This window comes from Panthera tigris, chromosome E1, assembly GCF_018350195.1.
Source record: "Panthera tigris isolate Pti1 chromosome E1, P.tigris_Pti1_mat1.1, whole genome shotgun sequence".
In the NCBI taxonomy this organism is placed as follows: domain Eukaryota; kingdom Metazoa; phylum Chordata; class Mammalia; order Carnivora; family Felidae; genus Panthera; species Panthera tigris.
In genome coordinates this window covers 5,633,006-6,209,721 of record NC_056673.1, presented here as the reverse complement: position 1 = coordinate 6,209,721, position 576,716 = coordinate 5,633,006, and the positions used below count along the sequence as shown (strand labels likewise).

The following is a 576,716-nucleotide window of genomic DNA, read 5'->3' as shown; positions in this document are numbered from 1 at the left end:
GTTGGACAGGGCGGAGGGTACGGGAAGGGACATGGGCAGACCCGAAGGTCTAGCTGGCTGTACATGTGGTTGCGGACTGTCAGGCCAGAGCCAGCAGGTGGTGGGGGGGTCAGAGTTTCGACAGACTCTCACCGTCTGGGATAGGGCTTTTCAAACTACATCCTGCAGAGCTTCATGGCTCCCCTCAGTGGACATGAGCGGATAAGGGGCTCCCGACTACTCTTTCTGGCCCTCAACCAAAGCAACTCTGCTTTTCAGTGTTTTATATATTCAAGTTTGTACAAGATTTCATTGCTTCTTTTTAAGAACAAAAACTTGTTGCTAAAAACAGTTTGGAAATGACTGGTTCAGAGCAAGATCCCCAAAGAACACCTCTACTGAGACAGAGAGGTAGCATACATGACTAATGCAGGTTGAAGAGCATTACGAGGGAGGAGTAGGGACTGTGGCTAACCTAAGTCTTCTATAAGGCAGCTGTTACTCAACTCCAAAGAGGCAGACATTTCCACCCATGTCAGGGGCAGAGATGCATGGTTGTGTCATACAGATCAGACATGGGCCATAGGAGAGACAGGACTTTCATAGGAGCACCTAAATACCGTCCAAGAGACCTGCCTACAAAGGCAAGAAGACCTTGACCAGAGATGGATGGTTAAGCCTGAATTCCTAAGAGCAGAGGGAGGAAACGTAAGTGGCTACTGGAAGGGAACATATCACATATGCTACAAGCAGCATAGTTGAATATTCCCCGTACAGACCCCAAGGAACCCACAAATGAGCTCCAAGACAATGAGTCAGCTTTGCTCATCTACTAACTTGCTACGGTCAGAAGTATCAACATGCGATTACACACCACCAGTCACACCAGACCTTTCTGGCTGCCATCTTCCCTCCCTCCCCCATTCAGACCTGGAGGGTCAGAAACTGCAGCCAGTATTCTGGGGCAGGACAGGAGGAAGAAAAGAGTTTTCCTCTCAGTCCCTACCCAATGCAGACACACACACACACACACACACACACACACACACACACACACCTTTTCCATCATCGGCATGGCTGGGATGGGAGAGGGGACAGACACTTTAACCTTGAACAAATCCGGAGGTCCTTTTTTCCTCCAACATTGCATTGGGTTAGATAAACTAATCACTAAAATAAAAATGCTTTTGAAGCTAAAAACGACCAGAGGACTTTTTAATTCTTAAGAATGAGCTGGCTGGCTCTGTTGGCCACCCAGGATTTCACCTAAGTGCAGAGGAGCCCATATCCCCAGGGAGCTGAGGGGGAAAGAAGAGAATTGTTAAAGTAGTCGGGTTTTTTTTTAATATATAGGGAAAGGAAGGGCATTCTAGACCTTGGGAATCGGAGGCCCAGAGGTACTCAAATGTGAGAGTTTGAAAAACAGCAGGCGGGCTGGGGTGGCCAAAGCAAAGGAAGTGAAATGGGTAGGTGGGGCACAGGGGAGACTGTTTTCCGCGCTCTGAAGCATGGCCTTTATCCTGAAAGAGAGAGGGGAGTTCTCCGATAAGGCAGAGGTACTTTCTAGAAGATGTATCTGGGGACAGTATGGACGAGATTAGAGGCACTTTGGGGCTCATTACAATAGCCCAAATGAAAGATGAAGGCCTGAATTAGGACCATTGTGGTCAGAGTGCAAGTATGGATTTGAGAACTTCTCAGGGGACACAACTGACAGGAACCAAGCTCCCTCTGGATGGGAGGAGTGAGGAATGGAAGGCAAGGATAGCCACTTCCCAGAACCTGATCTCTGGCGCCAGTAACCTAGATATGAAATAGCGGAGGAGGGGGAATGGGGAAGGAAAATGAGGAGCTCGTTTTCAGACGTGGTGAATTTGAGGGGCTACTGAGGCAAGACATTCTTGGGAGGATGTGTGAGAAGCAGCTGGAAATCTGGGGCCTCAGAAGGGCAGAGAGGTCACGGCTGTGAGATGAGCTCTTCTCTCCCCACTCTGGGTCCTCCTCAAGGGGGTACCTTCAGCCTAAGGCCCCCATCCCCACGTGGAGAATTCTACCAATTCTTTCTTAGCACATCCTAGAGGGAGAGGGGAAAAGCGGATCTCCCTGTAACATTTTCATTACGTTCATTCTAAAATTATACTCTCCTGATCTCCAAGGACTTCCAGTGCCTGCTGTTGATATATAACCACATAACTTCACCCTCTGTATATAATGCTGAATTACTTACGCCTCTTCCACGGCTCGCTCCTGACATGGGATGTCAAACAGAAATAGAACATGCATCTCCCGCATCTAGGGGTGAAACCTTACAGAGAATTCTATGGGCTACAATAAATAATCCCTGATGTTCCTGGAAAGGAGCTCTGTGCGCAGACAAGGTAGGGTCACTGCAGATTTATGAGTGTGTCTTTGAGTCCGCAGGCTCTACAAGGTGAGGGCCAGAGCCTGTAGATAGTGGGAGGTCCGGCGGAAAAGCTACATGAGGACAGCTGGTCCCATGGCGGGGACATCTGGGCACCTGGAGAGCCACATAACAGAGGTTTCCATTTTCTGGATTTTTTTTTTTTTTTTTTTTTTTTTTTTTTACTGCTCCAGTCACTGCCAGAAGAAGCACTTGAGGTTTGTTGAAATCTGGGTGTGCTTTCTGACAGTGATTCAAGTCTGATACCAAGAACACTGGGACAACTTTTGTGCTGTTGCAAATAAAATGTCTCCCAGCCACTCAGCATGCCCAGAGGTTGGCCTTAGATGGACTATGTATGAATGAAGATTGGTTCCCCTCTGTTTCTCCTTGTCCACTTTTCCTAACTGGCTTTCTGTCTCTCATACTCTCTCTCTCCCCATTTTCCTATAAAAACCCCTTTCTTTGGGGTGCCTGGGTGGCTGAGTCAGTTAAGAATCTGACTTCGGCTCAGGTCATGATCTCACGGTTTGCGAGTTTGAGCTCTGCATTGGGCTCTGTGCTGACAGTTCAGAGCCTGGAGCCTGCTTTGGATTCTGTGTCTCCCTCTCTCTCTGCCCCTCCCTTACTTGTGTGCACACATGCTCGCTCTCTCTCTCTCTCTCAAAAATAAACATTAAAAACATTTCTTGGGCACAGACTGGGATACATTACTTTACCTCTAAGACCTTCATTTTCTCACCTGCAGAATGAAGGTATAAGGTCCACTGCTCCTCAAACTTGAATGTGCAAATTATTCCTCTGAGGTCGTTGACAAAACACAAATTCTGATTTGGCATCAGAATCCTGTAGTGGGGTCCAAGATTCTGCTTTTCCAACATAGTCACGGGTAATTTCAATGCTGTTGATGCATGAAGCTCACTTTGAGTACGAAGAGAAATCATGATGGTCAGAAGTCCTCACCTGTAGGACTATCTCTAATTATGCTCATATTCCACTGGTAAAGGCTGCCCACAGAACCCTGCTAGAGTTCTGAGGATGTATCCAGCCTTAATTCAGGAAAGGTGAATGTGGTTTAAAAAAAAAAAAACGCATTCAAAAGAAGCCCATCGAATATTTGCCTTCAGTGAAATATGTGATCTCTAAGTATTCTTACAAGTCAATGTTCTAGAACATCTATGGTTCTCTTCCACAGGGAGCATATCTTAAAAGCTGTCCACACACGACGAAAGACTCTAATGGACTCATTGGTGTTGATGATGGATCATGGAGGAAAAACTTACAGAAATAAGAAGAGAAATCATAGAGACAAGGGTCAACAAAGAAGGACCAAAAAATTATCAATGGTTAACAAAAGTTGGTTCACAGAAAGGCTAATAAGAGAATTTTAGAAAGAGTGTTTAAGGGGAAAATAGAAGAGAAAGTGCAAATAAACACAAAAGAAAAAAAAAGAGAAATAACTAAGACATAGAAGATGTTCTAATAACTTTAAAATAATATTATGAACAGACACTAACAAATTTCAAAGCTCAAAAGCAATTGATGAATTGTTTAAAAAGCACAAAATGCATACATTTTAATATGAAAGACTGGAAAATTTATTTAGACCAATAATGCTCAAGAGAGAGAGAGAGAAAGAGAGAGAGAGAAAATCCCAAGCAGGCTCCACTTGGGGCTGACATGGGGCTCAAACTCACAAACTGTGAGATCAGGACCTGAGCTGAAACCAAGAGTCAGATGCTTCACCAACTGAACCACCCAGGTGCTTCCCAACATGTATTTTAAAATAATTCATCATAATCAATTTATCCCAGTTATTGAAGGATGATTCAGCATTACATCTATCAATCTAATTCACAAAAATTAACACAGGAAACTCAGATGATTATCTTTTTTTTTTTAATTTTTTTAATGTTTATTTATTTTTTTAGAGAGAGAGAGTGGGGGGGGGAGGGGCAGAGAGAGAGAGGAAGACACAGAATCCGAAGCAGGCTCCAGGCTCTGAGCTGTCAGCACAGAGCCTGACATGGGGCTCAAACCCACAAGCTGTGAGATCATGACCCAAGCCAAAGTCAGACGCCCAACTGATTAAGCCACCAAGGCGCCCCTCAGATGATTATCTTAACAGATAATGGAAAAGCAGTTCATATGTGTCACACATTCTCATTAAAAGCTTTCAGAAAACAGGGATATCGAGAGACTCTCAAATTGGTAGTTTACCTCTCAAAAACCTATAGCAAACAAAATACATAATGGAGACTCTTTAGAAGGTAGAGAAAAAACTACTGTTGCCATGGTTTGAAAGATTTTGTCTAACTCAGTAAGATAAAAAAGAAGCAGAAGATTGAAAAAAGTAGAAGGAGTTGCTATTTTTGAAGAGGCTATGCTCGTTTACGTAGAAAGGTCAAAGTAATTAAACTAATAAATGTTTATTGAACGGATGAGTAAATGAATGAATGAATGAATGTGATGGTTCAGCAGGATTCCCAGACACAAGATCAACACATCAACACAACAACATTCAAGAAACGCTTCTGGGGGCGCCTGGGTGGCTCAGTCAGTTAAGTGTCTGATTTCGGCTCAGGTCATGATCTCATGGCTCATGTGTTTGAATCCCACATCAGGCACTGAGCTGTCAGCAGGGAGCCACTTGGGATCCTCTGTCTTCTTCTCTCTGCCTCTCCCCCGTGCTCGCTTGCTCTCTCTCCCTCTCTCTCTCTCTCTCTCAAAAACAAATAAACGTTAAAAAAAAAAAAGAAGAAGAAGAAAAAACACTTCTGGAATGGCAATTTGAGAAGCTCCACATACATAACCTCTCTGTCTTAGTCTGTTCGGGCTGCTCTAACAAGAGACTACTGACTGGGTAGTTTTTGAACAAAAGTTTATTGCTCACGGTTCTGGAGGCACCAATCCTAACCATGAGGGCTCCACCTAATCACCTCCAAAGGCCCCATTTCCTAATCCCAGCACCTTTGGAAGTTAGGATTCAACATATGGACTTGGGCGAGGGGAGGAACGCATTCAAACCAGAGCACTCTCCCCAGTGAAATAACCATAACTGGCAAAAATTATAAAAACAACCACCTGAAGTCTCTGAAAATTGTCCTAAAGGCACTGGGCAAATGGAGAAACACTAATTCGAGAAAATCTCAATGTCAGTAAGTCAGTGAGAGCCTGTGTATTTGAGCCACAACCCACTCCTTACATGGCCAACCCCTCCAGCTCAGTGTGAAAGAAGTTCCACTCTGGGCAGATGTGGCCAAGAAGACAGGGCTCCCGCCTCCCCAGCTGTCATTCTGAGGGTTCAGATTCCCCATGGGAGGAACAGGTGGAAGCAATTCCCATCCCTCCCCATAGCTCCTTGTCTCAGAAGCTCCATTGCAGGAGGAAGAAACTTACTCCATGCAGCCCATACTCATAGGGTGGAAACTCTACCCCGGACATAGCAGGCCAAGAATACTTGGCCCACATCACCCTCACCCTGGCTCACTGCAGGCTGGAGGCTCAGTAGTTGGAGAGGCAAACCAAGAAAACCAGAGATTACCACCCCTACCCAGATCTGTGCTCATGGAGCAGGGACACCACCCCAAGGGAAGTAGACCCTTGTCTGCAGCCCCAACCCCAGACAAGTAGTGCAGAGGCTCTGCCCAGTGGGGGAGGCAAGCTCCATATATCTCCCCCAAAAGACTGACTTTATCTGCGAGGAAGGGTGGGGAAGTTCAAGCCAAAAGGCATTTTCAAAAATAGCAAAGATTTTGTTGGAAAGCAATTAATCAGAGAAGACTAGTAGGTCCAGGATAATAATATGCAAATGGTGGGTCAGCTAGAAGTTTAGTAAAGAGAACCAGGGAAGAAAGGCAGAGGGCTAAGTAAGAGCTATCATGGGACTGAAACAAGCCTCAAAGGCTGGCCTCAGAAACTCACCTCTGCAAAGAACTTGACTTTGATTGGATCAAACGGCAGAGCGACATATGTCCAAAAGCATGGTTGAGAACAACGACACAATCAGCTAGCAATTAGTGGTATAACAGCTGTGTGTTACCCCTCAACAGAGACACACCAGTCAGGAGCTTCAGAGATAGTAGAGAAAGGCAGAGAACAGGGCTAAAACCACTGTCATCTCTGGGGTGAAAATATCTAACAGCGTGCTGAGGAACAACGCCAAAGGTTTCACACTCGATGGGGAAACAGACTGCGCTAAACTAGTCTGATCACATCACTAAACAAACCAGCAAGGAAGCTAAACAACAGCATCACAAACAGACAAAATCGACTTTAAAACGACAATGAATGTTACTAGGAAAAAAATGGGACATATTATAATAATAAAAAGGTCAAGCAAGAGGAAGAGGTCACCATTATAAACATATAATGCACTTCACAAAGTCTCAGAATAAATGAAGCAAAAAATGACAAAATGAAAAGGAAAAACAGACAATTCAGCAGTAACTGTTGGATACTTTGATATCCTTCTTTTGACAAAGGGAAGAAAAAAGGAGTAGAAGATCTATAAGGAAACAGAAGATTTAAACAACATTATAAACTAAATGAACCTAACAGACATCTATAGAGAGGTATTCAGCAAGCAGATTATATTCTTGAATGCACGTGGAACATTCTCCAGGACAGACCATCTGGTATGCCATAAAAGAAGCTTCATTAAACTTAAAAAAACTGAAAGCACATAAAGCATATTCTCTGACTATAATGGGATGAAATTAGAAATGAGTAACAACAGAAGGAAACTCCAAAAATTCAGAAACACTTGGAAAATAACACACTCTTAAATAACTAACGGGTCAAAGAAAACATCATAAGGAAAATTAGAAAATACTTTAAGATGTGGGGGGCGCCTGGGTGGCTCAGTCGGTTAAACGTCCGACTTCGGCTCAGGTCATGATCTCGTGGTTTGTGAGTTCGAGCCCTGCATTGGGTTCTGTGCTGTCAGCTCGGAGCCTGGAGCCTGCTTCATATTCTGTGTCTCCGCCCACCCACCCCCCGTTGCCCCACTCACACTCGTTCTCTCAAATAAATTTTAAAAATACCATTAACAAATAAATAAATAAATAAATAAATAAATAAATAAAATTACAAACTTACTATGAGGATGAAGTTAAATTGCATGGCATTGCAGTAGAACAGATGAGTTACCTCATTAAATCATTCCCTACAACCTAGGAATAGAAATTTGAAAAGAGATGTCTATGGGGCATCTGAGTGGCTCAGTGGGTTGAGCATCTGACTTTGGCTCAGGTCATGATCTCACGGTTTGTGGATCCAAGCCCCGCATCGGGCTCTGTGCTGACAGCTCAGAGCCTGGAGCCTGCTTCGGATTCTGTATCTCTCTCTTTCTCTGCCTCTTCCCTACTCACATGCCCTCTCTCTCTCTCTCTCTCTTCCTCTCTCTGAAAAATAAACATTAAAAAATTTTTAAACAAAGAGAAAGAAACAGAAAAGGAAGATCAAACTAAACCTGAAGCAAGCAGAAAGAAGGACACAGTAAGTGTTAGAACAGAAATAAATAGAAGAGCGTAGAAAAGCAATCGAGGAAATAAATCAATGAAACCAAAATTTGGTCCTCAGAAAGTTCAGTAAAATTGACACATTGTTAGCTAAACTGACTAAGCAGAAAGGAGAAAAGACTTGACTTACTTAAGTCAGAAATAAAAGGAGCAAGATCATTAATGACATTACCAAAATAAGAAAGATTCTAAGTGAATACCGTGAACAGCCATATGCGAACAAATTAGATAATTTGAATGAAACAGGCAAATTCTTAGAAAGATATAAGCAATGAACACTGACACAAGAAGAAATGGTACATATCAATAAGGCTATACAAATAAAGGATTGAATCAGTAACCAAAACGCCAGCAGAGGAAAGTTTAGGAAAGCTCAGGAATAATAGAATGAACATAAAGTTGGAGTAGGCTGAATTTACTGATATGGGGCCCGAGAAGCAAAGACTGTGGACTCAGGGTTGTGGCTCGAGGGGTTGGAAATGGTTTTCACAGTTTGGTGGGTGGGTGGGTGGGTTGGCTGGTTGGCTAAAACATGAAGGTGAGATGTCAGAGCTCTTCTGTTATACTGCAGAGAAAGGGACCAAAAGGTCTGGAGTATGAGAATAGATTTGTCACATAAGACCTGCTCACCTACCTGAAGATGGCCCCGAGGACACCCCTTTCACCGTAACTATTAAAAAAAAACAGAGGAAAGCCCCAGAATCCTTGAATAGTTCTTCTCTGCAAGTGAGAAATGACAGTGGGATCTGCTGTTCCTGCACAGAGATCCTTAATTACAAGAGGGATAATGGGATCTTGGATTGGCAGGGGCCAAAGGATGGCCCTGAACTGCCAAAGACAAGATGGGTGTAATCAACATCGTGGACAGTGGAGTCAAATATGGAATCAGAATAGTCTGATTTACAGAGATCTATGGTACTGGCGAGTGGATCCTGGTGTCCCTAGAAGAGAAACAGATGGGTAGTCTACTAAATTCTTACTCGATCTGGATAAGCAGACACGTTCTAGGTCAAATGAACAGAAGTCTAACTTGAATCATCAGAACAAAGAATCATGGCTTCTTAATCAGTTCCTGGGGTTAAGCCAGTTTACAGAACCAGAACCCCTTGAATGAAGGGAAGGTCACATTCCTTTGAGGAAGGAAGGACCCTGGCACACTGCCAAAAATTTATAGAGTTAATCTTTCTCCTAGCCTTCCCCCCTGCCCAAAGGTGCCTACAGCCTTTTATCAGGGCGACTGTGCACTGAGGGCAGGGAAATAAGGCTCTGGGGATATTACTGGGCACTGGTTCTGAATGACATTGATTCCAAGAGATGCAAAATGTCACTGTAATTCACCAGTCAGAGTAGGCTTATGAAGTCAGGTGATCAATGGAGTTTTCACTCAGGTACAGCTAACGGTGGGTGCGGTGCCTCTCTGAACCCATCCTGGGGTTGTTTCACCCAGTTCTGGAAGGTAAAGCCAGAAATCCCCACCCCATCCCTGACTGATTTATTTGGTCTGTACAGAAAAGAGACAGATCTTAGAAAATGGCAGCAGATTACTGTAAACTTTAGCACATGGTGACTAATCACACCTGCTCTTAGCAATGTGGCTTCATTGCTGGAGCAAATCAACATATCTCCTGGTCCCTGGCATGCAGCCACTGATCTCACAAATGCTTTTTTTCCCCACGTCTGTCACTAAGAATCACCCAAAGTGGCTTCCTTTCAGCAGCATACATTCACTGTCCTTCGCTGATAGGTTCAGGGATATATCGACTCTCTGGCCTTATGTCCTGATGTAGTTTTCAGAGATGGTAATCACCTTTCCCTCCTACGAGAGAACACATTGGTTCATTACCTTGATGTTCATGTGCTGATTTGACCCAGTGAGCAGAATTAGCAACTACTTTCAACTTACTTGTAAGATATTCGTGTGTCAGAGGGTGGGAAACAAATCCAACAGAAAGTCAGGAAGTTGCTACCTTGGTGAAACATCTAGAGGCCCAACGGTGTAGGGCACGTTGAGTTATCCTTTCTAAGGTGAAGGATGAGTTGTTACATCTGGCCTCTCCCACAACCAAAAAGGAAGCACAGTGCCTACCTGGGGCTCTGGGTTTTGAAGGCAACATGTTCTTCATTTGAGGATCTACTCCATCCTGTTTCCCAAATGACCCAAAAAGCTGATACTTTTGAGAGGGGCCCAGAATAAGAGAAGGCTCTGCGACAGGTCTAGGCGTCTGTGCAAGTGGGTATGCCTGCTGGGCCATATGATCCAGCAGGCTGAATGGTGCTTCAAGTAGCAATGGCAAAAATAGGGTTGCTGCTTGGAGGTGAATCATGGCATGGGCCCTTAGGATTTTGAAGAAAAGCCCTGCCACCCTCCGTGGCTAACTATTATCCTCTTTAGACACAGCTTGTGGCCTGCTGCTGGGCCTTGGTAAAGACCGAATGCTAACCACAGGCCACTAAGTTACCATGCAACCTGAAATGCCCATCATGAGCTGGGCGTTGTCTGATCCCCAAGCCATAAAGCTGCGTGTGCATGGCAGCACAGTCCATCATCAAATAGAAGCGGTGTGAATAAGCTAAATGAAGATGTGGCCCAATGGCCACGGTCCCCATTCCCACTACACGACCTTCTCTAGAGAGTACCTATAGCCTTATTGGCAGGTGGGGGAGGGCAGATCCCTATGATCAGTTGACTAAGAAATAGAAAACTCTGGCATGGGTTACAGATAGTTTTCCATGATATACAGGCACCATTCAAAAGTAGACATCTGGAGCACCGCTTTCCGGGACATCCCTGAAAAATGGTGGCAAAGGTAAGTCCTCCCAGTGGTCAGAACTCCAGGCAATGTATCAGGTTGTTCATTTTTGTTGGAAGGAGAAATGGCCACAGGTAGGAGTCTATACGGAATCACAAGCTGTGACCAATGGTTCGGCTGGATGGCTAGGGACTTGGAAGGAAACATGATTAGAAATTTGGTGATAAGGATGTCTGAGGAAGAGGTCTGTAGATAGACTTTTCTAAATGGGTAAATAAGTAGATAAGTAAGTAAATAAATACATGCATGCATAAACTGTATCTAACGTGACTGCTCACCAAGAAGCGGCTTTGGCAAAAGGATTTTGATAACCGGGTGGATAACGTGATCTGTTCCATGGATACCAGTTACTCTCTTTCTTCAGCTACTTTCCTTATTGCCCAATGGACTCATTAGCAAAGTGGCCGTAGTGACAGAAATGGAGGTAACGCATGTGCTCAGCAAAAGGGACTTCTATTCACCAAGGCCAACATGGCTACCGTCATTGCTGGGTGCCCAATCTGCCAGTAGCAGAGACCAAACCTGACTCCCTGATACGGCATCTTTCCCTGGGGTGATTCATTCAGCAGGTTGATTACACTGGACCACTTCCATCGTGGAAGGGGAAGCATTTTGCTCACTGTAATAGACACTTAACTATGGGATATACACGTGCCTTCACACAATGCTTCTGTCAAACCCACCGTCTGTGGACTTACAGGAGGCCTTACCCACCATCACGCCATTCTGCACAGCATTGCTTCTGATCAAGGAACTCATTTCACAGCAAATGAAGTGCAACGATGGGCTCATGCTCATGGAATTTACTGATCTTTCCAAACTACTCTTTGTCCTGAAGCTGCTGGCTTGACATAATGGAGGATTCGCCTTTTGAAGACTCAGTTATGACACTAGTTAGGTGGTAATCTTTTGCAGGGCTGAGGCAAGGTTCTCAGGAGTCTGTATATGCCCCAAATCCACGTCTAATACAGGGTGCTGTTTCTCTCGTAGCCAAGATCCATGGGTCCAGGAATCAAGAGGCGGAAATGGACGTGGGGGCACTCACACTTACCCCTACTTATATGCTAGCAAAAGTTTTATTTCCTGTTCCCCTGAGCTAGAGGTCTTAGTTCCAAAGGAAGGAATGCTTCCACCAGGAAATACAACAGTGGTTCCATTGACCAGGAAGTTAAGACTACCCCTTGGTCACTTTGAGATCCTCGTGCCTCTGAATCAACAGGTAGGGACGGAGTTACTCTCCTGGCTGGGGTGACTGATCCTGTCTCCCCAGGAGAAATGATTTAAATGATCGACCATGGATATGAAGGAGAACATAAAGGAAGCAAGACCACGAGGGGAGCAAGGGATGGAAAAAAGATGGTAAGATCAATGGACTGAGGGTCCCATGGGGTCAAGGTGCTGGCCCCCAGGCTTTGCTCCCACCCATGATTTCACTGTTGCCATCATTCATACAGTAGATTCCCCTTATTTCCATTCTAAAGAGAAGGATATAGACGAGTATTCAAATAAATAAAGAAGATGATGTCACACAGTGATGAATGCAACCAAGTAAATAAAGCAGGGTAAGGGCATAGTCATGGCAGGGAGGTGGGGCTATTTCAAACTTGCTGGTCGTGGAAAACCATTCTGTGCCCCATATCTCCCCTCTGTAGTAATCCCCGATCCCACGTCTGTGTCTTATCAACCACTCCTGCCAGATACCTTTGCCTCCTGTTCACTGGAAAGTATTACATAGCAATAAACCCCTTTACTTTTCCCTCGTCTGCCTGCGAATGTTTTCTCTCTCTAGTCTGCCCACATTTCCTCCAGGCTCCATGAATGGGAGACCTCTCTCCCCATAGAGCACAACCTCACTGATCTTGTCCCTTACCTATCATATTTGATCTTCTCCTGACCATCCAGGTTCCTTCCCTCTTGCCTTCAAACAACAACAGATCTTCCCATGTAGGAAAGAATGTTCTCTTGAACTCTGGTGCTTTGCTTGGGAATACCCAAAATGAGACCTCAACCCTGAGTCTCCTGTCCAATGAAATACCAACAGTCCATAGTATGGACTGGTTGCCTCCACCCAAAATTCATATGTTGAAATCCTAATCCCCAATGTGCTGGCAGTTGGAGACAGGCCTTCGGGAGGTAACTAGGGTTAGATCAGGCCATGAGGCTTGGGCCTTCATGGTGGGATTAGTGGAAGAGACACAATCTCTCTCTGCCTTGTGCCAACACAGCAAGAAGGCAGCTGCCTACAAGCCAGGAAGTGGGCTCTCACCAGGAACCAGATCTACCTGCACCTTGATCTGGAACCTTCCAGCCTCCAGAACTATGAGAAATAGAGTTGTTTAAGCCCCCCCGTCTAGGATGTTTTTGTTAAAGTGGCCCACCCTGACCAAGACAGTCCATGAACCTCTCCCCTCCTCCACAACTAGCTTTTCCCTGCCTCTCCCGTTCTTCCTTCTGTTACTGGTCTGTATACCTCAGTGCATTTTCTCTTCTGCCTTTCCTTCTCCTGCAACTGTCTAGTTCCAGGACTTACTGTGTTTCCCATCACAACATCTCTCAAATCTGTTCTCCCAATTCTAGCCTTACTGGCACCATCTTGGTCCAGGTCCTTATCATCCTCGGAATAAAAATCTCTCACAGCCTCCTAACTGGCCCCCGGCCCCAGACTCCACTTCCTCTGTGGCATCCTGCATAAAGTAATCTTCCTAAGCACTTATTTGGATCCTTTCCTGCTCAAAATTGTTTGTACCTCACCCGTGAAAGGGACAAGTCTTTGCAAACATGCCCTCAACCTATCTTCTTAGATGTGTTTCCCATCACACCCCCCCCAAGAACCCTTCTGTTACTGTCTGGCCTGCCCTCCACCCACCCCCACACACTTCCTGCATGCCGACTGCTGTCTGCCTTGTGACATCGGACCCCGTCTCTGGGCCCGTGACTATCCAAGCCCGTAGGTACCGCCTCCTGCCTCATACTGACTTTCAAACTTGCAGGATCTGAGTGCAACACTTCCTTTGTGTGCAGGGTCTGAGCACGTGACGTCAACCTTTTAGAGCAGAGACACCCTTGCATCCTTCTCTGTAATATCAGGAATGGGGCTAGGTGATTGCTTGCTCCCAAGAGGGATCCTGTAATTGCCCCAAATCAAACAGGGATAAGTAAGCCAAAAGCATTTTACTCCTAGCACGCCTTGCCTCGCGTTCACTAGCTGTGTTTTTAACTATAATTAAGACACGGCGTTAGATGAGTTTCAGGTGTACAGCATAATGATTCAACAATCCCATATGTTGTGCAGTGCTCCTCAGGATAAGTGCCCCGAACATCTATCACCAAACAACCATATTACGATCCAACTGACCCCTATTCCTTACGCTATTCGCCTGCATAACCTCTTCATTTCACAACCGGAAGTCTGTAGCTCTAAGCCCCTTTACAACTGCTTCACCCATCCCCCCCAACTCCCCTCGGCAACCACGCGGACCTGTTTTTCATTCTAGAAGGGGGAGGCAGTCGTTCAACAAAATGAGTAAATAGAGCCACAGAATGTTGGCTGGTAAGTGCTAGGGAAGCGGGGAGGCAATGCGGGGGTGGGGGGGGGGGTGGGGGGGAAGGTGCTGCAGTCTTTTAAAGAGAAGTGGGGTGAAGGTGACAAGGGTGTAGACGGGGAGGAAGACGGGGAGTGGGTGGCTCTGCAGGCATGGGGATCACACCAGGGCAGGCAGGTGACACAGGAGCAAAGGGGAGAGCACTCCAGGACTGCTCGTGAACAGCCAGGAGGTCCGTGTGACAGGTGGGAAAGGAGTGATGGTTGGAGACCTCTGCAGAGCCCCCTGGGAAGGGCAGCCATCAGGGCCTGAGTGAGAGGGGACACACTGGAGGTCTTGGAGCCAAGGAGTGGGGGACATGCCCTGCAGAGAGTGAGCTGTGGGCGGGCATGAGCGGGAGGCTGGCAGGAGGCTTGGCAATGACCACAGACAAGCTGATGGTTGGCAATGACCACAGACAAGCTGATGGTGGCTGACATCATCATGGGAGCAGCGGAGGTGGTAAGAAGTGATGGGATTCGGGGTCTGGCTGGAAGGCAGGGCCAGCGTCTTTGTTGATGCATGTGGACCAGGAGAGAAAGAGAGGGATGAAGGGCAACTCAAAGTTTTAGCTGAATAAACTGAGACACGGAGCCATGCTTCACCAAAATAAGAAAGTCTGCTGGAGAAACATGTATGGGAGGAGATAAGAAGCTCAGGTTTAAATGACAGGAGATACCTCGCAGGCTTCCAAGTGGAAATGTTGTATAAGAAGTCAGGTGGATGAGGGGCGCCTGGGGGGCTCAGCCGGTGAAGCGTCCGACTTCCGCTCAGGTCATGATCTCACGGTTTGTGAGTTCGAGCCCCGCGTCGGGCTCTGTGCTGACAGCTCAGAGCCTGGAGCCTGCTTCCAATTCTGTGTCTCCCCCCTCTCTGCACCGCCCCCCCCCATGCTCATGCTCTGTCTCTGTCTCTCAATAATAAACATTCAAAAAATTTAAAAAAGAAAAAGACTGCAGTCTTCAGATTGCCTGCTATTTGCATGACTGTGAGCAAATTATTCCTTCTCTCAGAGCCTCTGCACAAATGCAAAAAGGAGGGAGTGAACCAGATGCACTTTAACTCCCCCTCTCTGTCAGAAACAAAAATCCTAACCGTTCCTGAGAACTGTTTTGGTTTTTGGCTATATGGCTCCCCCAAGTGGTCAATGGGGTGAACGCAGCTCGCAGGTCAGGTCGCGATTACTGAGCCTACGCGTGTACTGATCATTCACCTACGGGTCGGACAGCATGGATACCATTTTAGATGCATTATCTCATTAAATCCTCACCAGAACATTACGAGGCAATTACTGTGTTTATCCCCATGTCACAGAGGAGGAAACTGGGACACCGGGTTCAAGACTGCAGCAGAAAGTGTCGATGCAGGGTTCACACCCGGGCAGTCTTAAGTGTGCAGTCTAACTCCCGACCATTGTACCCATCGGGATACGTCACTGTCCAGGGGTAAGAATGGATGAACAGCCAAGACCGGAAGAGCTTTCTCAGTGTTGGCACGTCACTGGGAGAGGTTATGAATGTCCGTGCACCTGCATGTGGAAAAAGTTGAAGAACCCGCCCACCCCGGCTCCCCACCTCGGGTCAGAAAGGATTTCAGCAGCCGGCGGAGGCCCCTGTGGAACCCAGAGCCTCGCCCTCACGTTATCAGCCACCTAACACAGGCCTCTTGTATCCAGCAGAACTGGAAAGAGTATTAGAAAGTGCATTGAAATTACCTTACTCTGGTTTGCTTGCTTCTGGGTGGTTCCGGAACATGCTTTCGATTTGAGGTTCAATTAAGTGACCGAGATCGAGCAACCAGAAAGTGGCTGGGCCTGGGGAAACCCAGGTCTTCTGGACCCACATCCCATTCTTTGTCTTCTCTCACATACAGTTGTTTAAAGATCGGTTTCTTTATTTTAGTAAAATTCACTCCTGTGGATGCACACTTCTCTGAGTTTTGACAAGGCACAGTCGTGCCTTCCAAATTTCAACTCCTTTCCCCGATGTGCCTGCTCTCCAGAGTCCACAGGGAGCTAGCTGCCTCTCGTGTTGTCTGGAGTCTTGGCTGTCGTCGGAGGGAGAGGGGATGAGCTGGAGAATGAGCCCTGCACCTTGGCCAGTAGCCTTCCAGGTGGTGGCGATATTTTGAAAAGAACGACCGATTTGCTCGTTAGCTGGGCTTAGGGTATAAGGAGGCGAGATGGTGCCCCCCGCCCCCGGCCCCAAAGCAGGTAGCGTATTGATCCTGGCAGGGCCCCCAAGGACGGGCTCAGACGCTGGCCCTGCAGGTTGCGTGGGGCTGTGGCAGCTCTGGGGCCTTCAGGACGGGGTGCCAGGTGAATTTCACTCTACACCCCCGGCCTCTAGGCCACAGATTTCTCTTCCCGTTGTAAGAGGAGCACTGGGTTTCCGTGTGGACATTCTCCACCTCGAAGGTCCCGCCCCTTGGACTTTGACTTGCGCATGACATGCACAGCATGCTTTTGCTAACTCGGGGACGCTCGTTCCTGTGTTCCGTTCAGCCAAGCATTGGGTGAACCCCACTGCCACCTGCTTCCTCATCTCAGTGTCTCCCTGCCCACAGTCCTGGGAAAGAACAAATGATGGGTCCGCTCATCGTTTTATACCAGGCCCTGTTGTGGGCTAGCCTAGGGTTGTGTTGATCTTGCCCGATCCAAGAAACCGTGGGAGACAGTGGAAGGCGGGGCCGCGGTCACCTCTGCTGCTGTCTGAACGCAGGGCACCCGAACTGCTAGTCTAGCCTAAGCAGAACCGCCAAGGCGCTCCCCCTACTCCTTCTGTGTTCCTGTTCTCTCGTATCTTTTTTCAAATTTGTTGTGAAATATTTTACACAGACAAGCACATATAAAAGATACATGTGCGGTTGAAAGAACAGAGCAAACGCCAACGACCCCACCATAACCCGGCTTGAGGAACTGATCGTTCATATCATCTGAGAGGTATTGGCCCGTCTCTGACGGTGTCTCCCAACCTCTTCGCCCAGAGAAAATCAGTATCCTGTGTTTTGAATCGATCATTCTTTTGGTTTGCCTAAGAGGTCTCCCGCCTCTGGATGTATTCTTAAAATAGGGTTTCCTCCGTTTTGTCTGGTTTTGAGCTTTATATAAATGGATTCACAGCTGATATGACCTTCTGTGATCTGCTTCATAGAGTTAAAGTTACACTTTATCAACATCCTCACTTTCAAGTCTTTATAATAACTCTTTTATCATACACAGATGTATGGTAAAAGATTACACACAGCTGTAGCAATCTGTATCTATGGATGCCTAGTTATACGTCGGCTACTGGTGGGCATTTGAGTGTTTCTGGGTTCTGTAACTACAGGCAATATAGACATTCTTACATATTTTTCCTGCTGCACGCTGGAATGCTTCTCTGGAATGCAAGCTTAGGGGGGCACAGCTAGATTGCAAGTTAACATCACACTCGAATGATTAGATTATGGCGATTCCCCCCCCCCATATTTACATCCATTTGTACTCCCAAAAATAGTGTATGCGAATTCTCAGAGGACTTCATACCCACCAACGCTTGGTTTTGTCCCTCTTTTTCAAAGCTTCTAAGCCTACTGAGTGTGAAAACGTTGTCTCACTGTGGGTTTAATCTACCATGCCCCAACACCAAGAAGGTCAAGCTTCTTTTCGTATGTTGACAGTCTCCTGTTAAAACACCTGCTGATGTCTTTCCCCATTTTTTATCGGGTCGGTTGTATTTTTCTGATTGAATCATGGGACTTTTTTATACACTGTGGATGCCCCGAGTCATGAAGATACTATCTTTCATGGTTTTCGAAAGCCTTAAAATTCTACAGTCTGTTGATATTCTAGATCCATCTAGAACTGATGTTTGTGTACAAATGTAAAATTAGGGCTCTCATTTCACTTTTTCTTTTTCATCTTAAAGACCTATTGCCCTAGAGCCACAATGTCACCTTTCTCCCCAGGGATTGCCCAGACTATGAAAGTCAAATTTTAGGTATATGCATGAGTGGGGTCTCTAGTTAGTTCGTCAAGAAATGATATGCAGAATGACCCCCTCTTACTCTATTCTCTGGAAGATATGGCACGGTTTTGAATTCTCTGTTCCATAAATGTTTGGGGAAACCACCGCTAAAACCAGGCATCCAGTACGGTGTGGTTTTAAGGATTTTCAAACTGTGTTTCACTGACTTTAATGGATACACCACAAATGACTGGTCCAGGTACAGCCAAAGCTTCCTACTCAGTCCTAATGTAATTTCCACCTTTTCCTTCTTTATACGGTAATCTTGCCAAGGACTTACCCCTTCATTGCCCTTTTCGAAGACATAAATTTTGTCTTTCCTGATCCTCTCTACCACATTCTGTCTTTGGGTCCTCGCACATTCGTTTCTGCTCCTAATTCTGTTTTCCTTGGATTTACTCTGCGTTAAGCAAACAAAAGTCAGCATAAATATAAAAGATCTGAACAATAAAGTGAGCAATCTTGATCTGATACATCTAGAGAATTCCACATTCGATACAGAAAATAGATGTATACTATATATATATATGTATGTATATATACACACACATATATATATATACACATAGAGGGAGAGGGAGAGAGAGGGAGAGAAAAGTGTGACATTAAAATGCAAACCACTTACTGGCTCTAAAAAAATATCCAATTTCAAATAAATGCTACATATGTTACCATCTCTAACTGCAGTGTCAATGAATGACAAGTTAATAACGAAAAGATATTTGGAAATTTTTAAAATATGATGTAAAAGAACTCTTTGAGCAAAATAAGAAATCATCATAAAAATTGTAAAAAAAACCTAAAACAGAGTAATAATGAAACCTCTCTGTACTAAAATGTATGGGACTCATCAGCGGTGGTTCTTAGAGGGAAGTGCATAGCCTAACATGCTTACATTAAAAAGAATAAAGTCTCAAAATTCTTGAGTCTGACATCCATGTGGAAAAGTGAGAGAAATAACATTATAAACCTAGAAGTACAAGGTAAGAGGTAACCAAAATAAGAGCAGAAACAAATAGCAAAGAAAGCCAAAAAGCGATTTTCAAAATAATTAACTCAGTGGGGCACCTGGTGGCTCAGTCGGTTAAGCGTCTGGCTTCAGCTCAGGTCATGATCTCGCGGTTTGTGAGTTTGAGCCCCGCATCGGGCTCTGTGCTGACGGCTCGGAGCCTGGAGCCTGCTAGGGATTCTGTGTCTCCCTCTCTCTCTGCCCCTCCCCTGCTCACGCTCTGTCTCTCTCTCTCAAAAATAAATAAACATTAAAAAAATTTTTTAAACAAAACAAAATAATTAACTCAGCAGACAAACCTCTGGAAAGACTTATCAAAAAAAAAAAAAAAAGACGAGAAGAGCATCATGAAGGCAAAGAGGGAGTCAATAAAGCAGAGGTTAAAAAGGGAAAGGACAGTGTTAGTAATCAGATGCCAACCAATGTAGCAATATAGATAACATAGGAAAATCAACTTCCAGGAAATGACACAAAAAAGAATTCTTCCAAGTATATAAATCATCCTCTAAAGAAACTGACACCGTGATTAAAAATCTTCTCACAAAGAAAACATCAAGCCAAGACAGGTTTACCGGCAAAGATCTGAAAAGCTTTCGAAGGAATAAAAATTGGGGCGATCTCTTCCAGACAAGAGAAAAGAAACTCCAATTCATTCTATAAGGCAAATGTAACCTGATATAAAAAAAAAAAAAGAAAAAGAAAAAATAAGTCTTACAAGAAAGGAAAATTATAGGATCATATCACTCAGGATTATGGATCTAAGAATCTTAAACTCCACCAAGCTGTGTTTATCCTAGTAACTAATGAATGGTTTACAGGATGGCTGAATATTAGGGAAACGTAAGCACAATCCCCACGTGAAAAGATTAATGAGGAGGATTGCTAAGCGTGTCTACTGCAACATCCTCTCAGAGACAGAAGCCATGGGTACTTTCTTAGTGATAGTACCTGCCTGCTTCTGTCTACACAGTGCCTAAACTTTGGATACTCACCATTGGCTGTGCGGTCAACTGAATCTATGTTGGCTTCTCTGTTTTTAGCAGAAATATGCCACAGATATATAAACCCAATTTTTCGCATGGCTCTGGGAAAACATCATCAAGGCAAGAGAGAATGAAACGCTATGTTCCACAAGTGTGAAAAAACTGGAATTGAAAGGCTTTTTTAACAGAAGAGTACAGACGCTGTAGGACAGGTACGAGGACTCTTCTCACTGGGCCATAAGGATGACTAGACTGACTTCAGATAACTCACAACCAAGGAAGGAAAGAGATAACCATAACTGAACATGATTAATGCTACACAGAGATATCACGAGAGAGAGAGAGAGAGAGAGAGAGAGAGAGAGAGAGAGAGAGAAGTGAAGCTCAGAGGACAGAATTGGGAAGGCTTCTGAGAGGGTGTATGATTTAATTCAGGTCTTTAATTCAGAGTAGGTAGGTGCTTTCAAAAGCAGGAAAAAAAAAAGAGTTCTGGACAGAAGGAACCAGCTTAGACAACAAGAAAGTACTGAAAAGCACAGGAGGTTTGGTGAACCATGAAAGTTTGTGAATGGCACAACAGATCTCTAAGGCAATCTGTCACCCAAGCCAGAAAACAACGTTCGTCCAGGCCCCCTCCCCTACCTCCTCCTTTACCGCACACATCTGATGAGGAGCCCATGGAGCTAATTCCACCCCCTACATTATCTCTTAAATCCTCTCCACCTCCAATTCCACTATTTTACCTTCCCCAACTTTTGCCTAGAATATTGTTTCTTAATTGGCCTTCAAACCTCCCCATTTCCAGCCTACATAGTCACTGAAATGATTTTCCAAAAGCACAGTCTGAGAGATGGAGACAGAAGCCAAAGCAGGCTCCAAGCTCTGAGCTGTCAGCACAGAGCCTGACGTGGGGCTGGAACTCATGAACCGTGAGATCACGACCTTGCCTAAAATCCCCTATGGTTCTCCAGCATGTAAGAGAAAAAGTTCATCCTTGGCATGTGCAATTTCATGTACGATTATGACCCTGCCCATCTTTTCACACTGGTGCCCTTCTCCTGACTTTTCCAGACTCCTCACTGGCTCTGAGATAGTGGGCAGATTACTAGTCACAGTGAGTCCGTTTCTTAATCTTTAACACGGAGATAATAGTTTCTACCCACGTGTTGAGGATTAAATAAAGCTATACATGGAAACACACATAAGCCCGGCCTTCATCCTGCATATCCCCAGGACTTATTAAAGAATTTTAAACAGAAGAATGACACAATTCAATCAGCACTTTACAAAGGCTGGGGCACCTGGGGGGCCTAGTCAGTTAAGCCTCCGACTTCGGCTCAGGTCATGATCTCGCAGTTCGTGAGTTCGAGCCATGTGTCGTGATCTGTGCTGACAGCTCAGAGCCCGGAGCCAGCTTCAGATTCTGTGTCTCCCTCTCTCTGCCCCTCCCCGGCTCTCGCTCTCTCTCAAATATAAATAAACATTTAAAAAAGAAAAGGAAAAAAAAAGAGAGGTGAAGGGCAGTCATGGGGATAGATTGAAGGGGAACAAGCCCAGAGGTGAGGAAGACCGACTAGGAGGCAGAAACCCACAGTGAGAAATGAATGTGTCACATTGTCAATCAGAGTAGAGAGAAACAAAAGAAACTGGAGAAAATTACGGGATCCAACCAAAAGCACCTGGCTCCTACCCAGAAGAAGAAGGTGAAGAGAAAGAGGTCCCCAGAAGACAAGTCTCACAGAAAGGCCTTGACATATTCAGGAACAGAAGCTGATTCTAGCCAGTGCTTATGCTTTCTCTGCCCTCGGTTGAAACAACTCTCCACGCTTTGGACTTGGGTTGACCTTACAGAAGCGGGCAGATGTGTTGGGACCCGGTCTTGCAAACAAAGAACTGAAGCTGCGAAATACCACCTGGGATCAAAAGCGAGCAGGAAGCGTGATGCTTCTAACCACACGCTGAAGGCATTTTTTCCAAAGAAATAAAAAATGTTCTCATCCATGGCTCCACGGACTGGAATCAATGTAGAGTTCATAAGATAGGAAGGAATCATGTGCATGTAACAAATCCTGGCTTAAAACATGTTTTTAGCCATCTTATGCACACACCTTCTTATCTGTTACGTTGTGGAATAGGAAACACATGGTTTCTCCAGAAGACTCTCAACAAAGCATCAAGAGACAGAGATGGTCTGCCTCTGCCCAGGCACTGCCTTACAAAAGCTACCAAGTTCTTGAAGACTGGTACCCGGCGTGTGGGACTATCTACCTCACAGACTTGCATTCGCATTGAATCTGTGCAGAAAAGCTAGGAAAAACCAGAAGTCCTGTTTTCCAGTGCTTCAGCAAATCAAAGGCTGATAGAAATCTGATTCCTTATACCTTATCCTTACTCAGTTGTGACTTCACACTATGCTCTACAGATTGATAATTTCAGATGGCAGAGTCACATTTTACATCTAAGAAGTAGAATACACTTTGGCAGATCCTCAGGAAAAGAACAAAACAAAAATAAAAACGCTAACGCAGACGTTGCGTTACCTTGTAATGATTTCAAGGTTTGAGACGAGAATTCTTGGATATTCGTTTATCGGAAAGATTTCCTGGATACTCGTTTATCTGAAAGAAATACATCAATTTAGTCCGTAGCAAATTCCCAGAAGGTACATGGAGGCTGGTGGTTCAGACTCACGGTATTCCTTACGCGCGCACTCTCACACCAGCTTTCCATCACATGCGCGTGTCTTAAGAGTGCACCCTAAGAAGTGAGTCGCTCGTGCTATTGGATTTTCCCTCGGTCGACTTCATGAGGTATTTTAAGGAGTTGACAAGTTCAAGATCAACAGTTCTTAGGTTCTCCATCCCTCACACCCCGAGTAATAGGTACAGATGCCATGCATGTGCCTGGTGCACCCAGCCCTGGTCGAGACCTGGAGACCGAAGTCACCTCTGGACCTCCGAGACAAGGCGGCCAGTGTTCCAGGACGCTTCCAAGCCCTTCTGGGTCCCGTTTCTATCCTCCCGCAGCTAAGACACATGGAGGGAACCAGTAAGCGAAAAGGCACTTTAATACTAACTAAAAGCCATCACAATTTCCTCTCCTGCCAAGTCCCCATTACCAGCGACTGCCACACGATGTCATCATGCTGATAGGGATATGAAGGCCTCTGTCCTGAATCCCGGGGGTGCTACACCTGACGCTGCCTTTGTATTGGCCACTAAGCCCCACTGGGCACCCCCCTCCAGAACCTCTGAGGTCAACTCATCCCCAAGACAAAGAAGCTGGCCTTGGTCAAGTTTATGAACAGAGTTACCCTAGCTGGAGTTCCCTCTCCCTCTCAACTCCGGCCTGCTTCTTGGGTGACAGTTTTTTGTTTTCTTAATTAAGGTAGCATTTCCTTAATTAAGGAACAGTACATGTCACAGACGTGGATTTGAGTCTCAGCTCCCCTCCCTGCTGCTACCGGAGCCACAAGTTTACTTCTCTCAGCCTTGTTTTTGCTTTCGTTTTCCTCTCTTCTATCTAAGACGAGACACTACAAACTGACTTTGGAAGGCTACAGTCAGGATCAAAGGAGATGAACACATACAGGAGAGGCAGGTTGCTCACAGTCTATTTCCCATGACATTGTCTTGCACGGCTAGGGTCTGGAAGCTCCGCGGGGTATCCTTTCCCCTGGCAGCAACGGCGTAGCTGGGGAGGCTATCTACGGCCATTGCCTGGAGAACGTCTGATACTCACCTACCACAGCTGGTTCCAGAACGATACCTCCTGCAGCTCAGATCAGGTTAGGAAACAGGCACAGGGGAAGAGTGAGGCGCTGAATCTGCATATGATCAATGAGTCAGGATTTGGCCAATAGCCGAGAGGTGCTAATGTAACAGATACATTCAGCGCTGGAGCTTTGAAGTTCTTCCCTCCCCCACTTTCCAGGCTCCCACGGCTTTCTGCTCAGCAACATCTATCCTCCCGCCCATAAACCTCTCAGGTCTGACCTCCACAGGCCTTTGGCCCACAAACCTCCTCCCCACCCTTCTCTCTAAAGTAGCGGTGACCGCAATCTGAGCTGGTATCCGGTGCTCACCCAGCAGCGACGGCACCAGTGTGAGGCAGGCTGGGTTCTTACGAGCTGTGTACCTCCACCGTGACACAGGTTGAAGAACGGTACCCTTTTCCTTTAGCATCGAGAAAGCCAGGGCAGGTGAGGGCAACCAACAAAGGAGCAAACTGGAAAAAGAGACTGCATCACACCCACTCAACAGGCGCTTCACGAATACCTCTGTGGTTTCAAGAAGAGTGAGCAGAGAGAGAGAGAGAGAGAGAGAGAGAGAGAGCAACCACAAGAAGGGAGGAGGGGAAAAAAAAAAAGGAGCCATAAACACTTCCAGAAGAAGGGAATTTGTCCCAATGTGAAATGCACAGATAATTTAATGGAATTTACTTGATTTTTCCCCTCTCAGGGTCTGACTTCAGAAAATCAAATTACAAAGTCATCATCACAGCCTAGATTTATTACAACTGACCTGCAGGCAAAGGGTAGAACTATTACATAAACACTTCGATTCCATGTATATATCTTAAATAGAGGAGGAATTCAAACAGGAATACAGGATAAAATATTCCAAAGCTCCAAGAAGCAATTATGTTACTGAGCTCCATTTTTACAGACAAATAAGGCAATATCCCTGCACATTAGCTTTTTGATAATTTTTATACATTTTTTTCTATGGTACAAGAGAAAAATAACCAGAGCTCACAATGTACAGTCCTTACACTATTTTCACAGTTTGTGAACACTATACACCCTTTTGTTTTAATAAAGATACATTGTAATAAACTCCTTGCCCTTAAGTTTATAGTTTATAATAATCTATGATTAATACACTAAAATTGCCTTTTTATGTGGTTGTCCACACAACAGAACGGTCAGATTAGCTCCTGGACAGTCAGAATTGCTTTGATCTCCATGTGTCTAATGGCAAAGTGACCCTACGCTGAGCCAGACGGGAAGTTGACAGCAGAGAAACAGATTCCTCTTGAGTCGCCGGGGGCAACGGAGGATGATGGCTTGGTGCGGTCGAAGGAAGACGTGCAACGACGCCTCCGTTCAGAACACTGGGAAGTCTAAGGTTTGGGGAGCCAGGGCGGGGGGAGAAAAACAAGGAGACTGGGCAGGCGGACCAAAGTGAGAAATCATTTCTGAATTCTGAAAATGGACAGGGACGTAACCTTAAACAGCACCGTCTCCCCTCTATCGTTCTATACCGTTTGCGACGGCCACCCTGGGAGGAGACACGTCGACACCTGCCACCGCCTGGTTCCTGGATGGCACTGTGTGCCTCTCGGCCCACGGCCGTTTCCTACCCAGTGTGCCTGAGCCACTCCCAAGGGCTGCTTAACTGTTACACGGAACCCAACGCTCGGTGCCGGGGAGGCCTGAGCGAAGCCTAGGGAAGACCCGGCTAAGGGGTAAGTGAGGCAGCATAGCAAAAGAGAGCAGATTCTAGGGGTGGTTTTGGGCTTTGGGGTTTTGTGGGTTTTTGGTTGTTGTTGTCTTTTTTTTTTTTTTTTTTTTTTTTTTTTTTTGTAGAATTCCAATTCCAAGAAACGACAGTGACCTGTGCCAGAGACTCTCATGGGTGACGAGCTTCTCTAAAGACTGCCATTACAGACCCTCATCTGGTCAAATGTGTCTCTAGAAGATGCTTCCTCATCACCTACCCCATCAGTGGGGCCCCACGCTCCTCAGCCTTTTACACGTTAGAGTGCAGGAGGGATTTGGGGCTAAATATCCCGGATGATTAAAAATGGTTTTGATATGGAGGGGTGGGGGGTAAAAGGCAAAATATTGGACTGAGCAAAAGTCAGTTAGCGGCAACAGACCACATGGGCAGGGGGAGGGATCCAGAAACCGAAGATGTGGGCCAGTGCGGGCAGACGACTGAGGTTTGGTCTCGTGCTGCCTATAAGCAATCTCTACGTCATCAGTCAAGGCACATCGCTTCTATAGCTACTTCTCCCTGTGAGTGAGTTATGATGGCTAAAGTATCAGGCTTGGGACCCAGGGGAAATACAGGGTGCTGTAAGTTGTTCCAGATCGGATGCTAGAATTGGAAACACCCGTAAACTTGGCCCTCAGCACGTTTTTCTTCTTTCAGTCCTGGTGGTTTGTGGCAGACGGAACATCAAGTTGGCAGGACACCGAACTTTGAGAAAGAAAATTCTTAGGGGCAGCACCTTCTGTGACAAGTGGCAGACTCCTGAGTCTTCCCGATGAAGAGAAGGACTAGTCAAGGAGAAAAGAACACGTTCTGTCCTGTCTCCGTATTTCAGGGTTCACCTCTTTGAACGCAACACGGTTTTTGGTAAAGAGAAACTCGTTCTAATTTAACGTGATATTTCAAACAGGAAATTTGGCTGAGCACATCGATCCCCGAACATCGACCGTGACGGTGAAGCAACAGAGTATCAAATCAGTAAATCTATTGCACTTGGTGAAGAGAGAAAATTAAAATTCCTCCTTTGTCTCCCAGCTCCAGAAGGCAATGCGTCTCGTTGGCTGTGCAAACCCTTCTCGCTCAAGCCCGAGTCTCTGTGTTCAGACGTCGTACATCCATCACCGTGCGCTCCCAGTTTCTGGAAGTCTGACAAAACACCATTCCAGTAGCTGCGTCTCCAGGTTTTGAGTCTAGAAATGAAGTTAAGATGTGATCTGATCACAGTCAATAAATTGATCGTACGGACTTCCACATGTCACGGACACGTCCGTCACAAAAGAGCAGGGTGAGGTCTCTCTGACCAGCACGAACACTGTGTGATCAATCGGGTATCACGGGGATGCATGTCTAGGTGACAGGAGCATACAGACAGGATGGAAACGAACACCAATCTCACTGCACGTGGTGTCTGGGCAAGCAATAAAAACACTGTGATACGGGATGAAAATTCTTTACGTCTTGCCTCCTCTCAGCCCTTTTTCCTAGAGTCTGACGCAGCAGCGAGATCAGTCGACGTACATGGGGGAGCTGGGAGTGGCTGGCATTTGATCCAGGATTTTACAAACGTAGCATGCGACCTCTACGGTACGTTCTTCATACATCAAAATAAAGGGATGTTTCTGCAAGAAAAAACAAAAGATGATCAGAGTTCGTAGGGCAGCCCACACTGAGCTTTTCCCAATTTCGATACAGCACGGGACGGAAGGCTCCCACCACATAATGGCTGTGAAATACGGTCACACTCGTTCCGAGAGACGGGTTAGTGGGTGTGGGCGAGCCCGATCTGGAAGAGCCATCCTGGCAGTGAGGTCAGGAGGCTTCTCTGCACACCGGGGAGGATTTGCTAGGCAGACAGCAGGAGAGCTGTTCCTCAGCCCCAAACACAGCTGGAGACCCTGCCACCGTCTGAGAGCCAGGAAGAGTCACATGAGTATGGGTTGCCATTCCCCGTGGGACACACGCATAAGCTTCAACCTCCCATATCCCCCATGTGCAGAAGGATCTTAGAGAAGAGGCTGTCTCAGTGCTCCAGACCCTGCTCTGAAAGAGGCTCGACAGAATCCCATCCTGTGAACTTCTGCCCCCGTCCCCTCCGAAGCCACCAGCCCCGTATCTGCGTCACAAGCCCACCCCTTCACACGTCATCTCTACCAGTGTTTTTCTTTCACGGCTTCTCTAAGTACGTGGGCTGGATATCTTCGGAGCCCCTGCTGGCACCGACCAGAAGTTTGACCTAACACCCTGGACAGCTAGGCAAGGGGGTCTTTGCTTCAGCTATCACCACATTATTGATTAGGTCACAGCATTTTGTTCACTGCCAGGACCGGAGCCATTCCAGCGCTGCTTAAAACAACCAAGTCCCAGGGATGGGTGAGCTTTTGAAGAAATGGGAATTTGCTGGATGATGTAAATTTGCATTGAGAGAGTTTGATACAGAATAATTTTGAATAATTTTGTAGGGGCAGCTTGGTGGCTCGGTCGGTTAAGCGTCCGACTTCAGCTCAGGTCATGAGCTCATGGTTTGTGGGTTCGAGCCCCGCATTGGGCTCTGTGCTGACAGCTGAGTCTGGAGCCTGCTTCGGATTCTGTGTCTCCCTCTCTCTGCCCCTCCCCTGCTCACGTTCTGTCTCTGTCTCAAAAATAAATAAAACATTAAAAAAATTTTTTTTAATTACTTAAAAAAAAATAATAACTTTGTTATACACACACACAGGCCAGGCAGTGGAAGGTGGCTCCTGAAATGAATGTTAAAATTCTGGGGGGTAATTTTTATGACATGTCAAGGCCAAAATTTTCCATGAGAATCTAGCCAAAAATTAGGAGGAAAATGTAACTTCAAATTTTCTCTTTCCAAATACTGGTTTCAAACATTATTAAAAAAAAAAAACAAAACACTCAATGGTGGGTGGGGGGTGGCGGTGGGGGTACCTGGGTAGTGGAATTGGTTACGCATCCGACTCCTGATTTTGGCTCAGGTCATGATCTGGCATTTGTGAGTTCGAGCCCGGCGTCAGGCTCCATGCTGACAATGGGGAGCCTGCTTAGGATTCTCACTCTCTCTCTCTGTCTCTCTGTCTCTCTCTCTCTCTCTCCCTCTCTCTCCCTCTGTCTGCCCCTCCCCTGCTTATACTCTCTCTCAAAAATAAACATTAGAAAAAATAAAATTATTAAAAACATAATAATAAAATACTCAATTAGGTCAGGCTATTTGTTGAGAACACAGGAGACCATTACTTGCTTAGAGAATGAGCATGCTAAGAGCATTTGGGCAAGGAAATAACTAAAATTCCCAAGGTTTCATACAAATAACTAAAATTCCCAAGGTCTCATACTTACCAGAAGTTCTTTATACTTTGGCCTTTTGGATTCATCCTTCGTAAGGCTAAAATAACAGAAAAATACCATTATTAAAACGGAAACACAGTTACCCAAGGGCTTTTCTTTTCACAAGTGAAGTATCACAAAAAATCAGTTTTTTTCCTTCAGATACAAAAGGAACAAAGAGAACAACCTGCCAGATGTACGTACACACACACACACACACACACACACACACACACACACTGAAACAATTTATAATCTAAGGATTTGTCCTCAGGATATTCAGTGTAGAAGCATTAGTGGAAAACAAGAAACAAGTCAACTACTGATTACAGATTACAGCACAGCTGCGAATACTACGAATAAATGTACGAATGTGTGTATAAAATCGTGTGTATGCACGTGTTTTCTAAATACATACACGAGTATTTATACTGACACCACCTAAGAGAAACCAGAAGTCTGGGAAGTAAACTATATATAAATTTTACCAATTTATCCTTAGATTTTTTTTTTTTTTTAATTTTTGCGCTCTGTATTTCAATCCTGTGTCCTTTGGTCCAAACGTGGAGAGCACCACCGCATTACTAAGGACTATATTGATACAATAAAACACTCTGCCCTGATATTTTTGCCTTGAATCCTACCTTGTCTAATTAATGTGGCCAGAAGTATTTTCATGTTGTTAATATTTACCATATTGGTCTGGGACGATGTATCTTAATCACCCCTCTCCTCCAATCTCAATTAAATTCTTTTTTTTTTTTAACTCGCAAAAGTTAATTAACGCTGACAACATAGTTCATCTGTTTCTTTTTTCTAATTAATTGATTTTTATTTATTTTGAGAAAGAGACAGAGAACAAGGGAGGGGCTAGAGAGGGAATCCCAAGCAGGCTCCGCACCATCAGCATGGAGGCTGACGTGGGCTTTGAACCCATGAACCGTGAGATCATAACCTGAGCTGAAACTAAGAGTCAGGCCTTTAACCGACTGAGCCCCCTCACCTGTTTCCAAACTCAGTGCTGTTTTCTATATTCCATACCTTCTGGGCGGGATGTGGTGCTGTGCTATGGCGACTACACCTACACCGAGTTCCAGTATGAAGGGATTCTCCTGGCAGACAACCCTCAGTGGCCAGCCTCTTCAGGATGACCTTGGCTGAAGAGACCCACCTTAGCCTCCCTGGGGCAGCCTGAGCTCATGACTGCTGCACAGAGGGGCAGGGAAATCAAGACCCTCATGCACGTGAGGCCAACCCTGGAGGGTCATCCCAGTGGTACGCCTTGCCTGTGGAGGTCTTTGTTAAGATCGCACTGCAGGCCAACCTCCCTCTGCTCCTCTAGCTTTTGATGGCAAGGTCACTGCCATCTCATCCGCTTCCCACACACTGATCTCTGCCTCAAAAGCCTGGCTTCTGGGACTCCTGGGTGGTCTCAGTTGGTTAAGCATCTGACCTCGGCTCAGGTCACGATCTCACAGTTCGTGGGTTTGAGCCCCACATCAGGCTCTGGAGGACAGTGCAGAGAACTGCTTGGGATTCTCTCTCTCTGTCTCTCTCTACTCCTCCCCAAGTCACGCTTTTTCTCACTTTCAAAATAAATAAACTTAAAAAAAAAAAAAGAGAGAGAGAGAAAAGCCTGCCTTCCAGGGAACCAACCTGCAACACCCTTCTCCTGGGTTCACTCTCCTTCTGGGCCAAGTATATCTTCTCAAGCAATCTATGAATGGTAAACTCTTAACTCTTTCCATTCCTGGAAAAATCTGTATTTCCTCCTTATTTTGAATTATAATGGAGTGCCGACGTATAAAGCTTTAGGACAAGGCTAACAATTCTTTTTCCTCCGTGGAAAGAAGGAGCTATGGCTCGTTTCCTGGCAATTACTGTGGCTCATCGCAAGTTCGCTGTCAGTCTAATTGATTACACCTTCCCAGACAGTCTACATTCCTGCTAACTTCTACATTACTGTTCTCCACTCGTCCTTCAGGGCATTTAGACACACACTGAGATACCTTTGTGTATCCCACACGGCACAGAGACTCTGACTCCAAGCTGAGAACATCAACTCTCAAATGCTTCGCCACATGATCTCCAATACTGCTTCTCCAACTTCCAGAATTATGTTCTGTCATGTTCGCTACATCTATCTTACCAGTTCCCCTTCTGTTCCCCCTGGTGCTCAACCACTCTTTCACGCAGTTGAATCTGTGTCGTGTTGGGAAATCCCTGTGGCCTATCTGCCAACTTCCCCAACTCTATCCCCAGTTGTTTCCGGCCTAGATTACATCAACTCTGCGGTCTTTTGTATCGACGGCTAAGTTTTTTTCATTTCTGAATCTCTGCATCAGTTTTCATAGCCAACTGTTTATCATTTCTGTTTCACTTCTTTCTCAGCTTTCTAAAATATTTTTTAAGGCTTATTTATTTTTGAGAGAGAGAGAGAGAGAGTGAGAGAGAGGCAGAGCGCAAGCAGGGGAGGGGCAGAGAGAGAGGGAGACACAGAATCCGAAGTGGGCTCCAGGCTCCAAGCCGTCAGCACAGAGCCCGACGCGGGGCTCGAACTCAGGAACTGCAAGATCATGACCTGAGCCAAAGTCAGACGCTTAACTGACTGAGCCCCTCAGGAGCCCCACTTCTTTCTCAGTTTTCATCGAACTTACACCCTCATTTCCTTGGACAGCCTAAATATACTTGTTTTATTTTGAACTGTATTTTGGACTAGTCCATAAGCTCAGCTTGATTTAAAGTAAATTCATGTTTTGTTTTATTAGTTGATTTTTTTTTTTTTAGCATCAGACTCCATGTATTTTGGAATTCTGGCTTGCACGGTGCGCACGCTTATGCATGCATTTGTTTCGCAAATCTCAGAGTGCCTAGCCGGTACTACAAACCGAAGCAGGAGCTAGAGCTAGATAGAGCCATTTCACCACTACTGCTCCTTTTTGGGTCCACCGCTACAGAACAAGGTCCCCTAACGGCTCTTCGAAGTTCCAGCCCCCTGCTGATATTAGGATTATTATAGATCCAGTCCTCTGGTTACACGAACAGTATCTATGCCCTTGCCATTCTGTGTCCCTGCAGCACACGGTGGCCCAGGCAGTGACTGACATGGGCATGTTTTCACTCCCCAGATCCTGATTTCTAGGCAGAGCCCAATTCCTGTGGATCCCTGTCCAGAAAAGAGCACTTGTCAACCTCTGATCGTGCAGGAAGTGATGTCCTGGGCAGAGCAAGGCCAAGGCTTCAGACCTCCAGAGCATTTCCATCACATCGGTCATCCACACAGATGTTTACTTCGTAAAGCTGCCACAATCTTAGGTTTTTGATTTTTCCATGTCAACTACTGTAGCAAAAAGCTGCACCAACGTATAAACTCATGATGCCATCTGAGTAGAAATGTTTAACCAAATTCTTACTAACACTGACGATCTTCTGTTTCAGAATTACTACTGCCATTAGTTTGGTCCCACTTATCACGTGAAACCCAGCTAGTTAAACCCCGCGCATCCAATAAGGTTTAGTCACTTGTCAAATTAACGTCAATGAAATAAAATTTTAAAATTTATCTCCTTGGCCACACTTGGAGTGCTATGGCCACCACAGTAGACAGGGCAGGTTACAAAACTTTCCCATCATTTCAAAAGTTCTGCTGACAGCTTCAGACCCACTTTTCAGTTTACTCATCTCTCTTCAATCACACCTAATCTGTTTATTCCAGCCACTGAATTTTTAATGTATGCTTTTTATCTCTGGACGTTCCCTTTTGTTCTTCATAGATTCGTGTTCCTTGCTTTTATTTCCGAGCTTCTTCATTTTTCTTTAAATGTATGAAAAGACTTTTTCTAATTGTCCTAATATCTGAAGTCGTGGGATCTATCCCTGCTATCAGTTGTTTCTACTAATTCTCGTTCCTTGTGCTTGGGAGTGAGTGTTGGAATTTCTTCTGAACTCACACTGCATTCGACTTTTTCCTGGGGAATTCTGGGGCCCTGGCTTGAAGGATCTGGTCTTGCTTCTGCCGAACAACCAGTCTTTCTGATCAGTAGCCTCTTGGAATCCTTACCTCCGATAATTTATTGAAGTCACTTTTTCTTCACCTGAAGTACAGTTGACACACACTGTTACGTTAGTTTCAGGCGTAGGACACAGTGATTCAACAAGTCTGTGCGTCAGGCTGTGCTCCCGCTGGTCACCATGCGACGCCATTGCAACGTCACTGACCACGTTCCCCACGCTGTGCCTTTTATCCTCATGACTTACTCATCGCACAACTGGAAGCCTGGCCCTCCTTCCCCCCTCCACCCCTTTCACTCCTCCCCTACCCTCCTCCCCTCTGGCGACCATCAATTCTCAGTTTTCCCAGTTCTGTTTCTGCTGTTTGTTTATTCATTTGTTTAGTTTTTTTGGATCCCACGCATAAGTGAAATCATGGCATCTTTCTCTGATTCCTTTCGTTTAGCATAATATCCTCTAGCTCCATCCATGTGGTAACAAATGACAAGATTTTCTTTTTTTATGGCTGAGTAATATTTCATTACACTCAGGCATGCGCACACCCACCCTACCCCACATCTTTATCTGTTCAACCATGGATGGACACAGGCTGCTTCCGTATCTTGGCTATTATAAAAAAATGCTGCAGTAAACACAGTGGTGCATACATTATTTCTGAATTCGTGTTTTCATTTTCTTTGGCTAAATACCCAGTAATAGAACCACTGGATTGTACAATGTTTCTACTTTTAATTTTTTGAAGACCATCTATACTGTTTTCCACAATGGCTGCACCAATTTGCATTCCCACCAACACGTGAGGGTTCCGTTCTCTCCACCCCCTTGCCAACACTTGATATTTCTAGTCTTTTTAATTCTAGCCATTCTGACAGGTATGAGGTGATACCTCATCGTGGTTTTGATTTGCATTTCCCTGACAGTGAGTGACACTGGACTTCTTTTCATGTGTCTGTTAGCCATCTGGATGTCTTCTTTGGAAACATGTCTATGCAGGTCCTCTGCCCATTTTTTAATGGTATTATTTACAGTTTTTTGGTGTTGAGTTGTACGAGTTCTTTACATATTTTGGATATTAACGCCTTACTGGAGATCTTACCTCCCGTAATTTCTGATTCCACGTAGTTTTAGAACTCTGTGGACTCCATGGCGTTGTTCTAATGCTGCTACATTTTAAAAGATACCAGGAAACGTTTAACCAGTATTTTAGTAGTTTTGGTGCAATTACTGTCCTGGATCGAATGTACCCTAATAATCTAAAGTGGTCTCATCCATCATAACACTCGTCAGGTACTGCTCTATGTCTTTCTACACTGGTGTGAACATTAATGTGTGCCTGTGTTTTCAACAAAAGCTTGTCAAGTTTTCTCTCTGAATGCAAAAAACAACAACAAAATCTTACAACATCCCTAGATGGCTTTTTTTTCCCTACCCTTCCGAGTTAATTTGGTCTGGTACTTTAATTGAAGGACTCAAGGTTTTCTTCAAGTAAAGATAATTTTTATTTTAATTCTCTCTCTACTATAATCAGTTAAGTGGGGTCTCCTGGATTTTGTTCTCCAGGACTCCTATCGTGTGTCTCCTGTTCGTCTTTCTTACCCCTCTTGCCTGCAGGATTCACTCAAGGGTGTTTCCTGCTCTATAGATTCGGTCAACCGTGCAATACCCAATATGCTGTTTACCACCATTTCCTCCTCTTCAATTGAGAAACTGTGTTTGTTCATTGAAAAACGTGTCCTGAATTCAAATTCGTCCATTCTGACCAGTTTTCATCCCTGACTTCTTCACTGGCAAATTTTACAAGGGAGTGTTGGCTCCAATTTTGCAGGCTGATACGACGCTCATCTTCATTTGTGTTTCTTCACGTCCCCAGGGCATCAGTGTTCGTGGAATGTGACGAGCTGACCCCAGTCACAGCCCTGGGTGACTGGGAGAAAGAGTAGAGGGCCATCTCTGGAGCACTGTCACCTTGCCAAGGGATGCATTTCCTGGGTTGTTAGAACAGCTTCTGCTGTGCTCCCAGACTCTGACCAACACAAGTGTCCTCAGTAGGAGTTACTTCAGCAGAGCCTGAGCCAAGGAGAAGGCAGGGGTGAACACTGCCGAAGAGTCCCGGCCATGCCTAGGATCCAGTAGAGAATGCTCCCTCGAGACGTTTTTCGGATCAAGATAAGCTTCCTAATTGCCTGTCCCTCAAGCTGCCTCTTTTTCCGGGTCCTGCTGTGCCCAGCTGAGCAATTCCTGTGCAGATCTCCTACCGTCCCCGTGGCGCTCTCCCTCTGTGCATGCAAACTCTGCCATCAGTTGGCCCATCCCTGAAGTCAGTCTCATCTGTGCTATTTCACAAGAACTCCTTGAGGACAGTGCAAGTAAAGGCTGGGCTTCCCTTTTAAAAATTCCATTAATGACTTAAGGGGCACCTGGGTGGCTCTGCCAGTTAAGCATCTGACTCTTGGTTTCGGGTCAGGTCATGATCTCATGGTTCATGGGATCGAGCCGCGCACTGGGCTCCGTGCTGACAGTGCTGAGCCTGCTTGGGATTCTGGGTCTCCCTCTCTCTCTGCCCCTCCCCCACTTGTGCACACTTTCTCTTTCTCTCAAAATAAATAAACTTTAAAAAATCCATTAATGATTTAAATAGGAAGTTAAAGCAGGGAGAATTTAAACTGTGAGCTGGCGTCATCATTTTGGTCCCTAAGTGCTTCTTCTTATTCCTTAAGCGAACTTTTTTTTTACATTTATTTATTTTATTTTTTAATTTATTTTTTTATGTTTATTCATTTTTGAAAGAGAGAGACAGAGCACGAGCGGGGGAGGGGCAGAGAGAGAGGGAGACACAGAATCCGAAGCGGCTCCAGGCTCCAAGCTGTCAGCACAGAGCCCGACGCGGGGCTCGAACTCACGGACCGCGAGATCATGACCTGAGCCAAAGTCAGATGCTCAACCAACTGAGCCACCCAGGTGCCCCTATTTTATTTTTTAGAGAGAGAGAGAGAGACAGAGTGTGAACAGGGGAGGGGCAGAGAGAGAGGGAGACACAGAATCCGAAGCAGGCTCCAGGCTCCAGGCTCCAAGCTGTCAGCACAGAGCCTGACGCGGGGCTCGAACTCACGGACCGTGAGGTCATGACCTGAGCTGAAGTCGGACGCTCAATGGACTGAGCCACCCAGACGCCCCCCCTTAAGCGAACTTTTGATTGAAGCATACATTCAGAAAAACACACACGCCCTAAGCATGGAACAAAAATAAAGAGTATCAATATTCTGATTCTATTACCTTTTATTCATTCTTGTCTGCTTTGTGAGATTCCACGTCAATGAAACCATACACGCTGTCTTACGTATTGCTTCTTTCACTCAGCGCTGTTTGAGGTTTACCCGTGGCTGAGTGTAGCAACAGTGCAACCTCCGATGCTGTGCCACTGTACCAACAATGCTAGAACTTACTGCCCACTATCCTGGGGATAAATGCTGTTCTTTTCCCTGCATTCATTCATGCATTCATTCATTCATTTATTTATTTATTTTTGAGGGAGAAGAGAAGGGGCAGAGAGAGAGGGAGACAGAGAATCCCAGGCAGGCTATGCGCTGTCAGTGCAGAGCCTGATGCGGGGCTGGAACTCACGGACCCTGAGATCACAGCCTGGGCCGAAATCAAGAGTTGGCCACTTTACCAAGTGAGCCGCCTGGGTGCTCCTTTCTGACTGGAGATTATTAGGAATACGCCGTTGTGAACATTCTTCCACACGTCCTTTAGCGTGCTTCTGTCTCTGCTTTCGCTGGGCATCCACTTGGGACAGAATTGCTGGAGCATAGAGTAGGCACCAGCTGTATTCCACCGGCTGCATGAGATACTGCCAATCTCCCAATGACACTGCACCACGTACAGTCTTACAGCTACTGCACAGGACTTCCAGGGGCTTCCAGACCCTCCTGTACCGTCAGCCTTTTAAACTGTAGTCAATTCTGGTGACAGTAATGGTATTTCATCATAGGATTTCATTTGAGTTCCCCTGATGTCCCATCATACCCGAGGAACACCCTTTCATATGCTGACAGAGCACCTGAATATCATCTTTTTAAGCACCTTTTCAAGTATCTGGCCAGTTTCGGTTGTCATTTTCATAGTGTAAGCGTTCTATACTCATAGGTACTCTCTACGTATTCTGATTGAAAGTCCCGTATCGAGTGTCTGTACGGCAAGGAGACCGCACGGGAGGGCATTTCATCCAGTGGTGTCTCCTCATCAAAAGATGTTCTCAGTTTTAATGAAATTGAATTTTATCAATCTCTTCTTTTACGCTTAGCAGCTTTCTGTGTGCTCTTGGGAGAAATCTTAATCTACCCAAAGACCGAGAGACTATGTTCCCACATCTCCTATGTGCTTTTAACCCACACAACTGAAGAAACTCAGTTTGGCAGAAAAACAGCTCTAGGGGAGTACTGAGAAATGTGGCCAGGGCCATAAACCAGGTCCAGGTCATAATGGGTTTTGAGGGGCCCCTGGGTGGCTCAGTCAGTTAAGCGTCCAACTCTTGATCTTGGCTCAGATCATGATCTCACGGTTCGTGAGTATGGGCCCCTCATCAGGCTCTGTGCTGACAGCTCGAACCCTACTTGGAATTCTCTCTTTCCCTCCCCCTCTCTCTTCCCCTCCCCAACTCATGCTCTCGCTTGCCCTCTTTCTCTCTCTCTCTCTCTCTCTCTCTCTCTCTCTCTCTCTCTCCTTCCCTCAAAATAAATAAACAACAACAACAAAAAGTTTTTTTTAAATAATAATGTGTTTTGAAAGCCATGTTAATTTAGTCTTTATTTTAAGGGCCAGGGTAAGCCTCTAGACCAGTACTCTCTAATCTTTTATTCATTACTGCCCTACCTTCCTGTGAAATTTCAATTCCGCCAATCTGCAGACATTCTGTAGCAGCCCTTTGGAGGGGTGCAGACCATTACGCTATCCAAGAGGTTTTCCTCTCCAGAATAAATTTCTGCCCCCTTAGGGGTGATAGCACGCTGTTAAAAATGCATGCTCTAGGCAGTTTTAAACAAAAAGTAACATGATCAGATGTACAGCAATAAAAATACAACTCTGACAAAAAGGAGAATGGTTTGGCACAAAACGGCACCGGATTACGAGGAAACCAATCAGAAACCTGAATGATCCAGGTTAGCGAGGACAGAAAATGCCCAGGAACAGTGGAAGGAAGGATGCACAAATGCAGAGAGCTGATAGGAGCAGGTCATAAAAACAGGTGTACTTCAACTATGGCCCCTGATGATCTGGAATGAGATGGAACCATGGACCTACTCAGGGAAAACAATGGGACACTGATGTCTATAACCATTATCTACAGGGGAGAACTGGCAACGAGAGACACAGAAATTTAAAAAAATATACAAGTACTACACATAGATGCAACAAAACCAGTCAAGAGATCAAGGGACTAGGCGCCTGGGTGGCTCTATCAGTTGAGCGTCTGACTCTTGATTTCAGCTCAGGTCATGATCCCAGGGTCGTAGGATCAAGCTCCACATCAAACTCTGAGCTGATAGGGTGGAGCCTGCTTGGGATTCGCTCTCTCTCCCTCTCTCTCTCTCTCTCTCTCTCTCTCTCTCTCTCTCTGCCCTTCCCCTGCACACACACACACTTTCGCTCTCAAAATAAATAAATAAATACTTAAAAAAAGACCAGACCAGGGGCTCCTGAGTGGCTCTGTCGGTTGAGTGTCCGACTTCGGCTCAAGTCATGATCTCACAGTTTGTGAGTTTGAGCCCCACGTCAGGCTCTGTGCTGACAGCTCGGAGCCTGGAGCCTGCTTCGTATTCTGTCTCCCTCTCTCTGCCCCTCCCTCTCTCTCTCTCTCTCTCTCTCTCTCAAAAATGCATAAACATTAAAAATTTTTAAAAATAAAGGGGGCGCCTGGGTGGCTCAGTTGGTTAAGCGTCCGACTTCGGCTCAGGTCATGATCTCACAGTCCGTGGGTTCGAGCCCCGCATCGGGCTCTGTGCTGACAGCTCAGAGCCTGGAGCCTGTTTCAGATTCTGTGTCTCCCTCTCTCTCTGCCCCTCCCCTGTTCATGCTCTGTCTCTCTCTGTCTCAAAGATAAACATTAAAAAAAATTAAAATTTAAAAAATAATTTAAAAAATAAAACAAAGAGATCAAGGGATTAAACAACTCTTAATTATTTTAGAAATTATGCTCTTTGACTCACACAGATTACTTTAACCAAATTACTTCATTAAAATGGAATATATAAAATTATCACATGCAATTATATAAACTGTATAGGTGTTTGCAAACTGGTAAAAATGGAAGAAGCAGGGGCACCCGGGTGGTTCATCTGGTTAAGCATCTGACTCTTGATTTCAGCTCAGGTCATGATCTCACAGGTTCGTGGGATCGAGCCCCATGTTGGGCTCTGTGCTAACCGTGCAGAGCCTGCTTGGGATTCTCTCTCTTTCTCTGTCTCTCCCCTCTCCCCCACTTGCACAAACTCACTCTCTCTCTCTCGCAAAATAAATATATAAGCTTAAAAAAATAAAAAAGGAAAAAGCAGCCAATTTGAGTCATGCTAATGGTCCTCTTCCACCTAGAAAACCCTGAGGTATCCGTCACCCCCTGGGAAGCCATTGCAAAAGGAGAATTCATTATAAAAGATGAAAGGGACTTAAAAACTAGAGTCTAACAAATATTTTCTAATTATTCAAAAAGAGGGCAATGCTGGACCATGAAATGTAAGTCTTACAGGGCCTAGAAAGAGGAGGGAGATAGAGTTCTTGGCAAGAAAAAAATGCGCAGAAAAAGGAAAGCATTTTCAAGAATGCTTTTTGCCCAGAAACACATTAATTTTAAATCATGTTGGATAAACAGAATAATTATCAAAAATATTCAAATGATAACAAAACAGGTATCATTTAAAACACAGACTGAAACAGGGGCCCCTGGGTAGCTCAGTCAGTTAAGCACCCGACTTCAGCTCAGGTCATGATCTCACAGTTCGTGAGTTCGAGCCCCGTGTTGGGTTCTGTGCTGACACCTCAGAGCCTGGAGCCCGCTTCAAATTCTGAGTCTCCCTCTCTCTCTGCCCCTAGCCCTTCACGTTCTGTCTCTCTCTGTCTCTCTCCCTCTCAAAAATAAATAAAACATTAAAATACAGACTGAAACAGTACAAAGCACGACTGTGTTCCTGCCGTATCTGCACGTCCTTATTTTTACGTTCTATGCACACGCAGGTGTGCACATGCACACACACCTGTTAAAAGGTGGACAAACAACACCAGGTGTCGGGTTCACACCTTCCCCGGAAGCGGCTTTCAGAGAGCCTGGATTCAGCCGACCCACCAAGCTTTGGGTGGTCTCTCCCAATGTCACAGGCTGTGACTATGTCACAGGCTGTGTCAGAGCAGAGGGCCAGCCCTGAAATGCCAGTCTGACCTGGTAGGTTCTTGACTTCGTAAAAGCTTCCCCGCAATTCTAGCACAACTGCACTGTTAGAGCCGCATCTGAATAAGATGATCAGTCTCGCAGAGGCTGGATTTCTTGTACCGGGTACTAGAAATCAGTATCCAACTAGCAGAACACAAGAGCGATGCTCTCCGGGCCCGCTGGAAGCTTCCGTGTGGCCAAAGTGGCCCAGAGTTCCGGCACAGAGGCAGAGCGACAGGAAGAAGGCCACCCCCTCTAGGGCATGGAGGCCCAGTGCTGCGGGGAGCCAGGAACACTGGCTGTTCTCACCACGTTGTTTGTTGTGCATTTGGACATCACGTACTCACCACAAGTTGACAAAGTTGATGAAACTGGGGGAGAACTCCCTTTCCTCCGAGTTACTCAGCTGTGGAGGGTCTCCTTTCACGACTTGTGTTAGTTGATCGAATACACTATTCCACTTTGGGTAAGGAAATCGGCCTGTGGCTAACTCGTACTAAAGAGAACACAGAGGGAAAAGCAAGATATACAAGATATATAATTTTCCCAATTAGTAAGGCTAAGTGGAAGGGGTGTTTAGAAATCAAGGTAATACAGAGAATTCCGTATCAACTGAGTTCAAGGACTGGGACTAAAGGAAACCCCAAACTTAAGCCCGGACCATGTCCCCACCACATAAGAGCTGGGATAGCCCTCAATTCTGATTCCTTTGTGTGAAGGATCCTGGAAGGTTGGTTTTAGAACTTTCTTGGTACAAAGTCTGCACAGTCGATAGTTATCTGAATGGAAGGCCACGTCCAGAACAGTGGTCATATTCATTTTTAAGGGAAGAGGTTCAATCAACAACAGCCCAACCTGAGCTCAAAGGAAGCAATGTGCGATTCTGTTCTCCAGCCATCCTGTGGTTACTACAGTTTTGACCACAGCCAGATATTACCACAACAGAAGAAATCAAGTCTGGATCAAAACCCCAATGGCGGGGTGCTCAGGACAGCATCTCTAAACCATGCCAAACCAGATCCGAAGGATCTTAAGGACGTTATGTCCCAATTGGTCAAAGGTCAATTCTCCCCTTTCTCTTGCTCTGTTCTGAGGATAATGAAAACCCAGAAATTGTGCTTTTTCCGAAAAAATAGGTCTAAGTCTGCAGCATGGCCTAAATGAGCCCCGTTTTAGGTATGCTGGTAGGTGACTGCTATGTGAGGGTGTGACCCCAAGCTCATGAGAGAAGAAGGCACCTGAGAGGCAGCACTGAGGACAGCGTCTCAGAGCTTCTTCAGCTGAGGGCCGTGGGACCTCATTACAAAGGGGAGGAAATGAACGGGAAAGTTTGGGGCTGCCTACCAAACAGGACACAGCTCCATCTAGTGATGGGAAATTCACAGCCCATGTAGAAGAAGCTGTCCAAGGTCAGAAAAACACCACCAAGCCGTGATAAAGCAGCAAGCACAAGAAAACAAATCTAAGATTTCAAAACAACATTTGGTAACAAAGATAAGTGATGAGCAAATACAGATAACTTTTAAGATAGAAGGAAAATTTCAGTACAGGTACAGGTGAGAAAGAAGAATTTGCTTAATTGTGCTTAGCTGCAAGTTAAGTAGCTTTCTTACTATTCTTTCTCAGTGTTTGAAGGTAGAACTTTCATTAGGTTTGTTACCTCGGTTGTTCTGGTTCCACAAGAACTGAATTACGTGTAGCTCATTCACGTGTGACTTTTCTGTTCGGTGAGTAGAAGATTCCAAGTAGAAACTCTGCTCGTCCGTGTAAACACATACACCTAATACACATGCTGTACAGAGTACATGCTATTCCCGCTGGAGGTGGCAGGAGACAGGTGCTTTCACCGCTGCGCTGACCGTGGGGGCACCACCCTCCCCCGTTCCTGTTCCTAGTGCGGTTGCCGACACCTCGTATATGTGGCCAAGGGACCCAGCGCGACACCAAAGAGCCCAAGGCACTTCCTAAACCTTGAGGGAAACTGTCAACTCTGGTTTGATTTTTAAAGTCAAACACATACTTTTTTTCAACAACTAGAAGATATAGTCCCTGTGATTATGACCATGGAGGAAAAAAACAGGTAAATAAAGTCAAAGACTAGGAGAGAGAGAGAGAGAGAGAGAGAGAGAGAGAGAGAGAGAGAGACACGGAGAGGGAGAAAGGCAGTTCTTATGAGGGGTGGAAGAGTGATAACATTTTCTTTCGATGCTAAGTCTACCATGACGAACGTACCAATGTGATCCCCAAACTCCAGACATCAGAGCGGACATCGTATCCTTGTCGAGATGCACTTGGGTCTATTCTTTCAGGCTGGAACACAAAGAGAAGTCACAGTCATTAATCATGCAAACCCTCAAGGTTCAGGGTGGAAGCAACCGCTGGTAGGTGGCTGAAATGCCAGCATACTTCTAGAAGAATCCACATGTGGGGTCAGACTTGGAGCAACAGGAAGCCATCATTGTATTGAAAACAAGCAAGAACAATCCACAAAACCCAACCTAATGGCCACCTCCATAAAGGGAAAACAAAGTGACTCTTCTCATTTCCCCCCCGCAACGACTCCAAAGCATGTGCAAACCGGAAGCTAAGAACAAAGAAAAAAGGAAGAAAACTGGAGAAGTGAAAAAAAAAAAATAATAATTATGGGGTCAGATTAGTAAGCAAGTAGTGGTAAACAGAAGAAGAAAAAAAAAAAAAGACTAGATCTTCTCTGTTTCAGGGAATGAAGCCACTCCACAATATATCTGAAATACAAGAGCAAATATAAACTCAATAAATTCGTTATAATTATTCTACCCACTCTTCATCATAAAGCTAAATTTAACACTATGCAGAGCTTTAAAGATACCTATTAGTCATTTTTAACCAAATGAAGGCACTGGCAAAATATATTATCCTATCATGCAAACAGCGGAAATCATCTTTAGTAATTCCCATGAAGGGAGTATTCTTTACATGTCCTTGAAATAAGGGACCATTAGTTCCATACGTGTCAGGGATGGAGAAGAGAACCAGTAGCACAGAGCTGATAGTCCCTAGGTAAGACTTAGAGTGAGTACTATTGAAAGAAACGTCCAGAAGTCTGATAGTTGACTGTTATAATCTCTGCCCGTCAGCAACAACTAGTTTGCAGATCTATTTTACATATTTTTGCTTTGAACAGGAGTACTGAGGCTGTATAAATACTCACTGGAGGCTACTTAGTTTTTAGTTGCGGACATGTGTATTTACCTGAGAAGATACACATTACATAAAAATCCCGGACCGCCAACCAAGAGAGGCACATACTGTGCCCAAAAGAGCCAGGGCACACACTTTTCTCAGGCTGACGTGGAGCATTTACTGACATAAACTATGTTCTGGGCCATAAAACACACCTTATTTTGTAGAAAAGAAATCATGAAAAGCATGTTCTCAGATCGCGAAGTCGCTCAATTAGAAACCAGTAACAGAAAGATACCTGGGCAATCCCCAAATATTTGGAGGTGAAACAACATACTTCTAAACAACCCGCAGATCACAGAGGAGGCCTCAAGATAAAGTAAAATAATACCCTGAACTGAGTGAAAACGAAAGAGAACTCATGAAGCTTCAGGAAATGCAGCGAAAGTAGTATTCAGGGGGGAAATTCATAGTACTGAATAAATACAAATACTAGAAGACAAGACACAGCCAGCAATCAAAACCTAACCTCACAGCTTTAAGGAGTTTGAAATGGAACAAACCAAGGCCAAACCACTCAGAAAAAAAAATAATCAAAGGAAGAGCGGAAAGTATGTGAAATAGACAAAAACAACAAAAATGACAACAGAATGCACACCGACTCTTCGGAAAGATTAACAAAATGGATAAACTTCTGGCTACAATGAGAGAAAAGGAGACATAACCAAATTACTGAAATCAGAATGAAAGGGGGGACATTGACGTTCTTCCAGAAACAGAAAAAATGGACACAGTTTTTGAAAATGAAACCTATCAAAAATAATAATAGAAATCTGAATAGCTGTAAAGCTATTTTTTCAATGAATTTGTTATGAAAAACTTTCCCGTGAAGTAAAGTCGAACCCAGATGTTCTGGTGAACTCTTTCGACCATGCAAGGGAGAGATAAGACCAGTCTTACATGAATTTCTTTCGAAAACATTTTATGAGGTCAATTTATTCACTTGTAAAACATAATAAAGACATTATGATACAATTCGTAATCCTCATAAACACAAACTCAAAAACTATTAACAAAAATAGGGACAAATCTAATCTAGCAACATGTGAACCACATAATAATCATGACCAAATGGTGTTTATCTCAGGAATACAAATACTGGCTTAAAACCTGAAAAGCAATGTGATGCCCCGTATTTACAGAAAAATGGAGGAATATTATACCATCTTCTCAATAAATGTAGGATTGACACCTGAGAAGATTCACAATTCAACTGTCAGCACACTATGAGAAAAGAAGGAAACGTCATGTCATAAAGAGCATCCAAAAACCACCAAGAGCAAATGTCATACTTTTTACACATGAAATCTGGAACACTCTTTTCCTAATTAACACTGGAACAAGATAGGACTTCTGTTCAGCATTATACTGGAGGTCCTAGCCAGTCTAGAAAGCTAAGGAGGGAAGAAAAAAAACCAAACGCCACACCACTGCCTTTACTCAGAGACACTTGAACTTCTATAACTGTTTACACAGACCATCCCTACTAAAGTTAACAGCAACACGAGCAGGGATACAGGGCGTGATGTCAAAATACGCAAATCTGTATTTATCTATGACAACAGAAACATGCTGGAAGATAGGTTTTAAAATTCCATTTACAAGAGTAGCATCAAGGACCATGAATCGGTTAGGAATAAACGTTAAAGGCGCTCAAGGGTTCCTACACTGAAAACCACAAAACATGGCTGGCAGCAAAACGCCCTCAATAAATGGAGGCACTGCAGGTACTGAACTGAAGCACTTGCTAAGGCCAACATATGCACCAGTGAGTGGACAACAGATCGTGGTCCATCAACACAATGGAAACTTCTCAGCAATAACAAGAATGAGCTAACATACCCCATAGGACGGCTACCTCTTCAGCACATTGCGCTAGAGAAAGGCAGCGGCCAGACAAGAACATGGCGTGAGATTGCATTTGGATGAATCTCCGGGATGAGAAAATCCAATTGCATGGACAGAAAACAGGACCGAGGATCTTTTTTCGGTAACAGACATCTTCCTCTCCTGACTGATGAGCAGTCATTTGTCAAAATTCAAAGTGTGCACTTAAAATGGGTACCATTTGTGGTCTTGGGGGGCAGGTCATTCTGAAACTGCTCTATGTTTCTAGCATGTGTGAGTCGTGAAAACTTCCCCAACTCCTGTAAATATGTCAAAAAAGGATTCCATTTCCTTTCACTCACACTGGGGCCAACCCAAGGATTTTTTAACTGCCCTTTTCAGTTTGCTTGATATTTATTATTCATTAGGGCCGCTTCAGTTACAGGATTACGTGTATATTTTTGTCCGTGAGGGATGCAAATGATTTCTGTCCCGTAACCCCCAACGTTACTTCTTCATTGACCTGGAGATAATTAGCAGTATTTTATTTGGATGGGCCATCTCGTTCTTTCCTCAGTGACTGTAAATACTAAATGACACAAATGCTTTTATGCTAGTTTCAGCATCCTACCCGCCCAGTGCTCTTACCAATGAGTTAAATACATTTTGACATGTTCTTTCTTTACTTCCAAGTGTACTATTTTTAACATCTAAAAGTTATTCATTGAGAGGAGTTGATATTTAAGATTCAAGAAGTTAAAGACCCAGCATCCTGAATCTAAAATCGAAACAAAGGTTTGAAAAACAAAAAGCTTGCTAAAAGTATAAAGGAAAACATCAACTTAGAGGATATGTCACATTAACAAAAATAGCAAAAAAAAAAAAAAAAAAAAAAAAGATAAAATAATTTTATATCCAAAAACATATATAACAATAAATACACAAGTTACTTTGTATGGAAACATATAAAATAAAAACCGAGAAATAAGAAGAAACTGACAATTGAATGTTACACATTTTGAACTAATCCTTCTCAACTTGTTTGTATTAAAGAGGCAAAAAAGAAGTGTTACGCATATGTAATTAATAATACAGGTCTTTTCCAATATTTCACATTTGATTGATCATTTATCATGCTAAAAAGAATCTTAATATGTCTCAAAAGGCAGAAATATATGGGCCAAGAAGCTTTGATAAGAAATAAGTCAGGAAATTAAAAAGAAATCAATGAAACCCTTTGTACTGGTTAACTATGATGTATAACAAATTATCCCAAAACTGAATAGCTTAAAACAACAAATATTATCTCACAGTTTCTGTGAGTCAGGATTCAGGGAATAGCTTTGATGGGTGGTTCTGACTCGGGTTATCTCATGACTGAGGTCAAGATGGCAACTAAGACTTAAGGCTTTTCTGGGTCCTGGAAGATTTGGCACTAAGCTCATTCACCAGGTTCCTGGCAGGAAGGCTTAGTTCCTCACCACACGAGTCTCTTCATAAAGCTACCCAAGCGTCTTCACGACATGGCAGCTGGCTTCCCCCAAAGTGAGCAATCCAAGAAAGAAAGAAGGAGCTACAGTGTTTTTATACGGCCTGCTCTCAGAAAGGACACCCTGTCCTTTCTTCCATATGCTCTCACTAGGAGTGACTCACTAAGTTCGGCCCGTACATCAGGCAGTACTTAGTCTCCACCTTATAAAGGGAGGTGTAGTAAGGAAATTGTGGACATCTTTTTAAACTACCACACACCTGGCTACTAAAAAACATTCCAATAAGCAGTTCTTACAACTAATATTTAAAAACCTATGGGGGCACCTGGATGGCTCAGTCAGTTAAGTGTCCAACTCTTGATGGTGGCTCAGGTCATGATCTCACAGTCGTGAGATCGAGCCCCGCATTGGGCTCTGCACTCAGCATAGAGCCTCCTTAAGAGTCTCTCTGTCTCTCCTTCTGCCCCTCTTCCTAGCTTGTACCCTCTAAATAAATAAATAAATAAAACCAACTAAGAAAACAAAAATACGTATGTGAATACATGTACACGTTCACACACGCCCACATGCATCGGATGCTAAGGAAATAGTAAAACCTCACAGATTTTGAAGAATCATCTACCTTTCCCCAAAGACTTCTGGCTCAGAAGGATTCCAGTCTCAAAGAATGGAAAATTATACCACCACAAATGTTCTGAAGTCTGGGGAAGCTTTTTTGAGCTCAAGGAGATCAAAGATATGTTTCATTCACAAGATGATCACTAACTTTTTACTGTATGAATAAACTAAAGATGGAAAATTTCCCAATTCGATTTTTAAAGCTAGCATAGCCTATAGAAAACCTTCATAATATAAAGTATGAACCAATCTCATTTAAACACTTTTATGCAGAAATTATATTACCATACCACATGTAAAAATACATTAAACATATAAACTATGAGCCATGTAGGGATCACTTCTGGAAGGCCGGAATGGTTCAACCGCAGAAAACTTGTTACTATGATTTGTCATACCAGTAGCTACACAGGGAGAAACATTTCCTCATGGCATGATTGATGCCAAAAAGGCATTTAATAAAATTTTTAATAGCTGTTCCTAATTCATACTCATCTTCTCTCTCTCTCTCTCTCTCTCTCTCTCACACACACACACACACACACACACACACACACACACACACACATATGTACACACACAGAAATGCACAGACTTTAATCAGAAAAAAAGTATTTGGTTTCAAGTGAGAAAAAACATGAGAATCGTACAATCAATATCGTCATTCAGTACTGATCTAGAAGTATGAGAAAAGTAAATACATACAAATGTATAAGAAATATCAATCAATAGAAGGAGAGCCAAGGCAAAAATTATTTGCAGAATGGTACCTTGAGTACCATCTGAGATCAATTCAAATTCAAAAATGAGGCAGATTAGTACTTTAGCTGGTTATAAAATTAACAGTCATCTAAATAGCTTCCCTGTATATCAGCAATGCTAGGAAAACACATTATGTGACATTTAAAATAGCAACAAAAAACTGTCTTAACACCCAAGAATATAGCAGGGAGCCAACTAAATAAAGACTGGGGTCTTGGGGCGCCTGGCTGGTTCAGTCAGTAGAACACGCTATTTTTGATCTCAGGGTTGTGAGTTCGAGCCCTATGTTGGCTCCAGGTTGCTTAAAAATAAATTCTAGGGTCGCCTGGGTGGCTCAGTCGGTTGGGCGTCCGACTTCGGCTCAGGTCATGATCTCGCGGTCCGTGAGTTCGAGCCCTGCGTCGGGCTCTGTGCTGACAGCTCGGAGCCTGGAGCCTGGAGCCTGTTTCGGATTCTGTGTCTCCCTCTCTCTCTGGCCCTCCCCCGTTCATGCTCTGTCTCTCTCTGTCTCAAAAATAAATAAATGTTAAAAAAAAAAAATTTTTTTTAATAAATAAATTAAAAAAAAAAAAAGCAAAGATGGGGGTCTCAAAGGGCTCACAATCTAGTCAGGAGACACATATACACATACAAAATACAAAACACATACAAAACAAAAGACACATACAAAAACAAAGAATCAGGTGGTGATGAGGGTTATGAAGCAAAGCAGGGTCAAGGAGATGAGAGGAACAGGTCAGATGTGGTGGTCCAGGAAGGACTAGCCAAGCACATGGCATCTGCTCCAAGACCTAACTAAAGTGAAAGACTGCCAACGTTAAAAATATTCACAGAGGAGAGAGTTCAAGGGAGAAAGGAAAAGACCCCCAGGTAGGAACATCCTCCAGATGCACGTGGAACACAGAGGTCGGTGTGGTGGCCAGAGTGTGGCAAGCAAGGCAGAAGGTAACGTGTGGACAATTCTGAAAGACAGTTGAGGGCCAGATCATATAGAGCCTTCTAGGCCCATTATGAGGATTTGGGGATGAGTTTTAAGCAGAGAGGTGGCATAATTTAACAATGCTCAGAGAGGGTAACCAGCTGTTACATGAAGCACAGACTACTAGAGCAAGGTTAAGCAGAAGACCATTCTAGAGACTAGAGCAATCAGGCAGACGAGACATGCCAGTGGCCGGACCAAGAAACACTGGTGGTTTAAACATTTTTTTTTAATGTTTTATTATTTATTTTTAAGAGATAGAGACAGATTGTGAGCGGGACAGGGGCAGAAAGAGAGGGAGACACAGAATCCGAAGTAGGCTCCAGGCTCTGAGTTGTCAGCACAGAGCCCGACACGGGGCTCGAACTCACGGAACCGTGAGATCATGACCTGAGCCGAAGTCGGACGCTTAACAGACTGAGCCACCCAGGGACACCATCCCCCTTTTTTCTTTAAAGGAACACTAGTTGTTTTCAAAAGAGAGCGGGTTCTATGCCTTGAAAGTAAAGCAGACAGCATTTGCTTATGGACAGGATGTAGAGTATGAAGAGGAAGGAAATGAAACTCTAAAGTCTGTTCCTTGAGCAACTGGAAAGAGGGGTAAGAATTTACTGAAATATAGAGAAACTGGGGAAGGGGAGGCAGCTCCCAGATTTTGTAGGGAGCAGAGGAGTGATATGATGAGGTCAAGAGCTTGGGAATAAACTTATTATATGTGCAACTTCTGTGGGATCTAAGAAGTAAGAGAAAGTAGGAAACCAGACATATAATTTTGGAGTTTACAACTGAGGTGTGGACAGTAAGAAATGTATGGGCACTCATCATCCCCGAGCATCTAGTAAGTGACAGAAGCTGTACATCATGGAACAGAGACAGAAAGAAAGTATTACTCCCTAAGACTGGATGATGGATTCACTAGAAGAATCTGGGTAGTTAAGGGAAAAAAAGAGACTGAATACTCAGCCCTGGGGCATACCAAAATAAAAGAGATCAGGAAGATGAGAAGGCCCTAGAGACCCAGGAGAGAGGGGCCAGTCAGGAAGGTAGCCAAGAGCACATAAATGTCATGGAAACCAAGAGACAAAAGTCTTCAAGAACATAGTATTTTAAATATCCCAGGAAAATTAAGGAAGGTCATGGCTCCAAACTGACCATGGGCTTCAGCAACAAAAAGATGGTGATTGCTCTAATGACAGCAGTGATGTCATTCAGTGATGGGGGTAAAAGAACCCATAAGAATGGGGACAGAAAGAATAAAAGGAGAAAAAGGACAGACAGTGGGTATAGACAAGTATTCAGAATGGACAACAATAAAAATTTTTTTAAGTTTATTTATTTTTGAAATAGAGACAGAAAGAGAGCATCCGAAGCAGGCTCTGTGCTGACAGCAGAGAGCCCAAGGCGGGGCTTGAACTCATGCACCGTGAGATCATGACCTGAGCCTAAGTCAGATGCTTAACCGACTGAGCCACCCACGCGTTCCCAGAATGGACAACAATATTTTAAAGAATTTATTAAGAAATGTGTGTAGCCAGTTAAGAAGGAAAAATTAACAGACAGTAAGATAACTTGACCAAATAGAGAGAAACAAAGTATTCTTCGCTGGGAGGACTAAATAATATAAAAATGCAGTAACCAAAGGCATTTAAGACTCTAATGAAATGCCAATACAATTCCTGCTATTTTTAATAATGATACACTATTCAAATGAAACATACAGAAAGAGGATACAACACAGTCCAGAAACAGTCCCAAATCCAAGGATTTAGTACAAGAGTACTGATTCTGAACAATGGAATTTGAATAATCAGATAATTAAAAATATAATTTTTAGTTTATGGGTGAGGGGGTTTGATTAACAATGCACTTGTCACAATGAGCGGTGAGTAATGCATAGAACTGCTGAGTCATCATACTGTACATTACATCATGCAATGAGACCAACACCACTGAATGCTAATTATCTTGAATTGAAAAAAATAAATAAAAAGTTTTAAAAATTCATGACTAATCATTTGTGGGGAGAAAAGTCACACTCTTTCCCCTGATAATTCACTAATCCTGATTACATCAGGATTAAAAACCTGAAATGTTAGGGGCACCTGGCTTACTGGGAGGGGCATGTGACTCTTGGGGATGTGACTTCGAGCCCCATTTGGGTGTAGAGATTACTTGAAAAAAAATAAAAAAGTTAAAAAAAAAATTTTTTTTTTTTTACCTGAAAAGTAAAAAAACAAAAGCCCAAACTTAGGTACTCAAATGTGAGTCTACAACCATTTCTGATCTCGGCACCAGGAAAACCTTTCAAGATATGCTAACAGCCAGAAACCGTAACGGTAACCCTGATAAGCTAACCACATTGAAATTTTCTATTTCTGTAATTCAATCAAAAATTTGTAGAATTTAAAGACAAATGACAATTTCTGGGAAAACATACAAAACCTAACAAGAAAAGACAGAAGTCGTCATTATATTATACATCAGTACAAAAGACTGGCATCCTAATAGAAAATCTGGCAAAGGATAATACAGAAAAGTGGCCAAATATAAGAAAAAATACAAAAGTATATAACTTTCTCAATAATTTTGAAATATGTAAGAAAAAACCCTTGAAGTTTTTTAACAAATCCCATCCTGGCCTACCAACTCAACAAAGATAAAACTGTAACACTCTAATGCAGAATGACACCTACTGAAAAAACACACCATTTTAATCGTATATTGTTTCCCCAAAGGTCTTGAGAAGTGTGACCTTTTTATATATAGCCAAGGAAAGATACGAAAGAGTTGTGCGAAGACACAGCTTAAAAATTTCTGCAGCAGTATTTAGAATAACAAAGAACCAGGGGCGCCTGAGTGGCTCAGTTCAGCGTCCGACTTCGGCTCAGGTCATGATCTCGCAAGGCTGAGAGTTCAAACCCTGCTGAAAGCACAGAGCCTGAAGCCTGTTTCAGATTCTGTGTCTCCCTCTCTCTGCCCCTCCCCCATTCATGCTCTATCTCTGTCTCTCTCAAAAATAAACATTTTTTAAAAATTAGAAAAAGGGAATAACAAAAAACTAAAAAATCACAAGCAGGCAAAAATAGAAAGTCAGTTAATGTCTAGTGGCTAAATTCATTATACATGAAGGTGCATCGACCTGGAAACACGCCTGCAAGTGCCTACGGAGCAGATGAAAAGCAGAAGTGCCATAGGATTTCATTTACATAAAAATGTAGCGGGATATATACTCACAGAACAATTTTTTCCCCTTATGAATGAACGATGGGTAATTAATTCTCCACTTTCCTAGTCTGTACTTTATTTTTAACATACCAAACAAGGACATAATCTTCCAATAAGAAACACATTTACAACACTATCAATAGTAGAGTTCTTCAAACGTGGAGTTATTTCACTGAACATTTAAAAAAACAGGCATAATACAATGGGATTTCAAAGTCACCAGGAAGTGAAATATCAAGCCACTGGGGATAAGCTGTGTGTCTCAAAGTTATGTGTACAAACAGAAAAAGTGACATATATGCCTCCTTTGGGAGTGTGTGTGTGTGTGTGTGTGTCCACACACACATATACATCCACCATATATATATATATGTACATAAATATATGTATGTACACACATACATATACATACACACACACACACACACACACACACACACACACACACACACACATATACACACATACATCAAGGGAGAAAAAAAATCAGATCTGGAATCTTTTCCTGAATATTCCAAAATGTTTCGCTAGGCAAAAAATATTAGGCAACTGACAGAATGGGAGAAGATATTTGCAAGTGATATATCGGATAAAGGGTTAGTATCCAAAATTTATAAAGAACTTGCCAAACTTAACACCTAAGAACATAATTTGAACTGAAGAAATGGGCAGAAGACATGAATAGACACTTTTCCAAAGAAAACATCCAGATGGGTAACAGACACATGAAAAGATGCTCAATATCACTCATCATCAGGGAAGTACAAATTAAAACAACTGAGATACCACCTCACACCTGTCACAATGGCTAAAACGAACAACTCAGGAAACAACAGATGTTGGCGAGGATGCGGAGAATAGGGAACCCTCTTGCGCTGTTGGTGGGAATGCAAACTAGTGCAGCCACTCTGGAAAACAGCATGGAAGGTTCTCAAAAAAATTAAAAATAGAACTACCCTACGACCCAGCAAATGCAGTACTAGGAATTTATCCAAAGGATACAAAAATGCTGATTTGAAGGGGCACATGCACCCCAATGTTTATAGCAGTGCTACCAAAAATAGGCAAATTATGCAAAGGGCCCGAATGTCCATCAACTGATGAAGGGATAAAGAAGATATGGTATGTGTTTGTATACACATACACACACACACACACACACACACACACACACACACACACAATGGAACACTACTCGGTGATGAAAAAGAATGAAATCTTGCCATTTGCAATAATGTGGATGGAAGTGGAGGGTGTTATGCTAAGCAAAATAAGTCAGAAAGAGACAGATATTGTAGGATTTCACTTATATGTGGAATTTGAGAAACAGATGAACATAGGGGAAGGGAAGGAAACATAAGATAAAAACAGAGAGGAAGGCAAACCATGAGACTCAAATACAGAGAACAAACTGAGGGTTCCTGGTGGGTGTCGGGCGGGAGAATGGGCTAAATGGGTGATGGACATTAAGGAGGGCACTTGCTGGGATGAGCACTGGGTGTTATATGTAAGTGATGAATCACTGGGTTCTACTCCTAAAGTCAAGGTTACACTGTAACCTTGAATGGGGGGGGGGGGAGGGAATCTTAACTATATTTAAAATTAGAGTAAAAAGCTCTTCTTAGAAGAAAACCATCATGGACTTAACACCCAAGATTACGCAGGGGCAGGGGGAGGATGGGGGGGAGGGAGGAGTTGTTACCTAACATTCAGAAATAAGCCTTCAAACTGCTACAGAAAGAGCACTGGTTGCTCAACCACAAATCCCCATGTTCAAAGGTGACAGCAGGGTAGCCCATGGACAGTTGTTTCCTAAGCTTGATTTCTGTGAAGTCACAATTCTCCAGGACTGGGTGCACCAGCCGCAGTCTCAGTACTGACTCAAACAACGGCGGCCTTCCATTGGTTTTGAAACAGCTTTCCTGAGATGGAATCCATACACCATCCGACCCACCCACTTGAAGCACTCGATTCACGGGTTGCTCATGTATTCCCAGAGCTGCTCGACCATGACCGAGGTCACTTGTAGAACCTTCCCCCCCGCCCCGCACTTCTGGCCATCGCCACCTCACGGTACCACAACTACCCCCCACGCCAGACCTACTGATCTACTTTCTGTCCCTACAGGTTTCCTTTTTCTGCACTTACGTATAAATGGAACCATACAGCACGTAATCTTTTATAACTGGCTTCTGCCACTTGGCGTAATGTCTTCAAGGTTTATCCATATCGTAGCACGTGTCAGTATTTCATTTTGGTTTGAGACGGGGCACGAGTCCACTAGTCCACCCAGACCACGTTTTGTGTGCCCATTCACCCACTGGGGCACATGTGGGTTATTTCTGCCTTTTGGGTATTACACATTCATGTCGTTATGTGCTGCAAACATTCATGTGCGAGTTTTGTGGACGTGGGCTTTCGTTGCTGTCAGGGATATACCTGGGAGTCCAGTTTACTGTAACTTCTGCACTGAAATGTTTGAGGACCTGCCAGGATCTTCTTCCAAAGTGGCCGTATCATCTTACTCTCCCACCAACAGCGCATGACGGCTCCAAGTTCTCCACACCTTCATTAACACTTATTAGTATCTGACTTGGGGATTCTGGCCATCCTAGTGGATGTGTGGGGCGGGGCCTCACTGTGGTTTGAAGTCTTCAATTTTTAAACCAGGAAGAACTGGAATGTGATGGATTGATAAGCCGTCAAAGCAACAGCTAACGACCCCGAAGAACATTTATTTTTTTCCCCGACTGAAAAGCCTAACCGAGACCGTTACATCCTTAACAACACTCCTGAATAAACTGCTTTCCGGTTATTAACAGGCAAGCCACAAAATAAAGTGGGTTCCACTGACAAATATCAGCGGAATGCTAAGTTTAGAAAAGCTGTCTCTTCATTGAGATTTTTCTCAGCATTTTTAATTAGTGCGCTAACATACATGATGTATCTAAACCCTTAAAATAGCATACAGTGATTCCCAGTCATTGGGTCCCAGAACGCTTTTTTGACAAACTACCCATGTCATCCAGATGCAAAATTTTTAAAAAGCCACTCTACACAGTCTCCCAGTTTTCTGAACAAGATGAGTGTTCAGAACATGGCCTTCATTGAAAGTGATACATAGACTGACAACAGCGAAAACGGCAGAGCAGGCAACTCCAAGGGAGCATCCTTCCAAAGAAACATGAAAAAATAAAGCAAAAAAATAACCAACCTTGTCAGAATTCTGGGGTTAAAGAATCAAAAGTTTATAGGAACCAGGGGTGCCCGGGTGGCCCAGTCAGGTAAGCATCCAACTTCAGCTCAGGTATGATCTCACAGTTCGTGAGTCCGAGGCCCACATCGGGCTCCATGCTGACAGCTCAGAGCCTGGAGCCTGCTTCAGATTCTGGGTCTCCCTCTCTCTCTGCCCCCCACCCCCGCTCATGCGCGCGCTCTCTCTCTCTCTCTCTCTCTCTCTCTCTCTCTCTGCCCCTCCCCAACTTATGCTCTCTCTTTCTCAAAAATAAATGAATAAACATATTTTTAAAAAGTTTACAGCAACCAAGCAAACAATGAATCAAGAAAATCCAACTCGAAAATGATGAGAAACCTCTGCATTGCTACTTGACCTTGTCCCAGTCCTTGCTCCAGCTCAAAAGCTGTCTTACAGACGGCAGATCCCCGGTATCGGACCCTAGACTCTGGGTCCAGAGGGAAGAGGAAGCAGAGCAGACCTTAATCAAAAAGAAGTGAGTTGGTCTGTTCCAACCTGTCCGAGGAGCGATGGAGAATGGGCCGTGGGGCCTGCCTTTGTCCTGCCTGGCTGGGGACTCACTCACGGCATAATGTCAGAGGACGTGCCTCAAAAACACTGTAAGGCAAACGCATGCATGACCTGCGGATGGCCGGTGCAGAAGATAAGGACTGAGACATACACGAGACCCCCAGAAATGTGGCAGGAAAAGTAGACGGCAGAGTTTCTTTGGAAAATGAAGCCATTCACACTGCCCTGTGCATGCTGGGAAGTTTAGAAAGCCAGGTGCATGCCCAGTGGGGAACCCGCACTCAGAAAGACCAGAGGACTTAAGCTGTAACCTCTGGCTGCTCTACAGGCCAAGGGCAGGTAGGAAGTGAAAGGGAAAGCAGATATGTGAATGGAGGGGCTGAGCATTGGAGGGGAGGCCCCAGCACAAAAGCCATCTGCAAGGGCTCCAGTAGTTGTGTGGGTTTCCTTCCCTTTGTTTTCTTTATGGATTGTTTTTTCTTTTCTTTTTGGATACTGGTATCCGAAAGGAAACAAGCAAAACAAAAAACTAAGGAAAACAAAAAACGAAACTGTCAAAACATTAGCTGAACACAAGCTAGGAAAAGAAACATCAGAGACCACAGGATTTATTATACGGACTTTTTCTTTTTAATTTTTTTAATATTTATTTATTTTTGAGAGAGACAGACAGACAGACAATGTGAGCAGGGGAGGGGCAGAGAGAGAGGGACACACAGAATCCGAAGCAGGCTCCAGGCTCCGAGCTGTCAGCACAGAGCCCGACGCGGGGCTCGAACTCACAAACCACAAGATCATGACCTGAGCCGAAGTCAGACGCTTAACCGACTGAGCCACCCAGGCAGCCCCATTACACAGATGTTAAGACTTTAGAGAAAAAAAAAAATCACTAAAGAAACAGCTACGTCTCATAGCAAGGAACAAAACAAACCATGAGGAGAGGGGAAGAATCTGGGTTCCAGAATCACCATGTTATAACATTCAAAATGTCCAGTTTTTCACATACACAAAAATACAAAGCATGCAAAGAAAATGCCTGAAACTAACCACAAGGAACCGATAATCAGACAAATCCAGAATGTGGGACATTCCTGGGAAATGTGTGCATGAAGTACGTGTTAGATGATAATATGAAATACTTGCTAATCGTTTAAGGTTTGTGTTTTGGGTGTGGTGATGACATTGTGGTTATGAAGAAAAGTGCGCTTTTTTGGGGAGATTCGCGCAGAAGTGTTTAGAATGAGATTCATCAGCCACATACTTTCAAATGCTCCAGAGCACATACATACATGTGTATCTGTATCTACGTTTATGCACATCTAGATGAGGAGACGGGGAGGCTGCAAAATGTTAACTGTTGGTTTATGGAAACGTTTGTGCTTCAACTCTACATTTTATACACTTTTGATGATATTGAATAATCTAGAAAGATGGGGCTCGACTGAGCGTCCGACTTCAGCTCAGGTCATAATCTTGCAGTTTGTGGGCTCGAGCCCCACTTCAGGCTTGCTCCCATCAGCCTGTCAGCACAGAGCCTGCTTGGGATCCTCTACCCCCCTCTCTCTGCTCCTTCCCCAAAATAGATAGTTATTTAAAAAAATAAATAAATAATCTAAAAAGCAATCACAATTCCTATAGCTCAAAGATAAAATAATAAATCTTAAATAAAAAGACAAGCTATGGGGTGCCTGGGTGGCTCTGCCGGTTTGAGCATCTGACTTTGGCTCAGGTCATGATCTTGCAATTCATGAGTTCAAGTCCCGTGTGGGGCTGACAGCTCGGAGCCTGGAGCCTGCTTCGGATTCTGTGTCTCCCTCTTGCTGTCTGTTCCTCCCCTGTTCACCCTCTATCTCTATCTGTCTCTCAAAAATAAACATTAAAAAACAACAAAAAAAGACAAGATACATTTCTGATACCTGATGTAAAGATGCATCAAGGAAGAGTCAAGCCACCTTAAGGCTTGTAACAAAGTTAATGTGGACCACACTCCTGCCCATCTACAGGCCTCACAAGACTCAAGTGGACAGAAGCATTTCCTTTAGTCCAGGAAGGATTAAAGGCGGAGAAGTTTATGATCTGCCTCCTGACTCCAGAGCTGAAGAAGCTTAGCAGGAAATGAAAAGCAGTGCAGTTCCTGGGCCTGTGAGCCCTATTTCCACACAAAGACTCAAAGTCTCCTTCTTTCTTAAAAGTCACCTAAGTACAGGGGCGCCTGGATGGCTCAGTTGGTTGAGCCTCCGACTTCAGCTCAGGTCATGATCTCACAGCTTGTGGGTTTGGGCCCCGCGTCAGGCTCTGTGCTGACGGCTCAGAGCCTGGAGCCTGCTTTGGATTCTGTGTCTCCCTGTCTCTCTGCCCCTCCCCGGCTCACGCTCTGTCTCTCTCTCAAAAATAAATAAACATCAAAAAAAAAAAAAAAAAGTCACCTGAGTACAAACATTCAGCTTCAGCTGCGCTGCAATTACCTTTTTAAAACCTGCATAAATTAAACAGGGGCTCCTGGGTGGCTCAGCCAGTTAAGCGTCTGACTTCAACTTAGGTCATGATCTTGCCATTCAGAGTTCGAGCCCCGCATCAGGCTCTGTGCTGACAGCTCGGAGCCTGGAGCCTGCTTTGGATTCTGTGTCTCCCTCTCTCTCTGACCCTCCCCCACTCATTCTCTCTCTCTCTCTCCCTCCCTCCCTCCCCTTCTCTCTCTCTCTCTCAAAAATAAACATTAAAGAAATTTTTAACTATCTTTAAAAAAAATTTTTTTTCATCAGTGTTACACAGCAAAGGTACTCAGTCAACCTTAGTGCTGTGACAAGCCCGAAAAATGAAGGTGGCAGTTTCTAGTTAATTCTCAGGGCATCATTACGAAATGTGTAAATTATATGAATTCGCAAATGCTCAGTGATTAATATGTTTTATTTCTTACTTTTGAAATTGTTCCATTTATCTCTAATTATCATGATGAATGCAAGATCTTCCAAATGTTCCCAATAATCTGCCTGCCCAGCCAACATCTACAAAGCCCAAACTGCAAATGAAGATCTCTTTTTGCACACACACACACACACACACACACAAGTCCATAAAGACTGCGGCCAAAGCTGCTAAATGGAATGAGTCAATACTCTGCACACCCACATGCCACCACTTACGAGCAGCATGCTGGTCCCCAAAGAACCACGGCCATGTTAAAGAAGACACCAACACCTAGGGGAAGCGCTTCAAACATAGACACTAAATTTCCAATCAAATACAGATGAAAATCCAGCCTGTAGGAACAGTATATGCATACATACAGGGGTAAGGTGAGTGTGAACCATGTGGTAAGTCTGGCCAGTGTAAGTCCGGCTCCGAGGACAAACAGGATCTAAGTTGGCAAATGCCCAAGACCTCTACCCTTGAATTTGTCAGCGTGCTTCATCCACCTCCAAAGAAGGGACCAACAATATTCAGAACACAGCCTCAGATTCTTCCAGACACTGTGAGCTCTGTTAGGAACTCTGGGAACTCCAGTCCCCCGTTTTTCTCCAACTGGAAGAAAAGCATCACTGAGTGGCCCAGGACACTTTCTCCATGTGTTAACGGATGATGTGGACACAAGATCCATAGTATCCCTGACCCTACAATGTTATCTACGACAGTCAAGAGAGCATAGGGGGTGCTGGAAACAGAGAGGCCTTCTGAGAACCACCTGGGGGTTAGTGGAATAGAGGAAGACAAGGAAACAGGAATTCACTGGGGCAATTTCATAGTTCCATGGAGAAGCTAGAACCTGAATTTGGCTCTTAGGGAAGAGGAAAATATTCTAGTATGGTAAAACTGCTGACCAGTGTCAGACCCCTGAGAAGGAGAGCACCAAAGGGCAGGGGATCTCGGGGCAAAGACCACCAAGCAGGAAGATCTGGCCTTCACACTTACTGCCATGTACGGCCTACACCCGGCATCTCTTGTCTTGGCAATGGAGTCCACCAGCTGTCCACTGATGCCAAAGTCACAGAGCTTAATATTCCCACTCCTGTCCAGAAGAATATTGGAAGGTTTGATATCTGCAAGGGAGAGAGAGAAGTCATTCCGCATACAAGTGAACGGTCAAATGAGCTATATTCTAAAGCACATTAAGCAAAATTACTGAAAAACTTTAGACAATGCAAGTGATCAAGTCCTTAAAATTCAGGTATTTAAAAGGAGGAAAATGAGGAAAGAATACTCTGAATGCCAATGCTTACAAATGCAGACTCAGAAATGTGTCACAGTAAATGTAGGCATTCTATAATGCTTTCTTTGTTTATATCAAAAGACTTACATTCATTTACCTGTTTCAAATTCATTACTTACTGGTCAAAATACAAAGAATGAATTTAACCTACAAGAGCAAATCAAGCTACCTTACAGGATGGCAAAGACTATCCACCCACATGCAAACTATGCAAATTACACAGCCACAATTTAGTTATAAGGTCAAGCTTCATCTAACTTAGAAAAGTATCCAATCCAGTCCACCCCAAAACCACAGCTTTTGGACCAAAGAAGCAAAGACTCAAAATCTGGGTCCAAAATTCACAATGTGACCTGGGGCAAGCTAGTCGACTCTCTCAGCAGCTACAACTTCCTCATCTACCAAACGAAAATAATCATTAATTCGCAGGGCTCTGGACATGAAAACACCGGATGCAGTACCTGAACTTTATTTGTACTCAATAAATGATACGTATCCACTTAGTAATTATTCCTCCTTGAGAGATTTTTCTGACCTTAGCTGACTTCATCAAGTTTCCCCCCGACTAATCCTTTGAGTCATCCTTGAGAAACCAGATTCATTTTCATTTTCACCCCTTCCAAGGTGTGTGTCTGCTGTCCTGTAAATTTGAGAAAGCCAAATCCCTTCCATTTGGTTCTCTGAGCTTTATGGTCTTGCCAAACTGGCCCCTGGATTTTCACCCCTTCCTCACGGACAATGAACTCACTGCCGGAATGTGCTAGACCCACTGTCTGGCCAATTCTCCCCCTTTGCTCACTAATTCTCTATCCCTGTCTCAATGCTTCTATCCATTGCATTATCACTATCAAATCTCAATGAATAAAAAGCAAGGATAAAAAAGATGAGATACAAAAAATATCTGTCTATAACTCAGAAGGAGAGCTACAGAAAAGTCCAGAAAAGGTCTCTTACCAGCACTGACAAGGCTGACGCCTATCAAACGTCCATCCTAACCAGCCCACCCCTTCTAACGGAATCTACATTTGATTTTATTGAGGCATCTATCCTCCTCTGTGTAGCTCTAACCACACCTCCCAAACTGGGGCCTGACTGGTCCAAACTTATCAGGGTCGTTCCTCGCCAGTAACCAGTTGAGGCAAGGGCATGGCCAATTCTGGTGAATGAGATGAGAGAAAACACTGGAGAGAGAGAAGGAAGATTTCCCAGCTCCTAAAATAGCCAAACGGGAAGAGAAAGAGCTTCTCCAAGAGGCTGTCACATCCACGTATGACGCTGGGGATTTGCTGTGGCAGTTAGCACCCTGAGGCCGCAGCCAACATGTTAAGAAGGGTGGAGTCAAAAGAAGGGAACTTGAACCCTAAACATACTGGGCTTGGAGCCACCCTACCCTTCGACGTGTCAGGACAGATGGTGAATTTGCTTGAAGTTTAAGGCAGTTATCAGGATTTTCTGTTACTCGTAACCAAAAGCACTCTTAACTACAGCAAAAAAGCTAACTGATCATAATGGATAAGAAAAAAAGAGACTTGGGGCTGGGACTTGGAGCCTGGGTGGCTTGGTCGGTTGAGCGTCCGACTTCAGCTCAGGTCATGATCTCGCAACCTGTGGGTTCGAGCCCTGCGTCAGGCCCTGTGCTGACAGCTCAGAGCCTGGAGCCTGCTTCAGATTCTGAGTCTCCCTCTCTCTGCCCCTTCCCCACTCATGCTCTGTGTGTGTCTTTCTCTCTCAAAAGTAAAATTAAAAAAAAAAAATCAAAGAAAAAAGAGACTGCTATAAACTCATCATTTCATTTATTAATAGGAAAACCGAAGTTATTTTTGAAGCTTTTCCCATTCATTCAGCTACTCCTCTCGTTCAGCTACTCCTCTGGCACTGTCTTAGTGCTTCACTGTGATTGGCGAGTATCCTCGAGGTAACTGTTAAATGCCCTAAAGGGGATACTCTCATAGGCGCAAAATACAGCCAAAAAAAAAAAAAATCCCAAAACGAGAATGAGATGAACAAGAACAAAATAATTTTGGTTAGCGATCTAACCCTACATGATTTTAGGCCAAAAGAGGAAATAAGAAGCCTACCTCCTATTATTTTTTAACAAACATTAAGCCACGCAAAATTATTCCTGATAATACAACATATGCTGATGTTCAAGGTTAACTAATTGCAGCGGTCCTGAGTCAACGCCAAATGAAAGTGACTTAAACAAATGCCCCAATTGTTAATTTCTTTAAGCACTAGACACCATGTTTCCTAGAGTGCAAGGTTTTCCACTGTTCTGAATACGACCTTCTACTTTGTGCCCTATTTACTGTTCGGCTGAACCACACAGTGCCATGTACTGTCCTGGATTTGTCCGTGACAAGTTTCGTGAGGAGAGTGACCTTGGCTACTTCTTCAAAGCCACCACCACACGGCCCTGAGTCTAGCATAGTAATAAATAGAGCAACTGTGAAATCTGTTTGCTGAATTAATTTCGTGATTCCCCCCGACTCCCAATAAATCTACATCAAATGTTTACATTTGGACCTGTGTCTGACAAGGCCAAGATCACTGTTCATGCAAATACAAATGCTTTAGATGAATTTCAATGTACAGTAACAATCAAAGCATCTCTCTCTATTTTCAAAAAAATCTTCTAAAGTAAAGAAGAAACACCTGAAAGGGACAGTAACATGACTTTAAAATGCTCCGGAGGGTCGAGGGGCCTGAGTTGCTCAGTCGGTTTAGCGTCTGACTTCGGCTCAGGTCATAATCTCGCAGTTCGTGGGTTTGAGCCCCACATCAGGTTCTATGCTGACAGCTCAGAGCCTGGAGCCTGCTTCAGATTCTGTGTCTCCCTCTCTCTCTCTGCCTCTCCCCGTCTTGTGCTCTCTTTCTCTCTTGCTCAAAAATAAACATTAAAAAAAAAAACCTTTTTTTTTAATGCTCAAGGGGGGCACCTGGGTGGTTCAGTCAGTTGAGCATCCAGCTTCAGTTCAGGTCATGATCTCACAGCTTGTGGGTTCAAGCCCCACGTCGGGCTCTGTGTCTTCCTCTCTCTGCCCCTCCCCTGCTCATGCTCCCTCTCTGTCTCTCTCTCTCAAAAATAAACATAAATACATACATACATATGTAAAAATAAAATGCTCAAGGTACCATCCTCCAAATCATTTGAATGTCCCCAGGGCCATCTTCCTGCCCATTTGTATACACAGAGAAACATTATCTATCAAGCAAATGAATAACTGTTTTTCAAATAAGAGTACTAAGAACTTGCAGCAAAATCTATTTCAATTTCTAAACTCAATATATGAATAAGCTAAGCTGAAATTTATAGAATCCCAAAGGAAAAAATACCTTAAATTAATAAAGTTTTAGGGAAAAAATAACAATAGTGTTAGGATACATACGTTTTGCTAAAAACACAAGTATTTCAGGAAAGCTTAGACAGTGACACTGTAATTTTCAATAATGTTTTCCTATTAAGGAAATTTTATAGATTAATTTCTAATCTATAAAAAATAATTCCTACCCACCTCTGTGAATGATTTTCAAGTTTTCTTTTAAGTGGTTTAGTGCTTTCACAGTCTGGGGAGAAAAAGCAAAGATGAGAGAAGTAATATCCTTTTAATCAAAAAGCATGCAGTTTATCACAGCCCCGGAAGCCCTTTATATTCTTTTAGGCTCCATTATTTCAATATTCTGTCCACTTCTTGTGTTAAGTGAAAACGCTACATGATCATTTTAGATCTGAAAACTTACTTGCTTTTACATGCTGGTCCCCAGTAATGAAAAGAACCCAATAACTTATAATTTTTCAGTAAAGTCATTACAAAGTTGTACATTTCTTGTACCTTCAAACTTTTAAGAATGGAAATATTCCATACAAGAGAGTCCATATAGTCTGGTTCCGTTATGACCTCTAATTTAAATTAAGTTTTTCCAAATTTCCTCGGTGTCTACTAATTACTCATTCCCCTTCACTCGCTGCAAAGCCTTCAAAGTCATTTTCGCAGAGCCAAAGTATCTCTGCTCAACCTCTATTGCAATTTATTCAGAACTGACAATATTGTTTGATCACTGCTCAGAAAATCAGTCATTTCTTCAGGGATATAGGGAACAGGGACTTGAGTTAAAATTTCCACAGCCTCCAACTAAAAGAGGCCTAAAGGACAGGCCAACCATTTGCTATCAAAAGGTCAAGTCTCTGCCCCATCAAGCTGCTGGGTGTCAGGAACGCAGAACTTGCAATGTTTGAAGCAGCTAAGCCTCTTGTGTTCATTCGGTTGTTAATGAGCAAGGAGAGATTTAACGCCAAGTGATTTTAAATGTTGTGCTTAAGAGGAAGGATGATCACCAAGTCTGGAAACATAGGCAAACATGTAATAAATGATTTACTAGTGTTTCTATATTACATATACTGCATTATACAATAAAACAATTTTGTCTCTGTTTCCCAACTTCACGGCCACCCTGGTACATGGCGGTCAAGAGCAGGATTTTGGGATGGGGCTGCCTGGGCCTTAAATCATTCACCATCTACAACTGTATGAGATTCAGAGCAAATTAACTACTTAACGTCTACAGGCTCCAGATCTGTCATGTGTAAAAAGGGGGCTACACTATTTACCACAGAGAATTACTACGAAGAGAAAATGTCGAAAGATCTTGGCCTGACACAAAACAAACATTCAATAACCATTAGCTATTATCATTATTCTACTACTGTTGCATTATAACTGCTATGAATACTGGGTTTGGTATACTGGAGAGATGACAAAATTTCATTTATCTTCCCAAAAATAAGTTTCTAGTGTAATTCAGCTTCTTTTTATAAAACCATATGAAAGGGTGTAAAACTTAACCTTTAGCTCATAAAATATTTAAATTTATGAATCAATTTAGCTAAATAAATTAAAATATTAACGAGACCCATGGATCTCAAGATTTCGATGATTAGCGTTTAATCTGATTTTTAAAATTCCAATTATACACACACACCTTTCATGACTAAAATACAGATCAGAAACTGCCCATATATTTTTACATTAACCCTTAAGGATAAAACGGGATGAGTTGGCAGTTAGCAGGTAGACTATACTGAAAATAGAGGATGCAGGAAAGGAAGAGGCGGGAAATTACTCGCGACCGGAATATCTACCTTACAAATCCCTAGAAAACTTATTTTGCACATTCACTGACCTAAGTCGTGTCGTTAGCTGAGATTCTTACGGGTTTCTGAGAGTCTTACTAATTTTACCCTACTGAAAAGGATTTCATGGACAACTTTGGTCAACTGAAAGATTCAGAGCAAGAAAGAAAATGGTGAGGAATTCACTTTCAAAACGACAAACACATATGTAAAAAAGCACCTGGCCTCTTTTTGGTAGTCTCGTGAAAGTGAACTGACCCAATTAGTAGCAATGCAGGTTACTGAAATTGCTAGGCAAAAATTTAAATAGTTTAGAGTGGGCAGCTCAAAACGTAAACCACAGGAAATATGCTTTGTTTAAGAGTTTCAGTGTAAGGGACTTCAAGGGAACTGCTGTGATTCTGATTAATTCAGAGACAATGGTGAGAATATAACCGATTTAAAAGTAGGAAAAGCAACAGGGCTAAAAAGGAGCAGAAAATTTCTTCTGGTCCTATTTACAGCACAATGTATTATGGTTCATTGTGATTTTAATGAACAGAGTATTACAGTTTTTACATAGAATATATTTTGAAAATTGTTTCTTAGGACTTGTATTAGTTACCCCACAGCCACAGAAGTGACTGTGTCTCTTTTCCTATTAAATGATTTTCCAGGAAGGTCAAAACCATTCTGTGAAGGACATTCAGATATGGACATTCAAAACCCCGACAGCATCTTTACAGAAGTATTAGACAGAATGAACAATTTGAAAACCAGGTACTTACTGCTAAAGTGATTTTGCCTAAAATTTCTTCTGGAATAACATCATCTAATACACTATATACATATTTGTAAAACTTATCAAACGAGGTAGACATGAGTTCCATACAGATCCAACAGTCACCCTATAAAATAACAAATATCTGTTATTCCTTTACATCTCAGGATTAAGTACCATGTTTCCTTTACTTAAAATAGAAATACAATGAGAGAAAAAGCAACTAGCAGTCATTTCTGCTTCCTCCTTAAAGCCCTGGGCAGAAGAGTCCCCTCCTCTGTAAACCCAAACCTATTTGCCCAATGTCCCCGCTCTTAATTATAAAGACGGGGATGGTCTTACAGGGAAACTTCTGTGCTTTCACGAAGAGTTCCAATTTTCCCATAATTAAATACAGGTATGGGAAATATGTGGGAAACTGTTCGTTGTCGCTAACAAAGAAAATCGATGACAGTAATCTGGAGGCTCTAGGGTTCGTGGGAGGTCTGCATGAGAACACACAAGACGTAGGCAGACACCACGGGGATAGCGCTCTAAGAGGACGTTACATATGAACGCGGACTACGGAGGACCTTGCGAGAATGAGAACAGCTACTGGGATGATGACGATTCTGCGTGTTGTTAGGAATTTGTGGACCAGCTGCATCCTGGCAGATTTGCTACCACTCAGCTCCTACCTGGATTGATTACGTAGGAGATTAATGCCCGAGAAAGCAAAACGGCTTGCCCAGAATAACAACGCCCATCAGTGACGGAGCCAGGAACAGGACCCCGTTTACTTAACTCCTGGCTCCCCTCAACACCTAAAAGCAAGGACCCTTCACGTACACACGGGAAGCATGCCTACGCTGTGATGGAGACTGAGATACATAACGGTGCCCTCACGACAGGAAGCACCACCTGCCAGAACTTACCTGGCTTCACGGAATTCTTACTTGTAAAACATATTTGACACAGCGAATTTCCACTTACATTTTCTTAAAAACATTTTTTTTAATGTTTATTTATTTTTGAGAGACAGAGAAAGACAGAGCGTGAGTGGAGGAGGGGCAGAGAGAGAGGGAGACAACAGAATCCAAAGCAGGCTGCAGGCTCCGAGCCATGAGCACAGAGCCTGACGCGGGGCTCAAACCCACGGACTGTGAGATCATGCATGACCTGAGCCTAAGTCGGACGCTCAACCGACGGAGCCCCTCAACCTATACTTTCTTTCTTCTCTCTCTGTGGCTTTTTTTCTTTTGGGTGTTCTTACAGACTGCTGTTCACAAAGGGCTGAGTAGCACCCTTTCCCCGAAACAAACGCTCAAATTTATTTTAATCTAAAGACACCATCTCAATAGATACATTAAAAAACTTTTTTTATTAGAGAGAGAGATAGCACACTGAACTCATCTACTTACAAGGAAGGAACCTAACTTCAGCAGTACAGCAAAGTGGAAAGATCACTGAAAGGCCTGACTTCTTATCCAGACTCCCCCACTTGTGCAAGCTTGGGCCCCCCTCTCCGTTCCTCATCTAGGAAATAGGGCTGCCCCGCCATCCTCAATGGACTAGGATATAATCAAATGAGTTCACATAGGTAAAGTACAAAATAAAGTGTCCTGGCAGGTGCCAAAAAATGACAGTTAAAGAAATGAGAGGAGGAGGAAGAAGCAGGGAAAAAGAGGAAGGCAACCAAGAGAGAAACAGAGACACAGAACAGGGGAAATAAAGGTAGGAAGGAAACTAGAAATGGGGGTGGGGGTAGCAATCAGCTCCAGACACAGAGAGATCTTGCGCTTGCTAAGCCACATAACCTAATGTAAACTTATCTCTTCAGGCAGTTCCTTTTGACCCTAACTGAGAATAGGGAGGAGCAGCGGTGAGCTGCATTTAAAAATTTTTAAAAAGGTGAGGGGCGTGGGGGATGGTCTGAGGTGCCCCCAAAAGCAGCAACAGCAACATTACTTTCATGGTCAAGCACGAGACGGGACACTCACACGACTGAAATGCGAAAGTAGAAATTACTAAATATGGATTTACGGAAAAGAAAAGTGAAGGATGATGAAAACCTGAACCACTGAGATCGAGATAAGTGTTCCTAGGGACGAGAACCAGATAAAACCAATGACATGCTTATATGCCTACAGTACCCACTCAGAAAATAAATTGTTTAAAAAGACACCACTCAAGGGGCGCCTGGGTGGCTCAGTCAGTTAAGCGTCCATCCGTCTTCGGCTCAGGTCGTGATCTCATGGTTTGTGAGTTCGAGTCCCACATTGGGCTCTGGGCTGTCAGCTTGGAGCCTGGAGCCTGTCTCGGATTCTGTGTGTCCCTCTCTCTCTGCCCCTCCCCTGCTCACGCGCACGCTCTCTCCCTCTCTCTCTCTCTTCTCAAAAATAAACATTAAAAAAATTTTTTTAAAGACACCACTCACAATACAAAAACTATAAAGCACCTACTAATGTATCTAACAAAAGAAGCAAAACATTGACGAAAACACGTATAAAATTTGACTAAGGGACATAACAACTGACCAAAGAGAGACGCAAAGTGGAGCCTGGTCTACTAGACAAAGACTTTTTATAAAGCTGTGAAGCTGTCAAAGTAAAAGACAGTGGTGCTGATGCAGGGGGAAAAGTAAACAGACCAATACAACAGATTCAAAAGCCCATGCAACACATGGAAATATGAAGTATGATAGATGTAGCAAAGCAAAGAGTGGCAAAAGCATGGAATATTCAATGAATGTTGCTGGAACCAGTGGCTTTCCAGATGGAAAAGAGTTAAATTAGATCATTATCTCAGATCACTCACAAATAAAGATATAAAAATCCCAAATGGATTTTTTGGAAAGCAAAGGTTTAAACTTTTTTTTTTTAAGTTTATTTATTTATTTACTTAGAGAGAGAGAGAGAGAGAGAGAGCGCCACACACTTGCAAGAGGGGGAGGGGCAGAGAGAAAGAGAGAGAATCCCAAGCAGACTCACCCTGACAGATGCAGGGCTCAAACTCAAGAAACTCGAGATCATGACATGAGCCAAAGCTGGATGCTTAACCGACTGAGCCACCCAGGTGCCCCTAAAACCTGTCCAGAAGAGGGGCGCCTGGGTGACTCAGTCGGTTAAGTGTCCCACTCTTGATTTCGGCTCAGGTCATAATCTCACAGTTTATGAGATCAAGCCCCGCATCAGGCTCTGTGCTGACAGTGCAGAGCCTGCCTGGGATTTTCTCTCTCCCTCTCTCTCTGCCCCTCCCCTGCTCGCTCGCTTGCTCTCTCTCTCTCTCTCTCTCTCTCCGTCAAAAATATATAAATAAGCATTAAAAAAAAAAAAAAGATACCACTTCAAACTCACCCAATTGCCAAAACCAAAACATTTAATAATACGAAATGTTAGCAATGAGGTCTGTGACAATAAATGTCTGTGACAATAAATGTCTTCCCCAACAACTACCCCCTCTTTGTTACATACAACGTGCCCAGCTGAAACTACGTTTCTCTGTCTTCTACACAGAGAAGGGCAGCCAACAAGATATCCACAAAAACAGTTGGCTGATGATTCCAGAATGGTCTTTTTGGTTCTCCCCTCTTCTCTTCCTTTGTATGGACATCACAGTTGAACTCTACAAGTCAACTTGAACCACAGGACAATCTTAACAATGTAAACCACAAACTCAGTAAGCCACTAACAGTTTCCAGTACTGACACCTGTATACAATTCCTGACAAGGAAATCTCATTCTTACTAGTAGGAACACAAGTTAGAACAACCACTATGAAGAGAAATGTCACAATAGCCACTAAGGTGGGAATAGTTCATATGATTTAACCTAGCAATTATATTTCTAGGTGTGTGCTGTATGGAATCTGTAATCTAAGTTGTCAAGGAGAAATGCAAAAAGACGTTCATTTTTACACTGTTTTATAACTGCAAAAAATTAGAAACAACCTTTGTTGGGGATTATTGAAGAAATGTAAAAAATGGTATATTTAATCATTAGAATACTACATAGCAGTTAAGATAAATTAACCAAATCAGGGGTGCCTAGCTGGCTCAGTTGGTAGAACATGAAACTCTTGTTCTAGGGGTTGTGAGTTCAAGACCCACATTGGGCATAGAGCCTACTAAAATATAAATAAATAATATAAAGTAATTAATGACCCAAATCTATATATTAAAGATCTGTATTTATCTATATGGATGAATCTTGAAAACTATGGTAAATAAAAAATGCTATGAGGGATACATACAGGAAAATTTCATTTATGTAAACTTTAAAAATACATACATCAATACTACACGTTATTTAGGGAAAAATACATATTGGAAAGCCTAAATAAAGAAGTTGAAAGAAATATTAACTCAACACAGTGTTTAAAACTGTAAAGTGAGAAGGAGATTAGGATGTGACCCTCAACCATAGCTATACTTTAAAAACAAATAAAGAGCGGGGTGCCTGGTGGCTCAGTTGGTTGAGTGTCCAACTTCAGCTCAGGTCATGATCTCACAGTCCGTGAGTTTGAGCCCCGCGTTAGGCTCTGCACTGACAGCTCAGAGCCTGGAGCCTGTTTCAGATTCTGTGTCTCCCTCTCTCTCTGACCCTCCCCCATTCATGCTCTCTCTGTCTCAAAAATAAATAAATGTTAAAAAAAATTTTTTTTTAGACAAATAAAGAGTAAATATGCCTAAGTGCTAATCTGCAGTGTTGGGTACACTATAATTCCTTTGTAATTTTTCAGTATGTTTGAAATATTTCATAGTTTAAAAAAAGCAAGAATTACCTTAAGAGACTAGACAAAGATGAGCATATTAAACCAAAACACGCAAAAAATAGGAAGGAAGAGTGATCATAATAAAAAAATTTTTACATAGAAAATAGAAAACCAGGGACGCCTGGGTGGCTCATTGGTTAAGTGTCCGACTTCGGCTCAGGTCATGATCTCGCGGTTTGTGAGTTCGAGCCCCATGTCGGGCTCTGTGCTGATGGCTCAGAGCCTGGAGCCTGCTTCGGATTCTGTGTCTCCCTCTCTCTCTGCCCTTTCCCCACTCACACTCTGTCTCTCTCCTCTCTCCAAAATAAACATTAAAAAAAAAAGAAAATAGAAAAATATAGAAAATTCTAATGACAGAAAATTAATGCAACTGAAAGCTGGCTCCCTGAAAGACTAATAAAACTGATAAATCTCTAGCCAGATTCATCAGGAAAAAATAGAGAAGATGCAAGTTATCTATTAAATTGCCAATTAATTTGACAATTCTGATGAAAGGGACAAATTTCTTCAGAGAAACAAAACTACCAAATGTCACTCAAGAAGAAATGGATAACTTGAATAGAGCTCTATCTTTGAAAGAAATTGTATTTGTAGTTAAAAATCTTCCCACAAAGAAAATTCTACATTCACATGGCTTCAGGGGTGGATTCTACCAAACATTTCCAGAAGAAATACCAATTCTCTACAAATTCTTCCAGAGAACTGCAGACAGGGACTACTTTCTAGCTCATTTTGTAAGGCTAGCTCAGATACACAGACACAAACCGATATGCTGATTCAAAAGCCAAAAACATTACAAGAAAACTACAGACCAGTATCTCTCAAGAACACAGGTATAAGACATCTAAATAACATTTTAGCAAACTCAATCCAACAATATGTTAAAAAGGTAACACATCATAATCAAGTGGATTTACCCTGGGAATGTAAGGTTGGTTTAACATATGAAAAGCAATCCATGTAACTTAGGATATGAAAAAAAGAATTTCTCTAACACCATACACAATCATCTTAAGGATGCAGAAAAAGAATGTGACAAAACTCTAACATCCATTCCTGATTAAAAAAAAAAAAACCTCAGCAAATTTGGGGTGCTTGGGTGGCTCAGTTGGTTGAGCATTCGACTTTGGCTCAGGTCATGATCTTATGGTTGGTGGGTTCAAGTCCCACATCGGGCTCTGTGCTGACAGCTCAGAGCCTGGAGCCTGCTTCAGATTCTGGGTCACCCTCTCTCTACTCCCCCCCCCCTTCATGCTCTCTCTCTCTCTCTCTCTCTCTCAAAATAAACAGACATTAAAAAAAAAAAAGACCTGGGGCACCTGGGTAGCTCAGTAGGTTGAGCGGCCAACTTCGGCTCAGGTCATGATCTCGCAGTCCATGAGCTCGAGCCCCGCGTCAGGCTCTGTGCTGACAGCTCAGAGTCTGGAGCCTGTTTCACATTCTGTGTCTCCCTCTCTCTCTGACCCTCCCCCGTTCATGCTCTGTCTCTCTCTGTCTCAAAAATAAATAAACGTTAAAAAAAAAAAAAAAGCCCTCAGCAAATAAGAAACAGAAGGGCACTTCCTCAACTTGATAAAGAACATCTACAAAAAACCTACAGCTAACATCACCCTTCCTGGTGAAACACTGAGTGATTCCTCCCTTAGATGAGAAACATTACAAGGATGTCTCCTCTCACTATTTCTATTCAACAGCGTACTAGAGGATCTAGCCAGTGCAATAAGGCAAGAAATACAGAAATAAATGCAACCCAAACTACAAAGAGGTAAACTCTCTTTGTTCACAGACAACATGATAATCTACGTGGAAAATGTGAGGGAGTCTACAAAAAGCTACCAAAGGGGCGCCTGGGTGGCTCAGTCGGTTAAGTGCCCGACTTCAGCTCAGGTCACGATCTCGCGGTCCGCGAGTTCGAGCCCTGCGTCGGGCTCTGGGCTGATGGCTCAGAGCCTGGAGCCTGCTTCCAATTCTGTGCCTCCCTCTCTCTCTGCCCCTCCCCCGTTCATGCTCTGTCTCTGTCTCAAAAATAAATAAACGTTAAAAAAAAATTAAAAAAAAAAAAAGCTACCAAAACTCACGAGTTTAACAAAGTTAGGGTAGCCAAGATAAACAAACAAAAATCAACCGCATTTCTTTATATCAATCACAAAACAAGAAGAGACAAATTTCTTTAAAATATCATTTATTGGGGTGCCTGGGTAGCTCAGTCAGATGAGCATCTGACTTTGGCTCAGGTCATGATCTCATGGTTTGTGAGTTGGAGCCCCACATTGGGCTCTGTGCTGACAGCTTGGAGCCTGAAGCCTGCTTCAGATTCTATGTCTCATTCTCTCCCTGCTCCTCCCCCACTTGTGTTCTGTCTCTGTCTCTCAAAAATAAATAAATGTAAAAAAAAAATTTTTTTTTGAAGATCATTTATTCAGCACCAAAAAATACTAAATACTTAAGGATAAACTCAACAACAAAAAAAGTGATAGGACTATAAAGTGAAACTACAAATATTGCTGAGAAAAATTAATGTAAATAAATTAAGTAAAATATCAAGCAAATGAGTCATTACACTGGATGTCTTTAAAATATTGATACCTCTCCGACCTACAGATTTAGCTCAATCCCAATACATTTTTTCAAAAAAGGAACAAATTGGCCCACGTTGAAATTACAAACTTTCATCCTCCCAAAAAAATGCCATTACTAGTATAATGGCTAAGCCACAGATGAGGGAGCAAATATTTGCAATCCTTTATCTGATAACAAACCTGTATCCAGAATACGTATTTTTAAAACTCCCAAAACTCAGTAAGAAACAAAAAAACAAGTTTTTAAAAAAATGGATAGGGGCGCCTGGGTGGCTCAGTCGGTTGGGGGGCCGACTTCAGCTCAGGTCATGATCTCGCAGTCTGTGAGTTTAAGGCCCGTGTCGGGCTCTGTGCTGACAGCTCAGAGCCTGGAGCCTGTTTCAGATTCTGTGTCTCCCTCTCTCTGACCCTCCCCCGTTCATGCTCTGTCTCTCTCTGTCTCAAAAATAAATAAAATGTAAAAAAAAAAAAAAAAAAAAAAAAAAAGGATAAAAGTCCAAAGAGAAACTTCATCAGAGGAGACATACGGTTGGTAAACAATCTTATGAAAGGTTGTTCAACATCATTAGCCACTAAAGAAACACAAATTTAAAACACAATGAGATTCCAGTATACACCAGCTAGAACGGCTAAAAATTAAAAAGACAGACCATCCCCAGTGGTGGAAAAGATGTGGAAGAAAGAGAACTCTCATACATTACTTTTGAAGGTTGAAAATGGTACAGCTACTTTGGAAAATAGCTTTATAAAGTCAAACATTCATCTACCACATGATCCAGCCACTCCACTGCCAGGTATTTATTTCCCCAAGGGAAATGAAACCATGGGTCCCCCTCACAGACTTGTACACAGATGCTCACAGTAGCATTATTTGTAACAGTCAAAAACCAAAGGCAATCCAAAAGTCCCGCAGCAGGTATAAAGGGGTAAAACAACTATGGTGTATACCCACAATGGAAGACCACTTCCACTACTCAGCAAAAAAAGGAACCAACTATTGCCACACACCACAACAGGAATTGCAAATAATTATGCAGAGTGAAGAAAGACAACACGTACCTACTGTAGGACTCTACTTATGCAAAATTCTAGAAAAGGCACATTCATCTATAGTGGCAGAAAGCTGCACGGTGGCAGAAGGGACGTGTGTGTGTGTTACATACAGGGCACAAGGAAATGTGTGAGTGATGGAAATGTCCATTATCTTTTTTTTTTTTAAGTTTATTTATTTTGAGAGAAAGAGAGAGCAGGGGAGGGGCAGAGAGAGAGAGAGAGAGAGAGAGAGAGAGAGAGAGAAAATCCCAAGCTATCTCCACACTGTCAGTGCAGAGCCCGACATGGGGCTTGACCTCACAAATCCTTAGATCACACACGACCTGAGCCGAAATCAAGAGTCGGACACTTAACCAACTGAGCCACCCAGGCACCCCGGAAATGTCCAGTTATCTTGATTACGGTGATAATCCTACAGGTGAATACACTTGTTCACACATATGAAACTGTGCACTTTAAATATGTGCATTTTAGTGTATGTCCCTTCTATCTCCATAAAGCTGTACTTAAAACTTGCAAGCGAGAAGGAAAGGAAAGAGCATGAGTAGTAGCAGGGGTAGAAAGTGAGAAGGAGATGAAATTCAGCTAATATCACTGCCTTCTATATAATCCGGTGAACTTCTATGGTTACTCAGAAGTGTATGTTCCAGACTAGAATTTCTCCAACCTCAAAAGATACCTGAAGGAAGGACTTCCACTCAGTGAATTGTGAAAATATATATGTTAAAGGACATTTGTTTAAGTGAGTCTAGGTTTCAGCGTTAATAAAATAAATGGCAGGTGCGGACCTTTTACGCAAGCTACAGGCTAGAAATTACGTTTATTATTCAATGCTGTCAAGCTCTTTGTTTTCCTGTCTACAAAGTATGAAAACGTGTTGAGAAACCCATGCAATTAGGTGTCTTAGTAACATATCTACATCAAATCCAAGTTGTACTTTGGGCTTTTTATTTGAGTTCAGTTCTACCATAGAAAGAAGTGCAAACGGTTGGAGACAATGGCAAAAAACTGAGTTACAGGGGCAAATGGGTGGTTCAGTCAGTTACGTGTCTGACTCCAGCTCAGGTCATGATCTCGCAGTTTGTGAGTTCGAGCCCCACATCGGGCTCTGTGCTGACGGCTCAGAGCCTAAAGCCTGCTTTGGATTCTGTGCCTTCTTCTCTGAACTCCCACCCTCTCACGCTCTGTCTCTCTCTCAAATATAAATAAACATTAAAAAATTTAAAAAACAGAGTTACAAACTTCAGTATGAAATATTATTCACTCACTGTCTGAGTAAAGCTATGGGACTTTCAGAGGCTCAATTATTCCCCCAACGGCAAGATTAATCTCCTCGCAGCAGCTGCAAGAAGAAAATTAATGTCTTACAAGCTCCTTGATGGATGGTTGACTGAACCAGACCATGAACCAATGTCCTATGGGGGATACAAATTATGAAATGAAATGTTCTGGTGGGTTCCTCAAGGTGATGGGAATTAAAAGCAATTTGTCTTCCTCACAGCGGTAGTTAACTAAGAAATCCAGGGGCACCTGGGTGGCTCAGTCGGTTGAGCGTCGGACTTCGGCTCAGGTCATGATCTCACAGTCCGTGAGTTCGAGCCCCACGTCTGGCTCTGTGCTGACAGCTCAGAGCCTGAAGCCTGTTTCAGATTCTATTTCTCCCTCTCTCTCTGACCCTCCCCTGTTCGTGCTGTGTCTCTCTCTGTCTCAAAAATAAATAAACATTAAAAAAAATTTTTTTAATAAAAAAAAAGAAGTCCAGACCGCATCCACTCACTTCTCCTCTTTCCCTTCATAACCCAGAATTCTGTGTCTATTATTGGAACTGAAGGTCACATCACCAAAAAGATCCTAAAAGTGATCACCCTCGAGAGAAAAATGTTCCTCTAAACCTTTATTTAATCTGTTTAAAATGTTAACCTTTGTAACATCAGGAAACACGCTGCCCATGCACTCTTTAAAGGTGAACTTTTTGCTTCTGAATTTCATTTTGTATTATTCAGCAAGTCCCCATTACTTCTTGGCGGTGGGGGTGGAGGGAAGTTGACGATCAGCCTGTTGGGGCAGTTTGGGACTTTATACAACTGAACTGTATCAATGTTAAAAAGTAGATTGTTTTTTATCTTTAGTTTTTTTTAAATGTTTTAATGTTTATTTATTTTTGAGAGAGACAGAGAAACAGAGCATGAGCAGGGCAGGGGCAGAGGGAGAGGGAGACACAGAATCCGAAGCAGGCTCCAGGCTCTGAGCTGTCAGCACAGAGCCCGATGTGGGACTGGAACTCACAAGCCATGAAATTATGACCTGAGCCGAAGTCGGTGCTTAACCGACTAAGCCTCCCAGGCGTCCCTTTATTTATTTTTGAAAGAGAGAGAGAGAGAGAGAGAGAGAGAGAGAGAGAGAGAGAGAGAGAGAGAGAGAGAGAAACTAGCAGGGGAGGGGCAGAGAGAGAGGGAGACACAGACTCCGAAGTAGGCTCCGGGCTCCGAGCCCAAGTAAGACACTTAACCGACTGGGCCACCAGGTGCCCCAGCAGATTGTTTTTTTTTAATGAAGCTGAAAAGTTCCTCATCCCTGGACCACTTGTTCCATCACAGAAATAACAGTGAGATTTTTGCCTGTGAAGTCTCATCTCTATCACTTCCTGGCTATGTGATGCCCATCAAATCAGTCCTCAAACCTCAGCCTCCTCTCTGGAGAAGGGGGATAATGCCTCTAAGCCCCCTGAGACTGTTACCAAGAGAATACACGTGAAAACTCTAGAATGTTCGATAGATGCTTGTGCTTACAGCTGCATATCTCAACCCCCTGCAACCTTCCTGAGATCCATAAAACTGAATTTTACCCAGCTGTTGATAAGAAAAGATGAGCATACTGCTCAGACCTATTCCAAGCTGTTCTGTGTTGTTTCCGATACTTTGCAATCATGGGTATCACTCTGCCTTCTATTCGTAAAATCAGACGTCCACCCTGTGTAGGCCGGGGTCACGCACTGAAGTGTGGCTTGCGGGAACGAGGAAACAGTGGCCACAGGAAACAGGCTGGCATGTGCCAGCACTCTGGGCTAAGACTGAGCCGGCAGGAGTCCAGAGCAGCAGTGAATACAGCCCTGGGAAAGCGGACGTGGAACGCGGTTAGGACAGAACCTCTAGTCGAGTCCCTCAACAACTCCCATCCTGCATATGATCTGAAGAGTAAAATGGCCAGAGGATTTAGTGATTATGAAGAATAAATCCATGGTCTGGGGGAAGAAGGGAGGAGGAGATGGCAAGAGCCTTGGGCGACATGAAGAAAGTTCCAGATGTGATCTTACAAACGGCACGATATCATGTAATACTTAGGTACGTTCCCGAACACAGAACTGCACACTGTCGCGACACACAACCGACGTGCTTTGGTGAAGTAAGTCAACAGATTCGGTGTGTCTGGCCACAAAAACGAATATCTGAGGGACAGGAGTAGAAAGAAACTGCATGAAACTAGACTTAACAGTCATGAATTACGGATTCAACAAAGCAGCGGGCGCGATCGTGAAGCAGGATTCCATTGACAGAGTCACCCATCAAAAGCACAGGGAAGCAAGTAAATGCAAATGTAGGGATCGAGTGGGGGAATCAATTGACTAACCTCTGGGTGACAAGATCTGATACATTTCTAGTCAGGGCTACAGTCAGTGCTGTCTCACAGCACAGTATTTTTTAAGGCAGGAGCCCCAACAAAACCCCCAAGGCTACATACACGCTTTGTGATCCAGTCCCAAAAAGAAGGGGCAGGGGGCTCCTCACCAGCTCGTAACGACCCCACCAGCACAAACTCAGCCTAACATTTTCAAAATGAGAATCGTACTGGGGCGCCTGGGTGGCTCCGTCAGGTCAGCGTCCGACTCTTGATTTCAGCTCAGGTCATGACCTCATGGTCTCATGAGAGATCTCATGATCTCAAACCCTGCACCGGACTCTGTGCTCACAGCACAGAACCTGCTTGGGATCCTCTCTCTCCTTTCTCTCTCTCTGCCCCTCGCCAGCTCGTGTGTGCTCTCTCACACTCCCTCTCTCTCTCAAATAAATAAATAAACTTTAAAAAGAAATTAGATTGGTATTTTATAGAGTATTAGAAGTGCGTAAAGGTTCAGGGCACCTGGGTGGCTCAGTCGGTTAAGCATCCAACTTCGGCTCAGGTCATAATCTCACGGTTCATGGGTTCGAGCCCCACATCAGGCTCTGTGCTGACGGCTCAGAGCCTGGAGCCTGCTTCTGATCTGTGTCTCCCTCTCTCTCTGCCCCCTTCCCCGCTTGTGCTCTGTCTCTCTGTCTCTCAAAAATAAACATTAAAAAACAAAAAGTGCTTAAAGGTTCATTAAGTTGAAGTCCTACTCACCTAACTAAATACCACAAGTGCGTGAGGACTGTCCCAGACCCCAGAAAGTATCTGATCCAAGCCCAGCTCCAGTACCGCCCACTGCCCTAACTCCCTGCCCTACGTCAGGCAGTGGAAGGACTGGAAATGACAGAAGTGGCAACCTTCAGCAGGACACAAGATACCCAGAGGCCGAAAGAAGACACGTGATCCCAAGACCATCCGAGACCGTGCAGTTTCTACAAACAACTCTGGATAACGAGATTCGATAAAAGAAAGAATTTCTATTATACCTGTTTATTTCCACCTGGGTTGTACTGGGGGTTCTGGAGGAGGACGAGTAAATGCTTATATTAAATGCAGATACATCTGATGACAGAAATAAAGTTTCAAAAGGGGGACGGTGGCGGGGGGAACACCAAGGGAGTTCAGAGTCAACAAGAGGAAGAACTTAACCCACGGTAGAGGGTTAATATTCAGAAGTCGGCTGATTGGCCAGGTTCTTAAAGAACAGAAACTCTAAGAAAGGAAATATGGGATTCACATACAACAGCCATAAATATATATACGTATATAAAAAGTACGAGATTCGCCCCTTAACTGAGGAATGGTGAGTGCTGGAAATTAATACGCAGACTCTCACGGTTATACATTAAACATTGAGCAATTAGCTTACTGCTAATGTATGGCAATTAACTGAAGATCAGAACCTAAGCCTGTCATCCTCTTATCTATTCCAATTCGATATTTATTCGTCGGCTAAAACCCCAAAGTGTTTGCTCCTACCTCTCTGAAGAGTGCACCATAAAACTGAACAATGTACGGGCAGTCACTACTGCGCATTACTACATCCAAATCCATAAGAAGTTGTTTTTGTTCTTTTTCATCCACTGTTGACCGAATTCTCTGGAAAAGAATGACAAAAGATGTCATAAACACATAAAACAACTTTAGAAACCTGAGAACAAAGGCTACCACAAGACTGAAAATTTATAAGCAAATGTCATAAATGCTAACCAGACATAAAAAATGATCATCTTCCTTAGACTTTACAAGAACAATTTTTATCACAGAAAAACAAAATAGCACTTAGGAGATTTTGTTTTACGTATTTATGTTTTTTGGGTTTTTGTTTTTTTTTTTTTTTGAAGCAAAACAGCACTTAAGAATTTCTTTAAAGGACACAGGACTTTTTAACCACAAGCATCCACTAATGACGTTGGAAGTTATATAACAAAGTTCCTAGCAGTGAAAATTAATCCTCACATGCAAATATAAAGAAAACCACAATCAGCGAGACTTTAAGCAGTTCTCATGTGAACAATCGTGAGCTTCACATCCTCATTCATGAGAGCTGGAAAAAGAGTCCAGCCCCAAATCCTAGACTGCAATAGTCCCCCTTTGCCACACTTCCTGGTGCATTAAGAACAAAAAGTTTTGGGGTGCCTGGGTGGCTCAGTCGGTTAAGCGTCCGACTCCGGCTCAGGTCATGACCTTGCGGTTCGTGGGCTCGAGTCCCGTGTCGGGCTCTGTGCTGACAGCTCAGAGCCTGGAGTCTGTTTCAGATTCTGTGTCTCCCTCTCTCTCCGCCCCTTGTCCACTTGCATATGCTCTCTCTCTCTCAGAAATAAATAAACATTAAAAAAAAAAAAAAAAAAAAAAAGAACAAAAAGTTCTACCTGACTCTCCACCCCAGGAGTCAGAATGTAGGGTAGTAATAACATATGGAAGAAAAATCTAAAAATGAAAAAATGAGGGCTCTTTGTCTATCCCTAAACTGGTGAGGCCCTCTTCTCGTACACGGCAGACCTGGGGTATATCCCTAATCCACCTGTAGGACTTCTGTGCCAAATTCTAAAAGACTGCCTCGAAAACTTAGCGCCCCCACCTCCCACCACATAATGGTATTGTACATGGACACGTCCGGAGGGACCGTTCCCACTGCACTAGCGAGACAGGAAAGAATCAAGTTCAGAAAGCGTAAAACATGAATAATGAGGTTATAGTTCAACATCGAGGCATGCAAACAACGTTTTTCTCATCAAGAAGTTCACAAGGTCACAACGCACCGCTCTGTACAACGTATAGTACATACTTACAAGGCAAGTTAGTATATCAAAAAATACACAACGTGGCATTTTGTCTTCCAAAGACTTCAAGGTATCTGTCCTCAATGTTCTTGAAAGGGATGAAGGCAGACAATTAAATCCTTGAGCCCATTTTACAGAAGAGAAGCCAGAGGCACAGAGAGGTACAAAAGACGTATTCCATGTAACATGACAATAAGCGGTTGTAGAAGGAATAGAAGCAGCTTCTTTCGTTTTCCTCTCTCCCCACTAAATGAGACATTCCATATACTCCCCACACAAACAAATTTCATTGTGCTACGTAAAATCTATAGCCCGTTAGCTACGGTACTTGATAGCAAATAGAATTTACTGACTCCCATACATCTCATATATACGAATTTACTTAAAATTTTTACATTGGATATTAACTGGCCAGATAAACAAGAAATAAATATGAAAAATGAAAAACAATGACAAAATAAGGCTGATACTTGTAAAATTAAGAAAAGTTTCCTTCTTTCTCTCATTTCTATATTTTATGGACTATTAGATGATCAGAGTTTGGGGATAAATTATTTTTTTTTTTAAATCAACATCAGGATAACGTTTGCTCACAAAGTATGTTTGTAAAAAGTCAAAACAGCCCAGAGATATCATTTGTTATCAGTTGAAAACCATGACATGGATAATTCTGGTAAACATTTAAGTTACATTTTATTCCTGTTTTTTAAAAAAAGTAACTTAAGGCGGCTCAGTCGGGGGAGTGTGCAGCTCTTGATCTTGGGGTTGTGAGTTCAAGCCCCACATTGGGTGTAGAGTTTACTTAAAAAAAAAAAAAGAGAAAGAAAGAACGTTAAAAGAATAGCTGTGAAAATACTCGTTTGGGGAAGGCAATTTTTTAACATTTTTAACATTTTTTAAAAGAAAAAGAGCTGGTGATCAGAGACAAATGGGGGACGAAAAAGGAGATGATACTCTGGGGGAGATGTCCATCAACTCAAGGATTCTCCCTTTAAGGTTTAAAAAGGTTTTAAAGGTTTAAAAACTTTTTTCTGTTTTTGCCTGTATGGATATACGGACAAGTATAAACACACTCACACTCACAAGACACTATTGTAAAAGATGCCCTCTTTGCTAGATTCTTTTCCTGAGTTGGTTATACAGTTTTCTAAGTTTCCAATTTGTACAGCTGTTTGCATTTCGACTATGGGAAATCACATTACAGCCAAAACCTCGAGAGTTACTCTGGCTCTTGAGGACCAATTTCTAAAAATACTGCTGTAGCTACAGCAAGGACGCCTGGAGGCCTCACGGAAGCCCCACCATCGGACTGGTATCTCCTTCTCGGTCCTGGACAGGATTCCCGTGAGCCGGAATGGAGAGAGTTCCTGGCCCCGCTCTAACGTTTGAGCTCATCGGCATGGCAGTAAGACGACTCGTCTGAAAGCTGTTCTTTAATGCCACCACTGGTACAAAATAGAACACGGGGCTGCTGTGTGTGGCCTGCCGGCCCCCCAGGAAATAGATTCCGCTCCTGGATGCTTGTCAGCGGGTGAACACCTCTTCACGCTCTCTGAACATCTGGCCCATGGGGCAGGCAGTATGGTACAAGAGTAGCTGATGATAACACGTCGGGACTGTTTGGGACTGAGTAAGCAGGAGCTAACTCTTAATTATACGTAAGTTTCAGGATTCTACTGCAACATTTGTTATATGGGAATACTTAATAAAATAAACTCATCCAAAAGTCCTAAAGGACTCAAAAAGGGGGATTAACCACTCACACACCTACAATAGTGGTCGCTTCAAATCAATGATTTTAACTCAATAACTCAATAAATGTTCACATTGGAGAATACTTAACAGCGATCAATGACTAACAATAGCCAATGAGAGAACAGTTAATAAGAGTCACGACCAAAGACAGCCTTTCTAATAGAACAAAACAATGTGTACGGGTAAGAGTTCTACCACTGGAGGTAAGTACAGCCAAGATTCTCAAATATTCAGGCAGAAAATCACAGAAAACTGAAGACATGAACGAACCCCCCTTCCCTTCAGGAAACTGTCCTTGGGAGCTCCCCTCTCATTGCCACACGGGATGCTGCCTGATTCATGGATTGCTTCATAAAGCCAATTAGATCTTCAAATTAAAGACAGAAAAAAAAAAGCTTTTCTTAATGGAGGGGGATGGAAAATAAAAGTACAAAGGCGTTGCCAATGTATCCGTAAAAATCTCCCCTAATTAGAATGTTCAGAAATCAAATGTATTGATAAATGTCTTCAGTCACAGAAAATTTTCATTCATGCCATAAATTTAAAAGTTAGATAAGACTGGGGCGCCTGGGTGGCTCAGATGGTTGAGCATCCAGCTTGATTTCGGCTCAGGTCATGACCTCATGGTTCGTGGGTTCGAGCCCCACGTCAGGCTCTGTGCTGACAGCGTGAAAGCCTGCTTGGGATTCTCTCTCTGCCTCTCTCTGGCCCTCCTCTGTTTGTGTGTGCTCTCTCTCTCTCTCTCATAAGAAATAAATAAGCTTCAAAAAAAAAAAAGTTAGAGAAGACTAGAGTTTACTTGAGTTCGGAAAAGCTTTTTTTCCCTCTCATAAAAAATAGAGTGGAAAAGCTCGCACAAAACCACAAAACATTTAAGAAAATCATCTCAAGAACCTTAACATTTTTTTTTTTAAGTTTCATTTTCAACCAAATATCAGAATTCATTAAAATCACTCCTGCCTTCATTATTGAGCTCTTTTACTTGTCACTATTTTCTTAACCTAACTTAAGTTATTACATGTTCTCAGGACAAATGCAACTGTACTTTTTGAAAACTGAGCCACATTGCTTTTCCAATAATGAGGTATTTTCAAATCATTGCAAGTTTTACCTTATTTGGAACAAAATGTAGAGAAGACACTTAAAATCCAAACAAGAGTGACTACCCTACATGAAAAAGCCATTTTCCACAGTGAAGAAATTTATATACTTGAAGCTAAAAAAATATTAAAAAAATTTTTTTCATGTTTATTTATTTTTGAGAGAGAGAGACTGTGCGGGGAAGGGGCAGAGAGAGAGGGGGGAAGACACAGAATCGGAAGCAGGTTCCAGGCTCTGAGCCATCAGCACAGAGCTCAGTGTGGGGCTCGAACTCACCGGCCGTGAGATCATGACCTGAGCCAAAGTCGGACGCTCGACTGACTGAGCCACCCAGGCGCCCCTAAAAAAAATATTTTAAAAATTGTCGTCTAAATTTGTATTCAAGGTTGTTTTACACTCCACACAAGAGGAGGCAGATGCCAATAAAAACAGCACGTAGCCACAGAGCGGCAATGCCCAAATGACCCCAGCGAAAAGTCTTTCGGTGACCCAGAAAAGGGATGCGCTGACTGACCAGTTCTCCATTGTTACGACTGTTAGGGTTGTACGTGGTTCTTATCCAATTAAAAAGAAAAAAGTCCACAGAGCTTCACTTTCCTAAAACCTCCAATCCAACTCATGCCACTGGTGGGGGCCTGTGAATGATGCTGTAGTGATAGTTAACAGGTTCCAAAGGACAAGCTAAAAGTTTCAGCTCAAAATCATCCTCCTGCCCTCTCCTACCTCGTGCATAAAACACAACAGTGTCCACTCTGAGGACAGTGCCGATCCACGGCAACAGAAACATCTAGAAGTTGCTGAAAGGTCGCTTTCCTTGTGCCTGTGCAACATGATGTCTGGAAGTCATTGGTAAATCTAAATGTTGACAGCTTATATGTGTCCTTCGTTTGGAATGCCTCGATGTGCGACCATTTAAATTTAAGGCATAAATACTCCTCTACTGATAGCGAACAGCTATTTCAATGTGGCGTCCTTCCAGATGGCCTCTAAATACACCGGGACCTTCACACGGACACGCTTCTCGCCCGTTAACTCCAAACCCTGCCAGCCCCACTTCCCCCTCGCAGTGTGCTGCTTCTCCTCAGGGGTAAATGACTAGGGATGAAACTAACAGCAGTAAGTGGGAAGAACTTTCCAGTAGATTAAGACCGGTTCTTATAATGCAAAGGGATTGTGGGAACTATTAAAAACCTATGTTCACTCAAGGAGCAGGGATGGGGGGGTGGGGGCCGAGAAGCAAAGAAGATAGAGGAAAACACTCTCAGAGAAAGTGCTTTCACCCCTTAGAGATATGAAGACGTGTCGTTTCTGCTTGTTTCTCTTCCTGTCCTACATTTATTCTCAGGAACAAGGAGAAGGGGTAGGAGGAAAGGGTGTGACGGCGGCCCAGTCGCTGTTAGGGGATGCGGCTAGGACGGCTCAACTGTGGCAAAAAGAAAAGGGAAAAAGGTTAGCAACACAAAGGCCAAGGGACGAGCCACAGAAGAAGCGAAGGAAGAAAGGCCCACAGGGTCGGTCCTCAGAAGGTCACCAAGGAGCACTGTGCCTGGGTGCTGACTAAATACCCAGCTGGCAGTGATGCTTACACTCATTCTGACTCAGAGCGAACCCTTACAGCCCCATGTCAGACTTCTCAAAGCCATCTCAGTTGCCAGAGAGGCTGGACATACACCACTGGGGACTGCGCAGAGGTTTGCCTCAAAATGGCCCAGTCTGCATCTGCCTGTGTTCCGGTGACATGGGTTCTTCCTGCCAACTCAAGCTAGCAGAAAAGGCTACAGACAGATGACAAGCTCCACCTCTTGGACAGTCTGTGTGTATGGCGAGGGAAGGCCCTCTGGGTTACCGGATCCCAGTCCTGCTCAGAGAAGGGGAAAACAGCTCATCATATTCTCGAAAGACACAGAATAAAGTGAGATTGATGACAAGTCATATATGCTCTTGATTAAAAACAGCAGCTCCCCAATGTGTGGGACAGATGTTCGTTCCTAGGATTGGATCATTCCAGACAAAAAAGATAAAAGTCATCTGCAAAGCAACCAGGAGTCGAGAACTGAGGAGTCCAGGAATGAACTTTTACAAAGACAGACTTAAAAATAGCAACACAGTCAAATAAACTTGCCAAATATCTACCAATTCTAACCGATATTCTTTTCTTGTTTTTGTTTTGAAATAGAGAAAATATGTATGGGGGGAATGAGATGAGGGGACACAGAAGAAATGGGGTAATTAATGTGGCAAGGCATGACCGCTAGGCCCCAGCAGATAAGGCCTCCCAAATTCTCAAACAGAATCTTGTCAGGTTTTTGTAGGGCTCGGGTGAGGGTCCCGAGGGCAGTATAACAAGGTCATTAAGGGTAAGGTCAGTGACTCATACCCCTGCTGCACATGTTCATCTCCAACTACCTAGAAGAAGTTGTAATAAAGTACGAGTACTTAAAAGTGAGAGAAGCGAGTTCCCCGATGAGAAATTAGGGCACGGATACAATGAGACTCTGCAAGGAGATGGGCTCCATCACTGTACGAGAAATGAGTGGATAGCTTCAAAGACGATCTGGGTGTTGATTAAGACAATCTGACACGATGGGCACCTGGGTGGCTGAGTCGGTCAAGCGTCCGACTTCGGCTGAGGTCATGATCTCACAGTTCGTGGGTTTAAGACCCGCGTCAGGCTCTGTGCTGACAGCTGGGAGCCTGGAGCCTGCTTCGGATTCTGTGTCTCCCTCTCTGCCCCTCCCCCACTCATGCTCTGTCTGTCTGTCTCTCTCTCAAAAATAAATTAAACATTAAAAAAAAATTTTTTTTTAAAGACAATCTGACAAAGTGTCACTTTCAATTTGTCACCAATCCAAACTAGAGCACCAGAAGGTATATACTCTTCAGCAAAGCCGTGCAGGGTCTGTGATCACTGGCAAAAAGCTGAAACTCCAATGACTGTGACTGTGGCTCACTCCTACACGTAATCACTGATCACCAACCAATGTTACCAAAAGCATGAGCATTCTGTATTTCAAGAAACTGCCAAACAACAACAAAAACAACAACAACTACCAAATGTCTTGCCAGAGTGATATGATAGCTAGACCAACCACTTCCAGGACAAAAACGAAACCCAAAGCTCCTTGTGTTGACCGTCTGTACCAAGTGGACATTGATAAATATCAGCCACACAGAAATCTTAGAACTGATCCACGAGCAAACAGATCACGTGGGATCTTAGGTGAGACTCCTCTCCACAGGAACTATTCCATTTGAAATCAAAGGAGGTGGGGCACCTGGGTGGCTGAGTCAGTTAAGCATCCGACTTTGGCTCAGGTCACGATCTCACAGTCCATGAGTTCGAGCCCCGCATCAGGCTCTGTGCTGACAGCTTGGAGCCTGGAGCCTGCTTCGGATTCTGTGTCTCCCCCTCTCTCTCTGCCCCTCCCCCGCTTGCACTCTGTTTCTCTCTCTCTCAAAAATAAATAAAATATAAAAAAAGTTTTTTAATAAAATCAAAGGACGAAAAGAACAAGGATTATCTTAATTGATATAGCTGTGATATTTTGAAAATGTGTCCCGTTCCTGGAATCACAAATGCCAATACTGCTACGCCATAAATGCATTCCATTTGTTAAGCGTTCCTTGCAAAGAACCCTCCTATGATTAGCGTCTGTGGGTAAAATATGAAGGGGGGTCCACTGCAGTCAGCAACCTAAATCAGTGACGCAGGGGATGGGAGATAGGATCGCACTCAGATCCCCCAAGTGCCCCAGTGGATCCTTACAAACATGCTGCTTTCCCAACAGAAATGTCCAGAATTCAGTTCCAGTACAAAGGGTGGAAAACCCCAGAAACCACGGCAGCACGTCAACGTGCTATTTATTATCCCCTTTGGGCCACATTTTCATTTTCTTAAGTCCAAAACAAAGATTCCATGTTCCACAGCTGCAGCAAGGCTCCTCCCTGCTACCCAGGTTCATCCTTGGCTGCTGGAATCTTCTGAATCGATCACATACAAAAATGCCCACTGTGTCACTCTCACAATGCCATCACTAACGGCATGAAGGCAGACAGCAACATTAGCCGAAACAAGTTAAAAAAGGCAAGTATTTGGAATGCCGATCACAGATGCAAAATTGGTTTTCACGTCAAAGAGTAACAGATAATAAGTGTGCCTGTTAAATCAATTGTTTTAAATTAGGAAGACGTGTTTCTACCAGGGCAGGAAGAAAGAATACTAATTCTTAATTGCCAAATCATCCAAGCCTTTAGAAGCAATTTAATGAACTCTCAATTGTCTCTTGATCAAATTAATTAGTTAATAGTAGTACCTCCTATTCTCCTCACTGAGGAGACTGAGGCCCAAGCAATTCCTTGTACATATCCTCTCTGATGTGTCACCAGAGAACTGGGGAGATTGGTTCCAAAAATATATGGAGTATTTATTACGTCATGGGCAGGGCTGCCCCGAGGGCAAGGTTAATGGGACAAGCTGGACGTGTCTTCATCACCGGCTTCCTCTTTACTAATGACATCATCCACATATAAAGAGCACAGCCGTAGCGCTAACATTTTACAAGGGCCGAAAGATCATCGGTGACAAGTGACAGGTCATTACTTCCATACCCATGACACCGAAGTGCGACGCAAGTGGAAATGACGTACCACCAACATCCGGGGCATGACCGTAAGACAAAAGCAACAAAAATGACAGAACGCTTGCAGGAGGCATATCAAATAGGGGGTCAGATGGTCCTCATTTAGACTAAGGGGTGGAAGACAGGTTCTTCTCCAAACTGCGACACAGGCTGAGCTACAGATTCCAAAGGTTTCCTCAGAGCTCACGAGCCCAGAGCATCCTTCCAATATTGGCAGGCACAGGGTTGCCATCCCCTATCCCTTACATCAGCCAGAACAGTGCTATTTAGTCTATATTATTGATTGGAGTCTACATACGATGCTATCAACAGAAAGAACCCATGGAGGAAAACCGCTAGGAACAAAAGGAACACGTCTATGTGAGGGGTTCCAAGCTACACAAGGGGAGTTCAAAACCAAGCTGACCGGGGGGCGCCTGGGTGGCTCGGTCGGTTGAGCGTCCGACTTTGGCTCAGGTCATGGTCTCATGGTCCGTGAGTTCGAGCCCTGCGTCGGGCTCTGTGCTGAACAGCTTGGAGCCTGGAGCCTGTTTCCGATTCTCTGTCTCCCTCTCTCTCTGCCCCTCCCCTGTTCGTGCTCCGTCTCTCTCTGTCTCAAAAATAAATAAACGTTAAAAAAATTAAAAAAAAAAAACAAAAAAAAACAAGCTGACCGGAGGGCAGTCCTGCCATAGCCTTTGGATCTGCCCACCTCTGTTAGCACTTTTCACCTGGAACACCGTGACATTCAAGCAACGCTAGGAACATACCGTAACATGGCTCCAGCAGCCACGGATTGCTTAATTAAGCCACAGGATGTAGCCGATCAAAGAAGAGTGGAAGGCCCTGGAATCCAGTCCCAATTCAAAACCAGGCAGCCATGACTTCTGCATTCCACACGTGATCTGGAAAATCAAACGCTAGCACGCACGCTGGCCTTCCAACACGCGGTAGAATTGCCTAACAAAGCACCCTACACCGTCCGAAAGGAGCTTTGTAAATGTAAGGCCGCTCCCGTCAACTATCATTCTAGTGCTTTCGGAACAGTGTGCGAGACCAATGTTTAAGGACTACAATGAATCTCCTCCAGTGAGCCTCACAGTTCCCGCCAAAATTATTCAGTAAGGGAACTTCTGGTAGAAGTGGCAAGGTGTCCACAGGGGCCAACCCCCACGTTGCCATACTTCCAGCACTGTCTGCGTGGGGGAGGCCTACCTAGGGAGCAGATGCAAGCACCATCCAGCCCCAAGGCTGCAGGGGGGGGGTCTCTGGTCCTTCCCACCAGGCATGAGGGTTAACCTAGGTCTCAACTGTACATCAAGGACACTGAAGGCGAGATCCAAATACCAAGGAGAATCAGGAATCGAGATCAGGTTACCAGCCTAGGATGGACGGGAAAGACTGAAATGGATACACCAGTAGAGTTGGAACAGTAGAGGAAAAACTCTAAGGGAGGGTTGAAAGAACAAGAGGAGCGAGGCCCATCCTCGAGAAAGGGGAAACGCCTGAAACCCTTCAGTCCAAGGTCACGTTGCTAACTCAGTGTGGCCTAAGCACCTAATCTGAGACAGCCAGTCCGTCTTTCTGAGTTGCGCAGATGAGTTCTCAGCTTGAAGACTGAATGCTCTTCGTAGTATCATCCCTGACAACCTTGACCGGACACGTTCCCATCCCCACCTACCTGCCTGCCATCGGTTTCATCCTCCCACGAGAGGTCAGCCTCGCTCAACGGTCAAGCCTCTAACAAACAACTCCACTGCCCTCCGTCTGCAGGGGCATCGATCCCTTTCAATCCCTTGACAACCTGAGGCTGTCATACCACTCCATTCCAGCCCACGGGCCTGAACTCTTTCTAACTCTTCACTCCTGTGTCCCCAGATTTGCTCAGACATGCTGATTCGGATCATCTGAGGACCTGACTCTGCTGGGTGTTTCTCCCAGACGTGAGTTTCTCTAACCCCAGCCCAGAAACCTAATGCCGATGCCAATGCCTTCCTCAAACATTTGATCTGAATGTTGGGCCTTTCCCCATTACAATTAGCCCCGGAAGGGAGCTAACCAGACACCTACTTTACTCTTAGAGGACAGGGTCTGTGTGGGTCTCATTTTTTTCATTTAGTGGTTATTCCAACATCATGCGAAATGGGGTATTAAATAAATGTTATTTGCCGAAGATGCTGATTGAAGCCCGAAGTACCCTACCAGAGCCGAAGGTGGTCCCTCCTGAGCTTTAGGAGACCTGGTGGCCAGGACAACGACAACGGCTTTGCCCTGGGCAGCCCCGTGACTCAGTCATTCAGGCGACAAGACAAACCAGCTGTATCACTCCCCGTCACAGAAGAGGAAGACCTTTTTCCCACAAGTGTACGATTAAAACTGAAGGGTCAAGATTTTCCACATCTTAGGTCCTAATGCCGAACCTCACTGGCAGCTTCAGGAACTGTCCTCGGGCCAAAGGTCAAGAAATTGTTGGCATGCCTGGGTGGCTCAGTAGGATAAGCATCCAAGTCTTGATTTCGACTCAGGTTACGATCTCCCTGTCATGAGATCGAGCCCCACGCCCAGCACGGAGGCTGCTTGGGAAGCTCTCTCCCACTCCTTCTGTGCCTCCCACCCCACACACACGCACACGTGCCCTCTCTCTTTCCCTCTCAAAAAAAAAAAAGAGAAATTGTTGTATGTACAACTCTTACACATGCTGTATGCTACCTCGCTGAGTTTGATTTATTATATCTTAGCTGATTTTTAGATTACGTCTTGGAGATGACCGTTTCTACTAACTAACAGGTCTTTTCAGACATTTCTTAGAGGTGGCAAAATAAACTTGGGGAAGGTCTCCCTCAAAACTAAAACTCAGGGGCGCCCCTGGTTGGCTCAGTTAGAAGAACATGTGACCCTTGATCTTGGAGTCGTGAGTTCAAGCCCCACATTGGGCTTAAAATAATTTTAAAGACCAAAACTAAAAATGAGGAATAATGATAATAAAACCAGGCTAATACCACAGTCCACTTTTGTAAAGAACTGCAAATAGGTCTTAAGGATGACTTATTTCCAACATAAGCTTAGTATCTACTAAGTTAACCCCTCCATATTCCCCAGTGCATAGTAAAACACTAGTATAATGCATTTCTCATTTTACCAACAACCAGGGAAAACTCACAGGAGTGTGAACCACTGTCTCCCACTCTTTTAAATTTCTGTAGTCCTATCTCAAGGCTAAACACAGAGGGCGCTTAGTAATCAGGCTGTCTACGTCAGACCTAATGTCTTGATCACATACTGCCCCTGGGTGTTTGCTCTTGTCCATCTGTCCACGTGCCTACGTGATAAGGAATACACTCGCTCAGGTGTGATGAAAGGCTAAGCTTTTTCAGAGAGACCCACAAGATACACATTTAAAAACTGCAGTGGCTGGGGCGCCTGGGTGGCTCAGTCGGTTGGGCGTCCAACTTCAGCTCAGGTCACGATCTCGCAGTCTGTGAGTTCGAGCCCCGCGTTGGGCTCTGGGGTGATGGCTCAGAGCCTGGAGCCTGCTTCCGATTCTGTGTCTCCCTCTCTCTGCCCCTCCCCCATTCATGCTCTGTCTCTGTCTCAAAAATAAATAAACGTTAAAAAAAATTTTTTTTTTTTAAACTGCAGTGGGAGGCAAACACCAGTCTGCAAATTGGTATCAAACTGTCATGTATGTGAATGGAAAAACCCTCTTCCAGTATCATATGACGTCATGGAATCCAATGGTACGCCCCACTGATAGGTCGGTTGATAACGTCACATCACCACCTTCCCCACACTAAACGGACCCGCTTGCTCAAGAATTCAAGGTGATGGGGAGCTTGGGTGGCTCAGTCGGTTCAGTGTCAGACTTCAGCTCAGGTCATGATCTCACAGTTTGTGAGGTTGAGCCCTGAGTTGGGGCTCTGTGCTGACAGCTCGGAGCCTGGAGCCTGCTTTGGATTCTGTGTCTCCCTCTCTGTCTGCCCCTTCCCTGCGCTCTCTCTCTCTCTCTCTCTCTCTCTCAAAAATAATAAAAACATTTAAAAAATTGAAAAAAAAAAAAGAATTCAAGTTGATAAACACGGGGCACCTGAGTGGCTCAGTCGGTTGGGCGTCCACTTCGGCTCAGGTCATGATGTCGCGGTCCGTGTCTCCCTCTCTCTCTGCCTCTCCCCCACTCACATTCTGTCTGTCTGTCTGTCTCTCTCTCAAAAATAAAGAAACATTAAAAAATTAAAAAGAACTCAAGGTGATAAACAAACAGAGACAGTACCAACTGATAGGTATTGATGTGAGAGTTACCCATCTGGAGGTCCCATGACCCCCTCCAAGTATTTCTTAAGAGCTGGGATTTTCAAAGCCACTCCAACAGGGGCTCTCAAAATAAGGTCAAATTACAAACAGCGGACAACAACTTCCTATTTTCACTCTTTAAATGCCTTCAAAACTTGAGTGAGCACTACACAGTTTCAAAAGTTCTCAAATTAAGAAAAGCTTCCTTCAAGTCACAATGAAGCAAGTACCTTCTTTATTTCCCTTGAAAACCTACTGACTGTGGCCGAAGTCAACACAGATTACTAAAACAGATTATGACAATGGTCAACATAGTAAAACGCATGGAGTGCAGGCTGAAAATCGCAGGACATAATTATTTAAAAGGTCTTTCCCTAGTACCTGGAAGAAAGTTTAGAAGCTTTAGTTACATAGGATAGCTCTCCCTTAAGACCCAGCCAAGTAAAAGCAAGTGTCATGCACAGACAGCATACAGAAGAGCAGTGCAACACTCATCCAGAAAAATCTCAATAAAATGACTTCCCACTTCCATTGCAGTGGCACAAAATAAACATAGAGCAATCATTTCACGTTCCAAGAAGACTACCAGTTTATTTCCAGAGATAATCCAAAGCAGAGGGCGTAGCCTATGCGTCTTTAGAGGTCTACAGTTCACGTGCAAGATTTTGCAGACGTATGCAGCATCCTAAGAAAAAGGCCCACAGTCGTCATCACAATGCAAAAGAACAATGACCAAAAACGAGGTGAAGAACCATACAAGTTTTCCCCATCATGAATTTCTCATCGGTTTGTATGACCCCACAAAGAGAAATGCTCAACAGTGAAGGAGGCAAAAACAGTTAGAGTAACATTTTGCTCACAGTAAACTTTAACACAGAGAGCATCTTCTATCAGTGTGATGCGAATCCCCTCCCAAAAGTCAATTACGACACTGAGGCGCCTAGTCAATCAAGCCACGTTGAAAAAGTCTCCAAACAGGCGTTTCAACAGGAAGATGATTAGCCGACACTGTCTGCAAACCCATTCTCCATTGTGCAAACTGAGGCATTGACTGCTTCCGTAAGAATTGTAACTCGGATCCCCTTTTGCCTTTTTCTTTTTAAACCGCCACCCCCAACACTGTCCATTTTCCAGTAACATCTGAGACACAGCGAACATCTGCTCGACATCTAAACAAACAAACGGCCACGTTACAACTACGCAGGCCCCACAGGAGTCGGATGGACGGCAGCGATGCGTAACAGGCACCGACGTCAGCCCGCCAAGGACAGCCTGTGGGGCCGATCTCCACTCCGGGCCACTCTGCCGTCTTCTTCACATGAACGTATTAGGTGGCAGACACTCACAGCAAGGACGGAATGTGACGGCATTATCACGAGGTACGCATTTCAAGTCCAGCTTTCGAACCGGGGAACAGGGCAGTACTGGGTGGAGATGAGAAAACAAACAGAAGCCGAGCCGGTCAGGGCCGAGTAAGGTTGAGGTTAGTGGCAACAGCATGTGCGTGGTTTCCGGGAAACCTTCAGTGAGACTGCTGTTAGCCCTAGCCCCGCACCTTGCCCAACCCAGTGTGCTGCCTCTTCGTCCAGCTCCCCGCCTGGCTCGGTGCAGCACTGCCCTGCTCCCAGGGGTGCGGCCGCCCAGCCTGAACTCACCTTGGCAGCGGAAGGGCCTGGAGTTGAAAACACGTTAGCGCGTCATGCCAAGAGCGCAGCGAACATGCGCACTTCACACCCTCGGCGCTTCCGGAGGGGAGGGAAACACATGCCACCGGCCAGACAGCCTCGGGACGATTCACACCCTCGAAGGATTTGGAGAAACGGTTTTACAAACACCCACGTTCGCCACACAAGCCGGGAGAGGACAGAACAACAGTGGAGTGACTGCACCAGGAAGTTGCACCTAATGGCTGAAAGCACCGGAAAGAGAAGGACGGGCGTCACCTACTTTAACTGCCATTATCTGCCCACTTGGTTTGTGGACCATTTTGTTGACGGAACCGTAAGCTCCTCGTCCGATTTCTCCAAGGTCCTTCAAGTCCTCCGCGGTGAAATCCCAGTGCTGCTCAGGAGAGATCTTCAGTTTTCCCGACGATTCGATGCTGTGTGTTCTCAGCCTCTCTCTGTTAAAATACCGGGAAGCAATTGTGCCACATTTTAAACAGGTTTGGACTTTTTTTCTGATAGCTAGCACCGATGAACGCGTGGGAAAGAAACACGGTCTGACCTCCAGGGTTTTGGAGGGTTTTTTTTTTTTTTTTGGCTTTGTTTTGTTTGTTTTGTTTTTGTTGTTGTTTTTAGTGGGTTGTTTTTGGGTTTTTTTGTTTTTTTGTTTTTTGCATCGTCTTCTTTTTTTGACACACTGACTTAAGGAAGGCCTAAATTTAGGGAGTCAATGATCATAGCTTTAAGAGGATTCAGAAAACCAAGGTTCCATTGACTGAAGAAAGTAATTCTATAGACTCGTTTTCATTTCCAAATACGAGAGCTTTCTCAAACCTTTGCAAAACTGCATTGTTAAATGCAGACGCCCAGGAGTGACAGACCTCATTTCCAGAAAGTTCTTATCCAACCTTACCCGACATTAATACTCCAGGCCCTCAACCTGTGGCACAGGCACTCCCAAACTTTGGTGCACATTAGAATTTCCTGGCGAGATTCTTAAAATCTGGATGCCCAGGTTACCATCTCATAGCAATTAAATCAGAGTATCTGGGGGCAGGAGTCCAAAAGATCCAGTATTTTTAAAGATCCCAGGTGACTCCAGCAGAGTTTGGGAACTAACACCTTACCATACTGCCCTGTCCCTGTTTATGCCATGCTGGGGTAGGGGATCAGTTACATAGATAGCCAGCAGGCACTAAGAGAAAAACTGTCATGTATTATTCAAACTTGAACCTCTCAGTCTTTGTTCACAGATATAGCAACGAGGTGAAAACCAATGATTCATGGACAAAAGGACCCACTCCTTACAGATTTTCATTACATTCTAAAACCATCTCCAAAATTCCAACCTGGAGATCAAAGGATGAACTTGTAACCATGCTTTGTAAAAAAGCAAATCCGGGGCGCCTGGGTGGCTCAGTCGGTTAAGCGTCCGACTTTGGCTCAGGTCATGATCTCATGGTTCGTGGGTTCGAGCCCCACGTTGGGCTCTGTGCTGACAGCTTGGAACCTGGAGCCTGCTTTGGATTCTGTGTCTCCCTCCCTCTCTGTTCCTCCCCTGCTCTCACTCTGTCTCTCTCTCTCACTCTCTCAAAAATAAAGATTAAAAAAATTAACAACAACAAAAAAAGCAAATCCAAAATGAAAAATGGGAAAACCACCTCATTTGTGTCTCTTTCTCCCCTGCCCCCACAGATCAATACAGTAATGAACTCTATCAAGCCAGGGAGGGCAACATGCCAGAAAAAGATTCTTGAATATCATTGATATTTTTCTTCAATTTCATATGAAATGGTCAGAATCTCTTTAAAATCTGATCAGGTAATACAAGCAAGAAAAGTTGACATGCTTATTTCTTTTACTTCTTCCAAAATACAGAAATGTTTTCTCAGGTTACTAGAACTGATTTTTGTAGTTACTTTTAAGGTTCTCAAAATATTCAGAATTTTAAAATCACTTCCCCAGAATTACCACATATACTAGTATTCATAATTACCATGCTTCAAGACTGTAGTTTAAAGACTAATACACTTTGTCTAAGTAACCACTTAGGGAACCCACATTCCCAATGCCAGATTCCAGGATCATAATAAGTCATACTACCAGCTTTTATTCACGCAAATTCTTGTCTTGTTTAGGACATATTTTCACCAACCAAACCTAGTGACGAACTGTCTTAGTAATCTTTTTCATGATGCAGAAGTATCCTAACGTAAAGAAGATTCGTTTTTGGGGCGCCTGGGTGGCTCAGTCAGTGAAGCGTCCAACTCTTGATTTCGGCTCAGGTCATGATCTCACAGTCCACGAGACTGAGCCCCACATCGGGCTCTGTGCTGATGGTACAGAGCCTGCTTGGGATTCTCTTTCTCCCTCTCTCTCTGACCCTTCCCTGCGTGCACACACTCTCCCTCTCTCTCAAAATAAAACAATAAGCACTAAAACAGAAAGAAGAAGGAAGAAAGAAACAAGGAAAGAAAGAAAGAAACAAAGAAAGAAAAAGAAGGTTCATGTGTAAAGATCATTGTTCTCCGATCACTGGCAAGTAAACACCACCTCTATGGCTCAGTGTAATCACTGATGAAATGTCCAGCAGTGGGCAACCGCTGAGAGTAGCTGAAAAATAGTTAAAATTACATGTAAATTGGAAGCAACGTGTTTTAAATTATTCGCTAATTTATGGGACATGGTAGACAGGCTCAAAGGTGATCTCCGCGATCTGTACATCCCTGGGGTTCACATCGTTGTGTAGGCTCCTCTCTCTGAGTGTGGACGGGACCTATGACCTGCTTCTAATCAAGAGAATGTGGCAAAAGACATCATTCTCATGAATACATTGTGTCATACAGCATTCCTGAGAAATGAAAGGAGTGTTTCATTACTACCTAAATCACAGAATAGCAAGTTATAATATTGCCTATTTAAAGATCAAATTTCAGAATTATGGAGTAGCTCTTCTAATAATTTCGCTTACTGTAGCCTGCTGTGTAGTTTCTGGAGAAGGTCTCTTTTTTTTTTAAAGGGAACAGATTGACACCTACAGGATACAGGTTATCTTCTTGGACTAATATAAATGTTCAAAAACTGAGTACACAACTCTGAATACAGGAAAGGCAACTGAATTGTACAGTATAAGGGGTGAATTCTATGGGATGTGAATTATATCTCAATAAAGCTGCGAAGACAGAAGATGGAGGGCAGAATGTGGTCACCACCCACAGTCCATTTTCTCATTTAGACTGGAAAAAAGTTGTGGAAACCACAAAAAAAACATGCTACGGTTATGCCATCATGAAGGTGTGTTCATGGAGTCTTTGCTCCTACCAGGCTGGCAACCTTTCCAGCGAAACTGAATCAATTTCACGGCTATTGTTTTAAGAGTTAGTGGCTTCCAAAGAAGGACTGGATAGAGATACAGCGCTGTAGTGACCACACCTGGAAGCCTGACCTGACCCTTTACCCTCACACTATAGCAGTCAACCAGTGAAGCAACTGTACCGAGTGCCCGAAACCTTAGTTGTGGTTTTCTATGGAGGCAAATGTGTCAATCAAGATTTAAGTGTTACTTCTATTAGGCATATCAGAAATTCCCAGTCATTTCATTATTAATTTCTTACCTGAAAATTAGTTCAGCTCAACTCCACAAATCTGTAAGCGATCCCCAATGCCTTTCTCTGCTTCATCAGTAACTAAGTTCAGCCTATGACCTTTTCTTTACTCTTATATTCAGCCTTCTAAAATGCATGGTAACTGCAGTCCACATGAGCAATTCTTAACCCAGACATCTTACCCATTCCCTCTGTTGGGCTGTATTCAAGAAACAAGCAAGCGATGGAGGTTCCAAGTCTCAAATTAACCTAAATCTCATACAGAAACACAACCCCAGCCCCATATCTAACCACCTACGCAGAAAAGTCCCTAAGAAAATCGGTAACGTTCTCCTCTGGATCTAGAGGTCTTCAACATGGAAACAAATTTTAATAGTTTTTGTTGTAAGAAGACCTGTAATTAGACAATCAAGTGATACACACTCCAGTTAAAAAGTGAGCTATACACTTACATATTTAATGCCTACAGATCACAAATCAGATTTAAAGAGTACCCCTCTTGAATACAGTATTTCCAACAGGATGTACTTGGGGATAGATCTCAACACCAGGGAAGCTGTTTAGATACAGACTGATGTCACCATAAAATATTTTCTCTTATATAAAGGGAAGTAGGAGTTGAGTGGCAATAATAAACCTTGGTGATATCTACAGACACCAACACGAAGGATTAAAACCTAAAAAGAAAAAAAAATGGATCCATTTTATTAACCAATTTGAATCAAACTTGAAAAAGATCGGTTCGTGGACACAGTGCATCTTACCACCAGATTCGCTAATTAACGTGAATGGACTGGGTCCGTGTCCCCTGTGGTTATATCGTCATGTTCCAAAGACTATGCTCCTTGGCCTTGTAAAGGGATGCCGTATGAATGACTGAAAAAAATCAGAGGTTCTAGGCCTTCCCTCTTCTATTCTTTCAGGGAACCCTCATTCCCCTGCCCCCCAGGCTTCATCTTTCCACGGAGAGGGATCTGGTGTCTCACCTGAGCCCTTACGGGCTGACCAGAGAACACGAACAAAGAAACTGAACACACTCAGGTCAAGTCCTCTCTTTTGAAACCAGCCTTCCTACACGGAGGGTACGGATGCTCTGGGTGTCCCTCTGTCATGCATTATGAGAGGCTGCCACTCACAGGATGGGGAAGTCTAATTACATGAGGCCACGAGGAGGAGTTAGCAAACTATTCAGGTCTCAAATGCAGAGCTACATTTCCCATTTTGTCAAGAATAAGACAGGGGTAGGGGCTCCTGGGTGGCTCAGTCAGTTTAGCGCCTGGCTCTTGATTTCTGCTCAGGTCATGATCTCACAGTTCGTGAGATCAAGCCCCATGCCGGGCTCCGTGCTGACAGTACAGGGCCTGCTGGAGAGTGTCTCTCTCCCTCTCTCTCTCAAAATAAAGAAACAAGCATTTATCAAGGATAAGACAAATCTTACCATCTCTCTCAATTGGTGCCCAATACAAAGGGAATGAAGCCTTTTCCATTTTTTAACTAGACTTCTAGAGAACCAAAAACCAAGATTTTCAAACATTTTCACAAAGTGTTAGTAATAAAACAAAATGCGATCATGCAATTCCTAGGGTTCAAAGAAAATATAACAATTTCAATGTGACCTCAGAGCCTCCAGATGCCAAGAATTTCACCACTTTGCAGCTAACCCTATAAACTAGTCAATTTCCCTTTGGCCCCCTTGTACAAGTGCTCAGAAAGACAAAAGACAAATACTTTTGGTGACCTGAGTCATAGCTGTAGCTTCAAAGTCCCAGTTTATTCCACTTCTAGAAAAAGCTCACCCAGAGTCTCAAGGGCAACAAGGAGATCACGTGCAGTCTGCCGACTGCAATTTCCATCCTAAGATACAATTTCTGGGGGCGCCGGGGTGGCTCAGTTGGTTGAGCATCTGACTCTCGATTTCAGCTCAGGTCAGGATCCCAGGGTCGAGGCAACAAACCCCGCACCAGGCTCCACAGTGAACATGGAGCCTGCTGGAGAGTCTCTCTCTCTCTCTCTCTCTCTCTCTCTCTCTCTCTCTCTCTCTCTCTCTCTCTCTCTCCCCTCTCTCTCCCTCTCTCCCTCTCTCCCTCTCTCCCTCTGCCCTCCTCCCCAGCTTGCGCTCACCCTCTCTCTAAAAAATAAAAATTTTAGGGGCGCCTGGGTGGCTCGGTTGGTTAAGTGTCCGACTTCGACTCAGGTCATGATCTCACGGTCCGTGAGTTCAAGCCCCGCGTCGGGCTCTGTGCTGACAGCTCAGAGCCTGGAGCCTGCTTCCGATTCTGTGTCTCCCTCTCTCTCTGCCCCTCCCCTGTTCATGCTCTGTCTCTCTCTCTGCCTCAAAAATAAATAAATGTTAAAAAAAAATTTTTTTTAATAAAAAAAAATAAAAAATAAAACTTTTAAAATTTTAAACGTTTTAAAAAAATTTTTTTAAAGATATAATTTCTGTCCTAACTAAATAGCAGGCCTAGAGAAGAAAACAATAATATATATATATATATATATATATATATACATACATATATATATATATGAATAGCAGAAAACACACTCATGGCGAGAAAAGGTTTCCTGACTCCTAAGGTACACTCCTAAGGGGAAGGAAGGTTTCCTGACTTTTCCTGGAATACCACTTTCTTGGGACTAAGGGACTGTGTTTTATCAGCAATGACTTCCAAATCTCTCTCATTCTCCCACTTCTCTGTGGATGATTTTACACAGAGTATCCTTAGCTGCTTTCAGTGAATCCTCCATAGGATTCCGCCTTCAAGCACCTGATGATCCATCCGGGGAACTGAGCCAGCAGCCCCGCCGTGGCAATTACCGCCAGCTGCCAGCCAACACCTGTCCTCCTCTTCTCGATAAGGTCGTCGGGGAAACACTACACGCAGCTAAAACGCTACACTTCCCAACTGCTATGGAATCACCTGCGCTCCCCCCTCCCCCCTTTCCCGCCAAAATTCATGTCAAAGCCCTAACCCCCAGCGTGACCGTATTGGAGACAGGGCCTACAAGGAGATAATTATGTTTAAACGAGGTCATAAGGGTGGAGCCCTGATCGGATAGGACCAGTGTCCTTCTTAGACGGACCCCCGGCGGAGACAGGCTCTCCCCCACCCTCACGCTTGCACAAAGCAGAGGTCACAGAGCAAGATGGCGGCCACCAACGAGCCAAGGGAAGAATCCTCAGGACGAAACCTACCTGGTCGGCACCTTGATCTTCCCGGCCTCCAGAACTGCCAGCAATAGACTTCTGTTGTTGGAGCCACCCAAGCTGTAGTATTTTGTTATGACGGCCCGAGCGGATGGAGAAGGCAAACTTCCTTGTGGTTAGAGGCAGTAGTATGAATGCAGTATTTAAAAGGAGCTGAGCTCGGGCGCCTGGGGGCTCAGTCGCCTCAGGTCATGATCTCGCGGTTCATGAGTTCGAGCCCCGCGTCAGGCTCCGTGCTGACAGCTCAGAGCCTGGAGCATGTTTCAGATTCTGTGTCTCTCTCTCTCTCTCTCTCTCTCTCTCTCTCTCTCTCTCTCTCTCTGCCCCTCCCCTGCTGTGCTCTCTCTCTCTCTCTCTCTCTGTGTCCCAAAAATAAATAGATAAAAGGAGGTGACTCAGCCAGAAGGAAGGTCATGGGTTTTTTCTTCTCTTTCTCCCCCTTCTGGTTCTTGTTGCCTGGAATACTGGTGAGGACTGGAGTTCCAATCACCCTCAAGGCCCTTGAGAATGGAAACCATGTACTGAGAATGAGGGAGAAGAAAAATTACGGCTCTCTAGACTCTGATGACCATGAAGCCATTTCACCAACCCTACGCCTACCTATCTCCAGACAACATCTCCAGAAAGAGAAATAAACTCTTACTGAAGCCGCTATCTGTCCTCACCGCTGATGCTGTTGATATGCAAACTCATTTCCGGTTAATGCAGCCCCCAAGGATATCTTATTTCCCAGTGATTGTCACGGGAGGAGGTCCCTAGCATCTGGCAGTGGTGAAGAGGGAGGGAACAGGTGGAAGTCTGGTCATGACAATGACTGGGAAGTGCTATGAGCACTTAGTGGCTGAGGGTCAATGATGCTAAAATGGTTTCAAATCCACAGACCAGTTACAAACAGGCCAAGAACACTTCCCTGAATAAAGTCCTTAACTCTGGCATCCCTCATTTCTTACAGCCAGCCCTAATCATCCCTGTTCCAAGCGACTAGCCGTTCCAACCTCTAGGGCAAACATGCACAGACAGACAGACAGACATATACATACACACACACACACACACACACAGAGAGAGAGAGAGAGAGAGAGAGAGAGAGAGAGAGAGAGAGAGAGAGAGAGAGAGAAACTGACACAGATACTGTGGGCATCACAAATAAGTAGAATATGTGTGTTTTCTTTTACAAAACATGCAAAATGATGGGTAGAATGAATCCACACAATACAGACCTTATTAAGACACAAATGCAATATAAGAAAATTATTTTTTGAAATAAGGGGACATCTTGTTACATGAAAATCTGAAAGCTGTCATTTCTGAGCCCACATGTTTGCAATGAAGTCCTTTAGTGTGCCCTCTTTGATCACCGACCCTCTGGACAGAAATGACCACTTTGTCTTTTCACTACTTACTGAACACTGAATCATCACTACTGCGTTTTCACTGCCATCCTTTCACTGATTCGGACTGATGCGTACAAGTTTCTAAAATCCTACAGATTCCCCTCCCCCCCCCAAAAAATAAAAAACTGTGACATGATGTTCCAGAGCATTCCTGAGACTAGACCCTGGGAAAAGCTTTATTTCTATCTAAAGTGTCCAATAAAGCTGCCCGGCTTTGCACATAGGTGGGCGGACTTGTTCTTTGGAGAAATATAGCCAGCACGGCCACGGCTACCTGGGATGTCTCTAGCTCATCTTCCACCCCTACCCTCTGCTAAATCCAGAGGGCACCCTTCTGTGCTAATTCAGCAGCAGGATAAGTACTCGGACAGATATAAAGGGTATAGGCTAAACTGTTAAGCGAGTGCCCACAGAGCCCCGTCCACAGCGCCCTTTTCCCTCACGCCCACCTAAAAGGCGATTAGGGGTGAGATCACTCTTTTAAGCTGCAGTTTGGTTTCTTACTCTTAGAGTTGGACTTTTTTTTTTGCCACTTGGCGAGCAAGTGTCTCTTCCTTGGTTAAGTCCCTGGGAGAACACCCCTGAGCCCTCCTGCCAAGGCTTTGTTTTCCTGCTGCTGCTTCTGCTAAGAGTTATTAGTATATGTTATTAACTTATCGACTGACTCTTGGTCCTGTGCTGTAAATATTTCTCCGGAGCGTGTTTACCTTCCCATTCTATTTATGAATTTATACCTGTAAAACATTCGGAAATGTGCATGCTCTCAAGTCGATCGTGCCATTTCACTCTGCCACGCAGTATCATTTAAGTTCACCTCCGCGTGCGAAATGGACTTCCTTCCACCATTGCCTTTCCAGCTTCCTGCCAATGCCTTATTTTCTCACCTATCACCTAATCAATAATCCTGTTCCTTATTTATCCAAATTTGCTCTCCCCTCGAGATTTGCTGGGGGCGCCGGGGTGGCTCAGATGGTTAAGCGTCCAACCTCGGCTCAGGTCATGATCTCACAGTTCGTGGGTTTGAGCCCCGCGTCGGGCTCTGTGCTGACAGTGTGGCGCCTGCTTGGGATTCTCTCGTTTTCTGTCTCTCCCCACTCTCACTTTTTCTCTCTCTCAAAAATAAACTTAAAAAAAAAAATTTGCTGGGGCGCCTGGGTGGCTCAGTCGGTTAAGCGGCCGACTTCAGCTCAGGTCATGATCTCGCGGTCCGTGAGTTCGAGCCCCGTGTCGGGCTCTGTGCTGACAGCTCAGAGACTGGAGCCTGTTTCAGATTCTGTGTCTCCCTCTCTCTCTGACCCTCCCCCGTTCATGCTCTGTCTCTCCCTGTCTCAAAAATAAATAAAATGTTAAAAAAAAAAATTGCTGATCCTTTTTTATAAACATCATGATGTCTTCTACTGTATTAAGAATGCCGTAAAGTGCCGCGTTCAGAGATGCTTTCTCAAAGTCAAGAAGACATGGCTTCCTAGTTCCAGAATGCCTGCTCCCATCTCACAGGGAGGATACGTGTGGCACTCCCGCTTGGGCCACTGTGGAGCATCAGGGACACAGACTTACTCTCACACTTGAAACAAGTAAAAAAACAGACAAAATCTGAGATGGTCTTGAAGACACTGGACGTCAGGCATCAAAGGGCAGCGAACACCGAGAGGCAAGAAATACACACGGTGAGCCTACGGCTGTCCCCAGCTTCCGGTCTGGAGGGGTCCACAGACTGCGAGGGGATGGGGGACCAGGGGGATCGAGGCACCTCCTGGCAGTATCCTGGTGTTGAGCAGACAGATCTGGGTGTCTGAGGAGACCAAGGTAGCCAGAGTCTAAGAAGCAGAGTTCCGGGATAAGAGAGCGCTGCACAGAAAGAGAACCCCACAGATAGGCACGGAGCCCTCCTTGGTCAGCACGCTCTTACAAAGACCCTACACTCGCCTGGGGAAAGAACCCCCCAAAAGGATTAGAGGGAACAATGCCCAGGCTGGAGCGGTACTCGGAACACCCACCAAAGCTGAAAAGCAAGAGTCAACAGGATCCAGCTGTTTCCAAGTAACTTGACGAAAGATTCGTAGGAACGCAAAAACACCTGGCACCCAAAGTCCGGCCTGCAATCTAAAACTCAGCAAGGATGCAGAGAAGCAAAATAAGATGGCCCAAAATGAAGAGAAAGATCAACCAATTCAGAAATGGAGTCAGAAATGGAGAAAGATGCCAGAACTAGCAGACAAAGACAATGAAACCGTGTTTACGACTCTATGGTGTGTGTTTGAGAAACTGAAGGGCAGACGAATACGTTGGACAGATGTGGGATATACAAAAAGCAACGAAACCAAACGTCTAGACAGAAAAGCTAGAACAGGTCAGGAGGAAACTTTGGGGGTGGTAGATCTGTTCACTGACCTGCCTGGAGTGGTGCTTTCACAGGGTATACGCACGTCAAAACTTCCCAAACTGTACGCTTTCACTACGTACAGTTCATTATATGTCAACTATACCTAAGTAAGATTGATGGGAAAGAGAGAAAGAGACTGTCTTTGAGCCTCACTCTCCTTGTGGGAAAGGGATTTGTCCATCCCGTGTCCATACGTTCAAACCCTGTCTGTAGTTCAAGGCCCCAGGGCTCAGGGTGTTCCCAATCAGAGCACGCACTGCTCCAGAGGCAAATTCTCTCTTGATGCCCTTGTCCTCGAATTCCATACTCTTCAACGGACAGCAGCAAATCTAAGAATATAATCCTCAGTCTATTTTGCTACCACGACCCTTCTCTGCGTCCACGCTGCCCAGATGAAATGTACCTACATCCATCTGGCCTCCCTCCCCAGTTATTTTCTGGTACTTGCTAGTCAGGGGGGAGGCCTCGGGGTGGGGGAGGCACTCTGTCTCTTAAACTAATGGTTCAGAAGAGGCCACATTTTCTCCTGCGGTCTGCAGGAAGGCCCTAAGAGAAATCCTCGGTAAATCTCTTCTTGATTCCTATAGGGACTCCACATGGGATTGTCTTAATTTTCTGTGTTTCATATATCCATCCTTGTTTCTTAATAAATAGTTTAGCAGGATGCTGCTTCTCCTATATCATTTTGCCCTACAAATCTGAAATTGTTTTTACAAAGTCAGAACATTAGTTCCTGAAGCAAATAACGAAGGAGCAAGAATCTTAATTCCTTTTCATTCATAACCTGTAGCTAGCTATGTGAACTGTCTTGTAAACTATGGAACATTCTCAAGCTCACCTTTATTATTCTGGGGCAGGGCGGGCATTTACCCAAACTAGTCAATGAGAAAAAAAAAAAAAAAGATTTTATAGATTTATCTACAGACACAATCTAAAGATTTATCAACAGACACACTTAGGAACACAGGCTATTTTATATAATATACCTACTTGAAACAGAGGGTATTTTTGAACCTCTTACAGTGCCTACATTTTAGCTTGTGTGAATTGTGATCAAACCAGCTTAATTTAATACCAGTCTAGGCTGTAGACCTTAACTCACTCTACTTCCTTATGTATACTCTAGGTGCCTACAGAAAAATAAAAAGGTAAATATCTAGTTACAGTTGAATCTGGATCTTTCTGTGAAGAGAAGCCAAAGCACACAACTCAACATGTGTGCTAGTTAATGCACAAAATAGCCTGTGAAAGGAGAAAAGAAGAAAACATTCTTCATGCCCCCAGCTTCCGGACATCTCCGTTTGGGTTTCAGATGCACACAGTCACAGACTAACAGACTAACAGAATCGTCCAGGCTTGTCCTTCAGAAAACCCTGCCTGGAGGTCCTGGATTGGCTCCAGTGCTCCTCCTCAGCACCCACATATGCTAAAAATCAGGAAACACCCAGTCCGGGGCCCCTGGGTGTCTCAGTCGGTTAAGCGTCTGACCTCGGCTCAGGTCATGATCTCGCGATTTAGGAGTTTCAGCCCCACATCCGGCTGTGTGCTGACAGGAGCTTGCTTTGGATTCTAGGTCTCCTTCTCTCTGCCCCTTCCTCCCCAAAACTAAACATTAAGAAAAAAAAAATGGGAGGCCTGGGTGGCTGAGTCGGTTTAGCGTCCGACTTCAGCTCAGGTCATGATCTCACAGTCTGTGAGTTTGAGCCCCGCATCGGGCTCTGTGCTGACAGCTCAGAGCCTAGAGTCTGCTTCAGATTCTGTCTCCCTCTCTCTCTGTGCCTCCCCCGCTCACACTCTGTCTCTCTCAAAAATAAACAAACATTTAAAAAATTTTTAATTAAAAGAAGAAAAAAGAAAAAAAAAGAAATACCCAGTCCATGGCAAATTCCTGATCTGCAGTCCCAGCAACGTTTTCTTTCAAGTAGATTAGGCTAGTTTGGTACTTCTTCTTAGTGAGCCCTATTGTGGGTCCACCTCTAACCGTTTGTGCTTAATTCTTCTGATAATTCCCTCTATCGAGTCAAACTCAGAGGTCTCCTTTGAAGGGGCACAGGGGAGGATACAGGCAACAGGCCAGGGTCCCTCAAGTCGCAGAACAAGGAGGCTTCTGTCCGCAGCTCGGGCACCCGGGCTGGAATCTCCCGTCTACAACCTGATTCTTCACCATGGGCGTGTATCACTTCTTAAACGTTCCCAAGTACTCCCCAATCTGCCTCAGGAAACATCCCACGGAGCAAGGACACCGTGGCTTACTGATAGGAGGGGGACGCCGCAGACCTCTCCTGCCCAGGCCAACAGCTCCCGTTCTCCCACAACGACACACCGCCCACCCGGAGTCCGGTCTCCAGTTCAGAGCTCCGTCCACCGGCGTATCCACTCCCGCCTCGGCTCCTCCGCTCGCTAATCAAGTCTACTTATCTTCAAGCACACACGCGTACTCCCCACTGCCGTGATCTGGACAGGACTCTAATTCCCCGAAGCTCTGATTCTTTTGGGACCAAAATGCCGAATCCACTGTGTTGTTTCTCGGGGGCGGGAGCCAAGGAGAGACTGCTAGGAGGCCCTAGGCCCTGCCCTTCGTCAGCCTCCCGCAAATGTGTGGGTACTTTTTCTCCCAGATATTCTAGGACTATCTCCGCCCGGCAACTTCCATTTGCATCACAGAGGCTGTCTGCTCCGATCCCAACTACGTCTCCACCACTCCGTTCTTGAAAAGTGAACGTAACGTCCTCTCCAGCAGGTCACGTCTATCACAGAGCATATGCTCCACGGGTTTCCAGAGGACACTTGCCAGGAGCTAGTTAGTCATTTTTTTACTTAGGTAATCTCTACACCCAATGTGGGGCTCGAACTCACGACCCCAAGACTACTACGAGTCGCGTGTTCTTCCGAATGAGCCAGCCAGGCGCCCTAAGGAGCTAGCTACTCTTATCACAAAACGTGGTCTGAGAAGCCAAATCCCATTTCTCCAATACCACATGCACTGGGCTCAACTGGGGTCCCCCACCAACAGATTTATCCACCTCAGAAGGTGGCCTTATCTTTACAGATACAATTAAGATAAGGATCTTGAGGAAAGGTCATCCTGGACTTGGGTGGGCCCTAAATATAATGGCAAGTGTCCTTATAAGAGACAGACAGGAAGACAGAGACGCAGGGAGACACAGGGAGGAAATCCAAGCAAGGACAGAGGCGACTGGGGTCCTGCCACCTCCACCCCAGGAATGCCAGGAGGTACCAGGGCTGGAAGAGGGAAGGAAGGATCCCCTCCAAAGCCTGTAGAAGAAGCATCACCTTGCCAACACCCTGATTTCGGATTTCTGGCCTCCGAAACTGCGAGAGAATAAATTTCTGTCGTTTTAGTCTACCAAGTCTGTGGTAATTTGTTACAGCAGCCGTAGGAATCCAATACACCATCTAAACCACGAGTCAACAAACTTCTTCTGTAAAGAAACAGATGAACATTTTAGGCATTGCCAGCCCCTCTCTGTAGCAACTATGCGACCAAATGGGTGTGGCTATGTTCCAATAAAACTTTATTTATAAAAACTAGCAGCAGGGCCGCATTTGGCTCCTGAGCTGTAGTTTGAGTACTACGGGGTCTAAATGAGACCTATCGTTCAGACGATCTCTATCACATCTATTCATTTTTCATATCCTTCCTCTTTCAACTTTATAATTATTCTCTGGAAGAGAAGAAACTCCAGTAACGCACCCAAATCTTATAGTTTTATTTTCAAAATTTAAGCTCAAGATACATTTCAGGCTCTTTCTTAACCCTCACGGCCCCTCCTCCCCCCTACACACACACACACACACACACACACACACACACACACACACACACAAATACACACACACACACAAACACACACACACACACACACGCAAATCAACAGGCAGTGGAATTAGGGGTCTGTAACCCATCCCTGATTCTCTTGCCACACACGTAAATAAGTACACTAAAGAGGCAGCAGACCTCCATGCCTTGGGCATCCTTCCTATCTACGTATCCTTCCTATCTACGTATCCTTCAGAAAATGACAGCTAATTACCTGAACACATCTCTTCCTCCTGGGCATAAAAACTTGATCCCCCAACCCTGCCAGTGCCTACAGATTTTCCTTTGATAAATAAACATCTCCTGGTGCCCAGAACCTTCTATTATCTAATTAGGCATGTCTGAAGGCTTGAAGCATGTTTTCTCCTCTTCTTTCATGATCACATCCTTCCCCTTCATTTATCTTACTCTTGATTTCCTCCCAACGTTATCAAACATGTCTTTCTCTCCAAATTACTTATTCCTCCTTTTGCCCTGTAAGCAGCCTTGATTTTATCAAGCCGACATACTCTAAAATGCCTCAAGCTGCTTTAATGCTCTCCTTGGCACATATACATATATATAATTAGCATTCCTCCTAAGACAGGAAAATAAATAGAACACATACCCTGCACACCACTGCAACCGTTCTGTGTCCGTACTCTAGATGAGTACTGCTTTATGCATCCTTCTGCAATGCAGCTCTGTTAATTCCGGAAATTTCCACAGTAAACCCGGTCTGTCAGTTGCCATGGAAACTGTCTGCTTCCTGCCACTACTAACAAAATGAGTATGTTTGCTAAGACCTAAGATGAGGCAAAGGGAAGAATTGGAAAGGAAGGAAGGAAGGAAGGAAGGAAGGAAGGAAGGAAGGAAGGAAGGAAGGAAGGAAAGATGTCCAAAAGAATTGCTCAAACACTCCAAATATAAATTTTCAAATTCTGATATCCATATGCAGTGAGGAGAAGATACTAATGACACAGATCTGCAGTGCCTTGAGCATCACTGACTTAGGGAGGAGAAAGCAATTTCCCACCACTAAGGAAAAGAGTAAGATTACAGAGTATAAGACAAGCATCCACGGTTGCATCCTGTGGCTACAGGCAGCATATTCCCTACGAGCTGATGGTATGTCAGCTGTACTCAGCGTTTACCATTAGCACAGTTTCTCTGGGCTGTGTTTCTTACAGACAAAAGTTAAGAAAGCTGACTTAGCTAAACCAACAGGTTACAAGTTTTCCTAAGATCCTCTCCCTGTCTGGAACCCCATCTCCACGGGCGGCTACCTAACGCCTTTTCCCCACTAGTATGGAAGAAATCAGGGTCCTTACATGCAGATGTCAGGAGCAGGCATCGAGACAGCCACCTTACCAGGACGCTCAGAATATTAGGCACAGCTGACCACAATCGCTCCCACCTGCCCCTGGAAAAAATGCATGTCATTTTTCTGTGACATCACATGTAACGATCTGCTGCCTACCTCTCAAGCGTCTTTGTTTTCTCTGCCTGTCGCTTCTCTGCTATCCAACCTCGACATGTTAGATTTCCTCGGGGCTCAGCCCTGGATCCGATTCTCTCATCGAGATACACTCTCTCCCCGGACAACATCAGCATCTACATGCTGACAGCTCGCAACCTTTAATTTCCAAGCTACCCCGTCTTCTCTAGGTACCAGACTTCCATTTTCAACACCACAGTGGGTGCTGTATTTACCCCTTGATCTCGCAGGATATTTCAGGGGCATCTCAAATCTGACATACCTCAAGCTGAACTCCTGTTCTTCTGTGCCCTCCCCCACAGACACTCCACGGCCGGTGGGCCCATTTCAGCAATGGCAGCTGAACCCATCATTCAACCCACAGTTCTGGAAGTGACCAGGGACACTTTCCCATTTTTGCCACCCACATTCAAATTCTTACTCGTTTTTGTTAATGCTTCCTTTAAAATTCCTTTGCAAGCTCCATTTCCCTCTATGTCCCTGTCATCAACTAATATCATCACCCATCATGCCACAGCCACACTACCACCGCCTCATGAGGACTCCTGAATTCCTTTCTTGCCTCTCCACAATACATACTGCACGCAGCAGCCAGGGTGATCGCACTGGGGTGTAAATCAGATGGTGCCACTCGCCTGCTCATAACCCTTTGTTAGCTTCCCACTCCCTTTGGGTTTTTCTTTTATTTTTAAGTTTATTTATTTTGAGAGAGAGAGCTAGTACGAGAAGGGGAGGAGCAGAGAGAGAGGAAGCGAGAGAACCAGAAGCAGGCTCCTTGCACTATCAGTGTGGAGCCCATGGTGGGGCTCGATCTCACGAGCCGCAAGATCATGACCTGAGCCGAAATCAAGAGTCTGTCACTTGAATGACTGCGTCACCCAGGCGCCCGCACCAACTCGCGAATGCCATCCCAAGTGGTTACCTACAAGGCCACATGTGATCAGGCCCGTGACTCTCTCTCCACCCTTAAACGCACTTCTCCTTCTCGTTTTCTGATCAAATTGGCATCTCTTTGTTTCCCTGAAAAGCTGAATCTTTTCCACCTTGATACGTTGCCTCTTCAAATACTTGCAATTCCCTGCACTTGGAATGCCCTCAGCAGCCCCCTTCCCCAAATCTAGTAAGAACCTGCCCAGGCCCAGAAGCCTTCAGTGACAACTTGTTCATCTCCATGCGGAATCAAGCCCCTCATATGCTCTCAGCTGGCCCTTTTCCTGGAACAGCATGAATACTACCTATAATTACACACACACACACACGTTGAATGTGTCATCCCAACACCTTAAGCTTCATTAAGTAGCAGCAGAATCTCCTTTTTTTCAACATGAAATACCCAGTGTCCACCATAGTGTCTGGCAGATGGTGGCATTCAACAAACAGCTGCTGAAAGTCTAATAGAACGTGCGTGGGGTTGGTCTCTGACAGCTACCAAGTCAGCTGCTCATAAAGCTCCGAGGCACTCCCTGGACTCTGTAACCTAAGCTCCCCCTCATTTTACATCCACTCAAACCCCAAGATATGGAGGAACACACCACTGACATCTGACTTCGGCAGCTCCTAGGTCAGGACAGAGGCGACGGTAACCGTCCGCGTGAACCTACAATGCTTCTCTGGTCGATGGTCCCCAACCACAGGCAATGTTGCACTTGTACCTCAAGGGTCACATGGCCACATCTGGAGATTCCCTGCACTTGGAATTCCCTGCACTTGAAACAACTAGGTGGTTGTTCCTACTGGGGGGGAGGGGAGTGCTACTGGCATCTGGCGGGGGGAAGCCAGAGTTACCGGGAAGCATCCTACAGTGTGCAGCCCAGCCTCCTGCCTCCTATACCAAGAACTATCCCGTCTAAAACGTCAATAGCACCAAGGTGGAGAAGACACAGCTACTCCCACAGTCTTGGAAGATAGGAGTAGGGCCCAAAACTGTCAATCTGGGCACCTGTCTGGCTCAGTCGGTGGAGTGTGTGACTCTTGATCTCAGGGTTGTGAGTTTGACCCACCTGTTGAGTGTAGAGATTACTTAAAAGCTTAGGAGGGGCACCGGGGTGGCTCAGTCAGTTAAGTGTCTGACTCTTGACTTTGGCTCAGGTCATGATCTCATGGTTCAAGCCCCGCGTCAGGCTCTGTGCCGACAGTGTGGAGCCTGCTTGGGATTCTCTCTTTCTGCCCCTCCCCTACTTTCTCTCTCTCTCTCAAAAGAAACATTAAAAAGAAAATTTAGGGGTGCCTGGGTGGCTCAGTGAGTTAAGCATCTGACTTTGGCTCAGGTCATGATCTCACAGTTCCTAGGTTCAAGTCCTGTATCGGGCTCTGTGCTGACAGAGCCTGGAGCCTGCTTCAGATTCTGTGTCCTCCTCTCTCTCTGCTCCTCCCCCACTCTCTCTCTCTCTCTCTCTCTCTCTCTCTCTCTCAAAAACAAAACATTAAAACAATTTTTTTAAAAATTTTTTTAACGTTTATTTATTTTTGAGACAGAGAGAGACAGAGCATGAACGGGGGAGGGGCAGAGAGAGAGGGAGACACAGAACCGGAAGCAGGCTCCAGGCTCTGGGCCATCAGCCCAGAGCCCGACGCGGGGCTCGAACTCACGGACCGCAAGATCGTGACCTGAGCTGAAGTCGGACGCTTAACCGACTGAGCCACCCAGGCGCCCCTAAAACAATTTTTAAAAATTTTAAACAAATAAAATCTTTAAAAAATATTTCTATATATAACATTTTACCAGCACAAAGTTGTTTTTTAAGGCATTATTTTTAATTAAAAAATGAAGGGGCACCTGGGTGGCTCAGTTGGTTAAGCATCCTACTTCAGCCCAGGTCATGATCTCACGGTTTGTGAGTTCGAGCCCCACATGGGGCACTGTGCTGACGGCTCGGAGCCTGGAACCTGCTTCAGATTCTGTGTCTCCTCTCTCTGCCCCTCTCCCGCTCATGCTCACACACACTCTCTCTCTCTCTCTCTCTCTCTCTCTCTGTCAAAAATAAATAAACTTAAAAAAATGAAAATAATCTAAATGGTTATCAGTAAGGAACTAATTACATAATTACATAATTGGTATATAATTACATAATACATCAATTCAAATGTAATGAAAGATAAAATTGATTTCTGAAAATGAATGTGCTAATTTAGAAATACATTTTCAAGATGTACTAAGTGAAAAATCAAGCCACAAAGTAGGGTACTAAATGGCTTTTTGAATAAATATTTTCAAGAATTACATAAATTATTATATATTTTGGTATTTGAACAAGTTTTTCTATAAGGACATACTACACTTAAAAGGGTTTTATCTTTAGAGAAAACTATGTACGAAATGAATTCTTTCACCAGAAGCATATACCACTCATTTTTTAAATGGTAACATGAACTTTCTGGATGGTAACATTATGAGCCATTTTGATTTTCTTCTTTAAACTTTTCTGAAAGGAAGGATGGAAGAAAGGAAGAAGACAGACTAGTAAATGGTCTTTTTTTTAATTTATTTATTTTGAGAGAAAGAGAGCATGAGCAGGGGAGGGACAGAGAGGGAAAGGGAGAGAATTCTAAGCAGGCTCCACACTCAGCTCAGAGCCTGAAAGGGGCTCGATCCCACGACCCTGGGATAATGATCTGAGCTGAAATCAAGAGGCGGATGCTCAACCGACTGAGCCATCCGGGTGCCCCGAGATTTACTTTTTTTAAGTAATCTCTACACCCAACGTGGAACTCATACTGACAACCCCAGGATCAAGAGTTGCACACTCTACAGACTGCACCAGCCAGGCACCGCTCTAGAGCCCAATATAGACAACCTGTCCCCACACTTTTTTCTAGGGGACTCCCGCTATTCAGGGGTACGCTACACCCGCTGTGACTCCACAGATGCTATAGATTAATCTTCAAATTACATTAAAAATTTCCATCTAGGTTTGTCTCAAACATCATGACACGGGAAACCACGTGGGCAGGAATAAAATCCGTCACCATACCGTTCCACGGGCCTAAGAGTTGAATTCAATAAAAACAGTGTTCGTACACTTACCAAGTGATTGTTGAAACACATACGGGCTTTGAAAACAAAGACAGAAAAACACAGGTACCATTCAATGAGATTAAATAATAGACTTAGCATTTTTACTGTTAGTCTTCTGCCATCTTTTTTTTTTTTTTAATTGAAGTGTGGTTTCCAAATGAAATGCAGAAATCGTAAGGATACAGTTGGCCAAGTTACCAAACACACACACCCGTGTATCTCACACCTGAAGAAGACGGAGAAGATCCCACCACACCAGGAATGCGCCATTCCTGTCCGGCCCCTCCACAGACACTGTTCTGATTTCCATCACTTTGTCTAGAATTTGATACAGATAAAATGAAACAGTGTTCCCTTATGCCTGACTTCTGCTCAGCATTTCTGAAGATTCATCAAGCAGTCTGCGAGCCTCAGTACTTTGTTCCTTTTGGTTGTTGAAAAGTATTTCACTGATTAACATGCCACATATTATCCATTCTTCCATCACGGGATACCTGGGTGGTTTCCAGTTGGAGGGCCATTATAAATTGAGTTTTCATGAACCTTCACATGCAAGTCTTTCTGAGGACACTCTTATCTTAAGTAAATAACAAGAAATAGAATTTGCTGAGTTACGGGGTAGATGTGCCCTTAAGTGACTATCAAAGATTTTTCTGAGGTGCTTGTGCCATTTCCTACTTCCCCCATAACATATGAGAATTCTGGTCATACGTACTTGTTAATATACTGTGTGGCCTTTCAAATTGTATCCATTCTGGTGGGTATGTAATAACGTAAGATAACAGAAGAAATATATCTTGGTCTCCACTCCCAGCTCCTGGCACAAAGCTTCTCAAATGCTTGTAATTTCAGGGGCACCTGGCTGGCTCAGTCATTTAAGCGTCTGAGTTTGGCTCCGGTCATGATCTCACGGTTTGTGGGTTCAAGCCCCACGTCAGGCTCTGTGCTGACAGCTGGGAGCCTGGAGCCTGCTTCGAATTCTATGCCTCCTTCTCTCTCTGTTCCCCTCCCCCACTCGTGCTGTCTGTCTCTGTCTCTCAAAAATGAAAACATTAAAAAAAAAAAAAAAGTTTTAAAACCCTTGTCATCTCCTAAATGATATGAACACTAGCAGCAATCTCTTGTCCTAAAGAGGACATTGCATGGCTCCTGGGAGGCACTGGTCACCAGAAATCCCAAGCCGGGATTAGAAGTTTAGAATTCTCAGGCCCAGCGCCCATCCTCCAGAGAGCAGAGACAGGCTGGAAACAGAGTCCCTGATTCATCGCACCTGTGTGACAAAGTCCCCACAAAATCCCAACAGGAAGGGGTTCCAAGGGCTTTCGGGCCGGTGAACACGTGCACCCCAGGAAGGAGAGGAGAGGTACACCAGCTCCTCAGGAACTCTGGTGCCTGCGACCCTTCCAGACCTCTCCCTGGGTATCTCTTCATCTGGCTGTTCGTCCATATCCTTTCGGTAAACCTAGGCTCCACCCCTGTCGCTCTCTCTGGCTCTCACTCTCTCTCTCAAAATAAATACTTAAAAAAAAACAAAAAACAAAAAACAGAGAGACCACACCAAGAGCTCAGTGGAAGGGAAGAAGGAAGGAAGAAGAAAAAAGAAAAATAAAACCAAAGCAGAAAAGTGAGATCTGAGACACTGGGGGAAAAAGCCCACTCTGTGGTCACCCACAAAGGAAAAACCAGGTCACATTCTGAAGCTCAGAACCGTCATGGCACATACGTTCCTAACAGTAACCCTGCAAGTCCGGAAGCCTGGAGCAGCGCCTTCCAACTCTGAAGAACAATTTCTACCCCAGAATCCTAAGACCGACAAAGCTATTAATCTAGCAAGAGGGTGAGATAAAGGCATTTTCAGACATGCAAAGACCCCAAAACCCTACTTACTAGGAAAGAACACTTATCTCAGGAAGCTGTTGGAAGATATACTCCCTCAAAATGGAGGGAAACTAAATCACAATGAAAGAAAGAGAAAGAGAATGAAAAGGAAAAGGAAAGAGAAAAAGAGAAGAGAAGGAAGAGAAGAGAAGAGAAGAGAAGGGAAGGGAAGGGAAGGGAAGGGAAGGGAAGGGAAGGGAAGGGAAGGGAAGGGAAGGGAAAGAGGGGCAGCTGGGTGGCTCAGTCGGTTGAGCATCTGACTCTTAATTTGGGCTCAGGTCATGATCCCAGGCTTGTGGGACTGTGCCCTACATCGGGCTCTGAGCTGACAGCACAGAGCCCACTTGGGACTCTCTGTCTCCCTGTCTCTCTGCCCCTCCCCTGCTCTCTCTCTCTCTCTCTCAAAATAAATAAACAAACACTAAAAAAATACACCTCTGAAAGAAAGAGAGAGAGAGAGGGAGGGGGGAGGGAGGGAGGACATGACTCCCAAAGACAGGGAATCAAAATCAGGAGAGTAATACAGGCATTCACAAACCACTGCCAACAGCCATGAAGCAGGCCTAACATGCAACCACTCCAGATTACAGCAAGATTAGGGATGATAGACAACTCTTAAAAAGAAAAAAAAAAAAGAGAGAAAAGAAAAACACTGAGTGATCATCTACTCTTTCACGTTGAGAGGAGATTCACAGTGAACCATTAAAGGAGGCAATTATTAATTCTGAGGAAAACAAATCTGCTCAAGATCAGTAATGTAATCACACTCAGTGGTAAATAATAATAAAAAAGAACACTCTGAAAAGATAGGACATTTCCTTTAAGCAGCTTAATTCCTTATTCATAGGTAAGTTTCCAGAAACATGCCCTAACACGAAGGCAAAGGACCTCTATAACATTCTGAACTGAATCGGAACCCAGTCTTGCTGCCTTATCAGAAACAGTTGGAAAGCTCAGGAAAAGCAAAACAAAAAACAAAGCAAGACAAAAAACACAAAAAACAAAAAACAAAAAACCTAGGCATTTCTTTAAAGAACACAGTTCTACAGCTCTATAGGTTAAAAAAAACCAGGGACACCTTTCAATGTGTGCCTAAGTCTCTGATTCAAGAAAAAAGATGCTTGAAAATGCCAAAACTAAATTCATCTTTAGTAAACAAGCAAGTCAGCACATTTACTATTAATTTCTTTAAATGAATATTCCAGAACTAACTTCAATATCTCAGCTATACACATCCAGCTTGAGGAAAATTATACTAGTGAATCTCCGGGTGGGGGGGGGGGGGGAGGGGGGGGCGGGGGGAACGACACACAGAGAATCAGTTCAACCACAGCTATTACCACTATGCTCAGTTGAAAATCACATCTCCCGTGAAACACTAACTTTAGGAAATGTGCCACAACCATCAGGTGCACCAAGGTAGGATGTGGGACTGAGGAATAGATTGCATGCCTCTGAACTTTAAGAAGTACAATAATGCAAGTTCTAGAAGACAATCTCACACGACAGGATTATTTACTATAGTCAAAAGGTAGAATGCCTGAATGTCCATCTGTATGAACGAATAAACAAAATGCCGTATATAGATACAACACTATTCAGCCTTGAAAAGGAAATTCTGGGGCGCCTGGGTGGCTCAGTTGGTTAAGCGTGTGACTCTTGGTTTTGGCTCAGGTCATGAACTCACGGTTCATGAGTTCGAGCCCCGCATTGGGCTCTGTGCTGATGGCTCAGAGCCTGCTTGGGATTCTCTCTCTCTCTCTCTCTCTCTCTCTCTCTCTCTCTCTCTCTCTGCTCCTTCCCCCTCATGTTCTATTTCTCTCTCAAAATAAATAAAACTTTAAAAAGGGGCGGGGGGGTGGGGAGGGATTCTGACACACATAACATGGATAGAGTGTGAAGACATTATGTTGAGTGAAAGAAGCCAGACACAAAAGAACAAATATTGTATCATAACTCTACTTATACGAGGTACCTAGAGTGACCAAATTTAGAGACAACGTGGAACCAAGGCGGGCAGGAGGAGAAACGTGGAGTTAGCATTTAATGAACACAGTTTCAGTTGAGAAGATGAAATCGAGTCCTGGAGATGGATGGCAGTGATGCCTGCACAAAAATGTGAATATACTTAATGCCCCTGAGCTGCACATTTGAAAATGGTTACGATGCTAAATTGCATGTTATGTGTATTTGGCACGGGGAATCAGAAAGAAAAAGCTTCCAGCAGTAAATCTAAACCAGCCAAAAATTAAAAGATCCCATCATATTTAATACACTTGGTGTTTTAAATTTTGGAGTACTAGTTTGTAGCTATAAATATTTCTACCACGACTGCCATTTTGTGAAAGTACTCCAGCACAGAAGTTACTAGGCCTGCATCAAAAAATGTCAGAGATGGGGGAAAACTTTGCAGCTCGTGTAGACCCATGGTTTTCACACTTAGAAGCTAAGCAGAGATGTCCCAGGGACTATTTTGGAGAAAGGACAGGCAAGACTACAGAGACCTCTCCCAACTCACACACACTTAACCCCCCGGGCTTTTCCATAACCTCTGATTTGAAGAAAGCACACACCTGGCTGAATTCTTTCCCTCCCTGCCCCAATTTACCATGTAAAAGAATGGAAGTCGCTATGCGAATTCAACACCTGAATTGCGATCAGAGTGCCACATGACACATTCAAGGTCACAGGGATAATGATGATGTAAGGACAGAAACCAGGTCTTCCAACATTAACTAAAATGGTTAATCCAAAATAATAAAGTTTAAAAGACAAAGTTTCCACAATTTAACCAGCAACAGTGGCTAGATGATTTATTTTTTATTATTTATTTATTTTGCAGAGAGCGTAAGCAGGGGACGGGTAGAGAGAGGGAGACCAAGGATCCAGAGAGGGCTCTGCGCTGACAGGCTGACAGCAGTGAGCCCAGTATGGGGCTCAAACTCATGAACGGCAAGATCATGACCTGAGCTGAAGCTGGACGCTCAACTGACTGAGCCACCCAAGTACCCCCACGGCTACGTAATTTCTAATTGCTATTCTATGCTTTACTGTAAAGCTCTACTGAGTAGGCTTACCATGAAATGACGAACACCACTAGCTATTAACTAGCTTTAAAACTTCTTTCAAACGACTCCTAGTGTCCCATAGCACAAACTGAGCCTTTTAACATTCAACTGTCATAAAAATAAATGAGATCCCAGAGACCTTCTTGGTCTCAACAAAGAGATTCTTTTAAACGTGGAATATATGGTTTCGAACCGCTTAGCTCAAGCCCCCAAATATATCTGTACTCGGCATTATTTCTAATATGTATTCTTTTGAGCTAGTGTTTCTTCTTGTACAATTCGGATATGTTGTGAGGATAAAAGGGCTGTTCTTTCAGGAAAACAATTGTATTTGGTGCATTCTCAGTGGTTCTGTGCTCCACGAGCACTCACACATTACTCAGTGCGATGGAAGCAGAGACCTCACAGGAGAATATCTACTGTTGTTCGTGTCCGATTTATATACAGAACATGACTGTAGCACAAGACTGCCACATTTATAAGAACACCGTGGGGTATCAGAGGGGGGAAAACCTACACTTCCTGTTCAGATTTCTCCTCACTCTCGAAGGACGCACAAGAAAAGTACAATTAAAAAAAAAAGGAAATAAACGATGAAGAAACTGAGAGATTCCAGCAAATTTCTGAAGGTCTGAAAGCAGACACAAATGTGTAGACAAAGCAAAACTAATCACCTCTAAAAGAAGGGACTCTAGTTTCAAAGACATCAGTCAATTGTAGTACAGGACCTTGTTTAGATCCCGCTTCAAAGTATTTAAAAAAAAAAAAATGATGAAGTAATTCACTTACATGATGATATTAAAGATTTATTCTACTGGATGTAATAATGGTATTGTGACTGTGTTTTTATAAAGGAGTCCTTTAGGGCACCTGTGTGGCTCCGTCGGTTGAGCGTCCGACTTCGGCTCAGGTCATGATCTCACGGTCTGTGACTTCGAGCCCCGTGTCGGGCTCTGTGCTGACAGCTCGGAGCCTGGAGCCTGCTTTGGATTCTGTGTCTCCCTCTCTCTCTGTCCCTTTCCCACTTGTGCTCTCTCTCAAAAATAATTAAAAACATTCCAAAAGAATTTTTAAAAAAAGAAGTATATCTTGAAATACTTATAGATAGAATAACATCTGAGGTTTGGTTAAAAATAAGGAAGGTGGAGAAATAGATAAAAACAGTATTGGCCACATTAACCACTAAAACTTCTATGTATTTGTCATGCAGATAAATACATACAGATTCATCTATAACTCTCTACTTCTGGATATGCTTGTAACTTTCCATAATAAGGGGTTAAAAAAAAAAAACAGTAATAGGGGCGCCTGGCTGGCTCAGTCAGTAGAGTGTGCAACCCTTGATCTCAGGGCTGTGAGTTTGAGCCCCATGTTTCAGATTACTGAAAAGTAAAATCTTAGAAGAAGAAGAAGAAGAAGAAGAAGAAGAAGAAGAAGAAGAAGAAGAGGAGGAGGAGGAGGAGGAGGAGGAGGAGGAGGAGGAGGAAGAGGAAGAGGAGGAAGAGGAAGAAGAGGAAGAAGAAGAAGAAGAAGAAGAAGACGACAAAGAAGAAGACGACGACGACGATGACGACTTTCCTTGTGGGGGAGGAACAGTAATAGAGAAAACTACCACCTGTAACACATTGGGAGGGAAACACTCAGCAGAGAGGAAAAATAAACAATAGTCCCAAAAGAATCATAGAGAGGATCCAAAGTTGGAAGGTACGAATGCCTAGAAGCAGAAAAGTTCATTAAAATTCTTTCTGTAAGAAAGGTCCAGTTGGTTCCTCCTTTTCTCTCTACCTCCCCCCACCCCCCCCCCAAATGGGAAGACAGCATGTCTTTAAAGAAAATAAACATGCTATCTGAGGAGAAAGAGGCCTCTAATGGTGAATGTTGGCTCTACTCACTCTGGCATCTGAATATTCCTGGCCTGACAGCCAGTTCTCAGACCATTCACAGAATACTCACCTGTATCAGAGCTACCCATCAGCCTTCTAATTTCCTCACTCTCAACTATCAATGGACAACCAAGAATTACAAGACACATGTAAATAAACTAACACAAAGAAGAAAGACAAAGGAAAATAAAACTGACACCCTGAAGAAATGGATTGCCACGAGGATAGAAAATAACCTTAAAATTCCAGATAAAGTAGGTGTGCCTGGGTGGCTCAGTCGGTTAAGCGTCCGACTTCGACTCAGGTCATGATCTCGCGGTTTGTGGGTTCGAGCCCCACGTCAGGCTCTGTGCCAACAGTTCCAAGCCTGAAGCCTGCTTCAGATTCTGTGTCTCCTCCTCTCTCTGCCCCTCCCATGCTCATGCTCTATCTCTCTCTGTCTCTCAATAATAAATAAATGTTTAAAAAAAATTTTTTTTTTAATTCCAGATAAATTAAGAATAAGATACTAAAGGTGGCTCAGTCGTTTAAGCATCCAACTTCGGCTTAGGTCATGATCTCACGGTTCGTGGGATCGAGCCCCGCATCGGGCTCTGCGCTGACAGCTCAGAACCTGAAGCCTGCTTCAGATTCTGTGTCTCCCTCTCTCTGACCATCCCCCATTCATGTTCTCTCTCTCTCTCTCAAAAATAAATAAAACATTAAAAAAAAAAAAGAGTAAGATACTAAGAAGAAGCCACAATCCACTCATGGAAATTAAAATCAAATGCCAAAATAGAAAATTTCATAGAAGGATCAGTAAATAAGGGAAATCTAGGATATAGAAAAAGAAAACAAAAAGATAAAAAACACATGAAAGAAAAATCAAAGACCCAGGAAATTCAAAAGGTCCAACATCCAAACAACAGGAGACTAGGAAATACATGAAGGAATTGATCACAATAAAAGCAGAAATTTTCTCAGAAACAGATACCTGAACTAAATAAAATGGTTCCTCCATGCACAGAAAGATGATCCAGACCTAGATAGATCTTCATATAACTATAGAACAGCAAGAATAAAGGAAAAAAATGCTAAAAGTTTCCAGTGATAGAACTAGGTAATCTACAAGTAACATCTATGCTATATAATTAAACAGACTACACACAGTCCCCAAAACTTATCTGTACTTACACTCACCAGAATGTCATTCTCCCTTCTCTGCCCATCTTTCAAAACCCAATTCAAATCTTGCTTCTTTGTGAAAGGTTTCACCAAGTTGTTTATCCGAAAGTGATCTTATCCCCTCCTGCACCATTCATTTGACATTCAATCTGTGTTACTTTATGCCTCATTTCTTGAATCTCTACAGCCAACTGTTATTTCTTAGAATTTTATTTGAACTGTGGGTTCCCAGAAAATAAGGACACAGTTTTAATATTTTAAATCTTACATGCCAGATGGATGTGAGAGTAGCTCCTGGGAGCTACATCTCTCAACTTCATTAGTTGCTTATACTTCACCTTATCTTTTCCTAAATTCAAGAGCAAGTTTTCTATTTATATCTGTAACTAAAGTTAAAGGGGGAAGAAAAAGAGTTCAAGCAAATTTTAGAAGGAGGTAACACATATAAATGGCACAGAGGTAGCTTTTTCAAATCCCCACCCTGCAAGTAACCAACAGTGGTTCTTTAGTGCCCGATGGTGCACAACCCAGAGAAAGAGCACAGAAGGATCCCCTGATGGAAGGGTGTAGGGAGTCAGAAGACGTAAGCTGCCCTACAGACTGAAACAATGGTCTTAAGGGGCGCCTGGGTGGCTCCGTCGGTTAAGCGGCCGACTTCGGCTCAGGTCGTGATCTCGCGTGATCTCGCGTGATCTCGCGTGATCTCGCGTGATCTCGCGTGATCTCGCGTGATCTCGCGTGAGTTCGAACCCCGCAACCGGGTCTGTGCTGACAGCTCGGAGCCTGGAGCCTGCTTCGGATCCCATGCGTCCCTCTCTCTGTGCCCCTCCTCTGCTCACTTTCTCTCTCTCTTTTGCAAAACAATAAATAACAGGTTGAAACGACGGTCTTTGACCAATACCAATGTTAGTAGTTTCACCTGTTCCTCATCCACATAATAACAGACCAGCACAGTAAGAAAATTAAAACGAGGTCTGGGTCTGAAATGTTTACACCCCAGAACCAAAATCTTAAGATTCTATCGTAAAATAGAATAAACACTTCTTATTTATAGAATAAAAATGCTTATTACCATGCCCTCTCAAACTTTTAACACCTGCTGGGACGAGACAAGGGATAAGAAACCTAGCTGGTTATAAGGATATTATAAAGTGGTAGGTTTAAATTTAAAAAAAAAATGATGGACCCAAATTTTGGAAGAAAGCTTTTTTTTCACCCTGTTTACCGTTCACACACACACACACGCACACAAGATTTTGTCCATGAATTCCCAAATACATGAAACTCTCAAAGGATGAGAGTACAAGTATGTAAATGTTTTTGCAGTTCTAAATGTAAGTCAGGGTGTTTTTCTGTGTGTCCAAGGGGGCTTTGAAAAAAAAAGAGGGGGAGGGGGAGGATCTGTTAAGTTGGGCGATTACTATATATCCTCTTTCGCAGACTTCAACTACGTAGTTCAGCTAGCAACCAAGGTAATAGAAATGGACCATGTTCAAGAATTAGTTTTGTACTAGCTTTCACCAGAAATTCTAGGAAATGAGGAAGGAGGTTCTTTTAAAAATGTTTCCTTGCTGCCAGAGTTCTGACTAATTAAGAGGTACTAAGAGTTTCCTTCCTCAATATAACCCCCACTTGATGTTTTCGAGGAGGTAAAAAGGCTGGGATGCTGAACTGAGCTCTGACAAGAAATCTCATTAGGAACACCAGTCTAATAAAATTAGCAGTCCTATTCCCAGTCAAATGAACTGCTGTCACTCTAGTTTTCATTGGTTTAAAGTCACAGGTGAAAACCTAAGAACGAACACACACACACACACACACACACACACACACACACACACACAGCCCCCTTCTATACTCTGATGGTTTAAAAATAACAAAATAGTTTTTAGCATTCCTATTTCAAGACACTCTACCTCCTGCCAGTTCGTTACTGTTTGCAAATACGACGCCTGCCAGACATCAAAAGGAAAGAAAGTAGCCATAAATGTGCTTTTTTGGGAAGTATGAATCAATTTGTAGTCTAACAAGGTTTGAATAAAAATTGTTAAGGAATGATTAAAAACTGCAGATACTATATTCTGACTGCTTTTTAAACCATACCTTCTGCCATTTGCTTGCTTTATCGTTCTCAATCCCGGAACTAGGAAAAATTAATTTTATGAACGTGAGTATGAATGTGAAGCCACTGGCTTTGACCCTTCATACTCATGATAGGTCTTGGGGGGTAAAAGGGGGAGGCATCATTATTTAATACATCACTTCACTTCAAAGGTGTCTGTAAATATTATTCTGGAGGTATTTTAAATTAACAGATGTTTCTAATACACTCGGTGACTTTCAGTGATGCTAAAATATCATTTTTACATTTTAATAAAAATATTTAGGGAAAAATATATATGTAGGGAAAAAATTTTAAAAATATTCACTGACACCTGTACACTGACGGGCACACATTCTTTCAATTTACTGTGACATGAAAATCTTACAGGAATTTAGCTCATCATAATAAAATAGAATGGGACTCTATTTTGTCACCCAGTGAGCAGGGACGATTTGTACAGATCTAGAGGCGAGAGTTATGTTTCCTAAGTACCACTTACAATTTAAATGGAAATCCAGAGGGAAAGGTCTAAACGATAGTCTCAGTTCAGAAAGAGAAAAATGTTGAGGATCTCAAGGTATCTGGATCTTCAGCTCTTTTTTCCCTTCAAGTTTAAACTTTAACAAGGAAAATTATGCTTATCTACTTCAGACTACAGAATCAATAATTTTCTACTTAAGTTCAAATAGTAGTATTTCAAATGGCCCATAAAATAATGAAAATACCAACCCCTCAACTTGGGAAAATTCATAAAATACAGTAACGTTAAAACCTTTGCTTGAGCTGAGCCTTTTAGTTGATTACCAGGAATACTCACATGTGTGGGTTTTGAACTCCTGTAGGATTGGGATTCAGAGTAAACCTTGCTGTAGATTTGAAAGGTGGATTTGCAAAATTCAACTTCAGTGCTTTGCGTTTACCTAAGAAATAACAAATAAAAAGTAAAAGTTTCAAGCACTATAAAAGAGACACCACTCTGAGGGCATAAGAAATTCATACCAAAAAGCAGAAAAATGTGTTTTAACATACAGTTAATATAATATTTTGAAAGGCAACAAAGAATTTCTCAGAATTAAGAAACAGTAAATAAAAATGACCTAAAGTTGTTACTAACTACAAATCATCCGTTATGCTTCAATACAATAGAAAACAACGTTCAGTGTTTCAAGTTTATATTGTTCAGAGACACTAACACTTTTGCAAATGAAAATACCACTACAAAAATCATTTACCTCAGCAAATATATTGAAAGATACTAAAGTATTACCACCTTTCCAGGGTTACACTTCGATGCCATAGTTTAATGGTTTTCCCCTCAAACATAGCATAAATGACCGAGCGAAGAATCTCAAGCATTCTGCAACTATTACAAGCTAAAAAAAACATCATGGCACGGTCAACTTCAAGTTCAATACACTGGTATTTCAAATAATTATTTATCTTGAGCCATTTCTTTGGGGTTAGGGAAAGGGGAGGTAAGGTACCAATGTTTTACATTATGCCAACAAAACATGTCCAGTATAGAAAAGCCAAAAATTTCAGAAAGATAAAGAAGAGAAAAATACACAGAGTATTATTTATATACCTACAGAATATATGAGTTTTTAAAAATATATATTATACATAAGTCAGAAAAGATAAAGAAAAATATACATAATATTATGTACACACCTACAGAATATATGGGTTTTTTTAAACATATATATAAGTCCAATTATCCCCAAATAATCATTGTCTCTTGGAAACTATTTTCTGTACATAGACACCCATTTTTTTCTCTACCATTAAAATCAGACCACAATATGTTTTGTAACGTGCTATACTCACTGACCATATTCCTCTCTATGTCAATAAAGCTTACAAGATCATTTCTCTGGGATTCTACCGAATGGAAACTCTGTAACAAAGTCAGGTTTGTTAAGCATTTGCAACACATCTTAGCTTCCCGTAGATACTAAGGATACTTTTTTCCAGCATACACACCTCCTGGTTTGTTATGCATATATCTACCTTCTCAAACAACACGTCTACAATCCAAACCCTTTTCCACCCCTTCAGAAGATGTATGGGTTCAGAAGATGTATGAAGGGGCTCCATCTACTCAGCCTGGTGTTTCTGATGACAGTTGTAAGTTTCAGGGTGCCACACTAGCCGGACGGGACTGCAGGACAAGAGCAGAGAGCTCCTGGCCGTGGCTCCTGGATCAGCTCTGGGAGACGGGCTTTACTACAGGATAATGTGAATTCCCAAGAAGCCCAGACATATCATGTTCAGAAGTAAGCATGGGGGGCGCCTGGGTGGCTCAGTCAGTTGAGCGTCCGACTACGGCTCAGGTCATGAACTCAGTCTGTGAGTTCGAACCCCGCATCGGGCTCTGTGCTGATGGCTCAGAGCCTGGAGCCTGCTTCGGATTCTGTGTCTCCCTCTCTCTCTGACCCTCCCCCACTCATGCTCTGTCTCTCTCTCTCTCTCTCTCTCTCTCTGTCAAAAATAAATAAAACATTAAAAAAAAAAAGAAGTAAGCATGGTACAACATGAATTTTCCATGTAACTTGCCCATTCAGGTGCCAAATATTTATTTTAAATTCAGTTTCATTTGAAAGCCAGTAGAGAAGAGGTTCTCTATAATTGCAAAAGGTTCTCTATGAAAATCGGCAGGTTTGGCTGTCTTAAAAAGCAAATTCCGTATATTACAAAAAAAAAACTTAAAAAAATTTAAGGGAAATCTGGGGAAAATCCTTGCAATACAAAACAGGAAACTCTAAATATACATAAAGACATCACACAAGTCAAGGAAAATAGAAAAATTGTCAAGGGTATGAAAAAGTAAAGTTTTGCTCAGTAAAGCAAAACTGAGAACAAATTAGGAAAGGCACTCACTAACACCAAAACCAGTTAAAAATTCTGTTCATGTGAAACTGGCAAAACTTAGGTCTCATTTATATATACACCTATTTTTCCCCCGACGATAATAGGTTAACGCGACCAGGTACACGAATCACTAATATCACACATTGCTGGTAAAAAAAGCAAATTGATAGGATTGTTTCTGATGAAATGTTCAGCAACATGCGAGAAAAAGTCTTTAATGAACAGGCTCTTTTACTTCTTGGAAATCTGTCTTTAGGAATTATCTAAAGGCAGAGGGCTATCCCCGGGCCTTGAAACCTAACGGAATTTGCTCTGCTGGATTTTGAAACTGCTTGGGACTGCTGTTTCCTTTTTTCCTTCAGTGTTCTCCCATTTTGAATGGGTATCTCCAGAAATGCGATCCAGTGCCTGACAAGGTCACTTGTCTTCTTGCTTCTGGGTTCGCGGATGGAGAGGAATCTTGTGCCACAATGGATCACACTCTGTCTCACCCATACCTGATTTGGATGATTCTGATGAGACTGGGGGTTGATGAACTGGTGGTGTCTAGATAAGATCTGGATTCGAGCTGATGCTGTGACCTCAGGCTCTGGGGGAAGCCGGAGCACCAAGAGTATCATCCACACACGGAGAAGATGTAAATATTTGGGGGCCACAGGTAGACTGCAGTGAAAATGGAGGCCTTCAAAGATATCAGGTCCATGGGATGCCTGGGAGACTCAGTCGGTTAATCGTCCGACTTCAGCTCAGGTCATGATTTCGCGGTTCATGGGTTCAAACCCCGAGTCTGGCTTTGTGCTGACAGCTCAGAGCCCGGAGCCCGTTCCTGATTCTGTGTCTCCCTCTCTCTCTCTGCCCCTCCCCACCTCTTTCTCTCTCTCTCTCTCTCTCAAAAATAAACACTGAAAGAAGAATTAAAAAACAAACAAACAAAAAGACACCAGGTCCTAATCAATCCCTGGAACCTATGAATGTTACTTTATAGAACAAAGTTTCAGGAATTTAAATTAAGCTCTGGGGGCACCTGGGTGGCTCAGTCAGTTAAGCTCAGGTCATGATCTCACTGTCTGTGAGTTCGAGCCCCACATCGGGATCCACACTGGCAGTGCAGAGCCTGCTTGGGATTCTCTCTCTCTCTCCTTCACTCTCTGCCCTTCCCCAGATTGTAAAGTAAATGAACCTTAAAAAAATAAAAGAAATGAAGTTCTGAATGAGCTGAATGCCTACCAACCCCCCAAATCAAAAGCTGAACACCACCTGTCATGTGGTTGTGTCTGGAACCACCCTATAGGGTGAAAAACCGAAAACACACTAAGATCAAATTCAGGACAATAACAGAACAAAGAATCATTGTGAAAACCATCCCGAGGAAAACACCAAAACTGGCCCTTTCTTCCAAAGCTCAGTTTGAGGGGACAGCAGCTAACCTTTGCAAGCAGACAAAATATATTACTACAATTAAAACTTAAACTGTTTTCTTGAAAATAAATATTTACACACACACACACACATCCTTCCTGAGCACTGCTTTCACACTTGAACAAAAATAAATTGGGGTCTTGAAGGCCATTTCCCGCAGAAATGAACAAGCACACAAACATCACACAATGTGACTTACACAGGTTAGGTCTGAACACATGCCATCTTCAACACATCTGCAACTGTCTTGAACGCTGTCCAAGCACATGTTCTGATCGTCCACCAACAAAATACGCTAAATAATTCTATAAAAGTTCACAGCCTCTCTAAGCGGAGGTGATGACTCAGGGCCTAGAACCAGTGCCAGGGGGTGTAGGGGAAGATCGAGTTGCATGGGCTGGTCCTGCAGGGCTCCCACTCTCCAAAGGTTGACCATTTGGAGATGAACTCACAGGGCAGTTTTGAGGAGGAGAAGGACAGTCCCAGAAAGTCAGTCAAAGACGAGATGTGGGGAGAGGCAGAAAGGAGCAGAGCAGTTTTTACGATACTTCAGAGAGGCTATCTCTGTGGACATGAACATTGTTTCCCCCAGCATTTCTTTTTTTTCCCCCCATTCACTTTCTCTAAGTAAGAACCTTTATTATGACTGGTCCTTATCTTCTCTTTCTCACCCCAAAAACCTAAATCCTAAAGGCAACCCGTCACTATGCCAGTTATTTTTAGTGACAAAACTACACGCAAATACGACATTAGAGCAACAGGGATTTTTTTTTTTTTTTTTTCAAAAGCCTGCAACTTCTACAGGGAGTAAAGGGAGTAAGGAAGGAAGTTTTCCTACAAATGGCCTGTGGAGATTTTTAGAAGCTAACAGAGATTAAGTTATTTGTACAGCAGGCTTTAAGCTAGTTGATCAAAAAAGATTATAAACTTGTGATTATAATTCTCCCTTTGGGGAGACTGTCACCAAATAATCCCCATCCCTAACCAGTCAACAGAGATAAACAGAGCCTCCCCTTTATCTACAGCAGAAGAGAAAACAGCCATTGATCAAACATCTTAAAGTATTCATAGGGAAGGAGTCTCCTGTGAGCGAAGACAGTCTTTGTGTACCTAAAAACTAAGTTCAGTGAAGCTGATAACAGAAAATGCTCTCAAATGCGTATTAGATCGGTCTGAGAACAAATTTCACACGGATTGCCCCGGACAACCCCGATGTGGGTCAAATTGGCTACAATAAATTCTTGCCATCTGTAACCAAGAACCCTGACTGTTAAGGACAACAGTGTGTGCCCTCGTCCCATCATCATACTTCCAAGGCACTGCTCTGCCCCTCAGGGTAATACTGCCCAACTCTTCTCATGCCGGCTCATACAGGAAATGAGGACACCTGCTTGGCACACCGGGAAGACCAGAATCTCCGCCAGCCCACAGGCCGACCCAGGTGGCTCACAGCCTCATGTCCCACTCAGGCTCGCCAAGGACTGGGGATCGACCTCTCTGCACCACCCTTTGAAGGTCTGGTTTCAAAGCTCTGCCTCAAACAACCTCTCCACATCGACCTCCAAATTCTTCCTCACGCTTCTCATGAAAGACACAGTCCCAAGGATGGGATCTTCAAGAACATTCCGATCTATGATTCTGAAGAACAAGGATTTGTCCACTGATATCCATACTCAGTAAGGCCTAGGAAAGTGTTTGGCTTGTATTCTGACCACAGAGCAACTCACAGAATTTTGAAGGTGAAAGGAAGATATCTTTCAACTTTACTTGGCCTTAAGCAAGAAGACAAAGGTGGGGCGCCTGGGTGGCGCAGTCGGTTGAGCGTCCGACTTCAGCCAGGTCACGATCTCGCGGTCCGTGAGTTCGAGCCCCGCGTCAGGCTCTGGGCTGATGGCTCGGAGCCTGGAGCCTGTTTCCGATTCTGTGTCTCCCTCTCTCTCTGCCCCTCCCCCGTTCATGCTCTGTCTCTCTCTCTGTCCCAAAAATAAATAAAAAACGTTGAAAAAAAAAATTAAAAAAAAAAAAAAAAAAAGAAGACAAAGGAGCCATCCCTGAATATTGTACTCCACCAACTTCTCAAATGATACAAACCCTTAACATCACTTCCCACAATCGGCTAAGCTGGCCCAGTAGTTGAGTTTAACCTTGGTCAAAAATTCTATCCGAGAGCAGCCAAGAGTCTACCAGTCAACTATGCAAGATGACCAGTCTTTGCAATCTAGGTCACCAAAACCTCCTTCCCCGACCTTCCACAGATGAGGAAAAAGTATTTCCTAAGCACTATTTCTATTTCCAAAACATCAGAACCAGCCTGTCCTCAGAGAGACACTATGTCTACATGGGGTCCACCCTGTCGCTCCCTCCCATCCTTCTCAAGCCTGTTCCCATAATCAAATTGTGAGCAATTTTGTCCTAAATGTTTAACTAGCTTAATTTATCTTTGAATTCTACAAATCACCTGTAATAGGTAACTACAACAAAATAACAGTGCAACAAATATTTGTTGAATTCAAATTATTAATTTTTTTATCAACATGACACTAACCTCTCATACAACCTAGTGGGCTTATTTTCTTTTATTCGATCATAGGAAAGCAAGATTCTGTTCCTCTGATTCAGAATCTTCCCACCCAACCTGTAAGAATGGAGACCATCTCTAAAATACTGCAGTCAATCTACGTACCTTCGACACGTGATTTCACCAAATTTGAAATAGTAACAGCAAAACTTCCCATTGTTGGTGGCAATAAAGATCACTGAAGGATCCAGCGATGCATCTAGAAGTTAGCTTTTTTGCTGTAATATTAATGCATCACTTCAGGTTATGTGGTAGATTGTTATCAAAATAGCCACCAGTGAATCACCTCTTTAGAATGTGACTATTCCCTGCCTCTCTAATCAGGCTGGATTTCAGACTCGCTGGGACCCCAAGAACACAGCAGAAAGGGTTGTTGTAGGACTTCCAAAGCTAAGCCTTTAGGAGGCCCCACAGCGTCTACTTTCACCCTCTTGGAAAGTGACCAAGTCTAAATGTGAAGCAGCCCAAGTAGCGTCCTTGATGATGGAAATCCACATGCACAAGGTCCAGAGGTCCCAGTCATCCCCACTGAGCTTAGTCTCCACCCACAGACCTACTTAGCTGAATACAGACACATAGCAGAGCTCAGGTTAAACCAGCAGGACCACCACCCGACTACCAAACAGAATCACGAAAACGTCACAGTTAACTCTTTAAAGCCACTACTCAGAAGCCAAAGGAGCTAGGTAGGAATAATAAAAAAAAAACAGTAAGAATCAGTCTCTCTTGAGATCTTAAGAACCCCCACTGCACCACTAGGGATTTCCCAGAACCTAGCAGAGGAAAAAGCGAGAACTGAAACTACGATGTACAAATCACTCACAGAACACCTTCAAAAACATGAGCGATTGACCTACAAGTACCCAGAGCATCCCGCCAGGGGACGGAGGGGTGAGGACCGCCTGAAATTCTCATTTCTCCCTTGGCTCTAACTCTTCATACCTCATTTCCAAATGGAGTATTCGGAGTAACTCGTTCAATTCTCTGTAATCACTGGCTATAAAATGAGGAACACACAGTTCCAACTACACAACTTTATATCCGAGTAATTTCAGAAACGAGAAAATAAAATGGTAAACAAGGACTTACTCTCATTTCCTTTTCTACCTAAATTACTACAGTGATGAGGGCCCTAACTTCTTTGATAAGCTCAAGAGAAGGGCAGGACACGAAGGATGTTAGACTCGGAACTGTCCGTTATGTCCCAGTCTTGCAATCTCCAGCAATCTGAGCATTGAATGAGTCACTGTCGGCTAATACCATGCCGCGCCTCTCCTCCTCCAGCCCTGGGTACGTAAGAGTGAACGAGTTCCAAAAATTTATAAAATCTCACTTAGAACTCTGAACTCCCATAGATATCACAAAACACGGTTATTCATCCATACAGCTAAGCAGTTTGGAAGGTGGCTTGTTCTGGGTAGAAGAGATAAACAAATATATGCCAACAGGCCCTTCTGGCACAGTTCAACACTTTTGTGTGGAAGATGGATTTGGGGGAAGTCCAACGTAGTAATTCACACGGCCATAGGTAGAGAAATATCACGGTTATACACAAGCTATTGTGCCAGGTAGTATAGACAAAAAGACCGATAAGGCAGCTGGCTGACCTACCCACAAAGACTGCTTTGTTTCTCACCTTAGCAAAATTAAAAAGGAATGTGGTGGGAGGGGGCTAAATGGCAGACTAGGGGAGAAAATTACTTCTGCGAGACGCTAAATGATTATCACTGAAATACTGATAAAGATGACACAGGGCTATTTCTGCGGTCAAGCAATTTACACATCTGTAAAATCAAGACAAAAACAGTCCCTTACTGTTTTCACTGCTCTGGTGATGCTGCAGGGAGGATTCATATACCTTAAAAATACAATGGCTGGTAAAGAGTAACGATGAAAAAATGGCAACTAACTGTGAGATTAGTCAGAAGTACTGAAACCCAATTGAAAAGTTAATCAAATTATTAAATTCTCTAAAAAAGAAAAAACTGGGAAAAATTGATACCTTTTAAGAATTTTTTCCTTAATGTTTATTTGACAGAGAGAGACAGAGCATGAGCAGGGGAGGGGCAGAGAGAGGGAGACACAGAATCGGAAGCAGGCTCCAGGCTCCGAGCTGTCAGCACAGAGCCCGACGCGGGGCTCGAACTCCTGAACTGTGAGATCATGACCCGAGCCGAAGTCGGACACTTAAATGACTGAGCCACCCAGGCACCCCTTGTCTGATACCTTTTAAACCAAAAAAATGTGTGAGCAACAAGAAAGAAACGCAACTGGCTCTGTAGATTCCTTTTAACTACTGTGCCAATAAAAGTCCCTGTTCTTACCCACAGCCAGCATCCCAGTGGTGCTCAACCGGAAACTAGGAAAACCAGTGGTAAAGCCCGTCTACCTAGTCTTGGAGTTCAGCTCTTCTACTTAGTGGCTATGCATTCTCAGGCAGGTGGCGTCATCTCTCTGCCACAGGCCCATTCCTGCCAAATGGGATTGATATTACCTTCCTCAGAGGGGGGCTGGCAGGAGGAAAGGAGTTACTGTGTAGGTCAGGGTCAGCCAACCATCACTCATTGTTTCCCACCTTGTATCATCCGCTGTGTGTAGGTTTACAGTGGCAACGTCCTGAACCAGGGTGGGTGGGAGGCCACTAACACCAGTGCTTCCTAAACATTAAGCATCTCCCTCATCTGATAAGTTCGGGCCTCAGAGGCTCTGTTGCCAAAGAAAGAACCGAAACGATTCACTCTCTACCTTGCCAACCTCTGGCAGATGATTCACAGACCTCTCCTGGGGTAGACAGATTTTTTTTTAAACCTGTAATATCGAGAACTCTGCTATTTCTCTACCGGTGCCTAGAGGGGTACTGCTCTGACACAATGGCATAACAAATTCTAGCAGATTCTATGGACTCCAGGCAAAGGCAAAAGAAGTGTTTTAGTTTCTGTAGGCTACATTTTACTATGAGACCTTATTTGGTTAACAAAAGTCTTCAGGGAGAGTGTAAAGGCTGAAAAGCCCCCAACTTGCTCCCAAAGCTGATCAACCAACAATTTAAAAAAAAAATGTTTTAGCTCATTTTCTATCACAGTAAAATGGGGAGTTCATCAAGTTTCCTAGAATGAAACAGACAATCTGCCCTAACATCCTTCCAAACTTAACATTAGAGAGACTCGTGATGATTCTTCGTCCCTTGATCCCACTAACCATTAACTCTGATATTGATGACATGAGCCCCTCTATGGTCACCAGTAATTTTGTCTCAATTATGCACAATGTCACTATTATGAGTTTCTATATGCAGCCACACCTTTGAGCTAGCATTTAAGCCAACAACACCTGCTTTGATCAGACTCTGAGCCGGATGTCTCCTACCAACAAACAAATACAATTCCTCAGGCTAAACTGACCAAGTCCTGATTAGTCCAAACTCTTTAAAAATACCAGAGAGACAGCTCATTCAGGATGACCAATGCAGCACAAATGTCAAGGCTTTATTGAAATAAACAGGACTTCAGATACTCATGCAGGTAGAGCCAACAGACTGTCCAGCAGAACTTGCTCTGGATTCCCATGGTCCCGAGCGCTCCTGTGAGGTCTGCAGGTTCATTAAGGAGATAAAGAAAACAACTTTGTACCTTTGTACTTTTGTCTAAACTACAGAGCCCCAGCTGAAATGACCCACTGTGGGGGCTGAGAGGGTTGGGGTAGATATAAGGGACTGACTGATGGATTTGAGAGCAAATATCCCAGGTAGAAAATAAACAAAGAATATGAACAGGTAATTAACAAAAGGGAGAATACACACAGAATCCAAAGAACCATCAAATTCTTCTAGCTATCCACAAAATTAAAATTCAATTTTTGCCTCTAATACCACATGTAAATAAGAGGAATCCTTATGTTAATTTTCTTAATGTTTATTTATTTTTGAGAAACAGAGAGACAGCGTATGACTGGGAGCAGGGGGAGAGAGAGGGAGACAGAATCCGAAGCAGGCTCCAGGCTCTGAGCTGTCAGTACAGAGCCCGACATGGGGCTCAAACCCACAAACTGTGAGACTGTGACCTGAGCCGAAGTCGGACACTTAACCGACTGAGCCACCCAGGCGTTCCAGGAATCCCAATGTTAACGTTAATAAGAGTATGAAGAAGTGGGCAGTCTTTTCAGAATTTTTCACAGCTGTACTTTCACATCGGTCTGTGGTTATGGGATGTCCACCATCCCCACGATACCTTAAGCTCCAGGAGCACAGAAATCCTATTTCCCACCTGCCTCCCTGCCTAGAACTGCACCTGATGCACAGATCCTTAACATCTGTTCAGTAGACAGATGAACAGAGACAAATAAATGAAGCAATTACTGCTGTGAATATAAACTGGTCCACTTTCTAGAGGGCAAGATCTTGCAAACATCTCCAAATGTCCTTGATGATTAATGTAGTAAGTCCATTCCTAAGAATTCATTCTCTAGGAAGTTAAAGATTATGCAAAGAAAAGTATTCAGCATCGTGATATTTATGCTAGACTAGATAGAAAAATTACGACACATCCGTAACAGGAATACTACACCACCACCAAAAAAAAAAAAAACAAAAAACAAAAAACAACCCAGAAACAAAAACAAAACAAAAACAAAAACAAAACAAAAAAACCCACACCATAAAAGACTACTGACATTAGTAAATGTTAGTAAGAGATTTTTTTAATCAAGCAATAAGTAATGTGTCTAATAAATTATTTCAGTAAAGCATATGTGCATATGATCAATTTACAATACACACACAGGTCTTTCTCCAAAAGTATGACTGGTGATTACTTCCAGGTGCTAGAATTATGGGTCATTTTTTTCTACTTTGCTGTGTTTCCGTTTTTCTACACTAAGTATTTGTTGTTTCTGTTTCAATTATAATCTCCTTGCTACTCACACCCGAGCTTTCTAAAAGAGACCAATCTGTTCTCTAAACCCAAATTTACTGAGGCCCAGAGAACAAGTAAAATGTCCTTAAAAACACAAATCTAGGCACTTTCATATATATATATATCTGCTAATCCAACTTGAACATTTCCATACCCCTAAAATCTTGTAATATTTCACACATGATATCTTTTGAGATTTTTTTAAGGTGTATGTACCAGCTAAGTTCAATAATATTTTAATCTCCCCCAAAAACAGGAAAAGCTTATTCAACACAGCCCCCTCGCCCCAAAAGTCACACTCCACAGATTTGGGAAGCACAGCCTCCATGGGAATCTAAGGGTAGAAATTCCAGTTACACACCCACCTTGAGAAGGTTCCAAGTGGACACCCATCAGCACACCTCCACCCCAGTTTAGGGGAGAAGGGGAAGAATGTGTAATAATGCTGAGCTTGTCATTTGTCCCCAGCTTGTTCGGAGCTCTCTTTTATACCATCACCCATCACAATTCTTAACAAGAAAGGTCTAACCTGCTAGGCGCCTGCACTAATTCCACTCACACAGCATTACTGCTCTTAGGGCGCTGAGAATTCTGGCCAGGAAGGGGGAAGGTTTACAGCACAGCAGGTCAGTCCATAGACATAAGGGACTTCCTGATGGATTTGAGAGCAAATACCCCAATTAGAAAATAAACACAGACTAGGAACAGGTTATTCACAAAGAGAGAGTACGCATAGAATCAAAAAAAAAAAAAAACCATCAAATTCTTCTAGGTACTCTAGGTACTCAGCATCCCGTCCAGGTGCTCAGACACTTTAAATCTACGTCATGCCTAAAACTCACCCAAATCCACAGGGCGTTTATGTTAAGCCTTAAATCTTCCAACACATCAACAAGGGGTCCCACAGAGACAAGTGAGACACAAATGCTGTGTTGATCAAATCCAACAAAACTTGCCATTCAGAATGGTCAGTGAGCCTTTCTTCTCCGATGGGTAGGCCATGTGGCAACCTCTGCCTCCCAGTCAGACCCCTCCACACTCTACTTAAGTTCCTTATCAGCTCCCCAAAGTTTCAAGTTACTATGTTACCACGCACCAGTAGCGAGATATTAGGATTTCTGAAAAATCACCCACATAACGAACTCCTACTTTTTGGTAGCATCCTTCTAGTGGGACAGGGCACCTACTACACAAACTTGTGAAAACTGGGTCAAGAAAAGCCACAAGGCTTGCTCCGGTTTTCATCAACATCCCAGAGCCCACACAAGTGGCCTCCAGCCCACCTCACTGTCCAGGCAGAGGCAACACATCGCACAGCAGATATTCTCAGAACGGCTTGCTCGAACTCTAACAAGGAACCAAAGTGCCCACCGGTCTTAGGTCACATTTATTTTTCCTGCTTGGTCAACCCCACAAGATCCTAACAATACCATTTGAACTTCCTGCCACCCATAAATGAAATAAGGACACTAACCATATTGTCTAATGATGCCATCAGTATTGTTTCAATCAGTGCTTCAAACCTTTTTCGTATGTGCCACCAAGTGAAGGAAAGAGCACGTGTACAACCCAATGAAGGAAACACAAGCCTGCTCTTGGCTAAAGGCCACTGACCTGAGCTGCAGCAAGTGGCCCCAGGCCGCAGGCCAAGGCATTCTGTGTTTCAGCTGACAGGTAACTTAGCGGCGCCCAGGTTGAGGAGCTAGGAAAACAGTCATATCAGACTTCTCCTCGAAGAGTTTACTTAGAGGAATGTTATTAGCCACAAAGCAGATATTAGTTTCTTAATTTTTTTGTCAAACATTAATGTCTTCCCTCATCTTCCTACAATGCCAATAAGGATTCCCACCAGCCATAAATAACTCTTCCAGACCCAATCCTATATGAATTTCACTAATGAGTAGGTTAGGATAAAGAAAACTGTAAGATACGGGCAATTTAGCATCACAGTGAAGGTACCCGTTTGGTCCTGGGAGATACAGCATAGGAATCTTTTTCACAACACAAAATCAACCATCCGTTACCAAAATGATACGGTACCCATTTTTCTTTCCAGGTAAGTATAGATTAGCCCTCCTAGAAAGCTTACAGATCCAAAGCTCTGGGTCTACTGTGTGCAAGGTAGTTTTGCTGTAGTGTCTGTGTTGTAATAAAAAATGTATCTGGTACTTGTCCCAAGTACCTGGCACAGACCTCCTATGACCCTTCTAGTACCTCCCCCCCCCCAGTGATAGAAGAGTCTTTTGTTATTCATAACAAGCCCCTTTCAACGAAACCAGAGATTATGCTAATGAGGGGACAGAGGAGAGGGCCTCTCCCACAGGCACTACACACACATAATTTCAGGACGGGATGCTGGTCTCCAGAGAAACAAACCTGGCAAAGAGGAGGGCTACAACTTTTAGCTCCACCCCCTAGCTTCCGTGGAGGGGAGAAGGGCTGGAAACTGAGTTCCATCACCCAATGGCCAATGATTTGATCAACTGTGCCTATGTAATGAAACTCCCATAAACCCTCCCCCAAGAAGGAGTTCCAGGAGTTTCCAGGTTGGTGAACACATCAAAGTACTAGAAGGATGACAAGCCCAGAGAAGGTATGGAAGCTCTCTGCCCGCTCTCTCCATACCTAGCCCTACACAGCTCTTCCGTTTGGCTGTTCCCGAGTTGTCTCTTTTACACTAAACTGATAAACGTAAGTACAGTGTTTTCCTGAGTTCCGTGAGCTGCCCTAACAAATAACGCAACCTGGGGGTCGAGTCAGGGGAGCCCTATCTAATTCATGATTGGCCAAGCAGAAGTGTGGGTGCCTAAGTGCCCCACTGGCAGCTGGATCTGAAGTGGGGCCATTTGGGGGGCTGACCCCTTTAACGTGGGGATCTGATTCCAACTCCAGCTAGATAGTGTCCAGCAACTGAATTGTTGGACCCCCAGCTGATGTCAGAGAACTGGAGAATGCTTGGGGTTGAGAAAACACTGCAGTGTTAAAATCTGAAACACTGAAAGGTGAAGAATATGAGGTCAGTTTCAAGGAATAAATCTTTTCTTATTTCCATGAACACTTGTCGTTGATTGTTCTATGCTATCCAAATCTATAAGCAAGCCAAAAACAGGAGGAAAATACCCCAATTCAATTAGAGATAAAGTGAGAAAATGTGGTTTATGAATATATTTTCTCTATCATGTGTCAGTGGTCAATTTATAAACTGAATGGACATATTATCCACCTGTGACGTTGATTTAAGAAAGGTCTTCTTAGAGCAAAGAATGAACATACATGACCACGTTAGGCTAGCTCAGGAAAATCAGATAGACGGTCTTATCTATTTCTCCTTTCTATGTGGCTGCTTAAGGGTCACAGTTTACCTTTTATTCCAAGCTGACTTCACTCTGGGAAGGGAGAACACTAAACTCCCGTGCCGTACTGCCCCACTAGCTTATCCCAAAGCAAAAGTTCACACCACCATATGCGATTTCACCTGTAATAATCCTTTTTATCATCACATGTCACTAGGAATCCAGAAAGGCAACGGCAGGAATCAATTTCTTTCATATATACGATTCTGCATATATTTTCATTCAATTAAGGTAATTTGGAGAGCCTTCCGGTAATCTGTTACCACTAAACGGCACTCGTGAATGACAATGACAAGAAGGCTTTTACTGACCCTTTGTGTTGATGCAGAGACAACCTGCCCTCAAAAGTGAGCTGCTCACTGCTGTAAAGAAGGGGAATACAAGCCTTTTTCCAGTACCTTCCACTACCTAATGCAGAAGGAAAGCCTTATTCCAAAGATAACTCCCCCAATTCTAAAACACCAGCGGTGGTTCAGCAATCATTTAATAACTGCATAGGAGGGGGGAAAATCACACTATACCATTTTTAAATAGTCATCATCTACCACATAGCCACCATTTATGTTTCTTTCTTCAGGAACAGTCAGTATTTGAACACCAGCACCTCCCCATGCGGAACCTAAATGTTCATCCGGATGACTTCTGACCATGATAATGAGATCCAGCACTCCAAGGACTCAGTATTTTTCCTAACAGCACCTGCCGTATCTCAGCAACACAAATATTTCCTGAATAAATGGATAATCCAAGGTCAGGTTTTGCTTCATTTTTCCCCCTCATTGATCAAAATACCTGTAACTAGAAATTAAGTTCTCCGAAAAAGTTAACCAGAAGCTTTAGCTAGAGAAATGCTCCTGACAGAATTGCATGACACATGAATAGTCCACCATGTTACATGCCTTCTATAAATTGAAGTTTTTGAAAGGTTAGAATTAAAGTAAGATTAATCGAGAGAGTAAATGGCAAAGAGGGTATGTTGTATCCCTTCTGCTTCCAGAATATATGGCACAGGAGAGTATTTTGATGGCAAGTTCTCTAATCACTTACTGACAAACTGTGCGAAACCAAATCAGTTTCAGAACATCATAAAGGGGAGACTGCAATAATTTAGTTACAAGATGGGTAACTAAACAGGAATAGTAAGAAAGAAGAGCTGGTTAAGAAACTATTACAGAAGGGTGAAGAATGACACCTGTTGGACAAGAACACACAGTCACTGAAAAGGTTAAGTGCTCACTGGAACACAGGAGCTCACCAAGCTTTTTTATACCCTGGTTGAGAACTCATACTTACTTCTATTCTCACCAAACTGCCTTTTGAGGACTAATTCTGGTTCCCAAGTAATGGGAAGGCGAAGCCCTACAGGACCTGAGCCATCTAAGCACTGAATACAGATGAATTTTAAGCAAGGCTGGACTCCAGTTTGGAACTGATCTTAGTTTGGCAGAACTGCTTTCCCATAACCCACGGATTCCTCCTCACCAAAAAATGTCAAGAATTATTTGGCATGTTCTTTAATCATCTTCAGAGATTAAGAAATTTTAAAAAGCTAAAAAACCCTGGTAACGAAGAGGCCGGCTCATATTCCAGGGTATGAAGAAGAGACAGATTTCCAGTTTTAATTCTCTCCAAGTACAGAAAAGCACAATAAACGTCTGTGTATACGTGCGTGCCCACATACACATACATTCGTATCCTTCGACACCGGTACAGCTAAGTCAGAGAGGATTAATGCTTCATTTAGTTTGCATTTGTTGGTATGCCCCAAACACAAATGTTGGGTTTTGGCTGATCATAGCTACTATTTGAAGAGCCCACAGATGTTTGGCAGTACAAGTTAACCAGTACCTAACAAAATAATTTAGACAGAAATCATCGATGGCCAAAAACAACAGGTGAAAAGCCGATGGGGAACTTTCTCCTATAGGAATCACATGGACAGCACCTAAAACCCAGCCATTAATCTTAACAAGAGCTACAGTCACAAATCATACGCCCTCATAGGGCACCTGGGGGCTCAGTCGGTTGAGCATCCGACTTCGGCGCAGGTCATGATCTCGCGGTTTGTGAGTTTGAGCCCCGCATGGGTTCTGTGCTGACAGATCAGAGTCTGGAACCTGCTTCGGATTCTGTGTCTTCCTCTCTCTCTCTCTCTCTCTCTCTCTCTCTGCCCCTCCCCTGCTCACACTCAGTCTCTCTCAAAAATAAACATTTGAAAAAAAAAAATTTTAAACATCATGTGCCCCCTGATGCGAGGCAACAAGAAATACCCAGCACCACCTATAAAGCATTCTTGCCAAAAATGCATATCTCTATGTGATCAAGCCTCTCTGCTTAACCACCAATTAACAGAAACTACAGGGCAAGGAGACACCCATGAAACACTAGTGACTAAAAGGATGTAATCAGCCAAATGTGAAACGTGCAAAACGCTACAAAACGCATGACCCAATTTTTTCAGTGAATAAATGGCAAAGAGAAAAATGGGGGAACTACTATAGAGAAACAGCAATCAAATGCAGAATGTGTGGACCTTGCTGAGATCTCAACTTGAACAAATCAACTGTAAACATGCATCTATATGGCATTTGAGGAGATCTGAGGGGCTATCTGATAATATTGTTTTGTTTCTTTAACAGTGTGATAACCGCCTGAGGCTCTGCATTTAAGAGTCGTTGGGGCGCCTGGGTGGCGCAGTCGGTTAAGCGTCCGACTTCAGCCAGGTCACGATCTCGCGGTCCGTGAGTTCGAGCCCCGCGTCGGGCTCTGGGCTGATGGCTCGGAGCCTGGAGCCTGTTTCCGATTCTGTGTCTCCCTCTCTCTCTGCCTCTCCCCCGTTCATGCTCTGTCTCTCTCTGTCCCAAAAATAAATAAAAAACGTTGAAAAAAAAATTAAAAAAAAAAAAAAAAAAAAGAGTCGTTATCACCGACAAGGCATGTGACTTAGATGTGGCCAGAAAAAAAAATGAAATAATGATAATCTCTGAACTTGCTTGAAGATATTTCAGTAGAGATAGGTGTAGGGAGGAGGAACACAAGAAATAAGATTGGCCATATGTTGGGGTGCCTGGGTGGCTCAGTCGGTTGAGCGCTGGACTTCAGCTCAGGTCACGATCTCACGGTTCGTGAGTTCGAGCCCCGCATCGGGCTTGCTGCTGTCGGCACGGTTCCTGCTTGGGATCCTCTGTCCCCCTCTCTCTGCCCCTCCCCTGCTTGCGTTCTCTCTCCAAAATGAATGAACGTTAAAAGATTTTTTTAATAAAAAAAGAAAGAAAATCATTCCTATGAGTACTCACTGCTCTCTTTCAAGAATAAGACACTATTGTTTATAGCATATAAACTTGACCAGACCAGGGTCACTCACTAGCCGGTTGACTTTGAAAAATTTCCTTATTAACCTTTCTGTGCCTCAGTTTCCTCACCCATACTAGTTACTATACCAACCTCACAAGGTTGTAAGGATTAAAGGAGTTAACAGAATGTGCTTAGAATGGGGTTTGGCACACAGTGAATGAGCTATTATGATTATTTCTGCCACACAGACTGACTCTACAAGTTCACTCTCTCAAAGAACATAAGCTTCTTCAGAGTAGGCTCTACATCTAACTCTTCTTGAAAGACCCCAGGGCCCCTTATCATTAGCAGTATATGTGTCTGTTAAGTGTTTCATTTGTGCCCATTTATTTAATCTTGGAAGAGGTGCTCTAAAGGGGAGCGAGTATGCTTACATACACTTGATTTTCATTTCTGATTAATGTTCACCTAATTCTACCTAATGATCAGATGAACAGCAACCCGGGTGTTTTAAGTTTCTTCTAGTACATCTTTTCATGTAGACACTTGTGCCTCGATTTTGAAAGCACTCGTAAAATCATGTCGTGAGAATTTCAAGTATTTACTATGCCTTATTTGAAAACCATCACCCTCAATTTATAAGCTAAATTGAAAACCACTTTGATGGGGCGCCTGGGTGGCTCAGTCAGTTAAGCATCCGACTTCAGCTCAGGTCACGATCTCACAGTCAGTGAGTTCAAGCCCCGCGTCAGGCTCTGTGCTGACAGCTCGGAGCCTGGAACCTGTTTCAGATTCTGTGTCTCCCTCTCTCTCTGACCCTCCCCCGTTCATGCTCTGTGTCTGTCTCAAAAATAAATAAACGTTAAAAAAAGAAAGAAAACCACTTTGATGGGGCGCCTGGATGGCTCAGTCGGTTGAGCGTCCCACTTCTGCTCAGGTCATGCTCTCCCGGTCTGTGAGTTCGAGCCCCGTGTCGGGCTCTGTGCTGACAGCTCAGAGCCTGGAGCCTGCTTCCCATTCTGTGTCTCCCTGTCTCTCTGCCCCCTACCTCCCCACTCATGCTCTGTCTCTCAAAAAAATAAACATTTTTAAAAATTTTTTAAAAAAGAAAAGAAAAGAAAACCACTTTGATGAATTGGAGCTCTGGTTGGTAACACTTTCTGGAAAGTTTCCACATCACTTCTGCCCCGTATCTGTCCAGCCACAAAAGTTTTGTCAAACAGCCCTGCACTGCTAATAGCAAAGTTCGACTGGCACATGGGAAACTTTCTGCACTGTGGGAGAATCACTCATTTTTTTCTCATGCAAAAATATCACACATTAAGTTTCTCTAAATGATTATTAAGGTGCAATGGCTACTCAAAACCTTCTTTCTTCTAGCAATGAAAACCATGTTTCAGGAGAAATGAATGTTCCCATTACTTTCCAGATCAAAGATAATCAGGCAGCATTCCCCTTGGAATGGGAGGAAGTACAAAGGGAATATGTGAATGTCGCCTCTGCCTACACCATTACTACAGTTCTTGGGCTTTAATTTGTAAAAAGCTGTTTTCAAGCAGATGGATTTTCCATTGGCAGTTTTAGCATGAGGTCCGTGAAGATAGTGATGAATCTCCTGGATGCTAGTTGGGCTTATGGCAAATCCTACAAGATCTCATTTTTCAACTAAATTCAGCATATAAACTTAAAATATAAATAAATAGAGGTGCCTGGGTGGCTCAGTCAGTTGGACATCTGACTTCAGCTCATGTCATGACCTCACAGGTTTGTGGGTTCGGGCTCCACATCTGGCTCTCTGTTGTCAGCATGGAGCCTGCTTTAGATCCACTGTCTCCCTCTGTCTCTGCACCTCCCCTGTGTGCGCTCTCTCTCTCTCCATCTCAAACATTAAAAAAAAATCAAATCAAACAATAAAATATAAGTAATTCTATAGAAATTTAAATAAAACTTGTTAATCTCCAATAGCAGCGTTGTTTCTTATGATTGCTGAAAAACATAGCTGAGCTTAATAAATTCCAAATGATAAAATTTTAGTCACTGTGTATAGATTTTTTGCTACATAAAATGGAAAATTAGAAATTTAATCAGGTGTGGGGCGCCTGGGTGGCTCAGTTGGTTGGGCGTCCGACTTTGACTCAGGTCATGATCTTGCAGTTCGTGGATTCGAGCCCTGCTTTGGGCTCACCATTGTCAGTGGGGTGCCCACTTCTGATTCTCTCCTGCCCCTCTCCCTGTCTGCACTTCCCCCGCTTGCACTCTCAAAAATAAATAAAACATTAAAAAAAAAAAGAAATTTAATCAGGTGAATTTCCCAAGCTCTTAGTGTAAAGGTAGAATGGCTTGACTCCCCCTCCAAGTCTCCCTTCGCCTGGTTTACTACACGGCCTACTTCCAATACAATCAGATACTCTCTTGAGCAACACATCATCTTTTACAGACACTTCTTATCAGGTCACTAAACTTATTAATGACTTCCTCAAATTTCTGCATTCACGAAACATCCTTCCTCCTCTTTATTGTTTCCTTTTTACTATTACCAACTTAAAACCAATTAGGGATCCTTATTGTAAAAGAGTAGTTTCACAATTAAATGAGAATCTGTGGTTAGAATACCTCCACTTTTTTCTCCAAAAATATTCTGATGCGCAGTGTTACCAAAAGCAATCACTACCTGTAATCTAATTTCTATTAGTGACTTCAAGAATAAAAGTCAGCTCTGGAGCACATAACTTTCTACATAAAGCTCCTGTTGGGGCGCCTCGATGGCTCAGTAGGTTGTGTCTGCCCTGTGATTTAGGCTCTGGTCATGATTTCAGGATTCATGAGCTCAAGCCCCACATCGGGCTCTGTGCTGACAACTCAGAGCCTGCTTGGGATTCCCCCCACTCTCTGCCCCTCCCCCATGCTCTCTCTCTCTAAATAAATCAGAAGAAAGAAAGAAACATCCTGTTGCTTATGCAAACATCCCCAAGTAAAACAATTTTTAAAAGCTACTAAAAAAGTTTTTAAAGCTACCAAAAGTATAAAAGCTACAAAACTCAATACTACCCAAATTTGTCTTCAGCCAAGACCTCTACAGCCATGGGATCCTTAATGAGTCTTCTCATCCAAATAAGAAAATCAGAATGCTAACACACTAGGGTAAATTTGACATCTATGAAAGCACTTCTCAAAAAGTGTTTCTAGGTAAATCTTCCCCCACCAACAAACAAACAAACAAACAAACAAACAAGCAAAAAAAAAAAAAACACTGGTTTTATAAACCAAAGCAAATCATGTTCTAAAGAACCATGTTTACAAGTTCTCTGATTAAAGCCATCAAGATATGATCATTCAAAACTTGGTCATAAGTCACATAAACACCTTTACAAGTACAGAATCATGATCTCCAAATGATGAATGATGAATTAATCAACCTTCTAAACATAAGCACTCTCAATCAGAAAGAGTATCTTTCCCTGAAGTAGTCTTTCGTTTAGACTTCAGAATAATTTGACAACCCAACAGGGTTAAGAGAAACATAACACTGTTGTCTTAAATAACTGTAACTTCATTTGTTTACTTATTACCTTAAATACATACTGACTTCATATAGAAAAAACCAAAAAGCAAGTAAATGCAAACTATAATTGATCAAAAGAAGGCCATGAGATGCAAAGTGGATTTTTATTGACGATCTGTAAAAATCCGGTTCCAAAATTAAATGTGATCTCACACCGTGTGCGAAAACACCCCCACACATTTCCAATAAAGCTCCACTAACTTGTAACAGGCGATTGTGATACACTCATTGGAATAGTGATAACACAGTATGAAAAACAAAAACTATGTGAAAGTCAAACAATGGGAAAAAGTGAATCCTTCAGAGCTTCCATTAGTCATCAGAATCATCTTACAATAAGTCTTTCTGACTTATGACGGAGAATCAATCAAGCATGTGAGGCCATTGCACGCACTCACTGGGTTCTTCACGATAATTGTGTGCTCTTTGCACTCCATCCCCTCCTACAACTACCGTATGACACAGAAGTGTTTTTAATGAACTAAATCTAAGTCCTTCTGAGAATTCTGAAACATCCTGAGAATAAGATGGGAGATTCTGGCCCCACAGGAGGTCCTATTCGATGAGAAAACGCTATTTCAAGCCCTTTAGTTTTAAAGAGACAGTGACCGCCTTTAACATATAAAGTGAATGTCTATATCCCAAACGTAAGCCTGGTTGTCTGTAAACATTATAAAGTTGTGCTTTAATCTTTAGGACAGGACCGATCTTGGAAAAAAGTTAATGTACGTAAGCAACTGGAAAGTTAAGCGTTTAGTACAAAAATAAATACCGTCAACTTAGAGCTGGCCATCCCTACCAACATCCCTGCTCCAACCCTCCCTTTACTTGAGTCTTCCGCTGAGGTCCCAGCCAGCAGAGAGCTCTGCTTAACTCCAAAGTAGGGCAGGCCCATCGCTGGATCTTTGAGCCCCGTTCTCCAATCAGGAAAGCAGCTCTCAGGAGACCCATGGCACCCCCACCCCCACCCAGCCCCATGCCGCTCTCTCTCACAACAGCAGGGCAGACGTGCCCTGTACCCCTGCCTCCTGCACCACCTCACCCTGTGTTCAGCTGCTAATCAATGTGTAGCATCAGCAGCTGAACACTCAGAATCAAACCCAGATCAACTCAGGTCCACTACACTACGAGTCAGCAAGGGCAGGGACCTATTCTTTCCCGGACCCATCGGCTCCCCCACTTCCTGGTACCGAGGCGTGCAACAGGTGCTTCGTGAATGAACGTATCAAACGGTGTTGAATCCCAAAAGCTGGAAAACAAAGAGGAGGATGTCCCAAAGTGAGAGGGGGAGATAAAAAAGGAGATGTGAGAAGAGGCAGTGAAGACAACCCAGAAGTGAGAATCAAAGCGCGAGTATTGTATATATATATGCTTCCTTGTTCGATTCTTCCGGGTTCCAGGCAGGCAGCACCACAAATCTGCCGTTTCTGTAACAACGGAGAAGGGACAGAACCATTTAGACAGTCCAAAGGCACTTTTAATCTAGCTACAGAGCTTTTTATGGACACTGCATACACAACTTTAAGCTTAACAAAATCAGTACATTTCTCTGGTTTTACGTCCACAGCTGGACTAAGTTAGAAAAAAGGGCAACAATGTGAATGCAGCTTTACATTTTTTAAATGTCAGCATTTTTCTTAGATTAAATGTTGCCAATATAGAAAAACTAAAAATTATAATAATTAAAGAGAAACATTTTGTTAAAACATAAGCGAAAGCAAAAAATTATCATAGTAAGTGTATTTAAAATAGCATAAAATAGAAGTTGTAACTTCATTATACACAGATATATATCAAATATGGGCAGGCAATTGTATACTATCTTTAGTTTAAGGTAAGAGAAGGATAATAACCGATTAAAAAATTGTGATCCTAGGGTCTGGCTGCCCTACTCTGTGTCATGAGTGAGCCACTCAAGAAATACATTGTTTGCTGACTACACTTCAAAGGAAGTCACAAGGCTCAATCAATGGAAATTATAAACATTTTGATTCCATCAGAAAACGTTAGGGGTGCCTGGGTGGCTCAGTGGGTTAAGCCTCTGACTCTTGATTTCAGCTCAGGTCATGATCTCACAGTTTGTGGTTCGAGCCCTGCGTCGGGCTCTGCAAGGACAGTGCAGAGCCTGCTTGGGATTCTCTCTCCCTCTGTCTCTCTCTGCCCCTCCCTCGCTTGCTCACGCTCTCTCTCTCACTCTCTCTCTCTCTAATATAAAAACATAAACATCAAAAAATATTTTAAGAAATTGTTAAAACAGTACATCTTAAATGTTCTCAGCACGAAAAAAAGAGTATTAATTATGCAAGGTGAGGGAGGTGTTAAGTAACCCTACAGCGATCATCGTTTTGCAACATTCAAGTTACACATTGTACACCTTAAGCTTACATGATTACAAGGCAATTACATCTCAGTAAAGCTGGGGGAGAAGAAGGACGTGTATCAAAAAGTGGCCACCATTCTTCCTCACTCTGTGGATAAATGACATGACACCAGTCACATTGTATTTGGGGATTTTTTTTTTTTTTATGTTAACTGAAGAATAGTCTCCTGGAGTGGGGAGTTCTTAACTGCATTCATACAAATGATATTTAAGTTTAAAATGCGCTTGCTGGGGCGCCTGGGTGGCTCAGTCGGTTGAGCGGCCGACTTCGGCTCAGGTCACGATCTCGCGGTCCGTGAGTTCGAGCCCCGCGTCGGGCTCTGCGCTGACGGCTCGGAGCCTGGAGCCTGCTTCCGATTCTGTGTCTCCCTCTCTCTCTGCCCCTCCCCCACTTGCGCCCTGTCTCTTTCTCTCTCTCTCTCACAAATGAATAAATGTTAAAAAAAATTTTTTTAAACAAACAAATAAATAAATAAGACGCATTTGTTGGGGGCATCTAGGTGGCTCAGTTGGTTAAGTGGCTGGCTGGCTCCTTATTTCAGCTCAAATCATGATCTCATGGTCATGGGATCGAGCCCCACATCAGGTTCCACACTGAGTGTGGAGACTGCTTGGGATTCTCTCTCCCCGCCTCTCTCTCTGCCTCTCCCTCCTCTCAAAACATATAAATAAATTTTAAAATGTCTTTAATGCATTTGTTTTAGCTTTATAAGTTTTGCTTGTTATTGAATAGAAAACTTACTCTGCATTCTTTTAAGACTGGTGTCCTAATAGAGAACACTAGTCCACATTGAGGTAGGGGGAGGCAGGAGGAAGAAACAAGCTTTGTTTCAAAGAAAAAAATGAAAACACTCTATGTGTATGGTTCCAAAAAAATCAACCTTAAATCATGAAATCTCTGAGTACCATTAAATACTCTGCACCACAATCTTAAAAGAGAACTTTCCTCAGCTTGTAGTTTGCATTATGGTGAAATCCAAATACCTATGCATATCTTTTCATAACTCATACACATAAATATACCTTTCCATACCTGTGTACATCTTTCCAAATCTACTATGATTTCTATACGTATATACATCTGAATATCTATAAATTATCTGCACATCTATATACAACTTTCTATACCTACAAGCATTTGAATACCTGTATGTATCTATTTCAATTTTGAGCAAAAACAATTTACAATCAAGAATAGAACTATTATTATTATTATTATTATTATTATTGTTATTGTATTTGGAAAAAGAATGAGAAATGGAAGCTCTTTGAGTGTAAAATCGCCATGGTTGGTTAGTTGAACCAATCGTGGACACATTCCCAATACCAAGATGGATATGAAAAAAAAAATAAGTAGCATAGGATCATAAAGTTTGTAGCTTACTTTGTGCCTTTTCACAGAAGTTTATCTGAAAGCCTAAAGTAAAAGAGATAAGTTCCAGTTCATTGACTGTAAATCAAACAGACCAAAATTAGAACATGACATTGCATTCTTATATCACATTTAAATAAAACCAATTCAGGAACAGTTCGAATCACATACCCCCCACTAGCAAAGTGAAAACTCTAACACGTGGGCTTTCTTTTAAAAAGTCAGCTCTCTCTGGGGCAGTACTTTATTAAATGAAGCTGAAATTAGATTGAAATTCTAAATTCTGCAATTACCTTAATGTTTCACATCTATTCGATGAACAGAATAGCCATTAGCCCTTGGAAGTCAAGAGTAACTTTTAAGGTAATCTTATCAATGCTTTCAATCTACAAATTCAGAACATGTTACAAGTGACTTTTATTAACCCTAATTGCTGACTTAACACTATCTGTGATTAACTACTACCCCTGATTCAAAAGCTTCAAAAGCAGTTCATAAATTACGAAATCTAAACCAAAGCAACATTTTCTAGTCAATTTGCTAACCTCACTGGTAAAATCATGAACTAATGAGGAGGTACTCAACTTCTTCTAGGAGGCCTGAGAGGGGGTGGTGTCCCTAGGAATGATATGCAGGGTGGGACTTTACAAGTTACAGGAAGAAAACCTGTGAAATCTCCTTAGGAACGTGAGCACATTTCCCAAATCGAGCTGGACCTGATTACGCCTTATGTATTCATTTATATAGATGTTAATTTTTTGTAAAATGCACCCAGTAAAATAAGCTGTTGACAACAAATTATTTAAGGTTCTTAAATAAAATATTTAAATATTCTTAAAATATTCTTTCACCCCCTTGGTTTAGGGGGTGAATGCCTGATTTTCTCAATAGTCCACCTATGAGTGCATTTATTAATGCCTTCAGAAACAACATGGGAAATTCAGAATGAGTATCACTACTCATTCTGTATTTATGGGAATTCAACCAAAACTTCTAGGAAAAGAGCCAGGACTAAAAGAAGGATGTGTTTAAGTACTCTCTCCCATCCAATTATCAGAATGCTTAGGATTCTAAGATAAAGATATCACCTATCAGGTACAATACCGGAAAAATCCCAACGAAGCTACTTTGCCCAAGAGTAACCCACTGCTTACTGGCTAACCACACAAATGCCAACACAGGGGGAGTGGGCACCGGGGAGCTCCGGGCTGGAGGACCCAGGGCAAACCTGGAGGCAGCTACCCCTCAAGTTCAACTTGCGGCCCCAGCAGATGTGTGGCAGGAACAGACTTCAGAAAGAAAAAAGTCGGAGATCCGTGGCCCTTGTAAGCCTAAGCAACTAAAAGCCAGCCCAGCCACTCTCCCACGGGCCCAATGAGGTGAACACAGGTCGGAAGGAGAGGAAACTGGTTCTCTGTTAGCAGCAGAGGCATAGAGAGCACAGAGGAACCCCAGCCTCAGTTCAGAAGGCGGGTCTCCAGCTCTCCCTGCTGAGCTGAAGGCAAAATCCACCTGACAGCTGGAGGGGAAACTGATGAAAGACTGAAACAAGTTGAAGGCAATAGTCGCTCTTCTCTTTTCAGCTCTACATATAGTTAGTGTTCGCTACTAGTTAGCAAAATTAAAGGGAAGCAGGAGAGGAAAACAAAATAACAATATGAATGGAGAAAGGAGCAAGAAAAATAAACTTGAAAGATACAAGAAAAAGGAGTTGGGGCTGTTTGCACAACTGCTAAAAATAAGTTACAGGGTAATTTTAAGAAACAGAAAAAAAAATGCTTAAATGCATATGTAACTGATAATGTTACAATGTCACCAATTACTGCTCTAACCACATGGGAGGTTAAATACACCTTAGATACAGGAATCAACGCAGGTAGATAAAAAGGAAGGAGGCTGAAATGCTCACCACCTAAGTACAGACTTGTTCTTTTTATCTAGTTACGGATACAGCGACCAGGTGAACGGATCTGTCCATCTCTGCATTATTTCTCCCTCAGAAAAGACTTGCGGGTGGCTCAGTGGGTTGAGCTGAGGTTCAGCTCAGGTCATGATCTCACAGTTCATGAGTTCGAGCCCCGTGTTGGGCTTTGTGCGGACAGTGCGGGTGTGCTTCAGATTCTCTGTCTTCCTCTCTCTCAAAAATAAAAAATTTTAAAAATAAAAAAAAGGCTTGCTACCAGACGCGGAGTTCACAGGCAAGGAGGGTTAAACTAACTCAAACATAATGGCTCACCTTGGAATCCCACTTAATCCTATCAATTAAACCAGACAAAAGGCTATTAGCTAAATCTTTCTAGAGCTCCCCTAGCTCATTAAACTCAAAGGGCAGGGAGGGGCCAAGGGGACCACCAGCAACCTCGTCTGAGAACAGAAAGGTTGGAGGAAAGAAACGATGAGGAAAACTTCCAATATTCTCAGCTTTATAAAAAGCCAGTTTGTGGCTAGGCTATAATTAGTCCATCACTATTCATTCACAAATGTTCAATTTTTGAGGTCACCCGTATCTCAATTCTGTCTTTCCACGCACTCGCTTCATGTACTACGACTCCAGGAGCACGAGGTACCAGTTCAATCTGTTGCTGGTAACCAGGTAATTTTGAAAATCTCAGGGGCCTCCTCCCACTTTTTTATCCTGGTATCTGTAGGCTGGGACTAAATTTTACATGATCCTCCACTTTGAATCTTTTCATTTTATCTGGTCCCAGGTAAGTTTATTTGCATTAAATCTTAGCCCTCCCCCGCCCCCCCAACCAAGACTAAATACCCAGATGTATACATATGACAATGTGTTAGGAAGATGTATACATATGACAATGTGTTGGAGCTCTGTGGGGCTTTCTCCTCCCCTTTCTCACTGGGCCGCCCTCTTTCCCACACTCCTCCTCAACCTCACGCTCTTACCCCAATCGCTCTTACCCCAATCGTTTGAGAGCCCTGCACTGGCCAGGACTGGAAACCTACCATTATGGTATCTGCCAGACAAAGTGAGCTTGTCTGCATTAGTTTAGAAGGCCATTTAGGAGGTGAGCAAGTGTATACAAAAACAAAAGGCAGAGAGTGTTTGAGAAAGTAGAACACGAAACAAAAAATGTTAATCCAGGGTCCTAGTTCCAACTGTGAAAGTCAAGTCATTTCACCTGAACCTCCGTTTCCTCCTTTAACTATAAAATTAAGAATAATAATGAGGGGGGTGTCTGAGTGGTCCAGTCAGTTAAGCATCCCACTTCGGTTCAGGTCATGATCTTGCAGTTCATAAGTTCGAGCCCTACATCGGGCTCTGGAGCCTACTTAATTCTGTGTCTCCCCCCTGCCTTTTGGCGGCTCACACTCTGTCTCTCTGTTAAAAATAAACATTAAAAAAAATTAACCAAAGCAAAAATGAGCTATTGGAACCTCATCAAAATAAAAAGCTTCTGCACAGCGAAGGAAACTATCAGCAAAACTAAAAGGCAACCGACAGAATGGGAGAAGATATCTGCAAATGACATATCAGATAAAGGGTTAGTATCCAAAATCTATAAAGAACTGATCAAACTCAACACCCAAAAAAAACAAATAATCCAGTGAGGAAATGGGCAAAAGACATGAACAGACACTTCTCCAAAGAAGACATCCAAATACGAATCAAAACCACAATGAGATAGCACCTCACACCTGTCAGAATGGCTAACATTAACAGTTCAGGCAACAACAGATGTTGGCGAGGATGCAGAGAAAAAGGATCTCTTTTGCATTGTTGGTGGGAATGCAAGCTGGTGCGTCCACTCTGGAAAACAGTATGGAGGTTCCTCAAAAACCTAAAAATAGAACTACCCTACGACCCGGCAATTGCACTACTAGGCATTTATCCACGGGATACAAGTGTGCTGTTTCGAAGGGACACGTGCACCCCCATGTTTATAGCAGCACTATTGACAATAGCCAAAGTATGGAAAGAGCCCAAATGTCCATCGATGGATGAATGGATAAAGATGTGTGGTGTGTGTGTGTGTTTGTGTGTGTGTATATATATACATATACATACATATATATATGTACATACACACGATGGAGTATTACTCAGCAATCAAAAAGAATGAAATCTTGCCATTTGCAACTACCTGGATGGAACTAGAGGATATTATGCTAAGTGAAATTAGTTAGAGAGAGACAAATATCATGACTTCACTCATATGAGGACTTTAAGATACAAGACAGATGAACATAAAGGAAGGAAAGCAAAATTAATAGAAAAATAGGGAGGAGGGGAGCCTCAGTGACCCAGTCAGTTGAGCATCCAGCTTTGGCTCAGGTCATGATCTCACAATTCGTGGGTTCGAGCCCCGAGTCAGGCTCTGTGCTGACAGCTCGGAGCCTGGAGCCTGCTTTGGATTCTGTGTCTCCCTCTCTCTCTCTGCTCCTCCCCTGCTCATGCTCTGTCTCTCAAAGATGAATAAACATTAAAAAAAAAAAAAAAAAAAAAAAACAGGGAGGGGGACAAAACATAAGAGACTCTTAAATATGAAGAACAGAGGGTTCCTGGAGGGGTTGTGGGAGGGGGGATGGGCTAAATGGGGGAGGGGCACCAAGGAATCTACCCCTGAAATCACTGTGAAATCAGCACTATATGCTAACTTGGATGTAAATTTAAAAAATAAATAAATTTTTAAAAATTAAAAACAAACAAGAATAGTAATCAGGTAATCTTATCTTAGAATTTGGGAACAGTGTGTCGACACCTGCTATGCCTGTGAAACGGCCCCGTGGGGCTTTGCATTATCCCGGGTCCCCTTCTCCGGGTTGATGGTATAACCCAGCGAGGGTGTGGGACAGGGGCATCGGTGGTTTCCAGCTCCCCCCGGCAGTTCCTTCCAGCTCCCTCACACCCGAGTCTGGTACTGCTGAAAACGGACTATGGGCCGCAGTATACATCCACACTAGTGTAAAGAAAATCAGAGCCTGGGGCGTCTGGGTGGCCCGGTCGGCTGGGCGTCTGGCTCTTGATTTCAGCTCTGGTCATGACCTCATGGTTTTGTGAGTTCGAGCCCTGGATGGGGTCTGCGTTGACAGTGCGGAACCTGCTGGGGACTCTCCCACTCTCTGTGTCTCTCAAAATACATAAACTTAGAAAGAGAGAGAGAGAGAGAGAGAGAAAGAGAAAAAGGGAGGGAAGGAAGGAAGGAAGGAAGGCAGGCAGGCAGGCAGGGTGGGAGGAAGGAAGGAAATCAGAACCCCCTTACTGGGTCATGCCCACAGAGCAAGCTACCCAGTCTTGCTTCCAACAGGAGCAGGAAGAGCCTCGTGTGTGCTGCCTTCCAAAATCAACCTCAAAATTGTGGCATGTGGCCCCAACTGCGGAGTTATTCAGAGTACATCATTAGGGCTCTAACATCTAAGGCTTGATCTCAGCTTGTCCAAAATTTGTGTTTTCGTTGTGCTCAAGAGTGGTTTCCGCAAGATTTGCTTCCTGCTGTGCTGCTTCCTGCCTCCCCTTGCTTCACCATTCACTAACTGAAAAGGGGAGCCGCCCTAATTCACTAATTCCAGCTTGCCTGCATCATCCAGAACCATTCGTGATTTCATAAATACTGATCAAATCCGGGGTGCCTGCAGAGCTCAGCTGACTTCAGCTCAGGTCAGGATCTCATGGTTTGTGGGTTCGAGCCCCGCATCGGGCTCTGTACTGACAGCTTGGAGCCTGCCTCAGATTCTGTCTCTCTCTCTCTCTCCCTCTCTCTCTGCCCCTCTCCCGCTCATGTTCTTTCTCTCTCAAAAATAAATAAACAATTTTTAAAAATACCGATCAAATCCTCTCCAAAGTTGTTTTTAACTCGGGATCTTGTCAGTGCTCCTAAGCCATTTCTTTTTTCTGCCTGTGGCCAATAAACTACCCCATTGACTCTTTGGCTATGTAACTAAAGGCTATATTATCATCTCCAACCTGTTCACTGAAGCCCCAGCGTACCTGGGCGGGGCAATTTATGACTGTGACTGCGGCAAGTATCGAACCTCCGTGAGCCTCCATTGTCTCATCTGTAGAACACAAGAGTACTACCCAAAAGTGCTTTGTGATGATTAGCACATCTAAATGTCCAGCACTGCGCCTGGACTAGAGGTTATTACGACCACAGTAATTACTCCTGGTCCCTCCCTCAGGTGAGCAATGGCTGTGGCACCTTCCCCACCGGGACCAGCTCCGCCTACACAAAACCAGTCCCCCTCCTTTTACTTCCTGTCACCCTAAGGGAGGAAACAGGGAGGGACTCCAGACAGCACGGGGATCCCCACCCCGGGCTCTACATTCTGCCACAGCCCTTCCTAGACACAGCCTGGTGTCCTGGTGTCCACGAAGGGGGATAGTTTCCCTGGCAGGATCCCAACCCAGATCTCAGGGATACCGGCATCCATCAGGGGGAGCCGCTTAGTGTCACTTAGTTTTTTCAGCAAAGTCAGACAACGAACGCACTACCAAATATGTCTGGCAACGCCTTTCTGGTTTCCCCCCTTTTAAAAATTTTGTCGGAGCGATCTTTAGTAAGCGGAAGCAAGGTAGGCCCTGAAAAAGCTGCTGTGGTGTCCACCTCGATCATCTTTCCACGTCGTGGAGAATGATGTGCTGTTCAGGAATCCAGCTGTAGCAACGGCATCGTCTTTCCAGGGGGCCCATCTTGCGTTAACTACTAACCGATGCTCCCTTTGACTGTGTAGCCCCAAATTAGGCAGATCTTGTCACCCCTGGCCCTCGAATCATTTCTAGAAGTACACGTTACTTCTCAACTTGGCCAGGAGTGTGAGGAGACACATGAAGGCTGTGTCTCCTCTTCTGGAGCTGGGGGGATAAGGGTAGAAACAAAGCAGAGACAGTAATTTGCCCCAGATGACAGATGTAGTCAGGATGCTGACATCAATTATGAACTCTTTTGCTAACTGGGTTCCTTTGCCATGGCATGTGTAGTGTTGAAAGAGTTCCACTACCTTTCAAACCTATACTGCCCCCCCGGGCCAATGCATAATTAAAATGTTCCAGGGGCGCCTGGGTGGCTCAGTGGGTTAAGTGTCTGACTTCGGCTCAAGTCATGATCTCACAGTTCGTGGGTTCGAGCCCCACATAGGGCTCTGTGCCGACAGCTCAGAGCCTGGAGCCTGCTTCGGATTCTGTGTCTCCCTCTCTCTGACCCTCCCCTGCTTGCACTCTGTCTGTCTGTCTCTCTCTCTCTCAAAAGTAAACATTAAAAAAAATTTTTGTTTAGGGCACCTGGGTGGCTCAGTCGGTTAAGCATCCGACTTCAGCTCAGGTTATGATCTCATGGTTCGTGGGTTCGAGCCCCATGTGGGGCTCTGTGCTGACAGCTCAGAGCCTGGAGCCTGCTTCGGATTGTGTCTCCCTCTCTCTCCCTCTCTCTGCCCCTCTCCCACTCACTCTGTGTCTCTCTCAAAAATAAATTTTAAAAAAATTTTTTAAAAAAGAAAAAGAAAGAAAAACGCCCCCTAATTCAAAATGCTGCTGTCGACCCTCCAGCAAGTTTAGAACTGTGACATAAAAAGGAGCATCAGGAAGGACAAGGCTCCAGAAACAACCCAAACATGGCTGGCGGCTTAGAGCTCCCACCCCCTGACTGCAACTTAAAATAATCTCCCCTTTCTATTCCTGAATCTGCATCTCTGCTGGCAAACATTCTTCCCTCAGACCTGATGGCTGAAATGACTTAGAGCTCAGAGAACCTGTGTGAAACTGTGTTATTGACCAGGAAGAAGAAAGGCTGGGTTAAAACCTGCCTCCACTGGGGCGAATTACCTGAAGTGGTCAGTTCCCTAATCTACAAAAGGGGACTGTGCCCACCTCCCCCTTCGAGGGTGCTGGTGAGCATCAAATTAGGTAGAGACCATGGAAAAGACCCGTGTTAACTATCAGTTTCCCTTCTTAAGTTTAAACCTGAATTACAGTTTCCCAGGTTGTGTAATTTGGGCCGTATCTCTACCTCTGAGACATGGAGGTCACAGAGGAGACTGACCTGGATCACGTATGAAGGAGCTGTGATCTCCTGACCCCTAGAAATCGGGGAAACTCTATGCGCCCAAATCCATCCAGCCTCTCTGATTAGGTAAACAAAGCGGAAGGAAAACAGAGACATTTCGGAAAGAAGACAACAGGACTCAAAACACAGGGTTAGCTAATATCCCATCTCAAAACAAGTTTCAGGACACATTCACTAGAAAGCACGTGACAGCAAAAGGTGAGAAAGTGTGCTGAAAGCATGGTTTTTCTACTTTTTGTCTTTGAAGATCAGGATTGCTTGATTTTCAAGAGAGCACAGAAATGCAGTGTGCTTTGCGGGGGGACCAATTTGCTAAGCTGCGCTTGTTTTAGGTTATGTCAAATAAATGGTAGAGAAATAGTACTCAGCACACTGGGAAGAAAAGGCAAGAAATTCTAGGGTTTGGAACTATATCCACTGTCTGCACAGTTCAGTTCTTTAAAATCCAGATAAAGGAATCTCCCCGTAGTTCTTGAAAACCACAGACTAACTGGTAAAACAAATAGTCAAATATAATCACAGATAGGGTGTTTCCCACATCTTTTATGTATTTCAATATTACTGGGAGAAAAAAAAAAGTGCATTGATTTTAAATCTTCATTTTTTTTCTTAACAGATATGCGTCATTACACTTGAAAGTTTTGTGTTTATTTTTGCATTTTTTTTAAATTGAGGTATAGCTGACATTACATTAGTTTCAGGTGTACAACTTAATGAGTCGATACGTGTATATCTCCAAAAATGGTCACCATAGTAAGTCTTGTTAACATCCATCGCATACACAAACAACTTTTATTCTTGTGATGAGAACTTTTAAGATTTACTGTTAGCAGCTCTCAAATATGCAATATGGCATTATTAATCATAGCTGCCAGGCCGTACATTATTTTGTGTGTGTTTAAGAACAATCAAGCTATCATCTTTTCATTTAAAATGGTATTTATTTATATGGGTGCCCTGGTGGCTCAGTCAGTTAAGCATCTGACTCTTGATTTCGGTTCGGGTCACGACCTCACAGCCGTAGGACTGAGCCTCGTGTCAGGCTCTGCACTGGCAGCATAGAGGCTGCTTGGGATTCTCTGCCCGCCCCCCCCCCATCAAAAATAATAAACATTTTTAAAAAATTGATATTTATTAACTGTTCAGGTGAAGCTAAGTAGGTAAGGACTGGACTGGTCCATAAGTTTTGTTACACATCTGCATTTAAGACCCAAGAAGAAAAAAGGAAAAACTGCCTGCCTAGAACAGCTCATTATGAGAGGTACCTACAATGTATACTTTACATTGTATACAATGTATACTTTGTAAACTTTGTATACAATGTATACCTTGTATACTTTGTATACTATAATGTATACTTTAGGACTATTTCCTGTAACAATACTTTACAAATGCCTCCAGAACTGATCCTTCAGAATCAATTGCAGGTTCTAACTATTCTAACCACATTTAAACTACCAGAGTAAAGTTTAAGGAAGTTTTATATATTCCCCTGCTTTAAGTCTTCTAGAATAAACTTCTTGTGTTTATGAGAGCTTTCAAATCTATACATTTTAAGCAAATAGTAACTCAAGGAGGTAAATAACCATGTCTAATAATAATCCTTTTTTCTGATAGTTTATAATTTTCCAAACATTTCCATGTGCATTACTCTAATAACGTGACCCTCACAACAGCCCGGCCATATGGGTATTATTCCTATTTTAGCAGATGAGAAACTCAGAGTTCAGAAAAGGTGAGTAAATGCCCCAAGTCACAGCGCCTGCAGAGGAGTGAGCAGTTTCCTGAATCCAGGTAGAATAAAGACCCATCAGGGATATTCTTAAAGGAAAGGCTCAATAATGAAAAGCAGAAATCAGCAGATTAGTGAGAAGGGTGGGACCCAGTAATAATGAAGCTAAAGAAAATGTGTAGTAGATCATGAGGGGTTAGGGACTCATCTACTAATAGTGAAAGAGACTATTAATGACACCATATTACAAACAACGCATTGTTGCTATTAACAATGATGATGGAGGGAGGCGCCTGGGTGCCTCAGTGGGTCAAGTGTCCTGCTTCGGCTCAGGTCATGATGTCACGGTTCGTGAGTTCGAGCCCCGTGTCGGGCTGTGCTGACAGCTCGGAGCCTGGAGTCTGCTTTAGATTCTGTGTCTCCCTCCCTCCCCCCCCCCCCCCAAATAAACATTAAAGAAAAAAAAAAACATTAAAACAATGATGATGGCTGACATGTATCACACCCTTACTATGTCAGACCCATGCCCTACATGCATTCACCAAGAACCTGTGAAGTGAGCATTATTCCTACTTTCCAACTGAAAACCTGAGGGTTAGAGAGGTTGAGTATCTTGCCCTAGGTCACAAAAATCTTAAATCCTGACAAGGGGATTTAAATCCAGGACTCCAGAGCTCTTAAATGTTATGGCATTAGGAAAACAATACTTCCCAATGTGGACCACACTCTTGGGTCACAAATGTCAAGCCATGAAAACAGTGTACAGGGTTATCCAGTGCCCAGCACAGAGCTTATCACACAGAAGGACCTCACATGTCTGTTAGATGAAATGTGTTCCATAAGTCCTGCAACTAGCTGTTTGAAAGAGGAGGGTCATTAACACGTCCCAGGAAGGCAATGTTTTACAGGGCAGCAAGTAGAAACAGATTGGAGGAAGGGGGTGGTATATACCAAACATCTTCTAAGGGTCTGAAGCCCGATCTAAAACCAAAGGTCTCTAGCAGAGGAAGCATGAAAGGTTGGGCTCTAAGCATACAAAGTAAACAAAAAAGGTCCTCAACTGCTCTTTAAGCTCATGGATTATAACCTGGATTGCACTAGACAACATCCGGCGACTTTCAGGTGCTTCTCTTCGTTCTGAGTCAGCAAAAAAAGGTTCAAGAACAAGACACTTATAACTAGCAGGTTCCTCAGCCAATCAAGGCTAGACATGGTGCTGGTAAAAGAAAATTCATCAATAATCCAAAGAGAAGTCTATGTCCGCCTTCTCCCTTTTAAAACTAGGTTCCGCTTGTTGGAAAGGTTACTAGACATCAGAAACACAGAGGTGGCGGAGAAGAATGGAGAGCCTCAGAATATTGCCCAACCACAAGGGCACCACCGCAAGCTCCTCCCCATTCCGGAAGCTTGACACACACACAGTGTCCCCTCTGCCCGGAGCACAACAGTCATCTTTCCAGACAGGTCTTCTCCACCCCTCTTATCGAAGCACACCACACACTCCTCTTATCTTCCATCGCAAAACCCCGCTTCTTACCTTCCTAACACTCTTCTCCATGAGTAAGTTTTCTTATGTACCTGCGGACTGTCTTTCCTGCCCCGTCTCATCAGGAGGGAGGAGAATGCCCAACTAACTCTCTGCTGTATGCCCAGCACTAGAGTCTATGCCCAGCACTGGGAAGCTCAACATTTTTTAACCAAAATAATAATAATAATAATAATAATAATAATAATAATAAATAATAAATGTATACAGCTTTTTCAAACTATCAGCATCCCTACCCCCACCAAAATAAACTCCCCACCACACACACACACACACACACACACACGCACTATTTTTATAGGCTTTAGAAGTCACCCATTTTGCAAAAGCCATACAATCCTAAACTGTCGTTTTTCCGCCTCATTTCCAGCAACGACTGGACTGGAGAGCGGTCCTTGTCAGAAAACCCATCTCTTACGTCGTCTGCATACACACATATACACATTGGGCTGTGCAACACAGCAGCGGCCAACAACTACTTCGGTCTGAATTAATCATGAGGGCCTGCACAGAAAGTGTCCTCGGAGCTCTGACATCATCCCGTCTGTACATCACCATTCTTTACGTGTACTGAAATGATCTCCCAGGGAGCGCAAGCAGCCGGGAGGGAAAACTTGAGGGCATCCTGTCTCTGCTTTCCTGAATCACGCACCCTCTCATCGACACGAAGACCCCAAGGCGGTTGAGACAGACCCGGGCACGCGGCTCAAGACACAGCAAGGAGCCCGGTCGGGAAGGTTCTAATCAGAGAGTAAAAATGTCACCATGGTGACACTGACCGCCGAGGGTATCGCGACCCATTCTGCTGATATTGTAACATAAGCGGTTAGCTGAAGTCGTCCAAGAGGTCGCTGAGATTCCCGGTTTTAAAAATAACAGGACTGCCCCGAAATCCCCCCCCCCCGAAAACTTCAGGGAATGGCCCCTGATGGGCTGGGGAGGGGTGGGGGTGGGGGGGGGGGCTGGTGTTTTCACAACACCCCCTCGGTCAGGAGCCACGCGGATTGGAATTCGCCTTCCCAGCGGGGGAGAAGCATTAATTCATTAAGGAGGCGGCGGCCTCGGACGTCCAGACACGACCCAGTACCACCGGGACCCCCTGCCTTTCTGTCTCCTGCGTCTCCCCCACTGAAACCGAATCCAGGGCTCTCGCGTATTTACGGATATTTCCAGCCTGTGCCACGCCAACGCGGTCACCCCGGGCCCGACGGCCGTCCGAACTACTAACCTTACAGGTGGCACAGGCCGGAGCAGCCCCTCCCCCACCCCACCCCCGTCCCTCCCCCTCCCCCCTTCCCCTTCCCCTCCCCCTTCCCCCGCCCCCCGGGAAAGTTTGCAGGCGCGGGGGGGGGGGGTCCCCGCGGGGGGCGCCCAGTCGGCGGGCGGGCCCGGCTCCGGCGGCGCCCCGCGGGGAGCCAAGATGGCCCTGCGCGGGGCCCCAGGGCTGCGGCGGCGGGGCGCAGGGGGGGTGGGGGGGGGGGCGCCAGGCCGGGGCGCCGGGGACGCAGCGCCGCCGCCTACCTGCGCGGCGCGGCCCGGCCCGCGGGAGGCCAGCCCGGCGCGGGCCCGGAAACGCGGGCGGGGCGGTGCCAGGTGAGCGGCGGCGGCGGGGGCGGCCGCGGGGGCGGGCCCGGGCCAGGTGGGCCTCCCGCGGGCCCGGCGGGGGCCGAGCGGGGCGGGGTGGGGGGGGGGGTGGTGCGCGGAGGCCGCGGGCCGGGGCCTGCGCGCGGGGCCGGGGCAGGGCCGGGCGCGCGGCGGGCGGGGGCGCGGGCCGCCCCGGTGGCTTCCTCGGCCGGGTCCGGGGGCGTCCGCGGGCCGCGGGGGACAGGCCGCGACGACGCCGACGGCCGCGCCGGGGGGGCGGGGGTCGCGGCGCTGGCGCGTTCCTTACCCTGCATGCTGCTGACGGCCGGGTGGCCCGGCGCCGGGGGCCCCACGGGGCCCGGGGTGCCGCTGCCGCTGCCGCCCCCGGAGCCGCCGCCGCCGCCGCTCGGGCTCGGAGCCGCCATTGTTGGGAGTGAGGAGCCGAGCGGCGCCGCGGCGGCTGCAATGCAGCAAGCTCGGCCTCTCGCACGGCCGAGGGGCGCGGCCAGCGCCCGCCTTGGCCACGCCCCCCGGCCCGCCCCCGACACGCCCCCCCGGACACGCCTCCCGCCGCGCGCACGCGCGCGCGCGCTCCGGAGCCCGACGCCGAGCCGCGCCAGCTGCGGAGCCGCAGAACCGCCCAGGGCGCGGGTGCCCGGCCCGGGAGGAAGGCGGCCGGGCTGCCCCGGCGCTGCGGGCCGGCTCGCGGGGCCTAGGGCGCTTTGCAGCAGCGTTACGAGCGCGGGTGCGCCGGGGAGGTTAGGGGACGCAGAGCTTTCGTCGCTCCCGCAGAGGCCTGCGACCGCAAGAAGTTTCCGAGCCCCCTCGTTGGAAACCACAGAAGCCGAAATCAGACCGGTCGAGCTGAACAGGACCCCCGGGGTCGTGCTTCCTGTCCAGCCTCTGGCAGGGCACTTCCAGAGGGCACTCTGGCTCTAGCTGTGGTCCCATCAGGAGCCCCTGTTAAGCTCCGCCCGACACCCCAACCCTCCACGCTGACCTGGGGGCTGCTACGGGGTGCTACTCGAAGCGACGTCTCCGGACTCCTCTCCAAACTGTGAATCAGAATCTGCATTCTAAATAATATCCCCAGGAGGGGCGCTCAGTTAAGCGTCAGACTTCGGCTCAGGTCATGATCTCACAGCTCATGAGTTCGAGCCCCGGGTTGGGCTCTGTGCAGACAGCTCAGAGCCTGGAGCCTGCTTTGGATTCTGTGTCTCCTTTTCTCTCTGCTCCTCCCCTGCTTGTGCTCTCTCTCTCTCTCTCTCTCTGTCTCTCAAAAATAAATAAACGTTAAAAATTTTTTAAAAATAATAATAGTATCTCTAAGTAATTTGTATGAACCTTAATTGTGAAAAACGTATCTTAAGCCCCCAACATTCCCTGGCCTCCCAAAATACACTACTTACATCCCCAACTCCCCCCTCAACACACACTGGGTTCCTTTGCCCACCTGCTCTACACCGTAGAACACCAGCCATGGTCATTATTACCAACTATATAAAATGAAAACCTCCCCCCCAAACTCAGGGTTCCTCCAGTGCTTTGCACAGAGACTTTGATTCTAGGAACGCAGCAGCTAAAAGCAGAAAAAAATAGTCCTCTGTGAGGCTAAGAGTTTCTGGGCCAATGGAAATGTAATTGATATGGTGAGACCCGGGTCTCCAGGCAGGGGTATGTCTTGCCTATAAATGAATGGCCAACTGAACTGTGCACTATCACAATTAATCTAAATGAATGACCAACTGTGCACTATCACAATTAATCTAAACTGTGGAGCTGGACGATCCCTGCCCTTTGGAAGCATTGCACAATGTATACAAGGGCCTCGTTCTCAAACCTCCTTCCACAGAGACCTTATCTGTGCTGGAACTTCCTCATACCATGTTGGAAAAGCGTGTCCTCCGTCACAAGGGCCCTCTGCCTTCTTGCTGTGAACCCAACCTCAGCCTCCTCATGATTGCTCAGAAGCTAACAGGGGCTGCAGATGGGGCTTAGGAAAAGTAAGTCGGGGAGGCAACCAAGGCGTATTGAAGATGAAAACAGGAAGATGTACTTAAGGGGAGAGCCTTTCACTGAGTCTGCCTCGGAAAGGCCTGCCCTCAGAAGGTTTGGCTGACTGTCTTCAAGTCTAGCTCCTTACAAACGTTGCCGAATCGCCGTCTAAGCATCAGGAGTCCACCTGGTTCTTGTTGGTCCTGGGGAATCCTGTATGTGGGGTCGTTGGGGGAATCTTACGGGAACCAGAAAGAGAAGTTTCCCGTCCAGGCTGTTCAGTCCAGAGGACAGGCTAAATATTCCATCTATGGCTTCCGCGTGGTGCTCCTGGAAAGAGAACAAATGACCAAGAAAAGGAGGAGGTGTGACTCAGTGAGATCCGTGACCTGAGCCGAAACCAAGAGTCGGACGCTTAACCGACAGAGCCACCCAGGCGCCCTGCCTGGTGTCCTTCTAAAGAGAATAAGGCACGGACACACACTGAGGGAAAACTGTGTGAAGACCCATGGGAAGAGGTGACCATCTACAAACCAAGCAAGGAGACCTCAGAAGACATCAACCCTGCAAACACCTTGACCTCACGCTGTGAGCCTCCGGGACTCTGAGAAAATAAATACCTGTTGTTTAAGCCACCTGGTCTGTGATACTTAGTTATGGCAGCCTTCGCCAACTCATACATGGTTCAGAAAATGAATTGCTTAAAAGGATAGGTCTTTTAGTAATAATAAGAGTAGCTGGCATAACCTTTGGGGAGTGGGAAAGCCATTAAGCGATTAAGTGTCAATAATCAAGAAATTCATGGGCACTTGGCTGACTCGGTCAGAAGAGCATGCAACTCTTGATCTCAGTGTCTTGAGTTTAAGCCCCATGTTGGGTACAGAAATTATCAATCAATCAATCAATCAATCTTTTTAAAAATTCACATTTGGAAGAGCTCCTTGAGAAAATCCCCAAATGAGCTTGAAGCTCTCAGCTCTGCCATGTAATATTTCTTTCCTTCTAAAAAGGATGGGAACGGCAGATTAAGACCCCTGCCATGGGGGTGCCTGGGTGGCTCAGTAGGTTAAGTGGCTGACTTCACTCAGGTCATGAGCTCTCTGTTCTTAGAGTTCAAGCCCTGTGTCAGCCTCTGTGCTGACAGCTCAGAGCCTGGAGCCTGCCTCGGATTCTGTCTCCCTCCCCCACTCGCTCTCTGTCTCTCTCTTTCTCAAAAATAACTTTAAAAAAAAATTTTTTTTAAAAAGATCATTGCTGTGAACAATGTATGTCAATATCAGAGTACATTGTCCCAAAAGAGGGTGCAGAGAAGTGTGCATATCTGCGGCTGGGATCATCTTTGTTTAGAAATCTAGCTTGCTGTTTTTTGTTTTGTTTTGTTTTTCTGAGAGAGAGAGAGCACAGGAAGGGCAGGGAGGGGCAGAGGGAGAGAGAGAGACAGAGAGAGACAGAGAGAGAGAGAGGGAGAGAGAGAGAGAGAGAGAGAGAGAGAGAGAGAGAGAGAGAGAGAGAGAGAGAGTGTCTTAAGCAGAATCCATGCTCAGAGCCAAGCCAGACATGGGACTCGATCTTATGACCCCGGGATCATGACCTGAGCCAAAATCAAGAGTTGGAGATTCAACCGACTGAGCCACCCAGGGATCCCTGGCTGGTTCTTTTTGATACCTATGTCTCAATGGTTAGATTCCAAAGACATGTTTCACTTCACATTCCAAATAAAGTAATAGTATTTAACTAGATTTCACTTTAGGACCCCAATGTCAGCCTCTGAGACAGCAAGAAGGGTCAAACACCACTATTTGGCTGGGCCAATCACCATTATCATAGCCCCTATAAAGGCTCAGCAGCTTGGCTTTGAGCAAAACCATCTCCTGTCCACCCCCCCATCACTGAGGGCTCAAGCCCAGATCATTCAATGACTGATTTTTGCCTCCCCAGGCAGAGGGCTGCAAGCTGTGCGGGTTTCTGGGTATTGGTTGAGTATTGCATTTAATTGGAAATAAAGCACATGTGAGAAGCTTTTAACTGCCCTCAAAAGAACCAAAATTCTGTCGAGTTCTGCTAAAAGAAGGCATTAATTAGGGACACCTGGGTGGCTTGGTTGGTTAAGCGTCTGACTGTTGGTTTCGGCTCAGGCCATGAGTTTGAGCCCCTGTGTCAGACACTGCGCTGACAGAGCCTGCTTGGGAGTCTCTCCCTCTCCTTCTCTCTCTATGCACACCCCCCACCCCACTTGCTCTCTCTCAAAATAATTGAATATAAAAACCATTAATTGATTTTGACTATTAAAAATCATGCATGCATATACAAATTTATAGGTAAGGGGCACCTGGGCGGCTCATTAGGTTGAGTCTCGAACTTCGGCTCAGGTCATGATCTCACAGCTCATGAGTTCGAGCCCCGCATCGGGCTCCGTGCTGACAGCTCAGAGCCTGGAGCCTGCTTCAGATTCTGGGTCTCCCTCTCTCTCTGCCCCTCCCCTGCTCATGCTCTGTCTCTCTCTCAAAACTAAATAAACATTAAAAATTTGTTTAAAGAGTAGAAAAATGGAAATACCTCAGTCTAAGTCACTTACCACTATGTGAACGGTGACATTGAAGTATTAGCCATAGTCTGACCCGATACAAATATATACTAGAAGGATATGATGCTCATGGGCCAGAACATACCCACAGGCTGTCTTCATATTCTATATTCTGTTGATCTATCTTCACTATTAGAAAAACAAAAACAAAACAAAAACACAAAATGAAACAAACAAACAAAAATACAACAGTGGGCATTCTGGGGGAAGGAAGGAGTGAAGCATGATTGGAAAGGGGCAGAAGGGAACTTTCCCTAAGGCAATGGTCATGTTCTGTACTTTGACAGGGGTTGGGTTACACAAGTGTATGCACTCATTAAAATGCTGCAAATATATGATCTAGATTTGTGCATTTCAATGTGGGTAAAGTATACATCAAAAGAAAAAAATCTAGAAATATCAAGTTCTAGCTAAAAGCATGAATGTTAAAGTCTTCAGGAGAACATATACTGATATCTGCAATTGACTTTGAAATGTATCAAAAACAAGATGGCGAATGAAAGGATAGTGGGATGGATAAATGGATACATATGTGCAAAATCCAGGTAGTGAGTAGACTGGTGTGAACGATTTTTTTCAATTGCATGAAATTTTCATAATAAAATATTAGGAGGAAATGAAAAACCCAATAAAACAAAAAATCACACGTACATTAAACATATTGCTAAATTATATTGCCTCCTTGCCCAAAATTACAAACCAAGTAATATAACTTCTAATGACTGAGTATAAATTTGTCTAATTTAATTGAGTAGGTTTCTTACAAAAATCAGAAATTATTGAAACTTCTTACCTAAAGGAAAGGAATCACCTAGGGTACAGCTGTGTAGGGTCCTCATGTGCAAGGATATATGTTGCTGTGGACTTATGTGAGACCATTCGGGCACCTCTAGCTAAGTCAAGATCTTAGGATTTAATAATTACTTAAAGGAGGACATTGTGGTTTTTGTTTTCCAGATTAAGTAACAATATCTGGTTTGAATTTAATAACATTGTTTTGTTTCATTGTTGTTGTTGTTTTTTGTAACAGCTTTGAGCTGTAATTCACATACCATATAATTCACCCATTTGAAGTATACAGTTCAGCCTGATTATAGCTACCCTTGAGGGTAACATTGTATTCGACATTGTATTTAACATTGTATACACCTGCAGTGACCACTGAAATGCACAATGGCAGACATTGTATATTTTATAAACTAAAATAAAAATAAAATCAGGCGTTCATTTCAAGAAGAGCCATCTGGGGCACCTGGGTGGCTCAGTCGGGTAAGCGTCTGACTTTGGCTCAGGTCATGATCTCACGCTCCATGAGTTCGAGCCCCGTGTCAGACTCTGTGCTGACAGCTCGGCACCTGGAGCCTGCTTCGGATTCTGCGTCTCCCTCTCTGTCTGCCCCTCCCCGGCTCATGCTCTGTCTCTCTCTGTCTCAAAAATAAATAAACATTAAAAAATTAAAAAAAAAAAAAAGAAGAGCCATCACAGCACAAACTCTTGTGACCATAGATCAGTCACTTTGGGTATAATCAGACTACATTAACTATACCAATCAGAGCTCAAGAAAGCTGTGTCTTTTCCCCAGATATATACACAGAGCTGTTAGCTTACTCTAACCATCAGAAATCAGTAGCCAAACTTAATTAATAGTTGATAAAGTACTTTATCAGCCATGTAGATTAACTGACAAATTATTGCTAGACACATAGGAATTCTCTATTTTTGGAATGTTGAAAAGATCGAATTACCCAATATTCAGAATTAATAATGAACTCATACACTATACATGGCATAAAAACGTTAATGAGGGGCGCCTGGGTGGCTCAGCCGGTTGAGCGCCCGACTTCGGCTCAGGTCATGAGCTCACGGTTCGTGAGTTCGAGCCCCACGTCAGGCCCTGTGCTGGCTGCTTGGAGCCTAGAGCCTACTTCAGATTCTGTGTCCCCTTTCTCTCCACCCCCTTCCTGCTTGCTCTCTTTCTCTCTTTAAAAAAAAAAAAAAATGTTAATGAGCAGGAGAGAAGATGTCACAAGAACAAAAAGTCAGAATTAGGTTTTATAAAAAGACAAAGCAGATAGAGTCTTTGGGAAAATGAAACTTAACCTTACATTAGCCAGATGCTACAAGTTTTGTTAACACTAAATAATACATCTATGAAAACTACCCCATTGAACCCCAGGAACACTTCATATGTTTGTTTATTTGTTTGTGGTACATAAATGCCAGACAAATTTTATTGAAGTTTTAATTTTATTATTATTTTTAGGTAATGTCTATGCCCATTGTGGTGCTCAAACTCACGACCCTGAGGGACGCCTCAGTGGCTCTGTCGGTTGAGCGTCCAACTTCGCTCAGGTCATGATCTCGCAGTTGACAAGTTTGAGCCCCGCGTCCGGCTCTGTGCTGACAACTCTGAGCCTGGTGGCTGCTTCGGATTCTGTGTCTCCCTCTCTCTCTGCCCCTCCCCCACTCATGCTCTGTCTTTCTCTGTCTCAAAAATAAATAAATACTAAAAAAATTAAAAAAAAAAAAAACTCACGACCCTGAGATCAAGGGTCACATGCTCTACGTACTGAACCAGCCAGGCACCCCAACTTTTATTTATTTTAATACCTAAAAAGCACATAAACCAGCAAATGAACATTAACAATGAAATAGAAAAAAAATGAGTAAAAGATAAATGCAAATAACTTATGAACAAGTGATTCCAAGTCTCATTCATAATTATAGTAATATGCATTAAAATAATAATATACACTTCCTTAGAAAATCGACAAATATGATTAGATAATATATTTTCCTGTTGACCTTTTTTATTTTTTAAAATATATTTTAATGCTTATTATTTATTTTTGAGAGAGAGACAGAGTGCCAGTGGGGAAGGAATAGAGAGAGAGGGAGACACAGAATCTGAAGCAGGCTCCAGGCTCTGAGCTGTCAGCACAGAGCCCGATGTGGGGCTCGAACCCAAAGACCCTGAGATCTTGACCTGAGTCGAAGTTGGACACACTAACTGAGCCACCCAGGTGCCCTGTTGACCTTTTTAAAAATTTTTTATTAAAAAAATTTTTTTTTATTTATTTATGTAATCTCTACACGCAACAAAGGGCTCAAACTCATGACCCTGAGATGAAGAGTCACATGCGCTAATGACTGAGCCAGCCAGGCACCCCAACTTTTATTTATTTTAATAGCTAAAAAGTACATAAACCAATAAACGAACATCAACACTGAAATAGAAAAAGAAGAGTAAAAGATAAATACAAATGGCTTATGAAACAGTGATTCCAAGTCTCATTCATAATTATAGTAATATGCATTAAAATAATAAAACACACTTGGGGCGCCTGGGTGATTCAGTAGGTTAAGCATCCAGCTTCAGCTCAGGTCATGATCTCACGGTTCATGAGTTCAAGCCCCACGTTGGGCTCTGTGCTGACAGCTTGGAGCCTGGAGCCTGCTTCAGTTTCTGTGTCCCCTCTCTCTCCACACCACCCCTGCTTGTGCTCTCTCTCTCTTTCAAAAATGAATAAACATTAAAAAAATTGTTTCCAATAATAATATACACTTCCTTAGAAAATAGACAAATGTAATTAAGTAATATATTTTCCTGTTGACTTTTTTTAGTTTTTTAAATATATTTTAATGTTTATTACTTATTTTTGAGAGAGAGAGAGACAGAGCATGAGCAGGGGAGGGGCAGAGAGAGACACAGAATCCGAAGCAGGCTCCAGGCTCCGAGCTGTCAGCACAGAGCCTGTCGTGGGGCTTGAACTCACGAACTGTGAGATCTTGACCTGAGCCGAAGTTGGACACTTAACTGACTGAGCCACCCAGGTGTCCTGTTGAACTTAAAAAAAAAAAAAAATTATTTATTTATGTAATCTCGACACCCAACATAGGGCTCAAACCTCATGACCCTGAGATCAAGAGTCACATGCTCTGCTGACTGAGCCAGCCAGGCACCCCTTCTGTTGACCTTTCTAACAAATGAACTATTTCAGGTACAAGCTGCCATTAGTTTGAAGAAAGGTTTTTGTTAACTAAAGTCACTTCATTCATTTAAAGGCGGTCTCCCCCTGATCTTATCTCAGTTCTCAGACAGAAACTGGCACACGGCCCCTGATAGCTCACAAAACATAGGCACATTCTCATACCAGTTCAAAGTTGTTAAGACTTTCCCGTTGATGTGACCTCAGAAATTTGTTATAAGGAAATAAGATTTGGGGGCGCCTGGCTGCCTCAGTTGGTAGACCATGTGATTCTCCATCTCAGGGTTGTGAGTTCGAGCCCCATGTTGGACACAGAGATTACTTAAAAATAAATTCTTGGGGCGCCTGGGTGGCTCAGTCGGTTGAGCGTCTGACTTCGGCTCAGGTCATGATCTCGTGGTTCGTGAGTTGGAGCCCCATGTCTGGCTCTGTGCTGACAGCTCAGAGCCTGCAGCCTGCTTCAGATTCTGTGTGTCCCTCTCTCTGCCCCTCCCCCACTCATGCTCTATCCCTCTTGCTTTCAAAAATAAATAAAACGTAAAAAAAGTTTTAAAAATGCAAAGACTAGGTTGCCTGGGTGGCTCAGTTGGTTTAGCATCGGACTCCTGATCTCAGCTCAGGTCTTGATCTCAGGGTCATGAGCTCACGCCCAACACTATGTGAAGCCTACTTTAAAAAAAAAAAAAAAAAAGGCAAGGATGTTTCACGTCACTCAAAGAAAACAGAGTGCAAATTAAAACCACACCAAGTTACCATTTTTTTTTCAATTATCTAACAAGCAAAATTTACACAATATGTTGATACGAGTGTGGAAAATGGACATTCTATACATTGCTGATGGGAATACATATTTGCACAATCACTGAAGGGCAATGTAGCAATATCTATCAAAATTACAAATGCATTTTCCCTTTAACCCAAAGATTATATAGTTCTAGGAGTTTATTCCTGCAGATACACTTATTTTTAAACTTTTTTTTAACGTGTATTCATTTTTTGTGAGACAGAGAGAGAGAGAGAGAGAGAGAGACAAAGCATGAGTGGGGGAGGGGCAGAGAGAGAGGGAGACGCAGAATCTGAAGCAGGATTCAGGCTCTGGGCTGTCAGCACAGAGCCCAACGTGGGGCTCGAACTCACAGACGGTGAGATCATGACCTGAGCCGAAGTCGGACACTTAACCCACTGAGCCCCCCAGGTACCCCTAAACAGTTACATTTTACACTTGATCTTAGCCAAAAGGCCAAGAAGCGATTAAACAGTTACCTTTTAAAATGACTCAAAAACAGGGGCGCCTGGGTGGCGCAGTCGGTTAAGCGTCCGACTTCAGCCAGGTCACGATCTCACGGTCCGTGAGTTCGAGCCCCGCGTCAGGCTCTGGCCTGATGGCTCGGAGCCTGGAGCCTGTTTCCGATTCTGTGTCTCCCTCTCTCTCTGCCCCTCCCCCGTTCATGCTCTGTCTCTCTCTGTCCCAAAAATAAATAAAAAACGTTGAAAAAAAATTAAAAAAAAAAATAAAATGACTCAAAAACATACATTATTTTTTTCTTAACGTTTTATTTATTTTTGAGGCAGGGAGAGACAGAGCATGAACAGGGGAGGGTCAGAGAGAGGGAGACACAGAATCTGAAACAGGCTCCAGGCTCTGAGCCGTCAGCACAGAGCCCAATGTGGGGCTCGAACTCACGGACCCCGAGATCATGACCTGAGCCGAAGTCGGCCGCTCAACCGACTGAGCCACCCAGGTGCCCCCAAAAAACATAAATTATTTTTGAAGTATTTTATAAAAAGGTCTTTTTCTTATACATATAGATTCTATTTGACTTCCAGAAAATGTTTCCATTTTTCTTTTTATTAAATCGGAAATGTACTGAGTTTTTATTCTTGGCTACAATTCTGCTTGAATACCAAAGAATTATAAGATACGTAGATGATGAATCCTGTAAGAATTCAGTAGACATTTATTACTGGATTAATACAGCAAAATTCATCGATAGTACTTTTTTACTTAGAAGTCTTCTTTGGCGGAGGTCCTGGGTGGCTCAGTCAGGTAAGTGTCTGACTTTGGCTCAGGTCATGACTCATGGCTCATGAGTTCGAGCCCCACATCAGGCTCACTGTTGTCAGCACAGAGCCCGCCTTGGGTCCTCTGTCCTCCCCCTCCCCCCCCCCCCGCCTCCCCTCTATAGCTTAAGGTCTCTCTCTCTCAAAAATGAATAAATATTTAAAAAAAAAATCTTCATGGGTTCTTTTATTTTATTTTTTTTTAATTTTTTTCAACGTTTTTTATTTATTTTTGGGACAGAGAGAGACAGAGCATGAACGGGGGAGGGGCAGAGAGAGAGGGAGACACAGAATCGGAAACAGGCTCCAGGCTCCGAGCCATCAGGCCAGAGCCTGACGCGGGGCTCGAACTCACGGACCGCGAGATCGTGACCTGGCTGAAGTCGGACGCTTAACCGACTGCGCCACCCAGGCGCCCCTTCATGGGTTCTTTTAATTTGCAAACTTGGGTGGTGTGAGTGGTTCTCAGAGTAGCTCTGTGGGACACATAGGCTCACAAACAAGGTTGTCTACACCAGTCCGTGTCTCTTTGAACATATCCTGGAACAATGTGACTGTTGGGGGTGCTGACCCACCCACACCCCCAGTGGAGAATCTGTGTATAACTTTTGGCTCCCTAAAAACTTAGCCGATAAAACCTATTGTTGACTGGAAGCCTTACCAATAACACAAATAGTCAATTAAGTTGTATTTCGCATATCATATGTATTATACATTGTATTCTTACAATAAAGTAAGCTAGAGCAAAGAAAATAGTACTAAGAAAATCACAAGAAAAAGAATGTACATTTACAATACTGCACTTTATTTTTTGAGAAAAAAAAAAACTTCATGTATAAGAAAACCCACACTGTTCAAACCCATGTGGTCCAAAGGCCCACTGTATATGTTTTCAGGTACATGGAGGAAATCCAAGATCATTTAGTGTATTCTTCACTGAGGAAGAAGTACAGATCCCACTTTATAAGTGAGGACAACCCCAAATACAGCAAAACTTTGGATCGCGAGTAACTTGTTCTGCAAGTGTTCTACAAGACCAGCAAACATTTCTAATAAATTTTAACTTAATAAATGATCGATGTCTTGCCATATGCATCACACGATGCTGAACATCACACAATCACAACTGAGTGATCACAATGGTTCTTCTCTCTCTTGCTGAGGGATTGTGGGTGATCGTTCAATGCAATGTCACATTTCCTTGAAATCCTCAAAAGGAGGCAAAGCAAGTGTCATTGGATAGGCTCCTTGTTAAAGTTGTACGAAAAGAAAAAGATTCCACTGAGCCAATAGATAGCCGTGATTCTGTTAGCGATAGTGAACGTCTTCCTACGCAATAACCCTCCTCTCTCTTATCTCCGTCACACCAACATAAAGGTGTTCAAAGGTAAGTGCAGGTGAATTTGTTTCTTTTTCTTTATATTTTGTATTTTCTTTATTATTTTGTATGATATTACAGCATTGTGATCATTTTTATACAAATATTTTTGGGTTGTGGAATGAATCGTCTAAGTTTCTATTATTTCTTATCGGGAGATTTGCTTTGATATACAAGTGCTTTGGATTACAAGCATGTTTCCAGAATGAATTACGCTAGCAAACCAAGGTTTTACTGTTCTTGTTTCCCTCTCCGAGATGGGACTTGAGATTCTAACTCCTTCTTTCCTTTTTTTTTTTTTTTTTTTTGCCCCCAGGGCACACTGGCTGAGATCTATATAACTCTAGTTCTCATATATCATGAATTTTTCCAGGGCAGTCACAATTGCAAATACTATGTTCCCAATTATGAACCATGAGAGCTCAATTCTGGTTCTGGAAATACAGGTACAGTACACCCAGGCTGAACTCTTGTCTGTTGACCTTGGCCAATTCCTTACTATTTCCCTCTTGGAAGTTCCCCTGCAAAAATGGGGAAATTGGAGAAGCAAAGTTCCTAGATGCCTCGTGCCTCAGCCAGATGAGCAAGCTGTGAACGTGCGAGGGTATTACCAAGGAATACGGCTCTGACAAAGGCGATGCCCAGCCCCATCTGCAGCAGTCAGCCGTGTCTTTCTCCACTGAGTACCCCTACACCCTCTGGCCGCCAAAGCTCTTAGACATCCCCAATGGGCTCTAAACCCCGGAATCCAAGTTGGGCATCATTAACATCTCATCTCCTGTGTTCTAGATAATATTCCTGGGCAATCTGATGCAAATGCCTTCAGAGGCCAGGTAGTAAAGTGCTATGAACATATAAAGAGACCTGATTTAAAGGGATGGTCAGACTTAGGATGAACAGAGAACATGCACCATAAAAGGCATTCCCATTCAAAGAAAGTGTTAAAATTGTGTGTGTCACACAAAATACTGGCCGCCAGTTTGCAGCTCCTGGTTTGGAGGGTCCACAGTGGCATCGGAGAGAAGGGGTCTTGGATAGAACTCTGTTTGCTTTAAAGTATATGTGCCGTGCCTAATGCTTGGTGACCGGCTCCTTCCAACACGGGCTTGCTTTGTGCCTTTGGGACGTGCTGTTTTTTCTGCACGTTTCCACGGGCAACCCAAGCCTCCCTGCGGTGACCCTCTTCAAGACTTTCTAAGACGGGCTACCACTGATGATGGACTTCCTTTTTTTCCCCTTCTCCTAACACTACATAATGAATAGGTTACATTCTGGAAAAACATTAAACAAACAAACAAACCGTGGTGTCTGGTTAATCCCTATGCTTTTGTGTCTGTATGTTCTCCAATGTTCAGACCCCTTCTGCTAATTAGCTGTGGCAGATGAGTCACCTGTCTTGCTATCTCCCCAAGGGAAGAAAAAGCTTGCTTCTCCTATTGATCTAGGAGACCTTCAGGAGTCACCACATGCTCCTGGAATCTTCTGTCAGAGAGAGGAAAGTTCAATCTGCAAAAGCCAGTGCTGACAGAAACTCAACATGGGCAGATGTCCAGCCATTCCTAGCATCCGACAGCAGGCACAGATGGGGCTCCCCACTGTTCACTGATGATTGGATTTACCGGAGTCAAGGCCATCAAGAAGAGGTAAATGTCACAGACATAGCAGGGGCAAAGTCTAGTTGTCTGTCCGCTCAGCAAAAGGTCACGCAGCTTACACCAAAGGAGGCTCATGAGTGCCAAGAAGCGACCGTGCCAAAAACAGTAGTCAGGTAACAAGGGGTCAAGATGAGGCACTTATACGGGGGGCCAGAGAAGGAGAATCCTGGGTGGTGGAAGGTTTCAGGGGGTCTGGCTCCTCTTACTCAATCCTCTAAGATTGTTACCTGAATAGAACTCCCCAAGTTTTGGGCGCCTGGGTGGCGCAGTCGGTTAAGCGTCCGACTTCAGCCAGGTCACGATCTCGCGGTCCGTGAGTTCGAGCCCCGCGTCGGGCTCTGGGCTGATGGCTCGGAGCCTGGAGCCTGTTTCCGATTCTGTGTCTCCCTCTCTCTCTGCCCCTCCCCCGTTCATGCTCTGTCTCTCTCTGTCCCAAAAATAAATAAAAACGTTGAAAAAAAAAATTAAAAAAAAAAAAAAAAAAAAAAAGAACTCCCCAAGTTTTAAAGGGGCCCTGGTCAGTTAATGAGATGAAGAATCACCTCTACAGTCAGATGCTTTCCAGATCAGCATTTTTCCAGAAAAAGAAGCTGGAGCTCTTTTTCTGGCACAAACTGAAATTCAAAAGGGGGATCAACGTGAATAGAGAGTCTTGACCAGGTTTGATCCCAGCATTCAGTGAATTTTAGGCCTAACACTCTCCTTCGTGAGGGAAACTGGAGTCTTGGTCTCTACAAGGACAGAGATTAAGCTCGGAACAAAGAGAGATAAAATAAACTGCAGATTGAGACGGCATCCACAGTTTTCTTCTGGGATTACTTGCAGTCTTGAAGAAGTAGATGAAATGTATTTATTACACTATTGCAGACTGTATCACAGTTTAGGTTACTAAATTCATTTAGTTGAGACCACATTTCTAATCATTACAAAGTGTTTTGTTTTCCTTCTCTGATATTTGGGCATCATGTTGAAACACTGTGGCAAAAATGCTTATGCTCAGATGTAATAATTTTTTTATGGTAATTCTTTTCATGAATGTATTCTAAAATGGATGGTATATAAAAATCAGGATACTGGTAACAGGGAGATTTTATTACGTGCCAGGCTCATCGCAGGCATTTTAATTTTTTAAATGTTTATTTTATTTTATTTTTTTATTGTTTATTTATTTTTGACAGAGACAGAGACAGAGCATGAGCGGTGGAGGGGCAGAGAGAGAGGGAGACATAGAATCCAAAGCAGGCTCCAGGCTCCGAGCTGTCAGCACAGAGCTTGACGTGGGGTTCGAATTCACAAACTGTGAGATCATGACCTGAGCCGAAGTCGGACGCTCAGCCGACCGAGCCACCCAGGTGCCCCAATGTTTATTTTTGAGAGACAGACAGAGTGTGAGTGGGGGAGGAGCAGAGAGAGAGGGAGACACAGAATCTGAACCAGTCTCCAGGCTCCGAGCTATCAGGCTCCAGGCTCCGAGCTGTCAGCACAGAGCCCGACACGGGGCTTGAACTCCTGAACCTCAAGATCATGACCTGAGCCAAAGTCGGACGCTTACCAACTGAGCCACCCAGGTACCCCTCATTGCAGGCATTTTATATACATCATCTCAGTTAATTCTCTTAACAATCCTAAAAAGTAAGTGGTATTATGGGGCACCTGGGTGGCTCAGTCGGTTAAGTGCCCGACTCTTGGGTTTGGCTCAGGTCATGATCTCACAGCTTCATGAGTTTGAGCCCCATGTCAGGCTCTGTGCTGGCAGTGTGGAGCCTGCTTGGGATTGTCTCTCTCCTTCTCTCTCTACCCCTCCCCCACCTTCACTGTCTCTGTCTCTCTCAAAATAAATAAATAAACTCAAAAAAAATTTTTCGAAGTAGGTGGTATTGTATCCCTCATTTTATCAATGAGAAAACTTGAGGTGCCCAAAGGTGGCTACACTATGATCATAAAGAGTCTTCTTTCTTTCTTTCTTTCTTTCTTTCTTTCTTTCTTTCTTTTTAAAAAATGTTTATTTATTTTGAGAGGGAGAGGGAGCTAGCGAGGGGCAGAGAGAGAGGCAGACAGAGGATCCAAAGCAAAGAGCCTGATGCGGGGCTCGAACCCAGGAACCAGGGGATCATGATCTGAGATGAAGTTGGATGCTTAACTGACTGAGCCACCCAGGTGTCCCCTAAAGAGGTTTCTATGGATAAAAGTCAGCACTGAAAACTTGTTCCATTTTAGCTTCTGTCAAAAGCATCCTAATTACCAGTCAACTGTGTTACTCCCTGCGCTGTGCTCAAGTAAGTTTTGGAAACCCTCTAGATCTATTTGTCTCTTGAAGTTTGAGTTAATAGACCATCATCGATACCGTGTGCTGGAATGCTTCTCCTCAGATCAGTGCTAAAAGCATCACGCTGGAAATTTGTTTAAAAATCCTATATCCAGGTCCTACCTCGCAGAGAATCGTATTAAGGGCAAAGGCAAGAAATCTGGGTTTAACATGCCTTCTGGGCCATGGATTTTCAGCCAGATTTGAGAAGCCTGATGTAGAGCAGCGGGCTCTACTCTTTTCTAATCAAGCTCTCTTTTCTCTTTTTTTTAAAAGTGTATTTATTTTGAGAAAGAGCGTGTGTGTGTGTGTGTGTGTGTGTGTGTGCAGAGGGTGGGGTGGGGGAGGGGGGAGAGAGAGGGGAAAGAGAGAATCCCAAGCAGGCTCCACACTCAGCTCAGAGCCCAGCAGGGGGCTCCGTCTCCTGAACTGTGAGATCACGACCCAAGCGGAAATCAAGATGCTTAACCTACTGGGCCACCCAGGCGCCCCCGATGGAGTCTTGGTTTCACGCTCTGTTATGCCAAGATTTTTCAGGTCTTGTTCTAAGTTTATTTTTGACACTTAGCGTTAATGGTTGCCATAAGCGAAAATTGACACACACACACATACACACACAACCCTCCAAATGGAAAAAGTACATCATAGGCAGTACACATTCATTTTTCAGTACCATCTGCTAATTAAGCAAAAGTTTTTGATGAAATGGTGCTACCACTTTCCACAGTCCCTGATGTAAGTCAGTACCTCTTGCAAACTAATTGGAAGGCATGTTGCATTTTTTTTTTATTTAAAAAAATTTTTTTTAACGTTTATTTATTTTTGAGACAGAGAGAGACAGAGAATGAACGGGGGAGGGGCAGAGAGAGAGGGAGACACAGAATCCGAAACAGGCTCCAGGCTCCAGGCTCTGGGCTATCTCTGAGCCATCAGCCCAGAGCCTGACGCGGGGCTCGAACTCATGGACCGCGAGATCGTGACCTGAGCTGAAGTCGGACGCTTAACCGACTGAGCCACCCAGGCACCCCAGGCACGTTGCATTTTAACAATGCTAACCTGCAGACTTAAAATGAGAAGCACTAAAACTTTTTTTTTTTTTACATGGATGGATTTTTATTCATTAGGACCTCAAAAGAGGATATCAAGCATTTTTCATTAGATTTAATGAAAGTTCATAAAGTACTTGACAGGATATTATACGACCTTAAACATTGCTGAAAAATTATCTTCATGTTCTGGATATATATTTTTTCTGGATAGATTAAATATATAATCTGTATGTATATAATCTCTCTCTCTCTCTCTCTCTCTCTAAATATATAGAATCTGTGTTATATAATCTTTATGCATTTGTAATTTGTATATGGTTAATAATCTGTATATATACACTGTCACATATACATACATGTTTACATACAGAGTATATACTTATATTTTCCTGTGTAATTATACATATATATACATGCATATGTATACTTACATATAGAATATATAAGTAGACATATTTTTGTATATATAAGTATATATACTATATATAAATATACATACATATATAGTTAGGATAACATAATAGTCACCTTAACTATGTAATAGTGGATACAATCATACATTTCTAACAGACTTCTTAATTTTTTAAAAATCTTTATTTTTGAGGGATAGAGACAGAGTGTGAGTGTGGGAGGAACAGAGAAAGAGGGAGACACAGAATCTGAAGCAGGCTCCTGGCTCCGAGCTGTCAGCACAGCTGACACGACACGGGGCTCAAACCCACGAACCGCAAGATCGTGACCTGAGCCCAAGTCGGACGCTCAACTGACTGAGCCACCCAGGCACCCCTCTAGTAGACTCCTTAATATTCGAAATTACTTTGCTTGAGTCTTGGTCAGGTCTGATCAGGTTGGCACAATTTCCCAACGTATCTGAAAAAGAGCTCATATGCTACAAGTGTGGTTCTATCATTTTCCTGTTGGTTAACTGTACCTGCATCAATTTTTTTAAGTGTATGTAATTATTTTTCAGAGAGACAGAGACTGGCAAGAGTAGGGGAAGGGGCAGAGAGAGAGAGAGGGAGACAGAGAATCCTAAGCAGGCTTTGCACTCTCAGTACGGAACCTGAGACGGGGCTCGAACTCATGGAACAGTGAGATCATGGCCTGAGCTGACACCAGGAGTCGGACGCTTATAACCGAATGAACCACCCAGGCACCCCTGTACCTGCATTATTAGTGTGCCCTTCAAACTGAGATTACTTTGCAGGAACTTTAAAAATGATGTGTTCATTTTGTTAGGATTCATTCAGTTAAAACTAGGTAATGTCATCCATAATTCCACTGAATACAGCACATGTCAATCTCAGCATATCTCGCTTATTATATTTCAATAATTAGAAAGCAAAGGAAGATGCAGGACCCTACTGTTAACTGCCCCATGGCATGGACCTTCTCCTCTTCCCTCATGGCGCCCCCCTTCTGTGACTCAAGTCTGCTCAGCATGACAAGTGAGGGGACATGCCAGTCCATTTTAGTCAATACTGGTGGGGCCGAATTTTTTTCTCATTTCTCCAGGTCCATGGACTTATTATTTATTATTTTTTTAATTTTTTTTAAAGTTTATTTATTTTTGAGACAGAGACAGCATGAGGCAGAGAGAGAGAGAGGGAGAGAGAGAGAATCCCAAGCAGGCTCTGCACTGCCAGTCTAGAGCCTGATGTGGGGTTTGAACCCACAAAACAGTGAGATCATGACCTGAGCCGAACCCAAGAGTTGGAAGCTTAACCAATTGAGCCACCCAGGCACCCCTCCAGGTCTGTGGATTTAGATGTTTAAAGGCATCTGCCTAAGGATGTAATGACTTTTATATTAAAAAAAAAAAAAATCAGGGGCGCCTGGGTGGCTCGGTCGGTTAAGCGTCCGACTTCGGCTCAGGTCATGATCTCACGGTCTGTGAGTTCGAGCCCCGCGTCGGGCTCTGTGCTGACAGCTCAGAGCCTGGAGCCTGTTTCAGATTCTGTGTCTCCCTCTCTCTGACCCTCCCCCGTTCATGCTCTGTCTCTCTCTGTCTCAAAAATAAATAAACGTTAAAAAAAATTAAAAAAAAAATCATAGGGCGCCTGGGTGGCTCAGTAGGTTAAGCCTCTGACTTCAGCCCAGGTCATGATCCTACGCTTAGTGGGTTGGAGCCCCGCGTCAGGCTCTGTGCTGACGGCTTGGAGCCTGGAGCCTGCTTCGGATTCTCTCTCTCATTCTCTCTCTCTCTCTGCCCCTCCCCCGCTCTCTCTCTCTCTCTCTCTCTCTCTCTCTCTCTCTCTCTGTTTCCCACTAATAAATAAATATCCCCCCAAAAAATCATAGGTCTATTTGAGGAAGTCTCTGGAAAACTTCCCAACAACCTGCAGAAGGGCCTTGGTCACTGGAATCCTGAAACCTCAGACTGGGAAAGAACCCCTTGTCTAAAGACATTTAATGTCCTCAGGAACTTGATTTGGTCATCAGGATTCATCTACAGGTTTTCTTTAAAGGTATAAATTCTAGGACTCAGATGTCTCCAGCCAGGTCCGTGGTCCCTTGTGTCGTGTGTAAGCACACAGGACGTCTTCTCGCAGTCCCACCTGAACCTTCTTCAACATCTTAAAGACCTCCTTCAGGACATTCCCAATAACACAAGTGATACATTGGGACTTCTCCTCACCAGGAAAAAGCCGTATTCTTAAAACTCCTCTACTCTCTAAACAGCCCTTAGAAGACAACACGGCTTCCGTTTGCCATGAGTTGAATCACTGTTTGCTTCAAAGAAGTCGACAGGATACAAAACAGATCTTGATGAGCGTATTGAGACTGGTTTCCAGTCTCCCTTCCTTGCTTAGCCCATAGGGTCAGTGTTTCCATACAGCTTCCACTGGTATCCTTCACTTCCTGAGCCTTGAGTCAACCTGAATCTCCCCCTCAAGTCAACATCTCTTTTCTTTTTTTTCTTTAAAAAAACTTTTTTAACGTTTATTTATTTTTGAGAGAGAGACACAGAGAGAGAGAGAGGGGGAGGGGCAGAGAGACAGAGAGAGAGAGAGAGAGAGCGCGCGGGGGAGGGGCAGAGAGACAGAGGGAGACGCAGAATCCAAAGCAGGCTCCAAGCTGTCAGCACAGAGCCCGACACGGGGCTTGAACCCTCAAACCGTGAGACCATGACCTGAGCCGAAGTCGGATGCTCAACCCACTGAGCCACTCAGGCGCCCCCTAGGCATCTCTTTCAAATTTCTGTTCCTAGGTTGTAGAGAATGACTTAATGAGGTAACTCATCTGGTCTACTGCAATGCCATGCAATTTAACTTCATCCTCGTAGTAATGGTAAATTTTTCTCCTAAGAGGTCTCCTTTCATACTCCCGCACCTTACACAATCCCGTTGAGCAGCAAGTCCTGGCTGCCCAGCTGTATCCTGGAGAATCATGCAGCAGAGAGAGGCAAGAACGTGAAATTCGGAGTCAGCAAAGAGTTTAGAGTCAGCAACCGAACGCCTCTGTGGCTCTGAGTTAGGCGCCTACCCCTCTGGATCTGTTTCCTTATTTTCACAGTGGGAGTGCGGTCGAAAAAACCAACCTCTGCGCTCCGGAGCTGAAATATGTAACGTGAAGACAGAATTCGGGGGTAAAGAAGGAAGGTGGTCTATTACTTTGCCGGGCACAGGAGGCTGTGGCAGGCTAATGCCTCCAGAACTACAGGATGGCCAAGGGTAAAAGGCTGAGGGGTTTTACAGGAAAATACAGGATCTGGACGGTTTCCAAGGAATCTGGAACATGCTACCGGCCGTGTTTGTCACATCTTCAAGGTGGTCTCATGACTAGCATTGCCACCAGCGATCGATCGGAGTCTCTGTTACTAAGTATACATTGAGGTCAGCGAGATGTCAATATCGATACTGAATTCTTGGAACAAAGGTTTCCACAGAAAAACAAGAGAAGGTGGCCGAGGCAGGGGGTTGGGGGTGGGGGTGGGGATGGGGGTGGGGAGAGGGGGAGGCTTCAAGAATGAGGAAGAGAAAAATGTGTTTAGTTTAAAGTCCAGCATCGAGGTGGCACCAATGTATCTATCTTTGTTTCCATCCGTCTTTACATTTCTATAGTGGTTTCAGGAGCAAGGATTTTGCTGTGTCTGCTGTTATGAGGATTGGACTTTTTCTTTTCCAAGTGAGCACCTTTTAGTTTGTAAAGAACATAATTGGCCCTGCTGTTTTATTTTGTTTTATCCTTCCTTCTCTCCCTCTTTCTTTTCTTTCCATAATGTCCTCTGTTTTATGGTTTCTAGTTCTCCCTCTTTCTTTTCTCTCCATAATGTCTCTTTCATGGTTTCTATTTCTTTCACTCTTGGAACAACCCAGAATATTTCCTTTAAAAATCTCTTTCAGATTGCTCTATTATCTCTAATTTGGGGGGTACAATTTCATTAAAAAAAAAAAAAACAACTGGTAGCTGTCTCTTTTGATGCATTGTTTTTGCTGCAGTTTATAGTTTTTGCTTTTAAGCTTCTCCTCAGGGAAGAATGTTTTCTTGGGTGCCCCACATGGCCCCGATGGGAGTACCCTGGAGTTTTGTTACTCAAAGATCAACCTCTCCTCTGCTCAAGGATAGTGTTCGGCAATTATTGCCTCTTCCCTTTCATGCATTGCAAATTTGTCCTCTCTGCTGGATCATTGCTCTCAGCGTATAAACACGCTGTACCTCCCTCCTCATTTCTTTCATTTTGATATTTCCCTTTATAGCAAAACTTCTGGAATGACTTGTCTATATTTGTCGCTCCAATTTTTCTCTATTGAAGTGCTCTATTCAGGCTTTCTCCACTCTCAGCTACTCTTGTTAAGGTCACCAATGACTCCACTGTTGCTAAAACTCATGGTCAATTCTCAATCCTTGTCATACTTTTGATCATTAGTTTTTGACCCAGTTGATTACTGCCTCCTTTTTGAGCATTTTGTACAGTTGGGCTCCAGGACACCACTCTCTCTTTGTTTGCCTCCTACCTCAATGAGCCTTGATCTCTTTCTCCTTCGATGGATCCTCCTTATCTCCTTGACCCTAATATGTTGGGTGTATCCCAGGGCTCACTCCCCACAATCTTCTTTTCCTTTCACTCATTGTCTCAGGATTTGGGCATTTGTTATTACCCGGGAAGGGAAGCTCCTGCAGATATCCATAAGCTTTGCTCCTTCACTTAAGGTCTGAATTCTGGGTCATTTTATCAGTTAGCTCTTCCCTGACTGTCTGATTAAATTACACTCCATCCTGTGGTGCCTGGGTTAAGTGTCCCACTTTGGCGTAGGTCATGATCTTACTGTTCATGGGTTCAAGCCCCATGTTGGGCTCTGTGCTGACAGCCAGAACCTGGAGCCTACTTCAGATTGTGTCTCCCTTTCTCTGTCCCTCCCCCATTCTCTCTCTCTCTCTCTCTCTCTCTCTCTCTCTCTCTCAAAAATAAACATTAGGGACACCTGGGTGGCTTGGTTGGTTAAGAGTTCAACTTTGGCTCGGGTCATGATCTCATGGTTCTAGAGTTTGAATCCCGCGTTGGGCTCTGTGCTGACAGCTCAGAGCCTGGAGCCTGCTTCAGATTCTGTGTCTCCCCCTCTCTCTGCCCCTCCCCTGCTCATGCCCTGTATCTCTTTCTCTCAAAAATAAACATAAAAAAAAAGACATTTAACTTATACTCCATCCTTAACACTGTCCATCCCCTCTCACCTTGACTTAATTTTCTTATCATTACCCAACATACTTATTACTACTTGTGTATCTATTGTTCAGCTCCTTCATAAAATAGAAGCCCTCTGAGGGCAGGAACTCTATCTGTTCAGTTCACTGTTGCATAGCCGGCTGTCAGAACAATGCCTCTGTAGGAGGCATCTGATAAATATTTATTGAATGAGTGAGTGAATGAATGGAAAGAGATGATAACTTTCCCTTATTTCCTAAACTGAGGTATAGATCTCCCAATTTTAAGACATATTTTTTAGTGGTTCAGTCTGTTCAGAAAGAAGGGAGATTTCATGCTTCACCTCAAGGTGCCAGTTTATAAAGACATTATTAAACTACCAAGTGTCATTTCTATGTCAGGAATCATCTATCGGGGTTAGAGTTCTCACGGGTTCTGAGGATGGGCTTCAGAGCTCTGCGAACTCCCTAAACTTGTGTGGAAAACGTTGTATGTAGACGTATGTGTGCATTTCCCTTGGGAAAAGAAGTATAGCTTTCATCAGATTCACAAAGTATCTATGGACCAATTAAAGGGTTTGGATTATTATTATCTTCTTTGTGTATTGATCAGCTAAGAGCTACTATGTTGAAGATAAAAACTCATCACCTTCCTTTCCAAACCAGCTTGTCTCTTCACTTTCTTAGAAGCAAAGCCCTCGGTGTCAGAAGAAACAGCCACTGCAGGCATCCCTTTAAAATGCCCCCAATTAATTGCTACCCTGCTGCTCAGGAACTCATAGAGTAGCACTGTTACACAAGTCGACTTTAGAAATTTCCACTTGGGTTAAGCTGAAATGGTTTTCACACACTGGGTCTTGTTCTGGCCCCGGGACCAGGAAGAACATGTTAAATCTCTTTTTTTCCCCTTTGGTTAGTTTTTCAGATATGTGCAGATACCAGGATTCACACCTCCCCCCTCTTCCAAAGCCTTTTTCTCCAGAGATGTGTCCAATTCCGCTAAACGTGCCACAGGGCAACTCGCCACACTGCAACTCTGTTTCCGAACGCTCCCCAGTGTTGCCAACTGCCCAAGACTGAACACACATAGGATACACGTAGGAATCCAGATTTCCAGATTTGGATGCTTCTATCAGCGCAATTTAGTATCACAAAACGACTGTTGTGGCTGAGCGCAGGATGGGTGTGGAAGAAACAGGTGGACAGAGGGCAAGGTGTCTGGGCGATGAGGCAAAACAGTAGCACTTCGCAGCTTCTGGCCTGCGGGAAAGGGAAGGAGAAGCGGGGGGAGGGAGGATGGCATCCCTGCTGAAGCAGAGTGAGTTTGGGGGAGGCAGAGGGAGGGAGACAGAAGGGCACACGGGACGCGAAGGCCGGGAGACAGGTTAGCAACGCATGGAATGCCAACACGGGGAAGTGGAAAGAGAGAGCCCAGGAAGTGCAGAGCTAGTGTGAGTTGGAGCATCGAGGACGTCGGGGAGCAAATCCAATGCAGCGGGGAGGCTTCGGCTGAGCACCTAGGACACGGGCAGAGTCGCAAAGGTGTGGGACTGGGCACGGGGTATGCGACACACACGGGAATTATCTTGATAGACCCTCGCAGCGCTCGGCCCAGCCTGTCGGCGACAAGAGAAGGGACGAACGCTCCAAGCTGGAATGAATGACCCAGCCGCCCCCTGCGGGCAACCGCGAGCGGCCACTGCGCCTGGGCGACGCGAGCGGGGCGGGGCGACGCGGGCGGCCAATCGGAGCCCGCGGCCCAGCTCCGGCCCCGCCCCTCCGTCCCGGCGCCGGCGCCGGCGGCGCGCGCAGCCGCCGGCCTCCCGGAAGTGCGCCCGGAGCCGGCGTCGCGGGCCGAGGTGAGCGCGCGCGGGCTGGGCGGGCCCGGCCGCGGCCACCCGGGGTCGGGCGTGGCGTCTCCCGCGTCCGCGCGGGGCTCAGCTGGGCCCCCAGGGGCGACGGCGGGGCCGGCGGACGCGCGCCCGGACGTCTCGGAGGGCGCGGGGCCGCGGCAGGGGCAGGGAGGCGGGGCCGAGCGGGCTCAGGGGTGGTGGGGACGCCGCTGCCCGGCGCTGGCTCTGTGCCCCGGAGCCTGCGTACCCCGCCGGACTCCCGGGCCGCGCCCCTAGACTGGCAGCTAAACCGGGCCGCTCCCTGTGCCTTCCCCCAGAGGCTGGAAGGCAGGGGCCCCGCGTGGGCTGAAGCCCGGAGCCTCCCTCCCCGGGGTGCCAAGGGTGCTGGGGGGCCCGGCGTGGAGAACACCTGGGTGGGGAGCGCCGCCCCGGCCTCCAGGACGCAGAATGCCAGCGGCACTCCCCTAACTCCCCTGCAGTTTGAACCAGCCTCGAAACCCGCTCCCTCCCCCCGCCTCCCGAAATCTCCCGACGTTGGGGGCTCCTCTTCCCCGGAGCACAGGCCTTGCTTGGAGCTTCCTGGGTTCCAATTCGGCCGCCCCTTGTGAACCTCAGAGGTTCCTAATCCGCCAGGATTAGAAATGGCAGGAGCAGGGCCTAATAAGGAGCTGATGCGTAGCTGTTGGAGTAAAAATTACTCCTAAGGCTCCTTGTGGACGGTAAGGCAGGCTTTTTATTTAGGGGCCCGACCGCAACGGGGTTTTGCAGGCGCAGAGAGAAATTGGGCTGTGTTCCGAATACAGCAAGGACGAGTGAGCTCCGTGGGGAGGATCAGTGGATGGAAAATTACTAAGGAAACGTGGGGTAAAGGGAACGGGCTGAACCGACTTGACAGGAGTTTAGCCGAAGGCAGGCCCGCGCGCTAAGGACTTTGATCAGGTATCAGGGGTGGTCAGATATACAACGTTAGGATGTAGCATTTAACCAGCTCTCAAAGATGAGGGTTTTTCCCTGAACTGGACTCAGCAAGATTCTTGCTGAAACGGGACTCAAAGGGTCAAGGGCAGAGCTGAAAGGCCAGACCAAGTCACAAAGAGGACTCAGGAGCTTGACTAGATTTTGCTTAAGGAGAGAGTCTTTGTCAATAGTAGGTACACAACAAAGGGCTACTTGTATGCACATGCATAGTAAGCGTGCTTACCTAAAAGTGTATATATATATATATATATATATACACTTTTAGGTTATATATATATATATACACTGAGCCACCCAGGTGTCCCCCTAAGAGTATATTTTAAGTTCATTCTCATTTGTTAGAGTTTTAATAAGAACTATGCATTTGGGATAACTTGAAGTGTTTTTAGGTTCTCATGAACTCATTGGGTTATAAACTACACCCTTTATATAATAATTTAATTTGGAATAATTGAGACATTTTACTTAGCATTTTGTTAGGGTATAATTACTACAATCAAGTTTAAATACAAGATTTACAGTTTTCCCTAAATGTCACTTTCCCGAAATGTAATCTATGCACTCTTAATTCAGGAAGGAAATAAATCTGAATAAATCTACGCATCAGTCTCTTGATCTTTGAAATCTTTTTACTTGTTATTTAAAACTCAGGAGCCAAACAGATTTAGATTATGAAGGGTGCTTGTATATTTATTCAATTTTGTGACATGTTTATTTAAAACTGCACATTTTTCCTCTAGTTTTCTATAAGTGGTCTCCTATAAGTTTGGATATGTTGTGTTTTCACTGTCATTCAATATGAAAACATTTTAATTTCCATTGTCCTTCTTTTTCTTTGGCCATAGGTAAAGAGTTTTGTTTTTTAATAATTTCTATATATTGACATTTTCTAGATATTGTTACCGAGTTCTAATTTCCTGTATTATGGTCAGAGCATATATACTTTGAGATTGTAATCTTTTGAAAAGTAATCATGCCTGTGGTCTGCTTTGGTGAATGATTCATATGCACTTGAAATGAATGTGTATTCTATAGTTGTTGAATCTGAACGTCAGATCAAGTTGGTAAGTTGGTTTACAGTGTTCAGATTTTCTGTATCCTTACTGATTTTTTTTTGTCTACTCCTTCGATCAACTATGAGGATCTGCCATTTTAGACCTGGTATTAAGTGCATATACATTTACAGTTTTGTGTTGTAAATGACTTGACTCATTTATAATGAAATGTTTCCCTATTTCTTTTTTGGTCTTGAAGTCTCTTGGTCAGATATAATATAACTGTACCACTTTTTGTATGCTTTTTGTTTGCATAGGATTTCTTTTCCCCATTATTTTATTTCCAAACCATCTGTATCTTTATGTATAAAATGTCTCTTGTAGACACTGTATGATTGGATGTTGCTTTTCTAAATCTGACAGTCTTTACTTATAATTAAAATGTTTAGTCCACTTACATTTAATGTAATTACTGATATGGTTGGGTGTTGGTCTACCAGTTGTCTTTTTTCCCCATTTGATCCTTCTGGTTTTTATTCTTCTCTTGAAGTTTTCTTATCACATTTTGGGATAGTGAATGTTTTGGGGGATTCCTTTATTGGTTTTTAAGCTATAGTTCTTTATATAATATTTTTACACCTAGCAGTAGCGTCTTTAAATGACCAAAGTTTACTTTAACTTATTGGAATCTACTTTAATATTTGTACCACTTTATGTCACAATTTACATTTATTTCCTGCCTCTCATTTAACACCTTTGCATTTCCCGTTTGTCATCTTAGCACCACTCACTTCCCATTTCGTATTCTTTTTTATCAGTTCATAAATGTAATAACCTCACAACAGATTAATTCCTTATGCCCACTCCTTTGTGCTATATTTATGTCATTTACTTCTACTTATGTTCTGTTTACACTGTTATTATTTTTGTATTTAATAGTTGCCTTTTAAGGAGGTTAGAAGTAAAGGCATAGTATTTCTATATTTACTCGGTATATGTTTACCATTTTTAGAGATCTTCATTCCTTTCTGTAGATCTGAGTTTCTCTGCAATTGGAAAGGTGTCCTTTATCATTTCTTACATATAAATCACTGGAGAAAAATTTTCCTAGCTTATTTATTTATTTTTATTGAAGTATAATCAGCATACAATGTTATGTTGGTTTCAGGTGTATAGCATATTGATTTGACAATTCTATACATTACTCAGTGCTCATATCTACTCTGTATGCTGTATTTTTCATCTCAGTCATTTGTTTTATAACTGGAACTTCGTATCTTTTTTTTTTTTAGTTTATTCATTTTGAGAGAGAGATGGCACAAGCAGGGAAGAGGAGTAGAGGGAAAGAGAGGGAATGGTAAACAGGCTCCATGCTCTGTGCAGACCCCAATGCGGGGCTCAATCCCACCACCCTGGGATCATGACTTGAGCCAAAATCAACCGACTGAGTCACCCAGGTGCCCCAGAAGTTTGTAGCTCTTAATCCCTTTTATCTGTTTTGCTCATAACCCCTTCTTACTTCCCTTTTGGCAAAGAACAGTTTGTTCTCTGTATTCAAGAGTCTGGTTTCTGTTGTTTGTGCATTTGTTTTGTTTTTTCATATTCTACAAATAAGTGAAATTATATGGTATCTTTCTCTCTCTGTCAGACTTACTTCATTTAGCGTAGTGCCCTCCAGGCCTATCAGTGTTGTTGCAAATGGCAAGATCTCATTCTTTTTTATGGCTGAGTAGTATTCCATTGTGTGTGTGTGTGTGTGTGTGTGTGTGTGTGTGTATATATATATATATATACACACACACACCACATCTTTATTCATTCATCTGTCAATGGACGCTTGGGTTTGCTTCCATATCTTGGCCATTGTAAATGCTGCAGTAAACATAGGGGTGCGTATATCTTTTTGAATTAGTGGTTTTGTTTTCTTTGTGTAAATACCAATAATGGAATTACTGGATCATGTGGTGTTTCTGCTTTTTAATTTCAACATAATGGTTGCACCAATTTACATTCCCACCAACAGGGCTCTCCTTTTTTGCCACATCCTTGCCAACACTTGTTATTTCTTGTCTTTTTAATATTGGCCTTTCTGACTGGTGTGAGGTGATACCTCATTGTGTTTTTCATTTGTATTTTCTTGGTGGTTAGTGATATTGAGCATCTCTTCATGTTTCTGTTGGCTTTCTCTGTGTCTTTGGGAAAACGTCTGTTCAGGTCCCATGACTATTTTTTTAATTGGGTTGTGTGTGTGTGTGTGTGTGTGTGTGTGTGTGTGTGTGTTGATTTGTAGAAGTTATTTATACACTTTTATTAACCCCTTATTGGTTATATAATTTTTTGTTGATGGTTTCCTTTACTATGTAACAGCTTTTTATTTTGGTGTCATCCCAATGGTTTATTTTTGCTTTTGTTTCCCTTGCCTGAGGAGACATATCTAAAAATATGTCGCTAAGGGCAATATCCTAGAGATTACTGCATTTTCCTTAGGAGTTTTATGGTTTCAGGTCTCACATTTAGGTCTTTAATCTATTTTCAGTTAATTCTTGTGTATGGCATAAGAAAGTGGTCCAGTGTCATTCTTTTGCATGTAGCTGTTCTGTTTTCTCAGCACAATTTATTGAGAAGATTGTCTGTTTCCCATTGTATATTCTTGCCTCTTTTGTTGTAGATTAGAGCCCATGGATGCAGGTTTATTTCTAGACTCTATCCTGTTCCATTGGTCTGTGTGTCTGTTATTGTGCCAGTACCATGCTGTTTTGATTCTTCTAGCTTTGTGATATATCTTGAAATCCTGGGAGAAGAGACCCCTCTAGCTTTGTTCTTCTCAAGAATGATTTGACTGTTTGTTGTCTTTTGTGGTTCCATACACGTTTTAGGATTATGTGTTTTAGTTCGGTGGAAAATGCTGTTGGTACTTTGATAGGGATTGCGCTGAATCTGTACATTGAGTTGGGTGTCATGGGCTTTTTAACGATATTCTTTCAGCTCATGAGCATGATCTATCTTTCTATTTGTTTGTGTCATCTGCGGTTCTTTCGACAACTTCTTATAGTTTTCAGAGTACAAGTCTTTCACTTCCTTTGTTAAATTTATTCCTAGGTATCCTTTTTTAAAAAATTTAAGAAAATGTTTACTTATTTTTGAGAGAGAGAGAGAGAGAGAGAGAGCGTGCGCACACACATGACTGAGCTTGGGGGAGGAGCAGAGAGAGAGGGGACACAGAATCCGAAGCAGGCTCCAGGCTTCAAGCCGTCAGCACAGAGCCCAACTCACGAACCGTGAGATCATGACCTGGGCCAAAGACGGAAGGACGCTTAACTGACTGAGCCACCCGGGTGCCCCAGTATTATATTCCTTTACGTGAAGTTATAAATGGGATTGTTTCCTTAATTTCTCTTCCTGCTACTTCATTATTAGTGCATAGGAACAGAACAGATTTCTGTATGCTAATTTTGGATCCTGTAGCTTTACTGAATTCATTTTTCAGTTCTAATAGTTTTTTCATGCAGGCTTTAGGGTTTTTTATATATACTATGTTATTTGCAAATAGTGACTTTTTCCTTACCAGTTTGGATGCCTTTTATTCCTTTTTCTTGTCTGATTGCTGTAGCTCAGACTTCCAATACTGTGTTGAATAAAAGTGGTGAGTGGACATCCTTGTTTTGTTTCTGATCATAAAGCAAAAGCTTTCAGGTTTTCACGACTGAGTACGATGTTAGCTGCAGGTTTTTCATGTATGGCCTTTTTATTTTAAGATATGTTCTCTCTAAATCCACTTTGTTGAGAGTTTTTATCATGAATGGATGTATTTTGTCAAATGCTTTTTTGGCATTTGTTGAAATGATCATATAGTTTTCTTTTTCTTGTTAATGTGATGTATTACATTGATTTGCAAATATTGAACCAATTGATTGAGGTTTTTTTTTTTCAATGTATTGTTGAACTTGGTTTGCAAATATTTTGTTGAGATTTTTTGCATCTATGTTCACCAGAGATATTGGCCTGTAGTTTTCTTTTTTTTGTAGTGTCTCTGTCTGATTTTGGTGTTAAGATAATGCTCGTCTTGTAGAATGAATTAGAAAGTTTTCCTTCCTCTTCTGTTTTGGAATAGTTTGAGAAGAATAGATATCAACCCTTCTTTAAGTATTTGGTCGAGTTCACCTGTGAAGCCATTTGGTCCTGGACTTTTGTTTGTTAAAAGTATTGATTAGTTATTCAGTTTTGTTACTAGCAGTTGTTTCATTCAAATTTTCCATTCCTAATTCAGTTTTGGAAGATTGCATGCTTCTAGGAACTTATCCATTTTTTTCTAGATTGTTTAATTTGGTGGTATATAATTTTTCATCATACTCTTTTATAATCCTTTGTATTTCTGTGGTTATTTTTCTTTCATTTTTAAAAAATTTTTTTAAAATGTTTATTTATTTTTGAGAGAGGGAGAGACAGAGTGCAAGCTGGGGAGGGGCAGAGAGAGACAGGGAGACACAGAATCCGAAGCAGGCTCCAGGCTCTGAGCTGTCCGCACAGAGCCCAACGTGGGGCTTGAACCCATGAACTGTGAGATCATAACCTGAGCTGAAGTCGGATGCTCAACCAACTGAGCCACCCAGGCGCCCCTTTCATTTCTGATTTTATTTATTTGAATCACCTCTCTCTTCCTTTTTTGATGAGTCTGGCTAAAGATTTATCCATTTTGTTGATCTTTTCAAAGGACCAGCTCCTGGTTTCATTGATCTTTTTCTATGCTTTTTAGTTTCTATTTTTATTTCTGCTCTACTCTTTATTACAGTAAGACCTTGGATCGCAAGTAACTTGTTTTGTGAGTGTTCCTCAAGACGAGCAAACATTTCTAAAAATCTTACTTGATAAACGAGCGATGTCTTGCAATATGAGTAGTATGTGATGCTCAATGTCACATGATCACAAGTGAGCTGGTGGTTCTTGAAATTCACTTTGATATACAAGTGCTTTGGGTTACAAGCATGTTTCCAGAATGAATTATGCTCGCAAACCAAGGTTTAATGTGTTTCCTCCCTTCTACTCGTTTTGGGTTTTGTTTGTTCTTCTTTTTCTAGCTCCTTTAGGTGTAAGTTTAGGTTGTTTAAGATTTTTCTTCTGAAGGCAGGCCGATATGGCTATAACTTCCCTCTTAGAACTGCTTTTGTTGCATCCCAAAGATTTTAGGTTGTTTTCATTTGTCTCCACGTATTTTTCGATTTCCTCTTTGACGTCTTGGTTGACCTCTTCATTGTTAGATAACATGTTGTTTAGCCTCCATGTGTTTGTGTTCTCTCCAGATTGATTTCTAGTTGTGGTTAGAGAGGATGCAGGATATGACTTTAGTCTTTTTAAATTTACTGAGACTTGTTTTGTGGCCTAACATGTGATGCCTTGGAGAATGTTCCAAGTGCACTTGGAAATAATGTATCCTGCTGGTTTTGAATGGAATGTTCTGTATATATGTCTTAGTTCCATCTGGCCTACTGTGTGGTTTAAAGCCAGTTTCTTTGTTGATTTTATGTCTGGATGATCTATCTGTTATGTAAGTAGGGTGTTAAGTTCCCCTATTATTATGGTATGACCACCAGTTTCTTCCCTTATGTCTTTTAATATTTGCTTTATGTATTTAGGTGCCTTTATGTTGGTTACATAAATATTTGTAATTGTTATATCTTCTTGTTAGATTGATCCCCGTATTATATGGTGTCCTTCTTTGTCTCTTGTTTATAGTCTTTGTTTTAAAGTCTGTTTTGTCTGATGTAGTATTGCTACTCTGGCTTTTTTGTCCCCCTCCACTTCTATTTGCATGGTATATGTTTTTCCATCCCTTCACTTTCAATCTGTACGAGTCTTTAGGTCTGAAGTGAGTCTATTACAGGCAGCAGATAGATGAGTGTTGGTTTTTTTGTTTTTTTGTTTTTATTCATTCATTTACTCTGTATCTTGATTTGGAGCACTTAGACCATTTAAAGTAATTGTTATAATTACATATTTATTGCTGTTTTAACTGTTTTCTTGTTATTTTTGTAGTTCTCTGTTGCTGTCTTCTCTTGCTCTCTTCCCTTGTGGTTTGATGGGTTTCTTTAGTGTTATGTTTGGATTCCTTTCTCTTTATTTTTTGTGTATCTATTATAGGTTTTTGATTTGTGTTAACTATTGGGCTTGTATATCACATTTATAACAATCTCTGTTTAGTTGATGGTTGCTTGAATTTGAACACATTCCAGAAGCAGATATCTTTCTATTCTTATTTTTGAAAGATGTTTTTACTGGAGTGGAAATCTGGGTTGATAATTCTTTTCCTAGAATTTGGATTTGGTTCTTTGTTATAATTTCAATTTCTCTGTGGAACGTCCCTATGTCTACTTTCATTATGGCTATATTTTTCTTGCAGTCCTTGGGCCATCTGTGGGTTGGTTTCTCCTGTTTTTTTTTTTCCATGACTTTGAGTCACATTATCATGTTTTTAAATGTCTAATAATTTGGGGTTACATCTCGAATATTGCGGGTGGCACATTGTAGGATTCTGTGATCTTCCTCTGAGGAGTATTGAGTTTTGTTCTGGCAGGCAGTTGAGTTACTCATTGATCACCTTTGACTTGTGTTAGCTTGGTTTTATGCCTTGTTAGGACAGATCTCTCTGGAAAGGCCAGAGTGTATCCTGAGGCGTTCTAACTTGATTAGGCCAGACCAGGAGGCTGCATTTCCTCTGTGGATCTTGTTGATGCTTGGCTTTAGGCTCTTTTAGGGCCAGTTTAGAGTAGATCTTACTCTAGGGCATTGTATTTACTCCTAACTATCCTAACACGAGGCCTTTCTGGTATCTCAGGATGCTTTGGGTATTAACGGGTATGGGTATTAACGAGGTCTCTCCATTCTTAATGGTCACAAACTCAAATATCTCTCATTCCTGATTGGCATTTATTTTGTATCTCTTTTGCTCTTAACCCTGTAGCATCTGCTGTCTGTTAAACTTTGCATAACTTCACCCTGCCCGCGTGCAGTCCAACCCTTGGCCAAGGGCTCACAGGAAAACCCCACACAGACTTCTTCATGACCACCCCCCTCCCTGCCATAGCTCCATTCTTTCCACTGCTCTGTTGTTCAGATTCCAGATACTAAAGCAGCTCCAAGTTCTGATCTCTCCCTCCTCAGTTTGTCGAGACCACCGAACTCCGCTTGAGCTCCAGCTTCCTGCACCATTGTTGGGAAATTGTCGCCATGCAGACAGCCAGGATGATCCTGGGCCTCTTCCCCATGAGGTTTTCTTCTCTCGGGGACCTCATTCTTGTTTGCCAGTTGTCTAGTGCAGGAAAACAATTGCCCTAAATGTTTTCTGTAGTTCTGTAGTTGTTGACAGTGGGTGGGCTGGTCTTACTACCAGGTACTCTGCTATGGCCAGAAACAGAATTGCTCAAACACGTCTGTACTGAGCACATCATCAGCATGGCACCCTGGCTTCTGTTTGAATAAATGAACGAAATTTGTGGGTTTCTTGTTGAACCAAAAAATAAGTGCAATGAGGTCCACATATGAAACCTGTAATATTGGGTTAATCCTTTATTAAATTTTTAAAAAAATTTTTATTTGTTTTTGAGAGAGAAAGAGAGAGAGCATGAGCAGGGGAGGGGCAGAGAGAGAGAGAGACACACAGAATCTGAAGCGGGTTCCAAGCTCCAAGCTGTCAGCACAGAGCCCGACGTGGGCTTGAACTCACGAGCCGTGAGATCATGACCTGAGCTGAAGTTGGATGCCTAACTGACTGAGCCACCCAGGTGCCCCTGGATTAATCCTTTAATCCTTTTTACTTCTTTCCCTTTTTTTTTTAATGTTTCTTTTTGAGAGAGCGAGCGAGAACATGAGTGGGGAGGGGCAAAGAGGGAGGGAGACAGAATCCGGAGCAGGTTCCCCACTGTCAGTGCAGCGCCCAACGCGGGGCTCATATGCACAAGCCATGAGATCGTGACCTGAGCCGAAATCAAGAGCGGGGCACTTAACTGAGCCACCCGGTGCCCCTCACCCTTTCCTTTTTTTGCTTGAAACGTTTTATTTTTTATTTTACTTTATTTTTTGTTTATTTATAGTTTTTAAATGATTTTCTGATACAGGATGAGTTGTTTGAAGTGCTAGGCATGAAGACATTCCTTCTTGTACCACAAGAAAAAGGCAGCTATGAAAAGCTGGAGTATTCTACCGATCTCTAATTAAGCCAGACAGATTAACTGATTGGGTGTGTCTGTTTGCTTTTATGGTTCCAATTAGTGTTTTGGAGGAATGATGGCCTGCAACGCTTTTATAACATTTAAGGATTGGCCCAATAATCCAATATTAGGATCCTATGCAAGACAGTTAACTAGAAATAGTTAAATAAACTGATCCTTTAAGCATTTCTAAATACTACCTTTGTCATTTAACTTTCCTTTTTCCACCAGCTTAGCCACTGTCTTCCAGATTTTTAGGCCGGTTGCCATAAAATAGTGCTCACTTAGTTCAAGGCCAGAGGAATGTGTTTGGGGGTAGTCACTGTTGGTCCTAAGCCTTCTCTAACCCCGGAGTTGAACATTTCATTTGGGACAGGTTTTTCATCGATTCCCACACAGTCTCATTTTCCACACTGCCCTCAGAAGAGGTCACCTGGAAATTTCGTTGCACCTGTTGGGGAAGAATTAATTTGTCCTCTTTCACCCCTTATTCCTTATGGAAGCATCAGGTCGTTTCAGCATCACCCCTTCTAGGGTGTCGATGACGTCTTTGTTCAGCTTCACCGTTTCGTCTGCACGCTCGCGGGTGCAGTTAAGCCAGTGTCGTGTGGAAGAGCCGTTCACGTGGAAAACCGGGGTGAAAATGCTTCACGTGATGCGTTTCATCCTTCTACTGGGTCTGGCCCTTTGAAGCCCAAGAGAGAATGTCGTAAGACGGTCTGGGTGAAGATGCCAGTTTAGATACCGTATTAAGCGACTTGCTTGGCGGCTTCAGGTTTGTAATCTCTCAGAGGAGAGTAGTGGAGCCGTTGCTTCTCAGGTAGGGCCTGTGAATTCGTTCTCACTGATACTGTGTCCTTCTCTGTCCAGCACCGGCTCTCTCTCCCTCTCTAGTGTCCCTGTGAGAGCCTCGGTGAAGACTTGGTCCCCCCACTCCCCGAGACAGCCCCATCCGGGAAACCCTTCACCCAAAGGGACCCGCCGAGCCAGATGATGCCTGTCGACCTGGGGCAGGCCCTGGCCCTGCTGCCGCGGCTGGCGAAGGCCGAGGACTCCCCGTTCTGCGGACCGGACGCTGCCCCTCGAGGGGAGCTCTCTAACCCCGAGACCGCCCGCCAGCTCTTCAGGCAGTTTCGTTACCAGGTGACGTCTGGGCCCCACGAGACCCTGCGACAGCTTCGGAAGCTCTGCTTCCAGTGGCTGCAGCCAGAGGTTCACACGAAGGAGCAGATCCTGGAGATCCTCATGCTGGAGCAGTTCCTGACCATCCTGCCCGGGGAGATCCAGACGTGGGTGCGGACCCAGTGTCCGGGCAGCGGCGAGGAGGCGGTGACCCTCGTGGAGAGCTTGAAGGGAGACCCCCAGAGACTGTGGCGGTGGGTAAGCAGGGGGTAATCCGCCAGCGAGGCACAGGGCTCCCTTGGGGTCTCACGAGGCGTCTCGTCTTTTTTTCTGACTCTCAGCATGTGTGCTTTTCCACACTAACGACCAGTTCTCCAACTTTCTTTTCTTTTCTTCTCTTTTCTTTTCTTTAATGTTTTATTTATTTTTGAGAGAGAGAGAGACAGAGAGACAGAGTGTGAGCAGGGGAGGGGCAGAGAGAAAGGGAGACACAGAGTCCGAAGCAGGTTCCAGGCTCTGATCTGTCAGCACAGAGCCCGACGCAGGGCTGGAACCCACGAGCTGTGAGATCATGGCCTGAGCCGAAGTCGGATGCTTAACCGACTGAGCCACCCAGGCACCCCTATCCTCCAACTTTCTGATACCAGCCCGGTGTCTTACAAGTCAGTTCAGACCCGACACTAACATTCTGGGGTTGGCAGACCCAGGGGGATAAGGGTCAGTCTGATGAGAATGCTCTTATTTTGGACAGCAGTCACAGGTCACACAGGCCAACTGTCCTTAAGACCGACTGGCTGTACATTTGCTGGTTCCCACAACGCCCTCCCCGGGTTGGACAGGGAATGACTCATGGAACTCGTGAAAGCACGACTTACACTTGATGGTTTATGATAAGGAGCGTGATTCAGGAGCAGCAGCAGGAGGCCATGGGGATGGCGTGGGGCTTCCGTGGCCTCTCCCGGCATGCCGTGCGCCCGGTTCTTCTGTGTGTTCACCAGCTTAGAGGCTCCCCAGACCCCATCATTTGGGGAGCTTGATGGAGGCTTCGTTACTTAGGCATGAGAGATTAGTCATTGGCCATTGGTGACCGAAAATCTCCGGCCCCTCTCCCTTCCTCAGAGGTTGAGGGTTGGGGCTGTGAGGTCAATCCTCTGATCACCCGGTGGGCACCTCTGATGACCAGCCTCCGTCCTGAAGCTCTCTGGGGGCCCACCAAGCGTCCCCTGCTTAGCCTCAACTCAGGCGTGATGGAAAGGGGCTCAGCATGAATAACAGAATTGCTCTGTCACTCCCTTCCTTTAGGGCAATTCCAAGGGTTTTAGCAACTCTGTGCCAGGAACCTGGGACAGAGACGAAATCCATGTTTCTTATTATATCGCCCCAGCGTGTCCCCGTGTCTCCCCTAATTCTAAGGCTCCCTGGGACTCTGACCATTACAAACAGAGGCCAAAGCCTCTTGTCTCTGTCCATCTTTAGACTCAAGTGTCCGGGAAGTTGTACAAAGGATACCTGAGTTTTTCACTGGTGGAGACTATCCAGTAGAAACACATTGTCGATGAACTTTCCCTTTATTTTTTCTTAATTTTTTTTAATGTTTATTTATTTTTGAGAGAGAGAGAGAGAGAGAGAGACAGAGTGCAAGCAGGGGAGGAGCAGAGAAACAGGGAGACACAGAATCCGAAGCAGGCTCCGGGCTCCGAGGCATCAGCACAGAGCCCGACGCGGGGCTGAACTCACAGACTGCGAGATCATGACCTGAGCCGCAGTCGGACGCCTAACCGACAGAGCCACCCAGGCGCCCCTCCATGGCGTGCCTTGAAGACCTCCCACGCCTGATTCAGGCGTGGGCTTTCGGCCTCCCCTCAGGTCGTTTTCCTCACAGCTTCCTGCTGGTCTAGACGGAAAAGCTAGTGTGCCTCTTTCCCTGTTCCACGTCCCCGAGGACGGCCCTGTGGTCTGTTATGGAGCGTTAGCTGTGTTTCTTTCAGAACCCCTCATTCTGGATCCTCCAGTAACTAATTGTGTGTGGTCTCTAGATCAGCATCCAAGTTCTGGGACAAGAAATCTTATCGGAGAAGACGGACTCCGCAAGCTGCCGCGTGGGGGGAGCGGGGCGCCATCTTGAAATGGCGTCTCAGGAGCTGGGACCTCGGGCCTCCCCCTCCAGGCCTGGGGAGCCGCCGAGCCGTGCTGTGAAAGAGGAGTCTGACATGGAGCAAGAATTAGGTGAGGGGCGCTTCCTCGCGGTGGCATGTGGCGAGTTCTCGGGGAAATCTGGGGGCCGTGGTTAGTGGGCCTACGACCGAGTGGAAAATGATATGCTGCTCAGATCAGGGTATCTCTGGAAAGTCTGGAAACGGAGTGGACTTAACTGAATCCCTCTGAGGGGGAGCTCTGGTCCGTGAATCTCCTCTATGGCTGGGCCAGACCACGTGAATTTTGGTTCTGAGGGAGGAGGAGGAAACTGTTGGAGCGAGCTGGAGCTGGTTGGCGAGGGAGGGACGGGCATCACTTCTGACGTGTACCGATTGCATCGGTGCCCTCTGGGGAGTGGTTTGCCACGACACCTAGAGCCTTCCAACTTTCTGTTCCTCGCTTCAGCGCTGGCCGCTGCCGCCCTGGACGAAAGGCTCGTCGGAGACCAGGACTTCACGGCCTCCGTGCTCCAAGCAGCACCTCAGGTGAGCCGGCTTCCCTGCTTGACTTACCCCTGCCGGGGCTCCAGCGGGAGTGTGGAAAGGGGACGTGCTGTCAGAAGTAGAGAGGACAGCTGGCGAGGGCAGCAACACGCACGTGGAATGAAGCCCGAGTCCCAGGATTTCTCTTGAGGCAGAAGGCTGGGTGATCATCACCTTGATAACAGAATCTGGATCCATTCTTCCTGGAGGAGGTGGCTGTGAAGCTTCCCTCTTTGTCCTGCTCCTGCTCTTGGGGTCGTGCGGAGAAAAGACTCTATTTCCTGGTCTCGGCCTCCCCCACGGGAGTCCGTTTGAGAGTTCGAATGGTTACGGGTCATGTGGGCCAGGCGACCTCCCCCAGCTTTAGGGAGGTGTAGTGGACAAACAGTAAACCGCACATATTTCAAGCATACGGTTTGGTAAGTTTCTTGACACGTATACACACGTGTGAAACCATGTTCACAATCAGGTTGATAAACATACCTGTTACGCCCAAGGTTTCCTTTTGCCCCTTTGTGACCCCTCCCGCCTGCCCCCCACCGCCCCCAGTGCTGAGATCCCAAGGCTACCACCGAGCTGCTTTCTGTCACCATACATTAGCTTGCATTTTCTAGAATTGGGTGTGAAATGGAGTCATGTCATCTGTACTCTTAACTTTGTTCTTCTGCATGTAATATTTTTCTTGCTCCTTTTGATATTTTCTCAGTGGTTTTCAACGGTTTGACTACCATGGATGGCCTAGGACTCATTTTCTTCGTGTGGGGTTCTTGGATCTGTGGGTTTATAGTTTTCATCAAATTTGGAAAATCTTGACCACTATCTCTTCCACCATCTTCTGTCTCCCTTCCTTCTCCGCTTCTTTGTGGATTTTGAGAATAACCCCCACATGGACTCTGTGTGAGGATAACGTGTGTACATTCATTACAGCTCTCCAGGTTGTCCCAGAGCTTTACTGATGCTTTCTGTCTCTATAAAAAAAAAAAAAAAAAAATCTCTGTTTCATTTTGGATACTCCCTGTTCATGTGTCTTCAAGTTCACTGATCTCTTCTGCTTTGTCTGATCCTCTGTTAGTCCCATCCAGTGTATTTTTCATCTCAAATGTCTTTTTCATCTCTAGAAGTTTGAATTGGGGCTTCATTATGTTTTTCACGTCTGTACTTAACATGTTCTGTTGTTCCTACATTTTCTTGACTGTACGGAATATGGCTATAATGTCTGTTTAAAAATTTTTTTTAACGTTTTATTTATTTTTGAGAGAGACAGAGACAGAGTGTGAGTAGGGGAGGGGCAGAGAGAGAGGGGGTCACAGAATCTGAAGCAGGCTCCAGGCTGTCAGCACAGAGCCCGACGCGGGGCTCGAACCCACGAACTGTGAGATCATGACCTGAGCCAAAGTCAGAGGCTCAACCGACTGAGCCACCTAGGCGCCCCTATAATGTCTATTTTAATGTCCTTGTCTGCTAATCTATCACCTGTGTCATTTCTGAGTTAGTTTTGATGGATCGATTGATCTCATTGTGAGGTGTTTTCCTGCTACTTACCATGCCCAGCAACCTTTGATAGGATGTCAGACGTGAATTTTACTTTGTTGGATGCCGAGTATTTTGGCATTCCTATAAAAGTTCTTTTTTTTTTTTGTTTGTTTATTTTATTTTTACTAAAAAATTTTTTAATGTTTATTTTTGAGAGAGACAGACAGAGTGTGAGCAGGGAAGGGGCAGAGCGAAAGGGAGACACAGAATCTGAAGCAGGCTCCAGGCTGTAAGCTGTCAACACAGAGCCTGATGCGGGCTCAAACCCACAAACTGTGAGATCATGACCTGGGTCAAAGTTGGACCCTCAACCAACTGAACCATCCAGGCACCCCTTTTTATTTTTTAAAATATTTATTGATTGATTTTTGAGAGCAAGAGAGAGCAAGCATGTGCCCGAGTGAGGGAGGGGCAGAGAGAGGGGGAGAGAGAGTCCCAAGCAGGCTCCACGCCATCAGCACAGATCCAGACTTGGGCCTCGAACTCATGAACTGTAAGATCGTGACCTGAGCCAAATCAAGAGTTGGACACTTAACTGACTGAGTCACCCAGGCGCCCCGTTTATTTATTTTGGAAGAGAGAGAGTGCATGAGCAGAGAAGAGGGGCAGAGGGAGACAGAATCCCAAACAGGCTCTGTACCATCAGCGTGGAGCTTGACTCGGGGCTCGAACCCACGAACCGTGAGATCATGACCTGAGCCGAGTCAAGAGTTGGATGCTTAACCAACTGAAGCACCCAGGTGCCCGCCCCCCTGTAAATGTTCTAGAGCTTTGCTCTGGGATGTGATCAGTCACTGCTTGGACGTAGTTTTATGGCACCAGAGAAGTCTTTAGTCTGGGCTCATTTCTCCCACCACTGAGGCAAGACCCTTCTGTGTATCGTACCTGATGCTGCTTGATGTATGAGGTTTTCCACTCTGGCTGGAAGGAAGTACCTACCGCCAGCTCTGTTTGCTCCGCTTCTCCTGGAGGCTCCTTCCCAGACCCGAGGGGGACCCCCTGGAGATCTCCGGAGCCTTCTCTCCGTTCAGCTCCCCACTCTGGTCTGCTGCCCTGCTGACTCTGGCTGCCTTCGCCTTCCCAGACTCTGAGCAACTTCCGCCAACTCTAGGGGGAGGGGGCCGCCTGACTCAGCCTGGCCCCCCTGCCTGTGCTTCCGGGCTGTTGTCTCCAGGTGGTGCGTTCGGCCAGTGCAGGGCTCACCTGATTCGTCTCCTCTCTCTCAGGGAGCTCTGCTCTGCTCCGCCTGCCAGGCGGTGTCCCCAAACCGTTGTTTCCTATATTTTGTCTCCTTTTCCAGTTGTTTCAGGAGGGAAAGTAAATCTGGTCTCTGTTACTCTGTCCGAAACAACTTGGGGAACAGGTTTATTTTGAGTATGTAGTTAACAACTCTGAAAAGTTGCATTTGATAAAAATAAAGTTTTTCTGGGGGCAGCTTGGTGGCTCAGTCGGTTAAGTGTCTGACTTCGGCTCAGGTCATGATCTCTCGGTTTCACGGGTGCTGTGCCTGGAGCCCTCTGTGCTGACAGCTCGGAGCCTGGAGCCTGCTTTGGATTCTGTCCCCATCTCTAACTGCCCCTCCCCTAATCACACTGTCTGTCTCTCTCTCTCTCAAATTTTAAATAAAGATTTAAAAAAATTAAAACACTACAAAATTATTTAAAAAATAAAGTTTTTCTGGAACCCATACTCCTTGATCGAAGCGTTGTTTCAAACCTTCAGGGAACTCTGCGGTTCTCTAGAGAAGGTAAGGGCAGGGAAGCCAGTAGGTGGTGGTGATGTGCTGCCCAAGCCCGGCGGGAGCTTCAGATTTCCAGGCTCAGGGATGTAGAAACCAGAATACGAACTTCACAGTTCACCCTGGGAGAGGGATGGGAGAGGGCAGGAGAGGGACAGACCTTTTTAGTGACTCAGGAGTACCTGTCTTCCCACTTTCAAGGTACCTAGAAACCAAATTGTTAGGAGGTTTTGTAGTGCAAAAGATTTGGGTATTCTGTGAAATATTTCAAGCAGACGTGAGGATTACTGTTGCTTCTGTAGTAAGTACAGAGTGTTCCTATGAGAGGTCTGGACAATTTATGAACATCTTTTAGCTGGTAGAATTAAGCATTAACGAAACATTACGTAGCAACATTGACCGTGACTTGTTCTGGATAGCTCGAATCAAATGGCTAAAAAACATGTTCACTGGCATGAGCCATGCCTGTGTCTGTGTGCATTTCCCTGTATTTAGCAGATAACTGATCAACAGCCCCTCGATCCAGACAAACAAAAGTCATTCTTAACCGGTTCCAGCATCCCTGCTCCCAACCATAACAAGGGCCATGTGCACTTCCAGACGGGGCTTGATATTTAGTGGATGCTTTGTTACGTGCAGGGGATCTTGCAATAGATGTAATCACTCCCTCGAATCTCCTTTATAGGTTAGGAGCCTCGTGAATAATGCCAGAATAATGAGGTAGCATCCCCACGCAGTTTCATCGTTAGAAACCAGGAGTGAGTTAGAGCCTCACGCAGACTCGGGGATGCTTTTACTCACATTCCTGCGTCCTCAGATTTCGGGAGAGGAACACAGTGCAGGGGGACCTGTGTGCGGGTCAGCTGTGGCAGCGTCTCACAAACCCACAAGGTGGCGCTGTCTCCACACAAAATCAAGGGTAGTTTTGCATCAGATTCCATCGTTCTGTCCTTCCAGAGCAGTGACTGCTGTGCCCTTCCCTCCGCCAGCGCCCAAGCAAGGGTCTGTGTCTCCTGAACGTGAAGCCTGAGGGGTCCCCTATTCAGCAGTGTTTGCTCAAACCTGTTCTTCTCCGGAGGTTGTGAAGGTAGCTTCATTCACAGATTAAGACAATAAACTCAGTTCTACGAGCTCCTTTCAAAACTGAACATTTTATTTTATCTTTTAAAGGTTATTTATTTATTTTGAGAGAGAGAGAGCGCACGGGGGACGGGCATAGAGAGAGGGAGAGAAAGAGAACCCCAAGCAGGCTCCGCTCTGTCAGCATGGAGTCCGATGTGGGGCTCGATCTCGCGAACCGTGAGATCCTGACCGAGCCGAAATCAGGAGTTGGACGCTCAACTGACTGAGCCACCCAGGCGCCCCCGAAGTAGAAAATTTTAAATTAAAATTAAAATAAAAAATGTGGTTATAGTTAATGCTTAAGTATATCGTGAAATACATTTAAGTCACTTTTTGCATTTTTATCCTAAAAAAAAAATCCAACCCCGTGTTTTCTTTTTAAAATTTTTGCTTAGTATCTGCTAATTGCAGACTTTTGGGTAAATCATGCTGTTTCAGACCTTTCTGCTTCCCTTTGATATGCTGTTAGGCAGACTTGACCTAGGACTGAGAATGGCTTCCCTGAGCATGCCTCGTGCCCTGAGAACATCTCATTTTCTTATTCGCCCTCCTCATGTTTGCTCCCTGTAGCCTGGCTATTCATAATAGTGGGTGGTTATCAACTTCGGGGTTCCTGAAAGAGTACAGAATCCCTTCATTTTCTCTGCAAACCCTGGTGAGCGTGGGAGACCGGGTGTCCCGTAGGCCGCACATAAAATAACACTACTACAGGCGTGATTTCCGAGGAGTTATTTGCCGAGGGCTTTATTTCCCCCAGACAGCATGCACCGAGAGTCTGCTCTGTCCTGGGCATCGTCTCGGGGCCTGACAAAGTACACACTGGAGCTCACGTGCTAACGGGGGCAGCTCTTAGCCAAACACCTGTTTGCGTGCCGGTGAATGTCAGGACTGAAAACTAGAGCGTGCTGCGAAGACAGGCGATGCCTGCGTTATTTCTGTCAATCAGGGTGTGAGCGTTACCCCACCACCAAGTGAGAACGGGGGCTCAGAAAGGTGGTGTCTCTTGCTGAGGGTCACGCAGGTAGAAGTGGCAGGGCTGGGACTCAAAAACCCGGCCCGGTTGAGTCACACAGGTAGAGTTTACAGCCGGGACTGTGCTGTTGATCACTCCGGCGTCCAGACTGGGTCTCCAGCGCTCCGCTCCTCGGCGGGGAGATGGGGATTTGAATCCACAGACGTGGACTCCAGCTGGGCAGCGTTCCCAGGTTTGAGGCTCTAGCCTCCAGTTTCACAGGAGAAGAAGGGCATGTTTTGGGGGATAATTGAGGCACACCTTGCTCCAGAGAACCCATCGATTTTCCACTGAGTGGGAGGAAAACCGGTCTAACGTTAGGCTGTAAACTCAGAGCTGTCGGGGAGGCTCCATGTGTGCACGGAGCCAGCCCTCTGTCTCTGGTCTGAATCCACTGATCTGTTTCAGAGAGACTAGGATGCATCCGACTTCCTTGTGGGCGCTTCCCACCTTTTTGCTGACTCGCGTGTGGTTTTCTAACAAATTCCCTTTTAATTCCTTTTCCCTCTTGAATTTCCAGAGTTTAAAAAAAAAATTTTAATGTTTATTTTTGAGAGAGAAAGAGAGAGGGACAGAGTGAGAACAGGGATGGGGCAGAGAGAAAGAGACACAGAATCCGAGGCAGGCTCCAGGCCCCGAGCTGTCAGCACAGAGCCCGACGCGGGGCTCGAACCCACGAAACGCGAGATCGTGACCTGAGCCAAACTCAGATGCTTAACCGACTGAGCCCCCAAGGTGCCCCATGAATTTCCAGATTTTAATGAAATATTGGGAGTATCAGATTCCGACTGTTCAAAGACCTCTTATAAGCATTGAGTTAAAAAAATAAGGGGTGCTTGAGGGCTCAGTGGGTGAAGCATCCAACTTTTTTTTAATCTTTATTTTTGACAGAGAGAGTGAACAGCAGAGGGACAAAGAGAGGGAGACAGAGGATCCAAAGTGGCCTCCACACTGACAGCAGAGAGCCCGATGCGGGGCTCGAACTCACGAACTGTAAGACCATGACCTGAGCTGAAGTCAGTTTCTTAACTGACTCAGCCACCCAGGCTCCCCCAGCATCCAACTCGTGATCTCAGCTCAGGTCGTGATCTCATAATTGGTGAGATCAAGCCCCTCATCGGGCTCCACGCTGACAGTGTAGAGTCTGTTTGGGATTCTCTCTCTCCCTCTCCCTCTGCTTCTCCTGTGTGTTCTCTCTCTCTCTCTCAAAATAAATATTTAAAAAAAGAAAGAAAGAAAAAAGGACAGGGTAGAAGAAGCTTTTGCCTTCTCTCTGTGTTCTTGACTCTTAAGTATGTGCAACTAAAAAGCCAGCACTTAAAATCTAGATGTATTCTAACCAGGGCAAGAAATACTGACGTGGAGACTGTCGTTTTCCCCTTGGCCTCTTCCCTTGAACTACCTCCTGTGATTCCTTAGATCATCTGATGGCCAGGCGGCGAGGGCATAGGCCTGTTTTCCTCCACTTTCCTACAGGGGAGGGAAGGCTGGGTTCAGAAACCTGCGTTGGAGTCATGTCATCGCATGTTTTCTAGGAGACGTGGAGGCACCTGGAGTCCGTCCAGAAGGAGCAGTACTGGGATCTCATGCTGGAGACCTACGGGAAGATGGTCTCCGGAGGTGAGGGTGTGGGCCAGTCCGGTGGGAGCAGACGTTAAACATTTTCTGTGTCCGTTAGAGAGAGCTGCTTCCATGGAAGTTCTTCGGGGGAAGGGGGCACCGGGGACATGGCTGGGAACTGGGGATAGCAGGGTCTGTGTGCCCGGAACTGTCACGGCTGCATTATGCGTGGTTACTCCTTAAATGTATGAGGTCGGGGATGGTGTTCCTGTGTGAAGGATGACGAGAGTGAGCGTCAGCTCCTGTCACGTTCCTCGTAAGTGCTGAGTTAACGATGGAACTCGGTGTGTCTGAGTCCCTGCTCTGTGCCACTAAGCCCCACTGTGCCAAGAAGCAGTGGCTGGCCCAAACGCGAGCCTTGGTGTGCAGGCAGGCCCTTCCGGTCACCTTGTGACCCTCACCATACACCCTGGTCATGTCATGAGTACTGGTGTCTGAGAAGCTCCCAGTAGCCTTCTAAGAGAAGGTTTTTTAAGTGGTCCCCAGATCCTTCCTATTTCCTCTTCACACTCAGGTTGTGCCTTTGGCAGACCCAGACTGGTCCCTAGTTCTCCCCATTCACCTGGGCTTCATGTCGTCCCTCTGTATACCAGGCATTTCCAGTTCCAAGCCTGATCCGACTGGTTCAACGGAGTATGGGGAAGAGCCTGCCGGGCGGCACCCTCACCTTAGTGAGAAGATCCCCAGGCCCACCTGCCTAGGTGAGTGGTCGTTCACTGGGGCCGAGCCCCTCCTGACCTCCTGTCATTAAACTGGGGGGGGGTACAAGGACCTGAGGTCTGTGACGTTGTCTGTAACTAGCCACGATCTGGTCAGTCCAGTGTGAGTCCCGAGGTTGGGTCTCCTCGTCTCTGGTGCACGGGCTGTTGGAACGTACATACATAATCGTGGAACAGAGACCACACATCGGACCCGCTGCCTTCGGGCTTGTCTGCCGTGACTGCTTGCTTCCTCAGAGCAAGTTAAGGTTAGTACAGACTGATACCAACACAGACAGTAGAATTCCTTTCTAGAAAGGTTATGGAACAGCAGTAGCCAATCACTCTTGCTGACTCTTTTGGTTTTCGTAATTGTTGCAGTGAAGTGAAGACTGAATAAGACAAACTGACAGAAAAACACATTTAACTAATCTCTAGGCACCTGACTTCTCCAAAACGGCAGCAACAACAAACACTTCCTGTAAATCATGTATTCTAAGACAGGAGGCGGGGAAATATGTGAACTTCTTCTGTGGTCATGCAGCCATCACCCTTTGTTTCCTGCACTCTGTTTAAAGCGTTGCGGATGTAACGCCTCGCGTCCGCACGTACCCGCACCCCCGGCCCCCCCCCCAACATACACTTCGCCATGTACAGAAGATCCCAGAACTGTGGAGGAAGAAAAGGACCAGGGATGAGAAGTGTATGGAAAGTGATCCTTTCCAGTGGGATCCAACTATTTCCCTTTGCTAACTAACACACTAAGAGACAGCAAGCTTCATGTGAAATGTACGATTTTAATTTTAACCAATATGTTTATCCTAATACTGTTCTCACAAGGATCCCTTTGGAGCAGGGTTTCTCACACTGCATTTCCTGACCAATCAGTGTAGTGTGAAATCATGTTGTGGGTTGTATCCAGCATTTAAAAAAAAGATTGAATGGAGAATATCAGAAAATATCAGGGTGGGTAATATTTTAGGAAATTTTTGCTCTAAGTATGTGTGTATGTTCCATATTTCAATATAAACATACTTCTTTTTTTTAATTTAAAAATCCTTGTTAATGTTTGTTTATTTTTGAGAGAGAGAGAGAGAGAGAGACACACACAGCACAAGTTGGGGAGGGGCAGAGAGAGAGGGAGACACAGACTCAGAAACAGGCTCCAGGCTCCGAGCTGTCAGTACAGAGCCCGGTGTGGGGCTCGAACCCACAAACTGTGACTCATGACCTGATCCGAAGTTGGATGCTTAACTGACTGAGCCACCCAGGCGCCCCAATATAAACATATTTCTTTTTTTTTAATTTTTTGAAATGTTTTATTATTTATTTTTGAGACAGAGAGAGATAGAGCATGAACGGGGGAGGGTCAGAGAGAGGGAGACACAGAATTGAAACAGGCTTCAGGCTCTGAGCTGTCAGCACAGAGCCCGATGCAGGGCTCAAACTCACAGACCGCGAGATCATGACCTGAGCCGAAGTCGGCCACTTAACCGACTGAGCCACCCAGGCGCCCCTTAATAGATATTTTTTAGAGCACTTTCAGATTCACAGCAAAGTTGAGTGGAAGGTACAAGGGATTTCCCATATGCGTCCTTGTAGTGGGATTTTATTTGTGATACATGGTTCACCTATCTCCACTCATTCTTTTTTTTTTTTTTTTTTCCTCCTTCATTCCGCCTGGTGACATGGTTGCATTAGTTCTTACCTTGAATGAGACTATGGGGAGTCTACACAGCCAGCTGGCCCTCGTAGGGCTAAGACTTGGCAATGTCTGCTCTTGACAGAGAGGAAATGTGGGGAGAGAGACCAGGGAAGTGGCCATGGGCAGGGCAGACTGAAAGGGCATGCTGGGAGCAGGGGGAACCCCATGGAAAGTCGATGCAGGAGCCCAGCTGTGCAGGGGCGAGCCCTGGTCTAGTGTGGAAACAATTAACAGGATCAGAAAGGACTCAAAGACCCAAAAGCAGCCAGTTTGTCAGATCTGGGCTCACACCAATGGGCAGTCTCAAGAGAGCATGCATGCTGTGTGTTTGACCATACGGAAGAATAGCGCGTGGTTAAAGCAGGCCAGCAGGGGAATACACCTCAAAAAGCCACGTCCTCATCTCTGATCAAAACCCCAAGGGGTTTAAAAAAAAATTGTTTGGGAAAAGGATTCTTAAGTAGTTATCTGTAAGAATACTGCAAAGTTACTAAAGAGTCTTGAAAGAAGAATTGTTCATCGACATTAGATCTGTGAACATTACGAGTCTGTTGTTTTAGTCTGGCTGGCCCAGTTGGTCAAACACGCAACCTGATCTCAGGGTCATGAGTTCGAGCCCCGTGTGGGGCATGGAGCCTATTTAAAAAAAAAAAAAGTCTGTCATTTTAGAAAGGTAAAATGAATAAAATGATGGGATATGGATATAGAAGTAGACACACAGGCCAGCAGAACAGAAAAGGGAGCCTTGGAAGAGAGGCTCATCAGGCAAGAATTTAAAAAAAAATTTTTTTTTAATGTTTATTTTTGACAGAGACAGAGCATGAGCGGGGGAGGGGCAGAGAGAGAGGGAGACACAGAATCGGAAGCAGGCTCCAGGCTCCGAGCTGTCAGCACAGAGCCCGACACGGGGCTCGAACTCACAGACCGCGAGATCATGACCTGAGCCGAAGTCGGACACTCAACCGACTGAGCCACCCAGGCGCCCCTGGGCAAGAATTTGATGTGAGACAGAGGAAGAGGCCACAAGGGTCTGTGGATGAGGTGTTCTTCCGTGAACAGCATTCTTTGGGAAGAGGCATCGGTTTAAATGTGATGAAGGTCATACACCAAAATAAGTTGGAAATAGATGAAAAAGATAAAATAGGAACATAATAATACGGAAGGAAACGGGTGACTGTTTGACTCACTGTCTGGGCGGGGAAGGTTTTATCAGTATAAAAGCCACGGAGGAAAACCATTAGGGAAAAGATGAATAGACTTGAGTACACTGGGGCGCCTGCGTGGCTCAGTCGGTTGAGTGTCCGACTTCACCTCGGGTCATGATCTCACGGTTCATGGGTTCAAGCCCGCGTCGGGCTCTGTGCTGTGACAGCTCGGAGCCCGGAGCCTGCTTCCGATTCTGTGCCTCCCTCTCTCTCTGCCCCGGTTGTACTTGTGCTCTCTCTCAAAAATAAATAAACGTTAGAAAAAAAAAATAGACTTGAGTATACTTAAAATTAAGAAAACCCCCACAACTTACACATATACGTAAATGGCCACAAACAAAATTCAGGTATCGGTGAAAAACATTGTTCATGAAAATGACAGATAAATGATTATCTTTCTTTCCTTTCTTTCTCTTTTTCTTCCTTTTTTTCTTTTTTTCCTCTTTCTTTCTTTCCCTTTCTTTCTTTTCTTTCTTTCTTTCTTTCTTTCTTTCTTTCTTTCTTTCTTTCTTTCTTTCTTTCTTTCTTTCTTTCTGTATATTTTTGAGAGAGAGCACAAGTAGGGGAGGGGCAGAGAGAGTCAGGGGACAGAGGATCTGAGTCGGGCTCCATGCTGACAGTAGAGAGTCCTATGCGGGGCTCCAGCTCACAAACTGCGAGATTGTGATCCGAGCTGAAGTCAGACGCTCAATAGACTGAGCCACCCAGGCACCCCTCAATGATTATTTTTCTTAACATGGTGAGAGTTAATGCAGGATAATAAGAAAAAAAAAAAAATGACTTTCTCAATGAAAGAATGGGCAGCAGTCTTTACGAAATGTAGGTCTTAAATGTGAAAAAATTCATCCTTTAATAACAAAGGTGTTAAAATTTATAACAGTGAGAAACCATGTTTTCACTGGTTTCAAAGGCCAATAGTTAAAAAAAAAAAATTTTTTTTTTTAAACATTTATTTCTGAGAGACGGACAGACAGTGAGCAGGGGAAGGGCAGAGAGAGAGGGAGACAGAATCCGAAGCAGGCTTCAGGCTCCGAGCTGTCAGCACAGAGCCTGACACGGGGCTCGAACCCATGAACCATGGGATCATGACCTGCGCCAAAGTCAGATGCTTAACCAACTGAGCCACCCAGGCGCCCCTCAGAGAAGGCCAATATTTTAGAAATACTCAGTACTTAAGGCCCGAACACTGTCATTTGCTTAGCCCGGCTGGTCATACTGGGGGGTGGCACAGTCCTGGAGATCGATTCGCCAGCCAGTGTCAGGAGCCTCAGTATCAATGTTCGCGCCTGCTGACATGGTAGTAACCCTGCAGGGAACCCAAAATGGTCAGAAATGTGGGCAAAGATGTATGAAGAAAAAGCACAGCGTTATTTATAGTAGCAAACCCACAACAAATAGCTTTGGTGTCCAGAGTAGGAAAATCCTTCAGTAAATCATGTGTTTGCTATTATGTGTTCATGGTGACGTCTCTACAGTAGATCATTATTCAGCTTTCAAATGATATTCATAATGGCTCCTTTAAAGACAAGAGAAAGTACCTTTGTCACTTTAAAGACCAGAGAAAGTGCCTTTGTCATCTGAGAGGGGTGTGTCCTAAGACTTTGTGAATTAAGTCAGATCTAACTCTTTAGCAGATTCCTGGGGCTCTAGCAGATAATTTGAAGGCACTGATGCAGGAAAGAGAAAGGTGAATAGCTTCCTTAGGTCTTCAGAAATAACGTATAAAAGTTGGAAAACATATTCTACCACCAGAATAAAAATCTTTACTATACGTATCATTTAGTGGTAGCAACCAAAAACTTAAGGTATGAGCAAAAGAAAAATTTTTTAATTTTTTTTTTTAATGTTTATTTTTGAGAGAGACAGAGACAGAGTGTGAGCAGGGGTGGGGCAGAGAGAAAGGGAGACAGAATCCGGAACAGGCTCCAGGCTCCAAGCTGTCAGCACAGAGCCCGACACGGGGCTCGAACTCACAAACCGTGAGTCCTCCCCACCCCACCCCCCAAAAAAGCACACATACATACATACATACATACATACAGGTAAAGATTAAACAAAGACCAGAAGGAAATACATAATCATGGTTGCTACCTCTGGATGGTGTGATTGAGGTCGATTTGCTTTTCTTCCTTATGTTTTTCTCTCCAAATTGCTTTTAGTGCTTTAGATGTAATCAGATAAAAACAAATCGTTTTGCAAAGTAACGCCCTTACATAATACACTTGTTTTTCCTGGGCCTTAAGAAATGCACGCTGCTCGTTTATGGGGGGCAGCGGCGGTCAGCAGAGCCCTCTGTGCGCTCCGTCTGCCCTGTGACGTTCTCGGCTCTGGAGCTGGACACTGAGCCCGGACCCCAGCACGAGTGCAGTGAGTGTCCGGTTGCCCAGGCCGGATGGTGTCTTCCTTCCTCACTCACTGACGCCTTCTTGATAGAGAAGAGATAGAGAATTCATGTTTTCCAAGGACCTTTTTCTTGACGTAGGCGTTAGAAAACAGGGCACAGCATTGATGGAACGATTTCAAATCTTCTTTCTTCTTCCAGGAGACAGGCAAGAGAATGACAAAGAGAACCTGAATTTGGAAAATTGCAGGGGCCAGGAGCCTTCCGACGTCTCCTGCCACGCCTCAGGGGAGGCGCCTTCCCAGGGCTCCTTGAGCGGCCTCTTCGGTGAGGATGCACCGAGATGCTTTGGAGAAGTGGACAGTCGCCCCGAGGCCCCGGGAGACCTGCAGGGTGAGGGGCCGGTGGGCCAGCTCTCTCCTCAAGAGAGGAATTCTGGGAAACAGCACGTGGCCAGTCCTCATCCAGAAGAACTGTCCCTGCTGTGGCTGGAGGAGAAGAGAGACGCCTCCCCGAAGGGGCAGCCGAGGGCCCCCATGGCCCAAAAACTCCCCACCTGCAGGGAGTGTGGGAAAAGCTTTTACAGGAATTCTCAGCTTGTTTTTCACCAGAGAACTCACACTGGAGAGACGTACTTCCAGTGCCCCACCTGCAAAAAAGCCTTTCTGCGGAGTTCAGACTTTGTGAAGCACCAGAGAATCCACACGGGGGAGAAGCCCTGTAAATGTGGCCACTGTGGCAAAGGCTTCAGCGACTTCTCGGGACTGCGTCACCACGAGAAGATCCACACGGGAGAGAAGCCCTACAAATGTCCCATCTGCGAGAAGAGTTTTATTCAGAGGTCAAACTTTAACAGGCATCAGAGAGTGCACACAGGAGAGAAACCGTACAAGTGTCCCCGCTGCGGGAAAAGTTTCAGCTGGAGCTCGAGCCTTGATAAACATCAAAGATCCCACTTAGGAAAGAAGCCCTTTCAGTAGCCAAGCTCCCTGAGCCCATTTCTGTCTCTGGGCCATTTAAAAATACTTCCTTCCATCTGGAGACATCGCATCTCTTAAAGGCCAGCCCTGTTCTCTCTGTTATTTTATGGATTCGAGAGGAGAGTCACCAGGGCACGGCTTTGGACTTGGAGGACACGTTGGCCTCTGGGTTGGGTTTCGTGTGGGTTTCATTTCTTGCCTCTGCGTCGGGAGAAAGAGTGGTCAGCTCGTCTCTTGCGGTGGATCCCTCGGGGAGAAAGGTTCAGTTGGAGGTCCTGTTCTACAAGTGCCGTCTGGGGAGAGCTCAACTGGATTGGCTGCATGGCAGCTCATGGCGGCTCAGGGGAAGGGCCTGGGATCAGCGGTTTAGGAGGGGGGTTCGGGAGCAGGCCTTCTGTCACAGGAAGGGCAGCAGAGAGGGCCAGTGAGCTCACGTGTGTTCCTTGCCACACGGGTGCAAAATTAACCTCAAGTGTCTCTCGTTCTAAATAAACTTCTTAGAGTTACCCCGTATCTTTCTTTGTGTCTGAAGTGTCGCCTGTGTTCTAAGCGTAACTCAAGGTGCATTTTCTCATGGAACAACCCTGAACGGTAGTTGAGCACCTGACCATCCCGTACAGACTGACCAGCGGAAGAGCGACAGGAAATCGCTAACCTGGTGCCCCAGTGTGAGAGCTGGGTTAGCGCTGGGCATTCTTTGTCTCTTCTGAGCTCATCTCCCGCTTGCTCACCTGCCTCAACCTGCCCCTCTTTCTCCTGGCTATCAATTTTACTTTTCCAGAGTGTTCTGTGCTTTAAAATTACCTTTATTACCCCATTTTGTCAGTAGATATTAGGAAGAAGTCATTAGTAGTTAGTGATGTAATGTCCGTTCTGTCTAGGGGTGTGACACATACATCTAACCTGCCCGCTTGTGTCCCCTCTTCGAAGTCACCCCCCCCCCCCCCCAGTGTCCTGCTCTCATCGTGTGGGAGTTTCACCTTCCTTCCTTCTTCGTCCTCCTCTTGCCTGCTCCAAGTTTACTGCTGCTGGTGAGGACCAGGGAGGAGGGCAGTGATCTGTAGGCACGAACCGGCAGATTGAAACTCAAGTTGGATTTCTTGGATTCCAGAGGGATTTTTAACCCCCCTGTAGCATGAAGGTGAGGGGGAAGGCCCCTCATTAGGAAGTGCAGGAACCACAGGGCAGAAAGCAGGAAAATCATGGAGGAACCAGCGTTCGATTTTGTATTCGGTACAGCAGAGATTTGTAGGGTGGTGGGATTTTATGTTTCAGGTTTTTTTTTTAATGTTTATTTTTGAGAGAGATTAACCAGCCCTCCAGGGGAACTCGGATTGCAGCTCAAGTTTAAGGGCCCCTGTTGTAAATCCTAATTCATCAAGGATATGGGGGGGGGGGGGCACGGTAATGATTCCAGAAGGAATACTGGGCCCTCCTGGACTCTTCTTAGCAAACAGACCTTCCTATAAGAGCTCTTTAAAACAGTGGAGCTCTTTGGGATTCCAGCGAACATGTATTAGAGAAAAATCTAGAAAACTTTTAGGCTAAAAAGCTGCAGGCACAGGGTTTCTCCATGGGTCCCTCTGAAATCTGAAGGATGATAGAGATACTGGGAAACAACCTCATTCACGGTTGTGTTCTCAGCACACGGTGTTTAACTTACTGAATGCATGTGTGAGTTAATAAGGGATACATGTCCTATGTATACTTCCTCTGTCCTTTAGATCACTGATCGGCAAAATGTGGCCCATCATCTGTTTTTGTAAATATGGTTTTATTGGAGCCCAGCCACACCCATTTATTTATGTTCTGGGTTGAGTCATCGCAGCAGAGAAAAATGCCCTGCAAAGCATAGACCATTTACCGAGTGGCCCTTTCCAGAAAAAATTTGGCGATCCCTGATCCAGAGTAACTGGTCACAATGCAGCCTCTGACCCCGGGGCGATGCTGACAGCCACTGGTCTATGGAGTAGCTGGGAGCGGAGCACTGGGTACCGTGCCGTGTAACTACATCAGGGCTCAGGTGTTTGTGGTTCGTTTCTCTTGGTCTCTCCAGGATCATTTATGACTCTGCCTGCTCACAAAGCTGAGACCACAGTCGAAGAATAAATCACTTTATTAGGAACGGTGCAGTGTTGTGAAATGCTTCCCCCGCTCGTTCCTGGAGCTGAATTCGTCCAGCTGTCGCCGCAATTGTAGGCACATCTCTCCGGGTTCCCTACAATAATTCTACAGAATTGTGAGTACATGTGATTTTTTTTTTCTTTTGTTTGTTTATCTTTGAGAGAGAGAGAGAGAGAGAGACAGGATGAGCAGGGGAGGAGCAGAGAGAGGGAGACACAGACTCCGAAGCAGGCTCCGGGCTTTGAACTGTCAGCAGGGCTCGAACTCACAACCGTGAGATCATGACCTGAGCTGAAGTCAGATGCTTAACCGACTGAGCCAGCCAGGTGCCCCAAGTACATGCGATTTCTTATCTATGCGTCTGTGTCACCCCTCCCCCCCTTGTCCCTCTGGGCAGCCTCCAGCCCAGCCTTGTGTTCTCAGTGGCTAAATCTGGAGAAGCAAAGCGACTCCAGCGAGAACCCACTTAGATGCCTTCTCCTTGGTCTTCAGGTTGAAAGTCCACACATAGGTGGGTCCCCGCTGGGAAGTCTTGTACACGGGACAAGGATAGACGCTGCGGCTGTCCTGTTTATCTGCAGGAATGGCCTTGATGAACATCACGGGCATGGGGGGTGTCAGGTCCTTCAGCTTCGCCTCCGTAATGACCCCTGCCTGGGGACAAGAACATGAAAGGAGCCACCTTAGATCAGACACAGAGTGCAGCCAGCCAGCCAGCCTCCTGTCAGAAGGCCCAGCAGCTGAGACACTGGGAAGGCCTGGCTGCCTTATGAATCGTTAACCCACGATGGGACGGCAGCTGAGATGCGGGAAACCGATTCCTGTTTTCCAGCCTAAATTACTTTCTGAAGGAGAGTTCTAGAAGTTGTTATGTATCATATACAGATTACCCCCTTTGTGACTTGAGCCTCTATTTTTATTTCCTCGTCCATTCACTTCATAAGCATATCGAATGCAACTATTTGCCAGATGGTCATTATGGAAGGTGCTAGGGCTTTGAAAGACGAGGAAGACACAGTTCGTGCCAGCAAATGCTTTAGATTTTAAGGGCTCGGTTATGTCTTTTTCAGCTTCATATGGGACCTCCTTCACCCTCTAGAGCATTTTGACTTCTTGAGCGGAGCTGTTGTATCTTTACTCATGTGATAGGGACTTAACTTCTGGAGCTTTCTAGTTGGGGCCTCTGTGGTTTTCTGAGATGAATGAATAGAGTGATGTGGGGCTGTTTATTTTTATTTACTATTTTTTTTTTTTTTTCCTAGTCCTGAGAAATGTTCTGAGGACCAAAAGCATTCCTGTATCAAATAAGCTTGGGAAAAGGTGCTTACCATACACTGAAGACAGGAAGTCCTAGCAGTAAAGAAAAGAGGTGAACTTTATTTAACCTGGTGCTTCCCAAACTTATTTGACCACAGGACTCTTTTCTTTTCAATCTATTTATTTCCTATGGCACTAGTGTTTTATGGAACTTACTGTGGGAAATGTTGATACAGAGCGATTCACAGATACCTTGCAGTTGCCCTGGTGACTTTGATCCCCTTCTACTATGGATAGAGCTTGGCTCATTTTCCATGAAATGCATTTATTTATTTTTAATTTTTTTTTAATGTTTACTATTTTTGAGAGAGAGAGAGTCAGACAGAGAGAGAGAGACAGAGAGCAAGCAGGGGAGGGGCAGAGAGAGAGGGAGACACAGAGTCTGAAGCAGGCTCCAGGCTCTGAGCCATTAGCACAGAGCCTGATGCAGGGCTCGAACTCACAGACCTTGAGATCATGACCTGAGCTGAAGTTGGATGCTTAACCGACTGAGCCACCCAGGTGCCCCTCCATGAAATGCATTTAAAGGGGAGGATGTGCCTTTTCAGTTCTGTTAGAGGCTGGTATGAGGCACGATGAGTAATAGATCTTAGGGAAACAGTAGGCACTCCCTTAACATCAACAACTGAGTGTTTATGGCAGGGAGTGGGAGAAGGGGTAGAACCTTTCTTTTTTCCACACGTACCTCAGAACCAACCCTTTTAAAATGTACAAGTCAGTGTTTTTTTAATGTACAATCATCACTTTGTAATTCCAGAACATTTTCATCACCCCTTCTCCCCCCCCCCCCCCCCAAGAAACTAACCATGGGCAGCCACCATGAGTAGTGGGGTATTGGTGCCTCCAGTGATTATGGTTGAATTCTCTATATGAATGGCATATTTGTTTCCATCTCTTAACTTTTAACCTATTTGTGTCTTTGAATCTAAAGTGTATCTTGTGTAGACAGCGTATACTTGTATCATTAAAAAAAAATCCATTCTGCCATTCTCTGCCTTTTGGTTGTAGTGTTTAATTTATTCATATTTAATGTAATTACTGATAAGGTAAGGTTTACATCTGCCATTTGACTCTTTGTTTTCTATGTCTTGGGACTTTATTGTTCCTTGGTTTCTCCATTGCTGCCTTCTTTTGTGTTAAATAGATCTATTTCAGTGTATCATTTTAATTCCGTTATTTCTTTTACTATATAAAAAAATTATTTTCTTAGTGATTTCCCTAGGGATTACAATGAACTTCAGTGTATAAACATCAACTTCAATGAATACCAACTTAATTTCAGTAGTAGACAAAACTTTATTCCTCTATATGTTCCTTTCCTTCCCCTTCCTCTGCTTAAGACCTTGTGCTGGTTTCATGATACAAATTACATCTTTCTGCTTATCAGCAGATTTAGAGTTATCGCTTCCTGCAATTGTCCATTAAATCAGGAAGGAAATAAAAGTTACAAACAAAAATCCATTTATATTTTCTTATATATTTACAGACATAATTACCTTTGCTGGTGTTCTGCTTCTTCATGTGGACTTGAGTTACTGTCTTGTAACTCATTTCATTCTGAAGGACTCCCTTAAGTATTTTTTCTTTTTTTTTTTTCAAAAAAATGTTTTTATTTGAGAGAGACAGAGTAAGCAGGGGAGAGGGGCAGAGGGAGAGAGAGAGCATCTTAAACAGGCTCAACACTCATTGCAGAGCCTGATGTGGGACTTGATCCCATGACCATGAGATCATGACCTGAGCCGAAATCAAGTCAGACGCTTTAACCGACTGAGCCACCCAGGCGCCCCTCCCTTAAGTATTTCTTATAGGTCTGGTCTGCTAGTGGTGAATTCTCTCTCTCTCTTTAAACTTGGGAATGTCTTAATTTCTCCTTCATTTTTGAAAGATAGTGTTACTGGATATGGAATTTTTGGCTGACAGTCTTTCTGTCAGCACTATGACTTCCATTCTACTGTCTTCTGACTTCATGGTTTCTTAAGAGAAATCATCTGTTCATCCAATGGAGGACCCCTTGGAAGTGATGGATTGCTTTCAAGGTTCTCTCTTTACCTTATAACATGTCTGCGTATGGATTTCTAAGTTTATCCTATTTAGATTTTGTTGAGATTCCTGGATGTGTAGATTAATCTTTTTTTTTTTTTTTAATCAAATCTGGAAAGTGGCCATTATTGCTTCAAATATTCTTTCTGGCTATTTCTCTCTCTCTTCTCCTTTTGGGACCGCTACTATGTAGATGTTTGTATGCTTGAGTATTCCTCAGGTTTCTAAACTGTTCATTTATTTTGTTCTTTTTTTCTGCTTCTCAGCTTGGATAATCTCAAGTGATACATTTCCAAGTTTGGCGATTCTTGTCTACTCAAATCTTCTGTTGAATTCCTCTATTTAATTTTAATTTTTTTATTTAATTTTTAATTTATTTTTTAATGTTTATTTATTTTTGAGAGAGAAAGTACAAGTGGGAGAGGGGAGAGAGAGAGAGAGGGAGACACAGAATCCAAAGCAGGCTCCAGGCTCCGAGCTGTCAGCACAGAGCCCCACGTGGGGTTCAAACCCACGAACTGTGAGATCATGACCCGAGCCGAAGCCAGACACTTAACCAACGGAGCCACCCAGGCGACCCGAAAACTTGAATATTTTAAATAATACATTGTGGCAACTCCAAAAGTCAGGCTCCCTCCATAGAGTTTGTTGTTGTTTATTGAATGACTTTTCTGAACTGACTCTGTATCGTCTGTCTTTGACACCTAAGGCTCCTGAAGTAGCCTTAGTTAGCTTGGTGGTTAGCACATAGTTGGACAGAGGTTTCTTAGACCCCTGGATCCAGTGAGTCTCACAGGTTCTGCCCCAGGGCTCTGTGCATGTGTTGCGCATGCCTCCAGGGCTCAGCCAGGCAGTTGAAAACTCTGCCTTAGCCTTCACTTCCTGCTTGCACAGAGCCTCAGGGTCAGCCAGAAGTGAGCTTACAGACTTCTCAGGGCTTTCTTGAGCCTGTGCACAGCCCTGCCCATGGGCATGGCCCTCTAGGTTTCCAAGGATGAGTTGGAGGTCATCTCATTCTCCAGCTTTTCCTTTTAAATGGTAGCCTAGTTAGCCTAGTATTTGTAGTTAGCCTAGTATTTGTTCCCCTGTTTATTTTTTTAATTTTTTTTTAATGTTTATTTCTGAGAAAGAGACAGAGCACGAGTAGGGGAGGGGCAGAGAGAGAGGGAGACACAGAATCTGAAATAGGCTCCAGGCTCTGAGCTGTCAGCACAGAGCCTGATGCGGGGCTTGAACTCACGAACCGCGAGATCATGAACCTGAGCGGAAGTCGGACGCTCAACCGACTGAGCCACCCAGGCGCCCCTGCTCCACTGTTATCTACTACCTCAGGCAAGCTGGAGGTTAGTTGTCTTTGTTTTCAGTACATGCCTTCAGGGGGGAAAGGCTGTTGCCCTGGGTGAGCTCCAACTCTGGTCAAGTAAAGCAGACTTGTAAGTGGGGTCTTCCTGGAAACGACCACATAGGGAAAATAATGACCGTTTTCTGGGAATGGGTCTTTGAAAGTACTCCAACTCCGTTTTGCCCCCTCCAGTGGCTGGGAGGCTGCTGTGTTCACTGTGACTAGAGCGCATTGGTTTTCGAGGCCACCACAGAGTTGGTGGGGATGGGGATGGGAAAAGGGCAAGTTAAAAGGCCACAAAGCTTATTCTCTTACTGAGCTTTGGACATTTTTCTTCACTAAATACTCCTTGGGTTGCCGAAAGCCTTTAGTTGATTTCTAGAGTCCTGTGCAAAAGTTAAGCTCTGATAATGTGGGGCCAGTGTTATTTTATGGAGGAGAGGAAATTTGGACATTCTTACTCTTATGTTTTTGCTGACATCTTTTTGGGGGTAGAAACTGAGACTAAGAGTTCTTGGTGGGCGGGTATTGCTTTTTGGGAAGTTGTTATTAGTATTATTTATAAAAAAATTTTTTTTTAATGTTTATTTATTTTTGAGAGAGAGGGTGAGGGGTGGGGGCAGAGAGAGAGGGAGACACAGGATCCGAAGCAGCTCCGGGCTCTGAGCTGTCAGCCCAGAGCCCAATGCGGGGCTCGAACTTATGAACCACAAGATCATGACCTGAGCCAAAGCCAGATGCTCAACCGACTGAGCCACCCAGGTGTCCTGGGAAGTTATTATTATATAGAAACAAGGTCATAAAATACTGGAGTTAGATGATTGGAATCAGTGTCTTTTCCCCCTCCCCCACAGTGCTGGCATTCTTCTGAACTTCTTCCCCACTTGCTCACTTTGGGTTTTTTTTGATATTCTAGCTCTGGACACCCTACACCCTACACCTAATAGCATCCAGGTGTGACCCCCCTGCTCACAGAATCTTGGACAAATGTTCAGGTGGAGAAAGGGAAGTCAGCTTCCTTCTCAAGGTTCAGGCTGTTTGAACACTGTCCCACTTTGCTCTCCTCTCTGTTGGCCCTTGATTGGTTCCACAGAGCTCCTATGACAAATTACTACAAATTTGGTGGCTTAAAACAACAGAAATGATTCTTTCACAGTTCTGAAGGCCAGACTTCTTTTTTGCTAATTTTTCTTATTTTCTTTACTTTCTTTTTTTTTTAACTTTATTTTGAGAGAGAGAGCACATATGCATAGCAGGGGTAGGGTAGAGAGAGGAGGAGAGAGAATTCCAGGCAGGCTCCACACTGCCAGTGCAGAGCCTGAAGTGGGGTTCAAATTCACAAACCTGGGGAACATGACCTGAGTCGAAACCAAGAGCCCGTTGCTTAACCAACTGAGCCACCCAGGCACCCCTGAAGGCCAGAGTCTTAAATCAAGGTGTAGGTAGGGTCTGTTCCTTCTGGAGGCCCTGAGGCAGAAACTATCCCATGTATCTCTCCTGGCTTCTGGGGGCTTCCTTGGAATTCCTTGGCTTATAGATACATCACTCCAATCTCTGCCTCTGTCCTCACAGGGCATTCTCTTCTGTGTTTCCAACATGGCCTTCTTATAAGGATACCAATCCTTGGATTTAGGGCCTTCTCTGCTCTAGTATAACCTCACCTCAACTGCATATATCTGCAAAGAGCCTATGTCTAGATAGGGGCACATTCTGAGGTTCTAGGTGGACACGAATTTTGGTAGACATTGTTTAATCCAGTACAGCTCTGTATGTATATTTACATGGCCTACGTGGCCTTCTATGATATCTTAGATCTTTCTTTCCCTCATGTTTATTTTTGAGAGGGGGGGGGAGGGAGCACACAAGTGGGGGAGGGGCAGAGAGAGAGAGGGAGACACAGAATCCAAAGCAGGCTCCAGGCTCCAGGCTCTGAGCTGTCAGCACAGAGCCCAACATGGAGCTCAAACTCACGAGCTGTGAGATCGTAACCTGAGCTGAAGTCGGACACTCAACCGACTGAGCCACCCAGGCGTCCCTATAGCTTAGATCACCTGACAGTTTTTCCCCATTAACTCTGTACTAACAGCTAGGAATAGTTAAGTGGCACTTGCCAAGCGGGATATGTGACTAAGCACTTCTTCCAGATCATGTGTTATCACAAACGTGAACTTGTTCTGGAGGTATCCATCCTTGCCCATGTCATTTATCCCAGCCAATCTTAGGGTGACTCAAATCTTTATTAGGCTCCAGTGAGGAACCCTTTCAGAATGTCACGTTGAAATAGCATCTACTGGGCTCCCTTTGGAGATGGGGGCAGTGTAAAAGGCAGAAGGGATTCCTGTCCTTCTAGAGCTCGTGGATGAGGAAAGTGGCCCTGGAAGGTGAAATGACATCCCCAGGGCGGGCAGCCAGCATCAGGGATAGCTCGAGAGTTAGTGACTCTCACACTTCTGGAGCATTCTCTGTGTGCCGGGCACAATTCCAGGTGTCCCCGCATATGAACTCATCTTTGCAGCAACTCTTATTTTCCCCTTTCACACTTGAGGAAACTGAGATTTGGAGAGGTAGACCCACGTCCCAAGGTCCCAGAGTTAACGGATGGTAGTGCTGGGATTCAGATCCAGCCAGTTTGGTTCCAGAGCCCTTGCTTTTAATCGGCGCAAAGCCTGTGCTCTCCGCACCGTCCCTGGCTGCATGAGAGTGCCTTGAGAGCCTCAAGGAAAGGCCACCCAGGTCAGAAGGTCCGGGGCATCCCCTTTGCACAATCACACTCTATGGAGGCAATGTGTAATTTAATCAGCCCACAGAGGGTGTCCCACCCCAAGATTTACCTGTACGTCCCAGCGAGCGCCTTCCACAAAGAGGCCATGGATGTAGGCCCCCTCCCGAGGGGCGCTCCTGAAGTCCTCCCTGTTCTTCTTTGTCACGTCACACTGCAGGGTCATCTGGTCCAGTGGCCACTCGTTCTTGCGGGCCGTGGACTGCATGATGGCGGTCAGGAAGGACTGGGGGTTGAAGAAGCCTGTCAGCCACACCGTGGCAGGCATGGTGAAGTCTCCGATCCAGGCCTCCAACTCTTTGATTCGGTCGAGGAGGTCCACAAACCAGGCTCCCAGGCCTGCCGTGGAGGGGTAGGCTCGCCTGGCCCAGGGCTCTGGCACCGTGTCTAGGTACAGGGCATTCTGTAAGTTCTCCATGTCGCTGGTCATGGTCAGCTCCCCCTGTAGACGAGGGGCAGGAGGGGACAGAGTGAGGGGGCAGGAAGTCCCTGGAGACAACCGGCCATAGGGACCGCTGGCTCATGGCCTACAGGCAGACAGATGAGTCCAACAGTGGTGGCCATGACTGTCCCTAATACTTGGTTTGAAGGTGTGTGAGTCCACACCTACGTACTGACAGTGGTTGACGTCCACTGCAGACCTCAGACCACCTGTGGGTTCCCTACCCTAAAGCCTGGGTGCTGGCTCTCCTCCCGCCTTTGCAGCGGGCCCCGCAGCTCAGAAGCACGAGAGGCCCGAGGCTGGACGATCTGTGTCCCCCCCAAATCAAGGATCTCCCCCAGAATCAAGGTAGGAGATACACAGTCAACTTGAAGGAACCCACCTCCAACTGCTAGATGAAAGGTTACATCGAAAACCATCATTAGGTTCGATTTTGTAACTTTGGTTATGACACGGATCTCCAGCAATTTCTTTCCTTTTTTTTTTTTTTAAATGTTTATTTATTTATTTTGAGAGAGAGTGAGCGAGCAGGGGAGGGGCAGAGAGAGAGAGAGAGAGAGGGAGAAGGAGACAGGAGACAGGAGACAGAATCCCAAGCAGGCTCCACACTGTCAGCACAGAGCCTGATGTGGGGCTCAAACTCACGAACCACGAGATCATGATCTGAGCCGAAATCGAGAGTCAGATGCTTAGCTGACTGAGCCACCCAGGCGCCCCTCCAAATTTCTTGAAGACCCCATCTCTATTGTAGTGGTTTCCGCACAGGGGTTAGGGTACACGACAAGGCTCGCGTTATGGGCTGAATGTTTGTGCCCTCCCCACCGACACCCAAATTTCCTTGTTGAAATGCTAACCCCCAGTGTGATGGTATTAGGAGGTGGGGCCTCTGGAAGGCGCCTGGGTCATGAGGTGGGGCCCTCATGAATGGGATTAGTGCCCTTATTATAAGACCCCAAAGAGCCCCCTCGCCCCTTATGTCTTGTGAGGACAGAAAAAAGATGGCTGGCTGTGAACCAGGAAGTCGGCCCCTCCCTAGACACCAGATCTGCTGGTGCCTCTAGAACTGGGAGAAGCCGATTTCTGTTGTTTATAAGCCACCCAGTCTGGTAATTCAATTATAGAAGTCTGTGTGGACTGAGACAGCTTGGCTCACCCTAAGTGCAGACTGTTAAAATGTCACGCAGGCCTCCCTGCGCCCCGAGTCCCCTTGCCTGTGGGATGGGAGACTGGACCATGTAACTCTATGACCATTTAACTCCTGGAACTGTTAAAAAAGACAAGTTAAATATGCCTCCCTTAAAGGTGAACATATTTCGGGTCCTAAGTGACAGCTAGAAACTCTGTCTACTCAGCCCTCTGACCCCTGAACTTCTTCATGAACTTAACAGAGAGACTGTAGCCGTTACTCTCTCTGCCGTGGAGTCGAGTGGCTGGGCTATTTTCAGATATAAATACCTTCATATTTTATACAAGAACTAAACATCCCGATCAGCCCAGTGCCAGGTAGGCGAGCCCGAATGGGTACAGCCCAAATCATGGATGCTTTTCCCTCAGGTAAACAGATCATATTCCAGCGACAAAAAACAGATTTCCTTCCAGGTATCCGCTCAGCTGCACGGGGGTGGCTCACCAGAGAAGACTGTGGTCGAGGGTTCTGAGGCCACCCCCCGGGTCCGACGGGAGGTATGAGCATCCCATGTCTACCCTCCAGGTTTATCGCTTCTAAACACACCCAAATCAGGAGAACAAAAGTTCCTTCTGGTAGATTTCCCCAAGGGTCTTCTGACACGAAAAAGTTGAAACAAAAAAACATTGTTCTTTTTCCTGGACTCTTTACTTCAGAGGACACTTCTGAAAAGAGGCTACGAAATACTCCTCGTACATTTGAGCCAAATTCAAGGTTCTGAGACAGAGTGTCTTCCTCATGCCCTCAATTCTGTGAAAATTCATTGTTATACGTAGTTGGTAATTTAGGTATTAGTAAGGTTTGCCAAAAAGCAGCTGATTATTTAATAAAATAGCATTAAGTGTCAAAAGTAAATTTAGTGCAAAGGAAAAAATGATCAAACCCTCTCTTTTATGAGACCCCATCTGTGCAACTTTTTCTTGCCTTATCGTACTGTCTAAGACCTTCATTCCAACGAGAATAAAAGTGATAAGGGCAAACATCCTTGCTTCCTTCCAAAGGGAAAAAAATCATCTTCCAACATTAAGAGCGATAAGTTTTCCTTAGATGTCCTTTATTCTGTTGAGGAAAGTCTCTTTTCTTAGTCTTCTGATATTTTAAATCAAGATTCACTGTTAAATTTTGTCAGATGCTTTTTTTTTCCTTTATGAAGATGATTGCGTGGTTTTCTTATGTAGTGCGTTTATACGGTGAACTCCATTGATTGAGTTTTCAGCGTTAAAGCCAGCCTTGCAGTCCTGGGATGAACCCCATGTGTCCACGATGTGTTGTCCTTTTCTTATGTTGTATGATTTCATTTACCAACATCTTGCGAAGGATTTTTGTATTTGGGTTTATGAGTAGTATTTGTTCCCCATTTTCTTTTCTTTTTCTTTTTCTTAAAAATTTTTAATGTTTATTTATTTTTGAGACAGAGTGCGAGGGGGGGGAGGGTCAGAGAGAGAGAGAGACACAGTATCCCAAGCAGGCTCCAGGCTCCGAGCTGTCGGCACAGAGCCCAATGCCGGCTCGATCGCACGGACCGTGAGATCATGACCTGAGCCAAAGTCGGATGCTCAACCGACTGAGCCACCCAGGCTCATTTTCTTTTCTCATGGGATCTTTGGTTTTTCTCATAGTACCTTATGGCCTCATAAAATTTGTTGGGAAGTGTTCCCACTCTGCTTTCTTATTTATTAAACTATTCTGTAAACCGTGTCGTAAACAGATGTGCTGTCATCCAGGCTCTGTTGTTCCACACGGGCAGAGCCCAGGTGGAGTAGAGTTAGCATCATTCTGAAGGGCCCTAGGATTCTGGGAGTGGTGAACGAGCACTGGCTTCAACTTAAATCACCAGTTGCAGTAGCACCTAAGAGAGTCAGCCTGTCCTTTGAAGCTTTGAAGCCAGGCTTTGACTTCTCTCTAGCTATGGAAGTCCTAGATGGCGTCCCCTTCCAATAGAAAATTGTTTGTCTGCACTGAAAGCCTGTTGCTTAGTGTGGCCACCTTCATGAACTATCTCAGCTCGATCTTCTGGATAACTTGCTGCAGATTCTATATCAGTACTTGTGGCTTCATCTGGCACTTTAACGTTACAGAGACGGCTTCTTTCCTTAAACCTCCAGAACCAACCCCTGCTAGCTTCAGACTTTTCTGCAGCTTCCTCACCTCTCCCAGCCTTCGTGGAACTGAAGGGAGTTAGGGTCTTGCTCTAGATGAGGGTTTTGCTTAGGGGAATGTCGTGGCTAGTTTGGGCATCTATCTAGACCACTAAAACGTTCTCCACATCAGCAATAAGACTGTTGTACTTTATTATCATTTGTGTGTTCCCCGGAGTGGCCCTTTGCATTTCCTTCCAGAACTTTTCCTTTGCATTCACAACTTAGCTAGCCATTTGGTGTAAGAGGCCTAGCTTTATGTCTTGTCTTGTCTTTTGACATGCCTTCCTTGGTAAGCTTAATCACCCGCAGCTTTTGGTTTCAAGTGAGAGACGTGTGACTCTTCCCTTCACTTGAACACTTAGAAGCCATTGTAGGGTTATTAACTGGCCTAATTTCAATATTGTTGTGTCTCAGGGAATAGGGGGCCAATGGAGAGGGAGAGAGACAGAGGAATGGCCAGGCAGTGGAGCAGTCAGAACACATAAACAATGATCAATTGAGTTTGCTGTTTTATTGTTTTATTTTTTAAAATAATTTCTTTCAATGTTTATTTTTGAGAGAGACAGAGAGCGATCGGGGAGGAGCAGAGAGAGGAGCAGGGAGCACAGAATCCGAAGCAGGCTCCAGGCTCTGAACTGTCAGCACAGAGCCCAACGTGGGGCTTGAACCCACGAACCACAAGATCATGACCTGAGCCAAAGTTGGACACTTAACCGACTGAGCCACGCAGGCATCCCAAGTTTGCTGTTTTAAATGGGCATGGTCTGTGCACTCCAGAGCAATTACATTCATAATATCAAAAATCACTGATCACCATAACAAATATAATACTGAAAAAGTTTGAAATATTGTGAGAATGACCAAAATGTGACACAGAGAAATGAAGTGAGCAAATGTTGTTAAAATGACACCTACAGACTTGCTCGATGCGAGGCTGCCACAAAACCTCTATTTGTAAAAAATGCATTACCTGCAAGCCTCGGTAGAGTGAAATGCAACAAAATGAAGCATGCCTGTATTTAGCTTTCTTTTATGAAGAATTTTTGCTTTGTTTTTGGCTGGTCAAAGAGTTCTGGGTTTATCATTTTCTTTTCCTCTAGTCCTTTAAGGATCTCTTTCCACTGTCTCTGGCTTGCATAGCTCCCTAGGAGAAGTCTGCTGTCATTTTTCTCTTTGCTCCTTTGCATATACTTCACCCCCGCTCCTGCCCCTCAGCCCGCCTGCTTTACCCTTGGGTTTCCTCAACTTCATTATGAGTTACCTTTACAGAGTTTTCACTGGGTATATTCTTCATGGGGCTTGTTGAGTTTCTTGTGCCTGTGGGTTTGCAGTTTTCACCAAATTTGCAAAACTGTGGCTCTCATTTTTTCAAGTATTTTTTTTTGTCTGATTCTCCCCTTTACCTCTGTCCTCTGAGACCCCAATTATTGTATGTTAGACCATGAGACCACAGGTCACTGTTGTGCTGTTTACTTTTTTAACATATTTTTTCTTTTCCCTTCACTTTGGATAGTTTCTTTTGCTATGTTTTCATCAGTTGCCAATCTTCCAAAGTGCATGTTTCATTCAGCTGCTGTATTTTACATCTCTGTCAATTTCATTTTTTATCTTCCATTTGTACTTCATCACGCTCTTACTTTCCTCTGTCTTCTTCAGCATACGGAGCAAACTTACAATTGGCTCTTAACCTCCTTGCCTGTGAATTCCATCATCCCTGCCATTTCTGGCTCCATTTCAACTGATCTGCTTTTCTCCTGGATATGGATCAGATATTCCTGCTTCTTTACATGCCTGTAATTAGTTTATGTCAGACACTATGAATTTTACAGTTTTGAGTGCTGGATTTCACTGTATTCCTTTAAATAGTACTGGAAATCATTTTTTGTGGCCTGCAGTTAATTTACTTGAAATCAGTGGATCTGTTGGAGGCTTGCATTTCAGCTTTGTTGCGGGGGGAGTGCAGACCAGCTTTCAGTCTTAGTCTGGGTCCAGTTCAGCCCACTGCTGAGTTCCTACCCTTCTGAGAATCCTCCCTGATGCCTCCTGTTTTTGTCTTTCTTTCTGCTCCAGCTGGTGGGAACACAAACTATTCCCAGCTCTGCATGAGCTCTAAGAATTCTTTCTGCTCCTTTGTCATGGTTCCTTCCCAGCTTGGGTAGAGTTTTCTCACTCATGTGCAGAGAGAGCATCAGCCAGCAGAGTGTCGGGGGATCTCTCTGCAGATGTCTGAGACTCTTTGGGCAGCTCCCTGCCATAGGCACTCTGGCCTGCAGACTCCACCACCGTGGCCTCCACAAGCTCTGCTCTGCATGTCTCAGTGCAGCACAACTGCAGAGTTCTTTCCTGAACTGTAGCCCAGAAACTGCGTGCCTGTCGTAAGCTTGCACAATGAAGGGACTGCATTTCTTCTTCCCTTTCTGTCTCATATCACAGTTATGTCATTATGCGTTTGTCCAAACGCCTGGGATGTACAGCACCAACAGTGAGCCCCAGTGTAGACTACACTACAGGCTGTGGGTGATTGTGATGAGTCAGTGTGGGCTCCTCAGTTGTGACAAATGGACGACTCTGGTGGGAGATGCGGCTAGCAGGGCAGGCTGCGTGCGGGGGCAGGGGGTATGTGGGAAAGCTCTGTACCTTCCTCTTAATTCTTCTGTGAACCTAAAACTGCTCTAAAAAAATAAACTCTTATAATAAAAAAAAATGCAATACTTAATTTTTAACACCATTTGGAAATCTGGAATCGTTTTGATAGAGGAACATAAAATGCGTAACTTGGCTTTCTTAAAAGTTTCTCACATCTGCTTGTAATATGGTGTTAATTCATTCTGATGATGGTTTTGCATTTGCTAATTGAATGTGCAAGTGACAGAGCCTTAGAGAATGTACTGTCTCTGAGGTGGTGCCAGTTTGAGAGCGAAGAACAGTTTAGGAAAAGAGGAAACCATCCACCTTGCAGTTAGGTTTCTGAAGTCAGTATTCCCACGACCTTGAGCTGAAGTAGATATGACTCACATTCATAGCAGGAGCTGAGAAGTAAAGGGAGAACCTTGCCCCAAATTCACTCAATGTAACTTGTGTCCTTTTCTTAGGAGAAGAGGGAATATATAATCTAGGATAGCATGTCCGGAAAGCTGTTGAGAAAACATCAGTTTCCAGGGCACCTGGGTGGCTCAGCTGGTTAAGTGTCTGATTTCGGCTCAGGTTATGATGTTATGGTTTGTGAGTTCGAGCCCCACGTCAGGCTGTGTGCTGACAGCTCGGAGCCTGGAGCCTGCTTTGGATTCTGTGTCTTCCACTCTGCCCTTCCCCTGTGCCCTCTCTCTCTCAAAAATAAGTAGACATTAAACACAATTTTTTTTTTAAAGAAAAAGAAAACATCAGTTTCCTAAGGTGTTGACAGATTGGTGGAGGCTGGGGTGAGTCAGACAGGAAATTTCTGTGGCCAAGCTCTGGGTAAGTGGGCCCTTCTTAAGGACTCAAGCTATACTGTCATACGGAAACCTTTTTTGACATTTGTTCAAGCCCAATTTCCTCAAGTTCCTCCCGCCTGCACCCTGTGTGACCCTGATTGATATCTGTACTCACTTGCTAACAGGTCAAGAGTCAACAAGAAGACAGCTTACAGAGAAAACATGGACTCCTTCTCGAGGGGCTACAGGATGCACCCTGTCCTGGTGGCCCGTTCCTGTCTGCTTTTCCTTCCCTAGGAAAGTGGTCTCTGCAACCAGCTTTCATTTGTATGAAACACAGGAGGTGAGGAGACGGGCGGGGGGCGGGAAGCAGGAGCGATATGGGCCTGCGTCCCTTCCCATCTGGCTTCCCGACTGAGGGAGACAACAGCCCATCTAGCTGGGTCTTCTGATGGAAGACCGGAGGCACGCGGGCCACATCGGCTGCCCGGTGAGTGGTGACCGGAAGTCGTTGAAGGGCCAAAGCAAGGCCCCCGTCAGACCTGCACACACAGTCAGCACACAGTGGCACAAAGAACCGAGTAGCTGTCCAAGTCAGCAAGGTGGACTTCAGTGTGAGCATCGTTCACATATTTAGAAACAGGTCTTGTCCATTAGTCACCGAAAGCCTAGGGAAAAAAGTCTGACGTCCTCACACATTTGAATAATCAGGGACGCCTGGGTGGCTCAGTCGGTTGAGCTTCTGACTCTTGATTTCGGTTCAGGTCGTGATCTCACAGTTTGTGAGTTCGAGCCCTGCATCGGGCTCTGTGCGCTGACAGTGCGGAGCCTGCTTGGGCTTCTCTCTCTCTCTCTGCCCCTCCCCTGCTTGCTCTCTCACACAATAAATAACTTAAAAAAAAAATCTATATTTAAAAAAACATTTGAATAATCAGAAACAATTCCCAGCCCTACCCAGCGTCTAGGCTGGTCACGGCTCCACCAGAGAGGGCACCGCCTAAACGCAGTATCACGCAAGCCGCAAATGTGGGCGGTGTAATTTTAAATTTTCTCATAGCCACACAAAAAAAGTTAAAAAGACTCAGATGAACTCAATTTTCATAATATATTTCATTTAACTCAATATATGTAAAATGTCAAATATTTTAATATGTAGTTAATATACAAATTAATAGGATATTTTATATGTTTTTTGTCTTATATCATTGAAATATGGTATTTATTTATTTATTTTTACTTTTTCATGGAAAATTTTTCCTTTTATTTTCATTCCAGTGTAGTTAATGCACAGTGTTATGTCAGTCTCTGGTGTCCAACATAGTGACTCAACAATTCTGTACATTACTCAGTGCTCATCTTGATAAATGTTCTCTTATCCCCATCACTTTAGAGTGACCCCATCCCCCCACCCCCTTCCCTCTGGTGACCATCAGTGTGTTCTCTATAGTTAAGGGTCTTTTCTTTCGTTGGTTTCTTTTTTCTTTGTTCCTTAAATATCACATATGAGTGAAATCATATGGTATTTGTCTTTCTCTGATTTATTTCACTTAGCATTGTACTCCCTAGATCATCCATGTTGTTGCAAACGGCAAGATTTTATTCTTTTTTATGGCTGAGCAATATTCCATTGTGTATATATGTATGTACACACACACACACACACACACACACACTACATCCTCTTTATCCACTCGTCTGTCAATGGACACTTGGGTTGGTCCATCAATTGGCTATTGTAAATAGTGCTGCAATAAACATAGGGGAGCACATATCTTTTCAAATGAGTGCTCTCATATTCTTTGGCTAAATACCGAGTAGTGAGATGACTGGGTCATAGGGTAATTCTGGTTTGAACTTCTTGAGGAACCCCCACACTGCTTTCCACAGTGGCTGCACCAATTTGCATTCCCGCCAGCAGTACGCAAGGGTTCCTTTTTCTCCACGTCCTCGCCAACACTTGTTTCTTGTGTTTTGAATTTTAGCCATTCTGGTAGATAGGAGGTGATATCTCATTGTGGTTTGATTTGCATTTCTCTGATGGTAAGTGATGTTGAGCATCTTTTCATATGTCTTTTGGCCATCTGTGTGTCTTTTGTGGAGAAATGTCTGTTTATGTCTTCTGGCCAATTTTTTTGAGGTTTTATTTATATTTGAGAGAGAGAACGAGAGAGAGAATGTGCACGTGTGATTGGAGGAGGGAGAGAGAGAATCCCAAGTAGCTTTCATGGTGACAGTACAGAGCCCAACATGGGGCTCTACCCCATAAACTGCAAGATCATGACCTGAGCCGAAATTGAGTTGGGTATTTAATCTTAACTGACTGAGCCACCCAGGCACCTGCCCATTTTTAATTTGGATTAAGTGTTGATTGTAAAAGTTCTTTATATATTTTGGACACTAACCCTTTATCAGATATGTCATTTGCAAATATCTTCTTCCTTTCAGTGGGATGTCTTTTAGTTTTGTTGATTGTTTCCTTCGCTGTGCAGAAGCTTTTTTTCATGAAGTTGCAATAGTTTATTTTTACTTGTGTTTCCCTCACCTCTGAGACTTATCCAGAAAGCTGTTGTTATGGCTGATGTCAGAGAAGTTCCTGCCTGTGTTCTCTTCTGGGATTTTTATGGTTTCAGGTCTCACATTTAAGTCCTTAATCCATTTTGAGTTTATTTTCGTGTATGGCATTAGAAAGTGTCTAGTTTCATTCTTTTGTAACTGTCCAGTTTTCCCATCACCATTGTTGAAGAGATTTTTTTCCCCATTGCATATTCTTGCCTCTTTTGTTGAAGATTAGTTGACTGTATAATCATGGGTTTATGTCTGGGCTTTATTCTGTTCTATTACTGTATGTGTCTGTGTTTGTGCCAGTACCATACTGTTTTGATTTCTACAGTTTTGTAATATAACTTGAAGTCTGGAATTGTGATACCCCCAGCTTTGTTTCCCATTTTCTTGTGGTTCCATACAAACTTTAGGATTGTTTGTTCTAGTTCTGTGAAAAATGCTGTTGTATTTTGATAGAGATTGCATTAAATCTGTAGATTGCTTTGGATAGGACGGACACATTAACAATGTTTGTTCTTCCAATCAGTGAGCGTGAAATGTCTTTTCATTTGTGTCATCTTCGATTTCTTCCATAAATGTTGTATAGTTTGTAGATGACCGGTCTTTCACCTCTTTGGCTAAGTTTATTCCTAGGTATCTTGTTATTTTTGATACAGTTGTAAATGGGATTGTTTTCTCAATTTCTCTTTCTGTTGCTTCATTATTAGTGTACAGAAATGCAACAGATTTCTGTACATTGGTTTTGTATCCTGCAACTTTACTGAAATCATTTATCAGTTCTAGTAATTTTTTGGTGAAGTCTTTAAGGTTTTCTTTTTTTTTTTTTTTGGATTTTTGTTTTTCAAATGCTTATTTATTTATTTTTGAGCGAGAGAGGTAGACAGCAAGCAAGGGAGGGGCAGAGAGAGGGAGACAAAATCCTAAGCAGGCTTGGCACAGAGCCTGATGCAGGGCTTGAACTCACCAACCGTAAGATCATGACCTGACCCGAAACCAAGAATCAGACGCTGAACTGTCTGAGCTACCCAAGCACCCCTGTTTTTTTTTTTTTTTAATCTTTAAGTAAGCTCCACACCCAACATGGGGCTTGAACTCATGATCTTGAGGTCAAGAGTTGCACGCTCTACCAACTGAGCCATCCAGGTGCCCCTTTAGTGTTTTCTATCTATAGTATCATATTATCTGCAAATATTGAAAATTTTACTGGGGCGCCTGGGTGGCTCAGTAAGTTAAGCAGCCGACTTCGGCTCAGGTCATGATCTCGCGGTCTGTGAGTTCAAGCCCCGCGTCAGGCTCTGTGCTGACAGCTCAGAGCCTGGAGCCTGTTTCAGATTCTGTGTCTCCCTCTCTCTGACCCTCCCCTGTTCATGCTTTGTCTCTGTCTCAAAAATAAATAAACGTTAAAAAAAAAAAAGAAAAAAAAAAAAGAAAATTTTACTTCTTCTTTATCAGTCTGGATGCCTTAAAATTTTTTTCTTGTCTGATTGCTGTGGCTAGGACTTTCAGTACTATATTCAATAAAAGTGGGAACAGTGACCATTTTTCTCTTGTTCCTGACTCTAGGGGGAAAGCTGTCAAATTCTCAGCATTGAGGATGATGTTAGCTGTGATGTTTTCATATATGGCCTTTATTATGTTGAAGTAGGTTTCCTGTAACCCTACTTTGTGGATGTTTTTTGTTTTTTGTTTTTTGTTTTTTCAGTCATGAATGGAGGTTGTACTTTATCAGGTGCTTTTTCTGCATCTATTGAAAGGATTGTGTGGTTTTTATCCTTTCTCTTATTTATGTGAAGTGTCATGTTCATTGATTTGTGAATATTGAACCACTCCTGCATTTCAGGATTAAATTCCACTTGATTGCGGTGAATGATGTATTTAATATATTGTTGGATTGAGTTTTCTAATATTTTGTTAAGTTTTGCACATCTCTGTTCATCAAAGATATTGGCTGATAGTTCTCTTTATGTGATGTCTTTATCTGGTTTTGGTATCAGGGGAATGCTGGCCTCATAGAGTGAATTTGGAAATCTTCCTCCCTCTTCTATTTTTTGAAATAGTTTGAGAAGAATAGATATTAACTCTTCTTTTAATGTTTGGTAGATTCACCTGTGAAGCCATCTGGTCCTGGGCTTTTGTTTTTCTGGGAGGTTTTTGATTGCTGATTCAATTTCATTGCTGATAATCAGTCTGTTTAAATTTTCTATTTCTTCCTGATTCAGTTTTGGGAGGTTATATGCTCTTAGGAATTTATCCATTACTTCTAGGTTGTCCAATTTGTTGGCATATAGTTTTTCATAATACTCTCTAATAATCCTTTTTATTTCTGAGCTGTCAGTTTTTATTTCTCCTTTTGCATTTTTGAAGTAGGCTACACACCCACCACGGAGCCCAACATAGGGCTTGAACTCACAACCCTGAGGTCAAGACCTGAGCTGAGATCAAGAGTCAGATGCTTAACTGACTGAGCCACCCAGGAGGCCCTCTCCTCTTTATGATCTCGTTTTCGTCCTCTAGCTTTCTCTCTCTTTTTTAAATGAGTCTGGCTAAAATGTTATCAATTTTGTTGATCTTTTCAAAGAACCAGCTCCTGGTTTCACTGAACTGTTCTATTATTATTTTTTTAAAGTTTCTATTTTGTTTATTTCTGCTCTAATCTTTATTATTTCCTTGCTTCTATAGTTTGTTCTTCTTTTTCTAGCTCCTTTAGGTGGAAGGTTAGGTTGAGATTGTTCTTGCTTCTTCAGATAGGCCTGTATTGCTTTAAACTTCCCTCCTAGAACCACTTTTGCTGCGTCCCAAAGATTTTGGACTATTGTGTTTTCATTTGCATTTGTCTCCACGTATTTTTTTTTATTTCCTCATTGATTTATTGGTTGACCCATTCATTGTTTAGTAGCATGTCCTTTAACCTCCATGTATTTGTGCTCTTTCCACATTTTTTCTTATAGCTGATTTCTAGTTTCATAGCACCGTGGTTAGAAAAGATGCACGGTATGACTTCGATCCTTTTGCATTTGTTGAGACTTATTATGTGCACTTGAAAAAAATGTGAATTCTGCTACTTTAGGATGGAATGTTCTGAATATATCTGTTAAATCCATCTGGTCCAATGTGTCTTCCTTCTCCCCTCCCAATTTTTTTTTAATATTTGATATAATAAAATTTATTTATATTTGAAGAGAGAGTGTGAGTGGGAGAGGAGCAGGGAGAGAGCAGACACAGAATCCGAAGCAGGCCCCAGGCTCCAAGCTGTCAGCACAGAGCCTGATGTGGGGCTCGAACCCACAAACTTTGAGATCATGACCTGAGGTGAAGTCAGACGCTTAACCGACTGAGCCACCCAGGTACCCCCCTTCCCTTTGTGTTTGTGTGTCCCCTTCAAAGCCAGTATTTCCTTGTTGACTTTCTGTTTGGATGATCTTTCCATTGATTTAAGTGGGTTGTTAAAGGCCCCTACTATTGTATGACTATCGGTTACTTTTTTTAATGTGTTATTGTTTTATGTATTGGGGTGCCCTCATGTTGGGTGCACAGAAAGATTTACGATTGTTACATCTTCTTGTTGAATCGTCCCCTGAATATCTAACGTCCTTCTTTGTCTCTTGTTACGGCCTGTTTCCAAGTCTATTTTGTCCAATGTAAGTATTGCTACCCTGGCTTTCTTTTCACATCCATTTGCAGGATAAATGCTTCTCCATCCCATCACTTTGAATCTGCACACATCTTCAGATCTGAAATGAGTCTCCTGGAGGAAGCACACAGATGTGTCTTGTTTTCTTATCCATTCCATCACCCTATGTCTTTTGATTGGAAGCTTTAGTCCATTTACATTCAAAGAATTATTGACAGGTATGTACATATGTATTGCCATTGTGTTACTTGCTTTATGGCTGTATTTGTAGTTCTTCTCTATTCCTTTCTTGTTCTCTCACTATAAATGGGCTTTCTTTAGAGACAGATTTGGATTCCTTTCCCTTTATTTTTTGCACATCTGCTGGGTTCTGACTTGAGGTTACCATTAGGTTTGTGTGTAACATCTTTTGCATATAACCGTCTATGGGAAGTTGATGGCTGCTTCCGTTTGAACCCCTTCTAAAGCACTAAATATCTACCCCTTTCTCCCCCATGTTTTAGGCATGTGGGGTCATGCTTTCCACCCTTTGATCTTGTGAATCCCTTGAACGATTTTTATCGCTAATTTTATTGCCTTTGTGCTTCCTCTGTTCCTACTCCTGTGCGTTGGTCCTCTGCGACAGGGAACTTGCCCCCGCCCCCGGGACTAAGGCCAGCCGGGTTGGAGGGGGAGGATCCTCAAAGTGCCCAAGCTGGGGGGGATGTGGTCTTAGGAAGGTTTGCGCTAGTCTCCTGGGGAAGGGGACTCAGCGCAGGACTGAGGCAGTGGCATACTGCAGAAACAAGTTCCTTCGGTAGTAAATGTCCCTACACTGGTTCCTACAGGTGGCCTTGGGTTTATGCTGGAAGGTGGGGGAGGCAGCTCCTTTGTTCCTGGAGGAGTCTCCCTAGGATCTCTGTCCCTCCAGACATGCTCGGAGATGAGTAAATAACTCTCCCTCCCAGGCATTTTTCAAAATCCTGCTTTGATGTTGTATCTGCACAGGCTGTCTTTTGTCCTGTTTCTTTAAGGGACTCGGTTTCCTTTTGGCCTCTGGTTCTCCCAGAGCTGAGCCTGATGATTTTTAAAATTCTAGGTTTTTGAGTTCTGCCGGTTGTAAGAACTCATGTAATTTGGCCCCTCCGGTTTTCAAAGCCAGATGTTGCGGGGGTTTGTCCCCGCTGTGAGTGCTCCCCAGTGTGACAGTCTGTTTCTCCCCCTTCCCACCCTCTTTGATGTGGCCTCTTTACTTTCAGCTGTAGAGGTTGTTCTGCCAGTCTTCGGGCCATTTTCTGGGTTATTTACACAGATGTGAGTGTCACCTAGTTGTATCTGTGGGTGAGGCAAGCTTCCCAGCCTCTTTCCTAAATACGGTGTTTCATTTCTGCTTAACAGAACATCTCAATTTGGACCAGTCACATTTTAAGTGCTACCCTGTCATTGCTTGCTACTGTAGACAGTACAGATCTAGGAATTTAGCTTCTCATGTAATTTTTCTACCCAGGCAGAGGATTTCCTGGGCCCACTGCCATCCGTACATGGCTCTTTGAAAGCTATACCTAGCTGTTACTGTAAAGAAAGAAACTGGCCTTTGGGAGTTTTGTACATCAGACTTTTGTGCGTTTGGTTAGTGGGAGTCGGTACCTTTGACCAATCAGCTTGGAGTACTCGCAGGACCTAATTCTTCGTTGTGTTATGGCTACAAGCCAGAGGTCTTTTTTCTCCCCCCAAGTTCATTTGTTTTGAGAGCGAGGAGCAGGGACAGAGGGAAAGAGAGAGAATCCCAAGCAGCATGGAGCTTGATGCTGGGCTCGAGCTCACGAACTGTGAGCCTCCCAGGCGCCCCAAGGAGCCAGATGTCTTACTGTGGTGACTCCCCAAGACAGTTCCTCTCTCTGGGAACGTGGCTGTGGCAAACTGACGTCCCTTAGGCAGCTCCCCTACTTTCCTCCACCTCTTCTGCACCTTCAGCCCCTCCTCTCCTCGGGCTTAGCGTACTGTGCCTCTCAGTTCAGCTGATACTTTTTGGGTAGCCTTCCGGCTTCCCATCCAGCAAGTTGTGAATGGTTACAAGTTTCTCTACCATAAATGCTATGAGTATTGACTTAATGATTTAAAACGTTACACCTCTCCTAACTTTGGGGCCCAGTCTGAGCCTGTCGGGTGTGCTGGGTAGCGTGAGTGGCCCTCTGTCCTCCTGAACCACTCCCAGGACTTTAAAGTGACTGTGTCCCAGAGAAGGGGACGGCAAGAAGGGGAACCTCAGAATCTCCTGCCAGGTGAGCCGGTCTACAGAGCCCGTCTTGCTGTCCCAGCAGCGTCCTGGTGGGAAGCCAGGAGCTGAGCAGATGCCCACTGTGTGGCGGGGCCCTCCCCTGCCCCTCCCCGGCCAGCCCCTCCCCTGGGCCATCAGGTCGCTCCCCTTTCTGAACTCTGTCGCCATCCCCTCGCCCCCTGATCTCACCACCTTCTTCTTCTACCTACTTGTCTTAACACTGTGCTTCACAGACGGCTCATCCCAAGGATCACCTGGCTGCTGCTTGAAGATACAGGCGACCAGGCCAGTCTGGGGGCCTGTCCTAATGAGACTGGGTTTAGAGGACAGCGTTTTAGAGGGTCTGCTCTCGGGCGCCTGGGTGACTCAGTCGGTTGAGTGTCTGACTCTTGACTTCGGCTCAGGTCGTGATCTCATGGCTCATGGGTTCGAGCCCCGCACAGGGCTCTGCACTGACAGTGTGGAGCCTGCTTGGGATTCTCTCTCTCCCTCTTTCTCTCTGCCCTTCTCCCGTTCTCTCTCTCAAAATAAATAAACTTAAAAAAATAAAAAAAAGTGTTCTCCAGCTCACAGAGGGACCAGGAGGAAAAGGCAACAAATGCACAGCTGTCCTGACTGCTTGTGGGTCAGTGTTCTGTCACCGCCTTCTGAAAGTCACCATGCCCCACTTACTCGCCTGCGTGGACCCTCTGCTCCGGCCAAAGCAGGTAGCTCCTAGAGCAGGGCTAGGGTTCCTCTTTTGGAACCGGTGGAAGATTCTTCTCCTTGTCCCCACCGGTTTCTCCCCTGCCCCCTCCAGCCACTTCTCCTCTGGGGCCTTCCCTCCTCCCACGGCTCTCTGTGCATCTTGTGTTGGGATCTGCCTGTGTGCTCCTTGTGGAGAGGAAGGCCCCCCTTTCCATCTCCCTACACCCACCAGCATGGAGTGCTGAGACCTGTCCAGGGCGCTCATTGGTCAGCTGTGCTTGAACCAGACTGGGGAAGGCAAGCAGAAACGTCTTCACCCACCCCTTCCTCTGCCCGCAGGCACACTCGGGGATTCACCCAACCCCAATCACGGCTCTCGGAAGAAACACGACTGAATGGATTGGAAGATGGATGGGTAAGTGCACTGCACAAATTGCACGGATTTGATAAGCTAAGGCTACAGCAAAGCTCCTGGAGGTAATTACCAAGAGAGACCTGTGTACCACAGTCACGGGCCTGCGTAATGTGACAGGCAAAGGCCTTGCTCACATTCGAGACCGTTCTATGAAACTCTGTGTTTCATTTGATCACAAGCTGGCACGTAATTTGGAAACGTGACCAAATACGGTCTTCGACACGCCTTTCTGTCCTTTTTCCTTGTTTCCCTCCATCTAAACCGGCAGGCAGGGGTGGGGAGAAGGAAATGAACAGATAAAAAAAACCCACTAACGTAGATTTTGCAGGCTGTCTCATAGTTTCTATGTGACTCTTTGTGACAGGATGCACGGCTGTTGTAACCGTGTCTGTGTGACTCCAAGAGCCGCGCCCCAGGCCACGGGTCACACCGCGGACCTCTGGGCCCGGCCGAGCATTCGCTGCCAGCTTCTCTGACGTCTGAAAGTGCCAGTGTAAATGGACCGCAGTCCCCTTCCTCAGCTCCTGAATGGCAGCCTGCCCTCCCATTCAGCTGTCATCGAGGTGCACGGTCCGTCGGGGTCCACGCCAGGCCCCTGAACAGTTCTCTGCTGGTACGTAAACTTGTTTGAGTCACTGGGGGCAGAAACAGCAGACTCTTTCGTTGCTCAAGAGGTAGGAAGAGCCTGTGCGATTACCTTGGATCTCTCGATCCAACCTTGACGTTGTCAAAGGTGAAAATTCTCCCCTTTCCCCCGATGGGGCCATAATAGTCATCAGCTGATACTCTGGGGGCACTTACTACATGCCAGGGATGGTTCTAAACATTCTATGTGGATCAGCTTACTTAGTCCTTCCCCAAAGCCTTATGAAGCAGGACCATTACACCTGTTCTACGGGTGAAGAAGCTGAGACACAGTGAGATGTAAGTCACTTCGCTAGGGCCACACGGCAAAGAAGCACAGGGGCTGGGAGGCGACCCCAGGACAGTCTAGTTCTAGAACCTGTTTTGTTTTGTTTTTTTTACATTGATTTATTTAGAGAGAGAGAATCCAAGCAGGGCCTGACGCGGGGCTCGAACTCACACACTGAGCTGAGGTCAGGAGTCGGACGCTCAGCCAACAGAGCCGCCCAGGCGCCCCCAGAACCTGTACTATCCAGCGCTACTTTGACCCCCATGGAAGCAACTTATCCTATGTCAGTAGAAGGCACCGGGCTGGGGAGCCCTCGGAGTGTGGTCTCCTGGGGGCGCTCCGAGCCAGCCCGGCTCATTCCACCCTCGCAGCTTCATGCTTTCGGAGCCTTGCGTCTTGACCTCCCTGCAGCCCAGCCAGACCCTGGCGTCTGGAAGCCACACCTCCCCGGGCACTCAGATCACTCTAGGACGGCTCTCCAGAGCCCCAGTATGCGGGAGCCCCCTCTCCCCCGGGGGGTCCGGCCGTATCCTCTGGCGGTGCCCCTTCCCACCAAGACCTCACCTACCGTACCTTTAAGCCGAGGTCCAGCTCCCTCAGCGAGCGCTGGATCTCTCCGGTGAGGATGTTCATCCGCTCACACTCCTGGAAGGCCACGACGATGTAGGGGCTGTGCTCCTCCACTCTGGCCATCAGCTCTGGCATGTTGAACTCGTCTGTCACTCGCTCCAGTATTTCTTCCAGGAGGACCTTGACCTGGCCCGTAACAGGAAACACAGGGTGAAGAAGGGGCTCCAACTCTCCAGGACTCCATTCCCCTGCGATACGGCAGTCAGGACGCCCGTCAGCCACCCCCCGCCATACTCTCGCACTGTCTACTCCCTTCAGAGTTTCCATGAGGCCGCCCTGCATGTTTCTGTCCTTGGGTCCTGGAAGAAGCATCCCCATGCAACACGTGAACCTCCTCCCCAGCCCCACGCTTCCTTTGGCCACACAAGCCATCAGCTAATTAGACCACGGGAGCCAGGGTGTCTCTCCCGGAAAGTTGGAAATGAAGCACTCAGATCCTGGGTTGTTTGGGGGCAAGCGCTGGGAGGCTGAGTCTGCCATTTTGAAGTAAATGAATAAGCCCAGGAGGTCTGTCAGCAGAGAAAGAAAAACGGAACAAGTACAGACATAATAGAACATGTGGCCAGCGGAGAGGGAGGGAGGGGGCCAGAGAGCCAGGCTCCTGGCACACTGTTCTGCCCATTGTCCCCCCTCTTCTGTAACAGGTCCCCGTCTCCACCTGGGAAATCCCCTCCTCCCCACTGTTTTGGGGTACAGTCACAGAGCCCGATCCTCCCATGATCTAAGTAGGCCAACCAGATTATCACTCCCAGGAGCACAAAAATTTGAATCTCTGGCCCAAGATTCAGGGGCAGAAAGTGGCTGGAACCACTGACAGAAGTGCCCTGTAAGGACCCCAGAGCCACTGGGATATCTGTCCTTCCTTCGGTCAGTTCCTTTTGACAGAGTGGGCTATTTCTTGCCCATTTCAGCAAAATTAGTCTCTGTTGCTTACAACCAAAGAGCCTCGGCTGAGTTAATACCGTTCCGTTACGCATTACCCACGCGAGTGCAAGCAAGCCATCTAGGTCTCCATCTTTTTATCTATAAAAATTTCCAAGAGCGTCTTTCTCCACCTCCCCCCCCCCCGCCCCCCCCAACTCCCAGGGGCTGATGCAGAGATCAAATTGAGTGAACTGATGCATGTGGCAGCATCTGAAAGCTATACAGACCTACAGAAAGGGTTATTAATATTCACTCTGCCTTGTATTGTTAGCACACAATACATTCTCTAGGAAAAGAGCTGATGTCTGAAAAGGGAAAGTAAAACCTTATCTCCCTGTCACAAAGGGGTCTCTGGTGCTGTCACAGCAAAAATCAGAACGGAATTTTACCGGTACCTGAGAGCTGTTGCCAGGGGTAGAAGACAAATGGCTAAAATTATATCCTATTTCTATCGCCGGGGCTGAACTTGAAGAAACAGCCCTATATCGGACATCACGCACAAAGAGATGAAAAGATAGGCTGGAGGCGCTGTCCCCAAAATACACCGGACACAGAGAAAGAGACTTCTCCCGTGTCCTGATCCGTCCGAGCAGGATCTGGAGGCCAGGCCTGAGGACGAGCAGGATTGCTAGGGAAGGGAGCAGGTGCACAGACACGGAGAAGCCCGTGGGCCCCTCCATGGGAGGAGAGGGTTGCAAGGGATGGGGTCTGATTGTTTCCAAAGGGAACGTCTCTGCCTTTTTATTGTCCTTTTTGAGCAATCTGTTTCCCATAAAAATCTAAGCATTACAGATATTCATTACAAACAAAACCCTCTCACAATTCTTCCCTCAAGGGGGGGGGGATCACTGTTAACTGTTACTTTATGATTCCTGCAGATGTCCTTGATGCATATAACCATCCATCCATTATCCCCCCACGCATCAGTTTTGTCTGTCTGTCCTGTCTTCACTCCTCGCTCCCTCCTTTCTTTCCATCTATCACCAAGGGAGTCCTGTCATACTTGCTTTTCGTCTTATAATAAATCATGCACACGCTATCTTGTTACTATATATGGACTTGCCTTATTTTTTGTAGCTGTATATATACTGTTACATATATAATAAATAGTATATAGTAGATATTATTTTGCTGTTTGGGATGGATATCTGGGCTGCTTATCATTTGTACGACTGCGGTCAATCCTGTAATAAACAAACATACCATGAAATCTGTGTACTTTGGAGTCTTTCCACTGGTTGAATGCCTAGACACAGAATTCTGGGTAAAAAAAAATGTGAACATTTTAAATTTTAGCAGCTGTTGTTCTGGAAGGTAAGGGTCCACCAACAGAGAGAATGTCTGTTTTCTTGTGCCCTCACTGCTGCATACTGTCACTTTTAATTTTTTATTTATTTTACTAAATTTTTAGTGTTTTATTTATGTTTGAGAGAGAGAGAGAGAGGACAGAGTACTAGCTGGGGAGGGGCGGAGAGAGAGGGAGACACAGAATCCGAAGCAGGCTCCAGGCTCCGAGCTGTCAGCACAGAGCCCGACGGGCTCGAACTCACGGACCGCGAGATCATGACCTGAGCCGAAGTCGGACGCTCAACCGACTGAACCACCCAGGCGCTCCTAATTAATTTTTAAACTATTTTCGTTTGAGAGAGAGCGAGTGTGCACAAGTGGGGACGGGGGGAGCAGGGGGAAAGAGAATCCTAAGCAGGCTCTGTGCTCAGTGCAGAGCCTGATGCAGGGTTTGATCCCACAACCCCGGGATCATGACCTGAGTCGAAATCAAGAGACTCTCAACCCACTGAGCCACCCCTTGATACATTGTCACTTTTAAAACTCTTTGCCATTAGGTCGAAAATGATATCTCACATACCTTCATTTAGTCGGGAGGGACATTGACAATCCTGTGCTATCGGCCCTTCGAATAACTGTGTGAATTTCTTTTGTGTCCGTCTGTCCCCATCTTCTGTCCTTCTCTCGTCCTCCACATGTAAGAACTTTTCATGTGTTAGTGAGATCTGCCCACTTACCAGTGTCTGTGCTGCAGAGAGGTTCTCCTAGCTGGTCTCTGACTTCATTCACGAGGTTTGTTTGCTTTGCGGATCTGGTTTTAAATTTTTTCCAGTCACCAAATGTGTCAATCTTTATAGATTCTGAGCTGCTTTTTTTAAAAGAAGGTTTGATAATGCCCTCCTCTTTGTAAGATCACAAAAGCATTCACCCAAGTTTTCTTTTAGTACTTTTTATGTTTTCATTGAAACATATTTAAATGCAGCCATCTGTGATGTAAGGAGGGAGGAAACCTGCTTCGCTTTTCTCCAGATGACTAGTCAGTTGTTCGACACCAGCAAAATCCAGCAGTCAAGGGCAAATGGGGGAAACAGGAAAGGGTGTACGTCCAAGGGAGGCCGCTGGAGCCAGCGTGATGGGCTGGATTGTGTCCCCCTAAAACTCATCTGTGGACATCCTCCCCTCCACAATGTGACTGTGTTTAGAGACAGGGCCTTTAAAGAGGTGACTGAGTTAAAATGAGACTATTGAGGGGCACTTGGGTGGCTTAGCTGGTTGAGCGTCCGTCTTCGGCTCAGGTCATGATTCCACGGTTCATGGGTTTGAGCCCCACGTCGGGCTCTGTGCTGACAGCTCAGAGCCTGGAGCCTACTTTGGATTCTGTGTCTCCCTCTCTCTGCCCCTCTCCTGTTCATGCTCTGTCTCTCTCTCAAAAATAAACATTAAAAAAAAAGAAAAAGAGGGGCGCCTGGGTGGCTCAGTCGGTTAAGTGTCTGACTTCAGCTCAGGTCACGATCTTGCAGTCTGTGAGTTTGAGCCCTGCGTCGGGCTCTGGGCTGATGGCTCAGAGCCTGGAGCCTGCTTCCGATTCTGTGTCTCCCTCTCTCTCTGTCCCTCCCCCTTTCATGCTCTGTCTCTCTCTGTCTCAAAAATAAATAAACATTAAAAAAAAACTAAAAAAAAGAAAAAAAAAAGAAAAAGAAATACTCTTTGGGTGAACTAGAAAAGCAAACCGCTGGGGCATCTGGGTGGCTCAGTTGGTGAAGCGCCCAACTTTGGCTCAGGTCATGATCTCACAGTTCGTGGGTTTAAGCCCTGCATCGGGCTCTCTGCCGTCAGTGAGGAGTCTGCTTCGACTTCTGTCTCCCTCTCTCTCTGTCCCCGCCCTCTCAAAAATAAACATTAAAAAATTAAAGAGGGGAGTCTGGGTGGCTCAGTCGGTTCAGCATCCAACTTCGGCTCAGGTCACGATCTCACAGTTTGTGAATTTGAGCCCCGCATTGGGCTCTGCACTGGTAGAGTGGAGCCTGCTTGGGATTCTCTCTCTGCCCCTTCCCAGCATACACACTCTTTCTCTCAAAAATAAATAAACTTAAAGAAAGAAAGAAAGAAAGAAAGAAAGAAAGAAAGAAAGAAAGAAAGAAAGAAAGAAGGAAGGGGGAAGGAAGGAAGGAAGGAGAAGGAAGGAAGGAAGAAGGAAGGAAGGAAGGAAGAAAGAAAGAGAGAAAGAAAAGAAAGAAAAGAAAGAAGAAAGGAAGGAAGGAAGGAAGAATGAAAGAAAGAAAGAAAGAAAGAAGAAGGAAGGAAGGAGGAAGGAAGGATGAAAGAAAGAAAGAAAGAGAAAGAAAGAAAGAAAGAAAGAAAGAGAAAGAAAGAAAAAGAAAGGAAGAAAGAGAAAGAAAGAAAGAAAGAAGGAAGGAAGAAGGAAGGAAGAAGGAAGGAAGGAAGGAAGGAAGGAAGAAAGAAAGAAAGAAGAAGGAAGGAAGGATGAAAGAAAGAAAGAAAGGAAGGAAGGAGGAAGGAAGAAGGAAGGAAGGAAGGAAGGAAGAAAGAAAGAAAGAAAGAAAGAAAGGAAGGATGAAAGAAAGAAAGAAAGAAAGAAAGAAAGAAAGAAAGAAGGAAGGAAGGAAGGAGGAAGGAAGAATGAAAGAAAGAGAAAGAAAGAAAGAGAAAGAAAAAGAAAGAAAGGAAGGAAGGAGGAAGGAAGGATGAAAGAAAGAGAAAGAAAGAAAGAAAGAAAGAAGAAGGAAGGAAGGAAGAAGGAAGGAAGGAAGAAAGAAAAAAAGAGAAGAAAAGAAAAGAAAAGAAAAGAAAAGAAAAGAAAAGAAAAGAATGACAGGCTGGCCTTGGATAATTAAAAGAAGAAAGAAAGAAAGAAAGGAAGGAAGGAAGAAGGAAGGATGAAAGAAAGAAAGAAAGAAAGAAAGGAAGAAAAAGAAAGAAAGAAAGAAAGAAAGAAAGAAAGAAAGAAAGAAAGAAAGAAGAAAGCAAGCAAACCACGAAACGCAATGGCAGGGGCTTCCTGTGATTTAAACAGAGGACCAGCGTGGTGGGTCAAGGCCGCACCAGCCGTGTGCGAGGGGCGGCTGTGCACAGTGTGGTCTGCACGCGCCCTGCCAACGCGGCCAGCGGGAAGGGGCGTCTCGCTGTGCCATCCTCGGCTCCCCGGAAGGATCTCGAGTGGTCCGTCCACATACCTTTTCTTCCCGCGTGGCCCCTGCTCCCTCTCCGGCGTGGCCGTCCCGCGGCTGCAGCTCCAGGACCGTGCGAAAGAGCTTCTCCGAGGTCTGGGTCAGGAAGCCGATCTCGGCGTTGGGGTGCAGGCCGTAGAGGTAGGGCGACTCTGCCGGCAGCTCGGCATCAATGTACTGGAAGTCGAGGGCAAGCTCGCTCAAACACAGACCGAGACGTGTCTCCCGTCTGCCATCTCCCACTCCGGGTCGTCCTCTGAGGGACGGCGGTGGGTCACCGCAGGCGTGAGGCACCCGCGTCCCTCTGGCCCTCCAGGCGGACGCCGTTCACCAACACCTGCTGAGACGTGGACACGTTCTCCGCCTCCTGGTGCACATCCTTTCTGCCAGCCTCGCCTCCACACCATCTGGTTTTGTGCGCCAGGCGCTTTTCCGGAAATTCCACGCCCACGGGGCCATGCTCCTTTTGCAGAAGCTTGGAGGACTTGATCCCTCTCCAGTCTGCCCTGCTCCTGCCGCTCCCTGGTCTACACCTGTCCCTCCACACACGGAGGGACTTCTCAGGGTCCTTAAGAAATACGGATCCCTTCCTGGTATGTCACTCAAGCTCTCCCAGGGTCCCAGCCCCCTTGCCCTTAAATTCCTTTTCTCCCCCACCACCACCTCCATTTATCTAAATCAGAGATAACAAAGCTAAATGCAAATATGGGACCACAGATGCAAAAGAGAGCTTGTGGCACAAGGCGAGTTTCGCTGATAACCGGGGAATTGGGCCCCTGGCAAAAATTACTTGAATTAGAAACATTTTTTTAATCGTGCCATCCAGGCAATGCACCCCTACGGTTGGTTAGGCTGGGTCCCCAGCTTTGAAGGCTCCCTTTCCTCTCCGAATGTTCTGAGTGCCCTTTCTAGTTCTTTCCACCACACAGTGAGAAAGTGCCCCTCAAGGTTGGTTCCTAATTTGATTTTGATGATTTCTTGGTGTGAGCATCCTCGAGTCTAAGTGAAAGATTGCTCATCCCTCAAAGGCAAACTTGTGTATTTATTTTTGTATTTCTTCCGGCCCCCAGCACCCTCCTGAACTCTTGGTAGGTGCCCTGTAACCACCTATTAACTGGCGGATTAAAGAGAGATGTAAAGGGGCGCCTGGGTGGCTCAGTTGGTTGAGTGTCTGACTTCAGCTCAGGTCATGATCTAGCGGTTCGTGAGTTCGAGCCCCACATTGGGCTCTGTGCTGATGGCTCAGAGCCTGGAGCCTGCTTCGGATTCTGTGTCTCCCTCTCTCTCTGACCCTCCCCCACTCACACATACTCTCTCTCTCAAAAAAAGATAAACATTAAAAAAACGACAGGTGTAAAAAAAATCCTCACTTGTTTTGAAGTGTGCAAACCACACGGTTTTTGCCCATTTCTGGCTCCAGCCTCTTGTTGGACTGCCCCGTGGACACTAGGGGGTGCTCTTGCACAAATTTCTTGGCTAAAGCCCTGAAGCCTTTTGGTAAAGTAGTTTAAAAATCATCTTCTTTTTTTAAAAATTTAAATTCAACTTAGTTAACATACAGCGTAGTCTTGGCTTCAGGAGTAGAACCCAGTGATTCATCTCTTACCTACGAAGCTCAGTGTTCACCCCGACAAGTGCCCTCCCTAATCCCATCCCCCATTTAACCCATCTCCCCACCACCCCACATTCCTCTTATTTTCTTTAAATAGCCTTACCATTTTAAATTTCTTTTCATAGGTCCAAGGTTTTCTGCATTGAATGACTTTGACATCTTATCTTTTTAAATTTTATGAATTAAAAAAAAAAAAATTTTTTTTAAGTTTGTTGTTAATGTCTTGATGACCGGTATTTCCTTTAAGTTTGGTATTCAAAGTTATTTTAGGCATGTTCAAAGTCAAGCGGCAAAAAAGATTTTAAAAAAAAATTATCTTCTAATCTATCTCCCGTGGCAGCCTAAATGGGCAAAGATGGGCACTTTAAAAATAGCTGTGGCCACAGTGAAATGAGAAGTCAGAAGAGCTCTCTGGGCATGTGTGTGTGCACCTGGGTGTGTGTGTCTGTGTTCACAGCAGCCCTCAGAGAACAGGAGGGCTAAGTGATCTGCCCACAAGCTCCTGTCCCTCTAAAGATATCTAGAATCACTAATATAAACTTTACCCAAAGTTGGCTAAATTCTGAACCTGGAATTTTCTTCCTAATGGCTTTGTCAATATCTTGGATGAAAGCAATCTAATGAAAGCCCCAGATGTTATTTGTAGAAAAAGATCAACAAATAGAATTATTGAACCAAGCATCAAGAATAGAAAGATCTCCAAAAGCTCAATTGTTATCACTAATTTGAGGCGAGGCACCCAACAGCTCTCAAACCGAACAGGGCAAACCTGGGGCTGAGAACCAAACTCCATATGAGCTCCGTTCTTTATTTTTGTATTAAAAAAAAAACATTTTTTCCCACGTTTATTTTTTTGAAGGATAGAGAGACAGAGCGCGAGCAGGGGTAGGGGGCAGACAGGGAGACACAGAATCCGAAGCAGGCTCTGGGCTCTGAGCTGTCAGCACGGAGCCCGACGGGGGGCTCGAACCCACGAACCTCGAGATCATGACCTGAGCTGAAGTTGGATGCTCAACCGACTGAGCCACCTGGGGGCCCCTCAGCTCTGTTCTTTAGACCATTCCTCCCTGGCCCTGTGTGTGCATCCTGGTCCTGCAGAACAGGATTGAAGGAAGGCCCAGGTCCCGTATGAGCAGAGCCTTACCTGATGGTAACCAGCGTAGTCCAGGTTGCCCGGGAGTGGGAACCCGGGTGCCAGGCACAGCTCTCCTTCTAGCATTTCCGGTCTGATGAATTCCTCCAGATAGGTCCTGCAGAGCCTCCGGTCCCAGTCGTCTGTGATGTGGCCTCCATACATGATCTCTCCAAAGAGGTAGCGCAGATCATCATAGGGGACCTGAGACACAGGGAAGAAAGACCTCCGCATAGACATCGGGGCTGCCCTGACGCGTGACAGAGTATCAGCCGCAAGATGGGATGCCTCTCAAATTAGAAGCAACGCTTTCTTCACCTGTATACCCCTAGTGCCCCGAAGAGTCGGGCACGCCTGGGAGCTCACGAAATGCTTGAGAAGTTACAGCCAAGGGTGAGGAGAGGCAAGGTGCCAACCCCCTTGCCTATATGCCTCCCCTCTTCCACGGTCATTAACTGTGGCAATCAAGTCAGGCTTTACCTACAAGTCCTTTAAATAAGCAAATGTCAAATGGAATAAAGGAAGGACCAGGATACTTGTCGGTCTAATTTCCTGCCATTACTTAGCGTATTAATTTATGGTCTCCTTCCAAAGTTCAAAGTGAAATGAAATAGAGCACGAAAGTCACGATATTGGAGTCAGGCGGGAAACCACTTGGGGAAAGCCATGTCTCAGTGCAGGAAATGAAGAGACGGTGCTATGGGGGCAAGGGCCGTGGAGCTGGGGCAGAGGAGTAGCTTAGGGCTTCTGGGCCTGATTCATGTGCCCCACCAGGAAGGGGAGGTGGCCTTTGCTGATACTATGTTTGGCCTGCTAACTAGAAGAGGCTTCATGGTCTACACATTCCCTTAAATGGTGTTCTTGGCTGATTAAACTGGGAACTTGAATCAGGTGAGCATGGGGTCTCTTCTGCCAATCCACAGCACCCCACAATGCCGCAGGGGCACAGGGGTGGTCTGGTGGGCCCTGGGACAAAGAATCACACCAGGCGTGAGTCACCAGTTTGGTCTCCTGAGCTCTCCTGGCCCTGACATCCCGTGGTGCTCTTTCTGGCCTCCCGCTGGCCCCGGGCTGGTCCTTCCTCCCTCTACTTGGAGAGGGTCTAGATGGTCCCCAGCGTGTGCCCCCTTTACCCTGTGCCGATGCGACATCATCCTTCTGAGAGATGGCCCTCCCCGCCTCCCCCCGTGCTGGCCGGGAACTTTACCTTTGCGTTGGCCTCCAGGAAGTTGTACAGCACGTTCACAGAGATGGTGAGGTCCCCAGTGTTGAAGGGGTAAGGGCAGTTCCACCCCTGCGGCCCAAACTTTCGTCTCTCCGCCACCACCCCGTGAAAGTAACAAAGAGCAAAGAGGATGCTCTTAAACTCCGTCTCCCGGGAGCACATCTCCAGTGTGTCCTGAAAGGAAAGCGTTGCCTCCAGTGTTAGCAAAGACCTGCCGTTGTGCAGCACAGAGCAGGGTGTGGGTTATGGCGGCCGGAAGTCACGCTGGACGAGGTCACCGTACGTCCTGGTTAGGTTTTTGAGCCACAGTAGGAATGCAGGTCGCGCTGTGGGTCAGCGTGGGCTCAGGGTTTGAGGAGACCTTGCAGAGGGGCTGGGTTCTAGATTAGAATCTGAGTTAAGATTTAGGTTCAGGTGATGACAGGGTTTGCTTTACAGTTAATGTTGGCCCCCGTGGACATGCCAAGCACAGCTAACGGGAAACAGGGTAGTGGGTCCTGAGAGTTGTGTTGGTCTTAGGAGTACCACTTTGTGCTGGGGTGTGGGTGGGGACTCCTACAGCATCATCTCTGATTTCTCCCCTTCCTGCTATGCTTTTCTTTCCTTTTTATTTTTTTTTTAAGGTTTTATTTATTTAATGTCTGTACCCAACATGGGGCTTGAACTCATGACCCCGAGATCTCGAGTCGCAGGCTCTACCGACTGAGCCGGCCAGGTGCCCCGCTTGCCACGCCTTGCTTGCCCGTCGTGGGACTGTCGTAGGTGTAATCGCTGCTCGTGTGGCTGAGGTTGCTGCTGAGGGAGGGACGGGACACGAGAGAAACAGAGGAGTGCTGCGCCCTTCACCGTAAACCTGACAACATCAGAATAAAATAACCGTCCCTGATCAGCACGGCTAGCAGTGGTAAAAAGAGCTCCGTCCTGCAGTTTGTCCCTTAAATGGTTAAAACAGAGCTCTGAATTATAGGGGGTGTTCATGGGGGCCTTGGTTCCAGGGCACCCATAAAAGCAGAATGGAACAATTAAAACCCTTGCGAGCAATGGATATACCCATAAGTCTGTCTCTGTTTCTCAGAATGAGTCACCGAAGATCGCTCTCAATGGCCAAAGACCCAACGGTGGTGGGGACAGAATAGCCAGGGAAAGCCAGCACCCTTGGGACTTATTTCCCAGCGGCCTCATAACCAAGGCTGGACAGGGGTTTGGCAGGGAGAGAGAGCCAAGGACAAGGACGTGGGTAGGGGATACTCTTGTATAATTAATCATTAGGAGATTCGGTATCTGAGGCAACTATGGCCCTTCTCCCCGGATGTGCCCAAGACCCTCAAGGCAAAATTGCTGAGAGTAGTCTGTGACTGTGCCCTTAGACGGAGCTTGCTAACTAACCGCATCCCAATGCCTTTCTCTTTTCAATTGTTAATTAAAAAAAAAAAATTCCTGGTGGAATCCACACCATAGAATCTGTCATCTGCACCATTTTGAAGCGAACATAGCTCCGTGGCATTGCGTATGTTCACCCTGTTGGGCCACCCAGTGCCTTTTCTGGGCAGAAGTGTTTTTGCTTGGAACGAGCTACTGCCTTCCGGGGAAAGAAGGCTATCGATTTCCAAGTCGAGAATGTAGATTTCCCCTATGTGGAATATAAGATGTAGAAAATTTAGAAGTTCTGACCTCTGGTACAGAGTACCTAGGGGATTAGTCAAGGCCTATTTAGGAAGAAAATGTATTATTTTATTTTATTTTATTTTATTTTACTTTATTTTATTTTATCATTTTACTTTATTTTATTATTTTGTTTTTCTTTAACATTTTACTTTATTTTAAAATTTAAAAAGAAAGGAATGAAAATGCCCCTGGAAAAGAGAGCACCCTACTTTCTGCTTCATGTTGCAACAGGCAGGTGTTTCTTTTTTTTTTTTTAATTTTTTTTTTTAACGTTTATTTATTTTTGAGACAGAGGGAGACAGAGCATGAACGGGGGAGGGTCAGAGAGAGAGGGAGACACAGAATCTGAAACAGGCTCCAGACTCTGAGCTGTCAGCACAGAGCCCGACGCGGGGCTTGAACTCACGGACCGCGAGATCATGACCTGAGCCGAAGTCGGACGCTTAACCGACTGAGCCACCCAGGCGTCCCCGGGCAGGTGTTTCTTAACGAAAACAGCCTGAATCTCCTGGCCGTGTTTCCCCATTCCCGGTTCTGGATTATGAGTGGGTCTGGGGGTGCGGATGGGAAGGGAGTGAAAAAGAGGGCTGGACAAGTTTTGCTTCTCCTTCTCTTTCCTCTCCAAGTGGAACTGGAGCTTCCTCTCCAAGTGGGAGCTTTCTTTCCTCTCCAAGTGGGACTGCTTGGTCCCCACACTACAAGGGGTATCATGCACTCAGTAAAAAAAAAAACCAAAAAACCCTTCACGTTAGGGGCCCTGGGTGGCTCAGTCACTTGAGTGTCCGACCTCAGCTCAGGTCATGATCTCGCAGTTTGTGAGTTCGAGCCTCGTGTCGGGCTCTGTGCTGACGGTGCAGAGCCTCCTTGGACTCTCTCTCTCCCTGCCTCTTCTCACCCGACTCTCAAAATTAACAAATGAATAAATGAATAAAAATTTAAAAGAGAAAAATAAAGCCAAAACCCCTTCATGTTAGTCTAAGCGAAACCAGGCCCCAAAGGGCCCTTAGTCCTGGTGGGTTATGTTGGGTTAGTGACAACAGGTGTCCCGTGGGATGGCCCGTTTCAGGGTTCCTAGATGACCCATCGGGGACTTGTGTCGAGTTAGAGCAGGGGCTCTGAGAAGCCAGAGATACAAAGAGGATCATCGGAGAGGACAGATCCTAGAACCCTCCCCTTGGACTCCACTGAGGCCCAGCGTGGCAGATGGACTTTAAGGTGGCCCCAACCTCCCGCCCTTCACACCTTTGTGTGTTCCCCTCCCCAGGATGGCGCAAATCCCTGAGGAAGAAGCTACCAGACAGCCTGCCTCCGGAGAAGATGCAAAAAGCCTGAGCTAGACTTTGCAAGTGGGACTTCACACATGGAGTTAGTTACCCACCACCCTATTGTTGGCTTTCAATACACGCCCCACAACGCGAGTCTTGGATTCCCAGTAATGGACCTTCCAGTACCTACATCTGAGCCCGATGCCCTGCTATTCCCAGTTCCATTGTAGCACAGTGTCCCCAGAGTGGCCTGTACATTGGGATCTTCTGGAGGGCTTGTTAGAACACACATTCCTGGGCCCCACCCCAGAGTTTCTGATTCAGCAGGTCTAGGGTAGGACCTGAGAACTGGCATTTCTACCAAGTTCCCGGGCGCTTCTGCTGCCCTGGGGGCCACGCGTTAAGAGCCTAACATATGATTACGATCCCCACATCTGACACCTGGATTCTCTGGACCCTCGACATTCGAGATGCACGTAGATGTCAACTGTCACCACGTGAACACGAATGTCAACCCCCTGCTTGAAGACAGCGTGCGACCGGTGTGTGACATCAGATTTCTAGCAACGTGGCCCCTCTCCACCTTGGGATATTTAGGTAGCACGGGGGCTTGCAGAGAGCTCCCCCGTGCCTCTCGCCGAAGAAAGCCACCCTAAGCTCAGCTCCCCCAGGCGTATCTGGGAACTGAGAATTGGGTTGCACTCGGTGGGCGCTGGGAGGAGGCCAGTCACAAAGGGAATACGTTTCGCCCACATGGCACTGCTCTGAGCCCAGTCACCCCCTCGCCACGCCCCCCCCCCCCCGCCCCGACAGGTGCATGTTCTTCTAACCCAGTTGAATCAGCTCTTTGGGGGGGGGGCGCTCTTCTCCCCTCCCTCCCCGGGGCTGTACCTGAGTGAAATTGTCCAGGGCCTTGTGTAGGTTGGTGTGCATGCCTGTGGGAGGCTCGTTGGTGATCTTGATGGCGTTTTCCAGGATGCCCTGGGGGATGATGTGGCCCTCAGGGGAGGGTGCTGGCTCCGCACTGATGAAGACCCTGAACTCTGGGTGGCTGTTCTCACTGTGTTCCTCCAGCTTCTTCTCCAGGGTGCTCAGCCACTTGGCCACCAGGTGGATGTTCTAGTGGGAAGGAAAGATCCCAACCACCCCCCCCGTGCAGGCATCTGCTTAGTTCTGTCAGCAGCAAACAGTTTCTGGAAGGCAGCTAGAGGAGGGACCTGGCCATCAAATACAGCTCACTGCAGCAGGAATCTTGGGGTTCCCAGCAATGAGACCTGCCAGTATCTTGCAGCTGAACCCTATCTCTTGATATCCCAAGTCTCCTTGGCACATTGTTGTCAAACCGGACTATGCATAGGAATCTGTTCCCCACCCCCATCTCCCCAGAGGGCTTCTTTTTTCTTTTTTCATTTTTTTTTTAACGTTTTATTTATTTTTGAGACAGGGAGAGACAGAGCATGAACAGGGGAGGGTCAGAGAGAGGGAGACACAGAATCTGAAACAGGCTCCAGGCTCTGAGCTGTCAGCACAGAGCCCGACGCGGGGCTCGAACTCACGGACCGCGAGATAGTGACCTGAGCTGAAGTCGGACACTCAACCGACTGAGCCACCCAGGCGCCCCCCGGAGGGCTTCTTAAAACGAAGATTCTTGGGCTCCAGCCCCGAGTATCTGATTCAGGGGGTCTAGGGTGGGGCCTGAGAATTTGCACTTCTAACAAGTTCCAGGTGATGCTGAAGATGTTGGTCCCCGGGCCACGCTTGAAGAGTCACACACACGGTCCACACGCTCCAAATCCAGATCACCACATCTGACACCTGCCTTACTTGAACCCTTGCTACACAAAAGCGGGGCCCGTGGACCAGCAAAGTTGGCATTACCTGGGGGCTAGGTGGGAACGCAGACTCTTCGGCCCCACCCAGACTTCCTGAATCGGCGCATTTTAATACGATCCTGCGGTGACTTGTGAGCGTGTTACAATTTGAAAAGCACTGATGTCAACTTCTCGTGGCTAGCTTTCTGGAGTCCCCTCGCCCTCTCTGCAAACCATTCTGCTCAGTGTGGTCCAACTTATCTTCCTAAAACACACGGGGGCATTTCGGCTCACATACTGGGAAGGCTTCCTGCTCCAAGAGCAAGCTCCTGTGTCTGGTCTTGGAGGCCTTCTCCACCCGCCCCCCCCCCCCCATGTGATTGCCATCTGTCTGTCTGGTCTAAGCCCACAGTTACTTCTTAGGGCTACTCTGCAGAATTCATCTTTCACTCCGGAAAGGATAGCCACTTGGCTTTGTTGCAATATGTTTCATTGTGATGGACAGATAAAGGCGCCTCGGTAAATATTTGAGGAAGCCTGCTCGCAGAGCCTTAAATACACAGATTAGCACTGAGCGCAGGACTCGGCCGCAGCAATCTGGCCTCTGAGTGCCGCTTTCTCTTCTATAAAAGGGGGAAGTAACATCGGCCATCCTTATTTCACAGAGTTGCTGCAAATAACTGAAGGCAAAGGCAACGGATTTGAAAGGGCTGGTGAAGTGAAAATTTGTTAGAGAATTCATTTATAATCACTCTGTCGGAGCTAAGACTTCAGCGGGCCGCCTGGAAAGCCGGGGCTCCGTTGGCCAGGCGGGGCGGGGGCGGCGGGGGGGGGGAACCTTTCTTGTTTTATTTTTCCTTGCATTGATTTCTTCGTTGATTCTCCCGCCCAACGGGCTTTTGCTGGGTGTCTACTATGTTCGCGGGGGTGTGCTGGGTGCAGAAAGGTGATGGAGGAGGGGATCTCTCCTAAAGGGAATGTGGTGAAGGACGCGGTCGTGACATAAGTGCCTGTGCCACAGCCACGGCACTCTAGCAGAAGCGGCTGTAGTCCGTTTGGGAGAAAAGGGAACTGAGCCACTTGTTCCGCCCCGGCCCCAGCTCCCCCTGCAAGTTGCATAAAACAGGGGTAAGGGGACAGGGGGCCACAGGAGGGGGGCCGCTTCGCGTCTTCCTGATACGCGTGGGAAGGGATCACTGGGTGAACGATCCAGCTTCCACGGACTCAACTGGATACCTACTCCCTGAGCAGGCACCGAACAGGATGTGGGTGGAACTATTTAAACTAGAGAGAGTAGGGGCGCCTGGGTGGCTCAGTCGGTTAAGAGTCCGACTTCGGTTCAGGTCATGATCTCACGGTTCGTGGGTTTGAGCCCCGCATCCGGCTCTGTGCTGATGGTTTGGAGCCTGGAGCCTGCTTCGGATTCTGTGTCTCCCCCTCTCTCTGCCCCTCCCCTGCTCGTGCTCTATTTCTCTCTTTCTCTCTCTCTCTCAAAAATAAACAAACGTTAAAAAACATTAAACTAGAGAGAGTGGCAGGGGGTTTGAGGGGCGAGGGACAAGGAGTTATGGAGAGGGATGGGGAGAGGACCACATAAGAGGGAAGGAGACAAGATCGGGCAGTGAGACAGGCAAGGGTGTGGAAGGAAAGGCAGGGGAGAGGGGCGGCAAGGTCAGAGGAGCCCAGAGACTGTCAGGTCCAGGCAGCTATGGGGTCAAGAATGACCCCCATCGGGGCAGAGGGGTCGTACCTGCAAAATAACCCAGTGACCTTTCTTGGCAGCCAGGTCCAGAGCAGCCTCAGCCACTACCTCCTGTCCTTGCCCCAAAGACACGTTGTGAAAGTTCCGGTTGTTGAAGGTGTAGCCGAGCTTTTTACCTGGAAGGGGTATAGAGCTGTCCTTAGAATCTCTTGGGCCCGGGATCTGTGTTGTCATAGGTCCACAAGGAACATTCGCCTGTCTCCCGGTCACTCCCCCAACACAGGCGTGTTTGAGCCTCGAGCCTTCTATGCTAACCCTCTTCCTACCCTCCATTCAGGGACGGAGGGTACATCTGCCAGCTTTCCGTCCCCAAACAGAAGGAAGCACCCAGCTAGACTTCAATGCTCCCCCATCTCACAGCCCCCCCAGGATGGACAGCAATGTTGTTGATCTTCCTGGCAGCTTTCATCTGGAGACCAGGCGTTGGTCCGCTACCCTAGAGGGTGAACGGGCTCCCAGGCCAGCCAGCAGGTGGGTGTGGCCCCTTCTGACTTGCTTGGACCTCTGAATATATTCTCCCCTGAAATCTACTGGGAGGCGTGGCCAGTAGGGGCAGGACCCAGGTAGTTCGGGCTTCCTGTACTTTACCCCATAATAGCTTCCTCCCGTTTTTCCCAGCACGTAGACATGTTTGAGCTCATCATTCTGCACATCTGAGAGCAGAGAAGCACAAGGCAAGGGCTTGACTCTGCAGGTGGAAATGTTCTGCGCCCGGAGAAGGGCGGCCGGTATCGGGAGTGGGGCAAGGGACCTGCCATGTACCAACGTAAATGTCACAATCACCTCCCTGGCTGTGAGTCCAGGAAAACCCTCACACAAAGACATTAACCTCGGTAGGGAGGCCGGCCCGATTCTGCCTGGCTGTCCGCCGTTAGCCCAACACCAAGGACGTTTAGAGCAATTACATAAGATTCTTCAGACAAAGGGTCCTAAGAGTGAAGGAATTTCTTTCTAGGAAGACAAAGCACGTGAGAGAAAAGAGAAGGAATTTAAAAGAGGAAAAGGATAACCATACGTCCTTAAACATTTCGTTTCAGGGCAACTGAAATCGAAGATGCATTCCGCTACGTGTGCAAGAACACTTAAAGAAAACGGTCAGCGCTGGCTATTTCTTTAACATACTAAAAAAAACTGTGTAAGAAAAAGCAGGAGGTTGACTTTTTTTTTTTTTTTTTTTTTTGCAGTGAGGACCAGTTATGATAGATTCAGTCAAGATGGACCCAAGAAACACCCTTATTAAACGCTATAAATCCTGGCTGGCGAGAGAACCGATGTCAGCTTTCGAACCGGCAATATAAACAACTTATTCCAGAGAAAATACAGGGCTACAAGGCGCCGGGATTATTAGATCGCCTCCGAGACATTCCGTCTCACAAAGGAGGCTGTTTCTTTTCTTTGTTAGCGAGAGGTAGGGGAAGAGGGGCGCTTCACGGGCCGCACAGGCTGTCGCGGGCAAAGTCCAGCGTGGTCCGGCCCGGATCAGCTCGCATGAATCCGGGCTGGACGGCGAGGCTGATGGGGAGACGCCGACGGGATTTACGAGGATTGAACGCTCGCAGCCAGGATGACTGCGGCACCGGCCGGTGCTGTGAGACGCTGGGGCAACCTTGCAGGGTCCCTCCATCTGCGACCGTGGGGCTCTCCAGACACCCTCCCGGGGCATCAGCAAGCCCCCCTCTCCTTCCACAGTCACCTTCTCTGGGGTTTCCACCTTCATACTGTTTTGCGCCGAGGCTCCCCCGCCCCCAGCCCCCCGCTACCTTTAACTCTTCTTTTCTGATCTCCCTTCCTATTCTCCGTGGGGCAGTGTCACCCAGAATGGTGTCCCATCTTTGCAGGGTGCTTCTTTGACCTCCCGTCCCTGAGGACCGTGGCCCTCTCTTGGGCTCCCCAGATCCGTGGGGCTGGGAGGAAGGGGAATGTTTTTCTAGCCCACTCTTGTTCCTGGCAGGCTATTTCTTCCCATCCTCATATTAAAAACCCCTTTTCTGGGGCGCCTGGGGGCTCAGTCGGTTGAGCGTCTGACTTCGGCTCAGGTCATGATCTCTCATTCAGTGACTTCGAGCCCCGCGTCGGGCTCTGTGCTGACGGCTCGGAGCCTGCAGCCTGCTTTGGGTTCCGTGTCTCCCCCTCTCTCTGCCCCTCTCCTGCTCATGCTCTGTCTCTCTCACTCCCCAAAATGAATAAATGTTAAAAAAAAAAAGTTAAAAAACTCCTTTTCCTTTTAAAGCATATGCCATCTGCCTATATTGTCTACTAACTCCTATGTTCTCTGCCCTCCGCCAACTTCCCAGTGAGATTCGCCTTTATCGGGGGCTTTGGAACTCAGTCCAGAATCCTCCACAAGTCCCATCTCATCACCATCCCAGTAAACCTCGGTGTCGCTACAGATGACTGAGCCAACATCCAGCCTCACGCTTCCTCATCTTCAAAGAACCTGACTCCCTTCCGGTTCTGTTACACACCCCCCGTGGCTGCACCCAGGACGTCACTGTCCCAGAAAACTGTCCCGCGTCTGAAACACTCTTCACTCACGTCTACTCCCATCACTTCCTACTTTCTTGGCTGTTCACTGTTACTCCCTTGTCACCTTTGACTCTACTTCAGCGAAATGTCCAGTCCATTGGCTCCTCTTCTTTTCTTCCTAATCTTCACAATTACTTATTTTTTTTTTTAATGTTTATTCATTTTTGAGGGGGAGAGGGGCAGGGAGAAAGAGGGAGACACAGAATCCGAAGCGGGCTCCGGGCTCCGAGCTGTCAGCACAGAGCCCGACGTGGGGCTCGAACCCACGAGTCGTGAGATCACGACCTGAGCCGAAGTCGGACGCTTAACTGACTGAGCCACCCCGGCGCCCCATGCTCCCTCTTATTTTAATATGGACTCAATAATCCTTACTTGGAATGAAGACCTTACAAAATCCTCAACTCTGCTTCCCCTTCTACTTCCTGTGTCACCCAACTTTTGCCAAATTCTCAATCCCGGATGAATTAACCAGAGGGAAAGGGAATACATTTGGTGAACGAGGGGCACCCCAACTTCGTGACTCTCACCCCCGCTGCTGTTTGGCAATCTTGCCACGCGCCCAGGAATTGGCTGCGTTGCCCATTCCCTACTTCCTTTAAAATTCCTAGGAGGCTCCACTCTACTTAGTTTGCGTCACTCTCTGCTTTCCAGGGAAAACACATGCCATGTGTCAGGGACTCCTTCAATTTCCTGCCATTTTAGCCGCATCCCTGCACGCTCCCATCTCCGTGGGAGAGGTGCCTTCTTCTGCTCCCTAAATCCCATCTCTTCTTAGATCATCAACCTTTGTCTGCCTACTCACGCCCCTGCTCCCTGGAACACGAGCAAAAGAGTCTCTCTCAACCCCAAAGTGAATATTTTGCCAATCTTGAGGCTGTTTGCTAAAACTGTACTTGCTTCAACCTGCCCGAGTCCCAGTGGACTGTTAAAGAAACGAGGACAGGGCCAGGAACAATGAGAGGGAGAGGCTGCACGCTACGTGCGGATAATCTGGCGACAGAAACACCAAACTGGAAACCGTTTCTTTGAACACACTGGGGAGCAGGCTTGAACAAATCTAAGCAAGCTCACCGTTCTGACCAGCATGTTGGAAAGAGAAACAGGAAGCAGCGGGAGGCAGAGGTGGTAGATACGTCTTCTTCCTGACCACAACACGGAAATAACCGAAATATTTGGTAAAGCCATGTAACTGAACAAAGGAGCACACAGACAGAGCAAGATCGTGCTAGAGTCAAGTGAAAGACCAGAGAAGATGCCTGTGTGTTAGGGTGCAAAGGGGAGTCCTGGGTTGGGAGTCCTGGGTTGGGAGTGAAGGGGAGTCTTGGGTTGGAAGGACCAAGGACAAAGCTGTGCTTCCAAAGGCCATACAGGAAGGAGCCAACCGAGGTGCCTCAAAGGACAGATGGATTATCATCTCCGTTATAATGCCTTACAATGCTACCGTCATCTTGACATTGTAAAGTCTTTACACGTCTTAGGTTTCATTTTCATCCTACAGCGGCCCTAGGAGGCAGGTAAAACGGGTGATTGGAAAAAAAAAATGGCGGATTGCTTTTAAAAGAAGCAAAGGCACGAGCTCATGTGCAAATCGAGAAGTATGGCTCGTTCGGGAAGGAGGTGATGAGGAAAGAGAAGAGAAAGAGTGTTACATCAAAGCACTTTCAAGGATTCATCTGACAAGGCAAGAAGAAAAACAGTGGGGGTGGATGGTCCTGGCTTTTGTGTTGAAACGGAGGCCAAGAAAAGTGAATTGACTCCCCCCCCCTCCTCCTTCAAAATTATTGAGGAAGGAAAATCCTAGAGGAGACTAAGAGCCACAAAGGTGCCAGAAGAGCACAGATTTCTGGTCAAGGGTCAGTGGATGAGCTTTAGGGGCTGGAGAGCTCCTAAACTCTACGCAGAACTTTGTCTGTGGGTCTACGCGCCTGGGGCGGGGATGAGGGGCTGTGGTGGAAGGGGGCTGAGGCAACAAATCTTCTGGTTGACTCTGAACTTTTAAAACCCTCTCCAGTACTAAGAGCTGCCATACTGAGGGGCGCCTGGGTGGCTCAGTCAGCGAAGCGCCCAACTCTTGATTTTGGCTCAGGTCATGATCTCATGGCTCGTGAGATGGACCCCCGCATCGGGCTCTGTGCTGATGGTGCGGAACCTGCTTGGGATTCTCTCCTTCCCTCTCTGCCCCTCCCCACCCCCCAAAGAAATAAACATTAAAAAAAAAAAAAAGAACTGTCATGTTGAAACAAAGGGATAGAGAAATGAAGGGGTTAAGCACATAAATCACAAACTCGAAAATGGGGAAGGATGCCAAGCTCTGTAAGAGCCTAAGTGGAGTAAAACAGTGAACTGTCTGGTACACGGACTCTGCCCAAGCATAGAGGCAGCAAGTTTACTTAATAAGTTGGGGCTGGGGAGAGAAAGGAAAGTGTGAGTCAGTCATGTAGACTGCAAACTTGAGAACAGGAGCCCGTCAGGCAGTCTGATTCCATCCAAGATGCAGAAAGCATGGCTGTCGCCAGAGTATGTGTTCTAAATTGGCGAATTAGGAAATAAATCAAGCCATCAATGAGGCAAGAAGGAAGGGAGAGAGAGAGGAGGCACAGGTGCGTAAGTAATCTCGAGGCGATGAACGGCAATATTGCTCCTAGTAAGGAAAGGTGTGAAGATGAAGCCAAGGGCAGAGCTGAGATAATGTATTCAGAAACAAATCACCAATATGGACCAGGGCGGGGTCAGCTTCCCTGAAATGACAGAAAGCTTCAAAGCACATGATGCAACAGACAGAGGTCAATTGGCAAAGAACAGTAGGAAATTGCTCATTTGCAGGGTATATAAAGGCTTCCGAAAAGGGAAAGATTGAGTGAAAACGAGGAAACTAGATCTGTCAATATGAAAGGAATAAAGCCTCCGGAAGCCAGAAGGAATGCAGGACTCTATAAAAGGGTGAAACTCGGGAATAACTTAGCTGTGACAACAGTTCTTATGATGTTTACTCATTTATTTGTTGATTCATTCAACAAGTACTTATGGAGCACCTTTTCTCTGCTAGTTATGCTTTTAGGTGCTGGTTCCAAAACGGTAAGCAACAGGTCCTGGTCCTTGACCTGAAGGATCTTGGTGACACGCAGGTAGGCATGCTCCGAGGCAAAGATATGTATGGCATTGGACCGACGGCCTTGCAGGGAGGTCAGGAGAGGCTGATACCTGCAGGGTGAGTAGGCACCGGGCTCTTGAATTGCTGGGGAGAAAGAGTTCAGATAAAAGAAACCTCTTGTAACACTGCCCTAGCTCAGGAAGGCTCACGATCTACAAGGGCTGTGGGTCTGGAGTAGAGTGAGCTTGGGGGAAGGTGAGATCCAAGGCTTGGCACGAAGGCCAGTCCATGCAGGCCCCACGGACCATGTCAGTGGTACTGGACTTCACCTTAAGAACAATGGGAAGCCACCAGTGAGTTTTAAGGAGAAGACTGACACAGTCGGATGTGAGATTTAGCAAGATGCCTTTGGCTGCAGAGATTGGCAAAAGATTGCAGGCAGGGGGTGAAGAACAGAAAATGGGTTAGGGGGCCCCTGGGACAGTCCAAGTGAGACGACGGTGACTCAGACCAGGGAGGCAACAATGAGGACAGAAACACTGAGACCAGTCTCACATGGATTTAGGAGGCAGAATCCATAGGATTAACGTGGTGGGCGGCAGAGGGAGTGTTGCTGTGACCAATTCCAACATTTCTGGCATGGCCAACTTGGTGAATGGTAGCGGTACTTACTGACAACGACAGAGCAAAATTTCCAGAGATAGAGAACACTAGGACTTTTCCACTTGAAATGGCACGGCGAACGCTGAGCAGATGAATGGAAAAAACCCACACCAAACGCAGCTCCTGGAATTTCAGAACAGGAGGTAGAGAGATAATCCTAAAGTTTCCAAGGAATAGACACAGGTAACCAACAAAGAAGAGAACAGCACCCTACTGGCATATGATCTCAACCAAACATAACCGACTTCCTGAAGACAGTCGAGCGAAGTGGACACATTCTGAGTACAAATGATTTTGCACTTAGCAAAACTACCAAACAAGTATAGGGGCAAAATTAAAGCCTTTTTAGACAGCCAAGGATTATGAAATTTTACTTCCCACGACTCTTTTCTGATGGCATATGCTAGCAAAACTGGGGTGAAAACTGAAAATGAAAGACGCAGGATACAAAAATGATAGAACTAAACTACAATATAAAGAAAATAAGTCCCAGGGTGGGACTTGCCTAGAAAGCCACAGTGTAACTTATCTCTTTTAGAACAGAAGTGGGCCCTAGGTAGAGCATTTTCAAGAAAAATAACACTGGATTCTATTAGATTCTATATAGATAACGGGGATTCTATTCAATTCATACAATAAATAAGAAGTGTGAGATATTAGTGATAATGGCAGAGGGGGCATTTATTTCTTCTTCCAAGAACAAGGAAAAGACATTCAGAAATTCCATGAAAAACTAAAAGCTCTTTGAGAAAATCTTCATCTACGTAGGAAGCAAACTGAAATTTGATATGACTTTGAAACTCCTTGCTGAGAACATTCTTTGAGAGACCCCTAGAGATTAGGACATTGGATCCATGAAGAAGGATATGTAATCCTAGCATATTTACGTGCCTCTTCAGTGAAGAATATGTATTTATTAACTATGACATAAACCCTATGTATCAGTTTTCTTTTTTTTTTTTTAATTTTTTTTTAACGTTTATTTATTTTTGAGACAGAGAGAGACAAAGCATGAACGGGGGAGGGTCAGAGAGAGGGAGACACAGAATCCGAAACAGGCTCCAGGCTCTGAGCTGTCAGCACAGAGCCCGACGCGGGGCTCGAACTCACGGACCGCAAGATCATGACCTGAGCCGAAGTCGGCCGCTTAACCGACTGAGCCACCCAGGCGCCCCATGTATCAGTTTTCAAATATTACAGTTAACTTGTAGACTAGGCATGAACAACATGAATGATGGTAACATTAGAATGAACATATATTCATCCTTGTCTACGAAAAACTTAAGGTGCAGCTGAAGCGAGCTGGAAAACTGAAATCTCAGCTTACACAGAGGGAAGTCAAGAGAAAGTATCTAGAAATCACGGAATAAAAAATTAAGTTTCACTAACGCTGTTAAAAGTGAACATAGCCCATAGAGGAAGTCAACATTTTAATATAGCTATCAGTATTTGGGAGTTTGCAAACCAATTAGATAATTGGATAAAATGGACCCATTCCTAAAAACAAATACCAAAACTGACTCAAGGAGAAGCAGAAAATTGGAATAGATATATAATAAGCAAAGACATTAAGCTAGTGATTCTTTTGTGTGTGCGTGTGTGTGTTCCAGTAAAACTTTATTGACAAAACAGGCAGCAATCAGATATGGCATGTGGACCACCACTGCTGATCCATGATAGAAATGAACAAACAGATAAATACATCTTATACTCTCCATGAGCAATTTTTAAATTCTAATTGCTTTTTTTCCCTAAAGGATGGGGGGTAGGAGGAACCATTTTACCTGTGTGTCACTGTCATTTACCTTCTAGCTTCCATTTGTAACTCTGGAAGCTAATAGCCTCAAACCAAACTTCCTGTCTGCTTTTAAGATACAGAAGGGGCTGGGACGTGTTATTGTGGGTTTTTTATTTTAAGGACCGAGATCCAAAGGTTAAACATGTTTGCCCTCCTTATCTAAGGAATGAAAATGCTCAGATGCAGGGCAGAACCTGATCGACACTAAATTCTCTTCAGCAATTAGCAACTTCTGTCACCTGTTATTGCTTGGCTAGTGTCTTCCCAAAAGATATAGTGAAATGCTAATTTAGCCCTCGGGGCCTGTGAATGTCACCTTATTTGGAAATAGGGTCTTTGCAGATGTAATCAAGTTAAGTTGAAGTCACTAGGGTAGATCCTAACCTGACTGGTATTTTCATAAGGTGACAGAAATCTGGACACAGACACACACAGAGAAGAATGCCACGTAAAGACAGGATGTGCAGGGAGAAGGCGGCCACATGACAATGGAAGCAAAGATGGGAATGAGGTAGCCACAAGGCAAGAAATATCAGAGATGGCTGATAACTTTCAGGAGCTAGGGGAGAAGCATGGCACAGGCTCACTCTCAGGCCTCCAGAACCTTGCTGGCACCTTGATTTTGGACTTCTAAGCCTCCAGAACCATGAAAGCACAAACAGCTATCGTTTTAACTTACTCAGTCTTTGGTAATTTGTGGCAGTCCTAGGAAACTAAGATACCAACTATGGGCTGACATAGAATAATTCAAATAAATTTCATAGAGCGTTCCCCTCTCCTCTTGTTAAATGTCCTCCCCACTGTCTAGATACCTCAGTCACAGAGCCAGCTCAGTAATTCTGCCATCAGATGCACAGGCCACATTTGATTTTGATTTATCTTTCAGATAAGCCGGGACTTTCGAAGTTAAATGGAAATGATCATTTTAATACTTTGCCTGATGTGGATTCAGAGCCAGGCCAAAGGCAGTTTGGCAACCTGTCAGCAACTGATAGTCTGACTGAAAAACCTGATACGTCAGCTATTGTTCTACTGTATTAGCTTCTTTGGGTCCTATGAACTCATGAAATATAACAAAACGCTGTATTGTCTAAACTCTTCTGAATATATGGCTAGCGATCACATAACTCCTTTTGTCTTAGTCTATGCCTGTCAAAGAAGAATTCTCTGGTGTCTTTTTTGTTTTGTTTTGTTTTATTTTTTAATTTTTATTATTTATTTATTTATTTTTTCAATATATGAAATTTATTGTCAAATTGGTTTCCATACAACACCCAGTGCTCATCCCAAAAGATGCCCTCTTCAATACCCATCACCCACGTTCCCCTCCCTCCCACCCTCCATTAAGCTAGTGATTCAAAAACTTCCCATTAAGAAAAGCTCAGGCCCAGGTGACTTCACCACTAAATTCTATCAAACATGAAGAAGTAATATCAGTCTTTCATAAAAATCTTCCAAAAAAATAGAAGAGGAAGGAACACTTCCCAAATCAGTTGTCGCTAGTCACTAGTTATATCCTCATACCCAAAACAAAGACCTCACAAGGAAAGAAAACAACAGGTCAGCATCTCTTACGAATATATATGTAAAAATCCTCAAAGACATATTAGCAAATTGAATCTAGCAATATATATAAAGGATTATAACCCAGGATCAGGTGAGATCTCAAGAATGCAAGGTTAGTTTAACTTCCAAAAATCAATTCACGTAGTATCTCAATAGAATAAACAACAAAACGATATCATCTCAATGGATACAGAAAAAACATCTGATAAAACCCAACACCTTTTCATGATAAAGGAAAAAAAATTCAACAAACTAGAAGGCAACTTGCTCAATCTGATGAAGGGTATCTGTAAAAACCCCACGGTTGACATCATACTTACTGGTGGAGATTGAATGAATATTCCCTAAGATCTAGAACAAGCCAAGGATGTCCAAACTTGCCATTTCGACTTAATATTGTGCTGGAAATTTTAGCCAGGTCAGTTAGGCAAGATGAAGAAATAAAAAGCCATCCAGATTGGAAAGGAAGAAGTAAAACTACCTCTATTCGTAGATCACATAAACTTGTATCTAAAAACAAAAACAAAAACAAAAACAAACAAACCCAAGGAATTCACAAACATTATTGGAACTAATAAACAAGTTCAGCAAGGTTGCAGGATAGAAGATCAATATACAAAAATATACATGTTATACACCTGAAACGAATATAACCCTGTAGGTTAACTATTATTCAATTAAAAAAATGCAAGACTTTACACCCCAAACTACAAAATATTAATCAAAGAAATTAAAGAAGACCTTAACAAATGGCAAGACATTCTATGTTGATGGCTCATGCCATCAACATGCTACGGCAAAAACATGGATGGGCCTTGAAAATATTATGCTAAGTAAAACAAACCAGCAACAAAAGACCCTATAGTATATGATTTTATTTCTAGGAGATGTTCAAAACAGGCACATTTTTAGAGCCAGAAAGTAAATTGGTGGTGGACTCGGGAGGACATAAGATGGAACAGAAGTGCTCACTAAGAGATCTAGAATTTTTGGGGGGGGGTGCAGAGAGACACAAATTTGCTAAAATTAGAGTGTGGTGATGGTCACATGGCCTTGTGAAAATATAAGCAAACTTTGAATTGTATACTTGAAGTGGGTGAATATAGCGTGTGAATTATATCTCAGTAAAGCTGTTAAAAATGTGGTAGAAAGTAGAGAGTCCTAGTGGGCATCAGTGGGAGCCAAATTCTTATTTTTTATATCAGGGAATAAATAGATATCTAGAATTGATCAATTTAAAACTAGTGATAGATTAGTAGGATACTGGCACAAAAACAGACACTCAGATCGATGGAACAGAATAGAGAACCCAGACATGGACCCACAAACGTATGGCCAACTAATCTTTGACAAAGGAGGAAAGAATATCCAATGGAATAAAGACTGTCTCTTCAGCAAATGGTCCTGGGAAAACTCGACAGCGACATGCAGAAGAATGAACCTGGACCACTTTTCTACACCAAACACAAAAATAAACCCAAAATGGATGAAGGACCTGAATGTGAGACAGGAAACGATCAAAACCCTAGAGGAGAAAGCAGGAAAAAACCTCTTTGACCTCAGCTGCAGCAACTTCTTCCTCAATACGTCTCCAGAGGCAAGGGAAACAAAAACAAAAATAAACTATTGGGACCTCATCAAAATAAAAAGCTTCTGCACAGCGAAGGAAACAATCAGCAAAACTAAAAGGCAACTGACAGAATGGGAGAAGATATTTGCAAATGACATATTGGATAAAGGGTTAGTGTCCAAAATCTGTAAAGAACTTATCAAACTCAACACCCCAAAACCAAATAATCCAGTGAAGAAATGGGCAGAAGATTAGTAGGAAATAGAGAAGCGGTTCCCAGAACTAAATTTAGAAATAGGCAAAAATAAGATAAGATAAAGTAAAATAAAATAAATTAAATTAAAATAAGATAAAATAATAAAGCAAAACAAAACAAAACAAAATGTGTCTGAAAAGGGAGATGGGGTATGGGAAGGACTGGAGCCAGGAAATGTTGGTTTTCATTTTAAAGTCTGTATTATCTATACAGTAAAACCTTTGCGAGCATAATTTGTTCTGGAAACATACTTGTAATCCAAAGCACTCGTGTATCAAAGCGAATTTCAAAACCCATTGGCTCAGTTGTGATCATGTGACGTTCGACGTCATGTGCTACTTGCATTACAAGACATGGCTCTTTTCTCAAGTTAAAAATTATTAGAAATGTTTGCTTGTCTTGTGGAACCCTCGCAGAGCAAGTTACTTGTAGCCCAAGGTTTTACTGTATTTTAAAAATGTGCAAGTGTCACTTGAAATTATGAGACTACAGAAACACACATACACATAAAATTAGTGAATAAGACAATTCTTTCCCTGCTGTAGACCCTATCCATTCTTTAGGACCCCAGTTAGCTTCTTCTCAACCACCCCCCAACACTAGGCATGCTGTAGAATTCTCTCACTGTGTAAACGAGTGGACTGCTCTTGGAGCTGGTTCCAACCTGTCGGGTCTTTATTTAACTTTGCAGAATGGTGTCGTTTGGCCAGTGTGATGGTTTTGATTAGTCGTTCATTTGCTCATTCTTTCATCGAACGTACATATTTCTTTAGTACCCCTCACCGTCCTAGGAAGTGGGGACACTCCGGCGAAAAGGACACCTGTTCCCAAGGAGCTCTCACCCTCTCACGAAGACACAGCAGTCCCTAGACAAGTACAAGGTGATGTACATAAAGAAGGGCACTCTAGGAGCACATGGGAGGGGGAACCAAGGACCTTGAAAGCCAAGTAGGTCTTCCTGGAGATGGTGACATTGAAATTGGTGTCTGAAGGATGAATAGAGGCTAGCCTGGTGAAGGGGATCCAGGAAGGGAAACGGCAGGCTTGGGAGAATGAAATGGCTGCCATGTAGAATGCAAAAGAGGCGAGTAGGGAAATGTGGACAGAATGATGGACCCCCAAGGATGTCCACGTCCTAATCCTCAGCAGAGGGGACTCTACAATGTGAGTTAATTAAGGCCCTCAAGATGGGGAGGTTATCCTGGATTATCCAAGTGGGCTCAATATAATCATAGGAGTTCTTATAAGGAAAAGAGGGAGGCGGTAAGACCCATTTATGATTTCTGATCTCCAGAACTGTAAAATAATAAATTAGTGTTGTTTCAAGCCTCCAGGTTTGTAGTAATTCATTACAGCAGCGACAGGAAACTAATGCTGGGAAGCAAGCTGGAGAAATAGGGAGGGACGGGAGGAGGAAGTTCCCTGTGAGACACATTAAGGAGTTTGGACTTTCTTCTCAGGGCAATCAGAGGCCGTGAAGAGCAGGGTGAGACCTGTGTTTCAGAAAGATTGCTCCGGCCCAAGTAAGGTGGGGCGGGGCGGGGTGGGGGTGCGGTGAGAGATGGGTGGGTGGCAGGGCAAGGTCTCCTCAGGACCCTGCCAGTGTCCTCAGGACTCTACCGTGTCCCACCCTGGATGGTCCCTTCTCTGGTGATAATCCCCTGGTGTTGGTTTCCAAGGACCCTGATTTCTGTATGTTAGCAAATACTGAGTACTGCCTCGTGAACTTGGGGTCTAGAGAAGAGAGACTGCCGGATGCAAAGAGTGGAAGTTCACGGGGCAGGTGCAGCCTTGGCTCCAAGATGAGTTTGTCTTTTTCTTCTTCTTTTTTTCAATCTTTGTTTATTTTTGAGAGGTAGAGAGAGACAGAGCGTGAGTGGGGGAGGGGCAGAGAGAGAGGGAGACACAGGATCTGAAGCAGGCTCCAGGCTCTGAGCTGTCAGCACAGAGCCTGATGCGGGGATCGAACTCATGATCCACAAGATCATGACCTGAGCTGAAGTTGGACACTTAAGTGACTGAGCCACCCAGGCACCCCTAAGATGAGTTTTTCTCACCTTGATTTTCCACATCTTTCAGGGGGTCCACGCCTGGAGACAGGATAAAAAACATGGGTGTGGCTGGTCCTGATTCCTCAAACGAGGCCGCAAAGTCTGGCGTTCTTCCCGCCACGTACTTGCTTCCCAACTTCTCTTCAACAAAATCTCTGCCAGAAAAGAAGTGCATGTGTATGTCAGTCACAAAATAGCAAACACTTGAGAAATGGAGGCGTATAGACATGGAAGGATGCACTCAAGGTCATGGGCGTGGTAGTCACAGAGGTGAGACCAACTTCCAGGTGCCTCATTGTTAAGTCAACATGCACAACCATGGCTGGCCCGCTGTCCTAGATCAGGGCTCTTTCTGAATCCTCATACATAGGCCACTGTCACCTTCTCTGTGAAGCTTGGATGTCCTGTCACATCACCACCGTCCATTGGAACGCCACCAAGATCAATGCTTTCAGAAAGCTTGCAGGCAGCTGGACCCTCCACACTCCGTATCCCTGTGGTCTTCTGTCTCGGTCCTCTATCTCAGCTCAAGATGCAAGGCCTCTGCTTTCCTGTGCTGTCATACTCTATCAATGTCTATTTCCTTTCATCCTACTCCACTCGTCAATGTTCCTTTCCCCACTGCCCTGTCTTCCGCCGAACAAACCTTTCACCTGCAACCACTTGGTTGACCATCTGGCCCAACTCTTGGCCTTAACTCTTCCCCAAGGACACTGCTTCCTTGTAGTCTCCACAGTGGGGTTCATTCTCCTACCTCTGACCTATATCTCAGGACGGTGAGGTGGGATCACGGTTCTCCTCACTGATGATTACTCTTTGCAAACCATGACTTCTCCATTCTCGAGGCTCCGTGGACTCTCCATTCCCCATGCTGCATCACCACATCCCCTGCACATTGACGTCATCTACTGTTCCACTTGTCGCTCTACCCTGAACGCTTGGCTCACGGACCTTCTCTCCACCAGCCTGAGTGACATCAACATCCACATGGATAATCTTCCAGTTCCTCTGTCTTCATTTTTTCCTCAATTCAGCCACCTGGTTTTGTGGCCACATTTTATCCTGTCATTACTGAAGGGCTTTGTCTACATCTGAAACCTTCAATGGAAACATTCCACTCTCTGCCGAAAACCTTCCGTCAGCGATTTAGCAACTGACCCTTATTCCACCTGTTCCTTCCCTGTGTTGGTGCCACCACAAATGGAGGATTTTCAGCACTGTGGCTTCTCTGTTTTGTTTCTTAACCGTCCCCTTACGCTCTTCTCCTCTTTCCTATCCAGTGTAGACTCCATGGCCTATAACCTTGAAAAAAACTAAAAAACGTCTTGGGGTATAATTGATAGCATAACATTTGTCGATTTTAAGTGTAGTATTCAATAATTGTTAATAAGTTTACTGAATTGTACAGCCTTCACCATAATCCAGAATTAGAACACTTTCATCATGCCAATACCATTACTGCCCACCTCAAGAATTCTTGTTCCCACCACCCAGCCCCAGGCTGTGCTCCAGACTAACTTAACTCTGAATCTACACCTGGGTGGTTGGACGTTGCCACAGGGAACCATTGATGAAGACAGGTGCCATTGTAAATACATGATCTTAACTAGGTGGGCTCTCAATGCTGCTCAGAATTCTTTGGGTTTCCCTGGTGGGTCTTCTCTCCCACTTGTCACAGATTCTATTTCAAACTCTGCACCCTTCTCAAATCTCTAACCCTGCCACCTCCTCTCACGCACAGACTCAACTGATGAACACAGACGTCATTAGACACGGTTCTCAATTTTCCACCATCATCCTACCACCTCAGCTAAAGGCACAAATATCGCGGTCTCCCTTCTTTGCAGTCGGAGAGACGTTCTTCCTGCTATGGGTGATCCTGCCAGCTCTTCTCTGGGTACCATCATCTCCCAGCACAACAGATGTGACCAGCAGCCTTCTCAATGCTGATATGGATGGGCTCACCTCTTTCCAAGTTGTCCACTTAGCTATTAAGAAAATACATGGCAGACACAGGGCAACAGGCCTTACTGGATTTTGGATGTTGGTACCAAGACCCCTGTGACTAGAAACACATGACCTTTGTGCTCAGCTCTGCCAATCTGGCCACGTTGAGACTGCCCCACGCCCAGCCTGGGGCTCCCCACTGTCCCCTGTCCCGTACCGTATGGCGTAGGTCATCCGGTCAGGCCGCATGACTCTCATCATACAGAGGCGCTGTAGGGCTGTCTTGTCCTTCCACTCCTGTGGAAACTTCTCCTTCTCAGGACATTCCGATTCCACAAACTTCTTCCAACTCTTGGCGGATCCCTCAATGTCTCGATCCAGATTACAGAATTCTTCCATTGATGAAAGTGCCTGTGACATTTTGGAGGATCTTGCTGTGAAATACAGTTTCTCCAGAAAGCTATAGTTTTCAATGCGTTGAGGGCGGGGGGAAGGTGTCAAGGAACGAGATACGAGTATAGACGTAATTCTGTCTCGTTCATACTCGCGTCTGGAATCTTGGATCTTCCCCCCAAGTAAGCTCAAGGAAAAGGAGGTGTTTTGATCAAGTCGCCTCAGCAAACTGTACTAACAGTGTGCAAGGGTTAGCAAATAAAGTGGATTATTATCAGTAGCACATTGAACTGCACCTTCCTGCAGGGTATTGATTGGGAAGAGGGACAAGAAAAGATACCAGGACTTTTCTGTTCACGGAGCCCAGACATTTCAAGTCTCTGACTCCTCCCTTTTATCTCAATACTCATTCTGCTGGCAACTCAAGTTCTCCCTCAAGGTGCCTCTAGATACTGACTTTGTGTGAATGCCAACACTGAAATTTCCATGAGTTGCCTGCTTCCAATAAGGACTAAGTCCAAATACGCAACTTAGTAATCAAACGTTTTCATCTAGCGTTTCCTTCCGATCCATCCGGGGAACCGGGTGTCCTTCTTCCCTCCTACTCTGTCCAAGAGTATCAGTGCCCAACCCTGGAACTGTGCCGGACTCATTCCCAACTCAACTCTTTGTCTACACTACTTTCATCATGCGAGAGATCCTTGATCTCTCCTCCCCCAAATTCCACTCCTTCCTTTTCTTGTGCTGGTCACGATTAGCATGTGGTAAGATTCTACATGTTGTTACAGTCCTGTTCATAATCAGCAACCTCTCTCAGGTACCTCCTCTCTCACAGAGAAACACAGAGCCTTCCCATCCTTCTTGCGTGGGTTACTTGAACTACTCACAGTGTTGAAATCTTTAACAAAGGGTCTGATTCAAGGTTCAGATGTTTGGTAGCTGACAGCTTTAAAGCCTTATCCACTCCCCTGCCACCACCCCACACCTTCTTGTTCTCCTCCACATCCAGGCAAGCTGATAAGTAAGTCTTGGTACTCCCTCCTCGGGTGCTGGAGGGAAGCCGAACCCTGTAAACCCCTGCTCACATACAGAAATAGTCACCCCTGCCCCAACTTTAAACTACTACTACTACTACTAATAATAAATAAATAAAACAAAAAAACCAAAAACCAAAGTGGTCTCCTTCCTTGGCTCTCTCAAGCCATTTTCAAATTTGGTTTTTAATGTTTATTCATTTTCTTTTAAATTTTTTTTTTCAACGTTTTTTATTTATTTTTGGGACAGAGAGAGACAGAGCATGAACGGGGGAGGGGCAGAGAGAGAGGGAGACACAGAATCGGAAACAGGCTCCAGGCTCCGAGCCATCAGCCCAGAGCCTGACGTGGGGCTCGAACTCACGGACCGTGAGATCGTGACCTGGCTGAAGTCGGACGCTTAACCGACTGCGCCACCCAGGCGCCCCTATTCATTTTTGAGAGAGAGACAGAGAGAGAGCAAGTGCGTGAGCGGGGGAGGAGCAGAGTGAGAGGGAGACACAGAATCCGAAGCAGGCTCCAGGCTCTGAGCTGTCAGCACAGAGCCCGACGTGGGGCTCGAACCCACAGACCATAAGATCATGACCTCAGCCGAAGTTGGATGCTTAACCGACTGAGCCACCCAGATGCCATGTGAGTAATACATTTTTTAATACTCTCTTGGTATGTGCGTGGCATCATCAGTCTTGATGTCAAAACCAAATTTTGGGTGGTGGTTCATCCCATCCCATTCCTTGAGAATGCCCACATAAACATTAGTCACTTGGACACTTTTCTACAATTCTTTCCATTATTACTTGACTCTGCTTATACATTTGGTCTCTTCCATGAGATTAAAAGGTAGAGTATGTCCAAAGCATCTACCACAATGCCATGAATTTTAAGTATCCCAATACCTTCTTGCTATTTGAATTCATCTGTTCGTCCATCCATCCATTCAACATTTATTGAATGCTTCATGCCAGGCACTTGGGGGTACAAAGGTAAAAAAAAAAAAAAGGACACACGCCTTCAAGGAACTTGCAGTCCTAAGTTAAGGAGAAAGGACAGATGAGGGAGGCCTTCAGATGTAAGTAGAATTCTGTTGGGCAGAGATGGAGGGAGAGAAAAGGGAAGGGCATTTAATGGGGTGGGGTCAAGGAGAGTCAAAGTCTGGAAAGGGGAGGGGGGGCCTGTCAGAAAGCAGTGTGTCAGCAGCAGAGGGGTCTTATGGGTGACCCGGGGCAGGTAAAGCTAGACAAGGACATAGACCCTTAGTCTGGGCTTGCCAAGTCTCATTTCCCATGTGGACGAACACAGGTCCTGTCTTCACGTGCCCTTTCACACGGGCTCTGTGTCCCCCCCCACCCCCTGCCCCACTTGACCTTGGCCACTAAGCAGGGGGTGCATGTCACTCTATTGAGAGGTGGGGGCCAGGGGGAGTGGTGTGTAGCACGGGGAAGGGGGAGCCAGGAGTGCAAGGCTCTGGTCCCAGCACCACCGCCCCACAAGCCTCTTGCGACTTAGAGACTGTGGGCTTTGATTTTCCCACTTGGATAATGAGGCCATGCAATACCGTTGCTCACATTCTAATGTAGAAACGAGTGCTTTGAAGACAGTAACGCCCTCCCTGCTGCTTCCTTGGGGTTCCTGCAGTTACTGAATCCCCCTACCTGGCTTACTTGCCTGTCACTCCCGCAAGACTGTGAGTTCCCTGCGGGCAAGGACTTTCTTAGGCGTCTCTGAAAGCCTTGGAACTAGCAGGCTGCCTGGCGCTTAGCAAGTGCTCAATTAATAAAGTTTGACATCTGGGCCGCCAGCAGGAGGGCTCTTGACAGGCTGCGAAAAGCTGCTGCTACTGTAATTACTTCTCTCTGGGCTGAGGAACCGACTCCCAACTTCTTACAGCTTCACCCCTGCTCCCAGCTGGCATCACCATTAACCCTTCTGCGGGCCCGTTACCCCCTCGGGCGATACCACAAAACTGAGCACATTATGCCCTGATCAGCGTTCCCAGCTGCCATGACTGGGTCTGAAACACGCTTTCTTGAGGCTCTGGGTTGAGCACAATTGCAACATTTAATCTTCCAAATGAGGCAAAGGGATTTCTAGCCTTCTAATAAGCTAAATGGAAATGACTAATTAACCTAATTACATTGGGCTGTGCAGCAAAATACAACTGTGCAAATTGGCGTCCAGAGTGGAAGGGAGAGGTCCTTTCAGACTCTGACAAAGGCGTGCATCATCGAAGAGATTTTATAATGGAGAAAGGGACGTGCCATTACCTTCCGGCTCAGCATTTGGTGAGACTTAAAACATCCTCACAAAGGATAATCATAAAAGGAGTCTTTTATCTCAAAGAGTTCGCTCATTACCTGATTATTAGTTCTTCTGGGGAAACAAGGCAAGCAACCTTCCTCATCAGATAGAACTAAAAACTTTTGTTTGGTAAGTCATATCCTATGCAGTTGTATTTATGTCTTCAGGCTAACATTCAACCCAACACTTAAAAGGAGCGCTGATCAAAGGCTTTGGTGATGTGTACTACGCATCATATTTTGTTCCACCTGCTGACATCCTGCCCCGTGCTTGAGCGGGACGGGGGTGGCCTTTTGCTGCCCTACCTAGCGCAACTCAGAGAACGAGAGAGAAAGCTAAGCGCTCATTTGTAAAAGGCTTAGACGACCAGCCAGACGAGCTTAGCCCACACAACCAAACGGAGAAACGAAGCGGAGCAAACAATCCGTCTTGTGGAAAGAGAAACGGAACTGGGTGGCACAGGAGCTTTCGAGTTGAGTAACGTCAAGTGAAAGTGGTAGGGTGTGCTTTCGAGTCATTTATTCTTTATGACTTTTGCTGCGGAGGGCTTTGTGGCGTAGCACAGGGAAAGGCAAGCTGGACTGGAATTCCAGACTCACAGTTCCTCAAGGTTTCACCTTCAGTGGACAAGTTCCATCAGGCACGATGCCCATCAACCACAGCAATATATACACCCCACAGCCGGGTAATTAATAATCATAACTATTATGGGGTGAGCTGTGTTCCCCAGAAAGATGGGCCGAAGGGCTAACTTCCCAGACTTGTGTGTGACCTTATAGTTGGAGGTAGGGTCTTTGCAGGTGTGATCAAAATGAGATGAGGTCACCAGGGTGGGCCATAACCCAGTATGACTGGTGTTCTTAGGACAGAAGATGTCAAGACACACAGAGGGAAGATGACATGTGAACACTGTGGGGATGGACTGAGGCCGCCACAAGCCAAGGAATACCCGGAGCCACTGGAAGCTGGAAAAGGCAAAGAAGGATCCTCTCCTAGAGACTCTGGAGGGACGATGACGCCGCTGACATTTTAATTCCAGACTTCCAGATTCCAGAACTGCGAGAGGACCCAGGCTGTAGTACTTTGTGATAGCAGCTCTAGGACACTAATGCCATGGCCATAACCATAACTATAATCACAAGTACTTTCCATTTACTGACCATTTACTATCTGTTCAACGGAGCCCTAGGAGGTGGGTATTATAATAGCCATTTTGCAGATAAGGAAAGAAAGGTTCAGAGGAATGAGATCATATGCCAGAGGCCACACACACTCCAACTAGAACTTGAACCCAGGAATGTCTGGCTCCAGAGCCTGTGTTAACCAGTCCATCATTACTCCGGTTCTGCAAATGGGCTCATTCAGAACTGATTTCCAGAATCTATTCCCTCCATAAGGGCAGCAGACTATGAGTCGGTATTCTCAGCCCTGGGGCCACACTGTCCATCAAGGTAGTCAATGAGCCAATGAAATGTGGCTCATGTGATTGAGGAATTGCATTTTTAATCGCACTTAATTTTGATTATTGTTTTTTTTTTTTAAGTTTATTTACTTAAGTAAACTTTACACCCAATGTAGGGCTCGAACTCATGACCCTGAGATCAAAAGTCTCATGCTTTTCCTGCTGAGCTATTCTAGTTGCCCCAATTTTAATTATTTTTAAATTTAAGTTTAGAAGCTGGAACTTGGCTTTAGTAATTTGGAAAACTTTTAAGTACGTTCTGAACAACTTAGGTCAATATCGTAAATCTAAGTTTTATGAACTCTAAATACATATCCAGTGCTTGTGATGAAAAGTTAACATCTGAATTGAAATGAGCTGTACGTGGGGCTCCTGAGTGGCTCAGTCGGTTAAGTGTCCAACTTTGGCTCAGGTCATGATCTTGCGGTCCGTGAGTTCGAGCCCTGCATCATGCTCTGTGCTGACAGCTCAGAGCCTGGAGCCCACTTCAAATTCTGTGTCTCCCTCTCTGTCTGTCCCTCCCCTGCTCATGCTCTTTTTTTTCTCTCTTTCTCTCTCTCAAAAATAAAGATTAAAAAAAAAAGAATGAGCTGTATGTGTAAAAACTACACACCAGAATTCAATGACTTGATAGGAAAACAAAAAATATTTCATGAATAGTTTTTATAACAACTACCTATGCAAATGGTATTTTGGCTACCCTAAGTTTTTCTCCACACATCTCTGCATTTATTATGATTTTTCTTAGAAATCTTGGAACTTTGTTATTTTGGTTATTGTTGTGAATGGAGTTCTTCATTACTTCTTTTCCAGTATATTATTCCTCTTCTTATCTGCCAGACAGGGTCCAGAATGACAAATGCAGTTAATAAATGAAAATCACTCACACCTTTGCTGTTTAGGTCAGGGATCAGCAGACTATAGCTTGCAGACCCAATCTGGCCCACCGCCTGTCTTTGTAAATAAAGTTTTATTGGCACTCAGCCATTTCCGCTTATTTACACATCACGTGTGACTTTGGCAGAGCTGAGTAGTTGTGACTGAGTCTGGCCCTCAAACCATAAATATTTACTGTGTGACCCTGTACAGAAAAAGTTTGATGAATCCTGATTTAGATACAGCCCTCAAGATGATTCAAAGAATACCTGTGGACTCTGAAAAAGAAGTTAGAAAAATTTTTTTGGGCAAAGAAAGGCAGCATGAGTGAAATTAGCCTCAAATTTCCTAAGATGGTTCCTTCGAAGAGGAGAGCGTGTGTATAAATATTACGTTCTGGGCTTCTATTATAAAATGAATCCACTTGGATGGCTCTCAAGGGAATTATGCTCCGTGAACAAGCCAGTCCGCCAAGGTTACATACTGTAGGATTCCATTTACATAACGTCCTTGGGAGGACAAAATTGTACAAGCGGAGAACAGATTAGTGGTTGCCATGCGTGAGGCAGTAGGGGAGGGATCAGGTTGTTGTGGTCATAAAGGGCAGCATAGGGGTCCCTACAGTGATGGAATTTTCTGTACCTTGACCGGGGTGGTGGTACCTTGACCGGGGTTCTGTACCTTGACCGGGGTGAATCTTCACATGTGAAACATACACACACACACACACACGCACACACACACAAATGCATAAAATATTAGTGAGATCAGACTCAGATTAGTGGATTGTATCAATGGAAATTTCCTGGGTGTATGTTCCAAGACAGGAATGCAAGATGTTGCCACGGAGGGATGCAGGGTATGAAGGATATTTCTATTATTTCTTATACTTGCATGTGAATTCGTATCATCTCAACATTTTAAAAAACTTAATAAAAAATGCAAAGAGCAAGAGAACCACTCCCGTCACTTGAGAGTCCTTTGTTCTATGAACTGTGTGTAACATGCAACAAACATGGATAATCACAAAGAGGATTAATTTCGTGCAGATGCCAGTGTCCCCAAAGCACCAGCACCTGCTGTGTGTAAGCATCCAGGTGTGGACCTGACGGCTGCCTACGTGGATGGTGGCCCGGACCCTGCAGGGGGAAACTGCTCAGTCATCGTCACTGCTCAGCATCATATCACACACCCATTGTGTCACATCAACGCAGGCATGGTCCCTACAGCAAGGAGCTCATACTTTGTGATCTTTTCGTGGAATAACGTTCATAGAATCCCAACCACACTCAGCTGCGTAACATGGAAAGAAAACATGCTTTGCGTTAAATGCGAATAAAGAACATCGATGTCCCGGGTGAACGTGAGAATAAAATGCATTTCTCAGGTGCTCAATAAATGTGAGCTATTATGAACCGGTAGGAATCCCAGCCTGGGATGCATCCCCCACTGAGTTAGGACCCGCATGGATGTGCCTGAACAGAGCCCTGGCAGGTGTCTGGTTCCTGGGAGCCCTGTTGGAGCACCCCCACACGGCCTGAGGGCCCCACAGAGGGGCCCGCGGTCCAGCCCTCAGTGCCGGCAGGTGAAAGGCAGCTCGGCTGAGGCAGGGAAGCTCCCGGATCTTCCTGTCGCCCCGCATCCTGAGGGCAGAGCCCTGAACCAGCGTGCACCTGTTCCACTGACAGCCTTCCCAGCAGGCCCGGGAAGGGTGAGCTGTGCTGTGGGGGGCCAGGTGAAGGCGCGCACCCGTGTTTAACCCCCAAGGAGCGCCGCGCCGACTTCACGGGGACAAGTGTCAGGGGAGAAACTCCAAGAGCTGAGAACTTGACTTTTTTCAAGGGGCCTTTTCTACTGACCTTTATGCCACCCCAGGCCTGATGGGAGAGGAAGCCCACGGGACTGGTGACGCCCGTCTGCCCCGGAGATCGAAGCAGGAAATCCAGCGTGGCCACACTCACTTCCCCGCTCGTGAGGAGGATCTGCAAGGCGGAAGAACGATACCACGATGCTTTAGGGGTGCTGGTCACAGGGTGCTGGAGATCTGGGGGTTCGCACTCGGTGTAATCATCGCTGCTTTGAACCCTAGAGCGTGCTCATCAGTGTTGGTTGTTTTAAAGAAGGTGGAGTGCTGGGCACCTGGGGTGGGGGGGTCAGTCGGTTAAGCGTCTGACTCTCTAACTTGGCTCAGGTCATGATCTCACGGTTTGTGGGGTCGAGTCCCGCATGGGGCTCTGTGCGGGCAGCGTGAAGCCTGCTGGGGATTCTCTTGCTCCCTGTCTTTCTATCCCTCCCCTGCTCGCTCTCTCAAAATAAACAAAAATAAACGTTCAAGAGGGTGGAGTGAAAGAAAGTGGGTTATCTGCGCAAATCACTTCTGGGTATGTGTATATTCACCCACCAACATCAGGGTGACATAAATGCACACAGTGAGTGACCAGGTACCTTGATTAGCAAGCGTTCTGTCTATCAGTCCTAAATGCCACGGAGCACATCTCTGCGATCTGGGAAGATGACACATATAAGTGACATGCCTGAGGAGGATGTCAAAGTCACATACGGACACATGCAAGAGAGAAATGCACGAATGAATCAATAATGCTAAATAAAGGGGTTCCAGAATAGGGGAGTGACCAGCAAGCAGGGCAGTGGGATTAATTTGATGAAACCTTTTTATTCTTCTTTCTCCTCCTCCTTTTTTTTTTTTTTTTGTTTTTTTTTTGAGAGAGAGAGAGAGCAAGAGAGCGAATGTGAGCAGGGGAGAGGCAGAGAGAGAGGAAGAGAGAGAATCCCGAGCAGGCTCCAGGCTGTCAGCACAGAGCCCGACGCAGGTCTTGATCTTATGACCGTGAGATCATGACCTGAGCCGAAATCAAGAGTTGGACGCTCAACTGACTGAGCCACCCAGGTGCCCCTTTCATTTTTTGAAGTAATCTCTACACCCAATGGGGGGCTCAAACTCATGACCCCAAGACCAAGAGTCACACGTTCCACTGACTGAGCCAGCCAGGTGCCCCAAGTTCTTCTGATGACACCACATGCTTCTGGGCTGGAGAGGGAATACAGAGGGTGACAGGGACCAGCCACACTAACACTCCCCCGTGGATTCAGGCTTTGGAACATGCAAACAGAGTCAGCCCAGAAGTCATCATAGCATATCTGGTGTTTAGAATTGGAAGAGGCCTTCGAGATAATCTAAGCGTGTTCCCAGTTAACTTACGGAAAAAATTCCCAAACCTAAATGATTAGAGGGATAAGTGCGAGGAAATAAATTCTCGTGGCTTTTTGATGTTGAGAGTAAGTGGAAGACAAGGTTTTCTTATTAACACTGGAAGTCCCTGATGCCCCCCAAGCCCTTGAGAATCAGAGTTCTTAAGGACCTTTTCAAGGCCAAATCTGCTATGGCTATGGAAAGACATTTGCAATTTCTTTAAAAAAAATTTTTTTTAATGTTTATTTATTTTTGAGACAGAGAGAGACAGAGCATGAGCAGGGAAGGGGCAGAGAGAGAGGGAGACACAGAATGTGAAGCAGGCTCCAGGCTCTGAGCTGTCAGCACAGAGCCCGATGCGGGGCTTGAACTCACAAACCGTGAGATCATGCCCTGAGCCGAAGTCAGACGCTTAACCGACTGAGCCACCCAGGCGCCCCGACATTTGCGATTTCTTATTCTGAGGGAAGGTTGGGGCATGAAACTCACATTCCTAGAGGTAAATAAATAATGAGGGATGCTCTACATTTCTTCTAGCATCTCAAAAAGTATCTAGTTTTTGGTATGGCCGTTGAGTTCCATTTTTAGTGCCAGCTTGGGTTGATGGCTAGTGGCCGGCTGGAGGACAATGTTGGGGAGGATCCTAGGTCATCCAAGGTAAACGAGTACAACGGTTGATTAGGCATGTTTGCCGTGAGTGTGACAATGGTGAGGCAGCATGCACGCGCCATATTGGACCTTCTTGTCCGATGCCTCTGCGTAGAGCCTAACAGTCTTCACCTTCTATGGGGAAGCGAAGTGAAAAAAGCAAACTTTCTTTACACCTGCTGGTTGGGTACTGGAAAATGACGTGTTTTCTGGAAACTTCTTGATTCTACTTTTACCTGAAAGGTAAGCTGGGCAAGGTAGGTCAGCTTATCACACTCGAAGAGCCCACGTGTGGTGTACTGGTATACGGAGAAGGTGATGCTGTCTATCAGATTGGTCACACGCGCCTTGAGGCTCTCATCCGGAGCGGCCTTCTCCACTGCCTTCTGGAAGACGATGCTGAAGGCCTGGGGGCAGGAGGTTGGACACTGGTAATTTACATAGCTCTCTGTATACGTAACTAGTAGACTCACCTGTGAAGAATACTGTAATTTGCCAGCCTCAGAAATGTTTTCCTAGCATATCCTGCCAAGAAGGGACCGTGGTTGGGGCGCCTGGGTGGCTCAGTCGGTTAAGCGTCCAACTTCGGCTCAGGTCACGATCTCGCGGTCCGTGAGTTCGAGCCCCACGTCGGGCTCCGTGCTGACGGCTCAGAGCCTGGAGCCTGTTTTGGATTCTGCGTCTCCCTCTCTCTCTGACCCTCCCCCGTTCATGCTCTGTCTTTCTCTGTCTCAAAAATAAATAAACGTTAAAAAAAATTTTTTTTTTAAAAAAAGAAGGGACCGTGGCAACAAGACAACATTCTATTAGCTCTTTTCTTAGTTTGCTCGTATGAATTGTTACATTGCCATGATGTGGGCAAAGCTATGAGGCATACACACAAGAGCCTACAGTTCTGACCGGTGAAAAGTGACTATCCAGGAACCAAAATAATTCAATTAGATCCAGTAAGTTCTGTTGGATAACCACCCCCACAAATGGGTAAGCACGGTCAACAATAACCAGCTGGGATTAGTGATACTATCCAGTAAATTCCAGAATTCCTGATGGTAGAACCAAAATGGGTTGGACAAATCTGTTGTCTTAAAGAGACTCTTGTACATAATAGGTACTCAGAATATTTTAAAATTAATTATTTTTCCTTTTGGTAATGATCAGAATCTCATGTGCTGTTTTTCTTCCTATTAAGTCTGCAGTCATTTGGAGAATCCTTTTACACACCCTTTATTTCTTCATAGACCCTTCCTGAATCAGAGAGCAGGGTGCGAGGCCTGCTTTGGCTACGTCTTCTGAACATCAAGGGTCTCTTAAGAAATACAAATGATATGAATCAATTTTTCATGGTTTACACGTATACAGCATTTATACAAACCAATATTAGGAATGCTGCACTTTGTGATATGCATAGAATGAGTCATTAAAGAAAATAAAAATCAAGATATAATCAGGCCTTTCCAATTCGTGGCTATGCAGATTTCCAGTCTTTATTGCCCTTTGGTGGCTTCAAAAAAGAAGAAGAAGAAAAAAAAGGAGTCTTGGGTCTTTCCAACACCAGGTATTTAAACCTCAGTGGAAACCATATAAAATTTGCATCTCGAGATTTCCTCAGTTGCAAAATGGGGGGGAAAATAGGACCTCCTATTTTTCAAAGTTCCATGGTGTTTCTTGTTAAGGAAACCCTTGCAGACTCCCTTCTTCATTCAGTTTTGATGATCCTAGCAAAATCTTCTGACTGCCTTCAACCCAATCCACGGTGATGTGTGCCCACACTTGGTAGGCTGGAGATTAGCTCAGTGGAGGAGGGTCATGTCCCCCAGGTCCACACAGACAAATCTGGACAACTTATACTGGCGAGTGAGTCTGCAGAGACTGAGTGTATAGCTTTCCCCAGGGCGTTACTGTGCCTTCTTTTCCCTAAATCTATCTTTATTGAAATGATAGTGATCAGTAAAGAATCTCCAGCTACTAAGTTTAGACAAGGTGGTTCACGAGTCAGAAAAAAGACCTAAAGAAAATGCAAAGACTTAGGTACGCTTAGCATTTTCTTTACATTCAGCTAAGTTGGGCTCCCTTTTCCGTTCCATCCTAAAGGGGACTCCCATCCTCCTGACTTCCAGGAGGAAGCCAGCGCTGGGCTGACCTCTGCTTGTACGACCCCCTCCTGGAGGTCATCTGTTGCGCACACAGTCTCATGGCTGGCTCTAACCACCCTGTCACTCTTCTAGGGCCCCTGTCCATGGCCTTGCGCCTTAGATAGGTTTCACCTTGGGGGCGCCTGGGTGGCTCAGTCAGTTAAGCATCTGACTTGGGCTCAGGTCATGATCTCATGGTTTGTGAGTTTGAGCCCCACGTCGGGATTTTGCTGACAGCTCGGAGCCTGGAGACTGCTTTCGATTCTGTGTCTCCCTGTCTCTGCCCCTCCCCCGCTTGCACCCTCTCTCTCTCTCTCTCTCTCTCAAGAGTAAATAAAAACATTTAAAAATTAAAAAATATATGTTTCACCTTGTCCTTTCTACCAGATTGTGGGCACACTGAGGACGGAAGTCAGTCCTTAGCAACCCAGAATCCAGCCCAGCTCTTCACGTACGATAGGCATTCAAAAGATCTGTTAATGAATGACTGTGTCCCACTAGTGCCCTAAAGAGCTTGGGCAAAGCATGAGAGATGCTCCAGACCGAGGGTCTCAAACTCAGATGCCCCAGGGGCCAGGTGTGTGAGACCAAACGGGGACGAGGGGAAGGAACGTGGCCAGAGGGAGGCAGAAGCTGATCCTGGAGGAACCATCCATCCCCTTAGCTCCAGCCAACTTCTACTGTGTGGAAGGAATGGGGCTCAGTACCGGAATCCAACACACTTTCACGGGAAGCCAGGCATCTGGATTAGTGGTCGTCCTGACTCCTGGATCTTCACCACCAAGGAGGGTGAAAAGCCCTCTGAAAATAGGTCAACAGGCCTTCGGTTTGAGATCAGAGCTCTGTGCTCTTTGCTTCTGTCTGATTCCTCCCTTCCCCACCTCTCTGAGCAAGGTCCCTCCTCCCTGCACAGAAGACACGAAACGGACGGACATAGGCCTTCCAGCCGGCGGTCTTATCTTTCTCAGGACCCCCTGGCCCTCGGCCAGTGAAGCCTCATTAACCCTCTCTTAGCCTTTGGCTGAGTTCTGGAGAAAAATGACAACGCACCCCCGTTCCATCTTAACCTTGGTACAAGCTCTCCAGCTTTTTCAAAACTGGCTCTTGAAGAGTGTCTGGTTGTGTAAAAGCCAAGAGACACATTTGGACACATTCCTGCTCAGAGCCATTTGGGAAACAGGGATCTGTGGCTGGAGCAGCGACCGTAAAACCCAACCTCAGACAAAAGCCAAGATCGTGGAGACCCCAGGGATTGGTTTTTCTTCCCATCGCACAAGGTTTCTAAGTATACTGTTGTTTCAGTCCCTCTGAAGACCTTCTTATCATTAAGCATTTCAATCTGCTCTCGATGATCAAGCTGGTTGGCAAGTCTTAATAACAGTATGGGGGCCAAATGCCTCCCCCCCCAAAAAAAAACAGTGCTTCTATGACAACACAAGCCTCGATCAGGGTGTTATTGCTGCAAAACAACTTTCCCCATGTTTCCGAACACATCTTTTCTTGGGTTTCATTTGATTTCTTTTCAGCCACTCTCAGAACTGGGGAGCCCTCTTACAGCTATTCTGCTTACCATGCTAACTCTTACGCTGTCTTGAAACATCTCGTGATTCTTTCATCATTTGCTTTGACCTGAATACGAGGCCAAGCATTAGATTGCTTTTAAGCGCATCAAATATAAACACAATTCCTTTCGTCTGCAGAGACTCTGAGTTGAGGGAAGGGGACCCGGAAATGGTAAAATGCCATCTGCCTTTGAATGAGCCCCAGGGACTGGAGACCTCCTGATGTCTTACCTGCTCACCTCCGACCCCACACCTTGACCTCCATCAAGTGTTCCCCTTCGCAGAATGAGGTGTAAGCTCTGACTGTGTGTGTGTGTGTGTGCGTGTGCGCGTGTGTGTGTGTCCATCCTCTGTCTGTTAGGTCGAACCACAGAGGTTGTTCAGAAATGCTGCACTATCCCTAATGCGTCTTCAACTGCGCATACCCTACGGGAGAAAGACAGACTTTCATCGATTCACTTAAAATTTATAGGGCTTTATTTTTTCATGAGTAAGTTAAGAGCAGTCAGCACTTACAATGTGCTAACACCTTTGGTGTTAGAAGTATTTCGGCAACCATAAAGCAGTCGCCTGGAGGAACTTAGGGTAGCGAGGAAACTAATTGAAGGCTGGACTGACGCCATTCCTTGGTCTTAACCCCTATGAAAGACACACACACCTGTGATTGTCCCTATCGTATTTTAAGCTCTTTTGGGGGGCAGTGGGGGGCCACTTCTGATATTTCTTGGTTCTCTTCCTTGCCTTCAGTAAGCTTAGCACCCACCGTGTCGCCTGAGTGAGTGAGGCTGGGACAGCTCCTGATCCTGTGGGAATAACCCGTGAGTCCTGAGTGACCCAGTTAAAGAGATGAGGACTGTAAGGTGGGTCTGAAGGTACCGTCACAGGTCCCCCGGATTTGATCTGATAGACCTGCCGTAGCCCACGGAGCCCACGGGTAAGCCCTCCCGGACAGCTGGGTGGCTGTATGACCAGGTTTATGCAAAACCCCACAGGTGTAGGTCACCTTGAGAGAAAACTGGTACATCGGATGGATCTTGCTGAGGTCATTCATGATGAAGTAGAGCAGGGAGGCCCGGGCGGCTGCGGGCCGGTAGTGTTCGCGGGCCTCGTTGATTTTCACTTCTGTCACCCTGGCCTCCTGGACCTGGTAGGGAAAGAAATAGCGGTCCGTTGTTCACACCAACCCGTCAGCCTGGCTTCTCTGTGTTCACACACACCGTGTCTGTGTGTGGGGCAGGTGGGTCTGGGTGGGGATAGCAGCTAGAAGATTAGGAAGCTGCTGTGGTTTTTTTTTTTAATGTTTATTCATTTTTGAAGTGGGGGTGGGCAGAGAGAGAGGGAGACACAGAATCTGAAGCAGGCTCCAGGCTCTGAGCTGTCCACGTAGAGCCTGAGGCGGGGTTTGAACCCATGAACCATGCATGAGATCATGACCTGAGCCAAAGTTGGATGCTCAACTGACTGAGCCACCCAGGAGCCCCTGCTGTGTGTTTTATTTTTAATAGAGCATCAGTGAGAAAGGAGGTGATCTTTCACAAGCATGAGAATACACACACAGACACACACACATGAATATATTACTTGAAAATAAACCAGTATTACAGGCAGTGAAAGTCCAGTGAAAACAGCATAAATTGAATTTTGTTTTAATTTTTATGAAAGAGTTCATATGTAAATTCACAAAGAGGATCTCTCCTTTTAGTAAAAAAAAAGCCTTAATTCCCGTATAGTTAACACAAAGCGTGATATTAGTTTCAGGCGTACAATACAGTGACTCAACCCTTCCATACATCACCCGGCGCCCATCAAGATAAGTGTGCTGTTGGCCCCATCACCTACTGCCCCCCCACCCCCACCTCCCCTCTGGTGACCGTCAGTCTGTTCCCTACAGTCAAGAGGCTGTTTCTTGGCTTGTCTCTCTTTTTTTGTTTCATTTTTTAAAACGCCACATATGAGCGCGATCATAGGGTATTTATCTGTCTCTGATCATTTCCCTTAGCATTCAAGTCTCTAGATCCATCTAGGTTGAAAGAGGATCTCTTTCAATGGAATAGTTTATTATCAGAAAATTTCTTATCACAGGTAAAAATGAGGAAACAGACCCAAGGATCAGAGAGGGAGTCTGAAAGAAGAGGCCACTAAATACAAGCCTCAGTATGACCTGCCTTATGCTCCAGACGAGTGAAACTAATGATAATTTCTGAGAATCTCACAGAAAAAAAAAAAAAAAAACCCACAACGATCCTTTTCAAAGATCAGCTTGCAATAAACAATTACAAACTTCAGAAGGAAGTGTTACCAAGGGGGAAAATGAGAATCTACTCCCCCCAAATTCCCAGGAGGATTAGCATCCCAAGAGCTGAAGATCCCTGAACAATCTATAACTCACCATTAACTATTTCAGTTTAAAAGCAGTAGAGCTGAAGAAAAACATAAAATCAGGACATTAGAAAGAGGAACAGCTATTACCTAGAAAAAAAAAATGAACTCACTAGGACTTTTTAAGTAATTCAGTTATTTAAATGAAAAACCCAGTGCACAGGTTAAATAATGGACCAGTGCTGGAAGGAGAAGATGAAAACTAGAAGACAGATCTGAGGAAATTGGAACAAAGGTAGCTCAGAGAGAAAAGAAAAAGATGAAAAATATGTATGAGGTTGTGAGACTTGGCAGACAGAAAGAGAAGATTCAGAATACATTTAACAGAGATACAGGACAGAGAGAACGAGGGAGAAGCAACACTTGGAGGCGTAACGGTTGAGAATTTTCCGATCCGGTGAAAGACCAGAGCTTTTAGAAGAAGCAGTCAATGTCAAAGAAAGTTTACTATCCACAGACCCTTGAAGAAATAATTATTTGCCTCAATTAGAAGATCACATCAAAAGGGGGAAATGAGATCTGAGAATTTCTTAAATATGTGGTTAATCTAAATAACAAGGGCTATAAAAAATGACCACCATAGGGGCGCCTGGGGGCTCTGTCAGTTGAGCATCCGACTACGGCTTAGGTCATGATCTCATGGTTTGTGGGTTCGAGCCCCGCATGGGGCTCTGCACTGATGGCTTGGAGCCTGGAGCCTGCTTCAGATTCTGTGTCTCCCTCTCTCTCTCTGTCCCTCCCCCACTCACACTGTGTCTCTCTCTGTCTCTTGAAAATAAATAAATGTTAAAAAAAAAAAAGAAAATAGATAAATGTTAAAAAAATGACCATGATAGGAAAAGGAAGTAGAAGGTAGAACTAAAATATTATAAAACAGTAACAGAAGATGGAAAAGGATGATCAAAGTATTCTAAAGTCCTTATATTGTCTTGGGAGAGGCTATATATCCCTTTATATTAGACTTTGTTAAATCAGTATATATATTGTTAAGTCATATAAAAAGAAATATAATTTTCATATATAAATGAAACAAGGTTAATCAATAAAATAAACTTTTTTTTTTAAAGTTTATTTTGAGAGAGACAGAGCAAGAGAGAGTGTGTGCACATGAGTGGGGGGCAGGGGGGGTCAGATAGAGAGAATCCCAAGCAGGCTCCATATGGACAGTGCAGAGCCCCACATGGGGCTCAATCTCATGAAATGTGAGATCATGACCTGAGCTGAGATCAAGAGTCAGATCTCTACTGAAGTGACTGAACCACCCAGGTATCCCCAAAGTAAATTAACTTTAAAATCAGGAGAGGATAAAGATGAGAATGATGAAAAATCAAGACGGGAGAAAAAAACAAATAAGCGTGGTTAATAGAAAACACAAATGAAGGCAGTAGAAAGAAATTCACTCTACCGATAATGTTAATAAATGTAAATTGGTTAAATTCAGTAGCTAAAGACAAAGCTTTTCGGAAGGGGGTGGACTGAATAAAAACAGCTACTCAGAATGGTGTTATCACAGATCCATCCTTTTCAAGCTCACCTGGGTTCCTAATGCTGTCCACTAATTATATTTCCTGAATTAACTTTTACTCTTATTTCAGTAAACCTTCACTCCTCTCCCCAAACCGCCTGCCTTACTACCACTCCTTCACTCTCTGCAGGTGAATGTGACTCATGCTTTCACCATCTATAGAGAGACCATCAGGAAGGAATTTCCTTAATTTCTGCCTCTCCTCTGATTCCTTGAAGTTTCTGTCTCCTTACCTCAGTTGCCTGGAGAATCCATGGACCATGGATCTCATTTCTAGACTCATGCTTGCCCCCAACCCCTATCACTTTGGAACTAGCTCTCCATCTTTCCAAAGACAAGTTCATCATCTGTGACCTGAATTAGATTTCCTCTGACTTTCTCATGTACCCCGCTACATTAATTGTTCCTTCTTTTTCCTGTAAATTCACCTTCTCTTATCAACTGCGGCTTTTACTTTACAAACCAGGCATCCTCCCACCTCCGGTGAAGATCTTACCGCACCCAATCTTTCCCGTCTCACGGGACCCATGTCTCCTTTAAGTCTCAATCCTTTCTCTCTCTGCCATTTCAGTTTGGCTTCTTTCAAGGGTAGCTTATATTCTCTTTCCCTTTTTCTGATCCCATTTGCTCTCATTCTAATTCAGTGTGGCTTCTGCTTCCATGACACCACTGAAACCATTCTCTGCAAGATCACTGATGACTCCTTTCTGCAAAGTTCAGTGGCCACACCCCAGCCATACCTTGAGTCCTCAGCATCATTCAACATCACCGGCACACCCTCTTGAGATGCTTTCTTTTACAATCCCTTATTTTCCTGCTTTTCTTCCCATCTGTCTGCTCTATTCCACAGTCGACATGTTCTGTATTTCTCCTAAAACGTCTGAGGATTCTTCTCAATGCTCTATTCTTCAGTCTCCTCACTGCACACACATCTCCCCCATGACTTCCTCTGCTCTCAGTTTCAATGATCAACTACTTGTTGATGACTCTTAGCACCAACCAAGGTCATTTATCTGGAAACTCAAGGAAGGGACCTACGTGAATGGCCCAAAGGCGTTCCAAACTCAACGCAACACAAACGAAACTAATAATGTCTTCTCATCCCCAGATCCATTTCTGCTCTCATCTTTCAGTTATTGGCATCAATGCCTATCTAGGTGTTTATTCCTGGAATCTGAGATGTTTCCTGGGCTAAAACTTTACCCATATATCACCATGTGTGAGCTGGGTTCTGTCCCCCCAGGCCCCATCTCTCCTACCCAAGACAGGGGGACTTGTACACAATTACTATACAAACTCTGCACTCCCTTTTCTAGAGATATGGAGGCCACAGAGAACCAGGAGTGGAACCTGGTGGCCACACCGCGGCCACAGAGACAACGTGAACCTGGACCTTCCTGCTCTCAGGCTCCCATTCCAACTTCATTTGTCTGTTACCCCAGTGTGGGCATGAGCTGGTCTACCTACACCACCCGTCATCACCTCTCATTTTTCCTACCCTGTCCCGACCCACAACAACGGCTTTGATATGTGGAGAAATCCCAATAATCTGACCAACAGTGCCTTCCCTCAGAGGTGTCCTGTTACAGACTCATTTATCCTGCTCAGAACCAGTATCTTCATTGCTCCTCTGATCCAACAGCAGGGCTGTGGATGAAAAAGAGCCTGTATAGTTTCAGCAGCCTCCCCGCAAAGGGCGAGGGGCTCGGATGCCCTCAAATCCTGTCCTTCCGTCTCCCACAGGGGGGAATAAAAGCCTTCCAGATAATGTGAGGTAAAGGAAGCTAGAGACCGCAGAGTTTCCCGGGATGATAGCCGTTTTTGAGAGCTGGCCTTCCTGAGCAGCCACCGAAGCTGCTTGCATTGCAATCAGACTTTCGAGACTTTTGCCGGCTGGCGGGCTTTCTCAGGGAGCAACCGTGAGCCAGCCAGTGCTCACGGCACACAGGGGTGCGATTCCTTAGCCTCAGGGCAAGTGTGCAAACTCTCAGCAGGCATAGAGTTCACGCTTGCCAAATGTCTGTGGAGCCAAGGGGTCAAACTCCTTGCCCAGAAGGCGGGAAATCCCTGATGCACGGCGTGAGGTGGTGATCTCAGGAATCCTGCCCGCCTTGACTTTCTGGAAGGAATGTGGGAACCTACCAACGCTACCTGGGAACGCTGCCAGGCAGTTTTACCTTCTTCTCGACTTCCGCGGCCGTCTGCTTGGTGGTCTCCAGGTTCTCCACTAAGGCTGTGTCCCCCAGGAAGTTCCCAGATGCTGAAGAGAGGCGAGAAAGCAGGTTGTCTTCTAGTGTTTTCAGGGTGATTTTGAACCCGTTCTGTTGCTTGGTGAGATCTGACTGCAAACACAGAGCAAGGGGGAGTCAGGTGCAGGAGCCCAGCGCACCCTATGCTTGGCGTAGGTCTGAACAGATAAACGCTACGGGGTCTTCTTTTTTAATGTTTTTACTTGTTTTACAGGCAGGGGAGGGGCAGAGAGAGAGAGGGCAACAGAGGATCTGAAGCAGGCTCTGCACCAACAGCAGCGAGCACGATGCGAGGCTCGAACTCACGAACTGTGAGGTCATGACCCAAGCCGAAGTCAGACGCTCAACTGGCCGAGCCACCCAGGGGCCCCTGAGGTACCTTCTTAATGTGTCCATAACCTTGGCTGGCTAGCCCCAGCCCCTTCTCAGAGGAGAAAACACAGTGCTGGCACATAGCGTGTTCCCTCAGCGGAAACTATTTGTGTGACTAGTCAGAGGGTAGGGTCAAGTTCTCATTCTCTGGAAGGTCACCTCTATTACCTCTTTACTGCCCCAAATGAATGGCTCTCCTGTAGATGCTCTTTACTTGGAAAAAAAAAAATCAACAGAAACTGACAAGTTTAGACAAGCTCATCGCTGGAGCCTTCTTCAAAGTCGGAGTGGGGCTCCGGGGTCCAAGCTGACCTCCCCTCGTCTTCCCTTCCTGATCATTAGATTCCATACCCTAAAGCACTATGATGCTACTGGGGGGGGGGGGCGGGGAACACGTGAGTTCAGGCAGCTGTCATTTCTTTGCCCTTGTACTGCATGGGATTATTGCTTTTCGAGCCCTGGAAAGAACAATCTTCCTGTTGGGGGCCCCAGCCGCAGCTACTCTGGTCATCTTCTGTTTCTTTTCTTTTTAAGTTTATTTATTTTGAGAGAGTAAGTGCAGGCAGAGAGAGAGAGAGAGAGAGAGAGAGAGAGAGCGAGAGAGAGAGAGAATCCCAAGCAGGCTCTGTGCTGTTAGATCACCGCAGCAGTCACAGAGCATTTTCTTCCTCCCTTCCTTGGTGGATCCCCCACGAACCTTCAGCTGCTCCAGGTCCGGCCTCTCCATGCTGACCACGGCGGCCAACAGCTGGTCCTCCAGGCCATCCCTGGTCACCGTAAAGTTGATCAGGGTGGCCTGAGCCTGCAGCTCGGGCTGGTAGTGAGGATTGGCCAGCTTGGTGTGAAGGATGAGCCGGAAGCTGGGGTTGTATTCACATTCTTTGTCTCCGATTTTGACGAATCTGGAACACGAAGGGTCATGTGAAGGTGGGGTGCCTTCCTGTGAGATTTGGTTTGGGACAGAATTCCAGATAGTTTTTGTTTGTTTGTTTTTTGTAAGATCCTAGCAAACAATATAGCCACATTCGGATTCCTCTCAAGCAGGTCTAGCCTGAACGCTAGGATTCTTATTTGCCCTAACATGGGGAAGGGGGGTGGAGGGTGGGAGACTTTCTCCCACGGCCACCATGTTGGATTTTGCACGTGCCACTACAGGGAGAGGCATCCAGGGAGTTGCCCAGGGAGGTGAGTACGTTATGAAACGTGCCCAGCAGATGGCAGTAAAGCGTTTGCAGGAAAGGGCACCCTAAGTTTGCAGAAACGTGCCTTCTGGGCTAGCAGCGATGGGGTCCCTTTTCTTTCATGGCTGATGGAGAGTAACTGCTAAGGTGGTTAATTCGGTAAGTGAGCATACTAAGGACATGGAAAGGGTATTTATGGCCTGGGCAGTGGGTGAGGCTCTGGAATGAAGCAACCCATCATCATAATTACCTCTTCTCCTTCCTCTCTCGTGTCCCTCCTTCTGCCAGACGCTTGCTGAGCCCCTGACCACTTACCAGCCCCCAAAGCCACCGGGACTCAACAGATGGACAGAGAACCGAGTTCTCAGAACCCAGAAGTCTGGCTTGGGTAAAAATGACTCATGCTTACGAGTCAGTCTGCGTTTTGACCACTTTCCTTCTAAAGTTCTTCCAAAACAGTGCGCCGCTAACATGTAGGGGGAAGTCGAGGAGGACGTGACCGGACAGGAGCTAAGTGACTCCAGAAAACTGTCTCTACGAGTCAAGGGCAGCTGAGTGTTCCCCTTGGGTCCCGTCGGAGCCACCTGACGGGAGTTACGGAGAACGTGTTCTGGGCAGAGCAGATCTGCTCACGGTTCTACCTGGGGCGACCATCCAGTTCCTCACACAGGATCAACAACATGGCTAAGTCGTACCGTCCTTTCTTGATGACTTCTCTCCCGAGCAGGGGACCCAGGACAGGATCAACGGATTCTTCCAGGTTTTCGATTAGCACCACATCTCCAGCTTCCAGGGCACGCTCTATGGTCTGGAGATACCTGGGGAGAAAGTCGGGCAGTGTGAGCTGGCGGCAAGGTGCGGATCCACGGGAAACGTAACAGGACGACCGTGGCCTCAGTGGCAAACGTGGAGGTGCAGCTACCTGGGATGACTTCGGCGGTCACGTGCTTCTCTGTTTAAAGTGATACTTAGGCGATCTCATAAAGTTTTAGAAAGAAGGAAACGTTGTAAAACACAAAAAAGAATACGGAAATGAATGTAACCCTTCCATCGGTCATTTACATCTTGGTGTTTAACACGTATGTTTGGAGATATTATATTCTCGAGTTTATTATTTGTATTTTGTTATATGTTATTCGTTTATAATTTAACTTACATTTGCACCTCTCTTTGTTATTGGATGTCACGCAGCACATTTATCATTTGGTTCCTGTACGTAAAATGTATCAGAAACATTTCCCCATCTCATTAAATATATATTTGAAAAATTTTATTATTATGTTAATGTTTTTCTTAACGTTTATTTGAGAGAGAGAGTGAGAGCAGGCGAGGGGCAGGGAGACAGGGAGACACAGAATCGGAAGCAGGCTCCAGGATCTCAGCTGTCAGCACAGAGCCCGGCACGGGGCTCGAACTCTTGAATTGTGAGATCATGACCTGAGCTGAAGTCGGACGCTTCATCAATGAGCCACCCAGGTGACCCTAAAAATTGTATTATTATGTAAAAAAATGTTTATTTATTTTCAGAGAAAGAGCATGCACGAGCAGGGGAGAGACAGAGAAGGAGAGAGAGAATCCCAAGTAGTCTCTGTGTTGCCAGCACAGAGCCCGATGTGGGGCTTGATCCCATCAACAGTGAGATCTTGACCTGAACCGAAATCAAGAGTCAGACATCCAACTGGCTGAGCCATGCAGGCACCCCTTAAATATTCTTCTAAAATAATTTTCTATGACTGGCTGTCAGGCTGTACTTATATACCTTAATTTATTTAACAATTGCCAAAACTAGGTTGTTTCAAAAGTGTCAGTGTTATGTAGAGTTTAATAAACATGTTAAAAGGTTGATCTTGTCTAAATATATGGATAAGTTTGATGTAATTCCAATTCAAACAATAGATAACAATAAAACTATAGAGATTGATCATAAATAAATCTTAAAGGTAACCTAAAAGAAAACAATAAGGATGATTAAAAATATAAAAGCTACCAAGAAAAAGAGGAGGTATTCATATTAGCTAATACTAAAATATTTTAGGAGCATCTGGGTGGCTAAGTCAGTTAAGCATCTGACTTCAGGTCATGATCTCATGGTTCATGAGTTCAAGCCCCACATCGGGTTTTCTGCTCTTAGCACAGAGCCTGCTTCAGATCCTCTGACCTCCTTTCTCACTGCCCCTCCTCCACTCATATTCTCCTTCCCTCCCTCCCTCTATCTCTCAAAAATAAATTTAAAAAAATAAAATATTTTATGTAACTTTAACAATATAGATATAGAGGAAGAAGCAAATTCTAAAATATTTTCTATAACTCGAACAAACTGGATATATAGGAAGAATCTGAAAGGGTATCATATCCCCCAAAGTTAGAGTTTTCCCCTGAATGATGAATTATAGGGTATTTAATTTCTTTTATTTTGTAACATCACCCCCCCCCTTTTTACTGTGATGATACATGACTTTTGTAATGCGAGTTGCCACTATAAATGTTGCTAAATACAAAGCTGAGTAATTAAAAGCTGGTATATAAGTGGAAAAGAATAAAGACTGTGTAATAAAATAATTTAATACAGAGTAAAATGTCATCTCTAATTAATCAAGGAAAGGATGGAGAATTTAATAAATGGTATTAGAACAATGGCTAACCACCTGAAAGTGAAAATTAGGTCTGTATCTTATATAGCACCCTAAAATATATTTCAGGTTATTGGATTTCAATGTTAAAAGAAAACACCTACAAAAGCCCTAAAAAAATCTAGGTGAATATTTATATAATTTCTGGAGAGAAAAAGGCTTTTCTAATCATGACATATAGAATAAATGGATGACATATCTGGACACAAAGGAGGCCCTCAGGGGCACGTGGGTGGCTCAGCCGGCTAAGCGTCTGACTGCTGGTTTCGGCTCGGGTCACGATCTCACAGTTTGTGAGTTCGAGCCTCACATCGGGCTCTGCGCTGACAGTGTGGAGCCTGCTTGGGATTCTCGGTTCTCCCTCTCTCTCTCTGCCCCTCCCCTGCTCACTCTCTCTCTCTCTCTCTTGCTCTCAAGAAATAAATGAACTTGAAAAAAAAAAAAAAGCCCTCAGAATAAAAAACCCAGCAGCTGTCATCTGTCAAACCCCATAAATAAGACTAAAAGACAAATGACCCACCAGAGCAAATATCCACTCATGTGATGAAGGGAGACCATACCCAACAGTCTTCACACACATTGTAATATAATATTTACATTCAGATAATATACAACAGATCTAGAAAAGCACCCAACAGAAAAGTGGATGGACAGGAAACAGAGAATTAACTGCACACGTGTTTACCGAAGCCCTACTATGTGTCAGGCACTGTTTTTGGTACTTAGGGATATAGGATGAGCAAAGAGGAAGAACGCTTGTATCTAAAAGGCAGTTGTTGGCCAATTAGAAAGGGATTTTTCTGATGTTTATTTATGTTTTTATTTAGAGAGAGAGCGCGTATACGGGAGGGGCAGAGAGAGAGGGAGAGACAGAGAATCCCAAGCAGGCACTGCACTGTCAGTACAGAGCCTGACTCGGGGCTCGAACTCATGAAACTGTGAGATCATGAGCCGAGCCAAAAGCAAGAGTCGGGCACTGAACCAGCTGAGCCGCCCAGGCACCCCTAGAAAGGAGTATTTTGATCAAAGTGCAGGGAGAAGGCCAGGATGACATTGTGTCTGATCGATGGCACAGGTTAAAATATACCCGGGGGTACCTTGGGATTCATTTCTCCTCTTATCCTCTCTAGAAGAAAGGATCCGTCTGGCAGTCAATATTTGCTTGAACTATTTTTGTAACATTGCGTGTTTGATTTAAACAACACTGGCTGATCTGGACCTCTGGGCAACCGCGTCTGGGACGTGTGACCAGACCACCAAACCTCACCTTGGTGGCTGTGGGCTGGGTTTCTAACGGAGAAGCAAATGCTGCCTCCGTCAGTTTTTTTTATTTTCTTAAATTTAATTATTTTAAAATTGTGCTTAAAATATACGGAACACAAACTCTCCCATCTCAGCCGCTTTTAAATTCTGATTAAGTTTTCAAGCAAAGCTCTGCCAAAGTAAAGTGTGTTTTTATGCACAGGAATCCTTTCATGTAACATCACTGCAACAATCCTATTTTGATTGAGTTCTAAGTTAGCCAGGGGAAAAGAGAAAGCAGTTATGGATGTTTCCATTTCCATTTCCCAGCTCGGCGCATCAAGTACGTTCACATTACCATGCTACCGTCACCACCTTCCCTCTCCAGAAGTTCTCCACCTTGCAAAACCGAAACTCTGTACCCTTTAACCAGCAACTCCCCACACCCCTCCCTTCAGCCCTTGGTAACACCATCCTGCTTTCTGCCTCTTGCGAATTTGATAACTTGAGGGACCTCCTACCAGTAGAACCATACGGTATCTAGAAAAGCACCCGACAGGTCTACAACATAGATCTTTTGGGTCCTTTTGTGTCTGGCTTTTTTTCACTCAGCATAATGTCCTCAAGGTTCGTGTCAGAACCGCCTTCCTTTTTAAAGCTAATATTTCACTGCATGGATACAACACGTTTCGTTCATCCGTTCGTGTGTCGACGGATACTTGGGTGGCTTCTACATTTCTTTTTAATGTTTATTTTTATTTTTGAGAGACAGAGCGTGAGCGGGGGAGGAGCAGAGAGAGAGGGGGAGACACAGAATCCGAAGCGTGCTCCAGGCTCTGAGCTGTCAGCACAGAGCTCGAACTCACAGACCATGACATCATGACCTGAGCCAAAGTGGGATGCTCGGCCAACTGAGCCATCCAAGCGCCCCAAGGTCGCTTCTACATTTTGAATATCGCGCACTGCGCTATGAACATGGGCATACAAACGTCCACTGCTTTCAAAATGGTATATTCTGGCGGACATTGATTTGCTTCTGTGAACCTCAGTTTCCTCAGATGTGAAATGGTACCTACCAGTCGTGCTCGTCTTATCAGTTGTGCGGATTAAGGAAAGCATTTGAGATGAGGTCCCTAACACCAGGACTGGCAATAAATGATCTCTGTCGCTCCTCCTCTTCCCCATGGCGCCCTCCTATCCCGCTCACGTATCCTAACGTCACGGACAAGAATCCAGAGCAGAGACTACAAAGCTAAGTTCTAACCCAGTTAATGAAGCCATGGGGTGGGAGACGCCAAGGTCTGGGGTCGTGAAGTGTGGTGGGTGCTGATAGGAATTCTCAGAGACACTCATGTCCCTTCGTGTAGTAACGGCCCCATCGGGAATGTGTGAAGCTGTACGAGGCAGGCGAAAGGGCTCTCGGGGGTTCACCGCTAACTTGGCTATACTTGCTGCCAACTGCTATATCCAGTCATTCTTCGGGAGACACCGCGTTTGGGTTTGTTCTGGGGGGCGCTGGGCCGGAGGTAGAAACAACGGGTAGACAAGTGGGCTCCAGGATGCGCTAAGACAGGCACTTTTTGGCTCAATGTGAGGGAGACTTTATAAAACACAGAACTGCCTGATGGTGGAGCGTGATGGGGAGGTCATGTCCAAGGAGAGGTGTGAGTGTGAACACGATGGGGGGGAGGGGTGGGAAGGCGGGGAGAAAGGGCCCCTGATGGGTCAGGAGGCGGTCACGCACGATTCCTAATGACGAACACAACTACCCAGGCATCTTCCATGGAGAGGTGTCTTAAAATGGGAAGAGAAACACAGGAAGGCTCGCGGAGGGACCGGGAGGGTAGAGACAACCCGCTGGGGTTGTCTTACGATCCGCTCACCCCATCTGTCTTCTCTCTGCACAGGTGGCGAAAGTCAGAAGTGATGTGCTCAGCCACCTACCCCTTCTGACCAATCCGGGTGACCCGGAGGTTCTCGCCGTATTTGTTCTTGATCCATTTCATGCCTTGTAGCTGCGGGTCAACCACGAGCGGCCAGCGCTCACAGGTGACCACGATGGTGGCGTTCTCCACGGACATGCGGTCTGCGGGGAGGCCCTGGTTCTGCCAGGCTGCCACGTCGGCCTCGTCCGTCAGCATCCTCAGGGGATCCAGGGTGGGGGTGACCGGGATGGGCACCTGACGAGGGAGAAATGAGGCACGCGCTCAGAACGGAGAGGCAAGCCTTCTCAGCCAGATCCAAATGCCCCTGAAAAGGGCTTTCCTGGCTGCGCGATTATTTCTGGAAGCGGGTTTTCTGAACGTCCTGAGGGCCTTTTTTCTCTCAGTGGGTGAACAGCAGCAGCCAGGCTCAGTGACCCTTTGTTCATTAGCGCATTCGCCCAAATCAAATTTCTAGCATCGATGATTTGTACGTTAGCAACAGCCTCCTGTCTGCCCTCGCCCGTGTTAACAGGGTCACTTTCTTGCTGCTCTCTCGTTCTCACGCGGGCCCCTGGCCTCGTGGGCTTTCCCCTGTCGCTGCCAGCCCACACCACCCTTGCTGTCCCGTATGTCACCCCCTGCTGACGAAGGCCCGGCTTGCACACAACCGGAGGTGCCTACTTTTCTCCCTGCCCAGAACATTCCACTTCCAGGGTGGATTATAGGGCTCCTCCTTTCCTTTTTCTGTTGACCTCTCTCAGCTCAATTCTGCTGCTAGTCCTATTTTCCACTGGGGGCACTCATGCATTTTTGTTAATTGGGGTAAAATTCACGTAACTTAAATGAACCGTTTCATTTATTTTTTTATTTTATTAAAAAAATTTTTGGGGGGGTCGCCTGGGTGGCTCAGTCGGTTGAGCGACCGACTTCGGCTCAGGTCATGATCTCACGGTCCGTGGGTTCGAGCCCTGCCTCAGGCTCTGTGCTGATGGCCCAGAGCCCGGAGCCTGCTTCGGATTCTGTGTCTCCCTCTCTCTTTGCCCCTCCCCCGCTCATGCTCTGTCTCTATCTCAGAAATAAACATTAAAAAAAAATTTTAAAATAAAAAATTTTTTTTAATCTTCTTTCTTTTTGAGAGAGAGAGAGAGACATAGAGTGAAAGCGGGAGAGGGGCAGAGAGAGAGGGAGACACAATCTGAAGCAGGCTCCAGACTCTGAGCTGTCAACCCAGAGCCCGACGTGAGGCTTGAACCCATGAACTGTGAGATTGTGACCTGAGCTGAAGTCAGATGCTTAATCAACTGAACTACCCAGGTGCCCCTTAAAGGAACCATGTTAGAGTGCACGATTCAATGGCATTTGGTACCTTCACAATGTTGTGTGACCATCAACTCTATCTGGTTCCAAAACATTTTTCTTCATGCCAAAAGGAAGCCCCGTCACTCCCTTGCTCCCCTCTGCCCCCCGGTTCCCAACAACCACAAATCCACTTTCTATGCATTTACCTACTCTGGATACTTCACATAAATGGAGTCCTAGGACAGGTGACCTTTCGTGTCTGCTTTCATTTAGTGGGATGTTTGTGAGGTTCACGCACACATGCCCCTTTAACCTCTCTGTGCCTCTGTCCTCTGTGGTCTGTTTTCCCAGTTACCTGAGGAACCCCTGTCCGATCCCTCCCCTTTCCTTTAATCTCACTCACGAGGGCTGCAGATGGCCAGTACTAAAGCATCCTTACCCTGGGGATCAGAAATGTATTTCAAGACCATTTTGTGCACGAAAAACATTCTCGTGAGAAGAAACCCATAGGTACCCCCCACCCCGTTCCTGACCACCAAAGGGGCTACAGCACAAAAGTGCCTACAAACGCCAAACCAAGCCAGAAAAATCCCCGTTAAGCTGCCACTGAGCTCCCCATCTTTATTCACTCAGTTGATGACTGCCCTTTTAATAATTTCCTTTCTCGGGGCGCCTGGGGGGCTCAAATGGTTAAGCGTCCGACTCTTGGTTTCGGCTCAGGTCATGATCTCACGGTTCATGGGATTGAACCCCAGGTCGGGCTCTGCCCCGGGAGCAAGGAGCCTGCTTGGGATTCTGTCTTCCTCTCTCTCCCTGCCCCTCCCCTGCTCACTCTGTTTCTCTCTCACACAAAATAAATAAACTAAAAAAAAAAAAAAACAATTTCCTTTCTCATGGTGTTCGAGATCAACGACAGCTTCATTTTTATTTCCTAGTACCATAATAGTACGTACGTGTGTATGTATTTCCGTAACAGTTTTTAAACCACAAATCATCAAGTGAATGAGCCTTTGTGAGCTGATTTCTGCAACCAACCACCACTAGACAATATGGGTTTTATGTTCTGGGTCTCTACCTACAGATGCATTCTGGAATTCAACTCTTCCTGTACATGGTGAACTGTCCGGCTGACTCTTACCGCAGCCAATTTTCGTGAACCTAGTCTCCTCCACCGTCCGGACTGGGACCTTCCTGCGGCCATCCTGGCCTTTAGGGAGGACACACAGGCTGATGCCTCGGTGAACATTTGTGGATTGAGGACTATGAGTCATGGGAAAGTGGACAGGATTAGGAATTATTCTGACTGTCGGCTCTAGAACCCCTTTCGATCAGGAACCAGCATTTCCCCACTTGGCCATCTCAGGAGAGGGGGAAGGGCTGGGAGCTAGGAGGACGGGCCGACTACACATGACAGAAGGAGGCAGAAGGGTTTGCACAAGGGGGTCCGTGAGCCACGGGCACAGACTGCGCAGCCCTGGGATCCGGTGACAAGGTGCGTTGCAGATCTGGGAAGGGAGCCTTGGGCCCCACTGCGACACTGCCATTTGGCTCAAGAGCAGGGGCAGTGGAGGCAACTCAGGGTGCTTTTGGGGACTCTTGGGATTCGCAGTTTTGAGACAGCCTGCTGGGCAGTGGACCAGAGTGCCCACAGAGAGCCCAATTAAAGGGGAGAGATGCGGGGCGCCTGGGTGGCTCAGTCGGTTAAGCTTCCGACTTCGGCTCAGGTCACGATCTCGCGGGTCATGGGTTCGAGCCCCGCGTCGGGCTCTGTGCTGACAGCTCGGAGCCTGGAGCCCAATTTGGAATCTGTGACTCCCTCTCTCTCTGCCCCTCCCCCGCTCATGCTCTGCTCTGTCTCTCAAAAAATGAATAAACGTTAAAAAAAATTTTTTTACAGGGGAGAGGCACTGTCCTCAGGTGGCCCAGAGGGCAGTGGATGGCAAGGCAGGGCACTGTATGGGAACACGGCTGCACAGGTCTCCCTCCCAGACCCCAAGATCACTAGGGGACGCTCAGGTGCTAGTGGTGGAAGCACGCAAGAAAGAGCTAGAAGACTTTATTGCCAGGAGAGCTCCCTGGCTGTAGAGCTGTAGGAGAAATCCAGGCTGTACACACCTTTAGCTGGCTTAGGTAGGGTCGCCAGGTGCCGTCCATGAGGCTCTGCCGATATCCCTTCGTGAAGAAGCCGAGGTACGAAACGAAAGCCGTGGTCAGAAGCACGTCTCCGCAGAGTTTGCTCTCCTGCTGTCTCAAGTTCTGCACGGCCTCTGCCCACCTCACGTTCTCTGAGGCCAGTCCCCTCACCTGTGGTTTCAGAGAGCAGAGAGGACAGGCGACGCATCATCCCACAGGCTGCATACAGACCCCGGGACTGAGTCACACAGGACGCACGGTGCTCATCTGCTGGCAGCAGTCTCGGGACGTCGTTCAGGTGGCCCTGTGGATCCACGGGGAGTCGCACATTTTTGGGGAACGAGACCCTGTTCTGTTCTGTGCTATGTGTAATTGGGGCTGTGGATGGATTACAGGGTGTGAACGCGGGCTTGGAGAAAATTAAATACGACCGTGTTGGTTAATCACTTAGCACAGTGCCTGGGATGCAAACATACTAGAAGCTCATGCACCTCCCCCTCTCCTCTCCAAATGCTGGGGAGAGGAAAAGAAATAAAATCAATCCCACGCGCTATAAATAATTCACAGTGGGCGGGGAGACAGACATGGTAATGAAGGCCCAGAGTCAGAAGTACTGAAACATGGCCGTGCGTGAGGCACCAAGATGGCGGAACACGTCCTGACTCTGCCCGCCCCGCTTTGGTATGGCACTCCTCTCCCAGGGGGAGCCCCTCTCTGGGGAGGAGGGGCCTCCTTTCTACAGTAGGCATCTGGTAGAGCTGAGTCTGTGTTGTGACTGACCCTTTTTCCTTCCTTGAGAGATGGCATCAGAGAGCATCACAGCTGGAAGAAATGTTAAGGATGTGCCAGCCCAACCATTCCCATGCCCAGTTTTTAGGTGACACGGATAAAGACCAGTAAGTCTCTCCAGAACCTCTAGGTCGGTAGAGACAGGGTTGGTTTCAGAGCGTGTACACCCTGCCTGCCTCCCAAGAGGTTCAATTCAGAAAACTCCCAGGCCAGGCAGAGAAGGCCGTGCTAAGTTCTGGAAGCCAAACAGAAAGCGGAATGGGAGGCCAGCTGGGAGGTCTGGACTACCTCTTGCAGAAGAGCTGTCTCTACACTGAATTGTTCCGTTAAAACCATCGTCCCAAAGCTACTCAAGAGCAGGTGAAACAGACAACTGCACAGATGCACGCCTTTCTTCCCGGAAGCCATGGCTCATTTCAGTCATGGTTGTGACTCACTTCTCCCTAAACGAGAAAACCTGGCTCTGTTTTATAAACAAACGGTGGCTGGAATAAACATAAAAAAGGTATCAGTTCTACCTTTGGAGAGAAAGGTGTTGTGAAGGCTCTCCATTGAAGAGAAATCATACCCCGTGGACGGTGCCTTCCAGGATCTTAGCTGGTTTATGAGGAAACATATAAGCCGCAGGGGATTAAAAAAGGCAATGAATACTGACACTCTTTTCACCAAGAGTTGGTGTCTACAGGGGCGCCTGGGTGGCTCAGTCAGTTGAGCATCCGACTCCGGCTCAGGTCATGATCTCATGGTTTGTGGGTTCGAGCCCCGCATTGGGCTCTGTGCTGATGGCTCAGAGCCTAGAGCCTGCTTCAGATTCTGTGTCCCCCTCTCTCTCTGCCCCTCCCCGGCTCGCGCTCTGTCTCTGTCTCTCAAAAGTGAATAAAGATAAAAAAAAAAAAAAAAGAGTTGGTGTCTATGTGCCCCCTCCCTGAACCCGCGACCAACAGAACACAGTGGAAGTGATGTTGTGTTGGGTTTTGGCCCCAGGCCTTAAGAGACCGGGACCTTCTGCTTTCTGTCTCTGGGAGCCCTGGGTCTCCATGTAAGACGTCTAAGTACCCTGCTGGAGAGACCTTCCAGGGGCTCCTGCCAAGGTGCATGTGGCAAACCAGCCAGCCGCTGGCTGAAGAGTGCTGAGTGGCCCCAGGAGGCGCCACACAGGGCAGAGGACCCACAGGTTGAAACCTACCCAGATTCCCGGCCCGCAAACCCGTGAGAGGCAATGAAATGGTTGTTGTGCTAAGCCGCTAAGTTTTGGGGGGGGGCAGTCTGTTAGACACCCACGAGACAGGCACCCTGCTGTGACCCTCGGATTTAGTTTTGCAGGGAGGCTGGAGCCCGCGTGCGGGTGTTTGTGCACATGTACGTATAGGCAAGGTCACGCTCAGAAATGCTCAGGGTTGAGAGGTCTTCTTCTCTCCTGCTTCTCTCTCAGCTCCTCATCCTGGTCACACCCTCATCATCAGATGTTAGATGGGTAAGAGCTTCGGAGCTCACCTGTCACGCAGCTACCTTCGTCCTGGACCCCTTCCTCTGGCTGATGCGCGTATAGGCACATCAGCATGTCACGTGTCACCGGCTGCCTGATAGGTCAAGGGCTCCCACCTTCCCTACTGATCCGTCTCTGTAGGAAAACTTTTTTTTTTTAATTAAAAAAATTATTTTAGAGAGAGAGAGAGAGAAAGCATGTGGGGAAAAGATGCAGAGGGAGAGAGAGAGAGACAGAGAATCTCAAGCTGTGACGAGTCCTGACATGGGACTTGAGCCCACGAACCATGAGATCATGGCCTGAGCTGAAGTCAAGAGCTGGATGTTCAACCTATTGAGCCACCCAGGTGCCCCAGAAAACGTTGGACGTTCAACCTATTGAGCCACCTGGGAGCCCCGGAAAACTCTTTTGAGCACACCAGGGTGTGCATTCACACTTCTCAGGATCTGGTCCCCGCATCCCAGCACATTTAAATATTCCCCCCCGCCCCCCAAGTCAGAGCATCGCTAAGCTGTGCTCTATTTTGCACCTCTGTGGCACCTGACAAGCTCGGATAATATGATCAAGGCTCAGGCTGCTGGGGCTCACACTCACCAGGCGATTTGCAAGGGAGATGACGCCTGCGGTCGCTTCGGCTTCTTGCTGACATCTGAGCTTGTCTGCCGTGGCTTTCTCAAACTTGGCTGTGAGTTTGGCCAGGTTTTCATTAAGGTGCTGTTGAGGAAGGAGCATGAGGTCGATCAGTAATTCCAGCCTGAGTCACCTCTAGTGCTGCTGAGACAGATGCATGTGTCGGTGATTTTTAAGGAAGGCCCCCGGGGGGAAGGTATAAGGGGCTGAGGAAGGCTGGGCAGAGAAGGAAAGGAAGGGAAATCAGGGGTGATCTTGGGGGAGAGTCCGGGTGGACGTCTAGATCGGTCCTGACCCAAGTGAGAGGGCTGAGTTTCCCACCTCAGTGCAGAGCCAAGGTGGGGGGGTGGTCACAGACATAGAGAGGGGTGCATAAATTCTATCTCTCCTTGTAGTGGGGGAAAATGGGTTGCAGGAGCCTATCAACGAAGGCAAGGGCTGCTGTTCAAAGCAAAAGTGCACCAAAGGCTGGGGTGGCCTGAAAATGTTCAGGAGGATCCCGGGGGTCCTGGAGGGAAGCACACTGTGCCTGGGGCAGCAGGTCTGTGGTTTGGGATTGGGCTGTCTGCAATCTAAGCCCTCCCCTTGCTTTAAGGTCTTAGGAGTACGGCTCACTTTTGCTTAACCTCATCGATTCTCCCCAATGATCCTGAAGTCGAGGAACGTTTTATAAAAAGACATGGTTTTAAGGTTTTCTAAATTGATCAAGAATTTAGAATCGAAGTGCATAGCTTCTGTTACCCCTGGAATACACATTTGCATTCACAAAGACACAGGGACACGGGGAACAGCCCTCGAAGTATGTCTCAGGTCACCACGATAATGGAGTCGGGCTGCCTTTTTGGCCATTACCAAGTCACAAGAGAAACCACTCACGGGCCAAGTTTATACAGCCAAGCAGTTGGAAAAGCACGTGGTGAGCTGTGCGATTAATGATGGCAGACTGGCCACACTCACTTACTTCCTCCTCTCCCTGAGGCTTGCTCTAAAATAATTATGCAACAATTGAAAATGTCAAATCCTTAACACTAAGCAATTGTTGAGGGTCATTGGAGGGGGAGGGATTCCAATAGATTTATGGCAGACTGGACTCGTAGAGGAGTGGAAAGTTCCAGAGCAGGGCACAGGAAGCTGCAGTACAGAGTGGGCCTTAGTTCGCCAAAGGGGATAGGCACTGGGGATTTGGAAACGTCAGGTGTGATGGGGTGGGATGCTGAAAGCAAAAGGGTTTATTGGAAGCTTACTGATCCTCTACCCCCATCTCCACTCTCATGCTCAGTGTCCAATGCCACCAGGCATCCGTGTCACCAGCAGGACACTCAACAGTGGCAGAGAGAAGACACCACATTGTGGCATATGGGATGTAGCCAACAGAACTCAACTGATCCCCAAAACGAGTTCTTCCAGTGAGCCAGCTCTGCCCTTGCCTACAGAGCTCTCACCAGATTTTGAGTTCTTATAAAACAGAAAAGACAAAAAGGCATTTGATGAAGCCTGGATTAAGGTAAACAAGAAGGCAATAAAAGCAACAACCTGAGATAAGAGGTAACATCAACCACAAAGAGCACAAGAAAGCCTAAAATCCTTCACAATGAGTTTCTTAGGAAGATTCGAGATGTCTCATCCATAAAACAAGAAGAGGGTGCTAGTAAAAGGAACAGGGAACACAAAAGCGATTGTGGAAATTATTATTATCGTTGATGTAAAAAAAATAATAAATTCAAGGGAAGGGGCCCCGTGGGCTCAGTCGGTTGAGTGTGCAACTTCGGCTCAAGTCATGATCTTACAGTTTGTGGGTTCGAGCCCTGCATAGGGCTCTGCGCTGACAGCTCAGAACTGGAGCCTGCTTCGGATTCTGCATCTCCCTCCCTCTCTCTCTCTGCCCCTCTCCTGCTCACACTCTGCCTCTCAAAAATAAACAAACATTAAAAAAAATTTTTTTTAATTCAAGGGAAGAGTTAAAAGATGAATTTGAGGAAATTTAGAAAGAATAAGAAAACAAAGTGACTCTGAGAAAAAACATAGGACTCATCAGAAGGTCCAGCTTCCAACAAATATGCGTTCTAGAAAATACGATCAAAAAGGAAACAGAAGGGAGAGTACTAAAGAAAAAAGACAAAGTAATTTTCTGGAGTGAAGGAAAATAAATCTCCCTGAGCCAAACACAATGAATTGAAAAAGCACGGCAGCTAAGCACATCCATACAGAGTTTCAGACACCAAGAATAAAGAGAAAGATGGAAACACTTCCAGAAAGGTGGAAACACAGTGCACTGGCAAAGGAATGGGACCCTGACTGTTCACCAGACTTCTCACCAAAGAAAGGGGTAAAGCATTCAGGGTTGTAAAGAGGAGAAAATTAGCATCAGAATTCAATACTCTACAAAATTGTCACATCAGTTTAAACATTTTTTTAAATGTCTATTTACTCTTGAGAGAGAGAGAGAGAGAGAGAGAGAGAGAGAGAAGAGACAGGATGTGAGTGGGGGAGGGACAGAGTGAGAGAGGACACAGAATCTGAAGCAGGCTCCAGGCTCTGAGCTGTCAGCACAGAGCTCGATGTGGGGCTTGAACTCACAAGCCATGAGATTATGACCCGAGCCCAAGTCGGATGCTTAACCGATTGAGCCACCCAAGCACCCCAATTGGGTCAGTTTAAAAGTCAATTAAAGGCATTTCCAGACTGGGACCCTTCATAAAATTTACCTCTTAGTTAACATGTCTGAGAAAGTTACTTAAGAAGGAGCTACAGCAAACAAGAAATCAAGGAAGGAGAAGGCAGAGGTTCTAGAAGTCCTTGGAACCAACCCAAGAAAGCAGTGAATGTGTTTAATCTCCAACACTGATTGGGGTTTGGAGATGGGGACAAGAGAGAAAGGTCTTGGGAGTAAAAACGGACTTGACAGAATATTGGATTGCATGGAGATTTTAATTGAGGCTAGGGGTGCCTGGGTGGCTCAGTCGGTTGTTTCTGTCTCTTGATTTTGGTTCACGTCATAATGTTGCAGTCGTGAGATCAAGCCTTCTGTCAGGCTCTGTGCAAAGTGCAGATCCTGCTTGAGATTCTTTCTTCCACCTCCCCCCCCCCACACCCCTTCCTTGCTTGCGTTCTCTCTCTCAAAATAAAAAGTAAACTTTAATAAAAGAGTAATTGAGGCTATACAAAAGGAATTAATGGCAGAGAAAAAAAATAAAGGCAAGTAGAAACTCCAGGGGGAGGGGAAAAGATCGTATTAAAAAGGAAACGTATTAAAAATAGAAATTGTTTTAAATAAGAAGCATAATCAGACCTATAAATACCGAGAACAAAGTGGTGGTTGCCAGAGGGGAGGAGGTAGGGGGATGGGCAAAATGGGTGAAGGGGAGCGGGAGATACAGGCTCCCAGTTATGGAATGGGTAAGTCACGAGAACAGAAGGCACAGCATGGAAAATACAGTTGATGATACTGTAATAGCTTTGTATGGTGACAAGTCATAACGACGCTTGTGCTGAGCATAGCAGAACATACAAACTTGTCTAATCACTATGCTGTCCACTCGAAAGTGAATGTAACACTGTGGGTCAACTATCCTCAAAAAAGTTGTTTTCTTTTTTCTTTTTTTTAAAGTGTCTATTTACTTTGAGAGAGAGACAGAGTGCATGAGGGGAGCAGGGACAGAGAGAGAGAGAGTCAGAGACACAGAATCCGAAGCAGCTCCAGGCTCTGAGCTGTTAGCACAGAGCCCCACACGGGGCTCGAACCCATGGACAATGAGATCATGACCTGAGCTGAAGTCGGAGGCTTAACCAACTGAGCCACCCAGGTGCCCCAAACAGAATTGTTTTCTTAATCTCCTCTTTGGATCATTCAATGCTTATGTATAGAAATGGCGATTTTTGTGTGTTCATTGTATATCCTTCACGTTTTCAGAATTTGTTCATCAGCTCACATAGCATTTTGTGGTTGTTACCAAGAAATAACAAATGAAAATTTCTACTGAAAAAAGGACATGTAATTCTAATGTATCAGTTAGATCTGCTATGAACAATATAGGTAGGTTCATAGAATATAATTGGAATTTACTGATTTTTCAACTTTTCCGATCAGGGAACAGAGCATGGGACCCTTAATTTTTGGTTGCAGAACAGAATGAAGTCTTGATGATTCAAAAGCAAAAGTAACAATCAGTAATGATAACAGAAGCTGGGAGGGAGGAGGTCGGGGGAAGAGCTGACAGAAAGGGTAATCATCCTTTCTTGAAAACTGAGGGTTCCTACGAAGCTGCTTCTGTGTGAGAGGGCAAGAAACAAAGGTCACGTCAACCGAAAGAAGTTGTCGTGATGGTATCATTGGGGAGACGTGGGGATGAACACCTTAGGGCCTCATCTAGCACAAAGTCAACTGCCTGCATAAGGTCCATCAAGTAACAGGATGTCTCAACTGACAAATGGATAAAGATGTGGTTTATATATACCACGGAATACTACTTGGCAATGAGAAAGAATGAAATCTGGCCATTTGTAGCAACGTGGATGGAACTGGAGAGTGTTATGCTAAGTGAAGTAAGTCAGGCAGAGAAAGACAGATACCATATGTTTTCACTCATATGTGGATCCTGAGAAACTTAACAGAAGACCATGGGGAATGGGAAGGGGGGAAAAATTACAGAGAGGGAAGGAGGGAAACCATAAGAGACTCTTAAATACAGAGAACAAACTGAGGGTTGATGGGGGTGGGGGGAGACGGGAAAGTGGACAATGGGCATTGAGGAGGGCACCTGTTGGGATGAGCACTGGGTGTTATATGAAAACTAATGAGACAATAAATTTCATAAAAAAAAAAAAAGAAACAGGACGTCAGCCCAGCACACAGGTGGAAGTCAGAAGTTCAGATGAGCAGAGGTCAGGAACATGATGTAAGCTGGTCAGATGAGTCTAGCACTGGGTTGGGGGGGGGGAGGGGTTGGGGAAGGCACTGGCGGGGACTATGACCAAACTGGACTGGATGGCGATGGCAAGGTGCTACTCAACTCCAGGGTCAGTTCATGATATTTTAGAATCTTCTGATTACTTTAAGACTGGCCAGAAATCAGATTTTTACAATGATCTCCTGTAGATTATTTATTTATTTATTTATTTTTTAACCTTGATTTATTTTTGAGAGAGACAGAGACAGAGTGTGAGCTGGGGAGTGCCAGAGAGAGAGAGAGAGAGAGAGGGAGACACAGAATCTGAAGCAGTCTCCAGGCTCCCGGCTGTCAGCACAGAGCCCGACACGGGACTCAAACTCATGAACTGCGAGGTCATGACCTGAGCCGAAGTAGATGCTTAACTGACTGAGCCACCCAGGTGCCCCTTATTACTATTATTTTTATAAACTGTAACATTAGTATATGCTCATTATAGAAAGAAAGAAAATGCCAATAAGCAAAACTTATTCAAAATATATCTCCCCAAGGGAACCTGGGTGACTCAGTCGGTTAAGCATCTGACTTTGGCTCAGGTCATGATCTCGTGGTTTGTGAATTTAAGCCCCGCGTCGGGATCTGCTCTGACAGCTTAGAGTCTGGAGCCTGCTTTGGATCTTTGGACCCTGTGTCTCCCTCCCTCCCTGGCACTCCCCTGCTCACGCTTTCTCAAAAACAAATAAACATAAAAAAAAACTTTAAAAAATATACCCCCCCAGGTATAACTACAACTATGTGTGTTTTTATGTATTTTATAATCTGTTTGGAAAAACATTTTTTTAAACTGTATCTTGGATAGAACATTCTTTACTTGGAATTATCCTAAAATCCTAAAAATAAGTCTTGGGGACTGGAGAAGTCTGCTCATGGCCACCGTGGCACGTAGGAAGAATTTCCTTGCCCGGGGTGGCCCTTCACATTAGGGGTGGATGTCAGCTCCTCACCTCTGTCATTAGTGGGGGAGTTTTCAAACTCTTGGGACGCTGACAGGAGTGTGGATAAGCAAAGGATGGGGAGAAGGTTGTTAAAAGCAAAAATACATTTTTTTCCCCCAAAAAACACTTTGGCAGAAGAGCGGTGCCTTCCTAAGGTAGCCAAGTATTTGAAAGCTCTGCTCGTTGCTTTCACACGTTGAGTGGGCCCATCATGCGAATGTTGGCTACTGAATAGGTATAAACATTTTGCAAACATTCCCTCTGCACCAAATGTTCCTTTAGTTAAAATAACTTGAGTAAAGAATCCTTCAAAATGCAGTTCTTAACACTTTTCTGGGAGAGTCTGCAGAGTATGAAAACCGTCAGGACGCTTTCCCCCTTAGCCATTAGTCCTGCGGACGTCAGGGTGTTACGCACCTCGTGTTCTTTGAAGAAGGGCCATCGTTGTGGTGATTATCACCTGCTTTGAGTAGACGGGCCCGCAACACGTGGATTCATAAGGCAAACATACAGAGATTAGCTGCTTTGCTTTAAAGCATCTTTAGAGAGAGACTGGTCGCAAGGATCTTTGAACTGGCGCCCTGAGCCGTAGAATTTGATCTAGTCCGCCATCTTGCGTCTCATGGTCTGTAAAACCCTTTCTTATCATCGTTATGCACTTGTTGTAAGAATCTTATGTGCCTGGAACGCACGTGGAGACGTGAAGGACCCAGGAAGTGTTTTGGATTGAACTTGGTCATGGGAATGACTGATCCCCAGCACCTGGGCACACCTGTGAGCGAACACAGGGGGCGGAAGGAGGAGGAAGGACAGGAGAGGTGGTGCACCGATAGTTGTCGTGACCAGGGCAGCGCGGCGGCCTGAGCCCCTGGGCGTGGTCCCATGGGCTCTGCGTGCACGCTGTCCTTTGGTCCTCACTGTGATCTCGTGAAGTGGGATGTTACTGTGTCCATTTTACTTCAGGAAACTTAAGTTTGGGCACTCAATTTTTTTACTTAATTATTTTGAGAGAGTGCGCACAAGCAGGGGAGGGACAGAGAGAGAGAGAGAGAGAGAGACAGAGAGAGAGACAGAGAGAGAGACAGAGAGAGAGAGAGAGAGAGAGAGAGAGAATATCCCAAGCAGGCTCCAGGCTGTCAATGCAGAGCCCAATGTGGGGCTTGAATCCACGAACCCTGAGATCATGACCTGAACTGAAACGAAGAGTTGGATGCTTAACCAACTGAGTCACCCAGGCACTCATTAAGTTTGGGCATTTTGAAGGCCTTTCTAAAGGTCACACATCCGTAAAGGGCACAGCCTGGACTGGATGGTCAACAGCTCTGCCATCCTGTGGGACTTCGATTTCTACCTTCGCTTTGGTGGTTTCCGTTTTAAGGGCAAAGGTGAAGTTCAAGGGGAATCTCTCTCAAACAGGTGTCAATCCAAGATTACCCCATCCCCCAATCCTGAGCATGGCAGATGCAATCAAAACATCCACAAGAGGTTAATAAAAGCTAAAAACCCTCACAGTTTCATATTTATGGTCAAGGGACCACCCGCCCAAATGACATTACACTATCCGCTTTTAAAAGCTTCCAGAGAATGGTGCAGGTGACCCAAAACCAACGGTCTGGTGGATTTGTCTCGTGTGGACTATACAGTAGCTGAGAAAGAAAAAAATTCGCCTCTACTGAGAAATCAGGAGCTTTTGCATCACACTGTGGTTTTCCTGCCTCTCTCTCTAAAAATCAGGACACTCAGGGGGCACCTGGGCGGCTCAGTGGGTTAAGCATCCGACTTCGACTCAGGTCATAATCTCTTGGTCCGTGAGTTCGAGCCCCACGTCGGGCTCACGGCTGACAACGTGGAGCCTGCTTCAGATTCTGTGTCTCCCTCTCCCTCTGTCCCTCCCCTGCACTCTCTGTCAAAAAGAAACAAACATCCAACAACAACAAAAAATTCGGGACGCACAGGTGCTGGGAAGTGGGGGAGCCTGCCCAGAAGGGCTGGGGGCACTCTGGCCTCACTTACAGTGATTTTGGCTTTTATGGCTGCCAGCTTCTCCTGGGCGGCGGTGAGGTCCGAGGTGGCTCTGCTCAACGCCTGGCGCTTGGGCTCGACGTCGCAGAACACCTCGTAGAACTTCACGATGTTGATCACCCAGGAGCAGAGGCCCGCAGCCGCGTGAGACTTGGTGGCCACGAACTCGGGGTTGAACTCTGGGTCCTGCAGATACGGCCTGATGGCCTTGAGGCAGTTCTCGTGAATGTTCTCTTTGTTGAAGTTGACGAGGGAGTCCAGGAAACTGTCCACTTTGGCCATGCTGACCTTCGCGGCCTTCCAGCTCCGGTCCTTGGGGACCTTGCCCCCGGGGGCGATGAGGGTCATCACCGCGGCCGTGACATTGCTGACTGCCAGTGGCGGGGTGCCAAAGGACTTCAGCTCCGTCAGGTTGGTCTGAGGAGAGAGGAGGAGGTTGTGAGGGGCGAACAACCGATGGGCTTCCTATGTCCTGGGCCGCTAATGGGAGCGGGGCTCCGGAGCGATCAATCTGAACAGGCTGCTTTGAAGCCTGCCGAGCCCTCTGAATTTGAAATGTCATGACTCATCAAAAAGGCACCAAAGCTGGTCTCTGGTGGCTCCAGACTTCCCGAACGGCTAGCTGAGGCTCAGCTCTGTGTGTTCGGCTCTTTAACAGACTCGCGGCCCATTAGAGACACACGATTATTTCACATTCAACAGAAAAAGAGAGGGATGCCAACGCACCCTGAAACGGGCAGCCTGCCATGAATAAAAGATAAGGTTATTATAAATTAATTTCCATCCTGGATGGAAAAGAACGGCACTGTTAACCCAACCAATTTTTTCCCCTTTAATTAAACTCCTTTCTTCCATCAGCTCGTTCTACTGCACTTGACTGTCCTGATAGCAAAGTGACATTTTCTGCCAAGAAATAATTCGGGCCGAAGGCTGGGCACAGCCTGAGCCGTCACTGCCTCTGCCCACACGTGGGTTTGTCCTCGGCCCCAACTGTCACTTGCCCTGGGAAGATGTGGCCCGAAAGGGTTGGCCTTCCCAAGCTGTCACTTCAGCTCTCCAGGCCTCTGTGTTTCCATCTGCAAATTGGGAGCAGACAGACCTGCTAATCTGTAAGTGAAACTGTCATGAACACAGGTGACGTTGACTTAAGGTCTGCATGACCATCGGTGGGAAGCCTGTGACCTCACAAGTGCTCGTTGTGGGAGCTGATTTTGTAAGTGGGGGAAAAAATCTTGATCGTGAAGATTAGGTCCCCTGTGCCAAATTCATTTGGGGGTGCTCTTGGGCCTGGGAATCTACAAACGAAGGGGGATTATTTCTAGAACCTTCCTGATGGAAGCCTCTGGGAAGATGCTCCATTTGCTGACCTTAAAAAATTGTTTTTTAACATTTATTTATTTTTGAGAGAAAGAGCATGAGCAGGAGAGGGGCAGAGAGAGAAGGAGACACAGAATCGGAAGCAGGCTCCAGGCTCTGAGCTGTCAGCCGTGAGCCCGACGCGGGGCTCGAACCCACGAACCGCGAGATAATGACCTGGGCCAAAGTCAGACACTCAGTCGACTGAGCCACCCAGGCGCCCCAGCTTTTGCAGCTGTTTTCACATTTGGTCTTGAAAACCTGTCAGGGGCAGGGATGAAGGACAGCACCTGTGTGAGTGTTGTGCTGGCACTCCTGTCCTGGTGACCTCTGCTGGGGGGAAAGGGGCCAGAGTCAGAAAATATAATCAGAAGCAGAATCCTGCAAACATAAAAATTCTGTAAGTTCAGCACGGTCAACGTACTGAATTAAGAAAATACAAAAATGCATGGCAGATGAAGTTGACTTCCTATCACCCAGATATATCGCTGGTAATATTTCAATGTACAATAAAACCTTAGATTGTGAGTAACTTGTTCTGAGTGTTCCGCGAGACGAGCGAACATTTCTAATACAGTTTAACTTGATAAAGGAGCGATGTCTTGTGATAGGAGTAGTATGGGATGCCGAAAGTCACATGATCACACCTGAGCCAATGGTTCTTGAAATTCACTTTGATGTATGAGTGCTTTGGATCCCAAGCATGTTTCTGGAACGAATTATGCTTGCTCACAGACCAAGGTTTTTTACTGTAATTCCTTCCAATCTTTTTTATTTTATTTTTAACATTTACTCATTTTTGAAAGAGAGTGTGAATGGGGGAGGGAGGGGCAGAGAGAGAGAGAGGGAGACACAGAATCTGAAGCAGGTTCCAGGCTCTGAGCTGTCGGCACAGAGCCTGATGTGGGGCTCGAACTCACGGACTGTGAGATCATGACCTGAGCCGAAGTCGGACGCTCAACCGACCAGCACCCCTTTCCAGTCGTTTTTATTTTCGTGTGTCTCGACTGATCCATCACAGCCTTTTTGATGGTAGTGACAGAAGACCCCACTGAAGTATAAAGGGGACTTTCTGGCTCATGTATTTGGTCGGAAGGATGAGTTTGGAGGTGGCTGTGAGGACGAGGAGAACTGGGTTCACGGACTCTCTGGACCTTCTGGTTTCTACTTCTCCCCGTGCACGCTTCTGTTTTGCACAGCAGAAACCAGTTTCTTCGTGTCGCAAGGCGTGCGACCCACCTCACTGCCCTCCACTTGCCTCGTCACCTCCATCTGTCACTAAGCTCTGCCCCCAGTCACCTCCTTCTAGTGCCCTGATGGCCAAGCTCATCCTTCCCTCAGGAGCCCTGCCCAAAACACTTCTTCCTAAGCTATTTGCCTGGCTCGTCCCTTCTCATCCAGAAGGATCTCAGTGCAGACACTGCCCACTCACAAAGACTCTCCCGTCAGCTTCCGCTGCTCATCATTTCTTATGGGCTCCTTGATGAGCTGCAGAGAACTCGGGGCAGACACAATCACCCCTTTTTCCTTATTGGATCTCCAATTCCTCTCCTTCCAGAGAAGAGGGACCCCATCTGTCTTGTTAACTAATGAGGGAGCGCGGGGCAAGCTGAGGGCAGAGGACAGGCTAACAGCACCCCTCCCTCGAGGCGGGATCTGTGTGATATTCCTGGGACACGCCTGCCTACCCGAGAACAAAGGAACGGGGTTTAAGTGCTGGCCGTGGCGACGTGGGAAACTAAGGCAAATGAAAAATTCAATTCCCTTATTGCCTACCGCCCACTGACAAGTCCTTGAAACGGGCAGAGTGACCGTCCTCCAGGAGCTCAGCTGCCTCGATGACGACACTTTGCTGGGGGCAAAGAGAGAACCTGAGCTTAATATTATCCCAACCTCGAGGATTCTGCAAGTCAATTTCCTTTATCTCAGCTGCCCCAAGATATATGTTGGCAATCGTACTCTAAGCTTATGGCCCCCTGATATGCATCTGAAGGGTCTCATGACTGGGGTTTTATTAGATGGTAATAAATGGTGTTTCCTTAGCAACAGCTAGCCTCTCAAGGTCCTGGAAACCTTGCTTCCAAAATTCCCTAGAGACTTACTCTAGCCCTGACCCCCTCCCAACCTGAGGGTATGTAACCAGTCTCTCCTCACAACCCCAGGGCAGCTCTTCCTGCCCACGGGTCCTGTCCCCGGACTTTAATAAAATCACTTTTTTGCACCAAAGACATCTTTTTCAAGATTATTTTCTTGGCCATTGGCTCTGGACCACCCCACCATCACCCCAAAACCTCATCATTGTAGCTCCGGTGTCTGGAACAGAAACCGGAACCCAGTAGGCATTCATCAACATGTGGGTCGAACGCCCTCAGGGGACGAATGGGTGTCAGCAGCTTCAAGGTCACAGCCATCACATCGCAACCAGAAGGGAAAGGGACTTTTTCCTCTCAAAATGTCCTGGGGAACTATCTTGTTTAGTTAGGCAGGGCTCCTACAGCCAAGCAGGAAGAGAGGGGTCCACTAAAAGGAACACAGGGTGGAAAGAAACATTTCTCAGGAGGCAGGCAAGGTTTGAAGCAGCAAACATTAGGCGTGGTGTGCTCTGGCTTTCTCCACCCCCCCTCCTGCCATCAGGCTGCTGTTCTCGCTATACCAAGGGATTAGTAGTAAAACCATATATATATGTAATATATATATATACATATGCCTGGGTGGCTCAGCCAATTAAGCATCCAACTCTTGATCTCGGTTCAGGTCACGATCTCATAGTTCCTGAGTTTGAGCCCCACGTCTGGCTCTGTGCTGACAGCTCAGAGCCTGAAGCCTGCTTCAGATTCTCTGTCTCTCTGTCTCTCTGTCTCTCTGTCTCTCTCTCTGCCCCTTCCCTGCTTGCACACACTCTCTCTCTCTCTCTCTCAAAAATAAATAAAACATTTTAAAAAACCTGTAATTTTAGAAATAAAAAGGGAAGCTCTCTTACAAGAAAATGAACAACAACCACAGTCGAAACAAGTAATGGACAAAAGAAGAAATCTAAATATTTGAAAAGATGTCCAAGTCTCATCAGAATGAAAACATCTATAGTTTTTTTAAAAAATGAAAAATAAAATGTTTGCTCTCTTACGAAAAAAAGTGAAAGTGATTGGAAATGTCTAAGATTTGCCTAAGCAAGGATGTAGGAAAAGCAGTATTCACAAATATAGACAAGAACAACCATTTTAGACAGTTACTGGTCATTATTTATATACAAAAAAAGAGCATATTCTTGGTATCAGCTCCTATCGCTTCTGCAACAAATTAACGCAAATTTAGAGACTTTACGCAATGCAACACGCAATGGATGTCTTAGCTCACAGCTGTGGGGTGAGAAATCCTCAGGTCAAGGTGTTGGCAGGGGGTGGTAGGGCCTGTTCCCTCTGGAGGCTGCTGGGGAGACTCTGTCGTGTGCCTCTTCTGGCTTCTAGAAGGTTGGCCTCATCCCTTGGCTCGTGTCCCCATATCACATCCGCTTTTCCCCTACCTTGCTTCTGCCATCACATTGCATTTGGGGCCCACCTGGATACCCTCCCCACCTCAAGACCCTTGACTCAATCATGCCTATAAAAAGTCACACTTGCCATATGAGGCAAAATTCACAGGTTCCAGAGATCAGGATGTGAGTATCTTTGGGGTGGAAGAGGCATTATTTAATCCTGCCAAGTTGTTGTATCAAACTATCGTCTTCTTGGCCCAGAGAAATAGTTGCATATGCAATAAATATTTATGCATGGGGATATTTACATAGGAAAAAAAAAACAAAATTAAACACTCAACAATGGAAAAATAGCTAAAAAAAAAAGGGGGGGTATAATTAGAGCATGGAATCCTATGAAGAATTCAAGTTTCAATGTATATACTGGCATGAAGTGGTCTTACTTCATGAGGCAAAGCAAGTTAGTGTTATCCGTTTATATTTAAAATATGACATATTTTAGGGGCATCTGGGTGGCTCAGTCAGTTAAACATCTTCGGCTCAGGTCATGATCTCGCGGTTCACGGGTTTGAGCCCCGCATCAGGCTCTGTGCTGACAGCTCGGAGCCTGGAGCCTGCTTTGGATTCTGTGTCTCCCTCTCTCTCTTCCCCTCCCCTGCTCGTGCTCTGTCTCCGTCTCTCAAAAAATAAACAAACATTAAAAATTTAAAAAAAATACGACATATTTTACATGTGCATTTGTACAAATATAAATGCATAGAAAAATGGCTGGAATGGATATGCCAGATTATTACAGGAGTTCTCTTGGGAAAGAAGCAGGGTTGGGGTGAAAAAGAAGGTGACGTTATATTCTCCCCTATATATTCTATGCTATTTGGACAATTTTTAATAATGGAAAAGACATTATAGGTTATTTATAGACTACAGGAAATAAGTTCACTGTAAAAAACATATAGGAAACACACGGAAAATTCTAAGTAGCTTTGTAAGGGGGAGGGGGGCGGAAAGACCATGAAATTGCAAAGCAAAACCATTCCTCAACTGAGGAAGGAAAAGTTACACTGGATTTATTTCAGTTTAGCGATAAAAGTGAAATAAAACTGCCAAAGCAGAGACTTAACACCGGGCTCTGACTTACAGGTGTTCTTTATGTATTAACTAAAGATTTAATGTTAACTTTGAAAAAGATGAGAAGACAGGGAGGTGGTCATTAAATACCGGGAGTCCTGGGAATGCAGAGGGTTTGAGGGCACCCCAGGGATCCTGGGGTTCACGAAGCAATAATGCCTCCATCACATGGCGTACAGGCTGATCTATTCATCCTATTCCACCAGGCGGGGGGCGGGGAGGCGAGATCGACAAAGGGGGTCAAAAGGTACAACTTCCAGTTACAAGGGAAATAAGTCCTGGGGATGTCATTTACAGCACGGAGACTGTAGTGACGATACTGTGCCATGTATTTGAAAAGAGAGGAAATCACGAAAGGTCTCATCACGCACACACACAAGCCTATGCGTGGTGATGGATATTCACTGGATTTACTGTGGTGACCATTTTGCAATACATGCAAACACTGAATTATGATGTTGTGCACCTGAAACGAAGATCCTTCTATGTCAATTATACCTCAATTAAAAAAAAAAACGTTGTCTCCCGCGCCTGGGTGGCTCAGTCCGTTAAATGCCTGGCTTAATTTTGGCTCTGGTTATCTCCGACCCCAGCTCTCCAGAAGCCATGGCTGGCAATTTATTCCCTCGTCTCTTCCAGCTTTCGCTCCTTATTGATATGGAACATGTTTTGTTGTTTTCATTTTAGAAGTTAGCAAGTGGCCTCCTCCTCGGAGTGGGAATATTTTAGCTATTATACTGCCCTCCCTTTTGCTCGTACTTATTATGGTTCTATCAACTTTTTTAGTTCAGTTAATGTTCAGTGCGATTATGACATGATTATGATCATAAATACTGTTCACCTTGGGTTATATTATGTATCTTGTATATGCTGAATTTTTTTTTCCTGAAATTAATGAGCGCTTTTATTATTTGTTTCCTGCAAAGGTAACTTTTGGGCAAATACCTGAAAGAGGGAGGCATGGGGGTTGTGTAGGAAGCACACTGCACATAGAGGTGGTTGCTTGTTCAAAGGCCCTGGGGTGGGATTGTGCTGGGAGTGTCTGAGACACAGCAGGACCAGTGTGGGGGGTCAGAGGGACAAGAGGAAGGCTAGTAACTGGCATCGCAGAAGAGGGAACTGGGCAAAATTGTAAGGTCTCCCGGGCCACTTTGGATTTTATTCTGAATATGATGGGAAGCCAGTGGAAGATTCTGAACAGAGGGATGATGTGGTCAAACTGCTGTTTTAAAAAAGATTATTCAGGTGGCTGTAATGGGCAAAGACAGAACTGGGGCAAGGGTGCAAGCAGGGAGGCCAACTGACAGGCTACTGCAACGGTCCAGGTAATAGGGGACAGTGGCTTGGACCAGAGGGGTAGCGGCAGAGAGGACAGGAAGCATTTGAATTCAGGATATATTTGAAGGCAGAATTGACAGAATTTGCTGACTGGTTAGGGGAGCGTGACATAAGGCGCTCATTGATTCGCACCGGCCCCTTTCTATGTAACAGAGAAGAGAAAGCGAGGAGTCAAGAACCTCAGCGATGTGTGCCAGGCTCTGCAGCCGGCTGGAGGAAAGCACCTATCATCTTGCCTGGCACACAGTAGGCACTCATTAAAAATGAGTTTCATGTCCTTTGTGGCGGAAGTGTTGAGACTTTCAAATCCACCGCTATTTCCAGTATCGTATCTCATCGCTTCCACGAGGTCCGCCGCTATATGTTTATTTCCACCAACGACCAATCCGCTTACTAACCGGCCAACTAATTAACCCGGAAGTATTTACGGGCGTTCACTTTGTTTCCAGTTTTGCGGAAACAGAAGTGATGATGTGGGTGATGGTGACATCGACAAGAGCCAGCATCGACTTGGCGGCTCTCATCTGTTAGCTACGTTTCAGGCATGATCTCATTTCGTCCCGATGACAACCTCATGGGACTGTGTCACTGTCGCCTCCATTGCTCAGATGAGGAAACAGAGGCCAAGCAAAGAGAAAATCACACCCAGAGCCAACCCAGTATTTGGACACGGCTCATGTTAAAAGTGGTCTCGTGTTTCGTGCTCGGGAAATCAGAAAAGGGTGAGATTGATCCGGAATGTTAAGTCTGATTTTAGAATACGGGTAGGATTTAGACGGGAGGAAGCGATAGGAGAGCGAGCCCTAAACAATGATGGTGGGGAGGGGTCCAGGCTAATCAAAGGCCTGGAGGCCGGCCAGTGGATGACGCTCTGAGGGGCAGCCTGGCTTGGCTGTGCTATAAGGTTCAGGCTGAGATGTGGTGGCGTAATGGGGCCAACTCCTACTCCACCGGATGGTACCCAAGTTCCTAAGGAGAACCTTGAGTTCTCTCCTGAGGTAGGTAGAGGCTTGTTTATGGCCTTTTTGGCCCTAGCTGCCTTAATCTTTAGGGAATCCAGCCCCCACCCCCCCACCCCCCATCCTTAGATATACTAGAATGCCCTCGTAGCTCAACTTCCAATGTATACGTAGCTATATGTCACAGGATTCTACAGTGTTCCTAGTTTAGCTTTGGATTTGATGAGGCCCTAAACCACTAGATGCTACATTCCAAAGTGAGGCGTGAGATGGAGGTTCCAGAAGGCCAGTGCTTTGCGTCAAATGCCTCACCTGCACTGAGGGTGTCAGAGTCAGCAAGTTGGGGACTAAGAGAGAATTTTCCGTGAGACCTGCTGGTGAGTCCCACCCACTCTGCCTTTAAAGGAGGGTGTGGGGTGTAGTCCGCATGACACAGTGTATTGGGGTCTAATGCATACCCCAGAAATCTAGAATGTGTGAGAACAGCTGGCTAGCCCTCCTACCCCCGCCCCCCCCCAACCACGGAACGAGGAGAGCGTGTTGCATGGGTGGCTGACATTCTCAGTGCATTTGGGGAAAGGAGGCACAGGTGTCCCCCGTGGAGCTGAGGTGAGCTGCCTGCACAGCACAGATGGCACAGGATGTCTCAGACCTTGGCCAAGTGGCCCACGTGGAAGGGCATGTGAATTGCCAGACTTGGGAGAGGAGGAGAAAGCACCCTGCAGGGCAGAGGTCCCAATGACTGGGGGAGGGTCTCCATCCAACAGAGAGAGGGTCAGCTTTTCGGTCCTTCTCTGCCACCTGCTCCTCATGACCTGAGTCTGTCGGCCCCCTTTTCTCCCTTTCTCCCCTTGGCCCCTCAGTCACAGTTATCGGAACGGGAAAGAAGCGTAATCGCAAAAAGGCGATAAAAGGAAGAAGGAGCTAATTCTCACCTGTCCAACGCACACATACCTGGGATACATTTCACAGGAATCCAATCAAAAGCACCTTGTGAATACGTCTCAAAAGCCATGCCTGTCCTACCAAATGGTTATGGATAGGGCTTGACTTTAATTGATACACGGGTGCCGTGAACGGTGGAATATTTGTGAATTTTGATTTTGTAGGGTTCCCCCCTCCCCCCCCCCCCATTTTGGAGCCAACATGGGTTTCCGTCTCCTGTCCTAAACATCTCCATAGGGCCTCCTGAGGCTCGTGTGGCCGGTGGTACGAAATGGGTAAGACGACCACGGGCTACTTAGCTGGACGATCTCTGCACTTGGATCCTGAGGGTGTGAGCTCCAGTCTGGCTCTAATGAGGCTTGTGACGCTGGACAAGTCGGTGCTCCTCTCGGGGCCCTGGCTTTGTCATCTGTGAAGTTGGGGGGGGGGGAGGGACTAGCTGGCATCTCCCGTTCTGATTGGTTCTAAGACTCACGCCTCTGGGATTTCATTGGTCCTCTGCGGAGCCGGACACACAGGCGGTTTCAATAAATGGTGGCGTAATGAATAAACCCGTGACAGCTGGATCCCACCCTGAGCCTTCCAGCTTTGCTCTTGTACCTCTTTGGGACACCAGGGTACCGCGCTGTCTTTGGGTCGGAGGGGCCTCCCCCTGGCCCCGCGAGGGGCGAGCAGACGGGACGGATGATCGTCCTACCTTGTTGAGGGTGTTGAGGGCTGCCTGGGCTGCTGTGAGCGCCGGCTCCGCTTTGGCCAGGTCGTCCTCACAGTCCTTCTGTTTCTGCTTTACCTCCTGCATGATGAGGGCCACCTTCCGCTCCTCCTCGTCCACGATGGCTTTCTCTCTGCTCACCTTGTCCGTCTCTATGCCCACCACCCGGATCAGCTTGTCTGCGTCCTCGTTCTTGTGTCTCACCTCCACTTCCTGGGTGGCCAGCTTGGCTTTCAGATCATCTACCTGCGGCAGAGAAGCGCTGGGCTTACTGGGAGCAGAGGGAGTTGGGACACGGCCCTGGGGGTCCGACCCTATAGAGGAAAACGGCCAACTGCCGAAGCGAAGGCGCCTAAGCTGAGCTCTCACCTGGGACCAAGCGCCCTGACCCCACGGGCGGAAAGGGGCACTGGACTCTCTCTTCTTCCTCCCTCTATGGTAAATGTGGCAGATGGAAGATTCTAAGCAAGATTCTCCCTCGTGCCCACGTGACTTAGGCTGCTTCCCATGGCCATTGGTGCCTGCGTCTCATAAAACTCCGCCTGCCTCGGATACTACTTGGTGCAGAGCGCGCCTGTCGTAAAAAGCAGTCGTTGTCTAATTGGAACTGGCCACCGTGAAGTACACCGAGAATTTAGCAAGTTACAAAAAGTGAGTACGTCCCGTGCATCCTGAAAGACTGAATGTACGAACACACAGCGGCCAGGCCGCGTATCAGAGTAGAACGCTGGCCCACAACTGCAATCTCCTGGCGACCAGGAGACCAACCCGTTATCTACAATAACCAGCTCAGGAAGCCAGACTCCCGAATACGTCACAATCCAGGGAGACAGACAGACAGCAGCCTCTGCAGCAATCGGCCCCGGATGGCCAGCACTTGGTTAACAACGGACGACTTCCTTAATTTTTGCCCCTGCTTCCCACTTAGGAGCAGCCAGAGAAAGTCAAACACGCTCCCCCCACTGATCACACAGGATGCCCACTTCTAGGGAGCCCCCCTCCAGCTCTGCAGGCCACCAGCCTCCATCGGGACGCATCTGACACCTTTCCTTTCTGCCCACCAAGAAGCCCTCCCACCCCGCGGGCTGCCTTTGAATCTCTGCCAAAAACCAGGTGCCCGCTGGAGCCAGCTCTGCGTAGAGAGCATTCACTTGGTCTCATTGGTTTGGTCTTAGTCTAGTTCCGCAGTCCTTTCAGGAAACAGATGACCAGGTTGACACGGACCCAGTGGCCCAGACCAGAACCCAGTGGGCTCTCCCCATCGGGCCTCTGAATTCATATGCGTTTGGAGGAAGTGAAGAAGCTCACCACGGAGGAAACCGTTCATTTCTCTGACCCCCTGGAGAAGGAGGCATGGTTTTCTATGTACAGTCTGTTCCGGAGAGTGTGGTGGTTCTCGGAGTGTGGTTCCCTGGACCACCACCGACAACAGCATCCCCTGGGTACTTGCCAGAAAGGTAAACTCACAGGCCCACTCCAGACCTACTGAGTCAGAAATTCTGGAGGCGGGCCTGGCGATCTGTGTTTTAACAGGCCCTCTGGGTGAATCTGGTGCCCACCTAGGTTTGAGACCCAATGGCCTGGTTTTATGGCCCTTTCATCTGCAGAAAGAAGACTCAGATCTGTTTATTTCTGGGAAGTAAAAAAAAAAAAAAGCCATTTGTATTTGCAATAGGGCCCATAAACTTTACATTGCAAAATGCCCTCCCGCCTCTCATTTTTCTGCAGTCTATTTCATGCAACAACCCAAGATTACTTCAGAGCTCCTGGAATACGTCAAACAGATTCAAATGCTTTATGATACAAAATGCATAAGGGGAAAAATAAAACAGAGGCTTAGATGCTGCTGATAATTCCCTTTTCATGGCAGATCAAAAGAAAAGAAAAGGAAAGCGGGGGGTGGGGGGGGGAGAAAGAATGCTCTTTAATTTTGTGTATTCATGGAAACTGGAGACTTTTTGTTAACCTCAAATGAAGCCCTGCTCCCGAGAACAAGTCTTATATTCCCGTGCTGGAAGGTTAATCCATTTCTAAATCCCACAGTTCAGCTGCAGGGAGTTATTTCTACAAGGACAAAGATGCAATTGTAAATCAAAATGATTGAACCACATAATCACTGCAGTCAGCAAGCACACCAGTAACTTTTTGTTCCTTTTTAAATCTGGGGAGATTTGAGAAAATTGGAGTGGGTTTTTTTTTTTTTTTAATTCTGTTGTTGTTGTTTGTCTGTTTGTTTTGTGGCTTATAGATAGGGTGTACGACCTCAGGCCCAAGGTAAGCAAACACCAGCACTGTGGATGGGAGCTTTGTAGCTCTCGAGTTGTGACGAGAAGTGACACAAGGGTCCCGCCAGTCAGAAGTAGGCCGCTCCCCACAAAGCTGAAGAGAGGGTGTGAGTCAGGCTCGTTTCATGGCTCTTTGGCAACAGAACAGGAAGTTTAAGTAGGTTAGAACAGGAAGTTGCAGTAGGTCAGAACAGGAAGTTGAAAGAGGTCAAGTTAAAATTTCCTCTTCTCTTCGCCTTTATTCAAAGCATTCGAGCCCCTCCTTGGATCTCTTCCTCTTTAGACACCCACCCCCGCCCCAGATAGGAGGGTCAAGGGGGAGAGGGACAAAAACAAGGAAGAGACCCTCTCTTCAGTCTTGCCAGCTCCATGAATATAAGTGGGAGGGGAATGTCAACTGAGTGGAGTGCCAAGAGGCTGGTGGTGAGAGACCGTCCTCTCTCCGAGGACCAGGAACATGATGCCAAAGAGGAAGGCCAAGCTTCCTGGGACCTTCTCCTCAGAGCCACAGAAGGAAGAGAGAAAACCCGGGATCATCAACAGCAATCCCTAGTGCGCAGAGTGTTAGAGGCCCAGAGGTCTTTGCCTTCTTACCCCCCAGGTCCTTCTGGTCACCCACCACGTTCTCCCATGAATTCACACTTCACGTAGGCTTCTCTTCTTAGACGTAGTGGTTTCCCATCTGCAGTAGACATCTGTTATATTTGTCTACCTAATAAAACTTCTCATCCCTGTATTGGAAATACAGTTTGAATTTCCCTTGGGAAATATTCCCTTCCCTAGTCCTCGTGGTTTGGGTGGGGCTGACTCCAAAGGTGGTCCTTTGATCCTCACTTGGCCAAGGAGAGTGTCCAAGTCACAGAGAATGGTTCACGTATGGGCAAACCAATGATATGAAGAGGCCAATCAGAGCTACTGATCATTTACCCCAGGAACTTGCTATTAAATCCTGGGAAAGATGAACTCCTCCTTATGGTGAAGTTGCAAAGCAGGCAGAATAGAAGTCTGAGGTTGGCGGGGCCATGGGGTTGCCTGCCTGGACAGGGACATTTAGTGAGAATCTGGCTCCAGCCCTGTCAATATTAAGCTCTATCTCTGAATTTTCACTTATATGAAACAGCTTGTTTTATTTTTGTTGTTGTTTTGCCTAGACCAACTTCAGCCGGATTTTGGTCAGTTGCCATCAAAAAGATCTGATAAATATATCATGTAATCTCATTACCCCCCCCCTCCCCTCCCCTCCTGCCTTTTCCTTTTCTTCTTTTTTCCTCTTTTTTTGCTAAGTGAATTTGAACTCATTTTTTTTTTTCCACTTGTACCAAAAGAGTCCTGATGCCTACGTCATGGTAAATTACTGAACTGTCAACTTCAGGTAAATTCGGTGGCCTGAGATTCTTTGAAAGCCCAAGAAAGACTGAATTTAAGAGTCTCCAGATGAACAGACTTGGGGAGTAAATCTTAGATGGAGGAACTGGTAATGAACTGTAGGCCTCTTATGAACATTTCTTCAGTCCAACAGCCCTTCTCCCTCATGAGTACACTTGAGCTAGGTATAGAAGTGAGGGTGACAGTGTGTCCTGAAGATGCCAGGAGATGGCGTGAGACCCAGGTCAGGGGTGAGGGTTCTGATGGTGCTAAGAGAAGGAACAGAAGTAACACCACCCTCATCTGAGGCAGCAGCAAAGACAGAAGATGCCACCCAAAGACCCAGCGGAACCAGCCACCCTCAGCAGAGACAGTGAGAGCTGGAAGACCACACATGAAGCTTCACCGGCTGCCTCCTGAAACCACCACCACCAAGATGCAAAGGGGCAAAAGACCCTTCACATGGAAACAGCCCCAAGGTAGAACTACACTCTGAACTGACTGCCCTCCAGAGACTTTTTTAACCTGAAGTGACCAAGTCGACCAGAAATGTAAGATTAAGAGCTTCCTATTCTTTTTTTTTTTTTTTTAATTTTTTTAAACGTTTATTTATTTTTGAGACAGGGAGAGACAGCATGAACAGGGGAGGGTCAGAGAGAGATAGGGAGACACAGAATCTGAAACAGGCTCCAGGCTCTGAGCTGTCAGCACGAGCCTGATGCGGGGCTTGAACTCACAGACCGCGAGATCATGACCTGAGCCAAAGTCGGACGCTCAACCAACTGAGCCACCCAGGCGCCCCAAGAGCTTCCTATTCTTAAACAAAAAAATTTTTTTAATGTTTATTCATTTTTGAGAGAAAGCAGGAGAGAGTGGGCGAGCGTGGGGGAGGGGCAGAGAGAGAGGGAGACAGAGAGTCTGAAGCAGGCTCTGAGCTGTCAGCACAGAGCCTGATGTGGGGCTCGAACTCGGGAACCACGAGATCGTGACCTGAGCTGAAGTCGGACGTTTTAACCAACTGAGCCATCAGACGCCCCGAGAATTTCCTACTCTTAAACAAAAAAGACAGATCTGGAGCTAAGTCAAATCTCGGTATAGAAAAATAAAGTGGTGTTTCTGACCAGGTGAGTCTAAGCGTGAAACTGTGTCTGAAGTTTATAAACTTTAGATGACCATATAATTATTAATTCTTGTCATTATGATCATTATCATCGCTGCTCCTAATATTGTGATCGTTGTTAAATAAATCTGGAGTCCATCTGAGCCAGAGTGGTGAGATTCATGTAGCCCACTCCCGCTGGATTATGAATACCAAAATCTGTCATAAGTGGGTAGTAGGATACTTATACAATATAATTCAAGTCATTACCCTTGTACCAAGATTATGGGGATATACTTAAGGGTTTTTTCTACAAAGGAACAATTTCAGATGAAGGCTTTACATCAGAAGCCAAGATAGCATTTTTACAAGAAGAATTATCCTCATAACCATCCATAAGTATGAAATATACACCATGTAAACAGTATTGGGGGGCCCACCCTCCATCCCCGCTCTAAGCTTGTAGGTGACTCATTTGCTTGGTTGCCTAGCCATCTGTCATCTACCCATTTATCCACACACTTAGAGAACACCTACTACGTGCCAATGAATCCTGGTGTCTGCCCTTGGGTATCATGCTGCCATGATAGTGTGGCAGGACATATACAAGAGAAGAAACATAATGTCGGGATGGAACCACAGTGAATGGAATGAAAATCTTCTCACAACTTAGAAGGGGCTTCTGCGAGTGGAGGGAGCAAACCGTTTACGTCTTGACAGTCACAAGCTGGCAAGTCAGGGGCACACATAAAGACACAGAGATGTGAACTAGCTGTGGAGATTTGGGGCGACTCCAACCAGTCAGTATTGCTGAATGCCAGGGTACAATGGGGTCGAAGGGAGGAAGAAAGGATGGCGAAAGAGGCAAGGGTATAGTTTGAAAGTTCTAGAAAAGTTCAGAGAGTCTGAAATGTAATGTCTAAAACATTAGGGTCCACGTTAGAGAAAACTCAATGTTTTGAGTGAAGATCAGTCTGATAGCCGGACAGGGGCTGGTCCAGACCTGTGCTGTCTAGTTTGGGGAATGAGCACCTGAAATGTGGCTTGTCCCATCTGAGACGTGCCGTAATTATAACCGCACACACACTAGTCTTTGCAGCCTTGTAGGAAAAAAAAATATTTCACCAATAACTTCTTTATACATTGCTTACCTGTTAAAATGATAATATCATGGATGTATTGGGTTAAATAAAATGTATTCTTAAAATATATGATAAAATTAGGTAAATTTAAGATCTAATGTTAGAATGGAAGCCACAAGTTTCCTTTTACTTCTTTTGATGCAGTTAATAGGAAACTGAAATTTGCATTTATGACTTGCAAGATATTTCTCTTGGACGGTGGGTCCAGAATGTTGGGAGAGGCTAAACAAAATGCCATTCATTCATTCAACATTTCATGCATGCCCCCTCTGTCCAGGTAGTGTTTTAGGCATGTGGGACACATCAGCAAACAGAACAGATAAGGATCCCTGTCCACGCAGAGGTTGTCTGACAGATGGGGATCGACAACAAAAAGTAAACACAACCAGTACGGGAAAGAGGCGAAGTCAAGCCCCGTAAGGGACCTGGGAATGGGGTGGGGTTGCAATTTAAAATGGGGCCATCAGAATGGGATTCACTGAGAAGGTGACATGTGAACAAAGAAGTCGAGATGAGGGAGTGAGTCGTGGGGGTGAGAGAAGGAAGAACACGCAGGGAGAGGAAACAGCCAGTGCAAAGGCCTGGCGTGTCTGAGGGAAGAGCAAGGCGGCGGCATGGCCGGAGAGGAATGTTGCGGGCATGGGGCAGCGGAAGATGAGGTCTGACAGTCTGCAGGGCAGGGTGGGAGAGGAGACTGGGGCGCCACTTTAGCGAGGGAAATGGGGGCCATCTCAGGGTTTTGAGCAGAAAAGTAACATGCTCTGATTCCTGTTTTGAACGGATCACTCTGGCTGCTCCAATGATGACGGACCCAAGAGGAACAGAAGAAGAAGCAGACAAGTGAGTTGGAAAGGTACTGTGGTTACCCGGGTAGGATCAGTGGCCTGGGTCGGGGGAGTAGCAGCGTGGGAGGTGCACAGTGGGGGGGTTCGGGACTCGTCTGAAGTTAGGGCCAATGGCGATTTTCTGATGCTTGGGCACAGGGTGTGTGTGTGTGACAGAGAGAATTGAGAAGGGTCAAGGATGACCCCAAGGATTTTGGCCTGATGAGTGATGCGAGAGGTTGCAGGTGAAGCAGGTTCGGGACCAGGGAGACACTGGGAGTTCCATGTATTGAAATGACCTAGGTAAGAAGTGTCTGAATCAAGACATAGAAAACGGGGATACAACAAGAGGGTACACTTGAGACACGTTTAGGAAATGTACAGAAGTTGTTAATTCTTAAATGGGAAATGAGGGAAGGGGAGGAATCGAAGGTAACTCCCCGCTTTCTAGGGAACTGGGTAGATGAAAGTATCACTCATCGAAGTAGAGAACTTTGAAGGAGAAGAAATGGAAATTGATGCCAGGACTGAAAAGAATTCTCCACTCTCCACACGCAGGTAGAACTGGGTTCACCGAAGGTATAACCAGTCTTCTCCTGGGACGGTTGGAATTTCCAGGGGACAGGGAGGGGAGGGAGAACAGGGGCTGCTAAGATGACAGTATTCAGAGGGCACCATACGTCAGGGGTGGGGGAGGAGACAGGAAGAGGAAGAAGTGACAGATGTTAAGAATCTGCATTCCGGGATTCTATCTTATGCTGAGTTCTAGAAGTTCAGAGATTGAGGGTACTGGAAACACTGGACAGTGTTGGGAGAGAAGATGTGACATTTCCACAACCACAGTACATATGCCGGGTAAACTGCTAGGCCTTTGGCTTGGGTCTGTGTCCCTCGACCTGCCCTGCACTGTAGCTCTGGGAAGGGGGTGTGGTCATGGCATAAATGGAAACCAAGAAGCATCATGGACAACTGGCACGTGTCATCGGTGGACAAACATTGAGTTTGGACCAAGCTCACCATGCCTGAAGGCACAGAAAGAAAAAGATAAAAGGGTCTTTCTAGAAATATAGGACAAGGATGGGAAAACCATGTAGGAGGCTAAGAAGAACACAGTTCTGCAAATGACGTGCTCCCAGATCTAGGGAAAACCTGGAGAAAGCGGTCCACCATCGTCGGTAGGATGGTTTCTGTGACACCGTTGCAGGAAAACAGGCTGAAATAAAAAAGCAACAGGATGCATTGGACAGGGAAAAGGATGAGATGGGGAAGGGCTGTTAGGATATTAAAAATGTAGTAGCATAATTAAACCCTTCCCTGTAAGCCTAAGAAGCAGAAGCAATATTACACAGTACGAAACTAGAATTGTCCGGGATCAACTTGAAAGGCTCTCTTAGAACACAGAGGGGAAAAAAAAAGCCAAAAGAATGAGATCAGTGAGTGAGATCACAATAGATGCGGGACACAGAGAAGCCATCCGGCAAATCATTGCTCCTGGAGGAGAGGCCAGGCCAGATGAACAACATCAGATAACAGAAGACCGCTTTTTCTGAGCAGAAGACATTCTATGTGAACAGATGGCAAGGGCTCACTGCATCCCACTAAATGCACTGAAATCCTCTAGACCTGTTACATCTACCGTTCAAGAAACAGAAGTGGGGAGAGAGGACAACTCAGAAGAAGCAAGTTGAATAGCTAGTCCAAAGGCAAAGCTCTGAAACAATGACAATAAGTGAAAGGCTTAGGTATCCGTAGGAACACGTGACGCCCATGGATCAAACTAATCACAATTTTAGTTTAATGGTGCAAATGCATGAAAATGACACCACCTGAATGAGAGACTGCCTCTGCTTCTGGCAAACAGAGCACACAAAAAAAGGGCCATCAAGGGACTGGCAGTGCTTGATGGGCATAAGCAGGGGCAGAGAAGGTGCCAGAATTGTCCCCAATTCTCAAGGGAAGAACAGGAAATTGAAACAAACTCGTTCCCTTTGGAAGAGGAAGTAGAAAAATCTTACCAGGACAGGACAACAGGGGCCTTCTTTCGATGGCCAACCACTTAGGGACACATGAGGAAATGCAAGAAATGAGACAGGATTTAAGAAATTAGGTCCCAATGGTGCTTTGACAGATGACAGAGTAAGACACAAAGAAACCAAAGAGAATCGGTACAGTTCGGCAACCATGTCTTTTTGGTTTTGGAGATGGAGGGGAAGTGGACTGGAGAAGAAAGGAAGGTGGCGGAAGAGGAGGAGAGGGGTAGCAAGCAAGAGAGAAGAGGTGCTCCAGAGGATTCCAGCATCAGTAGGTGGCAGCAGACCAGACCTGAAGGGGACAGCGTGCCCTTCTGCAGGGAGAGCTCAGCCTTAACTTCTGGAATGGTTTCTGGTGACTCTGAGGCCTCTGGGGAACCATAAGTGATTTTCAGGCCTGGACTGTGATCTCTCCAGTTCCCCGGAATGGGGTGCTCCCGCTCCCTCTCAGTGCCCCGCATGCACAAGCCATGAAAGAACACTACCCACCTGGGCGGAGGTGCTGTGAAGCTTCAGCAGTCCGTTCTCGAGACGCTCCATTTTGGACCTGAGCTCTTTTCCATGTCTGCGCAGCAAGCTCTGGTAGAGTCTGATGAACTCCAGGAATGACTTAGGGGTTGTGTAGTTGTAGCGTTGCTCGTTGCTCAGATAAGCCTGGGACATCTGGTTGACGCTTGTGTGGACAAAGGCCATGAACTTGCTAATCGACTGCTTGACTGTGGGCTGAAGGTGAAGAGCAGGAAATCAGAGTTACTGTCTGGACGTGAAGACTGGCGGTGGCGGCCCACCCTGCTCATTGCCTCGCTACATGGAAGGTTTTGCTCCGATGACTCTATCCAAGCTTGAACTTGAATCCTGAAACTCTGGACATGGAATTCCTTGTACCTGAGGTGGAGAGGATCTTGACGAGTGTCTCCTTTGCCCTCTTACCTCAATGCCTTCTGTGTTCTGCAAGAAGCGAAGGCTGACAGACTCCAATGCCTGCCGAGGCCACTCGTGGAACCAGTCGATGGCTGTGCAGTTCACAATGGCTGGAAACTTCCTGCTGCGGACCCTCAGCTTGTTCCCCACAGGGGAGAAACAGAGAGTCACCTGAGAAGTCATAAGGGTGGGGAGAACCAAGAAGGTATCAGAAGTTCTCACAGGGAGATAGCTATGGCTTTAGGTTCTTTATTTCCCGGAAAGTTGGGAAACACATCCAATGGAGTAAAAAAAAAAAAAAAATCTGTCAATACCACCCAGGCTTCTCACCAAGAAATTAAGAAAGCTGGGACTGCATGAGGCAAGAGGGAGGCTACTGCCCTTGAATCAGATGAGAAGGGAAGCCTTGCAAAATTGCTCAGGCTGAGAAAGTCACTCCACCCACACTGCCCACTCCCAGTACAATCAAGAAGGACAGCTATGTCCAAATTATCAATAGAGGTTCTCGTGAATGATCTCTGGTCTGCCTACCCGGCGCAGTAAATCCTTCTATACCTTTAGTTGTCGTCGGACCCGATCTATAAAGAATTTCCAGCAGTTCCCTCTGTTGTCTACCAGACCTTGACTCTTGACTTCATTCCTCATGTTGTTTATGATGTTTTCAACTTCATCATCGGAGTAGAGGTCTGGGATCTCTCCTGGGAGAAATGGGACACAGATGGGCAGCTTTCGCATCTCTCTGCACAATGCAATTGGACATGAGAGGTTATCCAACTTGGGGACACAAGGCCCGTGATTTTTGTGGCCATGCCCCACCATTCCTGCTGGTGAAATTAAACAGACACTGTATCTACTCCAAACCCAGGGCAGAGAGATGATACTTGAAAGAATGGAACAAGCTACATGGCACCCTTTTGTCCTGGGCCAGGAGTTCGTGGCATGAGAGCTTTCAACTGTCTATGTCTTTTACTTAAGACTTTACTTTACTTATTTACTAATTATTGTTAATAAAAAGTTTGTTCCCAAGGAGCTTAAGATTTGGTAGGAAGAATAAAAGAGATGTAAAATACTTATAAGACCACAAGTGAAAGGGGGGGGGTAACATACAGACAAATCTGTATATTGATGAAAAATGAACTACCCCTTTCTGTTAGAGCAGAAAGGGAGAGAGCGGGAATGGCGTCAGGGAACTTAGCATATGGTAAGTATGACATCTTAAAATCAATGGGGAAAAAAATGAACATTCAATACACAGTATTAAGAAAACTGGAATCTGAAACAAACAAACAAACAAACTATGGTTGGATCCTTATATTCCACTGTATGCTAGGATAGATTCCAAATGAGTCAATGACTTCACCATAGAAAAGAAAACCATAAAAATGGCAGAAGAAATGAGGGAAATATTATATGACCTCTGAGTGGGGAAGGACTTCCTCATTGTAACTCAAAATCAGCATGTTTTAAAAGAAAGATAAATTTGATATATTTAAGTTGATATATTTTATGTAAAAGTATAAGTTTGGTATAAAAAATAGAAACAAAACAGCATGGTGAAAACATAGGCAAAGTATAATAAGATCAAAACCAAAGAACCAATGAAAATAGGTTTCTCAAAGAAGACAGACAAATGGCCAGCAGGTTCATGGAAAGGTGCTCAACACAATTAGTTATCAGGGAAATGCAAATGAAGATCACAATGAGATACCCCCCTCACACCTGTTAGGATGGCTATTATCAACAAGACAAGAGGTAATAAGTGCTGATGAGGATGTGGAGGAAAGGGAGCCCCTGTGCACTGTTGGGAATGTAAACTGGTACAGACACTATGGAAAACGGTATGGAAGCTCCTAAAGAAATTAAAAATAGAATAAGTACCATGGGATCCAGGAATCCCACTTCTGGATATATGTTCAAAAGAAAAAAAAAAAACCAGATCTCAGAAATATCCATACTCCTCTGTTCATTGAAGCATTATTCACAGTAGCCAAGATCTGGAAACAACCTAGGTATGCATCAGTGGATGAATGGATCAAACAAATGTGACATATATAGGAATATTATCCAGGCTTTAAAAAAAGGAAATCCTGTCATTTGCAATAACATGATGAACCTGGAGGGCATTATGCTAATAAGCCACAGAAAAAGAAAAATATTGCATGACGTCACTTACATGTAGAATCTAAAACAAACAAACAAAAAACCCAGTCAAACTCCTAGAAATAGAGTAGAAAGTGGTTGCCAGGAGCTGGGGGGTGGAGGAAATATGGAGAGTCTGGTAGAAGGGTACAAACTTTCAGTTATAAGATGAATGAGGCTTTAGGATCTAATGTATAACATAGTGGTTATATTTGATAACACTGTACTATATCATTGAAATTTGCTAAGAGCTGGAACTTAAATGTTCTCATTCCTCGAGTTTTAAAAAGAAAATAGGTGTTTAACTCTGATTATAGTTAAATAGTTAATCTCCTTAATATGTAAATATTATAATGTTACATATAATAACATTATATGTAAATATGTAAATAAAGTCTCCACAAATAAAGGAAAAAACCAATAATTCAACTGTAGGACGTGGATACAGAAGAGAGCTCACAGTACAGGAAATACAAATACTTCTTAAATATATGAACAAATGCTTTAGCCCACTCATAGTAATAGAAATGTAGTTTAAAACAATGCCTCAATATTAATTTTGCAAGACTGGCAAAGTTCTGAAAGTTCAATAAAATCCTGTCTTACACAATATACGATGAATAAATCTTTTAAAAAATCCTAACTAAATACATAAAAATACATGTATGATGACCAAGTAGGGTTTGTCCTAGAAATGCAATGATGGTTAGGTATTAGAGAAATCTATGAAAATAATCCACTATGTTAATAGATTAAAGTAGATAATTACAACATTACCATTACAAAGACACATAACATTTCTAAAATACTGGTGGCAAACTAGGAATAAATAAGATTTCTCTTACTCTATCATAGATGTCTATTGCAGACTCATTGCAAACATTATACCTAAGAGTGAAATACTAGAATATTCCCTTTCAAATCGGGACCAAGACAAGCATGATTGCTATTATGTTTCCTAGTCAATGGTATATAGGAAGTCCTAGACCATGCAAAAAATCAAGAAAAGGAAAATGTAAAACAAGAGTTAAGACAATCATAAAATTATTATTGTTCAAAATCTAATTTTCTACATAGAATATCTAAGAGAATATACACGTAAACCATCAGGACTCACAAGCACATTTAACAACAAGCTTTCTGGACATAAATCAGTATTGAAAATAAAATGGCATCTCTATACTCAAGCCCCCCAAAATGTTACTTTATTCTTTTTTATCTTTTTAAGGAAAGATTTTATTGTTTTTGAAGCAATCTCTACACCCAACGTGGGGCTCAAACTCACAACTCCGAGATCAAGAGTCCCATGCTCTGCTGACTGAAGTGGCCAGGGAAGAGTAAAGGCTAAAGAACAGCCATGACATTTCTGAAGAAGAACCAGTGGGAAGGATTTTCCCTACCAGAAATCAAGTCTCCTAATAAAACGAAGTTAATTTGGGGCACCTGGGTGGCTCAGCTGGTTGAACATCTGACTCTTGATTTTAGCCCAGATTATGATCCCAGGGTCGTGGGATCGAGCCCCACATCGGGCTCCACACTCAGCTTGAGATTCTCTCTCCACCCCTCCCCTTCCTTGTGCTCTCTCTCTCTCTTAAAACAAAAAAACAGACCAAAAAACCCAAACCTATGTTAATTAAAACAATGCAAAATTGGCATGGGCCAAATATATAGAATACTGAAGGCAACACCTAGAAACAGACCTAATTATAAACAGGAAATTGCTATTAAAAATCAGTGTGCAGTCACTGATTGATGGATTAATCAATAAGTGATGTTAGGTAATTCAGCATTATAAGTAAAAATTAAAATTAGAACACTATATACAAATAAATTTCAGGTGGATTAAAGACATAACTATGAAAAGTAAAACACTAAAAATTTAAAAATAAAATGCAGGAGGGGCGCCCGGGGGCCCTGTGAGTTAAGCGTCCAACTTTGGCTCAGGTCATGATCTCGTAGTTCGTGAGTTTGAGCCCCGCGTTGGGCTCTGTGCTGATGGCTCAGAGCCCGGAGCCCACTTCGGATTCTGTGTCTCCCCGTCTGCCTGCACCTCCCCTACTGTGTGCTCACGCTCATTCTCTCTCTCACTCAAAAATAAATGAACATTAATTTTTAAAAAAATAAAATGCAGGAGATAATTTTTATCATGTCGAATAGAACAAAAGTTCTGAACAGTCTGGAGCATTAAAAAAAACTGTTAAGTTTTACAGCATTTAAACTAAATCAGCATGACAAAAGTCAGATGCAGACTTCAAAAGAGATTTACACCCCATATAATGAACAAAGTGTTAGTAACCAGAATATATAAGGAACTCTTACAAATCCGTAAGAGAAAAACAAGAAAGCCAAGAGCAAATGGTCATACTGCATAAATAGGCAACTCACAGGAGAGGAACAGCCAATAAACCCTCCAAAAGATGCTCAAGGTCACAAGTAAAAAGGGAAAGAAAACGATGAGGTTTCATTTCATGCCCATTGGCAAAAACTAATGTGTGAGATCAACCAAGCACTCATGAGGTTAGGAGGAAGCAGGTATTCATGCGTGACTGGGCAGAGAGCAAATTTGCACAACTACTCTGGAGAGCAGTGTGGCACTTTTTATAAAGTTGAAATATCCATCCCAGACAATTTAGTAATCTACATTTTGGGCACCGATTGGAAAGAAACTCTTGTACGTGCCCATTGCAAGCGTCTATGTCGCAATGTCATGATCGCATGGGAGTTTTATTGCTTTCCGCACATCCAGGAGAGTTCGTAAAGAAATACAGAGACACATAAAGGGAAGAAAGTCAACAGGGGTGGTGAGAGCATAAAGACTGTGAAGGAAGAGTCAGAAATTGGGGAGAGACAGCCGGGCAGAGCAGAGTTGTGAATCAGGGGCCAGGGGGTGGGCTCCTGGCTCAGATGGAGGATTTGGCCTTGGGGAGGAGGCATGGTCACCTTGGAGGACAGGAGAAACCCACAGAGATGTGGAGACGGGCTGTGCGGTATGAGGAAAGTTGTGAGTCTCATCCTGAAGAGTCAGGTCTTGTCAATGAGAGAGGACAGTGGGTGGGGGAGGGAAGCAGTGGAATAGCTCTTGAAAACACTGGCTATGATGTAAAGTAGGCGTGGCTCATGGCCAGGATATTCCATGGGCCCTGGGAAAGCTCTTCCCCATTTCCAGAACAAGGCTTTCGACGGGTACTGAGGCCATCTGGACCTGGAATCACAGGAATCCACACCCACACGCTTCTTCCTTCCTCCACAACCAACACAGAAATGTGAGCATCATAGAAATGCTGGACGTGGAAGGAGCCACGGGGGCCACCCTACCCGTGTTACCTCCTTGCGGGCTTGGATGAGGTCCTCAAAGATGGGTGGTTTGGCAAATGGCCTTAATCAACAAGTGATGGTAGGTAATTCAGTATTAAGATAAAAAAATTAAAATAAGCACACTATAGACGAATACATTTAGGTGGATTAAAGACATAAATATGAAAAGTAAAACAGTAAAAATTAAAACAAAATGCAGGAGGGGCACCTGGGCGGCTCAGCCAGTTAAGGGTCCAACTTCGGCTTCAGGTCATGATCTCACCATTCATGAATCCGCGTTAGTTAATCCGAGCGATGGGAATTCTGACTTTGCCTGTCAGTGAAGTTGCTACACATCCGTGCACTAGCACAGCTGAAGGAACGTATTGCCAACTGCCAACAAATTTCTGGCTTTCATAGTCTGACCACATTAACCCAGCCGGGAGTTCAGTAAGAATTTTATACTAATTAGACTTAATCGTTTTAAAAGGTCAAAATGGAAAAAAAAATGGATTATCATGAAATTGATTGTTTACTTCCTTCCCTTAATTGGACAAATTTAACTTCCGTCCATCAAGGTATTTCGTAGGACGCATATAAAACACCCTGAGCTATAACTTGTCCAAACCAAGGTCTTAGGAAGGGAATAACCCCTTTCTCATTTGATAAAAGCAGAGGTCCACGGAAACTGCTAAGGAAATGCAATGATATTCAGCATGTGTTGGGAATTAAAGAGGTCAGGGAAGTGTTGTTTTTTCTTTTTAATTGTTTTAAATGTTTATTCATTTTTGAGAGACAGAGACAGAGCATGAGCAGGGGAGGGGCAGAGAGAGAGGGAGACACAGAGTCCAAAACAGGCTCCAGGCTCTGAGCTGTCAGAGCCCGACATGGGGCTCGAACTCAACGAACCATGAGATCATGACCTGAGCTGAAGTTGGCTGCTTAGCCGACTGAGCCACCCAGATGCCCCAAGTTTTAAAAAAAGCAATAGTCAAATGGAATTGACATGAGCCATACTCCCCCAGCTTCAGGAGCTGACTGCCTACGGTGGTCTGTATTCCTTTCTCCTTTGTGTCTCTGATAATCTGCATTCCCTTCCCCATTGTCATGTTAGAGCCCCCCAGCGAGGACTCCATTCCCTTTGGTCTTAGAGCATGTGTAACAACACAGCCTGCATTCTTCGCCCTTCTATTATTTGAAATATGGAGGGCTGACTTTTGGTGTTTTATGTAGAACATTCTCGATAGGGAGGAACCAAACTATGGTCTACAGGCTAAATCCGGCATGCTGCCTGTTTGCTTGGCCTGCAGCTACGAGTGGTTCTTACAATTTGTAATGGTTGAAAAAAAATAAAATAATAATACTTAATGACTCATGAAAATTATAGGACATTCAAATTTTATTGTCCATAAATAAAGGTTTATTGGCCATGGCTGCAATCATTCATTTAGGTATGGTCTATGGCTATTTTTCCCAGTACAACGACAGAGCTGAGTAGCTGTGACAGACTGTATGGTCTGCAAAACTGAAAATATTTACTTTCTGATCCTTTATAGAAAAAAAAGTTGGCTGACCTTGGCTTATGTGATATACTTAGGGCTGTGCTGTTGAAAGTACCAGGCCATTTGGAGACTTTCTCCATGCTCTAAAGATGCTAGTATCTGTCACAAGGTCCCAAGAGCTCCTTAAGAAGAAGGTCACCAGATGGAATTGAGCCTCTGAGTTGGGAGCAAAGTTTGCATCTTGAGGTTTATTCCTCCAATTTCTCCTGGCATCATACCCGTCAGTTACTATGTGATGTAGGTAGTCATGCTTTCAAGCAAGGGACTGAACTGCCAGAGGGGATTTTGTGATGCGAACAGAGGCAGAGGCTATTTAAATATTTGAAAAGTTCCCTCCTGAGACCTACACTCGGGAAACACTATTTCTGCTTTCAAGTGCTCTGTGCCATCATTAACGCCTCCTAATACTTTGAAGCCCAGACTAATCATCATTCTTCTCTGTGCTCGTGTGGGACCTTCAGAGGCGAAAACTGCTTTTGGGGGAGGAGATCCTGATGGTCTGAGATGGTTCTGTTAGTTGGGGCTTGATGATAAAATGGATGAAGCTATGGACTGGGTCCTCCGTGAACGCGTTAGTGTCGCACTGGCTTAGGAGACCTGGCCTCATCCAGGCCCACCATTTTCCCCCAAACTTTTCTCTGGTCTCAAGGGAGGAAAAGCAGGGGACTGTGGTGGCTGTCTCATGCACCTCTCTCTGCATGCCTGAAAACCATCTCAAAGCATGTGTGCAACAGTGAGATCTAATACGTAAGACAGCACATCATTCTCGTGACATCACGCACCTTAGTTCAACAAACACCTGCTGAATAATAACTATGGGACCAGAGATGGGTTAATAGCTGACAGTATAAATGATGGAAGTAAGAGTCTCTACAGAGGGTTAGAATTATATTCGTATTGTTTTATTTCCTAAACTGAACGGTAGGTCCTTAAGCCTTTTCCTTTCATATCCTTACATTATTTCCTAACAACAAAAACATTAACTGACAAGAGACAACCTAGGCTCTGCCTTTCACGAATCTGCAATGCTGTTTCAGCACAGTGGTGGGGTATGCAGCCATGGAAAGCTACAGAGACGTGGAGGGTATTTCTCACTGCCAAGGATGATAGTGGATCAGTGACAATTTCCTAGAGAGAGAGAACACTCAAGTCTCGTAACGTGGGTAGAAGGGACTCCAGACAAAGGAGGAGGAGGGCATGGAGTTCAAGAGGAATACGATGAGTAATGATATCAGGGAACAACAGTGTAGTGTATTATCTCAGGGAGTTGGGAAGTAGATCACAGAGTAGGTCAAAGGCAGGGTCTTCTTTTTTTTTTTCTTTTTTAATCTGTAGAAAAAGGGGCTTGGGTCTTCTCCTGCATTCAGTTAGAAAAACCAGTGAAGAAATTCTATTTTATAAAGACCCTTTGGAAGCAGTGAGGAGGATGGATGAGGGGGGGTATTGCCTAGGATATGGGGATGAGTTAAGAAATGTCTGTATGTGTTGAATCAACTGATGAAAAGACCGGTGGTAGCTATGATAGAGAAGATTTAGATTCAGAAATGGTTCGGGGATAAAATTGGTGGTGGCTGATTATCTTTTAGATAGAGGAGATGAGGGAGAAGTCAGCAATGTAGGCAAATGCGCGGACATCATCTTAACAACTTGCATAGAAATTTAGCACCACGTGAAGGAAAGGAAAGACTGACAACTCAAGCATGTTTTTGCATCACCCTTTGGCATTTCTGCTTGGCAGCTGGAGAGCCAACCAGGTGCTGGTTTGAGGACACAACTTGTAGATAAAGCCACAGAGACCACAAAGTACGCTCAGAATATCTGATGCATGCTCAAGGGAGCCTCCTTTGCCTCCCACTTTGTCTCTTCTCCTTCCAGGGAAATTGGGCCAGATCTCTGCATATGTAAAGCAGAGATGGCCCACCAGGAAACCTAGTTCTGGGAGAAGCATAATCTAATGCCAAGTCTGTTACAAATATTTCCAGACTCCAGATTCTTTTTTTTTTTTTAAGTTTACTTATTTTGAGAGAGAGCGAGCGACACAGTGAGTATTGGCGGGGGGGGGGGGGCGGGTGGAGCAGAGAGAGAGGGAGAGAGAGAATCCCAGGCAGGTTCTGCCCTGTCAGCATGGAGCCCAATGTGGGGCTTGAATTCATGAACCGTGAGATCATGACCTGAACTAAAGTCAGATGCTTCACCAACTGAGCCACCCAGGCGCCCCTAGACTCCAGATTCTTATGTGATGGGTGGAGACCATTAATATACCAATCCTGGATCTAATCATTGAGATCCTGGAAGGCGAGGTGATCTTTTCATGTTCTATATATGAACAGGAGATGTGGCCCTAATTTGAAAGGACAGTCTGGTTCAGAGATGGAGAGGCATAGGACTTTATAACAAGGGGGACCCAATTTCATAAACTATTTCAATAGGCCACAGCGAGTGTATGATGCTCACATTTAGGCACAGTGTCTACTGACTGGAACATGTGAGCTTAATAAGTGGTTCTAAATATGAGTACATGGAAAGTGAACTAGTCTGGACCGGGGAAGAGAAATCTTAAATGTGGAGTGAACAATTAGGCCTTTTGAAAAGCAGGAGGAAAATCCCAACACGAGATCCCAATGTAAAATAAAGTATGAAACCTGGCAGAGTTAAGAAAGGCAGAGACACCACACCCAGAGTAGACTATGTCCTCTTAGCTGGGACTGCGATAAAATGCACTTTCTGGAATACAGGGAAGTTGGAGGAAGATGTGTTATACCAGAAAGCTAGGAAATGATTCTATTTCCCCCCTCTAGGTTAGGATGAGGCCTTGCTGGTTCTGAGTTTTGTCCAAGAACCAAGACAGTACACATTTTGTAAGAATTTCTTAAATACCTGGGTTTGATGACCAGTGTCTACTCTTTAGGAATTATTATAACAGGGCAATAAGGACATAGTAAAACTTGGGCTTTCCAGATTCAGCAAGGATCAATGTTTCATGTGTAGTTTCATGATGCCAGCAGCTGCGTGATGCCCAGGAAGGACCCTGGCAGCCAAGGGAAATGACTCAAAGGTACTCCTCCTTTACTCCTGATATATACGGCCACCATGTTTTTTTTTTTTATACAATTATGTACCTTTTGCTAACTAAACTAGGAACTATATTTAATTTTTAAACTTTGTGTGCAGGATTTCTTCCTGTCAATCTGTAACCCAACTGAGACACAGCTGGGATAATGATAGGTTCTGAAATGGTTGGTTGGTGTCAGGAGTGGGATGCAAGAACTGAATTACTATTATGGTTTGATTCTGGAAATGGCATCAGAAAATCAAGGGATCAAACAATGAGCTAAAGTAGTGTGGGAAGAGGGGCGCCTGGATGGCTCAGCTGGTTAGTGTCTGACTCTTGATTTTAGCTCAGGTCAAGATCTCACAGTCGTAGATTGAGCCCCACATTGGGCTCCATGCTGAGCATGGAGCACGCTCAAGATCATCTCTCTCCCTCTATCTCTGCCTCTCTCTCCAGCTCATGTGTGTTCTCTCTCTCTCTCTCTCAAAAAAAAAAAAAAATGTGGGAAGAAGCCAGATAGCCTATGGCGTGAGATTAGTAGGTCATTGAGAAAGGTGTTTTTGGGGAGGGTTGAATCAGTGTAATACATTCCACTGTACCTTTATATCTCTAAACTAACAGGACTTGTGGATAACTATGGAGGGAGGAGTTCATGGCAAGGTAGCCTGACATAGTGTTATAGTTTGCACTGTGTTATCCAAGAGTGGAGTGATTGCACAACCCCACAAAATTCAAACATGAAGGGGATGGGGAGGTTCTGAGGAATTCCCGAAGCCCTCTGTGGACTGCAGTCAATTAATTTCTAGCAATTATTTAGTTGACAGGGAAAATTAGAACTGAGATAGCCTCTTGTTCTCCCTGTCAAAGTGGTTAAGAAGAAAGGGAGGAATATTAGAAAAGCATTACTTTTAATTGCATCTCTTTTTAACATGTGTATGTAAGTCTTATTTTTATACAGAAGCCTTAAAAGAGAAATGTGAGCTTGAAACTTCATGGCTTTGGAGCAAGCTGATTGCATTATGCTTTCACTGGGCAGGGCTTCAGAAATTCATTTCAACTTGGAAAAGAAACAGTTGCCTTCCAAATGAAAAATTAAAAATACTTAATTGAGAAACAAAATTTCAACTGGTAAAAGCATATGAATTTCTGTGTCTCGGACATTATTTTAGGAGAAGGTGACCTGGCTGGATGGGGCCAACTGCGATACAGGGTGAGGCTGGCAACGCGCCTGGTATCTCCAGAGCTGTAAGTTTTTGGAAGCACAATTTCACCTTCTTTGAAATTAGACTTCAGGGTGCAGGGTGGGAGAGCCACTGGACACACTCTCGTTATTTAGTAAAATAATAAAAGGTGAGGCAATGTTGTAGGTGGAATACTGTTGTAGAAGATGGTGGCTCTAAGAATGGGGAGAGCGGATGGGAGGAGAAAAGGAGTAAGTAAGGCAAACTCCTGCATATGAAGGTAACTCCTGCATATGAAGGTAGAAATCTGTGTGAGGCTTAGAGCTGGCACAGTAAGGAACCTGGGACTCCGTTCCTCATCAGAAACAATCCAAAGGTTGCTCACAGAGTCTGCTAGAGCATGATGGGGACCAGGGACCAGTGGCTCTTCAGGGGTGACGGCAAAATGGCGTGGGATAGAAGCATACAAAATTTGAAGCGGACAATGATCCTGAAGCAGTGAAGTTCCTAGGGACTGCATAGCAGAAGACACCTTGAAATAAATTACATATGACATGGGATAGACTATGGAGAAATATGCTGTGATCGTGGTTCTTGGATTTCATAAACTAAAGAGTATTTAGTCAGAGAGCCAGGGGTTGGACTGTGGATACATGGGCTTTCTGAAATGCTGAAAAGCCAGAGGCAGTAATTTTGTTCTGGAACATCTGTGCATTGACTTTGTTTTCTTAACCCAGATGAAGAGGTAGTTTTGCAGATGCTGAATTTGGCTTAAGAGCCAGGAAAGCATATTCTATGTTTAATTAATATAAATGCAAAAATATATACCTCCAATTTCTGTAAATGCATAATTTAAGTAATATATTGTCTTACATTCTTGGGTGTATACATTTATATATATCTTGTGTTACGTTTATATACACGCATGTGTGTGTGTGTATAATTTTTTTTTAACCCAGAATGGTTCACATAATTCCTGAATTCCTGAGTAAATAAGGACAGTAAAGTATCAGAATCGAACTTTCCACTGAAGTTCTATCTTGCACTGATGGTGTCACAGGACAGTGGACAGCCTCTGTCAAGTTTTTTTTTTTTTTTTAATTTTTTTTATAACATTTATTTATTTTTGAGACAGAGAGAGACAGAGCATGAACGGGGGAGGGTCAGAGAGAGGAAGACACAGAATCTGAAACAGGCTCCAGGCTCTGAGCTGTCAGCACAGAGCCTGACGCGGGGCTCGAACTCACGGACCGCGAGATCATGACCTGAGCCGAAGTCGGCCACTTAACCGACTGAGCCACCCAGGCGCCCCATCCTCTGTCAAGTTTTTGGGAAACCAAGGAAACCAGCTTAGAGACATCCCCCCCTTTTTTTTTTAAAGGAAATTCTGTTTTTTTAAGTTAATTTATTTATTTTGAGAGAGACAGAGACAGTGTGAGCAGGGACAGGGCAGAGAGAGAGAGAAGGAGAGAATCCCAAGCAGGCTCTGTGCTGCTGGCACAGACCCTGATGGGGGCTCGAACTCACAAAACTGTGAGATCATGACCAGGGCTTAAGCCAAGAGTCTGACACTTAACTGACTGAGCCACCCAGGTGCCCCCATTTTAGAGATATCCTACATCTATTGTTGCTTCTACTTTGCCTAAGGTTCTGAATCCTCAATGAAACTGGCAAATGAATCTTGCCCTATTGCGTAAGTTTTGCATATGCAAATTCTGTGTCTCTTCTGGCCAATGCCTAACCTACTTGAAATATTGCACACATTCTATCTAGTTTCTCTCTTGAATAGGGGAAGAGAATAGCACCTTCCCGCTGGGCTCAGGAGATCGGCAGACCCTTAACATGTTCTTTTCCCAATAATCAGATCTAGTTCCCATAAAAGCCCCAAGATTATTGCCTGTTTTGCAATGGAAGGAGCCAGGATACCAGGCACAGCACTAGCGCTAAGGACCTTAATGAACCAGTCCTCTACTAGCTTCTTCCTTATTTCTATGACCTAGCTCTCTGGACCTTGGGCCACCTTGGGGTGACTCTGACACCAGGGGGAATTTAGCAGAGACACTCAAGAGAAAAGGGTTTCTTACCAGATGCCAAGAGATCATTGATGAGCACAAGGAACTTCTCGTCAGCCACTTGGGCATCGGTCATGAGAAACACCGTGCTGAGACCCTTCACCCCAGCTTTCAGGCACAAACTGGCCAGGTCCATCTGTGGAAACAATCAATATTAGAGATCTCTGGGAAGACGGCCTTACTGAAAGAGGTCTCCAAGCCACTCATTAGGAATGAGACCATTTCCTTATCTACTTTAATGGGAAATAAAGTGAAGCAGCAATGGAAAGTAGGAAGGAGTGCCATCTTGTCCTGAAAAGTAAGGAAAGTACGCCTCATTCCCTGCCTCAATCCCAATAGAGATGGACAAGTAAAATTAAATAGCGATGATCTTCAACTCTACAACCATTGTGGCTCCTATACTGGCCTCTGGGGCTCCTGCTTTGTGCAAAGAGCTAACAGCTTTCCAAAGGGACAGAGATGGTTCCTGTTCACCTGTGTTACTCATATCATCATGCAAGTGAATGACCTTCCCCAGGAGGCAAGCAACTGCTCTTGGCCTTGACTGAGGAGTCATGTTCTTGGGGATACCGACCTGGGTGATGAATACATCTTATGCCAGCAGTGTCTTGTGTCCTCATGACTCGCTCCAGCAAAAGCCTTAGGTTGGAATAAAATATACTGGGGACCACACACACACACACACACACACACACACACACAATCATCTTGTAGGAAATTACATCCAGTCAAAACTACAGGTAGATGAAGTTTTGGGCTAGGATGCCAAGCCCTGAATTTTTCCAGCTTAGTCAATCTCAGTTCCTTCTCTGTATCCCTCTCGCAAAGCTCGGTGCCAGTCTCTGATCTTGCTCTTCTCCCTTGCCCCACTCAAAACTCCTTTTCTAAGAGCCTCGTGCATTTCTTTACAGCAGAGCATCTTTGTGTCCTATATATAATCCCCCTTTAAAGTTAGTGAACTTCCTTGAATATCAACTGCTCTCAACCTTGTGCATTGACGGAATTAGCTAAGACAAGGCTTCTCAACTCTCACTGGAGCCATCTGGGGGAGGCTTTCAGAAGTCTTGACGCTCAGGCCATTCCCTGGACTAGTTAAGCGGAAATTTCTGGAGGGTGGGGTGCAGGTACCAGCATGATTTGAAGGGGATTCCAGGATGTAGTCAAGGTAGAGAACCGCTGTCTTAGATCATTCCGTGAACATGTGTTTCTCATATGCACTAACTTATTTACTTTTTGGGGGGGAACCGCTGAAGACTGGTCTCACGTGACCATGGTCTATGACCTCAGATCCAGCCAGTCATGGAGAGGCTGAACTGAGGCTCTGGAGTCAGCAGTGGGTGCCACTGGCGGAGAGATATGAAGGCAGGTGGGTAGGTCTGGCCCCACGCTGGAGGGAATTCTCCCAGGGACACTAAGGGCAGCATCCTGGGGGAAATTACATCAGGACTCCCAATCCCGCCTCTACTGTAACCATGCACAAAAGGGAGGGGGCTGGGCAAAGTGACCTCTGAAGGCTGGATAAATGCCTTTCCCCACTTTCCAGAGCTTGCATTGTGGCTGCTAAGTGCTTAATGTCGGGACGAGGAAATGTCACTGAAGCTCCTGGTAGCTGGTGGTTATAGGAACTTTCCTTTAAAATATGGATGTCTTACAGAACTTGGGCAGACTGTCGGAATTCCTTCGAAGCCTGCCACAGGGGCTAGCGAGCCGTGCGCTAAATGTCACATAGATGTGCCCCTGCTCCGGTGAGAACTGAGGTTCCAGGGACCGAGCTGAAGCAGCTGAGGTCTGCAGACCTGAGCCCAATGAGAAAAGAGCCCCTCACGTCCCTAGCCCTGAACCCAAGAAGCGAATGGCCCAGAACCTTATGGGGAGGGTCTAAGCGAGGCGTGTGAAGAGCTAGGAAGGGTGACAGGAAGCTGTGGGTGGCTGCAGGGGGGGCTGTCACTCACCTTGAAGTCCGCGATCTGGTAGCCTCTCCACGGCGTGATCTGGAATACGTCCATGGAGCTGATAAAAGCCGCGAGCCTGGTCAGACACTGCTTGCCGCTCCCACCCACGCCGACCAGCAGAGCGTTTCCCCGCGGGGACTCCAGGATGCGGCTGATGTGGCAGCTGCGGAGAAGGAGCAGAGGTCCACGGCTCTGATCAGACCCCTCCCGTGAGGAGCACGCACCGTGCTGGAACCTTCCTAGGAGGCACACTGTGAGCGGAGCGGCACGAAGCTTGAGTTACACGGTCCCCGCATCAGGTCTCACCTTCTTGCCTGGATGGATGGAGGTTGTCAACGGCTTTGCTTTAAGCCAAACCCTCTGTGACCAGGTGGCAGTGGAGGAAGAGCTCACGGCAGCCAGGCAGGATGGGAGGGGACCCCAACTCACGCTCCGTCCCCTCCCCAGCCCGGCCTGACTGCCACACTTCCAATGGCACTTTGCCTCACCTGCTTGTGCTTTCAGGCAGGAGGACGGGGCAGGGAAAAGAGAAAAGAAGAAAAAACATTCAGGGGAGGCTAGAGGACAAGCGGGAACAGAATTGTTTGCTCCTCTTAAGAAAGAAGGAGCAACGGGGTGCCCGGGCGGCTCAGTCGGTTCAGCGTCCGACTTCCGCTCAGGTCATGATCTCACGGGTTGTGGGTTCGAGCCCCGCGTCGGGCTCTGTGCTGACAGCTTGGAGCCTGAAGTCTGCTTTGGATTCAGTGCCTCTCTCTCTCTGTCCCCACCCCGCTTGTACTCTCTCTCTCAAAAATAAATAGACATTACAAAATAAAAAAATTTGTTAAAAAGGAGGAGCAAAACTGAAGTCGGCAGAATGACGGGGAGCCCTAGGCATGGATGCTCTTGCAATGAGTGCTTGGAGATTCTTGGGGCGCAAGACACCCACTTCCTTGGCTTCTGGATTCTTCCCCTTGCAGCGACACTCACCTCTCTCAGTAACCGTATTCCCACCCAGCAATGGCGAAACATTCCCAGGCCCTGGGCTCAGACTACGTTCTGCAGAGGACCCTCCTCTGCCTGCCCCACAAGCCTTCCTCAAATGCTCTCCTTCCTTCAGGCCATCCACAGACCCTCTTCCGCATTCTCTGTTCCCCTCAGCACTGTGTACTTACCTCATGTAAGGGACCGACACCCTTTGTAACAATAGTTCCCATTCCCTTCCTTTCCTTGTCTTTGTATGTATTTATTTATTTTTTGAGAGAGCGAGAGCGAGTGACAGCGTGGACACAAGCAAGGGAGGGGCAGAGAGAGAAGGAGAGAGAGAAGCTCAAGCAGGGTCTGCACCATCTGCCCAGAGCCCGACACGGGGCTCGAACTCACGAACGGGGAGGGCATGCCCTGAGCTGAGACCAAGAGTAGGACGCATAACCGACGGAGCCATCCAGTTGCCCCCCTTGCTTTCCTCACCTTAAAAACAATAACTATTCATTGTGAAAAAATGCATAAAATACAGAAAAAAGCTACAACTTACTAGATAGCAATAAACGCTATTGACATTAACTGTATGCCCTTCTGGACATTTTTCTAGGGTATGTTTGTAAGCATATGTTTATGCGTATATACACCCATTACCGGTGGAAGTTCAATATATGTATCTATCCTGTTTTCAAAACTGGGCTCACGTCATACACTAAACAGTGTTTTGAGACCACTTTTCCATTTAGTGATGTTCTGTGATTATTTCCCTATGCTGCTGAGTAATCATTAAACCGTGCTTTTTTTTTTTTTTTTAAGTTTATTTATTTATTTCGAGGGAAACAGAGACAGCACAAGTCGGGGAGGGGCAGAGAGAGAGGGAAAGAGAGAATCCCAAGCAGGCTTTGTGCAGCCAGATCATGACCTGAGCCGAAACCAAGAGTTGGACATTTAACAGACTGAGCCACCCAGGCACCCCGCTAAGCCATGCTTTTAATGGTAGAACAATATTCCAATGCATAGAATAAATTCCTTGTCTGCAATAGACTACTACTGGATATTTAGATTGTTTCCAACTTTTTCCAGCCATAAATAATGCTATTTAAGTTATTTTTAGTTTCTACCTCTTGTCACACCCACAGGACGGGCTCCTAAAAGTAAAGCTGCCAAGGGGCACCTGGGTGGCTCAGTCAGTTAAGTGTCCGACTCTTGGTTTTAGCTCAGGTCATGATCTCACCCTTTGTGGGCTCGAGCCCCATATCAGGCACTGTGCTGACAGTGTGGAGCCTGCTTGGAATTCTCTCTCTCCCTCTCTCTCTCTGCCCCTCTTCTGCTCATTCTCTCTGTTTTTCAAAAATAAATAAATAAGCTTAAAAAAAGGTAACACTGCCAAGTCAAACAGTAAGGCGATTTTCACGACCTTTGATACGTAGTGAAAAACTGCCCGCCCCAGAATGGGGGCAACAGTTTGCGGTCGACTTGGGTACAACCGATGGATCTAAATGTGGATCTCTTATTTCAAAAGGTGAGCATCTGTTAGATCATGTGAGTTGAATTAGAATATGTTAAAAATTTGGGGAAAACGTAACACAGTGACCAAGGCACGGTGGAGAAACGGGTAAAATAAGGAGGATGAGACAACAGGTATTGGGGACCTCGGAACTGAAGGGGTACACAGAACAAGACCTCAGGTGGAGTCTGACCAAACACAGCAGAGTGGACATCTGAGATTGAACAGCACAGGCTATAAGCCTGTGTCTCTACCTTGTGTTCATGATATTACAGTGACAAATACCGTATTCACATTAAGTAATGGTAATCAGGGGTGGAGAGGCCCAAGGGTAGCTAAGCTCCATTTGGAAAAAAGGCTGGGACACGGGGAGAGTTCTGGGGCTTGACGTGTCAACAAACTATGAGCATATATGCGGTTAAACCTTCTATGGCTTGATTTTCTTACTATTCCAAAATTTCTGGCACATACTGATGACTGGGTCATAATCAGCATCGATAACCTAAATGTCTCTGGGTGTTCATTGCCTCCTGTCTCCTGTGGGATGCGTTTGCTACTGAGAAGGAAACCCTAGCAGGGCTGCAGGTCAGCCAACAATGCCCACCTATCAGCCGATAGGAGAGTCTGGCCCCCATTCTTGTGGACACGGGGTCTTATATACATATTTTTAAATCTTTGCCAGTTGCGTGGTTGAAAATATTAATTTTTATTTCTTCATTATTTAGGGAACTGAACATCTTTCTTATCATTATATATTTTTTTCTTTTACAAATTTCCTTTTCATGTCCATTGCCCCCCCCCCCCTTTTTTTTTCTTTTTGTTTAATCTCTACCCTCAACACGGGGCTCAAACTCACAACCCTGAGATCAAGTGTTGCACACTCCTCCGACTGAGCCAGCCAAGTACCCCAAGTTCCCACTTCTTAATTGAAGTGTTCTAGATTTGTAAGACTCCCTTAGGTATGTATGTTCTGAAATATCCCTCCAATTTGTCACTTTTACCTTTTGGTCTTAATGTATTTTTTGATGTGTAGAAAATGCTAGCTTTCTGGTCTTAAAATTATAAGTCACTGAGTTTTATAGTTAAAATTGATTCCCCTAAGAATTTAGGAATTATTTACTGACCTATCCTTAGTTCTTTTATGATTTTGCTTTTCCCCTTTAGAATTCTTTAATTGTGATACTTATACTCTCCCTTGTGTCAGATGGCTTTTCACTTCTCTGGCTCCCTTACTAAATCCTAGTTTCGAGGCCCTGGAAGAATGTGCATGTATAACTCGTCTTGTATCCTCTATAATGCTAGCACATTGAAGGCATTTAATAAATTTTAGTTAAACTCAAACAGCACAACAAATACCTTCCAGTCAGCATCACATCTGGGGGGATGTGAGGTGCAAGGACTCACCTGCTTTGTGACTATATTAGAGGGCGCCTGGCTGCAATGATGAAAGGAGAAGCATATCCAGGCCCTCTATTTGGAGAAGAAGTTCACCTGGGTTCTCCGGGCCGCCCAACACCCCCTCTAGGCTGGAAGGCCTGACCTCAGCTTTGCATGGTCCCTGCTATTCAATATCTAAATGGGAAATGCATCATTCGTGCTGAAGTTTCCGGGGAAGAATGGTTGCGTCTGCAACTGTCAGCATTAGACTCCAGCTGGGGATTCATTAACAACCTCTGACGAGGGCAAAGGACTCTGCATTCAAATTACAAAATTTAAAAAAGAAGATCAATATTCCGAAGGACTCCTGGGCAAGCAAACCAGCGGAGTCTAAGTTAAGCCCATTACTGAATTTCTGTGAGATTAAAGACAAAAGCCAAAGATGTACCACAGCACAGCTGGAGGAAGCGGGCTCACCGAAGCCGACACACGCACACACTCAGGCACATGCACGTGCATACCCACACGCACACTCACGCCCTAGAGAATGGACAGGATGCTCTTGGTGAGAACCAAGAGCCGGATGATAGAATCAAAATGAGCATAAGCCTCATTGCACCTAGGAACCTACGCCCTTACCTTGGCTCCATCCGCCAGCCCTGTGGGTTCCCAGGGAGTGCCATAGCCTCCGTCCTGCTCTGCCTCGCCCTGTTCGCACCCTAGGTATCAGAAGTCAGGACCTTCCCGGAGGAATCCAAACCCCTCTGTCCCGGGCACCATGCGGTGTGATGTGAGGCCACAAATCTTGTCACTCTTAGGTTGTCTGTGTTTCTCGCTGTTGATTCCATTTTCTGACATGAGGGGATGCCTCTGCTCTATCTGGCTGGTAGGGGCAGCAGAGGGGAGTGAGGAGCCCGAGGAGGGGAGGGGAAGGCCGTGCAAAGAGGAAGTTGTGAGACACTGATATTTTTAAACAAATGTATGTGAAATTATACATCCAAATAAACTTTAATCTTGAGAACTGCCTCCCTCAAGGCAGTTCATTGTTCCAGTTATTTTGCCATTGCTAATGCAGCTCCAGATTCTCTTTGGAAACCATCTTTGGAGCCTGTTAAGGGGTCTCAGGAGAAAAGCCAGTTTTCATAGCCTTATTTTTTCCTATAAACAGAATTAGTCAGTTTGATCACCCATGTTGGAAACTGCATTGACGGAATTCACTTGCTCTTCTCTCAAATGAAATTTACCCTGAAAGGACAAAGATCTGTCTCAATTCCAAGACGATGACACAGGCTCTGAGAGCTGTTACTGAGGAGGGGACGTGTCCACTGAAGGTGCCCAGGGTTACTGAACAGATATCCTAAAACCCTGGTTACTGGCCGCCTACTAGGCACCAGGCGCTGTCCAAGGTACTGGGGATTCAGCCGTGAGCAAGACTGACTCCGCACACAAGGAGCTCACGTTGGCCCGGGAGAGACAGAAAAGTAGATGAACAAGTACCACAGTGTGAAAGCCCAGATCACACACACCGGAGCCACAGGGCCCTAGTGTAAGCTTTGGCTTACCTGTTTCTGGGGAGTGTGGCACAAGGCAACTTCTCTTATCTCTCTGGGTTGCAGCTTCCTCATTTGTAATGGAGGGATGACAGACCTTACTTTCTTCAGGGTTTTTGTGGAGACTAGATGAAATGACTTATGCGAAGATCCATGCACTAGGCCCACATGAGTTCTGTGTTCAGGGTGGCTCCTACGTGTCACATCAGTGCTGCCTCCCCAGAGAGGTCCTCCAGACCATCCTATTTCAGACCGCAATCAACCCCCTGCCCCCAGCACTCTCTGTCCCCTCTTCCCTGTTTTCTCTACATCACCTATGCCATATGAAATGCTAAGAATTTTTGTTGATCTGCTATGTTCTAGACACTGTCCTGGGTATTAGAAATCTAGCAGTGAATAAAACAAAGATCCTTGCACTCATACTATGCCTACTCAATAGATACATGTTGGATGGATGGATGGTTGGATAGATGGAGGGATGGATGGTTGGATGGATGGATGCAAACAACTAAAGTGATTACTCATGACAAATGCAGTAGGGAAGCCAAGTTACACAAGGTGAGGACCCAGCAGTGACAACTGACTTTCGCAAGAGGTGGCTCCATGGTGACTTTGATAAGAACTTATTTGTTCAATTGATAAGAAATGGGTCAAGGAGAGAATGAGAAGTGAGGAAGTATGACAAGCACAGACAACCACTTTGATGAATGCTGTTATGAACAGGAGCAAAAAAATAATGGGGGTAGGAGATGGAAAGAGATGTAAAAGTGAAGGGATAGTTTATTGTTTTTGATAAGGATGATCTGGCATGTTTGTATGTAGATGCATATGATGAAGCAATTACTGAATCAATGAAGATGGGGTAAGGGGAGACAAGAGCAAAGAGGGGAGGGAAGAGAAAGAGCGAGAGAGGGAGAAAGGAGGAGGTGGTGGGGGAGGGGGAGGGGGGAAGGAAGGAGGGAGAAAGAATAATTGAATTTCAGAAGAAAGAAAGTCACTTAGAAGGTGGTAAGAGTCAGGATCCAGAATGCACATGGAGGGATTGGCCTCAGGTAGGAACAGGGATGGTTCATTTGCTGAGACAGTAGAGAAGGCACAATCTGTGGGTGGGATGCAGGAGGGATGAAGATAGGCTGTTAGATTTGATGATGGGGAGATGAGAGGATTCTCTCCTGGTTGCTTTCACTATCGCAGTGAAGTAAGACATGTGCTCATTAACTGGGAACAGAGAGAGGAGAAGGATGCTGGAAGCTTGACAACAGAAAACTACATGATGCAATTACCACAGGCAGGGCAAGAGAGCAAACTGCCCAGGGTAGGGGAGGTGGAGTCTCCACAACGTTAGGGGCCCATTTGGTAGGTGTGGCTGAAAATATGAAGCAAACCAAGCCAAAACTTTTGTGGTTTTTCTTCCACGATCTTCAGATGCTTAGGGGGCAGGTGTGGAATAAGACGACAGTGGGGTTTGACTAGAATGGGGTTTTGTCACATGGATGCTATGCCAGGAAAGTTAGGGGAGCCTGTACCAGGATGATGGGAGTCTATGATGGCTGAGGACAGAAAAGGCATGGTAGGCAGAGGGACAAAGGAGTCTGTGAAAGTGGTTGGCTCCATGAAATGAAGTCTTGATGAAGTTTAAGAGTAACTGGAATATTTGTATCTGGGACAACACAGAAGGACCTTGAAGGTATTATACCACCTGAAGTAAGTCAGAGAAAGACACATACCATATGATCTTACTTATGTGTGGAATCTAACACATACACACGCACACACACAGAAATCAGATTTGTGGTTGCCAGAGACTGGAGGGATGGGGGTGAGGAATCAGGTAAAGGTGGTTAAAAGGTACAGAATCCCAGATAGAAGATAAATAAGTTCTGGGGATGTAACATATAATACGACGACTACTGTTAACAGCGCTGTATGGTGTATTTGAAAGTTGCTAAGAGAACAGATCTTAAAAGCTCTTATCACAAGGGAAAAAAATGGTACCTAGGAGAAGTGATGACTGTTAACTAATCTTTTTTTTTAAGTTTATTTACTTATTTTGAGAAGGGGGAGGGGCAAAGAGAGAGGGAGAGGGGGCATCCGAAGTAGGCCCCATGCTCAGTGCACAGTCCGATGCATGGATTGATGCCGTAAATGTGAGATCGTGACCAGAGCCAAACAAGAGTTGGACGCTTCGCCACCTGAGCCACCCAGGTGCCCCAATCTTATTGTCATGACCATTTTGTGTTATACACGTATATCAAGTCATGACGTTGTACGCCTTGAACTTATACCATGCTATATGTCAGTTATATCTCAATAAAACTGGGTAAAGAAAGGATACCTGGAATGGGAAGTAGAGCAGGTGAGTGGAAGGGTAAGAGGTACGAGTCAGAGAGAGGGATGTTCGAAATGGCAGTGGTGGAGATGGGATCATCACCGATGATGGAAGTGCGAGGGTAGGAATATGAGAGCGAGCGGCTGAGGTGGGGGATGGAAGAAACAACCCCTGGAATTAACAAGACCCATGCCAGCCATGGAGAAAGATGTAGTTGAGAAGACGGTCCAAGCACCCAGGCAGCCGGTAAGTGTTGGGGGGGAACTGGGTGTTGGCAGATGACAGGCGAGGTGATGAGTACGAATGTCCGGTTGCCAGTGCTTTAGAAGAAGCGGGGTTTGTAAAGGATAAAGAAAGACATGGTTTAAATGTGCCATTGAAATGAGGTGGGGGAGAAGGAGGGGACTTAGTTCTCGCTAGGTCCTGGGGGGACACAGAACAGGGAAGCCAAAAGAGCTTTCCTCCACTCAGGGGTCAGTGAGGTTTCACTCGGAATCATCAATGAGGGGAGGTTCAGAGAAGGTAAAGATGAGGTGGGTTTTGCTGCTGAAGTGCACGGGTACCAGGGGGCAGGGTGGAAAGATTCTGGAAGGCAGGGACGGATGGTAGGTGTGATTGAACCGGGGAATGTACAGCAATACAGGGACAGCACTGGTGTGAGTATAAATCGTCTGGGAGGCTTGGTGACTACACTCAGTGATTCATTTGATGGCAATAACATTTAAGAAGGGCATTCAATTTTTGAAATCTGTGAGCACTTAAACAAAAATCTTCAATCTCATTATTCTAAAGTTGGCCCTTCCACCGGTATGGGGTGGGGATATGGGTCCTGAGCTGTTCTGGTGCGTCTTTTATGACCTTAAATTTTCCCTTGGTGTCACTGTGGTCATGCCCAGGGCTTGTAAATGACACACAAGGAAATACATCCAGTGCTGCCTGAGTTCAGCATCCTGCTGCCCCCTAGGGCCAGTGGCAGACACTGCAGCCGTTGCTCTACCGGCTGCCATCTTGACCTTCAGGGCAGACGCATAGCTGCTTTTTCCTGGTTTTAGGGAGGTGTCCTCAAATGCCCACATGAGACCTCTGACATTGGGAAGACGAGGCAACTGAGGAAAGGCAAGAACGGAAACACACTTACACATGGCGCATGGCGTCCTCAAAGAGAACCAGGTCCATCACTGTGTTGACTTCATTGTGGTTCTCCAGGGCTTCCACCAGAGTCTGGGTCAAAAGTTCCCACGATTGTACAGGCATGTACTTGGGTTCACCAATGCCATTTGCAAAATGGCAATATATGTTTAGGCTTCGGGTCTGCTCCACCGCCTCATCGATACCCTGGTGATGGGACACAGGCGTCAGGACCCTCCTTACAGACTCAATTCTGGTTCCATACAGATTGAAGACCCCTCATGTGCTTTTTCTCTCTGAACACACCCTGCAAATTAAGTATCAGTCCTGCTTCTAACACTTTCTTTTTCTTGAGAAGCTTCTATGAACTGGATGTTTAACATTCATTTACTAGTTCCATGAAGTCATGAGTGATGTTTGTTATTCCTTGTGGGCTGAGAGTGGAAACCGGAAGGTGGGAGGGACCCTTCCCACATACACAGGTAGAGCCCATGTCTGGGCAGAGGAATGGATGGGGACACAGGGACAGATTACGCTAAGCAGTGGCTCTTCGACCAGTGCCGGGTGAAGGGGTCCATGCACCAGTGGCCTCATCTCCCCCACACCCATTTCAACAAGTCCTGCTTCCCAATCCACAGTAGTGTCCTAAAATATCCTTTCCTGTTTCCTGTGAGACACCCCATTGTAGGCTACCAGCCCCAGCTTCACAGGCTCAGCCCAGAGAACTTGGTTTCTGAAAAATGTGCCATGAGCCATCCTTAGGTGATTGGTTCATTCACAGGAGAGCCCCCGTGTGTACATGGTACACAATTTTCCTAAAGATATGAGCCTATTGTGTGTTAATTCTTGCCCACAGGGCAGACCTAACCATGTTTAATGAATACCTAGTACGATTCAATTAATTAAAAAGATATGGTATCTATGTCTCCTTACCACCAAGGTGCCCTCCAAGCATCAAAGAGGCAGCTAATCTTTTCCTTAATTTATTTTTTTGCACACCCCCATCCACCCTCAGTTTGTTACCTGTATTTAAGAGTCTCTTATGGTTTGCCTCCCTCCCTCTCTGTTTGTCACCGGTTTTTTTCCCCTTCCCTTCCCCCATGGTCTTCTGTTAAGTTTCTCAAGTTCCACATATGAGTGAAAACATATGATATCTGTCCTTCTCTGACTTATTTCACTCAGCATAATACCTTCCAGTTCCATCCACGTTGTGGCAAATGGCATGATTTCATTCTTTCTCATTGCTGAGTAGTATTCCATTGTATACTTACTTACCGAAACCTGAATGCTAGAGACTTCGAAAGGAAGAAAGGTGGCAGAAGGAAGTTGAGAAAACACAGGTTTCCTAGTGCTATACCATTATAAGCAACTATCCCCACTGCCATTGTGTTTTTCTCCCAACGTTCTGACTGGGAGAACCACCTGCCAAAGAGGTAACACACATGCTGTTTATCAGCAAGGACATTACCCAGGGGATGAGTCCCTTAGGGTTGGCTTTGTAAGCCCATGGGCAAGATGCATCGAACTTAACGGAGGGGAAGTGAGTTTGACAGTCACATGGACAGAGAAACCAGGACTGGTTTATAAGAAGAATGAAATGGCAAGAGTTAAATATCAAAGAGCTATTGTATTTTGAAGGCGATTTCAGGGCCCTGGAAAGCCTTTAAACCATTCTGCCTTTGCCACACATGAGCAGTAAATGCCCAGACACTCGGGTAAGATTTGATGAAATGCAGGCGAGCCATTCTCGCTAGGTGCAGGAAGCACGTGGGGGAAGTGATGTGGGAATACATTTACCCAGTTTGAACATGGGCTAATAGACTGGGAATTGGTCCTGATAGAAGTCAATTTACATGAATGATCTAGCAGAGGAAGGACTGAAGTGCAGTTCTGAAAAGCCCACTCTACAAAGACTCTTTGATGAACAAAACAATGTGTCTCAGATTTTCTGATCAGAGCCAGGCGGTGCAGGAGGGAGAGGAAAACCAAGCACCCGGTGCATCAAAGACTTCTTCATAGTGACGCCACATCACACAAGGGCCACTTCTCAGAGAACGTTAAGATTTTAATGGTGGAAACAGGACCGTGTCACTTCCTTGGTGGAAATCCGGCAACCTTTCATTAACACCGATACCAAGATTTCATGCGGCCGGAGGTGATTCTGGCTGGCATTTCAGAGGTTGTTGGAGAAGGATAATGGTATTAATTATATCTGGGTCTATGATCAAAAGAATGCGTCCTTGGGGCGCCTGGGTGGCTCAGTCGGTTGAGCTTCCGACTTCGGCTCAGGTCACGATCTCGCGGTCCGTGAGTTCGAGCCCCGCGTCGGGCTCTGGGCTGACGGCTCAGAGCCTGGAGCCTGCTTCCGATTCTGTGTTTCCCTCTCTCTCTGCCCCTCCCCCATTCATGCTCTGTCTCTCTCTGTCTCAAAAATAAATAAATGTTAAAAAAAAAAATTAAAAAAAAAAAAAAAAGAATGCGTCCTTAGGATACAGACCCACAGAGGAACCTCGATTTCAAAGGCTGAGAGTTGTCCGTCTAAAGTGCCAGCTCAGACCGGCTGGAGAAAATAGTCAAGGTGTGTTTGCAGAGCCAACCATGAACACATAAATTGGCAAATGCTACAATGGTCAGAAGGGCATCTAAGATGTGAGAGCGGGGCACAGAAAAATGGTAAGGGGAGGCATTTCAGGGTGTTCATATTAGTAAAGAGCAGGCTGAGATAAATTCCTTAAAAATGCTGTCCAAGATCCAGAAGGCTGCCATGTAGGTTGGGATGCACTCTAAGTATCTTCAGAGGTAGACCCAGGTTGGTGTCAGGACAAAATATGGTGCTAGACCCAACAAGGCGAGCAGGGAAACACGGTACATTTCAATACAAGTTCTGGTTATTCCTAAGTTCGAGAGAGGACAAGTGGTTTGAGTGGAAACTAGGGAGTTTGGGTCAACTTCCAGAATGCTCAGTGTTAGCTGTGGGGTAACTGTGACACAAAGAAGTGTAACATGATCGTAGGCTGCGTTCGTGGATCAGTGCTTTCCAAGGCATATTCTGTGGAATATTCGTTCTGCAAATTATTAGTAAGTTTCATGAATGGAAAAGGGTTTGAGGGTCTCATACATGTGGGAAATGACAAATGAATCAGGGTTATTCAAGATTTTGGGGGCTTTAATGTGCTGAAAGCACGATGTATTTCCAAGAGAGGGATAGAATATGAAGTACTTTCTCAACTTATTTTTATCATGGATACCTTCTTTCTAAGGTATATTGTAGTTCAACAGTTTAGGAGGACAATTTTGGGAAATGGTAACAAAATTATAGTATGTAAGAAGAGGGAATGATGATCTTGCTTTGGGCCAGACCCCAGTTGGGTTGTGAGACGAAAAATCAGACATCACGATCTCAGAAGGGGGAACTGATGGAAAAGTAATCAAGATGATGGCAAATTGCTCTGGGTTTGAAAACAAGCCATGTCAGAAGTGGCTAAAAGAACAGAGGCTATTTGGTCTGGAGGAAAGAAGACCCAGGAAGGACAAGACATACTATTTGAAATATTTGAAAGTGTTTCATGTAGACTTAATATGAGTGGACAGGGAAATAAATTTTAAATCATCATTAGAAAAAATTTCCAGCTGGGGTGCATGGGTGGCTCAGTCGGTTGAGTGACTGACTCTTGGTTTTTGGCTCGGGTCATGATTCCAGGATCATGGGATCGAGTCCCCCCATTGGGCTCTGTGTTGAGTGTGGAACCTGCTTGGCATTCTCCCTTCCTCTCTCTCTGCCCCTTTCCCCTGCTCATACACACACACTCTCTCTCCTCAAATAAGCGAAAATGAAGAAAAAAAAAAAAAAAAGAAAGAAAGAAAGAAAAAGAAAAAAATTCCAGACTTTAAAATTGTTCCAAAGCTTCCGAATTTAAAAATTGTTCCAGGGGCGCCTGGGTGGCTTAGTTGGTTGAGCATCCAACTTTGGTTCAGGTCATGATCTCACGTTCCATGAGTTCAAGCCCCACGTCGGGCTCTGTGCTGACAGCTCAGAGCCTGGAGCCTGCTTCAGATTCTGGGTCTCCCTCTCTCTTTCCCCCTCCCCCACTCATGCTCTGTCTCTCTCTCTCTGTCAAAAATAAATAAACATTAAAAAAAATTAAAAATAAAAAAAATAAAAATTGTTCCAAATTTCCAGGGGCACCTGGGTGGCTCAGTCGGTCAAACGTCGGACTCTTGATTTTGGTTCAGGTCATGATCTTATGGTTTGTGAGTTCAAGCCCCACGTGCTGACACAGCCTGCTTAGGATTCTTTCTCTCCTTCTCTGCCTCTCTCTCTCTCTCTCTCTCTCAAAATAAAAAAATAAACTTAAAATAAATAAAATAAATCGCTTCAAATTTCTAGTCATTAGTGGCTCCAGAATGGCTCCCCAGGGAAAGATGAGATTATGCATTTTCAAGGATGCATCCACTGGGATGACCAATCTGAGAAATGCTACTGACATGAGCGAGCATGGGACAAGGAATTGGATCACATGAAATCCACAGACCCTCCCAACACTGAAATTCCATGGTAATTTATGTCTTTTCTTGTCCTGCCATTTTCACCTCAGCAAAATAATGATAGATTTTCTTTCCCTATCTAATCTCTGATTCCCGCCCCCCACCTCACCCCATTTCTGAGCTAGATTTTATCATTTGGGTGATCGTCTGCAGAAATATTTATTTTTCAAATATATAGCAATTTTTTTTTTCAGGGCAATACTCACATCGAAAATTTTCTTGACCACTTCTGTCTGGATTTTGTCAAAAAGATCAAAGTCCTTTTCTTCCACCAGCTTGTCCCGATAAACCCGACTTGATTCATGTAGATAGAGCTTTACGAGGTCCTGTGTGGATTTCACACATTCCACAGAGGAGAAGAGAATGCCCTTTATAGAGAGTAGACCAAAAATAATGTGAATAACAATTTAAAACTACAACAGCTACAACTTATTAAGCCAGGTACGTGACAGGTACTGGACCACAAGTTTCGCCAGGTAAAACTCATGTGACCACCGTGATAAACAATTTCTACAAAAATATAACTTTTACTACATCCATTTGGTATAATGTGGAGACTGGGATTCAGAAAGACAGGAAGCATACCTAATGGCATATATATAGGATGTGGTCTCAGCAAGGTTTCAAAACCTTAAGGACCTGGAATTTTGATCACCGCATTCCCAACAGCCACAGTGAGGAGACAGGTGGCCTCTTTGCCGTGTTTCAACTCCCTGAGTACCGGTTTGAGAACCAGTCTAGGTGACAACTGTTTATGTAAAATCGGAACGATCACAAAGGGTGACTCTAGCTCGCCTTGGCAGGTCAGTAATCCATTTTACTCATCTTTAGAGGGTTCTCCTTCCGTATACCACAGGGATCATCCCAAACATTTACTATCCTTTTCAAGTTTCTCTGTCACCTCACCTCTCTGCTACGATTAGCTAACGTCTCAGCCTCATTTTTCGTTGAAAACTGGAGACAACCAAGATCAGAGACTCTGAATGACCTCAACAAGTCCTGTAATTTGAAACTCATCTGTACCTGTGTTTCCCCCCAATTACTTTTTTTTTTATCATGAGGAAAAGGGGTCATGTAATTATCCCTCATCACCAACAGGATGAGCACGGCAGAAAGTTCTGGTTGTAATAGGACTACCAGTCTAGTTCCTCATGATCACCACTTCCCATAAAATCTAGATCTCGGTTTCACCAAAGTCAAGTTGTTTTCTGGCGCTGCATACTTTCTGTGCCTTCGTGCCTTTTGCTTTTCTAGCTATGCTCATATTTCAAGATCCAGTTCAAGTGTGATCTCTTTCTTGAAGTGTTCCATGGCACCTCCTTTCCTGTCCAACAGCACTTTCTCTGATGTGCCCTACGTCGAGATTTCTGCTTTTAGTCGTGGCAGAATACCTGATCACAAACCAATCCGCTGAAGTCAACTACAAAAGATAGGGAACTTATCTTCAGAGCTTCATCGTTTTAGAGGCATTAGGGAGTCACCAAGGCAGTGAGGGCTCAAGGGGCTATGATACTAGGGAAGAGAAGGAAGAAAGATGAACCCAGAATTTGGTACTATTTTTTTTTCCTTCAGGCATTTTCCAATTCACAAGTAATGCCTCATAGGTTCAGAAACCAAAGAGAGACAGACAAGTGAAAGGTTAAGATGCTGAGCAAAGTTACCTCATCTCAAGTGGTAGGAAGGGTGAAAGTTGAAGTTCAGGGATTAGCAAGAAGGGGTTCATGGCTAAAGACCTCAGGGGAGCGTCTCAAATGGTGATACATCAGGAGTATGAGTGAGTCACAATCATTCAGTCCTCACAGAAACGAGCGCAATTTCAACTCCTCAATCCCTGATACCTACTGGCCAGAAGCAGAAGTGTGTAATCTCTGAAGGAAAATATCATCATATAAACCCTCAAATTATCTGAATAGCTCTGCCCTGACAGTGTGGAGCCTGACTCAGGGCTTGAACTCATGAACCTGGTAGAACATGACCTGAACCGAAACCAAGAGTTGAATACTTAACTGACAGAGCCACCCAGGCACCCCTGCACATTTTAAAACTCCTAATGTCTGGCCATCAAACAAAAATTACTGGAAATACCAGGAGACATGACCAAATCAGGGAGAAAAAACACAGCCCACAGAAGATCTAGGTATTGGAATTATCAGACACAAGAGCTTTAACAAAACTATGATTAAAATGACCAAGAAATTAGGGGACATCGGTAAAGAATTTCATCAAAGGAGTGGAGCCTTTAAAAATGAATCAGGGGTGCTCAGGTTGTGATCTCATGGTTGTGAGGTCTCAGCACAGAAAACGCTTGGGATTCTCTACCTCTCTCTCTGTGTCTCCCTTGCTCACTCACACACACACATGCGCGCGTGCTCTCTCTCTCTCTCTCTCTCTCTCTCACACACACACACTCTCTCTCAAAATAAATAAATAAACTTAAAAATGAATCGAATGGAAATTGTCAAATTAAAAATTACCCCAAATTAGTGTTACTGAAATTAAGAACTTAATCAATGGAGTTGACAGCAGAATAGACAGAATTGAAAAGAAAATGAGTGAACAGGAAGAGAGAGTAGTAGAAAACATTCAGATTGAATCACTAAGAGAAAAAAGAAAGAGCATAAGGGACATATGAGACCCAGTGACAAGGTCTCATATACTTGCATTAGAATACTAGAAAAAAAAAAGCAGAAGTAACATTTGAAAAGATACTGATTGTGACTTCTCTAAAACTGAAAAAAAAAAAACCTGAAAAGAAAAGACATCAAGATTCAAAAGTGCTGCAAACACTAAGCAGGATAAATACAGAAAATACCACTTAGAAATCTTGGGAATAGTGAAAATTTTGAAAATCAAAGACAAACAGAAAATCTCAAAAGCAGGCAAGTGAAAAAAAACTATGTGTACTGTAAAGGAAAAGTAAGACTTAAGACTTCCTCAGTAGAAACAATGAAAGCCAGAGGACAGTTGAATAATACCTTTGAAAAGCTGAAAAAACATAGCTGCCAACCTAGACTTCTAAACCCCCTCCCAGAATTGTTTTTTTGTTTTTTGTTTTTGTTTTTTAAGTTGGGCTCCACATTGGGTGTGGACTCACAACCTTGAGATCAAGATGTGAGCTGAGATCAAGAATCAGATACTTAACTGACTGATCCACTCAAGGCGCCCCCAATTCTTTTAAAAAATAAGAAATAAATACATATCCAGTTAAATAAAAACAGAGAGATTATTTTCTAGCAGATACACATAAACACCACTAAAATCTAAAGGAGAGCTTCAGGTAGAATGAAAATGACTCCAAATGGAAGAACAGAAATGCACCAGGGATAGGGGAAGTGGGAAGATAATATGTGAGTAAACCTAAGTAAATGTTGACAAAGACAAAAGTATTCATGCGTTGTGGGTTTTCAATACACACTGAATTTTAAAAATAAGAATAGAATCAAATTGGAGGGATGTAAATTGCTCTAAGACCCTTGCAATTGATAAAGTACTCATTTACAAAAGAATAAAATGATGCATTTGATAATCATTAGATGAAGAGTAAAAAGATGTACTGCATGCTAAGAGGGGAGAAAATAAAAAACAAAAAGTAATTAGTTTGATAGAATACAAAAAGTGAGGGGAAAGAAAACACAGAACAGCTAGAACATACTGAAAACAAACAGTATAAAGTAGATTTAATCCTAAATTCATTATTATATAAAATCAAATATGAATGAACATGATATTTTCATTAAAAGACTATGATTATTAGACTACATTTTAAAAATCCAACTATATGTTGCCTATAAGAGATATACATTAAATATAAGAAAAAAAGCCTGGAATAAGAAATTGAAAATAAAGCAGGATATTTAATAATAAGTAAAAGGGCAGTCCATTAGGTAGATATACTAATTCTAAATGTATGTGCACCTAATAACACCATTTCAAAACATATAAAGCAAATGTGACAGAAATAAAAGGAGAAATGGACATGTCCACAACAACAGTGGGAGATTTTAGCATACTTTTCTTAGAAATGGACAGAGCACGTAGTAAAAAAAAAAAAAAAAAATCAATAAGGATAGAAGATATTTCAATGACATGATTTACAAGCTTGACCTAGTTGACATACTGATTTAACTACATGCGGCATCTGAAGAATGCACTATTTAAAAAGTGCCCATTGGTCATATCTTGGGACATAAAGCCAGTCTCAACACACTTCATATTTCAAAGGAATAAAATAATTGAGTATATTTTCTGAAATGGTGAAATTAAGCTGAGCATCAACAAGAGAAAGGTAACTAGAAAATCTCTCAATTTTGAAAAACAAAGCAATACACTTCCAAATATCCCATAAGCTAAAGGAGAAATCACAGGGGAAATTAAGAAATATTATGAAGTGAATGATAATAAAAATACAACATATAAAAGTTTGCATGATACATGGAATAAATAGTGATAAATTCATAGCCTTAAAATGAACATTTTAGAAGAGCTGAAAGGCTAAAAATTGATGATCTAACTAGACACATCAAGAAGTTAGAAAAAGGAAGACTAATCACAAACCTAAAGAAAGAGATTATACAGTATTTATAAGATAAAAGCAGATATCAAATAGACACAGCAAACAAGGTAAAAAAAAAATTGATATACTTTTCAGTTTCTTTGAAAAGATTAGCAGAATGGATAACTCCTTAATAAGCCCGATAAAAGAGAAAAAGAGAAAACGAGAAAAGGCACAAATAGTATCAGTTTTAAGAAAGAGGACATAATGTCAGATACAACAGATATCTAAAAGATATCACAGAACATTATAAATGACTGTATGCTAATAAGGTAGAAATTGATGACATTGACATCTTACCACAACTGACACATGAATAGAAAATCTGAATTGTCTAATATGTACGAAAAAAGTTGAACTCAGAGCGTAAGACTGGCCATAAAAAATCTCCAGATGGTTTCATCAGTAACTTCTTCTGACATTTAAGGAAGGCTCACTACAGTGCTTTACAAAATCTTCCAGAGAGTAGGAAAGGAGAGACCACCTCCCAATGCACTTTATGAGGACTTCATAACCTTAGGATTTGGAAGAAAGGAAAATTACAGGACAATCTTATTAACAGAGGTGCAAAAAGTATGTTAAAAAATAGCAAATGGAGGGTGACTGGGTGGCTCAGTGGGTTAAGTCTCTGACTCTTGATTTTGGCTCAGATCAAGAGCTCATCGTTCATGAGATCAAGCCCCACCTTGGGCTCTGCACTGACAGCGTGAAGCCTGTTTGAAATTCTCTCTCTCCTTTCTTTCTGCCATTACCTCTCTCTCTTTCTCTCTCCCTACCCACCCCCCCCCAAGATAAACATTAAAAAAAATAGAGAATGGAACCCAGCAAAATATAAAAGGCTCAACATGCAGGAATTAAGTTGGGTTCATCATAGGAATGCAAGGGTGAGCTAAGATTCAAAAATAATCAATGTAGGGGCGCCTGGGTGGCTCAGTCGGTTAAGCGGTCGGCTTCTGCTCAGGTCACGATCTCGCGGTCCTTGAGTTCGAGCCCCGCGTCGGGCGCTGTGCTGACAGCTTAGAGCCTGGAGCCTGTTTCAGATTCTGTGTTTCCCTCTCTCTGACCCTCCCCTGTTCATGCTCTGTCTCTCCCTGTCTCAAAAATAAATAAATGTTAAAAAAAATAAAAAATAATCAATGTAATTTATCACATTTCCAGAAACAATGAGAAAGAAATTAATATAATTATTACAAAAGCTACAGAAAAACCACTTAAGTTTCAATATACATTCATGGTTAAAACTCTTAGACTATACACAGGAAGAAAGTTTCTCTATCTGGCAAAGAGCATCCACAAAAACCTAAAGTAAGCATCACACACTATTAAAAGCTCTTCTCCCTAAAATTAGGAATGCAACAAGAGGCAGCTCTCTCAACTTCTCTTCAACATCATACTGGCAGTTGTAGCCAGCACAATAGGACAAGAAAAAGAAACTGTAAGATTTAAGGACTGGAAAGAAAGAAATTATTATTACTAGTATTTTTTTTTTTTTTTACCAATAACATGATTGTATATATAAGTATAAATGCATTATTGAACAAAGATACAAATTAATATTTGCCCTATGATTCTGTTTTCATAAAGTCCAAAAACAGGCCAGAAGAACTTACGGTGTTATAAATCCAAACAGTATTTACCCCCGGGAGGGGAGGAAAAACCAAATGGAAGGGACAAAGGAGGAGTTTCAAGGATGCCGGGAATGTTCTATTTTTTTTTTTTTAATGTTTATTATTGAGAAACAGAGAGAGACAGAGCATGAGCAAGGGAGGGACAGAGAGAGAGGGAGACACAGAATCCAAAGCAGCTCCAGGCTCCGAGCTGTCAGCACAGAGCCTGATGTGGAGCTTGAACCCACAAACTGCGAGATCATGGCCCGAGCTGAAGTCAGATGCTTAACTGACTGAGCCACCCAGGTGCCCCAAGGGAATGTTCTATTTCTTGATCTGAAGATCTTGATCCATTTCTTGTGGTTACAGAGGTGTGACGGCTTTGTAATAACTAACCAAGCTGTGTGCCTATGACTTGTGGGCTTTCCTACTTATATGTTGTACTCTGATAAAAGTGTATTTTTAAAAATGGAAGAAATTCCGTTAGGTCCCTTGGGCCCCACCCCCACACACATCTTGACCTCTCTTCTTCTTTGCTCTCCTCGGTATGAGCCGTATGAGATGCAGAGGGCAGGGAGAAGTACCCACCAGGCACCCCGACTTCCTGGACTGTCCCTTACAGTGAGGTATGCTACTCACCCACATGAGCACGTCAAGCACAAATTCTGCCCCACCTTAGTTACGTGTGGCATTGAGATGGGAGCAGTTGATGATTTCTGCCATTTGGAACTTTCTCAGATGGTGTCCTGGTCAGGACAGAATGAGGGAAGTGTAGAGAGGGTCTGAATTCCTGAGCTGCAGGTCATACTGGAAGGAGGTGATGCCTGGCTCCTAACAGGCATCTAGCCACCCCCTAGGTGCTTCCATCAGGCCATTAGACAAGTAGGCAGGGGACGCTGTGGTCAAGCTGGGAGCCTGAAACTCCCCCCTGGAGGAGGAGGGCGGGGGCTGGGTGGTTGCAGGGAGGCAGGTGCTCCAGTGGGGGATGTATTTTCCCACCGTGGTGGCAGGTGGCTGATAGCTGGCAGGCTGCCGACAGGCAGGCAAACAGGGCCCCGGGGGTTGCCACTCAGCCTGCCTGAGCCAGCCAACGAAACAGGCCAGGGGGAACAGGAGACGTTGCCCCCAGGCCAATACCCCCCCTCCTTGGTGCTTCCTTGACATTACGCTGGCCGCCACTGAAACAAGGCTGGAATATGGAGGCGAGCGTTTTGTAATTGAATGTTCTAGTTTTGGATGTCGGTGACACTGCCTTCCAGTGATGGGATCATGCTCAAGGCATTTGATTTGTCTGTGGCTCAGTGTGTCCCTTTCAAATTGGAAATAATCGCGTTTTGCCTCGCACGATGGTTGCAAGGATTCAATTATTCGCTAATAGATGTAAAAGGCCCAGGACCGTGCTCCATAATTGCTACAGGCCAATGTCAGACTTTTTATGAGGGCCCACTCTGGCCTCAAATTCAAATGATCTTTCCAATTCTGTCTCTCCATGACCACCTCCTTCCCCTCACTTTCCATCCCCCACGGCCCGACGCCTGTTACGCATTCCACTGATGTTGTCTATGCTTTTCTGCCTTTGTGACCATTCGTGCTGTCACCTGGCTGGTAACTTCCCTGAGCCTCCGTTAAATTGGGATGATAATGTGGGTCCCGAAGGGTTGTCATGAGTGTGCGTTTCAGAGCGTACGGGTGACAAGGCGTCTGTCCAGGCAGGAGCTGGATGCTTCTGGTCAACCAGATCTAATGCCCTTCTCCCTTCAGCTCTGCCCTATGAGCAATGTGAATTTGACCCAATTAACTCCTTTCTTGCCTTTGAAAGTACAGACGGGGACATTCTCACCTCGTGCTGCTGCGGTGAGATTTAAGAGAGGTACTTTGTGATAAAAGAGGTCTTTCTTAATTAATACTCAGTAGAGGAGAGAGAATAGTGGGCATGTACAAATTTTGCCATCGTCCTAGCCTCAGAGCCACAGACCTGAAAGCTTTACGGGCTTGGAGTGGGGTCTTTCTTGCTGCCTGAACTACCTTATGCTTGTTCCCCTCTCCAGAAGTGCGGATGAAGAGGACAGAATGGTGTGCAGGAAAGAGGTCCTAGCCAGGAACCCAAAGACCCGGCTTCTTGTTCTAGTCCCTTCCCTGGCTGGCTGTGTGCTCCTAGGAAAATCTACAGAATCTCTGGGGGTCTCTGCTTCCTCATTTTTTAGCAGAGTTAGTGTTTAGGAGGTATGTGGCCCACAGTGCTGTCCTGAGGTAGCTTAAGTGTGTACTCAGTGACTGGTCCTTATGCGGGGAGGCTCAGTGTCTCTCTAGGTGAAGCCACTCCAGACACAGTTCTTAGACCTCTGAACTAATGGTCAGAAGATTTCTGCTTTTTACAACCAAAGGTCCTGGCTGGACCACGCAGGCCCTATGTTCTCAGGATCTGGACAGGCAGTGTCCTGGGTAATTAATTCCAAGTACATGTGCTGACCACAGAGGGTCACGTCTCACTCCCCGATTGCATTGACAGCCCCCTACAGGTGTGGCCTCTGCTTGGTGTAAAAGGCATCCTTCCTGCCAGCTTGGGGAGGACCGTGTCCAAAAAGTGGTCTCCACAGGTTCTTGCCCAAGATGGGAAAGTTGCAGACTCCATCCTGTGAGGAAGAGGGGACCAGGCTTTGTTGCGTTGCCCTCTGGAGGTTTTGACAGTGAAGGGTCAAGCAACTGAAGGCAATGGGCAGAGACAGGCCATCGCTATGCAGAGGACAAAGAGCTAGAAGAATCTGCAATGGCTGTGGCCTGGAGAGGAAGCTGGAGTTTGACAACAGAGGCCTCCTGGAGGCTGGCAGGTACTGTCTTAGGAATACTATGATGTGGCTTTTTCAGGAAGCGGATCTATCCCGCCTGATTTCGGGGGACATTCTTTTTGTTCCCAAGAACAATGCTATACCACCAGGGCCTGCAAAGTAGTTACCTCTTTCTTTCTTTTCGTTCCTTTCTTGGCATGCTGGAATCAGTATGTAGCATTTTCTTCAAGATGCTGAGCCTTCTCCAACCCAAAGGAGCCAACTCAGAAATGTGTCCTGGGAAACCATGTCTTTGTCAAACAGCACTCTACCTGGTTGACGTCCCTCCTCATGGAGCCCGTGGCCCCATCTACCTGATTGTGTTCATGATTCTGTACAAACGGCGCCTTTGCGTAACAGTTTGGTGCTGTTATTTTACCAAGAACGGAAGGGCCCAGATTATCAGCGAGCCTTTCAAGGGTGTCTCCGTACAGATGGACTCACCTGGAAAATGTTGGCGAGGTCTCGGAGATTGAAAACGTAGTGGAATTTGATCGCTGTGGGTAGGAATGTGGTGGCGATCTTCCGGTGGAAGGTGAGGGCCAGATTGATGAGCTGGGGGCTGGATTTCTGCAGAGACTCTGGGAAGTTTCCAAGCTTAAGGTGCTGAGTCAGGATGGTGCCGTAGATGGAGGCCAGGGCGTCTGCCCCAGGGAAGGAGAGGACAAGCACACTAAAGTGGCGCTGTATGAGAGAACAGGCAGGGGCCAGGGGTCAGAGTCAAGATCGCCTCTTGGGGCTCTGGGTAGAGCAACGAGGAATTCTTATGAGGCCTTTGGATTCTATATTCCGATCACACTTCTCACACTGAACCCAAACTTAGAACAGAACTTGAACTCAGAGCGTCTGAGCCCAAACTAGGATTTGACACTGGATATCCCCACGACCTTGGGAGAGTCATTTCATCTCTCTGATGTTTTCCCGCTCCAAAGAATGAGCTAAATCAGATGAACTCTATGGCCCCTTCCAGCTCTAAAAGCTTCATGGCTCTGGGTCTAGGAGTTTCTTTGTCTCCCCGGAAACGCAAATCAGCATCCCATATGATTCGCCACTTTGAGAGGCTGGACGGGGGAAGGACCAGTTACTACTTGGCATTGAGGGATGTGGGCCCTGGTGAGCTAGTATTTATTTAGGACTCAGGTACCACAGCTCCCTCCCATACCTGAAGCCGTGGGTTGATGGTGAAGCTGCCTGCCGTGGGGTTCATACAGGAGACATATTGCACATTCCTGATCTCCTTCAGGGACAGCTTGTTCCGGTCATACCTGGAACAGTCAGAAACCACAGGGAGAGCTGGGTGATGGCCCAGGCAGGTGAGTGCCTTGTTAGGGTGAGGTGGGATGTATCCTATCATTTATATGCTTGGGTGGTGAAAAAAAAAAAAAAAGCCTAGATCCATTGGTAGAGATCAGAAAAGGATAAGAGGCTGGGCCCAAATCCTGAGGGATCCAACATCTATGGAAAGATCATAGAAAAAAGAAGCCATAAAGGTCTAAGAGGTGGGGGGGCATTAGAGGGGTACGGCAGCCCAGAAGCCAAAGGAAGTTGGTTCCTTCCAAGAGGAGAGAGCAGTCAAAGAGAATCTGAAAGACAGTTGACCCAACGGGTCTGTCAGGTCTCACATAAAGATACAGTTAGTAGTTGAGCAGGAAAAATTCAGTAAAGTGGAGGAAACAAAAACCAGGGAGTGGAGTGAGCGGTGGTGGGGAAAGTGGGGAAGTGGAAATAGAGATATTTGGCTATGTGGGAAGAGAGAACGGGTCATCAGTTAGAAAATCATGTTTTTGAATGCAACAGAAGAAATCTAGGTGAGTCTCATTTCGACGAGAAGGAGCCGATCAGGAGGTAAGAGGCAGTTGCCGAAGGAGGTGGGGGGAGAGAAGAACCAGAGGCTGGTGACGGCTCGGCCTCAGGGAAGGTGGGTCAGGAGGAGGGAGGAAAGGAGGCTCTCATACAGCTACGGAGGCAGGAAAGAAACATGGTACCCGTGGTCACCAGCGAAGGTGGGGCGGGAAGTCCGAGGACAGACAGAAGGTCTGACGCAGCCATCGCTGCGAGCGGAAATGCAAACATGCTGAGGCAGCAGGGCGGGATTTCCAGAGAGCTCCTACTGCCCACTTTGGGCTTGTGGCCACGAATCTAAAGTAAAACTCGTGTGCCAGATCGATCTGTTCCTGTACAGCCGAGCCGCCCAGATGCTGGTGTGCACGCTGTGGGGGGATGTACATGGCAGGCATCCCGCAAAAGGTGTTAGCGATGGCTGAAAGGCGACTCAGGTCACCATCACAACCACGCTTCTCTCTGAATTCCCTGAATTCTCAGCAGCTAATTCGACGTGGGGTAGGAAGGCGAGCTAATTGTCTCCAATCACAGACTTTTTTTTTTTTTCTGGCAAGTTCAGACCTTTTGCCGTCAACAATTACGCTGTGGCCGGAGACAATAACAAAGTCTGCGAATTTCCCCGAAAGGGACAAAGGCTGTTCAGACCCGCGGACATATGTGCACCACACAGGGTGTTAGCGGTTATCGCTCAAGTACCCCCGCTCAGGGACTTGGGACCACAGCGGGGGACAGGACAGGTTCATTCTGCTTTGGGGGTTTGGAGAAAGCAACTTTTGAGATGAATGTTGAAGAAAAAGGTAGGTTTCCCCCCCCCCCCTTAGATAACAGCTCAGTATGTCCCCTGACCAAATTTCCCATGTCGGTACTGATTCCTGGGTCTGAAAGTGCACCCCAGGAGACACAGTCCTGTGGGGACTGTGGTTTGCTATGGGGATTCTCATCCAGCACCAGCACTAAAGTGCAGTTTGGGGCTCCAGGGGAACGGCCTTCAGCCCTGCCTTAGGCCTCCCCCCTTAGCCCCCCCAGCCCGCGGGCCCCAGGCCCTTTGCACATGTGTGCTTACCAGTGGCCATAGTCCAGATGCTGCCTGATGATGGTGTGGGGCTGCACGGTCCCATAGGCATCCACCTCAGGCAAGTTCATGTCATCAATGAAATAGATCAGCTTCTTGTTGCCTGGGGGGCCATAGTTTCTGCCGGCCTTCTTTTCTAGAGGCTTCTCCAGGACAGCTGAGGGGAGAGCCAGTGGGTGAGGGAAGGAGGTTCGAATCTCAGAGGCCAGTGCGGAGACAGAACCAGTGCCAAGGACAAGCCGTGGCGCAGCGTGCCCCTGCCTAAGTCCTGGCGTTCTACGGGACCAGAGGTGAAGCGGGAGCCCGCCTGGCACTAAGGGTGACTGCGTAGACCAGGCACCGAACACCTCACTACGCGTGGACCCTCTCGGGTTTCTACAAAAGCGCACCATCTCGTTTAATTCTTGCAACGTCGGTGCCGGATTCGTCTTAGCATCCCATTTCACAGAGGAGGAAACCGAGGCTCGGAAGAGCAAAGAAACTCTTCTAAGGGGAGGTCAGGGTACAAGTCTGGGACGGTTAACTTTCAGAGCCCAGGCTCCTCCGATCGTACCTGGGGTCCCCAGGTTCCTTTGCTTAGAGAGTCGAAACAGAAGATACCTTCCCGGTCTCAAGGCGTGGCACTCTACCCTCGAGGAAATCTCCAGATAATCGGATTGTGGAGAGACCTGCCCGCTCTGGCTGAGACAGCACAGGAGCGCGGAGGCCGGGGCTCCCTTATCGGCGTGGGTGGAGGCCCCACCCACCTGAGTTTCTTTTCTAGAGGCTTCTAGAAGCCTGGGGTACAAAACGGGAGCTGCTGGGGGCGCCTGAGTGGCTCGGTCGGTTAAGCAGGTGGCTTCGGCTCACGGGTCGTGGGTTCGAGCCCCGCGCCGGGCTCCGTGCTGACCTACTTGGGATCCTCTCTCTCCCTCTCTCTCTGCCCCTCCCCTGCTCTCTCTCAAAAATAAATAAATAAAAACATTAAAAACAAAAACCAGGAGCTGTTGGATATTTTGTGAGCATATTCTCAGAGTATTCATCTCCCAGGTGGGGGTGGGGTCTTCCCCGAGTGGGAACAGGAGCAGAGAATTGCCCGGAAGCTTCCAGCAATGCCAAGGGCTCCTCCACTGCTTTCAGGTCACCAGGACCCTATCAGAGCATCTCCGTGCTTTTCCCGAGACTTCAGTACAGAATGACTCTCTTCTAGGAAGTGTTTCTTCAAACGGCACCGTAGTCCAGCGTGACGGGACTTGCTTAGAACAAACTTAAGTAATAGAGTGGAGATACGTGCATTTTTTCCCCCAATAAAGCAATTAAATATGTATCGCAAGAACCGACATGTCTTATTATAGCTGGAAGCTCGAAGAAGCATGAGTCTTCCCTTGAAAAACAAGTTTGTAAACAAGGAGAAGGTGTCAACAGACATTTGGAGGTGACCGAGAGGAAGACAAGTCCCTTCGAGAAGCCTGAAGATTCTTAATTGTCTGGTCCTGAGTTAAATTAAGGGTTTCAAATACGAATTAGATTTCAATTTAATTAGCATCCAATTAACATACACCATCAACCAATTAATCACCCAACACCTTTCTCCCCCTAAAGATATAACAACCATATACGAGATCTGTCAAAAGGAAATATAATTAATGGGCTGCCAAGGACACGTTTTTGAGAACAGGCCTTCTCGTAACTTCTCTTCTTAGGAAGACTTGTTTTCTCCTCCCCGCAAAGGAGGGATATTCAAATCAACCCCTGGAATGGACCAGACCCCTCTAATTTGGGTCCGTCCAGCTCTACGTGCTTCTGAAGGATTATTGAGGAGGAAACCGCATCAGTTTGCAAGAAGCGGGCTGGGAACGCCTTGGACCATCCCAGCAGGATGCTGCCGAGTCCCCCAGGGAGGGAGGACTCCCTCAGGAAAGGCAGCCGTGTTTTTGCTCCCTACGGGGCCAGACGCTGTTGAAACTCCCCTCCCGGACGCAGGGCGGGAAGTGACAGTTTCCAGGCAGAACCAGAGAAGCAGGTGGACTTAAGTTGATGGCGAAGGCATCCCATGCGCGAGACGCACAAGGACATGTGATCGTCCCCTCACATTTCAGGGTCCTGCATCATCGCAGACAAGTCCTGCCGGTCAAGCCCATACCTGGACCCCTCCGAGTTCATCAGCTCACCGAACGTCTCCCCTCGGACGGGCTGGTGTCCCGCCTGTGGCCGCGTGTGGCACCTGCTGCTCTCCGCTCTTCACACAGTTCCTTCTGCGAGATCACAACACCATCGTGCGGTCTAAGAGCAAGTGTGGTTCCGTCCACAAACCTCGCATCTCGGTTCTTCTCTCTCGAGGCTGCCCTATTCACTCTCTCTGCTGCAGCCATCCTGTTCCGACATGTTCGCTGCCACAGGGCCTTTGCGCTGGCTGTTGTCCTCCCTGCCGTTAATCCTATCTCCCAAATGCCAACAGAGCTTGCTCCCTCGCTTCCATCAGACATTAACCTGCTCCAATGCCATCTCTCGGTGAGCCCTTGCCTGCCCTCTAGCCAAAATTCACCCCTCACCCCAGTTCTCTGTGCCGGCTTCGTTATTCTCTGTGACACGCATCACCACTTAAAATGCCATACATTCAACTTATGTATCGTGTGGGTGTCACCTTAACCCCCTCCGCACTATAAACTCCACGAGGACAGGAAATCTTTCTCTGCTTTTTTTTATCTCGCACACAGTAGGGTGTCCGAAAGACATCCATAAAATTAAGGAAGGAGCGAATGATAAGCCCCAGGAATAGCAAAGAAAGATACGTTATATCAATGTCGTAATTAAGAACACAGAAGCTGAGGCTGTTTGCATGCCTTGCCGAGTGAGGATCCAGGTCTGTAGATACTGAGGCTGATGCACCTTGCGTATCACCCCGAGAGAGAGCCCTCGCAGGCAAGCCCTGACACCCCAGCCCCCGTTTATGTGTGCCCCTGGCCACCCCTGTCCCACAGATTCTTACGGTCTCTGAGCTCAGAGTAGGATGTCTGTTCTTCCGCAAAGCATCGCTAACGGCTCTATATGGAGCCCATTACACGCCTGTCATCACTGACCCCTCAGAGCAGCCCTATCATGTGTTAAAAATCTTTTAACAAATGAGCGGGTTCGAGGGTTTGAGCCCCACCTCAGGCTCCATGCTGATAGTGCAGAACCTACTTGGGATTCTCTCTCTCTCTCTCTCTCTCTCTCTCTCTCTCCCTCCCTCCCTCCCTCCCTCCCTCCCTCTCTGCCTCTCCCCCACTTGCTCTAGAGAAGCAAGAGGCTTACAGAGAATAAAGGACTCTGTCCCAGGTCCCACAGCCACCGAGTGGCCCAGCCAGGATGTTAACCTGGGTTACCTCGGGTCGCAAATCACTTAAACGTTGTCACGAGGTGACTTCTGCGCTGAAGAAATCCCCGGTTTCATGAACCCACCGCCTGGCCACACTTTTTGACAGAGATCATGAGTAATTAATCACGTCTCATTTTGTACCGCTTCTCCTTTGCTTCGAGCTATTTCCTTTCTACACCATCTAGTTTTTCATGTGTTAAGACATTTCCATTATACTGTACAGACTTTGCGTTTATTCCTTCCAAATATAATCATGCTCTGCGTGATTGTAAAAGTAATACATATTCATTCCATAAAGATTAAAAAACAGAGAAAATCATAATGATGAAAACGAAAATTACCTGTAATTCGATCACCTCGCGGGAGCCACTGTTTTCAATATCTTGGTGAATTTCATTCCAGTCTATTTGGTCTGTTTGGTTTTTCCTTTACAAAGTCAGTTTTGCATATTCTGCTTGTGTGTGTGTATATATGTACAAACAGATACACTTTGTCCATCCACATAAACATTATATGATAATATTAGCCTCCTAAAACATGATTTTAGGGGTGCCTGGGTGGCGCAGTCAGTTAAGCGTCCGACTTCAGCCAGGTCACGATCTCGCGGTCCGTGAGTTCGAGCCCCGCGTCGGGCTCTGGGCTGATGGCTCGGAGCCTGGAGCCTGTTTCCGATTCTGTGTCTCCCTCTCTCTCTGCCCCTCCCCCATTCATGCTCTGTCTCTCTCTGTCCCAAAAATAAATAAAAAACGTTGAAAAAAAAATTTTTTTTAAAACATGATTTTAATTGCTGCACCGTGTCCCATAATTTGGAGGTACCAAAATTTATGGAGTGGTTTCTCTGTCGTCTCAAATCTATGCTGTATTCCATTTTTTTCCTATACTCTGAAGCCACCTCCGCTTATCCTGAGCTGTGTGTCTGGCCCACGAGGTGACAGATGTTTTCATGATTTAATTTCCTGTCATCTCCTTTTTGAAAGACAGGCGGACGAGCTATCTGTAATGATGGAAGAGTGAGGCTCCCCGGGTTGAGGGTTCGACTGGATCTTTTCGGGTCCTGTCTAACCTCAACCTGTTAATGAGTGAGTTACAGAGATTCACATCGCACAGAGATTCAGACGCCTGAGCGCCTATCTAATGAGTGTAATTAAGGGCTCAAATATTTGTTAAACGAATCATTTAAATTGCAGGTGGATGGTAAGAGAATTCAGAATCGTGAAGTGCATCATCTTCAGCCTCCTCTCTTTACGCTGCCGATATAAGTCCCTCGATGCCTGGTCCGTTTCTTTGCTTCTCCTTTTCGCTTTCTAGACTGTCTTGTCTATGGGTCATTGCAAATTCTTTTAGTCTTAAAAATTACTTATATTTTCTTTTAATTTTTAAATATTTTTGAGAGAGAGAGAGAGAGAGCGAGTGCACGAGGGGCAGAGAGAGAGGGAGACACAGAATCTGAAGCAGGCACCAGGCTCCGAGCTGTCAGCACAGAGCCCGACGTGGGGCTTGAACCCATGAACTGTGAGATCAGAAGTCAGACGCTTAACCAACTGAGCCACCCAGGCACCCCAAATTACTCATATTTTCTAAAAAAAAAAAAACAAGAGAGGCTTCAAGTATTTGCAGACATAAAACAGACCAATTAAAGGAGACTAACCAAGGATTCCAAAGCCATATAGGAAAAGAAACGTGACTGGACCCATGATCCAGGTAACAGGCTTACTGTAACCAAATAAAAATGTATCTCACGCCTACCTGAAATCTCAGAACTAAACCTGCGTTTAGTTACAGCAACCACGACATCCTGGATTACTGGTACACATCCACCTCTAATTTTCTACGAAAAAAAAATTTCCAGGCGCTAAATTCTAGCGGGCATGTATCCCGGATACTTACTAAAGGAATATCAGGCTGCAGGATGAGCAAGGTCGCCAATGGGCGTTTTACAGGAGATGTAACAGTAACTTAAAGTTATCTTTCATCCTCCTGAGCCTCAGAGAAGCCCAAGGGCGGATCATTAAATTGTAACTCAGTAAAGGAAAGGAAAGCATTGCAGTGGGTCTGTGGGTTTAGAAGGATAGGAGGAGGGCGGGTCCCTGCCTCCCTCAACACGAGGGTTCAGTGTTCTTGATCTGTGCTCTGGGCAGCTGCTGGAGAGAAGTCAGTTGGAATCTGAGTCTTTCAATGACTACCCGAAGGGCCGATTTGATTTACTCTCAAAGGGAAAACTATCCATGTGCTCTAGATATCAGATGAACGGAAGCAAAGTTGGCATTCGGGCGTGAAAAGCAAGAAGCCTGACCCAGAATCTCATCAAAGCCGATCAAATAAGACCGTTTGGCTCTTAACTCCTTGTGGGCCTTTCAGGGAGGTCCCTTAACACCTCTAAGCCTCATTTTTCTCATCTTGCAAAAACAGAGACGGTCAGATCTGTGATGGACACCGTTTCCAAAATCCTCCTCTCGGAGTCACTTTCCAGCGAGGGTGGCCCTGTGACACAGTTCTGAACGGGAAGACACATGTATAGGTCACCGGGGTTCCTGGAGAGCTCTCGTTCCCTGACATGGGCCCTAACTCTCTCCTTTATCTTTTCCTTTGTTCCACTGGGAACGCAGATGTGATGGCAGGAGCAGCAGCCATTCTGCCAACCTGAGGAAGCCGCTAAGAGAATACATATTATACCATCGATACCATCGAGCCACGGATTTCGCATTAGTAACTGCCTCCCTCAAGACTTCTTGCTGCGTGAAAAACAAATTCTGTCCACGTCACTGCCGTCAGATTTTCTGCTGCGTGGCAAAGGCATGGCTGACATGGTGCCTCACTGGATGGGGAGGGTTAAATGCACTAAAGGGGCGGGACCCTGAGCCCAGTGTTTGGCACAGTACAAACAGCACATAAAGCACGTGTTGCCTCCACGGGTGAGCCATGGGAATGCCTTGAAACACAACCCCATTTGTACTTGAGAGTACTGGGCCTGCACTGAGAACCATGGTTGGTGGAGACCCCAGAGCTGGAAGAGATGAGACACAAGAGGCACAGGGTTTATCAAGCAGCTGCGTCCCCTATAAAAGAACATCTGATTTTGAGAAACAGGGCGTTTGATGGGCTAGCGGAACCGTCAACTGTAAAATATCCCCCCGCAGACCTCCATGAATTGACCTGCACGGTGGGGTTACTTCCCATTTGAACGTCAGAACCTTTCTTACCAAAACGTTGTTTTTGTTTTAAAAACTTTTTAATGTTTTTATTTATTTTTGAGAGAGTGAGAGAGCGAGCGAGCATGAGTGGGGGAGGGGCAGAGAGGGAGACACAGGATCCGAAACAGGCTCCAGGCTCTGAGCTGTCGGCACAGAGCCCGACGCGGGGCTCGAACTCACGGACCGCGAGATCATGACCTGAGCCGAAGTCGGACGCCCAACCGACTGAGCCACCCAGGTGCCCCAACATTATTTTTGTTTTAGTATAGTTGAAGTTAAACCCCCTTTCCAAGCAAAAGGGGTTTACCTGGGTTCCTTATGTTTTGGCAGTGAGGGGTTTTAGAAATGATCGCATAATAGTTATAGACTCTTAAATTCAGGAAGGGTTTTAATATTATTATAGTAACAGCTTCCACTTACTAAGCATTTACTTTATGGTAGGACTCATTGTGAGTTTTTTACATATTTTATCTTGCTATTCAAAAATGAAAAGAATGAACTATTGAAACACTCAACAACAGGGACAAAACTCAAAATCATGCCGAGTGAATAAAGCCAGACCAAAAAAAAAAAAAAAAAAAAAAAAAAAAAAAAAACCAACCAAAAAAGAAACAAAAAAAAAAAAAAAGAAAGGGAAAAAAAAGCATGTATTGTGTGATTCCATCACAGGCAATTCTAGAAAATACGAACTAACCGACTGCGACAGAAACCGGTCAGTGGTTGCCTAGGCATGGGCAGGGTGGAAAGGGAGGGAGGGAGGGATTGCCCAAGAACACCAGAAACTTCCAGAGGTGATGGATATGCTCATTATTTCAACCATAGTGATGGTGTCGGGGGTGTGTAAGTATTTCAAAACTTCTCACATTGTATACTTTAGTATTATTTTTAAATGTCTGTTTTTGAGGGAGAGAGAGAGAGTGTGCGAGCACGAGAGGGACAGAGAGAGGGAGACAGAATCCCAAGCAGGCTCTGTGTTGTCAGCGCAGAGCCCGATGCAGGGCTTGAACCCACGGACCGTGAGCTCATGACCTGGGACCCCAACCCTTTATCGGATATGTCCTTTGCAAATACCTTCTCCAATTCAGTAGGCTGCCTTTGAGTTTTGTTGATTGTTTCCTTTGCTGTGCAGAAGCTTTTCACTTTGATGAAGTCCCAATAGGCTATTTTTACTTTTGTTTCCCTTGCCTCAGGAGACGCATCTAGAAAGAATTTGCTATGGCCGACGTCAAAGAGGTTACTGTCTGTGTTCTCCCCCAGGATTTTGATGGTTTCGGGTCTCACACTTGGGTCTTTAATCCATTTTGCGAAGCATCACGGGTCACCAGGGAAACACAAACCAAAACCACAGTATCGCCTCACACCTGTCAGAAGGGCTAACATCAACAACACAAGAAACAACAGGTGCTTATGGGATGCGGGCACAGGGAACCCTCTTGCACTGTTGGTGCGAATGCAAAATGGTGCAGCCACCCTGGAAAACGGTATGGAGGGGCCTCGGAAAGTTAAAGGCAGAAATATCCTACGATCTAGCAACCGCACTACTAGGTATTTATCTGAAGAATATAAAAAGTATTAATTCAAAGGGATACATACAGCCCAATGTTTATAGCAACACTATCTACAGTAGCTACACTGTGGACACAGCCCAAGTGTCCATCCACCAATGAATGGATACAGAGGCGGTTGAATGGATACAGAGGATACAGAGGCGGTATATATACACAATGGAATATCACTCAGCCATAAAAAAAGAGTGAAATGTTGCCACTTGCAACAACGTGGATGGATCCAGGTAGCCTGATGCTAAACGAAGTAAGCCGGAGAAAGACAAACACCATCTGGTTTCACGCACAGGTGGAATTTAAGAAACAAAGCAAGGGAGCCAAGGGGGAAAGGAGACACAAACCAAGAAACAGACTCGTAACCGCAGAGAACAAACCGAGGGTCACCAGGCGGGAGGAGGTGGGGGATGGGGGGAAAGAGGAGATGGGGATTAAGGAGTGCACTTGTATGGAGCACCGGGTGTTGTATGGAAGACTGGAATCACCCTATCGGATGCTTGGAATTATTATTATACTGCGTGTTGGCTGAAACTTAAAAACCTAAGAGAAGGTGTAGATTCAGAGTGATACACATCAACTTTAGTACTTGGTCGATGAGGGGCAGGAAGGAGGGTGGGGGTGGTGTGCTGGCTGTACTTACTGCTACGATTTGTAGCAAAACGACAAAATTTTAACATCTGTGAAATCTGGGTGGTGGGTACATGGGCATCTGTTGCATTATTTTCTGTCCCTCCCTGCAGGCTTGAGATATTTCATAATTTCTAAAAAGTTTAAGTAATTCTCCATCGCTCCTTCTTAGCGTCTAGTTCTCCTTGCCAGGGGCACCTGCTGTTATCAGTTGTGTGTACTTCTTGAAATATTCTAAGTGTATATAAGCATAGGTATGTGAGTGTATATATATGTATACTTTTATATCTTTTTAATTAAAAAATTTTTTATATTAATTTTTAATTTTTTTAACATTTATTCATTATTGAGAGAGAGAGAGAGACAGAGCATGAGCAAGGGAGGGGCGGAGAGAGGAGAAGACACAGAATCCGAAGCAGGTTCCAGGCTCTGAGCTGTGAGCACAGAGCCTGATGCGGGGCTCGAACTCACAAACCTTGAGACCATGACCTGGGCTGAAGTCGGACGCCCAACTGACTGAGCCACCAGGCACCCCAGTTTATTTATTTTGAGGGAGACAGAGACAGTGTGAGTACAGGAGGGGCAGAGAGAGAGAGAAAATCCCAAGCAGGCTTTGCATTATGAGTGCAGAGCCCGATGTGGGGCTTGATGTGTGTTTATAACGGGTCTGAAGTGGCCCCACACACATCTTGCACACCTGTCTGGGTGTACTACCTGCCCCGGGAAGCAGACCATATACCACAGCACACTGGATCTGTTCGTAATTACGCAGGCTCTTAGGCACAAAAGGCGACGGAGGCACTCGGCTGCAGAAAGAGCGTTGGGCTCAGGATGTGCGTGGGAGAACCTGCCTCTTGTCCGAGACCGGGGTAGCTGCCCTTTGAGAATCTCCTTTCTGACATGTTCTCTGCCCTCTGGGATACCAGGTTCCTGGCTCCCCTTTTCCTAAGCGTCATCAGCATCCTTTCTCCTGCCATTTTGTTGCTTCTAAAACGTTTTAGGCTGAGAGGCCAAATAAACAAAGTTGTTTGGACTGTGACCAACAGAAAGAGGCATGAGGCTCCACGTAAGGGAATTCAGCATTTTCTTTTTCTTTTTTGCCAGAGTCACGGGTATGAGCTCTGCTGCGTGGGCTTTGTGGCCTTTATGCTGCTCCTCTTGGGCCCTGGGTTAGTCCCAAGTTCCTGGCTGCTTCTGGACAGCAGAAGCTTCACCCACCTCTAGTGTGGAGGATGGAAGGGACCAAGAGGCCACCAGGGAGCTAACGGGACGCAGGAGTGTTGCGTCCAGCTGCAGTGACGGCCGGTGTTATCCTGGCCCCATCTGACAGCAGGCTGACTCTTCTGAATAATTCTCTGTGTTTCACCAGGACAGGAGGAGAAAATCCTCCAGGTTGGGGACCCAGGAGAAGACGGAGAGGTCCGGGCGAGAGGACCCGGGAGAAGAGCAAGCAGCTCGTCTCCCTTTCCTTGGTTATGAATTTTTACTATTTAAAGTGTTTGCTTACATGCAGAAACCTGACAATAGGATTCTAGAGAACAACTCCTCCAGAACACTCGAATGTTACCACGAACGGTAATAGTAATAACAGCAAATATTTATTACGGTTTTTGTGGCAGTTTCCTACCAGGGAGGCAATGTAACCTTGTTGTTAAGGGCAAGGCTCCGGGGGCGCCTGGGTGGCTAGGTTGGTTGAAGTTTTGACTTTGAGTCAGGTCATGATCTCGCGGTTCACGAGTTAGAGCTCCGTGTCGGGGTCCTCAATCACAGCATGGAGCCTGCTTGGGATGGTCTCTCTCCCTCTCCCTCTGCCTCTCCCGGGCACCTTCTCTGTCTCAAAAATAAACAACAACAACAAAAGAGCACAGACTCTGTCTGGGTTCAAACCCTGGCTCCATCATTACTCTCGGCATGGCCTTATTTAACTCCTCTGCCTTGACTTTCTCATCTACAACACAGGGACGATACAAGGACTTACTTTATGGGGCTGTAAATGATGAAATGATTTAAAAACATGTCAACTTCCGGGGCACCTGGGTGGCTCAGTCGGTTAACTGCCTGGCTGTCGGTTTCGGCTCAGGTCACGATCTCACGGCTCGTGAGTTTGAGCCCCGCATCAGGCTCCACGCAGACAGTATGGAGCCTGCTTGGGATTCTCTCTCTTTGGCTCTCTCTCTGCCCCTCCCCTGCTTGCATGCGCACTCTCTCTCTCAAAAATAAATCAACTTTAAAAAAAATTATGCAAAATAACTAAATAAAAACAGGTCAACTTCCAATGTCAGGTTGGCACCTGACACATACTTGATGAATGTTTGATAAATGCCACTTGTTGATATTAGCCTACTGATCATAGATTTAAGAATCAGAGAAAATGGGCAGAGCTCATCATCTGGTCGGTCACCGGACTCCAGGCTTGCAAATAAGGGCAGGTATATTCTCCCAGGAACAAACAGGGTCAACAAGTGAGCCAGACAAGCACGTGACGTCCACTTATGACCACCGCCGGGCATTAACGTGGCAATGTCAGGCCACGATGCAAGGCCACGACACAGCATACCATGATGGTGGCCAAGGTCTCATGGAAGAGAGATGAAGCGAGTGAGAGCCTGTTGTTAACACTGAGGGAATTCTGCAAGCTGGATTATTAAGCACAGCCATTATTTAAACAATAAATTAGATAATGAGGCACCTGGGCGGCTCAGTCAGTTGAGCATCTGACTCTTGATTTTGGCTCAGATCATGATCCCAGGGTCATGGGATTGAGCCCTGTGTTGGGCTCCATGCTGGGCACAAAGCCTACTTGAGATTCTCTCTCTCTCTCTCTCTCTCTCTCTCTCTCTCTCCCTCTCTCTCTCTCTCTCTCCCTCTCTCTCTCCCTCCCTCTGACCCTCTCCCCTGTTCGTGTGCACACACTCTCTAATAAAAAAAGATAAAATATAAATTAGGGGTGCCTGGGTGGCTCAGTCGGTTGAGCGTCCGACTTCAGCTCAGGCCATGATCTCACAGTCTGGTCTGTGAGTTCAAGCCCTGCATCGGGCTCTGTGATGACAGCTCGGAGCCTGGACCCTGCTTTGGATTATTCTGTGTCTCCCTCCCCTCTCTGTCCCTCCTCAACTCGCACTCTGTTTCTCTGTCTCTGTGTCTCAAAAAAAAAAAAAAAAAATTAAAAAATAAATAAGCTTACAACTAATTACATTATATTACAAAAAAAAAAAAGGTAAGGATATTCAAAACTCATCATATCTGAATGATTTTTACCCACTCTGCCTGGGAAGTGGAAATACCATGGAGGGTGACCACCACAAATGTGGGAGTATTTCCACCACAGAAACGGATAGGTTTGTCTGGGTGCTTGTGCAGTTTTCACAAGGTGCCGGAGAAAAAAGCGTTAACCGTGCAGATGAAACTTCAAAGCACATCATGCCCGTAGCCATTTACAGGGGCAAGAGCAACAAAGAAAACGCAAGTGTTCTTTGGCTGTTCACAGACGCTCACGTCACCGACCCACTAGTGAATCTGTGCCACGAGCCTTCCTCATTTCGTGTTGTCTTACTTGTTCAGGTTCACGTGGGCACTAGGGTCGCGACGGACCCTGGGCAGCATTCATGAGCCCAGCAGGGGGTGAAGCCCCGAGGCTCGCTTGACAAAGGGGCGGAGGAGGGCCTGTCACTGAGGGGTGACAGGTGCAGGCGTGCGGGTGCCTAACTGCTCTGAGAGGCAGGGAGCAGACCCTGGTGCCCCCGACAGCACGCGGAGCTGGCTGGGCCCCGGGCCTCGGAAGACCCGGCGGGATGGTCGGGAGCAAGGAGGGAGGCGAGCTGTTCTCCCCGTGGGAGCTGTGGACGCGGAACCCCGCCAAGACCACACTGGCTGACTCTGGGGATCCCGCTGGGAGGGGCCACGGAAGCACTGGGTGAGTGAAACGGGTCCAGGCTGGGCAAGAGGTGGTCAGAGTAAAGCCTGGTTTGCAAGTCTGCTGGCCTGGACGTCGGACAGGGAGAGTGCTGGGCTCGTCCTTGTGTACTGAGTGACGGCCTGCAACTGGCCAGTGTGCAAACAGCCGGGTGCGTGGCATTCCACGTGCGGGCGTGCACTGGGGTCTCACGTGGGAAGCACGGCCCAGTTACGGCATCAGGGGGAAGAGCTGGGTTCTCCCCAGCCTTGCCACCGCCCTCCTCTGGTCAGGAGCGTGGCTCGGGCGCTTCGTCAAAAGGAAGCTTCTTCCAGGGTTCATGTGATGAGTGTTTCTCTATACGAGGAGACCCTGTTGTAAGTGAGGGTCAAGGAGAAAGTGCCTCTGGCGAGGGGGACGTTCCTGCAGCGAGCCTCTGACCCTGAAGCCACACCTGGAGGACCCGTGCCCACTCGGCAGCCCGGCGTGTCAGCTCCCGGTGAGAAGCACGTTCTACGTGCTCAGAAGCCCGGATGTGCTATGCCAGCCTTGCTGCTTAACGGGGACCTTGGGCAATCGCGCGCTTCTACCCGAGCCTCAGTTTCCCCATCTAGGAGATACGGGGAGGCGAGACGGGAAGGAAATGCTCTCTAGAGACACTTCCCGTGCCAGGAGTCTACAAGCCTACGGAAACGCTTCTGCGCGTGCCCACTTTCTTTGGCGTTAAGGTGCTGAACCTCTCTGTGTTCGACTCCCGGCCCGGGAGGAATGTAGGAGATGGGGAGGGCCACGGGGGAACCCCAACAGGTGCCTGATGCTTTACCCCAGCTCCATGTCGGGGGCACGTGGCCACTCAGACGCCCCCGCACCACCCTCCACGCACTCCGGCCCTCACCTTGCAGCATCGCCGACGTGGTATAGTAGTTGAACGGCACGTTTTGCACCAGGTACTCCTCGGCGTCGAGGCTGGCCAGCTTGGTTCCCACCAGGACCGACTTGCCGACCCCCGCGGTCCCCACCAGCATGACCGGCCGCCGCCGCTCCAGGAGCCGCTCCAGGAAGTAGCACACTCGGACGGTCTCGCCCGTGGGCACCAGGCAAGCCTGCGGGGAGGACACGATGGGCAGGCTCGTGGGAGAAACAGATGCGGGGCGGAACGTTCCGGAACATTTCAGAAGAGGAACTCCCCCTGGCGAGGGGGCGCTGGCTCACTACCTGGGGCAGGGGCGCCTTCCTTCGCATGCATGCTAACACCACTTCGGGAGTTCATTCTCGGGGTGGAGAGATCCCCTCCCTCCTCGGCCAGCTCCATCTGCCTCCCTGTGGCCTCTCTAACGCGCTTTAGAAACTTCTGCCCCCAGGATGCCGCTGGAGTCTGCGAATCAAGTTAGCTAGTCTTTGCGGGGTTTCTGTGGCTTCCCTGCACCGAGAGTCTCCTCTCGAAAAGCAAGTCGCTGGGCATGACTGGTTGCCAGCAAGGTTAAAACACTTGAGTGCCAATAACGGGCTGTGACTAGGACCGCTACGGATCCTTGGCACAAGCAGACATCCTTGGTCACTCGGCCACACTCACCTGCAGAGGCATCTCGGGGTCGAATTCAAAGTGGGGGATGAGCTTGGACCAGGGCTCGAATTTCTTGGTCTCCGGGTCTATGTAGTAGTCAAAGACGGTTCCCTGGGAGGGAAACTTGACTGTCTTGAAATGCGCGAGCCACCACTTGCTGAACTCTTCCCGGTGGTCCGCAAGCTGCCAGAACAAAGCGGGTCAGGAGGCGAGGCTCTCCGGAGCTTGCGAAGCCTGGACAGACTGCCCGGCGGTTGGGCAGAAGGTCGGGGACATGAAAGGCTTTGCGGACCTGCCTGATGGAGTGGCTTCTCCAGGAAGGATGCTGCTTCCCTGGGGACCAGCCCTGATGAGGCGCATCAGTGCGGGGACACGAGTACCACCGCTTGACCGTGGGGCTGAGTCCCCCTGGCACTGTGCATCTGAGACTCTTCACGGGGTGTGAGAACACGGAAAAGAGTGGGGTCCCATGACCGCAAGATGAAAAGACAGATCGACCCCCTTCCTCCCAGACCTCAGAGACCCAGCAACTCCAGGGTGGCGGTTAGGGACGGAACGGATAAAAATGGAGGCTGCTGGCACCTGGGGGGTGCAGGGTGGTGGCGTGAGAAGAGCCTCACCTCCTTCTGTGCCTCAGTGTCAGCTGTGAAATGAGCACCCCAGAAAAGAGAACTTCCAAGGACTCTGAAGGTCTTCCTTCAAGAGCTAAAATTTATTTTTTTTTAAGTTTATTTATTTTGAGAGAGACAGGGACAGTGCAAGTGGGGGAGGGGCAGACAGAGATAGACAGACAGACAGACAGAAACAGAATCCCAAGCAGGATCCGCTAGCCAGTGCAGAGCCTGATGCGGGGCTTGAACTCACGAAACCACGAGATCGTGACCTGAGTCGAAATCAAGAGTCGGACGCTTAACTGACTGAGCCACCCAGGTGCCCTAAGAGCTAAAATTTCTAAAACATAAGAGCAGCAGAGACAAAGCTAAACTGGTCTTTCTGACGGAAGGAATAGGTAGAGATACATGATTCACATACACGCGTGTTAGATCACGAGCCCCTCAGGGCTGCGCGCCCGGTATACTCAAATTATCTTACTATATGTTTTTAAAAAAAAAAAGAAAAAAAAAGCCTGGTTTTTCTCAATACACCTTTAAAGGTTTTTAAATTGTTTCATATCTGGTCAAGTTGAGATTTTTAAGAACCTCATTTTTAATTTGTAATAAAAGTTTACCTAAAGATGTCTCTTTTTGGTAATGACAAACGTGTTTTTTAAAAAAAAAGAAAAAAAATTATCTTACTATAGGGGCGCCTGGGTGGCTCAGTCGGTTGAGCGTCCGACTTCGGCTCAGGTCACGATCTTGTGGTTGATGGGTTCGAGCCCCGCGTTGGGCTCCATGCTGACAGCTCAGAGCCTGGAGCCTGCTTCCAAGTCTGTGTCTCCCTCTCTCTCTGACCCTGCCCTGCTCATACTCTGTCTCTCTCTGTCTCAAAAATAAGTAAACATTAAAATTTTTTTTTTTTTAATTATCTTACTATGTCCAAGCCAAAACATGCCAGACACGGGCACATGGATGCACGCGCCCATGCACGCACCCCATAACATACCCGCAACTACTGTCAATAAGCCCATTCTTTGAGCATACAGACCTAGGAAAAATCCCCAAAAAGGAAACCTAAAAAGAGACCCAGACTGGACATTTTAGGGAAATGTTCCCGGAGGGTGGGACAGATGAGGAAGCTGGGCGTGTGGGCAGTGAATCTGGGCTTGCGGCCAGTGGGGCAGCTCACTTTGTTGCCTACGTAAGTACGACTGAATTTTCTTGCTTTGGAATGAGAACGGAAACAAGTCCCGATACAGACGGACAGATCTGTGTGTTCTTATTCTGACATGAATTCAGATGAAGGGGGTGCGGGATCTTCTCAGTCGTGTGCTCTGCGACCAGAAGCCTTGGAGGAAAAAACCCATTTTTGACTCATGGATACAATCCTTCAAGATTTTCAACGTCCCTTAAAAACCGGATTGTAGATTTACGTGGAAAAACCAAGGCGAAGGTCACCTTTAGAAAAGAAAACAGGTTGCCGACTAATCTTTGACAAAGCAGTAAAGAATATCCAATGGAAAAAAGTCTCTTTAACAAATGGTGCTGGCAGAACCGGACAGCAACATGCAGAAGGTTGAAACTAGACCACTTTCTCACAACATTCACAAAAATAAACTGAAAATGGATAAAGGACCTGAATGTGAGACAGGAAACCATCAAAACCCTAGAGGAGAAAGCAGGAAAAAACCTCTATGACCTCAGCCGCAGCAATTTCTTACTTGACACATCCCCAAAGGCAAGGGAATTAAAGGCAAAAATGAACTGTTGGGACCTCATGAAGATAAAAAGCTTCTGCACTGCAAAGGAAACAATCAACAAAACTAAAAGGCAACCAACGGAATGGGAAAAGGTATTTGCAAATGACATATCGGACAAAGGGCTAGTATCCAAAATCTATAAAGAGCTCACCAAGCTTCACACCCGAAAAACAAATAATCCAGTGAAGAAATGGGCAGAAGACATGAATAGACACTTCTCTAAAGAAGACATCCAGATGGCCAACAGGCACATGAAAAGATGTTCAACATCGCTCCTCATCATGGAAATACAAATCAAAACCACACTCAGATATCACCTCACGCCAGTCAGAGTGGCCAAAATGAACAAATCAGGAGACTATAGATGCTGGCGAGGATGTGGAGAAACGGGAACCCTCTTGCACTGTTGGTGGGAATGCAAACTGGTGCAGCCACTCTGGAAAACAGGGTGGAGGAGGTTCCTCAAAAAATTAAAAATAGACCTACCCTATGACCCAGCAATAGCACTGCTAGGAATTTATCCAAGGGATACAGGAGTACTGATGCATAGGGGCACTTGTACCCCAATGTTGATAGCAGCACTCTCAACAATAGCCAAATCATGGAAAGAGCCTAAATGTCCATCAACTGACGAATGGATAAAGAAATTGTGCTTTATATACACAATGGAGTACTACGTGGCAATGAGAAAGAATGAAATATGGCCTTTTGTAGCAACGTGGATGGAACTGGAGAGTGTGATGCTAAGTGAAATAAGCCATACAGAGAAAGACAGATACCATATGGTTTCACTCTTATGTGGATCCTGAGAAACGTAACAGAAACCCATGGGGGCGGGGAAGGAAAAAAAAAAAAAAAAAGAGGTTAGAGTGGGAGAGAGCCAAAGCATAAGAGACTCTTAAAAACTGAAAACTGAGGGTTGATGGGGGGTGGGAGGGAGGGGAGGGTGGGGGATGGGTATTGAGGAGGGCACCTTTTGGGATGAGCACTGGGTGTTGTATGGAAACCAATTTGACAATAAATTTCATATATTTAAAAATAAATAAATAAATAAAATAAAAAATCTGAAATAAAAAAAATAAAATAAAATTCACTCTAATAAGAAAAAAAAAAAATAGAAAACAGGTTGGGTGCGTCTTCTCCTTCCGCCACCAAGGCCATTTGGAGCTCCGTGGTCAGTTAACGGCCACGCCGTGGGCTGGGCCACACCAACATCGCCTCATCCCTGTAACCCAGCACTTGGCCTCACCTCCACCATAATTGGACGCTAAACACAAGGTCACCTCTGCTGAGTCATCCAACAGCTCTTTCTCAGTTCAGCTCTCTGGGTGTCTCTGCAGCAGTGACCTTAAGGAAGAGGTGACCTTCAGAAATCCCCATCGCCTTTGGATCTAGACAGTCCTGCGGTCCCCCCTCCCTTTACTGTCCTCTGAACTTGACGACACTAAGGTGCACCCGTACACCATAGAAGACCTTGGGCTGTAACATCACCTCATCTGATCCTCCCCGGCTCCCAGGAAGCCTGGCGAGGGCAAATGACTCCTATTTTACATATGGAAAGACCACAACTCAGAAGGCTCCACTTCTAAAGCACATGGCAGAGCTGGGTGCCGAACCCAGGCTTCCGGTCTCCAGAGCACATGCTCTCCGAGAGGTCATTTGCTTCTGAGAGGCCACTACCCATGATCCCCTGCAAAGTCCTTTAGGGAGAACCTCCTCCAGCACCAAGTTCTTTTGCTTTTGCAGCTGGCACTCAGGTATGGGCTGCATGCTGAATTCGTGCTTTGCTTTAATGACAGCTTTTCAAACATTAAGCACCACTGGTGTTCCTGACGTGAATTCTTTGGCCAACTTCCTATCTTGCTATTTACAGCGCTATTTTTGGTGTTTGGCTTGAATGCAGGTTGGGTAGGGGTCTTGGGCATTCCCTGCTGCTAAAAGCTTTCTCCCGTGTCTTTTCCCCATGTGCGAGCATGGCCACCTACAGTTTCAAGTGCTCCGGGACACCTGGGAGGACGCTTTCTCCTGGGCTTTTTAAAAAGAGTTGAGTGGATTTAAAATGTATTCGGACACAGAAAAATTGACTAAGAGTCTTCATCCTGACTGCCCCCACCCCGCCACCGCCTACTAAGCACTGAAACGGGGGAGAAGCCCGACAGTGGTTGCTGTCTGACATTTCAGCAGCTGAAAGGTCAGGGTGTGCATTTGATGGAAAGAAGTGACCTATGCCTTCTGGATCTCTGGACTTGGTGAGGTCTCGTCCACCCTGCCGGAGTCCTTGCCTCCAAGAAGCAGTCCACGGAGAAGCTCCGAGGACTGCAGGAGGCAGTGTGAGATTCTCAGACGCCCAATTCCCAGTTTCAGGCATTGTCCTGCCCTGGGGAATTCCCCCTTTCCCACCAGGATCTGGAGAGGGGAGGGACAGGGAGAGGGAGAAAGGCACACGTCCCAGGAGCTTGGGAGAGCTGCTTTCTGAATGTGGACCACAAAAGAGCATGCTAGGGAGCGGAGGGAGGTAGGGTGGATGCTAGCAGCCAGGGTCTGTGAAAACGAAAGAGAAACTAGTTATTAGTTCTAAATTAATTGTTGGGGCGCCTGGGTGGTTCAGTCGGTTAAGCGTCCAACTCCTGGTTTTGGCTCAGGTCATGATCTCACGGTTCGTGAGATCGAGCCCCACGTCGGGCTCTGTGCTGACAGCATCGAGCCTGCTTGGGATTCTGTCTGTCTCTCTCTCTCTCTCTCTCTCCCTCTCTTTCTGCCTCTCCTCCCTTCGAAATAAATAAATAAACATTTAAAAAATAAATTCATTGCAAATTCTCCCAGCTCGCCGCCATTTTGGATTCTAGAACATGGCTTTGCCCTGGGAGACTGACGCTTTTTACCTCTCTCCTCGGAAGAGCCCCACATCAACCCAGACTGGAAAGAGTAAATCATAACTCTCCACCCACCGTGGGTCTGTTTGACCCCTTGCTGTGAGGGGGGCACCAGACACTTGCTATGAAACTGAATATTCACGGTGCGAGAATATGAATAATAAGCACATAACGTGTGCCAGCACGATTTAACCCAAAGAGCTCTGCACATATCTGTGTTGGACGATCAGAACAGTATCCTTTCCTTGACTCCTCATGACCACCCTAGATGCTGTGCACCGCTGTCCTCACCCCTGCCTCTGTACACACGTGAGCAGCAAGGTAGAGAGAGGTGAAGCCATTTGTCCAAAGCCCCCCAGTATCAAGTGGCAAAGTTACAATTCGAAAGCAGAGTCCGTGTCTGAAGCCCCTATAATGACCCTGCCTGATTGCTAGAGTCGGCTGTAAAGGACTGGGTTGCCCAACCTTGGAAGTGAGGTTTCTAGATAGAGAACTTTTCATTTGGAAGAAACTAAGCCGACAAAACGTCTGGGGATATAGGAAGGGTTAAAGAGTAGGACGCCACTGGGGCGCCTGGGTGGCTCAGTCAGTTAAGCAACTGACTTCGGCTCAGGTCATGGTGTCACAGTTTGTGGGTTCGAGCCCCGCGTCAGGCTCTGTGCTGACAGCTCGGAGCCTGGAGCCTGCTTGGGATTCTGTGTCTTCCTGTCTTTCTGCCCCTTCCCTGCTTGCACTCTGTCTCTCAAAAATAAAAAAAACACTTAATTTCTCTTTTTAAAAAGAATAGGATGCCAAGATACCCCAAGCCAACATCCCTTCCCCTAAACATGAGGCTACAGGGAGCCAGAACCATGAGATAAATACTGATTTGGTTTCCCACCCCTAGATGTCAATTAACCTTTGGTCCAAGCTTCTGTGGACAGTGCTGGCTAACACTCTGGCCGGGGACGGAGTTGTACGTGCTTGTTCTGGAACGCTAAAGGGATTCCTCCCTCTCAAGCCTCTACAGCACAGCATCGTTCCGTCTATAAAACACATCCCCTTGCAAAGTAGCGTACTTATACCGCCAGTTGTTCCAAAACACCGTGGCTTTCCACGACATCGGATGCACCACCAACCCAAAAGGCAAGAGCTCAAAACCTAGCCCGATCTCATCGGTCTCGCTCCAAAGGGCCCTTCTGTGGGGACCGACGTCTCTGGCAGAGCGACGGATAGATAACAAAACAGCCCGATGCCTTCAGATTGATTCTGACATTCCGCGGTCCTGTTTTCCGCATCTTTGCTGGAACGCTGGTTTTGGCCACGGCGGACTTGCACGTGGGCGTCAAGCCCGGCATCTCCTCTTACCTGATCTTGGGCCATTGCTCCGCCGAAAGCCCAGATGGCGGCAAACACGAAATAGAGCTCGTAGGTTTCCTTGGGGCAGTCTGCAGGGATGTCCTCTGCGGTCAGGAGACACTCGAGAAGGTAGCACAGCATCTGAACCATGCTCTGCTCCGGGATTGGAATCGTCTTCTTGAACCTGCAGGGACAGACCCAGAGATGCTCTTTGACATACGGGATTCTCTCCTAGAGGCTTGCTGGACAGTCTCGGCACCCACTTGTTTTGGGGGCACTCGTGACCTGTCAGGATCCCTGGGATTACGAGGTGCTACCGAAGCCTTTGTTCTCACCGCCTACTTTTGGGTCAGCTCTCCCGACCAAGAAGGGGCCCGTGGTGCTCCGAGAAGGTCCCTTCTCATCACCCTTCCCTCCGATACCCTCCCCCGCTGCTCTTCCCTTCTCTGAACAGTGACCGCCCCCCTCAGTCCTCAGGGAGTACAGGCCACTGCGACGGAACAAGGAACCATTCCGGTTTCCCCGAGTGTCAAAAGCCCTCCCAGAGTCAGCGCAGTGCCGAGGCTGGTCCTTCCCTGCCTTTGGCTCAAAGAAGTTCCCTCAAATCAAACACACACACTGAAGACATTTCCTCGGGAACCCGAGTCTTACGGGCGGGGAGGCAGAGTGGGCCCGGACAGCTGCTTATTATAGATACAATCATGACTTACTTGACGGAGCTCGTCTTCTGAAAATACGCCTCACTCTTCTGTGGCCTAGTTTTTGTACTTAAAAATTTGTTTTGTTTTTGTTTTACTGATTCAAGTTTATAGATTTATTATGTGAGTGTGTGTGTGTGTGTGTGTGTGTGTGTGTGTGTGTGAGAGAGAGAGAGAGAGAGAGAGAGAGAGAGAGAGAGAGAGAGAGAAAGAACAAGCAGGGGAGAGGCAGAGAGCTGGGGACAGTGGATTCGAAGCAGGCTCCGGGCTGACTGTAGAGAGCCCGACACGGGGCTCGAACTCACAAACCCCGAAGCCGGACGCTCAACCGACTGAGCCACACAGGCGCCCCAAGAGTCTGATTTCAAACCTGCCACGCTTAGGGTAACGAGGCCATGCCAGTACCAGCCGTTAAGACCCTTCCTGCCCTTGCTCTCCTCTGTCCCCTTTCGATCTGAGGGGTCAGAAGCTACAGCTGGTGATGGGTGGGGGGCGGGGACCAGAGGAGTAAGGAGAGAAGCTGTCGGGGACTCCCCCACCCTCGCCACTGCAGGTGGACGGCAGGAAGCGGGCCTGAGCGGGGTGGGGGTGGAGGTGGGGGCAGGAGAAGCCTTCCTCGTAAATGGAGTTTGGTTTTTAAAGTTTTCACGTGTTCGTGACCGGAAGCAACAACACGCCTTCTTGCAGAATGACCAGAAAAGTCACGAATGTGGCCCCAGATTCCCTCCGGGTGGGGGGAGGGGGCGGGAGTGAACCAGCCGCACAAAACGGCTCTGAAGGCTCGGCGGGACACAAAAGCTGCTGTACCATCATCCCTTGTGCGGCCCGCTTGTTCAACGTGAAGACTATCGTGCACACGCCCCACAGCCTGGTGGTATCGGGGCCAACGTTAATTAGCACCCAAGCCGTGGCCGCGTTTCTTCCTCGATGGCCACAGAGTTAGGAGATTGGGTGAGCGGCCTCTGGATGCACAGAATACACTCAGCATCCTCACAGCTTGGTGAAGAGGCTTGTACACATGCTCGTATGCTTGTACACTCGTGCACACACTCATGCGCACACACACACACACACACACACACACACACACACACACACACACAGAGTTTAGCATCTCTTCTTCTAATTGTCCAGAAAGGGAAATGGCCTAACTCTTAGAGACAGGTTGTATCGGGCAAGGGGTGGGGCATGCGGCAGGACAGGGGGTGCGGAGGTCCCTTCCACCTCGGCCCCCACGCCGGCCAGCTCTGCTCCACCCTGGGGCGCCACAGGCCAGTGAACCACAGAGTCAGGGGTCGTTCTGAGCAGCGGCCTCAATTCCCCGGAAACGCAGTCCTGGCCCTAACTTGTTGAATGTTCAGGAATGACGGGTCCCTGTGTCACGTCGCCTCCCCGGCACCGACCTTGGATGGCTGGGCTGGGCTCAACTACGAGGCCGGGCGCCTGACACCCAGAAGGACGCGTCCACTGGCAAGAAAGCGGGTTGCAAACCTCGGACCCCCCCCCCCCCCACTCTGTGGACACGTGTAATATTCTCGCTGGAGGCAAGAACAAACATTAAACAAACATTAAAAATAAATAAATAGTCACCTTCCGTGTTTCCCGGCCTACCTGGTTCTGAGTGTGTCTAAGCAGGTCGGGAGGTACTTGTCAAACAGGATGGTGAGGTTGGCTCTCTCTGTCTGGACTTCCCTCTTGTCAATCCAGCTACTCACGGGAGGGTTCCAGCCCAGGTCCGTGGGATTGATGTACAGGATTCCTGGGAACGTCAAGAATTTGGTTACGTTTCCATAAATGCCACTATATTCCTCAGCCCACGGAGTTACTTTCTCTGTGTAGAAAACGTACAGAGGACTGGACTTCAAAGAAACAGAGGCCTGGCCGAGGTCTGAGAGGGTAAGTAGGGTTGCTACCCGATGGCCTGAGAAGAGCTGAGAGAAAGCAGTGTTGCCAAGGATCGTAGGGCCAAGTCTAGGCTCAGGAGGAAACTGGAGCCTGTGGACGTGACCTTATTCAGCAAAAGGGCCTTCCTTTGCACATGTGATTAGGGATCTCCTGACGGGATCATCTTAGATTATGTGCGTGGGACATTTATAAGTGTCCCTATAAGAGACAGAAGAGACAAGACACACACAGAGGAGAAGGACGCGTGGATATGGTGGTGGAGGTTGGAGGCATGGGGCCGCCAGCCTGAGCGGGAAGAAGCAAAGGCAGGTTCTCCCCTAGGGAGGGAATCAACGTCTGTTGTCTTAGAAGCCATCGAGTTCATGGTGACTTATAACAGCGGCCCTAGGACATGAATAGATACAGAGAGAGACTATTCTCCTGCCCGCGTTCACAGCCTCAGCATGCGTTCCTGGAAGGAACTCTGGTGTTAGGGGAGACATCAAATCTGCTCTCCTGTGCCCCAGTCTGTGCCCATCAGTTTGGCCGTGGAGCCAGAGGTTAAGTTAAGGTATGAAGTTGTCATTTCTCACCAGGAGGTAGTGAGAACTTCGATGCTGGGTTGTCACCACTGCCGTGGAGGCTAGAACTGGCCTACAAGGAGCCTCGTTCCAGGCACTTCTGTGCACAGGACAGTTGTCCAGCTCAGGGACCCTTTCCTTCCCATCTCTGAATGAAGAAAATCCCATGGCCCTGGCCTGGGAGCGCCTGGCCACCCTCGTGGACACAGACTCGGGCTGGGAATCAGGTCAGAGTTTCCCATGATGCACGGGTGGCTCCCGTTCGGACCTTCCTTGGGAGACAGCCACATCACACGTGATGCCAGAGGCGCCTGTGTTCAAGGGCGCGGCTCTGCGGGTTTTCTCGTTTCCTGGGGGATACCTGCTCTGGAGACCGTTGCTGGGGTGGCCGTGCGCAGGTGGCTGATCTCAAACAGCAGCCTCATCGTGGGACTCAGGGGGATCCTCTCGTTGCTTGCCAGGGTCAGCACCTGGCAACAGGGAGGGATACGCCAAGGTAGGAAGGAAGGAGTGAGGACACGTGATCAGCTGGGGTCGGGGGGTGGGGTGGGGGTCTCTGGATTTGGCTGATTATTCCTGGTAGGGATTAAGGACGATTATTTTCCTCTTTATGATAAGTATTTTCTAAATTTTCTACAAGAATCCTCTATCCCCTTTCCTATTGCCCCCCTGTGACCTCCATCCTTGTGTGTGTAAATGCATCCAAAAAAAAAATCAACTCTATAAAAAGTTTAAATGGATGCCAATGATTTGAATGAGCTAGACCATATGGAATAACAAAGTTATTAAAAAAAAAGAGTTCAGGGGCTCCTGGGTGGCTCAGTTGGTTGAGCGTCTCACTCTTGGTTTCAGCTCAGGTTATGATCTCACAGTTTTGTGGGTTTGAGCCCCAAATCGGGCTCTGAGCTGAGAGCGTGGAGCCTGCTTGGGATTCTCTCTCTCTCTCTCTCTCTCTCTCTCTCTCTCTCTCTGCCCCTCCCCAGATCATGTGGTCTCTGTCTTTCTCAAAATATATAAATAAAATTTTAAAAAATGAAAAGAAAAGAGAAGAGCTTAGGCTTCATTGAAATTGCCATTTCTTTTAAAGTAGTCCCTCTAGCGAAGGGGGGTGAAGGGTGGGCAAAGGGGGTGAAGGGGAGAGAGATACAGGCTTTCAGCTATGGAACAGGTAAGTCACAGGATGAGAGGCACAGCGCAGGGAGTATAGCTAATGCCACTGCGATAGCATTGTATGGTGGTAGTGTTGTCGCTAACGGAGAGGGCTGTCCAGCCACCATGTCGTGCACCTGAAACTCACGTAACATCGTGTGTCAACTGCACTACAATAAAAAATAAGTAAAGTAGTCCTTCCGGGCAAGTGCACGTTTATTTTAATGGTTCTATAAATGTCGAAACCATCCCAACGCTTCCAACCCTAATGTACCTTCTGAACAAATTCAGGAGCCACCACTTTATTGGTACGAGATTTCCTGGTTTACGAAAAATAAAACATACTCTCCACGGATCAAGGTTTGCCACCATGGAGGACGCCCGACAGGCTCGGAATGTTTCTGACCTTCAGTGTCCTTATTTACAAGAGAGCAAAAACTTAAGAAAGAAGATTTGAATAGATGACTTCAGATTCCTTCCAGCTCTGAGTTTTAAATTAACCTACATGCAGAAGATCGTGAAGACGGTTACAACAATGCTAAAAATGCAGTAAGCATGTGAGTACGCATACATCCGGTAGTTATGTGATAAAGCCGTTGACTACCTTATGGTGGCCATCATTTTTACAATATACACATATTTCAAATCAGCACCTTGCACGCTTTAAACTTACACAATGTTCTATGTTGATTAGATCTCAGTAAACCTGGGGAAAATTAAAGAAAAAAAAAACAACCCCTGTAGCAATTCCTTACTCGGGGCCAGCCCTTGTGGGGGATCGAGATTTCCAAATGGGCCCGGGGGGACTGGTTTCCTGGATGATTAGGGATGGCCTGGGCATTTCCCTACGCCCGTGATACCTTGTTATCATCCATGACGGTGTTCAGAGACTCAATCCACATTGGATCTATGTCGCCATCCAGTAAGATCCACTTGGGCCCATCGTGGGTGATGTTGGCAAGCTCCCGCATGATGGAAGAGAAGAGTCCTGAAAGGAAGTACGGACAGCTTACCATCCACCTCATCATCAGTCCTATTTCTCGTCAGACAGCCTTTCCCTCTTGGCTACAACACCCAGAAGAAGGTGTAAATGGAAGAGACAGGTCAGGACTGGATTTGGATTTTGATCTATGGAAAATCTGATAGTGAGTGCTAAGATGCTCCTTTCTCTGTGCTTCTGTCTGACTTTTAAGAACAAGAGCAAAATGAAAACAAAATCTGATGGTCTGGCTTGGGTGACGAGGGGCCCTAAGAATCATTTCAATAGGCAACTGGGACATGACAGAATTACCTTAAAGCTTTTTAGGTAAGGTTTCATCTTTTCTGATTACTGCCCAGGCTTTGAGAGAAGGGCCAATGTGAATCTAACTGGCATCACACAAAATTTATCTCTTAATTTGTAAAGAATCTATTTTCGTGATATTAAGCTTTCCTAATCAATAACGTGGTATGTGTTTTTCATTTCTTCCAACGTTTCTTCGTGTTCCTTCATAAAGTTTTACAGTATTTTCATTCGATGCACCTCTTTGGCTAAATGTATTCCTAAATAATTCATAGTTTTATTGCTATTGTGAATGGCATTTTTTTTTCTGTATTGCCCTTTTCAGCCAGCACAGAGAAAAGCTATCGAATTCTATGTATTTATTGTATGCTTAGTTACCTTCAGTAAATTTTTTAATTTTTTTTTTATTTTTTGAAAGAGAGAGAGAGAGACAGACAGACAGACAGAGCACATGCAGAGGAGGGGCAGAGAGAGAGGGAGACACAGAATCCAAAGCAGGCACCAGGCTCTGAGCCATCAGCACAGAGCCCGATGCTGGGCTCAAACCCACAGACTGTGAGATCATGACCTGAGCCGAAGTCAGATGCTTAACTGACTGAGCCACCCAGGCACCCCTTTAGTAAATTTTCATATTAATTTTAGTGATTCTTTTTTTTCAAAATGTCTCCTGAATTTTCTAGGTACAAAGTTGTATAATCAGCAAGATAATTATTTTTTTCCTTTCCTCTAACTTATACTATCTATTCCATTTTCTTGTCTTACTGCATTGTCTACAATCCCACACCAAGCCATGCTGAATAATAAGGTTGGTAATCGTTCTCCCTGTATTATCCCTGATTTTAATGGAAATGGCTTTAGTTCCTCATCATTCAGAATGCCTTTGTCCCCTCTTTTGGCTTTAAAGATTTATTGATAAAGATTTAGATTTATTATATTTAAGGGATTTCCTTCTATTCCTATTTTACTTAGAATTCTTAAATTAGGGGGGCGCCTGGGTGGCTAAGTCGGTTAAGCGGCCGACTTCGGCTCAGATCATGTTCTTGCGGTCCGTGAGTTTGAGCCCCACATCGGGCTCTGTGCTGACAGCTCAGAGCCTGGAGCCTGTTTCAGATTCTGTGTCTCCCTCTCTCTGACCCTCCCCCGTTCATGCTCTGTCTCTCTCTGTCTCAAAAATAAATAAACGTTAAAAAAAATTTTTTAAAAATTAGGAACAGCTACTGAATTTTTAGCGCCTGTTTACTTTGATAGAGAGAGCGAGTGAGCGAGTTGGGACAGGGCAGAGAGAGAGAGAGAGAGAGAGAGAGAGAGAGAGAGAATCTTAAGCAGGCTCCGTGCTCAGCATGGAGCCCAACACAGGGCTCAATCCCACAACCCTGCTAGGATCATGACCTCAGCCAAAATCAAGAGTTGGACGCTCAACCAACTAAGCCACCCAGGTGCCCCCTGAATCTATATTAGTAAGTGAAATTGGGCTGTTTTTGGTTCTACATAAAGTTGATATCAAGGTTATTCTGGTTTTATAAAATGAACTGAGAGGTGTCCTTTTTTATCATTTTGGAATTTTTTTTTCCCCGCTTTTTAAATTTTCCTTTTCACCCATTTACTCGTTTTCTGTTTCCTGTTGAGTAAACTTCCTTCATATTATAATTTGCTAAAGGATCATTTTTCTCCTAGTTTTCCTAACATGTATCATATAATTAAGTGATCTCTTCCATTTTAATCTTTATTTGCTCTTACAGCTACTAATTCTTAATCAGCTACATTTTACTCTTTTTCCTCCCATCAATCATGCTCACAGCGGGCTTCCGGTCTTTACAAAGAATCCATAAGCACGTTTTATTTATCCTATAATTTCTTTGTTCCTTCCCATTAATTTCAGATTGTATCTTTATTAAGTTTCTTCTTCCCCGTTCTCTTCAGCTTCAGTCTATCAGTCTGAATAATTTCTTATGATAGACACTGACTTCCTTCATTTCTAGACCACCTTCAAAAATAAAAGTCTAGAGCTCCTGTCTGTTGGTTTCAGACATGACCCTGTTGTTTTCTGTATGTTCTTTTTACTGCTTCTGAGAAGGGATGCCGTGTATTTTTTTTTTTTTTCTTTCATCTAGGGGTTAAGTGAGCATCTCCTGATGTGTAAGCAGCACAATTATTTTTGGCCACTTTCTTGTTGTCTGTTTCTACTTCTATTGCATTATTATCAGACAATGTGGCTTGGAAACAGATACTTTTCAATTCACTGCAGTTTCTTCTGGACCCAATTAAACTTCAAATTTTTGTAAATGTCCCATGAACCGACCAAGAACAGGATATTTTCTACTTACAAGATGCCAATGTTCTAAAACTAGATGTTATATTGAGTTTGATGATGTATTTTTTTCAATTTCTCTCAGAGTATGCTTATTTTTCTGTTACAGGATCTATCTAGTTTTGAACAAGAGAAAGTAATGTTATCTATCACATTTCTATTTTTATCAAGCTTCCCTAGAAAATGTTAAAATGTTGCCTTCCATCTACATGGACGTTCTTTTTTCATGAATACAGATTTATGATTATTATAAATCTTCCTTGCCAACGTCTCCAGATTTGATGAATACTGTATGTTTAATAAAATTTTAATTAAAATTCCCACAGAGCTTAAAGTCTGAATTATATTATGCGAGCTTAAATTTAATACGGAATACTAAGTGCCTGGGACCAGCCAAGAAAATTACAAGAGAATATTGAGGAGACTTATGTCATCAGACATTAAAATGTTATAAAATGATTATGAACAAGGTGCCTGGGTGGCTCAGTCAGTTAAGCGTCCGACTCTTGGTTTCAGCTCAGGGCATGATCTCACAGTTTGTGAGTTTGAGCCCCACATAGGGCTCTGTGATGACAGCACCGAGCCTGCTTGAAATTCTCTTTCTTTCTCTGCCCCTCCCCCGCTGTTTCTCAAAATAAACAAACAAACATTAAAATGACTGTGAACGGAGTAGAATCATAATTTGTATAGGATTAGATAAATAACGAGTGGACAGAATAGAAAACTCAGAATCGGATCCCGGCGTATAAAACAGGCTGGTATTTACATTCAGGAAGAAAGGATGGTTTGCTTAATGAGCGGTCCTGCCACTTTCAATTATCCATTTGGAAGAAAATAAAGTTGATTCTCTATCTTACCTCACACCAAGCTCCAAAATAAATTCCAGATGGATAAAAAAAAAAGGTTCATGTAAAAATAATGTTTAGGACCACATTCATGATACTGTATCTACTGCTGAGCATGAGAGAGCGTAATAAACCAAACAGGAATCCCAGGTGCTAAAAAGAATGGGCAGACAAAATTCTGTCTTTTAAAAAGTGGATGGTAAATATGTCATGAAGTGCCTGTAGACAAATGGTAGAAACCATTAGCAATGCACCCAACAGATACAGGGGTAATATCTCTGACGTATAAAGAATGCGTACAAGCGGAGAAGAAAATCGTAAGTGGAAAGAAAATCACAAGAGTCCATTACTAAGGCCGGTAAGGAGGAAAAAATGCTAAGCCTCATTAAGGGTCAGTGAAATAAAAATCGGACAGGTTGCCCATCAAACCCCCTTGTTCTAGGCCCCTGACTGAGGGCCCTAAACGAGAGGAATCCAGGCAGCCAGACCATGATGCAGTCAGACATTGAGACAGGAGGAGGGAGCTGAGAGGTCCTCATTCTGGAAGCCACGTGGGTTTTACAAAGAGGTCCTATGGGCTCAGAGTTTTCTTTTCAGCTCTCTCCCAGTGACAGTGCCTCCTTCTGGCATCTACCAGTGATTCTTATATCTTAGAAGGCGACCCCGGGCTTAGTACTAAGCGAACTGGGATTTGGGACCCTTTGAATCCCTAGAGACGGGATCGTGGTTCTGGGTCCCGCCCGCGGTGGTGATGAATGGCGTCTTCTGTAGTGATGTCTCCCCATCACTCCTGGGGCTGTGCCGATAGGAACAGGTGTCCACTGTGAGACGCTACAGCATTTTGGGGAATGAGCTGCGGGCCTCCCCATCCCTCCCGCGTATTCATTCCACCTGCCAAGCAATGAGCGGACTCTGACTTGTGCTCTAAAATCTCAGAACCCTGGCTGAGAATGCCTGCCTCGTCTCTCCTCTTTCGATGCCCTCTCTCACGGAGCAGCTGGAAGGGTCCCCAAGGAAAGAGACTATCCCAAAGGCTGAGGTTCCCCTCCGAGCCCACATCAGTGCCTTCCTTTCTCTGATTCTTTTCACCTCCTTCTCCCACTCCGTACAGAGCGGGCCAGCGTCCTTCCCTCTGAAGTTTGCCCCTGGCTGTAGACTCAAGCCTGCCCATGGTCTTACCATCCTTCCATTCTCTGGTAGCTGGATTGATGACACCAAAGAGCTCATCGTTTGTGACTGCTTTGGGGTTGAGGTCCACCCAGACGGGGCGACGCTTCATGATCTGATGGGTCTTGTGCAAGGATTTGAGCACCTGAGACTTGCCGGCCCCAGCGTTGCCCACCACGAACACCGAGTGCCGCACTGCCAGGAGCTCCTCCAGCTGGGCCACCTGGGGAGACACGACGTTATCAGCCAAAGGGACCAACCTCTGCACTTGCATCCCAAGCGCTCATCCGTGGGGCCAGGCTGGTCCCCAAGGTGAGACCCGATGTCAACAGAGGAAGGGATCCGAGCGAGGGGTCCTAAGTGTGGGGGCAACGTACTTGCTCGTCATTCAGTCGTATAATTATTAGTCACCAACTAAGTGCCGGAGAGCGGGGCAGGCGGAGGGAGGTTCAGAGAGGACGTCCCTGGCCTCCTCCGTGAGCTTCTAGGCTAATGGGGAAGCATAATGGTTTGCCGTGATCGAGGGATTTGTGAAGTGCCATGGGAACAGATAGGAAGAAACAGTTGATTTTGTACAGATAGAGGGAACAAGAAAGGCTTCACAGAGGAGGGGGGATTTGAACTGGGCTCCAGGGGTGGGTTTGCCAAGAAGATGAATAGTGGGGGTGGGGGGAATATTCCAAGCAGAGGTAAGGGCACAGACAAAGGCTTGTGGTGTGACAGAGCACGATGTGGGTGGCCAGATGTTTTGATGAGCCTGGAGTCAAGGAGTCCCTTGGGGACAACGGTGGCACTGGAGCCCTTACGGCTCTTGTTCTGGCTTGCCTCCAGCCTGGCCTTTCCACACCGTTGTGGGGGTACATCCCCTGGAATGAAAATCTGATCACGTCACTACCATCACTCTGTCCCTTTAGTAGCTCTCCAGAGCTTTGGTGAGGAAACCCCAAATCCTCAGACTGGCTGACGAGGTCCTTTTGCAGACGGGCCCAAGTCAGCTTCCGGCCCATCTCCCCTCCCCCCAGCACGCACATTCCAGGGAGACAACTGGGATTCTTTAACGATGTTCTTTCCCGAGTCTGCACCTTTCAAGACAGGGTACTTTTGATTCAGACCTTCTCCTTTCTCCTGCTTCTTCTGCCCAGACCTGGACGTCCCTCAGCCTGTAGGTACCTACATTCTGGTACTCATCAGTGCCGCAGGGGTTACTCCTCTCCCTATGAGATTCTAAGCCCATTGAAGGCAGGCTAGGAGGGATTTCTCATCTTTTTTAAAAAAAGTTTTTAATGTTTATTTTTGAGAGAAAGAGGGAGGGAGAGAGAGAGCGAGCAGGGAGGGGCACAGAGAGAGGGAGACCCAGAATCCGAAGCAGGCTCCAGGCTCTGAGCTGTCAGCACAGAGCCCGACGCGGGGCTTGAACTCACAAACCATGAGATCATGACCTAAGCCGAAGTTAGATGCTTAACCGACTGAGCCACCCAGGCACCCCATGAATTTATCTTTTTACTTCCAGTGTCTAGCAGAGAATCTGGCAAACACCAAGCATTGAACAAGTATTTGCTGAAAATGGGAAGGATGGTTGGAAGGGCCGGGCAGCCCCTATTGTGAAAGGTCTTATACATCTTGGGCTAAGATGTTCAAACTTTAATATAGATCAAGCGTATTTTATTAAAAATTTTTTTTTAAGTGTATTTATTTTTGAGAGGGGGGCGGGGCAGAGAGAACATTGAGCAGGGGAGAGACAGGGAAAGAGGGAGAGAGAGAATCCCAGGCAGGCTCTGCACCGTCAGCATGGAGCCTGATGTGGGGCTCGATCTCATGAACTGTGAGATCATGACCTGAACTGAAGTCGGACACTCAACTGACTGAGCCACCCAGGCACCTCTAGATCAACTATATTTTGCACTATAAGATCCTTAATGGCTGAGTTAAGTAAACCGAAGAGGTAATGTACTGGATATTGACACAACAGTGGAACAATACAAAGATTTTTCCCCATACGTTTTATTTATTTCCCGTTTTTCAAAAATGATAAAAAGTAATTGCTCTAATTTTTTTTTTTTTTAATTTGAGAGAGACAGAGAGAGCACAAGCAGGGGAGAGGTGCAGAAGGAGACAGGAAGAGGGAGAGAGGAAGACAGAAGAAGAGGGAGGGAGAAGGAAAAGAGAGAGGGAGGGAGGGAGAATCTCAAGCAGCCTCTACACTCAGTGCAGAGCCTGACGCAGGGCTCAGTCCCACAACCCTGGGATCATGACCTGAGCCGAAATCGAGAGTCAGATGCTTAATGGACTGAGCCACCCAGGAGCCCATAATTTGTCTATTTTAAACCAATTAAGTGATACAGGTGTTAAAATGAGTTCTGGGGGATCAGGAGGAGAGTGGCACTACTGAGCTCACTATAAAGGTAGCGGATGAGTGGCTGTTTGGGGAGCAAGATGATTAGCTTCCACTGTGGCAGACTGATTTACTGAGATACTGAGTTTTGCTCTCCATGGAATCCTTATTTTTCTCTCCTCTGTCCCCAGCTGTTGCTAGAACTCTGAGTCAGGGTCCAAAAGCACCCAAAAGGGGATTCTCAATGCTGGCTCTCGTTCGCGTCCTTCAGGGACTTAACGCAGGATCTTTCCAGATAAGGAGAGTGTTGGGAAGGGCCTGTGGGAGCTGCCATCTAAAGCTAATATATGCAGGCAAGAGAGTCGGCCACGTGAAGATCTCTGGGCGATGTTCCAGGTAGGGGGACAGTGAGTACAAAACCCTCAGGTTTCAGCTGTGAGCCTGGAGGGCTCAAGGAACAGGAAAGAAAGGTGGGGTGGGGGAGAGTGTAAGAGTGGTAAGCAGAGGTCAGATGTGCAGGAACGGGGACTTGGAATTTTATTCTTTTTTTGTTTGCTTAGGTTTTTTTTGAGAGAGAGAGAGAGAGACAGAGGGAGAGAATGAGAGGGGGAGGGGCAGAAAAACAGGGAGACACAGAGTCCGAAGCAGGCTCCCGGCTCCGAGCTGTCAGCACAGAGCCTCATACGGGGCTCGAACCCATGAACCGTGAGATCGTGAACTGAGCCGAAGTTGGACACTTAACTAAGCCACCCAGGCGTCCCAGAATTTTATTCTAAGTACAACAGAAAGCATTTGGAGGATTTAAGCATGAAACTGGCCCGAGGGCATTGCATTAAAAAAATGAAGGAGGGGAAAACGGAGCCCTGGTTATCGAACTGAGACTGTATTCTATTCCTACATCATTTCTTTTTCCCATGAACAACTTCTGACTGCTTCCCTGATCCTGAAAGACTTACAATCACTCTCTAGTTCTATTGACTTCTTTTTATTCACTTCTACAGTGTTATTGAGATAGAATTCAAGTACCATAAAACTCACCCTTTTAAAGTGTACCATTCGATGCTTTCGAGCATATTCACGGGACTGTACAACTGTCACCACCATTAAGACATTTTCTTCACTCCAAAAGGAAAAACCTTACCATGAGTAGCCCCTCCTTACCTCTGACTCCTACCTCAGCTCCGGCAGCCCTTGATATACATTCTGCCTCTATAGACTATTCTGGGCACTTCATACAAACAGATCTAGAACAATATGTGGTATTTTGTGGATGGCCTCTTTTACTCATGACGTTTCCAAGGCTCATCTGTGCCGTGGTGCATACCAGCCCTTCCTTCCTTTATGGTTGAATCAAATTCCGCTGTGTAGGTGGGTCACAATTTGATTACCTGTGTATCAACCGATGGATGGGTCATTTCTATTCTCCAACTATTATGAATCTATCAGCTTTTGACAGTATCCCTGTCCTTCCCTTTCTCTCCTATCTTCAGCCAGACGCATTATACCCTTACATTGCTATGTTTGATAATAGTTATATGTCATTCTATCCATATATCTAGACCTTCTCTATTTTCTGGGATTGTAAGGGTTGAAGACCAATCATGACTTGTGTTTTTATGGCCATAGAGATTTTTCATTGCAGAAGAAAGTAGTTGCCTGGAATGCGTTGTGTTCTCTATGAGCCTGGTGTCATGACCTGACACATGATGTTCTCAGCATTAATCCATGGATACTCTTTTCTTACACTCCATATGTTGATCAATATCAGGTTCTGTTTACTTAAAAAAAATTGGGGGGCGCCTGGGTGGCTCAGTCAGTTAGGCGTCTGGGCGTCTGACTTCGGCTCAGGTCATGATCTCACAGTTTCTGGGTTTGAACCCCATGTTGGGCTCTGTGTTGACATCTCAGAGCCTGGAGCCTGCTTTGGATTCTCTGTCTCCCTCTCTCTCTCTGCTCCTCCCCCACACATGCCATCTCTGTCAAAAATAAAATAAAACATAAAAAAAAAATTTTTTTAATTGGGGGATGCCTGGGTGGCTCAGTCACTCAAGCATCCAACTCTCGATTTCGGCTCAGGTCATGATCTCCTGGTTTGACCCCGTGTTGGGCTCTGTGCTGACAGCATGGGACCTGCTTAGAATTCTCTCCCCGCCTCTTCTCTGTCTCTCAAAATAAATAAGTAAATATTCAGAAAAGTTTCAGACCATGACTTTTTTCTCTTGGTGTTCTAATTGCTTTCCTTTTTCTTTGTTAAAATAAAAGACATTTGCCTTAGAAGTTTAATAAAATTGCATAAACTTTCATCATGATGATCTATTCTTGCTTGAGCGTATCCATTTTGAGGTCTTTTGTTGGAGACTGTGAACTTCCTGCCCTGATTTGGATGGATTACTTTCTAGGTCTGCTGACAGCTATAATGCTAAGGTTTCTTTTTCTGATTCTTGATGTTTTGAAACCCATGGCGTTATTATTTTTCACCCTCAGTTTTCCATAGTATGTCTTCAAGTACCATTCAAAAGGGTGCATAACCCCGATGTCTATAGCAGCATTATTTACAATGGCCAAGATATGGAAGCAACCCGAATGTCCACTGACGGAGGAAATGGATAAAGATGTGGTATACACATACAATGGGATGTTACTCAGCCATAAAAAAGAATGAAATCTTGCCATTTGCAGTGATGTGGACGGAGCTAGAGAACATAACACTAAGCGAAATAAGTCAGTCAGAGGAAGACAAATACCGTATGATCTCACTCAAACGTGGAATTTGAGACACAAATGAGTAAAGGGAATAAAAGGAGACAAATCAAGAAACAGACTCTTAGCTATAGAGAACATACTGATGGCTACCAGCGGGGAGGTGGCCGGGGGGATGGGTGAAGTCAGGGATGGGGGTTAAGGGGGGCACGTTAGTGATGAGCATCGGGTGATGTATGGGAAGTGCTGAATCAATATATTGTCGTATACCTGAGACTAATATTACACTGTATGTCAACTGGAATTAAAAACAAATTTTTTTAACATTTATTTTGGAGAGACAGAGACAGAGCATGAGCAGGGGAGGGGCAGAAAGAGAGGGAGGCACAGAATCTGAAGCAGGCTCCAGGCTCCGAGCTGTCAGCACAGAGCCCGACACGGGGCTCGAACCCACGCACCGTGAGATCATGACCTGAGCCGAAGTTGGATGCTCACCTGACTGAGCCACCCAGGTGCCCCTCAACTGGAATTTAAATACAAACAAAACCAAACATCTGTTTCTCCAGCTCTAGAAAGTTCTTTCTAAAATTCCCATTGGTCACATGTTGCATAACCTAGATCAATCTTCTCTGTTATCCGGACTCTTGCATTTTCGGTCTCTTTGTACATCATATCTATTGTATTGTTATACACACATTATATCTACATAAATAAAGACATAAGTATCTCTTATCCTTATAAAACACATATATTGAGGGGTGCCTGGGTGGCTCAGTCAGTTAAGCATCTGACTTCGGCTCAGGTCATGATCTCACGGCTGTGAGTTTGAGCTTCGCGTCGGGCTCTGTGCTGACAGCTCGGAACCTGGAGCCTGCTTCAGATTCTGTGTCTTCCCCTCTCTCTGCCCCTCCCCTGCTCATGCTCTGTCTCTCTCTCCTTCAAAAATAAATAACCATTTTTTAAAAAATTAAAACATATATTGAATAAAAACAAATGTATATAAAAATGCATTTTTAAAATTACACACATCCATACGTAATTTCCTCCTGGGGTATTTCCTTGACTTCCCCTTCCAATCCCCTTACTGCATTTTGTGTTATCAATGATACAATTACGCATTTCAAAGAGCTCTTTACAATTCTTTGATGGTTCTTTTACTTATTTATTTTTACAGCATCTCATTCCATTTTTATGGGTATCATTTTCCTAATTTCCTTCAAGGATACTAATTAGAACTTTCAAAATGTTCTCCTCCTTACTTGCACTGGAGTCAGCTGCTGTGTGTGTGTGTGTGTGTGTGTGTGTGTGTGTGTGTGTGTGGTATGAGCATGTGCGTGTGTGGGGGGGTGTCTGTCAGCTTGCCTTTGTCTCTCGTGCTGTTGGCTTTCTCCAGCATCCGGTGAGCCTCAAGTTTAAATGAAGATCGCTGCCCTGCGTTTTCAAGGAGGCTGGGCAGGTGGATACGCTCGGGGTGCCTTCCCGAGATGGGAGCTCGCGGACGTATGCACACGTGGACCATAGACCTTGCAGGTGAGTAAGCAGGTGACTGGCCTTCAGGCTGAGGGGCCCCGAGTGGAATAGACAGGCCATAAACTGGGGCACCAACACCCCAAGAGCAGATATAGCCGCCCCCTCCAAGAGTTTATTAGATTACTTTAGACTTTAGATTTATTTAGATTACTCTAGAATTAGATTACTTTAGACTTTTCCTTCCGGCTGCGAGTTAAATGCCTGGCTGTATGTGGTCTGCCTTCTTGGGAATTTGGAACTAGAAGGCAGAGCTGGGAGAAGAGTGTGGGGAACCAGGTGGCAAAATTATAAGGGAAACAGACTTAATGGTCCCCCTTCGGCTGTTGCTGGTTCTTCTTCTCACCCCTGCCCTCCTTCACGACCAACTCCAAGCCCAGAGCTTCCCTCCGGGGTCCGCTTGGGTGGACTGGCCCCCTCGGGGTGGATTCTGGCCTGTAGCCCCTCCTGCCCTGTGTGATCTGTCCACCTGCTTTCATCCTGTTTCCAGGAACTGATGGAACCATCTCCTTCTAGTTTCCACACTCCTTATTCCTTTTTCTTAAAAAAAAAAAAAAAAAAAAAAAAAAAAAAGAACTATACTATCGCTTTTCAGGGGATCTCAGGATGACATCTCAATCCAGAGCCTCCCGAGGTATCTCTGATGAACTGACTTTCAGGAGTTCAGGTGGAAGGCGCAGACGAAAAGTGGGTGGGAGACAGCATGTTTTAACAGGGAGAATCTGTCTTATCAGAGGAGCAGAAAGCAATCATGAAAAAGGAGAGAGAAAGAAGGGGCAGAACGGGGGCCAGCTGAGTAGGAAAAAATGTAGCAAGTGGCAAAGTAGGGTCATGTTGCCTCGGCAGACTCGCAGAGCGTCCAGGAAGATGTGGACAGTTCTGATGCTGGGACATCAGCCCCAGAGCCCTACATAGCAGCAGCCTGGTCGGATTTACCTCCCCTCTGAGGATCGGAGCCCTTACGAGGAAAGCCCTTGATCTGGCATTCAAGACCCCCCATATCATGCTGCCATATGACCCTTCGAGTCCTACGGCTCCCTCCCGGGCCCCGCTACCTTTTTCCTAGTGACACCGGACTTCTTGCCAGTGCTCACACCGTCTCTGTGTTTCCCCGTCTAGCCCTTCACCGACACTTTTCTTCTACCTGGAAGGCCTTCAAGCCCACCTCTACCTTGAAAAAGTCTATCCGCCACACTTGGGAGGAGGGAGGTTGGGTGTGGGGACAGACAGGCAAAACACAGTCACAGCTGTGAAGGACCAGGTAAAGTTTTGCTTTCCTCTGTGAAATGTAATCTCAGAGATGGGAGCAGACACCAATTTGCAATTCTATTTATATACAGCCGCCGGGGCTTAATCTCAACCAATTGTATTGTATTCCATGCTAGAAAAGCCTCCTGGAGGCTTTTACGGTGCCCCAGGGCATAGAAGGAACAAGTCCCCCTAGTCCATTAACGTCCTCAAGGGGGAGCACGTTCTCGCTCATGAAACCCTCAGTGGCAGATCCTGCAGAAGTAATGGCCGTCCAGCTTCCTCATCTGTAAAGTATCTCACCTGCTCCGTTGGCCTCGGTGGTTGGAGGGGGGACAGGGGAGGGTCAGATGTGATACATAAAGTAAGACACCTGTGAGCTCTCAAGCAGCGTTCACAGAATTCCTAAAGATATCACTGCATAGGAAAACAATCCAGCCATGCTCCTGTATCCTGGGACCCTCTCTTGTGGCACCTGTCACACCCTGCTTCAAGGTATTATTCAAGGTACTTGTGGGCAGATACATCTACTGAAACAACAGTCACGCCTCCTGAAAACGTGACTGTCTGCAAAGGTGCTCAGTAAAAATAACAGACTTACGGAAAAACGGGATTGGGGCGGACCAGTCAAAAGGGACAGAACTTAGAGGGGAGCCTGGGCGGCTCAGTCGGGCGGGCATTCGACTTCGGCTCAGGTCATGATCTCATGGTTTGTGAGTCTGAGCCCCACGTCGGGCTCTGTGCTGATGGCTCAGAGCCTGGAGCCTGCTTCGGATTCTGTGTCTCCCTCTCTCTCTCTGCCCCTCCCCTGCTTGTACTCTGTCTCTGTCTCTCAAAAGTAAATAAATGTTAAAACATTTTTTTAAAAAGTGCAGAACTTTGTATCCAAAGCCCGAAAAATTTTGACAATGCATCCTAATCCTAGTAAAAATGTTAGCACAGTTAAATCGCTAGAGCGTTTGCTCCTTGCCTCATGTTGGCCAATCTTTTCTCTCTCTTGCACGCTATCTTTCTCAATGTTTTTATATTATTTATATATTTTATTTATAAACCACGGTTTACAGTTTATTGTGCAACTTTCCTTAGTAATTTCTACATCCAACATGAGGCTCGAACTCCCGACCTCAAGATCAAGAGTCACATGCTCCTCTGACTGAGCCAGCCAGGTGCCCCTATTTTTTTTCATAGGATTTTTAAAAAGTAATCTCTATGCCCAGTGTGGGGCTCGAACTTGCAACCCTGTGATCAGGAGTTCCAGGCTCCACAGACTAGGCCAGCCGGGTGCCCCAACTGGGGTACCTGTGTGCTTCCTTTTCCAAGAGGTAGGTCATGGGCGCACTCACTTCTAATAAAGACCATTTTAATCATGATTAAAGATCTGTTCTAGACAGAGCCTTTCTCTTTAATCCACTGTTTTAATGCAAGGAGAGAAATGTCTTCACCTGTCCTGAGCATCCTCCAGAAAATAGTAGAAACCACCATGGCTCCAAAGGCCTCGAAACCTATTATACTTTCCCTGAAGTTTCAGATTTTTTTTCCCTGAAACTCTATACGTACTGGTAAGCAGACTCATTTTCTGTTGCTGCTCTAACAAATTACCACAAAAGTATTGGCTTGAAACAACCCAAAGTCATTATCTCACAGCTTAGGTGGTCAGAAGTCCAAAGTGGGTCTCACAAAGTGGGGCAACAAGGTGTTGACAGGGCTCGTCCCTTCTGGGGCCTTCTATGGGAGCATTCATTCCTTGCCTTTTCCAGCATCTAGACGCCTCCCGCATTTCCTGGTGCGTGGCCCCCTCCTCCACCTTCAAAGTCAGTAATGGCTGGTGGAATTTTAACTATGGAGTTACCTGGACACACGTCCTCCAGTGTCCCTGTTTCACTTACAACAACCACCGTCATGGGGCACTTGGGTGGTCCAGTTGGTCAAGTGTCTGACTCTTGGTTTCAGCTCAGATCACAATCTCATGGTTGGTGAGTTCTAGCTCTGCATCGGGTTGTATGCCTACAGTGTGGAACCTACTTGGGATTCTCTGTTTCTGCCCCTCCCCCACTGGTGCCATCTCTCTCTCTCTCAAAATAAATAAACTTAAATCTTAAAGACCACCACGATTATATAGGGCCACCTAGGTAACCCATGATCATCCTCCCGTCTTAAGGTCAGCCCGTTAGCAGGCTTCATTCCACCTGCAGCCCTCATCTCCCCTTGCCATGTAACATAACGTACATCCTGGGGACTGGGCTGCAGACATTATCCTGCCTGCCACCCTCAGGGTTTGTTTGTGTTTCTTCCTTTAATTGTGAGAAAGCTTGCCCCTGACCACTTCAGAACATTCACAAGCCCGGAAAACTGCCTAAGAACCAGCATGACTTCCAATTTCATCATTGCTCTGAAATCACGTCTGAAGTAGTTCACGGGAAAACAACACGCGCAGCAGCAGCGGAACGGCTCGTGTTCCTCTGCCGGATCGTGAGCCTTCTGATGGCAGGGCCCCGTCCTTCCCTCGCGTTCCCCACCACACATTCTGCACGGTGGGTGCCCCAGTAAAGAGCTCTTGAAACGCATTCCTACTAGGTAGATACATATTTGTACATCTAAGGCAACCCTTTGGATTGAGGACGACCCATCATCCAAGAAAAGCGTTGAGCGACAAGAAGAACTTGGGAGGGAGAAACCCCATGTACCTTGAGAACAAAGTTGTCCTCGGCCTGGAGTTTCAGCTCCACCACGGCCTTCCGAACCAAGGCTTCGAAGTTGAGGTCTCTCCTCCGAGGGACATCCAGGGCAGGAAAGAGGTCCCCAATCAGGCCCATGAACACTGGCACATCATCGGTCACGATCTTGGGGATGTTGAAGTCTCTGAGGGAGCGCATCAGGACCTGGTCCTCGGGGCGGTCAGGGTCTCCTCGCTTCAGGGATCCCGCCACCACCAGCACCGACTTGATGGCCCGCAGGCCCCAGTCATAGTGGTCCTGAGGGAAGGCGGCACAGGTCAGGCCAGAGTCGCTGGGATGCTGAGCGCCACGTGCCCGTGCTGGCGTCCACACAATTACCAGCGGGTCACTTCCGAGGCCAAGGCAGAGGCACAGGGCAAGACCAATGACACGGAACATCAGGGTCACGGGTGATGACAAAGCAGACCCAGAGCATCCCGGGGGCTGGGGGTCGGAGAAACCAAACAGAACCACTTCCCGACCCACCTGGCTTCTCCTTGTACATTCAGAGAGCTGAAGGGTATCCGGGAGGCAGCCATGTTGGCTTAGATATGGCGGAGGCTGAGCTCACAAGCTCTACACCTTGGAGGCCTCTAAACTCTCTGAGGAAAGCAACTGAAAACAGTCACTGGTAGCAACCAGTAGAAAGGAAATTCCAAGAGTTTAAGCAAGAGACGGGGGGCTTGGATTGAAGGTGGTAGAAAGAAAACGAGATGAATTTGAGAGAGGGCCAGAGCGGGCAACGAACAACAGCTCGTCCGTGGTGAGGTGCAGGGCTGTGGAAGACGAAAATGCCGAGGAGGACTCCCAGGGTTCCAGAATCAGCAAGCAAGTGACGTAGTGAAGCAAGGAATGTGGGAGAAGCGGGCTGGGGTGGGGTGGGGACCTGTGGCAGAAACCAGTGAATATGAGGGTTTGGAGGTCACAAGAGAGGCTCAGGGTGGAGTTGTGAATGTCGGCCGCTGGCCTGGACGTTAGTGGTGGTGGGGAATCTACGGAAAGAATGCAATCACCAAGGGGGCTGGGAAGCATGAGGCAACAGGAGAGGTTTTTAAAGAAATCCACCTTGGACAGATTTCACAGGGCCGGGTGTTCCCCGTGCTGTGGCAGCAAAGATGGTCCCTGTGAGCCCTGGACGGAGGAGACACTCAGTGGGAACAGCCCAAGGAAGCCTGACTGGCTGTCCCGGCCACCAAGAGATTCTCTGTCACATCCCGTGCAGAGCCCAACATGGACCTGAACTCACGACCCTGAGATCAAGACCCAAGCTGAGATCAAGAGTTGGACACTTAACTGACTGAACCACTCGGGTGCCCCCTTCGGCATTTTTTTTTTTTAAGTTTATTTATTTTGAGATAGAGACAGCACGAGCAGGGGAGGGGCAGGGAGAGAGGGAGAGAGAGAATGCCAAGCAGTCTCCAGGCTCTGAGCGGTCAGCACAGAGCCTGACATGGGGCTCAAACCCACAAAACTGGGAGATCATGACCTGAGCAGAAACCAAGAGTCAGAGACTTAACCAAATGAGCCACCCAGGCGCCCCCTCCGGCATGTTTTAAGGTGCTATTCCTGTCTGGGGGCCTGCCCTAGGCAGCAGCCACATTTAAGGACAAGTGATGAGGTACATGGGATTCGATGACTCACTATCTCCCCAACCCTCTCCCCCATCTCGTGTCCCTCTGGGTAGAGACCGTTCCCTCCAAGGGAGTTTCGTTGGCCACTGAGGTGTTTCCCATGGGACACGGGTGGTCGATGAGGTGCTAAGTAGTCTGTGAAAAAAAATAAGTTTGGGGGCCGAATAAGATTTTTTTTTAACGCTAAGAAAATGAATACGAATCTTTGTTGTGGAAGTGTGCAGGACTCGTACTATGCTTATGGGCGCATTGACAGAAGGCTCTAATGTTTCCCTATGACATCGGCCCCGAGCCCCGTCCAGAGGTGGGGCGATCACACGTGACTGGTGGTCCAGCGTCACTAGAGAGAGTACCTGTTTAGAGAGCAGCTCTTTGCACAACCGATAAAGGGTGATGAACTTTCTGGCTAACGCCCGTGCTTCAATGAATCCTTCTGCCACCAGCATGATCTCACAGATCAACTCGAAGTCTGGAACCACCATCGCGCAAGGCCTGTGAACAAGGGGGCAGAGGGCCAAGATAGTTTTCCTAACCATGGCTGAAGGGGGGCGGTGTTGGTAAGACAACAGACACTGGCTGCGATCACGGACAGAGGCATCTGTGAGGATAAACACTTGGCCCTTAGCAATGGTTTCGTCTAAGACTTCCAACTTAGGGATGAAGTGATGAAGGATATGGGACGTGAGTTGTCTTGTCCAAGGTGATGGGTGATAGTAGCAGGTGGGGACAGGATCGGGGCTACAGCTCATGTTGTAACCTGGGTCCAGTGAGCCTTCCACAGGCACAGATTAGTAAAGCTTTGGTAATTAGTAATTTATTAGATTAGTTTTTCCTATAATAGATTAGGGACTCCGGTTGAAGAATCGGGTCTCTCCTGGGGTCTACGAGAATCTATATCTCATTTTCAAGACGTGCGTCTCCTCCAAGCCTAGACGCTCGAGGCCTATTCTGTACTTATGTGCGTACAAATGTAAGTATCTATTGCCAAGGTCTCAAGTAAATACCCATTAACCCCATCTTGCCACAAAACGGTATATAGGGGAATTTTTTGTCTTTCTGTAAGGATTTACTTTGATTTTTTTTTTCCTGCCTGGCTCTAGAAACATTTGATTGCAAAATCACTTATTTTTCAAGTTAATTTATTAGGTATATACCAGGAGCCTAAGGTCATTTACAGTTCTTTAATCGCATTTTCCCCACGCGGATATAAGACTTTCACTAACATATAGCTCAAGAAAATTTTTCCTTTAAATTATTTTTCATGGCATTCAGATTCTCAACCTGAAATATTTTGCAACCTGAAATAAGGTTAAACATGCATCCATATAATAGCATGCAACACGGCCGTGGAAAATAATGCTGTAGAAGGAAAACTATTTAATGGTAAGGGAAAAAATTTTTTTAATGTTTATTTATTTTTGAGAGAGACAGACAGAGCGTGAGTGGGGGAAGGGCAAAGAGAGAGGGAGACACAGAATCCGAAGCAGGCTCCAGGCTCTGAGCTGTCAGCACAGAGCCCGAAGTGGGGCTCGAACCCACGAACCAGAAGATTATGCCTGAGCTGAAGTCTGATGCTTAACCGACTAAGCCACCCAGGCGTCCCTGACACAGGAAAATATTAATTAACGAAGGCAGGATACCAACTTGTACAGGGTCTTATCCCAAGTTCAAAAAAGGAATATACTCTGCCCACTCAAGGTCAGAAGGAGGAATGCCAAAGGGTCACACGATCTCTGCATGAAAGCATTCAGATGGGGAGGGCCGAGGTTCTGGAATCAGACCGACTGGGTTAGAACCCCAGTTCTGTGGCTTGCTCCTTGGGCTACTGGCTAACCCCGGTGATCATGATTACTACCCTGGGCCTTTGCGGACTCTGTTTTCTCCCTGAACGAGGCGGGCACGAATAGTGTCTTCCTCACAGGGCTTTTTGAAAACGAGGCGTAAAAGCAGATGTTTGTATTTATCGCTTTTTTTTTATGTTTTTATTTATTTAATTTGAGAGAGAGAAAGAGAGAACAGGGGAGGGGCAGAGAGATAAGAAGAGAGAGAATCCCAAGCAGGCTCCACACCATCAGCACAGAGCCCAACGTGGGGCTTGAACTCACGCACCGTGAGATCATGACCTGAGCCAAAACCAAGAGCAGGATGTTCAACCGACTGAGCCACCCAGGTGTCCCTGTATTTATTGTTTCTATAAATATCTTCTCCGCCCCCAATTTCCTTCTATAGATAAATGTTGCCTTTACACTCAGGGAAAAAGAAACGTAGAGTAGTCCTGACCAGGGTGGCAACCCACCTCCATTACTGTTTGCAACCCAAGTGCATTTAACACATAACTTGCTGCAAACAAACAACAAACCTATTCTGTGCCATCCGTTCAGGCCTGGTGATGTTCCATTAGGAACAGTCCAGTAGGCAGAAAATCAGAAGCTGGGAGGCCTCTTTATTTTGTTGGGCTGACTTTGCTTTCCCGAGAAAAAGAATGGAGACCCCAGCCCCTTCTAGAAAATGCATTGGCGTTTTCTTATCACAATAAAGAAGATTTAAACGCATGACAATATCCACCTGCGGTGGCCAAGGCGAAGGAATAGATACGTGTTCTCACACATCGCTACCAGGAATGTAATTCGGCACTGCTCTTTCTAGAAGGCCATTTGTCAGTGTGCATCAGGAGCCTTAAAAACGTGCCTCCCCAGTTAGCTCTGTGATTCTACTTCTGGGAAGCTTAGCCAAAGAAAATCATCACGCATATAGAAAAAAAGACTGAGGTACATAGGTGGACATCACAGCATTATGCATAAATTTGTCTTAAGTGCTAGACACAGTCCTAATGTTTAAATATGGAGGGTTACTTAATTACGCTGTGGACCACACACTTGATAGAATAACGTGTAGTCACGAAAGATTTCTTAAGACCATCTAACAGAAGAGGTTATTTGTGATAGGATTACGATCGAGTATGAAACGAAAAAACAAAACAGTATGAAACTGTGGTGGGGGGGGGCGCCTGGGTGACTCAGTCAGTTAAGCGTCAGACTTCAGCTCAGGTCATGATCCCACGGTTCGTGAGTTTGAGCCCCATGTGGGGCTCTGTGCTGACAGCTCAGAGCCTGGAGCCTGTTTCAGATTCTGTGTCTCCCTCTCTCTGACCCTCCCCTGCTCGCTCGCTCTCAAAAATAAAATAAAACATGAAAAAAAATTAAATTTATAAAAAGAAACCGTGTGTGGACCACAAGTCCATGACTTTAAAATATGCATATTTTGGGGCGCCTGGGTGGCTCAGTTGGTTGAGCGTCTGACTTCGGCTCAGGTCATGATCTCGCAGTCAGTGAGTTCGAGCCCTGCCGTTGGGCTCTGTACTGACAGCTCAGAGCCTGGAGCCTGCTTTGGATTCTGCGTCTCCCTCTCTCTCTCTCTCTCTCTGCCCCTCCCCTGCTCATGCTGTGTCTCCCCCTGTCTCGAAAATAAACATTAAAAAATTTTTTAAATACACATATTTTAAATACAGCTAAGCAAAAAATAATTTTACTGATGGTAGCATTAAAGGTTTTTTTTTCATTTTTTTAAAGTTTATTTTGAGAGAGAGAGAGAGAGAGAATGTGCACACGCACACAGGAGGGGCAGAGAGAAAGGGGGGGAGAGAGAGAGAGAGAGAGAGAGAGAGAGAGAGAGAGAGAGAATCCCAAGCAGGCTCCACACTGTCAACGCAGAGCCCGACGTGGGGTTTGAACCCACAGAACCACTTGAGCCGAAACAAAGAGTCAGATGCTTAACCAATTGAGCCATGCAGGCACCCCTAAAGGTAGTTTTATAAGTTTTAGATGTTCCAAATGTCTTCTAATATACACGCCCTACATTTTCAGTGGAAAAAACCAGGAGACGCTTCTCTCCGGGGGCCCTCGTGGGGGGCAGAGCGGACGCTCACCTGAACAGAGCCTTGAGATTCTCCGGCAGCTCCGTGCGGCCGGCGTAGCCCGGGTTCATGGTGATGAAGATCCCCACGGAGGGATTCAGGCTGATCTCCTCCCCGAGGAAGCTGAACCGCTGTTTCTTGTCTCGGATCGCGTCCTGGATGCTTTTTACCTGGGGAACGAGTCAACGGAGAAAGGTCCCTCCGCCGTGTGTCCCAGGGGCGGAGTGGTAGCTAGGGCTGGGAAGCATGGCCATACCCACCACGGACACCTGCTCCCTGGCCCCCTTCGTGGAAGGACAGGCAAAGCGACGGCACCCTGGACCCTCCGCTGGTGGGCGCGGGGTGCCTGTCTAAAAGAAATTTGGCCGCCTATTTCTGTATTTACAACACAGCGGCTGAGAGTGAACAGCAAGCAGGTGTTTAACCCTCCCTGTAGTTACCCTGGAAATGCACTAGCACTGATCTCTGGCCAGGCGTTGTTCTGAGCACTTCCGTATTCATTCATTTGCTTTTCACCACGATCCTCTGCCGGCGGGGAGCGGGGGCACTTTACTGCCACCAGCCCCGTCTCTCGATGATGAAACACAAGCACTGAGCAGTGGAACAGTCTGCCCAACCTGACATCGCTCCAAGGCGGTGGCACCCGGACTGAAGCCAGGCGAGTGGATTCTGGAGCCTGGGCTCGTGGCCGCTGCGTGATCGAGAGGGCGCTGGTACCTACCGGCTGGGCTTGTTCTTTATTTAAATGAAATAAAGCCCCTGAAGAGAGTGGCATCCAGAAAACGCTTAAAAGCAGCAGTCAACGGGGCGCCTGTGTGGCTCTGTCGGTTGAGCATCTGACCCTGGGTTTCCGCTCGGGTCATGATCTCACGGTCTGTGGGCTCAAGCCCCGCGTCAGGCTCTGCACTGACAGCGTGGAGCCCGATTGGGATTCTCCTCTCCCTCTCTGGCTTCCCCTCCCCTGCTCTCTCTCTGTCTCTCTCAAACTTATAAAAGTTTTTTTTCTTTTTTAAACGTCTAGCAGCTAACACGGAAACTGTTAAGGTGACCATCGTCACCGCAGTCGTGGTCCTCAGCCTGGTTTACCTCCTCAGACTGCATCTCTAGAACCGATGGCATGAACACAGCTCACCCCTTCAGGGACGGAGTGCCCTGCAGATGCTGACGAGTGGAAGGAGCCCCAGAACCAAAGCAAGGCTGGAGCTACATCCCTGGGGCTATTCGTGCCTTTCTAAAAAGAGGAGACTTTTCCTTAAATGGTGGGGATATAAGCTAAAGCTTGAGCTGGCTGGCTCTATATTCTAGATCATTCTTACAGCACCGGGAGGAGAGACAGAAAGGAGATCACCATTTTCACACCCGGTGCCTTGGAAAGAGCACTTGCAAAGATGATCAGTGACGGAAGGCGGGAAGGCAGGAGGGGCGCACTTGTTCAGGCGGGCCCCTCGGAATGTCTCTTGGGTAGTTCCAGCTTGTCGGGGCTCCCGAAAGCAAAACCCAAAAGCCGGGGGGACCAGTGCAAGGTTTTGAATGAACTCCCATCCTGTCAGCCGCGTTCGGGGTGTTTGGAATAGCCAAGGGTTCTGTGGAGACTGGGCTGCAGGTATGTGTGTGTGTCCGGGAGAGAGAGAGAGAGACAGTGAGAGCGAGCTCGAGCATTTATGAAAGAGACAGCTGGAGCCTAAATAAGGGGAAAGACACGAAACCACCGGACCGTGTATGGCGGAACAAGGCTCTCTCCAGTGTCTGGAAGAACGGGCACTCACCGGAACGTGTGACAGTTCCGTAATTAGGATTCAGCTCCTTCCCCAAAGCGAGGCCCGGAAGGCCACACGCATTTGAGCTCACGGCAATTAGTTTGAGACCGAAACTTCTCTTCTGCGAAGGGAATGTCGATGCCTTTGCGGCAGAGGTGGTCTCCACAGCCTTGCACACGACCTCCGGCCTCCTGGCCACCCTGCGGCTTACGTGGGTGGTGAAGGCTGGGCTCTCTCTGGCCCCGGTCCTCCCCATAGAATACACTGAACAGTCACCATCCTAAGCGGCGAGCTGATTCAAGGCTGCAGTTAACGCTGGGGCATCAGTGCTGGTGGCAGGCTCTGTTGTCTGGGCTCACGCTGGACAGGACGGGAGACTGACTGCCTGGCACTTTCTCATCCTCTTAGGAACAACCAAGGTCCGCGGGATGAGCCTTGGAATGCAGTGGTCAGGGTCCAGGAGGCCCCGATAGAGTCCAGAGGTCCTTCAGGATGTCGGGGGAGGGGGGGAGTGGGCAGGGGCAAGCAGGTGGGCTGGGATCGTATGGATTAAACCCCGGGCCCAGCCAGGTGGGGGTGCACACACAGGCAGGCACAGACTGTGCACCTGTAAGTCAGGTACACTCCTCACTCACGGGGGGTCTGTTTCTCCACTAAAAACTTAACCGCTTTCAAAGATTTTAAAGCCACACAGAATAACCACAAAATAATAACTGGCGTTTTCTGAGTGCTTGGAAGGCACTGGGCGCTTTTCTGAGTATTTTACGCGAGTTATCCCATTAAGTCCTCGTCGTGGCTGCACGAGATGGGGGCAGATCCTCGTTTTATAGATGAGGAAACAGCCAGAAGCAGTTAAGAACCTGTACTACAGATACGCAAGATGCCGAGTTTCGGGAGGTGGGGGAGGGATACGTGGGGCCTCTACACGATTTCTGCAACTTTTCTAGAAGTCTAAAATTGGTTAAAAAATAAAACTTCACAAGGGAAAAAAAAAAGAAACTTGCCAGGTGTCTAACAGTTGGTAAGTGGGGCACCTCAGGGCACCCCAAGTTACCAATCAGGCAATTTGGTGACAAAGCACATACACTTAATAGCCACTTTCTCAAACAGCCTCTTACTAGAAGGACACCATGCCAGCCACATACGGCTCCTCATCAAATACATACCTTTCAGAGGAATTTTGTTCTGTTCTGGAAATAATAATTCCAACACACGTTTCCACCGAGTAAGAAAAGCTGTATTTGTCACTCACCAAAGAAAACAAACATGGAGAGCTATGTCGAAATGAGTGGTCTCAAATGGAGGTGGGGGGAATGATTTTGCACCTGTGCCCCCCACCCTCCCCAGGGGACATCTGGCCATGGCTGGAGACTTTTTTGTTGTCACAACTAGGGGGCTGGGCGGGGCGGGGGGGGGGCGGTTTGCTAGAATTATCCGGTCTCAAGACATGGAGGCCTTTGACATTTGCCAAAGTTGGGAAAACCATGATCTGCAAAATTAAACATTTTACCAATGAGGAAACTGAGGGCAAGGAGGTGTAAGTGACTTGTCCACCATGCCACAGCTCGTGTCCCCGGGGCCTACCAAATTCCCATGCAAATTCTTGGCCCCACCCCAGTTTGAGCCAATCAGAAATGCTGGGGTGGGGTCCAGCTGATGAATAAGGCCTCCAGGTGATCTGGATATATGCTCAAATTCGAGAACCACAGCAGTCCAGGCAAATCTTGGGTTTCGGCTCATCCCTGCCACTGCCCAGGTGTCCCTGTCAGAGCTGCCCCTCCCCCCTCAGTGCACCTGCTCCTCACTCCCTCCTGCCGTGGGGAGGACGTGTCCCTGCAGCCTGCTAACCTGGGCCAGTGGGGCTCGAACCTGTGGGTCTTGAGATGCACCCACACTCCACAGCCCTCAAGACGTTCCCCTCGCCTGCCCATCTCCCTCTCCACTCCGGTTCTCGAAGCTTGCTGGACAGAAGAACCACACAGAAAGTTCCCAAAAAAAGACTCGATGCTTAGGTGATGCTTAGGTCTTGCCCCAGACCAATGAAACCAGAATCTTTGGGCACAGAGACTACGCATTTGCACATTCCTATTTTTCAGAATTGCCCAGGCAGTTCTACGGTGTAGCCAGGGTACAGGATACGGAGTCAGAGAAGCAGATCTCCAAGGTTATGGTGGGTACGAACCCCTGGAGATCTCTCAGAAATGCAGATTATGTTACAGCAGGTCAACGGTGGGTCTGAGTCTGCATTTCTAGTAAGTTCCCAAGAGAAACAGGTGCTGCTGGCCAATTAAGTGTCCCTGCCACTGGACCCAACTGCCCCCTACCAATTTCAAGAGTCCCCACTGGCCCTCAACCAGATGAGCTCACTTTGTCTTCCAGCCTCTACAGCCTTTAATCATCCCTCTCTCCTGGAGCTTGCTTATGCTTTTTTTTTTGAATGTTTATTTTTGAGAGAGAGAGACGGAACACGAGCAGGGGAGGGGCAGAGAGAGAGGGAGACACAGAATCTGAAGCAGGCTCCAGGTTCCAAGCTGTCAGCACAGAGCCCGACGCAGGGCTCAAACCCACGAACCATGAGATCATGACCTGAGCCAAAGTCAGACGCTCAACTGACTGAGCCATCCAGGCGCCCCAACCGACTTATGCTTTAGATGTGTGGGTAGACTTTACCCCTCTAGGTCGTGGTGGCCCTGACTGCAGATGAGCAATCCTGTATTCTGTACAAGCCACGTGTGTTTGCCTGACCGTGGGGGCCTGATGGGACACCTTAAAAATGAGGTCTTTCCCTTCCAAGACTGGAAGCTGGTAATCACGGAGGGTTCTGCCCCTACATCCTCCCACTGGGGCCTTGTATCAGACACACTCATGAAGTAGAAAAGTCAGGCCACCTTCCCCACAGGTGATATGTTTTAAGGAGGTCACGGGCTAGCCCTAAGCTACATAAAACCTGCCAGCTCTTTCTCCTTTGCCCCTCACATTCTAGGGAAGTGGTCCATTCTGCGGTCCACACTTTGCCCCCAAATGCCATGCGTTATTAAAATCCTGCCCGGCTCACTCCATGCTTCCCTCTGCAAAGGCGGATTGGAGGGTGCTGCCTTCGGCAAGTGCAACCCACTCACCAGGTTTCACGTTTTTTTAAAAAAAATATTTCTGCGTTTGCACCTTAGACCTTAAGCTCCTCTATCAAAGGTGGCAGGTGGGGGGGGCATGGCGGAAATGCCTGGCCAGGGGGCACCAAGGGGACAGGAGGCTGGAGGGAGAGGGCAGTGGAGTGCACCCTGGTGACACTTGTCCCTGGGCCCGGATAACCCGAGGCCCGGCGAGCTGACCACAACAGCATTAGCAAAATTCCAAAGGAAAAAAAAAAAAAGTAGTATTTTCTACGTTTTTTAAAACAGCAGAGTAATTGCTCTTGGAAATGCCACACTCTTTCCCCGTTGGGTATGTAATTCTGCTTGACCCATCGGACAGAAACAGGAAAATACCCACCTATGAGAACACTGACGCACACGCGCTTTTGTGGAAGTTACTAGAAGAGCACAGACAGGGAGGCAAGGAGCCGAGGGGAGGGGCGGGGAGGGTGGAGGAGGACTGTCCCAGCTGGTGCGGCTTCTGAACCAATATGCCAGCCTAGATGACAGTGTCAATAATTAAGTGCAATTTTCCCCTTGGACGGGTGTATGATTTTAAGTGGTACAGCCTCCAATTCTGCCCAGGCTGTTGCCAGGCCACTTTCTTGAGAACCGTCTCTCCCACGGGGTGTGTTCCTAGACTGCAGTGTGAAAGCACCCGGGAATTCCGGGTGGAACTCATTTCATTTAATTCCAGAAGCAAAAAGGAACTGATCTTGGTGAACCTCCTAGGACATCCTGTCGGGCAGTTTCAGGATCAGGTGAATTCGCAGTGCTCATCCATTGCGCCCCGGGGACCATGGCTATTGGGTTTTGCCTCACCAGTTGGGATGCTAAGTTTGGGAAGAGAGCCTGAGGCTGGGCCAGCTGAGAAGGAGCGAAGGGTGTCCGGGAGACTGTATAGACCTGGGCATGGACCCTCTTTCCCTGCTTTGTATCCCCCTGCCTTCTGCTTCCCTTCAACCCGTTTCCGGCCGTGTTCAGGCAACGATGATAGTGATCACCAACATCATGGCCACCACCATAACCAGCATCATCACAGTGACTAACATTTGTCGCACGCCTCCTATCCGTAGGGCTTCAAGGGCTCTTACACATATTAACTCATTTAATAATTATCACAACTGCATCTGGCAGGTACTGTTATTAACCCTCTTTACAGACGGAGAGCTTGAGACATGGACTTGCCCCAAAGCACACAGCTTAGTTAAGTGGCAGAACCGGGGCTGAATACCGGCTGTGCGGTTTCAAACGTGACCCACGCTCACAACCACTTCCCCGCCCCTTGCCCGGGTCACCCCACCCCACAAGAACCTGTTTCTTTTCAAATCCCAGCTGCACGCGGGGCTGCTCACAGCATCTCTGGAACGCGAGATGAGCTCTGGGCTGACCCCAGTCTGGCTCTCACTGCCTTCCTGTTGGCTCTTCCCCTGGGCTTCTCAGAGGGACACGGCGAGATGGCCCTCTGGAAGCCCCCCAGTGCTGAGCTGGGACACCACGGGTGTAACTACTCAAGTGAGGGCAGTCACAGCCAGGCAGCCGGGCTGGAGAGCACGAGAGAGGCCCTCTGAGGTCTGGGGCCAGCAGCCAGGAGAGAGGGTACAGGGAGTCAGACAAGCAGAGAGGAGGGAGGTGGGCACCACCCAGGTAGAATGAACAGAGGATGGCGGGCAAGGAGATAAAAACCCCGGTGATACGCGAGCTGCCCGTTATCTGCAGTAGGCAGCCTAAGGAGAAAAGCCCCAGGCACATATTATAATGACAGTCCTGGATCCCAACGGCCACCAGGGCAGGGAACAGCTTAGACTTCCGTCCCAATTCTCAGAACGCACTGCGGGCCGAGATTTAGTACTCTGAGAAAGCTTGATTTTATTCGTGTCACTCTATCTTCTATCCTGAAATTCACACAGGCCGCGAAGGGGCATAAACTTGGCTCTAAGTCGGCAAGGTGAATGCAGCCGGCACCGTGCTTTCTTGGTCCGGCTCAGGTTTTGGTGTTTCTGTGTTTGGTTTTTTGTTTTGTTTTGTTTTGTTTTTTAATTGAGTGAGTTGACAACTTTGAGAAGCCTGGAGATGTTTAAAAAAAAATGTTTTTTAACATTATTCATTTTTGAGAGACAGAGCATGAACGGGGGAGGGGCAGAGAGAGAGAGGGAGACACAAATCCGAAGCTGGCTCCGGGCTCCGAGCTGTCAGCGCACAGCCCGAGGTGGGGCTCGAACCCACAGACCGTGAGATCGTGACCCGAGCCGAAGTCGGACGCTGAACCGACTGAGCCACCCGGGCGCCCCAAGAAATCTAGAGATGTTTTTACATAAAAATCTGGACTTTCAGCTGCTCTTTAAAATTAAAAAAAAAATCTGGCGGCCCTGACGTGCATTCTTCCCAAGCAGAGGCGTGCTGGTAAGTGTTGAAGCAGCAGCTCGCCAGGAAAACCAAATGCCCCTGGTCTGTGGCACTCGCCAGGTGCCACAGCCGACCTCAAGCCACCGGGGCACCAGCCTGGAAACACACACCATCGGCTCCCGTGACCCAAGCTAGTCAAGGGCTTTCAGGCCAAGAGAGTGCTCTGGCCAGCCACTCGACTCATTGCTCCTACTAACTCCTACGGAATCCAACGGTCCTAAGGAAAGGGATCAGCACCAGGAACGGAAGAAGAGCCCTCGGTTTTGCAACTTGCAGGAGCCCATGAATGGGAGCACCAAACTGGCTGTCAAAATCAAGGGCTGGAAGACCGGATGACCTTGGGAGGCGTGGGGGAAGTGAAGGGACCCTGCGGAGCCCCCTGACCACTTATGGCTCCCAGCGGCAACCGGAGATGAAGTGGGCCGGGGCGGGGGCGGGGGGGGGCTTGGAATCAGCTGGCGGTGTGAGCTCCACTGCTGTTCCGCCTCGTGGTGGCTGCGATCCTGCCCCCAGCTCCGAGTCCAGCCTGCTTGGACGGGGACAGCACGTTGCGTGGGGTCAGCATGCTGGAGGAGGGGGTGACGGGGGTAGAGGCTGGCTCCCGCCAGGGCATGCGGAGTAGGGAGTCAGGATGCTGGTTCAGGCAGCTTCCCCAGCGAGGACCACCCTCTGTCTGCAGCGCCTCCCGCCTCCCTTCCGCTGCCCCTGTCCTCTGAAAACTGGCAGTCAAGCTACACTTCTTTCTTGTCCCTTTGTTTGGACCCGAAGGAAAGAGAGTCCTTCAGAGCTCTGTTTCTCTTTCCCTGTACTGTATACACGCCACTCTGGAAATAAAAGCCACCGGTAGGGGGAAAGTTAAATGGTTGGACCGTATGGAGTCCAGGCACAAGCTGGGAGCACCCGTCCTGCCAGCCCCTAGTGCCATCACCACCCAACATTCTCCACCACGCAGCACCCTTACGCTGGCCTTGCCTGGCGGAGGCAATAGAGGTGGGGGGAGGGGGTGGGCTATGAAACCACAAGCATCCCCAGCAGGAAACAGGGGCACCCGGCTTACAGGAAGGAGCCCAGAGCAGGTGTCAGCAAAGGCTATGCTTTGCTGGGGTGACCGGGAGGCCATGGGGAAGGCCGGGGGGCTCCCACTGAGGCCCCAGCTCCAATCGGGACCCCCAGGAGAGACCACTGACTTCACAGCCGCTGATCTTCCTCCTGCTCAGCCCCTCCTTAAAACCACTGCCAGGCAGAGGGCAATTTCTTTTTCAGAAACCTCCAGGGGCTCCCCGTTGCCTGCTGAAGACAGTACACATCATGGCATTTAATTAAGCCCGTCCGCTGTCTGGTTCGAACCTGCCTCTCAAGCCTCATTTTCTTCTCTAGCATTTTATCCCTTGTGTCTGACAGATATCTGTGTCTAGACCTGCACGTGGGCAGTGTGGGTGGGGGTGCTGGGTTCAAGTCCTAACCTCGCCACCTGCCAAGAGTGTGCCCTGGGACCAGTTACTTTTCTCTGCTGATCTTTGGTTTCTCTCCCTACCCCGTGTGTGTGTCTGTGTACACATCCTTATACACCTTGCACAGATGTGAGGATATGTGAAAAGTACCTGGTACAGGACAGACTTTCAACATCAGTTTGCTCATTTTCCCCCTCCCTCTCCCCCTCTTTCTGCTCACTTCCTCTGCTTAGAAGACCCTTTCTCTCATCCACATCATCTCCACCTTTTTTAAGGCCTGGCTTAAAAATAACGTGTCTGGGTGTGCCTGGTGGCTCAGTTAGTTGAGCGTCTAACTCTTGGTTTTGGCTCAGGTCATGATCTCATGGTTCAGGAGTTTGAGCCCTGCATCAGGCTCTGCACTGACAGTGCAAGGCCTGCTTGGGATTCACTCTCTTTGTCCCTCGCTCTCTGCCCTATCCCTGCTCACTCTCTATTTCCCTCTCTCAAAGTAAATAAACAAACATGGAAGAAGGGAAGGAAGGGAGATAGAAAGGAAGGAATGGAGGGAGGTAGGGAGAGAGGAAGGGCCTAGCAGTCTTGCCCCATATTTAGTGAGTCAGGAGTTAAATCACTTCTAGAACACTGAAGAATGCTCATGTCCCCCTCAAGAACTAAAGTCGTTTTAAAGTTAGGGATCACGTCCTACTCAACCAGGGACCCTTCACCCTAGTTTTGAGCGAAGCACTTACTATGCCATAGGTGTTGAGTAAGTGTTTTCTGGATAATTCGAAAGACAAGTGGCAGCTTACATAAATCTGCCCCAAACGTGACTTTCTTCCGTCAACAACATTCATCCTGTGATCCTTGCTTTAGATACAATGAGGTGAATTGGACCAAGGGAGCCGGAGCAGCTTGCTCAGACTCAGTGACAAAATGGAAGACATTCCCAAAGTCCATGGCCTTTCCAAAGAGCTGGGCTCCGCCATCTTGTTTGCTCCTCTCCTCGCCCCCGTGAAGCAGAGGGGACATGTTACAGAGAAGGAAATGGAGTCCCATGGCCAATAAATGGACTCACCTTGGTAGGGACCCACAGGACGCCCATATCCTGCACCAGCGTCTGTCTTAGAGGGCAGAGGAAGGAAGGGACGTGAAATGCAAGGGGGGAAGGGGACACGGAAGTGGACAAGCAGGGTTGAAAGCAAGAAGATGTCGACTTTTACAGTGCTGGCAACAAGCCCATGGCCTCCCACCTACTTCCGACCCCCATACCTGCACCGCCACCACTGATAAGACCTCCACAGAGATTCGATTAAACTCATCAAAACAGCCCCAGGCACCGGTCTGAGCGAGGCCTTTGTAGATGTTGCCACAAGACTGCAATGAAATGTACAAAGATTAAATCACTATCAGTGCTGGGTTCATCATTACACATCTAAGTCAGTTTCCATCCTTTTTGTTATAGATACTTCCAGTCCCCTAATGACCGCTGGTTTGAAACTCATATTAAAGTTTCAAGGGCAATTACGTTTTTGACGGCTATGGGTGCCAACGTAAGTCACGGGATCAAATAGAACCTTTTCAAGACACTTGGACCCAAATCCCTTCAAAATGTCATCAGGCTTGTGTTACTGTTGATTCTGGAGCTTTCAAAATCCCAGGAAATGAATAAAATATTATTATTATTATTTTTTTTTTTGCACCATACAGACAAAAAAAGCCTTCCACTCCGCCTTTGGCACACACTGATAAAAAAAGTTTCTATCTGTATCTTGAGATCCGTGCCCAAACATCCAGGCTTCCCAGAGTGATAGGAAGCTGGGGACAGACGGGGGACGTGATAAGATCTATAGAAAATTTGAGTGGCAGGTAAATCTTTTCAAATGACAGCAAGAAAAGAATTTCAAAGGGAAGATGGCCTATCATCTGTCCTGAAAATAAAAACCTCCTGGGCGTTCAGTGTGAACCAGTAAACCAGGAAGCAACACAAAGGGGGAGGTTACAGGGAGACACTCTCAAGGCCACTGTCAAGGAGACATCACCGAAGCCCTGGGAAAATGCAAACAGTGGCCAAGTCCCCCTCGCTTCCCCCATAGCCAGCACTCGCTGACCGTCAGCTCTGAGCACAGCTTGCACACTAGTCACTGAAGGGCTCAGTCCCTCTAAGGACTTCCAGTTAGGTTGTGGACAGAAATCATACAGCCAAAGCAGGTAAATTGCCATGTGAGCAGTGGTTCCGATGGACAGTAGAAGACACAGACGTTTCGTTGTTCAGAGGAGCGGGTCAGCGCACTCTCCAGAGATCCGTTTGGCCAAAAGAGGTAAATTTCAGACGGCATCACGACCTCTTTCGCCCAAGTTTATTTCATGGAATGTCCGCATCTGGGAGACGCTCCCTGAAGCCAAGGCGTTTGGGTCGATCAAGTTTAGGAAACGCCACATTCTGTAACCCTCTGTTGCCAATTTACAACAGATGTTAGGATTTTAAGGGGAGCACTGAGAAGTCCTGCGCAACGAAATTCAGTCAGTGTCTGTTTTATGAGTAGGATTTTTTGTTTTCCTCATGGGAAACCCTGGTTTTCTCGGGATGCACGCTGGGAAACATGGAGTGTGGTGGACAAAAGAGAAGGGAAGTCAGGAGACCTGAAGTGTTGGTATCTCACAGAGCCTATATGGGATCTTCATACCCTGGGAATGCTCTTATTAGCATCCGTATAGGCAGAATGGAAGAGGGTAAAGTAAGGAAGGGCCAAGCGCTTTCTAGAAGTAATTATTATGGTCAAAGGATGACCAAAATCATGATATGTCTAGAGAAAAATAAAGGTGCCATCTTGGCTGGGAAATTGAATTACAAGGGCGCCTGGGTAGCTCTGTCAGGTGGGTGTCCCGTCTGACTCTTGGTTTCCGCTTTGGTCACGATCTCACGGTTTGCGAGTTCGAGGCCTGCATCGGGCTCTGCACGAGCAGTGTGGAGCCTGCTTAGGGTTCTCGCGCTCTCCCTCTCTCTCTGCCCCTCCCATGCGCTCTCTCTCAAATAGACTTAAAAAAAAAAAAAGTTGAATCACAAAAGGAGGCCATGGTTAGGGAAAGCCTTGAATTATTCTAAGGGGCCGTGTAATTTTGGAGCAAAGCATGGTTAAATCAACGTTTTAGGAGAACCAGCCTAATATAACATAAGCTAGGCTGGATGTGAGGCAGCCTTTGAAAAGGAGGGAAGAAGGGGAGCCTGGGTGGCTCAGTCGGTTAAGCGTCCGACTTCAGCTCAGGTCATGATCTCATGGTTCATGGGTTTGAGCCCTGCATCGGGCTCTGTGCTGATGGCCCAGAGCCTGGAGCCTGCTTCGGATTCTGTGTCTCCCTCTCTCTCTGCTCCTCCCCTGCTTGTGCTCTCTCTCTCTCTCTCAAAAATAAAGAAACATTAAAATTTTTTTTAAAAAACTACATTTGCTGCTTCAGCAATAGCATCTTTGAATTGAGATCAAGGGGGAAAGTACCGTGGCCAGAAAATAAAGAATGTCTTAGCATTAATGCCGTGATGTTTTCCAGAAAACGTGGCCAGGCTTATGGGTTTTTCAACCAGAACTAAAGAGAGGGGAGCAGTAACTTTGCCTTTTCCACACTGTTGTTGCGTCTGCCCTATGACCCAATGCCTCTGTGTGGCATTGAGAAGGCAAGGGGAATTGTGGGGGTCCCCGACTACAGCCCATCTCTCCTCTTTACCCCAACCCCACCCCGTTTCACCACCCACCCCTCCCCACGTTCACTAGGTATCATTCCATTCTTTGAAGTCTCTCCTTTTTTCTTTTCCACTTATGCTACCCTGATGTCTGACTGCTGACCATCCCTGGTTTGAACAGCTGCAAGTTTCTCAGCAAAAAATTTTCCTCCTTCCAGTCCCGTCCTGCCTCCACTTGCCCTGCTACCCAGGAGTCATCCTCAGATGCCATCCATTTTCATCATGCCCCACCTTGATTTCTGAAGCCTGCAGGGTCTTCCTGATGGCCACCACTTCAGGGTCATGTTCTCTCTTTGGCTTTATGTCCCCCCCCCCCCCGGCTTCTTGTTGAACCCCTCTCTCCTATTTTCTGTTCCCTCTCAGGCACTCAGCTGCTACTCCGTATTTATTGCTAGCTTTTCTCTGGAGATACGGAGTTGTTGTGAGTTTCATGAATGACCCTTTGGAATGACATCTGGGGAAGGGCCAGAAGGCTCTTCCTGACCCCCGTTCCATCTTCTCCATCATCCGAGCCATGCCCTGTGAGGACAGGTCAGGGGAGACGTCAGAGCAAGGAGTGGGGGAAGAACGGGATGCACAGAGAACTTGGTCATGTCTTTACACTTGATGTTTTCATAGGCTAGGCGGTGTTAAAATGGCACATGCCCTGTTTGGCAACACCCAAACCTTACACAGCCTTCGGTCTCACATCCTCCAGGATGTTCCCGACCAGCGTGCCCTGTACTCTTCCCTGTCTCTGAAGTCGTCCAGGGATTAGAGTTCTTAAAACACACATTCTACGTGCTCTTTGGTATCTCCCCTAATTATTTTACGTATGTTTCTTGTCTTTCCAGGCAGACTGGGTTATACTTTGTCTGTCTGTCTCTGTATCTATCCATCATTTATCTATCACCTATCCCTCATGCTCTCATCTCTCTCTCTTTCTCATCTCTCACCTATGTCTATTTATATCATCTATGTGTCCATCCATCCATCCATATTCTCATGATGCTTGCTGAGCAATGGTGATACTCAATAAATTGATTGCTGGAGAGGTGCTTTGTGATGAAAATAATTCTCAAGGACTGGACAACAAAGGGAAGAGGAGGTTTGCCAACAGTACAGTGACGCCGTTGGTTACAAAGGACATTTGGTGCCTAGGAAGGGACCGCTATCCTTCTAGGGTGTTTCACTACGGCCATACCCATCGTTCTTCTTCCAATCGGTGCTTCCTCCGATCTAGGCTAGACTTGACCAGAGCTTTGCACAGTCCAGACAAACGACGGATAGACCCCTCCTCTCATCCTGTACTCTCAGAGGAATTGCTGGGGTCAGAGTTCGGTAATAAGTGTTGGAAGAATTGGGTAAGATGGCCTCGGTGACCCCTGGCCGATGGGGCGAACTCCTCTATTCCTGCTTGACATGTCAGGCATAACTTTGAAGATATTTTGATTTTCTTCAATCAAAATTCACCAGGTCTTCCACATCTAAATGAAATATCCTCTTGGGTGGCAATGCTCCCTTTGCTCAACTAGAGAACAATCTAGAAACTTAAAATAATTCTTAAAGGTTGAGTTTGTTTGTTTAAATAGAAAAAAAAAACTTTGGGGGGCGCCTGGTGGCTCAGTTGGCTTAAGCGTCTGACTTCGGCTCAGGTCACAATCTCACGGTTCGTGGGTTCGAGCCCCGCGTCGAGCTCTGTGCTGACAGCTCGGAGCCTGGAGCCCCGCTTCGGATTCTGTGTCTCCCTCTCTCTCTGCCCCTCTCCCACTCACACTCTGTCTCTCTCTCAAAAATAAACGTTAGAAAAAACAATTTAAAAAAAGAAATAGAAAACCTTTCTTCTTTCAGCCTGGCTTAAAGAGAGCTATCACTGTAATGTGTCCAGCAGTAAGAGCAATCATGCTAAAATTTAGACCCAGTAAAATATGGGGAAGACAGCTGTTTTGGGGTCTGAATCCTCATTTTGTTTGCTTCCCGGGGAAAAAAAAACATGGTGCTTTTTGGCTGCTGCAACTCTTTGCACAGCAAAATTTTATGTACGAGAGAAATTATTAAAGTTACAGCTGATGAATCTTGTTTGGAGTTCTATATGTTCCCTTGAAGTCTCTAAAATTATTTTTAAATTAAATTTACTTTGTACCCATCATACCGTGATTTCTATGTATAAATATTTAATCTACTTAATGCAATTGTTTTATTTTTTCCCCCGCTATAAATTTATTTACGTGCCATCCTGTTGCAAAAGGGACGTAAGACAGTTTACAAAAATAATACAGGAAAACAAAATAAAAATAATGAAAAAGTGAGAATCTTATTCCATTTTTTTTTTATAAAGAGCATCTATAGGAAATCTGGTTGTAAGCAGAATACTTCTACCTAAGAAGTGACCTATAAGCCTGTCGTTTTCTCTTGCTTTTCTCTATGACACAGGACTTGGAATATATTTGAGAAGACGATGCTGAGCGCCTGAGTGAAGACCATTACCCTTGCATTTGTCCGTTGTGAGCATCAAATCATTGATTAGGAGTGGAGGTTAATCGAGTCTGACTTCAGAAGTCACACCTGCCCGGGGCACCCGGGGGGCTCAGTCAGTTAAGTGTCCGACTTTGGCTCAGGTCATGATCTCCCGGTCCGTGGCTTCGAGGCCCGCATCGGGCTCTGTGCTGATGGCTCAGAGCCTGGAACCTGCTTCGGATTCTGTGTCTTCCTCTCTCTCTGCCCCTCCCCTGCTTGCACTCACACTCTCTCTCTCTCTCTCTCTCTCTTTCAAAAATCAAATAAAAACATAAAAATAAAATAAAATGAAAAAAAAAAAAAAAAGAAGTCCCACCTGCCCTTGTAGAAATTCTGAGGAAATGTCCACCTTTCCACAAAAGCACAAGTAGGACTTTTATGTGAAGATTTTACGGTAGCCCCTTGTGAGCTTTCCTGTGGTTCTAGGTCAAACAGTGAACTTAAGTCTTCAGATATATGTTCAGCTTCTCCATCGTACGGGTCACCAAATGAAGAGCCCCACGTGAAATCACCCACCTACGGCTGCAAAGTTCATCGGTGGAAGCCGATCGGCTTCTGGAGAGGTCAACGAGCTCCAGGGGTCAGAGATCCTCAGGTCTCCCGGGATGCAGCCAGCGGAACCCTCCAGGGCCGGGCCTCTGAGCCGGGCCAGGGTGGCATGGATGAGCCTGGTCCCCGGTGTGGCCCGCCCCCCCCCCCCCCGGTCCCCAGGCACCCCCGCCCAGCCGGGCCTTACCTTGTAGTCCATCTGTTCTGAGCAGTTGAACACGTACACCATGACGCCCAGTGCTCGGCCCAGGTCCTTGGTGGTCTCCGTCTTGCCTGTGCCCGCGGGTCCTGCCGGAGCTCCGCTCATGGTCAGGTGCAGAGACTGAGTGAGGGTGATGTAGCATCTGTCAAAACATGGGAGCGTGTCGGTCATTCTCAGGGCCCCAGGTGGCCCGGCCCACGGCTTGGGCCCTGCTGGGTCCTAGGGAGCTAGAGCTGAGGCTCTGGAACATAGCGGCCGACAGCTTCCATAAAAGGAAAGCCAGAGCCTCCACCGCCATCTGCTCCCCACAGCACTGTGGGGAGCACTCTCTGAGGAATCCTCTGATGGTGATTCTCCCTCCCTGAGCTCGCCCCTGCTCCGTTTTCTAGCTCATTGCCCATTTCTCGTGTCTCCTTCAGCCCCAACACTCTAAGGTGCCTTCACGTACAGCTGTTCTCACTTGCTCGTGCTCTGTCTCGAAGGTTTGTGTGCCCCACCTCCCCAGCTCCTACGCTAAAATCCTAACCCCCCAAGACTACGGTATTGGGAGGTGGGGCCTTCAGAAGGCGATTAGCTCGTGAAGGAGGAGCCTCAGGAATGAGATTAGCAGCCTTATAAAAGAGGCTTCAGAGGGATCCCTCCTCCCTTCCGCCACCAGGTGAGCCCACAGTGACGAGATACCTGCTAGGAGCCAGAAAAGGGCCCCAGACAAGAACGGGACCATGCCGGTGCCTTGACCTGGGACCTGCCGGCTTCCGGAACTGTGAGGAATGAATTTCTGTTGTTTATAAGCCCCCCGGTGTATTGTATTTTGTTATAGCAGCTCAAATGGATGAGGACACTCAGACACACGAGGACTGTGCTCGTCCCTCTCTCCTTCCCCCACCCAGCCCCCCGCCCTTCCAGTCTACCTGAGTCGTGTCCTTCCTCAACATCGTCGTTAGTAGCCTAGTGGTGGCCACTCATCCCTTGGGGCTCATATTTGACATTAGCTCCCCGGCTAAGTATCCCCAGACCCCTCAGCACTGGGGGGAGCGAGTACATGTCCCTCAGCTGAGGTCCTCCCCCACTGTCCTGCATGTCAGCGTCCAACATATACCACACATGTTGTTCATACAACCTTCAAAAGACACGTGAAGGTGGGGCCATGTCCTACTCGTGGTTTCATCTCCAGAAACGGCTCTGGCCACATAGAGACCCTAAATAATTATTTATGAAACAAATTCATGAATGAAGCCATCAGTCATTCCATTCTGTTTAATCCTCCTTTGACTATCTTTCCTAATGATAATAAAATAAAAACAAGCATTAGGCTTGCTTCTGGTACTTTCTAAAACAGACTTACATTACAGCAACTTATTTGACATGTCTCCAGAGGCAAGGGAAATAAAGGCAAAAATGAACTATTGGGACCTCATCAAGATAAAAAGCTTCTGCACGGCGAAGGAAACAATCATCAAAACGAAAGGCAACCAATAGAATGGGAGAAAATATGTGCAAATGACATATTGGATAAAGGGTTGGTATCCAAAATCTATCAAGAACTTACCAAACTCCGCACCCAAAAGACAAACAATCCAGTGAAGAAATGGGAAGAAGACGTGAACAGACACTTTTCCAAAGAAAATATCCAGATGGTCAACAGACACATGAGAAAATGCTCAACGTCACTCATCATCAGGGAAATACAAATCAAAACCACAATGAGACACCCCTCACACCTGTCAGAACGGCTCACATTAACAACTCAGGCAACAACAGATGTTGGCAAGGATGCAGAGAAAGGGAAACCCTCTTTCACTATTGGTGGGAATGCAAACTGGTATAGCCACTCTGGAAAACAGTATGGAGGTTCCTCAAAAAATTAAAAACGGAACTACCCTACGACCCAGGAATCGTACTACGTATTTATTCAAAGGATACAAAAATGCTGATTTGAAGGACACGTGTAACCCAATGTTTATAGCAGCGCCATCAACAATAGCCAAATTACGGAAAGAACCCAAGTGTTCCCCAACTTATGAATAAAGAAGATGTGGCATATATATACATATATATACACACATACACAAACACAATGGAATATGACGTGGTGGTGAAAAAAAAGAATGAAATCTTGCCATTTGCAACAACGTGGATCGAACTAGAGGGTATTAACACAAACACGGTGATGGCAAAGTCTGAAACTGGATGATGGTAATGGTTGCACAACTCTACAAAGTACTAACCGTCATTGAATTGTACCCTCGTAATGGGCGAACTGTAACGCATGTAAATTAGACCTCAATAAAGCCATTAAAAAACGTGCCACTGGCCTCACTTCTTGATACCTAGAAAATTAATAACATAGGCTCTCCACCTGCAGGTTGGACCAGAAGGGGCCACCCAAGGGGGCCTCCAAGATGAATTCTGTTCTGGAATCTGATGTCTAGAGTTCACCGGTAGTTCCAGGTGAATACTCTTGTGGCCAGATGGCGACTGCATCTCCACCGAAACCAAAATGGCTTTGGAAAGACGAAGGGAGTTCCCGAATTCTCTAAGTTTATGTATTTTGAGAGAGACAGAGAAAGTGTGATGGGGGGCGTGCAGAGAGAGAGAGGGAGAGAGAGGGAATCCCAAGCAGGCTCCGCGCTGTCAGTGCAGAGCCCGACGCGGGGCTCGAACTCACGGAACTGTGGGATCATGACCTGAGCCAAAATCGGATCCTTGACCGACTGAGCCACCCAGCTGCCCCCTGAATTCTCCTTTAATTGAGTGCAAAATTCCCAGATATATTTCAGCCTTTGCTCGTGACACTCAGGAAGGCAGATCCCCAGGTGGACAGGACAGGTGTGGGGACCTGCTATTCCACTGGCAGTTTTCCCGTGTGAGGGCAGGTGTTGGCTCAACTGATGGGCTGCATTTCAGGGCTGGTGAGCTGGGCTCCCCCAGGGTGCTTCTCTCCTCTCTCAGACACTCCTAGCTGAGTCCTAACAGAGGCCATACCCGCTCTCAGGGGCTGAGTTCTGACTCCAGATTGGCCCCGGTGCCTTCTACCCACCCGAGCCTCGGCTTCTTCTAGAACTTTCCAGGGGCTGTTGCAGCCCTGAACCTCCCAGGAGGAAAGGCAGCTGCCCGGACTGGCAGACTCCCTGGCCTCCGGCCAACTCACCTCCCCACTCTCTCCCACCCGATTTGTCCATGGCAGCCTCCTCTGCCGGCCAGAGGGGGACCCAGGCCTCTTCTCCATAGAGCTGCAGGGCTCTCGAGGAGTCCAGGAGTCCAGAAACACAAGGGTTTGCAGAAATAGAATTCGCACAGAAAACTCAAGAATCTCTGGGAAGAAACCCTTGGAGCCGGGTGTCAATCTCTCCTGGAGTATCTACTGCTGAGCTTCTGATGATCTCCAGAAGAAGTACTTGGGGGTAGGGGGTAGGGGGTAGGGGGTAGGGGGTAGGGGGAGGGCCCTCCCTCCCCGCAAAATATTTTTCTCCCCATAGTAACAGAACTCTAGAGCTCGAAGGCGTGTTCTGAGATCAACTAATCCAATCCCTATTTTACAGACGGGAAGACTGAGCTTCGGGAAGGGAGGCTGGGCTAAGGCTAATAATAACTAAGGCAGGGGCAGTGGGGCTTAGGCTTGGGCCATGAGTAAACCAAAAGGAAAACAGTGCCTCCGTCTTCCACATGAGGGTCACCATTTTGCTTGGGTCATGGGCCATCCGGCCGTCCTAGGCCTTAGGGATACCCGCTCCTGCTCTAAAGTTCAATGTGGGGTCTTGTCAGCCTGTCCATCTCTGTCAACATTAAGCCAGCCGCTTCAGTCTGCAGCTGTTTTCCACTGAGGTGGGCGGATCAGGCTATCGAGGTCTCAGGCGAGGGCTCTGGAGTCAGATAGGGTTCCTACGTTGCCTCTGGTACAAAGTGTTTGCACAACTCAGCCAGGGAAGGAAACCTTGGTGCCTTAACAGAAGCGGTCACTGGAATCCATCCCACAGTCTTGGGCTTTGCACCAAGGAATTCAGTAAGCTCGCTGTGTTGAGCCAATAGCAATTGTGAGAATGGCAAGGACTCCTCCAAGAGGCGCTCTTGCCTGGCCAGCTGGCCCCAACACGGATACGGATCCATTTAGTCTGGTTGTTCCTGGGAAGACAGACCCTTTTGTTCCGGGACGGACCTCAGAGGTTTGGCCTTTTAACCAAGCCAGGCTCTTTCCCATTAATTAAATCCTTCCAGGAGGGCTACATCAGCCTTTTCCTCCAGCGAGGCAGGGTTTATGATTTCGGAAGGCAGCTCCTTCCACAGTGTGCCCGTTGCAATTGCTTGAAAGGCTTTCCAAATATCAAGCTGAAGTCAGTCTTGTTCTCTTTGCGCAAATGACTCCCATAGGCTTTGGTCTTCTCGCCCCTCAGGAGGCTTCCGTGAGGACAAGAGGAGACAAGAGATAGGAAGGTGCCTTGAAAAGAAGGCCGATCCATGTTTAAGGTATTATTTTTTTAAGGTGAAAAATATATGCAATATAGCTTTTCTGTTTCGATACAGTTATTCAATTGGCAGATTAAAGAAACTATCAAAGACCCTGCATCTCGATTGCAGCTATAAGTGGCCTGTAGCTATCCTGGAAATGTGGTCTGAGTTATCTTAGAGTTGGTGAAATCTTTATAGTTGTTTTGTATTCGTTTTTCTCCTGCCATGTAAGAAATTACCATAAACGAAGTAGCTTAAAACAACACTCGCTTATTCTCTTACTCTTTTAGGTCAGAAGTCCAGGTGGATCCTCTCTGGAGGGTCTCAAAGACCAAAATCAAGGTAACTGTTGGCTGCACTCTTATCTGGACACTCTGGGGAAGAATCTGCTTCCTAGTTCACTCGAGTTCTTGGTTGAATTAAGTTCCTACCAGTTGGAAGACTGAGGTCCTCATTGGTTACTGTTGGCCAGGGGATAGCTCAGCTCCTCTGGGCCTTTCTATCATCTTTGCATATGGCTCCCTCTACCTTCAAAATCAACAACAGTGTGTCAAGTTTGTCTCACATTCAGATCTCTCTGATTCCCCCTTCTGTCTTCGGCCAGGAGAGAACTCTACTTTCAAGGTCTCACACGATGACATTGGGTCCACTTGAATTATTTCCCTCTTGCTATAAGGCAAAGTATTATCATGGGAATGACATGATCATATGTATAGTTTTCACCCATACTCAAAGGGGAGGAGATCATACAGGGGAAAAGATCATGGGGATCATCCTTAGAATTCTACCTACCACACGGTTCAATAATCATAACATGGATGATGATTATTCATAAGAATGAACATGGATTGCAACAATATCTCCCCGGCAGGGGTCCCTCTAGCGTGACCAGGAGAACTCGGGTCCATGATAGTCAATATTTTTATCAGTAACTTGGATTAAGAAATAATCGATTACATGCAACATAGACTGAATTCAAAATAATCCTAACAGTTGAAAATGATAGGGGTAGATCCAACAGGGTAAAATTTAGGAAGGATAAATGCAAGTTAACCTTCTAAGCACTTTCAAGGGAGACACAGAATCTGGAGCAGGTTCCAGGCTCCGAGCTGTCAGCACACAGCCTGACACGGGGCTCGAACTCACAAACCGTGAGATCGTGACCTGAGCTGAAGCCGGACGCTTAACTGGCTGAGCCACCCAGGTACCCCATAACATTTTAATGTTTAAATATGAATGTTGTCTTCAGCATACATGGCCCCGATTCTAAGATCTATTACTTATGCCATTTGGTTATGAGATCGTCGCTCACCCAGTGCTCATCTTTCTCTTTGCCCCTACAACTTGGTAAATGTCTTTCTCAAAATATGACAGAACACAGAGCAATGACTGACACATGATCTCTGGAACAAAAATAACAGCGTGCTTAGTAACGAAGCCTGAGTACGTCTAATTATGCTTCATATTTATGTCTCAGATATGTTTGGAAATTCTAGTAGTGACTTAGAAAAGTCAAGAGAATCAAGACTAAAGTTCTCAGAATTTTTCTAATATTGGGCAGTCGATGGGCAGAACAAGAGATAACTTCATAAAGGTGAGTTTCGTTCTATACACAAGTGAAAAGGCAGAGACACAGTGGAATTAAGCAAAGATTTCTTAGCTATGACACCTAAAGCATGGTCCAAAAAGAAAAGCTTGACAGATTGGACCTCACACAAATTAAACACTTTTGCGCCTCAAAAGACACCGTTCGGAAAGTAAAAAGGGAAGCGGCAGATGGGGATACAATACTTGCAAACACATGTCCCATAAAACCAGAATATACAAAGGCTTCTCACAACTCAGCGAGATGACAAACGGATCAAACGGGAGGCAAAGGACATGAACGGGATGACACCAAGGAGATCGACAAATGGCTAATGAGCACAAGAAAAGACGCTCAACAGCATTATTAGGGAAATCGCAATTAAAACTCAGATGAGATCCTACTTCACACCCCCTTGGACGGCTGTAATACACAAGACAGACAATAATAAAGTTGTCAAGGCTGTGGAGAGATGAGAACCCCTGTCTACTGTCGGGGGGGGGGGGTGGTGGGTGGGATGTAAAATGATTCAGCCACTTTGGAAAACAGTTTGCCCGTTTTCCAGAAAGTTCAACATAAAGATCTCGTACCACCAAGCAACTCCCCTCCTGAGTATCGGCCCAAGAGAAATGAAAACTTAACGTCTACACAAGGACTTGCACGCAAAGGCTCACAGCGACATTGTTTGTGACAGCCCCAAACTGGAAATAACCTAAGTGTCCATCAATAGGTGACTGGATAGATAAAATGTGTCCTGTCTATGACATGGGATATTAGTAAGAAAAAGCAATGGACTACTGCCACGTGCTCTATCATGGACAAACCCCCCTACTCTGTGTAAAATGAAAAAGCCAGACACTAGGGACAAGTTGTATGGCTCCGTTTACAAGAAGTGGCTGGAATAAGCCAAATTTAGAGACACAGAAAGTAGCTCAGTGGTTGGCTGGGGCTGGGGGTGGGAATGGGTATATAAATGGACGTGAGGGATCTCATTGAGGAGGTTAAAAATGTTGTATAACTGATTTATGGTGATGGTTATACCACATGGTCAAGTTACTGGAAATCATTAAGCGGTACATTTGGAATGGGTACAAATTTTTGATACATAAAAGAAACCTCAAATTGTTTTAAAACATATATATAATGAAAAACCTTGTATAGCAACAAAATTTTTATTTAAAAAAATTTTTTAATGTTTATTTATTTTTGAGAGACAGAGAGAAAGAGAGCACAAGCAGGGGAGGGGCAGAGAGAGAGGGAGACACAGAATCCGAAGCAGGCTCCAGGCTCCGTGCTGACAGCACAGAACCCAATGCGGGGCTCGAACTCACAAACTGTGAGATCATGACCTGAGCTGAAGTCGGACACTTAACCAACTGAGCCACCCAGGCGCCCCTAGCAACAAAATTCTTAAAAGCACCTAGTGATAATAAAAAATATTCAAAACCTTTATGACGATACTTAGACACTTTTCTGAGCTGAAATATATAAAACCGAAACTGAAAGATATATAAACATAATTCAAGATATGAATATACAGAAAAGTATCGCATATCATAAAGATGGCTATTCTTTCCAAATTAACTTGAAGGTATTAAGACTCACCCATCAAAAACCCTAACCATTTATATTTTGGAACCTGACAAAATGATTCAAGTTCATTTGAAAAGAGAAGAGATAAATATATAATATATATTACATATATATTATATACTTATATATATAATGTATATTATATACTTATATATAATGTATATTATATATATTATATACTTATATATAATGTATATTATATATATTATATACTTATATATAATGTATATTATATATATTATATACTTATATATAATGTATATTATATATAATATATTATATACTTATATATAATATATATATATATAAAAGATGATGTGGACATTTACTACACAAATAGGAGAGCTCACGACAAAGCTACAATCCTTAAATAATGTGGCATGTTGATGGACATAATGATGAAACAGGATAGACGCTTTGAGGTAGTCTGAGAACTCAGAATTTTGAATGTGGTGGAGCAAACATCACAGACCAGTGAGGGAAAGGGCGCATGGCTCACTAAAACACGTCATGTCCACTGGTTACTTGGCAGCCAAAGAAATCAAATATTCCCTGCCGTAGTAGTTTCTGTGGGTTTTCCTTGCTCAGGAGTCCACACTTACGGTAAGCCCTCTGGCTGCACAGCCATCAACCAAAGTATCTCCCACCCTCCCAGGGGTGGGCACAAGACTCCGGCTGGGCAAAATAATCAAGCTCGGTGGCTCCAGTGAGGGACTCAGAGATCGGCACAGGATCCAAACAGGGCTCACCAGAGTCCCTTGAAGGAATCAGATCTACGGAGCTGAGAAGCGGGGGGGAGGGTGTCTCTTCCTCCCGGAAGATTCATGAAGTCGTGGGCATGGAGACCGCCCTTGCAGCCATACAATGAAAACCCGTGCGAGAGAGAAGTTAATATTCAGAAGGAAACAGAGCCGTGAGAGGAGAGAGTTCCATCACCGATCTCTCCCCATCCAGGCCCCGGAGCTAGACTCATTTCCTAGGCACATGAGGTAACAATTCCTCCCTCTGTTTACCTTAGTTAGGGTTTGGCTTCTAGCACTCGTAACCAAAAATGTTGCGGTAAAAACACTCCCTCTACTCAAAAGCCCAAAAGTTTACCCAAGAGTTTTAAAAGAAAAAGGGAAAAATAAAACAAAAGAAGCTGTGGTAAAATACAGGTGAAATGGAGCTGATCTTGAAATGAGCAGGGACTTTCTAAACATAAAAGTAATAAAATGGGCAGGAACAGTCATAAATAATTCACAGGACAGGAAAATCTACTAGCCAATGAGCACATAAAAATGCTAAAGTCTGTGAGTAATTAAGGACATCCAAATCCATATGAGATCCCATTCTGACTTATAAAATAATATTTTGACCACGATACTTAATATTGGTGAGGATGTTGCAAGGTAAACATTCTCATAAACTGCTGGTGAGAGTGGGAACAATATTGGTTTCAAGAATAATTTTTTTTTAATTTTTTTTTTAACGTTTATTTATTTTTGAGACAGAGAGAGACAGAGCATGAACGGGGGAGGGGCAGAGAGAGAGGGAGACACAGAACCGGAAACAGGCTCCAGGCTCTGAGCCATAAGCCCAGAGCCCAACGCGGGTCTCGAACTCACGGACCGCGAGATCGTGACCTGAGCCGAAGTCGGACGCTTAACTGACTGAGCCACCCAGGCGCCCCGGTTTCAAGAATAATTTTAAAGTATGTGTCACCTAATTACCCTGCCTCTTGGACTGTCTCCTGGGGAAATATTAGGAAACGCAGCACAAAGTTATTTATAAGCAAGTTCATGGCAGATTTATTCTCAAGAGTAAAAGCTTAGGTGTGGCTGAAACATTTTATAACATGGGTCTGTTACATAAATTATGGGAGACTTGGAAGGAGAAGGTAAGTCGGCTCTTAGAGTGTTTCAGAAGAATGTTGTGAGAATATGCCCATGATATAATGTTACGTAAGGGGTGCCTGGGTGGCTCAGTCGGTTGGGCGTCCGGCTTCGGCTCGGGTCATGATCTCGCGGTCCGTGAGTTCAAGCCCCGTGTCGGGCTCTGTGCTGACAGCTCAGAGCCTGGAGCCTGTTTCAGATTCTGTGTCTCCCTCGCTCTCTGACCTTCCCCCATTCATGCTCTGTCTCTCTCTGTCTCAAAAATGAATAAACGTTAAAAAAAAATTTATAATGTTGTGTAAAAAAAAAAATCTATGGTATTTTATATACAGCACAGGATTGCAATTTCATTTTGTCAACATCTACACGCAGAAGGAAACGGACTAGATATTAACAATGGTTACCTCTGGGCGACTTTATCGTCTTTGCTTACAGAGTACAAAGTTTTTCTGATAAAAAACTGCAGATGAAGACTTAGGGAGTGTAGGACTTGTGCTGCGTCCTTGTCCGGCAAACCCCCTTCCAACACTCTTGGGTCAATTAAATCTCACCTACTCGCAGCAGTTCCTGAGATATTAAGAGGTACTCAAACTTGATAAGCAGTTGATTAGTACTTAACGCAGCAGCACGGGGCTGAAAGGGGCGTCTGTGTGTGAAGGTGAGTTGAGGGAAGAGGAGGTCATCCAAAGGTTGAGAAACAACTTATGCGAATTGCTTTTGTTCAGGCTGAAAAGGCATTTCCATTTAGTTCTTCAGCTTAGTGCTACGCCAGAGTCCTGCGAATATATCGTAGCTACTTATAAATTCAGGTCCCATCCGGGCAGTGGGAAATTCCAAAGAAATAGGCATAATCAGTCGGAGGTACTGTAATGCGGCTATGCTTTTAATGAATGTGCAAAGGTTTTATGGATCAATTGTCCATTTGATTAATTCCTCTGGCAGGAGAGAATTAAATGTACTTAAGCTACACACCGGACAAGGCTGAATGCTCTTTAAAATGTGATTTTCTGTGTTAAGGCCTTTTTTTTTTTTTCCCGGGCAAAACATTTCTTGAGATAATAATGGAAGTCAATGAGAAAATGGAATTTTACATATAAATATTCACTACATACCACTTTGTCAGAAAAGCATCTAAAGAGCCAAACGAGGTCAAGGTCTATACAGTATTCACCATTATTTGTGTTAAGTCTTCCTTTCTAGTTCTTATTTTTTTTGCATCGTTTCATAGGAGGGGTGATAAAATCCTGTTTTGGAGAGAATTCCTTGCCAGAGCTTTACCCTCTCCCTTTCCAGAGGCCTTCAGCATTCGTGTACTAGAGACTTGTAAATCCAAAAGAGGTAATTATCTTCAACGCTGGGGCGGGCGTGACGACCCAGGGAAAAGAAAAAAGTCTTAGACTTTTTATCACTTGGAATGATCATGTCTGCTATGTCCACGGAAAGGAAGGAGATATTCTGACTGGGGATGGAGAAGTGGGGGCGCGTTGTGTCAGAAATCGTTCCACTGAATTCGGTCAAGGAGTGAACTTGAATGCCTATCACAGCGCCGGGTCCCTTGGGGTAGAACAGTGAGTACATCGAAGTCAACATTACCACGGAGCATACAGTCTAGAGTCAGAAACGGACATTCGTTGAACTGCTCAGATACAGAACAGCTTTGTGATTCGTTGCGAGCGTTAGGAATTCCCAAACTATTAGCTTATATTCCAAGGCTGGCAGGAAAACTCACTGCAAGAGAGAATCCTGGACCCCATTTCCTTCCTGTTTAGGGTGCGTGTCTTGCTGAGAATAACCACAACACAGGAGAGGGTCCGCTCTGAATGAAGCCTGACGCGGGAACACTTTTCCCTTTGGCCCGCACTGAATGAGCTCCTCTAATGGACTAATACCAAGTGAAGGCCAAGTGCAACCCTAAGGTGCCCGAACCCTCTGAGCTGCTGTTGCCGATACTGTCCCAGCCGCAGAGAAACCCGCATCTCCCTCTGAACGGGTGTTATCTGCCTTTCGTCCGAAGATGGGGCAGAGAGGAGTATCGGGCCCCGCATCAGGGCAGAGGACAGAGTAGCTGTTCCTCCTTCTTTGGGAGCCAAGGCAGAGAGTGCTGTGTGGATCCCCTCCTGAGTCAACCTCCTATTCTTAATTCTGTCTATTCTTACCACAGAGGTCTTCAATATTCAAGCACCATTCATTCCTTCGACAGGTATCAATTCCAACATCTAGCAGGTGGCTGGTGACATAGCAACAAATAAGACAGACAAAGCTCCCTGACTGCAAAGAGCTTCCATTCCTAAGTGCAGGGAGAGTGACCAGAGACAGCGACGCGACCTCTGCGGGCTCCCACAAAAAATGAAAAGGAGAGAAAGACAAGAGCAAACGTGGAATGGACTCTGGGTGGAAGATCCTTCCAGGCTGGGCAGGAAAACGAATTAAGGAAAGGAACAGCATGGGGGCGGGGGGAAGAGATCAACCATGAGGTCCTGCTCTATGGATGATGTTGGGATTTTCCCACATCCCAGGTCATGCCGCGAATGCCGCGATTACAACTCCACTCAATGTTCCTTGGAAATACATCTGAGGATTTGGCCAGAATACAGGTGGAAACACTTAAAAACAGGCAGGGGGGAAATTCAGTAAGAGATGACACAGATTCTACGTGGCCACTCTAGCCTTCACCACTGATGACAGTCTTTTCACCGTCTACAAGTCACTTATTTGGAGTAAGCCAGCCATTCAGACATGCAGCTCTTTGGAGAAGAGATTTAGTGCTCAATGAAATTATACGGGAAAAGGGCACCAGATCATAGCAGAATTTATGGAAATCTCAACAGAATTAAAATATCCTGTCCTCGCTCTCCTTTGCCCACGCTGTGCTCTCAGATAAGTCTCCATGAAATACAGTTTCCATCGTTTTATTTGGCTGATGAAAAATTTTCAATAGTTTATCGCTACTTACTGGCTAAAAAAATGTATGCTGCATATTTATAGCCTGACTCGGACCCACCTTACCAGGCTTATGGCCAACCACATCGCCCCCCAAGTCAAGCGTCTCCCCTTCTTCCAGGAACACATCTTGGGTTTTCCCCATTTCCAGCCTTCTATACACAAAATTCCACTTTCCGGAATGCTTATCAGTAGTTTTTTTTTTGGTTTTGTTTTCCCTTCTGGGGATCCCAGACCAGTTTAACAAGTAACCGCCTCCATTTCATAGATGAGAAAAACAAGCATTAGGTCAAGTTTTTCAAGGTCAAGTAGCCAGTATGTGTTAGAGCTGGTGTGAGAACCCAGGGGTATGGGATTCTCCCCTAGTAAATTCCTCAAAAAAAAAAAAAAATCACAGCTCACGGATTTGCCCTGAGAAGGGTTCTGTCCTTCCTCCTTCAAGTTTTATTTTTACGTGTGTTGTGTGGGCAGGCGCTCCCTCCCTACAGCTCTGTGGGCAACTAGCAAGGGGCAGTGGCCCGTTAAGACGGCCCGAGCCTGACACCAATCGGGTTCTCCGTGAGTGGCTGATGCCAGCGCTCACCGGTCTGTCAGAGGCGTGATCACCAGGCGAGGCGTATTTCCCAGGTACTCGTAGGAATATAGAAACTGCGCATCACAGATGTTGGCAAAGCAGTGTTTGGCCTCGTCGTCCCAACGATGCCGCAGCTGGGACAGCCAGAGGAAGGCCTGAGCATTGTCCACCTGAAGAGAGAGCGCAGAGGAGGGGGCTCAATCGCCGTTCCACCGGTGGCCCCGTGGCCACAGGCCACGCGGGGCTCTGGATGAGCTGGGTTTTGCCTACCAGTCAGGAGTCCATGCTGCGCCCACCACAGCACAGAGAGCATTAGCTGCTCTCATTACGCACGTTCGCTGGGAGCAGCCACCATGACCCTCCGCCAGCTCTCTGGCCGGGGCAGAGTCTGGGACCCCCACGTGTGGGCTGTATGCGAGCTTCTCCCTTATCCCACCGTTCACGGTGTAGCTGGCGACAAAGAGGGACACTCCCGGATGTTTGGGACTCACCTTCTGAGCGATCATCTTGGCCACCACATCCCGGGCGTGCACATCAACGGTGCATATGGTCATAATCTTCTGCCGGTCCCCTTCGGAGAGCTGGCCGAGTAACATGGTGATGAGGGTTTTGAGCTGCACCACTTGCTTCCTGTAATAGTCCTTCAGGGCGTTCTCGTAGCCTTCCTCCAGCCTGGCAAACGCAATGCCCACCTCCGTGGTCCACCAGATCTGAGTGCAGGTCAGGGCCACCTGTGGCACCAGGAGCTGCTTAGTAAAGCCATTACCGGGACTGTCTCCAAAGCCAGCCCACTCATCACACAGCGCGAGTCAGCATGCAATTGTGTGGGTGACCTCAGCCCCTTCCCTCCCTCTTCTACCAGCACTGACAAAGTGAGCCACTGGCCTCTGTCTCCTTGGAGATGTGAAGTGGTTCCAAGTGGGGAAAGCACTTTCTGCGCTGGAAAAAAATGTATCGTTTGGTTGAAAACAACCAAAGAGTCCCCCTGGTCAATGTCAGCGGCTTTTAGAAATTGCTACTCTGATCTTTCCATCTTTACTCCCCAGGCAAAGCATCGTTCCTGGGCTTGGGAGGTTAACAATATGTTGATTGAACATCTCAACAACACTTGGTCTTTGTGCTGTTCTTCTTAAACTTCCCGCGGTCTGAGTGTTCTAGCTTAACGAGCCTCTGATGATCATTTGTGGCATATTTTTGCTTGCCCGTAACGCTTTGGCTGTGCATGGTTTTTATTTCTCGGACCCTATAACCTTGAAAAGCCTACTCCTGGAGACCAAGGTGAATTGCAGCAAAATTCAACGTGGTCAGTGGGATTTGTGTTTTTCAGAGAGTCAAAATAAAGGAATGGAAGAAGGGATTTGAACAAACACGACTTCCATTTGCTGAGCAACCTGATACGGAAAATGCGTAATTCGAATTAGTCACGGTGGAGAATTTAGATACACCGATCGTCTGTAGCATCCTGTGGTTGGGGAGACACTGCTCTAGATGAGACCTGTCGAAAGAGCAGGAGGCGACACATTTTCTCGCCTCAAAAGTCTGATTCAGGTAAACAAAGAATCCTGATGGGGATTATTCCCTTTGTCAAACAGAGAATCCTGTCGTAGGAAAAAGGACCATTCTCGCCTTTGGGATCAGGCGCGTGGGGTTTTGCTAGAGATCTTGCTGGGATGCTTTGAACGCGATGCACCCATTGCATAGTCAAAAGAATCCTTGCAGTAGTCCTGACTTATTTCTCGTTTCTGTTAGTCTACACTCGCTGCCAACATTTCCCCACCTTCTTCTCCCTTCTCTGCCCCCTGCAATGCGCCACCACTTTGCACTCCACGGACATGGCCACACCAAGCTCACAGACACTCCCCAGCCTCTTTATTTTCCTTGATCTCTTACAAGCGTGTGGCATGGCTGACCTCTGGCCGGCTTTTGGTTTCCATTGCGACCACCCCCGGTGTACCTTCTACCTGAAAAGGCACCTTTTCTCAATCTGCTTTACTGGCTCCTCCTTGGCTAGCCAGTCTTTACATGATGCCCAAGGGACTCTTCTGCACCCTCGTCTCGGGTCTGCGTCTTTTCCAAGAGCAGTGTTCTCTACTCCTGTGGCTTCAATTCCTGGTAAATGCCTGCAACCCTCAAACACGCCAGCTCGGGCACTGTGCGCCTAACGGGGGGTGGGGGGGGTGGGGGGAGGGTCTACCACAGCCATTTCTCATTAATTTGCCCCCTTCCCTCCTCGCCCTCCTGGGAAGCCTGGAAAGGATTCGGACACATTTTAGAAGCAAGTCAGACTCCCTAACGGGATGGGTAAGAACTGGCTTCAAGTTTCCTCGGTAGGAACCATCAGCTGGCTCAGGCTCCTTCTTTCCCTTCTTGCTGCAAACCACACTCAGTTCTTCAACCACAGGATGCTCTTCCTTGCCTCTGAGCTCAAGGTCCTCCCCATACTGGTTGCTCTTTCCCTCCATCGTTAACTTGTTAGCTCCTACTTCAAATCTCAGCTTACATATCATATCCTCGGCAGAGGTGGGGGGGGGGCTCCCCAGACCCCACCAGCTAGCTATGTGCTCATTTGTAAGCGAGTTGGCTTCCCTGTCAAGTCTGTAAACTCCGGCAAGGCAGGGTTATGAGGTCTCGTTCCCTGTTGGGGTCCCCTGTGCTCAGCAAAGATCTCGGCATATACAAAGCAGGCTGGCTCAGTGAGTTGAACGGTTTACGTTTTCTCCCTACGGTGGCCAGAGAGGGTAAAAACGGACAATCCCAGGTTCTCCAGGGTAATGGCTGGACTAAGTCTTAGTTGACAATTCGGAGACCAGGCCTTCTGGACTGTGAAGCACATAGTGAGTTTGAGGTCTGGTATCCCCTCAAGGCCGAAGGACTTCCCTGAGGGAGGGGACCTGGCAAGGATGGGGGCCCACAAAGCTCCTGGTTAGAATACCTGAGCTGGATAGTCAAAGAGCCACTGTTCCCTTGGCTTTTCTTCATAAGCAACTACACCTTCTGTCATCCCATGCCTCACTGTGGCCTTCATATGCGCGAGCACATGGTTCAACCATATTTCCACCTGAAAGAAGAACTCCAAGTTAGATGCTGGATTCCGGAAAGGATACGATCGCTCACCCAGAGGGAGACAAGAAAATGGAGGCCAGCCATCGGCCCAATGGCCGCCAGAAGGCACAGGGAGCCATCTTGTTTCTGTGGCCCAGAACGGTGGTCGGTGAGAACCAGGCTCAATTAACAACAGGTGGACAGGCCCCTTTGGAACACACAGGACACAGTAGCAGGTCAAGGGGAGGGGAGCTGCCATCTGGCATTCAGACAAGGAAGTGTTAGTCTGGGCTAAGCAAGGTCAACCTTGCTCAGTGAGTCAGTGGGTTTTCATAACCTGTCCACACTCAGTATGGAGATGTAAACTAGAATTATATTTTCCAACTGAATGCTTTCTGGTCAAAAAACAGACACATAGCTTATACTCTAGTGGTGATGGGGAGGCTAGGAAGGAAGTTTTAGGGGAGAGTTGCCCCATATTTTGTGTTTCTGGAATTGTACATGGGACATTTAGAAGTAGTAGTTCTTGGAGCACGATGGTATTTGGCTCTCCCAGGGGTAGGACTGTGGGAGGAAGTGACTCTGAGCTGTATTTGTACAGAGAAATGACATCCCAGGAAAATGGCTGATCTCAAAGAACGTCTTCTCCAGGGGAAGATGTCAGCGTGCCAGATTCCCCAATGGGGTGCCCCAGGGGTTGTCACGTTAAAGTCTCCTGGTGCTGCTAATCATTTAAAAATTCTTTTCTCCTCGACTTGGGTAGTTGTTTATGCGCATTTCATTCCTCTCTGCACAGGTCTTTGGTTAAGAAAGATATATGAATATTGACGTGTGTCCTTCCCAGAGAGGGGAGGGCAGGCACCAGGAGCTCCTCCAATGTCGGTTAGAGAGGAGCTGGCAGTCCCAGGGCCCAGACAGCAGTTCCGGCCCAAGGTTGAAATGGCCATCCTGAAGGTTGAGGTTGCCCGATAACTTGCGAGAGAACAGGATGAGGAGGGCAAAGGACTTCTACTCTACCTGGCCACTGCAGTCACAGGGCTCGCTGAAGGCCACGTACTCTCCTTCCTTGCTGTACATGCCCAGACTTATCTTGGTCGCTTTCTCACTGGCGTCCAGCTGGAATTCCATTTTGGCCATGTTGTCAAAGAGTTTGGAAAGATGGCGTTGAACCTAAGATGGGAAACCACGCCACAGGATTGGACAACGTGTCCGGGCAGACGCTCAACGGGACTGTGCAGAGGTCTACTGCGTGCCAGCCATTAGAGAGACGGTTACCAAACATTTACAGGGAAGCTTGTGGAACAGTGGTAGGGTGGTATGAGGTCGGAACCAAATGAATTGGGTAGAAGTGGTCAAGGGAACGTGGAATTAGTGGGAATCGTGGCCGCGAAAGTTTCACGAATGTCTGCTTGAACTACATGGGAACAGACTGGAGGGAAAAAATGACGGTTAATTCCTAAACCCTCCTCCTCAGAAAATGCTACCCTGCGGCAGAAGGGCGATGGTGGTGGCGGTGGCCTGTGGAAGAAGTCACCCGGCTGTTGAAACCACTTAGGCGCAGGAGACCTGTACCTGGTTCTCCCTCGCCACGTCGTCTCATGTCACAGAGGCCCCTTTCCAGTAACGCCCTGGGTGACTGTTCTAGGAGGGTTCCCAGAGAGCCACGCCGTGGTCCTGACATGAGGGAAATGGCAGGCTGAGAGGAAAAAAATAAGCAGAAAGCTCTCTGGTAGAGCTTTCTGAGATACAGGGCGTCCAGGGTATGGGGACCCGGAGTTGTAATCCTAAATTTACCGTAACCAGCTCCCCAGCTAATGACAGGAGAGGAGTAAATACACTGTGAGGGCACCAGAGGGGATCCCACCCATGGTGACTTGGGATGAGTATCTTGATGGGAGGGAACCTTCTTTGTCAGAGAGAAGGGGGGAGGGGCGCAGAGGGGAGGGGGAGAGGAGGCGGGAGAGAGAGAGAGAGAAGCTTTAATAAAGGAAACAAGTGATTATGAAAAAGGCCACCTTGTTTTCAATTAAATGAAAGAAACACGAACGCGATGAAATAGGAGATAGAGATGAATGGGTAGTGGTAGGAAAATGATGTAAGGGAACAACAAATACTTAAGAACCAAATCAACACAGACGAAGGAAATATGGTGGATGGGCTTGAGAAGCCATGGAAAGACACCAAGGAAGAGGGGTAACAGATGAAAATGTGGGGCGCCTGGGTGGCTCAGTCGGTTGAGGACCTGAGTCTTGATCTCGGCTCAGATCGTGATTCCAGGGTTATGGGATCGAGCCCTGTGTTGGGCTCTGCACTGACAGCAAGCAGCCTGCTTGAGATCCTCTCTCTCTCTCCCTCTCTGCCCCTCCCCTGCTCATGCTTTGTCTCTTTCAAAAATAAACTCAAAAAAATTTTTTTTAAATATGTATGAATATATGAAGGTAATGTTATATTGTACAGAGAAAATAGAATCCTAGCTTATGGAAATCTGATGAACTTAAAGGGAGAAAAATCCAGATAATGGAATATAAATGTTATTTTAAAGCATATAGGAATAGGGGCGCCTGGGTGGCTCAGTCAGTTAATCATCCAACTTTGGCTCAGGTCATGATCTCGTGGTTCATGGGTTTGAGTCCCATGTCGGGCTCTGTGGTGACAACTCAGAGCCTGGAGCCTATTTTGGATTCTGTCTCCCTCTCTCTGCCTGTCCTCCACTTGTGCGTGCTCTCTCTCTCTCAAAATTAAACAATCGCTAAAAAAATTTAAAGCACATAGAAAGAAAACCTTTTCAAGATAATGACCCTGGTTTTCAGATAGGAAAGAAAAAACTCGTCAAATGTTGGAAAAATTAACAAAGCCAAGTATATAAACGTATACAAACTTTCTAAAATTAAACTTTAAATTTTGATCTCTACGGAGATCCAAATAGAAACAAATGAGGTTACCTAGAAAGATCTGGGGAGGGAAAAAAAAGCAGGTGGACCTCAGATGATGTCTCAGAGCTACATCTGGGGGGATTTGAGAAGAAAGTGCTGTGACACACAGGAGTTCCAAACTCGACCGTTCAATCACTCACCTGTAAAAGCTACCACAGAGTCGCAGACAGAGAAGGATCTGGGGATTAGTCTACTAACCTTCATCTCTCGGGATGGTGGCGAGGGAAGAGCTAATTACAGATTTACTCACACCAAGCAAGACAAATAAAAATAAGTATTGAGGGGGCGCCTGGGTGGCTCAGTCGATTAAGCGTCCGACTTTAGCTCAGGTCATGATCTCGCGATCCGTGGGTTCAAGCCCCGCGTCGGGCTCTGTGCTGACGCCTTGGAGCCTGGAGCCTGCTTCGGATTCTGTGTCTCCCTCTCTCTGTGCCCCTCCCCTGCTTGTGCTCTGTCTCTCTCTCTCTCTCTCAAAAATAAGTAAACATTAAAAAAATATATAAATATTTAAGAATGAGCACATCATGTACAAAAGGTCTGGCAACGATCTTTGACTTTCCCTACACATGGAATTAATGAACGTATAGCTACAAAACAGAATGCCGGTGTGATAAATATCTCAACTCCGCTATGCGTGGGCTACTCTGGAACTTTTTCGGAAAACTATATAGGGGAACAAAAGAAAGGTGGGTTTTAACTCTAGGGATGATCTGTGTTTGGTACATGCTTCTCACCAACAAACCAAAAATATAATTTCAGGGAGGTGGAAAGTTAATGGCGAAGATGGGAACTAACACACGGCTGTCATCTTTAGGCTCCATGAGAGCCGCTCTCCTCCGTTGCTGGTGGTGACGCAACAGGCTGTTTCCCCACGGAGGGAAATAGGGCCACCTCTAAACCCGACCGCATAGCATTTACCCTCTGACCCAGAAAAATCCCACTTCTAGGCATTTGCCTGGAAGGCAGACCCCCAACAATACAAAACCCAAAGTTATCCGCTGGCACAGGATTTGTAATTGAAAAATTGTATCAACAACCTTTGGCCAAACTGTGGCATCGTCCAGGGAGTCAGGATGCAGGTGTATTTAAAAAAAAAAATGAGGGGGGGGCGCCTGGGTGGCTCAGTCGGTTAAGCGTCTGACTCCGGGTCAGGTCATGATCTCACAGCTCGTGAATCCGAGCCCCACGTCGGGCTCTGTGCTGACAGCTCAGAGCCCGGAACGTGCTTCAGATTCTGCGTCTCCCTCTCTCTCTCTGCCCTTCCTCTGCTTGGCACACGCTCTCTCTTAAAAATAAATAAACATTAGGGGCGCCTGGGTGGCTCAGTTGGTTGAGCGTCCGACTTCAGCTCAGGTCACGATCTCGCGGTCTGTGGGCTCAGGCCCCGCATCAGGCTCTGGGCTGATGGCTCAGAGCCTGGAGCCCGCTTCCGATTCTGTGTCTCCCTCTCTCTCTGCCCCTCCTCCATTCATGCTCTGTCTCTCTCTGTCTCAAAAATAAATAAAGGTTAAAAAAATTTAAAAAAATAAATAAATAAATAAACATTAAAAAGAAAAAAAAAACGAGGGCCATGCCTTTAAACTGATATGGAGTGATTTCCAGGATATGTAACAACATAAAAAACTGCTTTCAAGTATACATAGCAGACTCCCTTTTATGTGAGAAAGGAGGGTAAATTAGAAAACCACACGGGCAGATATAAACGAACATTTGCTTGTTTCTTGCAAAGGAAAGCCAGAAACTAGTGGGGTCGGTGACCTACAGGAAGTGGAGGGGAAGTACAGGAGGGGCATTTCCAACATACCTTTTTGCACATCTTGACTTTTAGGATTCTACATATTCAAACAATCCAATCCACAGGGATGGGAAGAAAAAACAAAAACAAAAACAGAAACAAAAACTAAAAGCCAAGAGAAATACCTGAGCCCAACCATACTTCAGGTGAAGTACAAAAATCACACTGAAGGGCGGGACAGAACTCATCCAAGTAACTTCTGAACACGGTACTCTGACCGGATATCCTCCGTCAAAGGAAAAGTGGAGAACTACATACACACAGATCTTGGCGTCTTCTCAGGGTGACACCGGGTGGAGACACCATCCCCCCGTCCTACCTGTTACTTGGAGACGCAGACCTAGGGTCTAAGACAGTCTTTCTCGAAGGGTGGTCCCGAGACCACCAGCATCATTTGGGGAATCCTTAGAAATGCAACCTCTCCAGCCCCACCTGGACCTACAGGCTCATCTGAAACCCTGGGGCCCAGGAATCTGCATTTTAACAAGCGTTCCAGGTAATTCTGATGCACCTGAGCCCCCAGGTGACGCTCATGTTTGAGAAGCGCTGTCTACAGCTCCAAACACAACCAGTGGGACTTTCATATTAAGAGAGAGAGAGGGGGGAAAAAGGCCGTACCACAGTAGCCTTCTCCTATCTTACAGATGAGGAAATTTCGCCAAAGAGAAGGGACTCCCAAGACCACACGGCCAACAAGTGGCTAGAACTAGGGGCCAGAACTCCAAATTTTGAGCTCCTTGTGTATACTCTTTCCGCACACACAAAAATCACAAAATGCCATGTTAATACAACCTTCAGTCTTCTCTCCCCTGGAAATGTTTGCTGTAACTTTTGCTAGCACCTACCTGGATCTCTCTTCAGAATCCGATCAAAGGCATGCTCCTGTGAAGGCTTAGACCCCTCCACCTTCCCCATCCTCGAAGCTTCCCCTTTCAGGGGTTAGAGCCACTGATGGGCCGGGGGCTCCCCGAGAAGCCTAACTATAAACGTGGAAGATGCCGGGGGGTGAGGTGGGGGGGGGGGAACGTGGGTCTGAAATACGCACCCTACCAGAGAGAGGAGGCATAATGGGGAATCTGACACCTTCCCACTTGGGAGCCCCCTCAGACTTTCTGGATGCTTCCACGAGCGCTCCCTCCGCTTACCTCTTGAGGAGCTGTGCCGTTGGAAAGGATGTCTAACAGGTCAGAAGAGGACAGAAAGTAAAACCTAGGGAAGGCAAGCCTTTTCGTATCCAGGTACTCTGCCAGGGCCTTCTCACACAGGTGCAATCTGAGGGCACAGACATAGGATTTTGTAATTAAGTTTGCTTGGGCGCATAGGTGCGTAGACACGACCCAAAGGCAGACAGAGGCAGGACACGGAATGCGTATGGAAATCAGTGCCAGAAACACTGAGGGTATTCGCGAATATACGCACTGGTGCATTTCCACCCAAACAAGCGCCTCTCATAATACCCCACGTTACCTAACATACCGGAAAATCGAAGCGCGCGCGCACACACACACACACTTGCTTGGATAGCTGAAGACAGTAAGGGTCTCAGAGAATGGGGAAAAGGCACCATCACCTTCCCCGGTATAAAGGCGGGGGTGGGGGGGGGGGAGCAAGCAGACCATCACCTGCTCTGAAGACCTTCCAGTTTTTCGTAAAGACCTGGTTTATTGGTGGCCTCCACGACATTTGGAGTTTTCTGGGCATCGTAAGCCAGCTCTTTAAAGTCCACGTCAATGCCTTCAAATCTTTCAGAATCCTGAAATTGAAACGTGGGGGGAGGGGCGCTTGGGTGGCTCAGTCGGTTAAGCGGCCGACTTCGGCTCAGGTCATGATCTCGCGGTCCGTGAGTTCGAGCCCCGCGTCGGGCTCTGTACTGACAGCTCAGAGCCTGGAGCCTGTTTCAGATTCTGTGTCTCCCTCACTCTGACCCTCCCCCATTCATGCTCTGTCTCTGTCTCAAAAATAAATAAACGTTAAAAAAATTAAAAAAAAAACGTGGGGGGAAATTCACCACTGCTTTCTTGGACTCGAAGAAGGTCCCCTCATCTGCAGCAATTCAGAAGCAGAAACCGGTCCTTGGGGGAGGCCCTAAAAACTTCAACAAGGAAATACTCTTGGCTTGAAACAGAAGTTCCTGCACATTTGGGCCACAAAATCCCTCCCTCTGTGTTTTGCAAAAATCGGCGAGGAGTGCAAAGAGCTTTTTGCGTATGTGGCTAATATAGCCCTCAGTGTGTTTTCTCCGTTGGAAGCTGACGTTGACAGATTGAAAAAATATTTTGTTAATTCATTTGAAGAGTAATGATATTAAGCCCACGATGGTAACCTGATAATATACTTCTAACATAATTGTATTTTCCAAAACAAAATAACTTAGAGAGGAGGTGACATTGTTTTTTTGTTTTTTCCTCCCCAAAGTTAATGTCTGACTTGGAACGTGACCAGGTTTTCTTTCCTGCTCTGCATTCGATCTGTCGTGATGTCACGTATCATAGAGCCTCTGGGGAACTCCCGTGTGCGCCCGGGAAAATCTGAGCGGAAAACAGCATCTTAGCGCTATTCTTAAGACAGCTTTGACCCTGAGGATCCCCTACAAAGGTCAGTGTCCCCAGACCATACTTTGAGAACCGTCGGCATAAAACACACACTTCCTACATCAGGTGGACGGCGGGCGGGTCCGCTGCCTTCCCTGGGTCCGTGCTAAAGTTTACGTAACCAAAGTAAGACGTTCTTCGGCAAACGTGAGGTCAAACGAATCAGTTACCACCGTGTCCTTCAAACACACACAGTGAGGAACAACATCACTGACATGGTCGAGACAATAATATGTGCAGAGTTTAGCTCAACACCTGGCACCTGGCGAGAGCTTGTGGTATTTTTATTACACGGCAACGATCACAACGGTATATGCTGTGTGCACTGCTCAGTTACATCCCTGAAGTAGGTTCTAGTATTTGTCCCAGTTCGCGGGAGGAAACCAGGGCACAGGGAGGTTAAGCAACTTGCCCAAGGTCCCACAGCTCCAAGAGACAGAGCTGAAACTCAGCCTGCCCCGCCCACCTGGGTCTGCTCCGAACATCTTCAATCCACACCCCTCTCCAAGAAGATTTAGAAATAGGGGGGCTGGGGACAATATGTTTGCTCAGTGAGGTATCTTGTTCCCGTGAGAGGTGCGGAAGTCTCGAGGTTTCGTCAGAAGTATGAAGTACGGAGCACAAGTGCTCCCATGGAAAGAGCTGGAAAGAAAATTGATATCCTGCAGAAGGCAACTGTACAGAAATGCCTGTGTGTGTCAAGCCAAGTTGGGAAATGTTTCTAATGAATGAAAATAGTTACTAGTTAGGGTGTAAGATTATGACCGGTTTTATCATGTTTTCAAATTGTCTCTGTTATTGCACTGTTAATACAAAAAAAAAAAAATTAAATGTGTTCGCATACTTCACACACAAACCCTTGCCACTGAGAAGTTAATGACACCAATTCTTTCTGGTGCATAGTTGGGAGTTCTCAGATGCCTCCTCAGAGTCTCTACCAAAGTCTCCACTGATTTCCATGCCCCGCCCCCCCAATTAAACCTGCTCTTCTCCAGTCACGAGCACTGCAGAGAAAGAAAATCTGGCTTATTCCATGTGGCCTGATGACAACCTATCAGAATTGTTTTCTGTTTTTTTATTTAAAAAAAATTTTTGTTGTTGTTGTTTATTTATTTATTTTTGAGAGAGACAGACAGAACGTGAGTGGGTTAGGGGCAGAGACAGAGGGAGACACAGAACGAAGCAGGCTCCAGGCTCCGAGCTGTCGGCACAGAGCCCGATGCGGGGCTCGAACTCATGAACTGTGAGATCGTGCCCTGAGCCGACTGAGCCACCCAGGAGCCCCAGTTTTCTGCTGTCTTTCGTTCTGCATGTACAACCTTCCATCTGCAGTCGGACATTAGATATGCTTTTTGAGGGGCGAGCTGGAAAAATACAAAGTTTTGACGGGGGGGGCGCTTCAACTTTTAAGGGAGGTCTGCACAATGCGTGACGTTTTGGAAACAAACTGATTTGTAGGCAAAGAGCTTTCTGTGCTGAGGGGGTACAGAGAAACAGAGAACTCTGCAAAAAAAAAAAATCCAATGAATATGAATCCACTGAGAGGTGGGTAAGTTAATGGCACATTAATTAAGACAAATTAGAAGGGGCAATCAACCACAGGGAAGGTAGTAATGAGAAGAATGTATAGTTCAGAGAAGTTCGCTGCTGAGGATTTAGCTGCAGACTGGTGTTTCGCAGGCGGTACAGGCCAGAGGTCTGCAGGGTGCCTCACGGCTCAAGAAGGAACTTGAATTTGCCCGGAAACAAATGCTCACTCCCAGTTGACAACTGCACTGTAATTGTCTGTGGAGCGGCTCGTGACTGGCTCATCCCAAACTTCAGGAGCTGATAGCCTCCATTTCCTTTCTTTCTTTTTTTCAACGTTTATTTTTGAGACAGAGAGAGACAGAGCATGAGCAGGGGAGGGGCAGAGAGGGAGGGAGACACAGAATCCGAAACAGGCTCCAGGCTCCGAGCGGTCAGCACAGAGCCCGACGCCAGGCTTGAACTCACGGACCGCGAGATCATGACCTGAGCCGAAGTCGGACGCTTAACCGACAGAGCCACCCAGGCGCCCCTCCATCTCCTTTCTTAAATACACGTTAGAACAACACCAATCGACCCTCCTTTCTTTTTCCCAGCCATCCAGGGACACACTGATGGGTGTGCATTTCCCCTTCTCTCTTTCCCTCTGCCTGACTTGTGGCGGCTTGGGAGGCCAATGTTTGTTGCAGGTGCCTTCGAGTGGAGGCAAGACCAGGCAGAGGAGGACAGGGTCTAGGGGACCGCGCAGACGGGGAGCGCCTCCCTCGACTCGGGTAAGGGAGCAGAGCGAGCGGGATTTCCTTAGCAGGTACCTGGGGCAGCTGAGCCCGGATGTCTTCGGATCCCATGAATATACTTTCCAGGTGAGACCACGTGCGCTGCACGTCGAACCAGGTGGCGATGACGGCGTCGGCCGTGGACAGCCTCTTCTGCCAGCCGGACACCTCCTCCAGGAAGAAGGCAACGTGCTTGGACGTCATCAGGTTCTGCAGCTGGACTTGGTTGTCCTCCAGGAGCTCGAGGAGGTCCTCGTCCGACCGCAGCTGGGGGACGCCGGTCCGCGGGTGGGGCTCGTACCGGAATTCCAGGCCGGCCCAGGTGGCGCACAGCTCCGTCAAGGTCTCCTCCGTGCCCATCTCTTTCACGGCCTTGTCCGCGATGCTCCGCACCTCGTCCTCAAAATGGTGCAGCTGGAGCCGCAGGAGGTCTGCCAGGGTGGTGCCCTCGTCCACGGCGAAGCTCACGCCCGTGGCCTGCACCAGCTGCCTCCAGTGCCGCTCCCGGATGGCCGGACTCTGCAGCTCGGCCACTGCCCGCAGGGAGCTCAGAGCGTCCGACACGGTGCTCTCCAGGCCCGCGAACGCGTCCCAGGCCCTGACCTCCTTGTCCAGGTTCCGGATGCACCTGGCGAACCGTTTACACTCCCGGTCCATGGCCTCCACGTTGACCTCCCTCCACGGGGCCGTCTCCCAGGCATGGATGCTGGAGGTGACCATCCCTATCGTGTCCCAGAGCTCCTTCAGCAGGCAGACTTCCCGCCTGCACTGGTTCAGCTGCTTGTAGTTGGGAATGCTGACCTCAAACAAGGCAGCAGACTCCGAGATGGAGGCCAGGGTCAGCTCCATCTGTCGGATCTCCGTGTGCCTGGCGTCCAGCTCTCGGTGAGGGGCGACGCTGTCGAACCTACGAAACAAAAACGTGTTCCTTCCGGTGAGTCGGGCGCACGGGGGCTCGTGTCCCGGAATCGCCAGGGTCACGCCAGCTCAAATCTTTAAACGCCTGGTATTCTAGCCACGAACGGTAACTGGCACCGAAGCCCGGGAAGAAAAAGGCACTCGGGGTGGGTTGGGGGGGCGGGGGGAGTAAGCGCGCACAGCTGGAGAAAAGACAGTTCAAGGGGAACAGGAGGCTTGGATCTTCTCTTCACACCTGAGAAGGGAAAACTAGTCTCCTTTTCTGCTGCTCCCCGGTCCCCCATCCAGGGATGAAGGGGACCATCCCTTTGTTCAAGCTCCCTTTGGACTGTGCTTTTGCGCACTGGCTCCCGGAGCACCTGACACAGAGGAACACGGTCACGTTCCCGTAGGTGCTGTAAAGCCAGAGCTCCCGCCAGGACTATGCGTGGTAGGCGGTCTTTAGGTGAGAGGGCTGGCATCTGGAAATCCTACCCTACACTCCCTCTGGGGCACTGGCTCTCAGTCTAGGTGACATGTTAGAATTTGCCGGAAGTTTTGAATGCTCTCCGTGCCCAGGCTGCTCCCCAGTCCAGTGAAGTCAGGCTCTTTAGGGGTGAGACCCAGGCGCAGCTTGCCGGGTGGTTCCAGCGTGCCAGGTTGGCGTCCTTGACTGTGGGGAAGCTCACGTGGGTGGCCTGTGACGCCTCCAGGCAATGGCACTGCCACGTTTGGGAACCACGGATAGAGGACCTTGAAGACCGAGCATAGAGACCTCACCAGGGCCCTGTGCAGTCATCGTGCTGCTCCTTTGCTAGGGGCCTCAAGTCAGACTCCTCTTCTTAAGTCCTCCCTCCAAGTTGTCCTTGATCTCGAGCCTTAGACCACTCTGGCCTGCTCTCTCCTGAATCCTGGGTGCCTCTGGTTCTTCACCCGACTTTTATCTCTGCGCTGTGCCCAGCTTTACGGTTTTTCTTCATAGGCCCCCCCCCTCTTTTCTCTCTTGTGCTCACGGCAGGCATCCACCGCCCCCTCTGAGCCTCCCCAGTGCTCGCCTGCTTCACGGCCCTACCTTTCCAGAACTGCGTTCCCGGCCTGGCCTCTCTCCTCCAACATCAGCACCCCACATGCAGGGGCATCTGGCTGGCTCAGTCCATGGAGCACGCAACTCTTGATCTTGGGGTTGTAAGTTTGAGCCCCATGTTGGGTGTGGAGAGGACTTAAAATCTTGAAAGGAAGGAAGGAAGGAAGAAAAGGAAGAACGAACGAACGAACCTGACGTGCAAAGGAACCCATGTGGGCAGATAACGTTTCTTTGGTCAGGAGCACGTGGAACCCAAGTGTGTAAGGAGCCTCTCGTTTTCCTCCCCATCACCAACTCTGGTTTCTTCTCTCTGTGCGTCTGGAGGGCCAATTTGGGGGCACCGTGACTTAAGGGGGAATACCACGTTCCTCTAAGATCAAAATAAGGTATCATGGGCTTCATCATCAAGGGGAAAGTTGAGGGCAGATGAGTGATTTAAAGAACCGGTCGTTTCCTCCAGTCTAGCATGTGTGTGCGTGCCCACGCACACGTACGTACGTATGCTCGTGTATGTTAGTTGGGTGGTGGAGTGTGGAGGGGAGGACGGCATACGACGTCTTTTTCTTGAACTGCCTCTCCTCTCAGTTGTCTTTGGAAATATCTGACTTGACGGATGGAAAGTAATCCTAATTAAAGCCATTTACCTGAACTGCTCGCCACTTAAGCCTAATTACCATGCAACACAATAACAGTTATGCATACCATTAAATCAGTGTCAGATTAACTTTGATGCTTGCTACGTTTGATTCTGCTGGTTCCATCTAAATGGTTTTTGGCTTCTGTGCTACAGTTGTGGACTTGTCTTCAGAGGATGAGGCCGAACATCATGGCGTGTCTTCGCTGGTCTCCGTCCCCCCCCAGGGTTCCGGAACAGGACTGGAGGTTGAAGTTCTCAGAGCTGAAGGGGGACCTTTGTCTGTCTAGGCAAGGAGCTTCCTCCCCTCCCCCCGCCCAGGAGAGGAGTGGAAAAAGAACCAGAAGGAAAGAAATGTAATGTCCTCATGGCAAGTGGTCCGGCAGGAAAGATCAAGTGCACGGCTGGTTTTTTTCTCCTTATTCTTCATTTCCAAAGACTGATTGTTGGAGTGTGTAGGTTCTACTTTTTATCTTGACTGGAGCGACTTGGAAAGCGAATTTAGCTTCTTGCTGTTGGTACGAGATCCTTGTGGGCCAACGTCTAAAAGCCCACATTCTGTTCAATCTACGAATGGCGTATATAATTCAGGAATAACTTACGAGCGAAGCCGTGAGCTCTCGGGGTGTTCGGGGCACACACAGGAGAAAATGAATGGTCTTTCTAACCATTCTTTCCTTAGCACATGCGAACACCCTGAAATCAACAGCAGCACCCCAGATGTCTGTCAGAGGCGATTACTTGTCAGACCTACTCCTGAGGTCGTCTACTGCGTGGTGTAATTTTTGTTTATGGTTTAAATTTGTGGACAGTCATTTCCTGCAGCTGAGCACACATAAAAGTTAATTTGGCCTAAGTGGTGAAAAGAATCCCAAGACACGAGGGCAGGTAACCCTCTTCCCATTTCAAAACTCTGGTGCACACCGTCAGGATGTTCACAGCCCTGATTAATGTGCCTAATAAGCTGGAAGCGGTTCTCCGAATCCTAGGGGAGCGATACAGTAGGAGAACAAGAAAGCAATTGGAGGGAACGCGGTGCAGTAAGTCTTGGAAATTGAAACAATAATGCAAAAGGATTTTAATCTAAGGAGAGAAATGCCTGCAATGTCTGGATGAATAAAATTATAATGGAGAGAAATGGAAATTCGGCGCTTGTGCGTACGATCTCAGAAGAATGATCGACTCGGGCCCGGCCCAGACGTAGGTGTGTGTGGAGGGAGGGGGAGGAATGAGTGATTTAAATTAATTCTGGGGAAGCCAGTGGGTGGTAAATGTTTAACCTCAGAACCACACCTGTGTGTTCAAAACCAAACACACCCCTGCTTGGTACCTGACGGGAATCTTAAGACTCAACTCATCCGAACCGAGCCTGGGGTCTTTCAGTTCTTCCCCATCGGTGGCCCCCACCTTGGTGAGCAGTGAAAGAGTGCCTCGCACTTAGTGGTCTAGGATAGAAGACAGAGAACTGTACCAGTCTCTCCTCCCTGCTCACCTCTCGTACCCAATCAACACACCTATTCCCCTCCCAGATCTCTCCAATCTGCCCTCTCTCCATTGTCAATGCCATCGCATCAGTCCATGGGGACTGCTTCTCTCCTGGGCTGCCGCCATCACCCTCCCACCGAGCACTCGGCCCTGAGTGGGTCTCGCTCCACCCCGTGCTCCGCAGCCACAGGCCAGTGGTGTTCACACCACGTTGTCCTCATGCTTAGGCTCCTCAGTGGTTGATCATGGTCAGAATCTGGTTCCGTGAACCGCTCTGTTCTCACCCCCATTTCCAGCATCCCAGCCATGCACACATGGGGTCATCCAACTGTTCCTCACGTTTTCACCCTTTGGTGCCTTTGAGTGTTCTGCTTCCTATGCCTGGAATAACCTCACCTCCAACTTCTTTTCCCAATGGCTAATCCTCCCTTTCCCACTGGCTCAAGCACCATCTCCAACAGGGGGTGTGAACTCCCTCCTTGGGGGAGGTTAAAGTTGGCCACCCAATGAACATGTCTTTTGCTTTATTTTTTCTGTTTTTATTTAAACAATTTTTTAATGTTTTTATTTATTTTTGAAGGAGAGAGAGAGACAGAGCATGAGTGGGGGAAGAGCAGAGAGAGCGAGAGACACAGAATCTGAAGCAGGCTCTGTGCTCTGAGCTGTCAGCACAGAGCCCGACACGGGGCTCAAACTCACAAACCGTGAGATCATGACCTGAGCCGAAGTTGGAGGCTTAACTGACTGAACCACCCAGGCACCCCTGTTTTTGTTTTTTTGAGAAAGAGAGAGTTCTGGGGTGAGGGGCAGAGGGAGAGAGAGGGAATCTTAAGCAGGCTCTATGCTTAGCATGGAGACCAACGCAGGGCTCTATCCCACAATGCTGGGACCATGACCTGAGCTGAAATCAAGAGTCAGATGGGGGGCGCCTGGGTGGCTCTGTCAGTTGAGCGTCCAACTTTGGCTCAGGTCATGATCTCACAGTCTGTGGGTTCGAGCCCCGCGTCGGGCTCTGTGCTGGCAGCTCAGAGCCTGGAGCCTGCTTTGGATTCCGTGTCTCCCTCTTTGCCACTCCCCCACTCATGCTCTCTGTCTCAAAAGTAAACATTAAAAACATTAAAAAAAAAAAAAAAAGAGTCAGATGCTCAATCAACTGAGCCACCCAGGCGCCCCTCCAATGAATGTGTCTAAGCACTCATTTTTGAAATTGTCTCTGAGGTCAGAAAGTATGGGTTGTTTTTGTTTGTTTGTTTGTTTGTTTGTTTGTTTGTTTTTTGAGCGTGTATTATCTTAAAATCCCAGCACAATATCCTTTTTTGGTGACCCCGTTGTTGAGACCACGACCTCTGCTGCTCTGCGGAAGCCTGAATCGTGTGAATGAATCAGATGAACTGGAAGAACAGGGTGAAGCTGAACTTGTCTCAGGACTGCGACATGTTTGTGGGAGAGCTAACGATGAGCACTTCTTTTCTCCAGCTACTGAAGAGACAACAGACACCGTGCAAGCAAGACCGAGGACCCTCTTTCCTCACGCCTGCTGCACTGGGCTATCTGGAAAGCTTTGCTTTCTCTAGTTGTTGCGCACGACAGTACCCAAAGGGAGGGTACCTTCAAGAAAGCTCTCTCGATCGTTCACGGAATCCGGCTGCCAGCCGACTGAAAATACTAATGGTCTCCGCTGAGCTGTAGCTCACCGAGATCAAGTGCTTTGGCTAAGAAAGCCGTGGGTAGATAACCTTGGTCTCGACGTGGGAAAGACAACCGGTTCTGTGCCATGGCATCATTCCTTAAGGTCAGGAAGACTGCGCTCAAGGTTAGGACACTGAGCCAGAGAAGGCCACTGGAGCATGGAGACATTCCTTTTGCTCCGAGGGGACAGTCTGCCTCCGGACTTTAAGAGCTGTGAAAAGTCCTTGAATCCGAATATGAGGAGTTAGCCAATTACTACGAAGTCAGGGAGCTCAGCTCGGAATATGCTGATACAGCTCAGAGTTAACAACTACAGGAAGAAGTAAGACTTGAACACGAAGAAACTCAACCCAAGCAACCAGACATCAACCGGCACCTGACAGGCTTCAGGAGCCTAATGAGATACTTTCTTTCTCCTCCTCAAAGACAAGATCAGTGTGAGCTTAACCTGCAACATAATCAGCAACAGAAACTTGCACTCGCAGAGGAATGTGCCAGGGTCTGCATTTTAGAAACTCTTAAATGATCTAAAAGTGAAGGCACCAGAATTAAAACCCTTTGCCATACACACAGCCTTAAAATGTCAAACACACAGATTTGCATACACCGAGCCCAGAAAGACAACAAGCCTTGAGTTGATTCCCACTAAGATTCCCTTCAGCCATAAATCCACGATTCTGCTCCAGTCCTGATGTTTTCTTGCGGAGAAGAAGAACGCATCACAATTGAAGTAATGTTTGGCTTTCCATGCTGCTGTGAGCAGCTCTTTTCAAAGTGTTCTCTTGCAAGGCCTCATCTGCATGTCAAATTAACAGATGCGGATTTGGAAAACCCAGCTCAGAGAAGCAATATCCACCCAGCCGGCAGATACGGGTGCTAAGAAAGAAAACAAACTCAATCGCAGCCATCACGTTACAAAAACGCCACCAGTCGATCAACACACGTACGCGACCTAACTACGAAGGAGGGATACCGCGTTTTCAACGGGTACGCAAAATCACACCAGCAAATGGACGTCGTGTCCTCTCGAGCAGTTATCCGGAGTTCCATTTGGGAAAACATTTCACCACGTATCTTTGGGACCCTTCTCTTGAAAAAATTTATAAGGGACAGTGGAGGCAAAGATATTAGTGTCTTTTCCTCTCTTTCTTACGGCTGTTGCCGTGGGTGTGATTGTTAACGCTAAGCAAGTATCACACAGCTCCATAACCCAACTGCCTCGCCAGCTTTGGCTCTGCGTGATCGGTGTTAAAATTCAAATATCCAATTGCATGTCCAAAGGAGAGTCAAGAGAATATGTCTCAGACTCTGAAAGAACGGTCCCCAAAGAGTTTCACCAACGTGTGGTGCAACAGATGTTTCCTTGGAGCAAGGGCATGGCTCCAAAGACAATTATGCTAAAGGGATGTGGACTCTACTGGAATTTTATGCCCTGGCACGATTGCTTCAAAGGGAACCAGTTACTTCCCCATAGGGCAGCAAGGCTCAAACTTGGCTGCACAGTGGAAGCACCTGAGGACCTTTACAAAGTACTGGAGGTCTTGTCCCCAGGTTGCTCTGCGAGATAGACTGGACACTGGAAATTTTAGAAGCTCCCTGGGTGATTTTAAAGTACAGCCAATATGGCGGCACACGGCTGTAGGGTCTGTTCTTCACATGTCCGTCCTATGCAGAGTTTACCCATCTGTTCCCTGCCTCGTGAAACACTCGTCTCGTTCTCTCTAGCCCCAGGTACGGTAATTGGGAGATAGGAGCCACTCGGTGTACGTTTGGGGAGTGGTGAATACGAATAGGTAGGCCGTGCCCGTGCGCCATGCTGGGCGACCGACAGTTCTGATCTGCCTGGAACAGGGAATCTTCTCTGGATGTGAGACTTCCAGCGCTAAAACCAGAACAGCCGAGGGAAAACCAGGATGGTTGGTCATCTTAGTGCCAGATACTATGCTAAATACTTGCAAAGATTACTTCTTTTTCTTTTAAGCTCATTTATTTATTGGGGCACCTGGGTGGCTCAGTCGGTTAAGCATCCGACTCTTGATCTGGGCTCAAGTCACGATCTCACAAGTTCGTGACATCAAGCCCTGTGTGGATTCTCTCCCTCTTGGGATTCTCTGCCTTTCTCTTTCTCTCTCTGTTCCTTCTCCATTTGTGCAGTCTCTCAAAATAAACTTAAAAATATTTTTAAAAATAGTTTATTCTGAGAGAGCATAAGCAGGAGAGAGGCAGAGAGAGAGGATCCCAACCAGGTTCCATGCTGTCAGCACAGAGCCCGACGCAGGGCTCGAACTCGTTAACTACGAGATCATGACCTCAGCCAAAATCAAGAGTCGGACGCTTAACTGACTGAGCTACCCAGGCGCCCCACAAAGATTACTTCTTAATTCTGTCAACAACCTTATGAGACGGATACTATCATAAACCCCATCTTATAGGCGAGGGAACTAAAGCTCAGAGCTGGTGAGCTTCCTGATACACAGTAAGTCATAGACTTGTGAGTAGACGCAAGGCGGCCTGAATCCAGAGTCCACATGCTTAATCATTACGCCGTATTTCCTTCCGCTAACGTTGTGATGGTTGGTTTTTTGTTTTTGTTTTTTGGGTTTTTTTGGCTTCATTTGTTGCTTTAGCGTGTTGTCTCCCTGTGTGATGTTGTTTTTTCTGGGTAAGTGCCCTTGACAGTTAAAAGGTTTGTCACTCTTCACCAGCATGGCGTTTTCCAGCGTGGAGACGTCTAAGCTCGTCCGTCCAAAACCGTAGAGGAAACCCGGCAGGGATCTCAGCGAGGGAACCAGAAAGTGAGTCATGGAACTGGAGTAAGGGAGGGGACCCATCTCAGCTGGTGCATCAGCAGACACGGGACACTGAGAACCAGCTTGTTCTCCTGGTTGGAGCCACCGACGCTGAGCAGAGGACCAGGCACAGACCCCTGGTACACTTCTCCACCAAGGTAGGAGTCGTGCGAAACTCACGTGTGCACAATGTGAGCACGTGTGAATGGGGTCATTCGTCCTATAGTTGTTTTAAGTAAAGACCCCTTATCATGAGTGGGGAGGGGTCTGAGCATTACTAAGCAAAGAGAGAAAGAAATCCTTCACTATAATCCTGCCTTTTTTTTTTTTTTAATATTTATTTTTGAAAGAGACAGAGTGCGAGTGGGGGGGTGCAGAGAGAGAGAGGGAGACACAGAATCTGAAGCAGGTTCCAGGCTTTGAGCCGTCAGCACAAAGCCTGACACGGGGCTCGAACTCACCATGAGATCATGACCTGAGCCACAGTCAGATGCTTAACTGACTGAGCCACCCAGGCGCCCCTCAAATCCTTCCTTCCGTCTTCCAAAGTGCCTTCCAAAATTATTTCAAAATGCTACCAGCCACTTTCTTACACCAAAAGAACACGAGTCTGTGGGTATTTAGAATACTAGTGGCTTTGTAAAATACCTTGTGATTTTTATCACATACAGTTCGGGGACACAGAACTTTGAGACTTTTTTTTTTTTTTTAAGTTTATCTATTTGAGAGGGAGGGAGACAGAGGGAGAATCCCAAGGAGGCTCTGAGCTGTTGGCACAGAACCCGACACAGGGCTCGATCTCATAAACCGTGATATCATGACCTGAGCCGAAATCAAGAGTCGGATGCTCGACCGACTGAGCCCCCCGGGCGCCTCTAGGCTTCTGTTTTTAAGGCACGGTGTTTGTACAACCTTTGGTCATCTCATACAGGGCTCTGCTCACATCAGCACCAGGTTCTAACCAGCCGATCTAAGTGGGAGGGAAGACTGGAAACAAGTCTTCCCCTGCTAGACGCCAGAAGATCCAAGAACTCAACCGAAAGACCCTCGGAAACCCAAAGATCGCCATGTTTAACAGAAAGGAGGCTGTGCTGATGTGGGGTGGGGGGGGGGGTCCATACCTGAAGGGAGCTTCCTTGCGGAATCGCTCCCAGAACTGCTGCTGTTCAACGTCAAAGGCTGAGCACCTCTGACGGAGGGCGGCCACCTCGTTCGCCTGCAGCGGGGCCACCTGCTGCCTCACAGCGATGGCTAGCTTCTTGACATTGTCCCATTGCTCAGGCAGCTCCTGCAAAGACGACCGCAGTCCGGTCAGACCCACGCTCTGCCCCCTCCCCCCCCCATCGCCCGCAGGCCTGAAGCTGGACAGGTGCCCAGACGTCTTCATCAACGCTAGGATGCCACACTGTGATGTCACAGCACGGCGTGCCCGTCCCCTACAGTTCTGACCCATCTCCGTGGTTGCCTGTTTGCCTGGCTGTCATCTCCTTCTTACTCTGGCATATCCTTCCTGCCCTCAGCCTCTGACCCAGGAACATGTGCCCTTTTTCTGTATTGCCTCAGAGTACTGCTTGACTGTTTTCTTTCAGGCCCCACATCCCCTTAAGGTCATCTTAACACTTCTCAGACTTGCTTTCCTTTCTCCGAATCAAAACTTTCAGTCATCCCTAAAAAAGAAGACACAAAACAAAACGAAACCACCAAAGCCCTTCACCCACACCAACTGTCCCATCTATCGCCGACATTGTGCCGTTTCGTATTTACGGAGTTTCCGGAAGGCACTAGAGAGCGCGTAGCCATTACACGGACGGCTCCAGATCGCGAGCCTTGGGTCCTCACCCAGCCCCGTTTCTCATTCACCTCGCCCCAACCTCACCCCACTCTGCGGTCCAGAAGCTTTCCCTCTGTTTCTTTTATTCAGGAAACAAACTGTGCACTGACCTCCAGCTGCTTAAACACCGTTTCTGGCAATTCTTGTTCATAGGTCTTTAGCAGCTCAATAGTGTGCTTCAAGGGCTCGAACATCTCATCAGTGCTGTTCTGCCGCTCTTTCAGAGCCATAAGGTGCCCCATAATCTCCACCAATCCTCTGAAATCTCCTTTTTCAACTTTCTTGAGCATGCCGCTCTCGGTATTTCTTATAAACACTTCCAGGTCGGCCAAGCTAAGCAAAGCAAACAGAACGTGAAGAAGCCTTCCCCTCCCACGCCTCAAAAGGAAGGTTGATTTATTTCCCCGACAGGAACAGCCATCATTGCCAAACACTTTCCATGTGCCTAGCACTGTGCATACACTAGACCCTGACGGTGACAATGCGGTCCTCTTCGGAAGGGTCATGGTCGTGTTTTCACAGCCGTGAAAGACAGAGACCGGGACCTCCGCGCCGGAGGAGAGAAGACACGTTAGTGGGGCGACTGGTGAAATGGGAAGGCGGCCTGTACATCAGAAACTAGTTCTACACCAACATCAACTTTCTGGTTTTGATAACTACATTATGATTAGAGAAGATGGCATCATTTGAGAAAGCTCAGGGAAGGTACACGTGAGCTCTGTACGGTTTTGGCAACTTTTTTTTTTTTTTTTTTTAAGTCTGACATTATTTCAAGGTGAAATTTAGGAAAAAAAATTTCAAAACACTGGGAAAAAAAATATCATGGCCTCGAAAGTCATACCACACTTGGGTTTGATTTGGACACTCACTAGATGTGTAACCACGGCCAAGTCATTTGCCATCTCTGGGCCTCAGTTTCCTCACCTATATGATTGGAAAAACTCACTGGTTATGGTGGGAGTTAAGTGAGATTCAGTCTTTATTTCAAAAATATTTATTGAGCATCCATTACATAGAATGAGATAGATCAATGTATCAAATATTTGAGCCCAACCATGGCTCCAGTTTCGGGGGACAGAATGATAAATGAGAGAGGGGCGCCTGGGTGGCTCAGTCGGTTAAGCAGCTGACTTCAGCTCAGGTCATGATCTCACGGTTCACGGGTTTGAGCCCTGCATGGGGCTCTATGCTGACAGCTCGGAGCCTGGAGCCTGCTTCGGATTCTGTGTCTTCCTCTCTCTGCCCCTCCTCCACTTGTGCTCGGTCTCTCAAAGGTGAATAAATGTTAAAAAAAAAAAAAACATTAAAAAAAAAGAATGATAAATAAGGGAAACGAAGGCTCTGACTTTATGAAGCGTACATTCTCATGGGAAAAATAGGAAACAAATCAATGAAATAAATTGTATAGTTTCACATGGCTTTGAGAGCTATAAGGGGACAAGAGACTAAGGAGAGTCCAATTTTCTATGGAGTGGTCAGTGAAGGCCTTTCTACAGAGGTGCTATTTGAGCAGAAATGGAAATTGTGTGAAGGAGTAAGCCACAGAAAGAAACGGGAGAAGAGCTTTTAAGTACAGGGAACAGCATGAGTCAAGGCACCGAGGCTGGATTCAGTCTGACATATCTGAAGGAAAGGAGAAAGGTCAGCGGGCAGAAACAGAAGAGGAATCGGGGAATCACGGAGGAGGCGTGAGGGAATCAACAGGGGTCAGACGCTGCAGGGCCTTGTTCGCCAGGGCGGGGAGTCCAGATTTCATCATAAGCACAAGAAATCTGAGTTGGAGAAGTATGTTTTCAAAAAAAAATTTTTTTTAATGTTTTATTTTTGAGACAAGGAGAGACAGAGCATGAGCAGGGGAGGGGCAGAGAGGGAGAGGGAGACGCAGAATCCGAAGCAGGCTCCAGGCTCCAGGCTCCGAGCTGTCAGCACAGAGCCCAACGCAGAGCTCGAACCCACGAACCGCGATATCGTTCATGACCTGAGCCGAAGTCGGACGCTCAACCAACTGAGCCACCCAGGCCCCGGAGGAGTAGATTTTCAAAAGACCTGTAGCTGGAGGAGAACAAGTTGTAGCCGGAGGTGGTGATGGTGGCATTGGATTTGGAGCGACAGGAATGGAAGCCAGGAGGGCATTTTGGGGCTCTAATGGTTGTGACAGAAGATGATGACGATGTTGACTTTGGCCTGGAAGGTGGACTGGAGCGGTGGTCAGGTTCAAGGTGATTTCACACGGAGATGCCATCTCCGCTGATGGATTGGAGGGGAGACACGAGGGGATGAGAGAAATCAGTAACAACTCCTGGAGATGGGGTCAATGGTGATGACGTGTATAGATTTGGGGAAGAACTGGCGAAGACTGGGTTTTTTTCGGACGGAGAAGGTGGAGAAGGAGTAAGTCTTAAACGTATGGTGTGTGAGATGCCTCACGGACACTGGACACCTAGGGGGGAGATCTGTGGGTCAGTTGCCTGGAAGTCTTGAGTTCCGGAGAAGCTGAGGCTGAAAATATAAATTGGGTAGTTATCGGCACACAGGTGCATTTACAGGGACGAGTTAGGTATCATCTGGAATAAGAATGTAGACAGAGTTCAGGATTGAGATTCCGGAAATGCTAACATCTTGATGCCTGGAAGAGGAGATGAGCCCAGCCAAGGAGACCAAGAGGGCACGGCCAGTGAGACCGAAGAAAAATAATAAAAGTGAGGTATCCCGAAAGCCACACGAAGAAGCTCTTTGGGAAAGACAGAATAATCAGCTATGCCAAACCCTGCTGATGGGTACGAGTCAGATGAAGGTGGTCGTCGCCACAGGATTCGGCCATATGGCCGTCACTGGTGATCTTGACAAGAGTGGTTTCGGTGGAGTGGTCCAGGAAAGCCCTGACCGCCGAGGAAGCGGGAGAGGAAGTTGGAGACAACTGTACGATGCGTGCGATAATATGGATAAATAACCCCTCCGCCCAAACCATGAAAATGCGTCACTAAAGTGGCAAGAAATCAAGGAATCTCTGGAGGCTGAAGGTGTAGTGAAAGCAAGCACTAAGTAAGGCTCCCAGCGGTCTTTCCTGTGATGGTTTCTACTCAACACTGGAGACCTTGAGCTGCTATTCTGATTGCTTTGTGGGATGTGGGGACCTGGTGATTCAGCCTGGGGCCCCCACGAGGTGAGGAGGCTGGTAGGAAGCCGCATGTGAAATCGCGACACCGTAAGGGCGTATGAGAAACGAAACACAGAAAGGGCAAGGATGGAAGTTTCCTGCTTTCTCCTGGGCACTAAGTACACCCCTGCAAGTTGAAGTATAAGTGGTCTGGGGTTGGAAGAGCCCCTCGAAGACTGGCAGAAACAGATACAGATCTTTCCTGGAGGAACGCAACCAGATTCCAATCCTCAAAGGATGCCCGCAAATAAAATCCCAAGGAACGTGACGCTTACAATCAAAAGTCATAAAATGCACAAGGAAAAGAGTCACCAAGAGTTGGAGCCAGCAGAAGCAGTGGGATCCAACCTGCAAAGACTTCAAATACTGGAAGTCCAACTATAAAATCGCAATCTTTAACATATTTAAAAACAATAAGAAGTTCCCGTTGAAGTGTCTTGCTTAATTGTCTCTGACCCATGTAGCAGGAAAAAGTGCCTTCCTCGTAGTTTCTCAGACACCAATTCAAGACTCAGAAAAAATACCTTCATCCTTCTGAGCACAATGTATCAGTTAAGACGGAAATGCTCTCGAGGCGCCTACGTGGCTTGGTCGGAAGAGCGTGCGACTCTTGATCTCAGGGTTGGGAGTTCGAGCCCCATGTTGGGTGTAGAGATCACTTAAATAAAACAAAACTTAAAAAAAGAGACAGAAATGTTCGCTGTCAGGAATCACCCTTCAGAAGCCTAAATAAGCACCTAGTCTCCATAGGTCACAGTTCCTGCCCCTGACCTCATATTTTAAGTTCTGATATAAATTCAGCATTGCCTGAACTGGCAGGAAGAGAGGCGATTTCAGAGGCTCTCCAAATATATCCAGACTCTGTGATCGCGCATGGACCTTTGCCTTCTGAGAAGTGACAAAACTTACTGAAAATTATAGGCTGTGATGGCATTACTTGGTGAAGAGAAGCATAGACAAAGCCTTTAATATGTGTTTTAGCAATTCAAAAATGATCATACTGTGCTACGCCGACAGCCGATTCCAGGAGAAAGAAGCTAATAATTGTTGGTAGGTCTTTATGTTACCCTTAATCTATGGCACAGAGAAACAAAACAGTTTTAAACTGTCAAAGCAGAAGTTGTCTTAAGATCATCTTCTAATGAACGTACTCTAAAACTGAAAAAAATTGAGGGGCACCTGGGTGGCTCAGTCAGTTCAGCATCTGACTTCAGCTCAGGTCATGATCTCGCAGTTCGTGGGTTCCAGCCCTGCATCGGGCTCTGGGCTGACGGCTTGGAGCCTGAAGCCTGCTTCAGGCCTGATTCTGTCTCCCTTTCTCTCTGCTTCTCTCCCACTGACAATCTGTCTCTCTCTCAAAAATAAACATTTTTTAAAAATTTTTTAAAAAACGGAAAAAATTGAATGAAAGAGAACCCTTGATATTTGAGCAAAGAACAAGAAAATACAAAAATGAGTAAGCAAAATTTTATAAAAATGAAACAGAAGGTCTAAAACTGGAACGTATAATTAAAATTTAAAGCTCAATGAATGGATTCAACGGGAGATTTAAACAAAGCTGAGAGAATGAGACCACTGGGTGATAAAAGTGGAGACGTTATCCAAACTGCAGTGGAGACAGAAAGCTGTAAATTATGAAATTCATTAAAATACACGGACGATGGTGACAACAAAAAAAACCCTCACGTAAGTTTAGTAAGAGCTCAGAAGAAAGCAAGAGAGAGAGAATGAGCAAGAAGCAAGCTCTGAGATCTTGGCTGAGAATTTTCTTGAATCGCTGAAAGACAATGTAAGTTCGAGAAAACCCACCAAATTCCAGGTGGCCTAGCAAGAAATCTTCAAGGTCCTTCCTACTGATACCTTTACCAAAAAGGAAATGCAGATCTTAAAATTAGCCAATTAGCTGTAGAGCAAAGACTGACTTCTACCAAACCAAACCAAACAAACCAAACCAAAAGGCAAAAATCCCCCCAAAACGCAGATGGCTGAGTACTCAGAAGTAAAAATGGCGTCTGGAACACGGTGGAATGCTGTTTTCAATAAACTCACAGGAAAGAGCTTTTATCCTAGAAACCCCTTTTCTACAAAGCCATTTTTTCCCCCAAGTAAAAGCAGGAAATACATGCATTTTCAGGCAAAGGAAGAATGAGAATTTCACCGATAGACTCAATGACCATAACTCAGGAAAGTGGTCTGTAGTGTAGAAAGATGCAACGAGCAAAGGTATTGGTAAATATGTAGGCAGATTTAAATAAACATTGAGTGTATGAAAATGAAGCAGAATTGTGGTGGTTAAATAAATAATAGAGTATAACTGAAATCGCTGGGAAGGAGAATATAATTTGATGAATCAATAGTCGAGATCAAACTATTCTAAAGACTTCCTGTTGACTGTGAGGAGAGTACCAGTACTGACACATTTATTCCTTTTAAGGATGCTTATTAAAATAGCTATGGTAACCATAAGAACAGTAGACCTCGATCATATAACATCCTAATTAGCACAAGGAAAAAAAGACAATTTAAAAAAAAATGTAAAATTCAACCTCAAAGGAGACAAGAAAAAAAAAAGAATAGAAAGTATATAATAAAATGGTAGCAGAATAGATATTAATGAACAACCCCCCCCCAGCTAAAAGATATATATTAAGGTGAATAAAACATTCAGTTCTATGCCGATCATTAAAAAGTAATCTCTAATATAAAGGCACAGAAAGATTAAAAGTCAAAGGATACAATGAGCGACGCCAAGCTCATATCACACAGAGGAAATTGGTTTAGTTATAGTAATATAAGACAAAACAGGCTTTAATATGAGAAATATAGTTCGTAATAAAGACGATTTTAATGTGTGGCTGAAAGTTCCAATTTGCTGGAAAGATATAAAAAGTCAAGCTGTGTATGCTCATATAACACAACCTTAAAATATATGAAGCAAAAAGTGACAGAATTCCAAGGCGAAATTGACAATCTGCCATCAAAGTGGAATATAACTAAATAGAAGAGGCCACATCCAAGAGGGTAGGAAGGGCAGAGACATGGTCAGAACTACATGGACTTTCCAGACTGTCCACAGGAGGGAGGAAACTGAGGGCACAGTGAAGGGAGAGAAACACACACTCCACCCCCCACCAGAGAGCCCACATGGAGACGATTAATCCTTGTAACATTAGGCTTTGAAAACCAGAGGGCTTAAATTTTGTGAGTTCTTACAACTAGTGGAACTTGAAACCTGGACTTTTACAAAGTCAGTGGGCTTGGCTCTGGGAGGGCGGGGAGGCCAAGGGGAAACTGAGTACCTAGCCTTAAAGAGACAGCACAACAAAAAGCCCAAGGAGATGCAGCAGAGAAGCAGCACTTTGAAAGGTGCCTGGGGGATATAGGAGGCAGAGTTACTTACTAATGTTACAGCATGTCCCAGAGACACAGAAATAGCTGGGGAACTCCTCCAGGAACCAAGAAACTGGCAGGTGCCAGTTCCTTCCCCCACCCCCCAGCATAAACTCACAGCCACGTGTGGAACTTGCTACCCAACTTGCTTGCGCAGCTGCCCTGCCATTCTGTTCCCACCATGTTGTGTTTGGCTACCATGCTCCCCAATACGCTCTCGGCCAGAGCCCACACAAGGCAATGCCACAGGCCTGGGAGTGTGCAAGCAGTCCGTATGGTGGCCAGCACCACCCCGAAGGGACTTCTTCCCTGGAGGGGGAAAGATAGCCACCCACAGCAGTCGGCCTGTGGCCCCGGCAGTGGGCTGGAGACGGGCATCTGGTCTGACCGCAGGCCCCGCCCACCAATGAAAGATTCTCAGGGGACAACACAGGGAAGGTGCCGTGCAGTTTGGTGCTACTGCATCTCTGGCAAACGCCTGGTCCGACTCAAGTCAAGTCCAAGGCATCCTAAGACTGGCCCACTAACACCACAGGAACCAAACCCTGCCCAGAGTAAGCAAGGAGAATCACTGCAGATGACTGGACTGAAGGAAGAAGCGACTCAGCCACAACAGATGGGCACACACGTCACACATAGGACACATCCCTGAAGCACCAGGTTCTGGTGAACAGGGGACACTGCACTACCAGGAACTAGAGAACCTCTTCTTCATAAGAAGAGGGTCCTCCTTCTTCACTGCACTACTTTCAAGTGCAGTAAACAGCTGTCTGTCCTAACACAGAGAAACAGACACAGAGTTAGATAAAATGAGGAGACAGAGGACTATGTCCCAAATGAAAGAACAGGACCAAACCACAGCAAGAGACCCAAGCAAAACTGACATAAGTAATATGTCTGATAGAGAATTTAAAGTAATAGTCATAAAGATACTCACTGGATTTGAGAAAAGAGCGGAGGATATCAGTGAGATCCTTAACAGTGCGACAAAAAGGAACTAATCAGAGATGAAGTACATGATAAATGAAATAAAAATATGCTAAACAGAGTAAACAGCAGACAAGATGAGGTAGAAGAATAAATCAATGACCTGGAAGACAGAATAATGGAAAGTCTTCAAGTTGAGCAGGTGAGTAAAAAACAATTATGCAAAATAAGAATAGACTTAGAGACCTCAGTGATACCATCAAGCATAATTTCATGTGCATTATAGTCATCCTAGAAGGAGAAGAGAAAGAAAAGGGTGACAGAACATTTATTTGAAGACATAATAGCTGAAATTTTCCCAAATCTGGGGAAGGAAACAGAAACCCGGATCCAGAAGGCACAGAGATCCTCCAACAAAATCAGTGCAAGGAGGCCCACACTAAGACATGTAGTAATTAAGATGGCAAAAAGTAGCACTAAAGAGAGAATTTTTAAAGCAAAAAAGAGAGCAGTTACATACAAGGGAAACCCCATAAGGCTATGAGCAGATTTTTCAGCAGAAACTTTGCAAGTCAGAAGGGAGTAGAATGATATATTCAAAGTGTTGAAAGGAAAAAACCTGCAGCCAAGAATGTTCTATCCAGCAAGGCAGTCATTCAGAATAGAAGGAGAAATAAAGAGCTTCTCAAATCAACAAAATTTAAAGGAATTCATGACCACAAACCAGCCCTACAAGAAATGTTAAAGGGGACTCTGAGTGGAAAGGAAAGACCATAAGCAAGACTAAGGAAAGCAGGAAGCACAACACAGTAAAAGTAAGTATATCTGTAAAAATCAGTCCAGGGACTCACAAAATAAAAGGATTAAAATATGACACCATTGGGGCGCCTGGGTGGCGCAGTCGGTTAAGCGTCCGACTTCAGCCAGGTCACGATCTCGCGGTCCGTGAGTTCGAGCCCCGCGTCAGGCTCTGGGCTGATGGCTCGGAGCCTGGAGCCTGCTTCCGATTCTGTGTCTCCCTCTCTCTCTGCCCCTCCCCCGTTCATGCTCTGTCTCTCTCCCAAAAATAAATAAAAAACGTTGAAAAAAAAAAAAATTTAAAAAAAAAAAAAATATGACACCATATACCTAAAACAAGGAGGGGAAAGGAGTGAAGATTGGGTTCAAAATTAAGCAACCATCAACTTACCATAGTCTGTTATATGCAGAAGATGTTACATAGAAGTCTAACGGTAACCACAAATAAAAAACCGGTAATAGATATGCAAAAAAAAAAATGAAGAGAAAGGACTTCATATATATCAGTAAAGATAAAGCCAACTTACAATGAGAGAAGAGAGCAAGAGAAGAAACAGAGAAGAACTACAAAAACAACCATAAAACAAGTAACAAAATGGCAATAAATACATACCTATCAATAATTGCTTTGAATGTCCACGGGCTAAATGCTCCAATCAAAAGACACAGGGTGACCGAAAAGAAAACAAGACCCACCTATATGCTGCCTACAGGAGACTCATTTCAGACCTAGAGACACCTAAAGACTGAAAGTGAGGGGATGGAGAAACATTTATCATACAAATGAATGTGGAAAGAAAGCCAGGTTAGCAATTACTGTATTAGACAAAATAGATATTAAAACAAAGATGATAACAAGAGACAAAGAAAGACACTATGTAATCACTGATGGGACAATCCAATGAGATGTAACAGTTGTAAATATTTATGCACCCAACATGAAGACACCAAAATACTTAAAACAGTTAATAGCAAACAAAGGAAATAATTGATAGTAATACAATAATAGTAGAGACCTTTAACACCCCACTTATATCAATGGACAGACCATCCCAACAGAGTATGAATGAGGAAACAGTGGCTTTGAAGGACACATGGGACCAGATGCATTAAATAGATACATTCACAACATTCCATCCTAAAACAGCAGAATATGCATTCTTTTCAAGTGCACATGGAACATTCTTCAGGATAGAGTACATATTAGGCCACAAAACACATGTCAACAAATTCAAGGAGACTGAAGTTATTCCGTGCATCTTTTCTGACCACAATGCTATGAAACTAGAAATCAATCCTAAGAAAAAAATCTGGAAAGAACACAAATTCATGGAGATTAAAGGACATGCTACTAAACAATGAATGGGTCAACCAAGATATCAAAAAGGAAATCCAAAAATCCATGGAGACAAATGAAAATAAAACAGAATGGTCCAAAATCTTTGGCACGCAGCAAAAGTGGTTCTAAGAGGGAAGTTTATAGTAATACAGGCCAAACTTAAGAAGAAAGAAAAATTTCAAATAAATAACCTTACACCTAAGGAGCTAGAATAAGAATCCACAAAACCCAAAAACAGTAGAAGGAATGCAACAACAAAGATTAGAGAAGGAATAAATGAAATAACAACTAGAAAAGCCATAGAACACCTCAATGAAACCAGAAGCTGGTTCGTTGAAAAGATCAACACACTTGATAAACCTTTAGCCAGACTCACCAAAAGAGAGAGAGAGAGAGAGAGAGAGAGAGAGAGAGAGAGAGAGAGAACTCAAACAAAATCAGATCAAACAGGAGAAATAATTGATATCACAGAAATACAAAAGATTATAGGAGATTATGAAAAATGATATACCAACAAATTGGGACAACCTAGAAGAAATGCATAAATTCCTGGAAACATATAACCTCACAAAACTAAACAAGGAAGAAACAGAAAATTTAAACAAACCAATTACCGGCAATGAAATTGAATAAGTAATCAAAAAACTCCCAGAAAAACAAAAGTCCAGGACCAGATGGCTTCACAGGTGAATTCTACCAAATATTTAAAGAAGGATGAATACTTATTCTTCTCAAATTATTCCAAAAAAATAGAAGGAAAACTTCCAAATTCATTCTACAAGATCTGCATTACCTGATATCCAAACCAGAAAAGATACCACCCACACACCCACACCCACCCACACCCACACCCACGCTATAGGCCAATATGTATGATTAACACAGATGCAAAAATCCTCAACAAAATATTAGCAAACCAAATCCAGCAATACATTAAAAAAGTCATTTTCCACGATCGAGTGGATTCCCAGGATGCAACGGTGGTTCAATAATTGCAAATCAATCAACATGACACATCACATCAAGAGAAATAAGAACCATATGATCATTTCAAAAGAGGCAGAAAAAGCATTTAATAAAGTATGATGTCCATTCACGATCAAAACCCTCAACAAACTAGGCTTAGAGGGAATATACCTCAACATAATAAAGGCCATATATGAAAACCTCACAGCTAACATCATACTCTATGGTGAAAACCCAAGAGCTTTCACCCCAAGATCAGGAACAAGACAAGGATGTCCACTCACCACTTTTATTCAACATAGTACTGGAAGTCCTAGCCACAGCAAATGAACAAGAAAAATGAATAAAAGGTATCCAGATTAGTAAGGAAGTAGTGAAACTTTCACTTCAGAGGACATGACACTATATATGGGAAATCCCAAAGATGCCACCAGAAAACTACTAGAATTGATAAATGAATTCAATAAGGTCACAGGACACAAGATCAACATACACGAACCCATTGCATTTCTACACATCAATAGTGAAGCAACAGAAAGAGAAATTAAGAAAACAATCCCATTTACAATTGTACCAAAAATAATAAAATACCTAGGAATAAACTTAATCAAGGAGGTGAAAGATCTGTGTCCTATAAACTATAAAATGCGGATGAAAGAAACTGAAGATGACACGGACAAATGGAAAGGTATCACGTGGTCATGAACTGGAAGAACAAATATTGTTAAAATGCCCATACTACCCTGGGGTGCCTGGGTGGCTCAGTCAGCGAAGCCACCGACTTTGGCTCAGGTCACAATCTCACGGATTGTGGGTTTGAGCCCCGCATTGGGCTCTGTGCTGATGGCTCGGAGACTGGAGCCTGCTTCGGATTCTGTGTCTCCCTCTCTCTCTGCCCCTCCCCTGCTCATTCTCTGTTTCTGTCTCTCAAAAATAAATAAATGTTGAAAAAAAATTTTTTAATAAAAAATAAAATGCCCATACCACCCAAAGCAATCTACAGACTTAATGCAATCCCTACCAAAATACTACAGCATTTTTCACAGAACTACAACAAATAATCTTAAAATTTGTAAGGAACCCCGAAAGAATCCAAACAGCCAAAACGATCTTTAAAAAGAAAAACAAGGAAACCAATTTGACAATAAATTTCATATATTAAAAAAAATTAAAAAAAAAAAAAAAAGAAAAAGAAAAACAAAGCTGGAGGCATCACAATTCTGGATTTCAAGTTATACTACAAAGCTCCAGTAATCAAAACAGTATGGTACTGGCACAAAAACAGACACATAGATCAACGGAACAGGGTAGAAAGCCCAGAAACAAACCCACGATTATATGGTCAATCAATGTTCAACAAAAGAGGCAAGAATACGCAGCGAGAAAAAAGTCTCTTCAACAAATGGTGCTGGGAAACCTGGACAGCTACATGCAAAAGAATGAAACTGGACCACTTTCTTACACCATACACAAAAATAAACTCAAAATAGATTCAACACTAAACGTGAGACCTGAAATCATAAAAATCCTAGAAGAGAACACAGGCAGTGATTTTTCTGACAGTGGCCTAATCACATCTTTCTAGATAAGTCTCCTGAGGCAAAGGAAACAAAAGCAAAAATAAACTATTGGACTACATCAAAACACAAACAAAGCTTCTGCATAGCATAGGAAACAATCAATGAAACTAAAAGACAATATACTGAATGGGAAAAGATATTTGCAAAGAACATATCCAATAGAGGGTTAGTATCCAAACTATATGAATTTATACAATTCAACACCCAAAAAAACAATAATCCAAGTAAAAATGGGCAGATGCCATGAACAGATCTCCAAGGACGACCTACAGATGGCCAACAGACACATGAAAAGATGCTCAACATCACTCATCATCAGGGAAATGCAAATCAAAACCACAATGACGTATCACCTCATACCAGTCAGAAAGGCTAAAGTCAACAACACAGGATACAACAGGTGTTGGTGAGAATATGGGGAAAGGGGAACCTTCCTGCACTGTTGGTGGGAATGCAAATTGGTGCAGCCACTCTGGAAAACGGTATGGAGGTTCCTGAAAAAGGTAAAAATAGGGGCACCTGGGTGGCTCAGTTGGTTAAGCATCCGAGTCTTTATTTTGGCCCAGGTCATAATCTCACGGTCATGAGATCAAGCCCCCACGATGGGCTCCTTGCTCAGCATGGAGCCTGCTTCAGATTCTGTCTCTCCCTCTTCTTCTGTCTCTCCCCTGCTTGCACGCTCTCTTTCTTTCAAAACTAAATTAACATTTTTTTTAAAAAAAGTTAAAAATAGGGGCGTTTGGGTGGCTCAGTCAGTTAAACATCTGACTTCGGCTCAGGTCATGATCTCACAGTTCATGAGTTTCAGCCCCATGTCAGGCTCTGTGCTGACGGCTCAGAGCCTGGAGCCTGCTTCGGATTCGTGTCTCCCTCTCTCTCTGCCCCTCCCCTGCTCACATTCTGTCTCTCTCTCTCTCTCAAAAATAAATAAACATTTAAAAAAATTTTTAAGTTAAAAAGAGAACTGCCCTATGATCCAGTAATCACACTACTGGGTATTTACCCCCCAAATACAAAATACTAATTAGAAAGGATATATGCAGGGGCGCCTGGGTGGCGCAGTCGGTTAAGCGTCCGACTTCAGCCAGGTCACGATCTCGCGGTCCGTGAGTTCGAGCCCCACGTCAGGCTCTGGGCTGATGGCTCAGAGCCTGGAGCCTGTTTCTGATTCTGTGTCTCCCTCTCTCTCTGCCCCTCCCCCGTTCATGCTCTGTCTCTCTCTGTCCCAAAAATAAAAAAAAAAAAAATGTAGAAAGGATATATGCAGCTGTATGTTTACAGCAGCACTATTTATAAGAGCCAAACTATGGAAGCAGCCCAAGTGTCCATCAACTGATGAATGGATAAAGAAGAGGTGAGATAGATACACACACACACACACACACACACACACACACACACACACACACTGGAATGTTATTCAGCTATGAAAAGAATGAAATCTTGCCATTTGCAACAACACAGAGGAAGCTAGAGAGTATAAGGCTAAGCGAAACAGGTCAGAGAATGACAAATACCATATAACTTTGCTTGTATGTGAAATTTAAGAAACGAAACAAACTAAAGGAAAAGGAGACAAACCACAAAGCAGACTCTTAACTGTAGAGAACAGACCGATGGTCACCAGAGTGGAGGTGGGAGGGGTGATGGGTGAAACGAGTGATGGGGACTAAGCGTGCATTTACCATGATCAGCCCTGAGTACTATACGAAGTGTTGAATCACTATATTGGACATCTGAATCTAATATCATACTGTGTATGGACCATCCTGGGGTTAAAATGAAAAACTTAAAAAAACTATATACCTGGAAGAACCCTATGTGTGAAAATATTAAATATATATATATAAACACATCATAACGGGTATTAAAAATACTTAGAACTAGGGGCGCCTGGGTGGCTCAGTCGGTTAAGCGTCCGACTTCGGCTCAGGTCATGATCTCACGGCTTGTGAGTTCGAGCCCCGCATCGGGCTCTGTGCTGACAGCTCAGAGCCTGGAGCCTCTTCAGATTCTGTGTCTTTCTCTCTCTCTCTGCCCCACCCCACTCACACTCTGTCTCTGTCTCTCAAAAATAAACATTAAAAAAAAGTTTTTAAAGACTTAGAACTAAATTATAATGAAAATATTACATACGAAGACCTGTGAGATGTAGATAAAATTGTACCAAGAAAAGGGAATTCGTAAATTAATTATATCATTTAATATTTATATTAATTACATTTAAATATTTTACATTGCTTTAAATATTACATTAACAAAGACAGCTCAAAGTGAATAAGCCAAGCATCAATCTTAACTTAGCCTAGGAGAAAAAATAAATCCAAGGAAATAGAAGGACATAATAAACATAAAAGAATAAGTCACTGAAATAGAAATTAAATTGTGATAGAGAGGATCAGGAGTTTATAAGATACTTCTTTGTAAATCTCTGGCAAGATTAATCAAAGTATTCAGAAAGCACAAATGGAAATGAATAGAAATGACAAGGGGGACATAATCATAGATTCTGCAGAGAGTAAACAGACAAGAGAAGATTATGAATTTTAGGACAATAATTTAAAGAATTTACATGAAGCGGATACGTACCCAGACAACTATGACTTACTAAGGAATGGAAAACTTTAACATCCCTCTTACCACTAGAAAAATCATAGGTACAAAACTCGTCACAAAGAAAACACTGAGCCCAGATGTTCAAGGGAGATTTAAATCAAATCTTCAAGGATCAGAGAATTCCAATCTTACACTAACTCTTCCAGAGGATGAACAGGAAGGATTACTTCCTAAGTCATTTTATGAAACTAGCCAAACCACAGAGCATGGTCAGCAAAAACGTGAGAAAGGAAAACTGAAGGCCAATGTCAATCACAGAGACACATCAACAATAACCAATATGTGTTCAAACAAAATTAAGCAGTGGATATATTGGAAAAGATAATACCCTGTGTTGGGCTTTTCTCAGTAATACTAGTCTGGCTTAACATTAGCAACTAATATATTCACCGCTTTAACATTTCAATGGAAAGAGATAGAATCATCTTTAACAGGGTTAGAAAAAGCAGTTCACAAAATGTTACAGCCATTATGTCAAATCCCCTTAACCAACTAGGAATAGAATGGAATTTCTTTAGGGGTTTCTCTGGCTCAGCTGTAAGAGCATGTGACTCTTGATCTCAGGGTTGTGAGTTCGAGTCCCACACTGGGTATAGAGATTACTAAAAAAATTATTAAACTTAAAAAAAAAAGAAGGGAACTTCTTTAACTGCTTAAATAGAATCCACAAAAACTCACAGCAAATATTATGTTTAGTGGTGAAATGTTATAGTATCGCCTTTAAGATCGGACAAGATGGGGTGCCTGGGTGGCTTAGTCAGTCGGGTGTCTGACTTCGGCTCAGGTCATGATCTCGCGGTTTGTGGGTTCGAGCCCCACGTCGGGATCTGTGCTGACAGCTCAGAGCCTGGAGCCTGCTTTGGATTCTGTGTCTCCCTCTCTCTCTGCCCCTCCCCTGCTCACACTGTCTCTCAAAAATAACATTAAAAAAAAAATTTTTTTTAAAAAGATCAGACAAGATAAGGGTACCTGTCATTACCACCTTATTCAACATCAAACTGCGAGTCCTAGCCAGTGCGGCAAGAAAAAAACAGCAATAAAATGCATTAGAAAAAAAAAAAAAAAACACAGAGAAGGAAGAAATAAAACTATTATAAATTTGTAGATGATGACCATGTACATAGCAAATCCAAAGGAGAGCACAGATAAATTTTTGCAATTAATAAGTTAATTCAGCAGAGATGCTTGATATAACATCAATAAATAGAAATCAATTCCATTTCCACAGAACATATAATTTTAAAATATCGTTTATGCCAGGAGTCCAAAATTAAAATACCTAGGAATAAATCTTAAAGACACGAGAATTACCTTAAAGGTAATGATTACAAAATTTCGTCGAGAGACATTTAAGGCATAGGTTAACGGAAAGATGACACATTCTTGAGTAGGGACACTCAGCGTGTATGGATGACTACTGTCCTCAAATTGACCTATCGTCACTGCAAACAGAATCAAAATCCCAACAGGTTTTTTTTTAGTTCTACAAACAGAATTTTACATTTATGTAGAACAGTAAGGGCCAAGAATTGTGGAGAATTCTTAATGAAAATGGACAAGGTGGGGACTTGCCCGGCAAGATACCAAGATTTATGACAAAACCATGGGAATTTGGATCTTGTCATATAATGCGCAGCGGCAGATAAGGGGCTACTTAATGTGAAAGATGAAACTACAAAGCTTTTATGGAGAGGGTATGGGAGAGCACCATTAGGATCTCAGGGCGAAAAAGGATTTGTTTAACGAGACCAACGGCAACAGAGGGGAAAAGATGAACGAACACGTGTGGCTACGTTACGATGAACTGTTCATGGAAACATACCATAAATGCAGTGGAAAGACAGGTCACAAAATGGGAGACTGGGTTTGCAATACATACAACTCGTACAGGATTAGAGAGAGTATATACCAAAGAGCGAAAGGAAAATCTTGTAAATATCATAAAGGCAAAAATAAAGTCCGACCAAAAGTGGGCAAGGGGCACCTGGGTGGCTCAGTCAGTGAAGCGTCCGACTCTTGGCTTCCGTTCGGGTCGTGATCTTATGGTTCATGAGTTCGAGCCCCACACCGGGCTCTGCGCTGACGGCATGGAGCCGGCTTAGGATTCCCTGTCTCCCTCTTTCTCTGCCCCTCCCCTACTCCCCCCCCTCTCTCTCTCTCTCAAAATAAATAAATAAACTTAAGAAAAAAACGGGTAAGCGCTCTTTATGGGCACAGAAGGAGAAACCCACAAGCTCACCAAAAAAAAAAAAAAAAAAAAAAAAAAAAAAACAACATAAAAAGATGAGCCACTTTATTCAGAAGCAGGGCAATGCAAAATATTTACCATGGTAAGATACGACGAGGCACCTCAGAGTAATCGGGTCATCATCTCCTTTCGGGGTTAAGGAAATAGTGGTCAAAGGACAAGAACTCCGCGTGTTTATCCTGTCACACCAACTACCAAACCCTGCAAAGTCGCACCTGGCGGAGAGGCGCCCGGCAGGTGCTTTCGCTGCATCCTGTATCAACCACGTACTCTGAGGCACTAAGTGACTTGCCTCTGAGCCTGCCTTCCACACGCAAACCAATCCATCCGGAGCCCACGCCTCCAACCACCTCCTCTATCTGGTTCTCACACTCCAGACCCCTATCCACCTGCCCTAACCACCCCAGGGCCAGGGACCGAAAACCTAGACACCGTCAGTCCCTCTGGCCCCAGAGCCTGTGCAACTCATTCAAGAGAGCCAACTGTCCACCCGCTGGCCCTGTCTCGACAGCTCTGTTCCAGGGAAACCACAATAAAGGCTCTTGCCCACGTCTTCCCATTGTTCCCTCTGCCTGATGGACCCCGGTGCCTCCCCCTTGCAGCCCTGCACGGGCGGCATGGTGCGTCCTGTCCTGAGAATCCAGTGGTAGAACCAACTCTCTCCTCGGGGGCAGTCATTGCCTACGGGGTCTCTCGGGTGGCCCCACCGCACGTGAATGATAATAAGGCCTGTGTTTTGAGACACGCCTCCATGTCCTTGGATCCCCAGACCTACCAATGGAGAGGGACCGCGGAGCAGAGACATTCAGAGACATCTCCGTGAATGTGGACAACTGGCCTCTTCTTAAGAGCACCAGGCAAACCCACTTCCAACATCCCACCCTGATCTCCTGGAGTTTTCTAGAGCGGAGGACCCTCACCCCGGTAGGGTCTCTTGGAATTTATTTGCAAACAGACACGTCCTCCGTGGGGTCATTTCCTTTCTGCTCACGGTGCTAGATCACCGGGCGGGGCGGCGGGAGCATTGAGCGAGACCACCCCCAGAATCAAGGGAGGGGGCGGGTCGGCTCCCCTGTAGGCGCAGCTGATACACCACAGGCTGATGGCTGCACAGAAGGACCGTGACTGCCCCGAAGGACTCAGGGTGGGGGGTGCTAGTTGAGGTTCTGACTGTGGCAGATCTGTGGGGAGCAGACCAAGGTGAAGTGACCAGGAGACTGAGCACAGACCTGTTCACCCGGAGGCCGATGCTCTGGGTGGCAGAGCCTGGTGCTGGGTAGTCAAGGTGCCCCGGGGAACAATGTCAGGTCCTGTCTGTCCCGTGCCTAGAATGGCACACACACGGGCATCGGGGGTGTGGGGATTTAGTGACTTCTACGTTGCAAAGTGGGGTGATCCGAGACAAGGAGGGAATGGTAGAAATAAAATCTAAGAGGCCCATTAGATGCCCTCCGTTTCCCAGTCTTGAAGAGATTTCACAGGGCTGCAAAGGGAGCCTGGATCTGCCATCATCACGCGGAACGTGGTTTACCACTCACCGCGTGCCTTTCACGCACTGGGCCCCGGACGGAAAATAAAACCAAAAGAGGCCACGCCTGGTGAACCAAGGAAAGCACAGGACTAACGTTACCACCAGTGTCCGAGGGTCTGGAACCTCAATGATCCGTTTCAATTTTTCACTGAGCCAATGAACCCACTGGGGAAAACGATGAAAAAGATGAAAAAACATGGCGGCCCCAATGGCTCGGGATGCCGGAAGAAAGCTAGAACAACGGTCTTACCTGTTAGTGACGTGGTCAACGAGATGCTGCTTGAACGTGAGGCTCCACCTCTTAATGAGGTTCAGCAGAGATGCTTTAAGGGGTCGCACGTCGATTTTCATCCAGCCGTCAAACACCTTGACGGGCTCCAGCCCGCACACTTCTTCGTAGAGCTTTTCGTAGGAGTCGATCTGTGCCTTGAACTGATGGAGGAGAGGGGGGTTCTCTGGAAGGCCATCGTCTATGTGGGCTTCCATTTCCTCGGGTGTGAGGACACGTCCATACAACAGAAACTGACTCAGAACCTCCTTCCGGTCCTCCACGTAGAGGTAGGAGTATTGGCTGAAAGTGTTCCGATAGCCACTGCAGAGGGCCATCATGCTCTGAACCCTGTCCAGGAGCGTGCTCCTCAAGCTGGCCAAGTGGGCCACGCCCTCCATGTCAACCTGGGGTGGGGGGCAAGACCACAGCAGGAGGGTTACACCAACACTTTGCACGAGGTTGCGGGGGGAAGGCGGGACGGTTGCGGATTTGGTACCTGGTAGTGGAGAGAGCCGTTCTGTGGGGAAAGCCGTGGCACCAAAGACGATATTCCAAAAATGTTGGCCACCAGACCCTCGACGGTGTCGTAGAAGCCACCCTTCACTCCAGACTCCAGGGATGGAGAGAAAACTAATTCTGGTATCACTAAGCACAGCTGTGCCTCAAATATCGGGGTGAGTCCAGCTTTATTTTCTGAAACACAAGGAAAACACACACACAAAACAAAGAAGGATGTCAAGACGGGCAAAGCGCCATACCCGTTCTCAAAGCACTCGGAACATTTTTTCCCTTAACACAAGCTGTTTGGGTATAGGAAAAATGGAAATGTAAAATTTGCTAACCCCCCGGAAAAGGTGAGGGGGGACGGTCTTGCAGTGTTTACCGACAGGGGAGCCACTGACATTTCGAATAGGCCAATTCTTGCACAGGGCCGTCCTGGGCATTGTAGGACATTTACCCTCCCGTCCTCGGAGAGCACGTCCCAGTGACTGATCAACCCAAGCCAGTCCCCTTCCACGTTCCCAGGTGCCTGGGTCGGGGCAGCGAGGCGGGGGCGGTGGAGAACAGGTTGATTTTGCACAGCTCATTTCTAGGAAGCGGCTGACTTCTTCCTCGGCACCAGCCACGCGACCGCATCGGTTGTCACTAGGTGAACCGAGGCGTTCTTATCAATGGTCGCGTAAGCAAATAAATGAAAGACAACTCACAACCCTGGCCGTTCATCCTGTTCCATGAAAACAGAACTGACTTTAATTCTGTAGTCCTACGGTGATAAAAAATTTAAAAACAGTATACATAATTAATGGATCCCTGATTACTTGCTAGACTAACTTGCCCTGCTAAATTTAAATCAAAATATAACACAGAGCAAGATGTTCCAAGTACGAGATTAGCGCTTCAACTTTTATTAATAACCACTTATATTCCCAGGTCGTCTTAACTGGAAATATTCGGGAGACTGTTCCGCACAGCATGCTGCGGGTGGTGGAGACTCATCGGAATCCTCATCCCCTTCCTCCCTAGAAGCAGAGGTCAGGGTGGGCACGATTCCCTCCCCAGTGGGATGTGGGGAAAAGCGAGGGCTGCCGCCTCTGGGCTGCAGCCCTTGAGACAGCAGGGGAGTCATCGCTGTGCTCGCTCTTTTCTCCGCTCATGGACTAGAGCCTGGATGTGGCAGCGACCCAGCTCCATCACAGAAATGAAGACAAGGCAGGAACACGAACGTGGGGGAACCACAGCATGGCAGGAACTCACCCGCTAACCTGAACACTCACCTGAGTCTAGAACTTGGGGGATAGACATTTTTGTCCTTTAAGCCACGTTATTGATGGAGTTTTCGTTACCATAGCTTAGCCACTCACCCCAACTAAAGTAACTGGGGGATCCTCAAAGATAAGTAGGACTAGGGCCTTGCTTTGAAAACTGTAGGGACAATAGGGGTGCCTGGGTGGCTCAGTCGGTTGAGTGTCCGACTTCGGCTCAAGTCATGATCTCACACAGTTCGTGAGTTCGAGCCCTGTGTCGGGCTCTGTGCTGACAGCTCAGAGCCTGGAGCCTGTGTCAGAATCTGTGTCTCCCTCTCTCTCTGCCCCTCCTCCACTTGTGCGCTCTCTCTCTCTCTGTGTCTCTCTCAAAAGTAAATAAACATTAAAAAAAATTGCAGGGATGATAGATTTGCATGACTGGATTCAGGAGGGTCCCATCAAATGCAAATTTAACTTAAGGGAATACACGGTAATCATGCCATCATGGAATCGTTTTTAAAAACGCCTATAGGGGCGCCTGGGTGGCGCAGTCGGTTAAGCGTCCGACTTCAGCCAGGTCACGATCTCGCAGTCCGTGAGTTCGAGCCCCGCGTCAGGCTCTGGGCTGATGGCTCGGAGCCTGGAGCCTGTTTCCGATTCTGTGTCTCCCTCTCTCTCTGCCCCTCCCCCGTTCATGCTCTGTCTCTCTCTGTCCCAAAAATAAAAAAAATAAAATAAAATAAAAAACGTTGAAAAAAAATTTAAAAAAATAAAAATAAAAACACCTATAACATCACACTTTGCATTACGTACTCAGGACATATTCTGCATTACTCTCTGTATGAGATACTGAAAACTTCACAGACCAGGTTGCGTAGGGTTTACAGGAGGTAGAAGACTCACGAGACTGTTTTGACCGTGAGATTTCTGTCCCAGGCGCTCTCATGAGAACCGAATCCCTACATGAGACGGAATGACAACATCGTGACCGTAAAAACCAGATTGTCGGGGCGCCTGGGTGGCTCAGTCGGTTAAGCGTCCGACTTCGGCTCAGGTCACGATCTCGCGGTATGTGGGTTCGAGCCCCACGTCGGGCTCTGTGCTGACAGCTCGGAGCCTGGAGCCTGTTTCAGATTCTGTGTCTCCCTCTCTCTCTGACCCTCCCCTGTTCATGCTCTGTCTCTCTCTGTCTCAAAAATAAAAATAAACATTAAAAAAAAAAAAAACCAGATTGTCTCAGTACAGGTCAGTCACTTTGGGACTCAGGACGGGGAAGAGCATTTCTCAGTAGGGTGGGTAGCATCTAACCTGGGCAGGGTTTGCATTCTGAGAGGCGACAGGGAGTCCAGCCCAAGCCCTGGGAACGGTCCTGGTCTCACCAAGCACAAAAAGGTGGAAATGATAAAGGAAGCAGGGGAGACAGCCCAGGTCGGGAGAGCTAGACGGGCACGGGTCAAGTGTGGAGTCACTATGTTTAGGGACCATTTCTTATGCAGTGCCTATGGCAAGGGTGTTGGGGCATCTTCCCGGACCTTCTAGAGGACATGTGGTTGGTTCTCTATGGTGAGCACTGTCAGCGCTGCTCCCCAGAAGCCAGTTCTCTGGTCTCAGTGCCTGCGCTCTGTGCCCCACTGGCTACTCGCCCCCGGGATCCCCCCACCCCGCCACCCCAATCTTGCTGACTATACTGGAGGCTGTTTCCTGCTGCCTGATCTCCTTGATTTGGAGCTTCCTGCAACCCTGCAAACAAAGACTGTGCCGCTGACCTCAGTCACTCCACTTACCAAGACCACATGGGGTTTGCCTGTCTGAGCTACACCCAGCACCGAGCCTCGCTTCCCTCTGTATTCTCAGCCCAGGGGCCTGCACATGCCATCTTCTTTGGGCTGGCTATCTGGACACTGACCTTGACCTATCCATTTGACCTCTGGATTCTCTCCTTGGGTTGGACTTAATATCTTAAACTCTCATCTCACCTTTATCTTCTGGCTTCAACCTCTTCCCCTCGGTCTTTCCCTTTTGATTAATTCTTCAGGGTGATCCTTGCTAAGCTGCTCAGAAGCTATCAGGATATGAAGGGTTGGTCTTGTTTTTGTAAGTAGGCTTCATGCCCAGCGTAGAGCCCAATGCGGGCCCTGAACTCACCACCTCAAGATCGTGACCTGAGCTGAGATGGAGAGTTGGACACCCAAATGACTGAGCCACCCAGGCGTCCCAGAATGTGAAGGTTTAATTTAGCTTCTTCCTGAACCCTTCTGCCCTTTCCATCCCATGACTTCCTAGCCAATGTTGGCCCTGACTATATCCTCGACACTGTGCACCTTAACTCAGTTTTATCCATCAGAAATTCAAAGCAATTTTTAACCACTTCAGACGATGCCCATTACCCTTCTTAACATTCCTTTTCCTCCTGAAAGCGACCTCATCCCCAGCTGGTCTGACTCTTTTCACATAGAAACACTTCTGTTTCTTCCACTTAACCTGGCTGCAGCCTGTGTTCTCGAAAGGCCACAGAAAGAGAGTACATTAAGCTCGAAGGCACAAAATGTCCCCCTCCCAATACCATGAGGCAAGCCCAGACTCGAACCCACAACCCTGAGATCAAGAGTCACACACTTTCCCGACTAAGCCAGCCAGGCACCCCCTGAAGCTTTATTTGGATTGAATTGGCATTTATGGTTTTGCTTTTGCTAAGGGCTTCACTACCTGAGAGCCTGGTTTATCACCTGAGTTTTAAAGAGAGAGAAATCTTTTCTCTGGGAACAATTCAGAAACTCAATACCTTTGTGATTCTCCTGTGTGTAGCTCACAAAACATCCACAACATTTTGGGAAAAGTCACAAAGCACTCGATCACACTTCACTTTTGTTCAACAGGTGCCACTGTTATCTTTGCGGCAATAACACACATCCATAAGCCAGTACATACCGGTGTTTTCCAGAAGGTACTTGAGGGAGCACTCAATGGCAAGAAAAAATCCATCCAGCAACATATCATCTATGTACTTAACATAAGCCTTCCAGATATTAGAGGTTGGGTCCGCGGCAAACAGACCAAGGTTTTCCTACAAAATAAAGAAGAACGGATTGAAACCATGTTGAATAATATGGAAGGACTGGTCTAGTTCTCATTAATGGGAATGAAAACAACCTAGAGGGGGGAGAAAAGCATTCTCGTGAAAAGTCTGCTATCACACGGATGTTGAATCCATACTGTCTAATGGGTTTAATCGTTGATCGAAAGGATCACAAAGTTAATCCGTGAAGGGCAGATGGGGTCTCATCCTGTCCCTGAGGAAGGAGGAGGGGGCCCGGCCACTTTCCCAGGAAAGATGGGACGTAGGGTGTTGATTTATAAGTGCTGACGGGTACACCGTGGAGAAGCAATATCAAGACGGGAGTCAGGGCAGAGAGAAAAAGGGACGCTATGGAGAGAGGGCTTGGTGATTCAAGGCGTGTAAGAACTTTGGGGTTCAAGCAAGTAAAGCATTTCCTGGCGAGTCCTCAGAAATGAGCTGGAGGGGTTTGCTCAGGGCAGTTGGTATTAAAAGCAGCCGGCTGAGTGATTTAGAAAACGTACACACATCAAGGAATGCATGCGTGCTCTCTCCCTCCTCCCTGATCTGGTGGCGTGGGGCACACACATCCCACCTACCGCCATCATTTTCATCATTAAGCCTTCTGACATCGACTTTCTATTTATTGCACATCTTCAAAGAAAGTGGTAACTACTCTGAAGAGGTACGTTTTTTAGGCGACTCACGCCCCTTTACAAACATTTCCACGTATAAACCCCCTGAATTAAAAAAAAATCTCATAGCGGCGCCTGGGTGGCTCAGTGGGTTAAGCCTCTGACTCTTGATCTCTGCTCAGGTTCACGATCTCACCGTGGATGAGATCAGACCCCATACCCGGCTCTGCACTGGAAGTGTGGAGCCTGCTTGAGATCCCCTCTCACTCTTTCTCCACCCCTCCTCTGCTCGTGCTCTCTCCCAAAAATAAATTTAAAAACTCTCATTCTTTATTAAAATTTTTTTTAACGTTAAGTTTTGAGAGAGAAAGAACACAAGCAGGGGAGAGGCAGAGAGAGAGAGGGAGACACAGAATCCAAAGCAGGCTCCAGGCTCCGAGCTGCCAGCACAGAGCCTGACGCGGGGCTCAAACCCGTGTACTGCAAGATCATGACCTGAGCCGTCAGACGCTTAACCAACTGAGCCACCCAGGCGCCCCTCATAGATTCTTAAATGCAGAGAACAAACTGAGGATTGATGGAGAGACGTGGGTGGGGGATGGGCTAGATGGGCATTAAGGAGGGCATCTGTTGGGATGAGCCCTGGCTGTTGTATGTAAGTGATGCCTCACCGAATTCTACTCCTGAAACCAATGTTGCACTGTGTGTTAACTAACTAGAAGTTAAATAAAATATTGAAAAAAAAAAAAGTCTCACGATCCTGTCTTTACATGATAAAACTCTAAAATTTCCAAAATGCATTAACATACCCCTTTCCTTCCTACACAGGTAGAAGAGTTTCTGAATGATTTAAAGCCCAACATCACACAAATCACAACACAGTGACAATATAGAGTTGTTCTCGGGTATTAGTAAGCCTGTATGTCTGTTTGCTTCTTTATTGTGTAAAACATTCAGTTCTGACTGCTTTATACGGTTTTATCTCAACGTCATGCTCTCAGTATAGCTCTTCGTACCTTTCGACTCTTTACCTCAAATCTACTATGGTCGGGGGGGGGGGGGGGCAAAACTGTTGGAATTTCTGTGAACCAAGAAGAAACGGCTCCAGTTTCCGATTTTCTGGCCAAGACAGAGGGGTGAGATCAGACCTGTCCGTCCGTGACACAGATGCAGCTATGGCAGATGCAGCACAAGAAACCATTCTTGGGGGGCAATTAGATAACAGGAACATGGGGCTGTGCTCCTCGGGAGAAGGGAAATACACATACACACACACACACACACACACACACACACACACACACGGTGAGTTTCACAAACCACCTGGCTCCCGACCTAGAAGCACTTTCCCAACCATGGCATGGAGAAGTAGACCACAGTGACAGCGTCCTTCCTGATGGGCAGAAGACCACCCAGCAGTTGGGGCTTGGGGCTCCTGAGATTGCCGAATCTTCTGGAGTCTCTGGGTGGTAAGCTGCACATCCTCAGGGCCAGACTCTGCGAGGCCTGGGGGAGAACAGTTGCCAGGGTGCCGTGAAGCTGCATGGAGACTGTGTGGGCCTGCGGTAATGTATGTGGGAATATCTGGTAATATATCTGGAAAATATCTGTGTGCCTTCGGACATAAATGAGGACATCTTACAGATAGCCCAGGCACATTCTGCTGGGCCCCCAGCAACGCCATGCTTGGGGGTTAGAGCTGCTTTGTCCTAGAGTCAGGCCCCCTCAGACCCACCCTCACAAAGCTTAAAACCGAGCCTCGGCAGGACCAGCTGACCCACCGGTAAGTTAACTGCCTCCCAAGGCAAAACACGAACCCTTTAAGGGGACTGACACTCAGATCCTAAAGTGGCATCCAACATGACTAAGATATAATAAGAAAACATCACTAGACACGCCAAGCAGCAGGAGAGTGTGACGTTTAACCGAGAGAGGAAATAATCACCAACAACATACTCAGCAAATAGCCGCCATACCAATCTGGGGATGCCTGTTCCTAAGACTTGTTTCATGGAGACAAAAAGGAACTTCTGTCACATTAAAAACAAAAACAGACGCAGAAAATAAAACGGATGTTGGAATCAGGAGACAAGCATGGCATAATTTGATTAGAAACTCAAATTTGGGGCACTTGGGTGGCTCAGTGGGTTAAGCAGCCGACTTTGTTTGGCTCCGGTCACGATCTCACGGTTCATGAGTTCGAGCCCTGCCTCGGGCTCTGTGCTGATGGCTCAGAGCCTGGAGCCTGCTTCAGATTCTGTGTCTCCCTCTCTCTCTGCCCCTCCCCGCTCATGCTCCATGTCTCTCTCTGTCAAAAATAAATAAAACATTTAAAAAATTTTTTCTTAATTAAAAAGAGAAAAAAGAAACTCCTCCAATTTAATGAAAAACAGGTTCAATAAGCCACATACTCCAAGCTGGGTGAACAGAAAGTAAACCTATTTAGGCACATTGTAGTGAGGCAGAAAAAAGAAATCCAAGGATTTTTTAAAAAAGAATCTAGGGGCGCCTGGGTGGCTCAGTCGGTTAAGCGTCCGACTTCAGCTCAGGTCACGATCTCGCGGTCCGTGAGTTCGAGCCCCGCGTCGAGCTCTGGGCTGACGGCTCAGAGCCTGGAGCCTGCTTCCGATTCTGTGCCTCCCTCTGTCTCTGCCCCTCCCCCGTTCATGCTCTGTCTCTTTCTGTCTCAAAAATAAATAAAATGTTAAAAATTTTTTTTTAAATAAATAAATAAATAAAAATAAAAAAGAATCTATTAAAAGAAGCCTGGGAGAAACAATACACTGCATATCCAGGAGCAAAGATACCAATTGCAGCTGGCTTCGCATCAGAAACATCGGAGGGGAGGAGACAAGGAAATAACTTGTGGAGGGAAAATAAAACCATCTACGCAGAATTCTAGATCTAATGAAACTATCCGCCAAAACCAGAAGTGACACAAGGACATCTCAGATAAACAAAAAACTGAGAGAATGGGTCGTTAGCAGAGTGGAACTACAAGAAAAACTGAACGGAGTTCTTCAGGCTGCAGAGAAATGACTCCAGGTGGCAAGTCAGTTTTACAGAAAAGGGGAAAAAAATAAGTCTGGAAATGGCGAGTCTGTGGGTGGATCTAAAATACCAGAAGTATTTTTTTCTTGAGTTTTTTTTTTAACGTTTATTCATTTTTGAGAGATGGAGACAGACAGAGTATGAGTGGGGGAAGGGCAGAGAGAGAGGGAGACACAGAATCGGAAGCGGGCTCCAGGCTCCGAGCTGTCAGCACAGAGCCCGACGCGGGGCTCGAACCCACGCACCGTGAGATCATGACCTGAGCCGAAGTTGGACGCTTCACCGACTGAGCCACCCAGGAGTCCCTTTTCTTGAGTTTTTAAGGCAAAAATATAGAATACTCTACAAGGCCTGGGATTTAGTGTGGGATTTGTTACACACACACACACACACACACACGCACACACCAACAGTACCAAAGATGAACGGGGGTGTTTGAATTGAACCATACTGTGGCTACGTTCCTATATTTCATGGGAAAACAATCACTGATTGTAATTAGAGACCTATAACCCACAACAACCATTGCAAATGTAATGCAATGACAGTACCGTTAAAGTAAAAGATGGGATACCCACTGAGAAATCAGAATAGGATATTTTTAAAAATAGAGAATAACAGGGGCGCCTGGGTGGCTCAGTCAGCTGAGTGTCTGACCTCAGCTCAGGTCACGATCTCGCGGTTTGTGAGTTCGAGCCCCACGTCGGGCTCTGTGCTGACAGCTCGGAGCCTGGAGCCTGCTTCGGATTCTGTGTCTCCTCCTCTCTCTGCCCCTCCCATGCTCATGCTCTGTCTCTATCTCTCAATAATAAATAAACGTTAAGTAAAAAAAAAATAGCGAATAACAAGAAGGAAGGAACAGAGGAGCAGAACAACACAACAGAGATGAAGCAAACAGGAAATAGCAAGATGGTAGGGCTAAATCCAAGCACACTCATAATTACACTAACCGTAATAGTCTAAACATCCCAGTTAATAGGCAGAGTTGTTAGGAAAGTAAGTTTCTACTATACCGTCTATAAGAGAAGGAATCAGAAAGTCATGATATTATAAATGTGTCTGTATTAAAACAGCATCACAAACTTGATGAAAACTTGGACCGCACTAAAGGGTTAGTCAAATCACCCAAAGTCACAGGCGGAGATGTTAACACGGCCCTTTCGGTAATTGGTAGAACACACAGACAAGAAATGCTGAAACCATACAGAGGATCTGAACAACAGTATCAACCACTTTAAACTTTAACGGAGATTCATAGAGCACTACACCCAACAACGGAAGAATGAAGGCACTGTCAAGTGTACAAGCAATGTGCAATAAGATGGGACAGTATTCTAGGTCATGGAACAAGTTTTGGCGAATTCCAAATGATTTGGATCTTACAGAGTACTTTCTCTGGCCACAACTGGACTGAACTCAAGGTCGATTTCATTAAGCTATCCAGAGAAGCCCTGAACATATGGAAATGAAACAGTGTGCTTCCAAATGACCATTAAACAATGAGTCACAAGCAGAAAAATTTAAGAGTGAATGACAATGCAAATGAGGCACATGAAATTTGTGGAATGCAACTAAAGTACAGCTAAGAGAGAAAATCACATCAAATGCTTGTATCAGAAAAGAAGAAAGGCTTAGAATCAATACCCTAAGTTTCTGCCCTTGGCGGGTAGGGGGAGAATGAAAAGGGGAGAACAACCTCAAATTAAGGAAAGAAAGGATAAAGCACAAAGAACAGAAATTAATGAACTAGAGGGGCGCCTCAGTGGCTCAGTTGGTTAAGCGTCCAACTATTGATTTTGGCTCAGGTCACGATCTCGCAGTTTGTGAGTTCGAGCCCTGAGTCGGGCTCCGAGCTGACAGTGCAGAGCCTGCTTGGGATCCCCTTTCCACCCCCTCTCTACCCCTCCCCTGATCGTGCTCTCTCTCTCGCTCTCTCAAAATAAAGAAATAAAACTTAAAAACAAAGAAATTAATGAATTAGAAAACAGATAAACAAAATTAACAGAGTCAAAGTACAGCATGTTACTGTGATTCAAACCACAGCTAATCAAAAATAGCAACTGTGATCCATTACGGACTCTAGGGTTCTGTACTTGGCATCTCCTTCCATGTCCTCGGGGTTTGGCGTGGGACTTAGGTCATGCGGTGACACCGTTACGACAGTATTAATTTTGACACACTGGTACCAGAATGTGACTTTTCTCTCTACCGATCTGTTAGCTTTAGTTCTCTCGCTCGCACTATAAACTTCTACCCTGAATGCAGAAGTCACGGGATCTGTTGAGCGTTCTAATTTTCAAATCACTTACTGCATCCAAACACTTCCTGATGCTTTCCCTCTGCGAGTGGTAGGTGCATCCGACAGGCTACACCTCGTTATTACCTGAACGAGGGCATGAATCTTAAGTCCAGATTCTTTGATGAGATCGTAGTATCTTTCCATCCGGTTGCGCTGGTCATCCATGGAAAGGAGACATTCCTTTTTTCCATCTTTTCTCTTAAATATCGGAGACACCCATGTTTTCATGATGTTTTGAATCTCTTCCACATTGTCTTGGGCTTTCTGAATCCTTTGTTCGAGATCATGAACGCTGTTGGTGATTTGAATGACATAATCCCAAATGCCTGCTCCCCAAAAGAAATACATTTAATTGAAAGAGTTAAAGGTCTAGTCGCTACAGAAGGTACGGATTTAATATCTGTAGGTTTCAAAAGGCTTTCTTGCACAAGCTATTTTGTTAGCACCAGAGTCTTTTTCTTCCTGGTTGTGTTGAAAAGCCAGTGCTTACCATCACCCTGCTTACGGAGGAAAAGAAACGAGGAGGTAATGCTTACCAACCAAGTGCACAGAAATCGTCATAGTTGCTGGGGCACACCAGTGCACCATCGTGATTGTATTTGGGTTATGGACCTTCTGAAAAGCACTTTCGCCTCATTAAATGTTGAAAACAGGGGCGCCTGGGTGGCTCAGTCGGTTAAGCGTCCGACTTCGGCTCAGGTCATGATCTCACGGTCCGTGAGTTCGAGCCCCGTGTCGGACTCTGTGCTGACAGCTCAGAGCCTGGAGCCTGCTTCCGATTCTGTGTCTCCCTCTGTCTCTGACCCTCCCCCATTCATGCTCTGTCTCTCTCTGTCTCAAAAATAAACATTAAAAAAAAAATTAAAAAAAAAACGTTGAAAACATTGCTCCCTCTTGCATATAAAATAAAGTTCTAATTCGTTTAATATGGCATTCCAAGACTTCTGTGAGTTGATGGTGACCTCCTTTGCAAACATGAACTCTTTCGAGGACTCTAATGAGAATTAGTCTCCCTCCCTGTGATTTGGCACACTTTATTTTTAACTCTGTGAAGGCTTTTTATCATAGCCTGTCTTGGGTGATTTATGGTTGTACATATGTCTGTTGGTCCCACTAAACGTGAGTTCTTTGAGGGTAGGAGCCACGTCCCATATACCTCATATTCCAAGTGCCATTGAGGTCCCTTACATAGTACCCTGCAAAAGTTAATCCATCAATGAAAGTGCTGAATTGGAAGAAACACAAGAAATAAATCATGGTACCCTCACTTAAGATGTCTACAATCTAGGGGTGCTTGGCTGGCTCAGTCGGTGGGACATGGGACTCTTGATCTCAAGGTCATGAGTTTGAGCCCCGTGTTGGGGGTAAAGATTATTTAATAAATAAAAAAAAGTTTTAAAAAAAGGTGTCTATATTTCAGTGAGAAAAATTAAGTGACAGTGATGATATAAGAAAAGCCCTCGTTCACGGAGTGCCCAATATATGTTGGAGACCTCAGGGTATGTCACGCAAACCCTGAGCCTCCCCAAACGTGTGGCGGCAACATCTTCTCAGTCTACCAATCCTATCCGAAGAGAAGGAAGACAAGGAATACTAGCCCTTCTGGCCTTCTCTGCTTTGGATACATGTCTCAGAGGCTAGGCTTGAGTTTCAAGCACAAATCCGGTTACTGGGGGAGTCATTCGAGTTCTACCAACTTTATCAGGATCCTGACCCCCAACCCCCTCCCCAGATTCCAGGCAGTGCCCTGCTACCTTCCGTTTTCCAGTTCAGAGTCTCTTCTGCAGCTTTCAGGCAGAGATCGATATTCCCCAGCTCTTTCTCCAGTAACGGCAATTCCACGTCTACGAGAGTTTTCATAATCCTGTTGTACCAATTCGCCATCACTTCCAACTTCGCCACGAGCTGCCGATAGAATTCCCTGGAGGAGAACATGGCTGCTGCTGTCTCAGGAACATGTCGCATCTGCCTCGATTCAAGATAACTCATTTCCTTCAGCACTGAAGTCAGCTGGAGAAGCAAATCGGCATTAAAGTGGTTACAGCCCCATGGCAGTAAAGGGTGGCAATCATCAGTCAAGGACTAGAAAACCCCAGGGGCCCAAAGACCTTCGTAACGGGTCCCCTCGTAACGTTTGCTCCTACCTGCTCCTTCCATCTAGAGAAGGGGAACCGAGTTTTGAAATTGAGAAAGCAGACGCAGCAAGGCTTACCAAGTCCGTTAAGTCCGTCAATCCCAAAGAGTAACAAAAACAACGCTGGACAGATTACCCTGATGCTTTCGGGCACATGGCTGATGCAGTGACGGGCTCACCCCAATGAGGTCACGCACACACAGACACGGACAGAACTGAGAGGAGATGCTATTGTACGAGTTTAATTGTTAAATGGAACTGTTGGAAACAGCCCTTCGTTTCTGTGAGCCTGTGCCGGCACGCCTTTGTGTCACTCAGGCCTCTCTGAATGTCTGTGGGCACGGAGTTCAGTGGAACTGAACGGTGAGAGGCGAAGCAGACGTGGGCCAATGGAAAAAGAGACCTCTGGCTGGGTTGCTAGGTATTGGGGTCTTCGCTATTTATTGTGTTTACCTCTGAACCCACGAGGACAGATGTGTATTAGTGTGGGCAACAAAACACCCCAGAGATACTTCCCACCCGCCTCCCACTCCCCTCCCCTTTGCATGGAGACACCTGGGCTCCCAGCTCTCCTCGCAGTGGCTCTGGGTCAGTGCTCCGCTGCGGCCCAGTCAACCCTACTCAGGATGAAGGCAAATGCTAACCATCTGGTGGGGAAATGGCTTCAGTCTCCTACTTTGTTTGAAATAAGCTCAAGACGGATATTAAAAATTTCAGTGTAAAAACTGAAAACAGAAAATTAAAACATCAGGGCTACTTATATAATACTGAGGTGGAGAAGGCCCTTCCAAACATACAACCGGAAAATAAAATATAAAAGGTTGCAGGCATTAAATATCGTTCACGTAATAAAACGGCACATTTCAACAGGTCTGAAACACATGCAATGGATTTCTTAATATGCGACAAATATTTCCCAAATATTCTAACAAATTCACAGGAAAAGACGGCACTTCCACTCCGAAGTGGGCAAGAGACATGAACAAGTGATTTGTAGAAGAACTATGACCGGCCAATGAACAGATGAGAAGGTTCTACTTTACTAGTGGCCAAATACAAATTAAAACAACGTTGAGATACTATATATATATCTATATATATATAGATATAGATATAGATATACACACACACACACACAATACTATATATATATATATACACACACACACACAAAATAAATACAAATTAAAACAATGTTGAGATACTATATATATATATATATATATATATTTTTTTTTTTTTTTTTTTTTTTTTTTTGTTCGACAGGCTGGGGGTGATTTGAAGAAATGGATATCTTCCTCGAAGAGATATGACCGAGTTCCATCTTCCTGAAGAACCAATTGATGATGTAGATGTGAATCCTCACAATGTGAACACCCTTTACCCCATTTCCAGGCCTTTATCCCACATAAATCATCGAGGACGGACACAACAATAACTAAGGATGTTTCCTGTAGCTTTATTTATACTGTATTTTATTTCTTTCCAACATGCTTCAACGTTAAGATTCTCTATTATTTCATTTCCAACCAGGGAAGAAAAATGCGGTTAAACTATAAACACGTGCCATTTTCAGAGATGCGAAGATGTAACAAAAAAAGAAAAAGTGCATCTTTCGATCAGTGAAATACAGATTGATAAAACGAGAAAATAATTTCAATATCCAATAATAGGGCATTTAAAACACTTTAAATAATTTGCAAAAGAATTTTTTTTCTGGCCCCAGAGGGGCAGATCTGATCATGTCCCTCTAGAATGATACATGTGTTACTGTTCATTCTTACTAGCACGGCCACTGTCATGTTGCTCGAAGCTGGAAACGGGGACACATACAGCTCCTCTTTGACTTGTGTTTGGTCGTCTCCCCTTAACTCACTTTATAATTCAGGTATTCCCTCTCCCCCTTTCTTCTCTCTTTCACTCTCCCCTCTTTCCTTCTACCACCTACGAACACTTCGAAAGTGCCTACTATGTGCTGCACATTGGGAGAGAGAAAGAGTCCTTGCTCTGGAGTATACAGAGGAGGAGTATACTGTCCCGTATACTCAAAACTGTCTCGTCCTGAGGGCTTCATTCCTACAATTATAACCTCTGGACTGTGGCTTCGTGGGTAACCCAGACCCTCCTCTGTTTGGGCATTTAACAATCAACATTGCTCACGGTGAATGCCGATAAAATTATGCCAAGGAGTTAAATGAGTCAAACGACAGGCTTATGTGCTACCAAAGTGAAGAAATGGACCCTCCAACCCCCTTTGTTGACTCTGATCACCGTCGGAGTCGATGTTCTACTTAAACTGTAATTTTCTCAAAAGACACTCACATGCTATCAGCTTAGTTTCCGGCTCTCTCTACCTCAAGAGCACGTCATTGACACAGAAGTCGGTGACTGCGTTTAGCTCAGCGTGGCCTATACTTTTAAGTTGTTTTTGTTTTTTTTTTTTTTCTGATATACTTCCTGATATGGGCTGGCTTTTGGTTATCACGTTCTCTGGCATGAAGTTTTCCACATTGCTACAGCCCACAGTGGTCTTCAACTCTTCTGATCGCCTAGAGCAGGGCCTCTCAATCTCAGCACCCCTGACACTTTCAGACAAAAACTCCTGCTTGTGGGGTGGGGTGCCGTCCTGAGTGTCGTGGGAAGTTTAGCTGCATCCTTAAGAATCTGCTCACCCTACACCATTGGCACCCAGTTCATGACGGACAACCCAAAATATCTCCAAGGGGACTAAATTGCCCCAGGTGAGAACCAGTAATCTAGAGTCTTATTTCCAAAGCTACTCCAAGGAGATTTATCACATATAATCTAATAAAGGTAGACTTTTGCATGTTGAGGTCCTAGCTCCCAACTAGCTGGTGGGTTCCTTGAGGGCAGGCGTAGCAATACCTGTTACCTATTTAAATACTTTCTTGAATTCCGGATGGTGCATACCTAGAATAGGATATGTAAACTTCTGGATGAATTTATCTTGGACGCAATTGCCGTTCTAACTTTGTATGTGGAGTCGAGTTCATAACAAAGCTGTTATCACCCAACTATGAAAGTTTAAAACATATTCTGCTGTATTTTCTGTTGTGCAAAATTGACACAAATGTATTGACCAACCACGGAGAAAAATGGGGACACTGGACAACGTGAGGAAACAACGCACCGCGGGATTCATCCCGAAAGGGAGATCCGGGGTGGAAATTCCCTCGGGCAGCTTCTGCAATTTCTTATAAAACGCCTCTGTTGCCTTTGAAATCAGCAGAGTTAAAGGAGTCTCTTCAGGCACCCACAAGGAAATTCCTGCTGCCTTACCTGTGGGTTAAAGTTGACGGCAATCTGCTTCGTCTCTGGGTCACGTTTCAGAAGTGGCTGGGAAAGATTGTACTGTGACTTCTCTGACACGGTCTGACGCCAGTCTTCATAAAGTCTCGTCTCGTACCTGAGAGGACCAGAGACAACAGTCACCTCTGAAGCACCCTCCCAGCGCCTGGCAATGACCCGCTGAAGACAGAGATCTACTAATGTGTGTATGACCTAGATATCTACATAGGTACATGTGCACGTCTATAACAAAAACTGAAGGTACCGTCAGTAAAATGCCTGGCTACGTTCTTAGGTCAAAGTCATTGACTCGGCTTTCAAAAGGTAACACAGCTGAAATGAGAACCCGGTCGAGAGGCTCCATGCAATCTTTAGAGGAGATAAAGGGAGTTGTGATTAGTCTCATTAACCACGGGAAGAAGTTATTGGGCAAGATTTGCTCTCACAGTAATCTTCATGCCGCTCAGCCGTTACCCGATGACTGAAAACGTGATGAATAAACACCCCACGGTAAATGGAGCGAAGGCCCTGGACCACGGGTAAACACGGAAAATACAGAAGAACAATCCTGGAGAGATGTACCGGGCATCGGGCATCTAGTGGCGGGGATGAGAGTGTGATAAGGAGAATGCCAGGAAGGCTGCACGGAAGAGGGGCTGAGGCGAGGCTTGACGGAGTCTCAAAGGAGGAGTACAGGTAGGAGAGTGAAAGGGAAATGGATGTCCCCCAGCAGAAGCATCAGCACCACCACAGGGCAGAGAAGAGACACATGGAGTGTGATCTTGGAACGGCTGAGGCCGGAGGGGGGAAGGGACGAGGCTGGAGAGGGAGGCAAAGGCCACAGCGAGGGCTTTTCGGGTCACGTGAAAGTGACAAGAGCCAGTGGGAGGCGCTGAAGGGCTCCCCAGCCCGGGCATGCGGTGACATCACCGGATTGGCTGAGACTGCGGGCATCACGGCCTGAACCACAAGACTTAACCGCAGCTTTAGAGCAGGAACTAAGAGTCCGTGTGAATTGTCATTCTTCTGTTTTCTCCGTAAGAGGACGCAGGAAGTACTTTTAAAACTTATTTTCTCTTTGCGTAGCACAAACCGTTGCTTTCTGCTTCGCGAGCGGCTGCTGTGACTTCCCGGGACACCGATCTCCAGGTGTCCCGAGGAGCGCCCTACTTCCTCCGGCTCCGCCAAGTTCACGCTCCCAACCCAACTACCCTGGAAAGCGTCTGTTCCTAGAACAGAGCCGCATTCCCCAGAGACCCAGAAGCGCTGGACTCACAGACACCGTGGTTTACATCCTACAACAGTGACATTGCACAGCCACTGAGGAATCTACGTGAAACCGGTAACCACAGAAGGCATCACGGGGGCGGGGAGGGGGGCCGGGGGTGGCTATGCCATTTGCAGAACAATACGATGCCAGAAGCCGCTTACTTGTCGAGCAGTGAGAGCATATCTTCATATTTTTGTGTCATTTGCTTTCCTTCGGCAGATTCCAGGCAACTATCCACACAAAAGAGGGGGGGAAATGGCATCGATTTAGAGGTCAAAATAATAATCGAAGTAACAAACTGCACCTGTTCCCCGCGTCCTTCTCGCCAGTGTCGTCCACCGGCCACTAGAGGGCATCTGCACTTCCTGAAATGCAGGCCGACCCCCAGGTGACAGGGACAGTGAACACAGCACCTGAACCCCACCCCACCCCCCACGCTGGGCTCCACCAACCCCCTCTCCTAGCCCAGCCAGTCATGCATGGGCAAGTAAAGTCCTTCCAAAATCTGAATTAAAACGGAAATTGAGACGAAAGGAACATTCTAGGTGCTACAGTTTTCTGTATTTAAGGAAAAAAACTACATAATGTTACGCATTATAACATAATAAAACTACACAACATCAAATATAAAAACAATATTGAAAACTTTTTAAATGTTTGTTTAATTTTGAGAGAGAGAGAGAGAGAGAGCGCATGAGCAAGGGAGGGGTAGAGAGAGAGAGAGAGCAGGAGACAGAATCAGAAGCCAGCTCCAGGCTCTGAGCTGTCAGCACAGAGCCTGACGTGGGGCTCGAACTCACAGACCTTGAGATCATGACCTGAGCTGACATCAGATGCTTAACTGACGGAGCCACCTAGGCACCCCCAAAACAATATTTTGTATATATTTGTATAAAGTGACATCTGATGTGTGTGTGTATATATATATGTATACATGTATACATGTACATATGTATACATGTACATATGTACATATGTATACATGTACATATGTATACATGTACATATGTATACATGTAACACACATGTGTATATGTAACACACATGTATATGTAACACACGTGTATATGTCTCCTCTGAAATCCTTCTAGGACATGTGATGACAAAACCTCCTACCCATTACTCACTGACACGTTGATGCAAGTTTCCCCTCCCACCTCTTATGCCCCCCCTACGTGAACGCACACGTGAACACAGAGGCTTCCGCAGGGATGCTGGGGGCCACATGGCATGTAAGCAGGGTCCGGCTGGAGGCACCGTTACCCACACTGTCGCCCGGTTGTGACGTTCCTTTGCAACACGAAATGAGAGTCCAGCCTCTGGGAACATCGGCGAAGTGTCTGTAATTTTCAGACACCTTCACGCTGACTGTGTGGGAGCGTCTGTTTTTGTTCGTTCTCCCGGCTGATTGCAAAGATTTTTAAAAACCCATTTGCTCCTTAACCCAACACAAGGGTTCTCCACCAGATATCCTGAGCTCTCAGGATAAGCCCTCGTGCCTGCAGAGAAAGCACTGGATTTCCTGGCGTTTTATTCCCAGTCCTTAGTCCCCGTTCCCGGTGAAGGAGCAGGTGTGGCTGGGGAGGCAGCAAGGAGGCGAGAGAAGGGCTTTGGACCAGGTGGGCTGGCTCCCCCCAGCTCTCGCCTCCCGAGCCGTGGGATTTCTGGAAGCCTCAAGACGCCGGATCCCAGTTTTGTTTCTGGAGAAGAGTGAGGCCAGAGGGGAGAAGGGTCTCTCACACTGGGGGCCCGTGCCAGTCGCCTGGAAGTTTCAGGAGCCACAGGAATAATTGCAAACTCCCTGTGTGTTCTCCTTCCCTTAGTGGTGAGGAATGGAAAACGTTCTTTATAGCCAATTCATACAGGTAGTTGACCCCTAAACAACGTGGGAGTGAGGGACGCCAACCCCCACGCAGGCAAAAATCCGCATATAACTTTGGACTCCCTAAAAACTTAACTATTAACAGCTACTCTTGCCTGGAAGCCTTACAGATACCCCAAACTGTCCATGAACACGTACGTTTTACATTACATACGTTATACGTTGTATTCTGGCAATAAAGGAAACTAGAGAGAAGATGGTAAGAAAATCACAAGGGAGAACACCATACAAACTCGGTCTGGGCAGTGCGCCCAGTAGCCCCTGGGTCTGTCTCTGGCCTCAACACCTTGTGCAAGGAACAGACCCAGTGCCAACCCTTCTTCCGGTCTCCCGGCACCCTCCTACCTCTTTCCCCGTTGAAATCTTTGGAATCATCCTGTCAGCCATGCCCTGCCTCCGGGACCAGCCAACAGCATCTACTGGGCTTAGCTCCTTGTTGCTGACCAACCACGAGCTCCCAGATTCGTCAGAATCATTCCACCGCTGTGGAGGCCACCGTCAACTGCCTGATCAACCTGCACCTGCACGCCTCCTACACCTGTCTCTCCGGGCTTCTACCTGGATGCACTGATGCGGCTCCGGAGGGCTGGGCCACTTCTCCTCCCAGTTGGCAGAGAAGCGTGAGGGTGTCCAGTGTCTCTCGAAGTCACAAACCCAGCGGAGCTGATGCGCCTGTTCGAGAAGGCGCAGAAGCCATCCCGAGATGGGAGAGGTGAAGCCTGCCACGCCACGGAAGCTTCCACGCTTCTGGATGAGAAGCTGAACCGGGTCCTTCTGGATCCGCTTGCCCTGGGTCGCACGAGCACAGACCCCACCTCTGGGAATCCCGAGAACCACGTCCCAGAGGGGCAGGTGAAACTCCTCAAGAAGACGGTAACCAGCTGGCCCACCTCCGCAGGCTGGCCTGGCCGCCCCCAGGCTGGGCTAGGCGGGTAGCTCCTCCCCTTGTCAAACACAAGAAGGGGACCCTGCACCTCCTTTCTGCGCAGCCTGCTCGCGTTGAGGTTTCAGCCTGAACTTACTTTTCCCTGCAGACTCTAGGCAGCTTTTAACCACCCCGGACCAAATGGAAACAATAAAACTTCTTGTAGTAAAAGAAAAGAAAAAGGAAAAAAAAACCTGCATGTAAATGGAGCCGCCCAGTTCAAACCCACGTTGTTCAAAGGTCAGCTGTATATAACAGAGCAAGGTGCTGCAAATATAAGTTCATTTTTAAACAAAGGTGAATTTTCAGGGGGGACCACAGAGGACACCTTGGGTGCCGTTCAGATCCCCTCTCCAGGCCCAGGCCCTCTTACCACCCTCCCATCCCCCCTGGGCTAGACACATTGGCTGCCGATGAAACACAGCTGCCTGCCTCTTGGGGGAACAGCTGCGGCCAGAGAGCCCCTCGCCCAAGGTCATGCCCCTCCCCTCCGACAGCCCACATCCACGTGCACGTTTGAGAAGATGGGGCTCAGAGGTACCCTGGGCCACGCTGCCTGTGGCTGGGGGCTTCCCGGGAAGAGTGCTGGGCCAGGGTCTCAAGACCCCAGACTGTTCCAGTTCTTTCTGGGATCTCTCCCTGGGACTGTGGTGAGCCTGTCACCTCATTTCCGTTTTCCTCCCTTTCTTCATCTGCAAAACAAAGAGCTCGGCTAGCTCAGACCAGATCAGATGTTGCCAACGGATCGCCTGCAGGGCAGACCTGACCCCCTGTTTATCGGATGGGTGTGGAGTTTGAGAGCAGGTGGTAACTCTGAAGTTGGGCGTTTTACAGACACGCCGCGATTTTCAGCTCTTGTCTGCGTGGGGGGAGCGCTCTTACGGAGTCAGCTTTTACACTGGGCAGCGCTGGATGGGGTGCTGGTGACCCACTTGTGGGACCCCAGCCTGGCCGGTCTTCCGTTTTTCTTCCCCGGCCCCTGAAAGCGTTCAGTCCTGCCACCTGCACCAGAGGGTCGCCGGCGTCCTACCCGATGCCAAAAACACCTGGGAGGCCAGGGTCTCAACGCTTGGTTGCCGTTTTGTTTGCCAAAGCTGAGTGCCCTCAACGGAGACTCTTTAGAAAGAGGGGTCAGAGAAAGACCGCCCTTTCCCGAAGCATCCTGAACGTGATACCGCAAAACAGTTCTCTCGCTTCTTGCAGCTGAGATGCCTCTAGGTAGCCCAGCTTCCAGATTGTGGAAACCGGTGGTTTCCAAACCTGGTCAACCATCAGAATCACGGGGCGGGGGGAGCTTGCCAAGGAAGCAATTCATAGGCCCCATCCCGCTTCGCGATTCGGATTCAGCAGTGGGAGGTGAGGCCTGGGAAGCTGCATGTAACAAGAGCCCCAGGTATCTAACAGGCGAAGACTTTACAGCACGCTTTAGACACTGGGCTTCTCTATTTTCCAGCAGCCTCAGTAGCCAGGAGACGCTGTGTTAGAGGAGACTGGTGGGAAAGCCCCAAAGAGCCGGAAAACCCGGACTCCTTTGCCTCTAGAAAGGACCCTCGGGGCACGTGGGTGGCTCAGTAGGTTAAGCGTCCGGCTCAGGTCGTGATCCCACGGTGAGTTGGCGTGTGGGGCTCTGGGCTGACAGCTCAGAGTCCGGAACCTGCTTCAGGGTCTGTGTCTCCCTGTCGCTCTCTGTCTCTCTCAAAAATAAACATTAAAGAAAAGAAATCAATCTGATGGAGCAAAAAAGAGGCCGCCTGTCATCCAGGAAGCCTCATTTTGCACCAACTGTCCCCTAATGAGTCCAAATGTATCAATCTCGTTACTGCATGTTTCTGTTCCCTCCCACACCAAAATTCACATGTTGAAATCCTACCCTCCATGTGATGGCATTAGGAGGCAGGGCCTTTCGGGAGTGATTAGGCCATGAGGGTGGAGCCTCATGGAGGGGTGGAGCCTCATGAAGGGGGTGGAGCCTCATGAAGGGGTGGAGCCTCGTGAAGGGGGTGGTCTCATGAAGGGGTGGAGCCTTCTTAAGGGGGTGGAGCCTTCTTAAGGGGTGGAGCCTCGCGGCGGGGGTGGGCCTCACGAAGAGGTGGAGCCTCATGGAGGCATGGAGCCTCGTGAAGGGGGTGGAGCCCGGTGAAGAGGTGGAGCCTTGTGAAGGGGGCGGAGTCTCATGAAGGGGGTGGAGCCTCATGTAGGCAGTGGAGCCCCGTGAAGAGGTGGAGCCTCATGAAGGGGTGGAGCCTTCTTAAGGGGTGGAGCCTCATGAAGGGGAGGGGCCTTGCAAAGGGGGTGGAGCCTCCTGAAGGCCATGGGGGGGGTCTCGTGAAGGGGGTGGAGCCTCGTGTAGGCGGTGGAGCCTCATGAAGGGGGTGGAGACTCATGAAGTGGTGGAGTCTCGTGAAGGGGGTGAAGCCTCATGTAGGCAGTGGAGCCTCATGAAGGGGTGGTGCCTCATGAAGGGGGTGGAGCCCTGTGAAGGGGTGGAGCCTCATGGTGGGGGTGGGGCCTCGTGAAGGGGTGGAGCCTCATTAAGGAATTAGTGTCCTATTAAAAAGAGGCTCCATGGAGGTCCCTTGTCCCACCTGCCATGTGGACACAGTGAGGGGACAGCCATCTGTGAACCAGGGGTGTGCCTCACCACACACCAAATCTGCCGGCACCGTGATCTTGGACTTGCCAGCCTCCAGAGGTGTGAGAAGTGCCTCTGGTGTTTATAGGCCACCAGATCTGTGGCATTCTGTACAACAGCCCAAACGGACTTAAGATGCTGGTCTACTGCTGAAAAGGGAAAGAAATGAAGGTGATTTTCATGCCTTAGGGAAGTGAGCTGCATTTCTGCAAAAATCCAGAGCGGGAGCTGAAGCCTAAAACGCACCCGCCTTTGGGGAGTCGGTTACTCACGGATGTGCGATGCGTCTGAAGCTGGCGAAGGGGCCCTGGATACGCTGCCGCAGCTCCTGTGCCCAGCGGAGACCCCCGGCCACGGTGGGCATGTTCTTGTGCACGGCGGCGAACCCTGGGGACACGGCACAGGCAGACTGAAGGAGGCCCGCCCCCGGCCCCACTCTGCCCAGGAATACCCGCCCCCCGCCCCTACTTTTTGCCTCAGTACCTCCACCTGCTAAAGTCACCCTGTGCCCACACTGAGATGGGGGTGGGTCCCGGGAGATCGGCCTGTAGGCTAAGGAGTGAGGAGGGGCCTGGGGGAGAACACCAAATGGGGTCTGAGGACAGGGGTGCCCAGCCCAGCGCTGCCCCTCACTGGCTTTCTGACTCCACACCTGGGACTTTCCACCTGCCTGCACATCAGCATCACCTGGGGGCTCTTAAAAAAATCCCGGGGCACCTGGGTGGCTCAGTGGGTTAAACATCTGACTCTTGATTTCAGCTCAGGTCATGATCTCACAGATCATGGGATCCAGCCCTGCTTGGGGCTCTGGGCTGACAGTGTGGAGCCTGCTTGGGATTCTCTCTCTCCACCTCCCCCTCTTTGCCCCCCCCTCCTGCTTTCTCTCTCTCTCTCTCTCTTAAATAAATAAATAAATAAACAAACAAACTTAAAAAAATTACTAATGCTTGGACCCTGACTCAGCCATTCTGACTTAATTGGTCTGGGTGGGGCCCAGTCATCTGTATTTTTAAAAGCTCTGGAGATGATTTCAATTGCACATTCAGGGTTGAAAACACTGCCTTAAACAGACAATAGAATCTCTTTGGGCCTCAGTTTTTTCATCTATAAAATGGGAATACTATCTTCTCTGCTTCATTTCCAGGGTTTCTGTGAAAATTCACTAAGATGATGAATGAGACAGGCCGTGTGGGTTGTGAATCACTTGCCCAGCGTCAGCACAGCCTGGATCCTCTTACTTTAGTCCAAACAGTGGGTTTCTTTGCTCACAATTACTTGTCAGGATTCAACAGTGATTAGATTTCATTTTTTAAGACAAATTTTTAAAACTTATTTTTTCAGTTTATTTAATTTGAGAAAGAGAGAGTGGGGAGAGGAGCAGAGAGAGAGAGGGACAGAGAGAATCCCAAGCAGGTTCCGCACTGTCAGTGCAGAGACCGACGTGGGGCTCAGACTCACGGATGTGAGGTCATGACCTGAGCTGAAACCAAGAGTTGGACACTTAACCGACTGAGCCACCCAGGTGCCCCTGGATTCCATTTCTTGAAAAAAATCTCAGTTGGAAGAGTTGGCAAGAACCAGCCACCACTTCTAACTAGCAAGTGTAGCTGAATAGTGGTCTCTTCCTTATTTTACCACAGACCCCACTGCTCCCTGATGTCGTACCCTCAGCCCTGATCTGTTACAGTCACATTCTGCCCGGCCTCCACAGCAGGGCAAAATGCTAAGATGACACCAATGACCCTAACCCTTGCATAATCCTCTCCTCTTCAGTGTGTGTGTGGAGGGGGTGGGGAACCAGATACGATTGAGAAATCACTCCAGTGATGACGCTATGTTAGATAGCAAAAGAGAGATGATCCTGGGTGGGCCTGACTTAATCAGGTGAGTCCTTTTAAAGCAGAACGTTTTCTCTGGTGGCTGGAAGGAGAAGTCAGGGATTCAGGAAGCCATACCTGGCCTGAAGATGGAGGCATGGGCGTGCCAGCAAGTCACTAAGTGGCCCCCCCAGCCCCCCCCCCCCCCAACAGCCAACGAGGAATTGCAGACCTCGGGGCTACAGTCACAAGGCACTGGATTCTCCCAATGAAATGAGCTCGAAAGCATATTCCCCCTACTCCCCGGGACCTCCTGATGAGAACTTGGCCCTGGTCAACGCTGTGATTTCAGCCCTGGGCCACTCTCAGTGGAGATCAAGGCACATCATGCTGGGCTCCGACCTACAGAACTTTAGAAACGTTTGTTTCTAAAGTTTATTTATTTTGAGAGAGAGAGAGAAAGGGAAAGCACACAAGCAGGGGAGGGGCAAAGAGACAGAGAGAGAGAAGGAGAGAAAAAATCCCAAGGAGGCTCCATGCTGTCAGTGTAGAGCCCAACGTGGGCCTCAAATTTATGAACCATGAGATCATGACCTGAGCAGAAACCAAGAGTCGGACACTCAATCAACTGAGCCACCCAGGCGCCCCTAAGAAGCAGTTCTTCATGACCTCCCTGGGAACTTGCAAACCTCTTTATATAGTGGTCCTACTACTCTGTTGCTTAAAAACCCTGGAAAATTTCCCGTTACCCAAAGAATGAACTCCAAATTCCTAAATATGGCACTCAAAGAAGGTGATAATGTTGCCCCAAACTCTGTGACTAACATAATCTCCCCATGTAACCTCGTTTGGCTGAAGCAGGTGCCACCCATCACCTTCCTCTCCTGTCTCTGCTTCAGAGGCCTTTGCCATTTCTCCCTGGCTGTCTATCCCCCAACCTTGCAGGGCTCAGCTCAAGGCCACCTACCCCACACACTCCCCTCAGACCTCCCGGCCATAAGCTGTCTTGTTTCGTTACCGTTCGCTGCGACTCAAGTTGAACATCGCCTGTGTTCTCTGCTCTGCATTACTGTTAAGCCTGTTCATGTCTGATGTGTTCCTTGAAGAACAACCCTTTAGTATTAATTACTTTATCCCTTACCCAGGCCTGCCTCTGTATACAGTGCCCACAGAGGTGCCCTGCATATAGTGAGGATTCAAGAAATGCTTGTAGAGCAGAACTGAACTTGTGTTTGACTTCAGAGCAGGTAAGACAGGGCATCTAAGAATTGCGGCAAAAATGGAGACGTCATGGGGCGCCTGGGAGGCTCAGTCGGTTAAGCGTCCGAGTTCGGCTCGGGTCATGATCTCCAGTCCGTGGGTTTGAGCCCCACGTCGGGCTCTGTGCTGACAGCTCGGAGCCTGGAGCCTGCTTCGGAATCTGTGCCTCCCTCTCTTTCTGCCCCTCCCCTGCTCATGCTCTTTCTCTCTCTCTTTCTCTCAAAAATAAATAAAGGTTAGAAAAAAATTTTTTTTCAAGAATGGAGACATCACACCTCGGCACGGACCCGCGCTTTGTCAGCCTCCTGCAGGGTCCCCCCTCCAGAAGCAGGGTTTGCTATGGTGTCAGAAGGGAGCAGAAACTTTCCCCAGGCATGTAGAAATCCTTTGTGGAACTAAGGTACGCTGGAGATTGATCAGTGTGGCAACACTGATCAAGGGTCAACTCACGCATGGTGCTAAGGTCTCAGCCAGAAGCAGTCGGGACTTCAGTGCTCTGGGTCGGCTGCCAGTCGCAGCCCCAGACACAGGGAAATGCGCGGGTCAGTGAATTCTACAATTACCCAAGGCGGCCTGAGATTTCAAGCAGGAAGACTGTGCTCTCTTTTCTGGGAGGATGTCATGGACCCACCGTGGCCATTTAACGGGCACAAGAGGGTTGAGCTGCACCCTTGCTGGTAACAGAACTCCCCCATTCAAATCCGCTCGCCACAAACCTACCAAGTTCCGCCTCCTCCTGGACGCGCTGACTGTAGATCACCCTCACGGTATCCAGGTCTTTGTGGAACATTCGGACGAACAGCAGGTACTTTTCAGATGCATCCTGCGCTATCAGCGGTCTTTCCAGAAGGTTCCCTGCTAGGTCTAGCAGCTGCAGAGGAGGCAGAGAGAGAAGAAGAAAAAGTCACAGATCCAACCTTTCTAAGGTTACAGCTTGTTTCCTGGCTATTTCTTTCAGATGTCTGCTGGCAGCAGAGGGTCAAAAACTGTTGAGTCAATGATTATAAATAGGTGGCTATTCATAGTCGCCCCTCCCTCCTTTGCTTCTAAAGGAGAAGGAGACCTGTCTGCTGAATTACCCACCAGACTCTCATGTGTTGAGAGACCCTGAGTAAAGGATTAAACAAAGAGAAAGCTAAAGATGTCAGAGAGCTGATCTTCATTAAAAAAAGAGAAATAAAACAGAAATAGAGATGAGGTAAAGAAGCTAACTGAGCTAGGGGTGCTTGGGTGGCTCAGTTGGCTAAGCATCTGACTCTTGATTTCGGCTCAGGTCACGATCTCACAGTTCATGAGTTCGAGCCCTGCATCCGGCTGTGTGCCGACGGCACAGAGCCTGCTTGGGAGTCTCTCTCTCCCTTGCTCTCTGCCCCTCCCCTGCTCCCTCTCTCTCCCAAAATAAATAAATAAACTAAAAAAAAAAACCCTACGTGGGCCAGGTGTTGGGGAGAATGTGGAAGGCTCAAATTTGAGGGTGGCAAGCAAGAAAAAAGTTTCAGAGAGAACTAATTCTGGAACTAATTTCCGGAATGAGTTCAAAGGCTTGGAGAGAGGAATCCTACAAGTGTTTCCCCATGAGTTATGGGGCCGCACTGTTTATGAAAGGTCATGTGTCTCTATGCTCGATGGCTAACGAAGGCTGGCATGCTGGATCACCCACTATCCCAGAATGGCACGGACTCACCCACCCAGGGCTTGAGCCTCTTCGACAACTGTCTCACTGGTCATCGAGGCTACCCAAGGACATTTTCAGCGCCTGGACACTCATCGACTTCTTGGAGAAGTCCATTCCACCTTTCACAGAAATCTCTCTCCTCCACAGAGCCCAAATTGGCCTCCTTATAACTGCCACCGGTCAGTCCTTGTTCTAATCTTCAAGTCTTTACAGAGTTGAAGTTCCTTTGCAGTTTAGAGAAGATCGGTCACGTGCCGTGAAGGCATCGTGCCTCACGACTCAGAAGTCTCAGTGTGCACCCACTGTCCACTTGTCCGGTGCCTTCTCCTCCCTATTCCTGCTCCAGCTGGCCCCTGATGGACTTCAGCAGCTGGTAGCTGAACCCTGCAACCACTTATGGGGGGGTTTGCTCCGGCTTGAATCAGCCCTGCGGCACTGGTTAATAGCCCAGGTTTTCAGGGGGGCGACCGCAAGTAGACTTCTTCACTCCTAATGGGCACACTCGGGATAAGGCCCAGAGAGAACATTCTAGAATAAACTCTTTTGGAAAGTATTTTCACATCGTCGTGTTTCTAGAAAAGCATTAATGATCAACCTGAGAGCCCTAGTTCTGCCCAGTCCCTTTGCCTAGTTCTCCCACAACACCATTCTAGAAGACCCACAGGAACAATTGACATCTGTGGGGACAAAACCATTGGAAGAGGGGCCTTGTCCCCCTCAGCTGACGGTGGGGACAGAATTGAGCACAGCGGTGGCTCCCACCTGTCCACCCCCCGCTGCACAAACCTTAAAGGCATGCTCCAAACCGGGGGCATCATCGAAGGCTTGAATGAAGATGGTCCCCAGCCCTCGGTCAAGATCTTCTACTCTCTGGCGAAATTCGGACACGTCATTTTCGAATTCCTATAGAGACATCACGTGGACGTAGGACGAACGTGAGCTCCTCAAGGCCAATCCCACTATGCTCTTTACTACCACCTATGTGCTTGAATTGGCTACACCCAGGACTTACTTTAAGTTTCTAAAATTCACCCTGGCATGGCTTTGTTTCTATCCATGCAGTGACCCTATTACTGCAGTATTGTTTTCCTGGATGCCACTTTCCTGGTAAATTGAGTCCGGTGTGAGCTTGGCTCCTTGTCACCCCCTTTCGGGGCCCCTCTCCCACCTTCTGAAGTCCCTTCTCTCACCCCCAGTGCTAGCTCATGTCACCCCAGAAGCCACCTCAGCGCCAACAGCCCCGGCAGTAAGGCTATTGTATCATTACCTCCTACTTTCCTTCCTGCCCCAAGTCAAAATCCTCCCAAATACTGTGTTTTGTCAGACGGCCCCAAGTGTGTTCTCTTTCTTAGAGCGTAGCCATTGTCAAAGAAACTTTTATTTGTGGAATCATTATTACCTGTTATTATCGCTTTCCAACACTGATGCATCGCCTTACAAAAAAGACAAAACCAGAACAGCATAGTGTTTTTCTACTTCCCAAACCCAAGCACATTAATACTAGTATGTTTCCTTGTGGGTAGGATTTGGTGTGTTTTCAGATTATCACTCTGTAGCAAACACACAGTATATATCCTGTTTTCTCATATGCCACCGCCCCCCCCCCTTTTTTTTTTCCACCTGAGACTCATGGAATTTTTAGAAAGTGATCCCTTCTGGGTTTGGCCAGCTAATCACCCAAGGTCTGGAGGTGCTCAGAGTAGATTTCTGCTCAATTTCTTTCTCCACTTCCCCTGGTATATTCTTGTGATTCCTTCTCCCTTAATTCAGCCCCTCCTAACAGGCATGCCATTCCCTGCTTCCGTCCTGACCCTTCTGCTTTTTTGTTTTGTTTTGTTTTGTTTTTCCTGCTGCAGGCTTGGACCCACGGGTCCAGAATCCTGGGCTACAGGTGACATGTGGGATCCTGGAAACTGCAACTCTGGCCCTTTCCTCTGCCTGAAGACTCCCTGGGGGACCAGGGTCAGCTCAGAACAACTCAGCCTCTGTTTCACTTCCCCCTCCCCAAGCCACTAATGAAATTCTGCCCGGGTGCGCCTGGCCTCCGCAGAGCTCGAAGCTGAAAGCTTTGCACACGGCCCCCCACCATCAACCCGTACACGTCTCAGCATCTCTGGAACCCTGGGTATCATCAGTCTGGAGCAGTCAGCCGTTAGAAAAGGCCTTTCCTGAACTTTCTCCTCACAAAGAGAATAACTGGGAGTGGTCTCTTAATACAACCACCGGAGCCCCGGGAACCAAAGGAAATACACAAGGAAAATGCAAGTAAACACCCAGACCCTACGGCCTCGAGGCATCTGAGAAAGAGAAAAAGCTTGTGAGTTAGCCTTTCCAAGCCTTACCGTGCTCTGGGGGTCCAAGCAGTCATAGGGGGCCTCTGTAAAGACCCTGTACATCTCTTGAAATTCGTCGTACATTTGCTGGACCTGCCGACTCAGGGCACTCCCTCTGATGCCACTAAACTCAAGCTTTCCCAGCGTGTGGAAATCCAGGGTTGTCTTCAGAAGATCCTATAGGGCCAGTTCACAAAATAGTTAAAATACTAAGAGCAGCAGGAGATAACGCTCAGATGAGTATGGGAAGGGCTAGAAATCATGGGGAGCGTGGGTGGTTGCTTAGGAAAATAGGAAGGCTGATGAGTATCGTAGCCTTATTATTAGATTGGCTTGGTATAAATAACTTGGCTAAACTCACAAAGCAAAGAGGAAGCACAGGTAAATAGAATTCACACAGACAAGAAAAAAGCCACATGTATATTTCAGCCTCTTTCCAGGTTCTCTAATAGATAACAAACTATAACAACATTATTTACGTGACTGGTGGGTTTACTTCTGGTTTGTTTTTTTTTTAATTTTTTTTTAGTGTTTTGTTTATTTTTGAGACAGAGAGAGACAGAGCATGAGCAGGGGAGGGGCCGAGAGAGAGCGAGACACGGAATCCAAAGCAGGCTCCAGGCTCCGAGCTGTCAGCACAGAGCCCCGACGCGGGGCTCGAACTCACAAACTGTGAGATCATGACCTGAGCCGAAGTCGGACGCTTAACTGACTGAGCCACCCAGGCGCCCCTGATTTTTTTTTTAAAAATCCATGTCGGGGTGCCTGGGTGGCTCCGCCAGCTGAGAGTCTGGCTCTTGGTTTCAGCTCAGGGCATGATCTCGCGGTTCATGAGTTCAAGCCTCGCATCCGGCTCTGCTGACAGGGCAGAGCCGGCTTGGGATTCTCTCTCTCCCTCTGCTCCTGCCCACCTCTCTCTCTCTCTCTCTCTCTCGCTCGCTCTCTCTCAATAAATAAATAAACTTCAAAAAAATAAAAATCCATTTCAAGGGAAACACGTTATCTGGCTCCAGAAGCACAGCTATCTTAAGGGATATTGACAGAAAACAGATCCTTCAAAAGGTCTCAAGGACAAGCCAAGAGGGAGACACCGATATTCTCAGCAACCACTCCTGCGAGAGAAGGAATCTGCCATGTGGTTGGCTGGGCGACAGTGAGCAAGTTACTGGGCGTCTCTGTTGGGTTTCTTCATCTGCAACAGGATAATAATGGCGGGAGTGAAAGCAGTCCGGGTTGGCTTAGGGTTTAGGCCAGTGCTTGGCACACGGCAAGTACACAGTACGGGCGTCTTGCTGTCACTGTTGTCGTTGATACGGCAGTGCCCCAGCTGTGCTCAGAATTAAGTGACAGGTGGACAGCGCACAGCCTCGGGGAGGAGCCCCTCCCAAGTCCACAGAAGCCGCTTCATCGGACGGGAGCCTTCAGAAGACACTACTGTGACAGATTGTGTTTTTCCCTCGCACACGCTCATCTGAAGTCACAGAACCTGCAAACCCAGCCTTTCTTCCAATCTAGGCGAGGACCTCTTCCAACAGGAAAGAGGAGGGTAACTCTGACCTTTGGGTGCTTCTGGCAAATGCTGGGAGGGGGTCCTCCACCCTAAGGGAGATTGGAGGGCAGGTAGAGGGAACACCGTGTCACTACGCAGAAAACCTAGTGGGTCCTGAGTCCACTCCGGGAAATCCCCACTGCCAATGGCCACTGCCATCAGGCTGGCGAGAGGCTGCTCGACTCCCTTCCCTTCCTGGGACGCCATGTCCAACGGCAGTGACAGAGCCACCGGGAAGTGGTGAGACGGGACTGGTTTGCCCCACGTTGCCAGGAGGGCACCTGGCAGCCTGGGGCAGCCCATCTAACCCCCCCTCCACCCCCGTTTTGCTTGCTATGCTCAGGCATGGCTGTTGGCGAGCAGCTCAAGTCCGGGAGGAGAGAAGAGGAAAGAACCAGCTGAGGAAAGGAAGACGTCACCCAGACCAGGGGGTCTTGCCTCTACTGGTGGGAAATGGGGCAGTCTTTACTTAAAAACACGTTTCAATTTTATATATCCGCAGGAGAACAGAAAAGAATCTGATTTAAATGAAATTGACTTAGATCGCAATTCATGTCCATTCAACAAGTTGTGCTTAGCTGTGATCAGTCAAGTGGGGGAAAACGTACGTGTGCTGTGGAATGTCACCTGGGTACCCATCTTTCGTAATCCCGTGGAAGTCAGTTTCAAGTTTTGGGAAGATGCTCTGGATCCATGTTAAAAGACAGACGGATCTGGGTATGTTTGGTTACATCGGAAAACCAGATGGTCATTTAGTTGTACTGTTTTGTTCTCAAGAATACTTGAAGCATGGTCTTGGGTCCCAGAGGTACCACTGTACCTTCAGCCCCTGGAAGGGTCCTAGACGCTGAAGGAATTCAAGGCAGAAATGTGCCTTTAAACGTTCGTGCCTTTAAATGTGCGTTTAAAAGGGCCTTGGTCAAATACGAGGCAGAACCTAGCCTGGTCCTACTGTGAGGGCAGAAATAAGGCAGATGAGTGAACAGGGCAAAAGTAGTAGTTTTGGTCTCAACTCGTGGGCTGAACGTATAAAATGACTTGCACTTGGCCATTTTGGCAATTCCACATGGTTCCACTTCATAAAACAGAACCGTCTAATACCCAGAAATACCCGACTATAGAATGGAATGCCAAGAGAGATAGTGAGCTCCCCATCACGGCATAGATTTTAGTAGAGGTTTGAGATCAGGGGCACTGTAGAGACGATTCCTGAATCGGGTGGAAAATCGTCTCCCAACTGTGGAAACTGATTCATCCTAACGATGGTTTCCACGTCGTTGATTCTCAAAATATTTGAATGCAAGTCCTTTTCGTTATTGAGAAGTCCTCATGAAACAGATAAAAGGCAGTTAAAACCAAAATGAGGCTTAAATAATATTTTCAGCATATCCATTTTTATTCATCCCACCAGTACACACAGGAAATTCACTCTGCTCTGTACTGGCTGAAAACGTCGACCTCAGGAGCACAGGCATCATGGAAAGAGCTGAGGATCCAGGACCCCAAGTCCCTGGGTCCACACAACCCGGCTGCCACTCCCTACCCACGCGGCTTAAAGCAAGACCCTAATTAAACCTCACTCTCCTAACCTGCAAAAGGGTTGGCTAACACCTGATTTGCCGTGGGGTTACCGAGTGTTCCACGGGAAGTGCTTTGGAGTGACTTCCATCCACAGAAGCCGCTGTCGTTAATTACCATCTCGCTGATGTCATTAGATCGGGTTGGTGGGTAAGAGATGTCTAACGGCGGATGGACCGCTGCTCCCTCCCAGCCGGATCCCAAAAAGACCATGGGGTCCCCGGCAACCGACTGGCAGATTGGGTCCTATTCTTTGGAGCAACGGGGCAACCTCTAATGGGGTGCCGGGGGAGAGCTCCGTTTGTGCCCTGGCCCCGCGAGGCATGGCGACAAAGTCGGGGATCGTGGCTATCCCCACGCACACAAGCCTGTCCTCCACCAAGAGGGGACACCACCCATCTGCAAGGAAATGTCTTCAGAATTCATTAAGAGAGAGCACAAAGCAGGCGTTCGGAGAAGGTCGTGGGGAAAAAGACTGTTTTCTTTACCTTTCGAATGGTGGCCGACGTTACGCGGCTAATGGTCTCCTGCGTGGCCACATGCCCAGGCCAGGCTGAGAGGGAAGCCGCCCCAATTAGACCCCAGTGAAGGAGGCAGCAGCCCGGCCACCGATGGGGGAAGGAGGGAAGGGAATGCAGTGCATATTAGGTCAGCTGATTACCTCTCTCCCCGCTAATCACCTCGCAGAAAGCCTCAGCAGGAAATCATTTTGTCTCCAAGTGAATCCCAGCTTTGCAGCAATTTTATAATGAAAGAAATGAGGGTTCTCTCCAAGCTGCTCAGGGCATTGTTTGTAGGGAAGAGGCTGCAGGCAGAGACAGAACGGAAGGTGGCGGGTGGGGGCGGGGGTGGTCTGCATCATCTACTGACTAGGGCACAAAATGAGCTCAGTGTGGGGTGTGTGTGTGTGTGTGTGTGTGTGTGTGTGTGTGTGTGCACGTGGCGTGGGTGTGTGCAGCGTGCATTCACGTGGTGGGGGGCACGCGCGTGCGCACTGGTAAGGCAAGCAGGAAGGCAGGGTGAGGGGATCAGGAGGCAGCTGAACCCCTCTTCTTCCCTTTGACTTTTGACTGTTGGAGTTGCAAAGATTTTATGTACTTTTGGGAGTTCCTTAGTGAGTCATAAAGTCAAATAAATAAGGCCCCCTCGTGGACGGGGGGGAGGGATATAATTTTACCCAAATGACTTATTTTGGAAAAAAAAAAAAAGGCCTAGGAACCAGGTGGTAGAAATAGGGTCTAAAAAGGCAGAGTTGGGTGTCTGAGGGCAGAAGGAAAACACAAAACCCTGGGGAATAGGGGGGCAGGACAGAGGGATAGGACCTTGAGATCTCCCCCCAGGAGATTCACAACTTTGGTGGAAAGACAAGACGCCCCTGGCTACAAATTGCAGCCAAACCTCCCGGAGCCGTGTGAACCCTGGGCAAGTGAATTTGTGCGTTGCCCTCAACGCACCTAGGCTCCTGCTGAATGTAGGCTGCGGGCCAGAGAAGGATTCAGGCTCTAGAAACAGGTTTGTTCTTCATTTTCCTCTTCTTCCTTTCGTTCCCCCAGGCTCGGCTCTATCCGAGATGAGCTGTATCCTGGCTGTGATGGGGAGGCGGGGGAAGGCGCGGTGCCCTACGAACCCAATCACTCTGCCTGCTGAGCGGTGCTCGGCACACGGCACACACAGGCTCCTGCCCGGCAGCCCCCTCCTCGCCCTGCCCCCATTTTTTGCTCCAGCAGGAGCCCAGAGGGAAGAGTCCATCTGCACAAGGAGACTTTCTTGTGCAAAAGGCGAGGGAGGGAAAGCCATACAAATCAGAGGGGAAAAGAAATCCAAGGGAACGACGGAGATGAAAAACAGGCCCTTTTACAACATAACCCTGGACGTGAGCGTGCCGAAGAGTAAAGGTATTGGTGTCATTTTTTTAACTTGGCTGCGTGCGTTTATTAATGGCAGACACCCACATCTCGGCAGCTGCATTATTAGAACGGCAAGATGAATAAGGCGAGGTTCATGCTAATTCTTGCTGGAGAGAAGCAGATTAATCCCATTTCAAACAGGCATTGATCACAGAGATACACGGAATGTTAACTAAAGGGCCACATGAAATATGCTCCCGGAAGATCAATAACTCCGTGTCCTCTGTGCTGAGACGGGTAGGGGGGCGACAGGGGAGCCGGAGGGCACAGGGAGGAGTGAGAGCCAACATTTGGGAGATGAAACCGGGAGGAGGGGAGCAAACACTGGCCTGGGGGAAGGGGGGGCAGCCACAGGATTGGGAAGATCACGGAAATGTAGGGCGAACAATGAGGTGAGGAAAACAGAAAAGGGAGGGAGAAAGAGAGAAAGAGCAAGAAAGAGAAAAGGAAGGAAGGATGGGAAAGAGAAAGAAGACAGAGGAAAGAAGGAAAAGAGAAAGGGAAAGAGAAAGAATGGGGAAGGAAGAAGGGAAAGAGAAAGAAAAGAAGAAGAAAGGGAAGGATGGGAAAGAGAGAAGAAAGGAAGAAAGGGAAAGAGAAAGAAAGAAAAAAGAAGGAAGGGAATGAGAAAGAGAAAAAGGAAGGAAGGGAAAGAGAGAAAGAAAGATGACAAAAGAGGAGGGGAAGGGGACAGGTAGAAAGGGGAGGAAGAGGCAAGGCAGCAGAGAAAAGAAATGCTGGGGTCTGAGGTAAGGGCTGAGAAGTAAACCATCTCGAAGGACAGGAAACTCGAGAGAGGGAGCCACAGAAAGGCCGAGAACGGTGACATTCAAGCCATCCCCTAATTAAATTGGGGCAACTGCTTTTTATGCCTCCGTGCCCTTGATTCGGAGGGAAAGAGCAGCTGTGAGCACTCTCGTGAGGGTAATGACTCCGGGGAGATGGGTGGCCATCAGTGCTTGTATTTACTGAATACACCCCGCAGATTAGCCGCCCTCATGTTAGAATAGCTGTCTATATGCAAAGTCACATCATGAGCATGTGTGCACAGGGCCGAGGCCCCGCCCCGCAGTCGCTCTGACTGCAGAGGCAGGTTGGTGACTGTCTGTCACCTGGGCTCAAGCAGGGACGGGGTTAGAGACTAGAGGGAGAGCTCCAGAGGCTGCGGGAGGAGGAGGCATTTGGGATAAAGCTAATGTCGATTATTTGCAGTCTCCGCGATCGGGTGAAGCATTTAGGATGCGCCTTTCGCGAGATCTGGCTTCTGGTTTTCTCACGTATACGTTTTCTCTGTCTCTGTGGCCTTCCCCTTCTTTCCCTGGAGAATTCCCACTCCAGTTTCAAAATGTATTTCCTCGTGTGCTGCCCGCTTTCTCAGAGTCCCCTCTGGGTTAGGGAGCCCTTCTTTCCTGCTCCCAGGAACACCCCGATTTCGCTTCTATCGTGGCATTTAATACACCTCAACGACATTCCCAGATTCTGTTGTCTTTCTGTCCTTGGATCTCATCCATCAGTCTGTCTACCTTCTCCTGAGCTATGGCTACTGGTCCACAGGCTTCTTGTAGACAAAGCCATCTTTCCAGTCACCATGGTATCCCCAGTTCGCAGCTCGGTGCCTGGTGCATGGCGGGGCTGGGACAATGCTTCTTGAATTGGAATGCATGGATTCAATCCCATACTGTCTTGTCCTCATTATCCTACACACCGTAGGGTGCCACTACAAACTGTGCCATTATCCTACAAACTGTAGGGTGCACCTCTTCCCAACTGATCCCCCCCACCCCACCCCACCTCTGCATTCTCAGATCTGTGCGGATCATAGATGGAAACATGATTCTGACTCCCTCTCGGTCCCCTTGGTCATTGTCCTAATCCTGACCCTGAATTTCTCAAATAAGTCCGTATTTCATTTGATGACGTCCATTGCAAAGTTCAGTCAGCAAATATCGAGCCATCAAGTGTGAAAACACCTGCTAACCACATTAAATTCTGAGGAATAAAAACCATCAAAAGCAAAAGTCTCCTGTCTTCTCACCCTGGCCCTTAAACTAACATTCACATGAACTTTTAAATCATTGCTGGGGGAGGGGGGTGTGGGGGGAGGGAGGGGGTGGAGCCACAACTTTGAGCCAAAAGTCCTACGTCTTTTGCACAGGGATTCGCTAGTCTTATGATTCTGGCAGCCACCTTGAGGGTGGGAGCATGGAAAAGGAGAAGTTCAAAGGAGTGGATTTGTTGAGCATGGCTAACTGCATCTAGATCAGTTCAGTTGCATTTCGCCCGTGGAATTTCTAGCAAGAATTTATTTGAAACAAAGTTTGAAGATTATGGGTAATTTGAAAACCAACTCAATTGGTTGGCCTTTCCCCCAAACGAGTCTATGATCAGAGTTGCCTCCACTGCGACCAGAACCACCATCACATGAAAATATCAAACAAGATATTTATTGACTCTTATTATGGGTTCTTCCAACCAATGGAGGATTGGCCACCGTGCTGCTTTGGTCCTTTTCCTACTCTGATTTCGGATCCCTGGATGGCTCACCCCTGTATGGAGCTGGGAGCCTGATGTGAACAAGGACACTCACCTGCACCAGGAGCAGTCTCCCCAGGAAGCCATCCAGTCGCACAAAGACCAAGGAAGACTGGAAATCCCACTCCTTGACTTCCTGGTTCTCTTTGAAGTAAGTATGGAGATTCTCTCTTCTGTCCTGAAACATCTGCTTGAAGAAGTTCAAGGTGTCCATGACCACTTGCAGTTTTCTCTGACTTTCTTCCACCTCACTTCTCAGGAGGCCTTCTGGGTTGAGATAATTAGAAGCCTGGAACGCAAACAGATGGTTGTCACGGAGCCTGCACACGGTGCAGGACACCCTACGGTGTTTGTCCATGTCCCAACTCTGATCTCAATAACCGCCCGCCATACTTTCCAGAAGCATGCTGTAGGAAACCTCTGACCCCATCCTCCGTTCTACCAGTGGACTGGGGCCTGGGCTCAAGCCAAACCATCCACGATTGGCTCAGGGACAGACGGGTGCGTAAAGGAGCCATGGCAAACTTCTGTTGGGCCAGCTTGGGCTGGGAAAGGTGCTCTTTCCTGGGGGATTCTCTCGTGACTAGTTGGCTTTCTATAGTAAAGTAATTCAAAAGCAAGAATTCTTTGAACCATAAGTATTCCCCTGTCTCTAAGAGCCTCGATCCTGTACAGCTGTGATGCTTAAGCTGTATGACAGCCGCCTTCGCCACCACAGGGCGTGTCAAAGGTACCCTCGTCCTGGTGATGTTATCTTAGCCTTCCTGTCGGCCAGGGCTGGAGCCAGCCTTATCTTGGGCCTTTGAAGTACACAAACCAGTAAGTCATGCTAGTTGTTCTGTTGAGGCTGGTTTGGATTGGGCTTTCTTATACTTTCAACCGGAAAAGTCTTACAAAAATGCTGTGATGGAAGGGTGCTGACCTGGGAGCCAAACAACTGACTTCTGGTCCTGGATTGGGGGACCTTTGGCGACTCAGTTGACCTCCTCGAGCCTTAGCTCACATCTTTAAATATTAATAAGAAATTAATAAGGCTCTCCCTGCCCATCTCACAGGGTCCATCCAAAAATGGCTGAGGTCTTGGATGTCACAGCACTGGTAGGCAGCAACGTTCTCCGTAGATGTTAGTTGTTACGAGTTACTCTTTATATATGTTCATTAGAGGTAAAAGAAGCCAATTTGGGAGACAGATCCCCGAAGCCTCATTAAGGCCCCTTGTTCTGTTGACACACAGACTCCTGAGGTTTATGCTGTGCTGGCTGGTGTTCCAAGAGGCCCCGAGGAGGAGTATGGACTATGTGGTCCAAGAAGCTGTTTCTTTGTAGCTCACAGGCCCTGAGTTCATAGCACGTGCAGGGCATGAGCATGTGGGATGTGGCCATCTGGCCGCCCTTTGAGACAGGTCCTCTGCTTTTTCCCATTGCACAGTGGGGAATGTGAGGCACAGAGCAGATACGTCACTTGCCCAGGCACACACGGCTAACCAGTGGTGACTCAGAATTAGGCACAAGGACGCCTGGCTCTCGGGGCAGCATTCTTAAGTGTTGGGCTTCCCTGTTGACCCTGGGCACTGATCATTAAGGAGGTCAAGACTCACCACACCCACCCTGTGCCTGACCCCGGGACTTGGGCAGAGGGGAAAGGAAGACCGGTCCTCCCAAGGATTCTAGCACTACTGAGAACACCTTTGGGAGTTACTGGCGGTGACAGTAACACAATTTAAGTGTGAGACTCCTCCGGACTTGAATGATTTCCCTGCCCTGAAGGAAACGCACCCTCTCCTCTTCCCTGTGACCCGGTGCCAGCCAGCCCCTGGCGGGGGTGGGGGGGGAGGTTGTCAGGAGCCCCGACGGCTAACCTGCTGGATGAGGAGATTGCAGATTTCCTGGAGCAGCACCGTGAGCCGCCCTGGGGAGCGGTAGGACCCGCACGTGGCCCAGATCAGACACACCACGTGGAGCAGAGGCCGTAGCCGTGGTTTCACCTCCGGAAACTCCAGGCTCTCGAGGATCTCCAGGTGGCGGGAGAGTGGCATCAGGTGTGTCCGGATGTCCTGCGCCTCTGTCAGAGCTGGAAGGGATTGGAGATGGTCACCTTCCCCGCTTGGGGCTCATGCCTACCGAGTGGAGCCCTGGTGCCTGGGACGGAAGCTTCCGGGGAGCGGTGGCTGCCATTTCTGCTTAAACTAGGAGGAGAGCAGAGGAAGCTGGTCCCCGAGAACTTTCTAGCTCTTTTTTTTTAATTTTTATTTTTTAATTTATTTTGAGAGAGGGATAGAGCACAAGTGGGGGAGGGGCAGAGAGATGGCGGGGGTGGGGCGGGGAGACAGAGACAGAGAATCCCAAGCAGGCTCCGTGCTGTCAGCGCAGAGCCCGACGCGGGGCTCGATCTCACGAACCATAAGATCATGACCTGAGCCGAAATCAAGAGTCGGATCCTTAACTGACTTGAGCCACCCAGGCATCCCAAACTTTCCAGCTCTTTTGAGGAAACACTGAGACCTGGAGAGCTCTGGACAGCTGAAATAATGGTCTGAGGAGTCTCTCTTACAAAAGTCCCGTATCTGGACACCTCCCTGGCTCTGCTGGCCCCAGTCCGGTGCCCTGTGTGGAGAAGATACTTTGCTGCTGGCCAACGCCATACAAAGTAGATGATCGGAAGGACAAGTTTTAGAGTCAGAAAGATCTGCCTCCAAATGCCGACCCAGACGCTTCCCTGATGTGTGACCTTGGGCACGGCGAGTCGCTCTAACCTCAGAAAGAGGCGGAACAGGAGCTAATTTAAAGAATTCTTGCGAAGGTCTGTAGGCAGCACAAGGGGAGTGTCCCAGGAAAGGTGACGTCCCTGATAAACATTTTGCTAATCAAGTATCTCACTGAGCCCGTACCGAGGGGGAGGCAGGTGGGGAGAGAGAAATAACACAGACTGATGATGGCGGGGTTCTGCTGGATCTCAAAGCCAGGAAAATCTCCCCACCACTTCCTTTGACCACAGCCAAGGAAAGATAGGTGCCTTTCACTAGTCACCTTGTGGTGATGGAGAGAGGGGAAAGTAAGAAACCCAGTGGGTGGGGGACTAACTGCATATCACCACAGAGGCAGTGAAGAAGCCCACTGAGCAAAGTATCCCGGGATGGGCCATTTATAAAGTTCTTTCCTGGGCAGATAATCAGGCGCTATGATGGGTGATCATGGCCTTTGTTATCTTACAGGCTCTGCACTCATTCATCCTAAAGGAAACCCAAAATGTACCTGTTTAGTGAAGGTTCCGTGTGCCAGGCACTGATCCATTCACTAGACGTATCCCATCTCATAGCAGACCCCGGGCAGGAGCTTCGTTACTCTCCCATCACGAGTGAAGAAATTAAGACCTGCCCACCATGCCTAGGGTCTTCTTCCCACGGTTATAGCGGAACAAAAGCAAGATCACCCCAGGTTTGTGGGTCTGAACCCTGGCTTGATGGCCGCGGGGCTCACCCCGCCAGGAGTTTGCAATGCGTGTACGTTTGCACTTTATATCTCCAACGGGAAGTCGTGTGTGCGTCGAATGGTTGAAAGTCAAATATCACAGTAAGTTGATGGGAGGGGTTGGTGAGAACATCAAAACCGCCGTGTGGGGGTGGGGGAGACGCAGCTCCAGCAGCCATGCTAATGGGCACATGCCCTAGTGTTCAGACACATGGGGAGGAAGGAGGCTGAGGACATCGGGCCAGAGAAGCTTTCTCTTTACGATACCTTCCCCCCACCCCCCCCAAAAAAAGCAAACCTTTCTTTAATCACATAAATAGGCATTCCCCTGATTTTTAAGAGCACGGTATTTGAGGGTTGGCTCGTCCAGTCCAGGGCGTGGTCACAACTTAGCTCACAAGGCAGATGAAGAAAGAAATGAACAAAGGTGGGTGAAACAGAAGCAGCTCAGTCATAACAGGCTCTTCTGGGACCAAAGCCTTTGTTACGTGTAGCACTTGCCAATTTCCATGGCATAGATACCGCTGACATTCCCACCATGTCGGATTTCAAGCTACCAGCTCGACTTTTCTGAGTGTTGGGAGGGGGGATTGAAAAGAGTTGCAGACAGCAGGTTCTCAAGAACCTGATGGCCAGTCCCCATTGGCTCCAGCCCACCTCTGGCCACTGACCTGCACACATTGCCACCAACAAAGAGCCGGACTGGTGACCAGGCTGTACTATGCCAATCCTGCCCCTGGTGGCCAGAGACTAGAATGCTCCTGCAGGGACCTGTTGGCTTCCTTTTTTCCCAAGGTTTCCTTCCACTGCTGACAATCTTGTTCCACACTGTTTCTCCACTCCTTTAACTCCCCTCTTTGCATCGTTTTCCAATTTGCGCCCACTGATCCAGGAATGTTTCTTTTCCTCTCCTTCTCTTCAGTCCATCAGTGAGCCCAAGAACTACCCTGCTCATGACTAAGACGACTAACATTCATAGTGGGTCTCTTTAGGTTCAAGAAAGACAGATGCTCTTTGGGGTGCCTGGGTGGCTCAGTCAGTTAAGCGTCCAACTTCAGCTCAGGTTGTGATCTCGCGGTCTGTGAGTTCGAGCCCCGCGTCGGGCTCTGTGCTGACAGCTCAGAGCCTGGAGCCTGCTTCAGATTCTGTGTCTCCCTCTCCCTCTCTCTCTCTGCCCCTCTCCCACTCGCTCTGTCTCTCTGTCAAAAATAAATAAAAACATCTTAAAAATTAAAAAAAAAAGAAAGATGCTCTGAAATTAAATCGGAAATGGGAAAACTAATTGCCAGCCTCCAAAATCTTTTAAAAAATTTTTTAAAGATTTTATTTTTAAGTAACCTCTACACCCAATGTGAGGCTGGAGCTCACGACCCCCAGATCTAGTCACGCGCTCTACCGACGGGGCCAGCCAGGCGCCCCTCTAAAATCTTTTTATTCTCAGAAGACCCCATCAAAATTTCTGACCAAGTCTTTGCCTAACTCCTATAATCAAAATTCCTTTTCTTGCATCATCAGAATTGAGTTACATATGTTTCAAGGATTTCTAATTTTGCTGTCGTGTTTATCCGTGATCATGATGACGGTATTGTTTTTTTCTCCTTTCTTCTCATTGCCAGCATTTACTCGACTGCAAAGAGCTTTCTGAAGCCCACCCGGGAAACCAAATCTTTTATAACTATTAATCAAGCAGAATGATTATAGTCTATTAATCTATTAATGTGAAAAATATATTTGGGGCTCTAAATAACGGACTCGTAAATATACTTTTAGCGCGTGTCATTTTATTTCAGGGCCCCGAACGTCAGTCATTTGCAGGTCTCCTTTATGGTAGCTGTCGTGCCTGCATACAACCTGTAATATTCCTTACTGAGTGCTTTTCTCAAAGTTGATGCACATTTTAACCTGAATAAAATATTAGACGAAAACTTTGAATCACTACCACAAACAGAAAACTGGCATCACTTGCCAAAAGCAGTTGCCCTTTGACACACTTAAATTTTTTTTCGGGGCGCCTGGGTGGCGCAGTCGGTTAAGCGTCCGACTTCAGCTCAGGTCACGATCTCACGGTCCGTGAGTTCGAGCCCCGCGTCGGGCTCTGGGCTGATGGCTCAGAGCCTGGAGCCTGCTTCCGATTCTGTGTCTCCCTCTCTCTCTGCCCCTCCCCCATTCATGCTCTGTCTCTCTCTGTCTCAAAAATAAATAAACGTTAAAAAAATTAAAAAAAAATTTTTTTTTCATGTTTTTATTTTTGAAGGAGAGAGAGAGAGACAGAGCATGAGCAAGGGAGGAACAGAGAGAGAGGGAGACACAGAATCCGAAGCAGGATCCAGGCTCTAAGATGTCAGTTCATAGCCTGACGTGGGGCTCGAACTCATGAGATCATGACCTGAGCGGAAGTCGGACGCTTCACCGACTGAGCCACCCAGCGGCCCCAACCGTTTAACACGCTTTCAAACATACCTGTCCATACGTCTCCCACAATCACAGTGGTGGTGGCACGCATCCACTTTTGGGGACACCTGTCCCATCTGAACTACAGTATAACTTGGGAACAATGGCTGGTTCCTCTGGGACACAAAACCTCTCTGAGAAGCAATAATCGGGGGCCCCCACGAGGGATCTTGTTCCAAGCCAGCTTTATGTGTTGGCAGAGTGATGTCTGTGATAATATTTTAGGGCCCAAAAGGACCTCAAAGACTAGTCACTTACGGCCACTCTCCTCTGTTAGTTAGCACATATCGGAACCCCCACCACTGGGACCTTTATTCCTTGAGCTGAGTGGTTTCCAAACCCCACGCCGTGGGGCTGAGATGGTGGGGCAGGGGTAGACCAGTGGGGTCTGGACACAGGACGCTCCCCTCTTTAACAGAGCAAATGTAGCTTGGTTAGTTTTACATTGTGGACTTCCGTAGATTGTACTTGAAGAAAGAGTTCTGATCGAGGAAAAAAAACGTTTGAAAAACCACCACTTGAATTAAGCTTGAATCACATGAAATTACGGACGCCTTCAAAAGCACATTCTGACCTACCATGCTGAAGAGCTAGCGGGAGGAGGTTTGATAGGAGGGAGGAAAGAAGCAAAGGGTACAGACGGCGGGAGAGGGAGCCCCGAGAAAAATTTACCTACTTCTAATCATAGACTTTGCTAACTGCAATTTTGACAGGGGCCGATCTTGTCTGGGGCTCCGATGGCCAGTCCCATCCGACAGCAGGAACAGAAAAAAAGCAGAACGGAGCTCGAAATGGAACAGAGACTTCTTCCAAGGAGCTAGGGGCGGAGGGACTTGGAATCCAGAGGTGAGAGGTCACAACATGCACATGCACAGTACAACATGGTCAGAGAGCACTTCCACTGTGTCATCCCCCAGCGGCCCAGGGAAGCCTCCGCGGGGAGTGCGGGCGCCACAACCGCGCTCCGCACTAAAGCTCAGAGAGGTTAGGTGACTTTGCCGGGGTCACAGAGCCTTGGCAACGCAAACAGACCACAAGGTATCTGCTTTCCTGCTTCTAGATTTGGCACTCTCATCACCAAGCTAGACCGTGTCGGGTGGGAGGGTTTCAGAGACCGGAAAACTGCAGAGGGAGAAGACAATTCAGCACTAAACAAGAAATGCGACGCCAGCGTGTTGACGAAAATACTCGCGCGTCCTCACCTGCTACGACATCTCTGCACATGGCTTGGAAAGCTGGGAAGTAGCTGCTGTGGACTCTGTCCAGGAGCCTGGCCATGCCCCTCACCTTTATCGCTCTCAGTTGGTTGTAAATGTGTTCCAGATCTTCAGCCCTACAACACCGTGGAGAGGGGTGAGTCCGGGCCGACATCGCGAAATGCAAGTCACACTGTGATGACCCCCCCCCTCGGACACAGAGGGGCCCTGCCTCCGGGTGCTTGCACACAGGCCGGAGCCAGCCCCACAGAGCGGGGCATCTGTTCCTGGAACAGTGAGGGCAAAAGCCTGGGTCGGGGACGCGGGTTCAAAGGGGCAGCTCCGGGAGGTAACGGCAGCGAACACTGCTGTGACCATCTGGCGGCTCATCTCGGCAGCTGGAGGTCATTAGCTCTTGCAGTAAGGTCTGGAAGGCGGGGTGCGGGGGGTGTCGTCAGAACACAGCTGCCGGAGAAGGGCCCGTCAGCAGGTCAGAGGAACGGTCAGTGACGAGGCAAGAGGATGGGGCGTCTCAGCGCTGGGGCACACAGAGGGCCGGAGCCCTACCGGTACGCCTGGCCACGTGACAGGGACACTCTCGTTCAAGGCGAGAACAGGGGCGTCTGCCTCAAACATCTTTCTGTCTCCTTTTCAGTGAAGGAGTACTCGGCACGGCAATAAACAGAAGCAGGGAAACAGGAGAGCCGGAGGGGGAAGGAGTGGGAGCACTAGTCAGGTCTTTCCAGAATCCCTCAGGGGCTGGGACGCCCTGGAGGATGGGATTTCCAGCCCTCCGGATGACTGACTGGGCCCTAGGAAAGGCCGTTTTGCAGGCAGCCAATGGCCAGAACCCCAGATCTTTAACAAGAAGTGTGCATATGGCTTCGACTGTCCACGGAGGAGGGGATAGAGGAGTAGAAGACAAAACGTGACAGAGGGTTCATTAGTTTTATATTTGGTTGAAAGCACCTTTGAAGAAATGTCAGCCGGTAGACAGATCATAGCTCAAGAAAGGAAAGACAGCTAAGCATTTTCCCGCGCTTGGGACACCTGTGTTGACCCAACCAGTGGTGAAAAGTCCCCGGGGGTGGGACCAGACTCAGTGGCTGCCCCTTCCCCCCAGGCCACCATCATCCCCGGTAAGACATCTACGCCCCAGGATTTGAGCATGCGCCTACCTGCTCTTCCAGAACTCCAACTCCGTCCTAGGGGTGGGGTTCTCCCCTTGTAGGAGGGGCTGGGAAGACTCTCTCTTGAGCACCCCCTGGACCCGGCGGCTCCACTGGATTACAGCGGACTCAATGGCATAGATGACTGACTTCTCTGTGCAATCCAAGCTGTGGAAGACACGACAAATCTCCCGGGTCTACTGGAAGTAACTCCAGGTGTCCCCAAAACAGAATTCCAAGTCTTTCAAAGATAGGTGGGAAATTCCACTGAATCCAGGCTTTGTTCACTTCCGTTGGATGACAGACTCGGATCCGCAGTCAATAAAAAGTACAGACAAAACGCTTACGTGTGCACGCGTACGCAATTATTCAAGGTTGGGGGCTTCCCCGACATCCTGAAGACAGGTTTGAGAACTCTGAATCCCACCGAGCCTTTCTGTCCGTGCAGGAATACACTGGACAGAAGCTATTCGGGTGAATGTCCACCCCTTGCCTGAGTACCCCCAATGTCAGCAAGCTCCCTACTTGACAAAGCAGTGCGATCCTTGGTAGGCCGGCCCGTCCTGGGAGAGGGTCGGTCTCTACACTGAACCCGGAACCACATCTACCTCTCTGCCAATTTCCACAGTTGGTCTTGGCTCTGACTTCTGCAGCAAGAGGAGGTAGGCTCCGTCCTCCTCCACGAGGCAGGGAATCAGCCATCTGAAGGCCATGGGCAATTTCATTCTGGGCCCCCACTCCCCCTCCTACACCTTTTCGAAAATCCTTCAGTGAGGAAAGCTAGAGGTGTTTCGGAAGAGATGTAAATGTCCAGAACATATTTTGGTGGCCTTTCGACAAAGCTTTCATAGACAGCTGTTCATGCCAAGAACCCAGGACACAAGCGACACAGAAAGAGAATCTACCGCCTGGGTGTTTCACGCCAGAAACCCACCTTCGCTTATTTTAATTAAATTCATATTTGCTGAGCAACGATATGTCACAAGTGATTACAGAAGGTATTGAAAGGAAAAGATACTCACCTCCCTGAAATGTGATCCAGCCTTTCGGGAAATTGTCAAATTTGAACAAAGCGAGACAAACCCAGCAATGATTACACACACACACACACACACACACTGAATGTTATTATGTTAACATATAAAAAGGAACAGGGAAAGCGTCATTTGAGTTTATTTATTTCAAAAATTGAATACTTTTATTAAGCCACATTAGGTTTTCTAGTTAACTGGGAAATTGCTTCAGATTATATATGTAGCAAATTACTTCCCAATAGCAAAAACCCATTATAAAGGACATTGGCATTGCACGCGACACTTAGTCTTCAGATCAAATCACGGGCCCTTGAACGTACAACTGTTGACAGTAATACATTTGCAAACTGCTGGCAATATGGCAGACGGCACTCACACCGGAAGGTGGCCTGTTCCCAGAAACACACAGAAGTGCTGGATAGAAGATAAAAAAGGTATCATTTAGAAACCCAGGCTGGCTGAAAAGAAAAAGGAAAAAGACAATCCCCGTGGGACAGAAAGAAAGCCATTCCCCCTCCAAGGAGAAGAGGCTGGGGGTTTTCTGCCCACCCAGACGCGAAGAGGCATAGACTTCAAACAAAGCCAGATTTGTGTCCGTTTGGGGGAAAAGAAAAAAATCCCGGAGATCTGACAAAAGTCTCCAGCTGCCAGGGGGAGGAGGGTGCGAACTGTAACAAGAGCCACTGAGGCTGGTTCTGTGACATTACGTGCCGCGTAAATGCGCGCGGCTGTTGCCCAGACCGGACCTGGGTCTTTGCCAAGGATGAGACGCTGTCCTGATGAGCAAAATACTGCAAATCAGTGTGGCTGCTCCCGGCCCTGAACTAATTCTGAGTGGGGGAGAAAAGGGCCATGCTGCTGTGATGGCCTTCAGGGACTTCGGGCACAGGGAGCGAGAGGCACCGGCGGCAATCCGCGGAAAACACGCAGTCCGCGGATGTTGGCAAACGGCAGACGGTGGGCTTGCGTGCAGAACCAGGAGGTGTGCGGAGCCGGGAACAGAGAAGTCGTAAAGAAAACACTCAGACAAACCGGCGTCTCCCCTATCTCGGAGGCCCCTACGGCCAGGCTGGCGGTACTTACGCACTGTCGCTGTCAGAATCCACAAACCCCACTTCGTCGGCGCCTGCCGGAAGAGGCAGCACAGTCTTCCCGTTCACCTGCTCCAGGATAACCAGGAGGTCGCCCTGCAGGCCGTGGGCGTGCCGCTGGACATCTTGACATACCACGTGGGGCCAGCCTCGGTGATTCTTCTCATTGGCCAGGACGGGGACGACCACCTGGAACGGAAGCACGCAGGAAGGGAAGGTGGGAATTTTTCTGACGCCTTCAGGAAAGACTATCTTAGAATGGCCCAGAAGGCCACCCGCAACCTTTTGCAGGCCCCCGTGCCGTAGGGCCTACTATTAAGAGCCAACAGTGTGTATTGCCTTGACGTCTGGTAAAACTGGGAGGGTCTCGAAGAGCCCACCTGCAGGTGAGTCCCCTTGGCCAGACAGCCGTCTTCGTCAAGGGGATGGGCGCGGTTGCCGCTTAATTCTGAGTAGCGGGCTTCGACCCCCTGCCAGCCAGTGGACTTCCTCAAACAAGCCAGTCCTATCCTCCCACCGGGGCTGGTGGGCACCCCACCATCTGGATCCCCCCACCCCAAGCTTGCCTCCCATAGCCCCGTGGTTGTTCATTGTGGTCCCAAGCCCAACTCCCAAGGGACACAGTGTCCTCTCCCACCTCCTCCTCTGGGCTGTGAGTCTAGGTAACTGATAAGCCGCCATCAGGATCATCTGTCCAATGTCGTGTGCTTGGCCATCCCCAGAACTCTTGGGCAGGAGCCCCTCCGTCATGAGCAGGGTGAATAGGAGGCGATTGAAAATGTCAAAATATAGGACGAATGTGGGTAAGGAAGCCCATCTGTCTACAGGTGTTATGACCAGGGCGTGTTAAAAAAGCAAGCCAAGTTGAGGATCTTAAATCTACCTGTAGGGTGAACATTAGTTGGTTTGGGCCACCCAGTAGGGTTCCTCTTTTTTTGGTACTCATTTCTAGGTCCAGAGGCGGGATGTGAACAAATCTGAGCCAATGCGAGTCAGGCCAAAGTCTCGCATCTGAACTTTTTGACGAAGAGAGTTTTCTCTTTTCTAGGAGTCCAGAACGATTGTGGCCACCTTGCCAACATATGGAGCCTTAGAATAAGGCCAATATGGGGGTGCCTGGGTGACTCAGTTGGTCGAGCGTCCGACTTCGGCTCAGGTCACGATCTCACGGTCTGTGAGTTTGTGCCCCATATCGGGCTCTGTGCTGACAGCTCAGAGCCTGCAGCCTGCTTCAAATTCTGTCTCTCTGTCTCTCTCTGCCCCTCCCCTGCTTGTGCTCTGTCTCTAAAATAAATAAACATTAAAAAATTAAAAAAAAAAGAATAGGGTCAATATGCAGAAAAGACACTTTATAGATGGAGAAAAGCCCATGTCCTCTGACATCATTAGAGCTCCTGAATCAAGCCGCTCCAGAATTTTCTTAGCTACTTCACGTGGAGGTTTTGATCACTAGCAACTTAAAAAGTTGTAGTTGATAGAACCTACTAGGAACATCTCACAGCTGAAGGAAAGGGATGAGAGAGAGAGAGAGAGAGAGAGAGAGAGAAACCCAGATGATCGGGAAATGGGATAAGGAAGAACCAAGGAAATAATGACAATAGAAACTCATATGGCTGGTTGGGTTCTATGAATGACCAGAGTCCATGTGGCTACGAAATGGGACACCTAGACCTGGCGGGTGAAATCGAAGAGGGTGAGCCTTGCCTGGTCTGTCTGGAAACAATCACTGAACTGAGAATTTATAACAGCAGGTGGACAGGGAGTGCCAACAGAGAAGATATCACAAATCAAGTCCCACTCATTCATGTTGAGAAAGGATGCTTGGGGGGGTGGGGAGCGGGGTGCCTGGGCGACTCAGTTGGTTGAGGATCCAACTTCAGCTCAGGTCATGGCCTCACAGTTTGTGAGTCTGTGCCCTGCATGGGGCTCTTTGCTATCCATGCAGAACCCGCTTCAGATCCTCTGTCCCCCTCTCTCTCTGCCCCTCCCCCACTCGCACACACTCTCTCCCCAAAATAAACAGACATTTATTAAAAAGAAAGAAAGGAAGGAAGGAAGGGAGGGAGGGAGGGAGGAAGGAAGGAAGGAAAAAAGGAAGAAAAGAAAGGACCCTTTTGGACCCAGGGCAGAAGGCCCAAGAGGAAAGAGAGAATGAAGAGAAATATTCTTAGGATCTCAGAGGCAGGGACTGTATCTCATCTGGTCTTTTTATACCCACAGTCCTCCATAAGGCCTGGCATAGAGGAAGCACTCCATAGAGGTTCACAGAATAATTGAACGTACACGGTCTGAAGAAAAACTGGTAAGTGAGCTTGCACCGGATTTTTGAGGGCTCTGAGTGAGAGAAAAATAATGAACATGAACTTTCTATGAAACGAAAAGCTACTCCTTCATTTATTCAATAAATATTTATTAACCATCTATATGCTAATCGTGTTCTAGGTGCCGGGAAGGTATGTCAATGAACAAAACAGACAAGAATTCCTGAGCTCATGAAGTTCAGGGGAGAGACAGTCCATCAACGGAACGTTCTGCAAGAAAGGATAACAACAAAGCAGGGGAGGACGATCAAGAGAGTTTACAGTGACAGATGGACTGATTGGTGCAGGCTTGACTGAGAAGGTCACATTTAAACAAAAACTGGGGAGGACAGGGAGAGAGCTGTGCAGATCCTCGGGGGACGTATATTATAGACAGAAGGTAGCTGGCTATGGCAGTTGGGATTTCAGAGAAGCAAAGGCTGGGGACAGCAAAATCAGAGTCAGGTGGTTTGTGAAACTCTGGGGTGGGGGGGTGTGAATGACTGCTCCCGAGAATCTGAGGACAGATAGAGAGGAGGGGGTGTCCAAGCAGTGAGCCCAAGGGCTCTCCAGTGTTAGGAAGCTGGCAGGTGCCATTGATGGAAAGGAGCGGCCATCGCGACGTCAGAAGACTGGTGTCCTGAAAGCCAAAGGCCGCTCACAGGTCCAACCAGAAGAGGACTGCTGAAGCATCCGGCGTCCTGGTAACGCCGACGAGCTCTTCACCTTGTCTTCCATGCGACGTGGGGGTGACCGCAGGCTAAAACAGGAAGAAGATGGGGCCCAGCGAGAACAGACACGAATCCCAGGCATTCTGCCGTCGAGGGGACCACAGAAAAAAGGACGAGAGCTGCCAGGAGGAATGAGGATCCTGTCTGACGGGAGTTACCTGGTGGGGAAGGAAAAACCAAGAATGTAGGAGAGAGGGGAGAGTCGTTGGCGTGACCTCTTCAAGGAAACGAGAATGGACGGGATTCGGAGCAAAGGTGGAGCTTTTAGTCTTGGGGTTGCCACCCGGGGACGGCACACGGTCCTTCTGTAGCAACAGGAGAAAGAGGTCCCTGATGTGGGATCCTGAGGGGGTGGTTTGGAATGGGAGGTCTGGGAACAGCCACAGTAGAGAGGTAGGCAACATCGTTGGAGGAGGAAGTTTCAAGGACCCCGGAGGCCGGCTTATTGGAAGGATCCTTCCTGCATCTGATGAAGCAGCCAGGTGGTAAGGTAGGAGTGATGTTGGAAAGAGTCACAGTGAGCCGGGGGCAGGGCCGTCAGTACATGACGCAGCAGTGAGACGGGAGAGGGCGGGTTTTGTCTGATGGCGTAAGATCCAAGCGGAGGTTTTTCTACACGAGTCTAGAAGCAGCAAGGAGGAGCGAAGGCTCAGAGATGGAGAGGCTGTGGGGACAGACACACAGCTGAGTCCTCCAGGGACAGCGGGGATGGGTTAGGGCCAGGTGACAAGGAGGGGTCAGAGGAGTGAGGACGCTTTTCAGTGGGGTATCGAGGGACAAGAATTCTTGTCCTGTAGGGCAAACCTACAACACAGCACACCATTCCGGGTGTCCTCATGTACTGTTTCTAAATTCCATGACCGTCCTGCATGATCGTTTGACCCTGGCCGCAGAGGTCACATGACAATGATGCATTGCCCAGAACCGGGATTCGAACACAGGCCCATCAGATTCCACATCCCACGCTCCCTCCCCCAGACACAGAACTTCAAAATGGCACCCAAGTCTCGGACCTCGGGGAAAATAACCTGGCAGCAGTGAGTGAAGTGGCCGGGAGGAGGAAGAAAACTAGCAGGAAACTCGTTACTAAATTCTGTCAATTCCAAGAAACATTGCTTGGATGCCTTTTTTAATTACTTTATTTAATCTATCTATCTATCTATCTATCTATTATCTATCTATCATGTATGTATTTTGAGAGAGAGAGAGAGTGCACACACATTCAAGCAGGAGAGAAGGGGCAGAGAGAGAGAGAGAGAGAGAGAGAGAGAGAGAGAGAGAGAATCCCAAGCAGGCTTCATGCCCAGTGCAGAGTCTGACACCAGGCTCGATCTCACGACCCAGGGATCACGACCTGAGCCAAAATCGAGAGTTGGACGTTCAACCGACTGAGCCACCCAGGCGTACCTTGGATGCATTTTTTTAAAACCCTGTACTAGTGTAACAAAATAATGTTAAAACGTATAGCTTCCTCCCTTGTTGGGAGGAATCGTACCCCACACCCACCCCCTAACACAAGAGGGCTTCTCTCAGCCACAAGGGCTCCTTTGGCTTGAGTGAGCTGAGTCGGGTGTGGGAGGATGAGGGGAGTATGCCACCAGGAGTGAAGCTGGCCCACAGGGGGAGAGGAGAGGGGGCAGGAGCGCTGGGAGGGAAGGAGGGGCTTAGGGGACAGGAGGTGAGCTGGGGGCTGTAACCGCCCTCGATCAGCAGGGCGAGTAAAAGAAGTATGTGAGGGAACAGTGGTTGAATGGCCTATGGATGGCTGTTAGCGGCTTCAAGAAATGCTAAGGCCTGAAGGTAATCTAAAAGTAAATATTTTATTTGGATTTTAAAAACATATAATACATTTACCTGGTGCAAAATCTGAAAGTGCAAAAGCTTCCCAGTGCGAAGCAAGCATTCTATCTACCCCTGCAGCTCAGCCACCTAGTTTCTCGGGCCTGTGGATTCCTCTGTTAGTGAATCTGTCCATCCTTCATCCCTCTCTCCCTCCCTTCTTCCCTCTTTTCCTCTGTTCCCTCTTTCATTCCCTCCTTCTTTCCCTCTTTCCTTCCTTACTACCCTCCTTTCTTCCCTCCTTCTTTTCTTTCTTCCTCCCTCTCTCCCTTCCTCCTTCCCTCCTTCCTTCCGTCCTTCCTTCCTTTCTTCCTTTCCTTCCTTCCCTCCCTCCTTCCTTCCCTTTCTCTTTCCCTCCTTCCTTCCTTTCCTTCCTTCCTTACCTTCCTCCTTCCCTCCTTCCTTCCCTCCTTTCTTCCTTTCCTTCCTTCATTCCCTCCCTCCTTCCCTGCTTCCTTCCTTCCTTCCTTTCTTCCCTTCCTTCCTTCCCTCCTTTTTTCCCTCCATCCTCCCTCCCTCCCACTTTCCCTCCTCCTTGCTTCCTTCCCCCTTCTCTCCTCCCTCCCTCTTTCTTCTTTTTAGCAGAAATGGTAGCATACTATACTATAATTCTGCACCTTAAAAAAATTATCTTAAATCGCAGCACTCTTCACACTAGCCAAGAGGGGAAAGAACTTCCCTCCATGGGTGAATGGATACACAAAAGGCGACGTATACATAAAATGGGATAGTACTCAGCCTTAAAAAGGAAGACGGTTCTGACACCTGCTACAACCATGGATGAACCACGAGGACATTATGCTAAATGAAGTAAGCCAGTGACAAGAAGCTAAATGCTGCACGACTCCATTCACATGAGGTACCCAGAGTGGTCAAGGTCATGGGAACAGAAAGTAGAATGGGGTGGGTGGGGAGAATGCCAGGGCCCGCGGAAAGGTGGACCTGGGGGTTTGTTTGGCGCGTACCGGCTTTCAGTCAAGCAGGATGGTGGGGGTTCCCGGGGATTTGCGGCACAACAGTGTGTGGGGGGTTCACAGGTGTCAGCCTGTACACTTGGAAATTATTGAGAGAGTGAATTTTATCTTGTGTGGGTTTTTTTTCCCCCACAATAAATATAAATTACCTTAAGGACTGTTCCATAGCAATTATTCCTTTTATTTATTTATTTTTTCAAAGTTTATGTGTTTGTTTTGAAAGGGAGAGAGAAAGCACAAGGGGGGGAAGGGCAGAGAGAGAGAGGAGAGAGCGAGAATCCCAAGTGGGCTCTTCGCTGCTACCACAGAGCCCGACGCGGGGCTCAAATTCATGAACTGTGACATCATGACCTGAGCCCAAGTCCAACGCTTAACCAACTGAGCCACCCAGGCGCCCTACCAACTCTTCCGTTTAATTAATATAATTTAATTATATATAACCTTCCTTCATTTGCCCGGTCCCCTGTCGATAAACATTCAGTTTGTTTCCAATCTCGTTCAATGCACCAATGAAAATTCTGGAATGTTTGAGGGCTTGGATTATTTTACAATTATGTTTGCCCGCTGGATACATTTCCTCGGGCCTGATCGTGCTCTGAGATTGACCCGCTGCCCTCCACACGTACTAAGTGTAGCGCCATGTCTGAACCTTGGCTCAGTCTGCTCCCAGTCCCTTGAAACTTACCTTGACATCCATTTACCCTAACCTTCCTTCCTGTTCAGGAGCCAGTTCGACACCTGAGGCTAAGCGTGGCTCTCAGACCACATGCATACCTCTCTCCTCTGATCACAGTGGCACTTCCTTCTGTCATCATCATTCACAAGGGGACTTGATCCAAGCTTAGATCTCTGTAGTGAGGGTGTTCAGACAATGCACAGCAGTAAAGCCATGCTGGTTGTTAAAAGACTGAAGTGCATCCTGATCTACTGAGAAACCTAGCTTCTCTGGGCTTCCCGAGGGTGACTCTGTCCCCCGTGCTCCTTCCCTGCCATAACCCCTTCCCAGAGCTTCCTGGTAAAGCAACTAAAAGGCTAACATCTGGCCTAGCAGGGAGCCTCCAGGACCCGGCTCCAGCACTGGGGCCAACTCTAGGTAAATTCTACCTCCACCCCAGGCGTACGAGTTTTCAATACAGCAAAACCTTGGTTTGCGAGCAGAGCATAATTCGTTCCAGAAACATGCTCGTAATCCAAAGCACGAGTATATCAAAGCAAATTTCCCCATAAGAAAGAGTGGGAACTCAGATGATTTGTTCCACAACCCAAAAATATTCATATAAAAATCGCAATACTGTAAATATAACAGAAAATAATAAAGAAAATACATAATACAAAGAAAAAGAAACAAATTCCCCTGCACTTACCTTTGAACACCTTCATGGCGAGTGCGAAGGAGACAAGAGAGAGGAGGGTTATTGTGTAGGACGACGTTCACTATCGCTAACAGAATCAGGGCTATCTATTGGCTCGGTGGAATCCTTTTCTTTTTGTGCAACCGTAACAAGGAACCTATCCAACGACACTTGCTATTGCCTCCTTTTGAGGATGTCGGGGAATTGTGACATTGCGTTGACAATCACCCACAATCCCACAGTGAGCGAAAGAGAGAACGAGAGAGAGAGAGAAGAACCATTGGCTCTTTGTGATCATGTGACAACCCGCGTTGCGTACTACTTATGTTGCAAGACATTGCTCGTTTATGGAGTTAAAATGTATTAGAAATGTTTGCTCGTCTTGCGGAACACTCGCAGAACAAGTTACTCGCAATCCAAGGTTTTACTGTATTTGAAATAGAGGATCAATTTCATGGGTAGGATTGTGTCTTCTGTTTTTCTGGTATTCCCTATGGCCTCTATCACACAAAACAGCCTCCCCAAACACACACACACAACTTACAGGGAAAATTACTCCCGTTCCAGAAAGGTCTAAATGTCCCAAGAATCTCACCTTGGGCACCCTCTCTGAAATCTGCACTGTCCCCGCTTTGCCTGTGGCCTCACACAAGTACTCTATAATCCACGACTCTGGACATCTTCCTCCCTGAGCTCAGGGCAGACCCCTCCCCCCTCCAAACACCTGTGGGCACCTGTTGGACATTTCCAAATGGATGCCCCAACTTCTTATCTTGGCACGTGGCTGACACTGGGTATTCACGGATGAGGTGAAATCAAAACCAAACCACCTCCCCCTTTAACTCCCCTCGTAGGTAAGCACTGTGTATATAGAGCCTTTCACTTCCGTTACCTCCCTGACCCCATAGAGATGACCCCTTGGTCACCACTGTTTGTCTTTCCCTGTGCCTGTTTACAGAGGGATTAAGAAATGGTCAGGACCCACCAGGCCCTCCTGCCTCCAGCCTCCCCTCGACGTTGGCTTGGTCCCAGACCGGGACCGGAGGAAATCGGAGCCCATTCAGCTTCTCACTCTGACCTGGCCCTTCCCAGGTGGCCCCAGCTCGCCCCCAGGTCGCACGTGGGCTCTGGGCTTGGGGCCCCTCCCCTCTGGCCCCGCCCCCTGCCCCGCCCTCCGGCTCCGCCTCCCCTCCCCCTCCCCCTCCCAGTGGCTGCCGGCGCCCCGCAACCTGCCCACCCTCACCTGAGAGAACAGGGCGGCCAGATGCTTCAGAGGGGCGGCGGGCACGTCCCCGCACAGCACGGCGCCGCGGAGGCTGCGGGGCCCCGGCGGCTCCGGCCCGGTGCGCAGGAAGAAAAGCCCCTTGGCGCGAGGCGGGCCGGCCTCGGGCCCCGCGTCCAGCCCGGGTCGCAGCGCCAGGCCCCCCGGCCCGGGCCGCACCACCAGCAGCGGCTGCGGCCTCCCCGCATCCTCGCGGCCCAGGAAGGCGTGCAGCAGCCGCTCCGCCTCGGCCGTGCCCGCGCAGCGCTCCCAGGCGCCGGCGGCCGGCCGCAGGCTCCGGGCCACGTAGGCCCCCAGGAGTCGCAGGCGCGGGTCGGCGCCGGGCTCCGGGTCCGCTTCCTCCGCTCCCGGCATCGCGCGCTCCGGCCGGCCCCAGCGGTTTCCCGGGCGACGCGGACGCGGCCGGGGCTCCCGCCTCCGCTGCCCTCCTATTGGGCCGGAGACTGCTGACCACGCCCCCTTCCAGGCTAGAGAGGTAGGCGAGGGACGCGGACGGCAAGGGGCGGGCTCGCGTCGCTGTTGCTAGGAAACCAGCCGCCGCTCCTGGTTAGTGCCTGCTCTCTCGGATTGCAGGTGCTCAGGGGTGACCGTCCAGAGCCCCGGTTTATTGACGGGGTGCGTGGAGGGGGAGGGCAAGGATACAAATGCTGTTAAGGGTCTTGCTGGCTAAGGTCAGATTAAATTCTTTAGAGGACTCCAGACACTGAAAATATGCTGGTTCTCCCGTCTACTCCCCAAATGTGCAATTCAAACTTGAAAAAAACGATGTCAAATCCTAAAATAGATGTAAGCGAACTCAGTGAATTTTTAAAATTTCTTTTCCGTGATAACTTACATACTTTAGAACGGTGTTTATGTGGCCACTGAGCATTTGAAAGGTGCTGGTGCGACTGAGGAACTGAATTTTTAATTTAATATTAAACAATAATGAAATAATAATGAAATAATAATTTTAGATCAGCTTCAGAATTTCAATGTCAATTTTTTTAAAAAAGATTTTTTTTTTAGGGTCCTGCTCTGTTCATGCCTTAAGTGTGTGCTTAATCTGACAAATGGGGACTCAAACTCTGAGATGGCCCCAATCAGCTCTTCTGAAGTTCAGAAAGGTGCTTTTAAACATACAGGATTATGTGGATCTTGTCTTCCAAAAGGGATACCGTGAAGCAGCTTTACTGACCTCAGAAATTAGCGTTTGTCACCTGACTCCCTCTTCATTATGGAGATATAAATAGCTTGGCTCTTTGCATGCTTGTAAGGGGTGTAGGGACAAGGAAAGGGACAGCCTGGAAGCGTGAAGCCTGCAGGTCTGAAATGAGCCCCCCCCCTCCCACCCCCCGCCCTACCAACCTGATTTTTGTCATCAACCAGAGACTGCACAATCTCTGGTAAAAAAGAATGTTCATAATGGCTTCAAAGAAACATTAACAGAATAAGCACTTATCAAAGGCAACTCAGCTAACAAGAACCCCTCAGGAAAAGTTGGTAGCTAAAAGGTAAAATGATTGATTTCATAATAACTGGGGCACAGGAGGCACTATGATGAAAAATGTTCACAATAGAAAATGAATCTTTATGTGTGTAAAGAGTGTTTTATCATTGCCGGATTAAACAGTAGGCAGACCAACTGTGAGGAAAGCGACAAAGCAGGGGCCCTAAAATGATTTTAAGATGAATTTGGTGATTGACATTGCAAAAGAAAGCATCAGGGGAAAATGGAAGTGTTGGGGGCTTCTTACACATAGCATTGTTTTTTAGAGTTTTTATTTTGCACAGAGGAAGGCATGATTATTGTTTTAATGCTTAGGGCCTCCAAATGTGTAAATCCCGGTCATGTTTTATAGAGAGAGTGACTTCAGAGCCATTAACTTCCTGTAAACCCTTCAAATAAAGTTCCTACCACCCCAGTCGTGGCCTATGTTGACCTCCATCCTCATTGTCCCTTTGCCCCAATATACATAAAAATAGAAACCCAGAAGCCTGTGGAGGTGATCTGAAGATATCTGACAGTAAAGTCTCCTGAACACTGTCAACCCAGGCTTTTTTCCTTTAAAAATACACCTTAATCTTCATTTTAGAAGGAGATCGGCTGGGGGTGTGGGGGGGTGGGACATTAAATGGGATTTATTAAAAGCAACTGACATCAAGTTTATACTGTATAATTACAGTAAGGGAAATAAAATAACAAACATGTTAGCAATCTGTTACCGTGTAACGAATTCCATGAAAAGTTAGCAGCTTCATAACATTATCTAACATAATTTATGCTGGCTCAGGAATTGGGGCAGTTTATCTGGGCAGTTCCGGCTCAGGATCTCTCATCATGTTTCAGACAAGATGTTTTCAGGGGCCACATCATCTAGAGGCTTGACTGGGTCTGGGGGAGCCTCTTCAAGGTAACTTGCTCCCATGGCTGGTGAGTCAATGCTGGAGGTTTCGGTTTCTCAGCACGTGGAGCTCTCCACTGGGTGTTTGATAACACTATGGCTGTCTTCCCCTAGACCAAGTGATCTAAGAGAGAGCAAGACAGAAGCCACAAAGTCTCTCACGACCTAGCCTTGGAAGCCACACACTGCCATTTCTGTAATAGCCCTGTTAGTTACAAAGATTCACCCCATTCACGGTGAAAGGGAAATATTCCAGGATGTGGATACCTTGGGGCAAGACTCACTGGGTGTTACCTAAGAGGCTGGCTACTCCAAAAAGCGTTCAGAAAGATATTGAATTTGTGTAATTATTCAGAGGAAATGATTTCCATATTTTATGTTGGAAACGTGACTTTGCTTCTCTGAGCATAATGTTTTTTATATCAGATTTTTTGCTTTGCACAACTCTTGTTCAATGCTTTTTAGTAATGATCTCTTTAAATTCTGGGCAGTCATCATGGGCAAGAAAATGTGTTCACACAAGCAAGTAATGCAAAATGTAAAGCCTTTAGACTCATTCAAAAGTGAAGAGTTGACATTATATTTCCAGAATCTGACAGTTCTTTTCTTCACTGACAAACATTATGTTGAAATTTCTCATGATGCTGCTAATGGCTATTGAATCTGAATCAACCTTTTCCTATCAAATATTTAAAATAATGATAACGTCTTAATTCAAAGAGCGTGCATGCGTTGTTACAGTAGTTTCCTTCCAGCCGTCTTAGATGCCACTGAATAAAGACATTGGACGCAAATGGGGAGATGCTTTGGATACATGTGCCAAAGGAGAATCCAGGCTACCTGGGATTCCATCCAGGAGGCACGTATAAGAATATTAATTGTTCGTAAGAGCATAATCATGGGAAATAGACTGAGTGTTTACCAATGACAGAATGAGTAGACAAATTGTAGTGTATGTCATTCATAAAATAAAATAGTATCCGGCAGTGAACAGGAGGGGACAACACGGGCAAATCTCAAAAGTGTAGTGCTAAACAAAAAAGGGGAAGTTGCACATAAATGCATTTAGTATAATATTTATTACTAGTTTTAAGCCAAACCAAATCAACACTATTTTTGTAGACAGACAGACATATGAAGAAATCTAGAGAAAAGTCAGAGAACGATTATCACAAAATTCAGATTTTGATCACGTCTCAGAGGTGGAGGGGAAAAGAGGCGTGGAATGGGGAGGGACACACAGGGGTCTTTCACATCCCTGGTAATGGTTTGTTTGTTTATTTGTTTATTCATATTTTAGAGATGGAGAGATGGGGGGTGGGGGGAGAGGGGCAGAGGGAGAAAGAAAGAAAATCCCAAGCAGGTTCCATGCTCAGTGTGGAGCCCAACGCAGGGCTCAATACCACAACCCTGGGATCACGACCTGGGTCAAAACCAAGAGTCCAACACTCAACCAACTGAGTCACACGGGTGCCCCTAGTAATGGTTTATTCTTAACCTTGCTTATGGGTGTTCATTTTACCACTCACTCTTCTCAACCCACACGTGTGTATTATATACTCTCTTGTGTACATATGAAATACTTCACAATTAAAGAAATTTCACGGGGCGCCTGGGTGGCTCACTCGGTTAAGCTTCTGACTTTGGCTCAGGTCATGATCTCACAATTCGTGAGTTCGAGCCCTGCGCTGGGTTCTGTGCTGGCAGCTCGGAGCCTGGCGCCTGCTTCGGATTCTGTGTCTCTCTTTCTCCCTGCCCCTCCCCTGCTCGTGCTCTGTGTCTTTCTCTCTCAAAAATGAATAAACATTAAATTTTTTTTTTTTTAATTTTAAAAAGGGATGTGCCATTTCTTGAACTCTGAATGTTGTGGGGCAATTCATTTCAGTTACTGGGAATAAATGTATTGTTATTCACTTAAATGCTACTAATACCCCATTAGACCTATAAAAGTATACATCGTTGGGTAATGCCTGTTTTCCCTCAAACCTCTGTAGAAATTGCTTTTTGACGCTGAATGTGGAAGAGAAGTCTGAAGCTCGCCTGATTTTTATTCCTTTGTAGGTAACATTTTGAAACGACAGGATTGTTTAAGGCAGTTTTTTCCCCGCTTTTCATTCCGGTGATAAAAAAAAAAAATGTTTTAGGATATAGCTAAAGTCCCATTGAATTGATTTTTGCCTGAAATTATGAGGGCATGTTTGGTTCTTATAATGATGGGTTTCTACACAGCAAGAGAGATCGTTCTATAGAACCTTTGATTATTACCTATTTTCTACTTGCACTTTCTGATCTGGTTTTCTGGTAACGTAAACTGATCGAGTGTGCCTAAAATTACAAGTAAGGGATACATTTTGAAATACTAATTGAGGTTTGTTTTTTTGGCTTTTTTTTTTTTTTTTTTTGATCCCTATGTGTTTTCATATTGTCCTGTGGCTCTCTACTTAGTGAGTTAGTGACATTTAATGCCTCAGGGGAGTATGGATATAGCTTCAAAGGGTCTATTGAATTTCGGAATGGTTTTCAAACACAATGGTCATGAAAGCCATTCTGTTTCTTTTCTTTTATTGTAAGAGCTAAGCACTTAAGAGGGAGAAAGGGTTTATGTTGCACTGCTAGTTTGTTTTCATTGCAGGAGCGTGGCTTTGAGGACACAAGGCACAGCCTGGAGACTGAGAGGTTAGGATGTGTATACTAACCTGTAGGTGGAGAAGCACATTTCCTAAAAGGAGTGATAAGCTGGGAAGGAGTGCTGCAGAAGCCAAGTAGAGGACCGCTTAGACATGCGGTACAACTATTGACCCTTTCAAGAGAGTCCGAGGACAACATGACAGCTACTCCAGGAATACTTGGGTATTTCTTGGGAATACCCAATACTAGGGAAGGGGATGCTTGAGCCCGGCTGCCCAGGGAAGCACTTGGTGTTACAGTGGCAATGAATGAGAGCAGGGTCTAAGGAGAGTAAACAGAAAGCAGCCTTTCCATACTGCCTTGACTTATGTTCAGGGACATGGGCTGACATTTCCCAATGTGTTGACATTTCCCAAGATCTTTGTAGGATGGTTAGGAGAAAGAGGGCAGAAATGCTCGGAGAGTCAGCTTGGGTTCAGGCTGAGAAGGACTGTGAGAAGGGCACAGTCTAGGTACCTGTATCACCTAGAGGCTTGGTGGACAAGAGGGCATGGTTACAAGGACTGACTCTACAAGATGGTGTATATCTCAATGAGGACATAGGACAGATGTAGACCCTCCCCTGATGGCCAAAAGATATATAAGCTCCCCAGGAACTTACAACCCCCCAGAGAAGAGAGTAAAAGGAAAGAATCCTGAAATATAGACATCAGGTGATTAGATTACCTTGAACTGGCAAGACTGTGTTTTCTACCGCTGACTGGGTAGAGGGGTGGATCAGTCTGGGCTTGGTCAAAGCCACTCCAAGTATTATATAAATAAGGAGTTTCATATAGAAATCAGACCTTACATGAGCATGGGAAGAGCAGGGAAGTGAAGCGGGGAGGTCTGAAGATTGTAGCTGGAGGTTCAGAGAAAGAGTCATAATTTCATGACCATGGAGGATGTACCTTTATTCCATTTAAATACTATTTTCCTGCCTTCTAGTACACACCTCCCAGAATCCAATCCCATTCGGGGCCATATTTTAAATGAGAGTTTCTGTTTCTGGTGGTAGAAAGATGATAAGAATAGAGAGTCTAGGGTAAAATTAAGCGGGAGGCTACGAGGGGGGTAAAATATTATTTGTCACTTCACATGGTTAACATCGTAAGTCAGTAAACTATAGTCTGTGGACCGAATCCAACCCTCCTTTATCTGCCTACTTTTGCAAATAAAATCCAGGTGGAACACAGCCAGGCCTATTTGTTTATGTATATATTCATTTATTAATTTTTTTTTATGAATTGTGGAGAGCCTACGGCTTTTTTCCACACTACAAGGGCAGAGTTGAATTGTTGCAAGTCGACAGAGACAGGATGGCCCTAAAATCTAAAATATTTGCCTCTGTAGAGGAACAAGTTGGCCAGCCTCGAGTTTAGATTAGATACTATGAAGTCTTTTGGTTGGTAAGAAGTCAATGGAGGAGGCATAAAGTAGTCTTAGTCTCATGAAGTCAAGTTCAGAATGGGTTTGGTGGTTTCCATATGCTTTAGAGTCAAAGGTCAACCTTTGCAGGTTGTGGAATCAGGTGACCCTTCAGTCACAGCTGTGAAAGTGAGGAACATTCTTTTTCTGTGTTTTCTTAGTTATTCTAGTGAGAAGTTGGGAGAGGTTACAGGAAGTGTCTCTAGCTGGATATGACTTTTTTAAATGCTTATTTATTTTGAGAGAGAGAAAGAGACAGAGTGCCAGTGGGGGGAGGGACAGAGAGAGAGGGAGACACAGAATCCGAAGCAGGCTCCAGGCTCTGAGCTGTCAGCACAGAGCCCACTGTGGGGCTTGAACCCACGAACCGTGAGATCATGACCTGGGCTGAAGTTGGAGGCTTAACCGACAGAGCCATCCAGGCGCCCCAGGATATCATTTTATTTATTTTATTTTTTTTTTTTTTAATTTTTTTTCAACGTTTTTTTATTTATTTTTGGGACAGAGAGAGACAGAGCATGAACGGGGGAGGGGCAGAGAGAGAGGGAGACACAGAATCGGAAACAGGCTCCAGGCTCCGAGCCATCAGCCCAGAGCCTGACGCGGGGCTCGAACTCACGGACCGCGAGATCGTGACCTGGCTGAAGTCGGACGCTTAACCGACTGCGCCACCCAGGCGCCCCCAGGATATCATTTTAAACAACAAATCCATAATGTGCTTTCTCATTAATGGTTCTTAAGGGTACCGACTGCCTTCTTTTTTCCCCATGACCCAACCTGTTCCTGTGGGCTGTGAAAGTAGGTCTCACACTTCTGAGAGCAGGAAGGCATTTGCCCATCATTTATTCTCTTTGCCTTGAGGATGCAGTGGTGGATGGGATATCGTCTTGCCTTCAGAGAAGGGAGCCACTTAGTGACAATCCCAAAGAGGAATGCTAGGAGCTGTCTACACTGAGTCTAGTCGATTTCCACACCACATTCTCCCTGTTATTCAAAAGTCAGCAGAAAGGTGGTTTGACGAACATTGGCTTCTTTCGTGTTTTTACCCTTGGATAAATGGATATTTACCCTTGTTCTAATAACCATTTACCACTTTTCCTTTGGGAAAATACCTCTACTCCCTGCCCCCAATCCAGGCACTTCTGATAGGGCTCAGTCCCCAGCTCCGACTGAAATGTATGACTGAGCTAACTGGACCATTCCTGTCCCCGCACCCCCCATTAGCCATCAGTGTGGCAGAGGGCGTGTGATCCCATCAGAACAGTAGAATCAGACCCAGGGCTTTGCTTTCACTTTTGGGTTAAGTGAGCGCTTTCTGTTTCCTCTTGGACTTGAACTTAGAGGGATTTAGGGCAGTGCTGATGTGGCCACCTTGACACCATGAGGGGAAGGGCTATCTGAAAATGGACCAACGGGGCATCTGGGTGGCTCAGTCAGTTAAGCATCTGACTCTTGATCTCAGCTCAGGTCTTGATCTCGGGGTCCTGAGTTCAAGCCCTACGTTGGGCTCCAGGCTGGGCGTGAAAAAAAAATGGAGCCAACACAGTGCAGGCAGAGCTGAGAGACGGGAAAGAGAAACGACATTGTTTGAGCTACAGCCTACACACTGGACTTCTCATGTACGTGAGCAGAGACGTCCCCTTCCCAGTAAGCCAGTCATAGCTGTGTTTTCTGTCCCTCTTAAGCAAGAATCACAATCGATACAAGTGGCAGGTAAGGACAGAATTTCCTCAAAGAAGAGGAGAGAAGAAGCTGTTTCTTGGCAAAGGGGAAGGAATCCTCAAGGAGACAGTTGAGAGAGGAAACATCAACGTGGATCCTTCCGGGAGCACTGTCTGTAGGAGATGTGAAGGGTCAACCTTCAACCACTTTGTCTATCACATAACGATTCCATATCACAGACTTAGCTCTTGATTTTCCACATTTTTGAATGAAGGCAGCAAACCCGAAATTAACCTGGGCACGTTTCCCCGTGTTTATTCACGATTCAGCGTTTAATTCCCAGAAGGATGAGAGAAATACTTAAATGAGCTGAACAATAGCAACCCTCCCTTGCTTCTTACACATACCTGTCCTACAAACATATGCTATGAAGGGTTGATGAAGCTATTTTTTATTTTTTTTATTTTATTAAAAAGTTTTTTAAATGTTTATTCATTTTTGAGAGACAGAGAGAGACCGAGTGAGAGCAGGGGAGGGGCAGAGAGAGAGAGGGAGACACAGCATCGGAAGCAGGGTCCAGGCTCTGAGCCGTCAGCACAGAGCCCAACGTGGGGCTGAATCACCGAGAGCTTTACTGACCTGCGAGAAGGGCATCGTGAGAACAAGCACAATGATAACTCGAGGCTGGCGCTGGGAAGTAGACTTCATCAGAGATGTGTAGAGATCGTGCTCTGCTTACGCTTTTCAAAAAATTTTTTAAGGTTTTTTTATTTTTGAGAGTGACAGAGAGACAGAGTGTGAGTGGGGGAGGGGCAGAGAGAGAGAGAGGGAGACAGAGTCCGAAGCAGGCTCCAGGCTCCGAGCCGTCAGCACAGAGCCCGACGCGGGGGTCGAACCCACGAACCGCGAGACCGTGACCTGAGCCGAAGTCGGACGCTGAACCGACTGAGCCACCCAGGCGCCCCTGTGCTGATGCCTTTCAATAACCTCTTATGTAGCCACACTTTTTATTATAAAACTCTACATCCTGTGACTTATCACGAAGTGAGATTACCTCCTCAGTTTTCAATATCCAAGGTTGATGTTTATATGCAGTTCTTGCCCATGATCTGGTGGGTTCTTGAAGAGCTCTGGCCATTCTCCACGTTTCAAGGGATTCCTCACTCACTGGTGCCAAGACTGGCTTTCAGAATTATAGGTTCCATCCCTACGATGCAGTCCCGGGCATTGAGAGCTGCCACAGATGTGGGAGAGTGAGGAACCTTCGCTCTGACAACTGGACTCGGAGGTTACGTATTTTTAGCCGACCAACCGGACCGGGGCTCACAGATCTACGGTGTTCAGCCAGCAATCATTGGCCCAGAGAGCGTTTCCTTTCTAAGTGAATTATTTGCCATCGTTTCAAAACCAGTGCATTTGCATCCTTTAAAGTTGTAAAAGACGGGCCAATCTGGGCTGACGTTTCCACACTGTAATGACTGGCTGGAGGTGAGAGGCGTGGGCCCTTTGGGCGAAGCTTACGCTCTCTGATTCGACACAGCCCTCGCTATCCCCCATTACCTGCTAATTAAATGAACCCACATAACGTTAGGCTAAGAGTAAAGATAACCTAGAAATTGTGTCTCCTCCAAGGCAGGAGTAATTTGTCTCGTAAGGGAGACGGCAGGGAGTGATGGGGACGGGACAGACCAGAGAGGGCCTGCGCTCCAGCGGGGAATAACTACTACTCAGCCTGCCCGGCTCCTGCTGCAACCCCCAATTTACCAATTCCCTCATTACAAATGGAACTAATACGTTCTCCGCATATTTTAAAAATTATTTATGTATTTGTTTTTGAGAGAGAGAAAGAGAGAGAGCGTGCGTGCACATGTGAGCATGAGCGGAGGCAGGGGCAGAGAGAGAGGAGAGAGAGAATTCCAGGCAGGCTCCGTGTGCCCCCAGTGCGGAGCCCGATGCGGGGCTTGAACCCACGACCCCGTGAGATCGTGACCTGAGCGGAAATCAAGAGTCACTTAACCGACTGAGCTACCCAGGCGCCCATGCTCTGTGTGGTAAAGAGTGGTGAAAACACTGTCCCGGAGAAGAAAGAAAGAAGGCAAGAGTCAGAGCAGGCTGATGGTAGACTTCCCCGTAAGCGGAGTGCCCAGCGATATTCCCCCCGTTAAGGCCTGAGTCTACATAATTTAAGCAAACTTCTGTATGATGACGGGGCTCCTTCATGGACGAGGCTGTGCTGGACCGCGGCCACAGCACCTGCTGCTTCGTTTGGGGCGACGCACATCAACTTTGTTCAGAATGAGCCCTCCAGGGGTGCCTGGCTGGCTCAGTCAGTAGAGCATGTGACTCTTGATCTCAGGGTCATGAGTTCAAATCCCACATTGGGCACGGAGCCTACTTCAAATAAATTCATTAATTAAAAAAACATTTAAAAAAAAATTTTTTTAAACGTTTATTTATTTTTGAGACAGAGAGAGACACAGCATGAACGGGGGAGGGGCAGAGAGAGAGGGAGACACAGAATCGGAAGCAGGCTCCAGGCTCTGAGCCATCAGCCCAGAGCCCGACGCGGGGCTCGAACTCGCGGACTGCGAGATCGTGACCTGAGCTGAAGTCAGACGCTCAACCGACTGAGCCACCCAGGTGCCCCAAAAAAACATTTTTTTTAAAAAAGAGCCCTCCAGCCCTACTTCTTTTAAAAATTAAAACATTAAATTCTATTTTTCCCATTAAAAACGCAATGCATGTTCATTAAAGAAAATGTGGAAAGTGCATAAAAGTGAAAGGCATTTGAAAACTTGCCTAGACTTACCACCACTGTTGTTCATAATTTAGGGCAGGGGTGCCTGGGTGGCTCAGTTAAGCATCAAACTTTGGCTCGGGTCATGATCTCACAGTTGGTGAATTCGAGCCCTGCATCGGGCTCTGTGCTGACAGCTCAGAGCCTGGAGCCTGCTTTGGATTATTCTGTGTCTCCCTCTCTCTCTGCCTCTCCCCAGCTTGTGCTCTGTCTCTGTCTCTCAAAAATAAAGATAAAAAAAAATAATAATTTAGGGTAACTTTCTTCCACTCATTTTGCTGCACACACACACACACACACACACACACACACAAATACATATTGTATACATCTATATGTATAATTCCACTCTTCTCACTATGTTTTGAAAATACAGCTATTTCTCTGGAAAAACATTCCATGCTCATGGATTGGAAGAATAAATATTGTTAAAATGTCAATACTACCCAAAGCTATCTACACATTCAATGCAATCCCAATCAAAATTCCACCAGCATTCTTCTCAAAGTGGGAACAAGCAATCCTAAAATTTGTATGGAACCACAAAAGACCCCGAATAGCCAAAGTAATATTGAAGAAGAAGACCAAAGCGGGAGGCATCACAATCCCAGACTTTAGCATCTACTACAAAGCTGTAACCATCAAGACAGCATGGTATTGGCACAAAAACAGACACAGAGGCCAATGGAATAGAATAGAGACCCCAGAATTGGACCCACAAAAGTATGGCCAACTAATCTTTGACAAAGCAGGAAAGAACATCCAATGGAAAAAAGACAGTCTCTTTAACAAATGGTGCTGTGAGAACTGGACAGCAACATGCAGAAGAATGAAACTAGACCATTTTCTTACACCGTACACAAAAATAAACTCAAAATGGATGAAGGACCTGAATGTGAGACAGGAAATGATCAAAATCCTAGAGGAGAAAGCAGGAAAAAACCTCTCTGACCTCAGCCACAGCAATTTCTTACTTGACACATCTCCAAAGGCAAGGGAATTAAAAGCAAAAATGAACTATTGGGACCTCATCAAGATAAAAACCTTCTGCACTGCAAAGGAAACAATCAACAAAACTGAAAGGCAACCGGGGCGCCTGGGTGGCTCAGTCGGTTAAGCGTCCGACTTCGGCTCAGGTCATGATCTCACGGTCCGTGAGTTCAAGCCCCGCGTCGGGCTCTGCGCTGACAGCTCAGAGCCTGGAGCCTGCTTCGGATTCTGTGTCTCCCTCTCTATCTGACCCTCCCCTGTTCATGCTCTGTCTCTCTGTCTCAAAAATAAATAAACATTAAAAAAAATTTTTTAAAAAACTGAAAGGCAACCAACGGAATGGGAAAAGATATTTGCAAATGACATATCAGACAAAGGGCTAATATCCAAAATCTATAAAGAACTCACCAAAATCCACACCCGAAAAACAAATAATCCAGTGAGGAAATGGGCAGAAGACATGAATAGACACTTTTCTAAAGAAGACATCTGGATGGCCAACAGGCACATGAAAAGATGCTCAACGTCACTCTTTATCAGGGAAATACAAATCAAAACCACACTCAGCTATCACCTCATGCCAGTCAGAGTGGCCAAAATGAGCAAATCAGGAGACTATAGATGCTGGCGAGGATGTGGAGAAACGGGAACCCTCTTGCACTGTTGGTGGGAATGCAAACTGGTGCAGCCACTCTGGAAAACAGTGTGGAAGCTCCTCAAAAAATTAAAAATAGATCTACCCTATGACCCAGCAATAGCACTGCTAGGAATTTACCCACGGGATACAGGATGCTGACGCAACGGGGCACTTGTACCCCAATGTTTATAGCAACTCTCTCAACAATAGCCAAATTATGGAAAGAGCCTAAATGTCCATCAATTGATGAATGGATGGTTTATATACACAATGGAATATTACATGGCAATGAGAAAGAATGAAATATGGCCTTTTGTAGCAATGTGAATGGAACTGGAGAGTATTATGCTAAGTGAAATAAGTCATACAGAGAAAGTCAGATACCATATGTTTTTACTCATATGTGGATCCTGAGAAACTTGAAGACCATGGGGGAGGAGAAGGGGTGGAAAACGTTACAGAGAGGGAAGGAGGCAAACCATAAGAGTCTCTTAAATACTGAGAACAAACTGAGGGTTGATGGGGGGTGGGGGAGAGGGGAAAGTGGGTGATGGGCATTGAGAGAGCACCTGTTGGGATGAGCACTGGGTGTTGTATGGAAACCAATTGGACAATAAATTATTTTTAAAAAGAAAATACAGCTATATCTCATAAATATGTGTTATTATTAACACATCACAGGTTTGTTGTTTATTAAATAATAGATACATTTTTTAAAGGTCCCTGTTTAAATTTCTAATATAATAAATGTATATAGATATGTCCCATCCAAGCAAAAGCTCTCTGGGGTCTTCAATAATTTTTAAAAGTGTAAAGAGATCCTGAGACTAAAGGCTTGTGAACTTCTCTTGAAAGATGTTGGGTCTCAAGATATGGGTGTATCAGCTTTAAAACTTATAGCTGGGGCTCCTGGGTGGCTCAGTCGGTTCAATGTCTGACTTCAGCTCAGGTCATGATTTCACCATGAGTTCAAGCCCCGCGTCGGGCTCTGTGCTGACAGCTCACAGCCTAGAGCCTTCTTCGGACTCTGTGTCTCTTAGCTCTCTGCCCTTCCCCTGCTCGTACTCTGTCTCTGTCTCTGTCTCTCTCTCTCAAAAATAAAATAAAACATTAAAAAAAATTTTTTTAACTTATAGCCATAACTCAGAGATGTTGGATCTCAAGATGTGGGTGTACCAGATTTAAAATTTATTAGCCAGACCTTAGATATGCAGTGAGGATTCTGTTGCCTGTGTCCACCTTCCTCCTTCTCCAGTCCGTATTAACCCACCCCATGGTGGTGATCGCAGTTGGGGCTTTCTCAGAGAGAGATAGAGATAGAGATAGAGATAGAGATAGAGATAGAGATAGAGATATATAGGAGCAGAGGGAAGGAGAGACAGAATCCTAAGAAGGCTCCACGCCATCAGCCCAGAACCCAATGTGGGCCTCGAACCCATGAACCATGAGATCATGACCTGATCCACAGAGAGTGGGATTGAAAAAATAACCCTTTCATGTGGGAGGGAGATTCGGGTGGGAGTTGTTTATCACGCTAGCATAATCCAGCCTAACCTGCCTGATTCAATGATTCTGTGTCATAATTACTAAAAAGATTGAGATTCTCCAGGAAAAGCTCCCTTAGCAGGTTCCTTCTCCTTATCTCCTTATCTCACCACAGCTTGACACCCCCCCAAAACCTTCAGAAGAAGTCAAGAGTTTCCTCCTCCTGTGCTCCTCCTATGCCGAAGGGGATGAATCTTGTTCTGCGACCATGTCCTGACCCGATTCTCCTTTCTCTTCATATTTTCACACCCTCAAGTTTGTGCAGTCTTTAAAGATTCTCATTCAACCCTATAGTGCCTTCCAATAGTCACATATTTTCCCTTCTACTAACCTTTCCTATGGATTATACACCCTGCCTCAAGTTTTCTCATCGTTTCCTAAATACCTAATCAGTTTTTGTTTTAACCTCTTCACTGGAGCTGGTTGCCTAAATTGTTTGTTTTCACAGACCAAGGCTACTCTGAGCCCTTGAATTCCAAGTTTTTCCTCTAAACATAGAGTTATAGGATTTCAAAATGGGGGGGGGGCAGGCAGAATGATATGCTTCTCTAACATGCATAGAATCACCTAGGGATCTTGCTAAAAGGCAAATTCTGGGGCCCCGTCCCCAGAGATTCTGATTCAGTTAGGTCTAGGGTGGGAATCAATAATCTGCAGTACAGCGAGCTCCCAGCGGGTACCAACATTGCCGCTGGATTAGCCGACAGCTGGATTAGCCAACAGCTTTTCATTTTCTCCAAGTCTGAAAGCTGATGTAGGGACGGTTGTCCCTTAAATAGCAGAGGAGATCCTCTCCTCTTTGGTTGCCGCGATGAACCAGTGCGTGCAGCTCTTATAAATGATCCAAGAAGGAATCCCTAAGGTACACAGAATTGGGAATGAGGGCAGTGGTCCTCGTCTTTTACCCTCGACACCTATCTCCAGAGCTCAGACTTGGGGTTGGGAATTAGGCTGGAGACAAAACAACTTCTTGCCTCTTTGCGGGGAGATCCCTGGTCCTGAAACACACTTTCGAGCTCTGTTTCTATGGGCAAACACGTCAGAAGAATGCGCCGTTGAGAACTTTCTGTGACAGTGCGTTCTTCGGGATTTTTCTTTTCTTTTCTTTTTTTTTTTAAACAACCAAGTTTTTGATTTGGGGAAGTCACAAAAAGTTAAGTTAAAGGGAAGGGACCTTATACTTCCTCTAGCTTAATACCTTTCCTTTCTAGCTATCTTGTTGATGCAGGGTAGATATGCGGGTGACCGGAAAGATGCTATCTGGTATGCAGTGGCTCCAGCCAAGGATCTGCATTCCTGCCATCACCCCACCCTTATGCCAGGACTAGTGCCCGCCGAGCTCACCGAGTCCCTGCAAAACCTTGACAAAGCTACAGAAGCAGATACTAAAACCGCTGAGAATGCTTTTAGGGATTCAGAGTGGCATGGCCCACTCACTCTGTTCTAGAAGAGAACGTTGAGATTTGACGGGCGGAAATAAGTCAAGGCCACACAGCAAAATGCTGGCATAGCCAGGACAATGAGCAAGGTTTCCTGACTCCCAGTCCAGCGCTCTCAGACTACGTCCTATTTCTCACGGGACGGACAGGATCGAGGAAGACAGCAGGATGGGCTATTGCCAAGTTCATTTAGGACCTAGAGGTCCTGATAGAAGTTGAGTGTTGTTTTGTAATAATTCAGTGATCACGTCTTTCAGATATGGCAAGGACCTCTGAGTCTAATATCCCCAATTAGGATGAGGGTCCCAAGGCCCAGACGCATCCTTGGTACACAAGTTGCCAATCCCTCCTTCTGGAGCTTTCAAGGCACTCATTCCTAACCTCTGCTCTTTCAGATTTGTCGACTCCTGACACACTGGAGCCTAGTGAGTGTCCTTAATTTTCTTGGTAGAATCTTGAAGGAAAATCCTTCTTACTCCTTCCTAAGGGTCCCGAGCTTCCCTCTCATGCTCAGTCAGAGAGGAGAAGGATCAGTGTCTAAAGTGACATCGGAGGTGAAAAGCTGTGGGAGGCTCCTGGCATTCCTGTGCTCCTAACGTGAGTCTCCCCTGGCTTGGCTTATTGATGACAGCATAGTATGACCTCATTTATTCAAAATTAGTGACAACCGGGATGGGCTAAGTTGAGGTTTACCTTGGAGAATCAAAGAGAAAATGTCGAATAAATTATTCAAGTTAATGATATTTTATCTATTTATTTCTAATTTGTGTTTATTTGAAGAGAGAGAGAATCCCAAGCAGACTCCGCACTGAGTGTTGAGCCCAACATGGGGCTTGATCCCACAAACCGCGAGATCATGACCTGAGCCAAAATCGAGTCCGACGCTCAACCCATCGAGCCACGCAGGCGCCCCCTAGTGTTAATGATATTTAAGGAGGGCTATTTAACCTATTTAAGGGAAGATTCTTTCAAAATATTTTCCAAATACCATTTAAAGCGTATCTAGGGCTCTCTGACCCATACCTCTTGACAATTTTTAAATTAATTACACATTAGTCTTACCTGTTCAATAATAAAAAAAAAACTCTCCTGAGATTTTTCTATTAGGGAACACGTTTTCGGTCTAATTTAGTCATTATACATGTATGTAAGTGTTGTTATTAAATTATACTTCTCTAAAAACATTCTGGAATTCAGAATTTTGTTTTCCCTTAGGTTTCCTTTCAATATTGAGTATAGATTAGTGAAGCTTTTCTATATGTGTGTGCATGCATTTGCTATGGTCATCATAGAGACATTATGACTTAGGAGCAATGCATTGTAGTAACAGTTGTTATAGTGAGCAAAATACATTTCAGAATATGTGTGGTTATGTGTTATTAAATATTAGAATAGTAAACAGGTTTGTAACTCCGTTTTAAGTGAGGAATGCCATTGGCAGGAGATAATAAAGGGAATTTTTTAAATAGTATAGCTATTGATATTTCTTTTTTTAAGATTTATTTATTTTTGAGAGGGAGAGAGAGTGAGCAAGCAGGGGAGGGGCAGAGAGAGAGGGAGACACAGAATCTGAAGCAGGCTCCAGGCTCCGAGCTGCCAGCACAGAGCCCAATGTGGGGCTCGAACTCACGGACCGTGAGATCATGACCCGAGCAGAAGTCAGAGGCTTAACTGACTGAGCCACCCAGGTGCCCTTAAAGGGATTTTTAAATATAAGCTCAAAACACCCAATGAGAAGAGTTTTAATTGCGAAGGAGTCAGGCAATTGGTAAGAGAGTATAATTCACTGTAGATTCTAGGAAGCATGGCGTTGCCGAAGTTGGCCAAAGACCATGTCCTGTTTGGCACGACTTTGCTTGCTGAACCTGAGCCCACCAGTATCTAGGTTATGGTGAAAAACTCAGACACACAGAACAACAGATGACCTTAGCAGCAGCAGTGAATATGTGCCAAAGAAAATAATATTAAAAAACGGGTCCGGAGAAAGAGGGTCTTGAGCAAGACTCCAAATCGAAATCAATTTTCATGGTGCCGCTTGATTGTCTGGTTTGGTCGGCATGGATATTAAACCACGGATACTCTAACCACCTATGCTACCTACAAGAACTCACGGTAAAAGCAAACTAGGACCTCATGGCTAAAAACAATAGCACCAGAGTCGATGCACGTGGCTACAAAGTGATCGCTTCTAATTCTGCTTTGAATTAGCATACCTTGTCCGCTGACATCGTCCTAAGCCTTCCTCCCTGCATTCCTTTGGCTCACTGTCTTTAAAAACATTCTTAAGGCCAAATTTGAACATCATACAATCCGCCCCTGGTAATGATACAGTTGGATGATTTCTAGTACATTTATACAGTTGGTGGCATCGCCCTAAGACGCTTCCCTCACTCTCTATGCAGTCAACTCTTGCTTCTGCCCCCGTATCCAGTGATCTGTGTTCCTTTGTGATTAATAAAAACATTTCTAACGTTAATTTATTTTTGAGAGAGAGAGTGCGAGTGGGAGAGGGCCAGAAAGAGGGCGACAGAGGATCCAAAGCAGGCTCTGAGCAGTGAGGGCAGAGCCCGATGCGGGGCTCGAGTTCACAAACCGTGAGATCATGACCTGAGCCGAAATCAAGAGTCGGCCGCTTAACCGCCTGAGTCACCCAGGCTCCCCTCCTTTGTGGTCTTTTAATTATCTTCCGTTACGGCTCTATGTTTGTAAAAACAAGCACGTTGGCCATTTTAAGAGACACAGGTTATGTTGAAACGGCTTTATTATTTCTTTTAATCCATAAATATCTGTTACTGACAAAAGTGGAAAAATCCTTAAGACTAAATCTTACTAAAGGGATACCTGTTTACAGTACATATAGAATGTGCTTTGACAAGTAAGTGAACGCTAAGATCTGTACAGAAACAGCAGGTGCATGAGCACTGCTCATCGTGAAGCTTCCTTACGAGGAACGGAGAAACTGTGTAAAGGTACAGATAGAAAGGTACTTTTCATCAGTACTACCATATAATAAACACGGAATCCGTAAATTGGGCTAATGCGTATAAATGTTCATTAATCACCCCCCCACACCTTAGGAAATTGTGTCCCCAAACTAAAAATATTACAGTAAGAATTGCTTTTTATTAGAGAATTTCAAGAATTCTTTACTACAAAATGTCTAGTTGAGTTACAGAACTAGAGGAATATTTGCCACTACGAAGCAAATGAACAAGTCCTCTCATGGAGTGGTATTCCGGGGCACAGCAGGAGTGGGCAGCAAAGTTGGGGGGGGTTCTTCCCCTCCCTCGGGAGGGAAGGTGTTAAGGAAACATACGACGCCATTTCTCTTACGGATGGGAGGTTGATGGGTTGGCCGATTTACAAGATGGGTTTGATGTTGCAGACTTGCACCATCAGCTCTTGCTTCGCAAGCTTTCACCAGGAGGACGGTAGTGTCACCAGGAGGGGCTGGAAAAGCACTAGCCTGGGGTGAGTGCCCACCTCCTAGCCGCCCAGGGCATGATGCCTCCCCCTCTTCCAGTGGGAATGGAGCCCAGTGTCCAGACTCGGTCTTCAGGACCCGGGTTCTGGAGTCAGAACATCCATTTCAACACGGACCTTTTGCCGTGTGTTCTCCTCTGTGGCTTGAAATGCATTTCCAAGCTGTCCTCAAATACAAACCTGACACCCCTGTGGGGCACCCTCTGGGCCTGTCTCCTCCAGCCTGGCCTCTCTCTGAAGTCAGAACCGCCTCCCTCCAGCTTCAAGGACCACATCACAATGAACACTTCAAATTCGGAATGCCTCAGTGACACAGACACCCGGGATAATTTAGATGTGTCCATACGAGAGGGCTTTTGTGAACGCTGTTGGTAACCTGTTGAACGGGTAGGGCCTTACCCCTGCAGGTATGAGCATCTCTGGGTGGCCGAGACCATGGAGCTCACCTCAAGACTCTAGCGAGGGGGCTAGTGGCCACCCAGGGCATCTGAGGATGTCATCATGGGGCAGGCGTTATGTGTGCAGCTCATTTGAGGTGGGGAGGAATGTGAAGAAAGGAGGGGGTGCCAATGGGGAATGAAGGCCCTAGGACGTAAGAGCTGGATGAAACTTCAAAGCTCACCTAGTCAAAGCCCCTCGTTCTACAGATGGGAAACTGAGGCACTGAGAGGGAACATGACTCGTCCTTGGTCACACAGCAAGATGGAGACAAAGCCATGTCCCCAAGAGCCTTAGCCCTGTGCTTTTCCCTCCTGTGGCATGCTGCCTTGTGAAATTAAATATAGAGCCCAGGAAGACCTATCTTTCATATTGAGTCTGTCATTAAAATGCTGCATTTATAAAAAATAACATTTGAACCCTGAAAAATACTTCATTAAAACACAACAAGCTTCCTTGAAAATACTCCAGAGCAAAATGTCCCAGGTTCAGGGAGGACAGTGGAAGGAATGTCTGTGGGAGGTGACATGTCAACTCTTCTCAGAGCAGGTGGTGATGTCTAGGGTCCAGGTCACCAGCAGCCCCTTCAGACGACCTCGGGTCAAGTCCACACTTGTGTGGATGGAATCTGAGGATGGAAGGAAGGCTGGTGGCCAAGCATCTCTGAAGAAAAATGGATTTTTTGGTGGCAGGGCTACTGGTAATGGAGATTTCTCCACACCTGGAGAGTCATGAGGCTCTCCTGTCTTTTGAGAGAAAGGGGGAAAATCCGTGACACATACGAGCAGGACAGATGTAAGCAAGGTGGCAGAGTGGCTGAGAGCCACCAAGGATATGAATCTTTGGCCAGAACAGGAGCCTCTGGGCTCGTGGCAGGCTGGGCAGGAGCTTCAGGGAATTTCCAGCTGCAGAAACCAAAGCTGACCTTCAAACCATGATGTCTCCGACAGGCCAGCTTCTCTCCCTAACCTCCCAAAGATCAGAGAGGTAGAGCCCTTGGCTGCATGGCCTGGAGAATCATCTTGTGGGGGCAGGAGGTGAAGGATAAACCAATGAGGCCAACAGAAGTCTTGAAGAATGTGTCATTCCTTGCTTGTTTTCACCGAGGGCTCTAAGTTTTAGAACTTAGAGGATAGCAGGATGGAGGTAAACAAATTAGGGATGGAGGGAGACAAATGGAGGAAGAGGGCAGGGCCAGGGAGTTGAGAGGAGGGAAAAACTGGAAATGGCATAGAAGACTGAGGTTAAAATAGGGGTTTCTGGGTGTGAGAGTGGAAAGAGGGGAGAAATTTGAGCTAAGGGGAAAGTCTGGAACTTTCACCCAAGGCACTGGGGAGTCCCGAGGGTACAACTCCAGTCTGGGGGATCCAGGAATTCTTGGGAAATCCTTTGTAACCTACGAACTTATGGAGCCAAGAGTTAACTGGAAGAAGCAGGATGGGAAAGGCGGAAGGGCATGAAGGATGGCGAGAGCTTCACTGCCATCAAAGACCAAGGGGACCTGTGAGATCCTTCAGGGCAGGAGAGAGCCTATGCAGAGCCCCATCCATTCCCACCAGAGCAATGGAGACACACACCGAGACCACAACAAGCAGAAGGAAGTTGAGGGCTCTGAGCTGCCCTTGCTGGGAAAGGAGGGCTTTCACCACGGGGACGGATGGCCCTTCTATGCCTAGTGGTGCTAGTGGCCACCAGCCTGGTGGGGCTGGCAGTCAGGGTATCTGGGTTCCAGCCCAGAACCTTCTCTTACCTGTTATGTGAGCTTGCCTGGTCATGTGGCTTTGCTTGTTCTGCAAACGTGGATGGGCAGTTGAATAAATGAGATGTTTCTGTATCCCAGTGAAGACATAATTTTATGGATTTTTAAATGGGGGACTGAATTGGAGCAAGTTTGTAGACTTCTCTCTTTCTCCTTCTTTCCTTCCTTCCTTCCTCCCTTCCTCCTTCCCTCCCTCCCTTCCTCCTTTTCTCTTCCTTCCTTCCTTCCTTCCTTCCTTCCTTCCTTCCTTCCTCCTGCCCTCCCTCCCTCCTTTCCTTTCTTCCTTCCTCCCTCCACTCCTTCCTTCTTTCTTTCTTTCCTTCCTCCCTTCCTTCCTGACCCAAGTGAGAAGCAGAAGAATAATTTAAATAAAGTAAACGTTAGGTAGGATTTTCTGATCTGACTGACAGCAGAGGTTTTGAACCAGACAGCAATAAGGCTGGGATGAGAAATGCTTTGGAATCAACCTATCAAACAACCCCTGAGACAGACAGACAGGCAGACAGACAGGGCAGGGGAGAAGCATCATGCTGACGGCTGCAGAACTCAGTGCCAAGATGCTTCTGACCTGGGATGAGATCAGGTTTCTGGTTCGGCGTGTGTATGTGTGCAGACACCTGGGGAGGGGATGTTCACCCTTTCCCCTCCGCACCAGCAGGCAGCCTTAGAGGGGAGGCTGGATTAGAGGACAGTGGGTTTAGGGGGACCAGCTGTGAGAGGTACACTTTCGTCTCTGGGAGTGCCCTACTGCTCCATTTAGATTGGCTTCCTCCCCCCAGCCCTCTTAGCCTTGCCTTCCAGAACAAACGCTCATAAAACCTTGGGGACCAGCCCCTTGAGAAGGTTTATGTGTTTGTAGGGGAGGAAAGCAGAGAGTGATCCCTGTCCTCACAGCCTCACAGTCTCAGTGATGCTCCCCCAGTGGGGAAGCTGAGAGCTGTGTTCACCACCTCCAGCCTTAATCCCCTCATGATGAGCCTTGAGGGGGAGACAAGAGCTTTGGAATTCTTGAAATAAGTAAAAGGACTCAGTCGATTGAGTTTTCGGTGGATCGTAGACGTGGTGAGATTAAAAATTCCAAGGGCTGACGCTGGCGGGGGGGGGGGGTTCTTCCTGCCCGACCCCCATGTTAAAGGACCATACATGTTGTATGCAGAACTGGGGGAACCTAAAACCCCAGTTTAAGGTCATTGCTTTTGGAGTCTGAGTGTGGCGACAGTCGTATATTTTTGTATCATACCTTTACCTGCCAGTCTGGGGCTGATTCCCCGCGCCCCAGCCCAAGGAAGTGCCCTGGCCCTGAGAATGGGGGAGACCTTCTCTCCCCCCAGGCTCTGGTCTTCGGGAGTTGGATGCTGCTTAGTTCACGGTTCACTCTCCAGGAGGCTGTTACACCCTGCCCACTGCCCACGTTGGAGGCAGAGAAGGGGCTGAGATGGGCTGGCAGGGGCCAGTCCCCCAATAGAGCTGAAGGCCTGGGTCCGCCCGGTGCCCGAGTACCCCCTGCAGGGGAAGGGTGGGGAGCTGCCCAGTTAACCCCCAGACCCAGAGCCCTGGAGTAGCATTGTCTGCATTTGCCAATGGGTCTCTGTTGCTTTGATCCAGAAGAGGCACTGGTCTGAAGCAGCAACAGCCAGGAGAGAGAAATGGAAGGGGAGGGGGAGTGGGGAGGGGGCAGGGGGAGTGGGGAGGGGGCAGGGAGAAGGAGCACTGAACAGAGAAGGGGCCAAGCGGGTGGGCAGCGGTGGGGAGTGGGCACGGTTCAAGGCCACTGCCTGGGGTCCTCCAACACTGGGGGCCAAGCCACCCTCCCTAGAGGCCTCTGCCTCAGCCTGCGCCTTGGGAGACAGGCAGAGCCCGGGGCGATGGGGATGGCGAGCCCCTGAGGCCCCGGGGCATCACAGTGGCTCTCCCCACCTTCTGCTCTCTGGCCACGGGCAGAGAGGCCTCTGGGGAGCAGAGCAAAGGAGGGGAAGGCAGGCCTGAGTGTCGGCCATAGTTCAGACCTAGAGGCCTGGAGGAAGGGTGGACATAGGTTGATGGGGAGGATACCCCCAAAGTCCCTGTACCCCATTGTGACTTTCCTCTGGGTGGGCTCCAGCAAAGCCCCAGAGAGCTCGAGGGCCACACGCCTAGAGCCCGAGGAGGGGGTCGGTGGGGGGCGGGGGCTGCAGGTGGGGCAACCAGCTAGAACTGGGTGGGGGGGGGTTCCCCACAACGGGGGAGGCAGCTGAAGAAAGGGAACCCCTCCCTATCCTGGGGCTTGGGGGAGGGGCGCAGGACAGGGGGAAGGGCCACTCGGTGGGGACCAGAGAGTTCCAGCAGGCAGAAGAGAACGTTATTGTGCTTATGGACACAGCAGCTCCCTGGCTCTGAGAGAGCAAGCAGACAGTTTGTAGGCACTAGAAGATTTCTGTGATGCGGTCGAAGGGAAATGAATGAGACCAAGTAGCCTATTTGGTCAGCCCGTTGACTGCACCTGCTGGCCAGTCCAAACCCGGGGGATGGGGGGCTTGGGACCAAGGTCAGGCCAGGGTCTCTCGGCCGACAGAACCTGCAGGGGGGGAGGGACATGGGGCTGAAGGGAGTTAGTGGTGGTGGGGTGGGGGGGGGGAGGCGGGGCTGGGGCCTAGCCCCTCCCCTCACTCCCCTGGATGCTTCTGGAAGAGTGAGAGAGATCGCTCTAGATCCCAGGTGTGAGTGTGCCCGGCCAGGCCACCGGGGCCGTGTCTCCCGGTGTATGGCTTTCTGGGCAGAGGCGGCCCGCCCCCACCTCCTGCAGACGGGACAAGGCAGGGCGGCCACACGCGGCTAGGGGCTCCGCTCCCGGCCCCGCCCCGCCCCGCCCGGCCAGTCACACGGTCACTTCCGTCTTGCTGGCCGTGTAGCAGGTGTGGTGGCCCGGGATGTAGTGCAACTGCTCCACTGTGTTGTGTCTGCGGGAGGCGAAGGCCTGGCGCCTGGCGGCCGTCTGGCTCTGGCCCAGGGTGGCGTAGGAGTTATTGGAGGCACTGGGATGGGAGTGCATCTTGGTCATGCGGTAGCGGTCCAGCACGGGCGTGGACACAAAGACGTCCGTGTGCGAGAGGGCCCGCGACAGGGACTGCTCGGGGAAGGCCGTCCGCTCCGGGGACAGCAGCGGGTCCTGGGAGTGCAGGCGCTCCGTGGAGAGCAGCTGCTCGTCGGACAGGATGCGGTCATAGGGCAGGCCGAAGTCGTCGGGCAGGCCCCGCTCTGGGGACAGAACCCTGTCCTGTGACATGGCCCGGATGGGCCGGCGGGGCCGCTCCCGCGGTAAGGGCTTCTGGGACATCTGGATGACATTGAGGGGGAGGGTGCCGCGGGCGGCCAGGTCAGGCAGATGCCGCCGCCTCATGTAATATTCGTCAGCCTCTTTGTCAGCTGGGGAGAGAGACAGACAGAGAGAGAGAGAGAGAGAGAGAGAGGAGTCAGCTGGGGTGACAGTGTGACAGCACAGCCCAGACGGGTGGAGGAGTGCAAACCAGTCCCCAGGGTCTTGTTAGACACAGGTTCTGGTTCAGACCTCCTGGCCTGGGCCGGACCTGAGAGTCTGCGTCTCCACCCGGCTCCCAGGCAATGCCGATGCCTCTGGTCTAGGACCACCTTGAGTCTCCAAGGGTGGACGGGCTCCCTCGAGGTCCCCAGGGGGCTCAAGGCACAGTTGATGGCACAGCCAAGCCCCTGAAATCCCGCTTCGACCACACCGTGGTCCTGAGAGAGACCGGGTCTTGCGGAAACCCCCGGGAGGCAGTTGGCGGCCTTCTGAGGAAGTTCAGAGCCTCTCTCCAGGGAAGCCGGGTTGCGGAACCAGACTCCCGCTACAGTGAAGTCGAGACGCTCCGACCAAGAGGCACTCGTGAAAATGCTTAGCTGGTAACTTAGGAACATAGTAACACCCCCCCTGCGGTGACAGCCAGCCCACAGGAAACCAGCACCCGCCCCCAGTCCCACACACGCCCAGAATCAAGCCTACACCCACGTCACCTGTGCCCACAACATGGCCAAGGCAGTCCTATATTTGGACTTCGCTCAGCGCTCCACCCGTTGTCCCCATCCGGGAGGCCCTCCCACGCTCACACTGACTGCTACACCCTTGAATGTACCCAGGACACACGCGAGCCTGCTTTGGCCCGAATTTCAGGAATGAGGCGTCCTGCGGTTTTCTAAATCTCTGCAGAATGTGGCAATTCTGACTGCTCCCCGGTTTTCCCAGAGAGTCACGGATGGGTAGGTCCTGCCTCCCTCTTCCCCGCCGTTCATCGAGCCCTCGGATCATCAGGGACCCCCGCTTCTAGCCGTAGAAGCTCACCGCGGAGGTGGCTGATGTGGACCCACGGGATGGACTCCGTCAGGGCAGATTACCCCAGAGCGTCAAGTAAAGACTCGGCCCCACAGCTGGGTGGTTATGAAAACAGACCCATGAGGGCATGGAGGCAGGAGGTCCAAGGGTCAGAAAGCTAGGAAAGAAGACCTCTCCTCTTCTTGTTGACCTCTCCATGTGCCTTGTTGACATTGTAATGGGTCTTCATGGGTCTTAAGCCCATCCGTGTTCAGATCCCCCCCAGACTCAAATGGCAGAGCTGGGACCACCGGAGGAACGGCGCTCCGCGAGGAAACGGGGTGTGTGCATGGGAGAGGGGAGGCTCGGGTTCTCAAGACAGCGTTGGCCGGGTTAGAGAGGGAGCTGGTTTCTGGGCCCTTCCGAAGCCGGGTCTCTGGGAAGGGTCTCGCACAAGGCTGTGGCACTGGTAGCCTCCACTCTAAGGTAAGGTAGAGCATGAGGAATGTGGTTTGAAGATGGCGGGTGCTGGGTGAGGCTGGGGGAAGGCTTTCTCTTGCGGTTAAACTCGTCCGTGGCGCTGCCTCCCACGGGAACGTGGGTCTGATGATTCCGTGGCCTCCACTCTATCAACGGGGACACGGATCCAGGCCATAGCGAACAGACACAAGGGGCTTCCCGTCCGCTCTTCCCAGGCTACACCTTACTCTTTATTCTGGAAACTCCACACCCGTCCCCTCCGGTGTAGGGCAAGAGAGGGAAGCGCAGGAAGGTGTCGCAAAGGCCCCGGAGCAGACCCCAAACGCGAGG

At 46.3% G+C, this 576,716-nt stretch overlaps 4 protein-coding genes and 2 long non-coding RNA genes across 11 annotated transcripts in view; 1 reads left to right on the top strand and 5 right to left on the bottom strand.

Annotated features, from left to right (window-relative positions):
* Positions 1–24,557, bottom strand: part of LOC122233589 — a 30,743-nt gene extending 6,186 nt beyond the window's left edge. Inside the window, exons 1-4 of the long non-coding RNA XR_006211221.1 lie at positions 24,377–24,557; positions 24,034–24,118; positions 22,833–22,910; positions 18,581–18,700 (exon numbers count right to left, since the gene is read on the bottom strand). This is a non-coding gene — a long non-coding RNA (uncharacterized LOC122233589). The remainder of the gene's footprint in view (positions 1–18,580; positions 18,701–22,832; positions 22,911–24,033; positions 24,119–24,376) is intronic.
* Positions 24,558–24,702: 145 nt separating this feature from the next.
* MAP2K4 (mitogen-activated protein kinase kinase 4) lies at positions 24,703–163,855 on the bottom strand. 4 transcript variants are annotated; one of them, XM_042967896.1, is made up of 12 exons: positions 125,629–125,731; positions 122,517–122,584; positions 110,533–110,624; positions 95,072–95,246; positions 80,059–80,178; positions 66,540–66,659; positions 64,157–64,208; positions 60,344–60,471; positions 42,778–42,855; positions 40,893–41,041; positions 29,127–29,172; positions 24,703–27,409 (listed from the first exon to the last, which is right to left on the bottom strand). In XM_042967896.1, exons 3-12 carry the CDS (start codon positions 110,553–110,555, stop codon positions 27,296–27,298), a joined length of 1,005 nt encoding a protein of 334 aa, XP_042823830.1. In that variant the 5' UTR covers positions 110,556–110,624; positions 122,517–122,584; positions 125,629–125,731; the 3' UTR covers positions 24,703–27,295. The 4 variants fall into 4 exon arrangements, with proteins under 4 accessions (XP_042823830.1, XP_042823827.1, XP_042823828.1 ...); XM_042967893.1 differs by lacking the exons at positions 110,533–110,624; positions 122,517–122,584 and adding an exon at positions 163,738–163,855; XM_042967894.1 differs by lacking the exons at positions 110,533–110,624; positions 122,517–122,584 and adding an exon at positions 131,785–131,870.
* LOC122233785 lies at positions 146,884–150,750 on the bottom strand. The gene is made up of 3 exons (XR_006211510.1): positions 150,563–150,750; positions 149,184–149,266; positions 146,884–148,225 (listed from the first exon to the last, which is right to left on the bottom strand). It is a non-coding gene; the product is annotated as an uncharacterized LOC122233785 (long non-coding RNA).
* A 24,049-nt stretch (positions 163,856–187,904) lies between the features above and the next one.
* ZNF18 (zinc finger protein 18) lies at positions 187,905–216,337 on the top strand. Of its 2 annotated transcripts, none has more exons than XM_042967845.1 (8): positions 187,905–187,948; positions 198,620–198,891; positions 198,987–199,496; positions 201,275–201,464; positions 201,840–201,919; positions 208,857–208,941; positions 209,535–209,642; positions 215,092–216,337. In XM_042967845.1, exons 3-8 carry the CDS (start codon positions 199,107–199,109, stop codon positions 215,868–215,870), a joined length of 1,632 nt encoding a protein of 543 aa, XP_042823779.1. In that variant the 5' UTR covers positions 187,905–187,948; positions 198,620–198,891; positions 198,987–199,106; the 3' UTR covers positions 215,871–216,337. The 2 variants fall into 2 exon arrangements, with proteins under 2 accessions (XP_042823779.1, XP_042823780.1); XM_042967846.1 differs by lacking the exon at positions 187,905–187,948 and adding an exon at positions 188,143–188,661.
* A 1,924-nt stretch (positions 216,338–218,261) lies between these two features.
* On the bottom strand, positions 218,262–550,737 carry DNAH9 (dynein axonemal heavy chain 9). Its single transcript, XM_042967844.1, has 69 exons — positions 550,339–550,737; positions 541,892–542,088; positions 539,784–539,942; positions 538,612–538,742; positions 533,350–533,561; positions 531,547–531,780; positions 523,935–524,102; positions 522,379–522,495; positions 520,638–520,788; positions 517,113–517,227; positions 511,563–511,631; positions 510,123–510,249; positions 506,443–506,698; positions 504,773–505,014; positions 498,577–498,712; positions 494,400–494,596; positions 493,883–494,307; positions 475,191–475,413; positions 474,371–474,537; positions 464,708–465,578; positions 461,400–461,530; positions 460,923–461,049; positions 456,067–456,219; positions 454,940–455,065; positions 452,499–452,738; positions 452,017–452,177; positions 438,981–439,137; positions 433,285–433,389; positions 423,301–423,458; positions 419,729–419,867; positions 417,715–418,002; positions 407,236–407,446; positions 402,482–402,609; positions 400,834–400,942; positions 399,619–399,766; positions 397,319–397,493; positions 390,752–390,925; positions 390,074–390,281; positions 376,561–376,726; positions 374,818–374,920; positions 374,100–374,339; positions 364,878–365,039; positions 360,137–360,333; positions 351,276–351,438; positions 349,336–349,459; positions 336,579–336,721; positions 336,033–336,194; positions 335,592–335,825; positions 326,343–326,603; positions 316,439–316,864; positions 308,509–308,628; positions 305,622–305,810; positions 302,227–302,462; positions 297,106–297,228; positions 295,927–296,131; positions 294,786–294,950; positions 289,708–289,848; positions 285,247–285,417; positions 283,011–283,133; positions 275,306–275,499; positions 273,148–273,296; positions 259,609–259,736; positions 256,939–257,166; positions 253,100–253,291; positions 251,905–252,096; positions 249,155–249,325; positions 243,693–243,875; positions 225,525–225,914; positions 218,262–218,648 (listed from the first exon to the last, which is right to left on the bottom strand). Exons 1-69 carry the CDS (start codon positions 550,729–550,731, stop codon positions 218,421–218,423), a joined length of 13,437 nt encoding a protein of 4,478 aa, XP_042823778.1. The 5' UTR covers positions 550,732–550,737; the 3' UTR covers positions 218,262–218,420.
* A 23,501-nt stretch (positions 550,738–574,238) lies between these two features.
* LOC102966243 (protein shisa-6) overlaps positions 574,239–576,716 on the bottom strand; it is a 20,004-nt gene continuing 17,526 nt past the window's right edge. For both annotated transcript variants that reach the window (XM_042966549.1, XM_042966550.1), the window contains exon 4: positions 574,239–575,008. In XM_042966549.1, coding sequence (XP_042822483.1) covers positions 574,461–575,008 — 548 coding nt within the window. In that variant the 3' untranslated portion in view covers positions 574,239–574,460. The remainder of the gene's footprint in view (positions 575,009–576,716) is intronic.

Bases quoted from the DNA above. Each gene is read 5' to 3' on its own strand.
- MAP2K4 (XM_042967893.1), bottom strand. From the start codon at position 163,855: ATGGCGGCTCCGAGCCCGAGCGGCGGCGGCGGCGGCTCCGGGGGCGGC. The intron at 125,732-163,737 runs GTAAGGAACGCG...GTTATTTCTTAG, and splicing joins GGCCGTCAGCAGCATGCAGG to GTAAACGCAAAGCACTGAAG. The intron at 66,660-80,058 runs GTAGGAGCAAAC...GTTATTTTATAG, and splicing joins ATGGTGCACTCTTCAGAGAG to GGTGACTGTTGGATCTGTAT.
- ZNF18 (XM_042967845.1), top strand. From the start codon at position 199,107: ATGATGCCTGTCGACCTGGGGCAGGCCCTGGCCCTGCTGCCGCGGCTG. The intron at 199,497-201,274 runs GTAAGCAGGGGG...TGTGGTCTCTAG, and splicing joins CCCAGAGACTGTGGCGGTGG to ATCAGCATCCAAGTTCTGGG. The intron at 201,465-201,839 runs GTGAGGGGCGCT...TCCTCGCTTCAG, and splicing joins TGACATGGAGCAAGAATTAG to CGCTGGCCGCTGCCGCCCTG.
- DNAH9 (XM_042967844.1), bottom strand. From the start codon at position 550,731: ATGCCGGGAGCGGAGGAAGCGGACCCGGAGCCCGGCGCCGACCCGCGC. The intron at 542,089-550,338 runs GTGAGGGTGGGC...CTTCCGTTCCAG, and splicing joins TGGCCGCCCTGTTCTCTCAG to GTGGTCGTCCCCGTCCTGGC. The intron at 305,811-308,508 runs GTGAGTGTGAGC...CTGAAACCACAG, and splicing joins TCTCCCTTGCAAATCGCCTG to GTGAGGGGACTGGCCTCAGA.